Raw genomic sequence first — 553,038 nt, 5'->3', positions numbered from 1 at the left:
TCCCACCACGGCAAATGGTGAAATTTGAAGCCAAAAAGAAGGACATTGTTTTCTAAGATACCTGGAACACTGTGCTCAGGGGGACGTATGAGTCCGGAAGGCAATCAGGTTTGAAGCAAGAAGAGGCTTTGGGACCTGGTGCGCAACATTGATGCAAATGAGCAGCCTGTTGAAGAAATGCTTCCACAGATTGCTGATATTTTGTTGCTGGCGTGGTGAGTTCTGCGTGTAAGTGGCATGTCACAGCGGGTTGAACGCGTTGGAAGTCCAGGGTGCTCAACCGCACCTTGAGCGCCAGTGGAATATGTGGATGCCAGGATTTCCGATGAGATTGGGCTGTGTGGGAGGGGCCTGCACAGCTCCGGCTCCTGGACGGAGAATGGCACTGATATGTGGAACAAACAATGAGTAACACATTGATGAACAGACCATTTCTGCAACAAAGTTCTGCACATGATGAAACATTCTCAGGCTTATCCTCCATTTCTGTTGAGGAACCTGTGAGGGGTGATACCGTGTGCATTGTTCCTTTTGTGAAAAATGAGGTAATATGGAATGGTGACATTTCCTTGTTGATTAATGGTTACTATGATCGGTGGAATATTACGTAGTCAATTTCCGAATCTTTGTTAATGTTGACCGATTTTGCTAATAAAATATTACTTAAGTGGTGCTGCAGGTTGTGTTTGCTGCTGCTTGTAGCTGCAAATGCCTAGAGGCTGCTGCTGCTGTTTCCTTCTTTGTCGCCGAAAAGAAGGACAAATTTTCTGAGATACATGGAACCTGGATCACTGTGCTCAGGGGGACGTATGAGTCCGAAGGCAATCAGGTTTGAAGCAAGAAGACGCTGTGGGACCTGGTGTATAACAGCGATGCAAATGAGCAGCCTGATGAAGATGTTGAAGAAATGCTTTTGCAGCAAAACCAGCTTTCGTTGCTGGTGTGGTGAATGCTACATATAGCTGGCACATTGCCGCAGGTCAAACATGCTGGAAGTCAAGGATGTTCAACTGCACCTTGATTGTCAGTTGAATATGTGAATGTCAGGATTTGGTTCCGATGAGTTTGGGCTGTGTGGAGGGCCTGCACAGCTGTGGCACATGGACAGAGAATAGCATTGATATGTGAAACAAGTAACACATTCACGGACAGATCATTTCTACAACAAAGTTCTGGACAAGATAAGGCATTCTCAAGTGGGTTAGCATTCTAATCAAACTATGTAACTCGGACACTTTGCCTGAACACTGGAGGCAGCAGCCACATAGGCAGCAGCCAACAATCAAACACTCTAGAGCTGGGATTCAGTACTGGGGATATCCCACAGCTAGAGGGTGTGTGTGGATCAGGAGAGGGCATCTGAGCTCTGACCCTCTAATGCTCTCAGCAGGGGTTAGGGGTCTAGGGGCTTCTGCTGTGGCAGGGGGTCCTCCAGTACAACTGAATTGGTGCATGGCATTCTGAGAGAAGGAGGGACCTGTTAAGATAGAGAGGCCCAGGGATGTGAGGAATCCTCATTGGTCTTTCTCGTTCTCCAATTCCTTACAGCAGCCAAAATGGATGGTATTGTTGACGACGCAGCGGGAGATCTCACAGTGCTGGTAGCAGCCCAGGCGGCCACATAAGACAGCAGTGCGAAGCAGGTTGGAGGTGGCACAGGTGCAGGGGGCCGCCACTCACCCTCCTGTGGTTGCCACCCTAGTATCATTGGCCTCGATGCCACGCATTGTCGGCGCCATCTCCTATGCCAGTAGCTTTTGGGACTTCTCCAATCAACTGCCAGAGTGTCGCTGCCATCCTCTCCTGTATCTCACGGCCATGCCCTAGCATCTGCTTCAGCTCGAGGATAACCTGGTCCAGAGGCTCAGCATCTGACTGGGACCCAGCTGAGTCCTGGGATCCAGCAGACCCCTGACTGCTATTCCCCCCTGGATGTTCCTGCCTCCACCCGATGTGCATCACCAGATTGTGACTAAGAAGCCCGCCCACTAATGTCATCTACCGGGGGGTGTCTCTAAGCTGATGGAAGGTGGGTGATAGCTGTGATGGGCCGATGGTGGTATCCTATGAGCTGTCCTCCGAGGTGTTCTGTTGGGTGGCGGGGGTGGCAGTAGTTGGGGGGAGGTCCTGGATGGCCCTATCAGGTGGAGATCCTGCGACAGAATGAAAATGTGGTCAGTGAGGAGGAAGGCCATTTTGGCTGACATAGAGAACTTACTTGAGACAGGTTACCTGGGTGAAGGGGCGGTGGACCTTCACCTCTGTGGCACAGGCCAACCTTGTTGTCGGTGACCGCTCTATCTCCTTGGCCATTGCCACGGTCTCCTGAGCTCGTTTCTCAAAGGAGCTGAGGCTGGGCCCTTTCCTGCTTGTTATGGGCCAGTTTCTCCTGCGGGCACAGAGAGGGGCATTGCAAGCCACAACACTTGATGAATCAGGCAGTGTCTATGGCAGGTGGCAGGTGTGGACGCCGCTCATGGGCATGGAGGAGTTGTGCTGTGGGTGTCAGGGTGTGCTGGGACACGCACGGTGTTATGCTGTGGGGTGGGGTTGCGAGGTGCCAGCTGCCGACTTGTCAGGGAGGTCAGGGGGGTGGCAGGTGGGCTGATGCCGGGGGGCAGGTGTTAACTTACCCTCAGGAGGTCGTTGGTCTTCCAATGTTGGACAGTCCTCCTGGTCACGCTTCCCGAACTGACGGCTGCTCCCATAGCCTCCCAGGCAGCATTGGTGGCTCTGTTGCTTGTAACCCCCTGAAGGAAACAGGGTGTCCGGTCTCACCTCCACGGCTGCATAGGATTGAGTTCAGAGGGAGCGTATATGAGCAGCTCCCCCTTATTAGCAGGGAGCTGCCGGGCTCAGTTCTGGCGAATCAGCTGGCAGGACTGCCAGTTCGGCCGTGAAGCTCGTGGGGGATCATTTTCAGCACTATGTGCCGTTAAATACTGGCCAAGGTCTCACTGGCCTGGCCATCGGGAAGCACTCGGGAAGTCGCGCACGATAAGACACTCAGAACCTTTCCCGTTAAATTGCGCCCGCTGCATTTTAACTTAAGCAAGTTGGTCATGGGAGTGGAATGGGGATGATGTAATTAATGTGAGGAGCCAGGGCTGTAGCAGACAGTTGAGTTAGTTTGGCTGGAAGCTGTGTGATAAACCGCGGCTTCTGCAGAAGGCTGCCAGATTCAGCATTAATCTGACAGGATCTTTCTCTTCAAGCGATTGCTAACTCTGACCTGTGATGGGATTTGCTTGATTGGAGATAAAGAAGATGTCAGTTAGAATTTAACTGTTCTCTTTTATTTTTAAGCATTAGTTTATTGGTTTTATAAGCTAGCTTTCTGTGATCTTAAGGTTGTGAAATACTGTGTTAATAATGTTTGTTTTAATACACAATATCCCTAATTTTGCATGGAATCACTTCTGGAGCGATTTATCCTTTTCTCAGATTTACAAATTAAAGAAAAGTATTGGGGTTCCTGTCCGGTATCCTAACAAATGTTGGGGTCTGCTCCGGAATTCGAATAATTGCCATTTCCATTGTCTCAACAACAAGGCTACCCACTATTCTGCTGGACAGCGCTTGTCCTAGCGCTCTCGCCTAAGAGCAGACAGATGATTGAAAGTAAGCAGGTCGTGGCTGAGGATTTTGAGCACTACGTGAAGGTATTACTCTTTACTTGTTGCTGGAGATTTAAACACACTTTGGGAGACATTTTTAATCAGAGTTTGCCAGCATTCTATCAACCTTTATCTCAGAAATTCTCTCAGGACTTGACCCCAAAATTGTAAATGCAGTGCCGCCTTTCCTTACTGCACTCCTTATAGGAGTCTCCAGGAGAAAGGGAGTGCTGGGGCACATGCAGCTTGCTCGGAGGCCCCTTGATCTGAAAGAGGAATGGGTCATGGGCATGAGGCTAGGGAGAGCAGCACCAGCTACTGCAGGAGACAGGAACAGGGTAGCAAAGTGGAGTCCTCCCCCCACATACCGGCATAGGACGCCCCTCCTCCTCTGGACCTTCTCCACCAGGGTATTCGGGTTTGATAGGTAGAATGAGGCCACAATCAGATCAGTCTTGGGCTTATTGAATGACGGAGCAGGCTGGAGGGGCCAAATGGATTACCCCTGCTCCATATATATATCTGCATATTTGAGATCTTGTGTGCTCTCTCACTCAAACATCCCCGAACCTGCTGCTACGTGTCAGTCTGCTCACTCCACAACCTCAGACTAAGTGGCCACTTGGAACCCACACAAGCTTCTTCTTGAAGATTGCGTCTAATCAACCCTTGAGCGCAAAACGTGCACTGTCTGATTCAACTTCCAGGCAACTAGGCCTAAAACTGCATTCTAAAATCAGACTTTCAAAATGGCCTGTCTCATTATGGACAGCACGGTAGCACAGTGGGTAGCACCAGTTGCTTCACAGCTCCAGGGTCCCAGGTTTGAGCCCCACTTGGGTCACTGTGCGTACTTGGTACGTTCTCCCCGTGTCTGCGCGGGATTCCTCCGGGTGCTCCGGTTTCCACCCACAGTCAAAAATGTGCAGGTTAGGTGGATTGGCCATGCTAAATTGCCCTTGTGTCCAAAAAAGATTAGTTGGGGTTACGGGGATAGGAAGTGTGGGGATAGGGTGGAGGTATGGGCTTGGGTGGGGTGCTCTTTCCAAGGGCCGGTGCGGACTCAATGGGCCGAATGGCCTCCTTCTGCACTGTAAATTCTATGATTTCTCCATGATATCTCTGATCAGGCAACCCCGATTTAGCTCCGCTTGCCACCCTTTCACCAAAATAAAGCTCATGGACGTAAGAATTAGCACAAAGCAAACTGAACAAATTCTGTCACGGGTTAAAGGTAGACATTACACGAGGACAAGACAGTTACTATCAGAAAAACACAAATTTAAAATAATCCACATTTTAGTGCATAAAGTTAAAGGTATTTAAGAAATAAAAACACCATTATTTTTGTAACTTGTGGCAGAGCAAGGCTTAGTTTCCATCACACTAATAGGTAAATATACACTTAACACAGTTTTAAGACACGTGGAGATGGTCATCAAAGGTTCAAAATCATCAACCTTGGAATGTGCTTCCAGGGTAGGAACAAAGAAGAGTCCAGGTAGTGTGGGAATATCTACCGCTGCCTCAGATATATGTTACATTCTGAAGCCACTTGATGGCACAGAATATACTGGTCCATGTACTCCCATCAAGATCAAATTCTGACTGGAAGCCAGTTTCATGTCCAGGCTTGATAACACGTCTTGGAACTTGGAAAGTGTCATGATATGCTGACAGGCACTTAATGAGATACAGACAGGCAGCTAATGGGCACCGAGAACAGGACATAACCAATCAGCATGCAGAACACTTGGGAGGTGGTTTCCCACTATAAAAGGCACGAGGCACTCACACTCCGCCTCGTTCCACTCGGGACATCTACAGAGTGAGTCCAGTGTACATATCATGTAGCGCACACAGCACGTGGAGAAGAGCTAGTCTGGTTCAGTCTAGATAGAGAAATCGCAGCTAGGTTAGCAGAGTGTCGAACTCACATAGAACTGTGCTAACTGTGACAGGTTCAATAAATCAAGTTGAACTAAACTCAAGGTCTAGAGTCGACTTGAGTTATAGCTGCATCCAGTTGCAGCCCATGTTATCTCAACGTGCTTAACACGACTGAAAGTATAACAATGGGTAGTTAGTGATGACAAATCAGCTTGAATGCCCATTTGGGCAGAGATCTAATGAGGCCAGCATTAGAGATGTATTAGACCACAGTCTCTCTCCTTCACTACTAGGCTTGTTTATGTTTCTCTCTCTCGCTAAGTTAATGGCTCGAGCAAGTTGCTCACAATTTCTCGATTGTAACCAGCAATTGTGAATCAATCCAGGAGGTGGCAGTATTTCACAGTTAAGGAATGCAATGGGCCCAGCATGAAATCAAGGCCAGGATTTTACGTTTAAAGTTGGGGTGCTCCCAGCCTGGAAGCGTGTAAAATTGCACGAGAAGGCATCGGCGCGCATCCCGATGTCACCGCATCCTCGTGTGATATTTTAGTCAGCGAGCGGGTGCCAGTCGGAGGCACGCCCACCGACAATCAAGAAGCCAATTTAAATTAATTAAACATCAATGGACAGGGATTTTAAGTTGCCCGTCTGCCTTTCCGGTTAACAGTGCAGCGATTGGCCAGGTGACCTTTACGTTGAACCTGCCTCCTCATTCCAGGGCGAAATGAACTGTCAGGGCTGGAGTAGATTAATGTGCCTGTCGGAGGTCTGTGTATGACTGTGCTGCCAAGACACTCCTGGCACAGATTTAACACTGATTTATTTTTCACGGGCCTGCAGCTGCCTCAGACCTCTCTGTCCGCAGTGGCTGTCCCCCTGAGGGAGCACATTGGGAGCGCCAGCCTACATGCTCTTTTTTATTGGTGCCCGTCCTCTTCCCGCACCTTCCGGCAGCTTTTCACACAGCGGATATCACGCTGGACAGCTGTTAATTGATCATCTAGCATCAAATTGCGCTCCATGGCTGACCAGAGCAGGAAGCGCATTTCACGCCGAGTTCACGCGACCGACGAGTAAAAACGTCAGGCCCAGATCGATCTATAGACCGCTACGAATTCAGCAATTTTAGCTCACTCAGCTAAATCGCTGGCTTTTAAAGCAGACCAAGCAGGCCAGCAGCACGGTTCGATTCCCGTACCAGCCTCCCTGGACAGGCGCCGGAATGTGGCGACTAGGGGCTTTTCACAGTAACTTCATTGAAGCCTACTCGTGACAATAAGCGATTTTCATTTCATCATAGAATCATAGAATCCCTACAATGGAGAAGGAGGCCATTCGGCCCATCGAGTCTGCACCAACCCTTTGAATGAGCACTCTACCCAAATGCACTCCTCATCCACCCTGCCCTATCCCCATAACCCAGAACCTAATCTGCACATCCCTGGACTCTAAGAGGCAATTTATCCTGGCCAATCCACCTAACCTGCACATCTTTGGACTGTGGGAGAAAACCGGAGCACCCGGAGGAAACCCACGCAGACACAGGGAGAACGTACAAACTCCACAGAGTCAGAGGTCGGAATTGAACCCGGGTCCTCGATGCTGTGAGGCAGCAGTGTTAACCACAGTGCCAACCTGTCGCCCCACAATATCTGCATGCAATGTCTACATGTAATGGGTAACATATACATTTTTGGAAGCCATCGAAGGGTGGCACAGTGGTTAGCACTGCTGCCTCACAGTGCTAGGGACCTGGGTTCGATTCTGGCCTCGGGTGATGGTCTGTGCGGAGTCTGCACATTCTCCCAGTGTCTGCGTGGGTTTCCTACGGGTGCTCCGGTTTCCTCCCACAGTCCATAGTCCATGAAAGCATAGGTTAGGTGGATTGGCCATGGTAAATTACCCCTTAGCGTGCAGGTTAGGTGGGGTTACAGGATGGGAGTGGGCCTAGGTAGGGTGCTCTTTCAGTGCAGACTTGAATGGGCTGAATGACCTCCTTCTGCACTGTAGTGATTCTATGGTTCTATTGTATGATTCCATGATTGAAGCAATTTAAAAAAGGCCTACTAGAAAAGGCTGAGGAAGAGCTAAAACAGATTAACTGGTAAAAATTCTTCATTAACGCCTGAGTTGAGGACAAATGGGATCTTGTCAGAAGTCCAGTGAGGCACAGGAAGGGCAAATAGAACCTGGAACTAATAGTGGAAGACTCAAAAAAACACGGTCCTAGATGGATAAACAAGGCAATCAGAAGTGAAATAAGAAAAATGAGCTTTACAAAGCCAGCAGAGAGAAAGGTGAGTCGTTCCATTTGGAAGATTACAGGACATTTTAGAAGCACATCAGAGGTTGATCATTATCAGCTTGTCGTCCAGCCAGCTGCTAATATGTTCAGACAGAACTGCCTTTTTAAAGGTTACACTCTGATTTCCTGACAATCCAACAATTTACACCCGTTTCGGATTGGACTGCTCTTCAAAAGAACTGGTCCAGACTCGCTGGGCCATTTGACCTCCTTCTGTCTTATACTATTCTCTATCATTGTGTGCTTGAGTGTGTGCATGAGTGTGGGTGTGTGTGTGTCTACGTGTGGGTGGGTGTCTGTATGTGTGGGTGTGTTTATGTATGTGTGTGTGTATGCATGGGTATGTGTGAGTGAGTGTGTGTGAGTGAGTGTGTGTGAGTGAGTGAGTGTGTGTGACTGTGAGTGTATGTGAGTGTGTGTCTGTGCGTGAGTGTGTGTAAGTGTATGCAATTTAAAATTACCCAAAAATTACCATTTGACCCTTTCCCTCCCTTGCAAAAAATACTTGAGAGCGACTTGCCAGAGGTAGTTAAGGTATAAATCCTTAAATACAGGAGGTGTATTCAAGAAGTAAAGAGTTGTAGGTATGATTAACAACAATAAAAAGCAATCTATTCAAGGATTCAACATGGGAATTACTACTCCGATGAGTATGCACAAGAATCACTTGTTATGGCATCTCTTTTGCAGTTTCAGCATTGCTTCCATTATTGTCTTTGCAATATACAGAAAGCAATAATATTTGTAAAATCCCCTTGCAAGGAAGAGTCTGTTCATGGCAGGTTTAAGGCAGCTGCTACAAAACATGACATGCATCTCATCTGATTCTGAGGAAATACAAAATCTCTGACCAATTGCACCTGGAACGTAGAAGGGAATGAAACTACAGAATCCCAGATTTTTGCTAAGAAATGGCTTCCAGCAGTGCCAATTAATGGCCAGCTCAAACAAGGAAAATCCCAGCCATGTTCCCTGAACTTCAAGAGAACCATCATTACTGATTCTCCCACCTTCAATATCTTTGGGTATTTAGTGAAAATTGACTCATCTCCTGACCCCTCGAAGCCTTCATGTTGAAGGATCATTCAAATTTTATTGGATTGATCATTCCATTGCTAATTGACTTGGATAGATCATACAGCTCCAAGCCCCACAGATCACAGCACAATCCATAATAGAAAAGTGAACACAGTCTGACAATTTGTAGTGAGAATCTCCCCAAGCTCCAAAAAAAATGACTAAGTATGGGTGAATTGCGATCTGGATTGGTCCTGTATCGATTCGGGCCCAAAATGACAATCAGGTCAGAGAATATTGGGAGAGGCAGAAAACAAGAACCACACCAGGGATCTCACACTAGCGTGGCAAGAAACCAATTATCACCAATTAAGTCCTATTTCCATCCAATTAACGAAAGCCATCTGTCTTGGGAGTGTACCTTTAAGAAATGGGTGTTTATCAAATAGCTGCAGTGATGTTATTGTTTGGATGGAGCTGGGTTGTGTCTCTGGCTTTTAATTTCATTTGGAGCTGAAAGCTGTTTGTGGCTTTTTGTTTTACTTTCATTTTAGGCAGTTGAAAGCTGAATTCAGACAAGGAAGGTTCATTTTGTCTCTCCCTCTGTATGTTAACAGATCACTTGATAATTAAAAAGTGATAACTGTCTTGTGTAAATAATTCATCCATGCTGCTTTGTTAAAAAGGGGGTTTGGCTCATGATTATTGTTAGGAACATTATTAAGGGTTACATATAGAGTACTGTATCTATGGCGGGTAGTTGTGTTGGTAGTTGACAGAATGTTTACTGTGTTTATAAAATGTTAATGGAATTCAAAGAATAAACATTGTTTTGTTTAAAAATACTTAAGGGCTCTGTTGCATAACACCTGGAAAGTAGACCCTTGTGCTCCTCATAACCAAAATCTATTAAAAGGTGTCAGTCAGGTAAACTCCATGATATACTTTGGAGTTTTCATAAACCCTGGCCCATAACACACCCCATATCCATTGGCCTCCCGTCATTCATCGGCCTCCCCAGCAGGTGGTCATGCTGACGGCAATTAGTACTCCTTTTGAAAAACATGAACCTTGTGGAATTGCTCCTCTGGGAGCCAAGGAGGTCTGGAGGCACTGGGCTTGCCACCCCAGTGCTCTTCCCCGGGTAGGGGAACCCCTCGCAGGGGTGGGCCACCATGGGTGGGTAGAGGGGGATTCTTATGTCCAGCATGCTTCCGCCAGTCTGGGCCCTCTCCCAGCGATTGTGGGAGAGCTTTTCCTGAGGAGACACAGAGAGGACATCATTTTTAAAAAAAAATAAATTTAGTGTACCCAATCATTTTTCCAATTAAGGGGCAATTTAGCGTGGCCAATCCACCTAGCTTGCACGTTTTTGGGTTGTGGGTGGCGAAACCCACGCAGACACGGGGAGAATGTGCAAACTCCACACGGACAGTGACCCAGAGCCGGGATCGAACCTGGGACCTCAGCGCTGTGAGGCGGTTGTGCTAACCACTATGCCACCGTGCTGCCCGAGAGGGCATCATTAACCACACACGTGGCTCACATTGGTGGGGGTGGTGACGAAACGGTTGAGGGGGTTGAAGGGGGAGGGATTGGAGGGAGGGTTGGGGGTCGCATGGAGAGTTGGGGGCGGAGGCTCGCATGGGCGCGGAAAGGTCTCAGGAGGGTGGGGTGGGGGGTATTGGTGTCTACTCACACATACCGACCTTTTTCACCTGGTCACACACTCGACGCTCACAGCCGCCACCACCTCGTCCCAGGCAACACTGGCTACCCATGGCTGACCCTCCGGGACCCTCGGGGGTACAGGACATCCCTCCTGGCATCCACTGCGTATAGGAGCCTCCCAGATCTGCGTCCCCAAATCTTGGGGCCGGTCTCCTCAGCACCATTGTTGTGAGCTGACTGGGGTTGGCTGAGCAAATTCCGCTCTTTGCTGCTCAGCCTTGTTAGTGGAGGGAGGGGCTGGCGAGCGTGGTGTTGGCGAATGGGCTGTTGAGCCTTCATTTGCGGTGAAAAGCTCATGGGGCCTCGTTAAGTGGACCATTCAACATTGAATAGTGTCGCCGGCCTCGTCAGGCCGAGCGTCGGGAAGTTCACGGCACTTCCCGCTCGCTACCACACTTCAAAATTTTTCTGGAGAATCGTGCCCTGGGCGCGATTCTCCTCAAATGCGGCAAGTCGTAAAGGCTGCCGTGAAACTGGCCGTGTTTCACGGCAGCCTCCACGCCCCCTCCCGGGACCCAATTCTCCCCCCCCCCCGGGTGGGGCTCGCAGCGGGGCCCCGTGAAGCACGGCATCGCGGCCTTAGTGACCGTCGCTAAGTCCGTGCGCCAAGCGTCACGACAGCTGACTCGCACGATGACATCAGCCGCACATGCGCGGGTTGGACGGCTCCAACCCACGCATGCGCGGATGATGTCATCACGCAGATGCGTCAAACCCGCGCATGCGCAGGCCGTCATGCCCCTCAGCCGCCCCGCGGACTGATCCTGCGGGGCGGCGGAAGAACAAATAGTGCGCGGCTATCGGACCCGCTGCCCGAAATCGGTGCCCACCGATCGCAGGCCCATGCCACCCTTGGCACGGCCGTGGTGCGGCCGTGCCAATCGGTGCCATGGTTGTCCGGGACGGGCACTTTGCGGCCGTTTTCACGAACACTGAAAGCAGGTGTGATCGCGGCAGTGAAAACGGCCGTAAACTCTGCGGTATTCGGCCCATCGGCCTGCGGAGAATCGCTGTTCGCCGTAAAAACGGCGAGCAGCGATTCGTGTCGGGGGGCGGCCGGAGGGGGGGAGAATAGCGGGAGGCCGTGAAAATTGTCGGGAAAGCCCTCCCGCTATTCTCCGACCCATCGTGGGCAGTGGAGAATCGCGCCCTATTACTCTCTCCACAGATACTGCTTGACAATGCATAATAATTTGATGGATCAATTCCCTACTACTGATCTCAATAATCAATAGGTAGGAATAAGATAAAGATAAAGTCGCCATAGTCCCAGATGACATAAGAACATAAGAACTAGGAGCAGGAGTTGGCCATCTGGCCCCTCGAGTCTGCTCCACCATTCGATAAGATCAAGGCTGATCTTTTTGTGGACTCAGCTCCACTTACTCGCCCACTCACCATAACCTTTTAATCCTTAACTGTTCAAAAATCTGTCTTTGCCTTAAAAACATTCAGCGAGGTAGCCTCAACTGCTTCACTGGGCAGAGAATTCCACAGATTCACGACCCTTTGGGTGAAGAAGTTCCTCCTCAACTCAGCTCTCCCTTATTTTGAGGCTATGCCCCCGAGTTATAGTTTCACCCACCAGTGGAAACAATCTCCCTGCTTCTATCCTATCTATTCCCTTCATAATTTGATATGTTTCTATAAGATCCCAATGAGTATAGTCCCAGTCGACTTAGTCTCTCCTCATAAGCTAATCCTCTCAACTCCAGTATCAACCTAGTGAAACTCCTTTGCAAACCCTCCAGTGCCGGTACATCCTTTCTCAAGGTTGCTTTTCCCTTTGAGGGGGGAGAGCTGACTGGTGGTGATTTTACCTCAGGATTACCACACCTCAGGTGAGGGGCGAAGTTAGAAGGGCCTTCATGAATAACCTCAGCCGGTACGGGAATTGAACCCTCGCTGTTAGTCTCGCTCTGCATCACGAACCAGCTGTCCAGCCAACTGAGGAAAACTGGCTCCCAACTCAATGTGTGACCCATCTGTCACTCGTGCGCATAGTGGCTTCAATGTGTACAATCTATACAATGCATTGCAGCAATTTACTAGTCATTTAGTCAACAAACCCTACCTGCTGACTCGATGGGCCAAGTGTCATCCTTCCATGTCAGAACTTGCTCTAAGACTCTATTCTGGCCTTAATCCCCAAGAAGATGGCACCAACATAGGACTGAGTGTACCACATCAACGTTTCTCTCCTCTAACTGAGGGGTCAGTTACCACAGTTACCAGTGGGCATGGATTTCAGGTGTTTGTTAGAAGGACATGAGGGGTCATGAGGAAATTCTTTTTCACCCAGAGGGTGGTGAGCATCTGGAATTCTCTGCCTGAATTATTGCTTGATTGAGGCTGAAACACTCAGCTCAGTTGTAAAGTACCTGGGCCAGCATCTGAAGTGCAGCCACCTGCAAGGCTACAGACCAAGTGCTGGAAAGTGGGATTAGAACAGGTGGTTAGTTTCTTTTCTCTCTCTCTGTTTTGGTCTAGCGCAGACCCGATGGGCTGAATGGCCTCTTTCAGTGGCGTAAAATTTCTATGCTTCTAATAACAATAATAATTTTTATTAGTTTCACAAGTAACACTGCAATGAAGTTACTGTGAAAATTCCCTCGTTGCCACACTGTGGCGCCTGTTCGGGTACACTGAGGTAAAATTCAGAATCTCCAATTCACCTAACAAGCACATCTTTTGGGGCTTGTGGAAGGAAACCGGAGCACCCGGAGGAAACCCACGCAGACACGGGGAGAACGTGCAGACTCCGCACAGACAGTGACCCAAGTCAAGAATCAAAACTGGGTCGCTGGCGCTGTGAAGCGACAGTGCTAACCAGTGTGCTACCATGCCACCCTACGTTCCCCTGCAGACACTATCTTGATGAGGACATCAGTGTTCCTACATCATCACAGGCTACGTTTTAGAATTCCCTCCAAATCAACATTCTGAGAATTCCATCAGAATGTTCAAGATGATGCCGCCAGACTCACCCAGATCTCAAGTGTATTTTTTACATTAGAATAAATGAGTCTCAAAAAGCCTCACGGTTATGAATATAATTAAAAGAACAGAGTGGGAAGAAATATGCATCAATATCAAGCCCATCAATATTAATGCAAGTCAAAGTAAGCTGTTTGAATGGTCCCAAGGTACTTTGCACGGTGGCAAAGGGAGATCATTTTTTTATTATTCATCCATGGGATGGGCAATAAATGCTGCCGCAGCCAGTGATGTCCACATCCTGAGGGCATTTAAGAATGGATCTGGAGCCACATGTAGGCCAGACTGGTTAAGGACAACAGATTTCTTTCCCAAAGGGGCATTAGTGAACCAGATGGGATTTTATGACAATGGTTTTATGGTCACCATTAGACTTCTAGTTCCAGAATTTTATTGAATTCAAATTTCCCCATCTGACATGGCAGTGTTGTATTTTATATTTTCCCCGCGTCTTGACTGTGATAGAGAAATTCAAACAGCATTCATTAGATAAGCAAAACTGAACTTTATTCACTAATTAGAACTGCTAGCAGAAATGGCAGAAACTTGGAGTCGGAAGGCAGTCAATTACAAACTGCTGAGTCCGTCCCAAGTCTGCGATATTACAGGAAAAGAAGGCGATTCTTATACATTATAGGATCAAGATAACATGAATACAGCTTGGTTAGGAATTTGATCAAAAGTAAAACATAAGTAATAATCGTTACAATGGCGTCACCTTGCTGACCTCCAGGGGACTTGAGTTTCATATCATTATCTTGTCTTTGTTTTAAGAAAGGGAAGAAGTTGTTTAGGAACAGGAAGAAATAGTTGTTCAGCTTGTTATGTATTAAGACTACTTCTAGCTCCAAGCCTTATCTAGACTCTCAGGACATGCTGTCTATGTGTATTCTGAATCTGTGTCTTAGGTTAAATTCAATTGTACCAAGAAGACTTGACTAGTTTTCCCATCATGCCATTATTTGCTTCACACAATACCACAGCAGGATTTGAACCCAAGTCTGAGATCTCTGGATTACTGGTCCAGCAACAATACCACTATGCCACTGTTTCCCCTCCTATATCATTAGGTGTTAATATTATGATGTTACCTTTGAACTGCAGATGTCAAGACAACATTGTGAGTTCCGTTTCAGAAACAATTATTTCTTTTTTTTTAATTATAAATTTAGAGCACTCAATTCATTTGTTCCAATTAAGGGCCAATTTAGTGTGACCAATACACCTAGACTGCAAATCTCTGGATGGTGGGGGCGAAGCCCACACAGACACGGGGAGAATGTGCAAACTCGACACGGACAGTGACCCAGAGCCGAGATCGAACCTGGGACCTCGGCTCCGTGAGGCAGCAGGGCTAACCTAGTGCACCACCATGCTGCCCAGCAATTATTTCTTTTAAATAAAATTAGAATACCCAATTTTTTTTTTCCAATTAAGGGACAATTTAGCATGACCAATCCACCTAGACTGCACATCTTTGGGTTGTGGGGGTGAGACCCACACAGACATGGGGAGAATGTGCAAACACCACGTGGACATTGACCCGGGGCCGGGATCGAACCTGGGTCCTCAGCGCCGTGAGGCAGCAGTGCTAACCACTGCACCACCGTGCCACCTATGAGAAGCAGTGATAAGATTTCAAAATCTCTACTCCCAAAGCCATTTGATTGATATGCTCTTTGAAAGTGAATCTGTTGTAGGCAACGGATTGTTCATATTATTTGTCCAGAGTTGACATTCTTCCTATTTTTTTTTACTGTGCCTAATAAATTGAAATTGGAGGCATTGGCAACATCTTTGTGAGAGTTTTTGTCAGCGGCTAACGCAATATATTTAACTCTCTCATTGGAAATTTTTAATAAAGTCTCATGAGACAATTGCTTGTTGGCAGTAGGTGAGGTAGCAGTCAACACTGTGGAGAAATTGCGCATTTTCAAAAGCTCAAGCTCGCATTCTGTCTTTCCTTCCTCGGGGAGACCCAGGTTTAAGTGAGATAAATGGCCAGTCACTGAGATATAACTTCACTCAAGGATAGACTCCACACACAACACATGGTCAGGGAATATTCACATATCTCCAGTCCACCCAGAAGGGAACAATCTCAGGCAAGTCAGGTTTGAGGCCGTTACAGATTACGTCAACCATATTGTTTCAATTGATTAGTCACTGCTAACAAGCAAGTCATTTTCTTGCTTAAAAATTTTTTTTTCATCATTCTTAACGGGCACGATTGAATGGAAAAATATTTAAAGTGTCATGTTTGCTGTGCTTTATGGGGTGTTTTTCGACAGACGTGTTGGCGAGATCACGGCCCCTGTTCAACAGCACTTAGTGCCAAAAATGAACCTCTACGTGTTTACCGACATTCCTGACTCCCTCGCCATCTCATTCGCCCAACTCGTTCCTCAGTAGCTATCCACTAACAAGGGGGAGTTGCTATTAAACACTTCCTCACCACTCACTCCCAGTCAACACACAAGAATGGCAGCGTGTAGACAGCTCCTCGCTTTGAGGATGCAGACTTCACAAGGCTTCTAGACGTTGTGGATGACAAGCGGGGCACCCTTTTCCCCCGGGGGCATCAGAGGACCAGCCAGGGTGAGAAATGCTGCCTGGGAGCAGCTGTCAGTGCAGACAGGATGACAAGGAGGACCGCAGCCCAATGTCGGAAGAAGACCAATGACCTCCAACGAGCTGCAAGGGTAAGTTACCACCTCTTTCCTGGCATCAGTTCCATCTGCCACCCCTCAATTTCCCAACTCCATCTCCCCCCGCCAATTCTCTGGTTGACACCTTTCATCCACCCAACATCCGAGCTTCATGTTTGCTCCTCAGAACTCCCTGGCACCCACCTGCTCATCCCCAATGTCCAGGAGCGAGTAGTGGGGGGGGGGGGGGGGGGGGAAGTAGTGGAGGGGGGGAGAGAGGGAGTAGTGGAGGGGGGGAGGGAGAGAGGGAGTAGTGGGGGGGGGGAGAGGGAGTAGTGTGGGGGGGGAAGGGGAGAGGGAATGAGTGGAGTGGGTCGTCCACCCCCGGATGCAACATCGCAGCCGCCCTGCCATGGCAGGACGATGACGAGAACACGGCCGCTGGTTGCCCTGTGGCTGATGGGCACAGGCCACTGACGCACCGGTGTGGAGGACGTTCTTAACTGACCATTGGACGCAGTGACCAGGGGTTAGGCTGGCTGCCTGTCAGCAGCGCGACCAGGCCACCGGGACACACAGGTATCCCGTGGCAGGCGGCTGCCGAGGTGTCGAATAACCTCCGTCTAACATGTTGTCTCTCTGCCCCCCACCACCCTTCTGTAGGTGACCATAATGTATTCGAACAGAACGGCGATGTTCAGCGCAGTGGTTGGGGCCGCTGCACTGCAGTTGGACATCCAGCAGCGTCCACAGCAACATCCCACAGCGGATGCAGGGGCAGCTGCAGCAGCAGAGGGAATGGCCGCGGAGTGGCCCGTCGTCGCCGTACAGGCCACAGGCGCTCATGGCCGGTATGTCCAGGGAGATGCCGAGGGGAACATTGACCCCCAAACGCTGAGGATGGTACAGGATGCGGGCACTGATGTCGAACAGCATGGGGGGGGAAGGAGGAGGAGGAGACACTGATGGTGGAGCCAGGGCGCCAGAGGCGACGATCGAGGCCTAGGGTGTACCGTGCCCGGATCTCTTTCGAGGCCCTACCGGACATCACCTGCAGGAGGAGACTCCGGTTCAGCAGAGAGACGGTCGCACATATCTGCCAACTCGTGTCCCACCACGCCCCACGTGGAACGGGAGGAGACACGCGATACCGGTTGCCGTCAAGGTGACGGTGGTACTTAACTTCTATGCTACCGGCTCCTTCCAGTCTCCGAGTGGGGACCTATCTGGGATATCGCAGGCTTCGGTCCACAGGTGCATCCGGGACGTGACCGAAGCCCTGTTTGCCATCACCGACCGCTACATCACCTTTCCCGAGGACCGAGCAAATCAAGAAGCGGGTGTGATCAGTGCCATGTTTAATGATGACAGCCCGATCTGCGATGAGCTGCGAGCTCAGAATCGTGGCAATAGCTGAACCATCCACAATCGCTTCACAGCTCCAGGGTCCCAGGTTCGATTCCGGCTTGGGTCACTGTCTGTGCGGAGTCTGCACATCCTCCCCGTGTGTGCGTGGGTTTCCTCCGGGTGCTCCGGTTTCCTCCCACAGTCCAAAGATGCGCAGGTTAGGTGGATTGGCCATGATAAATTGCTCTTAGTGTTAGGTGGAGTTACTGGGTTATGGGGATAGGGTGGAAGTGTTAACCTTGGGCAAGGTGCTCTTTCCAGAAGCCGGTGCAGACTCGATGGGCCGAATGGCCTCCTTCTGCACTGTAAATTCTATGTAATCTATGTAAAAATATGTAATCTCGGTGGTCACTGAGTTCGTCAGGGACACTCCATCACGTGCCCGCGTGGCGTAACTGGCGTCGGAGTGCCGAGGACTATGGTGTCCGACTGCGGGAGGGGAGAGGAAGGGACTGCACACCCGGCACCGACGTTACACCGCTCGTCAACCCCAGCGACACTCGGTCACCATCACGATCCCCGTGGCAACGGAAAAATCACACAGTCTTACAAGTTAGGTGCAACAGTGAGTTTGATGGTGAATATTATGTACAGATGCCCTAGCCCCTACAACTAAACTGTGCTCTTCACCCGTGCCAACTTACTCTGTGACCCTCTTTGTTGCCTTACGGGCCCTTCCACTATGTCTAAATGAATCCCCAGATGGTACAGCAGGAGTGGAGGCGGACTGCTGAGAATCACACCCCGCAACATGTCTCCCCGTTGGCACTCATTTCCTGGGGCGACCCGGCCTTGATGGGCCAGGCTGCTCCGCGGGCGTTTCGGATGACGTGGTGCCACCCTGCTCTGCCCGCTGCCCACCCGATGCACCAGGGATGGGACGGGGGAGGCCGAGCGTTTCTGGGACGTCCCGTGATGGAGTTAATGGGATGTGCCCCGGAACCTCCTCCTCCCTCGGGGAGCCCGGTGGCCCCCGGGCCTCACTGTGGGATGGAGGTGCGAGCGGGGGATGTGCCCCGTCGCCCCACCAACACCTGGCGCTGCCAGTCCTGGAGGCCTGCAATGGTATCGACCAGGGTCCGAATGTTCACAGAGACGGAGTCCAGGGAGTGAGACATTCCCGCCAGGGACTGTGCGACCTCAACCTGTGAGAGGACGACGTCATCCAGCACGTGCATCAGGCGGTCGATGCTCTCCACGACTGACTGCTAGGACTGTGCCATGGCGTGCTGGGCCTGGGCCATGGCCTGGTGAGACTCGGCCAGGGCCCGTAGCGCGCCGGCAATGTCATGTTGGCTCTGGCGCATTGCTGCCTGTGAGACGGCAGCCCTCTCCAGGGCCATGGATGACGCGTGCACGTGAAGTCCAACGCCTTGCAGAACCTGACCCATGGCCAAAACCGTTTGACCCATTGCCTCGACCGCGGACGCTACCCGTGCGGTGTTGGCCTGAGTGGCTGCCATGAGCGGCACCACACCCTGCTCCTGGACACGGTTTGACTCCTCTAACTGCGTCTGCAGCTGCTGGAAGATGGCCCTCATCCCGTCATTGTGTCCCTGGGTTTCAAAATGCATCGGCTGTCCGGGTGGGTTGAGCAAATCCAGGAACCCGGGAAACATCTGGGCGCCAGCTGGATGCTGGGCCTGGGCTGCCCTCCGACCGTCCAGCCCCTCGGCTTCTCCGACCTCCACCTGCTGTACCGGCTCAGCTGTGTGGTGCACACCAGACCGTGACCCAGGAGCCTCATCACTTAATTGTCCAACCGAGGTGAGTGTCTCTGGGATGGTGGATGGTGTGGGAGACAGCAGTGCCGCAAGCTCTAGGTCTCGTCCGTCAGAAATTCAGGAGTGTCCTAGTTCCCAGTCATATCCGAGCGCAGGGCGCACGCGGCCCATGTACGGTTAAGCGTCAGGTGAGTCCATTGACTGCGTCGCCGTCCTCTGTGCGTCTGGGTCCACTGACCCCACCCTGTCCTGTCTCACGGTCCGACCTTCGGGCAACGCACAGCCATGAAAGTCGTCACCGTCCGTCCTCTGTACGTCCCGCTCGAGAGTCCCGAATTTGGAGGATGGCACTCCTGGCCGACCTCCTGCCACCCTCTGGCGTGCGACCCTGGGTGCGGTGGTCGTCGTGGATGGTCGCCTGTGTGTGGCACCAGACGGCCCTGGACATTCTTCAGCTGGCCCTAGGGAACAGAATGATACGGGGTTAGTTAGACACGCTCGGCCAGGCGTAGGATGGTCCAGTGGGCAGAGTGTGAGGGGACAGAGGATGGGGGGTCCAGTGGGTAGTGTGAGGGGACAGAGGATGGGGGTCCAGTGGGTAGAGTGTGAGGGGACAGAGAACGGGGGTCCAGTGGGTAGAGTGTGAGGGGACAGAGGATGGGCTGGGGGGGGGGGGTGTCATGCAGGGTTGTCTCACTTGGTTCTGCACCTCCAACCTCGCATTGCGCGACCTCCCGGGTGGCAGAACCCCCACCTAGGTCCAGTGCCCTCTGCTCGAACACTGTCACGGGGTGCATAACGGGTGAACCCCCTCCGGTTCTGTTGCGCCCCCGGCTGTTGTGAGCAGTCTTGTCCTGTTGGGGGGTATAGATAGAGCATCACAATTAGGCAGGTATCATCAGGGCATTCAGATATTGGCACAGGTTGGTGGGAAAGTTGCAGCCACACCATGGCATCTCTCCAGGGGGTTGCAGCGCTCATGTGGGTCTGTGACAACTTTATTAACCACCCTCCACTCACTCTCGTCCCCCCTCCCTCTCGTGCCCGCGGAGGGGGCGGAGGGGGGGGGGGTTGGGGGGGGTGGGTGGGTGATGAGGGACATGGTTGTGACCCGGGGGCACCCTCGTGGCACTTACCCCGGCAGCCCTGGTGAGGTCGTGGAGCTCTTGCGGCACTGCTCCCCAGACCGAGGGGTCTGCCCCACAGCACTGACTGCCGTGCCCACTTCACGCCAGGCCCGTCCCACGACGCTGGAAGGGTGGCGATGCCCTCGTCTTGGGCAGAGGATGCCCCTGCGCTGCTCCACCTCATCGAGGAGGGTCTCTAGGTCCGTATCACGGAACTTCGGGGAGGCCCTCCGTGGCTCTAACATTTCCCTCCCTCCTTTGTTTCCGTGGATCGCGACCTTTTACGATGCGGAGCGGCGTCATTCGGGCGTCGCGCGCTGATGTCGCGCTTTCTACATCACGCCCTCCCGTGTTCCTCGCGGCCCCGATGCTAGCCCATTCCCGGGGCCAGACTCGAAGGCAATCGGAGCCGTTTCCCGCTGTCTTTGAACTCAACTGAGTTCACGATGACTTTCCCGATGCGGTGCGACATCGGAGAATCGCGCCCAAGAACTATATACATCGGTTACAATTCACATTTTCTTCTACAGGTGCCCACTTTTGACTTGGCCTCCTAACCCCACTACCGCTCATTTCCCAAGACCCCTCTCCTTCCTGTTATCTGGTGTCTTCTCTGTTCGGTGAGTTGAAACTAAGATCGAATAAGCATTTCTGTCAATACATGGTGACTATTGAGCCATCTAACTCAAGATTAGGATCGAAGGAAAGCATGCACTTTTTAGTTGGGCTGCAGTTTTAGGATGTTGCACAAACTCTTCATTTAATTAATAGTTGGCAATTTACAGCTTTTCCTGGCATTTCATAAAGACTCCAAAATTAATATATGGAGGTATGCAATGTTCATAACAGTGCTAAACACTAATGAACAGCCCTATCAGCACTTGCTCAAGGTAGCTGCAAGTTTATTTTTATTTTCAATTAGCGAGTGGTGAAGTAAGGCAGCCAAGTTCGCAAGTTGTCAGAACAACTTTGTTGGAAGACTTTTACTTTAATTTTCTGTTACAGCGTGTTATTCAGATAATTAGCATTTCTAATACATGGTTTTACTTCAATAATTGTACTTCTGAAAAGGGAGACATGTTGCTGAAACTTTTCATCTTGCCCTCTTCACGACAAATGCAAGAATGCCAAATTTCAAACGATCATAATATTTTTACGACAGGAGGAAAGGGTGCTGATATTTATTTTGTCGGCAGAGAACATGTATGTCGCTCAGATTCTGTAGAGTTTTCCTTAATTTCACTTTTTAAAAATAAATTTAGAGTGTCCAATTAATTTTTTCCAATTAAGGGGTAATTTAGCATGACCAATCCACCTATCCTGCACATCTTTGGTTTGTGGGGGTGAAACCCACGCAAACATGGGGAGAATGCGCAAAATCCACACAGACAGTGACCCAGAGCCGGGGTGGAACCTGGGACCTCGACCCTGTGAGGCAACAGGGCTAACCCACTGCGCCACCGTGCTGCCCTCTTAATTTCACTTGATGATTGACTGATTGTTCGCTCTACTTTCTATCCATAGCATGAAGAGGACAAACATCATCAAAATGTATGACCGTCACCATTAATAGACATAAACTCGACAAAGACCCAGTGGCAACCAGCTTCCCTCAGAAACACAGAGGAACTGTTTAGTCTTAAAGCTAACTGGGGCGGTATGGTGGCGCAGTGGTTAGCACTACTGCCTACAGTGCTAAGGATCCGGGTTCGATCCCGGCCGCAGACCACTATCTGTGTGGAGTTGGACATTCTCCCCTTGTCTGCGTGGGTTTCACCCGCACAACCCAAAGGTGGATTGGCCATGCTAAATCGTCTCTTAATTGAAAAACAATAATTGGGTACTCTAAATTTAAAAAAAAATTACAACTAACACTTCTGCCAATTGTGCACAAAGGGTTACAATTTGGGGAGTTTAAACATGGCATCCTTGGACTCATTCTTTGTGACCTTGGCGATGTACTTTAACATTCTGTTAGATTTACTGCTTGCTGCTAATAAGAAACATTCAAGCTTACCAAAGAGGTTACTTGATTTCCTTGTCACAAAGGAGGACCAGACTTGCAGCATGATAAGGGTAAGAAGTATTATCAAGAATAGATCTCCCAGCTACTTTCTACACACAGGTAAAAGGCAAGAAGATTCTGGTGAAACTTTATAAAACACGGCCTCAACTGCAGTTTCTGCCGGTGGGATTTTCTGTTCCCGCAAAAGTCAATAGACCTTTGAATGGCTCGTTGCATTTTCCCGGCCTCTACCTTCAATAACAACCATAGAATTCAGCCATTGTGGCCAATTCTGGGCACCACACGTTTGAAAGGATTAGAGAGTACAGAAAAGATTGACAAGAATGATTCTAGAGATAAGCAATTTCAGTAATTTCTCCATCCCCATCTTAAAAGGGAGAACTCTTCTTGAACTCTGTCACCTAGATTCAGCTTCCCCCATAAGATGAAATGTTGTTCAAGGATCCGCCCTCTCATATTCCGTCAACGTCTCCAGCTCCTCAAAGACCGTGTTAGGGAACTGGAGCTGGAGCTGGATGAACTGAGGATCATTCGGGAGGCAGAGTCGGTTATAGATAGAAGCTACAGGGATGTAGTTACTCCTAAGAATGAAGGTAGCTGGGTGACGGTTTAAAGGAGGGGGAAGAAGCAGTCAGTGCAGGGATCCCCTGCGGTTGTTCTCCTCAGTAACAGGTATACCGTTTTGGATACTGTTGGTGGGGGGAACCTTCCAGAGGTAAGCCAGGGTGACCTGGTCTCTGGCACTGAGTCTGTCCCTGTGGCTCAGAATGGGAGGGGGAGAGCAGGAGAGCATTAGTTATTGGAGACTCTATAGTTAGAGGTACAGATAGGCGGTTCTGTGGCAACGATAGAATCTCACAGTTGGTGTATTGCCTCCCGGGTGCCAAGGTCCGTGACATTTCTGATCATGTTTTCAGGATCCTTAAGGGGGAGGGCGAGCAGCCACAAGTCGTGGTACACATCGGTACCAACGACGTAGGTAGGAAAAGGGTCAGGGTTGGAAAACCCAGAAATTCAGAGAGCTAGGGTGGAAGCTGAGAGCCAGGACAGACCGTGTTGTCATCTCTGGTTTGCTGCCGTGCACATGCTAGCGAGGTGAGGACCAGGGAGAGGGTGCAGTTAAGCACGTGGCTACAGGGATTGTGTAGGAGGGGGGGTTTCAGTTATTTGGATAATTGGAGCACATTCTGGGGAAGGTGGGACCTGTACAAATAGGATGGGTTACACCTGAACCAGAGGGGCACCAATATCCTGGGAGGGAAATTTGCTACGGCTTTTCGGGGGGGGGGGGGTTAAATTAATTTGGCAGGGGGATGGGAAACTGATTTGTAGTCCAGGGATAGCACTGCTGGAGTTCAGGAAGTTGAGTGTAGTGCAGTACTGAGGAAGGTACCAAGGTCACAAGAGTGGACCTGCAGGCGTGAAGATGATTTGAAGTGTGCCTACTTCAATGCGAGGAGCATCAGGAATAAAGTTGGCGAGCTTGAAGCATGGGTTGGTACATGGGAGTATGATGTTGTGGCCATTACGGAGACGTGGATAGAACAGGGGCAGGAATGGTTGTTGGATGTTCCGGGGTTCAGATGTTTCAGTAAGATTAGGGAAGGTAGTAAAAGAGCTGGAGGAGTAGCATTGTTAATCAAGGATAATATAATGGCTGCAGAAAGGCAATTTGAGGAGCATCTGTCTATTGAGGTAGTGTGGGCTGGTTAGAAATAGGAAAGTAGCAGTCACTTTGTTAGGAGTTTTCTATAGGTGACCAAATAGTAATAGAGATATGGACGAAAAGATTGCAATGCAGATTTTGGATAGGTGCGGTAGTCACAGGGTAGTTGGCATGGGTGACTTTAACTTTCCAAATATTGATTGGAACCACTATAATTTTAATAGTTTGGATGGGGCTGTTTTTATCCAGTGTGTGCAGGAGGGTTTCGTCACACAATATGTGGATAAACTGACAAGAGGCAGGGCCACATTGGATTTGGTACTGGGTAATGAACCGGGCCACGTGTTAGATTTGGTTGTGGGAGAGCACTTTGGGGACAATGACCACAATTCGGTGACTTTCACTATAGCAATGGTGACGGATAGGAACATACGCAGGGCAAGGTTTATAACTGGGGAAAGGGTAATTACGATGCGATTAGGCAAGAATTGGGGAGCATAAGATGGAAACAGGAACTGTCAGGGTTAGGCACAATTGAGATGTGGAACTTGTTCAAGGAGCAAATAATTTGTGCCCTTGATATGTATGTCCCTGTCAGGAGGCAGGAAATGGTCGAGTGAGGGAACCATGGTTTACAAAAGAGGTTGAATGTCTTGTCAAGAAGAAGAAGAGGGCTTATGTAAGGATGAGAAAACAAGGTTCAGTTAAGGCACTTGAGGGATACAAGATAGCTAGGAAGGAGCTCAAGAAAGGGCTTAGGAGAGCTCGGAGGGGGCATGAGAAGTCCTTGGTGGGTAGGATCAAGGAAAACCCCAAGGCTTTTTACACTTATGTGAGGAATAAAAGAGGTGAAGTTAGGGTCAGTCAAGGACAGTAGTGGGAACGTGTGCATGGAGTCTGAAGATATAGGAGAGGACGAAATGAATACTTTTCTTCAGTGTTCACAAAGGAGAGGGGCCATGTTGTTGAGGAGGATAGTGCGATACAGGCTGGCAGGCTGGAGGAGGTAGATATTCGGAAGGAAGATGTGTTAGAAATTTTGAGAAGCCTGAGGATAGATAAGTCCCCTGGGCCTGATGATATATATCCTAGGATTCTTTGGGAGGCGAGGGATGAGATTGCAGAGCTTTTGACTTTAATCTTTCTGTCCTCACTGTCTGCAGGAATAGTGCCAGAAGACTGGAGAGAGGCGAATGTTGTCCCCTTGTTCAAGAAAGGGAATAGGTATAACCCTGGGAATTATAGGCCAGTTAGTCTCACTTCAGTCATAGGTAAATTATTGGAAAGGGTCCTGAGGGATAGGATTTATGATCATTTGGAAAGCTACAGCTTAATCCAGGATAGTCAGCACGGATTAGCGAGGGGTAAGTCTTGCCTCACAAGTTTGATTGTATTCTTTGAGGAGGTAACTAAGTACATAGATGAAGGTAGAGCAGTTGATGTCGTATACATGGACTTTAGTAATGCGTTTGATAAGGTGCGCCATGGTCGGCTCATGCAGAAAGTAAGGAGGCATGGCATAGCGGGAAATTTGGTCGATTGGATCAGTAACTGGCTATCACATTGAAGACAGAGGGTGGTGGTAGATGGTAAATTTTCATCCTGGAGCCCAGTCACCAGCGGTGTACCACAGGGATCAGTGCTGGGTCCTCTGCTATTTGTGATTTTTATCAATGACTTGGATGATGGAGTTGAAGGTTGGGTTAGTAAATTTGCTGATGACACCAAGATTGGTCGAGCAGTGGATAATGTGGAGGGCTATTGTACGCTGCAAAGATACATTGATAGGATGCAGAGTTGGGCTTAAAAGTGGCACGAGGAGTTTAACTTTGATAAGTGTGAGGTGATTAATTTTGGTCGGACAAATTTGAATGCGGATTACAGGGATAACGGCAGGGTTCTGAAGAACGTGAAGGTGCAGAGACATCTCGGAGTTCATGTCCATAGATCTCTGAAAGTTGCCACCCAAGTGGATAGAGCCGTGAAGAAAGCCTATCGTGTGTTAGCATTTATTAACAGGGGGATTGAGTTTAAGAGCCGTCAGGTTATGCTGCAACTGTACAATACCTTGGTTAGACCACATTTGGAGTATTGTGTGCAGTTCTGGTCACCTCATTATAGGAAGGATGTGGAAGCATTGGAAAGGATGCAAAGGAGATTTACCAGGATGCTGCCTGGATTGGAGGGAAAGGTTGAGGGAGCTAGGGCTTTTCTCATTGGAGCAAAGGAGGATGAGAGGTGACTTAATTGAGGTGTATAAGATGATGAGAGGGTAGATAGAGTGGATGTTCAGCAACTTTTTCCTTGGGTGGATGTAGCTGTTACAAGGGGGCATAACAATAAGGTTCATGTTGGAAGATATAGGAGGGATGTCAGAGGTAAGTCCTTTACTCAGAGAGTGGTTGGGGGTGGAATGCACTCCCAGCTTGGTAGTGGAGTCGGACACTTTAGGAACTTTCAAACGGTTATTGGATAGGAATATGGAGTGCACTAGAATGATTGGGAGTAGGTTGATTTGATCTTAGTTTCAGACTAGTTCGGCACAACATCGTGGGCTGAAGGGCCTGTACTGTGCTGTACAGTTCTATGTTCTATCTTATCTGGTTTAGTAAGATCACCTCTCATTCTTCCAGACTCCAATAGGTATAGACCTGTTCTATCTTTCTTCATAATATGAGCCCCTCATTGTAGGAATGAGTTGAGTGAACCACTTCTGAACCGCTTCTAACACAATTCTATACTTGTTTCAAAGAAGGAGATCAAAACTGTACACAATCTTCCAGATGTAGTTGCAGCAGTGCCCAGTACAGCCCCAGTAAAATGTTTCTATTCCAATCCCCTTGCAATAAACACCAACATTTTATTTTACTTCCTAGTGTACTTCCTACAGCAAGTACTTGCACACTAACGTTTTGTGAATCATGTACAGGACATGCAGATCCCTCTGTATCACTGAGTTCTGTAGTCATTCTCCATTAAATAATGTGCTGTTTTTCTAGTAGGGAAGACTTTGCAGGGTCGACAGGGCTGGGTCTGCCATTATCGTTTCTGATGCCTAAGTCAATGCCAAGTGGTTTTAACTTTCCCACAGTGGTTTGGTATAACTGAGTGGCTTACTCGGCCATTTCAGAGGGCAGTTAAGAATCAACCACATAGGGCAGCACGGTGGCCTAGTGGTTAGCACAACCGTCTCACGGCGCTGAGGTCCCAGGTTCGATCCCGGCTCTGGGTCACTGTCCGTGTGGAGTTTGCACATTCTCCCCGTGTCTGCGTGGGTTTAGCCCCCACAACCCAAATATGTGCAGAGTAGGTGGATTGGCCATGCTAAATTGCCCCTTAATTGGAAAAAATAATTGGGTAATCTAAATTTATAAAAAAGAAAAAAAAAAAATCAACCACGTTGCTGTAGGTCTGAAGTGACTTGTAGGCCAGATTGGGTAAAGATGGCAGATTTCCTTTCCTAAAAGGCATTCATGACCCGGATGGATTTTTACAATAATTGATGATAATTTCACGGGACCAGTTTTCAATACTATATTATTGATTTATCCCGACTGGTGAGATGCACTGCACTGGGAATTGTAAATCACGGTGGAAACAAGATCACCTGGCTAGATTATCTGACTGAACTTGCATTCAAATTTTGCTGTTCAGGATCAAACTTCACCAAGACCCGAAACTCGATTTTACCAAATGTTATTTCTGCTTCTCACTTACCCTATTATAGAACTCATGGGGATTACAGTTCCTTTTCCCCCTAATTGGCTGTTTCGATTTGAACCAATAAATGGTATTTAGCATAAAATAATCATCAATTTTTGACGTCTCACTTTACAAGGAGGGTAAGATTAAAACGATTGGCTCAGAACAAATTAAATGAGAGTTGAGCAGATTATTCTAGTTTGGTAGTCACGGAAAACTAATATCGCCAATGGTGCTCACTAATCACAAAACACTTGAATCAAACTGGTAGGCATTGCACGATTGCCCTCCAGGGTCATCAGGCACGGACGAGTCCTTGGGAGAGCGTATGCATTCAAAGCACCCTGTATCTCTGGTTCGAGACCAGGAAATACTCTGACCTACTGGCACCCCACTAGGCCACCCAACCAACCAACACCACCCACTCCCCTCCCCAACAAACTGACCAAATCTTCCATCCTGGAGTTTTGGCGGGTGTGCCACATTTCTGCTCTCGCTAGCAATGGGACCCGCCACAGATGAGAACGGAGAATCCCGCCCATTGAGTGAGAAAAGACAAGGAGAATGGGGAAAGGAATCTCCATTGTACATTTAATTATAAGACAACCTGGAAAAATAAATGCCCAACAAGTAACTCATGCGAATACACCAAACAAAGAGCTGCACAATCAATAAGCTCGCTGTTATTGAACCTATTCTGTCGGTTCATTTTCAGGATCAATGAGAGTATCTGAACCCTTAGTTGTGTCATTCCAAGCCTCCAGTTGCTTTAAGGTGTTTCTTCTCTTTAACTAACAATACCTTTCACATCCCTTTTCAACAGAATGTTGGTGCCTCGTAAATTTATGTCTTTGGATTTTTGGCACATAATGAAAGGAGTGCGATTAGACAAGGAACTCAATTAAGATTATTTAAACATACAGGACTAGTTTTTTTTCCATTTTGTTTGGCACTTGGATCATGAATCTGTAAAATTTTAATGCTGCTGTCTGGCACCCATTTCCAATATAGAAAAATCCTTTCACAGTTGCCTCGAGAAGCAAATATTACATCTCAGGCATTTCAGTTCTCAGACAACAGTTTCTATTGGATATTTTGCACTTCTTGAGTGATCTGTGAGTTACGTAAAGTACAGTAGCCCCTTATGTTATTCAGTTAAATAAATCCAAATGTTACTGTCAGTCAAATCCTTAAATTTGCACAGATACATATCATGATTCATTTCTACTGCTTCTATTTTCTACTTTCTCTAAAAATCAGCAGTTTAGTGCAATAATATTTCTTCAGCTTTGCACCCTGATAACTGACCCCTCCCGAGTGATAATACACTTTAAAGTTGAGCTGAAAGGTTTCATTTACCTCCTTCATAAAATAGCAGAATATACAGTGCAGAAGGAGGCCATTCGGCCCATCAATCCTGCACAGGCCCTTGGAAAGAGCAACTGACTTAAGCTTAAGACCACACCTCCACCCTATCCCCGTAACCCAGTACCCCACCTAACCTTTTTGGACACGAGGGACAATTTAGCATGGCCAATCCACATAACCTGCACATCTTTGGACTGTGGAAGGAAACTGGAGCACCCGGAGGAAATCCACGCAGACATGGGGAGAACGTGCAGACTCCGCACAGTGACCCAAGCCGGGAATCAAACCTGGGACTCTGGGCAGTGCTAACCTCCTTTGGCTAGTCTTAGTGAAAAGTCAGTGTGAGTATTAACCATGTTTCCCTGCTTTCTATTCATTTGTACAATACCATGAGATACAGTAGAATGGCTCCACTCTTTTTCCATTCCTGGTTTGACCACAACCATTTTTTAATGGCAAGAATACACTTGACAATTCGATGAGCGTTTAATTGTTGAAGTGCTGTGACTGTAAAAGGCACACATAAGGGGCGGAATTCTCCCAACGGGAGACAAACAGCCGACGCCGGAGTGAAACCCGGTGAGGTTCACTCCGGCGTCGGAGACCGCTCCTCGCCCCCTATTCTCCACCTCCCCCCGGTGGGGCTAGGAGCGGCGGCGTGTGAAATCCGTGCGCCGGGCCTTGACGCTTGCGTCAAAGCGGCACGCCGGGAATGACGCAGCTGGCAGCACCGAAGTGACGTCAGCCGCGCATGCGCGGTTGCCGTCTTCCCCTCCGCTGCCTCGCAAGACATGGCGGCTTGATCTTGCGGGGCGGCGGAGGGAAAAGAGTGTGTCTTTTAGAGACACCGGCCCGACGATCGGTGGGCACCGATCGCGTGCCAGACATCTGCTGAGCACGCCCATGGTGCTCGATCCTCCCTCCGCCCCCCCACAGGCCCCACACTCACCGGTCGCGCGCTGTTCACGCCGGCAGCGACCAGGTGTGGTTGGCGCCGGCGTGGACCAGTCGGGTTCGGCAGGCCACTAGGCCCATCCGGGCCGGAGAATCGCCGGTCGCCGTGAGAAACGGCGAGCGGCGATTCTCCGAGCGGCCTGTCGCAAAACGCAACAGGCCATTTTGGGCGGGGGGGGGGGGGGGGAATCTCAGGGGGTGCCAGGGCAGCATGGTGTGATTCTCCCGGCCCTCCCGCGATTGATTCTCCCACCCGGCTTGGGGTGCGGAGAATCGCGCCCAAGGTATTCTCGTAAGATTTTAATAGCAAAGAGAGTTTGATTGTATTTAATACCTGATCTGAATAAACATAATACTCCAATTCTCACACACACACCCCCGTACCAGCCTCCCCAAACAGGTGCCGGAATGTGGCGACTAGGGGCTTTTCACAGTAACTTCATTTGAAGCCTACTTGTGACAATAAGGGGCCCAGCCCCGCTGCAGCATGTTTTTTGTCAGCCCAGGTGGCATCCCATTGGCAGCTTGCGGTATCTTCCAGCAATTTGCATTGCTGACCAGTTGTGCCAGCGGTGAACACGTCACTGCAGGTTGTCTTTTGCGGAACTGAAAGATCCCATCAGCGGGAAGAGTTGGAAAATCCTGCCCATTCACTCAAGAGTTCTCACACACACACACACGCATACAGATGTACACACATGCATACACACATATACAGTTACAAAATGGAAGAATATGATAAATAATTAGGAGACTGTTGTATGCGGATCTTGTAGATCGATGATTTAGATGATTTCCTACTGTGCTCGATGGTCTTCCTGAATTCTGCTTCAAGACGAATTGATAAACAATTTATATCTTCATCACTGGAGTCACTAGCTGCTGGGTTAATTCTTAGCAACACTGTTTGTGGTATGGATGGTTAAACAACAGGCATAGCACAAGCTGGTTGGATGGATGGAGAGAGAGAGAATGGGATATTTTCCACTCTGGGTCCTTCTTTTTCTGTGTCTCCCTTCTTCTAAGCTCTGGCCTGGAGAAAAGCAGTTTCTGAACGTACAAAAGAAGATCAGTTGGCTCATCAAATGACCCCCATCTCACCAACTGACCAGTTACCCAAATATGGCCATAGCAAGTTGATTCCAGGCTTATGGTTTAGACATGATAAGATTGTGGTTGGAAGAGTTCCTTTCTCAGCCAGGGACTATTGGTTAAAATGATTTCATTTAATGGCTTGTTCCACAACCAGCTGAATAAATGGCGCTGTTTGCTTGTTTCGTTAATAGTCAGCAGCTGGGCCATTCACATTCCTCGAAAGTGATTGACTGTGACAAGTCCTTCTGGACAGTTTTTTGATGGTGCAGGAATTTGTAAGGATCAGTTATGCAAATGTTCGATCGTCTTAGAAGCTGCTTTCAGTCACTGAAGTGCGATTACTCAGTCTTTTAAAACTCAACCAATGGTTCCAGCCCAGTAAATAAATAAAGCCATTTCCAATATAAAGCATGAAATTTGCACTGATATCCATGAGAGAAAGACATTCTTTTATATTCACATCCACCATCAGGCAGGACCTGTAGTATGCTTGATGTGAGAGACAACACTAATAATCAAGCTGCAATTCCTTGCTAGACTATTGCCCAGATTATTAAATTCAGTCCTGAAACAGGCAAGACAGCTACCACTGAGCTATACCGACAGAATAATCTGTTTGCAATACGTTGCATATTATGCATTAGCCCGAACGTTTGAGGAAATAGGTTGAATCTCTGTTAGGGTCGAGGTGACAATTTCCTTTCTGTCTTTGAAAACAATCAAAGCATAAATCCTCCTGCAAAAGCCGCCTTGTCTAAGGGGAGCAGCCAACGGGGTTGTTACCTTGCATTGTGCTACTTGTCCAAAATGTCACAACAGAACAGAGAGTACTGCCTTGGCAACAACAATAAGGGAGTTAGAATCTCCAGCTATTTTTGCATTTCTGATGCGACCATCAATTCACACGAGACGGAGAGTTGAAGTGAACAGTGGTTTTAATCAGCTAGAACTGTGCCTGCCTGCAACTGCTCTGCACTGAGAGCCGCCTACAGGCAGCAGATCTATATACCTCCCCCGAGGGGGCGGAGTCAGGGGCGGAGCCCACAAGGGCACCAACATGATACAATGTAATGTAACGTAATACAGTGGTGAACGGTTGCCGTAATACATTTTCCACATTCACCCCCTGTTAAAAAATAGAAGTCCAGCGGGGGGTGAAGTGGCTCACAGGTTGAGTCTGTCCGGCGCCTGGATTGTTCGCTGCGATTGCCTGAGCTCTGGTTTCGCTGCGGGCACGGGTGTTGAACTCGTTGCTGCAGGCATGGGTGTTGACTCCGGGAGCGTGTCTTCTGGAGCTTCACCCCTGTAGGTCGGCGATGTGGGGAGGGGAGGGGGGGTGTAGGCCATGCAGGGGTGGGGGCTATGTTCGGTGTAAGGTGGGGGCGGGGCAGGTGATGGTCGTAGGGGAGCCTGTGGGTGCCAGGTCCCGGAGGGAGACTGTATCTTGTCGGCCGTTGTGGTGCGCCACGTAGGCATACTGGGGATTGGCATGAAGGAGCTGGACCCTCTCGACCAGGGGGTCAGACTTATGGCTCCTCATGTGTTTTCGGAGGAGTACAGGCCCCAGTGTCGTCAGCCAGGACGGAAGCGAGACCCCGGAGGTGGATTACTGGGGAAAACAAATAGGCGGTCATGAGGGGTCTCATTCGTGGCTGTGCAAAGGAGTGACCTAATGGAGTGGAGCGCATCGGGGAGGACCTCCTGCCAGCGGGAAACTGGGAGACTCCTAGACCGTATGGCCAGGAGGACGGCCCATACCGTCGTGTTCTCCCTCTCCTCCTGCCCGTTTCCCCTGGGGTTATAACTGGTCGTCCTGCTCAAGGCGATGCCCTTACCGAGCAGGTACTGACGCAGCTCGTCGCTCATAAATGAGGAGCCCCGGTCACTGTGGACGTACGTGGGGAAACCAAACAGGGTGAAGATACTATGCAGGGCCTTAATGACGGTGGCCGTAGTTATGTCGGGGCAAGGGATTGCAAAGGGGAAGCTGAAGTACTCGTAAACGACGTTGAGAAAACACGCGTTGCAGTTGGTAGAGGGGAAGGGCCCTTTGAAGTCAATGCTGAGGCGCTCAAAGGTTCGGGATGCCTTTACCAGGTGGGCCTTGTCTGGTCGATAGAAGTGTGGCTGACACTCCGCACAGATTTTGCAGTCCCTGGTCATGGCCCTGACCTCCTCGGTGGCTGCAGGTTGCGGGCCTTGATGTAGTGGGGAAGGCGGGTGACCCCCGGGTGGCAGAGATCGTTGTGGATGGCCCGGAGTTGGTCACCTTGCGCGCTGGTGCATGTGCCGGGGGACAGGGCATGTGGGGGCTCGTTGAGCTTCCCAGGACGATATAGAATATCGTAATTATAGATGGAGAGTTTGATCCTCCACCTCAAGATTTTATCATTCTTGATCTTGCCCTGCTGTGTATTGTCGAACATGAAGGCAACCGACCGTTGGTCGGTGATGAGGGTGAACCTCCTACCAGCGAGGTAGTGCCTCCAATGTCGGCCAGCTTCCACAATGGCTTGAGCTTCTTTTTCGACTGAGGAGAGCTGAATCTCGTAGGCGTTGAGGGTACGGGAGAAAAAGGCTGCGGGCCTGCCTGCCTGATCAAGGGTAGCAGCGAGGGCGACCTCTGACGCGTCACTCTCCACCTGGAAGGGGATGAACTCGTCCACTGCACGCATCGCGGCTTTGGAAATATCTGCCTTGATGCGGCTGAAGGCCTGGCAGGCCTCAGCCGTCAGTGGGAAGATGGTGGCTTTGATCAGTGGGTGGGCTTTGTCCGCATAGTTGGGGACCCACTGGGCGTAATACGAAAAGAACCCGAGGCATCTGTTCAGGGCCTTGGGGCAGTGGGGAAGAGGGGGTGCATACGGTCGGGGTCGGGCCCAGGACTCCGTTTTCCACGACATAGCCGAGGATGGCCAGTCAGGTTGTGCGGAAAATGCATTTCTCCTTGTTATAGGTGTGATTGAGGGCTTGGGCGGTTTGAAGAAACTTCTGAAGGTTGGTGTCGTGGTCCTGCTGATCGTGGCCGCAGATGGTGACGCTGTACAAGTACGGAAATGTGGCCCGCGGCCCGTACTCCTCCACCATTCGGTCCATCGTTCTATGGAAGACCGAGATCCCATTAGTGACGCCGAAGGGGACCCAGAGGAAGTGGAAGAGCGGCCGTCTGCCTCAAAGGCCGTGTAGTGGTTATCTTCTGGGCGGATTGGGAGCTGGTGGTATGCGGACTTCAGATCTACCGTGGAGAACACCCGGTAGTGTGCAATCTGATTCACCAAGTCCGCTATCCGGGGAAGGGGGTACGCATCGCGATGCGTGTAACGGTTTATGGTTTGGCTGTAATCTACAACCATCCGGTTCTTTTCCCCGGTCCTGACGACCACCACCTGGGCTCTCCATGGGCTATTACTGGCCTCGATGATCCCCTCCCTCAAGAGCCACTGAACCTCGGACTTGATAAAAGTCCTGTCCTGGATACTGTACCGCCTGCGTCTGGTGGCAATAGGTTTACAGTCGGCGGTGAGGTTCGCAAAGAGTGGGGGCGGCTTGACCTTTAGGGTCGCGAGGCTACATACGGTGAGAGGGGGTAGGGGCCCGCCGAACTTCAGGGTCAGGATCCTGAGGCTGCACTGGAAGTCCAGTCCCAACAGGAGAGGAGCACAGAGATCGGGGAGGACATATAGTTTAAAATTGGCGTACTCAGCGCCTTGTATCGCGAGGTTCGCGACACAGTACCCCCAGATCTGCACTGAATGCGAACCGGAAGCGAGGGAGATTGTTTGGGATGTGGGGGAAATTTGGAGAGAACAGCGCCTTACCGTGTCTGGATGTACGAAGCTCTCCGTGCTCCCAGAGTCAAACAGGCAGGGCGTTTTGTGCCCATTGACCCGGATGGTCAACATCGAGTTCCTGAGGTGCTTGGGGCGTGACTGGTCGAGGGTGACCGCGCCGAGTTGCGGGTAGGCGGCATGGTCGGAGGTGGTGGGGTGGTCCCAAGTTGGCTGCCTCCGTCAGTCGCATGTGTCGGCGGCGATGAAGATGGCTGCCAGGATGGCGGCTCCCATGAGTTGCACATGGTGGGCCGTGTGGGAGATGGCGGCCAAGGTGGCGGCCCCCCTGAGTCACATGTGTTGGGTAGAGTCAAAGATGGCTGCCCCCACGGACAGCACGAGGCAGATGACACGTCTGGAAGGGGCTGTGCCGGCAGGCATGGGGCCACGCTGTGGGGTATGCGGGCCTGTGAGTCTGAACGTCGGGCCTGTGATTTAGAAATTTTTGATATGGCCAGGCAAACTTTGGCCATGTCCTTTCTTGCTGCAGTCGCTGCAGGTCGCGTTCCAAGCTGGACCAAGCTGCCTGGAGTGCTGGTGCTGGCCGCAGAAATAGCAGGGCAACCCCCCCCCCCCTCCCCGGGTTCGGCGGGCAGCCGCACGGCCCAGGCCTGGGGCACCCACTGGTCGGGTGTCCACGAGGGAATCGCATGGTCAGAGGGGAAAGCGTTGATGCTCTGAAAAGCTATTTCTGAGGAGGTGGATAGTTTTACCGTCTCTTCTAGGTCGAGGGTGCCCTTTTCGAACAGGCACTGTCTGAGGTAATTGGACCGGACTCCAGCCACATAGGCGTCCCGGATGGCAAGTTCCATGTGCTGCGAGGCCGTGACGCGAGTACTTTCAGGTTGCGTAGGTATGTATTCCTCCAGCGATTCCCCAGGGCGTTGGTGGTGTGTGGTGAGGAGATGCCGTGCGAACACTTCGTTCACCGGCCTCATGTATTGCCTTTTCAGGATCGTGACCGCGTCTGCGTACATAGTCGCATCCTCGATCTGCATGGAGACTCTATGGCTCACCCAGGTGTGGAGGAGGCTCAGTTTATGTTCCTCGGTGACGGAGGGCGAGGAGGAGGCAGCGAGGTAGGCCTCAAAACAGCGGCGCTTCAGCGGCCTGTGGGTCGAGTTCCAGTCAATCAGGTTTGAGGGCTGCTTCCATCGCGATGTTGTAGCTGATTAAATTGATGCGGCCATCAATTCACACGAGACGGAGAGTTGAAGTGAACAGTGGTTTTAATCAGCTAGAACTGTGCCTGCCTGCGACTGTTCTGCACTGAGAGCCACCTGCAGGCAGCAGATCCATATACCTCCCCCTAGGGGGTGGAGCCAGAGGGGCGGAGCCCACAAGGGCACCAACATGATACGATGTAATGTAATACAGTGGTGAACGGTTGCCGTAATACATTCACCACAATTTCCAAAAACTGAAAACATGCCTTCGTTCCTTTAGGTACCAATAATCCTAATTTTAATAGCTGTAAGAACTTGCTGCTCAGCATTCTTTAACCACAATGATCCGTGTGAAAGCACTTTTTGTCTTACTCTTGAATGTATAGAAGATCTTAATTATATTCACTCTCTACGTCTGAAGACTGACAGAACGCAGCAACCTCTTTCTATGATCAAGTTATTGTTCCCCTCATATATATCCGCTTTCCAGTAGAGGGCAATGCAAAATCTCTAACTGTAATGGCAGTAAAACTAAGTAATATTTTCAAATCCATTGACATTATGACATTTTAAATAACGAATAAAATATCAATGCATTTCTTTTCATATATTTGAAAATTTCATTCAGTCGTTGAATGAGTTACAAATGAGCTGAGTGGACAACCAAATAGGATAAAGCGGCACGGTGGCACATTGGTTAGCACTACTGCCTCACAGCGGCAGAGACCTTGGGCGGGATTCTCCCCTACCCGGCGGGGCGGGGGTCCCAGCGCCAAGGAGTGGCGTGAACCATTGCGGCCTCCCCAAACGTACGGAATTCTCCGCACCTTCAGGGGCTAGGCTGGCCCCGGAAAGGTTTGCGTCACGCCGGCAAGCGGGGAAGGGCCTCAGCTGGCCGGCGCGAGTTGGTGCATGCACTGGCGTCATCCCAGCGCATACACAGAGGGCTTTGTCTCCACACCGGCCATTGTGGACCGGTACAGCCGTCGGTTTGGAAGATTAAAGTGCCCCCACGGCACAGGCCCGCTCGCGGATCGGTGGGCCCCAATCTTGGGCCAGGCCATCGTGGAGGCACCTCCCGGGGCTAGATCCCCCCACACCCCCCCCGAGGACCCCGGAGGCCGCCCGCGCAGCCAGGTCTGGCCAGCAAATACCTGGTGTAACATACGCCGGTGGGACCCGCCGAAAACAGGTAGCCACTCGGCCCATCGCGGTCCGGAAAATCACCGGGGGTGGGCCCCTGCCAGCGACCGTCGACCGGCACGATTGCCGCCCCCGCCAAATTTCCGGCGCTGGAGAATTCGCCAGCCGGCAGGATTCACGCCGCCCCCGGCAATTCTCTGACCCGGTGGGGGGGTCGGAGAATCCCGCCCCATAGTTTGATTCCGGTCTTGGGTGACTGACTGTCTGGAGTTTGCACGTTCCCCTTGTGTCTGCGTAGGTTTTCTCCGGGTGCTCCTGTTTCTTCCAAAAGTCCAAAGATGTGCAGGTGAAGTGGTTCGGCCATGCTAAAATTGCTCCTTCATGTCCATAGATGTGCAGTTTAAGTTGGGTTATGGGGTTAGGGCAGGGGAATGGGCCGTGGTAGAGTTGCTCTTTCAGCAAGTCTGTGCAGGCTCGATGGGCCAAATGGCCTCCTTCTGCACTGTATGAATTCTATGGCTACAGGTTTAAGAGAGAACAGTCCAAATAGCCATACCTGAAAACTGTGCAGGCGATAGTTTCTCAAACGCTGTTATTGTGGCAATAAAACAGAGAGAAAAGTAATTGGTCTAACAGGTACTGCATGAGGTTAGATACATATTCAATGATCAATGGAAAGGAGGATAAACCTTTGCAGAACCTTCCCATGAGAGGTAGAATGAATTAAATACAACACACAATGCCTGGCCTCTGAGTTTGCTAGGTCAATTGATTCCACACCAGAATTAGCGTGATTGTGCCTTGAATCACCCAAGGCTGCCTGGCAATGTTAAAGGAATGTAACAAATTCTGGAAAACACCATTCTGTTCACATTTAAGCTAATAGGTATTCCCCTGCCCTGTCCCCGGCCAAATCTTTGTAGGAAGGATACAACTCATAGCGGGTGACATATTCTCGAACATGGGGCTCAATTTTACTGTGAGCACCAGAGCCCCAATATCGAGGTGAAAAGTGAGTACTGAACCTGCATCTGCTGACACCAAAACCCCCGTGGCAATTTTACCACAGGTAACTCCCCAATCAGAGGGCTGGCCGCTCTGAATCTCGGCAGTGCCACCTCCAGAGGTAGTTGCTGAACCTCAGGAGCTGGGCTGGATAAGATTGATCAAAAATAGAAATTCAAGCAGCTGACCATTGGAGTGGAAGTCCCTTCAGAGAGATCCTTGGTGCTATCCCTACCCGTGGCCCCCACCTTGGGGCTGTTGTACTCCGATAGTGGCCTGGCCTACTGCAGGGAGGCTGCTTCCATTTCTCCGGATGGCTCTGCATGTTTGAGGGCATGGTCGGCTGCCAGAGGCAGAGTGCTAACAGCCCTGTAAATTGGGTCTTCAATTCTGCTGAAGGGCATTTCCATATTTCGCTCATGGCGTCAAACTATGTGGCCAACATCCAGTCGAACATCGGGTGCATAAAAGCTCAGGAGATCCGAGAAAGTAAATTAAAATGGTGATTTATTTCCTGCCAAAAGGAAAGGCCACAACTCGCTATACAGCACAAAGGTCCCAACCGGGACTACCGACCATGCCCATCCCAATCTGGGCCAGCTTTTATGAGGTGATTTCCACCATTCCCAGCTGATGGTCATCCAGCCATTATTGGGTGTATTCCATGAGACCCACAGGGAGATCCATGGCGTCACCCCAATGGGTTAACGTGGGTTATTGCAAGTTGTAACCTCCTCTAGTTTGAGACATTGTAGAGTCAGAACTAATTTGTCTTTGGCCAGACTGACTCTAACGTACGTCTAGACATTGTCTCAGGCTGAACCAGATGGATCTCTGTTTATTGTTGGACTATCAACTTTCAAACCCAGATCCTCTTCAGCAAATAGATTGTATAGTTTAATTTGTTAACACCACCTGTCTCTATTTTTATCTTGGCCCCTCCTCGTACATGCTTTTATCACCTCAAGATTCATTTACCCCAATAATCTCCAGGTCTACCGCTCATCTATCATCCTTTCATCTCATCAAAAACCCACCTGCCTATATCCTTCCCATATCAAGTCCTGTTTACAGATCCCTCCCATCCTCGCTGTCCTACCTTGGCGATTCCTTAATGCCTCCAACTAAAAATTAAGTTGCTTGTGATTTAATCCCTCCATTGCCTCATTCCTCCTAACCCCATTGGGCTAGAAGCAACCGCAATCCCTCACACCCACGAACCTCTCCATTTCTTTTTCAGTTCTTGTACATTCACCCCGAGGATCCTCCCCCCAACTCACGCCCCAACCCTACATTTTTCCTTGCTCTTCTCTTGAAGCTGCACCTATAGATGTCTTGGCTCCACTCAAGAATTCTCACCCTAAACATCTCTGTCTATCTAACTCCTGCTCTTCCTTAAAGATGTACCATAGACACAATGCTTCCTCTAACTTTCCTTCACTGCACATGAGGAATTGAACAAACCAATGTGATATAAAATGGGATAATTAGTTAGAATAATGTAGAGGATAGAGCCGGTCTGATGGTAGTGAGTTAGCAGGTAATGAACAAAGGAATTCAGCAAAGCATGGTAATGAACAAAGGAATTCAGCAAACCATGGCCAGGAAGGGGGGAGGGGAGCCTCGTGCAGAGGATGGTGAAAAGAATGCTGGTTAATAAGAGGCCCAGGGTTGAGGAATGCGAAGTGAGCCAATCAGGATATATGGCCAGGTCAGGAGGTGTATAGGATGACCTATGGGAATCTTGTATGTGATACTTAATGCCATTTGAATGATATGTATAGAAGATCTCTGTCCTCGGGCTCACTTGGCTCTGGGACTTTCAGGAGACTGAATGCGTTCTGAATCTCTGTAGAGCGGGTCAGCCTTGCAAGTTGTTTAAAAATAAATAATACCATACCTACAGATCCCTCTCGAGTTTTATTGAGACCAGACTGACGGGTAAAGAACTTAATTTGTCACATACGGTCCATTTGTTGCACTGTGCAGTCCCTTCACGATTTCTGCGTGGTCACACGTGCACACATCTTAAAGGGGCCGCTTCTTGTGGATGGCCTGTTTGCGCCCTACATGGTATGTTGTGAATTGCTGCAGGGCCCTGCACCCACACAACTTAGAGGTAATGTTGCTTAAAACTTATATCTTTGCAGAAGCTTTTAGTAACTCTGAATTTCTCCTTCTTTGTTCCCAAGACTCTTTTCTTCGCCCTTCTGTGAAATGCATTGCAGATTTTTATACTTTAAAGGGGCTAGCAAAATAGTAGTTGTTGTTCTGCTACTAATTCTCTTCCCCCTTTCATGTTCTCTCACAAAAACGTTTCATTCTAGATCGCGTTACCTCAACTTTTCATCGATTCGTTATTTGGGAGAGGGAATATTTCCCATTTCACTTCGTCCCATGTTTCTCCAAAAATGTTAACGTCGGTCTCCACGGACTAAAAGCATGAAAAGAAACCGTATCGGCCAAGAACGTAAACAGAAGATTGACGTTTCTTTTCATGCTTTTAGTCCGTTTCATATCGTGGTCCTTTTTTTAATATCCTGTTGAAATAATTTCAATTACCTGTTAAAATCTCTGGAGTAATCAGCTGCTTCAAACATCCGTGAATACTGAGTAAATCAGAGAGAACCCACAATATCAATACTGAAGGCAGAAGATATGGGCATTATAGCATTCCTCTGCTGATGAAATAAAATTATCTGTATGCCTTAAGAATTTAAGAGAGCAAAGCTCCAATTAGAGTCAGTAAGGAGCAGGAGCTAATTAGGAAGTGTAGATGAAGAGATAATCTGTCATGAAATGAAATGAAAATCACTTATTGTCACGAGTAGACTTCAATGAAGTTACTGTGAAAAGCCCCTAGTTGCCACATTCCGGTGCCTGTTCGGGGAGGCTGTTACGGGAATCGAACTGTGCTGCTGGCCTGCTTGGTCTGCTTTCAAAGCCAGTGTGCTAAACAGCCCCACAGCTAAATAACCACCACAGAATATGAAAAGGAATTGTTTTACATTTTGCAATTATACCACTGGGCCACTCATAGTTCACTCGTCTAACTTAACTCGTGATAAGGTCAGATACAAACACAAAGGCAAAATGCTGCAGTTGCTGACAATTTAAAAGAGAGGCAGGTGAGAGGGGGGCGGGGGGGGGGGGGGGGGGGGCGGGGTGGCGGATAGAAGAAAAGAAATGAAATGAAATTTGCTTATTGTCACGAGTTACTGTGAAAAGCCCCTAGTCGCTACATTCCGGCGCCTGTCCGGGGAATCGAACCGTGCTGCTGGCCTGCTTGTTTTTTAAAAGCCAGCGATTTAGCCCAGTGAGCTAAACCAGCCACTAACCACCATCTAAACCAGAGCTGGTAAGATCACGGGGTTGGGGGGCTGTTGCGTTCGGTGTTCGATGTCAAGCAAGGAATCGACAAAACGACTTGACTTGTCCAAACCAGGATCGCTATTGAATCACACGTGGTACCATAATGATCTGTTACAGAGCAAGTTACCATGGAGTTCCTTTGTACTCCTCTGGAACTACCCTAGGCATGACTGTCCACTTGTCCGTCTTATAACCATTTGTTGAAGGCTGGATACCCCTCCACTTATATTGGAATGCCTTGTCACATGACCTCTGTCTTGAGACCGTATGTGGGCAGCACGGTAGCACAGTGGTTACCACTGATGCTTCACAGTGCCAGGGTTCCAGGTTTGATTCCCGGCTTGGGTCACTGTCTGTGTGGAGTCTGCACGCTCTCCCCGTGTCTATGTGGGTTTACTCCGAGTGCTCCAGTTTCCTCCCACAAGTCCTGTGTTGTTAGGTGAATTGGCCATTCTGAATTCTCCCTCAGTGTACCTGAACAGGCACCAGAGTGTGGCGACTAGAGGATTTTCACAGTAACTTCATTACATTGTTAATATAAGGCTACTTGTGACAATAAAGATTATTATTGTATGGTGTGTCTGTACCGCCACCTGCTGTTTGGAGGTCGTACCGCCAGCCATCTATGATATTGCTTCTAGGCATATCACCAGAGGGGCTGTGCCAGGGTGGCTTCCGGTTGCAGCCCCGCTGCCAGGGTATTTTCCCACTGGTGGGAGTGGAGAGTCTGCCCACTCCAAGAAGGCGGGCAGCCAGTTATCATAATTAAAGGCCAAACCAGGGGGCCACCTTTGATGGGACACCTTTGCCGAAGGCGGAGTGACCAGCCCGCAGTTTGGGAAGGCCACTTGCTAAGGAGAGGCAGCCTTCCTGTTGCAGCCTGGAAGATCAGGCTCGATGGTACAAAGATGGGGCCGTATGTGGGGAAGGCAGCACCTGGGGCCTCAATAAACCTCCTGGAGGGGTTTACCCTCCAAAACTCAACACGTGAATTTTTTTCTGAACTTCCCTTGCCCAGCTCCTGGGGCCTTGTGCATTAGTCAGCAGCAGCCTCCTCTCCTGGTGGCACTGCTGCAGCTTGAGAGCAGTGGACCCGCTGATTGAGCGGGCAGCATCAGGAAGCTGCCCGCTTGGCCTAATTGGTCAGTGAGCATAGAGACAGCAAATTAAGATGCCGTCTGGGGTAGAATTGCCAAACAGGACTTGAACTGGGCATTTTTAGGCTTTATCCTGATCCCTATCTGGATTAATAGAGCTAACAGGTTGTCTAGGAGTGTTCGGTGCTTACCCCTGACCTCTCTTTGCCACAATAAGTCATCAACCTGAAGTACCAAACATTCTGGACATGAGAACCCTTGTAATCCAGTCACTATTCTTTGGAGTCAGCAGCTATTGTCTTGTTATGTTCTCTATTGTTAATTGTCAGGATCTATCTGGCTTACTGACGGGTCATATAGGTGAGTTAGTGATTGATGTCATGGGTTGCAGCACCCGCTGTTGAAGCAAACTATCCACTATGTTTCTTACATCTCCCTCAGCATTACCCGGGAAGCCGTACTGTTCTGAGGGCGATGGTCAGGTCCCTCCAAGAGAAACTTGCCCTCTGTTTTTCCACCATAATGCTTATGGGTGGCAAAGGCTCACTCATGAGATTGAATTATCCTCTGCAGACCCAGATAATTTGATATTTCTGTCGGCTTTACCCAAAAAGTTGGCGTACAACAAACTCGTTCTGCAAATTCCCCCGAGGGTATTCGCAATGGCCAATTCTATCAGGGTGACGCCAGGTACAGTGGTTAACTGTGTCTCGCATAAAGCCTTCCTCCCTCATGACATCTACTCCCAAAATGTTCAAACCATACATCCCCAAATCAGAATACATTCATGTTGGAATTCATAATCCAAACGACACACATACAGTGACCCAGGGCTGGGATCGACCCCGGGTCCTCGGCGCTGTGAGGCAGCAGTGCTAACCACTGCACCACCGTGCTTCCTGAGTCAACCACATTGCTGTGGATCTGGAGTCACGTGTAGGCCAGAACAGGTAACGACGGCATATTTCCTTCCCTAAAGGACATAAGTGAACTAGATGGGTTTTTACGACAATCAACATCTTGAAGTTTGTTTTCGGTGAGCTCATTGTCCTTCAGGAATGTATCTCATAATGAGATTAACTCCTTACTGGGTATAACACTTATGCTGTTTATTAATACCAATTAATATTCTGTATTGTTGTTTCGGGATTAATATACTTTGGATCATCCCATCCTCCCTCTGGTAGGCAGTCCTCAACATGGCATGAGCAGGAATGGAGCCTTTGTTTCCTGTCACTTTACCTTTCCGTTTCTCATCGAGATCCATCTCCCAGAATTCATTCTATGAGTCTCTCTCACACGCACACAAATGCGTTATTTTAGTTCATAACCTCTCTGCTCCATGGCTGTGTTGATGTCATGTGCACTTGTTCATCTGGCCTGTTTGAGCTCCTCCTATACATTTCTCAAATAGATTAAATAGAGGCAAGAATTCAGCCAGTCAGTTTGAGCTCTTGTCAGCAGCAGTGAGAGATCTCTGAATATCGGGAATCAGTTCGCTAGCTTGGGTTTTCTTCTCTCATCAGGAATTTGATAAATATTAAACAGAACAAACCAGCCCCATTGTAAGTTGTAACCAAAACAATGAACTCAATATGAAATAAAAACAACGAACAACGATATATCCTCAAACCCATCTGTGTGAACGTTATAACCCGCAGGGTCTTGTGATGTTCTTTGTGTTGCTTATTTCAGAATGGTTGGTGTAGTGGTCACAAAGACCACGGGGGGTCGGAGAATCGCCGGGGGGGGGGGGGGGGGGGGGGGGGGCGTGAATCCCATCCTGCTGTCCCAAAGAACAAAGAAAAGTACAGCACTGGAACAGGCCCTTCGGCCCTCCAAGCCTGTGCCGACCATGTTGCCCGACTAAACTAAAATCTTCTACACTTCCTGGGTCCGTATCCCTCTATTCCCATCCTATTCATGTATTTGTCAAGATGCCCCTTAAATGGCACTATCGTCCCTGCTTCCACCACCTCCTCCGGCAGCGAGTTGCAGGCACCCACTACCCTCTGTGTAAAAAAACCTGCCTCGTACATCTACTCTAAACCTTGTCCCTCGCACCTTAAACCTATGCCCCCTAGTAATTGACCCTCTACCCTGGGGAAAAGCCTCTTACTATCCACTCCGTCTCTGCCCCTCATAATTTTGTACACCTCTATCAGGTCGCCCCTCAACCTCTGTCGTTCCAGTGAGAACAAACCGAGTTCATTCAACCGCTCCTCATAACTAATGCCCTCCATACCAGGCAACATCCTGGTAAATCTCTTCTGCACCCTCTCTAAAGCCTCCACATCCTTCTGGTAGTGTGGTGACCAGAATTGAACACTATACTCCAAGTGTGGCCTAACTAAGGTTCTATACAGCTGCAACATGACTTGCCAATTCTTATACACAATGCACCGACCAATGAAGACAAGCATGCCGTATGCCTTCTTGACTACCGTCTCCACCTGTGTTGCCCCTTTCAGTGACCTGTGGACCTGTACACCTAGATCTCTCTGACTTTCAATACTCTTGAGGGTTCTACCATTCACTGTATATTCCCCACCTGCATTAGACCTTCCAAAATGCATCACCTCACATTTTGTCCGGATTAAACTCCATCTGCCATCTCTCCGACCAAACCTCGAAAAGATCCTACTGTATCCTCTGACAGTCCTCATCGCTATCCGCAATTCCACCAACCTTTGTGTCATCTGCAAATTTACTAATCCCGACGCCAGCTGCCGATTTCTCTGGCGCCGGGGTTTTGGCGGGGGCGGGAATCGCGCCACACCGGTCGGCGGCCGCTGGCAGCAGCCCACCCGGCGATTCTCTGCCCCACGAAGGGCCCTGGGGAGTACTCCCACGGTGGCCTGGCCCGCGATCGGGGCCCACCGATCCACAGGCGGGCCCGTGCCGTGGGGACACTCTTTCCCTCCACGTCGACTACTGTCAACCTCTGCCATGGCCGGTGCGGAGAAACCCCCCCTCCTGCGCATGGGCTGGGATGGTGCCAGCACCGCTGGCGCTCCCGCGCATGTGCCAACACCTGCCGGCCGGCAGATGCCCTTCTGCGCTGGCTGGCGCGGTGCCAACCCCGCCAGCGCCGGCCTAGCCCCTGAAGGTGCGGAGGAATCCGGGTGGCCCGACACTGGAGTGGTTCATGCCACTCCTCTGCGCCGGTAGGGCCCATCCCGCTGGGTAGAGGACAATCCCGCCCCACAAAATAGCTTTAACTTAAACAAAAATCCTATTTTCTTTCCACTACTAAACTGGGATTCAACACTTAGTCCTTAAGAATACACAATTGATCAATAACATCTGACTACTGTCATCTACTGTTAATCTCACTACTGGTATAAACTATAATCTAACCTTACTCAAACTATCTGCTCTTCTGACCTTCACTAGCTATCTCCTGCATACTCTCCTCCCCTAACATCATTGCTTTATGTAGTTATATCTGTAGCTCCCTCTAATGGCTACTCTCAACACTACAGTAACCCTTGCAATACTGATAGTTCTGATAATACTACTGGTCTTACGGGGTGGGAATGATTAACCATCTCGTGGACCTTGTAGAATATGAGCTCCCCCAACAAGGGGATAGGGGAGGGGCCTCTAACAATGTCTGGCAATGTATAAATAGAGACGACCAGTAAATCACCGACTATGGAAGACTCAGAAGGGAGCTATTGGAGCTGTATACAATAATAGTTGTAAAATAAAGTAAGTTTCTGTTTCGACAAACTCAGTGTTGACACTTCGTGGCCTTATAAAAGTGAGTAATCTTCAAGGTTCCATCATGAATATAAACGAGCAATGGGTGACCTTAACCCTAAATACAAATGATGACTTTACCGAACCTGCGGAGTGAGAATGGGGTGGCTATGAGTTGTGCACCCATATTAAACCCTGCCGGAATGAATGAAGAATACAAGTCACTTTGTGTTAAGCAGAAATCCAATCCAAACCCTTCCCATTCAGGCCCTGAGGATTAAGTTGAAATGACCCCCATTACTTGTGGAAATTAGGAGTGATCACAAACCAGCAGCTTCAGGGTCAGCAGTCACTCTTTGAAATGGTAACTCAATGGCTTTCTATGTCTAAATAAAGGCTGTGGTGATGACTGATGCATCCATTTGATTCCTTGATTGCAGTGAGCATGTTTCAGGAGGCAAGTGAAAATGGTGACTATGAACCACATCATAGTTTCACTTTTGCTAGAGTGAAAATGGAACCTCCCATTTTCTTCCAGTTGTAGTGGCTGTGTTGGGGTTGGATTCGAATTTACAGATTGGTCAAAAGGCTAGTTCAAATGGAAAAAAAGTCAAACTTTCAGTTGGCAAGGAAACCTGGTATAAAAGCTGCTGATAATGACAGGGCTTTTGGAATAGACGAGAGGATTATTTACAGATTTCCTGTTCACAGGAGTAATCGACAAACAGTGAGTCAGAAGCTTGCAGAACATATATGAAGGCAAAGCATACGTCAGTGAACGCCTGAGCACTCAGTCAACAGGCAGAAATTCATTTGGAATAAGCTGTGTGTGATGTTCTTTGTGTTGTTTATTTTAGCATGGTTGAGGCGTAGTGTTCACAAAGACCACAAAATAGCTTTCACTTAAACAAAGCTATAAATTTATTAACACTACTAACTTGGATTCGGCACGTACTCCTTAAGAATACACAGTTTATTAATAACATCTAAACTATACTCATCTACAGCTAATCTCACTACTGGTTTAAACTAGGATCTGCACTCACTTACACTATCTGCTCTTCTGACCTTCACTAGCTAACTCCTCCATACACTCCTCCCCATAAACTTAGCATCACTGCCTTATATAGTTGTAACTGTAGCTCCCTCTAGTGACCACTCGAGACACTACATTAACCCTTGCAATATTTATTTATTTTTTAAATTTAGAGTACCCAATTCATTTTTTCCAATTAAGGGGTAACTTAGCGTGGCCAATTTACCTAGCCTGCACATCTTTTGAGTTATGAGGGCGAAACCCACGCAACCACGGGGAGAATGTGCAAATTCCACACGGACAGTGACCCAGAGCCGTGAGGCAGCCGTGCTAACCACTGTGCCACCGTGCTGCCCTTAACCCTTGCAATGCTGATAGTTATGATAATACCACTGATGGAACCATCAATTCACCAGACACGTGCTTTCAGATATGAACACTGGTTTTAATCTACTTACTACAGAGCCAGCCTGTTACCCGTTGATGAACTCTCGATGAACTGCAGGCTGACTCTGGACAAGGGTATTTATATAGCAGCACAGGGGGGAGGAGTCGTGGGCGGAGCCAAGGGTGGAGCCCTGTACAAACTCCTGAGCATTCCCAGAGCTACTCCCCCTAGTGGTTGGATAACGCTACTGCGCTTACAAAGGTATTGGTAAATACAGTGTGAATTACCAAGTTACATTCACCACAACCACACTCTGTGCACGTAATTGAGGAAAAAAAGAAAAGGTTTTCCTTTATATAGCACCATATTCACAACCGCTGGACGTCCCCAAAGTGCTTTACAGCCAGTGAGGTAACGCCAATGTGTAGTCGCTGTTGTAATGTAGGAAATGGATTTAAATCTGAGCCTGGGGCACTCAGGAAAGCTGTGACTCCGTCACCAAAGCTTCTCCTCCTGTCTCCTGAAGCTGCTTCCCAATGAAAAACAATCTCAAAGGCTCGGAGTTTTCACGAGGAATGCCCAAAAATCTAATTCATCTTTCCTCTTCACCGACCTTCTGAGCATCATCAACATTTTCCATTTTAGTCCAATATCAGCAAAGGGGTTTCGTCACTTCCTGTTTCCAGTCATTCAAACCTCCAACAAAGAGGACAGGTCGTCATCCTTTCCCAGTATAACATTGCTTTAAAGATAATGGGGTGAATTTTCCCATTCCCCTTACCTGCGGGTAAGCCTTCAACCTGTGAAAGCCCCACAATTGAAATGAGAATGACAGCGGGTGATAAAATGTACTTTAAATGTGCAGGTTACAGCATTGGAGTAGTCTGGTAGAGCCTTGCATCACTGCAGTGGGACTTCAGTGCATTGAGTAAACAATATACTTTAAGCACATAATCAACAGACTGCCCAACAAGACAGTTTCATATTCTAAAAGATAAGATAATTAAAAAAGAAGCAATCTCCATTTTTTGGCCACTATTCTGCCATAAAATATTAATGCAAACAATATATAAGCCACAAATTACTACTACAATTTACAGCATAAATACTGTAAAGTAATACACGATGCATATTGGAACAGATCACCTGTGCCTCAGTGTAGCTATCTTATCTCTGAGCCAGAAGGTTGTGGATTCATGTCACACACCAGACTTCAGCCAAATCAGGGCGAATGCTCCAAGCAGGAGTGTAGCATTGTCAGAGGTTCTGTCTTCATAAGATAGGACATAGAGGTGTATATGTGACTGGAGTGAGGGTGCATGCGAGTGGGCTTTATATTCCCAGGGCACTGGATTGGATTTGTTTATTGTCACGTGTACTGAGGTACGGTGAAAAGTATTTTTCTGCGAGCAGCTCAAACAGATCATTAAGTACATGAAAATAAAATAAAAGAAAAAGAAAATACATAATAGGGCAACACAAGGTACACAATGTAAATACCTAGACACCGGCATCAGGTGAAACATACAGGAGTGTATTATTAATCAGGTCAGTCCATAAGAGGGTCATTTAGCAATCTGGTAACAATGGGGAAGAAGCTGTTTTTGAATCTGTTCGTGCGTGTTCTCAGACTTTTGTATCTCTGTTTCTGGAGGTGATGGCACCTGCACAGGACAGAAGGTCTGCACCTGACCATAGCTGAGACCAATGTCCTTGTAGAGTGATTTGCTACTGCTGTTGGGGAAGGTATAAACTATCTTGGCAGGTGGATGATAACAGGTAACATTAGGGAGGAAAGACATTATGCACAAAGAATTGGAGGTACAGGTGTCCGTAGAGTAAGAAAAAGTAGGCATTGGGTGAGGTCAAAAATGAAATCTACAAGTATGGAGTGTGTTATGGGCCAGGGTTTAGAGAACCCCAAAGTGTATCATGGAGTTCACCTGACCCACAACTTTTAATAGATTGTGGTATGGGGAGCACACGGCCCACTTTACAGGTGTGGTACAGCAGAAATGGAAAAGTATTTTTTAAAGCTAAACAATGTTTATTCTATGAACTCAAGTAACCTTTTTAAAACATACAGTGAACATCTTAGCAACCATTAATTCAAATAAAACCCCCAAAGACTACAACGCTAAGTAATCCTTTAAGCTTTCCTTTTAATATCCATACGACTTAAAACACCTTTTACCAGAAGCACAACAGGTTAAAGTCACTACTGTTATTAGTTTTAGATTACCAGGATCGGTTTACAGTCTTTAGATCACAGAGAGAGATTCATATACCTTCTGGCTGTGACTGCAGCAATCCAGCTCTGAAAACGAAACTAAAACACACCCTGCAGCAAACAGCCTAAACCGAAAGTAAAAAGCTGACATACAGCCCAGCTCCACCCACTCTCTGACATCACTGCAGTAATAAACACCCATTTCTTAAAGGTACTCTCACTACAGATACTTATATACGCACCCATTTATAAACACCCATTTCTTAAAGGTATTCTCACATGACATGTGTAATAAATAATATACATGAGCTGCAGGTGCAGCTCATAGGAATATGATGTCATAGTGATAATGAAAACCTACCTCAAAAAAAATCACTAAATATTCCTCGAAGTTCAATAATGATGGGAAAAGAACGAGGAGAGTAAGTTTTGATTTTTAAAATTGAAAAGAAAATACCCAATTCTTTTTCTTCTAATTAAGGGCCAACTTTAGCATGGCCAATCTGCCGACACTATACATGTTTGGGTTGTGGGGGTGAGGCCTATACAGACACGAGGGGAATGTGCAAAGTAACCGGACAGTGACTTGGGTGGCAGCGTTGATTAAGGAGAATACTACAGTGGAGTGAAAGATGTCCTTCAGGGGTCAAGGATGTAATCTATTTGGTTAGGGCTAAGAAACAATTGAGGTACTATTAAATTACTCAGTGTAGGTTACAGGCCACCAACTAGTGGGAAGGATATAATGGAACAAAACCGGAAGAAATTTTCAGAGAGGTGCAAAAACTATACAGTAGTTATAATGGGGGACTTTAATTGTCAAAATACAGACTGGAATGTAAAGGGCTGAGAGGGGTAAGAGTAAGTGTATTCAGAAAAATGTTCTAAATCAGTTTGTTTCTAGTCCAACAAAGAAGGAAGCATTGCTGGGCCTAGTTTTAGAGGACAAGGAAGGTCGAGTGGATCAAGTGTTAATAATATCATAAGACTGAGCTTATCTATGGAAAAATTAAAATAGTTAATTGCGGGAGCGTCAATTGCAATGGGATGAAAATGGATCTGGTCTAGGTAAATTGGAAATAGAGATCGGCAGGTAAAATTGTAACTGAACAATGGGCTGCCTATTAAGAGGATGTGGTTCAGGAATCGTCAAAGTATATTTCCAAGAAGGGACAAGGTAGGAAAGAAAACAGAGTTCCCTGGTTGACTTAACAGATCAGGAGTAAGGGTATTTATGATAGATTTCACGGTGATGATGCAAGTGAGAACTAGGCTGCATGTAGAAAGTTCGGAGGGAAGGTGAAGGAAGGAATAAAAGAAGCAAAGAGAGAATATGAGAAGAAACTGGCAGCTAGTGTAAAAGTTAGTTCAACACTCTGCTTTAGGCATATAAAGGGAAAAAGGGTGGTAAAACGAGGAGTTGGGCCAATTAGGGAACCAAATGGAGATTAAGAATGGAAGCAGGGAGCATTCCTGATGTGCTAAATGAGATGTTAATTATTCATTTATATGTGATACGGGCATCACTGGAAAGGCTAACATTTATTGCTCATCCCTAATTGCCCATGAGACAGTGGCAGTGAGCTGTCTTCTTGAACCGCTGAAGCCCATGTGATGTAGGTACACCAACTGTGCTGTTTGTTCCAGGATTGTGGCAGAGCGGCACTGAAGGAAGAGTGATATATTTCCACGGCAGGATGGTGAGTGACTTGGAGGGGAACTTCCCATTCGTGGTGTTCCCATGTATCCACTGATCTTGCCCTTCTAGATGGTAGTTGTCAAGGGTTTGGAAGGTGTTGTCTAAGGAGACTTGGTGAGTTCCTGCAGTGCATCTTGTAGATGGTAGACACGACTGCTACTGTTCGTTGGTGGTGGAGGGAGTGAATGTTTGTGGAAGGGGTGCCAATCAAGTCGACTGCTTTGTCCTGGATGGTGTCGAGCTTCTTGAATATTGTTTGAGTTCCACTCATCAGCGAAAGTAGTGAGTATTCCATTACACTCCTGACTTGTTCCTTACAGATGGTGGACAGGCTTTGAGGGGGCAGGAGGGGAGTTACCCAAGCAGGATTCACAGCCTTTGAACTGCTCTTTCAGCTACGGTATTTATATAGCTAGTCCAGTTCAGTTTCTGGTCCATGGTAACTCCCAGGTTGTCGATAGTGGAGGATTCAGTGATGGTAATGCCATTGAATGTCAAGGGATGATGATTAGGTTCTCTCTTGTTGGTGATGGATATGTCCTGGCAATTGTGTGGCGCAAATGTTACTTGCCACTTGTCAACCCATGTCTGTATATTGTCCAGGTCTTGCTGCATTTGGACAAGAACTGCTTTTGTATCTGAAGAGTCGCAAATGGTGCTGAACATTGTGCAGTCATCAGCGAACATCCCCATTTCTGACCTTATGATGGAAGTAAAGTCATTGATGAAGCAGCTGAGATGGTTGAGCCCAGGACACTAACCTGAGTAACTCTTGCAGGTAGTGTCCTTTGAATACATCTTTACCAAGGATGAAGATTTTTCCAAATTCGTAATGAAAGAAGAGGTAGTTGAGGCTATGGATGGTCTAATAAGGAGGTTGATAAAAAGACGGTATTAGAAAGGCTAGCCATACATAAAACTGATAAGTCATCAGGACCGGATTAGATGCACCTGAGGATTCTGAGGTAAGTAAAGGGTGGAAAATGGGGAGACACTACCAAAATCCTCCAATCTAGATACATGGGTGATGCCAAAAGGTGGGAGAATTGCAAATGTTATATCCTTTATGGAAAGAAAAGTGTGTAAAGGATAAGGCCAACAACTGAAGGCCATTCAGCTTAACCTCAGTGATGAGTAAGCTTTTAGAAATTATAATTTGGGACAAAATGATCAGTCACGCTGACAAATTAAGAAAAGCTGGCATTTGTTAAGAGCTAATTGTGCTTAACTAATTTAATTGAGATTTTTGATGCGGTAACAGAGAGTGTTGACAAGATTATTGTAATGCGATTGGCTGTGGCGTACATGGACTTCCAAAAGGCCTTTGATAAAGTGCCAAATGATAGGCTTGTCAGCAAACGTTAAAGCCTATGGAATAAAAGGGACAGCGTAGACAAAAATTTGGTTACGCTACAGGAAGCAGAGAGTAGTGGTGTTTGGTATTTCTCAAACTGTGGAGAATGTGGTAAGGTTAGTGATAGACTTCAAGAGGATATAGACAGACTGATGGAATAGGCAGACAAGTGGCAGATAAAAGTGAACACAGAGAAGTGTAAAGCGATATATTTGGAAGGAAGAACAAGGAGAGACAATCTAAAATAAAATATACTATTCGAAGGGGATGCAGGAGCTGAGGGACCTGGGGGTGTATAGGTGCACAAATCCATAAGGATGGCCGGGCAGATTGAGGAAGTGGTCAATGAGACATTTGAAATCCTGGATTTTATAAATAGAGGGATGGGGTTCTGGGCATTCGACTTTAGGAAGTATGTGAAGACATTAGGGAGGGTGCAAAGAAAATGTACAAGAATTGTTCCACGAGGTTCCTTATAACTTCATTTATGAGAATAGATCAGAAAAGCTGGGGGTTTTCTCCTTGGAGAAGCGAAAGTTCACAGGAGGTTAGTTAGAGATGTGCAAAATCATGAGGGGTCAGAGCAGAGCAGATAGGGAGACACTGTTCCAATCGGCAGAAGTTTCAAGAGCTAGAGGACATCAATTTAAGCTGAATCTGCCAAAGAGCTAAAGGTGGCACAAGGAGAAATCGCTATGTGCAGGAAGCCATTAAGATCTGGAGTGCGCTGCCTGCAAGTGCTATAGAAGCAAATTCAATCATTGATTTTCAAAAGGGTATATTGGATAATTATCTGAAGAAGAAAATATTACAGTGCTCTGTGGAAAATGCAGGAGAGTGGGACTACCGGGTTGCATAGACATGACTGGCCGAATGTCCTGCTTCTGTGCTGTAACCATTCTATGATTCCATGATTCCAAGATGTCAAATCAAGGCATTGTCCGCCTACACAGGTGGACGGAAAAGACTCCATGGGACTATTTTAAAGAAGTACAATGCCAATATTTATTCCACAATCAACATGATTAAAAGAAGATGATCTGGTTGTTGTTTGTGGGACTTTGGTGTGCACAGATTGTCTGACATGCTTCCTACTTTACAAGAGCAACAACACTTCAGAAATACGTCATTGGCTGTAAAGTACTTGGGAGCATCCTGCGCTCATGAGAGGTGCTATAAGAAAGCAAGTCTTACTTTTCTTTTGCACAGACTGGTGATAGGCAGCAGCATGTTTACTGTTCAGGAACTATTTTTGCTCAATATGTAAAGTTCGCCCACAGTGCAAAGGGATAGTGCTACTGGTTCCATTTCACATTGATTATCTTACTTTCCACTGTGAAATTGGGAAGAAACGGTAGCATTAAAAATAACTTTTCACAGTGCAATACTTCCCATTAGGTTTTACTATGAGTCCACTATTATAGGGCAGTATTGATCCAATTCCGTGATGAAATCCATTGAGCCCCTTAGCTCTGATGTGTTGTTAATGCGTTTCCCTGAGTGCTGGGCTATCCCACAGATTTGTGCTCATTCTAAAGGTTAGTTTCTTCCTGTTCCATTTCTGCACAAAGAATAATAGAATGAACTTCCAGATAGTGAAGGAAGCAAAAGACTGCAATTAATTAACACATTGATTTTGTTTTAAACACTTGTTAAAATTCGTTAAGTGTCACAATGCAGAACAATGTATTTGAATCAGTGCATTGATTCAAATAAATTTGACAGTTATTTCCTAGAATGCATTCAGAAGTCAAACAGTGGGGCAATAGAAGGTGTAGATGAATTAATTTCCTATCTTTGTTCATTTGAATGCATTTGCTAATGCATTTATGCCAGCATTCCAGTTAATGGCATTTGAAACTGTTACAGGTTAACAAATGTCTTAACATATCAGATAGATGGTTAATGTTGCTGAAGGGTTGATAGCCAGAGGGCACGGGTTTAAAGTGATTGGTAAACAAAAATATAAAGGTACCAGAGGGAAATCTCATGTGCAAAGAGTGGTGAGGATTTGAAATGCGCTGCCTGATAGGGTGGTGTATGCGGATTCAATAGTAGCCTTCAAATGAAAAAAAAGCTAACTACTTGAAGGAGGAAAAATAATTCAGGGACACTGGGGAAAGTGAGGGGAAGTGGAACAAAATAGATTGCTCTTCGGAAAAGTCGGCACAGACGCAATTGAGATCAGCCTTGATTGTTTGAATGGCGGAGCGGCTCAAGAGGCTGAATTGCCTCCTCCTACTCCTAGTTCTTATATTTAATGGCCTAAATTACCTCCTTCTGCACATTGCTAGTCAATGGACATAGAAGGACATAGAATTCCTACAGTGCAGAAGGAGGCCATTCGGTCCATCGCATCTGCAGAGAGCCAATGCAAGAGCACCCTACCTATGGTCAGTCCCCCGCCCAATCTCCATAACCCTACCTAGCCCGCACATATTTGGACATGAAAGGACAATTTTAGCAAGGCCAATCCACCTAAACGGTTAACCTTTTCTTTGGAATGTGGGAGGAAACCGGAGCATCTGGAGGAAACCCACGCAGACACGGGGAGAAAGTGCAAACTTCCACACAGTCACCCAAAGCTGGAATTAAACCCAGGTGACTGGTGGTATGAGGCAGCAGTGCTAACCACTGTGCTACCGTGCCGCCCAATGGTTCCATTATAAATTATTTGGTTAATCTGGTTTGTTGAATTCTTTGAGCGATATGCGGATGGTGCTTAAGGTGAAGTTGAGATCAAAGATAAGTCATGATTTTGTTGGATGGCGGAGCAGGCTCGAAGGGTTAAATGACCTCCTCTTGCTCCTTTTTCTGATGCTCCTTGTTAGACTGATGGAAGTATTGTACTCAGGGCCCATTCTGTCCTGTATATTTTACTGTTTCTCCATAAATAAATCGCTGTCCCATTTCCGAGAACTCTTTCTTCATCAGGGGGATTTGCATGTTGACCAGCTGTTGCATTCTGTTCTGCCAAGCTTGTGAGTTGTGATATTGCACGATGGTGAGCAGATTTGTTTACTGCAGAGAACGCTGCCCAAAGCCAGGATTCATTATAACAATTTAAAGGGTGCTGAAAAATTGTCTGTCCGTACAGAAATAGGGAGTTAAAGAGGTTGAAGCACAGAGGGGAATGATTCTGCAACCCTAGGTTTGAGACCATATTAAAAAAACGCCATGGTATAAATTAAAGTGTTGAAAATGTTGAGCATGAGGAGGGAAATAGGGGAATAGTTTCAGGAGAAAGCCCTATCATCAGAATGCACAAACCTACAATGTTCTTTCCAGCATTATCTGTTTTTATTTCAGATTTCCAGCATCTGCCGTATTTTGCTTTTGGGTAAATAAAGAACATCTCCAATACCTTTAATTTGTTGCAACCTTGTGGTGAACCACTGTTACACCTGTGTTAGGTGATGTAAGGTAGGACCTGTACTACAGGTTCGCCGGTAGCCCCTGCCTGCTGGCTCCGCCCAGTTGGAGGAGTATAAATATGCGTGTCCTCTATTCAGCAGCCATTTCGCCAGCTGCTGTGGGAGGCCACACATCTTACTGCAATAAAGCCACAGTTGTATCCAACCTTAGTCTTTGCACAATTGATCGTGCATCAAACCTCATAAATGTTCCTTAGTAACCAGTGCTACGAGGAATAGTGTGAAGGTGATACCTAACTCCTCTAGGCCCTAAGCTTTGGAATTCCCTCCCTAAATATCTCTGCTCCTTCTTTCCTCATTTATGATGGTGCTTAAAACCTAGGATCCAAGTATTACATTTTGTTTGACGATAGCACAAAGCTAAAGAGCTGGCTTTGAAAGCAGACCAAGGCAGGCCAGCAGCGCGGGTTCAATTCCCGTACCAGCCTCCCCGAACAGGCGCCGGAATGTGGCGACTAGGGGCTTTTTACAGTAACTTGATTTGAAGCCTACTTGTGACAATAAGCAATTTTCATTTCTTTTTCATTTTCATGCGATGCACTGTGGGACATTATGCTATATTCAAGATGTTACATCATGCATATTTATAATTTGAGAAATATTGTTTCCCTTATCTCTGCAACCTCTTCCAGCCCAATAATCCTCTGATATACTTGTGCTTTATTGCTTCTAGTCTTTCATGCTCCCTAATTTTAATTGCTCCATTCTTGTGCAAGCCCGCAGATGTCAAAACCCTAAGCTCTGAAATGCCTCACCAAAATCTCTCCGTATCTTTAATTCTTTCAGCTGCTTGTAAGAATATACCTCCACGACTAATCTTCTAATCATGTGTCATAATATTCTCTTCTGTGGTTTGGTGGCATATTTTCTTTGATAATGCTCCTGCGACAGTGTTTTACGATGTGTCACCATATCAAAGGTGCTATAGAAGCATAGAAAAGTTACGATGCAGAAAGAGGCCATTCAGCCCATCATGTTTGGGTCGTAGAGAAAAAGAAACTAGACGCTAAATTTAATCCCATTTTCCAGACTTTGGTCCTTAACCTTACAGATTACAATGCTTCAGATGCAGCTTTCAAATGAGTTGAGCATTTCAGCCTCAACCACCAATTCAGGCAGTGAATTCCAGATGCCCACCATGCTCTGGATGAAGAAGTCTTTCCTCATGTCCCCTCTAATCCTTTCACCTTAAACCTGTACCTTAAACCTGGGGATAACTGACCCCTCAGCTAGGGAAACAAGTCTTTCCTGTCTACTCTGTCTAGGTCCTTCATAATTTTGTACACCGTGATTAGGTCAGCCCTTAGCCTCCTCTTTTCTCAAGAAAACAACTCTGTTGGGAAAAAGATTCCAATTACGGGGCAATTTAGCGTGGCCAACCCACCTACCCTGCACATCTTTGGTTAGTGGGGGTGAGACCCACGCAGACACGGGGAGAATGTGCAAACTCCACACAGATCGTGACCAGGGGCCTGGGTCGAACCCGGGTGCTCTGTACCATGAGGCAGCAGTGCTAACCACCGAGCCACCCAGGAAAACAACTTTAGCCTATCCAAACTCTCCTCACAGCTGCAATTTTGCGATATAAATTCAAGTTTTTGTTGTTGCTTGTATGGTTTAAAAAAAGATTTTGATAGCGTTCTCTCCCCTATCCCCCACCCCAGATTTATCCATCAATGTTGATCACTTAAACAAGATATCTGGTTCGAAACACTAAATGTGAATTTGAAAAAGATAAGAATATGTATTTACTGGGCTATGATTGTGGCAACACATTTTAAAATTTAACAGCTATTCTTGCCATCCTCCTGATATCTTTCGTAAGTAGAAAGATATGGTCCATCTGGAAAGCAGCTTTTAAGTGATAATGAGTTTGAATTAATGTCCAATATTTGAATTTAGTGCATATCACTGTACCTCTTGAGCAGTAATGGGCTTTATTGTTGCTGCGTTGGAATGATCAGCTCACTTTATCTTAGAGCTAAATGTCCTTAAAATGTATCTAAAATTAAGATACTTTATCTCCTAGATCGACTTTTTGATCTACTTCTAAATGTTATAGCTGTCCTGTGTTTGATAAATTGTACTTCATTGTTGTTGGCTTTCACCCAGAAATATTTTGGAAAGATTTTATAGCAAACGCTTAAACAGAAATCAAATATTAGTTTGTGCTGAGCTTGTGGTACTTTTAGACCAGACATGAAGGGAAAGCTTTGTAATTTGCTTTCGCCATCGAGGTTTGCACATGGTCCTTTTGCAAAATGAAAGCCGACCTTTATACATTTTCATTTTTGAAACATGGCAGAACTTGCACTTTGGGGTCAAGACTGTTGTGTTTTACACTAAAGTTTTGAACTGATTTTCTTTGTAAAATTGCTGACTGCATCTTTATTGTGTTCAACGTTTCCCTTTTGTTCAAAAATGAATATGAGTGCATTTCTGCATGATGTGTAATGTGAACTGTTGCTGTCCTGCTCCTTCATCCTTGTGTACCCGTGTCGCTCTTCCTTGTGTACCAGTGTTACGTCACCCTTGTGTACCACTATGCTTCATGCTTGAGTGCCAGTGCTCTTCATCCTTGTGTACCAGTGTTCCTTCATCCTTGTGTACCAGTGTTACTTTCTCCTCGTGTACCACTGTGCTTCATGCGTGAGTGCCAGTGTTCTTCATCATTGTGTACCATTGTTCTTCATCATTGTGTACCATCGTTCTTCATCATCGTGTACCAGTAATCCTTCATCCTTGTGTACCAGTGTCGTTCCTCATTATGTGCCATTGTTCTTTATCACTGTGTATCAGTATTCCTTTATCATTCTGTACCAGTGTCCTTCATCCTTGTGTACCAGTGTTCCTTAATCCTGTGTACCAGTGTACCATGTTCTCTCCCATGTACTATTCTCAGAAACGCTCAACTGAAAGGAGCAAGAATGGAAGATTCCAAAAGACCTCTTTGCAATCAGCTAGAATCCAACCTCTATTAGATGTCACCTCAATCTTTTCTTAGTGACACGTGAAAGCTCTTTTAATACGGCTATTGATGTGGCCTCTCCTGTAACTAGGCCGCAAAGGGAATTCTGACAACTTAAGGATACGTCTGTTCCTATGCTTCTGCTCACATTGCCCTATTGGAAGTCAAGTCCTGACAGCTGTCACAGATCTGTAATCAACAGGAATCACTCCATTACTGCGAGGTTTCTGAATCCCTTCTGCACAAATGTCTCCAGTGTATTTTGACAAAGCTAAAGTTCAATCTTTATTGCACTGTGGGCAATGAACATGAATGCTGCTAAAATATTCATGAGGAAAGAAAAAATAATTTTTATTTACATTGCCTTTGGATAATCCATACTATTTGGCAGACAGGTAAGCACTTTTGAGTGTTGCCACTATTGTAATGCAGGGAAATTCTGTTTTACGTGATGCTCCAATTGTAGTTATCATTCTTGTTGTGCAACATTACCCAAATGGTTCAAAAAATCCTAAATTGTATCCAAATCAGGTTGCATTGTCTCATGCAATGAGCTGTGATAATTTTTTTAATTCATTTGTGGGATGTGGGCATCGCTGGTATGTTCCAACATTTATTGCCCATCCCTAATTGCCCTTGAGAAAATGCCCTGTGAGCCGCCTTCTTGAATCATTGCTTTGGCGGTATTTGGAGGATGATGCAGCAAAGGGAAATTGGTAGGCAAGTGAGGTGGGCAACCTATACCTACTGTCAGCCACAGACCCATATCTAAAAGCAGTATCACACCTAGATCGGCATCTCAAGGGAAAATGATCTTCACGGGTTGCATTTCACTTGTAATGTAATGATCAGGTTGTGCTGTTTCCTTGAAACTGAGCACGTAATGGTAGGGGACTCCGACACATGTATTCATTCATAACCTCTGAATGTCCCAAAGTGCCTAACAACCCATTAAGTCATTTTTTTCAAAAAAAGGGTTGTCACTCTTGCACTATATGAAAGCACAGCAACCAATTTGTGCGCATCAAGGGCCAACAAAATAGTAGTGCAATAAAGACCAGATAATCTGTTTGTTTTGTATAATTTTGGTTCAAAATAAAGTGGACAGCATAATCAAAGACCACTCCCACCCGGCTTACTCACTCTTCCAACTTCTTCCAACTCAGGCAAAAGTCTGAGAACACGGACGATCTGATTCAAAAACGGCTTCTTCGCCACTGTTACCAGACTCCTAAACGACCCTCTTATGGACTGATCTGATTCATCCTACGCTCCTGTATGCTCCACCCGATGCCAGTGTCTAGGTAATTGCATTGTGTACCTTGTGTTTCCCTATTGGGTGGGATTCTCTGACCCCCCGCCGGGCGTGAATCCCACCCTGCCGCTCTGACACCAGCTGCTGTATTCTCCTGCTCCGGATTTCATGCGGCGGGGCCCTCCCGGCAATTCTTGGCACTGATAGGCCGAGCGGCTGCCGGTTTTTTGGCCAGTCCCGCCAGCGTGGATTGGACATGGTCCCACACGGCAGGACCTGGCAGGTAAGTTGGCTGGTTCAGACCTTGGGAGGGGGGCTGTGCAGGGGGATCCGACCCCGGGGGAGGCCCCCATGGTGGCCTGGCCCACGATCAGATCCCACCGACCTGCGGGCGGGCCAGTGCTGTTGGGGCACGTCTTCCTTCCGCGCCGGCCCCTGTAGGGCTCCGTCATGGCCGGCGGGGAGAAGACAGCCCCCGTGCATGTGCAAGAATACGCCGGCCGGTCTGCGCATCCGTGGAACCATTCTGCGCATGCGCTAACTCGCGCCGTCCCTTCGCCGCCGGGTGGCGTGGCGCCAACCCCTCCACCGGCGGCCTTGCCCCCGGAAATGCAGAGAATTACGCTACATCCGGTCGGCCTAACGGCGGAGTGGTTTACGCGTTTTGACGCGTCAGGCCATCGCGCACATTGCGGAGAATCCCGCCTATAATGTATTTTATTTCCTTTTCATGTGCTAAATGATCTGTTTGCACTGCGCGCAGAAAAATACTTTTTAACTGTACCGTGGTACATGTGGCAATAAACAAATCCAAACAGTATGCTAGGGAGGACTTCCCTACTCTCTGTTGAATTGTGTCATAGTCTACTTTATATCCACCCGAGGAGAGACAGGGCCTTAGCTTAATGTCTTGTCAGGAATACATGCAACTGGGACATGGTAGAACTCCCTCAATACTGCACCAGAGCGGGACTGACACCTACAACCTGCTGGCTAATAGGTGTAATTACAACTTTGAGACATAGACGTAGAACATACAATGCAGAAGGAGGCCATTCTGAACCATGGCAGGGTTCCTTTCCGCAAATGAGTTCTATAAATTCAAAACAATTGTAATTGTCATTTTCCTTTCCATTTACATCAGCACCAAAAGTGTTACTCAAAATTTTAACTCACCGTGAATTTCATCAAAGTGCGTCTTGCGTCATGCCTCATTGAAAACACCAGTGAATCAGATATATGTGTGATTTGATTGTCATGGAAATGACTTGCAACTGTTCGCCCCTTTTAATTGTGTGCTTTTAAGCAAGAGCTCTGCCCTGAAGGGATTACTAAAGCTGACTATGTTTTATTGTGAGGGAAACTGTAATTGTAAATTCAGAAATGATTCAGCATCACCACAGCTGCTTTCACACCAACACTTGCTTAAACTGAAATCTCGGGTACAGTGACTTATGAGTCAGCTCCTGAATGGAGATTTTCTGTTTCAGGGTATAGAGTGGGTTACACTGTTTGGAGATATAGTGTACCTCTCTTCTATGATTTTTGAATCAATAATAGATAGGAAATCAAGTGCTTCTGGTGCGTGATTTTCCAATGCACAGCAAATGGTGAAGTGGATAATCCCTCCTTTGGTATTTACATTCATCTAGTTCTCTTATCCTAGGAGAAAATGCATAAAGATGTCTCCTGCAATCCAATCTAAAGATTCACCAGTGTAAAATGCCTCAAGAACCTTAACTTATTGGCTCACATGACTGGGCTAAAATTATTGTCACATGATCAGAGTGACTATTTTGGGAGAAGTACATATTTTTCAAATGTTCGAAGTACATTAACTCAGTCGGAAAGAACATTGCTGTGGATCAGAAAGCCTTCATTGTTCTTTAACTGGACAGACCTTTGGTATGATTTAAATCAACAGATAGTAATAGAAATTTCAGTTATTTTAAGACCAGCTTTGCACAGTTGCCAATTTGCACAGCCCTGTTTTGGGAAGGAAAGAGAGGAAAAGATAGATCACAGACACATGGAACTCTCCTGACATTGATGTCACGATATTGATTAGTCAGCACGAAACACTTTGAAACCCTGATTTCATTATATTTGACTTATCACCATTCTACATTAATTAAGTACGTTGATTTCTAATATTTACTGTTACACCTATTTGAAATGTCAGCCACAAATACGATAGAGATATGTCTTAAGATTTTAATACTGTTCCATTAGTAATTCAACTGTGAAGAGATCGTAATAATCTTCAACTACTACTGGGGGATTTTGCATTTTTTTAAATACCAAATGCATTGTTTTCAGTATGCTTAGAGATTTTCATAGGGGCCTCAGTTAGACAGCTGTATGTCTTCTTCGTCAGCCCATCATGGTCTAAAATGATGGAATTATGAGTTTGAAGTTCTTACTTGCGGATCAAAATTGTCTTGGGTTCAAGACTAATTGCCATGCCATTGTCACGTTCTCCATGCCTTCCCTTTCACCAGGGCTGAAAGTCCCACCAGCCAAATGACCCTGACAAGTTGTTTTTTATTTGTTCCATTGCAAAGCAAGAAATTTCTTTCTTTCTTCATGCTTCATCCTTTGTTTCCTCTGTATTTTCCTGCTAAAAGAGATGTCCTTTTGTAGGTTGCTTTAGTTTTCAAAAGCCCAACTTTAATAATAATAATCTTTATTCGTGTAACAAGTAGGCTTGCATTACACTGCAATGAAGTTAATGTGAAAATCCCCTTGTCGCCTCATTCCGGCGCCTGTTCGGGTACACTGAGGGAGAATTCAAAATATCCAATTCACCTAACAGCACATCTTTCAGCACTGGTGGGAGGAAACCGGAGCACCCGGAGGAAACCCACACAGACACGGGGAGAACGTGCAGACTGCACACAGACAGTGACCCAAAACGGGAATCAAACCTGGAATCCTGGTCCTGTGAAGTAACAGTGCTAACCACTGTTGTGCTACCATGTCCCCAACTAACTAGAACATTGGGAATAACCCCCAGCTACCTGAAAACCTTTATCCACCCATAAGATGGAGTTGGAGTTTTCACTATGTGGGGCGCGATTCTCCGCTCCCACGCCGGGTGGGAGAATCATGGGAGGGCCGCTCTGGCTTCTCTGGCTTCTCCCACCCCACCCCCCCCCAAAATGGCGTGTCGCGTTTTGCGACTCGCTGCTCGGAGAATTGCGGGCCACCGTTTTTCACGGCAACCCGCATTTCTCCGACCCGGATGGGCCAAGCGGCCTGCCGTTCCCGACCGGTTCACGCTGGCAGCAACCACACCTGGTCGCTGCAGGCATGAACATGGCACCAGCAGTTGGTTTGCAGCTTGTGGGGGGCGGACAGGGGAGTGAGCACCAAGACCGTGCTCGGGAGGGGACTGGCCCGCGATCGGTGCCCACCAATCGTCGGGCCGGCGTCTCAAAAGGACGCGCTCTTTCCCCTCCGCCAGCCCGCAAGATCAAGCAGCCACGTCTTGCGGGGCAGCGGAGGGGAAGACGACAACCGCGCATGCGCGGGTTGGCGCAGGCCAACCTGCGCATGCGCGGCTGACATCATTAGGCTCGCCGGCTGTGTCATTCTTGGCGCGCCGGGCCTTGACGCCAGCGACAAGGCCCCGCGGCCGAGAGTTACGGCACAGCCCTCCTCGCCCCTGGGTGGGGGAGGGGGGGAGCGTGGGGGGGGGGGGGGGGAGAATAGGGGGCCAGGAGCAGCCTCCGATGCCGTCGTGAACCTCTCCGGGTTTCACCACGGCGTCTGGCCTTGCGGAGAATTCTGCCCATGATGTTTAATATGTCCTCAGTTCAATAATAGCCGATAATTTTAAACAGGATATGTTCATGGCAAAACTTACTCTTGTTGGGTTATTATGATCTAACGGAACTTTTAATTGCTTACCAGTAATAGGCATGGTACACAATTGAGACAGTGCATGACAATGAGCATCCTTTAGGGACTGTAGCAATCTTATGCTGAGTCTCTGTTTGCAGCTCCTCACACGTTTCTGGTTAGTTCTATAACACTGAATAGATCCTGGTCTTGCATTTGGGCATGTCTGCTGCCAACTTTGAATGAGGAAGGAGCAGTGCGCCGAAAGCTAGTGTCTGAACCAAACCTGTTGGATTTTAACCTGGTGTTGTAAAACTTCTTACTGTGCTCACCCCAGTCCAACGCCGGCATCTCCACATCGCAACTTTGAATGAGTTCATTTACAAAAGGTGGGTTAGGAATTCTTATTTGAAAACTTGTGTTTACAAAATCAAGGGCAGTTTTATTGCTGTTTTGCCCCTTTTCCATGCAAGTGACCAAGTATCCGGCATAGTCACTGCAGACAAGGGGGACGGTCAGCTCAGTTGGTGAGATGGCCCACCACATGGTTGGAATAGTGCCAACAGCATGGGTCCAGTTCCTGTTCTGGCTGAGGTAAACTTGGGATCTGCCTCCTTGCCTTGGCCCCGTGAGTGGAAGGCAATGGCAAAACCACCACTGTGAAAACTGCCAAGGAAACCAATTAGGATGAAGGGACAGCAGACAATGAACTAATGACCTCCCTTCAGGCAGAGCTCATGCAAATGAAGGCGCACTACACACAATTGTGTACACTCTTTCGCTTCTTCAAACAGTAAGTTTTCTGGTGAGCTACACTTTGGACAGTCATGACGTTTGCCAAAAATAATTTTCAATCTTAGTTGTATTTATGGTGCTGTCATTGTATTGCTACAACTCCCCCCCTGCCCCACCCCCAGCACCAACCAGCTTGACCAATACTGGAAAACTCACACTCAGCAACTTTATGAGAAATAATTAAAAAGACAAATTGCACACACAACGCTTGGTCCAAAAGCCATCCATTGCTCAAAGCAGCGTTGATAATGACTGCTTTATCCCATTGTCACAAGGGACTAAGTTGATCCTGTCAGGTTGAAGGGCCTGTAAAGATGAGGCATTCAAGCCTCTTTCAAAAGAAATGCTGGGTCAAAAAATAGGCACAATCTTAAAATTAGAGGCAGACCAGTTAGGAGTGGAATAGCGCTTCCGACGTCCACACCCAGCTGCCTGATTTTGCGGTGAGAATGGGAGACTTGGGACACAAAACCCAGGCTGTGCTTCCAGAACTGCCAATTATCATAGATTATCATAGAATTTACAGTGCAGAAGGAGGCTATTCGGCCCATCGAGTCTGCACCAGCTCTGGAAAGAGCACCCTACCCAAGGTCAACACCTCCACCCTATCCCCATAACCCAGTAACCCCACCCAACACTAAGGGCAATTTTGGACACTAAGGGCAATTTATCATGGCCAATCCACCTAACCTGCACATCTTTGGACTGTGGGAGGAAACCTACGCACAAACAGGGAGGATGTGCAGACTCCGCACAGACAGTGACCCATGCCGGAATCGAACCTGGGACCCTGGAGCTGTGAGGCAATTGTGCTATCCACAATGCTACCGTGCTGCCCATGGGATGATTCCTCTATCCCATGGGATCTTCTGAGCACAGAACATCCTTCCAAAGCTGGAATGGCACATCGCAGCTTACAGCCATGTGCCTGAACTCTGATTCTAACCATGCCACTCCAGATGACAAATTATGCAAATACCATAAGCACTCGTCTTTCAATTATTCCTCACTATTAACTTGTCTCTACTTGTTTACTGGATATTCTAAGTGATGCAGATGCTCCTGCAGTGTGAGGGGGTGTAAGTCTTCCTTCTCTCTGCAGGGAAGATAAGAAGAAAATGGAAGTTAGAAGGAGTACATTAGAAGAAACTAGAGTGAAGATTGAAGTGGATGGTGTCACACTGGAACAAGTGCATAAGTTTATATATTTAGGACAAATGACAGCAGAAGATGACAGATGTGATGCAGAGGTTAGAAGAAGGATTGAAATAGAGAAAAGTAATTTTGTGAAGATGAAGGACCTGCTAACAACAAGGAAACCCGAGCTTGTAACAAGGAAAAAAACTCATAAGGTGCTGCATTCTATCCAGTTTCCTCTGTGCTTCTGAAACCTGGACATAAAGTATAGATCTGTAGAAGAAAATAGAGGCCTTTAAGTGTGATGTTATTCATTTTGGCCAAAAAAAAAGAAAGGCAAATTATTATCTAATGGAAAGCAGATTCAAGATGCATCTGAGCAGAGGTATCTGGGTGTCTTTGTTCATGAATCGCAGGAAGTCGGTATGCAGCATGTAATTAGAAAGGCAAATGGGCTGTTAAAGTTCATTGCAAAAGGACTGGAGTCTAAAAGTAGAGAACTGTTGTTACAAATGTATAGGGTGTTGGTGGGACCACATCTGGAGTATTGTGTCCAGTTTTGGTCTCCTTATTTGAGGAAGGATGTGGTGGCACTGGAGACAGCTCAGAGGAGGTTCACCAGATTGATTCCAGGGATGAAAGAGTTGACTTATAAGGAGAGATTAAACAGTTAGGGCTTATACTCACTGGAGTTTAGAAGGATGAGAGGGGATCTGATGGAGGTGTACAAAATACCGAACGGGATTGATAAAGTAAACATAGACCAAATGTTCCACCTTGTGGGGCAATCTAGAAGGAGAGGTCACAGATATAGTTTGAGATGCGGTAGATTTAGAACTGAGATGACCATAAGACCATAAAACTATAAGATATAGAAGCAGAATTAAGCCACTCAGCCCATCGAGTCTGCTCCGCCATTCAATTAAGGCTGTTATTTTACTCGTCCCCATTCTCCTTCTCCCCATAACCCCTGATCCCCTTATTAATCAAGAACATATCTATCTCTGTCTTAAAGACCCACAGTGATTTGGCCTCCACACCCTTCTGCGGCAAAGAGTTCCACAGATTTACCACCCTCTGGCTGACAAGATTCCTCCTCGTCTCTGTTTTAAAGGATCGTCCTTGTCTGAGATGATGTCCTCTGGTTCTTGTTTTTCCTACAAGTGGAAATATCCTCTCCAGGCCCACTCTATCCAGGCCTCGTAGTGTCCTAAGTTTCATTAAGATACCCTTCATACTTCTAAACTCCAACAAGTACAGACCTAGAGTCCTCAACTGTTTCTCATACGACAAGTTCTTCATTCCGAATATAATTCTTGTAAACCTTCTCTGGACCCTTTCCAAGGCCAGCACATATTTTCTCAGATATGGGGCCCAAAACTGCTCACAATACTCCAAATGGGGTCTGACCAGAGCCTTAAACAGCCACATACGTACATCCCCAGTCTTGAATTCTAGCCCACTTGACATGAATGCTAACATTGCATTTGCCTTCCAAACTGCCGACTGAACCTGCATGTTAACCTTAAGAGAATGTGAGCAAGGACTCCCAAATCCTTTTGTACTTCTAATTTCCTGAGCATTTCCCCATTTAGAAAATAGTTTATGCCTAAATTCCTCCTTCCAAAGTGCAAAACCTCACACTTTTCCACATTGTATTTCATCTGCCACTTCATTGCCCACTCTCCTAGCCTGTCCAAATCCTTCTGCAGCCACCTTGCTTCCTCAATACTACCTGTCCCTCTACAGATCTTTGTATCATCTGCAAATTTAGCAACCGTGCCTTCAGTACCTTCTTCCAGATCATTAATGTATATTGTGAAAAGTTGTGGTCCCAGCACAGACCCCTGAGGCACATCATTAGTCACCAGCTGCCATCCTGAAAAAGACCCCTTTATCCCCACTCTCTGCCTTCTGCCAGTCAGGCAATCCTCTATCCATGCCAGGATCTTACCCTTAACACTATGGGCTTTTGAATTATTTAACAGTCTCCTATGCGGCACCTCGTCAAAGGCCTTCTGGAAATCTAAATAAATCATGTCCGCTGGTTCTCCTTTGTCTAACTTCCTTGTTACCTCCAAGAACTCTAACAGATTTGTCAGATAAAGCCGTGCTGACTAAGTAATGACCATTTTATCATGCACTTCCAAGTCCTCCGCAATCTCATCTTTGATAACGGACTCTAAAATCTTACTAATGACCGAAGTAAGGTTAACCAGCCTATAATGTCCTGTCTTCTGCCTCCCTCCCTTCTTAAATAGTGGTGTTACATTAGCCACTTTCCAGTCCTCTAGGATCCTTCCTGTCTCCAGTGATTCCTGAAAGATCACTACCAATGCCTCCACAATCCCCTCAGCTATCTCTTTTAGAACCCTGGGGTGTAGTCCATCCAGTCCAGGTGGCTTATCCACCTTCAGACCTTTCAATTTCCCCAGAACCTTCTCCTTAGTAATGGTCACTGCACTCAACTCTGTCCCCTGATTCTCCCGGAGCTCTGGCATCCCACTGGTGTCTTCCACACAGACAACATGCAGATGAGGAGGAACTACTTCTCGCCGAGGGTGGTGAATTTGTGGAACTCGCTGCCCCATAGTGCAGTGGAATTGGAGTCATAAAGTGGTTTCAAGGAGAAAGATATATTCCTAAAAAAAAAAACGGGTTAAAGGGATATGGGCTGCAGGTCAGGAGGTGGATTTGAGACCAGGGAGAGATCAGCCATGATCTGATTGAATGATGGAGCAGGCTCGAAGGGCTGAATTGCCTACTTCTGCTCCTAATTCCTATGTTCCTTTGGGATGTGAATGCTAAGATGTAAGCCAAAAATTCCACATACTGACCAAAAAAAATAGTAAGAGCAAAAATAACTCTTAAAACTCTTAACAGCAACTGTTGCTTCACAGCACCAGGGACCCAGGTTCGATTCCCAGCTTGGGCAACTGTCTAAGCAGAATCTGCATGTTGTCTGCATGGGTTTCCTCCGGCCGCTCTCGCTCCCGCCCACAAGTCCCAAAAGACGTGCTTGTTAGGTGAATTGAACATCCTGAATTCGCTCTCAGTGTATCCGAACAGGCGGCGGAGTGTGGCGACGAGGGAATTTTCACAGCAACTTCATTGTACTGTTAATATAAGCCTACTTGTGACACTAATACAGATTATTATTATTATAACAGTGACACTCAAAAATGAATTTGTCAGCATTTTGACTATTTGTTCAGAGCTGAAATGTTACAGAGATACTTTCGAGAAGCAAAGTGGAGGATAGCAGAATGTGGGGTTAACGTAGATGTACTTGGACGACGGATGTCTCAGAGCTACAGTGAATTTGTGAGGAGGATGGCACAAGGCACAATGACAAGAGATCCCCAGTGATCTGGAGTGAAACAGCAAGCATCAGAGTTCTGGCACATGGCTGTTAGCTGCAATGTGTGATTCCAGCTTTGGAAGGACGTTCTGGGCTCAGAGTTTTGTGCAAAGCAGAAGATCGCCTGCGGTGGAGGAATTGGCAGTTCTGGAAGCACAGCCTGGTGTTTGTGTTCCATGCCTTCCAGTCTAAAAGCAAAATCAGGTAGCTGGGAGTCGACGTCGGAAGTTCGATTCCACTCCTATCTGGCCTACCTCTAATTCTAAGATTATGTCCATTTCGTCCCAATCCCTCCAAACCACAGAAAGTTATTTTTCTATAATCACTGTAATAATAATAATCTTTATTACTGTCACAGATAGGCTTACATTGGGTGGCACAGTGGTTAGCACTTAATGTGTGCTGCTCTAAACTAAGTGCAATACTCTGGATGAGATCTGACCAGTCACAAGTCAGTATTTTTAACCCTTGACTTTTAAATTTCACAGACTTACAATTCTGTACAACCACCCAAACCTTTGTCATTCCAATGCCAAGCCCAGGAAAGTTGGGTGCAAATAGGTAAATACCATTTCAGTCTAATCGTTTGGATCGAAACTACGCTGTTAAAAATGCACCAGGGCTGTGCAAAGCATCTGGTGACAGAGAGCTCCTCCAAGAAGTTCCCTTCACTAAAATACTGGCCATTCATGTTTGATACACGATCAATTGCACAAAGACTCAGATTGGGTACAACTGTGGCTTTATTGCAGTCAGATGCATGGCCTCCTACTGCAGCTGGCGAAATGGCAGATCAATGGAGGGCATGCATATTTATACAGCTCCTAGTGGGCGGAGCCAGCCGGCAGGGGCTACCAGCGAACCTGTAGTACAGGTCCTACCTTACATCCCCTAATACAGGCGTACACAGTGGTTCACCACAATGTTGCTGTCCGAAAGCAGCGTTCATGATGTTGTAGATGCTTGACAAGCAAACAAAAAAAAGGTGCGTATTTATATAGCGCATTTCTTGACCAACGGACACCTCGACGCACTTTGCAGCCATTGAAGTACTTTCAAGGTGTCATCACCATTGCAGTGCAGGAAACATGGCAGCCAATTTATTCACAGTAAGATTCCACAAAGATCTATATGGTAATGGGCAGATAATCTGCTTTTGTGATTTGGATAGAGGGTGAGATATTGGCTGGAATTCTCCAGCTGTTGGGATTTTCGGTTCCCACCAGCAGTGCACCGCCACCTGTGGATTCCGCAAATGCATGGGGTGGCTTCAACGGGAAATCCCATTGACAAGCGGTGAAAGTAGAGTTCCCACTGCCAGCGAATGGCGTGCCACCGAGAAACATGCGGCTGGGGGCCCGAAGGTCGGGGGTGGGGGCGGTGGAGAGGGGGGAATTTCCCTGCCGTTCCTCAATGATACTGTCATGGAATCTTTGACACCCACTAAGGCAAGCAGGTGGTGAGCTCGGTTTTAACGTCTCATCCATCAAGAAGCTCCCAGCTGCGACAGTGCAGCAGCCCCTCGGCACTGCACTAGAATGTCAGCCTGTCTGTGCTCAGGATGGCACTGGGACGTTGGAGAGTAACTGTTGCGGCATCATGAATGATGGAAATTTGCTGAACTGCACTTTAGGAACCAACATCTTTGTACCATTGGGGTGCATTTGGTGACTTGTCAACAGGTGGGACCTGTTGCAGGGACGGGTTCTGGAGCAACAGGCTCTGTTGTAGGGATGGGACCTGTTGCAGGGACGGGTTCTGGAGCAACAGGCTCTGTTGTAGGGATGGGACCTGTTGCAGGGACGAGTTCTGGAGCAACAGGCTCTGTTGTAGGGATGGGACCTGTTGCAGGGACGGGTTCTGGAGGGACCGGTTCTGTTGCAGGGACTGGTTATGAAGGGAAAGGTTCTGGAGGGACCAGTTCTGGAGGGATGGATTTTGTTATAGCGACACGTTCTGGCAGGACAGGTTCTGGAGGATGGATTTTGTTGCAGGGAAGGGTTCTGGAGGGACAGGTTCTGGAGGGATGGGTTCTCTTGCAGAGATGGTTTCTGGGGGGATTCGTTTTGTTACAGGGACGGGTTCTGGACAGTCGGTCCTGTTGCAGGGACGGGTTCTAGAGGGACGGGTTCTGTTGCAGGGACGGGTTCCAGAGAACGGGTTCCAGAGGAACGGGTTCTGGAAGAACAAGTTCTGGAGGGACGGGTTCTAGAGGGACGGGTCCTGTTGCAGGGACCAATGTAGAAACTCGCAACAAACTCCCGCGTCCTGGTGAGCTGCTGTCTCCTGGCAACAGGCCCGGACACGTCATTTCCGCGCGGAATGACAGCAGATGAAATTGACAAGTGCAGCTCAGTGAGAGAGAGACACATACCCACACACAGAGACACAGAGACCCGCACAGAGAGGGAGGCAGGAGGACCGGCTGCAGGCACTGCCCAATGCCACACTCAGGCAGATCGCCCCCCAGGGCTGCTGTTCGCGGGGGATCCGCGATCAAACTCCCCGGCCGACCTCCGGCTGCTGCAGGCAGCGAGATGCAAACAGCGAGCGGAGTGAAGCTGAGAGGCTGCGGGTTCCCCTGAATCCACCAGCACTCCCTCCGCGGCCAAACTCCAGCAAGTGGCCGCAGCCAGCCAGCCCCAGCTGCCCCCACCCCTCTCTCACTCTCCACCATGTCCACCGACCTGGAGCGGATGTCCCTCAACTCCTCGGCCAACTCGCTGGTGTCGGGCAGCGGCTCCAGCGGGCGATCCCTGTCGTCCAACGTGAGGAAGCTGCACAACTCGCTGAACGTGCTGCTGAGCGACTGCGAGCGGGAGCAGTTCATCCACTGCCTGAACGTCTACCACTCCAGGAGGAACGTCTTCGACCTGGTGCAGACTCTGAAAGTTATCCTCAACAACCAGGGCAAGAGGCAGCTGCTGCCCATGCTGCGGCTGGTCATCCCGCGGTCGGACCAGCTGCTCTTCGACCAGTACACCTCGGAGGGGCTGTACCTGAGAACGGAGCTGCTGGCCAGCAGCGGCAGCGGCAGCGGCGGCGGGCTGGGCAGTGAGAGCGGCCAGAGCGGCGGCCCTAGCCTCCTCCAGGTAAGGGCGCCCCTTTCCTCATCACTTTGCAGCGCCACTGATTGGGAGCCCAATGTTTGCCCGCACTGCTGTCCCGATACTTAGCTTAAGTGCGCTAATTAATAAATAAATGAATGGAATTAAACACCGCGTTGAATATTTTAGAGTTTCAGCTGAAGATCAGTTGATTTTTTTTCTTTACTGTTAAGTTAAATGTCCAACTCTGCCTTCCTGTGGGGTAACACACTCTCATTATTCTGACCTGTTACCAACACTCACAGCATTTGCTTAACCCTGCGATCCAGCAGGCTCTAATCCCAGTTGACTATTATTCACACGCGCATTATTGCATTCAATGCTCGAACACCTTTCGCTCCCGACCATGACATTCTCGGCGAAGATATTGTCCTCGGAAAAGACGAAAAGCGCATTTAAGGCAGGGGACTGAGAAATATGTTTAAGCAGCGCAGTGAGGTCCCAGGCACAGGACTGGCGGACACCAGGCAGTCACCCTGAAGCTTCTGATCGAATTCAAGATAATAATCTCGCGTTTAATTGTCAGAGTCTAAGTCAGACAGCAATGGTGGGAGACGGCGAAGAGAGTTCTGTCCACTGCAGTTAAACATTCAGGTTAAAGCGGTGGAAAATCAGCAAGTGTTTGTTAAAGTAGTGGGCAATCTACGGGCTCTGAGTACTATCCAGCTGTATCACTGGGGGAAAAGCAGTTGCCAATATTGTCACTCGGGGTATTTAAATCCTCTGAGCCCCAAGATTCAGGATTAGTACCCGTCCCGTTTGGAGGTGTTTTTAAAAAAGTCTCATGAATTAATTATTTTTAAAAAAAAAGGATCATTGGTGGCCTTCAGTATGGCTGGGGACTCCCGGGAATGTCTTCCATGTCGGTCCCACAATGAGCAAGAGTTCATTGGAAAACCCGCCAGTTTATTCCGCTCATCGTGATCTGGACGAGTGTATTTTTCTCTCCCCTCTTCCCTCACTCAATGGTATTGAACATTTTTACCAACTAACTTGGTGCCCGGGGCGGAGAATTGAGTGTCCTGAAGTTCAAAGCGACCAGGAGCAGCCGAGCGCATGGATGGGGGCATCCGTGAAAATCCTGTGGTGAGAATCATTTGCCAAAAGTGTCTGAAGACAATTCTAGTGGTGTTAAAAATGAGGGCAAAGAACAGCGGCTCTTCACTGGATCGAGCCGTTAAGGGGTTTTTGTTAAAATATCTATTGCGGGAGTGAAATCCAGGTTTAGCTTGGCTTATCGTAGCTTTCATTTGTGACCAGTGAATTGTGGTTTGCACATGACTGCAGAGTGAATACAGAAAAGGACAGTTCAGAGAGTATATAGAGCTTGCTTTGTCCATTTATAGAAGGTGATGGGGAAGGCGGGTCACTTACTGTAAATATCTGGGACACAGCAATTAAATAATTAATTGGACTAAGATAACTTGTACCCTCGAATATCAGCTCTCTGCCAGAATGACTACAACTTATTTAACTGAGAGGACACACGTAGGTTTGCTATTAATACATCAGGACTGTGCAATGCCTAGTCAGCTCTTGGCATTTACCCGTGCACTGTATCTTCAGTATGACACAGGCAGTTTCTGTGTCCCACAGGAATTGGTGAGCAATTATCAGCCGCGTGTGTTATACATATTTGTAACAATTGGGGGGGGGGGGGGGGGGGGCAATACATTTCAACATACCACAATTTCCTGAGGGTGATTTGATGGGTTCCCGCGATCTGAGGTTTGAGTTAACCTCCCGAGAGCTGGAATCGGGGCAAGTACAGCTACAGAACACCCCGCTGGAGATAGAGGAGTGTGTCTGAACTCCATACTGACTGGGTACTGTGTACGCTGCACCTGAGCCGGTAGGCGGAGTATGGTTCAGGAAGAAACGAGCAGATCTGAAGCAGGGAGATTGGTCCGGGCATCAAGTGGCGTTTAGAAGTGTCAGATTATCTTTGCTCCCAGTCCCCTCAAAGCAGAAAACGCAGGACAAAAAGTCAAAGTCAAAGGACGGGGGTGTGGAGGGAGAGGAGGAGGAGGGGAGGAGGAGGGAGGAGAGGGGGGGGGGGGGGGGGAGGGGTGGCGAGAAAGATAAGAATTCAGAGCCCACTGGTTTTTAACCCAGTCCCCACTGGTTTTTAACCCAGTCCCCACTGGTGGAAGGGAAATCTCCCCTGGCTGCCTGACTGACTGAAATGAAATGAATCTGAGCAATTTCCTCGTCGTTTCAGGAGGCTAGCGTGTGGAATTGACTGGTTTGCCACAGGACTGACAATAAGTTGCCACTTTCCCTAAAACAAAACAAAGGAAGGAAGAGAGAAAATTGAAATATTGAATTTGGGCAGGTGCATTGATCTTCTGAGCTTGAATTCGTGGCATGTTGCTTGTATAGTCTGCAGAGAGCCATTCCCTGTCTTTAATACCCAATACAACTGATCTTTATGGGTTCTGTTTAGACACCAGGTGCAAAAGACGAAGGCATTGTGTTTGTTTTTCAACAAAGAAAATAGGAAAATAAAATCCTTGCAGCTTGTTAGTCATAATCTTCGCTTGAAGCCACACTGCTAACAATCGGTGAAGGGATGGAAAATATGATTGTTAATAATAGGTGGCCATTTAACGTGTTTGATCGCTAGTTTTCTGCCCGAATTGTAACGGAAGCATGCATGGGTTTCAAGCAAACAGCTAACGGCGTCCAATAGATTGTCGCAGGAGGGATGCCATCTAAATAAGTTGAGCTTCGGTCAGCTCCTTTATCATCAATCATCACCGACAGGCTCCAATTGCCAGTGAATTTTCAGTTCCAAGTGGGAAACTGCTGCCATAATCAGCTAACTAGTGAATTATTTTCCAGTCAGATCAGCGGCTGCAGTGACAAATGGCAACTGTTGAACAGCCGATTCTTTTAAATCGGGAAATGGAGACCTTGAAAAGCAATCAGCTATTTGCTAATCCTCCCCTTCCTTCTGCATTTTCACACAGCACTTATTCTGACCCTGTGATGTCCCAACGCAGCTCACTTCAGCCATTGAAATACTCGTGAAGTGTTTTCACTGTTCTAATGTAGACAGACAAGTTGCGCACAGCAAAATCCCACAGCAATGTAATCACTCACCTGATGAAGGAGCCACGCTCCGAAAGCTAGTGATTCCAAACAAACCTGTAGGAGTTTAACAAGGTGTTGTAAGACTTCTCACTGTGTCCACCCCAGTCCAACGTCGGCATCTCCACATCATGGCAATGTATAATGACCAGGCAATCTGTTTTGATTGCAGGGTGACATCCATTTGGAGGGGGTAATTGGAGCATATGTGAGATTGAGACAACTGACCCACTTGATTCTTTAAGAAATTGGTTGAAATATAATGTAAAAGGAATTTGAAAAGTTATTGACACTAAAACCACAACATGTTATCTTTAAAATGAAGGCTTCTCTTGGAATGAAATAGTTTCGAAAGTGAGAAAGTATGTGTGTAGCTCTTAAATGTGCAGAGTTGCAGATGTATGATTGACTCCATGATTCCATGTGTTACCTTTGGGGAAAACATTACCTTTCGGAATAAAGGACAAAGAACAATACAGCATAGGAACAGGCCCTTCGGCCCTCCAAGCCTGTACCAGTCATGATACTGCCCGTGGCCAAAACCCTCAGCACTTTCCTAGTGCCGTATCCCTCTATACCCATCCTATCCATGTATTTGTCAAGATGCCTTTGAATGCCGTTAATGTATCTGCTTCCACAACCTTCCCTGGCAACGCGTTCCAGGCACTCACTGCCCTCTGTGTAAAAAACCTGCCTTGTACATCTCCTCTAAACTTTGTCCCATGGACCGTAAACCTATGTCTCTGGTGACTGACCCCTCAACCCTGGGAAAGAGTGCCTGCCTTTCCACTCTATCCATGCCCCTTGTAATCATGTAGACCTTTATCGGGCAGCACGGTGGCGCAGTGGTTAGCATTGCTGCCTCATGGCGCCGAGGTCTCAGGTTCAATCCCGGCTCTGGGTCACTGTCCATGTGGAGTTTGCATATTTTCCCTGTATTTGCGAGTGTTTCGCTCCCACAACCCAAAGATGTGCAGGGCATGTGGATTGGCCACTCTAAATTGACCCTTAATTGGAAAAAATAAATTGGGTACTATAAATTTATTTTTAAAAATGTAGATCTCTATCAGGTCACCCCTCAACGTCAGTAGTTCTAATCAAAACAGTCCGAGTCTATTCAGCCTCTCTGCATAGCAAACACCCTCCAGACCAGGCAACATTCTGGTAAACATCCTCTGCACCCTCTCCAAAGCCTCCACATCCTTCTGGTAGTGTGGCAGCCAGAATTGTGCGCAATATTCCAAGTGTGGCCTTACCAATATTCTATACAACTGTAGCATGACTTACAAGTTTTTATACGCGATGCCCTATCCAATGAAGGTAAGCATTCCATATGCTATCTTGACTACCTTGTCCACTTGTGTTGCCACTTTTAAAGATTTGTGGACCAGCACGTCCAGATCTCTCTGACTTTCTACATTCCTAAGAGTTTTGTCATTTACGGTATATTTCCCTTCTATGTTAGACCTACCAAAATGCATTACCTCACATTTATCTGGATTAAACTCCATTTGCCATTTCACTGCCCAAGTCTCCAACCTATCTATGTACTGCTGAATAGACAAAAGAATATCAACGTGCTAACATTTCTGTCTGATGACATTCTGCACAGTGCAAAGCTGAAGGAACTTTTAAAATAAATATTTGTTACTTACTGTATAACTCATGACATTGCATGCAATATTTTATTGTTATCAATACAAGTTAGCTCTTCCAACAGTTATATTTGAGAATATGTTCAAGGGTCCAAAAATATGCAGATTAGATGGATTGGACATGCTAAATTGCCCTTAGTGTCCAAATAGGTTGGGAGGGGTTACTGGGTTACGGGGATAGGATGGAGGTGTGGGCTGGGGTAGGGTGCTCTTTCCAAGGACCAGTGCAGACTCGACGGGCCGAATGGCCTCCTTCTGCACTGTAAATTCTATGACTCTATGTTGTGTTGGGTATTTTCTATCTGTCCTTTATTGTATTTTTATTTTCTAATTGATATGTTACTGTTACTCCCACTGGCTGGTCTCTGTGCAATTAAATGTATTTCTTTCTTCCCACAGCCATTAGACACCCAAATTTCCAGGCCAGTGCAAGTAAATTTCAGCACCGATCAACAAACAGCACCTTTCTATCAAAGCTTGGTGATGAAAGAAAATTATGGCGAGATCAGACAAGTGGCACTGAAAAGAAACAAAACAAACGAGGGTTTGGGTTTCAGCATCCGAGGAGGGGCTGAGCATGGCGTCGGGATCTATGTGTCGCTTGTTGAACAGAACTCACTGGCTGAAAAAGAGGGACTTCGCGTAGGAGATCAGATCTTGCGAGTGAATGACAAGGTGTTTGATAAAGTCACCCATGGGGAAGCTGTTAAGGTGAGCCTTCCAATTGAAATAATAACATGCATTGGTACAAGACCAACAAACCACGCCAGTCAATCTTTCCTGCTTTTATAACACCTCTTTTCACACAAAAAATAATATTTAGTTCATTTTTTTATCGAAGCTGGAAGAATTCAGACACAATATAATAAACTCTGGTTTCCACTTTAAGTATGAAATTCATTGCAACATGATGAATAGAATATCTGGATACAATAACTGCTTTGCAGGCAGAGATTACATCTATTTTAGCTGAGCGCTGAATCGAGTTCTAATTACAATGTTGTTGGAGTGAAGAGTTCTTCAAGGATCGCCAGATTATATAATATATGCTTGTGTACACAGTGTATTATGTTGAAACACAATCACACATTTAATTATTTGCATAATTCTGCAACCTTTGCTTTGTGGTAGTTAGGCAACTGAATACATTAATACATGAGGAGCCATTGAATATAAAGTTCAGATCACTAATGAGAAAGACCTAAGAACTCACAAAGGCTGAAATGCCAAGTGAAATCAACAAAAATTCTATGTTACTTGTATACATTATTTTCATGTAATTATTTAGTGAGCAAGACTTTTGGGACCAGCTAGTTGGACAACAGAGTGTTTTTCTGATCTTGAACTTTTCCTGTGACTGTATTTTATTTAGTCACGAGTGTCAGCCGTTCAGAAACTTTAAATTGTCAAAATTGTTCATGCAATCATTCTCAGGTTAACGTGTCCATCACCCCATACTATTAACCCAATTGTAAACCATTCATTTGGAGACACTCATTGTCGTAGATTCAAAAGTTAATAACTAGCTCGAAAATTAGTTGAAGTCACCTTATTTTTATCTAATCATGGTTGATTGCCAGCCAAAATCTCACATCTTACTTAGTGTTGATTGCTGCTGTTACTTTAAGATGGACTGTGTAGCTCTTCTGTAATCTTTAACTGAAGAAGCTGGAATGAAATATCATAACCTCCCTCTGTTAGCCGAGGCATAGAATAGGAGAGTTGGAAAGTTATGTTGGAACTGCATCAAAGACCCGTTAGACCATAGCTGGAGAACTATGTGCAATTGTCGGACTGCACTAGAGGTAAGATGTGCCAGCACTGCAGAGAAAATCCACAAGGTTGTTGTCAGGATTGGAGAACTTTAGTTACGAGGAAAGATTAGTTAGGCTGCGGTTGCTTCCTTTAGAACAGAGGAATCTGAGGAGAAACCTAAGTGTAAAAAAAAAGAATGGATAGGAAGTCTCTTTTCCCCTTTATTGAGTGGTCCATACTATAGATTTTAGGTAAGTACTGGGATATGCACTTGAAGTATCCTAACCTACAAGGCTATGAACCAAGAGCCAGTGGGATTAGGTTAAATGGCTACTTGTCAGCTGGTGCAGACACTGAGGGCTGAATGGGCTTGTTCCATGCTGCAAATGTCTGAAATTCTATGAATCTTTTCGTATCAAGGTAACATTTCCTAGTTTATTACAGAAGGCCCGTGGCAGTTTAAATATGTACAAAATAGGATTGAATCAGTGGAGCAAGTTACAATAAATAAAGCCATTGAAGCATTATAAGTTCTCAAAGTTAGATTATTGAATGTATACTCCATCTGCCACAGCATAACATTTTGCAATGCATTTTTAAATAATAGCTTTGTGGGGCTTTTTTCTGATCTATTTTCTCCACAACTCCTGTGCAGAAGCCATTGACTGCTTACCCAGGGCATATGCTATCCTGGCATACCTTGCCCAAGTGGCCATCATTCATAAGTGGGTCTCATTCAATATACACTAGACCAGCAGGCTCTGCTGCACAATGATTTAGATTCAGAACTCTGCCATCCCTAAAGCAGGGAACTGAGACCAATTTGAAAAAAGAAAATTCATAGGAGGTGGGTGTTTCTGGCTGGGCCAGCATTTATTGACCATTCCTATTTGCTCTTGAACTGAGTGCATTTCAAAGGGTATTTGAAGAGTCAACCATGTATCTGTGGAACTGGAGTCACATGTAGGTGAGACTAAGTAAAGATGACAGATCTCCTTCCCTAAAGGGTATCAGGGAACTAGATGGGTCTTTACAACAGTTGGCAATGGCTTTGTGGTCATCATTAGACTTCTAATTCCTGATCTTTCTTGAATTAAAATTTCACCTCCTGCCACGGTGGGATTCAAACCCAGGACCCAAGAGCATTACCCTGGGTCTCTGGATTACTAGTCCAGAGACAATAGTACTATGCTACTACCTCAAAAGTTAAACAATGTTGGGGAAAGCTATTGGGAATGCAGGATGTGCCACTTACCCTGACTAGATGGCAGTGAATCTGTGGGACGTTACAATCCCAGTTGATGTTATATTGTTATAATCCAGAACGGGAAGATTCCAGAACAGAACCCTGGCTTAAAAGACTGTCATTTTTACTTTAAAAAAAATCAAACGCGGAGGAACAGAGTCACAGGACCGCTAATTAGTTTTAACAACTGTAATGAACGTAGGAATTTCAGATTTATTGTTTTATAGGTATTTGGTGCAGCAAGGGTTAAAAGCCTTGGTTAGGTGTGAGGCAGGACGGACTGGCGTGAACCACTCCGGCGTCAGGCCACCCGAAAGGTGCGGAATCCTCAGCACCTTTCGGGGCCAAGCCCTCACCTTGAGGGGCTAGGCCTGCGCCGGAGTGGTTGGCGCGCCGCCGGCCGGTGGGAAAGGTCTTTGGCGCCACGCCAGCTGGGGCCGAAGCGGCTGCTGACGTCATCCCCACACATGCCCGGGGGGGGGGGGGCTCATCTCCGCGTCGGCCATCGCGGAGGCTGATGCCCGATGCAGAAGGAAAAGAGTGCCCCCACGGCACAGGCCCGCCCACGGATCGGTGGGCCCCAATCGCAGGCCAGGCCACCGTGGGGACACCCCCCCGGGGCCAGATCACCCCGCGCCCCCCCCCTCCCCCCCCCCCCCCAGGACCCCGGAGCCCACTCGCGCCGCCTGGTCCCGGCGGTAAGGTAGGTGGTTTGATTTCCGCCGGCGGGACCGGCATTACAGCAGCGGGACTTCGGCCCACCGCGGGTCGGAGAATCGTCGGGGGGGGGGGGGCCGACAGGCGAGGCGCGATTCCCGCCCCCGCCAAATATCCGGTGCCGGAGAATACGGCGGCCGGCGGGGGCGGGATTCAAGCCGGCCCCCGGCGATTCTCCGACCCGGCTGGGGGGGGTCGGCGAATCCAGCCCCAGGTCATTGAAGTTCTGACCTGAATGAAGCTGTGTCCATAAGTCAAAGAGTTTTGTTCTCCCTGCAGTTCAGTTAAAAGAGGTTCACAGTCTTCAAAGCAATGCAGGCCTATCTGAGAACAAGGCGGGAGCTGACCCTTTCTCGATTCTTTAACGTCAGACCACCTGGAAACCTTTTCTAATTTCTCTAGTTTACTAAATGATCTGCTCTTAAGATAACCATTATCCATTGCATGTTTTTTCTTGCAACAAAGATACGAGTGATGTTCCCTCCTCAGCTTTCTAAAATCAGTTTTCAGCAGAGCTGTGGCAGCTGTTCCCTGTCTGGTTGTCTATCTGCAACCTCTGCAGCTTTTCAATTAAAACTGAAGAACAAAATAAGTTTTATTTCCCTTTCAAGGGGCTCGAATTGCCAATCAACTATATTTACTCTTTATGCTGTCACTCTCTCTTAGCACAATAGAATCACAGTTGGAACTGAAACCAACCTCACACTCAAGCACCTTTGTCCAGCATGAATATAACTACATGTCCCTTTCAGGCACAGAAATGTTAAATTTCACTCACCTAAACCATAACTTATTTCTAATGTTTACCAATACCAATATAAATCCCTTAAAATGACCTTTGTTTTCCGAACAAAGAGGAAACGTTCTTAGAATTCTCAGACCTATGCAGACCACATCTATGCAGCCAGATTGTAACACATTGAAAATCAATGAGTGAAGAAATCGATTACAAATAAATTGTTGCTTTACTTATGTCGCAGCTAGCTGCAACCAGCTGTTTTGTCTTTTTACTTTTGTTGTTTGAGAACAGTTCAGAAGACCGGGGATGTGGCCATGGGGGTGTGGTGGTGTGGCGGTGAGGGTTCCTGGGGAGGTGGTTTGATATTCTGCTTCAATGATTCTTTTCCATTCAATGTTTTGGAAAGTCTGCACTGAGCAAGATTTGAAAATAGCAAGAGAGAAAAACTGCTGTCATTTTAATAACTGAATTTCAAATTATTTTCTGTTGTAATAAAGTTATCACTTGATTCAGGTGAAGGCAAACTAAGTGGCCCTATTATCAACGATGTATAATTTGATTTATTTATTCAGGTATTCCTACTAATAGCATGACTCCTGATTGGCTCTGGGCATAATAGGTTATGGGCGTGATCTAATTGCCTCGCCGCGCCCGACTAGGTGACGTGATGAGGCCTCTCGAGAGATTTGCAGTGCTCGGAATGCCTCACGAGACGCAATATGGATCTCATCCTTGCTGGGCAAGATCCAGGTTAACATATTTAAGTGAGCCATTAGGCTTATTTAAATATGTCTGTGCCATATTCGGGGCTCGGGGACAAATGGCCTCCCGTGGGAGGTCTTGCCAGGCGCCATTTAGCAGTAGTCTACACAAACGTGGACCAGATGTAACCGCACCCAGGGGAGCCCTCCAGACCATTGGAGATGCCCGGTGGTTGTACTCTGAGCTGGGTGGTACCCTCACATGCCCGCTGGCATCCAGGCACCTTAGCATTGCCAAGCTAGCAGCTTGGCTCTGCCAGGGTGCCAGGTTGGCAGTGGCAAGGTGCCCGGTTACCAGGTTGTCCATGCCAAGGATTGGGCTTGGAGGTGCTCAGTCCTTAAAAGATGATGTGGAGATGCCGACGTTGGACTGGGGTGAGCACAGTAAGAAGTCCTACAACACCAGGTTAAAGTCCAACAGGTTTGTTTCAAACCCTAGCTTTCGGAGTACTGCTCCTTCCTCAAGGGATGATGTGTGTGTGTGTGTGTGTGTGTGGGGGGGGGGGGGGGGCGGTGGCTCGCGGACCCCATAAGAGATAAGTTGGCACAGTGGGGTGGAGGGGGGGGGGGGGGGGTGGGAGCGGAGGCCGCAGTGCAGAAGCGGGGGCGGGAGTTCAAATGATCAGGTGAGCAGCTAAAAAGGATGCCCCGAATCCCGATCCATGAGTCATCTTCCTGCACTGACAAGTTAAGGGAAGCGAGGACTTGGCAGTGCATTCCCAACCGAGGCCAAAGAAAACGGCAGAGTCCCATTGGACAGCGGGACCGTTCTCGGCATTGCAGGCACTGAGAAACACTCCGCTATACATTCCCAAAACTGGACTCTGTTTTTTGAGTGTTAAGTTACGCCCAGTATCCCTTTTGGGCCAGGTTATTTGACTTACCGTGGCAGGTATTGCCATATACTGTTGAATACTAAAATTAAAATGGGCGATTGAGGCCAGTCAAGGATGAAGCTCGTGGAATTGTTTCAAGAAATACAATTTGGAAATGACTAAATAAGTATGAACTTAATGACAGTGACTAATGAATGTTTGGTTATTTAACCATGAACTGCAGCTGAGTTATGGCGCACTTGTTCATTATCAGAAGTTGTATCCTCATTGAGCAACAATGGCCTTGATACATTTAGCACCTTTAATATAGAAACATGCCTCAACACACTTCCCAATGAGATGAAGAAAAAAAACATAAAGTTAAAAGGGGATAATTAGTAGGAACAACCAAAACCTTGGCCAGAGTCTGTGGACTTTGAGAAAAGTTTAAAATGAGGGACACGAGCGAGAGAAGAAGAAGGGTTTAGGAATGAAATTCTAGAGAGTGGGATTGAGCTGGTTGAAAGAAAAGCTGCCAATGGCGGGACGATGCACAAGGGATAGATGCACAAGGGATAGATGCACAAGGGATTAGAATCGGAGAAACAGTGCAATTGTGGGAGGATACTAGTGCTGGAGGAGGTTAAAGAGATTGGGAGGATGGAGGCCATGAAGGGTCAGATAAGAATTTTGAATCTGTCGCATTGAGAGTCAAAGCAGACAGAAAAGGAAATGCATACATGTCTTTATAACCATCATGACATCTTGCAGTCATTGTAGCTAATGACCTTGAGCCATCATCATTTATTGTAATGCAGGAAACGTACACTGTAAGATCCCACAAACAGCAGTGTGAGGTTGGTTGAGGGATGAATATTCACCAGGATGTGAGGGGAAAGCTGCCCTTCTAAATAATACTAAGTGATCTTTGACATTCGCGAGGGAGGGCAGACGTTAAAGCAGTTTAACGTCTTATCCAAATGATGGTAGGAGGGACCTGGATAGGATGGGTATAGAGGGATACGGCACTAGGTAGCGCTGAGGGTTTTGGCCAAGGGTGGTATCATGATCGGTACAGGCTTGGAGGGCCGAAGGGCCTGTTCCTGTGTTGTATTGTTCTTTGTTCTTTAGATGACCCCAACGTTCCCGAAGTTTTATTTCGATTTAAATAAAGGCAAATTACTGCGGATTCTGGAACCTGAAACAAAAACAGAAAATACTGGACAATCACTGCAGTTCTGATAACATTCTGAGAGCAGAGAGCTAACGTTTCGAGTCTGGGTGACTTTTATGACATTAATGGACTGAGAAATTGAACTTAACATTTCACAGCACAATCGTGAAATTTAAACTTGTGGATATCGAGCATTAGCACATTTCTCTGAGTTACTAGTCCAGTAATATTACCATTCTGCTACCTTCCAATTATTCAATTAAGCACATAAATTTGAAATGAACATCCTTATAACACAGGGGCATTCGAGACTGGAATTTGAACTTGTTTGTCAAAGTTCAACACTTTGATCCATGTGTATGTTTCTTCTTTTTGACAAAAAAACATGAAATAAATCAGCCATGTGTCAATTTATGTTAAAATATCCTCATAATTTTGGATTCTGGGCTTGATTATGAGTCGGCTGTACAACTCAAAATTTGTGAAGTGTCATTATATTTTATCTGTCTTATAAAGACTTTTTTCGCCTTTCTCTTTATTCATCTTTTTCAATGTATGAGGGATTTCATAGAATAATAGAATTTACAGTGCAGAAGGAGGCCATTCAGCCCATTGAGTCTGTTCCAGCCCTTGGAAAGAACACCCTACCCAAGCCCATACCTTCACCCTATCCCCACACCTCCACCCTATCCCCGTAACACCAGCTAACCTTTTTTGGACACTAAGGAATTGGAATTTGTTTATTGTCACGTGTACCAAGATACAGTGAAAAGTGTTTTTCTGCGCGCAGCTCAACAGATCATTAAGGACATGAAAATAAAAGAAAAGAAAAGATAATACATAATTGTGGTGGTATGATTAACATAGCTGCCTGCCATTGGTGCAGAACACCGGCTTACCATTGGCCCTGGTCGGTCATTTGCCTCTCGACCGATTGGTTGAGACCAGTCATGTGACGGCTCCCCGATTGGTCGGGAGGCTGAGTAAACCCTGCCTCCAGGGCGAGGTATAAATACCCAGCATCAATGATGATTCATCAATTTAATAAGCTAGAATTTTGAAGATGGAGCTCCGGATCAAGCCTGAATGCCTCCGCATCAGCCCGCAAACTCAGAACACTTCAGAAATCTTTGAACATTGTCTGGCATGTTTCGATGGTTACCTGGCGTCCGCAAACAGCCCCCCCACCATGGGACAGAAGCTTCATATCCTCCACTCCAGCGTGGGCATGGCGACCTACGCGATGATTGCGGAGGAAAAAGATTACGACGCGGCCATGGATAAGCTGAATGGACAGTTTCTTAAACCGGTAAACAGAATATTCGCCCGACATCTGCTGGCTACCAGACAACAGCTCCCCGGTGAGTCATGAGACGATTTTTACCAGGCCCTCGCTGTCCTGGAGAGGAATTGCACCTGCCTCCAAGTTTCAGCCATGGAGCACATGGAACTTCTGATTAGAGATGCTTACGTGGCTGGGATGCAGTCCGCCGCTATCCGCCAGCGGATGCTGGAGAAAGATGACCTCAGCTTAACTGAGGCACGGACTCTCTCCACCTCCCTGGAGGTCGCCGACTTAAACGCCCGCGCCTATGTCCCCAGTCGCGCTGCAGCACCCTGGGCCTCCTGGCACGCTTCCCCACCGCCTTCCGCCGCTACCGACCCCCCCTCAGGCCTGCGCCGCGGGACGCCCCGACAAGTCCGCGGGGACCAGCTGCTATTTCTGTGGGTTCGCTAAACACCCTCGCCCGCGCTGACCGGCCCGCTCCGCCCTCTGTAAGAGCTGCGGGAAGAAGGGCCACTTTTCGACGGTCTGCCAGGCCAAATCGTTCGCTGCTGTACCGCGCAGCGACCGGGGATCCCCCCCTCCGGGCCCTTGCGGGCCCTTCCAGCACACCGCGCCAATCATTCCCCCCCCCGCCGTCGAGACCCTGTGCCCGGCCTGTGCGCTTCCCTCTCTCCTCCGGGCCCTTGCGGGCCCTTCCAGCGCACTGCGCAAATCTCTCCCCCCCCTGCCCCCGGCCCCTGCGCCCGGCCTGCGCGCCTCTCTGCCCCCGCTCTCAGCCGCTCCGGTCGGCCCGTCGGCACCGCTAACCCCGCCCCCAGCAACTACGAGGGTCCTGCGGGCGCCGCCATCTTGGGACCCGGATGCCACGTACAGGTCCTGGGCACCGCCACCTTGGGGCGCCGACGCCACGTGCGGGTCCTGGGCCCCACAATCTTGGGGCCCCGACTCCACGTGCGGGTCCTGGGCGCCGCCATCTTGGAGCCCTGACTCCATGTGCGGATCCTGGGCACCACCATCCTGGACTGGCACGCAAGGTTCTGCCAGCATCTACTCGGCCGACGACAACTACGACGATGGTTCTTCTCCACGGCTCGCGGCCATTCAACTCGACCAGTCACGGACACGTACGCTCGCCAAAACAACGATGCTGATCCACCTCAACGGCCACGCGAAGGGCTGCCTGCTGGACTCCGGGAGCACGGAAAGCTTCGTTCACCCTGCCACGGTAAGACGCTGCGCGCTCCCTGTCCATCCTGTAAAACACAAAATCGGGTTAGCCTCAGGTTCGCATTCCGTCCGCATCACCGGCTGCTGCATCGTGGACCTCACGGTCCAAGGGAAGGTTTTTTAAAATTACAAACTCCTTGTCCTCCCTGACCTTTACGCACCAGCACTCCTAGGACTGGACTTCCAGTGCAACCTGCAGAACTTGACCTTCCAATTCGGCGGCCCTATACCACCCCTCACTATCTGCAGCCTCGCGACCCTCAAAGTGGACCCCCCCTCCTTGTTTGCTAATCTCACCCCCGATTGCAAACCCGTCGCGACACGGAGCAGACGGTACAGCGCTCAGGACCGGACCTTCATCAGGTCCGAGGTCCAGAGGTTGCTGAAGGAAGGGGTCATCGAGGCCAGAAACAGTCCCTGGCGAGCCCAAGTGCTGGTGGTCTGGACTGGGGAGAAAAACCGGATGGTCATTGACTATAGCCAGACCGGTTTACGCAACTGGACACGTATCCTCTCCCCTGTATTTCCGCCATGGTAAACGATATCGCGAAATACAAAGTCTTCTCCACGGTGGACCTCACGTCCGCTTAACACCAGCTCCCCATCCCCGCGAGTGACCGCAAGTACACCTCGTTCGAGGCTGATGGGTGCCTCTACCACTTCCTTAGGGGTCCATTCTGTGTCACAAATGGGGTCTCGGTCTTCCAACGGGAGATGGACCGAACGGTCGACAAGTACGGATTACGGGCTACCTCCCCGTACCTCGATAATGTCACCATCTGCGGCCACGACCAGCAGGACCATGACACCAACCTCCGGAAATTTCTCCAAACCACAAAACTCCTTAACCTAACTTACAATAAGGATAAGTGCGTGTTTAGCACCGACCGTCTAGCCATCCTCGGCTACGCAGTGCGTAACGGAGTGATGGGCCCCGACCCTGAACGCATGCGCCCCCTGATGTAACTCCCTCTCCCCAATACCCTCAAATCCCTCAAACGCTGCCTGGGTTTCTTCGCTTACTACGCCCAATGGGTTCCCAATTACGCCGACAAGGCCCGTCCCCTCATTCAGACCACGACCTTCCCGCCATCGACAGAGGCCTGCCAGGCCTTTAGCCGCATCAAAGCGGACATTGCAAAGGCCACGATGCGCGCCATCGACGAGTCCCTCCTCTTCCAGGTCGAGAGCGACGCATCAGAAGTAGCTCTGGCGGCCACCCTGAACCAAGCGGGCAGACCTGTGGCCTTCTTCTCCAGAAACCTCCAGGCTTCTGAACTCCGCCACTCCTCTGTGAAAAAGGAAGCCCAGGCCATAGACGAAGCTGTGCGACATTAGAGGCACTATTTGGCCGGCAGGAAGTTTACCCTCCTCACAGACCAACGGTCAGTGGCCTTCATGTTTGATAATGCACAAAGGGGCAAGATTAAGAATGACAAGATCTTACGGTGGCGGATTGAGTTGTCCACGTACAACTATGAGATCTTGTATCGTCCTGGGAAGCTCAATGAGCCTCCTGATGCCCTGTCCCGCGGTACCTGCGCCAGCGCGCAGATAGACCGCCTCCGCTCCCTCCACGCGGATCTCTGCCATCCAGGGGTGACCTGTATCTACCATTTCATAAAGGCCCGCAACCTGCCTTTCTCCATCGAGGAAGTCAGGACAGTAACCCGTGACTGCCACATCTGCGCGGAGTGCAAACCGCACTTCTACCGCCCCGAGCGCGCACATCTGATCAAAGCATCCCGCCCCTTCGAATGTCTCAGCATTGACTTCAAGGGGCCCCTTCCCTCTAGCAACCGCAACATTTACTTCCTGGCGATAATCGACGAATACTCCCGCTTCCCCTTCGCCATTCCCTGTCCCGACATGACTACATCGACCGTCATTAAGGCCCTCCTCTCCATCTTCTCCCTGTTCGGCTACCCCGCATACATACATAGCGATCGGGGGTCCTCATTTATGAGCGACGAGCTGCGTCAATTCCTGCTCAACAGGGGCATTGCCTCTAGCAGGACGACCAGCTATAACCCTCGGGGTAACGGGCAGGTCGAGCGGGAGAATGGTACCATCTGGAAGACCATACTACTGGCACTCCGGTCCAGAGATCTCCCTATTTCCCGATGGCAAGAGGTTATCCCTGATGCCCTACATTCTATCCGCTCACTCCTCTGTACCACAACAAATCAGACACTGCATGAACGTCTTCTTGTTTTCCCCAGGAAGTCGTCCTCCGGATCCCCTCTCCCGACGTGGCTGGCCGCCCCCGGACCCATCTTGCTCCGGAAGCATGTGTGGGTGCACAAGTCCGACCCGTTGGTGGAACAAGTCCAGTTACTCCACGCTAACCCGCAGTATGCGTACGTGGAGTACCCCGACGGTCGGCAGGACACGGTCACCCTCCGGGACCTGGCACCCGCCGGCGTGCGGCCTTCCCCCCCTTCACCACAGACCCCCCCCTGTTTTTTTCCCCCAGCGCCCCACCCAGGCCATCCCTTCCCCATCCATGGCATCTCCACCACCAGCCCGGGTGACGGAGACAGTTCAAGGACCATCACTCCCGGACTCCAGGACATCAGCGGAACCACCACCATCGGCTGAACCGACGTCACCTACTCCACTGCGGCGGTCTTCCAGGACGTCACGGGCAACGAAAAGGCAGATCGAGTCTATTTAATTTTCAACAACACCATGGACATTGTATGGACAATATGTACTATTGTTAAATGTCTGGGCCAGTGGGAAGCCAAACCTTTTTTTTACCTTCTCTGGCTACTACTCATACCACCAGTTCTCCCCCCCCCCCCCCCCCCCCCCCGCCCCCGGCTCTCGTTGATACCCCCCCTCCCCCCCACCCCCCCAGCTCTCGTTGATACCCCCCTCCCCCCCCCCCCCGGCTTCTTTCTCCGCAAGGGGTGAATGTGGTGGTATGATTAACATAGCTGCCTGCCATTGGTGCAGAACACCGGCTTACCATTGGCCCTGGTCGGTCATGTGCCTCTCGACCGATTGGTTGAGACCAGTCATGTGACGGCTCCCCGATTGGTCGAGAGGCTGAGTTAACCCCGCCACCAGGACGAGGTATAAATACCCAGCACGGCCTGCGGTCGGCCATTTACTGTAGTCGATCGCAGGGCTAACATCTAGCTTATTAAAGCCTACTTTTGTACAGCAACTCATCTCATGTTCAATTGATGGTTCATCAATAATAACAGAAAATACATAATAGGGCAACACAAGGGCAATTTAGCATAGTCAATCCACCTACCCTGTACATCTTTGGACTGTGGGAGGAAACTGGAGCACTCGGAGGAAACCCACGCAAATATGGGGAGAATGTGCAGACTCTGCACAGACAGTGACCCAAGCCGGAAATCGAACCTGGGTCCTTGGAGCTGTGAGGCAACTGAGCTAACCACTGTGCTACCGTGCTGCCCCATACAATTAAAGTGCATACAAATTGAACATTTTTGCCTGAAGCTTCCTCCTTCCTCAGTGTGGCCAGGCAGTGCAGTTTGCCCATCAGCATGGTTCAGTGGCTGGTGCTTCCACTTTTGAGTCAAAATGTTGTGGGTTCAAGTCCCACATCAGGAACTTGAGCATTAAAATCAAGCCTGCCTCTCCAGTGCTGTGATGTTGATCTTTTGAGTGCGCTATTAACATGAAGCTTCATTGTATTCTCAAATGGATGCAAAGAAACCATAGTATTATTTCTGAACAGAACAGGAGAATTATCCCTGGTGTTGTGGTCAAATTTAATCCTCAATCAATATCACAAAACAGGTTATCTGGTTATTATCACATTTTTGATTGTGGGAACTGCTATGTGAAAATTGGCTGCCTCCTTTTCTACATTACAACAGTTGCTGCTCATTTAAATATACTTAATTGGCTGTGAAACACTTAGTTACTTTCTGAGGTTATGGATATTTTTTTCTTTTTTTACATAGCCTCCATTTCCAATGGGGCAACTTGCAACATAGAGATCCTCACATATTCCAAGAATCAGGGAAATTAGCAGCTTCAGAAACAATCTACCTGAAGTACCAATGGATTCTTCCATTTACTCACATCATCCCACTTTCTGTGTCAAATTGTCTTCAGGGTAGCATTAAACTGAACTATAAATACCTTTGGAGTGTGGATATATGATTACAACATATTCTGGCTACATGCACTATCACGAATAGTAGATTAGCTTCTTGTTCATCTCACTGCTGTGTGAAAGCTTACTGTACTCAAACCAGATTCTATGTGACCCTAATTAACAATGAATACTGTGCTTTAAAATAAATAACAGCCAATGGTTCTCTCGGGGCCTTACACTGGGCACCTGCAAGCTAGGAATCAGAGCAGGAGCCATTTGCAGAGCATGGGTGCACTCCCAGTGCAAGCCAACTCCCGAACAGACTCCGTACTCCTGGCATCTCTGGCACATAGTTGCGCGTCTACTTCAAAGGGCGGCAATCGGGAATCCCCTGCAGGGATGGTGCTGCATCGCAAAACTCAAATTTCCTTTCACTAAAGTCTTGTATCTAAGTATTTTTTAAAAATAAATTTTGAGTACACAATTCTTTTTTTCCAATTAAGGGGCAATTTTGCGTGGCCAATCATCTATCCTGCACATCTTTGGGTTGTGGGGGTGAGACCCACGCAGACATGGGCAGAATATGCAAACCCCACACGGACAGTGACCCGGGGCCGCATTCGAACCTGGGTCCTTGGCGCCGTGAGGCGGCAGTGCGGACTACTCTGCCACCGTGCCGCCCTACCACTTGTGCTTTGATGCTTCAGTGTGTCACCCTACAAAGCAAAGTCAGAGAAAAGTGAGATGAGAAGCCAGGGACATCCACTATGCCTCATTTACTTTGTTAAACTGGGCCACTATCTGGTACAGACAATAGCCCAATTACTTCAAAAAGGGGGCAGAGCGAGAAATCCTAGGGCAATGTTAGTGGAGAACTAATGCAATGAGTCTCTATCCCCATTTCATATTACCTATCCATGGGAACTAATCATCCCTCAGATGGAATGAAGAGGAAATCCTACCCTAATCATTGTGTGTGATGCACTTTAAGAGATGTTAATAAGAGACGAGAAACATGCACATTCTTTTAGAGTAATAAGGCAATGCTATATGCAATAGTTAGGAGGGAATTGTAATGCACAAGAATGGTCAGGTTTGGGTCAGATAAGATGTTAAAATGCTAAACATCTGAATCTTGATCATAACCTACTTCCAACCTCCACACTTTTAATTTGAGCAGAGGTAAATGAGGGTATGGTTAAAAAAAATAGAAAATATGGAGGCCATTCAGCCCTTCAAATCTGCTCTACCATTCATTATGATCATGGCTGATCATACAACTCAATAGCCTAATCCTGCCTTCCCCCCATATCCTTTGATCCCCTTCGCCCTACATGCTATATCTAACTGCTTCCTGCAAACATACAATGTTTTGGCCTCAACTATTTCCTGTGAATTCCACAGGCTCACCATTCTCTGATTGAAGAAATTTCTCCTCATCTCTGTCCTAAATGGTCTACCCCGTATCCTCAGACTGTGTCCCATGGTTCTGGGCACAACCACTATCGGGAACATCCTTCCTGCATCTACCCTGTCTGATCCTGTTAGAATTTTTTAGGTTGATAGGTTTTCATCACATCTTCGCTGGCCCAAGCAGAAAGACTCCAGCTTCTCCACCTTCCTGGAGCCCCTCAACCCCAGTAACCTGAGGACACAGGCTTAAGGTGTTTGGCAAAAGAATCAGAGGCGATTTGAGGAAACTTTTTTTAAACACGTCAAACAATATGGAATGCATTTGCCCGGAAAGCTGATGGAAGTAGATTCGGTGCTAAAGTTGGAAAGGGAATTAGACAAAGATTTAAACAGTGCGAAAAAATACAGGTTATGTGGAAAGAGCAGGGGAGTTGAATTAATTGGCCAATTCTACCAAGGGGCTGGCAACGATACGATGGGCCGAATGACCTCCATTTGTCCTGCAGCATTCTGTGATTCTATAATGTGCATTCACAAAACAGCTTTCTCTGCTCCTTATTTCAGATGTCGGCTGGTAAAGTAATAGAGAAACTCTCAGACTGATTATAAAATATGGATTTATTCATCTGTTTGTTCCAGTGGAACAGATCCTAACCAAAACATAAAGTGCTTGCTTTTAGACACCCAATGCTTTTAAAATTTGGTGATTGTTTACTCGGATAGCTGCTAATGCTCTTTTTATTTGCTTTTCTTTTCTCAAATCTCACCTTGTCGGTGGCATTCAGAATCCCTTTGGGAAAGCTTTACAAATCCATTTTGCGTCACCATGCAGCAAGAAACTGAGGTGATTGGTTCAACATCATTGAAATACCACAAGCCTCCAGCTGGCATCTATTGAATTGCCTTCGTAAAAAATTTTTAAACTTCAGAAAAGCAAAATTGATGTCCATGATTCCCACTGAAGCTTTGCCGATGCAAAGTCAGCCCCAAGTGTTCAAGATCTCCTGTTGCTTTGTATGAGTTTGCTAAATAATTCCAGGCCCCAAATGATGTTTTAAATTAAGAGTTCGGGTGAAACATTTTCCCATCAGCACTCTTGTTTTAAATTATTCATTCGTTGATTGCATCGGTGCCCCAGGCAAGGTCAACATTTTTTGCCTATTCTTAGTTGCATTTGGATAAAATGGGGATGAGCAAAGTTATTCCTTCAGTGCAGTTCTGTGAGCTCCAAGATATTGATCCATTGATGCTGAAGGAATGGATATGCGACTTGGAGGACAGCCTTGAGAAGGTTGTGGGGGGGGGGGGGGGGTGCGGGGAGAGTTGGTTTGTGGGTGGGTGTCCCCACACTCCTGCTGTGTCCTTCCAGGTGTTCAGGCTACAGATTTAAGAGGTGATGTTCAAGAAGCCACGTTGACCTGCTGCAATACATCTTGTAGCCATGGAAGGCTGGATTCTTCTGCTTTTAAGGCCATATTTCCTCTGCTTCCACTCGCAGCCATAAATCAACCAGACGCTGCAGGAATGAGCTTCAGGCTAAGTGCTTGAACGTTTCAAATCCAAAATATCAAAAAGCAGATAAAATTATTAATATTTTTGGGTAGTAACTGAGTTGCCATTTCTTCGTGCTTTTCTGTAGTACTGCCAGACGTACCATGTTAAATTATGCATCACAATTGCTTGGCATCTGGTTTCCAATCAGAAAGGAAGATGACTGTCAGTTTACTGTGTGATCGAGTGCACACGGAATGGTGCCAGATTTTCTTTAGGATTTCTTTACTGGCTGAAAGTTTCAAGAAGTGGTTTGTTGAATGGATTACAAACTTGTTGGAGAACAGCAGTATAAACAACAAGAACTTGCATTTATTTAGGTCCACTTAACATAGTAACTGGAGTAAGCCATATGGCCTATCCATCTTGCTCTGCCATTCAATAATACCATGAGTGGTCTAAATTTAACTTCTTGAAGAAGAATTCCTGAAGGAGTTTCACCGAGTTATAATCAGAAATATATAGTTACCAAACCAACAAAGGAATTTTTCGGAGGGTTAAGTAAATTAGTGGTCTGAGAGGTGGGTTTAATGAAGTTTTTAACAATATAAACATAAATTCCAATTAAGGGACAATTTAACATGGCCAATCCTCCTACCCTGCAGCATTGTGGATAGCACAATCGCTTCACAGCTCCAGGGTCCCGAGTTCGATTCCCGGCTTGAGTCACTGTCTGTGTGGAGTCTGCACATCCTCCCCGTGTGTGCGTGGGTTTCCTCCGGGTGCTCCGGTTTCCTCCCACAGTCCAAAGATGTGCAGGTTAGGTGGATTGGCCATGATAAATTGCCCTTAGTGTCCAAAATTGCCCTTAGTGTTGAGTGGGGTTACTGGGTTATGGGGATAGGGTGGAGGTGTTAACCTTGGGTAGGGTGCTCTTTCCAGGAGCTGGTACAGACTCGATGGGCAGAATGGCCTCCTTCTGTACTGTAAATTCTATGAAAAAATCTTTGGGGTTGTGGGAGTGACACCCACGCAGACACTGAAAGAATGTGCAAACTTCACACGGACAGTGACCCAGGGCCGGGATCGAACCTGGGTCCTCGGTGCCATGAGGCAGCAGTGCTCCACTGTGAAGTTCTTGAAGAATGTGGAGAAATGGAGCAAGTGGGACAGAGAATATCAGAGAATGTCCCTAGGTTGATGAAGACCTGTCTGTTTAAGATAAGCCAAAGGGAGGGAGAGATTCAAAAAAGGCAAGAGTCAGAGGACTGGGCGATGACAAGGCAAGTTACAGGAATAAAGTATCGAGGGATTTAAGCACAAGGATGAGAATTTAAAATGGTCCAGAAAGGATGTGTTGTGACTTGATGTGGGATAGGATATCGGCAACAACATTTTGGATGAGCTGCAGTTTAATGAGTGACCACCGGGAGAGTTGGCTAGAGGAGCTTTAAATTAGTTGAGCCTGCGGATGATAATGGCATGATTGAGGGTTTCAGTGTATATATATACACACACACAAACATACCACAAAAAAAATAATAAAATAATAAAAAAGAAATAAAAAATAAAATAAAAGAACTGGTGAACACCAGCAGCAAGTTGTTAAGTGGGCTCTATGTACCACTTAGTTGCGTCAGGCTGAACCTTGCGCACGTGGAGGTGGAGTTGACCCTATGCAGTGCTTTGCTCCAGCGTCCCCACCCTATTTCAATCCCCAGGTCTTCCTCCCATTTCTTTCTTGTTGCGTCCAGTACGGTGTCGGCCCTTTCTACCAGTCGGTCATACATGTCGCTACAGTTCCCTTTATCTAAGATGCTTGCGTCCAGTAACAGTAGTGTCTGTTGTGGTGTTGTGGGTACGTCCTTGTCTCCTTTTGTAGGAACCTTTTGAGTTGCAGGTACCTTAGCTCGTTCCCCCTGGCTAGCTGGAATTTCTCTGTTAGTTCGTCCAGTGTTCCGATCCTGCCGCCCGTGTATAGGTCCCTGACTGTCAGTGTCCCTCCGTCCTGTCTCCACTTTTAGAAGGAGGCGTCAGTCAGCGCTGGTATGAACCTATGGTTTTTGCAATTGAGAGCTTTGTCCGACATTTTGGTCAGGCCAAATTGCTGCCCTAGTTGGTTCCAGGACTGGATGGTGGCTATCACCACTGGGCTGCTGGAGTGTGTTTTGGGTGGGGGTGGGAGTGCTGCCGTGGCGAGGGCCCAGAGGGAAGCCGCCATGCAGGAGGCCTCTTCCGCGCGCACTCACTCGGCTTCAGACTCCTTGAGCTAGTCTCATTAATAATGACCTTGCGACTACCATGAATGCCCCTTAGGAGTAGATCCTCCCCCAGTTTAATGTTACCCGCAGCAATACCCAGCTGCAGAAAAGTTGAATAAGAATAAAACTAAATCACCTAATATCTACCTTGGCACCAACAATTACAATGCCAGACTCTGCAAAGGCCTCCTCACTAACATTGGGAACTTTTGCCAACATTGGGAGAGCTGTATCACAGGCGAATCAAGCAACGGTCTGACATACCCAGCAAAGCATATCTTACAGTCAACACCCCAGGCTGCTGCATCACTATCACTGGGTGTATCCTGTCCCACTGACAGGATAGACCCACCAGAGGTGATGGCACAGTGGTGTACAAACAGCATTGACACTAGACGCATTGAAATTTCAAGGCATCGCCAAACATGGGCAGCGGGGCGAGGAAACCTTCTGGGTGCCACCTACTGCCATTGAGTCAGGGGACCAAACCTAGTTTAATGAGGAATGCAGGAGTGCGTGCCAGGAGCAGCACCAAGTATACTTAAAAATGAGATGCCATCCTAGGGGATGTTGCAACATTTCTGCCATATTCACTTGTGATTGATGGTGGACTATTATACAACAAACTGGAGGAGGATGTCCATCCTCAATTTTGGGGAGCCCAGCATGTCAGTGTAAAAGTCCAGGCTGAAATATTTGCAACCCCCTTCAGCCAGAGGTGCCAAATGGATGATCCACACAGGTCTCCTCCAGAGGTCCTGCCCAGTTTAGATGTCAGCCTTCAGTCAATTTGATTCGCTCCATGTAATATCCAGAACTGTTGAAGGCACTGGACACAGTTATAGACCCTGATCAGCAACATCCAAGTTGTAGTGCTTAAAACTCGCTCTCCAGAACTAGCTGCATATGTGACCAACTTGTCCCAGTACAACCTACAACACTGGCATCTGCCCAACAATATTGCACAAATACGTTCTGCCCAGAAAAAGCAGGATAAATATGGCCATTCATCACTCCATCCTCAAAAAAGCAAAGGAGATCATCGTGAACATTGCTAACAAGCAGAACCTAATCACAGTAACCTGCTCACTGATGTGAGATTCACCCAGGGCTGCTCTACTCCAGACCTCTACAGCCTTGGGCCCATGTACGGGCAAAACAGCTGAATTGCTGAGGTGAGCTGAATATCAAGACAGCATTTGACTGTATGTAGCAACAAGGAGCCTTAGGAAAATTGAAGTCAATTCAGGGGGAAAACTCTCTACTGGTTGCAAACATACTGAGCACAAAGGAAGATGGGTATGGTTGTTGGAAATCAATTACCTCAGACATCACTGTTGCTCAGGGTAGTGTCTTAGGCCTAGGCTGCTTCATCAGACCTACTCTCCATAACGTCAGAAGTGGGATGTTCTCAGATGAATGTACAGTACCATTCACAGCTTCTCTGATACCAAAGCAGTTTGCACTTGTGTGTGCAGCAAGACCTGAACAACACTCAGGCTTGGGCTGATACATAGCGAACAATATCATTCACTGGAACGTTTGCACAGTTCCATCAGTGTCCTCTCGCTGAAAGGGGGCAATAATTTATCATAGTTACACCCCATTAAAATGAATTATTTCCCTATGTTTAAGCCCAATTTTGTGCCACTGTCACTTCAGGTTACAAAATAATGGTCCATGTGGCACAGAAGAGGCAGCATTTGACGCGCTAAGATTGGATTTAAACTCCTAGTTGGTAAAATGTAGTGCTGTTGCAAAGACTAAATAGCTTAAATCTATAAATATCCACTTCCTGCAGCTGGGATTTTCGATTTTAATCTTACTATGTTATCCGCCCAGAGCCAACTGAATTTATGAGATGGTTTTCAGAATGTAAATAGCCACTTTTTGGTAATTCCCACACTGCTCAGCCTCACTGAAGCTAGTAACACAGCAATACTGGTATATATTTTCTAAGGCAGCACAGGGGATAGCACTGCTTCCTCGCAGCGCCAGAGACCTAGGTTCAATTCCTGCTTTGGGTGACTTAGAACATAGAACATAGAACAGTACAGCACAGAACAGGCCCTTCGGCCCTCAATGTTGTGCCGAGCCATGATCACCCTACTCAAACCCACGTATCCACCCTATACCCGTAACCCAACAACCCCCCCAACTTCTGTGTGGAGTTTGCCCATTCTCCCCATGTCTGTGTAGGTTTCCTCCAGGTGCTCCAGTTTCCTTCCACAGTCCAAAGATGTGCAGGTTAGATGGATTGGCCATGATAAATTGTCCCTCAGTGTCCAGTGGTATGGAGGCCTGGTCAGCTCTCAACGGTGGCTAAGAGACTGGACCATAACTTTTTGAAGTTTTAAGGCGGTGCTGAAAGATTGATTCGTTCCAGGAGTGATAAGATAAGAAATAGGCTTGGTTATTTTATAAATATACTTAATGGAAAGAAAAGAAAAGAAAATAATATTTAAACATTTAAACTTCAACCCTAACAATAACAGATTATATTTAGTTTCTTAACAGACTAGTTCCCATTAAACAGCACTTTCCCAGAACATGCAGCTCTCCTACCACTTACACGGGACGGCAATACTTGCATTTACGAAGCAATTTTCCTTCTGTTAGGGACACGCTTTGAGAATCCTTTTCCAAAGCCTGCCTTGGTGGCTACATTCAGGATCTCTCTTGGTTGATTTCCAAAGCCTTCTTCCGTTTCTGTTCCACACAGGATTCTCTCTTTCTCTTTTTAAGCTCTGCCCAGCCCATCAAACGAAGGTTCTCTGCTGTGGTTTCCAGGCTTGAACCCATCAGTATTATCTTGTGTTTAATTGCCCACTCCCATTTATACAAAACAACAGAGCTATTGCTATTCTTTTGTCTACTATGTACGTACTGTGTACGTTCCCTTGGCCGTAGAAAAATACTTTTCACTGTACTTCTAATATCTCCCTTACATAACACCAGGGAAGTGCAGAATTGGGCTGGGTGGACTGGGAAGTTGGTCTAGGTTGAGTGTTCCTTTGGAGGGTTGGTGCAGACTCAATGGGCCAAATGGCCCACTTCTGGACTATGATTCTAATAACTCTAGTTTTCTTTTTAATCACTCTTTTTTTCAATCCGTTAAGAATAAATTGACGTGCATAAATGTCACAAACATTTCAAGTCTACTTACTCAGAGGAAAGACAAAGTCATGGTATAAAAACGTCTACTGTGTACAAGATTTGTGATCTTCAATCTTGCTTGTGCCCAGAATATTTCACTAAAATTAATAATTCAAGATTAAATATGCCCTTCATTGCGTTTGTAATCCATAACAATAAAAGTGACAAATTATTTTGTTGCTAAATGATTAATAATTGATCATGTAGCAACTCAGAGTGGTCTGGATTCAAAGTTCACCCACAGTAGTGAAACAGATGGAAATATCAAAACTCGCAAAGCGAACACTATGGTTTAAAGTAATTGCAGACTAAAACATAAAGGGAGTCACACTCCCATTCACTGAAACAGTTCCCCAGCTCCAGATGATCACTTGGTGTTGAGCACCTGATTTGCTGCTGGGCTTGCTGCAGCATATTCTAATCATAAAACCACCAAAATGTGCAGAAGGTTATGAGGGCGAGATGGCAAGATTAACAGTGTATGTCACGAATCTTGCCATTGTGGGAAAATCAGAGCCATTATGCACTCAAGCACATACATCACAATATATGAATGATAGTTTCACCCGAACAAGGCGACTCAAACCATAATACATTAATGCTTTATTACTATGTCGTAAAAACTTTCAAGGAAAGTTTCCTTTCCCAGTACCCACACAAATCCATGCATTTTACCCATTGTCGGTGGTACAGTTTAAGGAATTCTCTGCAGCCAAGGTTTCATACTTCAGGTTTTTCTACTTAAATAACGTGATTTTTTTTTCTTTCCTCATTATTTAACTTCACAAAATTTTAAATGAAGCTTGCTATCTTGTGCATATCGTCCCACTTCTTTCCTTCTATATCCTTAACCTTTTCTAATCCTACAGCTGTGTCAAATTCTCTCCCTGTGGCTTGTATTCTCCTCACCATTCACCCCACGACAGCCTTCAACTGCTTATAAGCGCAATACTTTGCAATTCCGCTCCTCAACTGTGTTGCTTTTCCACCTCCTGAAGTGTTGGCTAGTGTAGACTTGAGAGATGAACAGACACTTCCAACACTGATGAAGGTTCAACTCAATTTTATTAACTAACTTCTAACTAACTAACACACGGTGACTGTGGGTCTAAATGATGCTAACTTAAACTAGAGACCTAAGCCTTGTCCGAACCAGTTGATTCTCTCAGCACGTGGTGTGAGTCTGTGCTGGGCTGGATGAGTTCTTGTTACACTCAGAGGCAGCACCCAGAATGAGCGGGAACCATGGTGCCCTCTGCCTTTATAGTGTGTGTATTCTAACTGGTGACTGGCTGCGGTGTTTGTACATGTTGATTGGTCCCTGTGTGTGTCCATCAGTGTGTGTCTGCACCATGATATACTGGTGTATATTATGACACCTCCCTCACCTGCTTTGAAACCCTCTTTAATACTCACCTTCTTAGCCAACCTTTACTCATCCCTCCTAATATCCCCTTCATTGATTCAGCATTCATTTTATTCCTTCCACCTTTGGAAGCATTTTCTTTGCTAAAGACTATGGGCGTGATTCTCCTGACCGTCAGCCGCATGTTTCTAGGCCGCGCGCCGTTTGCTGCCGGCGGGACTCTATCTTCCTGCCGATTGTCAATAGGATTTCCCATTGTAACCACCCCACACTGCCATGAAACCCGCTGGCGGGGGTGCACTGTCGGCGGGAATATTGAATCGCAACAACCGGAGGATTCCGGCCATATATTTAATGGCCATTTGTTATTGGTCAGAAATTTTCCCTCATCTGACAGTTGATTCTTTTTGATTTGAGAACTCTGGAAAACGTACCATTATAAAGGTGAATACGTGTGCTCGTGACTTTATCGTGTGTTTGACTTGACTGGACAATATCCTAACTCCTAAAGGATTTACTGACACTGGACTTATCAAAACATGAGCATTGTGCAGACGGTAGTTTGACCAAATTTATTTATATGCAGCTGAGTGGATTTGTGTGGGACATGCTTTCAGGAAAACATGAGTTCAGCAACATTTGTATTACTTTGAAACTGACAACATCTTTCATTGCCAAAAGGGTCAAATAAATGAAATGGCCAAAGCCTTTAATCAGATGAGGCAACTGGGTGGTGTTGAAGAGTAGCAGACCACACCACAAAAGAAAGCTTTTCAAAAATGATGCTATCGCTTTTAACCGACTGACCTGTTCATCATTTTAAATGTCACTCATTCATTTGAGTTATAGCCACGGGATAAAATGAACCCTGACTAAAGTCTGGTTAAATGTTGCAGCATAGATTGTACTACTGAGTTCAGATAATACAGACTGCAGAGATCAATCTCAATAAAGGCATCAAACTCACTGGTGATTCTCTGAGTCAATTACGTTTCATCACTGATCGACATTAGCAGTGAAAAATAATCCTTATCCTTAGGATTCCCTGTGGAACTAGGAAAACTGCCATTTCACCCAGCCTCGTGCGATTGAGATGTCTTGCGCTGATGTCAGCCATGTAAATGATCTGAAGTTAATGGGACTGTTTTAAAAAGTGAAATATGGCCACCTCTGTTCTGTGAAAAGGTTAACTCTTCAACCACAAAATTTGTTCCCTAGATACCAACTCCATCTCTCTCTCTCTCTCTCCCTGGCAACTCGCTGAGGCCGAACCAGACAGTTCGGAATTTCGGAATTTCGGAGTCGTATTTGAACCCAGGGTCAGCTACCAGTCACATATCCATGCCATCGCCAAGACCACCTATTTCCACCTTTGGCACCTTATCTGACTCTGCCCCTGTTTCAGCTTAGTTCTGCTAAAATCCTCAACCATGCCTTTACAACCAAAGCAAAGGAAAGCTAATTCCAAGGTATGCAGATTCGGACGATTGACCGTGCTAAATTGCCCCTTAGTGTCCAAATGTTAGGTGGGGTTGTGGGGATGGAGCGGGGGATTGGGCCTGGGTGGGATGCTCCTTCAGCGATTTGGTGCAACTTAATGGGCTAAATGGCCTCCTTCTGCAGTGTAGGAATTCTATGGTTCTAATCTTGTGAATCATTCAGCAACAGTAAAAACTTGCATTTATGTTGCATGTAATATAAAATATACCAGCATGAATCAAAGGACTTAACTATTGCAATGCTCTTCTGACTGAAGAATCATGTTCGGCATGGTGGCACAGTGGTTAGCACTGCTGCTTCAGGGACCCGGGTTCAATTCCAGCCTTGGGTGGCTGTGCGGAGTTTTCACATTTTCCCCGGGTCTGCAAGGGTTTCCTCTGGGTTCTCAGGTTTCCTCCCACAGTACAAAGATAATAATAATAATCTTTATTGCCACAAGTAGGCTTACATTAATACTGTAATGAAGTTACTGTGAAAAGACCCTAGTCGCCACATTCCGGCGCCTGTTCGGGTACACAGAGGGAGAATTCAGAATGTCCAAATTACCTACCACCACGTCTTTCGGGACTTGTGGGAGGAAACTGGAGTGCCCGGAGGAAACCCACGCAGACACGGGAGAACATGCAGACTCCACACAGTCACCCAAGGCTGGAAATGAACACGGGTCCCTGAGATATGCAGGTTAGCTGGATTGGCCATGATAAATTGCCCCTTAGTGTGCTAAGCTGTGCAGGTTAGTGGGGGTAACAGGGTTCCGGGGACATGATGGGTGGGCCTAAGTAGGGTGCTCTTTCAGAGGGTTGGGAGACTCAATGGGCCTAATGGCCTCCTTCTGCACTGTAAGGATTCTATGACTTCTATGATTATCATCTTCTTCCATCTATCAAAATGAACATATACAAAGCTCTCCTGCCCAAACCCTCGCTTTGCATCAAGCACTGTTCATCCAACAGTCACCTCTGCTCAAAAACAGAGAATGCTGGGTAAACGCAGCAGGCCCAGTAGCCTCAGTCTCCTCTGCTCGCTGTCCTCCATTGGCTCCTGGGCTGGCAAAGAATGATACAGTTGTTTCCATGGCCTTGCCCCTTCCTATATCTGTAACCTCCTCTACGACCCTCCCAAGATTCCCGTGCTCTTCCTGTCTTCAACTGATTTGAAGGGAAGTGCAGGAATTCTCTCTCTAAACATCTTCACCTCTCTGCCTCTCTTTAAGGTCCTCCTTAATGCATAACGTTTTGCCCAAGCTTTTGGCAATCTGTCCTGATATGTCATTATGTGGCTTTCTGTCAAATTCTATTTGATAATGCTCTTGCAAAGTGCCCTGGGATATTTCACCATATTTCAGGTACAGTATGAACACAAGCTGTCATTGTTGAATGATTCCCAAAATTAGCTTTTCTGATTACTTTAGTTGGAGATCAATATTGTGGAGTGATGTTGAAATGAGGAGCTTATCCTTGGTATGGATTCCCGCAAGTAGAGGTCTACCATTTGAAGAAGAATCCTCACGGAGCACTCCTTTTAAAAAAAGTAAATTTAGAGTGCCTAATTCTTTTTTTACAATTAAGGGGCAATTTAGCATGGCCAATTGACCTACCCTGCAGATCATTTTGGGTTGGGGCGGTGAGACCCACGCAGACATGGGGAGAATATGCAAACGCCACATGGACAGTAACTCAGAGCCGGGATCAAACCCAGGTCTTCGGCGCCGAGAGGCAGCAGTGCTAACCATTGTGTCACCGTGATACCCTTCATTCCTTTGAGAAGTTAGAACTCTTCATCCAAGTCGAACACTTCTCTTGATGTCTGGTGAAGAAATTCTCGCTGGGTGTCCAGTGATTTCTGAATGGTTGACCTCTTCGCAGAGTGGTGAACCTATTTTCTGTGAATTGTTCACATGGCAGATATCAGCTCAGGCTCACTCACCTATTGAGGAGTTGGGTGAAAAGCAGTTTCCTTCGGCACACAGATAATGTTATTGCCAGCAAGTATTTTGCATTGCAAAAACCTATCCCTGATGAAATATAATGGATTCATGAGGGTTCTTGCATCACCAGACAGCTTTTTGCAACAATGTGATTATCCTTTCAGCAAAAATAGAATAGACAGTATCAACACCAGACTGCTATCAGTCATAATTGCAGGATACTCCTATTCATACATCACAATGCGGAACTATTAAGTCCAAGTCTAAAAACTTGGCTTTGAGGCTTAAAAGTCATTGCTATTTTTTAGCATTGCAGTATATATTACTCTACTTGTTCTCGATTAATAGATGCTACTTAAAAGATGCCCATGGTAAGACTAATGTGACAAGTTTTAAAATCAGCCTGATGATAGAGTGCTTTTGAATTTAATTTTCAACGGTGCAAAAAATCAATTGCCATTTGCCAGTAATTCCAACATTTTCCAGGATTTGTCAAATATTCATTTTAAATGAAGGAATCAAAACATACCATGATAAATAGTTGGTGCTCAAATATTATTGTCCTGAGTTGTATAGAAGCGTAAAATATCTTGTCAATAATCAAGAGCAACATTGTCATCCAGATTCACTCTTGAAGTACTTTGGCTATAGCTATCAAACACAAGGGCTGCAATTTTGAATGCCCATGTTTCAAAACTGGCCTCAGCGTCACTCTCACATCTGGCTTGAGCACCTCAACTGGTATCACCTCATTCACTATGTGCAAAAAATATCCCCCCGACCCCAAATTAACTCTGCTAATCACAAGCATGGTTAAGTAGGGTGATACCAGTTGAGTTCTTTCCAAGAGCTGGTGCAGACTCGATGGGCAGAATGGCCTTCTTCCTGCAAGGTAAATTCTATGATTCTGAGCTCCTCTTGACGCGGTTCAGCCAAATGTAAAAGATCCCAGGGTACAGGTGGAAGAAGGTCTTGTTCTTCAATTTTGTGTCCCTACTTTCTCTGACGCTGGTCTCCTGTTTCCCACTTCCTCCACCCCATCCCAGTGGCAGAGCCATCAGCAATCATGCCCCTGAACTCTGAAACTGTCTCCCTAAATGTCTTCATCGTGCTGCCTCTGATTTATAAAGCCTTTCTACCTTATGTCTTCAGGCAGTTGTGAGCTTTAACTCCCTGCTGGATGTCTGTCACTTCTCCTGTAAAACATCTTGAGATGTTTTATTGCTTGAATGGTACTAGATACATGCGAGTTGATTTCTTATCTGTGCTAAATAACAAGGCTAATGATTACTGCAATTGTGAATGAAGCAAAGCGGCATGGGAGTTATTAACATGCGAGTGGAGGAGGCAAAGAGGATATGAGAAAGGAATGGATGTGACATATTTTGCTGAGCTACATTGTCCAGACAAGATGTATATCCTTATGTGAGGGTAAATTTAATTCTGGAAAAACGTTTTGTATTTTCATCAATAACATTTAAGTTGGTAGGTGATCATGAGCTACTGTAGAAAAATTCCACACGTAGTATATAGCTGCATTTAGGATATGATATTCAATTGTTTTAACAAGACCTATATCTATTCTGGCATTTGTTGCACCTGCAATCTGTGCCTATTTAAAGGGATACGTGTTGCTACGTGCATTTTCTATTTTGCCATACAAAAGCTCATTTTAAGTATTAATTTAAAAAACCATGGAATTAGTGAGGTGATGTTGGTTCGTGCTGCTTAAATATCAATTCTTGAATAACAGGGCAGTCTACCAAACCCAAAGGCATGTTTACACTGGCTTTTCAGGCCATTTTAAGTTAATGACCTCTTTGCTGCAGAATTGTGTTCAATTAGAAAAATGTCAATGCTGGAACATTATCGATGAGTTTCCAGCAGTGTTTCTGGAGTGCTGGCAAGCAGGAGAGATGGAATTGCTGTTTGAAATGATGTGGAAGGCTGCCTTGACAAATCCTCTCCAGGAGCAGTCACCCTGAGCGCACCTCAACCACCAGCACAAAGAATAGAAGGAATCCAACGGTAACAGCCAAAGGAAAACTATACCTGCCAGCGCATGTCGATGTTGTCAGGTGTAGACTTCTGCTGGTGTGTTGCTATGGAGGGAGCAGTTTTGGCAGCTGCTCCTGAAACCTTCAACCATGCCCTTGTTACCTCTAGAGCTGACTAATGGGCTGGTTTAGCACACAGCTAAATAGCTGGCTTTGAAAGCAGACCAAGGCAGGCCAGCAGCACGGTTCAATTCCCGTACCAGCCTTCCCGAACAGGTTCCGGAATGTGGCGACTAGGGGCTTTTCACAGTGACTTCATTTGAAGCCTACTTATGACAATAAGTGATTTTCATTTTTCAAAGCTCTCCCGGCCACCTTCACACCCTCTGGAAACCTGGATTCATCCAAAGGCCTGTTGCACGCGCCAACTCCCATTCACCCCTCGTCCCAATGACGTGCATTGGCTCCCGGCTTGGCAACCGCCTCGATTTTTAACTGTCGGATTATTGTTTTCAAATCCCTCCCTTGTTTCACTTGCTCCTATCCATGAAACCTCCTCCAACCTGATAACCAATGACGACAAATTGGGCGGCACGGTAGCATAATGGTTAGCACATTTGTTTCACAGCTCCAGAGTCCCAGATTTGATTTGCGGCTTGGGTCACAGTCTGCGCGGAGTCTGCACGTTCTCCCTGTGTCTGCGTGGGTTTCCTCCCACAGTCCAAAGATGTGCAGGTTAGGTGAATTGACCATGCTAAATTGCCTTGAGTGTCCAAAAAAGGTTAGGTGGGATTACTGGGGATAGGGTGGAGGTATGGGCTTAATTAGGGTGCCCTTTCCAAGGGCCAGTGCAGACTCAATGGGCCGAATGGCCTCCTTCTGCACTGTGAATTCTATGATTCTGTGACTCTCTTAGCCCAGCTCAGCAACCCAGACGTTCCTGCACAGGCTGGGTACAAGTTGGCCCATTTAAATTACTGCATGTTCAATAAATGTTAAAGGGCACGAGGACTTAAAAGAATAGGCTGTGCCTGTAACCTTCTAGGACCTTTGCGTTCCTCCAATTCTAGCATCTTGCAGATTGCTGATTTTCAGTGCTGCACTATTGGTAAACCGACCTTCAGCTATTTGGATCCTAAAGGCTGGAATTGCCTTCCACAACCTGTTGACCTCCCTTCTCATTTAAAACACTCCTCAAACCTGCATCTTCTGGTTATGCATTTGGTCACCGACCTTAAATCTCCTGTTATGGCTCAGTATCAGATTTTGTTGGCTCGGGCTCCTGTGTTGTGCATTGGGATGTTTCACTACATTAACGATGCTATGTAAATGTAACTTGTTGTTGTCAAGCACAAAGTACCATTGCAACATCGGAAACCACCAAGTGCAGCAAAGCTTTGACTCCATGGGCTGGATTCGACTGGGCGGCATGTTGCCTGTGCCCCCCAGCTAAAAGGTCGTTGGAGAGAGGAGTCCACCCACAATACTGCTGGCTATCCCTCAGCCAATTAACGCTGAGAAGAACGTCGATTGGTTTAAGGCGATGTTTCCACTTCTATCTCGGAGGGGAAGACCTGCAAGTTGGAGTGGCCAGCAACTCTGTAGTCCGAGTAGCGCCAGATTCAAACAGTGGCCACTACTAGGACCACAAGCGGCCCTTGAAGAAGAGGAGTTTGTGGAGGCCGGATCTCAGGTAAATCTGGAGTATTGCTGGGCAGGCTAGCAGACCCCAGCGAGGGGTTAAGGGGCTTGAGGAGGCTTGATTTGAGAGGTCAGGCAGGGAGGGTTAAAGGGAGGATATAACATTGGTGAGGGACCCCCAAAGGAGGACCCTTGCCCCTTGACCAACACCGACCCACACAGCTAAAACTGCTAGGCTTTTCAACTGGTGCGTGTCGCCCCTTGAAGTGGGTAAAATAGTGGTGAGAGGAGTATTTGCTGCCAGTTAAGAGCCTCATGAGGCCCAAGTCTGGGCTGGCTGCCCCATGCCTCATCCACCCCCATAAACTTGAAGATAGGTCGGGAGCGAGCAGACCAAACTTGCATTTTAGGAGCCTCTGCTTTCAAACCCATAGGTGAGGGATGCATAAAATACAGCGCATGTCTCACCAGTTTAGATTTGTACCAACTGCAGTCAGTAACAAGCCCTTGTACTTTGAACATTTTCATTGTGTGTGTGTAAAGCATTTTAAGACATTTCTGAGAGATATAAAAGGCATTCTTTGTCTTGTCTTTTGTCCTGACTTTTTATTGTTCTCTCCACATCTTTCTTTCTGTCTTTTTATATCTTCCAGTTTTACCGCAGCAAATTCATTCTTTGTGTACAAATCACACCTTGTGATTCTTGTAAATTTTCTGTAGTTTTAATAACAGTGCCTGTGCTGGGAATAATTCCCTCAGTGTGTTGCCTTTGTGAAGCAGCTACACAGCACTTGATACACAATATTTCTCATATAATACAGATTGTACTCACAGCATGAACGTTTCAAACATAAAGTGCAGACTTATAAGGAATTATTTTTGAAATGAATCAATGTTTTATTAGAGTATAACCTCAAAAGAACATGTAAAATAACTGGAGCCATAGCTTGGTACATTTTTAAATGTTTAGCTTTCCTTTTTTCCTCTCATCTTGAAATCTTGCCGTCCGTTACCCTGCCCTCTTCTCCCACGCTACATTATTCCTTTGTCCTGGGGAGTAAACAGAGGCTGCAGTGAACAGGACGAACTGCTGGAAGAAGGAGGAGGGGGAGAAGGGTTCTCAGGAAGCTACCATGTTTCAATCTATGTTGCATATTTCAAGAGCAATGCTCTTGTTTCATCTTCCATAAAGGATCAAAGGGCAAGATGTCTATGCTTGATATCCTCACTCAGATCTGCTACCTTCTGCAGCTACATTGTCACTTCAGCACAGGGTGGGGACCATATTGCCAGTTGTTGTGACTGTTACCAGGACCAGGAACGTTTATGCATGAGGCTCCTTCTAGGCTGAGGCTCCCTATTTCCAACATCTTGCAGTTTGCCATTGACTTTTGCATAGGGAGTTCATTGAATCTCTCTGTTCAAAGAATAAGGCATGGTGGCTGCCTTACAGCGCCAGGGACCCGGGATCGATTCCAGCCTTGGGTGGAGTTTGTACATTCTCCTCGTGTCTGTGTGGGTTTTCTCTGGGTGCTCTGGTTTCCTCTCACAGTCCAGAGATGTGCAGATTAGGTGGGGTTATGGGGATACAAGGGGGAATTGGGGGGGGGGGGGGGTTGGTAGTGGGTCCAGGTAGGGTGCTCTTTCAGAGGGTCGGTACAGACTCGATAGGCTGAATTACCTCCTTCTGAACTGGAGGGATTCTGGAGGGATTCTATTCCCCCTTGCTTGAGACAGTGAGGTGGAGGGAGCATATATCACTTGTGTTTGAAGACTTCTCCTTGGTGCAGTGTGCTACTGATTTTACCCACATTGCATTGCAGGTGTCGCACATCAACTCCGTGCTATCATGGAACAAAAAGGAATTCTAATTCCTCAATATCCACCTGAGAACCATGCAGGTAAATGCCCAGTACCCTGGCAGCAATCATAGTACCCTTATTCTGTAGTTGTTGCAATTTAAGTCACCACAGCATATCGGAGGATGGTTGCTGCTCAACAGGGACTATCAGTTGATGGCTCTGGTGCGCACCCAATGCACATGTACGCATAACACATACAATGAAAGCCATGCTGCCACATAAAATGGGACAGTAGAGACCATTGGCATCTGTTGCCTGGACTGCTTTGGAGGAGCCCTGATATATTCAGCAGATGTGGGTGTCAATATTCTTCATGATCTCTGGATGCTACATAACCTTTCGAGTAGGAGAGGACAGCCCCTGCCATCAACCACGGCAGGCCTCACGGTAGCATGGTGGTTAGCATCAATGCTTCACAGCTCCAGGGTCCCAGGTTCGATTCCTGGCTGGGTCACTGTCTGTGTGGAGTCTGCACGTCCTCCCCGTGTGTGCGTGGGTTTCCTCCGGGTGCTCCGGTTTCCTCCCACAGTCCAAAAGATGTGCGGGTTAGGTGGATTGGCCATGCTAAATTGCCCGTAGTGTAAGGTTAGTGGGGGGATTGTTGGGTTACGGGTATACGGGTTACGTGGGTTTAAGTAGGGTGATCATTGCTCGGCACAACATCGAGGGCCGAAGGGCCTGTTCTGTGCTGTACTGTTCTATAATCAGGCAGTTCAGAAGCTGGAGAAGGAGAAGGAAGAAGAAAAATGGAGGAGGACAACCCTTTTCTAGCCAGGCTGGCTGTGAACAACTCATCCTACTATGTTACAAATAACTGCCACCTCAATTTTCCATTCACCAACAGTTCCACAGCTTACCTTTCCCCTACCTGTAGACTTAATAACCTGTAAAGACTCACATTCAAAGTATCGTATTGTACTTTTGACTGTATATATGTTTCTGGAACCCACCTCTTCATTCACCTGAAGAAGGAGCAGTGCTCCGAAAGCTAGTGATTCGAAACAAACCTGCCGGACTTTAACCTAGTGTTGTCAGACTTCTTACTGTACCTTTCCCCATCACAGCATTCACTTGGCCTCAATCCAAAAATACAAGCCAAACACAAATTAAACATTCTTGACCAAATTTCTAAATGAGGGCATTACATATAAAAGTCACTTTTTACTCCTTGTGTATTCCCTTAGCACCTGGCTTCAATTTGCCTTTGCTTGTTGTCGTGCTCCACAGCACTCTCCTGAGTCTGCACCAGGCCTGGCAGGAGGCTGTTGCCTTTAGCTGGGGGAGACTATGGATGGTCTTGCAGGATCTCCTTGAGCAGCATGGACCAGAAGGCTGGCTGCAGACTCCTCAAGCATGGGCTGTGGCAGTCTGGGCTGACTTCCTGACAAGCAACAGCAAGGGCAGAGGCAGATTGGCAGGAAGGCGTGTATGAACGCTGCCTTCCTGAGAGATGACAGAAGATTTATGCTCCGTGGAGCGACTGCCAATCCCCTGGGGAAACCTCTCAGCAATCCTAACAATCTATTGGAGGACATATTGTTCGACTACTGTTCAGTTTTGCGCATGTGTCCCTTCGCGCTCTGCGATCTACAACATTAATGGAGCTTTCATGGCCGCACACTGACCTTGAATGAAAGCAGTGTGAGCTTCCACTGTAATACTTAGCTTGTACTGCAATGAAAGCAGTGACATTGTTCATCAGATGCTGCATTATACTGTAGTTGGGTCCACATGCGTGTGAATGGATTTGGGATCACTTCCATATCCTACCAGCTGCACCACTAGCCTAAGGCACCAGTCCTGTTGGAAAGGATATGGTCCACGCCCTGCACAGAGCCCTCTGTTAGGTTGGTAGTGGTCTCCTCCTTCTGGTTGGGCCTGTCTCAACCTTCAGGACTCAACGTTGGGTTTGGCACGTATTTTTGGCATGACTGTGACCTTTCCCTTTCCCCTCTAACTTAAACGCCTTTCAAAAATACTCCAAAAATGTATTGCCTCAATAGAAACCACATACCACCCCCTCCCCCCCCACTCCGCCCCTCCCCATGCCACACCAGGCCACCTGCCTATTGTTCTTAAAGCTGCTACTTTCTGTTGCAGTTTCAACAGCTCTCACACAGTCTCTCTCCCTTCAGTTCTGAGGAAGAGCCAAAGGACTCAAACTGTTAACTCTACTTTTCTCCTTGCAGATGCTGCTAGACCTGCTGAGTTTTTCCAGCATCCTTTACTCTTGTTAGTTTTATGCCACTCACAATATTGGCCCATATTGATAGGTGCAGACAAGAAACAGTACCTCTGTGCCAGCTGGTTGCATAAATCATTGAAATGAGCAGACAGCGGGAGGCTGGCGTGTTGCCTGCAGTGCAATCGATGGACGAGGCTTAATCACGCATCGTGATCCTCAGGCCCGCTTTCGAGGACTGTAGAATATAGCCTTCCCTGTTTGTTTGCGCTGTGTTTCGATAACAAAGCTTGACCTCAAAGCATTAAAGACTTACATGGGAATTAATAAATCGTGAAGAAGCCTGAGATACTGCGGATCAACATAATAGGATGACAGCATTGTTTTACATTTACATGGGCCGGTAAGGCTTAACCTTCCTTCCAAAGAAAGAGATTTTGCCTGTTCTACTCATGCAATATGAGACCTCCCTAGCTGGCCACAGACGGATGCTGTTGCCTGGAATTCAGTTACTCAAGGCTCTCAGTGAACAATAAAACATTGGGATATGAGTGTAAAACACACATCAAAACCTTTTCATGTATCCAGATACAACCTTATTTATAGTTGGTGCGTCTTGGTATGGTATGGACAATTAGAGAGTCATAATCACCCAGTAATCCTACAACTGATATCACAAACAGCCTGTATTTCTAAGGAAAACCTACATTTCCTCGTAAATGGATGTCTCTCTTCATTTTTAGTCCAGAGTCACCCCAGTTTTTAAAACAAATTACAATTAAGGGGCAATTGTTAGCGTGGCCAATCCTCATACCCTGCACATTTTAGGATTGTGGGGATGATTCCCATGCACACCCGGAGAAACTCTACATGGACAGTGACCCGGGGCCAGATTTGAAACCGTGTCCTCGGTGCCGTGAGGCAGCAGTGCTAACCACTGCTCCACCGTGTTGCCCAATCGTCTCAGCAGTTAACTGTTGAAGACGTTGCTTTTTATTTTGACTCCTGCATGTATCTTGATGTTACATATTTCGTAAAGCTGCATATGATGGGAACAATAGTTGTAATAATCATATTTGCGTAAGTAGCATTAAAGATTTTAATATAATTGATATCCTCTTCTGAGAGGGCGCAAAACCGAGCATTTGAATACAAGAGAGGCTCTGCCCGATATTTCAAATAATAAACGTTGATTTTTTTTTTCAAGTTTGGACACTCATAATTTCAGTGGTGCCTATTTCAAAATTAAAGACACAAGCACCCCACACTGTGAAAAACAGAGCTTTGATTCGCTCCAGCTTCAATGTGAGGGTAAAATGTGGATAGCGGTTTATCTAATTCATCCCCCTGTAATCAGAGTGGGGGCAGGCTGGGGTTAATGTTACTAACATAAACATGAGTAACTTGCAGAAAAAAGAGAACAGGCAAAAAAAACAAAGACACTTTCCAACAAGCAGGACACTGGGCTCTGGGTAATCCCGGCAAGGCTAGAATTTATTGTCCATCCCTAGCTGTCCTGTGTTTGATACAACCGAGTGGTTAGCGAGACCCCGCTAAGCATTAGAGGGCAGTTAACCAGACAGCTACATTCGTGTGGCACCATAGTAGCAGATAAGCTAAATGGTGTGGATGGCTGGTTTCCTCCCCAAGAAGACCTTCCCAAGTGGGCAGCACGGTAGCACAGTGGGCAGCACGGTAGCACAAGTGGATAGCACTGTGGCTTCACAGCGCCAGGGTCCCAGGTTCGATTCCCCGCTGGGTCACCCTCTGTGCGGAGTCTGCACGTTCTCCCAGTGCCTGCGTGGGTTTCCTCCGGGTGCTCCGGTTTCCTCCCACAGTCCATGTGCAGGTTAGGTGGATTGGCCATGATAAATTGTTCTTCGTGACCAAGAAAAGGTTAGGAGGGGTTATTGGTTTACGGGGTAGGGTAGGGTGGAAGTGAGGGCTTAAGTGGGTCGGTGCAGACTCGATGGACCGAATGGCCTCCTTCTGCACTGTATATTCTATGTTCTAAGACTTTAGCAAACCAGTCGGGTTTTTCTTTAAACAACAATTCAACAGCATCATAGTCACTTTTACTGAGCAGTGCCAATCTTTTATTTCCTAATATTTAACACTGAATTTGAAATTTTCAATTCCTGTGGTGGGATTTAAACTTGCATTCACTGGATTATTATTCCACTACATGAAAAATTGGCCTGTCACAAGGTTCATAAACTGTAGTTACAATGTAAATCAATGAACTCATTGGGAATGCTCTCACTTCTTATTGTTTACAGTGTCAAAAAGGAAACTGTTTGTCTTGTCTTAATTATTTTCCGTTCCATGCTGTTGCCTGGTCAATCTAAATTGTGAAAACTCTGAATTTTCTTCTGTTTGTTTGCTTCAGTGCCACTATAAGCTAGAAATTCAGGGTGAGTGCCCAGCAGCCAGTGTCAGGCAGTAATTCAATTGAGCCGTTTTGCTAATATCATAAAACTCAAAATCTAATCTTTAATGGCTGATAAACACCATTAGAACGATGAGTATTACTGTCTTTCAGTTCCCTACAGGATATTTGTTACTATTTTCAATGTACCATTGAACCTCGTTGGGGAAAAAATAATTTGGAACGTCCTTTTATCGTTGCTCTGAGGGTGTAGTAAGCACAACAGACAGAGTATATTAGAGGTAATGGTGGAGGAATGAGCTTAAGGTATACAGTAGTACGCAGCAACAGTTGCAATATCACCAGTATTTATCAACAGAGGACATGGAGAGACATCCAAATATATGTTTTTTTAAAAATAAATTTGGAGAACCCAATTTATTTTTTCCAATTAAGGGGCAATTTAGCGTGGCCAATCCACCTAGCCTGCACATCTTTGGGTTGTGGGGGCGAAACCCACACAAACACGGGGAGAATGTGCAAACTCCACATGGACAGTGACCCAGAGTTGGGATCGAACCTGGGACCTTGGTGCCGTGAGGCAGCAGTGCTAACCACTGTGTCACCATGCTGCCTATATCTTTAATATTATATCGAAATTCTGCATCACTCTAACTCATTCGTGAAACCGTGACAAATGAGATACCATTCAGGAAACCCTTTGCTCATGAAGCAATGTAACGCTGTGGACAATAATTGATGCAGAATCGCTTTCAGCAGTTCCCATGCTCAAGAACCTCTTGCCTCCGTCTGTCTCAGCTGATTTGCTGACTGACGACCTCCCTGCTTCCCACCCTAACTTACCCCTTTGTGTTTAAATGCAGGAAATTCAGGATAACAGGCAGAACGGTTGTTTATCATTTGGGCAGCACGGTAGCATGGTGGTTAGCATAAATGCTTCACAGCTCCAGGGTCCCAGGTCCCAGGTTCGATTCCCGGCTGGGTCACTGTCTGTGCGGAGTCTGCACATCCTCCCCGTGTGTGCGTGGGTTTCCTCCGGGTGCTCCGGTTTCCTCCCACAGTCCAAAGATGTGCGGGTTAGGTGGATTGGCCATGCTAAATTGCCCGTAGTGTCCTAAAAAGTAAGGTGGGGGGGGGGTTGTTGGGTTACGGGTATAGGGTGGATACGTGGGTTTGAGTAGGGTGATCATTGCTCGGCACAACATGAAGGGCCTGTTCTGTGCTGTACTGTTCTATGTTCTATGTTAACTATATTTAAATAGGTGTTTGGGGACTTGGTTGGATACTAGCCCGCTCAAGGGAGGTGGTGACACAGTGTTATTGTCATTGGATTAGTAATTTACGAAACCAGGGTAATGCTGGGTACCAGGGTTTGAATCCCACATGGCAGATGGTGACATTTGAATTAGAAAAAAAAAATTTCAAAGCATGATGACGACTGTGAAAACATTGTTGATTGTGTTGCTAAATCTGCATATGTTAGGAAAAATGCCGAGTTGTAAAATCATATTGCATAAGTAGCATTTACCACTTTAACATCGTTGATACCATCTTCTGGAGGGAAAAAAAATCCAGCATTGAACACAACAGAAGGTTGTCTGCCTGACATTTGAAATAATAGATGTTTTTTTTTAAGTTTGGACACTCATGATTTAAGTGGTGCTTATTTCAAAATTAAAGACACAAGCACATATCACCACTCACTGAGAAAAAGCAGTTTATCTGATTCCTCCTTCCCAGATGGATATTTAAATGGAATCAGTGGGGGCTGGGGTGGAAGGGGCGGGGGGGGGGGGGGGGGGGGGGGGGGGGGGGGGATGAACGCTGGGAGGGCTGCTGGGGGAGGAGAGGTGGTGAATATGACCTTGAAGGAATTCTGCTGTTCTGCATGTGACTCCAGATCTACAGCAATGCGGGTGACTCTCAATTGCCCTCTCAACTGGCCTTGCAAGCCCCTCGGTTCAAGAGTAATTAAGGATATGCAATAAATGCTGACCCACAAAAGAATTTTGAAAAAGCTGGAAGGACCAAATAACTTTTGAAAAGTGAGGTACTTGGTTTATAGGGTGCAAAATTGACATAGATGGCTTCTCTTCCAATTTGCTGGCTGGTCAAGTTGATGGCTTTGATCTTAGGCCCCAAGAAATGCTGAAAGAAGTGTGGAATTTGTCATAATATACATCCAGGTATATAATGGAGTGCAGACAGGCAGTGATTGACACACAGGATAACCAGTAAGCACACAGAACAGAGCAACCAATCACCACACAGGACACTACCGCTATAAAGTCAGAGGGCACCAGGTTTCCCGCTCTCTCTGGACCCAGCCTCTGAGACAGTCAGAGCTCGTGGGCTAGCCATGCGGTAGCTAGTAAGTCTGATCAGGCTAGTATCTGGTCTCTATTCAAGTCAGCATAGTGTCACCCCACAGTTGAACATGTATAATAGTTAAGACGTTGAATAAAATTGTGTTGCATCTTATCAAGTGTTGGAGGTCTGTCTCTCGCTACACTGCATCAAGTGCAGTCCACATCGACCCAGCCTGCCCAACACATCATGGTACCAGTGAGTGATGCTGAAATTTGACAGACCTACCTTGAATGAATCAGCGTTGACCAGCGATCAGCCATCCGGTGACATGGAAAACGTCCACACTCCTCCGTAGCTCTGCATCGCCGGCAGCCTCGGTGCAAATTGGAAGATCTTTATACAAAATTTCCAACTCTATCTCGAAGCCACCGACCTCGAGGCCGCATCGGACGCCAGGAAGATCGCACTATTCCTCTCCACAGCCGGGGACCACGCCATCCACATCTACAACTCCCTTACATTCGCTGAAGGGGAAGACAAGACAAAATTTAAAACAATCCTGCTGAATTTCGACATCCACTGCGACATCGAGGTGAACGAGAGCTTTGAACGGTACATTTTCCAGCAGAGGCTTCAGGGTAAGGATGAACCTTTTCAATCCTTTTTGACTCATCTTCGCATTCTCACGCAGTCATGTAACTATGACTCGACAACTGATTCCATGATCCGGGATCAGATCGTTTTCGGGGTCCACTCCGATTCCCTTCCCCAGCAGCTCCTGAAAGTCAAGCAGCTCACCATCACCATCGAAACGTGCGTTCTTCATGAACATGCTAACAATTTGTACTCCCACGTCAGGGCGGCAGAAACTGCAAAGTTAGCCTCCCACGAGGCGGAACGGGCGCAGGCTATCGCACAAATGCAGGGTCTAAGTATCGACGAGAGTGGCCATTTTGTGCGCTTTTCCTGGGCCCCTGCGCATGCGCGTCACGACTGAGGGGACAGCGAGACCGACGACCAGACTGTGCAGGTGCGTACGACGTTCGATCGTACTGCGCATGCGCGATGGCGCACGGAACGCGCTGACGTTGGCATCATGATGTGTCCGAATTGTGGCTCCGCCCATTTATAGCGGCAATTTCCGGCAAAATCATGATGGTGTCTACAGTGTAGCAAGCTTGGCCACTACGCAGCCCTTTGCAGATCTGCTTCACTGTCCAGCATCCAGCGATCCCAGCCATGGCACAGAAGCATCTGTTCAATACAGCAGGGCATGCCAGATTCCAACACCGACAGCCCAACAGATCCTGATGCTGAGTGCCTCAAATCCCCATACCGGGTGGGCATCATCACGAAGCATGCGCTGCCTTTCTCCAAGATCGTGAAGCACCTCTCGATCCTCAGCGTGGATCCCAACGATGAGTGGTGTGCTGTCCTCACAGTTAACAAACTCGCATCCAGTTCAAACCGGACACCAGCTCCTTGACGACAATGGCAATGCATTGTTGCCAGTGGCTCATGCCAACTCGGAGTTTCCAACAGGTCACTTAAAGCGATGCTGCGGTTTGAGATCGTAGGACCTGACAGAGCATCCCTGCTCGGTGCTCGGGTCTGCAAACTCCTGAACCTGGTTCAGCGAGTCCACACCATGTCATCCTCACAGGCGAAGGCCTCACTTAATGAAAACTTCCAGGCTGAAATTGATGACATCATCACACAGTACCACAGCGTGTTCGATGGAATGGGCACGCTACCATACCGATACAAAATCCTGCTCAAACTGAACGCCAACCCCTGTAATTCACGCACCACGTCGGGTGTCGGCACCCCTCAAGGACCGCCTCAAGCAGCAATTACAGGACCTCCAGGACCAGGGCATCATATCAAAGGTCACAGAACCCACGGACTGGGTCAGCTCCATGGTCTGCCCCAAGAAGCCGTCAGGGGAGCTTCGGATCTACAGCGACCCAAGGATCTAAACCGCAACATCATGCAGGAGCATTACCCGCTACCAAAACGAGAAGAGTTGACCAGCGAGATGGCTAATGCCAAATTCTTTATGATGCTGGGCACCTCCAAGGGGTTCTGGCAAATACAGCTGGACGCATCTAGTCACAAGCTGTGCACATTCAATACCCCGTTCGGTCGCTACTGCTACAACCGGATGCCTTTTGGCATCATCTCTGCTTCAGAAGTATTTCACCGCATCATGGAACAGATGATGGAGGGTATCGAGGGGGTGCGATAATATGTTGACGATGTCATAATCCGGTCCACAACTCCTCAAGGACACATCGATCGCCTCAAGCAGGTATTCCACAGAATCCATGAACATGGTCTCCAACTCAACAGGGCCAAGTGCTCATTTGGTCAATCAGATATCAAATTCCTTGGTGACCACATCTCGCAGCAGGGCGTGTGGCCAGATGCCGACAAGGTTTCGGCGATCAACGCCATGAAGACCCCAGAGGACAAGAAGGCGGTCCTCTGCATTCTAGGGGTGGTCAACCTCCTCGGGAAGTTCATTCCCAACATGGCGTCCCACACCACAGCCCTCCTCCATCTTGTCAAAAAGTCGACTGAATTCCAGTGGCTGCCCGCTCATGAAAAAGAATGGCTTGAGCTGAGGGCAAAACTCACCACAGCCCCGGTTCTGCCGTTCTTCGGCCCAACCAAGGAGACCAAAATATCCATTGACACGAGCCAAGACGGTATTGGGGCAATGCTCCTCCAATGGGATGACTCCTCACCCTGGGCTCCAGTTACGTATGCATCCAGAGCCATGACGCCCACTGAGCAACGGTGCGCTCAGATTGAGAAGGAATGCCTGGGCTTCCTAATGGGAATCGACAAGTTGCACGACTATGTGTATGGCCCCCCAAAATTCACGGTAGAGACGGACCACAGGCCACGAGTCCACATAATCCTGAAAGATTTAAATGACATGACGCCTCGGTTACAGCGAATCCTTCTCAAGCTACGCCGCTATGACTTTGAACTTGTCTGCACGCCAGGCAAAGAACTCATTGTTGCAGATGCCCTTTCCAGGTCTATTACCACACCGTGTGAGCAAAGTGACTTTGTCTGCCAAATCGGCGCGCAGGTGCAATTGTGTGCCTCCAACCTTCCGGCCTCTGATGAGCGGCTCATCCAAATTTGTGAGGAAACGGCCAAGGATCCTCTGCTACAGCGAGTGATGCAGTACCTTACAAATGGCTGGCAGAAGGGACAGTGTCCCCAGTTCTACAACGTCATGGACGACCTGACGGTGGTGGGCTCGACAGGATCGTGATTCCGCAGAGCATGTGAGCTATGGTGCTCGGCCAACTCCATGAGGGTCACCTGAGGAGAAATGTCGACGCAGAGCCCGGGAGGCAGTCTATTGACCGGGCATCAGCCAGGATGTTGCCAACATGATCCTCAACTGCTCTACATGTCAGAAATATCAGCCAGCTCAATCCAAAGAAACTTTGCAGCAACATGAGATAGTGACCTCCCCATGGCCCAAACTCAGTGTCGACCTTTTCCACGCCAAGGGGCGTGACTATGTCCTCCTGGTCAACTACTTCTCCAGTTATCCAGAAGTAGTGAAACTGACCGACCTCACGTCGAAGGCAGTGATTAAAACCTGCAAAGAAACGTTCGCCAGGCATGGGATACCGCTCACGGTGATGTGTGACAACGGTCCCTGTTTTTACAGCTACGAATGGTCTGATTTTGCATAGTTATACAACTTCTGTCACGTAACCTCCAGCCCCCACTACATGCAGTCAAACGGGAAAGCCGAAAAAGGGTCCATATCATCAAGAGAATGCTATGCAAGGCTGCAGACTCAGGCTCGGACTTCAACCTGGCGCTGCTGGCATACAGAGCGACCCCGCTGTCCACTGGGTTGTCTCCAGCACAGATGCTCATGAATCGCACTCTGCGAACCACGGTTCTAGCCATCCATGTTCCAGACCTTGACCACCTCACGGCCATGCAAAAGATGCAGCAGTCTCGGGCCCAACAGAAATCAGCATACCACGCTCATGCCACGGATCTCCCCGAGCTGGTCCCAACTGATCGTGTTCGTGTACAGTTGCCTGACGGTGGTTGGTCAGCCACAGCTGTGGTGGTGAAGAAAGTGGCCCCGAGATCATTCCTCATCCGCATGGCTGATGGCTCCTTCCTACGATGCAACAGATGGACACTGCGCAGAGTTCCATGCCCGCCACCTAACCGTGATGCCCCGCCACACACAATGCTTTCTCCGGACGTGTCCTACCACGAGGCCACCGATCTACCAGCAATCTTGCCGACTCCTGCGGCCACCGCATTGGCGGCGTTCCCGCCTAGCCAAGTGCAGGCGGCTCCTGATCCACCCTTACGGCGATCAACCAGAATTCGTCGTCCGCCACAAAGACTAAACATAGACTGAACTTTTTGCACAATTTTGTTACCTCATCATTTTGACCTCTGTAAATATTGTTTTACCGTTTCATCTGCCCTATATCTGCATAAGCGATACCTTCCTATGTATATAAGTTCATTTTAGCACATTCTGTATATAGTCACGCACATATACACATCCACACGTACACGTACCTTAATATTTATTATCTAAACAAAAAAGGGGTGGGGAGATGTCATAATATACATCTATGTATATAATGGAGTGCAGACAGGCAGTGATTGACACACAGGATGATCAGTAAGCACACAGAACAGAGCAGCCAATCACCAGACAGGACACTACCACTATAAAGCCAGAGGGCACCAGGTTTCCCACTCTCTAGAGACCCAGCCACTGAGACAGTCAGAGTACGTGAGCTAGCCAGTTCAAACACCATGCGGTAGCTAGTAAGTCTGGTCAGGCTAGCATCAGGTCTCCAGTCAAGTCAGCATAGTGTCAACCCACAGTTGAACATGTATAGCAGTTAAGACGTTGAATAAAATCATGTTGCATCTTATCAAGTGTTGGAGGTCTGTCTCTCGCTACACTGCATCAGAATTCTGCGGGGCCTATACTGATGGCTAAAGCTAAATAAAATTGGTGGGAAGAAGTCAAAATGCGTCCGACATTTTGGGGGCGCCCTGAATCTATCCTGCCTCTTCTAACATGATGCAAACATATATGACAACACACAACAAGTGTTGTCACCCCCCATTGTGGCATACTGTGTTTTTTTTTGTGTATCAATCTTGACAGAAAGGTTTTATGTGACCAGGATTTTACAATTTGCAGACCTTGTGTCCAGTATTCAGCCATGTGCTGCAATTGCTGATAGAGCAATCGAATTAGTCAAGTATAATAACACAGTCAAAACCTGATGTACTCAACTGGTTTGCCAGGAATATCACTGAGAAAGCTGTGTGAGTTATGCGTCAGACTTTACTGTAATCAGTAATTCATTTTGACAGCAACCAGGCTGCACTACAAATATCTTGCCTGAAAACATTCAAATTTTTATACGTGAATTATTTTCCTTTCAAGCTTATATCAGTGGGAATGTATTGAGCACAATAGGATTATACTTTTATATCTAAATCTGTGTTTGTTCTCAATTAAGATGTCCTTTTTTTTTCAAAGAGCAACTTGTATGTCTCATGGACCAGAAGAAAAGTGTTACAATGAGACTAATCCATTTTTCAATTAAATCTTTCATGGGGTAATCCATGTGTAAGATTCTTATGAACGTTGGCCAATTACGTTTTCTTATTGAGATAATCAAATTGAATTGGATCAAAGCTGGAATATGTTGTCTAATTGTCAGCCTTCTGACTAGATTGTATTAAAAATGTGACTTTATTCTCTGGTACATTAGTCAGGATTGAATGTTAAACTCAGTTGGAGGCTTCATTTCTATAGCAAGATTTCACGATTTGGAACGTGCTATCTGGAAGGGTGGTGGAAGCAGATTCAATACTGTCATTTTCAAAGGAAAATTGATTAGATACTTGAAAAGAAAAAAAAAATTGCACAACTTTGGGGAACAGTAAGGGAGTAGCTGTAATCGGATAACTCTTTCGAAGGAGGGGTAATGCTGGTGGAGGAGGGGTGATGTCGGAACTGCATACAGTACTCACCCGGTGTGGGTTTTTCAAACTCAGGGTCGCGACCTGTAGGTGAGTCGCGGGTGGTTGTTAGGAGGGTCATGGCTCTTCCAAAAGCAGCAACCGGCCTTTAGATAGAGAATGCCGCACACGTCTGCCAGCAGCCGCAGCATTTTCTCTTGCTCCATCTGATTGGCACCCAGATTATCCAATGGGTGTTTAGCTTTCCTAACGTCACGTTCGACGTCTAATTGTTCCGTTGACCAATAGGAAGAGGCGGGGACGGTATTTCCGGAGGTGGATTGTTGGAGCTCGGGGCCAGAAAGCGGCCGAGTGAAGTTTGTGAGAGGGGTGAGATTGATGGGTCACAATGCTGGCAGTCAGCACCAGTTCACTGGCTTCCACAAGTACTTCAATGCCTACACCATCACAGGGAGGAGGAAGTATGTGATAGCTGCATAAACAGGGATTGCAGCAATTTGTTTGTTCTTCAAACAAGAAGATCCACAAAGAAGGCACCAACAGCAATCACTGAAAATAAGGACAAGGGAAGCAGACACATGGGAACACCACGACCTGCAAGTTCCCCTCCAAGCCACACCATCCTGGCTTGGAAATACATCGTCAACCCTTCATTATTGCTGGGTTAAAAGCCTGAAATTCCTCCCTCACAGCACTACGGATGTACCTACACCACATGGAGTACAATGGATCAAGAAAATGCTCACCACCAACTTGACAAAGGCAATCAAGGATGGGCAAGAAATAATGGCCTTGGCCAGGGAAGCCAACATTTTGTGAAAGCATTTAAAAAAAATCACCTTTGCATTGTTTGGAAGTGCTACATTGTGTGTATTGTCGTACAGAAGGCAGCGATCTTCATAATTTATTTTCTACCATGGCAGGATTTGAACCCAGGTCCCCAGAACATTTCCGTTGGTCTTTGGATTACTAGTCTAGTGACAATACCACAGTGCCACCACCCCCCACTTTGAGAGAGAGGGCAAGCACTTAAAAAAATGAGATTGTAAGATTATCTTTCAGAGCACTAATAGCCGCACTGAGGCACCAATGTGCTGTTCGTGCTGGAGTTGAGGAGCTCATGTTAATGAACCTTTTCAGTTTTACTTTGTGCATTAATGGACAGTGTACCTGGGATATTGGGTTGTGGTGAGGGAAGAAGCAGTTAAACAATGAAAAGTTCACGCCCCCCCCCCCCCCCCCCCCCCCCCCCTTCCCCCACCCCATGAAACAGTTACAGCAGCTCTTGTTGCATGAGAGGGGCAGGCAGCCTTCAAGAAGACTGGGCTAGCTGTGCCACATGCTATCCATGAATCGTGAGGAATTCCCTGTTCAATATATGGTCAGTGATGTGCTGGGTAGGCTGGGTCTATGTGGACTGCGTTTGGTGCAGTGTAGAGAGAGACAGGCTTCCAACACTTGATGAGATGCAACACGATTTTATTGAACATCTAACTATATTACATGCTTAACTGTGGGTTGATACTATGCTGACTTGACTGGAGACCTGAGGCTAGCCTGACCAGGGAAAACTGGTGCCCTCTGGCTTTATAGTGGTCGTGTCCTGTCTGGTGATTGGCTGCTGTGTTCTGTGTGCTCACTGATCATCCTGTGTGTGAATCACTGCCTGTCTGCACACCATCATATACCTGTGTGTATATTATGACAGTCAGCCGGCAGTGGTTTTTGCGCCGGGCTGCACGCTGAAACAATTTGAATGAGGCAGCAGCATGAGGCTTGTGTGCTGCCTCCCTCAATGCCACTGGACACGGAGTCAATGTATATCATGATCCCTTTGCATAAAAACAGGCCTGGTCTAATTATTCTCCCTGTTTTAAATGTCAGCAAGAGTTGCAGGGCAACATTAAGCACAACGACAATCTACGAAAAACAGAGAGGTACCTTCAAGATTCAACAAAGTGCCGGCATTGTGATGGCTGATACATGTCATTGAAATCTTCCCTCTTCTATTTTAAGAATCGTGTTACATAGGTCATAGCTCAATTAAGACAGTGAAGGAAATAATTAGATATGAAGAGCTAAGGTTTTAGATTGTCTGTCAAGATGTTTAACCCGTTTAGAATTTTCCAGTTTTTACCGAGTTCACCAACATGTGACCAAAGTTTATTTAAAATCTCGCTTTTATCATCTGTGTTTTTAGTTACTGCATCAACAATCTCCCTTTGATGGCTTGATTCACTAAGAGGGATACATTGACCGAAGAGGGAATGCAGCATTTGTTTACCAGAATAATACCTGAATAGCAAGGGTTATATTGTGAGCAGGGATAACCACCCCACAAACCAGCGTTGTATTGCCTTGATGTTAGAAGGCTAAGGGGTGATTTGATTGAAGTTTACAAGAGGGAGCTGGTTAGATAGATAGAGGGAAACTATTTCCGCTGGTTGCCGGGGGTCTAGGGTTAGGAGGCACGGACGAAAGTTCAGCGAAAGGTCGTTAGGTGATAAAGTTAAGAAACATATCTTTACACAAGGGGTGGCACATATTTGGATCTTTCCTCTGGAGGCAGCAACTAATCTAACCAGTTGTTAATTTTGAATGTTCTCCCTTAAAGGGGACAGCCGCTGTGGAGCTGCATGCCTGTGGAAAAACAAAATGGCCATCGTGCAAAGAGTGTCCAGGCAGCACATTGAAGCACAAACCTCAGCCGCCAGACTCCTTTTAAAATTTTATTTTAGCTTTCATCCCGCCCTGGGATCGAGGTCGCAGCGAAATTTTAAAGGCCAATTGGCCGGCCCGCCCAACTTGAAGAAGCAGACGGGCCAAGTAAAATTCAGTTCAGTTTGTCCCATAGTGGGCTAAAGCGCCTGTTTGATCGTTGTTGGGCGCACATCCAACTCTCACATGCGTCCGGCGTGTTCTCACGTGATTTCATGCGCTTTCAGGTCGGGCGTGCCCTTGTCCAAGCAACATAAAATTGTGGCCAGGTTGTATGGAGTTAGGTCACAGATCAATCACAATCTCATTAAATGGTGAAACACCCTCAAGGGGTTAAATAGCCGACTCTGTTCCTATGTCACTCAACAGTCCCCATCTGTTAAGTCCCATGGGATGGTTCACTGGACTAAGGGGATTGTATTCGTGTAACAAGTTGCTGTTGACATTGTTGTTCAGACCGATTCAGAGGAATGGCCTAATTTGGTGTCAGTTTAACAGCCTTTGGCTAATTGGCAGTTAAATCTTGCTTGTTGACTGCTGACATGAAACCTTGAACTATTTTACTGCTGATCTTCCTTTGCCTGGCTCTTCAGAATTTATTGTGCTTCTACCTATCAACAATGTCATTTCTTTTATTTAAAATTTGCTTGATAAATTGCTTGATCTGCTTTGAGCACACTTTAACAAACCATGCCAAAAGAACCTTATTACTGGGAATCTTGGAACACATTTATCATGTTGCTTTAATTGGGTTGCACAAACATGTTTGTGTGATTGTTTATGTCTCCCACTCTTTCAGCTGTTTCTGAAATGTCATAGAAAGATAGCAGAGGAAACTTAGAAGTTCATTTTTGAGTCAGCATCATTGTCAATATACATCAGAGCAGATCCTGTAGATCGTGTAAGGTCAACTCCATAGACGATATGTGTGCATGTCCGTGAATTTGAGTGGGCACAACTGGAACTGGGTGTCTCTGCCATGATTTTCATTCTCCATGTTGTTGTAAATGATGTATTCATAAAGCCACAGGAATTAAGCAATGCAGGAGAATGCGTGTCATTAGAACATTAGAACATTACAGCGTAGTACAGGCCCTTCGGCCCTCGATGTTGCGCCGTCCTGTGAAACCCCTCTAAAGCCCATCTACACTATTCCATTATCATCCATATGTTTATCCAATGACCATTTAAATGCCCTTAATGTTGGCGAATCCACTACTGTTGCAGGCAGGGCATTCTGTGCCCTTATACTCTCTGAGTAAAGAACCTACCTCTGACATCTGTCCTATATCGATCTCCCCTCAGTTTAAAGCTATGTCCCCTCTTGCTAGCCATCACCATCCAAGGAAAAAGGCTCTCACTGTCCACCCTATCTAATCCTCTGATCATCTTGTATGCCTCTATTAAGTCACCTCTTAACCTTCTTCTCTCTAACAAAAACACAGTATTTCCTTGCTATCAATAGAAGGGAAATACTTTGATAGCTTCTGCAGCATGATTTATTAGCCTTCCTGAAGACAGGCACAACTGTTGCCAACCTGAAGTTGGTGGATGAAGGGAGGGGGAAATAGTTATTGTTCCTCGCAGATTTGTCGGATGGGTGAACGGAGTCTTCATGTCAGCACGAGATCACCAGCTTTGAAGACCTTGGCTGGAATACCACTGTGGGCCTCAGGCTTTATTGTATTTCATCTGTCCGATTGAAATGAAACGAAATGAAATGAAAATCGCTTATTGTCACAAGTAGGCTTCAAATGAAGTTACTGTGAAAAGCCCCTAGTCACCACATTCCGGCGCCTGTTCGGGGAGGCTGGTACGGGAATTGAACCGTGCTGCTGGCCTGCTTTAAAAGCCAGCGATTTAGCCCTGTGCTAAACCAGCTCCGCTTGTTGAAGTTCTCCCATCGATGGTGGTTCACACATGGATTCTGCAACATGGTACAGGGGGGTAACCTGCAGAGTATCAGCAGCCACTGTGGAATAATGCTTGAGGAATTGCTCAAAAATGTTCTTTTCAATGTTGATGGATGGCATTGTCATCGGTAAGAAGAGGAACATTATTCAGAGAGCAAAGGATATTATTATCGTTTGGACTTTGGTCTATGGATGGCCCTGGTGGCTTCAAAGAAGCTTCACATGTCATGATAGTCAGCACGTTATTGGGTTTCTTGGGTTCCTTTCCCACCAAATGTCCTTTAGCTTCCAGATTTGGCTTTGGACATCAACCTTGAGCTGTTGGGACTGCTGCTTGGAATGCACATGGTCAGCTAACCACTCCATTACCCAGATCTGTTGAAGGCCAGACTCTGGTATATGCTGAGTAATTCCAATACCTTGGCAACCACCTGTCTCAAAAGGCCACAATAGCCAAGGAGATCCAACACCGGATCAGATACGCTAGCTCAGTCTTCTGCAAACTACAGCAGTGAGTATTTGACAATAAAGACCACTGCAAGTTTACAAAAGTTCTAATATTGTCACCACACTCGTGTAATGCAGTAAGACCTGGACTGTGTATCAGCGATACACAAGATAGCGAGAGAAATTCCTTTTCTCTCAGCTCTTGAAATGGTCAGTGTTCCAGAAGAAGACAAAGAAACTGCTTCAAAGACACTCTGAAGCTTTCCTTGCAGTGCCGCAGCATCATCATTAATGACTGGGAGGATCTTGCTACCACTCGTTCAAAATGGCACCAACCTGGGGGCGATTCCCCGAGCCCCGCGCCGGGCTGGAGAATTTCCGCAACCGCGCCACGACACCCCGACGCTGGCACGCGATTCTCTGAGGTGCGGAGAATCGGCGCCATTTGCGCCGGCGTGTTTGGACGCCGATACTGCAGAGTCCCGCTGACGCCGTTCACTCCTAGTCGCTGCAGGCTTGAAATCTGCGGGAACGGTCGGGGGGGGGGGGGGGAAAGGGGTGGCCGGTGGGGGGGGGGGGGGGGGAAGGTAGGCTCCTTCACCGGGGGCCTCCGATGGGGACTGGCCCGTGATCGGGGCCCACCAATCGGCGGCCCAGTCTCTCTCTTCCCCCCCCCCCCCCCCCCCCCCACCCCAGGCCTACGTCATGGCGTGGCCAGCCCCTGAACACGGACCCCATGTTTGTCAGGGCCGGCGCGCAAAAGAAGTCCCCCGCGCATGCGCAGGTTGACGGGGCCCAACTGCGCATGCGCGGGTTGGCGTGGTGCCCATTCGGCGCCGTGTAAGGAGGCTGGAGCGGCGTGAACCACTCCAGCGCCCTGCTGGCCCCCTGTGGGAGCCCAAATCTGTCGTACCCGGTCCCGGTTCGCATCGTCGTGAAATGCAACGCCGTTCACAACGGAACGAACACTTGGGCCCAATATTGGAGAATCGCACCCCCCCCACCCCCACACCCCCCCCCCCCCCCCCCCCCCCCCCCCCACCTTGAGCTGCATCATGCTGTGAGTCACAGCATCTTAATGATGAGGCAGAGCTGTGGCACAGAAGGAAACAATCAGTAAATCCCACTACCTTACAGGACACCCTGCCCCATGTGCCTAAAGATGTGTGGATTGAGAATCAGCCCATTCAGTCACATGAAGACCCATGGCATGCATCCACAACCCTGAGTCATTCTCAAATCGAAGGACAGTCATACCATAGAACATACAGTGCAGAAGGAGGCCATTCAGCCCATAGGGTCTGCATCGACCCATTTTAGCCCTCACTTTCCACCCTATCCCTGTAACCCAATAACCCCATCTCATCTTTTTGGACTCTAAGGGCAATTTAGCATGGCCAATCCACCTAACCTGTACGTCTTTGGACCATGGGAGGAAACTGGAGCACCCGGAGGAAACCCATGCAGACACATGGAGAATGTGCAAGTTCCGCACAGACAGTGACACAAGCGTGGAATCAAACCTGGGACCCTGGAGCTGTGAAGCAATTCTGATAACCAATATGCGACTGTGCTGCCCTACTTTCCTACATGACATGATGTCATGTAGGAAAACAAAAGAATATTCAGTGCCTCTATGGTGTTTGGCCTCTGTTGAGTACTTTTCTGTACTTTAGCGTCATTGTTCTCCAATCTTTCCAGCATACTTCACTCTGTTCTTGATATTCCTGTCAATATCTGGGCCTTGATTGGGGCAAATCCTCCCCCTCCCCTAAATATGGACACTGGCATCAGAACGGGTATAAGTGAGGAGTGAGCCCTCAAGCCAGGGGTATACTCTGCCTCAATGTGCTGAGCAGGGGGAGATGGGTAGCACGGTAGCATTGTGGATAGCGCAATCGCTTCACAGCGCCAGGGTCCCAGGTTCGATTCCGCCTTGGGTCACTGTCTGTGCGGAGTCTGCACATCCTTCCCGTGTGTGCGTGGGTTTCCTCCGGGTGCTCCGGTTTCCTCCCACAGTCTAGAGATTTGCAGGTTAGGTGGATTGGCCATGCTAGATTGCCCTTAGAGTCCAAAATTGCCCTTGGTGTTGGGTGGGGTTACTGGGTTATGGGGATAGGGTGGAGGTGTTGACCTTGGGTAGGATGCTCTTTCCCAACCTCCCTCAACCTCACCGCCCAACATAGCAAGGTCAGTGCACAGCTGGAACAACCTGGATTTTATGCTGGACTCTCAAGCCCTTGGGGTTTCAAACCCATTTTGTGTTTTATGTTACGATTCATTATGAATCGCATGTGCAGTTAGCAGTGCCAAGCATCCTGGAGATTTGGACAGAAGGAAAACAAATATATTCTTGAAATGTGACCCAGGACAGCAGAAAGTACCGTGTAACTAATCTACCCATGTAATTTATGAAATTAGAAGAATATGTTTTCTCTATGATTTTTTATTTCTTTTTTTTTTATAAATTTAGATTACCCAATTATTTTTTCCAATTAAGGGGCAATTTAGCGTGGCCAATCCACCTACTCTGCACATTTTTGGGTTGTGGGGGTGAAACCCACGCAGACACAGGGAGAATGTGCAAACTCCACACGGACAGTGACCCAGAGCCGGGATCGAACCTGGGACTCAGCGCCGTGAGGCGGTTGTGCTAACCACTAGGCCACCGTGCTGCCCTTGATTTTTTTTTTCTAAGGGGGAATCTGCTAATATACATCTAACATTGTAAGAAGTCTTACAACACCAGGTTAAAGTCCAACAGGTTTGTTTCAAACACGAGCTTTCGGAGCACTGCTCCTTCCTCAGGTGACTCACCTGAGTCAGTGCTCCGAAAGCTCGTGTTTGAAACAAACCTGTTGGACTTTAACCTGGTGTTGTAAGACTTCTTACAGTGCTCACCCCAGTCCAACGCCGGCATCTCCACATCACATCTAACATTGTTATTGATCGGTAAATCTTGAAAAAGACTGATACTGTAAAATGAATATTTTCATTGATTTGAAAGCAGTGAAAAGAATTCTCAATCCCTTCAGACACAGAGAACAGTAAATAAACTGTATTATCAATCCTTTCAAGAATTAGTTAGCTCTGTGTTATTTTTCCATTTTGTCATATTTGTACTTTGATCAGATTACAATTTTGCATCAGGTTGATTGTACAAGCCTCATCGATTAAACGGCATCTCATTCATTGCTCCCAGTCTCCATTATTCCATGTGAAAGCCATTTCAAACTCCTCCATAAAACAATTCAATCATTCAACAGGATTTGAACTCTCACTGAAATATTCTGCTCCTCTATACAAGACACATATGGGATACTTGCCTTTATAAGAGCGGGGAGCAGGGCAGCACGGTGGCGCAGTGGGTTAGCACTGCGGCCTCATGGCGCTGAGGTCCCAGGTTCGATCCCGGCTCTGGGTCACTGTCCGTGTGGAGTTTGCACATTCTCCCCGTGTTAGCGTGGGTTTCGCCCCCACAACCCAAAAATGTGCAAGCTAGGTGGATTGGCCACTCTAAATTGCACCTTAATTGGAAAAATGATTGGGTACACTAAATTTATAAAAAAATTAAAATAAAATAAGAGTGGGGAGCTTATGATGGAGCTGTATGAAACGCTCTTTAGGCCACAGAAGTACTGTGTGTGGTTCTAGCCACCACGAAATAAGAAGGATGTGATTGCACTCGAGAGGGTGCAAAGAGAATTCAGCAGCGTGTTGCCTCAGCTGGAGCGCTTCAGCTATGACGAGAGGCTTTGTTGAAGGAGAAGGTTAGAGCAGAGAAAGCTGGGGGGGTGTGTGGGGGGGAGGGGGGAGGGGGGGGGGGGGAGGACCCGATGGAGGTGTACAAAATTATGAAGGACATAGAAAGGGGAGATAGGAAGGAATTTTTCCCCTTAGTTGAGAGATCAATAACCTGGGGCACAGATTTAAGGTAATGCACAGGAGATTTAGGGGGGAATTGGGGAAACCCTTTTCACCCAGAGGATGGTGGGAATCTGGAATTCACTGCCTGGAAGAGTGGTAGAGGTGGGAACTCTCATGACCTTTAAGAAGCATTTAGGGGTGACTATGGGTAATCCCGGATTCCTTTCTGTCATTTGTTTATGTAAACATACGGGCTAATGTTTGGGGGATTGGTGGGAGGATGGGATCGTTGTTATTGGGATTGACATACTTGTTGCTGATTATTGTTTATTGTTGGTGGGTGTAAATTTGGGAGAAAATGTGAAAAAGGAGGAGAATAAAAAATTTTTTTTTTAAAAAAGCAGCATTAAGATGAGCATTTGAAACACCATAGACTAAGTGCTGGAAAATGGGATTGGAGTAGATAGATGCTTGATGGCTGGCACAGACACGATGGGCCAATGGGCCAAAGGGCCTCTTTCTGGGTTGCATGACGATGACAGCTGAACTATAATTAGATGGCAAGCTTGTAACCATTTCTTGATTGCCGTTGTTCTGTACAGACGCTTACCTTTGAAATATTCAGAGCAGTTTTGAGTTCAAGTCAACTAACATTTAGAACACATCGCGAGTGACTTTTTAATCATGAGAAAGATTTTGATGACTCATTCTCAAGGGGTGAAATTGTGCAAGTGTGGCACAATGTCATCTCAGTAGTAAAGTTTGACAATTAAATAAAGGTGTCATCTGTGAAAGCTTTTAAGTTACAAAGAGACCTTTTCATGTTTTGCTATTAATTGATTAGTATTCAGATTTGGAGCATTTATGAGGTTCAGCAACGTTGGGACTGCTTGAGCAGTCTGAACAGAAACGTGATGAGCCTGGGAGCTCCTAGGGAGTTGAACTGGCAGAGGTTTAAGTGACTGAATAATTATAAAGATTGGCAGTTCTGCAGCAATGTCCCCGAGAGATGTGTCACTCATGGCATGAAGTAGAGTAAATAACATTTACAATAACTGAAACCAAACAGCATGTCGACGCCGCATAGATTATTAGGAATACTGAGTGAATTTTGCTGCACCCTGGAAAAGCAACCTTTGAGCAAAAGCGATTCTCTGCTGAGCTCTATTGATCTTTTTCATCCTGGTTAACCTTCTGAACCAAAAGCAACATTTGCGAGCTCTGATGAGGTTCACAGTATTTTCTTGTTAACTCCTGGGATTAGAAACAAGGGCAGTTTTGTTAACGTAACCTCTGGAGGTCATGAGTGGAGAGGCTATCTTTTGTTCCATGTTGCATCTTGCCTCAAGTACATTCTGTGCCACTTTCTTACACAAAGGAATGTCAGGCTTCTGCATCATTTTGCAAGATAGAAGGAAATATAGGAAAAGGAGGGCAGACCATTCTGCCCTCCAAACATGTACAATTAGACCATCACTGGGTGGGATTCTCTGAAAATGGGGCGATCTCCCCACATCGGCGGGAAAACCAGCGCCCACGACTCCGGCGTCAATGCCGGAGAAAGGAATTCTCACCATTCTAGGGGGCTAGTTTGACGCCGGAGTGGTTGGCGCCACTCCTGCCGGCGCGGGTTTGCACATACGCGGAACGGCAGGTGTATTTCTGCGCATGCGCGGGGGTTCTCTTCCCCGCGTCGGCCCCCGGGCAATATGGCGGAGTCCTACAGGGACCATGTGCAGAGGAAAGAAGGCCCCCCACAGAAACAGCCTGCCCGCAGGATCGGTAGGCCCTGATCGCGGGCCAGGCCACCGTGGGGCTCCCCGCCCCCTCCTCCCCCACCCCCCAGGCTCGGGTCCTCCCGCGCTCCCCCCAGGACTGCCCCCGCATACTCACCTGCCAGGTGGCGCCATGCGTGAGGTGAGTAATTCACGCCGGCGGGAATTGGCCAAAACTGGACGGCCACTCAACCCATCGGGGCCCAGAGAATCGCCGGGGGGGGGGCGCTGCGAACGGCCCCAGGCCGGCGTGGCGGGAATCCCGCCGGCCGCCAGAAAAACAGCGGCTGAGAATCGGGCAGCAGGCGGCGGAGCGGGTTTCGCGCCTCCCCCCCGGGGATTCGCCGACCCGGCGGGGGGTTGGAGAATCCTGGCCCTGAACTCCATCCACTGCCCTTTGTCCTGTCATCCTCGGTACCCTTGCCCAACCCAAATCTATTGATCCTAGTTTTGAAGTTTTCAATTGACTTAGCCTCAGCTTTTGTTTATTGTTCCCGAGGTGAAATTATATCGCAATAAATTTGTGTCACCTTAAGCCAGGATCAAAACTCCGTTTTGACACCGGAGTAGGGACATAGTCCCAAAATGGAGAATCCAGCCCCATGTCTTTGCATCACCTATTCTCGGATGCTGCTTAATGATTATCCTGTTCATAGAGAGCTCCTGGGGCCCAGCGTCTGGCTCCAGTTGATCAGAGCTTGTTAAATGCTGTACCCTTCAATGCAGACTTGCCACAGCTGTCCCTGCCGCCATCAGGTGGTTCCGTTCACTTGCGAAGTGAGGACCTCCTCGGAAAACTGAACTGTCTATCCCACTGGAGTCCGGGTATTTGAGCTGGTGCATTGTGTGCATGAATCCTGTAATGGTGCACCCTCAAAAGGACAACTCCTCTTCTATGATCTCCATCGACTGTTGCTGCTGCTCCTATGCAGGAGAAAAAAGGCCGGGATTAGCCCAAGCAAACTTGCAAATCATCATTATAAGATGATCATATTTCACTGGCTGTTGAAATCATGGCAACATGCTGGAGTATTCCATGATATGTGGGCCACTGACATTTATTGGTGTCACCAGATAGCCGGAAGATCCTCATCTTTCCATCTCCAGTGACCAATGACACTGAAACATCGCAAGTCTCCAGCACACCCTCCCTTACACTTGTGAGCTGGGAAAATTGTGACATCAAGGGAGGTGTCCGTGAACTGCCTGAAGTGCTTTGTTGTCACTTGTCTTCTTTCAAACTTTAACTTGCTAAACTGCAGTTTTGGATACATGACATTATGTCATGCAGGAAAGTAGGGCAGCACAGTAGCATAGTGGTTAGCACAATTATTTCACAGCTCCAGTGTCCCAGGTTCGATTCCACTGTCTGTGCGGAGTCTATGCGGAGTCTGCACGTTCTCCCCGTGTCTGCGTGGGTTTCCTCCGGGTGCTCCGGTTTCCTCCCACAGTCCAAAGATGTGCAGGTTAGCTGGATTGGCCATGCTAAATTGTCCTTAGTGTCGAAAATTGCCCTGAGAGTTAGACCAGTACAGCACAGAACAGGCCCTCCGGCCCTCGATGTTGTGCCGAGCAATGATCACCCTACTCAAACCCATGTATCCACCCTATACCCGTAACCCAACAACCCCCCCCTTAAACTTACTTTTTTTTTTAGGACACTACGGGCAATTTAGCATGGCCAATCCACCTAACCCGCACATCTTTGGACTGTGGGAGGAAACCGGAGCACCCGGAGGAAACCCACGCACACACAGGGAGGACGTGCAGACTCCGCACAGACAGTGACCCAGCCGGGAATCGAACCTGGGACCCTGGAGCTGTGAAGCATTTATGCTAACCACCATGCTACCGTGCTGCCCAGGTTGGGGCGGGGTACTGGGTTTTGGGGATAAGGTGGAGGTGTGGGCTTGGGAGGGTGCTCTTTCCAAGAGCCGGTGCAGATTCGATGGGCCAAATGGCCTTCTTCTATGATGATAATCTATGATGAAACTGTTCAAATCCATTTACTGCCTTCTCATGACCCGATCCAATCCCAAGTCCTCACCCGTGAATTTCTGGCTACTATCAGGGCCAACATTTCAGATTAATTACCTTATATTGGAACTGGAAGCTACCAAGTAGCGCAGGTGGCTGGACGGCTGGTTCATGATGTGGAACAACACCAGCAGCATGGGTTCAATTCCCATACTGGCTGAAGTTGTTCATTGAGGCCCTGTCGTCTCCATCTCGTCGCTCACTTGAAGTGCGGTGCCCCTCAGGTTAAATCGCCACCAGTCAGCTCTCAATGGGGAGAGCAGCATATGACCCTCTGAGACTGTGGCGACATTTACATTTTTACATATTGTGAATAGCTGGGACAGTGCACTACCCCAATAGTCACTGTCTGCCATTCAGAAAAAAACCCCCATTGATTCCTACTTTCTGTTTCCTGTCTGTTGACCAATTTTCAATCCATGCCAGTATATTCCATGTACTTTAATTTTGCACACTAACCTCTGATGTGGGGCTTTATCAAAAGGTTTCTGAAAACCCATATAGCACATCCACAGGTTCCCCCTTATCTATTCTGCTAATTATGTCCTCAAAAATCTCCAGCAGGTTTGGCAAACATGGGGCGGATTCTCCGGGTACCTCAGCTGCATTCGCTGGTGGCTGGATTCTATCTACGCGTTGAATGTCAGTGGGATTTCCTATTGAACCCACTCCAAGCCGTCTCAAAACCCACTAGCGGGGGTGCGCTGCCAGCGGGAAAAGTGAATCCCAAGGGCCAGAAAATTCCGGCCATGATTTTCCTTTCACAAATCCATGTTGGCTTTGTCTAATCCCGCTGATATTGTGTTCTGTTATCACATCATTTATAATAGACGCCAGCATTTCCCAACCACTAATACTACGCTGACCAGTAATTCCCTGTTTTCTCCCTCCCTCCTTTTTTCAATAGTGGGGTTATATTTGTCAACCTCCAATCTGGCTGGGACTGTTCCAGAATCTACAGAATTTTGGAAGATGACAACCAACGCATCCACTATTTCTATGGCCACTGCCTTTAGTACCCAAGGTCAGTGTTCCTCAAACATTTTTTCCTGGGACCCATTTTTACCAACCGGCCAACCTTCGGGACCCAACCCGGCAGACCTTCGCGACCCACGCCGGCCGACCTTCGCGACCCACGCCGGCCGACCTGCGCGACCCACCATTTTCTCTTACCTTGTTTGCTGCTGACAAAAATGGAGGAAATGGTTTTGGGCCCCTTTGGCCCTTGTACACGCTCCTCCAATGGAACCTGTTGGATGAAGGTGAAGCCTTCTGGAGTCTCCATCTGTCCAAAGTTCTGAATTTTTTTCCTGTAAAATCTTATCAAATTTACCCTCCCCGAACTTGTAAAAAAAATAAAAAATAAAATGAGTAAAATAAATGAAAAAAAATGAATAAACCCCCTCCCCGAACTTGTAAAAAAAAAAATGAATAAATTAAATAAATAAATTATTAAAAACCACGACAGAACTTGTAAAACAAAAAGCTGAAACCGTTTTTAAAAATAGCGGCTGCACTGCGCACGCGTGCCCGATTAGCGGCACACATGTGCGCCGATCATCATGCGCGCATGCGCAGTGCAGCCAAATCTTTCGGTTAACATGTTCGCGCCCGCTTGCAGCCAGCGTTGTGAAAAGCCGGCTGCTGCGCGGGGATTTGTGCGATCGGGAGCGCTGCGGACAACGGCTCCGCGACCCTACTGACACCCGCCCGCGACCCACCCATGGGTTGCGCCCTCGACTTTGAAGAACACTGCCCTAGGATGTGGATTATCAGGCCCTGGGGATTTATCAGCCTTCAGCCCCATTAATTTCTCCAGCAATGTTTTCTTTTGTAATACTAATTTCCATCAATTCCTCCTTCTCACTCGACTCCTGGCTACCTAGCAATGATGATGAATGGTCATCATTCTGAAAAATTGGTCAGAATTTTCCCAGCCGGGTTTGGATGCAAGGGGTGTTGGGAAAATAGGATGGATCCTCATCAGGAGGCCTTCAGGGTGTATTTCTACTTTTCAGGGGTGGACTGGGAGTAGGACTGGTTGTCTGGCAGGGTGGAGAACAACATCATCAGAGCTGGAAACTCCGGGCCTCAAAGCAGGGGCCATAAGCAAGGAAGGCCGCATCTCAGGCCCAACCAGTTCGGCCAGAGGGAGCCTGATGGCTTTGCTGCTTATCATTCTCATTTTACTCCAGTTGCTGCCTCCGAGGGCTACTCCTTATGCTGCCCCAGTGAGGCTGTCAAGGCTCCAGAGCTGACGTCCCTCTGATTGTGCCAATGGCATCAGGGCACACTTGTCCTCCTCAACGGGAAGTCAAGTGCTGAGGTGGCCAATTCTATGGCTGCTTCTGAGAAGATTACTGAACTGACCTCGTTGACAGTAAGTGTGGGCTGGCGTCACCACTTGGTCCCGACATTGAGGGCCTTGAAGCGTACAGTAAAATACAGTCTGTTGACCCTGTTCCTCTTTCGACAAACACTTCCTGAGCTGCCGAGAGATTGATTTCAGATATCCAGTTGTCTGCAGCATTGTGTTAGTTTTAAATCAGTCGTATTGAGCCCAGACCATTCAGGCAACAAATGCCGTAAATTACAAGAGCTCTGCAGTAAAATAAATAAAAGTGATGGTGCCACAGGTGACATTCAGAATTCAAGGGCACTCTGTTGGTAGCTTCATCTATTTTGTGCAAGATTTCTTTATTTCTCCTTGTTCAGGCTGTGACGTTCTCAAAAAACTCATTGTTGGGCAGGCATTGTGATCTGTCAGACTGCTTGTCCCACACCCGACAGAGTGGGTGGGCAGAAATGTCCTCCAATTTAACATTTAGGACAACCCGACGCATTGTCTTTTTCCTCCATCACAAATTGTTCCCTGTCCTCCGTTTCCACCCCCCCCCCGATGACTCTCAAGCAGAGCGAGACTGTTCCCAACTTTCATGTGTTCTTTGACCCCAAGATGAGTTTCCGATCACATATTGGCACTATCAGTCAGATACTTCCACCTCTGTAACAGTGCTCGAATTTAACCCGACCTCAACTCATCTGAATTCTCGTCCATGCCTTTGCGACCTCGGGACTTGACTATTCCAATGTTGCCGTGGCCAGCATCCCATCTTCCGCCCTATCATAAGGTTCTGCTCATTCAAATCTCGGCTGCCCATATCTTAACTCGCTCCAAATCTCATTGACCCATCAGCCCTATGCTTGCTGCCCCTCAGAGACACCCTGCCCAACAATGCCTCAGTTTTAACATGCTCATCCTTTGTGGTGGTATGACTAGGAGCGCTGCCATTGGTGCAGAGCACCGGTTTCCCATTGGCTCTGGCTGGTCATGTGCCTCTCAGCTGATTGGCTGAGACTAGTCATGTGACTGCTCACCAATTGGTCGAGAAGCAAGTACACCCCACCTCCAAGGCGGGGTATAAGTACCCAGAGGTCCCGGCGGTCGGCCTTTCACTGTAGTTGACCACCGGGCTAACATCTAGCTGATTAAAGCCTAAGTTTGGACCTTCATCGTGTCTCGCGTCCAATTGATGGTACATCATCCTTGTTTTCAGAATGTCCTCACCCTTGCCTAAATCAGTAGCTTCCTTCAGCCCTGAAAGCCTTTTGAGATCTCTGCAATTCTAGTCTCTTGTGCATCCCAAAGGCGACATGTGGCGCAGTGGTTAGCACTGAGACTATGGCACTGAGGACCCGGGTTCGAATACTGGCCCCTGGGTCACTGTCCGTGTGGAGTTTGCACAATCTCCCCGTGTCTGCGTGGGTTTCACCCCCACAACCTAAATATGTACAGGTTAGGTGGATTAGCCACGCTAAATTGACCCTTAATTGGATAAAAAAATAATTGGGTACTCTAAATTTAAAAATAAAATTAATCTCTCTTGTGCATCCTTACTTTAATCATTCCACTGTTGACACTGTGTTTTTAGCTGCCTTGGACCCTTGCATGTTCTTCCCTGCTCATTTTCCGATTTATTTAAACATTGATGACCTCCCCGTGCTTCCCCTTCAATATTCCTCCCCCCCCCCCCCCCCCCACACACACACACACACACACACAGACACCCCTGAACTCTCTCTTTCCCCTCTCCGCTCCTCCATTTAGTACGAGCTGAGGGAAACCTCTTCCCCCGGGCTTCCAGGTCAAATAACTGTCCTCCAGCTCCCTCCCCACTTTGCCATAAATATCAGGCCCATTATTTCTGTCTACGTAGACTGAAGGTGGGAATTATTAGAGGTTCTATTGAGAGGCCACAAGTAAGAAGCAAGAACTGCAAGGACTGTTGACTGCACAAATCCCGATGAAACTCCCTTGATACAACTGCAGAACATTTATTGGAGTTACTTCACTCTGTACTGTAGAGCATCCCCAAATTATGTGCTCTTAGATCAAGAGATATGAGCCAAAGAGAATTTAGAAGCTGCCCTGCTTGGAGCATCTACCAATGTATAGTGATAAAACATAGGAAAGTATAGCAAAGCGATTAAGACTACTAATTTATAGCAGCTTGCATGTAATTGTAGATGCAAAGCACCAACACAAATCTCAGAAACTCATACTATAAAACCTTGAATTTGACTTTAGTTACTGTAAATCAGTGACCTGGGCTATATTCTAGTTTAGCTTTGTTTACTCTGTAATAGCAATAAATATAGATTAACACATTACTCGATTGCATTACAAGTCCACCGCCTATTAGGATTAGTTCACATGACTTAAGCAATGTATTACTTACGTCAATCTCAAGATTTATTGCAGCTCTGAAACATGGCCCTGGTTATATTATTGCTCATAATAGATGTAAACTTGAGAATTAAAAACAAATGACATCCATTATTTCCATCGCAAAGATATTGTTGCAGTCACAGTTTGGCATTTAAAAGGATCCATCGCTCAGTGAAGTGAACAACAGGCAACGTAACTGAAGGCCTCACACAGCGGCAACTTTGATTGGTTCTACAGTACAACTGCATTTGTATAGCATCTGAAAAGTACTAAACTATCCCAAGTCACCTCAAATGAGTGTAAGCAGAGACAAATTGATGCCAAGGCAAATAAGGAGATATTTGGACAGTTAGCTGAAAGCTTGACCAAACAAGTTCTGACAAGGCAAAGAGAGAAAGTGGGAAAGAGAGACAGGCAGTAAAATTCAGGGAGGGAGTTCCAGGTATTAGGGGCGCGATTCTCCGCACTCCCGACGGTGTGGAGAATAGCGTGGCTCGTAAAATTTTACGGCCACGCTGTTCCGACGCCCTCCCGCTATTCTCCCCCCCCCCCACGCCCGACTCCCGATACGAATCGCTGCCGCCGTTTTTTTATGGCCGGCAGCGATTCTCAGCTGTTCGATGGGCCGAGTTCCCAGCCCTTTACGGCTGTTTTTACGAACGGCAAACACACCTGGTCTGGCCGTTCGTAAAAACGGCCGTAAACTCTCGATCTTTAAAACCATGGCACCGATTGGCACGGCAGTACCACGGCCGTGCCAAGGGTGCCATGGGCCCGCGATCGGTGGGCACCGATCGCGGGCAGCGGGCCCGATGCCCGCGCACTCTTTGTCCCTCCGCCGCCCCGCTGTATCACTTCGCGGGGCGGCTGAGGGGCATCCCGGCCCGCGCATGCGCGGGTTTCGCGCAAATGCGCAATGACGTCATCCGCGTATGCGCAGGTTGGAGTCTTCCAATCCGCGCATGCGCGGCTGACGTCATATGACGCGTCAGCCGGCGCTAACTCTGGCAAGCGGGCTTAACGAATTTCGTTAAGCCCGCGATACCGGAGTTTACGGCGTCGGCATGCTAGCCCCGACCGGGGACCAGAATCGGTTCCCGGTCGAGAAGGGGGGGTCTGGCGTCAAACCCGCCCGGATTTGACGCCAGCCTTACGATTTCTCCCCATATGGGAGAATCGCGCCCTATGTCACTAATGGTAGGGCAAAGGAAATCAGGGAGGCATAACTGGTCACAATTGGAGGAATGCAGAGTCTTTGGAGAGTTGTCGAACGCGAGATGGTTACAGAGATTGGGAGTAGATTTCATAGAATCGTGCAGTAGGAGGCCATTCAGCCCATCGAATATGCAATGACCCTCTGAAGAGCACCCTAACATAGGCCCACTCCCCAGCTCTATTCCCGTAACCCCACCAAACTGTTAGACACTAAGGACAATTTATCATGGCCAATTCACCTAACCTGCATATCTTTGGACTGTGGGAGGAAACCGGAGCACCCGGAGGAAACACACGGCAAGAAAATGAAAACTCCACACAGTCACCCAAGGCTGGAATTGAGCCTGGATCCCTAGTGCTGTGAGGCAGCAGGACTGATCACTGTGCCACCGTGGTGCCCCCTTTACAGAGCAGTTCAGGAGAAACTGTTCCCACTGGCGGAAGGATCATGAGCAAGAGGAACTGATTTGAGGTCATTGGTAAGCAAGCAATGGAGACATGAGGAGAAACCGTTTTACGCAGCAAGCTACTAAGATCTGGAATGAGCTGCCTGAGGCAAATTCAATGGAGGTGTCCAAGAGGGACCTGGATTATTATCTGACAAGAAAGAATGTGCAGGATTATGGGAGAAAGCAGGGGAATGGCACCAGGTACTTTGCTCATTTGGAGAGGCAGGGTAGACACGATGGGCCGAACGGCCGCCTTCTGTGCTGTAACAATTCTATGGGAGGGGGAGGCAAGACCAGAGGGGTTTCAACAAAAGGATGAATAAGTTAGAACCGTCTTTGTTGTTATTGGTAAATTTTCAACTTGGGTTGCAGGGTTGTTGAACTTTATAGAATGTGCAAAATGTAGGGGAGCTGTAGACTTGGTGAAATGGTAAATGCCTCCTTTGCTCAGGTCAACATTATGAATCATTTGTGACAGACTGAATCCTCGACATTTAGAGTAGTCAGAGTCTCGGAGAGTTCCTTCGATTTAAGGACTGGTTTAGCTCAGTGGGCTAGACAGCTGGTCTGTGACGAAGAACAAGGCCAGCAGGGCAGGTTCAATTCCCGTACCAGTTTACCCGAAAAGGCGCCGGAACGTGACGACTAAGGGCTTTTCACAGTCACTTCATACTTGTGGAAATAAAAGGTTATTATTATTTTTTTTTTTTAAATAATTTTTATTGAAAGAGTTTTTCCATACAAACATTTACCCCTACTAATTTTTAAATTATTTACAACACAATCCCTCTAGGCAAATATCCCTCCCTCGCCCGCCCTCTCGCGCGCACCAGTCCTCCCCCCCCCCCCCCCCAAGCAACAACTTAACAAACAAGGCAGCCTACAGTTTCAGACATGAGCAGCGAGCAAACTTGCCCGCGTTACAGTCGTGCATGTCCCCCCACGACCATTGCTGCCCCCCCCCCTCCCCCCCCCGGGTTGCTGCTGCCACGACCCCGAACGTCTATCTCTGATCTAAAAAGTCAAGGAAAGGTTGCCACCGCCTGGAGAATCCCTGTACCGACCCTCTCAGGGCAAATTTGATCCTTTCTAGCTGAATATAGCTAGCCATATCGTTAATCCAAGTTTCAACGCTTGGAGGCCTCGCGTCCTTCCATTGAATTAATATCCTTCGTCGAGCCACTAGGGACGCAAAGGCCAGTATTCCGGCCTCCCTAGCCTCCTGTACCCCCGGTTCTACCCCAACCCCAAAGATCGCAAGCCCCCATCCTGGTTTGACCCTGGACCCCACCACCTTCGACACCGTCCTTGCCACCCCCTTCCAGAACCCTTCCAGCACCGGACATGCCCAGAACATATGCACATGGTTCGCTGGGCTTCCCAGACATCTGACACACCTGTCCTCGCCCCCAAAGAACCGGCTCATCATTGTCCCCGTCATGTGAGCTCTATGCAGCACCTTAAATTGAATGAGGCTCAGCCTCGCACACGAGGAGGAAGAATTGACCTTCTCCAGTGCATCCGCCCACGTCCCGTCTTCTATCTGCTCTCCCAGCTCCCCTTCCCACTTGGCTTTCAGCTCCTCCCCTGATGCTTCTTCCGCCTCCTGCATTATCTTGTAGATGTCGGATATCTTCCCCCCTCCGACCCAGACCCCCGAGAGCACCCTATCACTCGCCCCCTTACTGGGGAGCAGGGGGAACCCCTCCACCTGCCGCCTAGCAAATGCCTTCACTTGTAAATATCTGAACATGTTTCCCGGGGGAAGCTCAAACTTCTCCTCCAGCCCTCCCAGGCTCGCAAACCTCCCCTCTATAAACAGGTCCTTCAGCTGCCGTATGCCCACCCTGTACCAGCTCTGAAATCCCCCGTCGATGTTCCCCGGGATGAATCTATGGTTCCCTCTTATTGGCGCCGCCAACAGACCTCCCATTTCCCCCCTGTGTCGCCTCCACTGCCCCCATATCTTGAGGGTGGCCGCCACCACCGGGCTCGTGGTGTACCTCGTGGGGGGGAGCGGCCATGGTGCCGTTACTAGGGCCCCCAGGCTTGTGTTGCCACAGGACGCCCTCTCCATTCGTTTCCAAGCTGCCCCCTCCCCTTCCATCATCCACTTGCGCACCATTGACACATTTGCCGCCCAGTAATACCCCGAGAGATTGGGTAGTGCCAGCCCTCCACTGTCCCTACTCCGCTCCAAAAAGACCCTCCTCACCCTCGGGGTGCCGTGCGCCCACACGTAGCTCATGATGCTACTCGTCACCTTTTTGAAGAAGGCCCTAGGGAGGAAGATGGGCAAGCACTGAAATAAAAACAAGAACCTTGGGAGGACCGTCATTTTGATTGACTGCACCCTCCCCGCCAGCGACAGCGGTACCATGTCCCACCTCTTAAATTCCTCCTCCATCTGTTCCACCAGCCTGGAAAAGTTCAACTTGTGGAGGGTCCCCCAGTTCCTTGCCACCTGCACCCCTAAGTACCTAAAGCTCTTTCCTGCTCGCTTGAAGGGGAGTCTCCCAATACCCTCTCCCTGGTCCCCCGGGTGTATCACAAAAACCTCGCTTTTGCCCAAATTTAGTTTGTACCCCGAAAAGTCCCCAAACTCTGCTAATAGTTCCATTATCTCCGGCATTCCCCCTTCTGGGTCTGCCACGTACAGCAGTAGATCATCCGCATCCAGCGATACTCGATGTTCCTCCCCTCCCCTAGTCAGTCCTCTCCACCCCCCTGAACCCCTCAGTGCCATCGCCAACGGTTCAATCGCCAGTGCGAAAAGTAGGGGGGATAGGGGACATCCCTGCCTGGTCCCTCGGTGGAGCCCGAAATACTCCGACCTCCTCCCGTTTGTCACTACACTCGCCGTCGGGGCCGAGTAGAGCAACTTCACCCACTTAATAAACCCTTCCCCAAACCCAAACCGTTCCAACGTCTCCCACAGGTACTCCCACTCCACCCTATCGAATGCCTTCTCCGCGTCCAGCGCTACCACTATCTCAGCCTCCCCCTCCACTGCCGGCATCATAATTACATTCAGCAATCTCCGCACGTTCGTGTTGAGCTGCCGCCCCTTCACGAACCCCGTCTGGTCCTCATGGATTACCCCTGGCACACAAACCTCTATTCTAGCTGCCAGGATCTTTGCCAGCAACTTGGCATCCACGTTCAGAAGCGAGACAGGCCTGTAGGACCCGCACTGCACGGGGTCTTTATCCCGCTTCAATATCAGGGAGATCAGAGCCTGCGACATTGTCGGGGGCAGAAATCCCCCCTCTCGCGCCTCATTAAAGGCTCGTACCAGTACCGGTCCCACCAAGTCCACATTTTTCTTGTAGAATTCCACCGGGAACCCATCTGGCCCCGGCGCCTTCCCCGCTTGCATCTGACCTATTCCCTTGACTAGCTCCTCTAGCCCTATTGGCGCCCCCAGCCCTTCTACCAGCCCCTCCTGGACCCTTGGGAACCTCAATTTGTTTAGGAAGTCCTCCATTCCCCCTCTCCTCGTCGGCGGCTCAGACCGATACAACTCCTTGTAAAAATCCCTGAAGACCCCATTCACTTCTTGCCCCTTCTGCACTACCTTCCCGCCCCTCTCCTTCACTCCCCCAATCTCCCTAGCCGCATCTCGTTTGCGAAGCTGGTGTGCCAGCATCCTGCTCGCCTTTTCCCCATACTCATAGACCGCGCCCTGTGCCCTTCTCCACTGCGTCTCTGCCTTCCTGGTGGTCAGCAGGTCGAACTTGACCTGCAGGCTGCGCCGTTCTCCCAGCAGCCCCTCCTCTGGTGCCTCCGCATATCTCCTATCCACTTCCAATAGCTCCCCCACCAGCCTCTCCCTCTCCTGCCTCTCCTTTCTTTCTCTGTGTGCCCTTATGGAGATCAGCTCTCCCCTGATCACTGCCTTCAGGGCCTCCCAGACCATCCGTACCTGCACCTCACCCGTGTCATTCAAGTCCAGATAGCTCTCAATGCTCTTCCGGACCCTTTTACACACCTCGTCGTCCGCTAACAGCCCCACATCCAGCCGCCACAGCGGGCGCTGGTCCCGCGCCTCCCCCATTTCCACATCCACCCAATGTGGTGCATGATCAGAGATCGCAATGGCCGAGTACTCAGCTTCCCGTACCCTCGGGATCAGCCCCCTGCTCAACACGAAGAAATCGATTCTGGAGTACACTCTATGGACGTGGGAGAAAAAGGAATACTCCCTCGCCCTCGGCCTACCAAACCTCCATGGGTCTACTCCTCCCATCTGCTCCATGTACCCCCTCAGCACTTCTGCCGCTGCCGGCCTCCTATTGGTCCTTGAGCTCGATCTGTCTAGCCCGGGGTCCAGCACTGTGTTAAAGTCCCCCCCCATGATCAAGCCCCCTGCCTCCAGTCCCGGAATGAGGCCCAATAGGCGCCTCATAAAACCCGCGTCATCCCAGTTCGGGGCATATACGTTGACCATCACCACTTTCTCCCCCTGCAGCTTACCCTTCACCATCACATACCTACCCTCCTTATCCGCCACCACCTCCTCCGCCACGAACGACACCCTCTTTCCCACCAGAATCGCCACCCCCCCGGTTCTTTGCGTCCAATCCAGAGTGGAACACCTGTCCCACCCACCCCCTTCTCAGGCGAACCTGGTCCACTACCTTCAAATGGGTCTCCTGTAACATTGCTACATCAGCCTTCAGTCCCTTCAGGTGTGAGAATACCCTTGATCTCTTGACCGGCCCATTCAGCCCCCTCACGTTCCAAGTGATCAGCCGGGTCGCGGGACGACCCGCCCCCTTCCCCTGCCGATTAGCCATGTCCTGTTCCCTGCTCGCCCCGGGTCGACCCTCCCCTTCTGACCCGCTCCCCATGACGATGGCCCCCTCCCCCCACCTCTCCAGTCCTCCACTTCCCGTTTCTGGTCTTTCCAGCAGCAACCCGGTGTCCCTCCCTAACCCCCCCCCCCCCCCCCCCCCCCCCCCCCCCCAGGCTAGGACCCCTCCTAGCCGCGATGTACCCTCCATCGTACTCCCGTAAGTCAGCTGGTTTACGCTGACCCGGCTGCTCCTGCCACACTCCGACTCCCCCCGGCTCGGGGGGGGGGGCCTCCCCCCCCTTGCCACTCCTCCCTGGCCCCGCTCCAACGCGGGAAAGGTCGCCATTGCTAGCCACGCCCCGCCCTCCTCCCCTCCCCCCCTCCTCTGCCCCGCGCGCGGGAAAACAGAGGAAAGCCCGCGCTTTCGCCCTGCCACACCCCACCCCGCCATCTTCAGTTCCACCCCCGTCCCCGTCCATGCCTGTAAAGAACCCCCCCTAGGAGCCCATATCCCCGATCTGCTCTCCCCCCCCGTCCCGCCTCCCCAACTTAACATTATAAATAACAGATAGATAACAAATAACAATGTACTTAACAGTCGCCCTCTACCAAACAGTATAAATAACCATAAATAACCATGAATAACCACAATAACAATAACTGAGGGAAGTTGGCAAAGGGGGGAAAAAACATCAGAAGAAAAACCCAAAGCAAGAGTTCAAGATCCAAACAAGGAAAGAAGAAAAAAAAAGGAAACCGTTCCAATAAGAGTTGCCCAGTTCCGACCCAGCCGAAAAAAAAAACCGCTTGTTCAGCTGACAGTACCCGAGCGGCTACGGCCGCCAAGTACCCCCTGGGTCTAATTCGAGTCCAGTTTCTCTTCCTGTACAAAGGCCCACGCCTCCTCTGGGGACTCAAAATAGTGGTGTTGGTTCCTGTAGGTGACCCACAAGCGCGCTGGCTGCAGCATTCCGAACCTGATCCGTTTTGCATGTAGCACCGCCTTCGTCCGGCTGTACCGGGCCCGCCGCTTAGCCACCTCCGCACTCCAGTCCTGGTAGACCCTCACCGTCGAATTCTCCCACTTGCTGCTCCTTTCCCTCTTGGCCCACTCCAGCACTCTCTCACGATCGCTGAGTCGCTGGAACCGCACCAGCACCGCCCTCGGGGGCTCATTTGCTCTTGGCTTCCTAGCCATGACCCTGTAGGCCTCTTCCAGCTCCAGGGGCGAAGGGACGGCCCCTGCCCCCATCAGGGAGCTCAGCATTTCTGCTACGTATCCCGGGAGGTCTGACCCCTCCAGGCCTTCTGCCAGGCCCAAGATCCTCAGGTTCTTCCGCCTCATTCGGGTATCCAGCTCCTCAAAACGGCTCTGCCATTTCAGGTGGAGTGCCTCGTGCACCTCTACCTTTCCCACGAGGACCGTGGCCTCCTCCTCCCTCACAGTCATCTCCTGCTGCAGCTCACGAATCGACGCCTCTTGGGTCGCCTGGGCTCCCATCAGCCTGGTGGTCGTCGCATTCATTGACTCCAAGAGCTCCATTTTCAGCTCCGTAAAGAAGCGCAGGAGAGCGGCCTGCTGCTCCTCCGCCCATTTCCTCCATTCCTCGGGTGCGCCACCGGCCGCCATTTTGGTCTTCTTCCCCCGCTTTTTTTGGGGAGCTGCTGTTGCTTTCTTTACCACCCCACTCCGGGTACCGACCATAAAGTTGGTCTGGTTCTCCTCAGGGAGCCTTCCCCCACCGGGATTTGTCCTTACAGCGCCGTTGGGGCCCTCCAATCGGCCCAAAAACACCTTTGTAGCAGGAGCCGCCAAACGTGCGACTTAGCTGGTCATAGCCGCAACCGGAAGTCAAAGGTTATTATTATTAAGTATTAGTGGAGGCGCACTACTACAATATGCATTATGGGCACATTGCTAGTGTTCACCAGAAGAAAGGCGGATGAAATATGGTGCTGGTAAACTGTTTAAATATTGTTCATTAACAAGATGTGGACATGACTGGTAAGGCCAGCATTCATTGCTCATCTGAAGTTTCTCTAGGCAGATGGTTCCTAGGCCTTCCTGAAATGTTTCCAGGGCTTTGGTACAACTAAGTGGCTTATTAAGCAACTTCAGGGAGCAGCTGTGAGTTAACCAGATCGGTGTGGGACTTGAGTCACAGGTGGGCTAGACTGGGAGGGAGGGAATTCCTTCTCTCGAGGACAGTGGTGAACAAATTGGCATCTTGGACACAATAATTGACAGCCATGCCATTCACTGATCCTGGCCTTTTATTTCCAGATTTTTAAAAATTAATTCAAATTGCCATGGCGGCATGTGAATTCCACTCTCTGGACTTTTGGGATGATTACTCATCCTGTTACATAAACACTGTGCGAATGTACTGTTTCTGTGCTGCAATGGCCGAGAAGAAGCATCTTCTATTAGCCCCATCTGAACAAAAAGTCTCCCAAAGCAGAGCTGAACAGGGATCCTGCGCTTGTCCCAGGATTCACTTCATAAGTTTGGGACTCAGATTTGCTGAAAGGCACACGCATCAGGATTGGGAAGTGTTATAACCGCAATGGAAGCCCTGGGATCAGGACCATACGGTTTCCCATGACCTCCCCAGAATATGAACGTCCCCTTTGAGGCAGGCAGAATTTTCTCTTCAAGGGGTTTCCCCTTTATGAGGAGAGCCCCAGCAGTATAAAATTTGCCGCCTAGCTGCAGGTCGTGGAAGGAGATCCTTTGGGGAGTGGAGGAGTATTGCAGCTGGATTGGAATAAGCTGTGCTCTTTAATTCAACAGGGAACCACGAATGTGGGTGGCCATATCCAAGATAGGTGAATGATCCTCCCCAAGCCAGGTCCTGTGGAAAGAAGGAGCGTCACTTGGGCACTGATATAATAGGGCCTGCGGCTCTTTGTTTGGGCCTTCTGCTCAACTCATGGTGAGAATATTCCAGAAGACGTATAAAAATTTTGAACCTTAGTTCCATGCATTTCGTTTTATTAAAAGCATTTGATAAGGTGAGAAAGGATTATTCTATCCATCGCAAAGCTCTGGTAATTATCAAAAGTCTTGATAGATTTACTGTAATGTACCTGAGGGGCATCCTTGTAATGCACAAGCACCATGAAACTCAGAGCTCCAGTCTGTGATGGGCAGCCAGGAAAACCCCTGCTTTATCATTTGGTCACACACTGCTCACCAGCATAATTCTATGTAAATATCCTGAAAAATGTGTCTAGACGTCTGATCTCATCCATTAATTTGTCAATGTTTTGAAAGCTTGAGTGTCCACTTAATAATAAGCGCCTTGTAAGAATTGAGCACCCGGGTGCTTTATGAAACCTTAGGCGAGCATCAGAATTGAGTCGTAACTGACACTGTGCCAAGCCCAAGTCCAATGTGCGATGGCCTCCTTAGCAAGCTCACATTGTTACAACCTATCGTCCGATGGGGACCCAATTTCTGAGGCGTTCTGCTATTTCCAGGTCGATGTGCTCGGTGATGCAAATGTGCTGTCAAGACCACACTCTGCAGTTATAGAGGTCGATCGTTTTAGTGAAAATTTTAAGAATTTAACATCAGTAAATTTATTCCGCCTACTTAGAAGGGGGAAAAAAAATACCTCCGACTTTAAAACTTGACCATTTGTTCCCTATACATGCTTGCATTTCTTAATTCTGTGCCATCAGCAGCTGTTAAATAACCCCCCATGCACATCCTCCCCGTGTGTGCGTGGTTTCCTCCGGGTGCTCCGGTTTCCTCCACAGTCCAAAGATGTGCAGGTTAGGTGGATTGGCCATGATAAATTGCCCTTAGTGTTCCAAATTGCCCTTAATGTTGGGTGGGGTTACTGGGTTATGGGGATAGGGTGGAGGTGTTGACCTTGGGTAGGGTGCTCTTTCCAGGAGCTGGTGCAGACTCGATGGGCTGGATGGCCTCCTTCTGCACTGTAAATTCTATGTAAACTATGTAAAACTGGCTTGATGGCCATTTCTGTCCGCATGTTGAGGAGGTCAGTCAAACCTAACCTCTCTCTCTTCATTGGAGCAAGACCTGAGGTGCCTTTCATATATGAATCGACCGCAAGTCTTCTCACTGAAAATATACATATTCCAACAAATACATATTCTCCAGTTTCATCGCTTTAACATCTTTATTAGAACTTCCCCTTGTTAATCTTATAATTATGAAAATTGCATAAAACATATGCATAAGTATTTCGAACTTGGTGCCCAGAGAGATTTGAATAACAATTCCATTGTGCATGTTTGCTGTTTGATATTTAATAATATTTTACCCTTTAACAATGAGCATTCAGTTTCAGCAAGGCTTCCCTGAGTATTTGCTTTGAAATTCTCATCACATTTCAAATGCATGCAATCCCTCAGCAGGGACTTGTAAATGCTGTTCCTTTGTTAGAGCCGTTGATTTGATTAGCTTTTGTTTTCTTTCATTCCTATTAAGGTTTTGAAATTATCTGTCAAATGACATTATGAGCTGGCAGCTCAGAATGGAATCAATAAGAGAGATTATTGGCATGTTTCTCACATAAACCACTCTATTTACCTACCAGCGTTGGCACAGGCATCCTTCAGAGTCGAGATCTAATGCAGAGTATTCAATGATGTTGCTACCCATACTGCTCAGCGATAAGGTTTCAAAACACTTTGTTATTGCTTTGCAGGAGGCCAGTTGTCTAGAAATCAGCATTCATTCTTTGGTGCTAATTTGCCAATTAAGCTTCCAACATGGCAGGCGGTAAGGGTGGGTACATTTCCAGCTGCAAGTCCAACGTCCACCTATTTAATTGAGTAGGTACATGAGTGACAGGTGCATCCCTCAGTTATATTTAAAGGCAAGAATAATTTGTTCAAATTATGATCCCGTGCACCTTTCAGAATATGGTCTCTTTTTTAAAAATATCCTAGTGTTCAATTTTCTGCGTGCCGATGTCACACATCGCTATGTGGCGTTAACAAGCGGGAAAACCTTCTCCTCAAAGCTACTAAAGGAATCATGCGGTATTTACAGGGTCGTTGGTTTATCAATTCAGGCTGCTGCTTGCCTTCCGGAATTTGTGGGTATGCTTTTATCACTGTGGACTGTTTAGTTAGCCTGCACAGAACGTTTTTGTTGGCCTCGCACTATTGTGGTAATTGGTCTCAGAAGTAATTTGGCTGCATACTGGGCTGCGTTTGGAGCTGGGGGACAGGGAGTAGCAAGGGATACACCACAGAGCAGAAGCAGCTGTTGAGGGAGGACATTAGATTCCTCTTCCATGTATTCAGTGTCACTTTCCTGGGAGACCACTTCAGGAAATAAGTGGCTCTGCCCAAGAACAGATTGCAGGAATGATGCGGAGCTCTGGAAGCAACTTTCAACAGTGCCCACACTCCCCTCCCAGCCAATACCAAGATGGCAGTCTTCTGAATTTCCCTGGCAACGGCTCCCATGGCCATGGAAGTGTGCGGCAGAACTAGGGGTCCCAACTAGATGGCTGCAATTGCCGTGTTGATGCAGCTGAGAAATCTGTCCTTTTTGGGGAGAATGGTCTCTGTACTTGGATGAAATGTATTGAGTGGCATGGTGGCACAGAGATTAGTACTGTTGCCTCACTGCACCAGGGACCCAGGCTCAATTCCAGCCTTCGGTGACTGTGTGGAGTTTTCATTTTCTCCCCCGTGTATTTCCTCCGGGTGCTCCAGTTTCCTCCCACAGTCCAAAGATGTGCAGGTTAGGTTGGTTAGCCATGCTAAATTTCCCCTTAGTGTCCAAGGATATGTAGGTTATGTGGGGTTATGGGGTTACAGTGATAGTGCCGGGAATGGGCCTAGGTAGGGCCTTCTTTCAGAAGGTTGGTGCAGACCCAGTGGGCCAAATGGCCTCCTTCTGCACTGCCGGAATGTTATGGTTTTATGGTTTGAGACAGATTGGAGTTGGGCTCATCCATGTTCCCTGAAATTATGCACAAGTTCTCTGGCAGGTTGCCCAGTATTGCATCTATTTTTTCTGGTAGATGCCCATCAGTGTTCTTCGTAATCTGGGTTCTCAAAGTCTGAGTTAAATCGTCTGCACAGAGCTAGTTCATTACTTCACTTTTCAGGTCCTACCCCGCCCACCCGTGAACTTGTACCCAGTGAATTACCTGGATATTCAGATACATCCTCTGTGAAGGGGTCGAAAGACTGCATGCTGCTATAATCTGAACTGCTGCTTGCAAGAGACAGATCAAGTAATGGTGCATCTTCCAGAAGACTGGGTTCCATTTCCTCAACTGGTTGAGGGGCTTCCAAATTCTCGGCTGCTGAAAGGCCAGAGGAGGAAAAGGGTTAGCTTGTGGTGCGGAAGGGCAGCAGTGAGAAAGGAGTGGCCGCTGGAACAATCTGCAGCTTGTCCTTTGCAGTGTTTGCGGGATGAGAGAGAAGACAGAAGAGACAAATAGGAAAAGAATTGAAGCAACCCAACTCTTCCAGACGTGCTCTTCCCACAGCCTCAACTCCCCATAATGGCTAGCAGACATCCTTCAAGTGGAGGAGAAGATCTGTAGGCAGACTCTTCCATTGGTACCAGCCTGTTTTCAGGGAGTATGTGCAACTATCTTGATTGGTAAAGTGTTTGGAGAATGTGGCTGTCATGGGTGGCACAGTGGTTAGCACTGCTGCCTCACAACTCCAGGGTCCCAGGTTCAATTCCGGCCTCGGGTGACGGTCTGTGGTGAGTGGTGAGTCTGCACTTTCTCCCCGTGTCTGTGTGGGTTTCCTCCGGGTGCTCCGGTTTCCTCCCACAGTCGAAAGATGTGCAGGTTAGGTGGATTGGCCAGGCTAAATTGCCCTTTAGTGACCAAAAAGGTTCGGTTGGGTTAGGGGGTTGGGGTGGAAGTGTGGGCTTAAGTAGGGTGCCCTTTCCAAGGGCCGGTGCAGACTCGATGGGCCGAATGGCCTGCTGTACTGTAAATTCTATGAATAGCTGATAGTCTGTGTGTGAGATGTAAATTTTTGGATGAAAGGCTGTAATAGTGGTGAGCGTGAGTGGAGGCGGGGGGTGGGGTGGGGGTGGTGTAGAGGTGCACTGATTAATATGGGTTAAGGAAAGTTGGGCAAGGGGTTTTGTGAGCACCATCTACATTGTTGTTAATGAGACCAAGTGGTCGAGCTGTGAACAGCATAGGAAAGCAGACTTTCTTTACCGTGTGCAATGCCCCTGACATATTGGTATGCTCGCCAACATCTTGTAGTATGTCTGGAGGATTTCCTACCTCCAGTACTTCCTGCACGGGGACATTCAGGCAGCATTTGAGAACTCTGATGCCCAATTGCCCTCACCAGCCATTATTTCAACACAAGCCTCCCAGACGTCGCCAGTCAGCCTCCTCTTCAGCATTTGCTGGCAGATTTTAACTGGCCACGTTCAGTGTGCAGCCAATGAGTGACATCGATAAAGCTGGCTGCACGCATGTGTCATTATGGTGGCTCAAATGTTGTGTCAACACTAACAGGTGTAGTACCTCTCCCCCCCCCCCCCCCCCCCCCCCCCCCCCCACCCCCCGTGCATCCATTTTTGAGCACCATTGGACTTTTAGGCCAGTGGTTCTCAACATATCTCCGCGTGACATGAAACGCGCAGACGTCTGTCAATCAATAATACTTGGGCCGTCATTTTAATATTTTGTTATTCGGCCTGCATGGAGGTTTACGACACTAACAAATTACCCACTCCTTGGCATAAATCCCATTCCCAGATCTACCAAGCTAAAAAGCACAGCAATCAATTGAGAGTTCAGCAACACTCACTCAAATTCTATTATTGTAACCACACAATGAAGCCACTGTGTTGTGCACATTGTTGTTGGGCTCATGGTCCCCTCCCAGAAACGTGTGAGGTGAGAAATGTAAAGGCAGGAGGGAAAAGTGGCCTGAGCCAGAAAGCTTGCTCACACGGTCACACTGCACACAATGTTGCCTCGAGTACCATATTGTCGGCAGTTGCTCTGCTGCTCCATCTGTCATTCAATGTCTGTCTTGCTCAGGCTCACTGCTGGCTGTGTGGCACAATTGCGCAGTGGCTTGGAGTTGTACTTTTTGAATACAGAAGCACATTGCACTTCCATCCTGCTCACCCCTTATGCCCCATGCAGGTCAGTTGCAATGTGCAGTGCCAGCCCCCTGAGACAGGGAGGGCGAGGTGGCAGAGTACTGGCATAACATTCCCATGTTAAGAGTTTAAACCCCTTAACGGTTCTGCTTAACCGTTGATTGAATGGAATTGCCATTGTGCTTTGAAAAGTACATCAAAAATTGCAAACTGGAAGTTCGATCTTGCCTTTCACGGGTGTTTTTAAAAATTCACTTACAGGATGTGGGCATCGCTGGCTAGGCCAACATTTATTGCCCATCCCTAGTTGCCCTTGAGAAGGTGGTGGTAAGTTGCCTCCTTGAAGTTGCCGTACATGTGCTGGTAGAAGGTGATTTCCATGATTTTGACCCAGTGACAGTCAAGGAACAGTGAAATATTGCCAAGTCAGGATTATACGTGGCTTGGAAGGAAACCTCCAGGTGATGGTGTTTGCAGGTATTTTCTGCCCTTGACCTTCTAGATGTTTGTGGTCATGGGCTTGGAAGGAGCTACCTCAGGACCCTTGGTGAATTCCTGCAGTGCATTTTGTAGACGGTACACATGATTGTCACAGTTCATCGGTGGTGGAGGGATTGAATGGGCGGAATTCTTTTGGCGTAATTCTCCGCACCCCACGCCGGGTGGGAGAATCGTGGGAGGGCCGGGAAAAGCACGCCACGCCACCCTGGCACCCCCCGTGATTCTCCCACCCCCCCAAAAATGGCATGTCGCGTTTTTCAACAGACCGCTCGGAGAATCGCCGCTCGCCGTTTCTCATGGCGAGCGGCGATTCTCCGGCCCGGATGGGCCGAGCGGCCTGCTGAACCCGACCGGTTCACGCCGGCGCCAACCACACCTGGTCGCTGCCGGCGTGAACAGCGCGCAACAGGTGAGTGTGGGGCCTGTGGAGGGGGGGGACGGAGGGAGGATCGAGCATCACGGGCGTGCTCAGCAGATGTCTGGCTCGCGACCGGTGCCCACCGATCGTCGGACCGGCGTCTGTAAACGAAGCGCCCTTTTCCCTCTGCCGCCCCGCAGTATCAAACCGCCACGTCTTGCGGGGCAGCAGATGGGAAGACGGAACTGCGCATGGGCAAGTTGGAGCTGGCCAACCTGCTCATGCGCGGCTGACATCACTTCGGCGCCGCCAGCCCCGTCATTCCCGGCACGCCGCTTTGACGCAAGCGTCAAGGCCGGGCGCTCGGGATTCATACGCTGCTGCTCCTAGCCCCCCCCGGGGGGGGGGGGGGGGGGGGGGGGGTGGGGGGGGGGGGGAATAGGGGGCGAGGTGCGGTCTCCGACGCCAGAGTGAAACACTCCGGGTTTCACTCCGGCGTCGGCACTCAGTCTAGAATCGCGTCCTTTGTTTCTTAGACTAAGTGTTGACGCCAGTGCAAAATCCGTGATTTGGAAAAACTGGTGCCGCACCTGGACCGTTGAGGGGCTAGCACCGGTGCGTGGAGCACAGTCGATTCCAGTGCGGCATTCGCCGGGTCCGTGATTGACACTCGGGAGGCTGACAAGCTGCAGCCGTATATACACATTACACTCCCCACACACACTTATCCCAGCCAACAAGATGGCACTGGTTGCGCTGGAGCGTGCCCATACAGCTGATGGGTCGACTGGGGCCAGACAACACCCAGCGGTTTCCCTGGGAGGGGGGGGGGGGGGGCACCTATATGACCGTGGCACTAAGTTCAATGTGGGTTATCAGCAGTGTTTGATTGCCCAAGTATGAACTTTGACTGTCATTCTAAGCAGGCTAAAGAAAAACCTGTCTCCAATGTCATCTTTCAGGACCTGAGCAAGTCCCATGGCACTTTACAGCAATAAAATGATGTTGAAGTGCTGTCGTTGTTGTACGGTGACTTATTTGATACCTGAGGTTGTAGCAGTCAAACCACATCTGCCTTCAGTCAAAGTCAACATGTGAGCATTACTAACTGAGGGAACCAGGTAACAATCAGGTGGGAACACGCAATGCTCTTCCCCTCCCTAAATTAGGGACCCCCCCCCCCAGCCGTTATATTTAAAAAAGATGCTGAATTATTGGGCGGCTTTGAGACCATTTCCTAAGTCACCAATGAGACATTAAAATCCAATCTCAAATGGAGAGTTGCAGTGATGGAGGAGAACGGTGAAAAGTAATTCTCCCTCTAGAATTGTTGCCTTCGTTCAAAGATCACAGGAAAGAATGTTGCCTCACAGAGAAAGGAAAAGGAAGATTCAGAATTCATATTATTGTCATGGGCAGCACAGTAGCACAAGTGGATAGCACTGTGGCTTCACAGCACCAGTGTCCCAGGTTCCATTCCCCGCTGGGTCACTGTCTGTGCGGAGTCTGCAAGTTCTCCCCGTGTGTGCGTGGGTTTCCTCCGGGTGCTCCAGTTTCCTCCCACAGTCCAAAGATGTGCAGGTTAGGTGGATTGGCCGTGCTAAATTGCCCTTAGTGACCAAAAAGGTTAGGAGGGGTTATTGGGTTATGGGGATAGGGTGGAAGTGAGGGCTTAAGTTGATCAGTGCAGACTCGATGGGCCAAATGGCCTCCTTCTGCACTATATGTTCTATGTCATACAGGAAAATGTGTGTTTCAATGCAAACCATCACTTTAGGGAACAGATCTCCTCTTCATCCAAGGTGACAAAAAAAGGGTGTGAAGGATTACCTGAAGCGGAAACAGAATATGGGCCGATACAGTCATAAAAGCTGAATCTTCGCCCTACATGTTACAGTGTATCAGGACTTTTAGACACTGCTCGTTGAGCCATCTTATAGATGTTTACGGTATTTCTCAGCACACTTTATGGTAGAGGCAGTGTATTCATTTGGGGCAGAAATAATTCTTTAAACAATGAACTAGTGTCTTAGCCTAAACACAATGGGCGCTATTATCTGATGCAGCGCGGCATCGGGAAAGCCGTCATGAACTCGGCCGAGTTTCACGACGGCGTCGGAGGCCGCTCCTTGCACCCTATTCTCCCCCCCCCCCCAGGGGGCTAGGAGCGGCGTTGCGAGAAACCCGGCCACCGGGCCTTGACGCTTGCTTCAAAGCGGCGCACCGAGAATGACGCGACGGCGGCGCCGGAGTGACGTCAGCCACACATCCGCAGGTTGGCCGGCTCCAACCCGCGCATGCGCGGTTGCCGTCTTTCTCTCTGCTGCCCCGCAAGACATGACGGCTTGATCTTGCGGAGCGGCGGAGGGGAAAGAGTGCGTCTCTTAGAGACGCCGGCCCAATGATCGGTGAGCACCGATCACGGGCCAGTCCCCTCACGAGCACGCCCGTGGTGCTCGATCCTCCCTCCGCCCCCCACAGGCCCCACACTTACCTGTCGCGCGATGTTCACACCGGCAGCGACCAGGTGTGGTTGGCGCCGGCGTGAACCGGTCGGGTTCATCCGGCCGCTCGGCCCATTCGGGCCGGAGAATCGCCGGTCACCGTGAAAAACGGCGAGCGCCGATTCCGCGACATGCCATTTGGGGGGTGGGGGGGGGGTGCGAGAATCACGGGGGGTGCCAGGGCAGTGTGTCGTGATTCGCCCGGCCCTCCCGCGATTCTCCCACCCGGCGTGGGGAGCGGAGAATCGCGCCAAATATATTCACACCTTCAACTTTATTTGAAGAGGGGTTTAGGGGGAAAAAAAACAAAATCTGCCCTCTGGTACAACTCTTGCTGTCATCTTGATTTTTTTCTTCTTCGTCCTATTAGCCTGTTGTGGTGATTCATATATATTATATATACAAAATATTTACGCTGTGAGATTTGAGAGCTGCTGGGTAGAACAGATGATATTTTATGCAATGCAGTAAAGTTCTTTCGAGAATTTTTTTTTTTTTACTTTGTTTAATGAAATCCAGTAATCCCCAGCTACTATATACCCAGCTGCACTTTGCCATTCTGTGAGAAGAATCACAAATAGTTCATTAACATAGGGATAAGACACAAAAGTCTAGTCGTTTAAGCTTCATAGCTCTGATCAGTGCAGCTACAGGGGTATCGCAATGTTTTAAAATCCTACAATCGTAACGGGAGATTTTACCTCCCCGTGTATGTTTCAGAAGAAACTTAAAATCAGAAGTATATCTTTTTGAGGAGGGGGAGAGAGAAGCATAGATACAAGGTGGTGGTGCTAACTTGTTATTGTTTAGTCATCACGCTTTGCTGTGCTTGGAGTTCTCGCTTGGTGATTTGTTTACAATTTACATGGATGATCTGGACTTGGGGACCAAGTGTAATGTGTCAAAGTTTGCAGATGATACTTTAATGAGTGGTAGAGCCAAGTGTGCAGAGGGCACTGAAAGTCTGTAGAGGGATATAGATAATTAAAGTGAGTGAGCAAGGGTCTGGCAGATGGAGGACAATGTTGGTAAATGTGAGGTCATCCATTTTGGTAAGAATAACAGCAAAATGGACTATCACTTAAATGGCAAAAATTGCAGCATGTTGCTGTGCAGAGGGACCTGGGTGTCCTTGTGCATGAATCGCAAAAGGTTGGTTTGCAGGTGCAGCAAGTAATTAAGAAGGCAAATAGAACTTTGTCCTTCATTGCTAGAGGGATGGAGTTTAAAAGCAGGGAGGTTGTGTTGCAGCTGCATAGTGTGCTGGTGAGGCCACAGCTGGAGTTCAAGTAAGTTTTCGTCTCCTTATTTGAGAAAGGATATACTGACACTGGAGAGGATCAGGAGAGATTCACTAGGTTGATTCTGGAGTTGAGAAGATTAGTTTATGAGGAGAGACTGAGTACACTGGGACTATACTCATTGGAATTTAGAATGAGGGGGGATCTTATAGTAACATAAAATTATGAAGGGATTAGATAGAATAGAAGCAGGGAGGTTGTTTCTGGTGGGTGAAACTAGAACTAGGGGGCATAGCCTCAAAATAAGGGGGAGCAGATTTAGGACTGAGTTGAGGAGGTACTTCTTCACCCAAAGGGTCGTGAATCTGTGGAATTCCCTTCCCAGTGAATCAGTTGAGACTACCTTGTTAAATGTTTTTAAGGTAAAGGTAGATAGGTTTTTGAACAGTAAAGGAATAAAACTTTATGGTGAGCGGGCGGGTAAGTGGAGCTGAGTCCACAAAAAGATCAGTAAGAAGTCTTACAACACGAGGTTAAAGTCCAACAGGTTTGTTTCAAACACTAGCTTTCGAAGCACTGCTCCTTCCTCAGGTGAATTCACCTCCATTCACCCGAGGAAGAAGCTGTGCTCCAAAAGCTAGTAATTTGAAACAAACCTGTTGGACTTTAACCTGGACTTCTTACTGTACTCACCCCAGTCCAACGACGGCATCTCCACGTCACAAAAAGATCAGCAGTGATCTTATTGAATGGCGGAGCAGGCACGAGGGGCCAGATGGCCAACTCCTGCTACTAGTTCTTACGTTCTTAAGATGTTGAGGATCTGAACCCAACTCCATCTTCCACTTCGCTCAACCCCTCCACTGCCTCTGTACTATCTCATTGCTTGTCCGACATCCAGTCTCAGGTGAGCTGTAATTTTCTCCCAACTCAGCAGTGAGAAGATTGAAGTTATCACCTTCAGTTCCCACCACAAGCTCAGTATTTTGGCCACTGACAAAGGCTTGTGGTTTTCCTCCTCCTTTGGCTCAGCATCCATTTATTTAATCCTTCCACGTTGCAATGACAATTTTATGATGATGAAATTAGATAACTGCAAGTTGCTGTCAGCTGGCGCTTTACTCACTTGAAAGGTTTATGAAACAATGTGAACCCCGCAATGAAATTAAAGCAATGTAACCCTGTCTGTGTATCAATCAAGTCTCTGCTTCTGTCTAACGTGTTGAAGCTGGCATGTAGGAAGCTACAAAGACCCAAAGACACGTTTGTCTGATTACATATGAACATCATCCTTGGTAAACTGAGAACAGTGAGTTTCCACGAACCAGACCTTTGTTGCTTCTGAATATTTAAATAAAAGAATAGATATGCCCCCCGCATGTTTCTTTGCAAAGTTTGGAAACAGTCAAGGGGATCCTGCTGGAGGTGCCAAGGTAAGTATAGGCTCAAATGGGAGAGGGGCATTCGCTGCTTCCTGGCACAGGTTGGCGCTGCCAACTTAACGGAGTCAACCTGGCAGTGCCAACCCTTGCTGTGGACAGTGCCGGATTGGACCCTCTGGGAGGGTTTCCGCTTCTGTGTGTTGGGGAGGCCAGGTTCTGTGACGGGTGGGGAGAGTGTCCCGAGACTGTGGTGGTGGGGAGAGAGGGGGTGCAGGGGGGAGAGTGCATCTGAGACCGTGGTTGAAGGGGGAGGTAGGGGGGGAGATGGAGGAGAGTACACTGATACTGCGGGCTGTGGGGGAAGAGGTGGGTTGCCCCAATGCCTGTAACGTATGGGGTGGTGGAAGGGAGAGCCCCAATACAGGCAATGTGGTATCGACTCTCCACCCCTAACTCCTAATGTCCAACAGACCCCTGATGCTCCAACCCCCTCCTGACCTAACCTGACCATCCTACCCAGCTCTCACCATAACCCTACACCTAGCTGGCCCCTTATCCCCTTGCCTTGCCCACCCTACCACCTCTTAACTCACCACAGTACCCAACTGCCACCCTGCCCTCTTACGCACCCTGCCCCCCTCCTTGCTTAGCAGATCCCTTTATCCATCAACCTCACCCATCCTACCCTTTTACTCAGTCTCCCCCTTTCCCCACTATAATGTTATTATAATAGTGGAGGCACGAATCACTCATTGAAGATTGGTAAACATTTTGTGGGTTAATTTATGAAGACAGTTATACAAAGGTATAAAGTTTGACGACATCAGAGCTGTGTGAATTCTAAAGTAAAAGTGAAATAAAGGGCAGGGTTTTCCAGTCCTGCTGCCCCATGTGTGAGCGATGCAGTTGTTGGAGAAAGTCAAGCTGCCAAGATTCCAGCATGATGACCTGCCTCATTCCAAGGCGTGTTACGAGTGTGAGGTCACGGCACGCTGGTAGACCTGCAATCGCTGGTGTAGAGCATCTGTGACACCCAGGAGAACTGATGGTACTTGTACTCCATGATGGTACTTGTGCTCATGGAACTCATGAACCATTGTATACAGAAAGTTTCATAGCAATAGGTTTCATCTTGGTCTTGCATGTCCTTTAGAATCTGCAGAGGTAGCATGTTGGCACTTGCCCCTGTGTCAATCTTGGCTAACAACAGATCGTACCAACTTTCTTGGAACAGATCATTCCGATGGTTTGATGGCACCTTCAGTTTCCATGAGGTTGACAGTATGAAATATGTATTCCACACTCTTCGTCTTGTCGTGCATATCATCATTTTCGGATGTATCCATCACCTCATGTCTACATTTCTGACAGGGTGCTAGATGGCCATTTTGTATTGCTTGAAGGAACCCATTGTTTTTGGTCTGTTTGGATGCACAACTGTCTGTAGCAGCATCAAACTTTGCTCGAATGCACTGCTGCTGCCAATCTCCCTTTCTGCCACATGCCTTGCGGAATGGCTGGAACGCTGGGCATTCCAGAAGGCCACAGCTTCCATAGGTCTTGCTAGGTTTGGATGTTTTAGTAAGTGCGTCAACAATTACTTAAGATCTGTAAGCTTTGTCGATCTGCGACGATCAATTTGCATTTGCGCCCATCCTTGAAGAGCTCTTCAATGCTTTAACATTTTGAGCTTTCTGAAAAGCTTTCATAGGACTGGATGCAATTATCAACTCAATAATTCTATCTGCTGGCTCTGCGTTTGAAAAATGTACCCTTTTCTCTGAGTTTGCTGATGAAGTGCTCTGTGAATTCTGTAGGCTGGTGTTGAAATGAAATGCAGTCTAGTTGATGAAAACGGAAGTTTAACCTGAATCTGAACTGCCCTTCCAATAAAGTCCATGACCAGAATTTAACGCTCCACTCCCGGTGGTTGGTTAATACTTTCGTCATGGGGGCATCATTTGATGCAAGTGCATGGTGGTGTGCGTGCTGTTTTTCTGAGAAACCTAGATGAAGTTCTGTCAGGAAGGATGTCACCAAGGATGAAATTAACTGAAGAGAATGCAAATTAAAGCAGGAGGTTGTGATCGACTGATCCTAATCCCAGTTTTTTAAAAGGCTTGGTTTGGTGATAGATGATAGTCTGAAGACCTGCGGAAGGAAAGTTGAAAAATACAAAGCTTCATCTCAGCGTGGGTTTTGGAGAAACAAGAAAGAATGGCTTAGAGAAGCACCAACCATTATAAAATACATGAAATACATGACATAGGTAGAGAGAAGGGCAAATTATAATGGACATAGGTTGCGGCTAATGGTGACTGAGTAATAAGGCAGAAATATTGACAAGCGTCTCTTCAAATATTGGAGCAGTCTTTGAGTTTGGGACACCCTAGACTTAGAATTTATAGAGACTTGGGAGTTGTTCAGGAGAGACAATGTAGTTGGGATGACCAAGCTTCTTGGGAGCAGCTTTCTTGATATCGGAAATGTCATTGGAATTGTTGAAACCTTTCATCCCTTCAAGCTTTCTCTGCCAAGTCTCATTTGACTTCACTAAAGATGGCCAAGGCGAGGAATGTTAATAGTTAAAAATTTATTGAGGGCGCAGGCATCAAAGAACCATATTGTAGTAACTGGCGGCTGGATTTACAAAGTACTTGAATAAACTGTACCTTTGGAGAATTGAAGACATAAGTTTTTCAATTCCCCATTAATGGGCATAGAAGAGATTGAGATATAATGAATAAATCACTGCATTGCGAAAGAGATGTGTGTGTAATGAAAGAATACAATCTGAATACAGATGTTAGACATGGTCGAATCATAAGCACAAAAAGCAGATCTGGTTGGGCTAAGCCTGGGATGGGTAATTGATGCAGATAATTTGAGACAATTAGTGTGAAATAACCATATCAAGCAGTTTAAATGAATCCCATTGATTTTATACTGATCTTGTCTTTGCTTAATGATATATCTGATGTGTATATTAATTAGAAATGCTAAACATTTTGTATTGCCTCTCCAGAGAGTGCACCACAGTTACTCGTAGTACCCCTTTTGAGAAAATGTTTTCAGGCTTCAGGCAGGCATCTCACACAGAGGTATAATCCAAGAACCGAGCCACAGGAAAATATTTATAGATTGACAGAATCAGAATTGTTTTTGAACAGCAAATTAATCTCATTCTGTCTGCTAAAATTACACACCCTGATATTAGAATCAGCAGCATCTCTGGAAATCGCAAAGAGTTCCACAAGAAATGTAATATTTGAACAATGATGCATTTTAGTTTCACTGTGAAAATCGCCTATTGTCACAAGTAGGCTTCAAATGAAGTTACTGTGAAAAGCCCCTAGTCGCCACATTCCGGCGCCTGCTCGGGGAGGCTGGTACAGGAATTGAACCGTGCTGCTGGCCTGCTTTGGTCTGCTTTCAAAGCCATCGATTTAGCCCTGTGCTGAATATGCAGTCATTAGATTGTTCAGTGCTATTTGTGATACCGGAATTTATCCAGGTGATCCTGGAATTGTACATTTAGGCTGGGATTCTCCACTGCAAGCCCATCCCACTACTACTGCTAGCGAGGATGGAGAATTTGGCGCTCACCCAAATCTCCCATTCATTGCAGCGGGAATCAGAGAATCCCGCTGCCGTGGATAGCCGGAGAATTAGGGCGAAATTCTCCGCCCCCCACGACGGGTGGGAGAATAGCGGGAGGGCCTTCCCGACATTTTTGCCACCCTCCCACTATTCTCCCCCCCCCCCCCCCCGCCGAAGTCCCGACCCGAATCGCTGCCGCCGTTTCTTTACAGCCGGCAGCGATTCTCAGCTGTTAGATGGGCCGAAGTCCCAGCCCTTTACGCCGTTTTTACGAACGGCAAACACACCTGGTCTTGCCGTTCGTAAAAACGGCGTGACTAACTCGCTATTAATAACGTGGTACGGCCGTGCCAATCGGTGCCATGGGCCCGCGATCGGTGGGCACCGATCGCGGGCAGCGGGCCCGATGCCCGCGCACTACTTGTCCTTCTGCCGCCCCGCAGTATCCATTCGCGGGGCGGCTGAGGGGCAACCCGGCCCGCGCATGCGCGGGTTTCGCGCAAAAACGCGATGACGTCACCCGCGCATGCGCGGGTTGGAGTCTTCCAAACTGCGCATGCGCGGCTGACGTCATATGATGCGTCAGCCGGCGCTAACTCCGGCAAGCGGGCTTAACGATTTTCGTTAAGCCCGTCTTGCCGGAGCCTACGGCGTCGGGCTGCTAGCCCCGACCGGGGACCAGAATCGGTCCCCGGTCGGGAAGGGGCGCGCTGCCGTAAAACCCGCCCGGGTTTTACGCCAGCTTTACGATTTCTCCCGTTTTGGGAGAATCGCGCCCTGTGTGTTTGCCTTCCTTATGATCTCACCTGCAGCAAGTTGTTGAAGGTGGTGGGCAGTTTTCAACTCAGCCATGTTCCTGCTGATGATTTGTTTTCATGGCCATTAGTTTAAACTCTGAAATCTGTCCATTTTACGATGCATGGATCTCCCACAATAAGCCGGAAGGTGGGATAGGTAAAATATGGTTGCAAGAGGAGTTTGGTAAGGAAAATATCAGAGAAGTGTCTGAGCATAGTAGCTGACAGGCCATTCAAAATGAACAAAAATGCATTTCTAACTCTAACGGTCAGGCTATACTTTGTGAAATTTGTCTCACTACTGATTTCTGTCTCCTCTTAGTTCTCTCAATGCTTTTTTGTTCTTTTAAAAAATCTTTCTGCTATTTTCCCTTTTCTCTTGTTTCCTTTTTTCCACTTTGTTTTGTTTAGCACCAAGCCAACTTCCATTTAGAGATTTTATTTCTCAAAAAAAGTCACCTTCTTTGACTTCTGGGTCACTGTCTGTGTGGAGTCTGCACGTCCTCCCCGTGTGTGCGTGGGTTTCCTCCGGATGCTCCGGTTTCCTCCCACAGTCCAAAGATGTGCGGGTTAGGTGGATTGGCCATGCTAAATTGCCCGTAGTGTAAGGTTAATGGGGGGATTGTTGGGTTACGGGTATACGGGTTACGTGGGTTTAAGTAGGGTGATCATTGCTCGGCACAACATCGAGGGCCGAAGGGCCTGTTCTGTGCTGTACTGTTCTATGTTCTATGTTCTATGTTCTCTTTTATGGCATTGAAATCCATTTGCCAATTGCAGCCCATTTTCCATCTTATCAATGGCCTCTTACACCTTCCTATGCTCTTCTGTAATATTGTTGCTTTATATTGTTGCTATCTTCAAATTTAGAATGGTTCGCCCTAGATCTATCTTCAAGTACACAACGTGAACAGAAGTGACTCAATAACTGGAGATTGTAGGACTTCACTGCCCACATGCAACTACACTGGAAATGTACCTTAACCTCTACGATGTTTTCTCCCTTCCACAACATGGCCATTAGTTAAGCTCACAGGCTATGTCTTCCCAACACATTACATTTTCTGCATCTTAATGCTTCCTCGTCAAGAAGTGCATAGTTCTTACTTTGCCTGGTTATGCACCTCTGGTTTCATATTTAGAACATAGAACATAGAACAGTACAGCACAGTACAGACCCTTCAGCCCACGATGTTGTGCCGACCATTTATCCCAATCTAAGATGAACCTAACCTACACCCCTTCAATTTACTGCTGTCCATGTCCCTGTCTAAGAGTCGCTTAAATGTCCCTAATGACTCTGACTCCGCCACCTATGCTGGCAGTGCATTCCACGCACTCACCACTCTCTGTGTAAAGAACCTACCTCTGACATCTCCCCTATACCTTCCTCCAATCACCTTAAAATTATGTCCCCTCGTGACAGCCATTTCCACCCTGGGGAAAAGTCTCTGGCTATCCACTTTACCCATGCTTCTCATCACCTTGTACACCTCTATCAAGTCACCTCTCTGCATTCTTCGCTCCAGTGAGAAAAGCCCTAGCTCCCTCAACCTTTCTTCATAAGACATGCCCTCCAGTCCAGGCAGCATCCTGGTAAATCTCCTCTGTACCCTCTCCAAAGCATCCACATCCTTCCTATAATGAGGCGACCAGAACTGGACACAATATTCCAAGTGTGGTCTAACTAGAGTTTTATAAAGCTGTAGCAAAACCTCGCGGCTCTTATACACAATCCCCCTGTTAATGAAAGCCAACACACCATACACCTTCTTAACAACCCTATCAACCTGGGTGGCAACTTTGAGGGATCTATGTACGTGGACCCCAAGATCCCTCTGTTCTTCCACACTTCCAAGAATCCTGCCTTTAACCCTGTTTTCAGCATTAAAATTCGACCTTCGAAAATGAATCACTTCACATTTATCAAGATTGAACTCAGCCCAGCTCTGCATCCTCTCAATGTCCTGTTGTAACCTGCAACAACCCTCAACACTATCTACAACTCCACCAACCTGCGTGTCATCGTCAATCTTACTAACCCACCCTTCCACTTCCTCATCCAAGTCATTTATTAAAACCACAAAGAGCAGAGGTCCCAGAACAGATCCTTGCGGGACACCACTGGTCACTGACCTCCAGGCGGAATACTTTCCATCCACTACCATTCGCTGTCATCTTTTGGCCAGCCAATTCTGTATCCAGGCAGCCAGATTTCCCTGTATCCCATGCCCCCTAACTCCCTGAATGAGCCTACCATGGGAAACCTTATCAAATGCCTTACTGAAATCCATATACACCACATCCACTGCCCGACCTTCACCAATGTGTCTCGTCACATCCTCAAAGAATTCAATGAGGCATGTGAGGCATGACCTGCCCCTCACAAAGCCATGCTGACTATCTTTAATCAAACTATGTTTTTCTAAATAATCATAAATCCTATCTCTCAGAATCCTTTCCAATATTTTGCTCACCACAGACGTAAGACTGATGGGTCTGTAATTCCCAGGAATTTCCCTATTCCCTTTCTTGAATAGGGGAACAACATTCACCTCCCTCCAATCCGGTACTACTCCAGTGGAGAGTGAGGATGCAAAGATCATCGCCAACGGCGCAGCAATCTCCTCCCTTGCTTCCCGTAGTAACCTTGGATATATACCTTCAGGCCCAGGGGGCTTATCTATCCTGATGCTTTTCAACATTTCCAGCACATCCTCCTTCTTAATATCAACCTGTTTGAATCTATTAACCTGGTTCACACTGTTCTCATGGGAAACAAGGTCACTCTCTCGAGTGAATACTAAAGCAAAGTATTAATTTGGGGCCTCCCCCATCTCTTCAGTCTCTAGGCACAAGTTCCCTCCACTATCCCTGATCGGCCCTACTCTCACTCTGATCATCCTCTTATTTCTCACATAAGTGTAGAACGCCTTGGGGTTTTCCCTAATCCTTCCAGCCAGGGCTTTTTCATGCCCCCTTCTAGCTCTCCTCAGTCCATTTTGAGTTCCTTCCTGGCTACCTTGTAATCATCTAGAGACAAGTCAGAGCCTCCTCAACCTTATGTAAGCTTCCTTCTTCCTCTTGACCAGAAGCTCCACTTCTCTTGTCATCCAAGGCTCCTTCCCCTTACCATTCCTTCCTCGTCTCAGTGGGACAAAACTATTCAGCACTCGCAGCAAATGCTCCTTAAACAATCTCCACATTACTGTTGTGCATTTCCCCAAGCACAATTGTTCCCACTTTATGCTCCTCAGCTCCTGTCTAATATCAGTATAATTTCCCCTCCCTCAATTAAATACCTTCCCATACTGTGTGTTCCTATCCCTCTCCATGACTATGGTAAAGGTCAAGGAGTTGTCGTCACTGTCACCAAAAAGCTCTCCCACTGAGACATCTGACACCTGGTCTGGTTCGTTGCCAAGCACCAAGTCCAATATGGCCTCCCCCCTAGTCGGCCTATCTACATATTGAGTCAGGAATCCTTCTGTACACACCTGACAAAATCTGCTCCATCCAAACCATTTGCACTAAGGAGGTTCCAGTTAATATTAGGGAAGTTGAAGTCACCCATGACAACAACTCTGTTACTTCTGCACTTTTCCAAGATCTGCCGCCCAATCTGTTCCTCTATCTCTCTGCTGCTATTGGGGGGTCCCAATAAAGTGACTGCTCCATTCTTGTTTCTGACTTCCACCCATACTGACTCAGTAGACAAATTCTCCTCAACTACCTCCTTTTCTGCAGCTGTGGTGCACTCCCTAATTAACAGTGTCGCGCTCCCCCCCCCCCCCCTTCCCCTCGTTTACCTCCCTCCCTATTCTTTTGAAAATATCTAAACCCCGGAACATCTAACAACCATTCATGCCCCTATGAAATCCATGTCCCCGTAATGGCCACATTGTAGTTCCAAGTACTGATCCATCTCTAAGCTCATCTCCCTTATTCCTGACACTCCTTGCATTGAAACAGACACACTTTAACCCATTCCACTGAGTGCAACTTTGCCCTATCAACTGTCTATCCTTCTTCACAGACTTGCTGCATACTATTTCTGCCTGTTCAACAGCTACCCTATCCTCTGATCCATAGCTCTGGTTCCCATCCCACTGCCAAACTAGTTTAAACCCTCCTGATGAGCTCTAGCAAACCTCCCACCCAGGATATTGGTGCCCCTCCAGTTTAGGTGCAATCCGTCCTTCATGTACATGTCCCACCTTCCCCAATGATCCATACATCTGAAGCCTTCCCTCCTGCACCAGCCCTGTAGCCACGTGTTCAGCTGCACTAATTTTCTGTTCCTTGCCTCACTTGCACGTGGCACTGGTAGCAATCCTGAGATCACTACTCTGCTTGTCCTGCTCTTTTAGCTTCCAACCTAACTCCCTAAAATCACTTTTTAGGTCCTCATCCCTTTTCTTAGCTATGTCGTTGGTGCCTATGTGCACCACAACTTCTGGTTGCTCACCCTCCCCTTTAAGAATCCTGTAGACTCGATCCGAGACATCCCTGGCTCTGGAACCCGGGAGGCAACATACCTTCCGGGAGCCTCGATCGCGACCACAGATCTCCTATCCATTCCCCTAACCATTGAGTCTCCTATCACTATTGCTTTTCTATTCTCCCCCGTTCCCTTTTGAGACACAGAGCCAGACTCCGTGCCAGAGACCTGGCCGCTAGGGCCTTCGGTAGGTCATCCCCCCCCCAACAGCATCCAAAATGGTATACTTGTTTTGAAGGGGAACGGCCACGAGGGATCCCTGCACTGTCTGTCCGTTCGTTTTCCTTCCCCTGACTGTAACCCAGCTACTCTTGTCCTGTACCCTGTGCGTGGCTACCTCCCTGTAACTCTTCTCTATTACCCCCTCTGCCTCCCGGATGATCCAAAGTTCATCCAGATCCAGCTCCAGTTCCCTAATACGGTCTCTGAGGAGCTGGAGTTGGTTGCACTTCCTGCAGGTATATTCAGCAACACCGGTGGTATCTCTCACCACCCACATCCTATGGGAGGAGCATGCAACTGCCCTAGCCTCCATCCCCTCTTACCGTACAGAATGTAGCTGCCCTGTGGACCAACTGGAACTCCGCCCTCCGACTCTGCTCCCAGTCAGCTGCACTCTCTGTAAACTCCCGGCTCCCTTCTCGCTCTTTGAGGAAATGAAATGAACGGAGCGCCTTGCTCCGTCCTCACCTTTCTGTTTGCGGTCTATGTGTAATTGTCAATAATATGCAGTTTCACCCAATCCATTATTTATAATTTGGGGGCAGTGGTGCATCCTTGTGTAGTATGCCAGAAATGTATAAATCTTCCCGATTACATCTGTTCTTCCCCAGGTGCTGAAAGGTTCCAAAAAGTTGGTTCTGTATGTACGCTCAGTTGGCCGTATCCCAGGAGGCTACGTAACCAATCATGTCTACACCTGGGTGGACCCGCTGGGCCGAAATGTTTCACCGCCGCCCGATCTGCTCCAGCAGAGGGGCAACATGCTACAGCGGAAGGAGAGTGAAAAGAAAAGCAATCTTCAGCTACTCCGAGATGTGGATGAGAAGAAGGTAATGCGTTTAGTCTTCCGTTACATCCAGTGGAAAGTTTTATTTCTGAAGGAGTGCATATACAAAAGTGAATAATGTGTAATGTCATGATTGGGACCGTTAACGTTTAAAGAGAAATCAGAACTTCCAATTTTTTAACCAATAGAACCATGCCAGAAGATTTCATGTCTTTAAACAAAAACACAAACTTTATTGTACTTGAAAGAATTAAACAAAGCAATTAGTCTTAAATTTACAACTATAGGTTCCAACTATGTATGTTGTACACTCAGGATGGAACTTCCCAGTCCTGCTGAAAGACAATGGACTTTTGGCTAAGTCTCCAAGCTTTCTGTTCTGGACCAGAAACTCCTTGCCTCAGTTTTTGTCCTTACTTCCCCCAAAACTTTTCCTGATAATGTACATCAACCTTAACGTTATTTACTTCCGTTGGGACCGGCAGAACGTATGCCACAGTTCTCTGGAATTTACTTTAGTTCTCCTCAGTTGCAGCCTCTCTCCAAGCTAAAATGCCATTTTTATCTCTTGACAGTGGACACCTTAGTTTCTTGTTCTGGTTTTTGTATGTGATGCAGGTGCCTGAGAGAAGATAGCTAAAGTAAGGCACAGCTAGTTAGGCCTGCACTACTTGGAAACAAATAAAACAATTTCATCATTTGCTGTGTGCAGTGAGGGTAAGACTTAATCTCAGTTTGAATTTCTTGAGGGAACAGAAATTGAAAAATTAATTCTAATTTCTCAATACTTCAAGCTAACTTTGCTGGTTGCTTTCTTTTGCCACAAGACTCTGCATTGCAGATTTTTCCACTATCTTTAAACTAGAATTAATCTTTCAATTTATCGATACCCAGAAATGAAGAAAGGTTGATCCCAGGCAAGTTGGGAAGATGCCTCCTTCAGAGGCCCCCCCAAGACCAATTGACCTCTGGACCTCATTTCCCCGCCCTGGAACCCCAGATGATTAACTGGACCTCAGGTTCCCGGGACATAGGCTTCGACAGCTCTGTGCAGTGCCTCTTCTGGCCACTACAATCTGGTTGGCCGGCAACTCTCCAACGTGGGACTTCCTCCTGACAAAGTGGCAGACATCCCACCTTATGTCAGCAAAGTTCATTAGCGCATTAAATGGCAGCAGGACTGTGGAGGTTGGTGGGGATATGTTCCCCACAGACTCTTTGGGTAGGGTAGGGCCAGGCCCCTGCTATCCTAAAAATTGAGGCCCACATCGCCAGCTCTTTAAGAGGAGTACAGTGCCTTGTGACTTGCCTTGAATTTAAAAGCCTCAGTTGGACTGTATAGAAAATTGGGGAGGGGGCAGAAATCACATCATTGCACTCGGAAGTGGTTTTTTGAAGTTGAAGACAACATTAAAGTCACAGATAGAATGCAGCATTGGCCTCCTTTCCCTAGGTTTGTCTGAATGCTGTGTTTTATAGCCAGGTAATGGCTGAACCACACAGATCAGGATGATCATGGATTTGGTCCTCTGGGTGTTTTACCGATGGTCTTTGTCAGGCAGCATTAAAGATATTGTAATTGGCCTCAGAACCCACGGTAAAGAAAGCAATAAATTAGTAAACATTCTTGCTCCTCCTCGCTGTCCAGTGATTGTTTCCCAGTTTGCAATGTGGACATTTGAAAGCTGTATAATGAGGATTGAGGTGGTTTTTCATTCAAACCAAAAAACTCACTGATCATTTCTAGAAATTGGTATATTTGGAATCTAGTGTGTGTGGACACCAGCTTACTACAAGATCAGGCTTAATTTGTTGGCTCCTTACAGTTTAATGACCCATCGGTCTTCATTGCCCAGTTTTACAAAATAGGTAATGGTTATTTTGGCAATGAAGCAGGGGCTGCCTTGGCCCCATAGACCTGCATTTGACCACAAAGTTAAAGGTCTGGATTTTCCATTTGGAGGTCTCAGGGCTGGATTCCCCGTTTCAGTGGCTAAGTGGTTTATAACGCCAAACTCGACAGTGCCCTCTCACCGATTTCGGGACTGGTGAGATGTTAGCAGCGGCGCCGGGTGAAACCCCCAGCTCCCGCGCTGTGCCGTACAACATGGCACCGGCCATGCGTGGACCCGACCTGCTCAATACATCCCACAGGCCACCCCCTGGCCACCCCCCACCAATCCCACCAGCTTTCGCCGAAGCCACCTCCCCAGTCAGCAGCACGGCTCCCGGCCGACTGTGGAATCGCTGGACACAGTCTGCAGCCGCCACACTGGGTCCCCGACCGCTCAGACCCCACATCAACCACGTGGTTGGGAATTCGGCACATCGGGTACAGAGCATCGGAGGAGAGCCTTCCGATGATGCGCTAATGCCGTTCCAACGGCGTGTGACACACAACACGATGACGCCATTTCGGAGGGTGGAGACTCGGAAACCAGTGTTAAACCTGTACTGCCCCCGATTTGGATGTCGGAAGGGATTCTCCGCCCGATCGGCGGTTACGATATCGTCGTTGGGCAACGGAGAAACCCATCCTATGTTTTCCCGCTGGAGCTGAATTGCACCAGTTTAATGATTCCCTTGCGGTCATAAAGCTGGATACAATTTAGTGTTCCACGGCATGTAAATTCATGCACGGCGTGGAATATGAGGGAATCCCAGGGGATCTCGTTATCGGGCCGCCATCTTGTGCGGGTGACTCGATGGCGAGATGGTGAGGTCCCGTGGCTGGCCCTCCCCCGACCTCGTTTGGCACAGCAAATCGGCCCAGGATCCCCCCCCAACAGCACAAATCAGCCATGACTACCCCTCCCCACTACCCACCCTATGTCAGATGCCCAACCCTGGTTACCTGGGTGCCCCCCCACTCCCAGGTATGGGGGTTGACGCGACTGCTCCCAGGGAGCCCTGTAATATGCCCCCCCCCCAGGGGCTCCTGTAATATGGGGACTCCCCCAGGGGCCCTTGTAATAGGGAGACACCCCAGGGCCCCCCTGGGGACCTCTGCGATAGGTGGATCCCCCAAGGGGATCCCTGTAATAAGGAGACCTCCACACAGACCTCCCCCCCCCCCCACCCCCACACACAGCTCCCTCCCTCTCCGTAACCCCCCACCTTCCTCACAAACAAATCCCCAGAAAGGAGACCTCTGCCTGGAAGCTAGGGAGTAGTCATAGAATTTACAGTGCAGAAGGAGGCCATTCGGCCCATCGAGTCTGCCCCGGCTCTTGGAAAGAGCACCCTACCCAAGGTTAACACCTCCACCCTATCCCCATAACCCAGTAACCCCACCAACACTAAGGGCAATTTTGGACATTAAGGGCAATTTATCATGGCCAATCCACCTAACCTGCACATCTTTGTACTGTGGGAGGAAACCGGAGCACCCGGAGGAAACCCACGCACACACGGGGAGGATGTGCAGACTCCGCACAGACAGTGACCCAAGCCGGGAATCGAACCTGGGACCCTGGAGCTGTGAAGCGACTGTGCTATCCACAATGCTACCGTGCTGCCCTGGTCCAGACAGGTGCAGACAGGTGCAGTGGAAAGCATTACAGCTGAAATAGTTATCTTGTCCACGTGTCCATTCCCAGAAGGCTAGCAGCTGGGCCTGCATATGGTTCCCACAGATCCACTATCTGCAAGCCATTCTTAGCTTTCAAGTAGTGGTCTGTGACTGACAGGTTGTAAAAACCATCTGCAGCTTTCATCCATTCATACCCCAATGTTTGAAAACATTGACCACCTAAAAGAGAGGTAAGTGCAGTGAAAACACATGCTTGAAAGATTGGAATGCACTCAGCGCATGCATTGGCCAGAAAAAAAACATTAAAATGTGGTGAAAGAAAACTCAAGGGGCTAGGAAAGGTGAACATAATGGATTAAAGAGGAATCAAGATTTTATAAAAATGAGTATAAAGGATTGTGGCTGTCAAACTACAGAGGTGAGGTTGGACACCCAAAACTTGGAGCTGTTCTGAGGAGATTTTTCGTTCATTCAATTGTTCTGACAGAATGGAGATGTGACGAGAACCAATTGACTCCAATTTAATCTGATTGGAAAAGAATCAAGAGCAGCATAAGGAAAAGCTCTTCCTGATGCAGTGTGTGCTTAGGATCTGGAATATATCTCAGAGTGTGGCGGCAGCAAATTCAATCATCACTTTAAAATTTGAATTGGATGATTAGCTGAAGGGGCTATTGAGAAAACGGCGGGAAAATAAGACCAACTCAGTTGCTTTTCCAGAGAGCTGGAATGGACACGGTGGGCCAAATGGCCTCCTTCTGCGCTGTAGCCTTCTTTGATTCTAAGCAATTGGTTTCTGAACGAAAGGAAAGCTGGTCAGAGGTTTGAGGAGTACACCTCTCCATCGCTCTTGAATTCAGTGTTAATTCTGATTTTGCTTTCCCACCGGTCAAGAATTCCAAAACAGCTTTGTGCTCTCGGTTTGCTCATTTCCAGCATTCCTCCAGCTCTGTGTCCGCAATAATTTTTCAGTTAATTTTCTGTGTCCTATCCCTCACCCACTGTGTTTTATTTGAGGAGTTCCTGGCACCAGCTGTGTAATAATACACTTTCACAGACCTCATTCGCAACACCATGGGATTTATTAATACAAAGAATTTTACAGCAGTACAGCAGCCACACTACTGCACCTAATCCCCTACACGTCTCCTACCTAAGAGAGGACTCCACCCCCTAGGGTGATTACCCACCCCTGTTGGTCAAGCTGGCCGTGTGACCCTATCTCAGCTGTGTTGCCTTTAAAGGGACAATCACAAGTCACCACATCCTTCCACCTTGAAATCCTTCATACAATCTTCAATAAGTAGGTTACGCAGTCCTAAATTCTAACTAACCCTTATACACAAGAGTTGGACAATCATAATTTAAGTCTTTAAGGGTTTTTTCTGTTTCTTGTAGAGCGGCATTATTTTGTAGTCTGAAATGCTACCTCAGGATCGACATTACCAGGAACTGCAATAACAGTTACCTCTTCTGGCAGAGGCAGTTCATTATTACTTGCTTCCACAGAGACATCATTTATGTCTATAACAGGTTGGTCAGGTACTTGAGTGCGGATTGGTTCGAAAACATTTCTTGATGGCAACACTGACTGCTGGAACATCTCTCTAGTCCTTAAGTGATCCACATGTTAACAAATGATCCATCCCTCAATGTCCACTTGGTAAGGCAGGCGTCCTGCTCTTAGAGACAATAATTCCGGGGATCTACGGCACAGTGGCACAGTCGTTAGCACTGCTGCCTCACAGCGCCAGGGACCTGTGTTCGATTCCAGCCTTGGGTGGTCTGTGTGGGGTTTGCACATACTCCCCGTATTTCCTCCGGGTGCTCCGGTTTCCTCCCACAGTCCAAAGATGTGCAGGTTATGGCCATGCTAAATTGTCCCTAGGTGGGATTACTGGGTTACAGGTGAGGGATTGAGCATAGGTATGGTGCTCTTTCAGAGAGTCAGCGCAGGCTCGATGGGCCGGATGGACTCCTTCTGCATTGTAGGGATTCTCTGATCCAACCTGATGCATAACCAAAGTTTCATATTATGACACCATGTCATATTAAATATTTTAAAAATAATTTTTACTCTGTTTCTGGTACTGAGGTCATGCGATAAAGTTTCTTCTCTTTACAACATTTCACCTTGGTATCTTTTTCATCAACCGTTTTATCCTATGGGTTCTTGTACATTTCCATTTACGTGACCATTTGAGCAATCTTGTTCTGCCACATAACAGGAGTTTCCTTCTCCGTCTGAATTGCTGATTCTGCTGTTAATTTTAATGGGCGCGATCTAACGGCTCTCATCTCTCGAGAGATTTATCAGGCTCGCCACACCTCGCGAGATCTGACGGGATCCCTTATGATGTCCTGATCTGGACCTGCCCACAATGGGCGGGATCTAAATTTGCAGTTAGGCACACTTGAATATGCACTCACTGGATCTAACCAGCGCCTTGAATCGAATCCCCTCGCCGAGGAGACCCAGTTGGGTGCCATTTAGCACAGGTCTCCACAAACGTGGACCAGGCAGAACAAGGCTTGGGGGTTCTCGCTGGTGAGTGGAGGCCCCTAGTGGTTGGCCTGGGCAGGGTGGCATCCTAGCTGAGGCTCCATAATGAAGCAGAGTCGCGTTTAATAGAGGGGTCATTCTTGGTGCTGTCAACGTCGGGAAATGCACTCAATGCAGGACTCTGCTTCATTTCCGTTAAATCGCACCCACTGTTTTACCTCTTCAGGTAATTTCTCATTGCCAAGCTTCCCTTCTTCCAAGTTCTTATTCTCCCAAAGTCCTCGAGGTAGTTAATATCCCCGGCATGTACGCCATGCTCAACCAACAGCACTTGAGATGGCTTGGACATGTGAGCCACATGGGGCTTTTTATAATACTTAAAGCACTGCTTTCTGTTTTTTCATTTCTTTTTAATTAAATACTTTGCAGCAACCCAGTTTTTTTTTAACTTAAGGCCATAGCTCTTGCTTCACAGGTTTATTTTGTCTTGTTGTTTTTCTCTATACGCTTCTGAACTTTTGACTGTACCGGCCAATTCAGATTTGCTCTGCATCTGTTGCTCAGCCTCTCCAACACACTCAGCACTCAGCGACGGCCTCAGCACTTAGTCTACAATGTAAGTGGAGGGATGTTTCTGCATTTTGCTCACCCTCCTTGTGGATTCTGACCCAGGGGTCTTGCTGTGTTTTCTTTATTGCCCATGCAGTTTGTAACTGCCAATCTTTTCAGATTCTACATTACTCAGGGTCTGGCAATAACTCAATATCACAAGTGGGCCTATTCGCACAAAGAGAGGCATTCTGGTGAGAACTTGTTTGTTAGATTTCGGCTGCAACATGATACGCACATGCATCGGGCCAGAGACAGTATCATGGTAATTTTATCCTCGTCGCCAGAGGTAAAGATACTCTTTCACAGACTTCATGAGAAACATAAAAGGATTTATTGATAAGAAAAATTGTGCAGCAGCAACAGCCACATGGCTGCACCTAATCTCTAAAATTCTTCCTGCTAAAGAGGGGATTCCATCCCCGGGCTGGGGGGGCGTGGGGGGGGGGGGGGGGGGGGGGGGGGCTGCAGGGGGAAGGTTACCAATTGAGTCCCAATCAGTTGAACAGGAAATGTTACCAATATTTTGCTGTGCTATCCTTTTAAAGGGAGAATCACCACAAACTCCTTGAGCATTCATATCCCTCTTTGTCGATTGCCTAATGACCAACGGGAACCATGCTATTTGAGGGAAGGGTGTTGGGTATGAATGTTCTCTTTGAAGTCAAGGTCATTCCAAGATGATAAGTCTGCTCAAGGAATCTCAGAACAGAGTTAATTCTCATATTAAACTTGGAACCTGGCACATGAACCAGGGAGCTCTGAAATATGCCATGCCTGATAATGATTTTTAAAAATTCATTCATGGGATCTAGGTATCACTGGCTGGGTTTATTAACATCCCTAATTGTCCTTGTACTGAATGGCTTGCTCTGCCATTTCAGAGGGCATTTAAGAATCACCCGTATTACTCCAGATCTGGAGTCACATGTAGGCCAGACCAGATAAGGATGACAGATTCCCTGGTTTCATGGTCATTAGTAGACTTTCTAATTCCAGATTTTCTACCTGCTGTAGTGGGGTTCAAACCTGGATCCTCAGGGCACTACCTTGGGTCCCTGGATTGATATCCATTGACAATACTACTACGCCACGATTTTCCCAGGCAGTCGACCTCTCAACGGAGTCTGAACTGGGTGATCTGAAATTTAAGGCTGAAATAATTCCCACTTGGATCTAGATCTCACTGTAAAGCACAATCCTAATGGATAGGGTAGTCTCAACTGCTAAGTGGGAATTATCTATGCAATTTTGACTGGATAAACTCCAGCAGTACCCCTGTGGACACTTGGCCTTGCCTTTAGAATCATAGAATTCCTAAAGTGCAGAAGGAGGCCATTTGACCCATCGAGTCTGCACCGACCTTCTGAAAGAGCACCCTACCTAGGTCCCACCTCATCCCCGTAACATAACCTACACTACACTGTGGACACTAAGGGGCAATTTGCCACAGCCAAACCACCTAACCTGCACATCCTTGGACTATGGGAGGCAAGTGGAGCACTTGGAGGAAGCCCACGCAGACACGGGGAGAACGTGCAAACTCCGCACGGTCACCCAAGGCTGAAATTGAACCCGGGACCCTGGTGTTGTGAGGCAGCAGTGTTAACCACTGTGCCATTGTGTGGCTTTGTCAATCTGCACCCCCAGATCTCTGAAGTGCTTAGTTCATGGGGTACGTTTTTGTGAGGACCAAGTTTACAATGCAGATCAGGCAAACAGGCGTTCTAGAATGTAGATTTTTCAATAGCTTCTTCTTCTGGTAGTCCCTCAGAGTGAGAAGGTCGCTTGTCGCGGACTATAGACATGGCAAGAACCTGTGTGTGGAGTCTTTTAATATGGGGAAGGTGTTGCGCTGTAGTAACCACTTGGTTTTGACTGACCCAGGGGACTCTCCCGCCCTGACCAACAGCCATAGGTGTTTTGGAAGGATTTCAGGTTAAGAACCAACCTGCTTGGCTCTATGTCACAAAAGCATTTCAGTAGCTTAGTTTGAAGCCAGTTAAATATATAGTGGTTAAACATTGATTAATCATGTCAGCCACCTCGCACATCACAACAAAAACACTGGCGCCCTCGTGCTCTTTCTCCTGCTCTGCCTCCAAGTCCCAGGACTGAAACATTATGTGCGAGGTTGTGTGAAAGTACAGGATGCCAAAACTCCCATTTTCCCTGGTTTGAATAAATAAAAGGTTACCATAGCATTCTGACCCATTCAAGCAGACAGAATTCTTATGATGTGAGTATTCCCCCTGGTATACCTTTCAGAAGAACTGCCAATATTTATTACACTTCTCACAAAGAAATTATACCCTATTTTTCTTAATTATTGGTTTGGATATTGTTGCCTTTATATTTTTATGAGTCTAGTGTGCCTCCTAATTCTAATGCAAATAAGAACAGCTCAACACTCATCTGCCAATATCTGTGAGGAGTAACAGCATTAGGGACTTATTATACTGGAAAAATGATAAACTCAATGAGTTAGAAATAAAATACTGTACCAGTGATGAAATATTCATGGTTACCATAGTGAAGATGCTTTAGCTTTTGGAAAAAAAAAGTCTAGGCTTGGAATTTTCATTTTCTTTTTGTTTACACTGAAGTTTAACCTTGAAATCGTTAATGTTATTATCCACATTGGACTCTTCATTAAAATGTGGTTCTGAAGTCAGGAGGGACACTGCAATGAATCATCAGAAAATCGCAGGAGGGAAAAGGGAGATAGTATCGACTGCCACAACAGGGTTTAAGCAACCCAGCGATCGTACTCACTACTGCAATGACAGCACCCTGGGTGCACCTACACCGTTTGCACTGCAGTGGCACAAGAAGGCAACTCACTACCACCTTCCCAAGGGTCATTAGGGGATGGGAAATAAATACTGACCGAGCCAGCGACATCCACAATCCATTTTTAAAAGGAGCAAGTCTCTGATGGTGCCGACTATCTTGCGAGAATAAAATATTGGCCTTTCATTCTGTTTGCCGTTTCGTTCTCTCAAAGAATTATAACTTAGACTGTTGGGCTGATGCTAATATTGTTAAGGATTTATTAAATGGGTAAAAATTCCATTCAGTGGAGTGAATGTGCTCTTGTACTTTCCTGGAAATGACACTATTGTCCAGGCATTACCTTGCTTATTTTCAGCATTGGGGGGTTCTGCTCACTGGAGTTTCATAATAAAGAGAGAGAAAAAGATTTATATTAACAAAATAACTAGAATTTTAAAGAATGAGGTGTGACCTCATTGAAACTTTCAAAATTCTTACAAGGCGTGACATGATGTATGTAGATGTGGGCTGGATTCGCCGCTGTCGGGATTCTCCGTTATGCCTGCAGTGTACCCACGCCCAGGGATTTCCCGTCGGCATGGGGCTGCCCACAATGGGAAACCTCATTGGCTGGCTGGCATGACGGATAATCCTGCTGCCTGCTGGGGGAGGGGGGGTTGCCACACCAGAGAACTGGAGCGCCGGGATGGAGAATCATAATGTGTTTCCCCTGGTTGATGAGTCTAAAACCAGCAGACATAATGTTAAACTAAGGGGCCGGCCATTTGAGACAGAGGAGGAGGAATATCTCCATTCAAAGGGTGGTGAACCTTTGGAATTCTCTACCCCAGAGTGTGGAAGCTCAATCATTGAGCACGTTCAAAACAGAAATCGATAGATTGTTGGAGACTGATTACATCCAACGGTTATGGAGACAGTGATGTTGTGGTAGATGATCAGCCACAATTTAACTGAATGGCAGAGCAGCCTTGATGGGCCAAACGGTCAACACCTTTTCTGATGTTCCTAACTCTGGAGCTCACCAAACACTCCGACAATTGCAGCAAGAGCCCCTGGAACTCAATCAACAGCTAAGCCATCGTGCTGTGGACAGTCCTTCCTACTGCTGAATACATGCATGCGAGGTTAAGAGAGGGGGTTCCCTGGGGCAATGAGCTCCAAACTGACATCGCTGATATCTAATCAATGCTTTACCTGGATTGACCTCATAATTTGCCTATATGCATATTTCCAGGTGACGCTCACCCTAATGACTGGTGTGGACAGCACCAAGATTGTGTGTACACGGTGTGGACAGCACCAGGATTCTGTGTACAGTGTGTAGAGCACCAGGATTGTGTGTTCATGGTGTGGATAGCACCTGGATTGTGTGTACATGGTGTGAACAACACCAGGATTGTGTGGGCATGGTGTCTACAGCACCAAGATTGTGCATGCATGGTGTGTGTGCACGGTGCGGACAGCACCAGGATTGTGTGTGCACGGTGTGGACAGCACCAGGATTATGTGTACACAGTGCGGACAGCACCAGGATTGTGTGTACACAGTGCGGACAGCACCAGGATTGTGTGTGCACGGTGCGGACAGCACCTGGATTGTGTGTACATGGTGCGGACAGCACCAGGATTGTGTGTGCACGGTGCGGACAGCATCAGGATTATGTGTACACAGTGCGGACAGCACCAGGATTGTGTGTACACAGTGCGGACAGCACCAGGATTGTGTGTACACAGTGCGGACAGCACCTGGATTGTGTGTACATGGTGCGGACAGCACCAGGATTGTGTGTACACAGTGCGGACAGCACCTGGATTGTGTGTACATAGAACATAGAACAGTACAGCACAGAACAGGCCCTTCGGTCCTCGATGTTGTGCCGAGCCATGATCACCCTACTCAAACCCACGTAACCACCCTATACCCGTAACCCAATAACTCCCCCTTAACCTTACTTTTTAGAACACTACGGGCAATTTAGCATGGCCAATCCACCTAACCCGCACATCTTTGGACTGTGGGAGGAAACCGGAGCACCCGGAGGAAACCCACGCACACACGGGGAGGACGTGCAGACTCCGCACAGACAGTGACCCAAGCCGGGAATCGAACCTGGGACCCTGGAGCTGTGAAGCATTTATGCTAACCACCATGCTATCGTGCTGCCCATGCTACCGTACATGGTGCAGACAGCACCAGGATTATGTGTACACAGTGCGGACAGCACCAGGATTGTGTGTACACAGTGCGGACAGCACCTGGATTGTGTGTACATGGTGCGGACAGCACCAGGATTGTTTGTACACAGTGCGGACAGCACCTGGATTGTGTGTACATGGTGCAGACAGCACCAGGATTGTGTGTACACAGTGCGGACAGCACCTGGATTGTGTGTACATAGTGCGGACAGCACCAGGATTGTGTACACGGTGCGGACAGCACCAGGATTGTGTGTACACGGTGTGGACAACATCTTGGAGGCAAAACAACACGTGTCGCTCCACAAAACTGGATGTTATGGAGATAAATTCTGCAGATAGGGAACCAGAACTCCAGTGTGATAGGAAGGACGTCATCAATAATGTCTCTGCTTATATATGTGCAGAAATTGATTATGCAGCTATTATTCCCTCTTCTCTCCTACTATGGAATGAAGTAAAATATATCTTTGACATGTCCATGCCATTGTGATTTGCAATGCAGCAATTTTCAGGGGCAGTGCTAATGAGCATTTGGGAGGCAAATCACCAAAAGATGAACCCAACTCCTGTGTGCTAATGTAAGGCGAAGCAAAATGTCATTCAGAATGGTATTACCACCTGGAGCCCTCTAGCATGGAATTAGAGATAATATACAGTTAATAAGGCACAGGCTAATTAAGAACAGGCAGCAAAAGTATGTAATGGGCAATTCATGTCTGGAAAATTTAAAGACGTTCTTGTGAGGAAATAAAACTGTATTGATATAGGAATTTCAAGGCTATTATAAGGATTGATTTTCAAAAAGCATTTGCTGAGGTGCTGCGAAGGAAGATTGTTATTAAAAGTAAGGTATTTAGAGCGTTGTGAAAAGTAATAGGGCAAAGATAAGGGTTGCGGGGTTGTGATCTGAGCAGCAATAATTATTGGGGTTCAGTGATTGCGGGATTCCACATTTGCTCAGAATTGGGAGTCCGCAATCATAGAGTCATAGAGCTTTACAGCACAGCAAGAGGCCCTTTGACCCATTGTTTCTGTGCTGGCCATCAAACATCTATCTATTCGAATCCCATTTACCAACACTTGGAAGGTTGATCACATGGGGATTCTGACCCTGTGGAAGTGCCCTATCAGATGGAGTGTGAAGCAGATTTACTTGATGGCGGGGGGACCCATACACCTGACCCACAAGCAGTGCTGGAAAAACACTTACTTCTACCACGCAGCAGTCCTTGCCTCTTTTTAGCTACGAGGTTTCCCAAGGGCCGGAAGACCTGACTAGCCCGCATTGCAGCTGGAAAAGTCATGGAATCTGAGGCATCCAGACTTATTAAACTATATTTCTTTAAATAATTAAATAGGATAACTGCCTCCTGCAAGCAGGTTCATATCCTTTCCCCCATCCTGCTTGCGTTAAAGCTGGAAACGGCTGGGTTCGAGCCAGGCCAGATTAGGGTTTGTGATTTTAATAATATTAATATCCCACCTAACTAAACCCACCAAGCTAAAAAAATCACCCTTGTTAACTTTCTTCCTCTGTCCCTCAGCTGCTGCTGGTGTTTACGGCATTTTCTATATAGTCTGCTCTGGCAGTTGGGGGGCCTGTAATAAACGCCCAACAATGTGATTTCCCCCTTCCTGTTCCTAAGCTCTACCCAAATTACCTCATTGTATGAGCCTTCCAAGATGTCCTCCCACAGTACGGCTATAATATTCTTCTTAACCAGTAATGATACTCCTCCACCCATTTTACATCCCCCTCTATCTCTCCTGAAGCATAGATCATAGAATTTACAGTGCAGAAGGAGGCCATTCGACCCATCGAGTCTGCACCGGCTCTTGGAAAGAGCACCCTACCCAAGGTCAACACCTCCACCCTATCCCCATAACCCGGTAACCCCACCCAACACTAAGGGCAATTTTGGACACTAAGGGCAATTTATCATGGCCAATCCACCTAACCTGCACATCTTTGGACTGTGGGAGGAAACCGGAGCACCCGGTGGAAACCCACGCAAACACGGGGGGGATGTGCATACTCCGCACAGACAGTGACCCAAGCCGGGAATTGAACCTGGAACCCTGGATCTGTGAAGCCATTGTGCTATCCACAATGCTACCGTGCTGTCTTGGAGTAATACAACACAGATAGGCTATTTGGCCTAATGATTCTTCTGTGACAGTTCTTTCGAAGAGCAATTTGGTTCGGCGCAAAGATTTGATAGAAATGTTCAGAATTATGAAGAGTTTAATAAGGTAAATGGGGAAAAATTATTCCCGCCGGTTAGTGAGTCAAATTCAAGGGTAAAAATGTCAGTTCATCACCAAAGCATTGAAGAGAAATAGGATTATTATTTATTCCGAGAAATGTTGGAAGGTGAAATACTCTGCTGGAATCTGTGATGTAAGCAGAATCCATTAAGGTTTTAAAGGTGTAGTGGGTAAATATTTGAAGAAGAAAAACTGAAAATGATATGCGGGAAGAGCTGGGGAAATGGGATGAGATGGCAAGGTAGGTTTTCCAGAGTGGTGCCACTAGAATGCTGGACAGAATGGTCGCTCAGCTCCCCCCCCATGTGTGTTGTAAAACTCTGGAGGTAATGCTGTTTTTGCGAAGTAGAATGGCGTTCTAACCCTCAGGAAGACCACAGAGGATTGCTGATTGATCTCGCCCTCCCCCCGTGGACTTCGTGGAATTTGAATTCTTGAGCGGGCGGTGACCCGCCCAATAGGAGCTTACTAGCTGGTCCTTAAATATTGACCAGCAGGCCGATAGTCCTGGGCTGGGGCTGTGACCTTCTCTGTGTTGGAGAATAAACCTGCATTTGCTTATGTTGAACGCATTGGCGATCGTAGGAATTACGATAAGTAGAACGCACAGACAATGGTAGGAATTACGAACAAGGTTTATTTCAATACAATTCTAATATTCCTGTACTCCCCTAAGGGTCTCCTCGGCCGGGGTTTTATACAGCTGGGGCTCGTCGTGTCGAGGGGAAACCCCGTCCTCTTAAAGGGGAGGTCCCACTCCCCCCCGCCCCACCCCCCCAAAGGTGAAGTTCATATTCCGGAGAAGTCATGGGAAATCATATTGTCCTGATCCCAGGACCTGCATTGGGGTTACAACAGCCTATTATCCTGCGCCTCCAATATTACACATTGAATAAATGATATTGCATCAGTTGCCCTAAATACTTGACATCCAATTGTATAATTGGATACAAAAGTCTAAGAACACACACGAACAGACTCAAAAACAACTTCTTCCCCGCTGTTATCAGACTCCTAAACGACCCTCTTCTGAACTGACCTGATTAACACTACACCCCTGTATGTTTTGCCCGATGCCGGTGTTGATGTAGTTACATTGTGTACCTTGTGTTGCCCTATTATGTATTTTCTTTTCTTGTCATGTACTTAATGGTCTGTTGAGCTGCTCGCAGAAAAATACTTTTCAATGTACCTCGGTACACGTGACAATAAACAAATCCAATCCAATCCAATCCAATAACAAGACGTGTTTAGGACGACGACCCTCTGTCACTCATTTTACAAAACTGTAAAATCAAACTAGAAATCAAAATTGCCACTTTAGTTGTAGCATTTGGAAATTAAATAAACGAGGGAAAGGAGGCATTTACAAGTATTATTCTAGATTTTTGGTACTGTACAGATACCATAGAAATACCAGTTGTGGTCATATTATCGTGCAGCATTTACTTAATATTGTGATTGTCAGTCTAAACTATGAAGAACTAAATCAAACTGACAAGACCTAATGTTCAAGTTAGCTTCAGCAAAATATGATCATCGGTAGGAAGCAATGAACACCAATAGAAGCTGAATTCTAAACGCATTCCTCCTTTATGTAATGATTGCTGTTATGATTCTTCTCCTTTACGTGAATTGTTTTATTCATTGTGGGGTGGGTGTGGGTGTCAGCCTTGGGTGAACGAAGCGAGGGAAGGGAATAAAAGATACCTTCTTCAGTCTAAACTGCCGTCTATATATAATGTACGCCTATTAGCAACAAGAAAAGTGATTGCACAATCTAATTGCATAATTGTCCTAAACATTCCCAGCTGAGTATAAGCTTAATTTATTATGCAGCTGTTGATGTGGATCTTGCAACACACATGGAGCTCAAACAGTGAAGTACAAGTACACTGCTCTTAATTACTCTCATCATCTAAGAAATGAAATGCTGGCTCCTTTATTATTCAACATGCCAGTTTCATTTCACACGTACTGGCTGTGGCCTCGACGAAACTGCCATTTGCACATGCTGTGTGGTTTTTACAGCACGTGCTAATAAATTGTCAGGTAAAAGCATGAATAAGGGTCCAAAAATGCAAGAACATATCGTTGGGCACTGTGCTCTCGATTAGCAAGGGTGAGTGAGCCATTGCTGGATGATCTGGAGTGAAAGAGCAGGGCTTTGCTTTTTGAAGGTGTCGGTTCCGCTGCAGTTGAGTTATTTTGCTCACAGAGTCCCTACAGTTCCGAAGCAGACCATTCGGCCCATCGAGTCTGCATGGACCATCCGAAAGAGCACCCTACCTAGGCCCACACCCCCACCCTGTCCCCATAACCCTACCAAACTTTTTGTGGACACTAAGGGGCAATTTAGCAAGGCCAATCCACCTCAGCTGCACATCTTTGGACTGTGGGAGGAAACCCGGAGCATTCAGATGATACCCACGGGGGCGGAGGGAGAATGTGCAAATTCCACTGTCACCCAAGGCTGGAATTGAACCCGGGTTACTGGCGCTGTGAAGCAACAGTGCTAACCACTATGCCGCCATTCCGCACCTGTACCATTGCGCTGCCCCATTATCAAAAATTCTGGCCTTTGGTCAGGATGTTTGTTTGATGGTACAGAATAAGCTTGGTATTAGGGGGAACATTAAGCTGAATGATAGTGCTTTACAATCAGATAAATATCCCCCCATTCAAACATGTTGAATTTGAGCATGTTAAGGTGCATCTTTTCACATCTCATAAATGGTTCAGACACCAATAAAATGTGTTTCATAGAATTTACAGTGTAGAAGGAGGCCATTCAGTCCATCGAGTCTGCACCGGCTCCTGGAAAGAGCACCCTACCCAAGGTCAACAACTCCACCCCATCCCCATAACCCAGTAACCCCACCCAACACCAAGGGCAATTTTGGACACTAAGGGCAATTTATCATGGCCAATCCACCTAACCTGCACATCTTGGACTGTGGGAGGAAACCGGAGCACCCGGAGGAAACCCACGCACACACGGGGAGGATGTGCAGACTCCACACAGACAGTGACCCAAGCCGGAATCGAACCTGGGACCCTGGAGCTGTGAAGCGAGTGTGCTATCCACAATGCTACCGTACATGTTTCACAACATGGCAGCAGCCCATCAATACATTTTCTGCAGGTAAAGCACGGCTGATGGTAACTGAATGGTAACTGAAACGCCTTTTGTTCCATGTCCACCCTGTCCGTTACTATTTCTGTTTGGTGATTGTGCAGGTAAATCTTGTTCTTGAAGATGGGAAGTCACTGGGCTTGATGATCAGAGGTGGTGCTGAGTACGCGCTAGGAATTTACATCACAGGAGTGGATCAGGGATCTGCAGCAGAAATTACAGGCCTGAAGGTATCATTATTTTATGTACCCATTTTTTCAAAGAGAGAATATCGTTATATGTTGGCTTGCACAGATCCTGTTGGATGTTTCAAATTAAACACCAGTAACCCTTTGTCCCAGAACAATGTTAACACTGCAGGTTTTATGAACAGAGTATGATGAAGGATGTTGCGATGGACTTTAGGTCATGGGTTCAGGCCTATGAGTTCCCACATTATGGTCAATTTTTAAAAAATTACTGCTAGGAAATGTGTGACACACAGGGGATGGCTGCACTTATTTCCCATTTCCAGTTCCAGGAGAAACTCTTGGACCTCCTTCGTTAGCAATGACTCAGATGGTTTGTTAGAGCACTTCAGAGGTTATTGTGGGTCAACCGTGTTATATGGATCTGGATGCTCATGGAGACCAAACTGTAGGGCCTCATCTCCAAAAGGGCATTCATGGGTTAGCTGGAAATCACTACAATGCAGAAATTAGAGAATGTTTTGTTCCACCAGATTTATTGATGTAATTTTGTAATTCCGTGCTGTGGGATACGTTTTCCCAATCTCTGGGATACTAGTCTAGCATCATAAACACTGCACTGTCGTAATGTGTGACAGTCAGACACAGTGAGGGGTCGACACAGCCTCCCTGAGAGGGAGAAAGGTCTGTAGGCAATCCATCCTCTATGGGATCCGTTCCTACATCTGTGAGCAGTTGATTACAGAGATATGAGAAGGCGCCAAGAAGCTCATAAAGCCAGAGAATGATGCAGCACAGAAGGGGGTCATTTGGCTGTTCACGTCTCTTTGAAACTGGTCTCTAATTAATTCCAATCATAGCTTTGGAAAAATGGAGCTGGTTTAAAATGATCTAACTGTAGTTTGAGTTTACTAAAGCTAGAACTACAGAAGCATTGAATCATCATAGAATCCCTACAGTACAGAAGGAGGCCATTTGGCCCATCGAGACTCCACCGACGCTCCGAAAGGGCGCCCCCACACAGGCCGACGCCCTTGCCCTTATCCGTACTCCCACCTAATCTTTGCACACTAAAGGGCAATTTAGTGTGGCAAATCCACCTAACCTGCACATCGTTGGACGGTGGGAGGAAACCGGAGCACCCGGTGGAAACCCACGCAGACACGGGGAGAAAGTGCAAACTCTATACAGACAGTCACCGAGACTGGAATTGAACCCGGGTCCCTGGCGCTATGAGGCAGCAGTGCTAACCACTGTGCCACCGTGCTGCCCCCAACTTTGTTCCCATAATCCTGCAAAGGTTAGTCCTCTTCAAGTACATGCCCTTTGAAAATTACCATGGATTATGATTTTTCTGATTTCTAATCAACCAGATTACTGTTATTGAATTAATCTGACCAAACTGCATTGAAGAATAGGATTTTGTTCAGGCATGCATTCAGGTGGTAGTTGAAAGCTGGCTAGATTCTTGGCCATGTTTTTTTTCTGTCTGGGATAATACCATGCTCGCATGTTGAGGCCCAGACAGGCCACTATTCCCTGGCCTCAATTCCATATCCGCGTTCTGATACCTGGTTAAACCCAATAGAAGTCGCTGCCCGGCAGATGGATGAGGGCAGGAATTCAAGTGACAGAAGACCATCCTGGGAACGGTCCCCAGCAGTTAGATAGATATTGAGTTTGTGGCAGGGAGGCTGGAGGGAAATCATGTTTGGAGGGGTGGGAATTGGCAAGAGCACAAATATTCCCTTTTGCCCACGTGAAAACCTAAAAGTAAAATGAAACCTGAGATTCCTTGTCCCACGATCCAGTTCCCCTCAGGTGTCTGGCAGGATGCTGACACAGCTCCCTCAATAAAGGTAACATACCGGGTCCTATTGATATCAGTGGAACCTTTACCTGGAAAGGTAATGAGGACCCCACTTGCCATTGGTAGGTGTTCTCGTTGCCTGTTCTTTAAACAGCAGGTGGTCAGACCAGGCAGGAATTTTAGGTCAGCCTCAAGATTGCGCCGGAGCGAGGCGACTCTCTGCAAGCTCTCCCCAACAGATCCACTTTTAATTTAACTTATACTCGTTCTAATCTTTTAACATTGTGTGTCTTGTGTTGCACTATTATGTATTTTCTTGAATTTTGTTTAATTCCCTTTTCTTCCATCTTTTGAGCTGCTTGCAGAAAAATACTTCTCACTGTACCTCGGTACGCGTGACAATAAACAAATCCAATCCAATCCAATCCCTCTCCATTTTAATTGCCCTCCTTCTGCCTGTCCTCCTACTTTGCATCAGTTGGGATGAAGTTCAAACCAGTACTTTTTGTTTGTCAATTTGCAGAGCTAAAAATTAATTTTCCACACACAAATTGGCAAGTGGAGCTTTCTAGCTCTGTTTGTAATCAATTCCTTACAATTCACTTCCCTCCAGTTGAGATAAAGTGACCTCATTTCTCCTCTAATCCTTCTGCCAGTTACTTTAAATCAATGCTCTCTCCTCATTAATTGATCTCTTTGCTACGGGAAATAGGTCCTTTAGGGATCTGTAAGCATGCATTTCGTGGTTCCTCTGTTCCTCTACACGTCTCCGTAACCTACCATTTATTAATGATCCCCTGGTCTTGTTTGCCCTCTCCAAATGCATTAAATTTTTGCAGATTGAATTCAATTTCCCAGTTCTGTTCAGCTGACTGGTCCATTTGTATATGCCTGCAGTCTACATGCGCAATTTATTGGAAATGAAACAGAGTCCTGTTTTGGGCACGCTTAGTCGGGTCTTTCGCACTATTGAACAGGACTTTGCTTCATTCTGGGCCACGGTGAAGAATGCCCTGCCGAGACCACACTTAGGCTCATTTCCTGCACTAACGAGCTCCATTCGCCAGTGCAGGAAGAGAGCTGGGTGTTGCCCCAATCTTTGAACCCCACACCACTGCCTTCGGATGTTTGGGTTTTAACCAGTCTGATTGAAACCTCAAGCTTCCTGTAGTCATGTGACCATGCCATGAGTCTGCCTCTGGAGGTAGACATCTTAAGATAATTTTAATAAAAGCCTCTCACAGAAACACACTGAAGAAGTCCAGCCGTCTATATACTTGCACCATCGATCATTACCTTTAGCTTCCTGCCACTGAGCCAGTCTTGGGTCCAAGTTGCCACTTTCCCTTGGATTCTTTACTTTTTTGACCATGTGTGATATTGACAGAAGCCTTGCTAAAATGCATGTAGACTACATCAAATGTTCCATCCACCTCCACAAAACATTAAATCCTGTTAGTCATACAGACCTTCTTTTAAACAAATATCCATGGCAACTTTCCTTTTTTCCCATAATTCACCCATCAGCAAGATTAGGCTGACTAGCCTGCAAATAATCCATCTATCAACCTCTTTCTTTTTAAACAAATGATGCAATGCTAACAGCTCTCCAGACCACTGGTACCCCATTCCTGTCGCCAGAGAGGATTGGAAAATGATAGCCTCCTATTCCCCTTGCCTTTTTAACAGCCTGGGATGTATTTTGTACAGGCCTGGCACTTTCCAAAGATGTTTAACCCTTAATATTTCCTCTCTCACAATGCTTACTCCATTCAGTATTTCACACTTCTCTAACTACAATGCATGCATCATGTCCCGCATCTGTGAGGACAGATGGAAATCATTCATTAAAAACTATGCTCACATTTTCTACCCCCATGCGCAGGCACGGTAGCACAGTGGGTGGCACTGTGGCTTCACAGCTCCAGGGTCCCAGGTTTGATTCCCGGCTTGGGTCACTGTCTGTGTGGAGTCTGCACGTTCTCCCCATGTCTGCGTGGGTTTCCTCCGGGTGCTCCGGTTTCCTTCCACAAGCCCCGAAAGATGTGCTGTTAGGTGAATTGGACATTCTGAATTCTCCCTCAGCGTACCCGAACAGGCGCCGAAATGTGGCGACTAGGGGCTTTTCACAGTAACTTAATTGTAGTGTTAATGTAAGCCTACTTGTGACAGTAGTGTACATGGATTTTAGTAAGGCATTTGATAAGGTTCCCCATGGTAGGCTTATGCAGAAAGTAAGGAGGCATGGGATAGTGGGAAATTTGGCCAGTTGGATAACGAACTGGCTAACCAATAGAAGTCAGAGAGTGGTGGTGGATGGCAAATATTCAGCCTGGAGCCCAGTTACCAGTGGCGTACCGCAGGGATCAGTTCTGGGTCCTCGGCTGTTTGTGATTTTCATTAATGACTTGGATGAGGGAGTTGAAGGGTGGGTCAGTAAATTTGCAGACAATACGAAGATTGGTGGAGTTGTGGCTAGTGAGGAGGGCTGTTATCTGCTGCAAAGAGACATAGATAGGATGCAGAGCTGGGCTGAGAAGTGGCAGATGGAGTTTAACCCTGACAAGTGTGAGGTTGTCCATTTTGGAAGGACAAATATGAATGCGGAATACAGGGTTAACGGTAGGGTTCTTGGCAATGTGGAGGAGAAGAGAGATCTTGGGGTCTATGTTCGTAGATCTTTGAAAGTTGCCACTCAAGTGGATAGAGCTGTGAAGAAGGCCTATGGTGTGCTAGCGTTCATTAGCAGAGGGATTGAATTTAAGATCCGTGAGGTGATGATGCAGCTGTACAAAACCTTGGTAAGGCCACATTTGGAGTACTGTGTGCAGTTCTGGTCACATCATTTTAGGAAGGATGTGGAAGCTTTGGAAAAGGTGCAAAGGAGATTTACCAGGATGTTGCCTGGAATGGAGAGTAGGTCTTACGAGGAAAGGTTGAGGGTGCTAGGCCTTTTCTCATTAGAATGCAGAAGGATGAGGGGCGACTTGATAGAGGTTTATAAGATGATCAGGGGAATAGATAGAGCAGACAGTCAGAGACTTTTTCCCCGGGTGGAACAAACCATTACAAGGGAACATAAATTTAAGGTGAATAGTGGAAGATATAGGGGGGATGTCAGAGGTAGGTTCTTTACCCAGAGAGTAGTGGGGGCATGGAATGCACTGCCTGTGGAAGTAGTTGAGTCGGAAGCATTAGGGACCTTCAAGCGGCTATTGGATAGGTACATGGATTATGGTAGAATAATGGAGTGCAGATTGATTTGTTCTTAAGGGCAGCATGGTAGCATTGTGGATAGCACAATTGCTTCCCAGCTCCAGGGTCCCAGGTTTGATTCCCGGCTTGGGTCACTGTCAGTGTGGAGTCTGCACATCCTCCCCGTGTGTGCGTGGGTTTCCTCCGGGTGCTCCGGTTTCCTCCCACAGTCCAAAGATGTGCAGGTTGGGTGGATTGGCCATGATAAATTGCCCATAGTGTCCACTGTGACGCTGGAATCGGGAAACACGGGTGGATGGAGAATGGCATGAATTTGTGGCTGGTACCGGGCGCCCAACAGAATGCCATGCTCCAGTGCCTCAACAGCGGTGTCAGTGCGTCTTACCTCGCACGTGCAGTGAATGCTGTTGGCATATGATTAGCGGGCCTGACCCCATATTCTCTCGGGCCTCGAGATGCTTTGCCTCCGCCAGGAGGAATTACCGATGGCAAGTTACACTTGTGGTTTCAAAAATAGGGAACAGCCGCCATGGCTGCTGAGGGAGAGAGAGAGAGAGAGAGGGGGGGGGGGGGGGGGGGGGGGGGGGGGTCAGAAAGTGTTCAACATTGCCATAGTGCGCTGACAGTCGTGTCACAGGCCGGGGGATTTCTGCCAAGGCTGGGGAAGGGTGTAGCGGGGGGTGGCCAGGACGTGGGCCGTGGGGTCAGGGTGGATGAGTATGGAACACCATTGCTGCAATCTGTAAGGTAACCATGCAGCTGCACATGTTGCTGACTGCTTAGTGCCACGGGTCGTGTGGGTGTCCCTCGGTATCCTTTCGCCCCAGCCGACCCATCAACGGGATGGGCGCACTCCACCACAATCAGTGCCATCTTGTTTGCTGGGATGAGTGTGCGTGGGGAATGCAGTGCTAATATGTGTCTGCAGCTTGTCAGCCTCTCGAGTGCCATTCCCAACCCCAGCGAATCCAACACCGTTTTTCACTGGAATGGCTTGTGTTCCATGTGGCGTCGGTGCTGGCCCTTTAACGGTTCTGGAATTGCTCCAGGACCAGCGCCAATTTTGCTGCTGTCGAGTTCAGTGCTGAGGAAAGGTTTCTTTCTCTCAAAGGTTACTGAATCTTTAGAATTCTCTCCGCCAGAGGGCTATAAAAGATACTGATGACATCAAGGGCTGTGGGGATAGCACAGTAACATGGCACTGAGGTCGGCAATCAGCCATGATCTAATTGAATGGTGGCACAGGCTTGAGGGGCTGAATGGCCTACATCTGGCCCTGTCTTCCTGTGTTTAATCAAACTTAGGGCTTTGGTGAGGCCACATCTGGAATAGAGTATGCAGTTTTGGTCCCCATATTTAAGAATGGACATGTATGCATTGGAGGTGGTACAGTGAAGACTCAAGAAATTGGTCCCTGGGATGAAGGGACTATCCTATGAAGAGCGGCTGAGTAAAATTGGGCCTATATTTTCTGGTGTCTAGAAGAATGAGAGCTGATTTCATTGAAACATACAAGGTTCTGAAGGGTATGGACAGGATGGACACTGGGAGGCTGCTTCCGCTCGCTGGGGAATGGAAAACACAGGGGCAAAGTCTCAGGTAAAGGGGCCGATCATTTAAGACTGAGATGGGGAGAAATTATTGACTCAAAGGTTAATAGAACAGTACAGCACAGAACAGGCCCTTCGGCCCTCAATGTTGTGCCGAGCAATGATCACCCTACTTAAACCCACATACCCGTAACCCAACAATCCCCCCATTAACCTTACACTACAGGCACTTTAGCATGGCCAATCCACCTAACCCGCACATCTTTGGACTGTGGGAGGAAACCGGAGCACCCGGAGGAAACCCACGCACACACGGGGAGGACGTGCAGACTCCGCACAGACAGTGACCCAAGCCGGGAATCGAACCTGGGACCCTGGAGCTGTGAAGCATTGATGCTAACCACCATGCTACCATGAGGTTGGTGAATCATTGGAAACCTCTACCCCAGCGGGTTGTGGATAGACAGAATTTTGGTCTCTCAGGGAACCGAGAGATGTGGGGAAGCGGGCGGGACAGTACAGTTGAAACGCAAGTTCAGCCACGATGGTGCTGAATGGCGGAGCAGGCTCGCTGGGCCATGCGGTCTCCTCCTGCTCCTGTTCCTTGTGTTTTTGTGTGTTTTTTTGTTTTTATATCTTCCCACTGCTGTGGTTCCAGGTGCAGGAAATCAACAATGAAATCTTAGCCTTAATGATGGAATACTCACATACAAGAATTTCCTTTAACACAGCACTGACTTTTATTATTACAATTTTGGCCACACATGATAGCCAGGTGACAAAACTGCTAATATATCAGCTTGCACATGCTGAGGGATGTACAGTCTTTTAGGAATTTGAAAGGAGATGTACATACATACTACATGCATCCGAACACATGAATAAGGATCAGGAGTAGGCCATTTAGCCCCTGCGCCTGCTCAGTCACTCATTAAGACGCGGCAGATATGATTGTGGCCTCAACTCCACAGTCCTCCGACCCCCTGGTAACCTTTGACTCCCTTGTTAGTCAAGAATCTATCTACCACTGCCTTAAAGGTATTCAATGACTCTGCCTCCACCACTCTCGAGGGAACAGAGCGCCCAACACTAACAACTCTCTGAGAGAAGAAATCCCCCTTAATCTCTTTTTAGGATCCCTCATTTTTTAAATAAATATGCATAAGAACGTAAGAACATAAGAACTAGGAGCAGGAGTAGGCCATCTGGCCCCTCGAGCCTGCTCCGCCATTCAATGAGATCATGGCTGATCTTTTGTGGACTCAGCTCCACTTTCCGGACCGAACACCATAACACTTAATCTCTTTATTCTTCAAAAAACTATCTATCTTTATCTTAAAAACATTTAATGAAGGAGCCTCAACTGCTTCACTGGGCAAGGAATTCCATAGATTCACAACCCTTTGAGTGAAGAAGTTCCTCCTAAACTCAATCCTAAATCTACTTCCCCTTATTTTGAGGCTATGTCCCCTAGTTCTGCTTTCACCCACCAGTGGAAACAACCTGCCCACATCTATCCTATCTATTCCCTTCATAATTTTATATGTTTCTATAAGATACCCCCTCATCCTTCTAAATTCCAACGAGTACAGTCCCAGTCTACTCAACCTCTCCTAGTAATCCAACCCCTTCAGCTCTGGATTAACCTAGTGAATCTCCTCTGCATACCCTCCAGTGCCAGTATGTCCTTTCTCAAGTAAGGAGACCAAAACTGAACACAATACTCCAGGTGTGGCCTCACTAACACCTTACACAATTGCAGCATAACCTCCCTATTCTTAAACTCCATCCCTCTAGCAACGAAGGACAAAATTCAATTTGCCTTCTTAATCACCTGTTGCACCTGTTAACCAACTTTCTGTGACTCATGCACTAGCACACCCAGGTCTCTCTGCATAGCAGCATGCTTTAATATTTTATCGTTTAAATAATAATCCCGTTTGCTGTTATTCCTACCACAATGGATAACCTCACATTTGTCAACATTGTATTCCATCTGCCAGACCCTAGCCCATTCACTTAACCTATCCAAATCCCTCTGCAGACTTCCAGTATACTCTGCACTTTTTGCTTTACCACTCATCTTAGTGTCATCTGCAAACTTGGACACATTGCCCTTGGTCCCCAACTCCAAATCATCTATGTAAATTGTGAACAATTGTGGGCCCAACATGGACCCTGAGGGACACCACTAGCTACTGATTGCCAACCAGAGAAACACCCATTAATCCCCACTCTTTGCTTTCTATTAATTAACCAATCCTCTATCCATGCTACTACTTTACCCTTAATGCCATGCATCTTTATCTTATGCAGCAACCTTTCGTGTGGCACCTTGTCAAAGGCTTTCTGGAAATCCAGATATACCACATCCATTGGCTTGCCGTTATCTACTGCACTGGTAATGTCCTCAGAAAATGCCACTAAATTAGTTAGGCATGACCTGCCCTTTATGAACCCATGCTGCGTCTGCCCAATAGGACAATTTCTATCCAGATGCCCCGTTATTTCTTCCTTGATGATATATTCCAGCATCTTCCCTACTACCGAAGTTAAGCTCACTGGCCTATAGAACAGTACAGCACAGAACAGGCCCTTCGGCCCTCGATGTTGTGCCGAACAATGATCACCCCACTTAAACCCACGTAACCCGTATACCCGTAACCCAACAATCCCCCCCATTTAACCTTACACTATGGGCAATTTAGCATGGCCAATCCACCTAACCCGCACATCTTTGGACTGTGGGAGGAAACCGGAGCACCCGGAGGAAACCCACGCGCACACGGGGAGGACGTGCAGACTCCACACAGACAGTGACACAGCCGGGAATCGAACCTGGGACCCTGGAGCTGTGAAGCATTGATGCTAACCACCATGCTACCGTGAGGCCCCCAATAATTTCCTGCTCTCTGCCTACCTCCTTTTTTAAACAGTGGTGTCACGTTTGCTAATTTCCAATCCACCGGGACCACCCCAGAGTCTAGTGAATTTTGGTAAATCATCACTAGTGCATCTGCAATTTCCCTAGCCATCTCTTTTAGCACTCTGGGATGCATTCCATCAGGGCCAGGAGATTTGTCTACCTTTGGCCCCATTAGCTTGCCCACCATTACCTCCTTAGTGATAACAATCCTCTCAAGGTCCTCACCTGTCATAGCCTCATTTCTATCAGTCACTGGCATGGTTATTTGTGTCTTCCATTGTGAAGACCGACCCAAAAGACCTGTTCAGTTCCTCAGCCATTTCCTCATCTCCCATTATTATAACTCCCCTCTCATCCTCTAAAGGACCAATATTTACCTTAGCCACTCTTTTTTGTTTTATATATCTGTAAAAACTTTTACTGTCTGTTTTTATATTCGGAGCAAGTTTACTCTCATACTCTACCTTACTCTTCTTTATAGCTTTTTTAGTAGCTTTCTGTTGCCCCCTAAAGATTTCCCAGTCCTCTAGTCTCCCACCAATCTTTGCCACTTTGGCATGCGCGTTAATTAACCCTAATTTACTGAATGAACGCAAACTGGTTCTGGTTGGATCACCTCTGTTTTGGCTCCACAGTTTGACACATATCCCCAGCTAGACTTAGCTGCAAGTGGCAGGGAGCAGTTTATGTTATAATCCTTATGTATGTGTAATGGTGCGGCAGTCTTAAAATGAAGGTGTCATGAAATTTGTGTCTGCTTCTAGCACGATAGCCATACCTGCAGTTGTATCGACTACTGAGTCAAACAGCCCAGTGGCTAGGGAGAAATTAGATTTACTCTCTGTGCCTCCATTCCTACTACCAAAAGTGGCTTCCCTCCCACTTCTCCACATTCTCCACATCTCCACAATCCGACATGTTCTTGTCCACTCACTGAGCCTGTGAAAATCTCCTTGAAGCCTCTTTGCATCCTCCTCACAGCTCACACTCCCACCTTGCTTTATGCCATCTGCAAACTTGGAAATGTTACATGTGATGGGGATTAGTAATCCAACGGCCCCGGCTAAAACTTTGGGGACAAAGGTTCAAATCCCACCACGGCGTCTGGTGGAATATGAATTTGGTTAATAAATCTGGAATTAAAAGCAAAGTCATCAGCGATGGTCACCATGATTGTCGTAAACACCCATCTGGTTCACTAATGTCCTTCGGAAAAATCTGCTATCTCCCACTGATTTGACCTACATGTCACTACAAGCCCACAGCAATGTGAGTTGACTGTCAACTGCCCTCTGAAATGGCCCAGCAAGCTACTCAGTTCAAGGACAATTTGGGGTGGGAAACAAAATTCTGGCCTTGCCAAAAATGCTCATATAGCATGAAAGAATAAAAGGAGAAAAAACTTGGTGCCCACATCCAAATCTCCTTAAAAGTGCAGCCATTATATAAGTAAGCATGGCAGCCAAATTTCACAAAGCAAAACCCTCCCAATAGTAGATGTAATAAATGACAGCCCATATGTTTTTAATGGTATTGATTGAGCAGAATGCTGGGAGAACTCACTGCTCTTTCAAATCTTTTATATTCACTTGAATGCACAGATATGACCCTACTTTAACAGCTGAATTAAGTGTCTCCGACAATGCAGCATTCCCTCAGTTTGCACCCAAGTGCCAACCTAGAATGGTCGTTGAATCGACATCTCTCTGATTCCAAGGTCAGCACAGAGTCACAAATGGACAATTAACAGGGAATAATAATGTTCTAGCAGCCTTGGCAGGTTTTGTGACTTTGAATAGTCGAATGCTGTGGTATATAATTCTACTCTTGGCAATTTGATGGACCAGGGAATGGACCTTCCCTAGAGGACCTTCTTTATTAGCCTGAGGGAATTAAGTCAACTGCACCAAAATACACCACACCAGCAACTACGCTAAAGTTCCATGGGGAAATATGGAATATAATAATTGTTCAAATTCCTCTTGCCAATGGGGAGACTGGTCCATCAATAGTAGATATCAGGGAATTGTTGGCATAATCGCACACAGCTGTCCAACATGGTGCTGCCTCCAGGGAAGCTTCCCCACTGGCAGCATGAACGTGGATAATGATCCAAAATCTAAATCTGAAATAAAAACAAAAAATGCTGGAAATACTCAGCAGGCTTGCCAGCATCTGTGGAGAGAGAAAGCGAGTTATCGAACAGACTCTGCCACACCTGCTGAGCGTTCCCAGTATGCATATAATCCTCAAGATTCCTTTCAATATTCGATGTCTTGAGCAAAAACAAGGCTCTCCAAAGGCTTTTGATGAAGATAGTACCACTTGAAAGAGATTCTGAAGCAGCCTGCTTTATTTGAATTTGCCTGTGAATAAACACTCCCAATAAAACAGGCGCTCATCATTGTTTTATTTACAGTCCCCATCCGTCACACTTTTGGGGTTAGTTCTCCTGGTAGAATCCATTTATGCTATTTATTGGCATTGTAAAACCAGTGTAATGGTGTGTTTTTTTCTTCACTTTATGAGTCTGTCACAACACAAAATAAAATCACACTGCTGTTAACTATTTGATTAATGGCTTGAATCTAAGTTTTCAATCAGCTCTATTTTAGACTTGATTAAAATGACAGCAAAGCCAGTATCAGGTTGAGCAGACATTTTATACTATCGTGGTACTGTCGACCGTCTGGGACTGAGCAGATAATCTTTTATATTATTTATAGCGCAGTATTGGTGATTTGCTGATGACTTCTACGGGGAGTGCTCGAAATGCAACTTCCACAGGAAGGCACCCAAGCAAGGGCAAACCGAACTACAGTTGGGGCAGTTCCCAAACCGATTTGAACAAGCAGTTTCAGTTTTCTGCTGCACAGGTTGTCGGAGAGTGAGGGATGGATCAGATTGCAGCAAAGAAATCGTAATGACCAGCAGAGCACACTGGGAACTTGCCTGAGGGAAAGCATTCGGTTGTTGCTAAGTTACATTGATGTTGGGGGCAGATGCTTATCTGGATAAAGCGCCTCTGCTTTCCAGAAGCACAAATTTAACTGCGCATTTAATGGGGAATCGATGCTCTTATGTCCATAATTCTGCCGTAAGACCATATAGATCCCTGTTTCAAGGGGAAAGGCATTACGCAGCATGGTCGACAAAGCGGAGTTATGATGCATTTCACACTGGGGTCAACCACAAAGCAGCAACATCTGTTCTTAAACGTGTGCTCAGGCTTTGTTCTCTGCAGGCTAACTTTTAATGTCAGCAGAGAGCTGGTGGGAATTCTACTTCATTCCTGATGTTATAAATGATTCAGTATTAAGTTTTGCACAATGGGTTGCCTGGGCTTTTTTGTTGATACTGTTTTCAATTCCGTTGCCCAGTGTGAAGAACAAGACAAGAAGATCTCATCCTGGAGAATGTGTCAAAGGGTTAGACTGCCCCATAGGTGGTACCGCAGGCCTTGTTTTGAAGTGTGTTGCAAACTGTGCTGTGTTAACACACGTCTTGCAGTTTAGCGCCAGCTAGGACCCAATTTTATCTCACCACCCCTAGTGGTTGGTTTCTTGTGCACGTGCAAAGAACATCCTGTTGGTTATTTTTTGTCATTGCACTCTCTCCCTTTTTCAACGGGATTGTTTTCTGCCTAAGGTGTCCACGAAAAATCTCCTGCTTGCTCCGGTTGCGAGCACACAAATATACGATGTGTATAGCGGTGTTCTAGCAGTTACCTTGGTGACTGCATTTGCAGACTGGACAAACTATTTAACTCAGTTGTGCTAAACTTGTACTATGGCACTCAGCTCAGTTATTATTTCGACAAAACTAATGCATGGCTCTTCCCTCTAGAGAAACAAGAACACAGATTTGTCAGACACATTTTTGTGGAAACCCGTTTAAGGAGAGAAAAACAGAACGAATTGAAATTTAGCCACCAGCCTGCCCCCACACCAAACATCTTTCTCCACCCCCCCCCCCCCCCCCCCCCCCCCCCACCACTGCCACCAACCCTGTCAAGGCCAACTGCATAGATGCAAATGCTTGTGCTCGGTTTGTCTGTAAATAAGGCTTTTGGATGATGTCAGATGCTCGGAATGTGTTGTTATATCATTTGAGCAGGGTTTGGCACTCTCTTGTGTCGACAAATATACCTATGTATCCAGGATGCCACCACAACACCTGCACAGTCTGTGTACTGAACGAACAATATATCATTCCACCCTCCAGATGGAGAACTGCAAGAAATTCAGATGGTGAAAGCTCCAGTATTCATGTGATTATGTCAAATGTCTCGAATATTGTTCTCGAGGTTGCACTGTAGCTTAACGAATGCTGTCGTGTTTCTCATGGTTAGATGTGAAAGTGGCGTATCTTTACATTGATGCAGGTGACCAGCTCATGCCGAGAAACTTTGAGGAGAGTTAACCTGGATTTTATTGTATCGACGGCCTTTAGCACGTCTGTGTTTATTTGCTTGTCAATAATGAGCAGTAAAGTGTGGACATACCACATGCCAGCATTGAAAAATCGATCTCACATCAGCTGGAGTTCTGAGCATGAAGCTGCTGAATTGATGAGATTGAGAAGCAAGCTTTGATTTTATTTTTTTGTGCGGGTTGTGTTCTGTTCAAGATCCATTTTGCATTATTTTTACCCATGCTTTTTGGCCCCTCCCTGCACCAGATTTGGTCTCCCTAGAGATATTCCATGCCCAAAGCTGTGCCAGTGCCCCTCCAGCAGCAGCTGCCAAAAACTGCCTGCACTCCCCCCTCCCTATGGTGAAGTGCTCTAACTCCACCCTCTGCCAGCTGGTCAAGATTAAAATCACAGGAGTAAATTCAATCGCGGAACATTGAAAATCAGTGGACTGCAACACTACCAGCCTAAGTTTATATATATTTTTTAAATATGCACTTAAATCCTACGCTAAATCATAGATTCATAGAATGTTACACCACTGAGGCAGCTCACTTGGTCTCTCAGCCAGCTTTTTGAAAGAAAAATCCAATTGGTCCCTCAGCTCCTCTATCTTTAATCCATAGTCTGGTATATTTAGCCCCTTCAGATATATATTCAATACCGTGCAGGCAGTTATTATTGAACCTGCATAAAAAGATTGATACATGTTGCCATGAAACCAAAAAACCTTCTGCCTATCCTACAAATGATGCTCTATATGACTTTCAGCCCCTTTGTAGTGCTAAGTCTGTAGGCCATACAGCCTAAAGACAGGCGGTCCTTATCAAACAGCATGCCCCAGCCACTGTTTGCAACGGGCAAGTTGGAGTCCGCACCCAACCAGTCCGTCCTTACAAAATTCAAAACACAATGTCCAGCATTAGATGTGATTGCGCGATTGGACAATGTTGCCTAAATAATCTCCAGTGTGCTAAAAATCATGCTGACAAGCAATTTATGATTGTCAATCAGGCTCGCAGTGTGGCATATTTGTGTGTGCTGGAAGCCACACACCTTACAGGGCTGTGTTTTTGCAGACAGAAAGATCATGTACACGCATTGCGCCTGTTTTAGCTGAGCAAAATAAGTGATAGCCATTCACTGGTTCATTCCTTAGGGCAATGCCTTGGCCAAGCAGAGTGGGGCTGCCTGGTTTATGTTTTCAAACAATGCTTGACAGTCAACTGTCAGTCACCAGTAACTGGTGCATTTTCCATGGTAACACCTCTACCAATCAAGGACCATTTGCCAACCAATCAGTACTCTCTTCTCAAACAATATAAAGTTGTTGTTTCTCCTGACATTGGTATTATTGCGAGTGTCTGATGAATACAAGATGAAAAGCTTCAACAAAATGTCTTTCTTCAGCAACACTCAACTAAATAATAACATTTTTTGTACCTTGGTAACAAAATAAAAATGTTGGGGGCAGTTTTCCAGTCCCATAATGCCCGATGCAGATCCCATTATGGCTGGAAACTCTCGTGAGATATCCTCGCTCCCTGCTAGTGACGGAATCAGATTCACATCCAGCGAGGGCGTCAATCTGATTACCAGACTTTTTATTATATTTAAATATTAAAAATCTTCTGGAAATGTCAGATTTCCAACGGGAATCACTGCGAGCCTCCTGACGGGATGACCGCACCGGTGGCTCGGAGGCCAGAGGAGCCACCAGTTGGTTAGGAATTGGCACCATGGCAGTGCCAGATTAGTACTGCCACTGGGCGGGGCCTATAGGGAGACTCATTAAGTGGGCCCCAATACCAGCGATCCTGGGGGTTAATGCCAGTGATCCTTGGAGCTGGGGGTTTGATGCCAGCGATCCTTGTGAGTGCGGGGGAGTGGGATTGATGCCAGAGATCATTGATGGGGACGTGGGGAGGGAGGTGGAGTCCCAAATCTGTGGTAGGAGAGTGGGGGGGTCTTTAACTTAATTTTGACATTGGGGTGGCCTGATCTCTGTGGAGTCGGGCTTGCCACTGTCTTTAGGCCCCACCTCTCACAATAATGGCACAAAACACGCCCTCCTTTTAAAAAGTTGCAAAGTGTGGGAAGATCGCGACGGAAAACCTGCCTGTTTCTCAGGCGCTGTTTTCCGGTCAGAACCTGGTACTTTGTCACTTTTGGGGGGGAAATTCTGCTCGTTCTGCGGTGTTGCTCAGAATGACAAATCAGTTCAGACCAATATTCTCGTTTCCCAGTTTTTACTGTTTGCTCTTCGTGGGTGGCTGCAGCATTTGTTTTGTAAAACTTCAGTCTTTAAGAGGTGCTTCTGATAGAAACATACAATTTTCGAATGCAAGAGGTTGGTAATTTATGTTCAAATCTGTGCCTAGAAACTAAAATGAATGAAAACATGTTTTCTTTTCCAATGTGAAGACATTTGTTTTAGATTTTCAGTACATGAACATTTCTGTCTGGGGCCAACATTCACTGCCCGACCCTAACTGCCCTCCATTTCAGAGGGTTTTTGAAAGTCAACGGGTTTGCTGTGGTTCTGGAATTATACCAGACCAGATAAGGGTGGCACATTTTCTTCTCTAAAGGGCATTTGTGTAATAATGTCAATTGTGTCATGATTTTAGTTCAATTTTCACCATCTGCCATGGCAGGGTTTGAACCTGGGCCTCCAGATCATATTCTAAGTCTCTGGATTACTAGTCCAGTGACAGTACTACTCCACCACTGCTTAACCAAACAGTACAAAGGCCTTTGTGGTCATTGTTGGGTTCGTACCATTCCTTTTTTTATCCAATTAAGGGACAGTTTATAGCTCAGACAATCCTGCTCATCTTTGGGTTGTGGGGGTGAGACCTCTGCAGACACGGGGAGAATATGCAAACTACTTTTAGGGCGGCATGGTAGCACAAGTGGATAGCACTCTGGCTTCACAGCGCCATGGTGCCAGGTTCGATTCCCCGCTGGGTCACTGTCTGTGCAGAGTCTGCACGTTCTCCCCGTGTCTGCATGGGTTTCCTCCGGGTGCTCCGGTTTCCTCCCACAAGTCCCAAAAAGATATGCAGGTTAGGTGGATTGGACATGCTAAATTGCCCAAACAAAAAAAAGAAACAACTATTTGGGGGCCTCACGGTAGCATGGTGGTTAGCATCAATGCTTCACAGCTCCAGGGTCCCAGGTTCGATTCCCGGCTGGGTCACTGTCTGTGTGGAGTCTGCACGTCCTCCCTGTGTGTGCGTGGGTTTCCTCCGGGTGCTCCGGTTTCCTCCCACAGTCCAAAGATGTGCGGGTTAGGTGGATTGGCCATGCTAAATTGCCCGTAGTGTAAGGTTAATGGGGGGATTGTTGGGTTACGGGTTACGTGGGTTTAAGTAGGGTGATCATTGCTCGGCACAACATCGAGGGCCGAAGGGCCTGTTCTGTGCTGTACTGTTCTAAGTTCTACACATGGACAGGGGCCAGGATCAAACCTGGATCCTTGGCGTCGTAAGGCAGCAGTGCTAACCGTTGCACCACCGTGCCACCCAGGTTTGCACCTTTCCTAGAAATAAACAACAGATTAAGCTTCAAAGACAGTTTAATGTACACCAAAAGGACATCACAGAACATCTCCTTCAATCACACACACAAACACACACACACAAGCAGAACCATCTGCGTAATTAGAAACAGAAAGTGCTGACATACTCTTAACACTTTTAGTCGACAGTGACTCATCTTCATGGCCATCCTCAATTGCTGGACCACCAGCTGTTGGGACTCCTCATTGCACTCATAAAATGCATAGCTCTACAGCAGATAAAGCATCGGATTAATAGGACTAACCCCACACAAAGGACACATACACCGGTGGAAGCTGTAACCCTCCCTGGTACTCAGCCCCTCTCAGAGTAACAGACTCACTCGTGAGACCATCAGCTAACCCAATCCTAAGGATCAGGGGATTTCTCCAGATCAAAATAAAGTTAGTTAATAAAGTTAGCCAGCACAGCGATACGTGATGCACTTTTGTATAGACCTTTCTTGGAAATATTGTTGGAGAGAGAGACTCTTTCAGGAACAGCCTGAAGCACCTTCTTTGTCAGAATAAAAAATCCAAGTGCCAAAACATCTTGCTACAGACCTGGCTCCTCCCATTCATTACATCATCTGCATCCCATTATGTTCCATGATCTGCTTAGCTGGGATTAAATATAATGTCTCAAACTATCTACTCTCCAGGGAATCTCCAGCAATCGTAAAAAAGGCATCCATTTGTAAACAAGTAAATGGTTAAAACTAATCAAAGCCTAATCTTTTACAGCCTCTTAATTGCAGCTTTAGCAGCCAGACTCCGGAAATTTTAATCGAGGTTCTTGAATAATATTACTTCAACAAATATATATAGCTTTATGAGCATTACTGCAACAGATATATATATATACATAATACAATTTATATAATTGTTTTCAGAAAACATTGATCACACCTCCCCCTTAAAACAAATGAACCAGCAATATGTAAAAATGGCTTCATTTTTCCAAAGCCTTTTCAACTTTAAACACAACTCATTACTCAATGCTACTCGTTCTCTGTAAGAAATTTAGGCATGAGAGTTTAAACATTAGTGCAGTCCATTTCAGTCTTTCCTTTCCAATTTTGAACTTTCCATCTTTCTCACACCTCAAAGCCATGATATATATAATTTTCAAGTTAAATGGTTGTCACAATAAAATCCACCTAAACAGAATTGCATTTTGATTTTTAAACTTCTCCAGAAATGCATTCTGGTCTGTATATACAGATGTCTCTGATGAGTTATTAGCATTATAAATGTTGCAATGCCATTACAAAACTCAATATCTCCTTCTGGACGGTTGAAAACTGCTTTTGATGAATATTTAGATTTCAGGAAAAACAAAACTTGCTAAAACTTGGCACGAATTTCCTGTAGAAACCATTCAGTTGTTTTTAATTTTTCCAATTAAGGGGCAATTTAGAATGGTCAATCCACCTACCTGCACATCTTCTGCGTGGGGCTGAGACACGTAGACACGGGGACAATGTGCAAACTCCACACAGACAGCGACTCAAGGCCTGGATCGAACCTGGGACCTCGGTGCTGTGAGGCAGCAGTGCTAACCATTACGCCACCGTGCCACGCTTCGGTAGAAACCATTAGTGCCCAGAAACCTCAGAACTTCCCTTCTCGTTGAATATATTGGGGACTCTCTATGGGGCCACCTGACCACGTCGAACTGTTTGGCCCAAGAATGTGACTTGGGGTTTTGCAAATTCACTCTTAGCCAAGTTTACCACCAAGTCAGCCTCCCTGTAGTTGATCATTTCAACTCTTATTCGAATGCTCATTCCACATTTGACTGCAGTAAGAAGTCTCACAACACCAGGTTAAAGTCCAACATGTTTGTTTCAAACACTAGCTTTCGGAGCACTGCTCCTTCCTCAGGTGACTGAACACCACCAGATCATCTTTATAGATTGCGCAATTCTTGTGTCCAAAAATTACCTTGTTGGTCAGTCTTGAAATATTGCTGGGGCATTCATCATTCCAAACGGCATAACTTTAAACTGATACAGACCATTTAGGATTATAAAAGCCGAAATTCTGTTTGCCCTTTCTGATACAGGTACTTGCGGGTATCCGTTAAGCAAGTCAAGTTTGGTAATTTGCTTGTCCAACCTTTTCAATATAGTCTTCTAAACTAGGAATAAGACACAAATCTGATGTACCTGCATTGATTTTTTTTCTATAGTCCACACACTATCGTTATATTCCATCTGGTTTTGGTACCATCACAATAGGTGGGCTCCAATAACTGCAACTCACTTCAATATCATTCTTAAGCATGCTTTCAATGTCCTTTTGAACCTATGCCAATTTGAGTGGATTAAATCTATATGGATGTTTCTTAATTGGAATAGAATTCCAATGTATAATTACTTTTGTACTTCCTAGTTTAGTGGTAAGCACTGTTGCTTCACAGCGCCAGGTTCCCAGATTCGATTCCCAGCTTGGGTCACTGTCTGTGAGGAGTCTGCACATTCTCCCCGTGTCTGCATGTGTTTCCACCGGGTGCTCCAGTTTCTTCCCACAATTCTGTGGCATGTTGTCACATATACCCATATGAGTGAGAGGTTTGCAATCATAGTAGGTGGCTGCAAATTGTCTTCTGTTGTTAGAATGAATAGGAAGTCTTGGAAAAGTCTATGGATTCTAATGGATTATTTAATTCATCTTCAGGTTACATGAATCCCCTCACCATCCTCTGACCCCTGCATACACACCCCTGCATTTACACATGTTCTCGCAAGCAAGCACACCCTCAAGTGCACACACATGCCTTCGCATGCATACATGCCCCGGATGCACACACATGCCTGCGTCCACATATGCCCCTGCCTGCACATGTACCCCAGCATGCACACTACTCTCCTCTGTCTGGCTGAATTTGTCCTCTGGTGCATGGGTATTGTTCAGGCCTCTGTTCGAGGGAGAAGTGGAGAGCCCTCAGACCATCCTGGTGGGGATTGGAGGTATAGAGGGACTGGGCATCCATGGTAAAGAGGAGGCGGCTAGGGCCGGCTAGCTGGAAGTTGTTGATATGATGTAGGGCATCGAAGGAATCACAAATGTAGGTGGGAAGGGACTGGACAAGAGGAGAGATTATGGAGTGAAGATAGGAAGAATTGAGTTTGGTGGGGCAGGAATAGGGCGACAAAATGGGCCAACTGGGACAGTCCTGTTTGAGGATTTGGGGGAGGAGGTAGAGACGGGCTAATGATGAGGTTGGAAACTGTGGAGGGAAGATCTCCAGAGGAGATGAAGTCGGTGAAAGTCCTGGAAATAATGGCTTGATGTTCGGTGGTGGGTTCATGGCCCACAGGGAGGTAGGAGGAAGTGTCTGAGAATTGGCGTTCACAGAGGTGTAGAAGTCAGCACACCAGACAACAACACCTCACTATTGTTGGTGGGTTTGATGACAAAGTCTGGGTTGGACCTGAGAGAGCGGAGAGCAGCCAGTTCATGAGGTGACAGATTAGAAAGGGTGAGAGGAGCAGAGAAATTCAGACGGTCGATGTCATGCTGACACTTCTGAATAAAAGATCAAGAGCAGGTAAGCGGCTGGAGGGAGGGGTCCAGGTGGTGGGCGACTACTAGAGGTGGGGCATGTTGAATGTGGGAGGACTCCTGTCTGGAGAAGTGAGCACGGAGACGAAGGCGGCGGAAAAGTTCAGCATCATGTCGAAACAAAGAACTTGCATTCATCCAAAAATGTGGGGGTTAGGCAGGTTGGCCATGCTGAATTATGCCTTAGTGTCCAGGGCTGTGCAGGTTAGGTTATGGGGATAAGGCGGGGTGGATGGGGGAGTGGACTTGGACAGAGTGCTCTTCCAGAGGGTCGTTGCAGACTCATTAAGCCGAATGGCCTCCTTCTGCATGTTAGCGATTCTATAGCCATTATATAGAATGACTTACTGATGTACCGATGCACTTTATAGCCAATCAAGTACTTTTGAGGCAGAGTGACTTGCAATGTAGGAAATGCACCAACTAATTTGTGCACAGCAAGGACCAACAAACAGCAATGAGATCAATTACAAGCTCATTTGTTTCTGTGACATTGGTTGAAGGTTATGTATTGGTCAGGATTCATTCATTCTGCCATTCTTCCATATTGCTGACATCCTCCCGTCCTTTGAAATAGTGTCATTGGATCTTTTATGTTCAGCTGAGTGGGTAGATGTAAAGTCTCATCTGACAGTTGACAGTTTAGCACTCACTCAGTTACTGAACTGAAGTGTCAACTTGGATGATACGTTCAGATCCCTGGAGTGGAAACTTGAATTTTCTGACCCTGAGGTGTGAATGCTCGCACTGAACCAAGGCTGATTACTCCACATCTATTTATACATTTACCTAAACTCGGCGATGTCTCAACATATCCCCTTTGATATGCAGCTGGATGTCCTGCCTTTCACACATGCCTTCACACATTTCTTCCCCCATCTTTTAGTGGACAGAATGTCCACGTTTTAGTGGGATGTGGTGAGAAACAATTAATACGCTGCTTTATTTTTGAAATGACAAGTAATTATGCAGAGCAATTTACGATTGTGCACTTGTAATTGAATCGATGTAACTTGTCATTGCAATGCCATGGTATCCCACATCAAATTTTATTTAAACAAATAGCTTGTGACTGCCCTTCTGCAACGCACCTTTCTGAGTCTCAGTGTTCACTTGGTGTTTAAAAAGCTGACTTCCAGTTTATTTCTGCCTTTAACCCTATCTCTGTTCACAAGGGTGGCACGGTGGCACAGTGGTTAGCACTGCAGCCCCACCGCACCAGGCTCCCGGGTTCAAATCCAACCTTGGGTGACTGTCTGTGTAGAGATTGCACTTTCTCTCCATGCCTGCGTTGGATTCCTCTGGGTGCTCCGGTTTATTCCCACAGTCCAAAGATGTGCAGGTTGGGTAGATTAGCCATGCTAAATTGCCCCTTGGTGCCCAGGGATATGCAGGTTATGTTGTGGGGATAGGGTGGGGAAGTGGTGCAGACTCGATTGGCTGAATGGCTGCCTTCTGTTTGAACTCACACACTTTAAGTATAACTGAATCTCAAAATTGTTTCCACAGAGAAACAAATAGTGATTATAATTCCCCAAACTATTTAATTTTCTTCATAGATTTTGCCATGTTTCGCTCCCTATTTTGTGGTAGTTATACCCAGTTCTCAAACTAATGAAGGCCTAATTGACTCTTCAGTGAGGCGAATAAGACCATGCCCTTGTTATTTTCCTTGGTGATTTTAACATTCATCCCGTGGGAAAAGGCGTGATATCCATAAAATGGTATTCTTCGCCAACACAGCTGGGATCATCATGGATGAAATCTGTCGGCACAGCCCATGTCTTGGCATTTAATGGTGCAGATTGCAAAAATAACGAAATTCTGTACAACAGCACCATTTTGGGTTCCTCAACTCAGTCTCCCACGAAAGATTGCAGCAAAAACAAGCTGCAGGCAATGAATGTAAAGTGTAATCCTATTCGGAACAAGCAGGCTCCTATTGCTGTTTTCTACTTAATTCCAACAGTAGACATTTCTAATGCCTGTAGTTTACAGTAACTGTGAGGTTTCTCTCTATTAGGTTGGAGACCAGATTATAGAGGTGAATGGCAGGAGCTTTCTCAATATTCCCCACGATGAAGCTGTGAAAATCCTAAAGTTTTCACGTCACCTCATGATGACAATAAAGGATGTTGGGAGACTGCCTCATGCTCGGACAGTAGTGGATGAGACTAAATGGATCACAGGCCCGGAACTCAGTGAGACATCTGCCTTCAGCGTGCCTGTAGGGTGAGTCCTCATTTGGTTACTTCAGCTCCAGAACAAATACTTCTAATATCATCATATGATACTATATTTCTCATGAGAAGCAGACCTTTGGGCATCTAAGTAGAAAATGATGCAATTCTACAGAACGGTTTGCTAAGTCTCTTCTTCTCTGTTTGAAAAGTATGATTTATTTGATGATGTTTACATTCCTGGCACAGTTTTAATGGTCGCAGACATTTTCAATCTCTCCTTTCTTCGGTTTCCCTTGAGGCCATTTTTTGGTTTATTAAATACCACCTGACGTTCGATCCTGATCCGCCGCCCACTTTTATTTTACCCAACCGATATCTGCGACATTTTGCTTCAGGCCGACATTGGGAATTGCCTGGTCTGACATGGCGGTGTATTGAGAGTGCGACCTGTCGAAGGGATGTGATGAGGTGTTCGGCATGCAGCCAAATATAATTTGTACATTGAGCGAAAAGAACTTGCGAGGCTCCCTATTTGGTGGTAATTGTGAGGGCAAGAGCAGGTACAAAGTGGCCAAGTAAGGAGGCAGAAGGTGGTGCAGCAAAACGTGACGCTACAATCAGTAATTTCAACGTGATTAGAACTGAGAGGCTTCACGGACAAATTGTGATCACTGAAGTGTTCTCGAGGAGCCCGAAACAATCGAAGATAAAACCTGATGAAGCGCGGAAAGCTATTTTGGTCAAATAAACTGATTCCACGATGGATTGATGCTTCAGATGGCTATTGCGGTCCTTAAGTAGACAGTATTACTATGCCATTAATGTGAGGGATAATGATACTAGAAATGGAACATTTTCTCAATTCAGCCACAGTACCCTGTGTGAATATCAAGTACTCCCACGTAACGCAACAAATACTGAGCGAGGTGCCATCTACTTTTCTTCGACATGTCGCTCCTGAGTCTCTCAGTGAAATTATGAATGTATAAACAAATAAATAAATGGACTGCATTTTACAGTGGGGTGGGGGTTGGGGGCTGGGGTGCAGAGGTCAGACTGCTTGCGCCCCTTCCCCTCCCCAGAAGGGAAGTTAGCTGGCAGTCCACACAGTGGAAGGAAGCCTGCACTACAGCCATAACGCTCTCAGGGTGGGTTTAACAAGGCAGAAATGGGATTGGTGGTGTTCTGTGGGAAACCCCTCAAGAGATGCTGGCCAGTCTGATTGACTGGCAGTTCGGGCAGTCCAAGCAGCACCAGACCTCAGTTGTGGGCGGTGCCAGGACTGTTAGAGGGAGTAAGGTAAGGTAAGGTAAAGTCGCCATAGTCCCAGATGACCATAGGCTGCTTTCCCCTTTGAGGGGAAGAGCTGACGTGGTAGTTTAACATGAGGATCACCGAACTTCAGGCGAGGGGCAATGTTGAGCAGGCAGGGATTCATGAATAACCTCAGCCGGCACGGGAATTGAACCCACGATTCTTGCCTTGTTCTGCGTCACAAATCTGTTGTCTAAACCACTGAGCGAAACCGGCCCACCCACCCAGCACGGAGAAGATGGAAGCCGGAACTAGGTAATTCCCAGGCGTTTAGGGCGGGAAAGGACCTGAAAGCTCAGGGAGGGGAGTTGGGGGGCTGGTTTTTGAAGGGCAGGTGGTGAGGAAGGAAGGGGCAGGGGTTGGCATGTTGGGGGTGGAACCCCCGGACGCACACTGGCCGCGCACCGAATGAGATGCCCCCTCTGCTTCCTTCCCATTGTTTTTCATCTAGGCCGCAAAATCAGGCTGCCCCCTCCTATTGGCCTGATCACGACACACATATTTTGGCGTGGGCTATGTATTCTCGGGGTCGGTGAGCATAATTGACATTTAATTATTCATTTAAATATGTGGCAGGCAGGTTGCTGATTTTTGTACCTATGTACCTAGTGTGATAAGGGGGTCAGCTTGTTGGAGGGTGGCAAAGCGGTGGACTGGGTATCCATTATATTTTACATGCCACCACCACCAAAAGTTCACAGCGCCAGGGACCCAGGTTCAATTCCGTTCTTGAGTCACTGTCTGTGTGGAGTTTGCACTTTCTCCCTGTGTCTGGGTGGGCTTCCTCCGGTTTTCTCCCACAGTCCAAAGATGTGCGAGTTAGGTGGATTGGCCATGCTAAATTGTCCCTTAGTGTCCAGGGATGCGCACGTTATGGGATAGGGTGGGGTGGACGGGGGGAGTGCAAATGGATAGAGTGCTCTTTTGAAGCGTCAGTGCAGACATGATGGGTTGAATGGCCTCCTTCTGCACTGTACTGGTTCTATGATTCTAAAATGTCTCCAGCTGGAGTTCAAGTGGGAAACCAGAGAACACTTCGGGAATGTCAGGACCACGGTCACCTTGATGAGAAAAGACGCTGAGGCAGCGGAAACTATTCGGAGGAAAGCAGCGAGGATGATTTCAAGTTTTAAACCAATTGATTACGAGGACAGAATTAGGAAACTTGGAAGTTAAAATTAAGGATGAACATTATCTAAGTTTAATGGTGTGAAAGGTAATTCCGCAGAGCAGGAGAATCAGAAGATTATATCTGGCCTAGGAAACCAAGTGCAAAATTTAAGTAAATACCCCTTGTTTCAAATGGTCCAACACTTTAAAACTGAACCACTGAACCATTGAAAAGACCATTGAATCAGTTCTTTAATTCGTTCAAGTATTTAAGTATTCGTGATTTGAAAAATCCTCAGGACCCTAAGGCGGGGAACCACTTAATTGGGCAACGGAGCTCTGCAAAGTCCTTTTGTATTTTACCCAATCAGTAACAATCCAAGTCTACCTTCATTTTCTTCAGTTTTCACCTGCCATTTGAACTGTTTCTTCATTAAAATCTCCTACAATCGGTGTCGCGACAATGAAACAAAAAGTTCTTTGAATTCTGCAGAATGGGTGTCCCGTGATTTGACTTTTGCTTATTTATTCTGCATGTGGGAGCCATTTAATGCCTCATAAACTTGGGGATTTCGAAGTTTATTGTTTAATTAAATAGCTGTTGTGCACAGAATAACTGCCCTGGCTGTTATTAGGAACGTGATTGTCTCTGATTGTCAAGAACACTTGAAGTCCCTCCATTTAATGCTGTTGCACTCCACATTTGATAACTTTCTATGATGGGAGCAGTGCTGTCAAAACCGCTAAATTTTTGTTCTATTCTTTCAAGCGTTTGTCGGAACAATCTGGTTTTTTTTCCGAGGACAGTTGTTCATAAATACAAACTTTTTTTAAATGATAAATTTAGAGTACATAATTTTTCCAATGAAGAGGCAATTTAGCGTGGCCAATCTACCTACCCCGCACGTCTTTTAGGATTGTGAGACCCACGCAGACACGGGGAGAATGTGCAAACTGCACACCAACAGTGACCCAAAGCCGGGATCGAACCCATGCCCTCGCCGCCCTTATAAGTATGAATTTTAATTGTTCTGATCCCTTTATGATTTTTTTCCAGGTGTTACAATTCAGGTTCAGCCTCTGAGCAACTGTTGCAACTTATAATGTGTCGGCATCTTTTAGATTTAATTTTCAAATGTATGATTCACATTATTGGAAATGGAATGGGCATGAATTTCAGTGATACTGGGGAGAATTATTCCATAATTTGTAAGCACAGGAGGTGGGCAGTTGGTGGCCTCTGTAGCCAGGGCATCCGGCCATGGTGGATGGTATGGATGCTGGCATGTAGTGCAGGGTGAGGTTCAAGCAGACTGCCGGCGAGTGGGGTTCGATCACTCTGTGTGTGTGTGTATGTGTGTGGGTGGGTGGGTGGGGGGGAGGGTTTATAGGTGTGTGGTGCCAGGTGCACGTGCAGCCTACACACCCTGGCCGTCCTGAGGAGGTTGTGTAACCTCTCCTGGCACTGCTGTCTGGCCCTGGTGGTGGGGCCTCTGCCACTTGCGCCCAAGCCCGATGCACAGTGGTGGGTGGCGAAAATAGCAATGGCGTCGTAACATCTCGTGAGACAAGTTAAACAAAACTCTTGGCAGCGATATCTTGTTCTGTGATTTTCCCTGCCCCCATGCTAGTGCAGGAACACAACAATTTATTTCAATAAATATACTTTGACTGAAAGGGCTTCCCTGCCATATTCCTCCCCACATTAAAAATTCCCCCTTTGCCAACGTAGCATCATGTCGGTGAGGTTTACAACTGGTACTGAAAAACGTGAAGCAGCCGAGGGAGGCCCACCAAGGGCACATAGTTAGGGATACCCCCCGGGAGGGAGAAGGAATTCCCCTCACATTGCCACCCCAGCAGTGCCACCCTGAGACACATATTCGGGTGCTTGTTACATAAATATCAAGAGTATTAAACGTCTGTAATCCCTGCCAATTTTGATCAATGTAAATTCTTGGTCCACACACGAAACAATGATCAGAAATGTGAGTGCGTGGGATAGGAGATAGCGGCCTGAATTTTCACTGTCAAGTCAGGAGCTCAGAGTTCGGAAAGTTCCCAGCTCTGCAAATCTGACTCAGGAGGAAGTGTCCTGGGCAGTTGGATTTTCGTGCCCAGTCGTGATGGGGCATGGGTGTTAACAGGGATTGGATCTAGTTCCCTGGAAAAGTGTGAAGACAGCCCCTGACGCTGCTGGGTTTGGAGGTAGACTGCATGAAAGGCCCACCTTGGTGCTCAGGGACTTTGGCTCACGTGTTCAAAAAAACCCAATAAAACAAAAAAACAATCCTCCGGTCTCATATCCTCCATGCCTCCCTACACACTCCTCATGCCGCATCCATACCAACCCATGCCATGCCCTGCTGCCCATCTAACCTCCGTGGTCCCATACGCTCCATGCCAGATGTGTCCCTCTATCCACTCTGTCACCCTTCACACCTTCCACACCAACCTATGCCGCTCTACCCACCCCTCATAATCTTTTTTGTCCCATGCCAAATGCCATCTCACGTCAACCACAACCCGCACCCATCGCCTTTGTCCTTCCACCCTCTTTGCCAATCAATCAAGGATCCACCATGGGCTCACCTTAGGTCCTATGCTGGTATGAGATTAATTTTCAAGTGTCTATTGCAGGTTCTATTTTTATTTTTTTTTAAAAACACATTCACAGTGGTGTCATTGGACTGGTAATCCAGGGACTCAGGATAATGCTCGAGGGACCGAGGTTCGAATCCCACCATCCCAAATGGTGAAATTTGAAACAAAATCTGGAATTAAAAATCCAATGAAATTGATGAAAACGTTATAATCACATCTGGTTCAGTAATGCCCTTTAGGGAAGGAAATCTCCCATCTGGACGTCTCCTTTACCTGGTCTGGGCTTCACGTGACTCCACATCCACAGCAGTGTGGTTGGCTCTTAAATGCCAAGGGCAAATAATGATGGTGGCACAACTAGAGCTGCCCACATCCCATAAATGAATGGAAACAAATATTCAACTGTACAATCCCAAACAACCTCTTCTAGAGGGCACCTGACCTCTCCCAGAGGTGTCCCTGAATTACCTCTCCGAAAGAATACTGTACCTCTCCAACAGGTTTGGACCTTCTCCTGACTGGTTTAATGACCACAAGCCATGTTTCGGATGTACCCTTGAAAGCAATTGAATCTGTTTGAAGGAAAATACACTTCAACATGTGCAGCTGCAAACTGCACGAATGTGCAAACTACAACCACTCCCCCACACCCCATGCCTGGGCATGACCTGATTCCTGCGTATGAGCCTGATCATAACATGTAAATCTATTAAAATTAGGTTTCTGACGTTGACCATTGGGAAACACACCCTGTCACTGGCGGGGGGGGGGGGGGGGGGGGGGGGGGGTCGTGGTTCTAATTCAGGCTTGATACTGCTGTTATTGCTCTCACAGTTTACAATATTGTCTAAAGCGTTAATATTTACAGTTTCTATATATACTAATTCCCATTTATGGTAGTTATGCGAGGTTGTAGATCTCAAGAATGTGTCTTCAAGGCGATTACAATGCATCACAAGCAATTACAATGCATCCCAGCTTTAAGCTTGTGCTGATTGTCTTTAGGCTGGCAATGGGAGCAGTGGGAGTGAAATAACATGAATATCGTTCCCCATCACATTATCACCATCATGGCTTAGCCTTTCACACTGCCACATAATGTGATTGTTCAAGCTGCTCATGGATGAAAAACTTAATTTCAACCCATTTGATGAACACCACTAAACTACTACCGAATGTTCTTCTGGCACATTGCTGGAATGGTTAGTACTTTCACTCAAACCTCACAGCAGAATTCTCATGCACAAATCTTACAAAATGCACCCCCCCCCTCTTCCCCGCCATGTATGCAAACCACTTCAACTGACCTGGCAAAATACACTTTTGCAAAAGCACGGGGTTAATTTTGACTTTGGGACACTGTAAAATAGTCGAAAATGATCAGCTGAATTGATATCGTATTTTTAACATTATTGGCCAAATGAGTTTATAATTAAATTTAGTGCAAGTGCAACGGATTATCAAAATGGATGGATTTTACTAAGAGTACAGTAAGCATAACCTTGACTAACCTTGACATATTCTATGATTTGTTAATCGTTGTATATTTGTATATGTTATACAGACTATGGCAAGCTCCCAATATTTCAGGAGATGAATAAGATCCCAGTTTGTAAAAGCATGTGATTCCAGATATCTTTTTCTACTATTGTTTGAGTTCTTCGAATAATTGAGGAGGGTTGCCAGAACAACTTGTTTCTGCCGTTTATGAAGTCTATAATGCTTCTTAACATTCTTTATAGGCAAGTATAGTACGCGTGATTGGTCACTTCTAGCACTATGTTTCTTAAACAAATAGCTATCTATTTACTGCAGTGTCACCCAGCAGAGATGGATCGCTAACTGTGCACTACTGGTTTAGAGCTAATTTAGCTCAGTGGGCTAGACAGCTGGTTTGTGATGCAGAACAAGGCCAGCAGCGGGGGTTCAATTCCCGTACCAGCTTACCCGAACAGGCGTCGGAATGTGGCGACTAGGGGCTTTTCACAGTAACTTCATACTTGTGACAATAAATTATTATTATTATTATTATTATTATTATTACACCATTCCTTTCTCAGTCACATAAAATCATCGTCTAGAATATTTCAGCCTACCGGCTGAAAAGTTGGGGGTGAGCCCACATTCGTCGGTTCGGGGACACCATTTACGGCCCGCAGATAGGTAACTGAAGTTGTGGCCCCTATGTGGGAAGATGTCCTTCATCAAGAACCGTTGGCCAATTGGATGACTGGTGGCTCACCAGGCTCAGCAACACCACCATTTCTATTGTTGGGGGCAGGGGCGGGAGGAGGTGCCCCTGTTGGGCACAGGATGCATAAACTGGAAACTCCTCCCTTGCACCTGACACCCCCTCCCATATCGTACCCACCAAGTCAGTTTTCTGGGGTTCACCTGGCAGCTTCGCACCATGGAGCTGGAGCCTCCACCTCGCTACTCAAGGGCAGGCAGGCTGGCCAACACCCACCCCGCTACTAGTAAAATTGCTGGTCAGTTGAGATGTTAACATTGTGGTTGCAAATATGGGGATGTCATTTTGTACTAGAATTCTGCAATGAGAACTGGGGAACTCTCTCTCCCCCTCCCCCTCCCCCCCCCCCCCCCGCCCCCTCCCCCCCCCCCCCCCCGCCCCCTCCCCCCCCCCCCCCCCCCCCCCCCCCCCCCCGGCCACCTCTACCATTGCCACCTGAATGTACCCCATCTCTCCACCCCAACACTGCCTGCCAGCCCATCCCCGGCAAAACATTAAAGTTAATAATTGAGCCATTAGGAAACTGAAGGAGACTGAGGAGATCTACCATGCGGGTCTAGTGAAGTCTTGTGACACTAAAACTCAGTAGAAATTTGAGTTAAACTTCACGGATGCAAACGAGAATCTTTTATTGCCTCTACTTTATTACAATTGAGAGAAGCTTAAATCTATTCTCAGTAAAGTCCAGCTCGCAAAGGAGTTAAAGAGGATGAACTTATAAACAATTTAACGTTCAAAATAATACAGAAATGGTTTCTTGCTTACGGCAAAACAGCTTGCATTTACTTCAAGAGTTAAAGTGGAAAAGGGAAAATATGAAAATAAAGATAGCGAGTAGTTAGATCAAAGTATAGAATGATCCTGGATAAAGATGGACGTGTGGACCATCATGTTAAAGAGAATTGTGTCAGTCTGAAGCCATCTGTCTACACCTCTATGTCGTCCTAATTGATTTGGGTGAGAATCAAATACATTTGATTCCATGGTTAACTGTCAATCCTCAATGTGCAACATAAGTTCTGAACGTTTCATGTTTGAATATTTGTGCATGCTGTGGAATGCGATTCTGTGCTATTATCAGGACTGGTTTCTACTGGTTTTCTGCTGACTTCTGCTTTATCCACATTCATGGTGCCTTCATATCGCTATGGTGCTTACCTTGATCTTGATTACTGGCACAGCTTATTTCTTAATGTCAAACTGACTTTGAAAATATGTTCATCAGAACAACAGCTTTTTGATTTTCTCTGCAAAAATGTTGTTTTAATCTACAATTAGTTTATGCATGTGTCAGGCTTTTGTGCTTCTGTTGAAGTTATGTGTTTTGTCATGACCTGAGGTTATGAGTGTTGAAATCCTTATTTTGAAATGGATATTAAAACTGGGCCTTAATATTTATAGTAAAATAGCCTTTGTACCGATCAGATCTATCAGGAAATAGTTGATTGCTATCAGAGACCATTCCAAACCAAATCCACGCTAGTTCTCCGTGGAGCTCTTCAAGAGAGTCCCATTCACCCACTCTATCCCCAAAGCCCCTGCAAGTTTATTTCCTTCATGTGCCCATCCAGTTTCCTTTTAAAACTGTGCATGATCTCCACTGCCATCCCCCTCTCAGACAGCGAGTTCCAGCTCATTGCCTCTTGCTGTGTAAAAAGAAAATTCTCATGCTCCCCTGACTCTCTTGCCTAAAATCTTAATCTGTTATTTTGTTGACCAGTCGTTGTCACATCCTTACACCCCAGATCCTGTTCAGCTATTTTATTGATCGGCAATTTACCATTCCACTGCTGCTCGTCACATTCCCAGTGAGTTTGATCATTATTTAGTTGTCATCTCAGCTTTGCTCAGTCACTTCACTCACTGCCCGTTTTACAATCCCTTACATTGTCAATCGTTTTACTGTTCACAACATTAACCTTCCTCTGCTTAAACACCCCATTTGCTCTGATCTGCCCAGAGAGTTAATTTTAGTTGAAAAATTGATCTCCACTGCTGATGGTGTCAAATGAAAAGATATAAGTAACATCCAGAAAATTAGTAAAGGTGGAGAAGGGGGCAAGGAAGAGACTTGCACACAATTATTTTTTAACAAACATTTTACGAGCTTTATTTAACACGTGAATTGGGGTTATTTTGGCTTGGAAAACCAGGGACTCAACCATGAATCTCGCTTTGACCTCAGAACTTGGAAATTAGGAAGGGATTCTCTGACCCCCTGCCGGGTCGGAGAATCGCGGGGGTCGCCGTGATTCCGCCCCCGCCGTCCTCCAAATTCTCCAGCCCTCCAAAGGTCGGCAAAGCGTGAATCGCATCGCCCGCCTCGGAGAATGGCGGGGACCGGCGCGACTCAATGGGCCCTGGGGCTTCCCGAATTCTCCGGCCCACAATGGCCCGAAGTCCCGCTGGTTTTTTGCCGGTCCCGCCGGCGTGGATCAGTCTAGGTTCCTTACCGGTGGGACCTGGCAGCGTGGGCGGGCTCCGGGGTCCTGGGGCGGGTGGGGGGGGGGGGGTGCGCAGGGCGATCAGGCTCCGGGGGTACCCCCATGGTGGCCTGGCCCGCGATCGGGGCCCACCGATCTGCGAGTGGCCCTGTGCCGTGGGGGCACTCTTTTCCTACGTGTCGGCCGTGTCAGCCTCCGCGATGGCCGATGCGTAGGTGAACCCCCCCCCCCCACGCGCATGCACGGGGATGACGTCAGCAGCCACTGACGCTCCCGCGCATGCGCGGGCTCTCGCCGGCCGGCGGAGTCCCTTCGGCCCCGGCTGGCGTGGCGCTAAAGATCTTGCACGGCAGCCGGCGGGGCGCAAACCACACCGGCGCCGGCTTAGCCCCTGAAGGTGCGGAGGATTCTGCACCCTTGGGGCGGGTCGATGCCGGAGTGGTTCACACCACTCTGTCCCGCCGGGTCCCCTGCCCCACCGGGTACGGGAGAATCCCGCACATGATCTTTATTCTATTGTCCATATGGCAGTGACCATGGGATTCATAGCTGCATTTATTCCATGTAAAACTCTTAAAAGTTTTAAGGGGCTGGTTTAGCACACTGGGCTAAATCGCTGGCTTTTAAAACAGACCAAGGCAGGCCAGCAGCACGGTTCAATTCCCGTACTAGCCTCCCCAGACAGGCGGCGGAATATGACGACTAGGGGCTTTCCACAGTAACTTCATTTGAAGCCTACTTGTGACAAGAAGCGATTTTCATTACATTTCATTTTCATTTTTCATTTCATAAAAGACCAAAGCTAGCACCATAAACAGAGGTGAAAAATGTATTTTCGAAGCTGATTGAGTTTTGTTTTATTTGCTCATCGGTCGTGAGGGTCGCGTGCTGGGACAGCATTTATTGTCTCATTGTCCCTGAGGGGGGCAGTTAGGAGTCAACCACGTTACTGTGGATCTGGAGTCACATGTAGGCCAGACCAGGTACGGACGACAGATTTGCTTCCCTAAAGGACATTAGTGAACCAGGTGGGTTTTTACGACCATCAATTCACGGTCATTATTTGGCTTTTAATTTTGGATTTTAATTGAATTCAACTGGGTCCCCAGCTCTAAGTCATTGGTTCACTTGTCCAGTAACAATACCACTAGGCCATCCCCTCCTCTGATTGGTGGTATTATAAACAAAATTTGCTATAGCAGCGCATCTCCTGGTGTCTGTTGTTGGCTAGACTTGCCCCTGCATCTTTGAACTCCAAAAATATTTGCCCACCAAGTTGCTGATAATGTGAGCTGATCACAACACTTGAAAGGCAGCAGGGCAGTCACCCGAGTGGAAAAAGCAATCAATGAGGTTGTAAAATGAACACACAAAATCCTGAAATTGGGTACAGAAGAGAATTAGGGAAGAAAAGAAAGTTTGGATTAGGAGAGCAAAAAATATATAAAACAAGGGAATAGTAAAAAAAGGAAATAAATTAAAATTTGAAATTCTTCAAAACGTCCTGAAAAATACTGGGTGAAATTCTCCGACCCCCACGACGGGTGGGAGAATAGCGGGAGGGCCTTCCCGACATTTTTGCCGCCCTCCCGCTATTCTCCCCCCCCCCGCCGAAGTCCCGACCCGAATCGCTGCCGCCGTTTTTTTACGGCCGGCAGCGATTCTCAGCTGTTAGATGGGCCGAAGTCCCAGCCCTTTCCGCCGTTTTTACGAACGGCAAACACACCTGGTCTTGCCGTTCGTAAAAACGGCGTCACAAACTCACTTTTTATAACCATGGCACCGATTGGCACGGCAGTACCACGGCCATGCCAAGGGTGCCATGGGCCCGCGATCGGTGGGCACCGATCGCGGGAAGCGGGCCCGATGCCCGCGCACTACTTGTCCTTCCGCCGCCCCGCAGTATCCATTCGCGGGGCGGCTGAGGGGCAACCCGGCCCGCGCATGCGTGGGTTTCGCGCAAAAACGCGATGACGTCACCCGCGGATGCGCGGGTTGGAGTCTTCCAAACTGCACATGCGCGGCTGACGTCATATGACCCGTCAGCCGGCGCTAACTCCAGCAAGCGGGCTTAATGATTTTCGTTAAGCCCGTCTTGCCGGAGCCTACGGCGTCGGGCTGCTAGCCCCGACCGGGGACCAGAATCGGTCCCCCGTCGGGAAGGGGCGCGCTGCCGTAAAACCCGCCCGGGTTTTACGGCAGCTTTACGATTTCTCCCGTTTTGGGAGAATCTCGCCCACTAAACCTGAGGGAATGGGACTGTCACTTGCAATAGTTTCTGGAAGTACTTAACATGTTTAAAAGTATACATAAGCTTGTAATGTCAAGACATAGCTTTCTGTGACAGGAATAGCAAATTTATAGACAAAAGAACGTGCAAGCTAAGGTCTAGATCAGGTTTTCAGAAAGCTAATGGCAGAGCACCACAACTTGGACAGCAACATTTAAGATGTACAAATTTTAAAATAATATAGTTTTATTAAGATTCTGTCATTTTACGCAAAAATACAATCAACAGTAATCGTAAATCAAAAAGAATAATAGACTAAACAATACAAGCCGCTTCTTGAAATGAACACCCACACCTCAAGTACTCCCTACCCTCCCCATCCCCTCTAGCAGCTAATAGTGACCTATTCATTGAAATATTGCATATACGGCTGCCATGTCCAGTAGAAACCTTCAATTGATCCTCTTTGCACGAGGTCCCCTAGCCACAGACGGCAAGGTGGCGCAGTGGTTAGCCCTGCTGCCTCATGGCACCGAGGACCCGGGTTCGATTTACACAGAGGGTAGTGGGTGCCTGGAACTCGCTGCCTGAGGAGGTGGTGAAAGCAGATACGATAGTGACGTTTAAGGGGCATCTTGGCAAGTACATGAATAGGATGGGAATAGAGGGATATGGACCATGGAAGTGTAGAAGGTTTTAGGTTAGACGGGCAGCATGGTCGGTGCAGGCTTGGAGGTTCGAAGGGCCTGTTCCTGTGCTGTACCTTTCTTTGTTCATTATTGTTTTTGTTGAAGCAGTGACTAGATATTTTCCAGTGTTCTGCAATGTTTCCTTTGACACAGTCTCCTCTGTTACTAACATTTAATTAAATAGTGGCACGGTGCTGCCTTACATTGCCAGGGACCTGGGGCACAATTCTCCCCTACCCGGCGGCGCGGGGGGTCCCGGCGTAGCGGAGTGGCGCCAACCACTCCGGCGTCGGGCCTCCCCACTAAAGGTGCGGAATTCTCCGCACCTTTAGGGGCTAGGCCCGCGCCGGAGTGGCTCCCGCTCTGCCGATGGCGCCAAAACTAGCATCAACAGCCTTTGGCGTTATGCCGCCCGGCATCGGGGCTGGCCGAAAGGCCTTCACCGGTCAGCGCATGCGCTAGAACGTCAGCGGCTGCTGACGTCACCACCGGCGCATGCGCGGTGGAGGGGGTCTATTCCACCTCCGCCATGGTGGAGGCAGTGGTGGCGGTGGAAGAAAAAGAGTGCCCCCACGGCACTGGCCCACCCGCCGATTGGTGGGCCCCAATCGCGGGCCAGGCCACCGTGGGGGCACCCCCCCCCCGGGGTCCAATCGCCCCGCGCCCCTCCCAGGACCCTGGGGGCCCGCTTGCGCCGCTAATCCCGCCGGCACAGAGGTGGTTTAAACCATGTCGGCGGGATTGGTCTGTCAGCGGCGGGACTTCGGCCCATCGCGGGCCAGAGAATCGCCTTGGGGACACGCCGATCGGCGGGGCGTGATTCCCACTCCCGCTGATTCCCGGGTGGCAGAGAATTCCGGCCACGGCGGGGCAGGATTTACGCCGGGCCCCGGGCGATTCCGCCCCTGGTTTCAATACCGGCCTTCGGGTGTATGTCTGTGTGGAGTTTGCATGTTTCCCCTCTGTTTGCGTGGGTTTCCTCCGGATGCTCCAGTTTCCTCCCACAGTCCAAAGATGTGCAGGTTAGTGGATTGGCTTTGCTAAATTGCTTCTTAGTGTCCAAAGATGTGCAGGTTAGGTGGGCTTACAGTTATTGGGTAGGGCAGTGGGCCTCGGTATAGTGTTCTTTCAGAGGGTCAGTACAAACTCAATGGGCTGAATGGCCTTCTGCACTTTAGGGATTCCACAAATTCTATGGTAAATATAAATCTTTGCTCTGGGTTATAATTTGCTGTACCAAGCCATCTAACGTGAGTTAGACTTGCGCTTGCACCTTTAGATTTATAAGTTTTTTGAACAACATAATCCGAGAGCATGCTGACCAGGAAAGGAATCAAGGAATTGTCATTGATAAATCGATGAAACCAGAGTAAAAAAGACAAATTTGTTACAAGAACAGAGAATGTAGAACAAATAAATCAATGTTATGTTGTTGCTGCAGATGTTGCTCGAACCCCCCCTAGAGTTCTGGGTATAGTTCAATCGCCTCTTTCTTGCTTTTGAGCAGTTATAGAGGAGATGTCAACAATGTAATTAAGAGTAATGGATAAGAAATTGATTGTTTCCTGTTTGAATAAGGTGTCGAGCTGATGCAACTGCAAGTTTTCTATATTATCAAGGCATTGACAACATTTATTTTCATTGTTTGTTATGGTCAAAGCTCAAATGCACAGGACAAAACTAAAAGTTTCAGCTATTTGGTATAAGATATCAAATACAAGGGGCTTGATTTTTCATGACCCCCGTAACGTGTTTCGCAGTGGCCATTAGCCGGCGGAACATGTGGCGGGGATTGGCCATCAGCGGGACCGAAACATCCAGCAACTCTACAGAGGAGGAATACAATTATGGAATGTTACCAAGGGGACTGACAGGTGATTAGTAACTCCAGCAACAAAGGGCCTAACCATTTCCTCATGGTCATGAGTGGCATTCTCAATGTTGGATCACCTACCTTTGGAGGTTGGTTTAGCTCAGTTGGCTGGACGTCTGGTTAGCGATGCCGAGTGACGAATACAGCGCAGGCTATATTCCGGTGCCTGCTGAGGTCACCCATGAAGGCCCCGCTTTCTGGACCTTGCCCCTCGCCTGAGATGTGGTGACCCTCAGGTTAAATCACCACCAGTCAACTCTCTCTAAAAAGGAGAGAGCAGCCTATGGTCCTCTGAGATTATAGTGACTTTTTGATTTTGGGATCGGCTGGATGGCAGGTTCGTGATGCGGAGAGTCACCAGCAGCGTGGGTTCAATTCCCGTACTGGCTGAGGTTACCCCTGTCGGTCCCGCCTTCTTAATCTTGAAATGCTGAAAAAAATCAGCAGATCTGGCAACATCTGTGGAGTTGAGCTTTCCAGTCTGTATGACTCTTCTCCAGAGCTAGAACCTTTAGCCCTAATGATTGGGTCATCTTTGGAAGGTGCCTGACCATGTGGCCTGTGTGCAAGGTGCTCCGACAACCTCAGCAGAGGTAGGGGCAGCCTGCTAACTGTTGTTGTCTGAGATGACTTTGGTAGATCTTCTCTGTAGGCTTGAGGGTTGGTTGGCCCCGGCCTGCTGTGGGTCTTCTGTTCTAGAGCACGTGCACTCTCCTTGGCCTGGCCTGCTGAAGTTGATGAGGTCACAGGCCGAGGAGACTTTGAGCAGTCGGACAACCTTGGAGTGTCCTGGGTGGATACCGTCAGGGTTTTTGGCTGCCGCTGCTCCTCCCTTGGACTATCTGAATGCTCCCTTCTGACTCCTTGAGGAGAAATGGCACCTTGAGGGAGGTGGAGGTACCCTATCCCCTCTCGCACCAGCAGGTCCAAGCGCAAACCCAGCAGAACCTGCTGGACTTGGGTCTCCAAGGTGGCCCTCACCCTTCCCATGGAGGTTTTGATTGACTTGAATCTGGAGCGCCGACAGCAGACAGAACATGAACAGACTCCTCCATCCTGTGTTCCAGTCTGGTGACGGCATCTGACAACCCTGCCTGATGTTCCCCTTGCCTGACTCTGCATCTCCAACATTTATCTCAGGGCCGATTACAGCGGATTGACACAGACTCAATGGAGACCTGGTCTCCTCAGAGTGTCAAAGACCTTGACTGTCACTGCCTCTGCCTGCTGTGGACACGTATCCGTGAGGTCACCACCAGATTGCGACCGTGAGCCTACTTTGGAACTAGGTCTCATCAAAGTGCGTGTATCTGTGTTGGTGGAGGTGTAGTTGAATGCAGTGATGGGTCTTTCATAGATTTCACAGAATTTACAGTGCAGAAGGAGGCCATTTGTCCCATCGAGTTTGCACCAGCCCTTGGAAAGAACACCCCACCCAAACCCACAGCTCCCCTATCTCCATAACCCAGTAGCCCCACCTAACCTTCCTGGACACTAAGGGCAATTTATCATGGCCAATCCACCTAACTTGAACATCTTTGGACTGTGGGATAAAACCGGAGCACCCGGAGGAAACCCATGCAGACACAGGGAGAAAATGCAGACTCCGCACAGATAGTGACCCAAGCGGGAATTGAACCTGGGACCCTGGAGCTGTGAAGTATCAGTGCTAACCACTGTGCTACCGTGCTACCCATACCGTGCCAAGGGAGCCTCTTCCTCAGAGACTTTCGCTGCCTCTTAATCTCAGATGCTCTAGCGCTTGTGGCTGAGGCACTTTCTTGGCATCTTGCTCCATCTTTTCTTGCTGGTGACTGGAATGGGGAGAAGTGATAATTAGTGATTGACTAGGCAGCCTCCGATGTTACAGGTCACTCACAGTCATTGTTCACATATTGACGATGTATGCGGGATGGGCCCTCACTGGCTTGTTGATCCTGCCTTCTGGGCAGGAGTGATCTCTGTCTTCACCAGTAAGCTCTGCTGCTTGCTCCTCTTGAGAGGAGAGTGCGCTCAGCGCTGAGGTCCCCCCCTCTGGTCTTTGCGCTTTCCCATCGGTTGCGAGCCACCTTGTTTTGCTTAAAAACAGATGAATTGACTGTGAGCACTATTGATGAAGGAAAATTTCAGAAGCATGTATGTTTGTTGTCCCTGCTGAGCCCTCCTCAGTAAGGGATTAAGATGTGCAGGATCTTACATGAGATATGACCTTAAACTGGCTGGTAGACATTCAGTGCTGATGTTCTATCTGTTGATCGTGTGTGGCATTCCTGTAGATTCTAACCCTTAAACTGGCTGATGCCCTCATGAGATGTGGGTTTGGGATGTGTTAAAGTTTCACTTTCTCTGCATTGCAATGGAGTCCTTTATTGTTAGCCATGGGTGCTGATCTCCCTGGCAACCTCCTCCCACGCTGACATGATTAAGTGGGAGGAACTAGCACTCCCATCCTTCGGAAAGAGGACCTCCCACGTCATCTGGATGCTCTGGAGGAGAATGCCCTATGGGTGGCCTTGTTGAACCGTGGAGCCGAAGATTAGTTTTGTTTTGTTTTGTCGCCATGGTAATGGAGAAGTTCACAACACACTCGGCCTGCAGTAAGTGAACGTCTGTTCGGGTGCTATTTTAAAATGGCAGCAGAACACTTTGGCCTAATGAGGTAATAGCGGGCCGGACAAATCACTACCTACCCTGCCACGGGATCCTCACTGATGCATAATTAATGAGCTGAAATGCAGAAAACCAGGTGCAAAAATCCACTCCGCCACCCAGTGAGACACACCGATGTTCCTGCCCGTCACCGCATTTAATTAATTAATTAATAATCCTCATTGGCACAATTGGCTTACTTTAACACTGCAATGAAGTTACTGTGAAAAGCCCCTAGTCGCCACAATCCGGCGCCTGTTCGGGTACACAGAGGGAGAATTCAGAAAGTCCAATTCACCTAACAAGCACGTCTTTCGGGACTTGTGGGAGGAAACCGGAGCATCCGGAGGAAACCCACGCAGACCCGGGGAGAAAGTGCAGACCCCGCACAGACAGTGACCCAAGCCGGGAATCGAACATGGGACCTTGGTGCGGTGAAGCAACAGTGCTAACCTCTGTGCTGCCGTGCCGCACAATGAATGGACAATTCTGACTTCAATGCTTGTCAAAACATTGCAGACAAGTGCTCTTCAGCTTGCTGCAGTAAGGCACACAGATGTTGGAGATTTATCCTCACACATCACGTTCAACGATAATTAATTGTGAACTGACAAAGCATTGTTTATGAAGTCCATTGATTTACAATAGCAGGTTGTTATAATTATTGGAAGTTTGCAGCTGATGTTTGAAGCAAGTTGATTGTTGATGTTAGTAAGCATCAGTGTTATTTAGTAGACTGAGCACTTTCTAAGATATCATTTGCTTTTGTCTTCCAGGATTGCTGGAGAAGGTATTGGGCAAACTGCTGTTAAGGTAGGACTAAATGCCACTTTTTCTGTTTACCATTAATCATTTTAAGTATTAATGCAATTCTGTAATAATTATGAATATTGGTTACAGTGAAATGGTTTTTGTCATTTATATGAAGATAAAAGTTGGAAATACTGGTTATATATTTTTTACAAGATTTACATATCCTGTTGCGAAATTCAGGAATTTGTTTCTTGGGAGTTATCAAGTGCATCTAATTTTTTGTTCTTTATTCTTTCATGGGAAGTGGGTATCGCAGGCAAGACCAGTAATGGTTGTCCTTCCCTAATTCCCTCAAGACGGAACTGCGGCACAGTGGCCAGCACTGCTGCCTCACAGTGCAAGGGACCCGGGTTCGATGTTCAATTCCAGCCTTGGGTGAATGTCTGTGTGGAGTTTGCACTTTCTCCCCGTGTCTGCATGGGTTTCCTCCGGGTGCTCCGGTTTCCTCCCACAGTCCAAACTTGTACAGGTTAGGTGAATTGGCCATGCTAAATTGCCCCTTCGTGCCCAGAGATATACAGGTTAGGTGGAGTTACGGGAATAGGGTAGGGGAGTGGGCCTAGATAGGCCCTCTTTCAGAGGGCCAGTTCAGACTCGATGGACCAAATGTCCTCCTTCTGTGCATTAGGGAGTCCATGATTCTAATTTCCCTCAAACTGAATCGCCTGCTCAGCCATTTTAGAGGGCAGTTAAAAGTCAGCCACATTGCTGTGGATCTGGACTTGCATGTAGGCCAGGCCAGGTGAAGACAGCAGATTTCCTTCCCTGAATGGCACTAGTAAACCAGATGAATTTTTACGACAATCAGTGGCAGTGTCAGAGCAGCCATTTTGGAAGCTAGATCTATACTACGGTATGATTAGTGAAATTTAAATTCCACCAACAATCGTTGCGTCCTCAGTCCTCAAGCTGAAAACATTTGGATTACTTGTTGAGTGATGCTATCACTGGACCACCATCTCCCCCAGCACCTGACTTGTGAGAATGCCCCGTGCATGGCTGGGGTTGTTGGGGATGAGGTAGAAGAGTGAGAGATTGTGTTTAAAAGGCTTGGGGATGGAGGGGCCCCTGGGGGGATGGCTCCAATTAGAAAATAAAAGGGGGCCAGTGATAGAGGCGTGTGTGTCCCCCCCCCCCCCCGCCGTTCTCGCCCGAGGGCTGAGCAGACTTACCTGCCAGGTTTCCGCCACTCCACAATCTCTTCCCAGTGGGCTCAAAATCCAGGCCAATGATTGACCATTTGAGGGTCTCAACTAGGATGATGGTTGGCAGGCCACCCTCGGCCTCACCCTCTCCCATGTAAGATTTCTGACCGGAATGGGGCAGGTGGATAGGCAGTGGGAAGGCTGATCAGAGAGGTTTACAGCTGCCCTGCTTGCAAGCCTGCTGGCAGTGACCTATAAACTTCCGCCAAATCCGTTGTGTATAGTATTCTTCCAATTTATGCGCAAATTGTGTTCCAACACCGAATGTATTTTTTTCGCATTACTACTTTGGTTGCCAAATACAAGAGATTTACAAAAACAACTTAATTATTGTCAAAGCATGTTTATTTTAAAATGCATTAGATAGTGTGGGTGTTCCTTCTGGGATTTTTTTCAAGGTTGGAGTCAAATTTGATTTTAGTGGAATTGTTCTTTGAGTTTCATATACTTGTTGGAGAAATGTAGTTACGGATATGAATACTAAAAACAAATGATCTTTCATCCAATCACTTTCCACAGAAAAAGCTTTGTTGCCAAATATGACTTTATCAGCCAGTGAGGAAAACGATTACTGCCATTAATTTACAGGGAAGAAGAAATCAAATTTTATTGCTTGTGTTTTGGGGATCCTGCCCCACAATCTGGCTGTTTTAATTTTGACTGTGTCAGGGACTATAACTTCATACTGTATATTTTTTTAGAAAATATGTGTAGATGTGCTCACTGCTCTTTCTAAACATTTTAAAACTGACAAAGACCTTTAAAGTGGCTGAAACTGTGTGTGTCTGTGACCCCTGACCAAGCCATAGCACCTAGCAACAGTAACGGGAACACTCCAGCGTTGCTATAGCTCACCGCGCCGAACATTAAACAAGAATCCCCGAACGAGGCCAAGGTCCCATTAAAAAACCAATGTCGCGATTCTCCGCCCTGCACGCCGGGTGGGAGAATCGCAGGAGGGCCGGGCGAATCATGCCATGCCGCCCTGGCACCCCCCGCGATTCTCCCACCCCCCCAAAATGGCGTGTTGCGTTTTGCGACAGGCCGCTCGGAGAATCGCCGCTCGCCGTTTCTAACGGCGACCGCCGATTCTCCGGCCCGGATGGGCTGAGCGGCCTGCCGAACCCGACCGGTTCACGCCGGCGCCAATCACACCTGGTCACTGCCGGCGTGAACAGCGCGCGACCGCTGTGTGTGGGGCCTGTGGGTGGCGGAGGGAGGATCAAGCACCACGGGCGTGCTCAAGAGGTGTCTGGCCCGCGATCGGTGCCCACCGATCATCGGGCAGGCGTCTCTAAAAGACGCACTCTTTTCCCTCCGCCGCCCCGCAAGATCAAGCCGGCATGTCTTGCGGGGCAGCGGAGGGGAAGACGGCAACCGCGCATGTGCGGGTTGGCACTGGCCAACCTGCGCATGCGCGGCTGATGTCACTTAGGCACCACCGGCCGCGTCATTTCCGGCGCGCCGCTTTGACACAAGGGTCAAGGCCCGGCGCGCAAAATTCATGCGCTGCCGCTCCTGGGGGGGGGGGGGGGGGGGGGGGGAGAATAGGGGGCGAGGAGCGGCCTCCGACGCCGCTCCGGGTTTCACCCCACCGTCGGCTGTTTGTCTCCCTTTGGGAGAATTGCGCCCCAAATCTCCTGGCAATCTGTCGAATCACAGTCCCTGGGTTTGAATAGCTGAACCCACAGGGTACCACGGTGGCCGGAGAGGAGCTAAGCTGGGCCGGAACTGCTCTGCCCTCTGGTCAAAAAAACATGGCAGTCAGAGTGAATTTCCCAGCATTGCCCTGCCGATAGACAGCAGGGACCATTCCTTACCTGCTGTGTGCTAACCACCCTACAAAACCCCCAGACTCTTTAGAGGACACTTCAGCAGAAGGTGGACGTGCAGTGTTCTGAAACCAATAGCTTTGCCTATGCCTGATCCCCAAGAGAGGATAATTCAGAACTCCGACTCCGAGGAGACTTCATATGAAGTTGGATTTGCATCTTCCCAGGTCACCTAATTATTCCACAACCCAGGATAGGGAAATATCCTTGCTGATGCACTACCCAACTTCAAAATAAAATGTAGCGGGGAACTGCCATTGCCCCTGCTGAGTGTGACGTGCCAGTGTGAATGAAAGAATGGATGGATACCTCTTTTCCTCCTGTGGTTCTTTCATGAGACTGCAAGTAAATGAAATAAAATTATTTCTATCTCTGGGACAACAAGAACCATGAGGATCGAAGACCTCAAACTATATTTTCATAAAACATATGTAGATATGCTCATTGCTATTTCTAAAAACTAATGCAGCCTTTAAAATGGCTGAAATTGTGTTTGTCTGTGACCCCTGAACAAAAACTGTGATTTGACTGTTTTAGGAAAATTCAGACCTTGTTATCTCTGAGGAACCACTAATGATATCCTGTAGACTGTGCAGCCCAACTTGAAAGAGAGCTATACAAAGGCCATCTGGACTTAACAACCCAGGCTGGTCAAAAAGAGATGGATGCTCTGTTAAGACAAAAGCCCCACAACAGTTTCATTTCTAATGGCTGAAACGTGTAAGTCTCTGGAATCCAGATGATGGATGCACGTCCTTTGTCAAAATTGGTGTAGAGGTGGATGTCTTGTGACATGTGCTGCTGGCTTGTGGAACAAGTACTGATGCCTTGTTGAATTGAAAGCTTATTCTGTTGCTTTAACATCTGTCTAGCAAGCCACACCGAAGGAGCTCTAGCCCAAGCAGGTCACCTGACCCCATCTACCCTGCTTCGTTGGAAGTTCTGGGCCATTGCCTCCAAGACTAATGCATCGCTGTGTGCCATCAGTTTTCAGCTCATCAACCTCCGTCAAAGAATACCTCATTGGATTTTGATTTGACCTCTGGAACCCATGTGAAGCAATATTTCTTTTCTCTGTGGTCCCTGCACTATAAATCTTTCTTTTCTTCATTCCTCTCTTTGCTCTCTGGATGTTAGGGGGACATCGCGGACCCTCTCTTTGCATTTTGAGTGTGTGAAAGTAAACTAACCCTTTGGGTTCATCCTATCTCGAGTTTGCTGCGGGGCTATTAATAGAAAATTGGACCACACCAAAACCGAGGGATTGGGAAACACGCCACTGCTGAGAAAGAGGGAAACAAATCAAAAACACCTTTCTGTTTACGGATGGGTAGTGAGATGCAAAATCAGTGCTGTTTAAATCAACCCCCACTTTCTTCCCGTAACAACTGACTTTAGATGACTGAATAAATCAAATTCCTTTCTGACTCGGTGGGGTTGTGAAATACGGCCCAGTGTTTTGAAATTCATGTTCTGCAACCCCACCTGTGTTCTCCAGTCACATCTAAATCGATAGCTTTGGGAATGATTTTCACCGAATGTTTGGTGATTTAGTGATTTGGCACAAGCCTGAAGTTGAACTGAGATTGTTTTGATGGGGATACGTGTGACACAAATATTTCCTAACAGTGACGAGCTTTCCCATGACCTCTGAAATCGAATTGCAGTCTCTGCAAAACCCCTTCATATTGATTATATTCTTGAATTGTTTCTGGATTTATGGTTCTTTCCCCATTATACATCTCCTCCATTCCCCCCCCCTCCCCCGCCCCACCCACCGAGACACATTGATCTGCCATTTGCTATCTTAGCTAAGCATTCTGTAGACAGTGTACCAAGTGCGATTCACACTGGGTTTGAAGTGCATAGTCACTTACCAGGCCCTGCTTTCAATTAGTATTAATTATTTATCACAGTTCCCACTGTTGTTCCTTCTAATGAGTTTGTAATTATCTGTAACAGCATACGGACACTGGATTAATGCGATGTCGTAGCGAGAGTTTACGCTCTGATTTTGTGTGGCTAGAATAAAGTTAATTAATTAAAGTAAACAAAACTATTTCATGGATCAATATACCAAAACTGAGTGATTTTCTTTTTAATCGGGTGTTAAGGATGTGCCTTCACCACCAGTGTCATATCAACGAAAAAGAAAAATTTTCCTGTCGTCGTTTTTCTCCTTTCCCAACTGCCGTGCTTTGGTCAGGAGATTGAGTAATACTGGAACAAAGATTTATTCCTGGGAGTTAAATGCTCTGTTCTCTGCAGTCAGTTTCGGCTCCACGTAGATAAACAACAGCAGTGGGTTGAGGAATGATTATCAGTTGCATGGGTAAACATGAGCAAATGCATGCAAGACTCCACCTTTGCTCCCTCCAGCAGGGTACAATGGGAGGGTATCTGCTTTTCGTTTTTTCTTTTGGAGGTTAACAAAAATTAAGCATGCAGAGGCTGATATACGTGTGGTGTCAGCAAGGCTGGTTCTCCTGAGACACTGCAGGGTGGGAAGTCAGTACTTCATTGGCTCTTCTTTGGTATGGCAGCACAGAGGTTAGCACTGCTGCCTCACAGCGCCAGGGACCCAGCTTCAATTCCAGCCTTGGGTGACTGTGTGGAGTTTGCACGTTCTCCCCATGTCTGCGTGGGTTTCTCCCCGGTGCTCCAATTTCCTCCCACAGTCCGAAGTTGCGCAGGTTAGATGGATTGGCCATGCTAAATTGCCCTTAGTGTCCAGGGATTCCAGGGATGTGCGGGCTAGGTGGGGTTATGGGGTGGCAGGGATAGGGTGGGAGCCTGCTTAGGGTACTCTTTCACAGGGGCGGTGCAAACTCGATGGGCCAAATGGCCTCCTTCTGCACTGCTGTGGTTCTATGAGTTTCCAACTACATGGGCATGCCCAATTGTGAGGACAAGGCAACATTCTGTATTGCTGCCATGTTTGTGTATTAATTCCATGCCTCAGGAAATGGAAGAAGGAACAAGCTACTCAAACATTCAGTCACACAAAGTAATTGCATACTGTGTGTTCACAGAACCATATCAGGTGGCTTAGAGCCAGGATCTTCTGTTGCATGGATAAGGCAGGGTCCTTTCTCCACTTGTTTCATGTCGTTCGCTCTTTGCGGAGCAGGACTGGTGAGATGCATCAGGTTGCCATCATCCCTGGTACGTGGTAATCAATGAAAGCACCAGTTTTATGTCCCTACATCGCTTAAAATTTCTTATCATTAGGGCTTAAGGCTGCTGTGTGTAACCTCTATTCGTTTCTGATCTCTGTTAACAGATACCGTATACTATGTTCATACATATTGCCATTACATGCTGTACTTAATTCTAATTCATCTGTATCTCATACTTTTATGGCACAATTGTATGTGCTTCATAAGCTAAGTTATAATTAATGTGATCTGATGAGAAATTCCCTTTGCATGAGTAAATAGGTAATAATGAATGGTTTCAGTGCAGAAATTCATTTACCTATTGCTCAAACTTGACATTTGATTAAAAAATTCAGTTACAGCTCCACTTCAGAGCCAAGACTAGAAAATAAGCACCATTATTTTTACATTTAACTTGGCTTGAACATTCGATTGACATCCTGAAACCTTCAGATAAATAAGCGGAATAGAACCAAATGTACTTTGATGTGGAAGCTTCCCGTGTCTAGGGAAGCGCGAGGCAGACAAAGCATGGGGTTAGGTCAATTTTCATAGCAGGTTCTTCCTGGACAAGTCATCAATCTATAACCAGAACTTGAGAGGCGCCACTCCACATCAAATATGGCTGACCAGGAGACACTCCCATACCTACCATCAGCTATAGAATGAAGGATTTACAGGTTGATGCTCAATCTGTTTGGCCGTGTTGTGATCACACCTTCTGTGACCACCAAATCCTGGGATGAAATATTATGGTATGCAGGTGGGGGCGCCCATAAAATTCCCCAGGGGGCTCTCCTGCCACCCTCCTGTCCATCCCCAACCTGTGCACAAATATATGTGGGACAGGTGAGGCCCGGGACAGTGAGCCCCCATCACCCCATTTGAGGCTTTTAAGTGACCAATTATTGGCTATTTATCATTGAGGCCGGTGTGAGGAATTTAGGGGAAGGGGGGAAGCCCAGCAGGTCACTCTGCTCGAGTGTTGGGTAGGTATGCCACCCTTAACTGCCCTTTTCCAAACATAAGGCTCCCTCCGCCATGCCAACCAAGTTATTCCCCCATGAGTTCTACTTCTCCTTACCCCTCCGTCCTTTTCATCAAAAACCAAAACAGTTGTGGCCTCACCTCTCCTCCCTATCATGAGATCACCCACATTTAATTGGCCCTGGACTCCAGAACATGAAGCTTGGCACTGCGTTGAATCCCAGCCTGGCCATTGCTGCGACTGGCACTGCTGGAACTACAGAGCAATGTATGCAATAAGGTTTATTCCAGTCGGTAGTAAATTGCTGTGCACAGTAAATTGTAGAAAATATTCCGCATTTTGTATAAGCAAGGAGCCATAGATGCCAATGTAGCATGCACATTGTAAATTGTTGCCCATGGCTACAATCACCCTGAGGAAAGTAGTATAATTGTTATACGTGAAAACAATTCTGTAAAATTGTGCATTTGACAAAGGTGGCAGACCCATTTGAACGCTATTATTATGCCGGTAAATTGCTCAGCTCACACTGTAAATCCATTAAGGGTTTCTTTTAAATATTTAAGCCGCCTTCTCTCTTCCAGCCAGGCAAATGAAAATGGGGGATAAACTGTTTTAATCTGGAGAGTTTTTCCATTTGGACTACATTGATAGACAACTATCCCCAAATGAATTCTAAAAATTGAGATCCTCCTCTCAGAGACCACGGATTTTAATCTGAATCAACTAAGTCGGCCATTCGCTCCGTAAATATTCAATTGGGCAAACTGATGGAGCTGACACAAATTGCTCCAAGGCAATTGTAATACCGGTGACCTTGCAGAATATATTGTTTAAGCTTGTTAAACAAAATAATGAACTGATTATCTAAAGTACGTGCGTTCTATATGTTGCTTAATCCATTGCCGATTTCGTTTTTTTATAAATTCATTCAACCTCGGTAGAATAGAATAGAATAGAATTTACAGTGCAGAAGAAGGCCATTTGGTCCATCGAGTCTACACCAACCCCTGAAAGAGCACCCTACCTAAGCCCACACCTCCACCCTATCCCTGTAACCCAGCAACCCAACATTTGGACACTACAGGGCAATTTAGTGTGACCAATCCACCAAACCCGCACATCTTTGGACTATGGGAGGAAACCAGAGCACCCGGAGGAAACTCATGCAGACATGGGGAAGACGTGCAGACTCCACACAGACAGTCGCCCAAGTTGGGAATCGAACCTGGGACCCCGGAGCTGTGAAGCAGTGCTACCCACTGTGCTCCAGTTCTGCCCCTATTTCTAACACAAAAACATACTTCTATATTTCATTGCGACCGTTAGTGAAGGAGTCAACAACAGATTCAGGGCTGGGTAGCCTCCCATGCAGGTCAGATTCTGACAGTTCTTTTTGCACAGGGTACGGCAATGCAGTTGCATTCTTGGCACCCTGCATTGGGACATTTGACTTGTGCTGAAAGGTTTCAAAGCACAAAGGTTGTGCCTGGGGAGGAAATATTCCAAATAATTTGGTTCTCTTCAGGCTGCTACATGGACCTTCTGCTGCACGGGCAGATGTGTTGCAAGATCCACTCTCAGGGTTTTCTTTGGGGCGGGGAGTGCCTCTCTGGTCACTTCATGGGTGATGGGAAAGTGAGAAAAGAGGCTAAAAACCCCTCTCTCCCCACCCACCACATTTGCACTGTCAAGCTAAACCTGCAGCTACTCCAGGCAAAGGCTCCATTACAGCAGATTGGGGAAGGCCCAGAAATGTTGGAGCAGCAAAATTGTGCCGGGGGGGGGGGTAGGTCACAAATGTTTTCTAGAGTATAATTTCCTCTTTGATGGCCAGGGAATTGATTTACTCTCTAGATGCAAAAGGAAAATGTGCTCATGAACCTCACTGTATAATACGAGTGTCAAATATCCTGCACATTTGTTGTACATTGACTTATTGTTATATCCTGCCTAATTATTACTGGCTGGGGAAAATGGCAATCCCACAATCCTTAGTGAGTATGAGCTTCCTCAATGAGGAGGGGGGCAGGGGGTGGCGTGCAGAGCTGACCATTGTGGAACCAGCTAGAGTGAGCAGTGGTGGAGTGGCGTACTGCCTCTGCTGTTGTATGTATGTAATTGTAAGTAAAGTTATTTCTTTCGATTCTGCAAACTCGTGCTGGATTCTTTGTGGCCCTCACAAACCTGGCGATGAGGATGGGATTGCCATTAGTCCCCAGCCAGCAGTAATTACGCAGGTTAGAACACTTGTACGTTAGGGCTTTGAAGTGTGAAACAAAGTAAATCATTACTTTTTCTGTCGCCTTTCAAGTCTTCAACATCTGATAAAGTTGTGTTTCAATCTGTTTATTTCTGCTGAAATTTCTATAAAGTTAGGTTACAGAGTATTTCACAAACCTTCTGCCGCGCATGAGGCAATTTGCTGTTACAGGATATTTATGAAATAACGCACTGCCGAAGAATAGCAACAGGAATGGGGATGCTCAGTTCTTTGGTATTATTTTGATTGATGGCAGCAGCACCGTTTTCACCTTGAATATTTCTCTCTCGTGCTATGCCATGCATCTAGACGCAAAAGGTGAGCAGACAAGCCGACTTTCAGACCCCCTCCAATGCTGATGCTGACCAGCTGCTCATTTTACCTCCTTTGTTTTGGAGATGTGAGACCTCTCCTCGATGCCTCCCCACGGCTACCTTGCAGGGACGTCGCCTTGGTTCTGCCCTGTTCGACAGTCATTCGTTTAATCCAAGATTAAAGCAAATTACTGCGGATGCTGGAATCTGAAGCAAGAAATGCTGGACAATCTCAGCAGGTCTGACAGCATCTGTGGAGAGAGAAGGGAGCTGACGTTTCGAGTCTGGAAACTTGTGCTTTGGGGAAATTTATTGTAGAACAGGCTCTATAATATTTTGCTCTGCAATCTCTCTCTCTGTGCGTTGTCTGTTTCATGTTGTCTTTCACAACCGATCTTCCATTTTATTTCTTCTTGCTTCCTTTTGCTAAATTCTATTTTCTCTTCCAATTTATCACTCATTCTTTCCTCTCCCATCACGGGAGACAAATTTTTGTCCAGCAATTCTGGGTCAAGAATCAGGCCAGTGCTCTGTGTGTTACAAAAGAGCTCAAAGCGTTCAATGATAGCTGGACACCTGGCGCAGATGGTATATGCTCTAGGCCCTCCAAGAAAATTGGCAATTTTCTCATTTTTAAAGCTGCAACACACACTGATTATCCCCTTTGACATTAAAATTAATAGTAATATTGTTAATATTGAATCAAAAATCTTTTTCCCTCTTCTCTCTCTCTTTTAAAACTTTTCATCCCAGCTGTCTTTTAAGTAGATAGCTTGTGCAAATAAAAAAAAACGTACTGTATCAGGCTTCACAGAGTGCAGTCTAATTAAAGGTGCTATATTTCTGAAAAAGTAAGCCATTTCATCTCTGACACAGCAGTCAGCAGAGCACATTAATCAATAGGCAACACAATGGAAAGACGAGAAAAGTAGCAGTGTCAAAGCCTTGGGCAAAGCTGTGAGATCATTTTCCTTTTACATTTTTGGTTGAAGGGAACAAACGAGAATAATTTTTTGGCAACTAAACCATTCACGTGTCGAAGCAGAAGTGGACTTCATGGTTAGCTTGTTCTCCAAATGTTCCATCAGAACAGCAAAGGCTGGGGTGAATTGGTTCCACTTCGGAGACCTACTCCCATCCAATGTGTCCCACTTGCTGCTCAGGTTAAAGTCCATTCATAGAGTCCATTCATAGAACATACAGTGCAGAAGGGGGCCATTCGGCCCATTGAGTCTGCACCGACCCATTTAAGCCCTCACCTCCACCCTATCCCCGCAACCCAACAACCCCTCTTAACCTTTTTGGTCACTGAGGGCAATTTATAATGGCCAATACACCTAACCTGCACGTCTTTGGACTGTGGGAGGAAATTGGAGCACCCGGAGGAAACCCACGCAGACACGGGGAGATTGTGCAGACTCCGCACAGGCAGTCAGCCGAAGTCGGAATCGAACCCGGGTCTCTGGCAATGCGAGGCAGCAGTGCTAACCACAGTGCCACCATGCTGCCCTTCATGGTCATCATTAGAATTTGAAAGTTTTTATTGAATTCAAATTTCGTTGTCCACCATGGTGGGATCCAAACATTACCCTGTATTACTTGGCCAATAACAATACCACTATCCCATCGCCCCACTTTCCTGAGGTTCAGGTCCAATATTTCATTTCATAAGCATCTTGTAATGCTTTCCTGAAAACGCCAATAATGCTGCGTTCTTTATTCACCATTTTCAGTATCTGGGCATTGCTAACGCAGCTCATCCCGATTGCCCTCAAGGAGATGTTAGTCGGCTTGCATCTTAAACCACAAGGATGCATGTGGTGAAGGTGTTCGGATGGAAGTTGCGGGATTTATGTATATCATAGCGCAAGTGAGAAAGTTAAATTGCATTTAGATATCTTAGCCAGAATGCACGGTTATCATTTGCGGGTTGGCTTTGAAATATACTTTTAAAAAAAGCTAATCTCAAATGAATGGTTAATTAATGAGCTAAATGAATATAGAGCTATAGAATTCATAAATAACAAATGAATAATCCTACTTTTCATTATCCTCGCAATTAGTAAGAAAAATCAATTATCTTTTGCAAATGCGTTACGCAAATGGATGGCAGGCCAAATTACTAGTCACTTAGGTAGTAGCTACACAATATAGTTAATTCAGAATTTTTTTTAAATGGTCCTCATCCAAGCGTAGAATTCCAATGTGACAAGTTGCTTTCCTTTCATCTCATTGTGCAGGATTCTAGGTCCTGCATAAATGCAGATATTGGCCTATTTCTGTGAAATTGCTAAGGCATTAGTCCATTAATTTTAAACTACTTTGCAACTCTGTCATAAAATCAGAAATTACAGATAATTGTGATTGTTCCCAAATATCACACTACATGATTTCAACACTCTGATTAGCAAGCCTTGATTTAAGGACAAGATTTTCGAAGTATTCTTGTTTTGTCATACCTTGGTATTTCTTTCATGATTCCATGGTACATTTTGCAACTTTGCTCACCTTAATTTAAAACAAATCTGATTGCGTGTGTTTTGTGATTTATCGCGTAATTACCCAGCGGCGGTTAGATATAAAAAACAGACTTGTCAGCTAAGGTACCGAATTTGAAATATTTCTGACCAATGCATAACTTTGATTGGCAAACTATTTGTGTAGATTTGGACCTGATTCTAAGTGGCAAGCTAAGAGGTTTAGGCTGAAGGATTTGACTCTGTAGTGCCACTAGAACCAGCACGATAAGAAGTTGGAGAGGCCAAAAATGGCAGGTGCACTGCCTATGGCCACTTGCACCAAGGCCTTCCTCTCCACACCCCACCAAGCCTCTATTAGCGCTATTTAAAAGACCAGCTGTCCAACTTGTGAGGGGGTGCTTTTGACATTATTTCATTTTTGCTGACTTTGCGGTCGCATGGGGGTGTTTCTGGGGGTCTTGGGCTCAGTGTCTCTGCCTCTGAACCAGAAGCTCTTGGTTCGTGTCCCACCCCAGGACTCTATGGCCAAGGAAAGAGTGTGCATAACGTGGCCAAACAAGTTGAGTGTCAACCTGGAAAATCCTTCCCAATATGCCAATGGCAGGCAGTAAGAGCAGGAGAGACACCTGGTCAGACTGGCTCAATGTGGAGTGGCATCCCTCAAGCTATATAAGCCTCCGGCGATGGACTAGCGACCTGTTACGGGAATTACTACCTATGGAAACAAGCAAAAGCCTGCCTTAGTGCACCACCATTTGCGGCAAGGGATTTGGATTTGGAATGGGGGTGCTTAGAGGGATTGTGATGACTTGTTGGATTTTGAAAGGACTGTTTCTGCAACCTGAAAGGCTGGTCATAGTTTTCTGCCTGGTGCACAGAAAGCCTGCTACAGTTATAGATGCTATTCTGCAGTCCCTCTCAACCGACAACACAACAGAAGCATGGAGCAGGAGCGAGAGGGGAAGTTGTGTGTAGAGGGAGGCGGGCTTTCAACAGAAGCTCCAATTGAATTTCCCCCCCAGAATGTTGAATTCAGATATAGGGTGGGAATCTCCGTTTCCTGACGTAATCGGCGATCGGGCAGAGAATCGACTCTGATGCCCAAATTGGGGCCGGCGCTGGTCTGACGTCAGTCAGCCATGCTCTGCCCCCTCCAAAATGGCGTAATCGCGTCGCGCGCCGCATGCCATTGCAACACTGTTGGCACGTCACGGCTGGCGCTCCTGTGATGCTCCACCTCCGATGGGCCGAGTTCTCGATGGCGCAGGACACGTGTGTCCTCAGCGGTTGTGAACCCGGCGTGGCTACGGACTGTGTCCAGCGCAAACACACTCGGCAGGGATGCGTGCCGTTGGCCGGTGGGGGGAGGTGCTTCCAAGAGGGCTGAGGGAGACTGTTGGGAGTGGCCAGGGTGAGGCCTGTGGGGGTCACGGATGGCGGGTTGGGTCCGTGCACGGCCGGCACCATGTTGTATGGCGCGACCGCTGCAGGTCGTCAGCTATGCGCATGTGCAGCCAGGGACTCGGCCACCTTCCGTCCATTTTTGGCGCGGGAACCGGGAGTTTCATCCGGTGCCGCTGGTAGCCCTTCACAGTTCCGGAATCAGTGAGGGGTCGGCACCGATTGTTTCATCGCGAACTGCCCGTGAATTCTCCGAGCCGGCACTTAGCCGCTGAAACGGAGAATCCAGCCCATAGTTCTTTGCGAGATATTGTGGTGCGATCGAGTGTAATGAAGTAAATGCGTTGGTTTGCTAAATTGATACCTGGAACGTAGGGGTTGTCTTATAAGGAAAGGTTGGACAAATTGGGCTTATTTCCACTGGAGAATGAGAGGTGACTTGATTGAAGATCCTGAACTGTATGAATAAAGTGGATGTGAAAGGGATGTTTCCTCTTGTGGGTGAGCCCAGAACTAAGGGCCCCTGCTTTGAAATTAGGAGTCGGCCGCCCTTTTAGGACAGAGCTGAGAAGAATTTTTTTCTCAAGAGGGTTGTGTGACTTTGGAACTCTCGACCTCAGAAGGCGGTCAAGGCGGGGTCACTGATTTATTTTCAAGACGGAGGTAGATTCTTGTTAGGCAAGGGAATTAAAGGGTTATGGGGGAAGGGGAGAACAGCTGGTAATACGGAATTCAAAACACAGAGGCATCAGACATGATCTCATTGAATGGCGGAGCAGGCTTGTGGGGCCAAATAGCCAACTTCTGCTCCTATTTCGTGTATTCAAGTGTTCTAGATTGTAAAATTAATTGCATTGAAAGCCGAAACCTGCATACGTATCCTTTCATATATACGGTATAGTTCATTTCCTCTGGAGGAGTCCCTTGAACTTGTCTTGTTTCATAAATTGTATGTGTCTTTGCTGCAAAACAAAGAGCCGAGGCTCTGATTGTTTAATGGACTCCAGTGAGTGGCCTGGGGAAATAGGCAGACACATGGTGTTGATTTAAGTCTGGTTAATCCACTCAATCCCACTGCTGACAAAATCAGTTGGTAAAATGTCTTCACAATCACACCGGCAAGTAAAAAAATATTGATGTGCCTCTGTATGGCTCATCTCATCTGGGACATGCGGCTGTTAAAACTGGATAATAAAACTGCACGGATGAGCTTCCATGAGGCTACAGAGATTGTTTTCAAGCTTTTCTACATGTGAAAAGGCCCAACACTGAGCTCCTGTTACATTAATAACAACAGTATTCCAGTGCTAGTGCCAGGTGAGAGGTGGCTTCAATACACACTGTCCTTGCAGTTCCAGTGTTCATAGCAACAAAGGCAACCACTGCATAGGTATAAACTTCAGATACAGCCAGAGTTTTCCATGGGGTTCATTCTGATATTGGGTAATGCTGTAAAGTCCTCTCCCACCTTCAGCCTCCATTGACTTGAGTGGAAAATAAAATCGGAAGAGTTGTCTAACAGGCGGCTGAGTTGATAGTGTGCACTCGAAATTGGATCGTGCCGTGCCTGTTTTTCAAGCATCAAACAGGTCCCGAAATGTCCAAATGGCAGGCACCATGAGCATGCCTATGCCATGCTGGGAGTACAGTCTTGCCTTATTGGATCAGTAATGTCCAGGGCATGTGCCAGGATCATGTAAAAACATCATTGTAATATTTAAATAAGGGTGCTATCTTGATTGTAGAATTTGTGAAATTAGTGTGTTTCTGCGTTTATTTGGTCACATGTTAAACTTGCCCAATATCTCAAAGTCATGTGCAGCTCTGGATTTCTCCAATTAGATCGCTATGTGACTCGTTGTCCAATTGTTCCTGGTCATGCTTCCATGAAACACGTGGGACATTTTCTGACATCAACGACGCTATATTTAAAAAAATTTGTTTATGGGATGTGGGCGTCGCTGGTTAGGCCAGCATTTATTATTCATCCCTTATTGCCCTTCAGAAGGTGGTGGTGAGATGCCTTCTTGAAGCCCTGCAATCCTTGAGGTGTATCTACTGTTATCTGCTGTTAGGGAGGGAGTTCCAGGATGTTGCCCCAGCGAGAGTGAAGGAACGGCGATATATTTCCAAGTCAGGGTGGTGAGTGACTCGGAGGGGAATATCCAGGTGGTGGGGTTCCCAGGTATCTGCTGCTCCAGTCCTTCGAGATGATAGCAGTTGTGAAAATGACAGTCGTAAATGCAAGTTCTTGTTTTCTCAGATTCTAGGGGATAATCTTACTTAAAATATGCTTTTTTAATAAAGATCTCTGCAGTTTTGCACTTGTTTCATCCTTCTTTTCCAGATGCACAAGCTCACAAAACTTCTTTTAAAATTTAAATCCAAGTTACATGACGGTGAAATACAATGGAGCCTGAGTCACAGCGATAAAAAGGAAATTTTCTATTCACAATTCTCATGCACAGGGGCATATACCACTGTGCATGAGAAAGGGCAGAAAATGCATGGGAATACCACCACCTGTAAGTCCCCTTTCAAGCCACACATCACCCTGATGTGGAACTGCATCATCATTCCTTCACTGTCTTTGGATCAAAATCCTGGAACTCCCTCCCTATCAGCACTGTGGGTGCACCTACACCTCAGGGACTGTAGCGGTTTGAGAAGGCAGCCCATCACCACCTTCTGGAGGGCAACTAGGGATGGGCAACAAATGCTGGCCTAAGCAGCGGCGGCCGCATCCCGTAAATGAATATTTTTAAAATGTTCAAACCACAAATCAGCAAATTGCTGTCTCGAATGGCATTCCGCATGCTCTCACTCAGTCTGAAAATGCAGGAAAGTTCCTTACTTTGCGGACAGTGCAATTCAGTGACAAAGGCAGTGAATATGCAATATTTCACAGCACTGTTGAATGCTTGGGTTGTGGTTAATTTGGGTTTTGAGTGCTGTGCAATAAGCTGATGGCTGCAACAAAAACAATTGCTTCGTATCAATCACTGCTCTTATAAATCTGGTTTAATCCCTCTTGGTAGCATCTTGCTTATTTGACAGTGCTTCTTCATTTTGCCTGTCTTCAAGCATTGTAAACAAAACCATCTATTAAATAGCTTACAATGGCTGTGCGTCAAAAAAAAAAGAGTTCAGTAACGTCACCAGGTTTGCTGTGAGGGGTACCATTACAAGTTCAAGAGAGATTCTTGAATCTCTATACATTCTATATCTAAGAAAATAAATGATAAGAAACATCCATAACATATCAATTTTGTTTAAAAACTCATTGTGTCCATTGAAATGTCAGGAGCTATTCTTGAAGGGGAACTGATTAGATTAGCTGCCAGGACTATCAATGGTCTTCATTCCTGGATTAAAATGTCCCTTTCTTTCCACAGCCAATATTTTACAAAGGTCTGGCAGGGTCACAGGTCATGCTGAGCAGCTTAGTGAACCAAGCCCGTGCAATGCTGGATGAACAGGCCCGACATCTACTCAATGAGCATGAACGAGCAACCATGGCCTACTACCTTGATGAGTACAAGGAGAGCAACATACCTGTTCAGGCCTTGGTAATGGCCCTCTTCGAACTCCTCAACACACATGCAAAGGTAACATGTAATGTGATATTCCAGCAAGCAGTTTGACAAACAGGACTGGATTCTCTTCACTCATCGTTTTCTTTCAATTCTTCTTCAAATCGGTTAAAAGCCTATTTACAGATTGGGGGCAGAAGAGAGCCCAGTTTATAGACTTAACCACATCAGTAACTTCTTTGCCTGAATTTTAACTGTTTGAAAAGTGTAAACTTCAATTCCTGAAAAATACACTAATCGCAAACATTTAAAATGAGCAAATAAATTGTAATTGAAACCAAACCCATCACAACTAATATTACTAATATTGTGGTAGTTGAACAGACTTGTAAGTTCATTGATGTTTTGACTGGGTCTCCAAGTCATGCAACGCTTGATAAAAGCAGGATTACTCTTGCCTTTTAAACCTATTCTGTCTGCAAGCTAATTTTAGTTGCAGAAAAGGAGATTCTGAACTAAAATTATAGAAATAAAATTTTCCCTGCCATTTCTGCTCCAGGGAATGAAATGTGACCACATTCTGGGCAGCTACCGAATCAGTGCTTGAATCAGTCATGAGAATGGGTATGTGTAGCCTGGACTGAGACTGTACAGACTCCATCTCCCTGTGAATACCAGTACACAATAGACCAGACGGCCGCTAGGAAATATTCCCATGCATTTTCTGCTAAAAGTATTGGATTGTTACAAAAATAGTTTGAAAAGTGTTATTGCACTCATTTGAAAACAAAGAGAGACCCGCTCCTACAATTCACTAACATCTTTTCTGACAACTCTGAGAAATGTTTTGAAGGGGAAGACAAGACAAAGGGAAAACATGAGAACTGGCTGTACGCTCTCAGTGCTGCTTATCTACAAGGGAGACAGCAGCTGAACAACAAACCAAAACATCTCTCAAAGAGTATGGGGATGATTCTCCAAGCCCCGCGCCGGGCCGGAGAATCGCCGCAACTGCTCCACGACGCCCCAACTCCGGCATGCGATTCTGCGAGGTGCGGGGAATCGGTGCCATTTGCGCCGCCGCGTTTGGCGCGGGCCGCTGGATTTGGCGGGGCCGCCGATTCTCGGCCCAGATGGGCCGAGCGGGCGCCCCGTTACGACAGAGTCTCACCAGCGTCGTTCACCCCTGGTCGCTGCCGGCGGGAACTCTGCGGGAGCGCTCGGGGGGCGGCCTGTGGAGGTGGGGGGTGAGAGGGAGGGGGAGGGGGCTTCTCCACCGGGGGAGCCTCCGATGGGGTCTGGCTCACGATCGGGGCCCACTGATCGGCGGGCCGGCCTCTCCTCCCCTGGGCCTACTTCCTGGCGCGGCCGGCCCATGAACACCGACCCCATGTTGGGGCAGGGCCGGTGCGCGTAAGATGTTCCCCGCGCATGCGCAGTATAGCGCACCACAACTGCTCATGCGCAGGTTGCCGTGGCGCCAAGGAGGCTGGAGCGGCATGAACCGCTCCAGTGCCGTGCTGGCCCCTTGTGGGGGCCAGAATAGGTCATGCCCGGGCCCTGTTCACAACAGCGCGAACATTTGGCCTCAATATCGCCCCCTATCTTTCGCAGAAGCTGAACTGTCAACTTGATTTTTTTTCATGGAATCAAACCAAAGTAATGAAATGTAACATTGCAAGGGTTACCAGAGGACAGATAAACCAAGTTCAGAATGTGTTTTCATCTCTCTTGATTTTCTTTTCTTTTTATGGGTTTAATAGTCTATCAGTAACTTCTGAGGTGGAGGAAGCCACACTCCAAAGTGTTACTATTCAGAATTATTTTAACAGGATTTGCCCTGTGTCAGTGAATTTGTGTATTAAATTCTAATCAAAGCAAGTATGTTTTGAGTTTACCATTGTGAATGAAATAAGGGCTGGACAAACCTCAGTATTTGTCAGTGAGCATGAAAGTCTAGTGCGTATGATTGTGCAGACACTGTGGGTGAATAAGCTTGTATACCCTACTCAACATGATTGTCGGAGCACCATCACCACCACTAGCAGCAGTTCAAGGAGACCGTCCACTTTCAGTACGTCAGGGCAATCAAGGATGGGCAGTAAATGCGACGGAACTGGTATTTCCCACCTCTCCAGAATAATTTTGAACAAATGGGTAATTTTGCAAAGCTCTGCTGCCAGCGCTCAGCAGGTTGGAAATAGGGTGGCAACACCGTTGGGAAGGTCTTTTTGAGCTGAGCTGGTATCCATCCAGGCCCCATGCTGGCAGTGGAGTGTCACAAAATGACTTCTCATTTGCTTTCTGTGAATATACTGCAGGCGTAATTAAATTGAATTAAAAACAGAGCTAACCGTTCAGGTCGATAACGTCCAATCAGGTCTTAACAGTTTCTGATGAAAAGTCAACGGTCCAATTCTGTTCTCTCTCCATAAGTGTTACCCGATCTGCTGAGTGGTGCCCAATCCATTCACAGACACCTTCGTCACTGATATCGCCATCTGTCAAGCACGGGCATTTGGGCAGCACGGTACCACAAGTATAGCACTGTGGCTTCACAACTCCAGGGTCTCAGGTTCGACTCCCCGCTGGGTCACTGTGCGGAGTTTGCACGTTCTCCCTGTGTCTGCGTGGGTTTCCTCGGGGTGCTACAGATTCCTCCCACAGTCCAAAGACGTGCAGGTTAGGTGGATTGGCCAGAAAGGTTAGGACGCGTTATTGGGTTATGGGGATAGGGTAGAAGTAAGGGCTTAAGTGGGTCGGTGCAGACTTGATGGGCCGAATGGCCTCCTTCTGCACTGTATGTTCTATGTAAGCCTCACCCAATGCTGTTCCCAGCCTGCGATTTATTGACCCACACCTTCCTCCTCTGCAATTTCAGGGCAATGGGTCAGGTGGGCAGCCTGGTGCCATGCTTTGACCATGGCACATGACAGCTTGAATAACACTGAGAGCTTAGTTTGTGGGGTGGGGGAAGTCAATTGGGTGCAAACCCCCAAAATAATGTGTCAAATCAATCGTGATTCAGTGCTCTTCTGATGATCGCACACAATATCAAGAGGTGGGACTTCAGATTGCTACAAAAAAAATCTATCTTGATCTAAGGGGCCTCACAATAGCATGGTGGTTAGCATCAATGCTTCACAGCTCCAGTGGTCCCAGGTTCGATTCCCGACTGGGTCACTGTCTGTGTGGAGTCTGCACGTCCTCCCCGTGTGTGCGTGGGTTTCCTCCGGGTGCTCCGGTTTCCTCCCACAGTCCAAAGATGTGCGGGTTAGGTGGATTGGCCATGCTAAATTGCCCGTAGTGTAAGGTTAATGGGGGGATTGTTGGGTTACGGGTATACGGGTTACGTGGGTTTAAGTAGGGTGATCATTGCTCGGCACAACATCGAGGGCCGAAGGGCCTGTTCTGTGCTGTGCTGTACTGTTCTATGTTCATGCTGGTTCTTATGTCTATCTCGTATTCCAACTGATCTTTCCATAAATCCTCCACTGCTTTTAGAATTCTATCCAACAAGTGTGCACTTGAAAATTCAAGTTTGAATTGTCGATGATGTTCTCATCCAGTGTGCAAAGTTACATTGCCTCGGAGCATAGAAAGGGGAGAAAACAGAAATTCGATAAAGAATTATGTTGTGATACGGCAAGGAAATGTGTGAATTAGAAAGTTGCAACTTTCACCTTGTGAGCACACTTGCTGCACATTTAACACTATAAACCTGTGGTGTGTTCTTTATTCTTTGTTAGTTCTCTTTACTCTCGGATGTCCGAGGTGTAATCACACCTCAAGATCTGGATAGATTTGACAACATGGTATTGAAACGCGAGATTGAGTCAATGAAAGCCCGCCAGAATTCTAGCACAGGGACGGATTCCTACTCGGTCATGTCTTATGGAGACACAGCCTCGTCCTCCGTCAGCTACTTCACATCTACCACTCTCAGTTCAGCCAGGGTAAGTGTCCAGACTGCATTGCTTAATGCTCCGTCTATTAAACACTTCTTCAAACCTGCTTCACGACTTATAATTTTTGATGCAAACATTCACTGCAATGTTGTATATTCATGTTGAGCAAAGCATCAAATCCACATGTTGGATCAATTTGAACATCACTAATCAATATAACTTTGACCCTTCCGGTTTGAGATAGTTCATTATCCTTACTAGATGACAGATATTGTTTAAAAGCCAAACCAAAAGTCCCCCTAAAATACTATGAAATTAGTCACATTTCCCACAGACTGACTTGGGTACAACAATGCCAGGATCAAGCTTTGGTTCAGTAACTTGTGCTTCACAGGTATCAACAATTGAATATCCTGTCCAGAACCTGGTTTGCACCATCCCAAATATACGTTATCTCTATCCATAACTTGTTGCAACCTTTAGTTTTCTCCCACTCCTAGCACATCCAAAGAATCCCTACAGTGCAGAAGGAGGCCATTTGGCCCATCGCGTCCCCTCCATTATTGCATCACAACCTCAATTTAATCTTAGCATGACTCATTCGTATTCTTGGCATAAGCAAATATAAATCATTCTATTCTTTCCAATTAATTCTAAACAAACCCATTAGCAAAAATATTTCCATCCGAGTCTCAATTTTTAAAAAATAAGCTTGCTCCACCGCAAATTAAATAATCAATTTCAAAAAATGACTTATTCAGGTGGAACTTAACTTTGTACAAATTTGTAAATGGGGCAGAAGTAAGTCAGCATTTCACTTTGCACCTCTCATCGTTTTTCTTTGCATTGATGCCAATGGGTTAGAGAAGGAGAGAGATGGAAAGCAATTTCCTGAGCGACTTTGCAAACTTGCATAAAATCAAAACTTGGCCCATGGTGCCAGAAAGTCTGATCAAACTGGCCGCAATGCCCGTCACTTCAGCTTTTCGAGCTGAAATTCTTTTTCAATGTAAGTTTTTCCAGTGGAGCGTCAGAACAACTGTGCCAAGCCTGCGATTGGCTGGAAGCCATAATGTGCATCAGTGCAGTTGGTGCGTGTTATCGCAAAGGAGAGGTCCCGGGAAAAGTCAAGAAAATGACTAACAACTCTGGTGTTCCATTTTCATTTTCATTTATAAACCTGGAAAGATTGATGTTTCATGGGAGGCTAGTGCTTTAATGTTATATTTCAGCATCAAAGTAAATGTAACAGCAGATGGGCCATTCGTGTACCTTTGCCTTTGCTGGTATAATGCTGTTTTCAGCCCCTGCTTATGTGTGTGGAGCATAAATTTGTGACAATTTCCCCAGTGGGAACATCATTTATCTCCTGCTTCGCTTTTTGTATTATTCAGTTGTCCTGGTTTTTTTTGTTGCTTAACTGCAATCACTGCATTGTTCTGCGATGCATTTTGCAGCATGACCCGAGAATTGTTTGCCTGTGGTGTCTTTGAGCTAATCCGTTTTTTTTTGTCTCTTTTCTACTCCCATTGAAATATGATTATTACAGGAACGCCTGTTATGGCTAATTGACTTGATGGAGGTACAGCTTTTCCTGTGTGTGATCTCAAGTGATGTGGTTTCCATAGTAAACGGGGGCTCATTATGTTGAGTGGTGTGGAGCTGATCCTGTTTGCTGGCGATAAGTAGCCCATGTTTGTTTTTCATGGGCTTCTTGTGCTGTTTGGCTTGAGTGTGGATTCTGCATGCTCCTTTTGTGTAATTGAGCGTTTTTCTTTACTCTGGTTTCGCAAGGGGCTGGTTTAGCACACTGGGCTAAATCGCTAGCTTTTAAAGCAGACCAAGCAGGCCAGCAGCACGGTTCAATTCCCGTACCAGCCTCCCTGAACAGGTGCCGGAATGTGGCAACTAGGGGCTTGCCACAGTAACTTCACTGAAGCCTACTTGTGACAATAAGCGATTTTCATTTAATTTCATATTTCTGTACGTTATTTTTAAAAATTGCAACACAACACTGCAGCTGCTTAATCAAAGGAAAATAAGAATTCACAGCAAATGGCGACATTAGGCACAAGTGGCAGATGTGAGTATGTTGTACCCTGCTTCACTGGTTCTGTGAAGTGAAGGTACCAGCAAATTGTGGTGTGGCACTACTTAATGGCATAGAGCATATACACCAGCACCAGAGACCGGTGTTCGATTCCGGCCTTGAGTGACTGTCTGAGTGGAGTCTGCATGTTTTCCCCCATTTTGCATGGGTTGAGAAACATAGAAATTAGGAGCAGGAGGAGGCCATTCAGCACTTAGAGCATGCTCCACTATTCATTATGATCCTGGCTGATCGTTCAACTCAATAGCTGAATCTCATCTTACCCCCCCCCCCCCCCCCCCATATACTTCGATCCCCTTCACCCTATTTTTGTTTCACTTCCCTTCACATATTGAAGTTGTCAACTGGAAATTGTTGGGGGGGGGACCCTTTATTTAGGGGTCTCTGTGGGGCATCTCTTTATGTAGGGGGTTTCTGTGGGGCGTCTCTATATTTAGGTGGTTTCCTCCGGGTGCCCTGGTTTCCTCCTGCACTCCAAAAATATGCAGGCTAGGTCGATTGGCCATGCTAAATTATCGTTTAGTGTCCAAAGATGTGCAGGTTAGGTGGATTGGACATGCTAAATTATCCTTTGTGTCCAAAGGTGAGCTGGTTAGATGGGGTTACGGAGATGGGGCAGGGGAGTTGGCCTGGGTGGGGTGATCCTTAAGAGGGTCAGTACAGACTTGATGGGCCAAATGGCTTTCCTTCGGCATTGTAGAGATTCTATGGATTTCCTGAAATCAGGGCACCATAACAAAGCTTGCATTATAGGTGCGTCATTATTAAGGAGCAAGATTTCAGCCGGTTTGAAACCCCTTATTGCGGTTCTTGAAACGTTTAAGCCACAAATGAAAGCCCAGAATACTAGAACATTCTTCACAGTGTGCAATTAATTTCCTACCTCTTAAATTTTGTCACTGAATCCATTTCTGCATAGCAGCTTGATGAAACGACTCTGAATTTTAATATGTTTCATAATCTGTTTCCTCACAAAATGAACAGTGCAATATTAAACCTCCATCTGCGTGATTATTTTTAGTGATGGGAATCAGAATATTCTGGCACTTTTCCAGAATATGACAATTATTTTCCACACTTCCAAAAAATCTGATGCTCTCGTGAAATTCACATCTTCTGCTTTCCTCACTGACATCCTGTGCTCCCCTTACCTGCAGTAAATGTTGGTCACTTGCATATTCATTCATCGAATTTACAGTGCAGAAGGAGGCCACTCGGCCCATCGAGTCTGCACCGGTTCTTGGAAAGAGCACCCTACCCGAGGTCAACACGTCTACCCTATCCCCATAACCCAGTAACCCCACCCAACACTAAGGACAATTTTGGACACTAAGGGCACTTTAGCATGGCCAATCCACCTAACCTGTACATCTTTGGACTGTGGGAGGAAACCGGAGCACCCGGAGGAAACCCACGCACACACGGGGAGGATGTGCAGACTCCGCACAGACAGTGACCCAAGCAGGAATCGAACCTGGGACGCTGGAGCTGTGAAGCAATTGTGCTAACCACTATGCTACCATGCTGGATTCTCCGTTTCTGAGGCTAAGTTGGATTGGATTGGATGTGCCGGCGCGAATGGAGAATCCGCGGGAGGTTCAAACCTCTCGCCGATTCTGGCCTCGGTAAGGGGCTAGCACTGGCGCCAGCTGTTCACCGTCTGCCCTTGACAACCCCGGTCTGATCTTCTGCGATCACCTCTGGCAGAAAGTTCCTCCTCACCACAGATTTCGCCAGACATTTTGCAGCAGTATTTAAGAGAGAGATGAGTCTATTCGATCCACACTCTGTCGGGCCTTTGTCCTATTTGGGGATACGTGAGAACCATGCCTGGGCCAGTGTGGCAGCAGAGCCTCCTTCAACAGTGAATCATTGGACATCTCCCGCAAGTGTAGGGCCAGTGCCATTACTAATTATTTGAAAAAAACTGCCAGGAACCCATCCGGTCCCGGTGCTTTCCCTGACCACATGGAATTAATACATGCCAGGATTTCCTCCAGCGTGGTCAGAGGTTACAATCACTGAGTCTTTTATCTTTGTTACTGCTGAAAGCATCATTTTCCTCATGACATTCGTGAATATATGGGAGAAGAAGGAGAAATTTTTGTTTCACAGGTGGTTGAATCTACACAGGTCACCCCTCACCACCCTCCATCTGCTCCATTAAGGTGTTTAGCTCTCAAGTTATCTCGTATGGCTCTCACCTTGGGGTTGGATCAGTCCATTGTCGGTACCTGTATGCAGTCAAAATTATCCTACCCACGATGAGTTGGTGGGTGTCTAGGTCAGGGATTTCGGCAATTGATTTTTTTTTTTTAATTTTAAATACCCAATTATTATTTTTCCAATTCAGGGGCAATTTGCCGCGTTCAATCCACCTACCCTGCACATCTTTGGGTTGTGGGGGTGAAGCCCATGCAGAGACAGGGAGAATGTGCAAACTCCACTCGGACAGTGACCCAGAGCCGGGATTCAAAATCGCGTCCTCAGCGCTGCAGTCCCAGTGCTAGCCACTGTGCTGTCCTGGCAATTGTTTTTTTTGACGAACTCTGCATTGTCCTAGTTCAGGGTGTACATATTTACCAAGACTACCGGGGCTTCTTCCAGGGTACCACTGACCATAACACATCGCCCCCTGGGTCCGTCACTGTTCTCCCTGCCATGAATGAAACTGTCTTGTTTACTAGAGTGGCCAACCCCACCCTTGACCTAATGTTAAAGCAAGCATAAAGCACTTGACCCACCAAGCCTTTCCTTACCAGCAGTTGGGTCCCTCTCCCTTAGGTGTGTCTCCTGTCTCTTCATTAACCCGATATCTGTGGCGCTTTATGCTACTGCCCGTAGTGGTTCCCCAGCCCTCCAGGGGATGAAGCCTTCCTTGCCGACCCGCTTCCTGAGCATCTCTGCGATGTATTCTATGGGGTTTCTCCCCTCTGTTCTCTTCGGCAGTTCCAGGTTTTGTTGACGTGGCCAGTTTTCTAGGTCATTGATCTAGTCCTTCAACCCCTTCTGGGTCTTGACCAGCCTCGCCACCTCGGTCTTGTGTGTCACGATCTGGGCCCCTTAGTCCGTGGCGGCTTTTTCGAGGTCCTGAATCGATGACATGTGGGCCTCTAGCCTCCGTTTCATATTGTCCATTGCCTCCCTCATGGGAGCCGTTGCAGTCTTCACTGCCGCCTAGGCGGCCACCAAGAGGTCTTTTTTCAACTCCTCCCTGTGTCTCTGGAGCTCGGAGGTGATAAAGCTCTTCATTTATTCCATCAGCACCTGGGTGGGTTGACCCTCGCTGGTTCTGTGCCTCCACGTGTCCGTCCCTGTTCCAAGGCTGAGGTGTCCTTCCCCTCGTCTCTGGTGACCATGCCTTTGGTGTCCATTTGTTGGGGTTAAAAGGCTTTGGCCGATGTTCTTAGACGAGAGCCACCTTTTGCGTGACTGTTCAGCTCATGGCTGTATCAGAAGTCATTACGATCCCACTTGATGGACAGGTAGATTCCAGAATGGAACCCTGGCTCAAAAGACCGTCATTTTTACTTTTTGTTAATAATCAGAGTCACAGGACAGCTAATTAGTTTTAACACGAAAAAAAAGACACTTATTAAACCTGACAAGTTGGATTATTATATAATACTCCTTTACTCCACCCTTAGCTTATAAATGCACACAGATTTAAAGATTAGCATGGATTAAAAAGTACATCTTTTTTTAAATGTTTTTATTCAGGATTTTTCATACTGTACAGAACAAAGATAAGCCTGAACACACATCGAAAACAAAAATATATATATATACACATCAGTCATCTTCCATTATTTACATTAGTTGTCTTTCATTATTTACAATGGTTACAGCTTCTTGTCTTACTTTCTCCAGTATCTGTTCATTTCTAGCTGGATCCCCTGCCTCCCCCCCCCCACTGTCATTGTTTTCTTCCTGACCCTACTCCCCTTCTGGTATTCTCAAGTGCCCTCTTCCCACATCAGCCCTTATGTCCTGTTCCTGCTTGGTTGGCGTGTCGCCATGTATTGTGTTATTTACTGGGCATGATCGGGCTCCATGCCTCTTTATTCGCCCCCCCCCCCCCCCCCCACCCCTCCTTTTGTTGTTGTTGTACCGTGGCTATCCTCTCCCTTCCTCTGGTTTACTGGCTGTTGGCTACAAACAGGTCTTGGAACAACTGGGTGAATGGCTCCCACATTTTGTGGCAACCTTCCTCCGACCCCCGGATGGCAAATTTATTCTTCTCCTCCATCTGGAGAGATTCCGATAGGTCTGCCAGCCAGTCTGCAGCTTTGGGTGTTGCTGCTGATCGCTGGCTGAGCAGAATTCTACGACGGGCGATCAGGGAGGCCAAGGCAAGGGCGTCAGCCCTCCTCCCCATGAAGAGATCTGGCTGCTCTGATACCCCGAAGACCGCCAATCTCGTGCTCCACCCTCATCCCCACCACCTTGGACATTGTCTCGAAGAAGGTACAAAGTACATCTTAAGCTACAATGACCTCATGAACACAAGATGTATTTTAAGCAGGCACGATAACTGGTCAAATACACGCACTCTGCTCTGAACCCAAGTTTGTATCTGTGGATTTCTCCTCGGAATTGCTCTCCACCCCCCCCCCCCCCCCCCTCCCAACCCCCCGATGATGGTCACCTGAGAGCTTCCAAACTCCAACTCCAAAAATACGCTTTAAAATATTTTCTCATAATAAGGCTTTCCCTTATTCCGAAATCCAGTCCAGGTTTTATAAATGACCCTTTTAACTCGGGCATCCACTCCACATTTAGCAGCGAATGCTAAAATCCAGGATTTTACATCACCCCTTTTTAGAATTCCCTGGTCTTAACTGTTTTTGCACAAACTTTGAGATCCAGCCACCGATTTTCATAGTTATTTCAACTTGTGTTCCACAGGCTGTAGCAAAATCTCATGAACCTGGAAATCAGGGGCTGGTTTAGCACAGGGCTACATCGCTGGCTTTGAAAGCAAACCAATGCAGGCCAGCAGCACGGTTCAATTACCGTACCAGCCTCCCCAAACAGGCACCGGATGTGGCAACTAGGGGCTTTTCACAGTAACTTCATTTGAAGCCTACTTGTGACAATAAGCGATTTTCATCGCTTCAAATATCTTTCTGGTGTCTCAGCCTTCTCAGCTTGATCAGTCTTTACTGAACAGTTCCATCTTTAACCTCAGACTTCTTGGAAACTTCTCCTCATTTCTCTAGCTTCCTTAACTAGCTGCTCTTCAGAACTCTGCAATTGTTTTCTTAACCATTACTCCATGGTGTGACTTTTCTTCCAGCAAAGGTGAGTGAGATGTTCTCTCTCTGGCCTTCTAAACCAGCTACCTCTAGCATAGCTGTGTTGAGCGGCCTTCTCTTCCACTGCCTATCTCTAACTGCCCACAAATGCATCTAAAACTAAAATTTGAAACCTTTTATTTACCCGTACAGGGCCTCCAGTTGCTAAGCAACATGCTTATTCCTTTAATTTCATTCTTCATGCTGTAGCCCTCCTTCAACACAGTAGAAACATAGTTGGATCATTGTGGAACACTGATAAAAGTGGAGTCAGTGGGAATCAAGGTTAAAAATTCTCCACTGGTTGGAGTGATACCTAGCACCAAGGAAGGTAGTTGTGGTTGTCAGAAGCCAATCATCTCAGTCCTAGCACATCACTGTAGGTATTTTTCAGAGTAGTGTCCTCGGCCCAACCATCTTCAGCTGCTTCATCAATAACCTTTCCTCCAGCATAAAGTCAGAAGTGGGGGGGAAGATTCACTGATGATTGCAAAATGTTAAGCACCATTTGTGACTCCTCAGATACTGAAGGCTGTCCATGTACAAATGCAGTAAGACCTAGACAACATCCAGGCTGGTGCTGATACATGATGTAACATTTATGCTGGAAAAGTGGCAGGAAGTAACTTCTCTCACAAATCTAACCATTGCCCCTGAACATTCAATGGCATTGCCACCATTGAATCCGCCACTATCAACATACCAGGGGTTACCATTGACCGGAAACTGAATTGGACTAGCCATATTAATACTGTAGCAACAAGTGCAGGTTAGAAGCTTGGAATTCTGCAGTGAGTGACTCATCTCCTGACTCCCCAAACCCTGCCCACCATCTACAAATAGTAAGTCAGAAGTGTGATGGAATACTTCCCACTTGCCTGGATGAGTGCAGCTCCATCAACACTCAAGAAGCTTGAAACCATCCAGCACAAAGCAGCCTGCTTGATGGACACCCAATCCACCTTAAGCATTCACTCCTGCAACACTGACACAAAGTGCCAGCAGTGTACTATTCACAAGATGCACTGCAGCAGCTCACCAAGACTGCTTTGACAGCATCCTCGAAACCCGTGATCTCTTCTATCTAGCAGGATAAGGGCAGAAAATGCATGGGAATACCACTACCTGTAAGTTCCCTTCCAAGCCACGTATCATCCTGACTTGGATCTACATCATTATTCCTTCAGTGTTGCTGGATCCAAATCCTGGAACTCCCGTCATAACAGCACTGTGGGTGTATCGACACCACATGGACTGCAGCAGTTCAAGAAGGTGGTGCAACACCATCTTCTCGGAGGCAATGAGGATTGGACAATAATTGAGGGCCTCACCAGCATTGCCCATCACTTCTGAAAAAATAAATAAATGATCTCTTTGTCGCGCTTCCGTTCTCTTTTTGGCGGCCACCATTCCAAGTGCAGAATCCCTGAATAAAAATCCAACTTCTTTATTTTTCCAATTAAGGGGCAATTTAGCATGGCCAATCCACCCACCCTGCAGTCAAGGGGAGAAGGTGCAAACTCCACACAGACAATGACCTGGGACTGGGATCGTACCCGGGTCCTCAGTGCCATGAGGGAGCAGTGCTACCCACTGCACCGCCCCATAAAAATCCAACTTCTGAACAAAATCGGAAACTAAATAAAGCATGCGGAACGACGCTGGCGAATTTGTTGATCTTTATGTTCCACGTAAATGCCCTACGAGCAGCAGAATTATTGGTGCTAAGTCCATGTTTCCATTCAAATCAACCTTGATAATGTTGAAAAAGTAATAGGAAGATTTAGTGGTCAGCGCAAAACCTATGCTATCTGTGGAGCTAGCCGTAGGATGGGTGAATCAGATGATGTGCATCTTGAGTCTGGCTAAGAATAATGGCATTGTGACCAAAACTATCTAACAAGCTGAAGACTCGGGTTATAGGAAGTTTCATGTTTTTATAGAAATAAAAAGTCAAGCAAAACCTAAAAAGAATATAAATCTCTCTATGCTCTCAAGCAAAACCTAAAAAAAATATAAATCTCTCTTTTAAATCTCCCCTTATCCTTCTCTACTCCAAAGAGAACAATCTCAAATTCACTTGTCTCTCTATGTTACTGTAGTCTTTTATTCTAAGCATCATTCGAGTAAAAACTATTTCCACTGACAGGAAAATGAATAACCTGATTTAAGAAAATTGGTAAAAGTACCAGAAGGGAATGCAGAGTTTATTTTAAAGGTATGAAGCATGTTGTAATGCACTGCTTTACAATGTGGGTGCAAATAGATTTAGTTATTACTTCCTAAAGGAACTGGTTAAATAACTGAAAAGCAGCATCACCGGGCAGTACGCAGCGCCGCCTCGGGCCATTGCCAGAGGCCCACTCCTCCATCCTCTGCCCCTGACAGGCCGAATTCCCAACGGCGTGGATCTAACCTGGTTCAGCCGTTCGGGATACTTGCGTGGTGGCTGCGGACTCAAGCCATGGCGCCCTGGTCGGGGGCAGGCAAATCAGAAGCCAGGGGGAGCCTTATAGGGGGCCGGGGAATTATTGTGCGGGGTTTGAGCGGCAGGCACACGGCCGATCGGGGTCGTCTCTTTTTAGGGTCTGGCTCCACGGTTCGAGTCCGCCATGGGCCATGGCGCGGCCGCTGGAGGCTGCCACCGTGCGCATATGCAGCCTCTGACCCGGAGGTGTGAGGGCCCGTATCTGCTTCAAAAGCTGCGAGATTTATGCTCACCCCCTGCAGGGCTGGGAATAGGTGTCCCATTAATCCAGGACTTTCAGGAGTAAAACATCGTTTTGGCGCCGGCATGGAGACATTGTCCCAATAATGGAGAATCCAGCCCCGTGTTTGAAATCTACAGGGCCGCAACATCTAAAAGGCAGCTTTTCAATCTTTTCCCTTGGTCTTTTTACTAAGGTTCTTTAATCCATGCCTGGAGTGGATGGAATTGCCATGGAAGTGCTAGCCACCAGGCACACGGGTTGGATCTTTTCCCAGATCCCATGGGTGAGATTCTCTGCAAATGCCAAGACCCACGGCAGCCTTCACGACCACTTCCGGGGCCGATTCTCCCCCGGGCGGGGCTAGGAGCACCGCCCCGTGCGCCACGGCGGCGCGGCCTTGACGACGGTCGTCAAGGCCGCACGTCAAGCGTCACGCCGGCTGACGTGGCCGATGACGTCGGCCGTGCATGCGCAGGTTGGACATGGCGGCTTGATCTTGCGGGGCGGCAGAGGAAAAAGAGTGCGTCCGTTACGCACCGATCGTGGGCCTATGCCCCCCTTGGCATGGCCGTGGTACTGCCGTGCCAATCGGGGCCACAGATGCCCCAAACGGGCATCTGTCGCCCGTTTCACGACGGCAGCGAGTAGGTGTGTTTGCTGCCGTGTTGAAACGGGCGTGAAGGCCCGGCCGCTCGGCCCATCGGCCTTGGAGAATCGCCACTTGCCGTAAAAAACGGCGAGCGGCGATTCGTGGCGTGGGTCGGGAGTGGTGGGGGGAGAATAGCGGGAGGCCGTGAAAAATGTCGGGAGGCCCTCCCGCGATTCTCCCGCCCAGCGTGGGGGGGCGGAGAATGGCGCCCCCTCTCTTTTTTACAAAAATCTAATTCTCCCATAAATTTGCCAAAAAAGGAATTTTCACCCTATTGCGAGCACTCATCAATTTAATGGAACCAGTTTGAAAATAAATTAAAAACACATGGGTCACCAACACAGCAAACATACAGAGAAGCTGCCAAATTGTACATTAATCAGTGCAGAAAACCAGGAATCTGGCATTGAAACGGATCATTCATTGTAAAAAAAAACACTGTGGCACTCAGACCATTACTAAAGGAGAGGGGCAAACAACTGACCTGAAATTTCTCAGGTGGGAGATAACAAAATGTGGTCAGGTGACCCCACATACATGAGCTCTCAGCCCAAATTCTGGCTGGGGGTGGATGGGTCAGGGTGCGGGTGGGCATGACAGAACCTCTGAGCCCCTCTACTTTTGTCCAGCAGTTTTTGGAAGCATCACTGTGAACATTACTGGAATATTCTCCAAATTCTGGCCATCTACTAGCCCTAGAGCGATCTACACCCCTCAGGAGCAGGCGCAAGCCCCATTTGGAGCCTTAACGACATCTCCAAAAGATTTGTTGACATAAATATGCTAACACAGAGCATCAAAGTGGTGTCTCTAAAATTGTAATTACACTCACAATCATCTCTCTGACACTAAGCTCTCCTGAGGTTGTGAGCCATATATTTTGTTTCACATTCTAAAGTGAGGAATTTTCTAGTGAGGCTTCAGAAGTTTAGGACCAACGTCGTCCCCATGAGCTGAATCAGTTTTCGGGGTCTACCTATAAAGGACTGTGTTTCAGCCATGAAGTAAATAAATGTGGCCTACAAACTCTCAGTTAGACTTGAGCCATTAAGCGTCTGGTCCTTAAAATGTGGCCTAAACAATTGCACTTGGGCCTTCCGTGGAGCAAAACAACCAAGGATAAAATAAATAAATGAATCCACCCTCAATATGATCAATCTGGCTTCAGGAGAAGCTGGCCAGGGAAGGATTAAAGAATGAAATAAATGTTCCGTAAATATGTCCAATGCCATTTCATTTGTAAGGAAGCCAACCATGAATTAATGAATTAATCAAATGATCCCTAAATAGTTACAATTAGCCATTGAGGCATCAACCCTGTAACAAAATTCACAACTTGATCAATTAAACAAATGTGCACTGAACTACCTAAAATCAGGCTTGTGACAGGGGGATAGTCACACTCTAAAGACTTGTTTTATATATATATTGGCCAATGATTTGATCAATAGGATTTTGTCAATTATAAAGAGCGAAGGCAATTTTAGCTTATTCTATCCTTCACTTTAGAGGTACAGTTTTAAGGATGTCAAGCGATTGGCACTGGCCATATCGAGAACTGGAGCCTAATGCACACATGAACATTGACTGGCAGTGGGCGGGTCTTCTGTCCAGCCTCAGAAGGAAGTCCTTGGCCGACAGCTCTTCAACTTTTCCAGGCACAGCGTGCAGGGGCCAGAAGCAGTGCTCTACCTGGGAATAAGTCCTGGACCTTTGAAAAGGGAAGTCCCGGGACACGGAGGGTAGGGGACGATGGGGACTAGGCCAGTGGTGTTGCGGGCTGGCTACCCAACTCTTGAGGGGACCTTCAACAGTAGGAGGCCATTCAGCCCATTGAGTCTGCACCAACCCTCCGAAAGATCACACTTCCTAGGTGCAATACCCCACCCTATCTCCAGAACTCCACCTAACCTTTGGACAGGAAGGGCAATTTAGCATGGCCAATCCACCTAACCTGCACATCTTTGGACTCTGGGAGGAAAACAGAGCACCCATAGGAAACCCACAGGGAGAATGTGGAAGCTCTACATAGTCACTCAAGGCCAGAATCAATCCCGGGTCCTTAGCGCAGTGAGGCAGTGGGGAGGTGGTGGTGTAGTGCTATTGTCCCTGGATTAGTAATCCAGGGACGCAGGGTAATTCGCTGGGGTCCTGGGTTCAAATTCCACCACGTTAGATCTTGACATTTTAATTCAATAAATATCCGGATTAAAAGTCTAATGATGACCATGAAATCATTACCGATTGTCATAAACACCCATCTGGTTCACCAATGTCCTTCAGGGAAGTAAATCTGCCATCCTTACCCGATCTGGCCGACATGTGACTCCCGACCCACAGCACGATGTGGTTGACACTTATATGCCCCCCACTGAAATGGCCTAGTAAGCCACTTCGTTCAAGGGCAATTAGGGATGGGCAACAAATGCCGGCAGCGATATCCACAACCCAATAAATAAAAAAAAACATTGTGTCACCGTGCCGACCAGTGAGCCATAGATCACTAATGTTATTGAAAGTGCAATCTATTTGAGGGATTGAATGGCCTGCCCCTGTTTCTATATTTCTGCAATTTGTATTTACTTGTATATCAGACCTGGTGTTAAAATCCGATAGTTGTCGGAACCATCTGTAACTAGTTAGAGCTGAGGGCTGGGTGGTGGTTAAATAACCTGCCCACCTGCAGAAAATGCCAACTGCTCCAGGTGGATGAGTACCAAGAGAAGGGAAGTGGGACCGTTGATGAGGGAAATGTCATTGAAAGGCAGATGAGCTGATGTCTGAAATAGCCATCATCATTTGCAACCTGCCAGCCTTGAGACCCCTGCAGTACAGAACAAGCCATTGAAAGGGTGGTAGCAGATTGTCCTTAATATTACAAGGGGAATCAAGAAAATGTGGAGGTCAACCTGTGATGACTGTCAATTGATGATGATGATCTTGGATTGCAGCTAACAGTAAATAGTTCGCTTTGGTTTGAAGATTTCTTCAACAAAACATTGTTGGTTGTGCTTTGGTTAGTCATACACTTGAGCAAAAATTTTAGGCCCTGAGAGGGGGAAACATGGAGGTGGATGAGCGCAAAATTTACGCCGATCGGTTTACAGGTTTGTCGGACCATCCATCCCTGGGTCATTTTCCTGGGGGTGGGATAGGTAGACGGCAGAGTTACCAACCCGCGAGTGGCAGCTAGCTAATTACAGGCCGATAGTGTTAGAAATCAACTGGAATTTTCAAGTAGGCCTCTGGGTCCCCTTAGGCATGAGGAACTAGCTCAGTTGCTTGGCGGCAGCAGTAGTGCTGCCCATCCACAATGGCAGCTCTGTTGCCGAGTCTACTATTTTTAAAATTTAAAAAGCTGGAAAGCGCCTCCATGTTGAGGTACCCCTCCCTCCCCCATCCTTCAAAAGGCAGCCTGCTGCTTCTTCCATGCTGGGGGTCTGCTGTTGACTCTCTAGTTTTGAGAGCCCGCCTCTATCTTTAATTGGACAGCAAGCCAGCCCAGGTGCGACCATCAATTCACACGAGACGAAGAGTTGAAGTGAACAGTGGTTTTAATCAGCTAGAACTGAGCCTGCCTGCGACTGCTCTGTACTGAGTGCCGCCTACAGGCTGCAAATCTATATACCTCCCCTGTGGGGGTGAAGCCATAGGCAGAGCCCACAAGGGCATCAACATAATACAATACAATGTAATGCAATACAGTGGTGTAGCAGTAATACATTCACCACATGCCTTCTGGTCAATAGTTGGCCAGCTCAGGGGACAATCACTGCCAGGTGATTGTATCATGTTTCCTCCAGAGCGAGGGCTTCTGACTCCAACCTGGCCCTGGGTCTGGATCAAAACAGCAAAATCCTGCCATTTGAGGCAGAAGGATTTGAGTTCAAGTCTCTTTCCAGAGATGTTGACAAAGGTCTGTGCTGCCACTCCAGTACAATAGGCAGCATGGTAGCACAGTGGGTAGCACTGTTGCTTCACAGCTCCAGGGTCCCAGGTTCAATTCCCGGCTTGGGTCACTGTCTGTGCGGAGTCTGCACGTTCTCCCCGTGTCTGCACGGGTTTCCTCCGGGTGCTCCGGTTTCCTCCCACAAGTCCCGAAAGACGTACTGTTAGGTGAATTGGATATTCTGAATTCTCCCTCTGTGTACCCAAACAGGTGCCAGAATGTGGCGACTAGGGGCTTTTCACAGTGGCTTCATTGCAGTGTTAATGTAAGCCTACTTGTGACAATAAAGATTATTATTATTATTACATTATCTGGGATCCCGTCTTTCAGAAGCGTTCAGTCTTGGCCTTGACTGTACTCTTAGGTGACTAAAGAATTCCAAGGTACTATTTTAAGGAGTAGCATGGGAGCTATCCCCGGAGTCCTGGTCAATATTTATCCCTCAATCAACTTCACTAAAACAGATTACCTGGTCACTACCCCATTGCTGTGTTTGACTGCTGTGTTTACAACATTACAACAGAGGCAACACTTCAAAATTACACTTAATTGAATGTTGACCACCTTGAGACACACTGAGGCTGTGAAAGGTGCTATTTAAATGCAAGGTTTTTCAAATTCTGTATTCAGCAACTTCTGGCCTTGCAGTGTTCACACAAAGCATGGAAGTACAGGCACAACAGCATGGTTCCACGAGTGGCTTAGGGAGTAATGTCCTGTTTCCCACTGAATTTGCAGACCACACCAGTATTCAGGTTCAATATCCAGCATGCATTGCGGGCAGACAGCGTGGCATTCAGAGATCTATGACTGACTTCAACAACCCTGGCACCGGGAGATAAAGATTTCAAACATGATTTCCATTTCTGAATGTTTTTTTTCAAAATTCAGAATGCCCAATTCATTTTTTTCAATTAAGGGGCAATTCAGCGTAGCCAATCCACCTACCCTGCGTATGGTTGGGTTGTCGGGGCAAAACTCACGCAAACACAAGGAGAATGTACAAACTCCACACGGACAGTGGCCCAGAGCCGGTTATCGAACCTGGGACCTCGACACCGTGAGGCAGCGGTGCTAACCACTGAGCCACTGTGCTGCCCATTTCTGAATGTTAAAGACTTAGAACATAGAACATAGAACATAGAACAGTACAGCACAGAACAGGCCCTTCGGCCCTCAATGTTGTGCCGAGCCATGATCACCCCACTCAAACCCACGTATCCACCCTATACCCGTAACCCAACAACCCCCCCCCTTAATCTTACTTTTTTATTAGGACACTACGGGCAATTTAGCATGGCCAATCCACCTAACCCGCACATCTTTGGACTGTGGGAGGAAACCGGAGCACCCGGAGGAAACCCACGCACACAGGGGGAGGACGTGCAGACTCCACACAGACAGTGACCCAGCCGGGAATCGAACCTGGGACCCTGGAGCTGTGAAGCATTTATGCTAACCACCATGCTACCCTGCTGCCCCACTTCTGTCGAATGGGTGCCTTGCATCGATTATGAGGAAAGATGGTCTCTGCATGTTTGAGCACGCACAACCTATACCCCCGCCATTGCCAATTACAGCTTGCTAGCTCAATGTCTGCGCTTATAAACGAAGAAAAATCAGTTGGGCAAAGTACTGCAGAGCTGACAGTGCTGACAAAATGGTGCTCGAGCGTGAGTCACTGTCCCAATATAGCAGAGAAATCCAAAAAGGAAAATGCATCAGAGAAGACAGGATGAGGTCTTATTACTGACTTGTCACCCATTGTACTAAATAATGTAAATTTAATACGTACTGGTGTGATTTACAAACTAACAGGCAGGTGTAGGGCCTGTACTGAACTTTAAAGATTGCCCCAAAAGTTTTGTTGGCACCGGTCGTCAACCCCACAACATTAAAGTTGCACGATAAAATAGTGCCTATTAGCTAATTAAATTTGACATGTTTTAATCCTCCCTGTAGGCAGACATGTTTTATGATTTCTTTTTACAGCCCACTTGTCCCAGTTGACATTCAATATCAAAGAAAATTAAAATGAAGAAAGGAAATACAGCTCACTGACCTGATTTCTTCAAAGATCTCTGCCCATGAGTGATCAATCTAGAACCAGGTTTTGAGAAGTCAGAGGCTAAGGGGGCAAGATGTGAGATGGAATAAGCCGTGAAAATTCACAGAAATGATAAAGCAAATGGTGTGAAAGAATAATCGAGAATTTGTGCAAGGTCTTTAGCCAACTTCAATTTGAACAGAATCATTATCACTAAATACAAATTAAATTGTAATCTTGCCGTGCATTGCTTGGCTTCCCAGTTAAGATCAGCACCTGCACTGAGCTGCCGAGACTGACCAGATTTCACATTTTCTAGAGACATAGAAGATAGGAGGAGGAGGAGGCCATTCGGCCCTTTGAACCTGCTTCGCTTTTCCTCATGATCATGGCTGATCACCCAATTCAGTAACCTGTTCCTGATTACTCCCCGTATCCTTTGATCCCTTTAGCCCCAAGAGCTAAAGCTGACTGTTTGAAAACATACAGTGGTTTAGCCTTAACTGCTTTCTGTGAATTCCACAGGCTCACCACTCTCTGGGTGAAGGCGTTTCTCCTCATCTCAATCCTAAATGGTTCACCTCATTATTATGATCCCGGATGGGAACCTGACTATTTGTAAAACTGTGAGGAAAGGTTACTGCAACTCGGGAGTGGTGGCACTGACCAATAGGTATCTTATCTGTTAAACAAAACATTAATTTAAACACAGAATTAACTAAATTACCAACAGAGAAATTGTTTTATTCGCTGCCTTCATGAAACGGGCGCCAGATGCCCGTTTGGGGCATCTAGAGGCCCGATTGGCACGGGAGCACCACGACTGTGCTCGGGAGGGGACAGGCCTGCGATCGGTCCCCACCGATCGTCGGGCCAGCGTGCAAAACAGACGCACTCTTTCCCCTCCGCCGCCTGGCAAGATCAAGCCACCACGTTTTGCCGGGCAGCTGAGGAGAAAGACGGCAACTGCGCATGCGCGGGTTGGCGTTGTCCAACCTGCGCATGCGCGGCTGACGTCATCGGCCGCGTCAACCGCCGTGACGCACAGGGCCGCGCTCCTAGCCCCGCCCGGGGGGGTGAATCGGCCCCAGAAGTGGCCGTGAAGGCTGCCTTGGGTCATGGCCTGTCCCACGGCAGCCTTTACGATTTGCGTAGAATCGCGCCCACTACTCCTCAGAAATTGCCGACACCTAAGTTGTCCTTTAAATGTAAACAATATTCCATTAGCTAGCGAGCTATAAAAAAAAGTTCTCAAATCTATTAGCAGAACACTTCACCTACAAAATCAATGATTACGTCACCTTTATGACCTCTTAATCACAACTTTAGCAGTCATACTGACTGTATGCATCTTAATCCAGGTTTTACTAATATTACAGCAAAGAATATATAATATATAAAATATGAAAATTTCTTCCATTCATTATAGCATATACTTAGCATGTGATCCATGCTTTTGGACTCCCCCAACATCGGGAACATCCTTCCTGCATCTATCCTCTCTGGCCCTGTTAGAATTTTACAGATTTCTATGATATCATCCCTCATCCTTCTGAACTCCAATGAATATAATCCTAACCGACTCAATCTCTCCTCACACATCAGTCCCGCCATCACGGAAATCAATCTGATAAACCTTCGCTGCACTCCCTCCATAGCAAGAACATCCTCAGATAAGAGGACCAAAACTGCACACAATACTCCAGGTTTGGCTTTAGCATAATGTATATCATGTTCTGATTTTTAAAAAAACTTTGCCATATGACAGTACGGGAGATGGATTGTTAATAACCATCTCCTCCTTCAATGATTGTGATTCTTCTCCTCAGCATCTGAGAGGCGACTCCTGAGGCGGTGACTTGGTAACAATGCCAATTAAAAACGTGCAAGGAGAGAGCTGTGGTGTCAGATCTTCACTTTTTGTGAAAAATAGATGCTGTCTTTGCCTCTGACAGGAAGGAATCAATTGATACAGCAAACTATTGACTGAGGCCCAAATAGCATTTTGCCCAGAAGAAAGGTCTCAGTCAACTCAAAACATTAACTTGCCCCACAGATGTTGCCAGACCCATGGAGGATATCTAGCCCTGTTTATTTTGTATTTGCATCATCTGCCGTTCTCACCTGTTAACAGGAGGCAAGCCTGGATCTAGAACCATCTGCAATTAGCGTTGGTGACATCTTGGATAATTTAGTCTCTAATCCTGAAAAGGATAGAAATCTGTGGTTTTTCTGCTGCCCTGTGGTAATTGTAGGACAGATAACGTCAGACTGCGGCTTATTGAATCAACGACATGACAATGTGCACTGCCCTTCAACCATACATTTGGCATTTATCTATTCTTAATATTTTACGTTTTGATATATATTAGATGCACTGTGAACATTAATTTTAAGTGCAACTGTCAGTCAGCGATCATATTAATGAAAACATCTTATACGTCCCTTTCACAAATGATTTTAGTTATCTGCTGATGTGTAGAAACAATATTTGAAGGAAGTGTGACTGTGAATGGCAATTAAGATACCGTACTGAGGCCAGCTAACTGTCAGAGAAATTATATGAAAAAAAATGAATTTGCATTTAAATGATACCTTATTACATTTTCAGGATACCTCACAGTGCGTTATAGCCAGTGATTTGTTTTTGAATTGCGAGTTGCTGCTGTCTATGGGTATACTTCAAGAAGGCATTCAATTAAATCACTCAGAAGAGATTTTTGACTAAAGTTGAAGACCATGGAATTGAAGATCAGATAATGGCTTGTTGGGGAATTGGCTGAATGGCAGGAGACAGATAGGGATAATGGGCAAGTAATACAACTGGTAAAATGTGATGAACATTGTCCCACAGGGATCTATTTTGGGACACAATCATTCACTGTAATTTCAATAATGACTTGCGATGATGGGATAGTGAGTTACAGATCCAAGTTTGCCAATAGCGCAATGAAATCAGTGTAGAAGGAAACAAAATGACAAAAGGATATCAATAGATCACATGAATCGGCAAAACTGTGACACATGGATTTCAAAGTAAATGAGGAAGTAAATCAGTTATGAGGAAATCCACTTTGGATCTGAAAAGGTTGGACCTTTCTCACTGGTGAAAAGCTAGTGTAAGAGTGCTTCCTCTTTATTTCCTTTGTTCCCATTTCTTTTGTTTAGTTTTGGTCCCTGGACCCATAACCGGGATGTGCCTTTGAGTAGGTGATATAAATTTGAAACAACTTGCTCGCTTGTTCCCTGGCTTTGTATTTTGGAGAGGAGAAACCACACTCCTCAGCACCGAGTGGATCTTCGGAACCAGATTGTGGAGGTAGTTGGTTCTATTGGTTAACTGGCTACCAGTGGGTTGGCCAGAGACAATGTCCCATCTGACAACAGTCAGATTGGTTCCTGTGTGATGCTTTCTAAAAGAACTGGGCAGAGGTTCTCTCTCCCTCTCTTCAGCTTGCTGAAGTGAAAGAACTGCTCTATTGTTCTGAACGCAGTGAGTGCCCAGCACATTCTCTGTTGTAAACCTGAAATGATGTTGAGATTGAAGAGAAAGTAGACAACCTTGCCAGGGAAAACCATCTCAGGCCTAGAAGGAAGAGCACCAAAACGAAAGCCTGAACTTCAGAAAGACATTGACTGAAAGTTAACCCAGTGCATCAATGATCCTTATCTTTATATTTTTATTTGTATTTAGTTTCCCTTCCCACCACCCTTTCCTCTCTGTGTTGTCTGTGTGTGTGCATGCGTATGTGTGTGGAGAGTGGAGTGAGTTAGGAAGGGGGGGGGGGGGTAGAAAAGGGGTATGAGGTAGTCAGTTACATTTTCTGTCCATTTAAGTATAATACTGTACATAGTAAAAGGTTAATTGTGTTTTAAAGTTACAAACCTGGTAACTGTAGTTTATTAGGTTCGATCAAGTATTTAGGGTATTTTAAATAAAATTTAGGACTGGATTATCCGGTCCTCCAGCCGAGGAGGAGGCTCACCGTTCGCTGGTGATTCCCTCTCCTTGCCACGGGTCAATGGGAATTTCTATTGAAGTCACCCAGCTCTGCTGGAAAACCGCCGATGGTGGTGGTTGGGCGGGGGGGGGGGGGGGGGGGGGGGGGTGCGTGCGTTGCTGGAGGGAAAATAGAACTCAATGGCCAGAGAATTCCGGCCCTAATTTCACCTGTGTTGCAACTCTGGGTCAAGTGGGGCTGGAATTGACCACGCACTAGCCCAATTGGGTTGTGACATTCGAAACAAAGAGGTTGAAAGAGACTTGGAGGCTCATGTACTTAGATCATTAAAATATCATGGAGGGGTTCAGAAAATAATCAAAAAAGCTAGTGGAATGCTGGGCATTATATCTAGAAAACTTGGACCATAACTAACAAGTAGGAGTACGCATATAGAACAGTACAGCACAGAACAGGCCCTTCAGCCCTCAATGTTGTGCCGAGCTATGATCACCCTACTCAAACCCACGTATCCACCCTATACCCGTAACCCAACAACCCCCCCTTAACCTTACTTTTATTAGGACACTACGGGCAATTTAGCATGGCCAATCCACCTAACCCGCACATCTTTGGACTGTGGGAGGAAACCGGAGCACCCGGAGGAAACCCACGCACACAGGGGGAGGACGTGCAGACTCCACACAGACAGTGACCCAGCCGGGAATCGAACCTGGGACCCTGGAGCTGTGAAGCATTTATGCTAACCACCATGCTACCCTGCTGCCCCAATGGCATCTTGAGTCTGCTCCACCATTTAATAACATCACGATCGATCTGATCTTAGCCTTATTTCCAATTTCCTTCCTGCCCTCATAACCCTTGACTTCCTAAAGTTGAACAATCTGTCTATCTCAACCATGAATATATTCTATGATCCAGCTCTTTGGGTAGAGAACTCAAAAGCCTCATGACCCTTGGAGAGAAGAAATTCTTCCTTAACTTTGTCTTAAATGGGCTACCGCTTACTCTGCAGCTATGTACCCCTTTCACGATTCCCCCATGGGAGGAAACCTCTTCTCTGCATCCATCCTGTTATGTCTCCTCAGGATCTTTTATGTTTCAATAAGGTCACCACTCAATTTTCTGAAGCCCAATGAATACAGGTCCGGCCTGCTCAACCCTTCATCAGAAGATAGCCCCTGTAACCCATGAATCAGCCTGGTTAACTTTTCTGACCGGCCTCCAATGCAAGAATTTCCCTCCAGAAAAAGGAAGACCAAAATCGTACACAATACTCTAGGTATGGCCTCAGCAATAAGCTGGACAGGTATAACAAGACTTCCCGACTTTTCTACTCCACCACTCCTTGCAATAAAGGTCAACATTCCATTTGCCTTCCTAATTACTTGTTGTCTCTGCACGCTAATGTCTTGCGTACAAGGGCATTCAGATGCTACAATATTCTGTGGGCTATATTACAAGCAGGAAGGAGTTACCTACAGTAATGCAAAGCCCTGTTTAGATCACACCTGGAGAACCGTAAATAGCCCCCAGCACTTCACTGTAAGAAATTGGCCTTGGAGGAAGTACAGCAGAGATTTACCAGAATGATAACTGGGTTGAATTTCAAACTCAGATTATACTAGGGTTGTAGTCCCTTGAATTCAGAAAGTTAGGGGCTGCTTTTAGTGTAATTTTCAAGATAATACTGTTAGGATATCGCACCAGACTCCAACTTTTGTCAGGATACCGGACAAGAACCCCAAACAGTTTTTAAAATGTATAAAACTGTGAAGAAAGGATACCTCACCTTGGAGTATGGAACTTTTATTTTAAAACAAACTTTAATTTCAATATAGAATTAACCACATTAACATCAAATAAATAGATTTACAATTATCAGTTAAACAGTTCTTAATCACAAGGGAAAACTTTAACTTACTATATATGCCTGTCATTAACTTCAATGAAGCAGCTCAATACAGTTCAACTGCCACCTATAAATAAAGTTGACAAACATATTACTTGTTTAGTTGTGTAGAGACTTTTGGAGAGATAGGCCCTTTCAGGAGCAGAACCAGGACACTTCTTCTCAACCTAGCAGCATTTGTCAAAACTGCTGTTCAACTTAAAATCCTTCTGTCTTCCCAGACTCAAATCCTAAGGCAAAACTGCCAAACTACAGGCAGACCTAGCTCCTCCCATTAATTACATCATGTCTCCCACTAGGATGTCACTTGACCTGCTTAGCTAGGACTAAATACAACCCCTCATGAATTATCTAATCTCCAGGGAATCTCACATAATCATAATCGTATCTCGTTAGACCTCTATATTTAAACAAGTAAATGATTAGAATCAATCATGGTCTCACCATTTATGTCTTCTTAATTACAGCTTTAGAAGATCCACAGTCTGGATGCTTTAACCTAGGTTCTTTAACAATATTACTGCAACAAATATATTCCTTAACCCATGGTTTTAATAATATTACTGTCACAAATATAAAATATACTGTATAACAATTTCTACATTCATAATACAGGGAACTGTTAAGGTAACTTTGCACATACAAGTTGTGATCAAAATTTGGGACTCTGTTTAGTAATTAATGCTAAGTCAATTGTTAATTTTAAATCTGAAATTTGTCAATTTTTGATAACCAAAGATGTCAAGGGGCAGGGAGCAAAGGTCAGAAATCAGCCATGACCTCATTGGATAGTGAAACAGGCTGAAGGAGCTAATAGGTTTACGGATGTAATTATCTTTGTCTGCTACATAGACAAGTTCAGAGGTCAGAGGCTTGTGCACTCCAAAGCAAGTCCTGAACATGGGGGAAGTTTACTTCCAACATTAAAAATGTCTGCAGTAGGAAGTGTTATAATACTTCATTTTATTACCATGGGTGGGATTCTCCAGTTTCCGAGCTGAATGTTTCTCATGTCTAGTGTCGTTCGCTAGTGGTGGGATTGTCTTTTCCTGCCGCTTGTCAATGGGATTTCCATTGAAGCCACTCCACACTGCAAGGAAACCGGCAGACGGAGGTGCACTGCCAGAGGGAGAACAGAATCCCAATGGCTGGAGAATTCTGGCCTATGTAGCTTTTGATACAAATTAGACTCAGGTACTAAAAATATTTAGAGTCGTGAGATGTAACTCTGAACCTCAGTTTGACTCATTTTATCGCATCCGACTGTCTCAACCTTCTGACCAGGAGGTATTAAGCCCCACATAAGCACTTGTATATATAAACTTGGTTGAGACTACAGCACTGAGACATGCTGTACTTTTTGAGGTGTTACCTTTCGGGTTCAAGGTTAAACTATCTGATGTTCAGATGGATAATGGAAAAGCTTAAAGTTCTGTACAAACCAAAGGAAGTTCTCCAATTGTCTATCCACAATCATACATGAATTAATCATATCAAGGAGGGCAGGATTTAGTCAAACATCAGCTTTTCACATAATCTGTAAACCAGCTAAATATTTATAGGTATCGGTTGGACATAATTTCAGTCTCTCTGGTTTGTCATGCTATTTGTCTAACATCCAGTTCTCGATGAACAAAAATTTCCTCCAATTAAATAGGAAGAAGACTGAAGCCATTGGACGGGATGTTACAGCCCTGTCTGCTGTTGGGATTGTCCAGCCCCACTGAAGGTGAAAGGACTTTTGACAGAGCTGCCGAATCCCCCGCGACAGGTCCCAACATGATGGTGCCAGAAAATCCCGGCCATTGACTTTGGTGCTTCTGACCACATATGGGTTGCATCATCCAAACCACCTACATCCATCTCTGTAAAATTGTGTGTCCCTATCCCACCTCAGCTCATCGGCTACTGAAATCCCCATCACACTTTTGTTACCACTAGGCTTGACTTCAATGCTCCACAGATTGGCCCTCATCTTGCACCCTCGGTAAAGTTGAACTCATTCAGAACTCTGTGGCCTGTGCACTAAATTGTCCAGCATCTCATTCATCTGTCACCCTTGTGCTGGCTGATCTGATCTGCCCTCTACCTCAATTTCAAAATTCCCACCCTCTATTTTCAAATCACTCCGTTGTCTCATCAATCTCTACCTCCTTCTGTTCTGCGGCTTTCTGACATCCCTGCGTGCCTCCAATTCTGGCTCATCCCAGATTTCTATCTCTTCACTATTGGCGAATAGTGGTGGTGGATGACTTGGAGGGGAACCTTCAGGTGGTGGGGTGCCCTATGCACCAGAATTATTTCCCTCAACCTCTCCACTTCTCTTTCCTCCTATAAGACACTCCCATAAGTCCTATCATTGTGACATTTGTCCTAATTTCCATTTAGTTGCCTGGTCCAAATTACATTTAATAATGCTTCTGTGATCTTCTGTGGGACGTGTTGCTTTGTAAAAGGCACTGCACAAATGCAGGTTGGTTTTGTTGTTGCCTGTTTTAAAGTGTAATGCCTAACAGTGAATCCAGCTGATTGCTTCGATACCGACTCGCAAATAGGAACACGAAAATAGTTTCTCAGTGTATTTCAGTTCCCGTGAGAAGAATTCCATCAGATGATTTGATATTTAAAATTGGATTTCTTCTGGATTCCGAATATACAGGGAACATTTTGTCAACATTTTGTGTTCATAGCTGAATGTGGGAGCAAGACGAGAACATGTGTAGCAGTGTTCTTTATTGCCTTCTGTCTCCAGTGTTTCCTCAGGGAGAGGAGAGAGGGTGATGTATCTGTGCAATGTGATACATTCAGTACATTTTCCTTTCCCAGCTGTTTCATGTTCTGCTGCGATTGTGAATTTTTAATCAATAATAATTTAGGGGATGTGGGTGTTGCTGTTCGTGCCAGCATTTGTTGCCCATCCCTAGTTGCTCGTCAGATGGTGGTGGTGAGTAGCCCCCTTGAACTACTACAGCCCCTGCGTTGTAGGTACACCCACTGTGCTGTTGGGGAGGGAGTTCCAGGAATTTGCCAATGCGACAGCGAAGGAAGGGCGATATATTTCAAAGTCAGGCTGGTGAGTGACTTGGAGGGGAACCTCCAGGTGATGGGTTTCCCAGGTATCTGCTGCTTTTTACTTATAGACGGTAATGGTTGTGGGTTTAGAAGGTGCTGTCTAAGGAACCTTGGCAAGTTACTGCAGTGCCTCTTGTAGATGGTATATACGGCTGCCATTGTTCATCGGTGGTGGAAGGTTTGAATGTTTGTGGAAGGGGGAGCAATCAAGCGGGTTGCTTTGGCCTGGATGGTGTCAAGCTTCTTGGGTGTTGTTGGAGCTGCACTGATCCAGAAAAGTGGAGAGTATTCCATTACACTCTTGACTTGTGAATGTTTGTATTCATGATGCAGGTGGACAATATTTTGGGCTATTATTTCTAGAATTGGCTCACTGAATAGCAGGGCCTGAGGTTGGAGAGACCTTTATTCTTGAGGAGATGAAAGACCTTTTCCAGTTTAATGTCTTCCGATTGACATCTGGAAACGTGCCCTTGAAGTTTCTGAATTGTCTGGGTAGGGTCTTGTTTTTTCATATGAAAGATGGCAGGAGCGGTTCGAGGAGCTGGATAACCAGTCGAGGAGGAAGAATTTGCGGATCCTGGGCCTCACGGAGGGGCTGGAGGGGTCGGACCTAGCGGCCTATGTGGTGATTATGTTAAACTCGTTGATGGGGGCTGGGTCCTTCCAGGGGCCCCTGGAGTTAGAGGGGCCCCACAGAATTCTGGCTAGGAGGCCCAAGCCGAAGAGCCGCCGTAGGCGGTGTTGGTGAGGTTTCATTGGTTCGTGGATCGTGAGTGTGTGCTCTGGTGGGCCAAGAAGGAGCGGAGCAGCAAGTGGGAGAACACGGAGGTGCGGATCTTCCAGGACTGGAGTGCGGAGGTGGCGAGGCGGAGGGCCGGGTTCAACCGGATGAAGGCGGTGCTCCACAGACGGAGTGTGAAGTTCGGCATGTTGCAGCCGGCGCGTCTGTGGGTCACCTATAAGGATCGGCACCATTATTTTGAGTCCCCGGAGGAGGCGTGGGCCTTTATGCAAGCCGAGAAATTGGACTCAAACTGAGGGTCTAGGATGGGGGATGTTGTATAATATTGTATTTGCATTTGCTTGGTTTAGTGTAAGAATGTCGTACTGTTTTTTCTATATGGGTTTTTTGTTTTTTCGTATGTCTTCAAATTTGTCAACAAAACATAAGTGACTTGATTCAAATGGGAACAAAGTCCCAAAGCGAGTCCATTTAGCTGGGTGTTTCCCAATGCTCACAGCACCGAGAAACACATGGCTATACAACGTGACTCGCGTTGTATCATAGAATTTACAGTGCAGAAGGAGGCCATTCGGCCCATCGAGTCTGCACTGGCTCTTGGAAAGAGCACCCTACCCAAGGTCAACACCTCCACCCTATCCCCATAGCCCAGTAATCCCACCCAACACTAAGAGCAATTTTTGGACACTAAGGGCAATTTTTCATGGCCAATCCACCTAACCTGCACATCTTTCGACTGTGGGAGGAAACCGGAGCACCCGGAGGAAACCCACCCACACACGGGGAGGATGTGCAGACTCCGCACAGACAGTGACCCAAGCCGGAATCGAACCTGGGACCCTGGAGCTGTGAAGCAATTGTGCTATCCACAATGCTACCGTGCTGCCCGTATATGGGGCCTCAATGGGGAACGAGTGGCCGGGACCTCACAAAGTCTTGTTTTGTACACTGGGAAGCTCCACTCGGCAGAACTCCCCAGTGTAGCGAGAGATAGGGATGTCATTTAACTAGCTGTCTCGCTGTAATATGCAGATTTTCCAATAAGTGATCCCACCCACAATGGGCAACCTCTCATGAGATCGCATTGGATCTCGCAAGGCGTTGCAAGCCAGGTGGATCCCGGGAGCTGGTTTCCTGACTTTTATCGGCCACGTTGCACCACAGCAAGCTGCCTTTCCAGCACAGAGTGGCCATTGACGTTCTCTGAGTAGGTTAATAAAATTGTGCAAAGAGTCATCACATCAAGTAAAATGAGTAACAGTTTTAAGATTCGATTGAATAGGCCGTTGAAGGAAAGGGAGATTAAACTGATATGAGGACTGGGTGGGTGTAAGGGATGTGGGCTGCTGTTGGTTAAAGTAACTAATACAGATTGGTTGGATCGAACGGTCTCGACGAGATTTTAACTCTCTCAGAACTTAGAGAATTAAAATTGGGCCCACTGTTTCTGTTTTGACTTTCCATATCAAAAGTATTATTACCAGAAAGATTCATTCAGGAATTAAGATTGCAACTGGTGAGGCGATCTGTTTGTTAATTGACCCATTTTCTTATCTCTTACTTTTGTTTTGCTCTTTCTCTTCCTCAAGACTCCCTGATCATCCCCACCTGGGAACCATTTTCCCAGTGCTCGTCAATGCCGCTCATCAGGCAGCAATGACCTTCCTGTGTAGGCTAATTCCTGGCTGATGAAAAGCCTTTTCCTCAGAAATACCGATAAAATAGAGATCACAGCACGTGAAGGAGAGCTGGTGGAGAAGTTCAGGATTATCAGCAAAATTTTAGCAGTCCAATACTTTACACCACCACACTTTCAAACATGATCTATTCACCACAGCAGACAGATTCTGGAATGTTTCCAATTCTTTTCACTCTGCCATCAAGACAGCGATTGTGACAAACCCACTGGAAAGCACAAAAGGGTTAGTGGATTTGTAATATTCAAGTAGTTCAGGGAGGTGGCTCACCACACAGCAGTTACAAGACTGTGAATTTGGGATTTATTAAAGAGACATTATCAGAGATGCCTGTTTACTCAGCCTGTACCAGACCTGCATGTTTAGCAATGTTGTTGGAGGTTAATATATGTTCTTTCCGTTCCCTCGTGTGGTGCTTTGACAGAGAAATTCACGGTTTTCACTCAGAAGAGGATCTTAGATCTCTTTCAAATTATATAACCTTCTCTGACTGATCCTTCTGCATTCTCTTCTTTAAAATAAATTTAGAGCACCAAATTCATTTTTTAATTCCAATTAAGGGGCAGTTTAACGCCAATCAACCAACCCTGCACATTTTGGGCCGTGAGACCCACGTAGACAAGGGGAGAATATGCAAACTCCACATGGACAGTGACCTGGGGCTGGGATTGAACCCGGGTCCCTGGCACTGTGAGGCACCAGTGCTAACCATTGCACCACCGTACCGCCCCATCCTTCTGCATTCTCACCAATTGGGAGGACCTGACTGTATCATCTGGTTCAGGTTAGGTTGATGGTGTCAAAGGACCACCTCGTTCCCCTTGTACTTCAGTATTTCCTACGTTGGAATTTTTCCACAAAACCATAAGACATAGGAGTAAATGGAGCCCATCGAGACTGCTCCGCCATTCAATCATGGCTAATATTTTTCTCATCCCCATTCTCCTGCCTTCTCCCCATAACCACTGATCCCCTTATTAATCAAGAACCTATCTATCTCTGACTTAAAGACATTCAGTGATTTGGCCTCCACAGCCTTCTGCAGAAAAGAGTTCCACAGATTCACCACGCTCTGGCTGAAGAAATTCCTCCTCATTTCTGTTTTAAAGGTCCCTTAAGTCTGAGATTGTGTCCTCTGGTTCTAGTTTTTCCTACAAGTAGAAACATCCTCTCCACATCCACTCTATCCAGGCCTCACAGTATCCTGTAAGTTTCAATACCTCATCCTTCTAAACTCCAATGAGTACAGACCCAGAGTCCACAACCGTTCCTCATACGAAAAGCTCTTTATTCCAAGGATCAGTCTTGGGAACCTCTTCTGGACCCTTTCCAAGGCCGGCACATCCTTCCTTAGGTACGGGGCCCAAAACTGCTCCCAGTACTCCAAATGTGGTCTAACATTGCCTTTTACAGCCTCAAAATTACATCCCTGCTCTTGTATTCTAGCCCTCTCGACGTGAATGCTAACATTCCATTTGCCTTCCTAACTGCCGACTGAACCTGCATGTTAACCTTAAGAGAATCTTGCACAAGGACTCCCAAGTCCCCTTGTGCTTCTGATTTCCTAAGCATTTCCCCATTTACAAAATAGTCTATGCTTCCATTCCTCCTTCCAAAGTGCATAACCTCACACTTTTCCACATTGTATTTCATCTGCCAGTTCATAGCCCACTCTCCTAGCCTGTCCAAATCCTTCTGCAGCCCCCCGTTTCCTCAATACTACCTGTCCCTCTCCAGATCTTTGTATCATCTGCAAATGTAGCAAGGCAGCCTTGAGTTCCTTCTTCCAGATCATTAATGCATATTGTGAAAAGTTGTGGTCCCAGCACAGACCCCTGAGGTACATCACTAATCACCGGCTGCCATCCTGAAAAAGACTCTCTGCCTTCTGCCAGTCAGCCAATCCTCTATCCATTCAGGATCTTACCCTTAACGCCATGGGCTCTTAACTTTTTTAACAGTCTCCTATGCGGCACCTTCTCAAAGGCCTTCTGGAAATCTAAATAAATCACGTCCACTGGTTCTCCTTTGTCTAACTTCCTTGTTACCTCCTCAAAGAACTCGAACAGATTTGTCAGACATGACCTCTCCTTGGTGAAGCCATGCTGACTCAGTCCTATTTTATCATGCACTTCCATGATAATGGACTCTAAAATCTTACCAATGACCAAAGTCAGGCTAACCGGCCTATAATTTCCCATCTTCTGCCTCCCTTCCTTCATAAACAGCGGTGTTCATTGCACTATGCCCCATGAAGCCATGACAATGGCAGTAAATTAGGATAATTGCTCATTTTTAATGTCAGGAGAGTCAAATGGTTGAACTGAAAGGCGACATCTCTCCCAGCGTTTTACTGAATGAAACAAAAATACTCCAATGAGTGCATCATCCAATTGAGTGGAATTAGGGCTAGGGATTAATCAGACTTTCATCAGTTTATTGCTCATGACAATGTTCTTTTTAAATTGCAAGCGTATTTAATTGACTGAGGATAGATATAACATTAGCTGCCCTGATGTGTAAACGTCCATGAGTACACTTCATGTGAGTATAAATAGACACAATGTAGAAATGCGTTTTGAAACAAAGCATTTAGGAAGAAATATGCTGGAATACGCTTGAGTAGAAAATACATATGTCAATTTCAGAGCAATGTTTGCTGATTAATAATACTTAAAGAACTTACAAATACGGCACATGGCCCTTGCTAAACCGATCATCCAGTCTCGTCTTTCTTAAATAGAGGCCAGCGGCTCCCTCTGTGGCAAGAACTTGTGCCAGGAGATTTGCGTTCCATCCTACACTTCATCATATCGTTTCAAGCTCGATATTGTAATAGTGTTTCAAGTATACAGGCTGAGTACAGAGTACAGGTCCATGTTATGGAAAAGGCGATGGCTACAATGTTGGCGCCAACATTTTGCACTTCAGATCTCCAAGGTTCCATGTGAGGAGGTTAATTTTAACTTTGGGTGAAAGTGTAAATAGACGATGTCAAGTTAGCCACACCAGTCGCCCTGCCCCATATTTCTCTCATTAAATTTGAATGAAAGGAAAATTAACCATAGTGAAGTACGGGCAGTATATTCAATACACCCCATTATACCAAAGTTAAAATGACTCCCATGACTTTGAAAGATTAATTTTTCCCTCAGAGTGCATGCCATTCTAGTTGACGGGACATGTTTGGATAATGTGGTCTAATCAGTGAATTGGCCCTTGTTCTCACATGCAGAATGACACGGATCTTGTGGTAAAGAATGACCAATTACAAGGAGATATTGGAAATCTGCCAGACATCTCTCTTGTGAGTATTTTACTTGGTATCGTGCTGCTCATCTGTCATTTAACATTGTTTCTTTCCTCTGTATACGTAATAGAATTTGATTTGTGTTTCTCAGACTACGGAAATAATGTAATTTGCTTTTCCCGCCAGCAGCGCATCCCCGCTCACGGGTTTTCCCGACGGCGTGGGGTGGCTTCAACGGGAAAACAGTGGGAGTATAGAATTCCGTCGCCACCGAGCGGCACGCCACCTTTAAACAAGAGGTTGTGGAAAACGCATAATCCAGCCCAACATTTATCATTATTCTATATTGTTGCTGTCAACTCATTTGAAGATTATTAATTAAGATCATAATAACAGAAGTAACATTGAAACATGCTGTGAAAAACTACTTTGTCAGCAGGACCCCTGCTTATCTCCAAGATTGCAGTATTTAATCAAAACATTTCATGCAATTATTAGGTTCTGCAGGATGATTTTAGAGGCATAATTTTTTGTGAATATTTTGGAAAATTATGATGTTAGGAAAATGAAGGTAGTTTTAAGGGATTTATATTTGTATTGGTAAACATTAGAAAAAAATGCACAGTTTCAAGTCGGTTGAGTTTAATGTTTCTGTGTCTGGATGGTAAAACCTACTGTTAGATTCATGCTGGGCAAAGGTGTTTGCACACATGTGAGGGTTGGTTGAGTTCAAACTGTGATTCTATTGTGCTGGGAGGGGGTTACGGTGTGAAGAGTAAATAAACTAGCAGTGATTGCTTAGAAATGGGGGTCCTTGTAAGGTCGAAAAGCTTTTAAGTTTTAGTTTTAGCTGGACATATTACAGTTGAAGAAGGACACCAGGAAGTGAACTTCTCCCAACTCTGTCAGGGGAAAGAGTGAACAGGACGGAAACTGAAACGGTGCAGGCTTACCAAAGAACCAGTTACAGGCCTGATAACCAGGGAATTGGGACAGAAAGATGTGAATAGTTTAGAGATTAATTTCGGGATTAGAACAGCTAGGTGAATGGTTTTGACCGGCACAGATGTGACGGATCGAAGGGCCTTTTCTAACCTCTATGACTGTAAAGAAAGTCTTAAGAAGACTGGAGTTAAGAGAACAGATACCACAGTATTGTTCAGAAGAATTCAAGGAAGAGTAAACAAAGTGGCTTGATTCTTCACAATGGCGGCTAAGTGTTGATGCCGGCATGAAACACTAGGGTGTTTCACGCCGGCATCAACGGGCCTCTTGGCCCAGCGATTCCGTGGCCCACAGGGGACCAGCAAGGCGCCGGAGCGCTCCGCACTGCTCCAGCTGCCGATACGCAGCTCTGCACTTCCGGCCGCCCGCATGACATGGCAGATCCACACAGCGGGCCGGTGCGGAAGAAGGTTGGCCACCCCCAGATCGCGCGTGCCCGCCAATCAGTGGCCCCGATCGTGGGCCTGGCCATTGTGGAGGCCTCCCCCCGAGACTGATCCCCCCACACCCCACCAGGCCGGCCACTGCAGCTGTGACCCCGAGCGCCCGCCGGGTGGAACCATACATGAACCACGCCGGCGGAAACTCGGCCGGTTGACCGCAGAGAATCACCGCAGAGGCTTCTTTCAACGGCCTTAGACCAGTGCGGTGTCGATCACGTGCGCGCGACTGCCGTTGATTCTCTGGCCGCCGGAGGTTCACATCCCAGCGTCGGACCCGATCGCAGGTCTGACGCCCCATTCTCCGCCCCCGCACCAAGTGCGATTTCGGTGTGGAGGCTCGTAGAATCCTGGTCAATGTTCTGAGTTAAAGAGATAATTGCGACAACCAGATTATCAATTGTTTGATGCCATTTCAATAGAGTCTAGGAATCAAGGGGTAAAGCAATTGTGAACAGGTTGTATAGCAGTCAAGACAAAGAAATCCTAAAGTGGTTGGTATGAAACCTACATACTTGATCTGCTGCTAAAAGGGGAGGGGAAGCTTTGTTCAAAAGAGTCATTTGGAAAACCTGGACTGGATTTCAGAATGCAAACCATCAATGCAAAGCAGTGTAGTAAAAGACGATTTTAAAGCGTGTTTTGGAAACTCTTTTGTGATTATCATCTGGAGGATTCTGAGGCGAAACCCACAGAACTGACCTGGGTTAAGAGAGGAATGCACTCTATTTGACCGCAGCCTATCTATGTGTTCAAAGGGACTTTGTGTTACTGAAACCATTGTAGCTTAAGATGTACTTTGTAATCCATGTTAGTCTTAAAATCTGAGTGTATTTGTTAAGTTATGGGGGAAGAGTAAAGAAGTTTTGCTTCCTAACTCAATTTCTCATGTTTAATATATTTTGTTCTTATTGTTATAACTAATTAGCAGTCCTGTAACTCTGATCCTTCACATTTTGTAAATACAAGTAAAAGTTAACTTTGGAGCCAGGGTTCCAATCTGGGATCTTTCCTCCCAGTTGTAACATCAACTGGAATCATAACAATGAATAATACTGCACTTAGACAAATGTAGTTCATAATCCAAATTATGGGACTAGACAGGGTGTAAAATGAAGAAGGAAATACGTTGGGTTTACCCTGACTTTAATTCAGTGGCATTTCCAAAATCACAAAGCTTTCATTGCTCATTCAGGCCAGTTTGGCCACTGCCAACTATTGTTTATTTCACAATCACTGCACATTTACAGATTCATGGAATCATAGAATCCCTAGTGCAGAAGGAGGCCATTTGGTCCATTGTGTCTGCATCAATCCTCTGAAATAGCCCTCCAACTAGGCCCATTGCTCCACTCTATCCCCATAACCCCACCTAACCTGCACATGTTTGGACACTTTAGCATAGCCAATCCACTTTACCTGCACATCTTTGGATGTATTTGGACCAGAGCATCCAAAGGAAGCCCACATAGACAAGGGAGATTGTGCAAACTCCACACAGTCACCCAAGGCTGGAATCAAACCTGGGTCCCTGGCGCTGTGAGGCAGCAGTGCTAACCACTGTACCACATTGCCACCCCAATTTTGATGCCGAAACAAAGACAAATCTTGAGACAATGCTTAAGAATCTTTGCACAGAAAAATAAAAAGAGGCACAAAATGATGGAAGAGACTATTACCACCCCAAAACCCATGAGTTTGGGTCAGGCGAGCTATGAACATTTTAAGCATTTCAAACCTGAACCCAATGCACCTCAAGCCCACTCATTGCTGAGTTTAACTAAGTGGATTGGGGGTAGGAACATAGGAGCAGGAGCAGACCATTCAGACCATCAAACAGTGGTGCAAGATGGGCAACCAACCCAATCCAAGGTGGCAGGTTGATCATTTAAATATTATAATAGAACTGAATGCTTCAGATTTTTATCTGCCTTCAGATTTAATACAGGCCACCTGGGCTTCCTCCCCCTCAGGAAACACAGCAGCTAAAGGGAGGCAAGTACCAATGTTTAAGTGCTTTTCATACTGCTTGTCACATCGAAAGATCAGTAGTGAAGCTTAACCTACTGTCAAGAAACAGAGGTAAGTTTAAGTAATATCTATATGTATTGTTAAAAATTAGAAATAAGTTATAGATTTAAGTGTGTTTAATTCAGTGCTTTTGTGTAAGAAAGGGTTCAATAGTTAGATTTACATTTTTAAAAAGGTGCTTGTATGTACGAGAGTTTTGGTTTCAGTTCAAGCTGCGTTTCAGGTATGCTGAGAGAGAGTTTATGATGGGAAAAGTAACAGGAGCTTGGGAAAATAATGAGATGTTGCTTAGCAATCAGGGGCTACTTTTAGGAAAATGACATTTTGAGTTTGGTTTTAACTGGAAGCCAGAGTAAAAGGAGCTTTGCAGTGAAAGAGTGAAACTCTCACAGCTTTGCTTAGATAAAAGCCATACAATGAATTAAGGGGCAAGGAAGAAATCTAAAGAAGATCTAGTTAAGGAAACTAGAAAAATTAAAGGATGTTTTCAGGACACATGAAGTTAAAGGAACAGAGTAAACTGGAACAGGGTACTGTCCATTGAAGCGACATACATAGTTAAGAAGAGGTTGGCTAATGAGAAGCAGAAAGATACCTGAAGGTTTTGATATCTTACTACAGCTTGTGGAGTAATTGTTGAAATAATTGTGGCACAATCGATGGCTGGATCCCAAAGTTTGTGCAGCAGCATTCAAGACAAAGGGCTACGAAAAGGAGCGATCAAAAACCTGAAGATGGATCCTAAAACAGTTGAGAGAAAGACTTGTTTGCAAAGAGAGTTGGAAAAGCCGGAGGTGGATCCTCGATGGAAACAGATGATGGAAATCATTGGTTGATAAAAGATTTGAAAGTGTGTCTTGTTGAGTGTGGAATTTGGAAACAGTTGAATGATAATCATCTGGGGAGAATTTGAGGATAAATCCATGGAAGATCCATTGAGTGGCCTCTGACACTGGATTTCAGAGTGGGGTATCGCCTGACCACAGTTAACTTGTTGGATTACAGGGTCTGTGTGTTTATTGAGAGCATTATTGCACAAGATATATTATGTAATAGGTGTACATTTGTGTAGATAAGGTGGAGTGAAGAAGTATCGTATCATAGTCAAACATTTTATGTTTAATTATTTTTGTTATGAAAAGTTAATTGGCATTCCTGTGACTCTGTTCCTCCACATTTTCTAAAAACAAATAAAAGTTCAATTTTGAGACAGGGTTTCACTTTGGGATATTCCCGTCCAGTTATAACACCAACTGGGCTCATAAACCACTAATTTCTCCCAATATTAGATAGTCTCACCCCTTCAGGATCCATTCAGACCCCTCAAGTACAGATCCATGGCTAGGTCTGCACGCACGCACACACAAGCCTGATTTAAAAAGCATGGCTGAGGTATTACATAGAACATAGAACATAGAACGACACAGCGCAGTACAGGCCCTTCGGCCCTCGATGTTGCACCGACATGGAAAAAATCTAAAGGCCATCTAACCTACACTATGCCCTTATCATCCATATGCTTATCCAATAAAATTTTAAATGCCCTCAATGTTGGCGTGTTCACTACTGTTGCAGGCAGGGCATTCCACGGCCTCACCACTCTTTGCGTAAAAAACCCACCTCTGACCTCTGTCCTATATCTATTACCCCTCAATTTAAGGCTATGTCCCCTCGTGCTAGCCACCTCCATCCGCGGGAGAAGGCTCTCGCTGTCCACCCTATCTAACCCTCTGATCATTTTGTATGCCTCTATTAAGTCACCTCTTAACCTTCTTCTCTCTAACGAAAACAACCTCAAGTCCATCAGCCTTTCCTCATAAGATTTTCCCTCCATACCAGGCAACATCTGCTATTAAAGAATTAAATTAATTATTTGTATCTGCCTTTACCAAGAAGATAGATTCTATCCAGGCTATGGTGAAAGAGAAGGAATCTCAGTCACTAGATTTTATATTGATAAGGAGCAAGAGGTGAATAAACTATTGTTACTTAAAGTTGACAAGGCACTGGGACCGGATGAGATGCATCCAAGAATTTTGAAGGAAGTGAGAGTGGAAATTGCAGAGGCTCTGGCTATAATCTTCCTGAGACTCTGGGGAGGTACCAATGGACTGAGATTTGCAAACATTACACCCTTTTTCAAGGATAATGCCAGCAATCACAGACAACTCAGTTTAATTTCAGTGGTGAGGAAGCTGTGAGAAACAATTATTCGGGATAGAATTTGCAACCACATTGAAAAATGTGGATTGATTAGGAAGAGCCAGCATGGATTGCTAAAGGGGAAATTGTATTTCACTAAGTTTCTGGTGTTTTTTGAAGTGATAATAGAAAGGGTCGATGAGGGTAATGCTGTTGATGTGGTGTACAGGGACTTTCAGAAGGCATTCGATACAGTTCCACACAACAGACTTGTGAGAAATGTTCTAGCTCATAGAATGAAAGCAATTTGGGTACAAAATGGATCAATTAACATTTTTTGGGCTGGAGGAAGGTTTGTATTGGGACCCTTGCTTTTTCTGAGATACATATTAATGATCTAGATCTTGGTGTGCAGGGGACAATTAAGTTTGCAAACTACACAAAATTTTGCAGCATTATAAACTGTCAGGAGGACAGTGTGGAACTTCAAAAGGACAGAGGCAAGTTGGTGGAATGGGAAGATAGGTGCAAATGAAGTTTAATGTGCCGACACGTGAGTTACTGCATTTTGGAAGAAAGAACATGGACAGCCAGTATAAAATAAGGGGTACCATTTTTTAAGGGGTTGGAGGACCTGGCTATACATGTGCCTAGATCATTGAAGGTGGCAGGACAGGTGGCTGGAGCAGTTCATAAAGCACATAATATTCTGGGCTTTATTAGTAGGGGCACAGAGAACAAGGGAAAGGAGGTTATGCTGAACTTATACAAGACGCTGGTTACACCTCAGTTGATGTACTGTGTACAGTTCTGGGTGGCGTGCGATAGGAAGGATGCAAATGCATTGGAGAGAGTGCAGGCAAGATTCACAAGAATGGCTCCATGGATGGGAAACTTCAGTTAGGATAGATTGGAGAGGTTGGGATTGTTCTTCTTGGAGAGAAGAAGACTAAGAGGAGATTTGATAGAGGTAATCAAAACCATGAGTGGACTAAACAGAGTAGACAGGGAGGAACTGTTTCCGCTCGTAAAAGGATTAGGAAGAAGATGACACAGGTTTAAAGTGATTTTCAAAAGAAAAAAATGTGATGTGAAAAACCTTTTAACACAGTGAGCGATCTGAGCCTGGAATGCACTGCCTGTAAGTGTGATGGAGGCAGGTTCAATCAAGGCATTCAAAAGAGCATTAGATCATTATTTGAGTAGAAATGATGTGTCAGAGTATGGAGAAATGGCACTAAGTCACAATACTCATTTGGAGAGCTGGTGCAGACGTGATGGGCCAAATGGCTTCCTTTTGTGCCAGAACAATTCTGTGAAGAATGGCTAGGCTAGTTATGAAGAAGGACAGCATGTCCTCTTTCCGTGAAGATATAAGTGAGAAGATGCATGATTATCATAAAATAATTAAAGAAATTAATGAAATAGCTCTACATGCAGTGGAACAAAAGCCAAGGTTGTAAGCTCACTAATTACTATGGCAGGTCTGCTATATTAATTCTCTTTATAGCAGAATACTGAACTTACTAATTGAAGCAATAGGGAGTTGATTTTACAAGCCACAGAGGCTCTGGCCATTTAATTTTATTTATTATTTTGCGAAGAACTTGTCAAAGTAACAATATTTGTGGCTGAAGCAAGCTTTGAATTCATGGCCGGGATTCTCCCCTACCCGGCGGGGCAGGGGGTCCCGGCATGATGGAGTGGCGTGAACCACTCCGGCGTCGGGCCGCCCCAAAGGTGCGGAAGATGAGGGCGAAGGCCCTGGCAAAGGCCGTCCACGCCAGCTGGCGGAGCGCCAACCACTCCGGCGCGGCACAAGCCCCTCAAGGTGAGGGCCTGGCCCGTAAAGGTACGGAATGGTTGGCGCTCTGCCGGCTGGCGGGGACGGCCTTTGGCGCCACTCCAGTCGGGGCCGAAGGGACTTCGCTGGCCGGCGTAAGTCCGCGCATGCGCTGGAGCATCAGCGGCTGCTGGCATCATCCCCGCGCATGCGCAGGGGAGGGGGTCAATTCCGCCTCCGCCATGGTAAAGACCATGGCGAAAGCGGAAGGAAAAGAGTACCCCCACGGCACAGGCCCGCCCGCCGATCGATGGGCCCCCGATAGCGGGCCAGGCCACCGTGGGGGCACCCGCCCGTGCCAGATCGCCCCGTGCCCCCCGCAGGACCCCGGAGCCCACCTGCGCCACCTGCTCCCGCCGGTAAGGTAGGTGGTTTGATCCACGCCGGTGGGAGAGGGTTGACAGCGGTGGGACTTTGGCCCATCGCAGGCCGGAGAATCGTCGGTGGGGGCCCGCCGACTGGCGCGGCGCAATTCCCGCCCCCGCCGAATTTCTGATGGCGGAGAATTCGGGACACGGTGGCGGCGGGATTGACGCCGGCCCCCGGTGATTCTCCGACCCATATCTGGAATGTTTAGGAATTGGAGCCTGATACGTCACCAATATCGTTTCAGTCGTTTTTCGAAATAATTCCTAGTTCATTAACTTTTGCCATAAATATAAATTATTTGAAATCAAAGGATTCCACCCCTGTTGTATAGGGGACTATACAGACTGCAGGAGATTAGCTGGTTAAATCTATTCATGAAAAATATTTTAATAATTAGCACTCCCACAAGCTATTGGCGTTTTGCGCTCATACAGTAAACTGCCTATTCTGCTAGCTTTCGCTGCATGGTATTTCGTTTATCATTGAACAAAGTGATAAAAAAACTCACATGCCTTTTAATGCAAAAGTCTATCTTAAATAAATCAATGGATTGTAGTCAGAGAAACATTCTTTATCGGTTCATTAACAGTGAATTAATGGTACAATTAAATTGTCCAACCTTGTGTCACACCGCAATGGCTGACTACTGTACATAAAGGGAGATTAATCATTGAAAAGAAGCTCTTTGGTTTCTTTATTTACATAATCTCCCATCAAATATAAATCGCAAGCTGCTAGTTCAGACAGTGACCGATAGAACTTTACTTTAGTCTTGCTAATAGCGTGGATGCTTTGTTATATTCTGCATAATAAGGCCATCAAATTGTGTCAGGGAGCCTCCAATCAGAATCCTTAATGGCTGCAATTGAAACTTCATGATACCATCCATCAATAGGGCAACTTTGTACAAGGGTATCCAATTTCAGCCATTAGATTTCTAATAAGTAACTTTGTGAAATATACATTTTTAGATGTTTCTCTGTTGCCAATATGTTCAATAACGATGGCGAAGAGCAGCCTTTGGCCTTCTTCATTGACACACAGGGGGCGATTCTCCGAGCCCTGCGCCGACCGGGAGAAACGGCGCCACAACGCCCCGACGCCGGCGCGTGATTCTCCGAGGTGCGGAGAACCTGCGCCATTTGCGCTGGTGCGTTTGGCGCGGCGCCGGCCGTAGGCCGCTGGAATTGGCAGGGCCGCCAATTCTACGGCCCGCATGGGCCAAGTGGCCGTGCCGATACGACAGAGTCCCGCCGGCGCCGTTCACCCCTGGTCGCTGCTGGCAGAAACTGCGGGAATGGTCGGGGGGCAGCCTGTGGGGGAGGGCAAGGGGGCTCCATCCCCGGGGGGGCCTCCGATGGGGTCTGGCCCGCGATCGGGGCCCACCGATCGGCGGGCTGGCCTCTCCACCCCCCGGGCCTACTTCCTGGCACGGCCGGCCCTTGAACACCGACCCCATGTTGAGTCGGGGCCGGCGCACAGAAGAAGTCCCCCACGCATACGCGGGTTGACGCGGCCCAACTGCGCATGCGTGGGTTGGCGCAGCGCCCATTTGGCGCCGTGAAAGGAGGCTGTAGTGGCGTGAACCGCTCCAGCGCCGTGCTGGCCCCCTGTTCGCGGCGTCATGAAACGCGACGGAGTTCACGAAGGCGCGAACACTTGGGCTCCATTTTGGAGAACCGCCCCCACAATTGCCGTTGGGTAGAATGGTTAAAACTTTACAGCAATCAAAATATAGATTTAAATGCTATCTGCTCGTATTACCTGCTCCACACCGCCCAGTCTTCAGACCCCTTCCTGTTCCGTGAGATTGACTGTAAATTCCTGTGGATGACTGCAATCGAGTCAGAATACAGGAGGGAGATTGAGAACCTAGTGGAGTGGTGCAGCGACAACAATCTATCTCTCAATGCCAGCAAAACTAAAGAGCTGGATATTGACTTCAGAAATCAAAGTACTATTCACACCCCTGTCAGCATTAACGGGGCCGAGGTGGAGATGGTTAGCAGTTTCAAATTCCTCGGGGTACACATCTCCAAAAATCTGTCGAAAGGGAAAATGCTGGAAAATCTCAGCAAGTCTGGCAGCATCTGCAGGGAGAGAAAAGAGCTAACGTTTCGAGTCCGGTGACTCTTTGTCATCGGACTCGAAACGTTAGCTCTTTTCTCTCCCTACAGATGCTGCCAGACTTGCTGAGATTTTCCAGCATTTTCTCTTTCGTTTCAGATTCCAGCATCCGCAGTAATTTGCTTTTCTCCAAAAATCTGTCGATGCAACCACCAAGACAGCACAACAGCGCCTTTACTTCCTCAGGAAACTAAGGAAATTCGGCACGTCCACATTAACTCTTACCAACTTTTACAGATGCACTGTAGAAAGCATCCTATCTGGCTGCATCACAGCCTGGTATGGCAACTGCTCGGCCCAGGACTGCAAGGAACTTCAGAGAGTCGTGAATACCGCCCAGTCCATCACACGAACCTCCCTCCCATCCATTAACTCCACCTACACCTCCCGCTGCCTGGGGAAAGCGGCCAGCATAATCAAAGACCCCTCCCTTCTGGCCTACTCACTCTTCCAACTTCTCCCATAGGGCAGGAGATACAAAAGTTTGAAAACACGTACGAACAGACTCAAAAATAGCTTCTTCCCCACCGTTACCAGACTCCTAAATGACCCTCTTATGGACTGACCTGATTAACACTACACCCCTGTATGCTTCACCCGATGCGGGTGTCATCTAGTTACATTGTGTTGCCCTATTATGGATTTTATTTTATTTCCTTTTCTTTTCATGTACTTAATGGTCTGTTGAGCTGCTTGCAGAAAAATGCTTTTCACTGTACCTTGGTACACGTGACAATAAACAAATCCATCCAATATGAGCTACCTTCTCCAGCCATGGACAGTGCAGAAAGAGGCCATTTATCTATTACTTGTGTTGATGCTATCTTATTGCAGGAGCCATCAAATCCCATTCGCATAATGACTTCTGGAACTTTGAGATATTAATATTTAGCCCAGTCAGGTTACAGGTAGCTGGATTGGTTATCAACACATGTAACAATTCTCTCTGAGAAGTGTTGAGACCACAACCAGATCTGTCAAGATCTCACTGAATGGCAATAAAGGCTCGAAGGGCCAAATGGCCTACTCCTGCTCCTAAGTCCTATGTTCATCTCCATTTTGTTAAGTGTAAGCAGTTCAGACCTGGCTGTGGGGCTTGATGAGGGAGAACTATCACTGTCCAACTCGCTCCATTATAATCTAGGCAGCTGATTGCAGAGTGGTAGAATGTCCACAGACTGGAAGATGAAATAAAAAGATTAGCCGAATCTTAAATAATTGAGTTACAAATGTAATTATTTTTGGTTTGTTTTCTAGGATAATGTGCAATCATTCACTGACAACCCTTCAAACTTTGCTCGTCCTCTATCACAGTCCACCAGTCCTGCCTCGCCACATCAAAAGACAATCAGAGACAGACCACAACGGAGCTCATCGGAATCGTCGCACTCAGGCCTTTTCTTCATAGCACCTCACAGTCCTTCGTTAACCACCACAAACATTGACACCGATGCCACAAGTGACCGTTCTTCTCTTGCCTCTGCCTCAGTTGTTTCGTCAGATGAGTCTGTTTGTACGGCACACTGTAAAAACTTCAAAGCGCTTAATCTGAGCAGCGAGGTGGCAGCTCAGCTCTCGCGTGTCAACCAGCATATCATCGGACCCTTTCCCAGAGTAAAGTCTCCAACACAGCTGCCGCCCAATGCCTCCAAGTCGACATCACCATCTCTTCCTCCTCCACCTCCGTATCTTCCGGCACCCCTTCCTCCTGGGTCGACCGACAAACCTCATCCACAGTTAGCAGCAGCCAATCAGCACTTTGTAATGGTAGAAGTGCATCAGCCAAACAGCGAACCTGATGTAAACGAGATTCGGGCTTTACCACAGTCTCGACGTAAGTGCATTTTGAAGATGTCATGAAGTTGACCTCTTCTCATTGACTGAAGTTTTTAACCTGTATCAGTTCTCAGGATGTGATGTTTTGGGTCAAATTGAGTATGGACACAAGTCAGTTGAATTGAACACAAACAAAGTGGCTGTCAAGGTGGTCTGACAATTCCCATGGAGATCTTATGAATTCCCAACCGGACTTCTCAGCCACTTCTTGAATGCCAGAAGCAATACTGGATCTTTGAGTTTGTACTGAGTTAGGCTCATGTTCCCGCCCCCCACCCCCTCCAAAACTGGCTGATTACGTTTGCAGCGGAAACCATGACTAGTGATCCTCTTGCATCATTCTGTCACAAATGCAGTTTCCTATCTGAGCACTTGCAAAGTTTCAAGCAAGACTAGACGACTCCTTCCGTTTTAAGTATAATTGAAAATGGAATTAGGAGTATATCGAACTTACAGCGCAATCTAAAAAAAGGCAAGCTTGTTTGTCGAGCCTGCCCCACACACCATGCCGCTGAAGGTCCTTGAGCCTATCCGATTAGCTAAGGCTCTTTTGCAACAACTTCTATTCATTTTGTGGCTTTAGCATTATAAAATGTGCACGGGTGCTTTGCAGGAGAGATCTAAGGCAAAGTTTAATACTGAGCCCCATGAGATATCAGAGCAGGCAGCCAAATGTTTGGTGAAAGAACCAGATCCAAAAGGAGGGAAGAGAAATGGAGCGATTTTAGCAGAGGATTCCAGAGCTTAAAGCCTGGGCAACTGGAGACATGGCCGCAATGATGGAGTGAATAAAATTGGGAATACTCAAGAAGCCCTAAATAGAAGGTCACAGACATCTTGGAGTGTCGTGGGCTGGAGGGAATTACAGATCAAAGGAGGGGCAAGATCATGGAGGAACTTGAAAAACCGGAGAAGGATACCAAAATTAATTGGGTGGCAACACATGCAAGATTCTGATAACTCGATTCATTTTTAGAATCTGTATTATCGATAGATTTAATTCTGTAACCACAGTTTAAACGGTTCAGTTTGCATTTCTGCTGGTTGGAATTTGTTACAGGAGGGCTGTTATTTGTGAGATAGGTCAGCAGAACACCACAGCGATGGGCGGAAGGGACTTGGTGTTAGGAAGGAGACAGGTAGCAGAGATTTGGATGGTCTCAAAGTCGCAGTGTGTAAAATGTGTGAGGCCGGCCTGGAGCACAGTTCTATAGTCAAGTCTGGAGGTAGCAAAGGCATAGATGAGGGTTATAGCAGCAGATGAACTGAAGCTAAGGCAGAATTGGGCGATATTAGAGGTGGAAATGAGCAGTCCGAGTGAAGGCATGAATATATGTTCGTCTCGCTCAAGGTCAAATATGGCACTGAGGTTGTGCAGAATCTGCTGCAGACCCAGGCCACTGCCAGGCAGAGGGGTGGAGTCAGTAACTAGGGAGGAGAGATTGTGGCAGGGACCAAAGACAATGGGCTCGATTTACCGACCTCGTCCAGTCCGACGTGGTGAAGCGACGAGGCCGTTAAAAGTCGCAAGATTCGTGATGCTCAAAATGTCTCGGGAGATTCAACGGAATCTCACGAGACGTTGCGATCTGGATTTCGCTGTCGCTGGGCATGATCAAGGTTAGGTGAATCAATAGGCTCATTTAAATATGTCTGCACCCGATTCTCCCGGTGCCCGGGACCTAACAGCCGTGCCTGGGAGACCTCGCCACTGCGCTGTTTAGCACTGCTCTGTACAAACATGGACCCGGCATAACGGCACCTGGAGCCATCACCCAGGCCATTAGATACCCTCAGGTGGTCAGGCTCTGGGCAGGATAGTATCCTGACACTCCTGGCACCTTGGCACTTTAGCACGGCCAGCCTGGCACCTTGGCACTGTCAGTCTGGCAGGGGCAATGCCAGGGTACCAGACTGGCAATGCCAAGGTGCCCAATGCCAGGTTGACCGTGCCAGGGGTTGGGGCCGGGGTGCCTTTCACATAAGAGGTGGGATGAGGGGGGTCTCAAGGACCCCATAAGAGGTAAGTTGGATGCTGTGGCGGGCCAGGGGGTGGGGGGGCTCAGGAGGCCACGATGGGGTAGCAGAGATGGGTGGAAGGAATGGGGCGGCCTTTACAAATGACGTCCCGATCCCTGAGTACTCTTCCTGTACTGGCGAGCTAAGCTCATCAGTACAGGAAATGTAAGTGCAGCCTCAACAGGATGTTCCCCGCCGAGGCCAAAATAAAACAGCGAAGTGTTGTTCCACAGCGGGAACTTTCTAGAAACGTCCTGCTCAAGGAGCCCGAAACGGGACTCCGTTTTTGACCCATTCAATCGTGCCCAATGACCTCAGTGTTCCCAATATTTAATTGGAGGAAATCTCTGCTCATCCGAAAAATGGATGTTAGGCAAGTAGCCTGATAATTTTGGGATAATCGAGGGGTCGAAAGAGGTGATAGTAGAGTTATGAATTATTCTTGTAGCTCTCCCCTGAACCTTTTCCACTCAACATGGGGCGGGGGGGGAGAGGGGTTACCAAAACTGGGCTCAGTATTCCAGATGCAGCCTGATCAATGTCCTGTATTGTACCAAAATGCTATTTCATGATTTATGCTGATTGATTTCATTGATACAATATGCTGTCCTATTAGTTGTAGCTACATTTTTTTATACAGTGGCCATGATGTGATGAAACAGGAGGTAGAGAAAGAATGAAGGAGACGAGAGCAGTGTACGCTATAATTTAATGAACGGCTAGCCAATTTAATGATTACCCAATCTGCTTCTCTGCATAAAAATCATTCCAAGACCAATGTGATACACATGAGTAGTCATCTGTGGTTAGACCAATAGTATTGATGTTTGCAAGTCGATATGTTGTTCAAAACCTTTACTCATGCAACTAGGGATTGAGCAGAATCTATTTTCTATCAATAACAGAAATTATGCCACTGTTCCCACCAGCTTCAGCCCTCTCCCAGTTTTCTGACAGTGGGCAAACTCTCAGCGAGGACAGTGGGGTTGATGTTGGTGAAGTGGGTGGCAACAGCAAAGACAGCAGTCCAGTTCCTGCAAAGGGCAAAGTCAGCAAGGACTCGCCTGGGAATGAAGCCAAACCAGAGGCTGTTTCAAAACCAGTAAGTAAGCTCATCCGGCATGTTCTGTTTCTACTTAAGTAAGCTTTCAATGCTTATTTGTTCCTGAATGGAAGATTTTACGGGATGTGGGTTTCGCTGGCATTTATTGTCCATCCCTAGTTGCCCTTGAGAAGGTGGTGGTGAGCTGCCTTCTTTAACTGCTGCAGTCCCTGAGGTGCAGGTGTACATCCACATTCTATTAGATTGGGAATTCCAGGATTTTGACCCAGCGACAGTGAAGGAATGGCGATATATTTCAAAATCAGGATGGTGAGTGACTTGGAGGGGAACCTCCAGGTGGTGGTGTTCCCAGGTTATCTGCTGCTCTTGTCCTAGCTTCTAGATGATAGTTGTCGTAGGTTTGGAAGGTGCTGCCTGAAGAACCTTGGTGAGTTCATCGATTTAATTAAAACGATCAGCACAGAGAAATGAGCAGTAAAAATTGGAACATATAAATTTATGTGACACCTCACAATGCAATGTCACAAAGTCCTTAAGTACTATAATTTTAACATAGTAAACCCTGATGCTATAATATAGGGTGTACAAACGTTTAACACATCCATTCTTTTAGCAAAAGCATTTATTCATTTATTTTAAATGTGTTAATGGATGTGCGAAAATTGAGGAGAGACAAATTTCATATTAAGTGTTCCAATGCTTATGAGGTAATTTCAGAGACGCAATTTTGTGAGACTAATGCATTCTAGATACAGCACTTGCAAAATAGCAGGGTAGGCAAGCAGCTGTTCTATATAACGTGTTTCTAACTGCAGGGAGGTAGAAAACATTTTGCCTGTGATGTCACTTGTGTAACTGAGGATGCAAGCGGTGCCTATTTATTTATTTGACCCTGGTGCAACTAGAGCAGTGATAAACATCCATTAGCTGATTCCCTGAGGTAACAGAAAAAGAATTCCACTGGCCACATTAATTTTTTCCTCTTTTCTTTCAGACACATCTTCTCTTAATAGTATTATTGAATTGCCTGGGAGCTTCTAAAATTAAAATAGCTCACTACAATATTTCAAAATAGTATAATGTGATAGAAAAGAAGAATTATAATAATCATTCCTCAATAGTGAGTTTATCCTGTGAGTAGATTAAGAAAGCCCTTGATTTGGTCACTGATCTGTGTTGAATTAGCTAATCTCAGCTGGGTTGCTTCAATATCCTTGGATTAAGTATTGGAGGATTTTTTTGAAATATTTTTATTGAAAGCATTTTTCATATATACAAAAATACACAAGCTAAATCTCAGCAACAGGTAACAAAACTAACACTACATCCTCCCCATCTTCCCCCCGCCCCTCCCCCAATCAAACCCTCCACACCCCTGTCACCCTAAGCCTGCCTCCACCTTTTTCCCCTTTTCCTCATTACCCCCCCCCCCAGGAATGAGGTTTGGCCCAGACCTCTGCTCCCCGTCACAAGCCAAGGACTCCTGTTTTCAAATATGTGCATTTAGATGTTGGCTTTGCGACTCCAACCTTCCTGTGGTTGGTTGACTTGTTGCCTCTCCGTGTCAAATCTCATACATAAACATTAGACGCCTGGGATGTGGTGATATGCATCACTGTATACACACAAGGGGTTAATGTAAGTACACGTAGACTAGCTAGACACTAGAGGGAGCACCAGAGACATGACACAGAAACTCAACCAATAGGTTAGTAAGATACGACACAACCAATGGGCATTCACGATACACACAGAGATGACACTACCACAGAAGGGCATTACACCAACCCATATATAAAGGACATAGCAGACATGATCTTCCTCTTTCCAGTGGAGACACTCAGTGTGTACACAGGGTTGATTCAACATCTCACCCACCACCTGGATTGTAGCAGACTGGTTTGTCAGTCTGAATAGCCATATCAGGATTAACAGTAGTGGCGAATCCGAGTAGGAGAATTGTAAATAGTTCAATAAACGTGTTGAAGTTATCTCCACGTCTGAACCTTCCTTTGTCAGAGTGAACATCAAGGAAGCAGCTTATGCTACGCCAAGAGTATAACAAGACACTGGATAAAATGGCAAAGATCAATCAGTGGCTCTGGAATAGGATGCCCGCAAGGCTTTCAGGAGGAGGGAAAAATGTCACATCATCACAGAAATGTTGTAGCGCACAAAGAAGAAGCCATTCAGTCCATCGTGTCTGCCCTGGCTCTCCAAACAAGCATTTCACCTAGTGCCATTCTCCCACCTTCCCTCTGGCACCCTGCAGATACTTCCTTTTCAAACAATCAGCTAATTCCCTCATGAACGTCTCTATTGAACCTGCCTGCAGCACACCCTCAGGCAGTGCGTTCCAGACGCTAACCACTCATTGTGTGAAAAAGTATTTTGCCACATATCTCATACTTGGAGTGAGAAATACATTTTTTTTCAAAGGATACATTTCTTTGGAGTTCATGCAGACCTCAACCATACACAATGCATAATCTACACAATGTACTACTACACTACTAGGGGTAGCATGGCGGCACAGTGGTTAGCAGTGCTGCCTCACAGCACCAGAGACCTGGGTTCAATTTTAACCTTGAGATCATTGTTCGTGTGGGATCTCCTGCAGGTGTTGCGGTTCCTTCCCACATTCCAAAGATATGCGAGTTAGGTGGATTAGCCATGTCCAGGGATGAGCAGGTTATCGGGACAGGGCGGGATGGACTGGGAAGTGGGCATGGGTAGGGTGCTCTAATAGTCGGTGCAGACTCAATGTGTTGAATGGCCTCCTTCTGCATTGTAGGAGTTCAATGATTCTGTGATTCTAACTACAAAAATCACGTTGCACACATTGATTCCATGTTTCTTCTGAATTTTGAACACTCTGGGTAATTGTTATCTGGACCAGCCCCCGAAACATCCACTTACAATTTTAAAGGAGGAGTGGGCGGCTAACCTGCTTTCACCTTGAAGGACCATTGTGAACATATTTTAATAAGACTGTAAGAGTCGAATTTATCAGGAATACTAATGTTAGTGCCAGGTTTCCCTTGGGAAACCCACAGTTGAAGGGATGTGAGAAGGCCTGGTCCATCTCATAAATGCCTTTCTGTAAAGCAGGTGGGTCAGGAGGACCCTGCGTAACTGCTTTCAAAGAACAAAGAAAAGTACAGCAGAGGAACAGGCCCTTTGGCCCTCCAAGCCTGTGCCGACCATGCTGCCCATCTAAACTAAAATCTTCTACACTTCCTGGGTCCGTATCCCTCTATTCCCATCCTATTCATGTATTTGTCAAGATGCCCCTTAAATGTCACTATCGTCCCTGCTTCCCCCACCTCCTCCGGTAACGAGTTCCAGGCACCCACTACCCTCTGAGTAAAAAACTTGCCTCGTACATCTCCTCTAAACCTTGCCGCTCACATCTTAAACCTACGCCCCCTAGTAATTGACTACTCTACCATGGGAAAAAGCCTCTGACTATCCACTCTGTCTATGCCCCTCATAATTTTGTAGACCTCTATCAGGTCGCCCCTCAACCTCCATCGTTCCAGTGAGAACAAACCGAGTTTATTCAACTGCTCCTCTCATAGCTAATGCCCTCCATACCAGGCAACATCCTGGTAAATCTCTTATGCACCCTCTCTAAAGCCTTCACATCCTTCTGGTAGTGTGGCGACCAGAATTGAACACTATACTCCAAGTATGGCCTAACTAAGGTTCTATACAGCTGCAACATGACTTGCCAATTCTTATGCTCAATGCCCCGGCCAATGAAGGCAAGCATGCCGTATGCCTTCTTGACTACCTTCTCCACCTGTGTTGCCCATTTCAGTGACCTGTGGACCTGTGTACCTACATCTCTCTGACTGTCAATACTCTTGAGGGTTCTACCATTCACTGTATATTCCCTACCTGCATTAGACCTTCCAAAATGCATGACCTCACATTTGTCTGGATTAAACTCCATCTGCCATCTCTCTGCCCAAGTCTCCAAACAATCTATATTCTGCTGTATCCTCTGACAGTCCTCATTGTTATCTGCAATTCCACCAACCTTTGTGTTGTCTGCAAACTTACTAATCAGACCAGTTACATTTTCCTCCAAATCATTTATATATACTACGAACAGCAAAGATCCCAGCACTGATCCTTGTGGAACACCACTAATCACAGCCCTCCAATCAGAATAGCACCCTTCCATTGCTACTCTCTGCCTTCTATGACCTAGTCAGTTCTGTATCCATCTTGCCAGCTCACCCCTGATCCCATGTGACTTCACCTTTTGTACCAGTCTGCCATGAGGGACCTTGTCAAAGGCCTTACTGAAGTCCATATAGACAACACCCACTGCTCTACCTGCATCAATCATCTTTGTGACCTCTTCGAAAAACTCTGTCAAGTTAGTGAGACACCCCCCCCCCTTCAGAAAACCATGTTGCCTCTCGCTAATACGTCCATTTGCTTCCAAATGGGAGTAGATCCTGTCTCGAAGAATTATCTCTAGTAATTTCCCGACCACTGACGTAAGGCTCACCGGCCTGTAGTTCCCTGGATTATCCTTGCTACCGTTCTTAAACAAAGGAAAAACAGTGGCTATTCTCCAGTCCTCCGGGACATTACCTGAAGACAGTGAGGATCCAAAGATTTCTGTCAAGGCCTCAGCAATTTCCCCTCTAGCCTCTCTCATCTTTTTGGATCTCAATGTGACCCAGGCTATCTACACACCGTTCTCCAGACTCAACATCCACCAATTCTTTCTCTTTGGTGAATACTGATGCAAAGTATTCATTTAGTACCTCGCCCATTTCCTCTGGCTCCACACATAGATTCCCTTTCCTATCCTTCAGTGGGCCAACCCTTTCCCTGGCTACCCTCTTGCTTTTTATGTACGTGTAAAAAGCCTTGGGATTTTCCTTAACCCTATTTGCCAATGACTTTTCGTGACCCCTTTTAGCCCTCCTGACTCCTTGCTTAAGTTCCTTCCTACTTTCCTTATATTCCACACAGGCTTTGCCTGTTCCCAGCCTTCTAGCCCTGACAAGTGCCTCCTTTTTCTTTTTGACGAGGCCTACAATATCTCTCGTTATCTAAGATTCCCGAAATTTGCCATATTTATCCTTCTTCCCCACAGGAACATGCCGGTCCTGAATTCCTTTCAACTGACATTTGAAAGCCTCCCACATGTCAGATGTTGATTTACCCTCAAACATCCGCTCCCAATCTAGGTTCTTCAGTTCCTGCTTAATATTGTTATAATTAGCCTTCCCCCAATTTAGCACATTCACCCTAGGACCACTCTCATCCTTGTCTACCAGCACTTTAAAACTTACTGAATTGTGGTCACTGTTCCTGAAATGCTCCCCTACTGAAACTTCTACCACCTGGCCGGGCTCATTCCCCAATACCAGGTCCAGTGCAGCCCCTTCCCTAGTTGGACTATCTACATATTGTTTTAAGATGCCCTCCTGGATGCTCCTTACAAACTCTGCCCCATCCAAGCCCCTGGCACTAAGTGAGTCCCAGTCAATATTGGGGAAGTTGAAGTCTCCCATCACAACAACCCTGTTGCTTTTACTCCTTTCCAAAATCTGTCTACCTATCTGCTCCTCTATCTCTCGCTGGCTGTTGGGAGGCCTGTAGTAAACCCCCAACATTGTGACTGCACCCTTCTTATTCCTGATCTCTATCCATATAGCCTCGCTAGTACAGCTGTGATATTCTCCCTAACCAGTAGCGCAACTCCGCCACCACTTTTACATCCCCCTCTATCCCGCCTGAAACATCTAAATCCTGGAACGTTTAGCTGCCAATCCTGTCCTTCCCTCAACCAGGTCTCTGTAATGGCAATGACATCATAGTTCCAAGCTCTAAGTTCATCTGCCTTACCCGTTATACTTCTTGCATTGAAACATATGCACTTCAGGCCACCATAAGGCTAAATATAATATTAGGCAGGAACTGAATAACCTAGATTGGGAGCGGATGTTTGAGGGTAAATCAACATCTGATTTACAGCAACATCTCCCTGTCTGCTCTTCCTCAGAGCCATACTGGCCCTATTCCCTAGTTCTCCCTCAATGCTTTCACCTTCTGACGTATTGCTCCACTACCAACCCCCCTGCCATACTAGTTTAATCCCTCCCGTGTGACACTAGCAAACCTCGCGGCCAGGATATTTATGCCTCTCCAGTTTAGATGCAACCCGCCCTTATATAGGTCACACCTGTCCCAGAAGATCTCCCAGTGGTCCAGATAACGGAAACCCTCCCTCCTACACCAGCTGTTCAGCCACATGTTTAGCTGCTCTATCTTCCTATTTCTAGCCTCACTGGCACGTGGCACAGGGAGCAATCCCGAGATTACAACCCTAGAGGTCCTGTCTTTTAAATTTCTGCCTAGCTCCCTGAACTCCTGCTGCAGGACCTCATGCCCCTTCCTGCCCATGTCGTTAGTACCAATATGTACAACGCCCTCTGCCTGTTTGCCCTCCTCATTCAGGATGCCCATACCCGTTCTGAGACATCCTGGACCCTGGCACCAGGGAGGCACCATGGTAAGTTGAGCCATAGAGTTTTACAGCACAGAAAGAGGCCCATCGTGCCTGCACAGACCATCAAGCACCTATCTATTCTAATCCTATTTTCCAGAACTTGCTCTGTAGCTGTGTGTGCTATGGCGTTTCAAGTGCTCATCTCAATGCTTCTTAATCATTCCAGCCTGATGCTGTGTCCCGCAACCAATTTCCAAATTCCAACTCGCGTCACTACAATGTACAATTTGCAACTCCCTCGCCAAATTACAATTCCCTCATGGATCTCTCCCAAATTCTGACCCAAACCATATTGTTTTAAAAAGGAATGGCCAACAAATATCATTTGACAAAGATATTAATATCTTTAACTGAAATTGGTATTTGAAAGCTTTCACCCTTCAAACCCCCATCTTCCCAGTGTAATTGAAATATTTACCGAAAAGCAATGCAAAATATTAGGGCCAAAGGAGGAACTTCCATTTTGCATCTATTACCAACTAACACAACAGAAACTGCCTTTTTGTAAATATGATCAGGACTTGGATGAAATGAGTCCTTGTAATGTACTGTGGTGAATGTATTCACCAGAATACGTTGTCTGTCGAGTACTGTAATAGGATCCCTTTTCCATGTAGTTTACTGGAACCCTGGTGGGCTGCGCCTCTGGCTCTTGCTCCCCGGACGGTATATAGACCGGCCGCCTGGGGACGGCACTCAGTTATTACAGCGATCTCAGGCAGGAAAGTTCTTGTGCCATAAAACCTATGTTCTCTCGCTCTCATCATCTAGCAGTGGATTAATGGCACATCAATTTATTACACAAAGACATCACTATGGAAGCCGCTCTGATGCCTGATAAATTGGAACTCGACACAGGAGCAGCAGAAGCTAAGGAAATCTTCTCCCACTGGCTCCACTGTTTTGAGGCCTACCTCGACTCCTCTGCAACGCCTCCCTCCGACGTCCTCAAGCTGCGTCTCCTCCACCCCCGGGTGAGCCACCGAATCTCGGGTACGATTCAGGACGCACCCACCTACGATGCGGCGGTTGCGATTCTAAACAGACAGTTCGTGAAGCCCGTGAACGAAGTGTTCGCGCGGCACCTCCTCACTACCCGCTGACAACGCACCGGGGAATCGCTGGACGAGTATCTGGAGAGCCTGACTCACCCGCAACTGCAACTACAGGGATGTGAAGGCCGACGAGCATATGAAATGAAAATGAAAATCGCTTATTGTCACGAGTAGGCTTCAATGAAGTTACTGTGAAAAGCCCCTAGTCGCCACATTCCGGCGCCTGTTCGGGGAGGCTGGTACGGGAATTGAACCGTGCTGCTGGCCTGCCTTGGTCTGCTTTCAAAGCCAGTGATTTAACCCAGTGTGCTAAACCAGCCCCTTCGAATTCTCCACCTATACTTACGATATTAAGTATCGTCCTCGGGAGCTCAACGAGTCCCCAGATGCCCTGTCCCGCGGCACATGCGCCAGCACACAAGACGACCGACTTTGGGCTATCCACAATGACCTCTGTCACCCAGGGGTCACTCAGCTTATCCACTTTATTAAAGCCCGGAACCTGCCCTACTCCATCGAGGAGGCCAGGGCCATGACAAGGGATTGCCAAGTCTGTGCGGATGCAAGCCGCACTTCTGCCGGCCAGACAAGGACCACCTGGTAAAGGCCTCTCAGCCCTTGAGCGCCTCAGCATTGACTTCAAAGCACCCCTCCCTTCCAGCAACTGTAATATATACTTCCTTACCGTCGTTGACGAATACTCCCGCTTCCCCTTCGCTATCCCATGTCCCGACATGACCTCGGCCACTGTTATAAAGGCACTGCACAGCATCTTCACCCTGTTTGGTTTCTCAGCATACGTCCACAGTGACCGGAGCACCTCGTTCATGAGCAATGAGGTGCGTCAGTACCTGCTCAGTAAGGGCACTGCCTCGAGCAGGACTACGAGCTACAAACCACAGGGTAACGGGCAGGTGGAGAGAGAGAACGCGACGGTATTGAAGGCCGTCCTTCTTGCCCTCCGGTCTAGAAGTCTCCCGATTCCCCGCCACGAACAGCCACGAACGAGACCCCTCACGACCGTTTGTTTGTCTTCCCTAGGAAGTCCATCTCCGGGGTCTCGCTTCCATCCTGGCTGACAACTCCGGGACCTGTCCTTCTCCGGAAGCATACGAGGAGCCATAAGACCGACCCCCTGGTCGAGAGGGTCCAGCTGCTGCACGCCAACCCCCAATACGCCTACGTCGCGCATCGAGACGGACGGCAAGATACGGTCTCCCTACGGGACCTGGCCCCGGCTGGATCCCATGCCAATGTGCACCCCCCCTCCCCGCCTACCGCCACCCCCCCACCCCTTTACGCCCCCCCCCCCCCCCGGGGCTCCTGTACTGTCCCAAGTATATGCTGCCGCCATCCACCTCCCCCTTACCGCTATGCACCACCCTCCTGCTGCCATCCACCTCCCCCCTGCCTACCCCCACTCCTCAACCGTCGCTGACACGCTGGACCGAAGCTCCAGTCAACATGCTCCCGGAGTCAACGACTACATCCGCAGCACCCGCCGCACCGCCGGGTCTGAGGAGGTCCAATAGAACAGTCTGGCCTCCAGACAAACTGAACATTTGATGACCCCACTTCACCCCCACTGGACTTCATTTTTTAAACAGGGGGTGAATGTGGTGAATGTATTCACCAGAATAAGTTGTCTGTAGAGTACTGTAATATGATCCCTGTATGTAGTGTACTGGAACCCTGGTGTGCTTCTCCTCCAGCTCTGCCCCCCCCGGATGGTATATAGACTGGCCGCCTGGGGCGGCGCTGAGTTGTTACAGCGATCTCAGGCAGGCAAGTTCTTGTGTAATAGAGCCTATGTACTCTCGCTCTCATCGTCTAGCAGTGGATTAATGGTACATCATGGGCGGAATTCTCCGCTCCCGCGATAAATCGGGAAGGCCGTCGTGAACTCGGCCGAGTTCACAACGGCCTCGGAGGCCGCTTCTCGCACCTAATTCACCCCCACCCGGGGGGCTAGGAGCGGCGCTCCGTAACTCTCGGCCGCTGGGCATTGACGCTTGCGTCAAGGTGGCGTGCCGAGAATGACGCGACGGCGGCGCCTATGTGACGTCAGCCACGCATGTGCAGGTTGGCTGGCTCCAACACGCGCATGCGCGTCTGACGTCACGACAGCTGACGGCTCCAACCCGCGCATGCGCAGTTACCATCTTCCCCTCCGCTGCCCCGCAACACGTGGCGGCTTGATCTTGCAGGGCGGCAGAGGGGAAAGAGTGCGTTGCTTTGAGACGCCGGCCCGACGATCAGTGGGCACCGATCGCGGGCCAGTTCCCTCCCGAACACGGCCGTGGTGGTCACTCCCCTCTCCGCCTCCCACAAGCTTCAAACTAGCATTTGGCGCCATGTTCACGATGGCAGCGAACAGGTATGGTTGCCGTCGTCGTAAACCGGTCAGGAACGGCAGGCCGATCGGCCCATCCGGGCCGGAGAATCGCCGGTCGCCGTGAAAAATGGCGAGCGGCGATTCTTCCTAGTGGGGGGTGGGAGAATCGCAGGGGCCCCAGGGGGGCATGTCGTAAGTCGCCCGGCCCTACGCGATTCTCCCACCTGGCGTGGGGAGCAGAGAATCGCGCCCCATGTACCTTAAAGTCTTTGCTGCCGGTCTGTACTGTTCAATTGTTTTGTTGTTCTGTGTTGGATTGTGAGCCTGCTAACTGATCTATGCTCACAATGCTTGAGTAGTCAAACCTGGGTATGGATTCATAGCAAGATAAACAGACACCACAGAAAAGACTAGAAGCTGAACTGTAAGCTTGCATGCCGATGTTTTGTGATTGCAGAGATATTTTAATACATTTACAAATAAACTTGTTGCCCACTTAGAAATTAGTGTCATCTCTGCATTGCTGTGAGATATATAAAATACATAACAGTGTCCCGTGGATATGCTGCTCTTCCTCTGAAGAATGACCGTTCACATTTCAAATTTTCCTTTAACAGAGTTTCCCGCAGTAGTTCAGTTCACTCCCTAACCCACAGAGTGGGGGTACGTTCATCTGAAATGATTCCCAATGACTGGTCAACCTTCCCCAAACATTTGACAGTGGAAGAGAGACAGAATATTGACTAGAAATTCGGCTGCAATAAATTCATTTTATTGTGTGAACTTCAGAATCCAATTTGACAATAAAGATGCACGGGAATGTTCAGAACAATTGTATTGCTCCATATTATTTTGAGAATGCTTCATGGCAAGTTAGGGCTGGGCCTAGGAAGGGTGGTCCTTCAAAGTGTCAGTGCAGATTCGATGGGCCAAATGGCCTCTTTCTGTACTGTAGGGATTCTATGATACTGTCCCCTGACACTCTCAGTCTGGGCACCAAAAGTTAAGGGCGCAATTCTACCCCCCCCCCCCCCCCCCCCAACCCCCCATGCCGGGTGGGAGAATCGCGGGGGCGCCGGGCGAGTCCCGCCACGCCGCCCCGGCACCCGCACGTGATTCTCCCATACCCCCCCTCAAACCAACGCGGTGAAATTTACGGCTGGCCGCTCGGAGAATCGCCGCTCGGCGTTTGTAACGGGCGAGCGGCGATTCTCCGGCCCGGAGCAGCCTGTCTAATACGACGTGTTCCCGCCAGCGCCGACCACACCTGGTCGCTGCCGGCGTGAACAGCGCGGGAACGCTTGGGGGGCAGCCTGTGGGGGGGGGAGGGGGGATCCAGCACCGGGGGGGGGGGGGGGGGGGCACTCAAAAGGGGCCTGGCCCGCGATCGGTGCCCACCGGCCGGCCGGCCTCTCTGAAGGAGGCACTCCTTTCCTCCGCCGCCCCGCAAGATCACTCTGACATTTCTTGCGGGGCCCCCGAGCGGGTGGCGTCATTTATGCGGCGACATGGCCCGACGTGCGTAAATGACGCGGCACCGCTCCCAGCCCCCTGGGGTGGGAGAATCGGGACGTAGTCTCCCGATTGGAGAATCTCACCCTAAATGAGAGCAATATGGGCAATGCGAAAAATTATCCACTCTTTCTTCGAGGTGCAGGACCAGGCTGCACATTCGGCCTTTCTTGCCACATTGCCCAGCACTGAGAGGAAGGAAACCCTGGGGACGTGACCCATGCTGTCACACTGCCACTGCGGGCTCTAAAAGAATCAGCAATGTCGATTTTCCAGAGAAAAAGAAAATGAAGAACCCCCACAAACACACATGGGGAACCCCCTCCACCTTCCAGGGGGACTCCAACATCCCATCGGAAACACCTCTCATGAACACAAGGACCCCCCACACACAAAGAGTGACCTCATGGGGCTCTCCAGATCATGTCCCCGGCACTGACTGTGGGCAGTGCAAGGGGGCCAAAGGGTCAGTGCCGGGGCTGTGCCAGGGTCCAGCCCAGACATTTCCCTCTCTCCCCAGGTGCTGTAGTTACCTGTGCGCACCTGGCGGGTTCTTTTCACCTGGTTCAGTTTTTAAAAAGCTGTTGTAAACCTTGCCGACGTGACGCCATGGCGATGATGGGGAGGAACTGCAGCGAACAAGGCTGCAAAATCCCCGAAACTGTGTACCTGAACACCCTAGTCAATGGAGTGTCTTTTAACATTGCAGTATGAAGCACACAGTTCAGCGTAGATCATGACGTTTCAATGAATTGTGAAGAATTGAAATTTAATCAATCCGTTAAATTCACGTCAGCAGTCCAAAAAGCTCAATCTGGCAAAGCTAATGATGCTTTGCAGTTATAGGATGAGATAAAACAGACTATAATGTAGAAACATAATTGGGAATTATTTGAGGAGCAGGATTTCGGCCTCAATGACTGAATTGCCAGATGAAAGGGTCCAATAAGAGGTAGGGTACTGAGGCATGGTGAGTGCTTCCTAGCTGTGGGGAGTGAGCACCAGAGCTGCTTAAAACAGTAAAGAGTTTCCTCTTTAGAATGGAATTACAATGCCATGATATGAGTTCAAACTGCCAAAAGATTGGGAAAATGGGCATAGTAATAGGATGATTATTGTGTTTAGGAATTTTGGAATTAGCAGCAGAAGTAGGCAATTCAGCCCTTCGAGCCTGCTCCTCCACTCGATCAGATCATGGCTGCTCTCTTCCTGGTCTGAAAACTACCTTCCTACCTGTTCCCTATATCCCTTTGACCCATTTTTAAAAATCAGAAGTATATCTATCTCCTTGAAACCATTTCATGATTCAGACTCCACCGCACTATGGGGCAGCGAGTTCCCCAAATTCATCGCCCTCTGCGAGAAGTAGTTCCTCCTCATCTCAGTTTTAAATCAACTGCCCTTTCAACCTATATCTGTGACCTCTTGTTCTAGATTGCCCCATAAGGGGGAACATTTGGTCTACGTTTACTTTATCAACCCCTTTTAGTATTTTACATACCTTGATCAGACCCTCTCTCATTCTTCTGAACTCCAGCGAGTATAACCCAAACTGTTTAATCTCTCCTCATTCATCAACCCTTTCATCCCTGGAATCAATCTGATGAACCTTCTCTGAGCTGTCTCCAGTGCCACCACATCCTTCACCGAATAAGGAGACCAAAACTGGACACAATACTCTCGATGTGGTCTCACCAACACTCTATATAATTACATCAACACTTCTCTACTTCTATATTCCAGTCCTTTTACAATAAATGCTAAAATTCCATTTCCTTTTTAATGTCATGCTGCATCTGCATACCGACTTCCTATCATTCATGAACAAAAATACTCAGATCTCTCTGCCCAGATGCATTTTGAATCTGCTTCCCATTTCGATAATAATTTGCTTTTCTATTTTATCGGCCAAAATGGATAACCTCACATTTATCCACATTAAACTCCATCTGCCAAATGTTGGCTTATTCCCCGAGCCTATCAATATCCGTCTGTAAACTGTTTATCTTCCCTCACTGCCTGCTTTGCTACCTATTTTAGTATCATCTGCAAATTTTGATATGTTACACCCTGTCCCTGTTTTCAGATCGTTTATATAGATTGTAAATAGTTGAGGTCCGAGGACTGACAACTGCGGCACCCCACTAGTTACAGTTCACCAGCCAGGGAAGGACCCATTTATCCCGACTCCCTGCTTTCAGTCAGTCAGCTAATCCTCTATCCAATCTAGTACCCTACCCCCAATCCCCCGCAATCTCACCTTTTGGTCAGTCTTTTATGCAGGACCTTGTCAAACGCCTTCTGGAAGTCTAGATACACCACATTCACAGGGCCCCCATTATCCACCTTCCTGGTTATGACCTCAAAGAACTCAAGCAAGGTTGTCAAGCATGACTTACCCTTCATAAAGCCAAGCTGATAATGGTGGATTGAGCTTTGTCTTTCCAAATGTTCAGTCATCTCCCCCTCAATGATTGATTCCAGCAACTTCCCCACCATAGAGGTCAAGCTAACCCATCTATAGTTTCCTCCTTTTTGCCTCTCTCCGTTTTTGATTAGGGGGCGTCACATTAGTGTGTTTCCAATTCACCGGGACCTTTCCAGAATCCAGGGAATTTTGATATCACTTAACCAACACCCAACACATCCACTATCTAGCTGCTAACCTCCTTTAATACCTTAGGGTGCAGGCCATCAGGTCCCAGAGACTTAGCTGCCTTTAAATCCATTAGTTTATTCAATACCTTCTCCTTAGTGATGGTTATCGCAACAAGTTCCTCTGCATTAACTGCAGTTATTGAAAATGTTTTATTATCTTCTACTGTGAAGACAGAGAGAAAATATTGGTTCAGAGCCTCCGCCATCTCTGTGTTTGTAAAGAATAAATGAGAACTCACCTGTCAGAACCTGGAAACCAAAAGAACATTTGGGGCGAGAAATTTGGCTTCATCACACCTGGGTTTTCAGAACTACAGGTGCGACTTTGTGTCCAAAATGGTGTCATGCTCCACATGCACAATTCTGGTGAGGGTAGTGCTGAATGTCACTTTGGGATGGGCCAAACTAGAGGCATCCATTATCCACATCAGAAGCCGATTTTAGAGGGCGGCACGGTGACACAGTAGTTAGAACTATTGCCTCATAGCGCCAAGGACCCGGGTTTGATTCAGACCTTGGGTGACTGTCTATGTAGAGTTTACATGCTTTCCCCGTGTCTGCATGGGCTTCCTCCGGGTGTTCCAGGTTCCTCCAACTGTCCAAAGATGTGCAGTTTAGGAGAATTGACCATGGTAAATTACCCTTTAGTGACCAAAGATGTGCAGGTTAGGTGGGGTTATGGGGGAATATGGGGGGGGGGGGGGGGGGGTTGGGCTGAGGTAGGGTGCTCCTTCAGAGGGCCGGTGCAGACTTGGTGGGTCGAATATCCTCCTTCTGCACTGTAGGTATTCTGTGGATTCAATGGATTAGGCTATGATCAATTGTAAATATTGAGTTAAATGCTTGATTCTGTTTCCTCTTGTCATCTTGGTTTGCGTTTGAGGCCACTCCTGGGAAAGCCAGTGCAAAGCCGCAGAAAATAAAAAATGGGCTAATACTGTACTCAACCTAATGACCAAAGTTCCTGGTCTCAAGATTCCAACCTCATTTCCTCAACTCTGACCTCCAGGCAATCCTCTGATCTCCCTCTCCGGGCCCTTTCTCTAAGCACCCTGCTCCCACTCCCATCACTGTCCGAAGCCCAGTCAACTCTCCTTCACCTTCTGGATCGAATGGATTGATGCATCAACATGCGTGGGTTTCTATCACTGAGCCTTGTGCTTGTCAGTGGGAACAGATACTAGGCACCCTGAAGTCCCCAGACCTTTTTCACTTGAGTGTGGGCTGCTTTACTCTGTGGGTCAGTGGCTATTAGCTCTCTGCAGATCAGATGCCCCAAAATGATGCAAACTATTTCTTAGTCCTTAATGACAAATGATTGCCCTAAAACCTGGGAACAATTTCTGTACATTATTCGTACAAGTTCAAATTGTTGTAATTGAGCTGTAAGTGAAGACAAGCCCGCCAGCTCTGTGCAGCTTGCTCATATCTCATTACCCCCCACTAATTGTCAACTATAATTAATTTCATATTTCATGCTCTCCTGGGCTGCTTTAGCCTGACTTTAAATCACTTTCAGGCACTTTCAATCGCATTAGCGATTTTCTTCGTCATTTCACTTTTCATTATGGCACTCTACTTACATAATAAATCCTGTTCAATCAACGCTTCCACACACCATAATATGGGATGGACTGTCTCCCGTGCAGCATCCTATCTCCTTCAGAAGAGCTCTTTTGATCAACCTTTACTTAGCGTTCCAACGAAAGGTTCATGAAATGCTTTGAATCAAAATAAATTTGGTTAATTGCTGGCGGACCATATTATAACATAAGGTAGCTAAATTGCTGATGAAAGCGGAGACTCCCCGAGTTAATAGCCGAGATGTTGATGGTCTTTTCTTGCAGAGCAGGAAAACTACCATTTCTGTTTGTGCTCTTGTTTACTGGTGGTCTTTAATGGTCTCCTACAACTATTGACATACCTGCAAAGAGGTCCTTCCGTTGAAATATTCAAGAGTGTTTAACAGTACAGAAAGAGAATGCTGCACACAATGTCAATTGACAGGCTGTCCCCAGGAGGTCGGTTGAGAGTTGACAGTGCAGAAGGAGGCCATTCAGCCCATCAGGCCTGCACCAACTCTCTGACGCCCCCACCCTATCCCCGCAACCCAGTAAGTCAGCCTTTGGACACTAAGGGGCAATTTAGCATGGCCAATCCACCTAATTTACACAACTTTGGACTGTTGAAAGTAATCTGGACACCCAGAGGAAACCACACCAACACGGGGAGGAAGGGCATACTCCACACAGACAGTCACCCAAGCTGGAATTGAACCCGAGTCCCTGGCGCTGTGAGACAGCAGTGCTAACCACTGTGCAACTGTGCCACTGTGCCGAGGAAAAGCAAACCCTTTTATGTTGTTTAGTTGTGGATGTGTCTTTGTGCTCCTAATTTCCTTACAGCAGAGAAAGCCGAGGGGGAGCATGATCGAGGTGTACAAAACTATGAGGAACAGATAGGGTAGGTAGGAATAAACCTTTCCCCTTAATAGAGGGGTCAATAACCAAGGGCAGAGAATCCCGCTAAAACCATTGGCGACCCAATAATGTAAACTCACCAGAGCTACAGAATTTGGTTGTGGGGAAGTTGCTGCCAGATTTAACACATCTAACAAGTTTTCATTGTGGTTACTGGGAGTAGAAATACCGGATTTAAATCATAGAGGCGCAACTTGGAAATCGTCAGAGTGAAGATCAGCCTAGGGGAGAAACTGGTAAGAATTAATCAAGCTAATATCTTGGTTGGAGGCACTGAGGTGTATGGTGAAAGATGAGCTTAACCTGGGTTATGTTTCCTGGAGATGACAGCTTAATCTTTTTAATTGCAGTTCCCTGGTTTTTTCCTTGAGATAATTGCCAACTTGAGTACACCCAGTAATACACCCAGCGTTTAATGAGGCGCTGCTCAGGAAAATCATAGGCACACAACCCCTAATTTTCTGTTCATTCTTTTAACTAGCCTTAATAAACTTATTTTCCAAGTCAAAATTTTGTATAGCATCCTTTAAAGCCTCTCCGCCCCTGGTTATTGACCCCTCTACTAAGGGGAAGGGTTTATTCCTACCTGCCCTATCTTTTCCTCATAGTTTTGTACACCTTGATCATGCTCCCCCTCGGCTTTCTCTGCTGTAAGGAAAACAACCCCAACCTAATGAAGACATTTTGAAACATTTCTATATCTCTTTAAATTCCTCAGTTGTTTATGCATCTACAAGCTTCTGGAGCAGCGCATTTCACAGCTCTCACATGATTTGGTTTTATCAGCTGAGCTTTGACTATTAAGATTCTGTTCTGTTCTATTGTAGATGACTCATAACCTTATCCAATCTGTCAACGACCTTCATTATTTTAATCATCCCCATGCACTATTGTGGATGGCCGTTTGGCAGAACAGATTCGACTGGCCAAGTGGCTTCCTCTTTTTTTTTAGATCCCAATACATTGTCCGCAAGGTCCGATGACGCCACAGCTTTCTTCATGAGATCTAAACCAAAGTAAAACTGGCATCACGGGGCAGCACGGTCGCACAGTGGTTAGCACTGCTGCCTCGCAGCTCCAGGGACCTGTGTTCAATTCCTGCCTCGGGTGACTGTCTGCGTGGAGTTTGCACTTTCTCCCCGTGTCTGCGTGGGTTGTGCTGCTCCGGTTTCTTCCCACAGTCCAACGGTGTGCAGGTTAGGTGGATTGGCCATGCTAAATTGCCCCTTAGTATCCAAAAGGTTAGGTGGGGTTACACGGTTACGGAGACAGGGTGGAGGCATGGGCTTAAGTAGGGTGCTCTTTCCAAGGGCCGGTACAGACTCGATGGGCTGAATGGCCTCCTTCTGCACCGTAAATTCTATGTGAATCACAAGTGTAACAAGTTGAAAAATATGAGGTAGTTTGGTAGGCTACCTCTCCCCTAACAGGTTTTCTTAAACTGCCCATGGTGACAGTTGATGTGTACAGCTTTTGAACAGCCGTATCTTGGCAACGGGTTGAGATTTATGTAACGCTGTGAGAAGGATTTAGCCAAATGTCGCCTGTGAGAATAGACAGGCGCAGCATAATCCTAATCCAATTAGAATATTTCCTTCAAGACTAATTAGTGGGTGCTATCAATTAGTCTTTTTTTAAAACTTGTTTGCGTTCACATCACGTGCTTCATCGGAATTTATAAATTAGGCTGGGCATATTGATGAGAAAAACGACGGTGATGACACTTTATCAGAATTAATGAAATGTGATTAAAAATAACTTGCACAGGAAACAAGCAGCCCGCAATTAGACTATTGAAAGCTGACCTTAGGATGCAACCTCAAGCCCCTACAATCAGTCCTGACTATATGTTTATGCTGACAAGGCATTTTCTGGTGCTATTCAATCGTTCTTTATGCTCAGAGAAACAACTGAGTTCTTGGATTTTCCTTGCTCTAAATTATATTTGATCTTTAATCATTAATGGTTGAATTGCCAGGGTGGATCTTTAAGCTGGTGCAAAGTAATGGCGGCTGTATTGTCAGTGGCAGCGGCGTATAAGCAACGCAGGTGCATAATTTAGTGTTTGCAGCGAATGTTTGCACCGCCGTTACATTGGTTTGGAGACAAAGCGATGTGCAGCCGCTTTGCAACTATGGGGCAGTCAGTGTTTTAAAGTAAGAAGGCATTGAAGTGCAGAGGATCGGAGGGATCTTGATGTGAATGTGCATAGATCTTGAAGGTAGCAGAATATATTGATGTGGCATTATCATAAATGTAAGAACTGCAAGGGTTAATGAGATGCCTAACTCAACCACTAGAGGGAGCTAGATGTACAAGTATATAAGACATTGATGCTAAGCCTTGCGAGTGAGAGGTTGAGGAGAAGACTAGGGAACAGACTGAAGGTAAAATAGTGTGATTGAGAGCAAATCATAATTAATGTTATAGTGTAGAGATTAGTAATAGATGAGCGTAGATTATATGTTTATTATCAACTGTGTATTATCTAGGAGTAAGTGTTGAATCCAAATTAGTAGTGTTAATAAATGTTAATAGTGTTTAGTTCAATTTAAAGTTATTTTGTTGTTTTTGTGAACACTATGCCAACCATCCTAAATTTAGCAACACATAGATTAGGTGGCCAAGAAAGCATATGGGATACTTTCCTTTATTAGCCAAGGCATAGACTATAAGAGCAGGGAGGTTATGTTGGAGCTGTATAAGACGCTGGTTAGGCCACAGCTGGAGTACAGCAGTTCTGGTCAGCACATTGTAGAAAGGAAGTGATTTCACTAGAGAGGGTGCAGAGGAGATTTGTTGACTGTTGCCTGTTCTGGGGCATATCAGATGTCAAGAGAGGCTGGTTAGACTGCCGTTGTTTCCCTCAGGACAGAGAAGGCTGAGGGGTGGGGGGGGGGGCGGTAAGCTGATTGAGATGAGTAAGATTATGAGGGGCATTAGGCAGATAGGAAGGATCATTTCCCCTTTCTGGAGGGGTCAATAACCAGGGGCATAGATTTAAGGTAACGGGGCAGGAGGTACAGAGGACATGAGGAAAATGTTTTTTCACCCAGAGGGTGGTGTGAATCTGGAATTCACTGCCTGAAAGGACGGTAGAGGCGGGAACCCTCACAACAGTTAAGAAGTATTTAGATGAGCATTTGAAACTCCATAGCATATAAGGCTATGGGCCAAGTGCTGGAAAATAAGATTAGAATAGATAGGTGCTTGATGGCCGGCGCAGACACAATGGGATGAAGAGCCTCTTTCTGTGCTGTAAAACACTGTAGGCGCGACTTAACAGAAATGAAACAGAATCCCGTGTCAAACGCATTTAGCTAGCCAAGCGATATCTAACAGGACTTGGATTTATTTTGGGGCCTCAGCAGGGAACACCCTACTGAGGCTGAACTTAGTCCTGTTTCCTGAGGGGTAGAGCTCCTCGGTGCAGGAAGAGATTGTCTCAAGACACCCCCTCCCCCAACACAACCCCCAGACCTCCTAACTCAACTATAAGGGGATCATCAGGGTAGGGCACACCCAGGCCCTATCCCCAGTGCAGGCAAAATGCCACCTGGGCCTCCTGGCATTGCCAGGGTGGCACTACCAGGGTGCCCAGGTGGCACTACCAGGGTAGCAGGTGTACAAATGGGGTGTAGCAGGTGGCACTATCATATTGGCATCAGGGTGCTGTGGTACAACCCTGCCCAGAGCCCAGGCACCCTGATCCTCTGGGAGACCTCAACCCACATGTCCTGGTATGCTTGGCCACCATTTTTGGAGGCCAATACTGCCACTTGCTTGGGGTCTCCAGGGCATGGGAGTAACTCCTACAAGTGCGCATTAAAGTGTGCCTTACTACAGCACTTTAATATGCAGATTAGGTGGTCTGGATCCTGCCCATCGCGGGTGGGATCTAGATCACGACATCTTGCAAGACCTTGTTAGATCCTGCAAGGTGTGTTGAGCCAGGTAAATCCAGTGAGGGGCCTCTCGCGGGATTTACTGGCCATGTTGTACCCCGGACTGAGGTGAGAGTAAGTGCACTTCACTTCAAAGCTACATTTTGACCAAGTACATATGAAGCAAGACTTGGACAATATTCAGGCTTGGGCTGACAAGTGGCAAGTTACATGCATGCCACGCAAACACCAAGCAATGATCATCTCCAACAAAAGCAAATCTATCTCCCCTTGAAACAGTCGCATTACAAACACTGAATCCCAATTATCGAAGTACTGAGGGGGGGGTCACCATTGACCAGAAATGGAACTGGACCAAACACATAAATACTGTGGCTTTAAGAGCAGGTCAGAGGTACTCAATCTGCTTAGCCACATTATTACGGTACCTTCCTTGGCCATTAAGTCCCAGGGTGGGACCCGAACATGGAGCTACTGGCTCAGAGGCAGGAACGCCACCCACTGAGCCTCAAGACCTCCAGATTGCTCGCATGTGGTTCAGAATAATGACAACATCACTGGATTCAATTCCTGTTCTAGCTGAGGTAGACTTGGTGATGTACCATCAATTGGACTCGAGACACGTTGATGATCCGAACTGTGGCTTTAATCAGCTAGTTGTTAGCCCGGTGGTCGACTACAGAGAAAGGCTGATCGCCGGGAAACCTGGGTACTTATACCCTGCCTCGGAGGCGGGGTCTACTTGCCTCTCGACCAATTGGTGAGCAGTCACATGACTAGTCCCAACCAATCGGACGAGAGGCACATGACCAGCCAGAGCCAATGGGGAACCAATGCTCTGGCCGCTGACGTCACTGCCAGCGCATGCGCGATGTGGGGTTCTCTTCCGCTTCCGCCATGGCGGACGCGGAAGGAGAAAGAGAGCAGCCAGGGCACTGGCCCGGAATCTGAGCAGGGAGCCCCGATCGCGGGCCAGGCCACCGTGGGGGCACCCCCCGGTTCGATCGCCCCCCGCCCCCCCCCAGGACCCCGGGGGCCCGCTCACTGATCCCGCCATTCCAGAGGTGGTTCAAACTTCGGCGGCGGGAGAGGCCTCCCAGCGGCGGGACTACGACCCATCCGGGCACCGCAACCACGCCCCCACCGCTCCCTTTCCAAGAATACCCTCCTAGCTCGCAAAGCCTTACCCTCCCACAGGAACCTCAAAATCATCCCATTCTCTGCCCAAAAAACAAAGATCGGGAGGTTCTGAAACACAAACAAAAACTTCGCCAACACCATATTCTTTACCGTCAGGACCCGACCAGCCAATGACAATGTCAGCACATGCCACCTCTTAAAGTCCGCCTTCATTCCCTCCACCAAATGCACCAAATTCAACTTATGCAGCTGGGCCCAACTCAGCGCCACTTGTATCCCAGGGTAACGAAAACTCGTCCCTACCAACTAAAGCAGCAGCCTCCACAAACTCCTCCCCTGTCCCGCAGAAGATACACAGCAGGAGATCATCCATGTACAAAGAACATTGGTGCTCCACCGTCCCCACCCCCACCCTCTCAATAGCCCTCCGCCTGTCGAGACCCGAACCGCCATTGCCGATGGCTCAATCACGAGGGGAGAGTGGGCACCCCTGCATCATCCCACCGGTGCAACCTAAAGTATTCCGAGCTGACCTTGTTAGTCCGAACACTCACCTTAGGAGCCTTACAGAACAACCGAACCCATAGTCCACAATTTTGTTTCAGTTATGCATTACCATGTTGCCTTTTGATATTAGCTGAGAGCATAGGAAAGCAGAATTGGCTGAATTACAGATGATCGTTTTACTAACTGTTGAATTTTTGATCCCTGTCACAGCCTGGCTTATTGGAGCCAACCTCAGTGTTGGTGAGAGTCTCGAAAAGTGCACCCACTCTGGGCATTGCCATTGAAGGAGGAGCCAACACCCGCCAGCCACTACCCCGAATAGTTACGATACAGGTAAGTTATTAGACAGAGAGTGCTTCCTAATGACTATTTTCCTATTTATGACATGTATTGTTCTTGATGAGCAACCACTGGAGAGATAAAGCAGCCATTACTCTCATAGATGGTGCCAATAAACCTGAGCATTACCCTGTAAAACCTGGCATCTATGCTTGACCCTAGGCCAATGAACTGCAAGGCAAAACTTTTGTCATTATATTCTCTGAAGTTTAGATCACCTTGATCCACTCCTGGGGCTGGATTCTCCCCTACCCGGCGTGACGGAGGGTCCCGGCGGAGGGGAGTGGCGCCAACCACTCAGGGGTCGGGCCTCCCCAAAGGTGGGGAATTCTCCCCACCTTTGGGGGCCAGCCCCGCGCCGGAGCGGTTGGCACCCGAAGACTGGCGCAAGAAACCGGCGCCCCCGGCAGCGGGGCTGGCCGAAAGGCTTTCGACGGTTGGCGCATGCGCGATGTGGGTTTCTCTTCTGCCTCCGACACGGCGGAGGCCGTGGCGGCGGCGGATGGAAAGAGTGCACCCAGGGCACTGGCCCGGAGTCTGAGCGGGGGGCCCCGATCGCGGGCCTGGCCACCGTGGGGGCACCCCCCGGGGTTCGATCGCCCCCCGCACCCCCCAGGACCCCGGGGCCCGCTCGCACCGCTGATCCCGCCGTTACAGAGGTGGTTCGAACCTCGGCGGCGGGAGAGGCCTCCCAGCGGCGGGACTTCGGCCTATTCGGGCCGGAGAATCACCGCAGAGGCCTCGCCGATCGGAGTGGCGAGATTCCCGCCACCACCACATCCCAGGTGGCGGGGAATCTCTGCCACGGCGGGGGCCGAAATTTCGGCGGCCCCAGGCGATTCTCCGACCCTGCTGGGGGTCGGAGAATTTCGCCCCTGAATAGTGAATGCACCCAATTTAGTCTTCAATTCTTCCTGGACTTTGTATTCATTTGATAAGCTCAATAAAGGAAGAAAAGTGGATGCATTCTGTAGCAGTTCGGGTGTGTATCGGAGTTTATATGTATATTTGGCCCGATTTTACTGTGCAAGTGAATTGCGATAACCCTTATGTGGACCACAGGGGATCACTGATTGATCTCCCCATGGGCTTTGTAGAATACTAGTTCCCTTGGCTCATAGCGAGACCTTTAAATGTTGTTCCCAGATCAGGCCGGCATCCCCGATAGTCCGGGGCTGGGACTTATGGTAGCAGCTTTATTTTCAGTTTAAAATAAACCAGTTTGGCCTTTCACGCCACATCTCCTGGAATTATTACTTGGATAATAATTGAATGGGTTAAAATCAGGATCATTTGGACAGAGTAAAGTGGCTTTTCTCACTGTGTGACTGAACTATACCTTGTTGTGACTCCAGGTCGTGGAGTTGGAATTGACCACACACTAGCCCAGGATGCTGTAACCAACTATCAATACTATCCTATAAAGTCAATGTTTGAAACTGAAAGGTATGTATTTGAATTCCATGGCAGTCTTTCATCCAATAATAATCATCTTTATTGCACTTGATGTTTAACACCAGATACCATAACACCCCATGACGGAGAGCTAAAGCATTTTGATTCTGATTATTTGGTGTATAGCAACCTGTGACAAGGTATCCAGAACCCATTCAAACTAAGATAAGCAAATCTAAGACAAGCAAATCATGGGCAACACGGTAGCACAGTGGTTAGCACTGTTGCTTCACCGCTCCAGGGTCCCAGGCTCGATTTCTAGCTTGGGTCACTGTCTGTGCGAAGTCCGCACATTCTCCATGTCTGTGTGGCTTTCCTCTGGGTGCTTTGGTTTCCTCCAACAAATCCCAAAAGACGTGCTGTTAGGTGAATTGGACATTCTGAATTCTGTGTGCCCGAACAGGCGCCGGAATGTGGCGACTCGGGGCTTTTCACAGTAACTTCATTGCAGTGTTAATGTGAGCCTACTTGTGACAATAAAGATGATTATTATTGGATGAAAGACTGCCATGGAATTCAAATACATACCTTTCAGTTTCAAACATTGACTTTATAGGATAGTATTGATAGTTGGTTACAGCATCCTGGGCTAGTGTGTGGTCAATTCCAACCCCACGTGACCTGGAGTGACAACACAGGTAAAATTAGATGTTTTTTCTTAATTTCAAGGTGCTTCGCTGAGCCCAATAAACTGCAGCCATCATCTTTATAACTTCAGCACAAGTAACCTTTTATTACGTACTGTATAATAATTGAACTGACAGAACAATATACCTGACTATCAACAGCCCCTTTCCCAACTCCCTCTTCCTTCTAACAACCCCCACTCTCTTTATGCACACACACACACACACACAGAGGGGAAAGGGTGGTGGAAAAGTAAAGAAAAGTACAGGAAAGCAGCACGGTTGCACAGTGTCTAGCACTGTGGCTTCACAGCGCCAGGGTCCCAGGGTCGATTCCCCACGGTCACTGTCTGCGAAGTCTGCACGTTCTCCCCGTGTCTGCGTGGGAATCCTCCGGGTGCTTCGGTTTCCTCCCATAGTCCAAAGACATGCAGGTTAGTTGGATTGACCATGCTAAAGTGCCCTTTGTGTCCAAAAAAAAAGGTTAGGAGGGGTTATTGGGTTATGGGGATAGTGTGGAATTGAGGACTTAAGTGGGTCAGTGCAGACTCGATGGGCCGAATAGCTTCCTTCAGCACTGCATGTTCTATGTTCTTAAATAAAATAAAAAGCATAAGGATCTTTAATGCACTGGGATGCCTTCCAGTCAATATCTTTTTGATGTTCAGGCTTTTGTTTTGGTACTTCTTCCTTCTAGGCTTGAGATGGTTTTCTCTGGCAAGGTTGTTTACTTTCTCTGTAGTTTCAGGACCATTTCAGGTTTGCAGCAAAGATGTGCCAGGCACTCATTGGTTTTAGAACAATAAAGCAGTTCTTTCCTTCAGCAAGCAAGAGAGAGAGAGTGTTCCTTCTCCTTCTAAGGTCGAAACACTGGCCAATTCTCTAAGAAAGCATCACGCAGGAACCAGTCACTGACTTGTCAAGCAGAACACTGTCCCTGGCCAACCCACCAGTTGCTAGTTAACCAATCGAACTGACTTACTCCAAAACTGGTTTCTATGAATTACTCAGCGGCAAATATTTTGGCATCTCCTCACCAAATATAAAACCTGGGAACACAATATCCTGACATGCAGGCTGCTTCAGCTTGACTCTTCTGCTTAAAGGCACATTCAGATTATGAGTCCATGGATCAAAAATAATAAACTAAAATAAATGAGAACAAAGGAAATAACAGGAAGTACTGCTACATAGTCCAGGGGCAGGGAGGAAGATATTTGTATTATCTTAGTCTTCATTTTCTGGTAGCAACACCTTCTGCCACACATTTAAAGAGAAATCTTTACAGAAAGGACATATTGGGTTAAAAATATTTAGTCATTTATTTAAAGGACAAATTAGTAGCTTCCACATTGGAGAGGGATTGTATATCAATGAATTTGCCTAAATGATGTATTGACTTTTCCAGAGAGGAGGATCGGCACATAATTGTGGCAAATTGAAAGTCGGCCATGTGATATTGGAGGTCAACGGGATTCCACTTTGTGGGAAGGAACACAAAGAAGCTGCACGAAGAATAGCAGAAGCATTTAAAACCAAAGAGAGAGATTATATTGATTTCCTGGTAACAGAATTCAATGTAGCACTTTAGGAAGCACTGCTGCGGACACATTGCTGCTAACAAACTTCTCTTCGACAAGCTAAAAATAATGTACCCTCATTAAAACCCCAGGCTTTAACAATAGACGCAAAGGAATAACACGACTCCTCAGATACAGTATTTACATCATTGTTCCTTGAGGACCTCATGCTGTCTGATGTCTGGAGTAGTTCTACTCAGCAGGATCCACAAGAAGAAGAAAATGTAACTCGATGCATGTGCAAATCCAGTTTTGGGCTTCAATTTTCCCACCTGGTTTCAGTTTTCTGAATTATCTCTGTGCATAGACTGTGTACCTTTTTCTTAAAAAATAGTTAATGATGCAATGCTATTCTCCTACTTAACCTGAATCAGGGATAATGTTGCAGATTGTAATACTATCTTAGGAGACCAACAAGTTCATTTTCACTGCACTCTACAATTTGGAACTACTCCAAGCCTAGAGGCTCTGAGAAGGCATGAGAGAGAGAGAGAGAGAGCTGGGCTGAAGACTGTGTTTCTCTGTGGCTTCTTTCCCTCTCTCCACTACTGGGGTGGCTGGGTGACGGGGAAGTGGGGAGAAAGTCACTAGATTTACTTGATGAGTTGTCTGCGCTCAGATGTCCTGTTTGCACTGTCACTGTCAAAGTACAAAGGTCTCACAGAAAGAACTGTCTCTCCTTCAGACAGTATTCCAGTCCCATCAGGGTTGCCAACTCTCCAGGAATTCTCTTTGACCAGGCAAGTGGTGGGGGGGGGGGGGGGGGGGGGGGGGGTGCAGTTCGCATTGTGAGGTCATACAATAAAACCTCCAGGAAATATCCAGCCCAAGGTCTAAGCCCTAATTCCCATGGCAACCTTAATTTACTTCAGGCAAAATCGATGAACGTTAGACGAGGAGGTTGGTTCGGTCAAATGTTCTCCACACGAGAGTCAGTTGTCCATTGAGGTTAAGAGTAGCAACACTAAATCAGGTTGGTTCTCGAAGGCTGTGTACTGCTGTCACTTCTGCATGGATGCAAATATTCAGGAAATGCACCAGTACAATGGGTTAACTAAGAAGATACCAAGGGCCCTGATGCTCTGAAGAGTGAAAACCACTCCAGCCTGAGTCCCTGAAGTAGTTGCCTAAATCTAGCCGTACAGCCCTATTAGGTTGCAAGAGTCCAATTTCCTGGGAGGCAATGTATAGCTCCAGTTGCAGGAGAAATTTCTTGCTTCTAACCTTTGGAGGGAAAACACCACTCGTTGAAATCAGATTTAAAATGCATTTTGGTGTCTTTGTTCATGAATCGCAGAAAGTCGGTATGCAGGTACAGCATGTAATTTAAAAAAGCAAATGGAATTTTAGCGTTCATTACAAAAGGACTGGAGTATAAAAGTAGAGAAGTGTTGTTGCAATTGTATAGGGTGCTGATGAGACCACATCGGGAGTATTGTGTCCATTTCTGGTCTCCTTATTTGGGGAAGGATGTGGTGGCATTGGCTGCAGTTCAGAGGAGGGATGAAAGGGTTGACGTATGAGGAGAGATTGAACAGTTTGGGCTAAAACTCATTGGAGTTTAGAAGAATACGAGGGGATCTGATCGAAGTATACAAAATACTAAGAGGGACTGGTAAAGTGAACGGAGACTAAATGTTCCCCCTAGCGGGGCTATCTAGAACCAGAGGTCACAGATATAAGTTGAGAGGCGGTAGATTTAACACTGAGATGAGGAGGAAATACTTCTCGCAGGGTGGTAGATTTGTGGAACTCGCTGCCCCATAATGCGGTGGAGTCTGAATCATTAAACGGTTTCATGAAGAGATAGATATATTTCTGATTTTTAAAATGGGTGAAAGGGATATAGGGAACAGCCGATGAGGTAGATTTGAGACAAGGAAGAGATCAGCCAAGATCTGATTGAATGGGGAGCAGGCTCGAAGGGCTGAATTGCCCACTTCTGCTCCTAATTCCTATGTCCCATGTTCCTAAGCACAGTTTCAAGTTGTGGTGTAAAGCATCGTTAATTTGGCCTTAAATGTAAATATATTAGGGGTGGGTGGGGTGGGGGAGTTCTCCGGGTCACTCTTCATAGCATAATGGAGAAACTATTCTTTATCTCTTGCTCGTCTTTAGTGGCATAAGCAATCATGTTCAGCATCTGTCTGAGGTGTTTGGTAGGATTCTGGTTGGTAAGTAGGTGACGGTCAAGGCCGATCTGTGTCTGGAAGGTTCTTTTGCAAATGGGACCAGGTATAGTCACAAGTGTGTTACAATCAGCAAGAAGTGGAAATCCGTCCAGTTCTATACAAGCCTATTTTTTCTTTTTTCTTTCATGGGATGCGGCAAGGCCTGTATTTGTTCCCCGAATTGCTGAGTGGCTGGCTCAATTTTAGAGGGCAGTTCAGAGCCAACCACATTCGCAGCAGTTCGAGAGTCACCTATCGGCCAGAAGATTTCCTTAAAGAACAGCAGTGAAACAAATGGCAATCGACGACAGTTTCGCTGCCGCCATTACCGAAACTAGCTTTCAATTTCAGATTCTATGGGCCGGGATTCTCCGTTGCGTGTTCGCACCGTCACCGGCGCTAGTGAGGGCGGAGAATTTGACGCTCAGCCAAATCTCCCGTTCACTGCAGCGGGAGCGCAGAATCCTGCTGCTGTGAACGTACGGAGAATCCCGCCGTATTCATTGAATTTCAATTCCACCAGCTGCTGTGGTTCCCTGGGCAGTCGCCTGGGGCCTCCAGGATGACACGTGACATTACCACTGGCTCAAACACCCACTGCAGCGACACACGAGGAAATGAATGACATCTCTGGCTGAGCAAGTTTGAAAAGCTCATCTCTTCCCTGCTTTCTCCATATTCATTCGCCAAGGTCAGCTCTGGATTAAGGCAGCAGAGTTGCCGATTGAGGAACCCTGGGGTCTGTGAGTGGATTCTTTTCAGGCCAAAACGTGGACAAAGTCGGTTGCGCGCTGTCTCAATGCTCGGAGGCATCATAAAGTACATTATGGGATGGAGCCCAGTATGTGCTTCAACTCCTCGAAGTTAATATTTAAAAAGCTGCTCACAGCACGCTGGGAATCGTGTTAATAGTTTTCACCCCCTCCTTTGTGACGTGACTCAAACTTTATACATTTCTGTTCACAGGGCAGTTTCTGGCATAATTCTGCTTGCGCTGTGAAATGTGGTGTGAGCGCAATTATGCAGCATCGCAATGAAATTCAAATCCCAACTCGCGTATTGGTGTATCCCTCAGGTTGAATCATGGGATGTGTGGAGTGAGGGGAAAAATGGAGTTGCTGCCCAAGGTCGACCATGGTCGTATTGAATGGGAGAGCAGGCTTGATGGGCCTTGCGGTCCGCTGCAGCCCTTATTCCTTATTGTCTGATGCTGTTGTACCCAAGTTGGGTAATTTTGAACATCATGTGACATCTGGTGGCCACTTTGACACGGTGCAGTTGGAAGTTAAGGGAAGTGATCGGGCTCGAAGAGCTGTCAGGCAGCATCGGGTAAATGAAAATGAAATGAAATGAAAATCGCTTATTGTCATGAGTAGGCTTCAATTAAGTTACTGTGAAATGGCTACATTCAGAGGCCATCTGCTTCCAGAGTTCAGCTTTAAACAGTGCAGAGAATGAAATTCTGGGATTGAAAAGTTCACCACACAATTGAATGCTCTTATTGCAAGGGATAAATGGAGGAAATACCAGACTCTTATCATTTGGGTTTCAGTTTTTTTTCCCTTCCTTTTAATCCTCTATTAGATTGTTAAATGGTGCTGGAGGTGGTGACATTTCCTCAGTAGCAGTGTTGTAAGTTAAATGACACAGACTTTGGTACTTTGGCATAGATGCCCATACCACTGCATAATATTGAACGTAGGGACTGAGAGCCGATATGGGACATAGAATCATAGAATCTCTACAGTGCAGAAGGAGGCCATTTGGTCCATTGAGTCTGCACCGACCCTCTGAAAGAGCACCGTGTCGAGGCCCATTCCCTTGCCCTATCCCCTAACACCACCTAACTTTTGGACATTAAGGAGCATTTTAGCTTTGCCCATCCACCTAACCTGCACACCTTTGGACTGCAGGAGGAAACCGGAGCACCCGGAGGAAACCCAAGCAGACACGGGGAGAACGTGAAGACTCCATAGTCAGCCACTCCAGGCCAGAATTGAACCCAGGTCCCTGGCGCTGTGAGGCATCAGTGCTAGCCACCGTTACTCCACCGTTTAATAAGATCATGGTTAATCTTCGGTCTGAAATTTCATTATCTCACCGTTTTCCTTGACCCATTGTTTCCTTAGACTCCAGAAACTACCCATCTCTTAAATGTATCCAATGACTGAGCATCCACAACAGCCAATATTCTGCAGATTAACAACCCTCTAACTGAATACATTTCTCCTCATCTCAGTCCGAAAAGGCTGACCCCTCATCCTTATGACCCCCCCAAAGTTCTGGGTGCGTCTGCCAAGGTGTGGTAATATGGTTTGCATAGCTGTCTGCCATTGGTGCAGAACACCGGCTTACCATTGGCCCTGGTCGGTCATGTGCCTCTCGGCCGATTGGTTGAGACCAGTCATGTGACAGCTCTCCGATTGGTCGAGAGGCTGAGTTAACCACGCCTCCATACCGAGGTATAAATAGTCGGAACGCCAGGCGGTCGTCCATTTTATTGTAGACAACCACAGGGCTAAGTTCTAGCTTATTAAAGCCTACCTTTTGTATAGCAACTCGTCTCTCGTGCAATTGATGGCTCATCACAAGGGAAACAGCCCCTCAGTGTGGACCCTCTCAAAATCTCATGAGTCAATGAGATCACCTCTCATTCTTCTCTGCGCTCTGCAACTCTGCGCAGGATAATGGCAGCACGGTGGCCCGGTGGATAGCATTGCTGCCTCACGGCGCCGAGGTCCCAGGTTCGATCCCGGCACTGGGTCACTGTCCATGTGGTGTTTGCACATTCTCCCCGTGTCTGCGTGGGTTTCGCCCCCACAACCCAAAGATGTGCAGGCTAGGTGGATTGGCCACATTAAATTGCCCCTTAATTGGAAAAAAATAATTGGGTACTCTAAATTTATTGAAAAAAAACTCTGCGCAGGATTTTCGCCAACCCCGCCCCACCCCACGTGTTTGCTCACTATTGGAGACGCTCACTATTGGCCGGCGGTGGGATTTTTTTGGTCCCGCCAGTATCAACGGATTTTCCTGCTTTCCGTCCCCTCGGTGGCAGCGGGCCACCGGCGGGAAGGGCCGGAAAATCCCACCCCATAGATCCCATTTACTCATTCTCTCCGCAGTATAAGGTGGGTAGAAATTAAACCATGGGTCATAGAATCATACAAGGATGTTGAACAGAAGGAAGCCATGCCCATTGTGCCTGTACTGAATGATCCAATTTGTCCCACTCTATTGCCCTTGCCCCATAACTCTCCAAAGTTTGCGTCTTCAAATATTTATTGCAATGCCTTCAAAATAGCTACTCATATGTAAGTTTGTTTTTTGTTATTCCTGTGACGTGTAATCTGCCTTGTAATATAAAAGGGAAGTGTTTCTAGAGCATTTGCTACTATTGCAGAGTAGCCTCTTAAAGCAGTATAATTACGTATGCCATAAGTCCCAGAGTGTTCATTAACTTGCTAGTGATCTTGTTCCAGTATTCCCCCACACATGTTTGCGAGGTGTCACATTTACTTCTTTTACCTTGACGCTACTTTAACTCAGTTTTTAAAATCTGAGCTGCAACCACGGACCCAGTAGATCTGCAAGTCTACCACCAGGATAATAGATTACAATACGGCTTTCAAAGTGGGAGATAGCTGAAGGCCACAGGTCTCTCAGAATCCAAGTTCGAATGACACTAACACGAAATTACTTAGACAGGAATATTGCTCATAGGTGTTACTATGACAACCGATAAACTTCTCCATTTGCAACAAAGATAAATCTTCTGTTGCCATGACGGGTATTGTGTGACCCTTCAAGTTTTATGTTCTGATAATTTGCAAAAAAATTAATTTGAGAAAAATATGAACCCCGTCTCTCACTTTGCAGAATCTAATGTACCTTCTCTGAATGTTTACATTTGACCCACAGCAATGCCCATTGACCTCTTTCAGAGGAGGGGCAGGTTTGGCATTGTAAGGACTCATGCTTCAGAAAAATACAGTGGCAGAAGAGGCCCTTCAGCCCATCAAGTCTGCACTGAAATATTAAAACATCTGATCAACCTAACTAATCCCATTTGCCAGCATTTGGCCCATAGCCTTGAATGTTATGATGAGCTTAATCCACCAGCTCTCCCATCTGAAGGATGGTTAAAGCCAGAGCGTATGACTTGGGGTGGGGGAGAACCATGAAAAAGAAGTCAAAATTAAGTTGTTGCAGTACAATCTTCTACTTGTGTGACTTGTAACATCCAATTTTGCTTCTGATGTTGCACATGGGAATTTCGAGTGGGTGCTGCACACAATTTTCCAACCATTGAATGAAAGAATTCCCAGGCAGCTCAATCAAAAAGGTGGCCCCTCAGCTGTATTTGAGAGACACACGGCAAGCACGTGGCCAGAAGTGTTTTACGTTGTTGAAGCTACGATGTGCGCAGCTTAGTTTGTGCTTCAATTAAAGTGATGGAACCCAATTAGAACAGCATGAGACGATCTGAAATATCTATTTGAAAATGTGAAACCTACATTTCCTGTCATGGTTGAGGTGAAAACGCCCTTCTGGTCCCCAGGAAGAACCCTTTTATTCTGGAGGAAATAAATCGGAATGGCTGGGGAATATGGAAGAGGAGAAACAAAGAAGATTCATTCACAGTATTGTCGTCTTCAGAAATAGTTGCTTTACATCAAAACAATTTATTTTGTGTGAAGCAATTTGGAACAAAACTGAAAGACAAGATGATGTGCTTTAGAAAAACAAGACTTTCATATTGGCGTGTGTGGGAAAGTATATATTTTCACACAAAACTAAATATTACAGAAGCAATTATATAATCTCCTTGCTACCATTCGTTAAGTCTTTTGGTCAGAGACAGGACACTTCAAGGTAATATACAGAACATTTCAAATTATTTGCCTAGTTAAAGTATATGTTTCCTGACTAAGTCCAAGATGGAAAATGAAGGTTGTTTCTCTGAGAAAGACATTATCTTATGCTGAGGTGTGGTTGTTTGGGCATATTTTCCTCACAAAAAAAATATTCTTGCCTGAGTAACATTTGAAGCCCGACAGTGTGAACATGCCAGTTAACCCCAAGGGGTACATTGATGTTGGCTCCCTACATGCCAAGGTCTCTGCCCTTTTCAACAGGGGTCACTGGGCAATCGGCAAACACAACACTGACTTTTCTCCCTGCTTCCTAGCGAATGGGGCAAATTGCGACCCCCCCCCCCCCCTGCCCTCCTGCCATCGCCAATTCAGCTAGTTTAAATCAAGGCCACGAGACACTCTTGTGATCCAGTTCCACGAAAGGGATCGGAGAGAGGGCAGTGGGCATGAGCGGAGGAGGAAAATAGTTCTGTCGATTGATCTGTAATATGATAATCAATGAATACTGCATCGCTCCACCCAAGGGGCTATTGTTGCTGCGCCAGTGTTTTGAAGGAACACAGTCTCGTCCCACCTCTGCTTTCACCTTGGCTGAATTTTTTTTGACCCGTGTTCTTTTCCTGTGAGGTGTAACTTGTTGATCCATTCAGTGCCAGGATTGTGCAGTAAGTGCTCTGCTGTCAGTTTCCCTTCATCACTGCCACACTGTGCATCAATAGGGTGAACGTTCTCTTTTTTTTGTAACTGGATTTGTTTATAGTCAGGCTAATTATTATGGCACTGTGTACTCACATGAGCCCGTGTCTCTCTGTCGTTTGTACAGTTTATTATACAGCTTTGTAAATGGCTTTTAAATGTCATTATTGTATTTGTACAGAATTAGTGCTTTTCATTTTCCAATAAATCAAACAGAATACCAGCACAAGCTTTTCCAAAACTTTTATTGTGGTGCATTGACCTTTCAGTTATTAACGATGGGACTTCTATGAATGAGGTAATGCACAATTCCTTCACCTCTGGAACTTGTATTTTTGTCCAGCTAAGGTTCATGGGATGACAACCTCTTCTTTTTACTAGCTGCTTAAACTCCTGCCTGGAGAAAGTTCAGCCAGTCACAGCCCAAGTCCTAGTAAGGAACTTTGTGTGCATAATTGTGCAATGGTAATTTATTAAATAATAGTGCACGTCTGTGGTTGGGATTAGATTTAGTTTTAGACTTAATGTCACGTGTACGGAGGTGCAGTGAAAAGTATTGTTCTGTGTGCAGTCCAGGCAAATCGCTCCATACATGAAAAACATATAAGAGTTGTCGGAAGAGGATCTGTGGGGCGAGTTCACAGAGAGTCGCCACGCTCCGGAGCCATCTTGTTGCTCTTGCAGGTAGAATGGTATAATTAAGTTATAATGGCTCTGATTCTGCTGCATTAATAGCAACAAGGCTGTCAGCAATCACGTTATCACGGGTGAAACTGGCAGTGGCTTCTGGCAGCCACATGTGCGCTGTCAGTCACTGAACACCAGAGGTTGCCATCAGAGATACCCTGCTCAGTCTACAGTGCTGAAGTCATCACCAGTGAAGTCTGCAAGAACACTGCCGTGAAGGTGTAAACACAAGGTAGTGACCCAGCAGTCTCATATTAAAGGTTAGTACTAGTGCATTCAGAAGGGAATTGTTAATGGCATAATAAATGAGAATCATTGATGAATGACTGTTCTAGCCCTGAAAAATTAATAAGTGTGGGGTTTCATTCCCTCAGAAGAAAATTAATGTCGCAGATTTAAAACATTTAAAAAAAAGTTTTTCTGCTTTTCCCACATATCTCTCCCTCAATCCTGTGTGCACATCCCAATCTTTATTTTACTTCCTATGCACTTATTTTTTTTTTTCACTTCCTGCTTTGCCGTCTGCATATCTCAGTGAGGATTCGTCAATCTGATTGGTTGGAGACCCTCCCGGTTGCTTTTTCGACTCTGACCCTTCGCACCCTGTAGAAGGTCCTTCATTTTACCAGCATACTAGAAATCTCCGCTGACAAACCTACAGCAAATTTCTAGTACGTGAGGTGAAAAGGCATTACCTTACTGCTCCCAGTGATATCTAGACCTGTATTGTGACAGAGCAATGGGACACTTAACTCCACTTGTAAGGAAGTGCTTAATAGTTAGACTTGATGAAGATTTTGAAAAATGTACCATTTCCAGATTGCCATTCTTTACCTAGTTGAGCAAAAATATATATAAATTAAACAAAACTTATTTTGCTAAGTAATATCTGCTTAGTAGATGAATGTGAAACCCACTGCTATCTGCTTGGAGAATAATGTGTGAGTAAAGCAACACTTCAGGTTACAAGTGAGAATGTTTGAGTCAAATGCTATCTAGTCAAGCTAGTTGTTTGCATCCGTATTTCACTCCACTTACTGTTGTGTTGTTTTTCACAAGAATCTGCATAGCTCTGATGCAAACCTTGGAATCAAGTCACGCAGACTCAGTATCTGCCAAACAGTCAAAGCATGTACCTCAGCAAATAGTTGCTCCCAATGAAATGTCACTGACGATTGACAAGAAAGATGCAGATGAGGAGAAAGATGCAGATGTTTGGCCCATCAAACCCGTTCATCCAGTGAGGACCAACAGCCCTCCACCCCCCCCCCCCCCCCACACACACACACACCTCATGATTGCTTAAATGGTATCAAGACTTTTTCTTCCACTAACCTGCCTTGAAACCTCTAACATCACGTTCCATGTCTTTCATTCATTCATTTGAACCGACGCTCTTAAATTCTACCCATATAGTTTATCTCCGGGTTCTTTTCTCGGATATTTGAGCAAGAGTAATAATTATGGTTAATAAATAATATTCGAGAAGAACACAGGCAGCCAGAGAATAGCTTACAGCTGCCCGAACGAGATGTGTTGAATGTATTCAGTGATAAAGTTAACCACGTGACCTTCTGAAACGCCAAAAGAACTCGCTAAAGGGCTTTTATAAATACATCCTGCTACCCCCTTTACCCAATTCCCCAAAATGTAGGCTGGTGAGGAGGTGCCCTGCTGCAATCACACATGATAAAATCTGCCCCCCAGTGCCATTTTGAGGTGATTCATCTTTTACAAGAATTGCTCAGATCCCTTGGAAATTTACGGTGCAGTGCTTGTAATTTGTATGTCGTGCTGGTAACATTTTATTTTACATCTGTTCGGAATCAAACTATTCCCATCTCGAGGATACAAGGCACGCTGACAGCTCCCTCTGCTGGTTGCAAGAATGCATCAAAAACCACCAAGAATGATTTGCCAACTTTCTAAGGTTATTCATGAAGGCCCTGCCTTGCCCCTCGCCTGAGGTGTGGTGATCCTCCAGTCAGCTCTCCCCCTCAAAGGGGAAAGCGGCCTGTGGTCATCTTGGACTCTGTCAGCTTTACCTTTATAGAAATACCGTCCAAATTCATTTGTATTTTTGATTGCCAACTGAAATCGGCAAATTGTCCATTTCTAGAATACGGAACGAATGATTCCTGGAACAGCCTGATGCTCACCTTCAGTAAATTTCCCAGAGTCGATATCTTGTTCTGACAACAATAAATCAGTTTATCAGAACTGTGCCTTTTCGAAAACACAGTTCCAAATGAACCCAATCTACTTTTTGCTTATCCATCAGCATATTTCACTTTCGCTTTCATTCAATGAAAGGACCTCTATTTATATATTTTAGAAAATCATGACAGGCGCTTATGTAAGGCAATGTTTTTGACTCAGCCATGATATCGATATGCTGCAATTCCAAACACTCAGACACAAAATCACTTTCAAAGAGTGTAGCATTGCTTGAATTAGCATTGAGTGAGACTGTAAAACCATCACTGAGATATGTATTAATATTGGAGCATTTCCTGGCTGGATATTACACATAGACCAGAGTATTATTTGTTCAAATCGAATCGACTGATGTTTAGTGCCTTTGGACAATCAAATGTAGCTCATTTTAATTTCTACCTCTGTATAATTTAATACACTGCACGTGGAATAGAATGTTCTTTAGAATGCTGGCCTGGCAATTTTACACTTGTGCGGCCTACGGTTTGATCTCACCTGTCTTTATTGGCTAGGTAGAGTCAGGAAAGTATGTTGGATGACGAAATGGAATGGTGCCCCATCACTCGATGAAGTGCTGGTGTTCGAAGTGCACCCTCTGTTTGCGAACCAAGGAATTGTAACAATGGTTGGCGAGCAGCCTGCAATTCAGACTATCCCAGCAGTAGAACAGAAGGAAGTAATGGTACAGATGAAAGAAGCTATTCATGCACTGCATCGTATTAGAAATTTTTGACCGTGTTATATTCCGTATATTACTGGACCTGTAGTGAAGCTGGAGAAGTATCTGATTAACCTGTAATTCACCCTTGGACCCAAAACAAAGTGATGTGCAAGACTGCCTGTTGCTCACCCGATGAGCTTCGAAATGAAAGGACGCTGATGGATGCCTTCCAAACAATAGTAGCGACAGTATCCCATCTACTGGCAATTGTAATGTGTTCCGGCATGTTTCATGCTGAGATTAGTGATCAACAAGCCCCTACCCACCAACTGGCTTCCACACCATCAACTGATCTGATTAGGCCCAACACTCGTACTCAGACTCTCACTACAAATCGGAAACTATGTTAACAATTAAAATGAAACAGATTAAACATGCGTGTAGCGTTGTGCAAAAAACAGATCACGTCTACCATTCTTTTCAGACAAGTAGTACATGGCAAAGTGATTTAAATTACTCCTACATTATGCACGGTGGCATAGTGGTTAGCACTGCTGTCTCACAGCTCCAGGGACCCCAGTTCAATTCCAGCATCAGGTCACTGTCCTTGCGGAGTTTGCCCTTTCACCCCATGTCTGCATGGGATTCCTCCAGGTGCTCTGGTTTCCTCCCACAGTCCAAAGATGTGCAGGTTAGGTGGATTGGCCATGCTAAATTAGTGTCCAAAATGTTTAGGTAGGATTATGGTGATAGGGTCAGGGTGTGGGCCTAGGTAGGATACTTTTTCCAAATTCGGTGCAGACTTGATGGGCCAAATGGCCTACTTCTGCACTGTAGAGATTCTATGATTACACACCAGTCTGACTAATTCACACTGCTGACGAGGGTGCACTCACATTAAGCATTATGTTAAAAGTTAAGGAAAGTCACTGATCAAATTGGTGTTGTGTACATTTACTTCGGATTTTTGGACAAATGCTGTGTTTTCAGAGTAAAATCTCAGCAAGGTTAAAATCTTAAAAGCCATGGATCTCAGTAGATTACAGTGCGTGGATTACAGAGTGGATGTGACATCTGGATATCTATCCCACACCAAGCCAATTAAAGAGCTTCTTTGTGCACAGCAGCTACAAAAATAGTACAGCAGGGACAATTAACCCATTGATAGATGAGACTCGCCAATGCCAAGCAGAAATGCACACACGCTGATTACGAATCTGCTCAATATTAAACTGTTTTTGTGCTTTCACTGGCATTTTGCAACACCCAAGCTCAGTATGTCTGTTCTTCGTTGCCACGCTCAAACCAGGCTGGATGAAATAACGACCGATCTGACAAGCTTTTGCTGGGATGAAAGGCAAAATGTCATCTTGCTGGAGATGCAAATAATGGTGATAATGCCTCAGAACAAGAGACTGGACTATTACAAATTGACCCACATAACAGTGAGTGTCAGAACTGCCAAACATGGTCATGGATCACTACCAAATCCAGCATAAACAGTAAGGCCTCCTGTGCAGGCTGTATTCAAATCCACCCAGGATTACATAAAGTAGAAGACAGCTGACGACACAAATTTTAATGCACGATAGAGATATAGGTAAACATTCTGTTAAATAGTTTTCTATTTCATGTGTTGGTGGATCCCTGTTGCAGAGATTTGTGTTCAGCCAAACATTACCGACTGGATGGGAATCAGTTGAAGGCAGCATTTATTTTTTTGCTCATATTGTTCTCCAGTTACCATCTGAAAATGTTTCACACCCACCAGCAGTTCATAGGTAACCTCTCCCCCCCGGCCCCCACCAAGACTGGACTGTGAGCACAGGTAAGCTATTTGACTTTAGAGGGCATCGCGGCCATAGCCAACCATGTTAAGAACAAAGGCGTAAAGAACTATACAGCACAGGAACAGGTCCTTCGGCCCTCCAAGCCTGTACCGGTCATGATACCACCGTTGGCCAAAACCCTCAGCACTTCCTAGTGCCGTATCCCAGTGTTCTTACCCAATGCCACAACATGTATCCCTTTAAAAGGTACGGGCCTGAGGTTTTTGTCCGTTGGGTGCGTGCACTCAGCAGGCCTGAAAGCGGACGCGAGACGCGTTCCCGGTTGCAGCCGGCCCCAGATGGCAGCTTAATGTTGGCTGGTCAGTTAATGGCCATCCTGTGTGAAACGCACTCTGTGAACGCACTACCAGGAGCAGCGGGAAGAGGGCGGACAATGAGAAATGGCAGGGAGCGAGCTGTAATTTCTAATGTGTTCCCTCAGGATGGACAGTCGCTGTGGAGCTGTCTCAGGGAACTGTTGACCCACGAAACAGACATAGCGATGAAAAACTACGCCCCCAAGGCTGCACAATCAAGCACAGACCTCATGCTGCAGACACACCGGTTAATTTTATTTCTGACCGGATGTTTATCCTGTTCTGGATTGAGGTTGCAGCTAAAATGTAAAAGCCGCCTCGCCAATCTGCCTCCTGGCCAACCCTAAAAGCAGGCGGGCCACATAAAAAAAATACATCCAATTAGCTCCTTAATGGGTTAAATTGGTTGCTTGAATTTCGGTAAGCATGAATTCCGGCTCTGCCATGCACCCGCCGATCGAAATATTGCCCTATTCTGCGATGAGGTCGGAATGTGCACCTGACACCTTCTTCCGTGATTTCACGTGCTTCCACATGGGCACCCACCCGATAGACAACAAATTCTGTCCAAGCCCTCTGTATGGCAATTAGGGCTGGAAACCTGTCCCAGGTTCGATATCCGGCTTGGGGTGTGGAGTCTGCACGTTCTCCCTATATCCATGTGACATTCCTCCAAGTGCTCCGGTTTTCTCCCACAAGTACCGAAAGACGTGCTGTTAGGTGATTTGCCATTCTGAATTCTCCCTCCGTGTAGCCGAACAGGCGCCGGAATGTGGCGACTTAGGGCTTTTGACTTGTGACAATAAAGACTATTGTACTAAAAAGAAACTAAAATCAGGAACAAAGTGGTATAAAGATGATTTCTTGAGGTATGGCTCTGTTAATTCTACCAATGCAAATCAGGATGCAAAACCCATGTGTGTTTCTGAGAAGAAATTTCTCCTCACCTCTGTGTTAAATGGGCAACCTCCTTACTCTGAGATTATGCCCTCTCTTCCTAGACTCTCCCACAAAGGGAAACACCTCTAAGCATCTACCCTGTTAAACCCCCTGAATGTCTCAATAAGGTGACCTCTCACTCTTTGGAACTTCAGTGAGTACATACCCAATTTACTCATTCTCACAGCATAAGAAAATCCCTTCGATACCAACGATCAACCTAGTGAACCTTCTCTGGACTATCTCCAATTCCAGCATACCTTCCATAGATAAGAGGACCAAAACCGTATTCCAGGTAAGATGCCTTGCAGAGTTTTAGCAAGACCCTATTTTTTGACTCTCTGTCTTCTATCAGTTAGGCAATCATCTAGCAATGCTATAAATATGGGCTCTTATCTTATTAAGTAGCCTTTTGTGCGGTACATTATCGAACACTTTTTGGAAATCCAAGTATATTACATCGATTGGTTCCCTTTATCTATCCTGCTCATTACCACCTCAAAGAATTTGAACAAATCTGTCAGGCATGATTTCCCCTTCATGAAGCCATGCTAACTCTGCTTGATTATATTGTGTATTTCTAATTGCAACCTTTATAATAGATTTAACATTTTCCCAATGACAGATGTTAAGCTAACTGGTCTATAATTAGCTGCCTCCCTCCCTTTTTGAGTAAGGCTGTTACATTGGCAGTTTTCCAATCTGTTGGAACTTTTTCAGAATTTAAGGATTCTTGGAAGATTACTACCAGTGCATTAACCATGAGCAGCCCACAAACATTAGCTTACATGCTCACATAGCTCAAATCTTGCTTTAGTTCTGAATGAATAACTATAGAAACAAAAATAAATATTTTAAAATACATAAATAAGTAAAATATACTGTGGATGCTGAAAACCTTAAGTAAAAAGAGAAAATGCTGAAAATACACAGTCGGTCTGGCAGCCTCTGTGAAGAGAGGGAAACAGTTAGGGCGAAATTCTCCCCCCCCCACGACGGGTGGGAGAATAGCGGGAGGGCCTTCCCGACTTTTTTGACGCCCTCCCGCTATTCTCCCCCCCCCCCCGCCGAAATCCCGACACGAATCGCTGCCGCCGTTTTTTTACGGCCGGCAGCGATTCACAGCTGTTAGAAGGGCCGAAGTCCCAGCCCTTTACGACCTTTTTACGAACGGCAAACACACCTGGTCCTGCCGTTCGTAAAAACGTCGTGACCACCTGGAAAAAAATAACCATGGCACCGATTGGCACGGCAGTACCACGGCCGTGCCAAGGGTGCCATGGGCCCGCGATCGGGCACTATTTGTCCTTCCGCCGCCCCGCAGTATCAATACGCGGGGCGGCTGAGGGGCAACCCGGCCCGCGCATGCGCGGGTTTCGCGCAAAAACGCGATGACGTCACCCGCGCATGCGCGGGTGGAGTCTTCCCACCTGCGCATGCGCGGCTGACGTCATATGACGCGTCAGCCGGCGCTAAGTCCGACAAGCGGGCTTAACGATTTTCGTTAACCCCGACTTGTCGGAGCCTCCGACGTCGGGCTGCTAGCCCCGACGGGGGACCAGAATCGGTCCCCCGTCGGGAAGGGGCGCGATGCCGTAAAACCCGCCCGGGTTTTACGGCAGTTTGACGATTTCTCCCGTTTTGGGAGAATTTCGCCCTTAATGTTTCAAGCCCGTCTGCTCTGAAGAAGTCATATGGACTCAAAACTCCATGGGCGTGATTCTCCAATAATGGGGCTATGTCCCCACTCCAGCATAAAACGCAGGCATTGCATTCTGCACTTTCTGAAGGGGGCTAGCAGGGCCCCGAGTACTCCTCGCAGCTTTGCCTGCTGATATGGGGCCCTGCACTTGAAGTCGAGAGTCCACGCATGCGCATGGTGGCGGCCTTCGTTGGCCGCCGCGCGCGACATGGCAGAATGCAATTTTAGCGCAGAGGCTCAAAAAATCCCGCCCCATAACATCTTGGTTTCCCAGCGACGGTTTTGTGGAGTATATCAGTGATGTGCTGAGAAATCCATCTCGGATAATCGCAAGGGCTAACAACCCTGGACAGCTGCGTTGGGCTGGGAAATATCCAACAAAGCAATTAATCACTAACTTCAGATGGTTTTGCCAGCTTTACCCTGATAATTCCTCTGGTAGAGTTAAAAGGGAAAAAAACATTTCTAACTTCAGAGTCACTGTCTTAAACAGGCCGAGCCCCACATGATACATCCCCCCGGGGAGTCCCCACACCATACGAAGCTCTGACAACCCCCTCCCCTCAAGGGAATCCACCACACTCAAATAGCACCAACCAAGCACCTCCTTCCCCCTCCCAACCAAACAACGCCTTGTTACCACCCCCCCCCCCCCCAATCGCCCAACTCACACTTGTCTCAGTCTGATTCTGACACCTCCCTCCCCTCTAGCTCAGGTCCAAGTCCAACCCCCCCAAACCTCGGTCCAACTCTGACACCCCATTCCCCCATCCGATGTCTAAACACCTACTTCACATACCTTTGAAACTTACCTTCTCTCTTTCAATCGTCCCTTTAAACACCTGCTTTACAGCAGTTAGTGCTGTAAAGAGAGGGCATGCCCTTCCTCTCCATTTGCACCAAGCTGAGGCAACTTCGCTGCTTCTGCCTCACCCACCCTGAGAGAGGATGGTCGGATAAAACAGAAGCTTTGCAATCCTAGCGAGTGGCAGTCCCTCCGGAATGGCAATCCACCTGTAATTGCCACGTCGAAAACTTTACGGGCCGTTGATTCAAATTCACTCTCCATAAAAGCTGCCAAACCTGCTGAGATTTGGCAGCATTTTCTGTTTTTATTTTTAAATATTTAAAACAATAGAACACTCACAACTACAATTGTATTTTGGGTCAGATCGTTCAAAAGACCATTGGAACGTGTCAGCTGCAGTTCAGTGGGCAGCATTCCCTTTACTGGGCCATGAAATTTACAGATTCAAATTGGACTCCAGATAGTTGAGGTTAACATTTCAGTGCTGTGTTGAGGGTGTGCTGTGCTGAGGGTGTGTCGCCTAACCTTTGAACACTAAGGGGCAATTAAGCATGGCCAATCCACCTAACCTGCACATCTTTGGATGTGTGAGGAAACCGGAGCACCCGGAGGAAACCCATGCAGACACACGGAGAAAGTGCAAATTCCACACAGGCACCTGAGGTCGGAATTGACCCCTGGACCCTGGCGCTGTGAGGCAGTAGTGCTAACCACTGTACCATCGTGCCATTCTATCTCCCTGCCCACTATCTCTACTAGACAAAAACAGCACAATTTAACAAGAGCAAGGTATTCTGGTTAAGATTTACCCCTCAAGCAGCAAGGTAGCACAGTAAATAACATAGAACATAGAACGATACAGCGCAGTACAGGCCCTTCGGCCCTCGATGTTGCACCGACATGGAAAAAAACTAAAGGCCATCTAACCTACACTATGCCCTTATCATCCATATGCTTATCCAATAAACTTTTAAATGCCCTCAATGTTGGCGAGTTCACTACTGGTGCAGGTAGGGCATTCCACGGCCTCACCACTCTTTGCGTAAAAAACCCACCTCTGACCTCTGTCCTATATCTATTACCCCTCAATTTAAGGCTATGTCCCCTCGTGCTAGCCACCTCCATCCGCGGGAGAAGGCTCTCGCTGTCCACCCTATCTAACCCTCTGATCATTTTGTATGCCTCTATTAAGTCACCTCTTAACCTTCTTCTCTCTAACGAAAACAACCTCAAGTCCATCAGCCTTTCCTCATAAGATTTTCCCTCCATACCAGGCAACATCCTGGTAAATCTCCTCTGCACCCGTTCCAAAGCTTCCACGTCCTTCCTATAATGAGGCGACCAGAACTGTACGCAATACTCCAAATGCGGCCGTACTAGAGTTTTGTACAACTGCAACATGACCTCATGGCTCCGGAACTCAATCCCTCTACCAATAAAGGCCAACACCCCATAGGCCTTCTTCACAACCCTATCAACCTGGGTGGCAACTTTCAGGGATCTATGTACATGGACACCGAGATCCCTCTGCTCATCCACACTACCAAGAATTTTACCATTAGCCAAATATTCCGCATTCCTGTTATTCTTTCCAAAGTGAATCACCTCACACTTCTCCACATTAAACTCCATTTGCCACCTCTCAGCCCAGCTCTGCAGCTTATCTATGTCCCTCTGTAACCTGCAACATCCTTCCGCACTGTCTACAACTCCACCAACTTTAGTGTCGTCTGCAAATTTACTCACCCATCCTAGGTCATTTATAAAAATGACAAACAGCAACGGCCCCAGAACATCCTTGTGGTACGCCACTCGTAACTGAACTCCATTCTGAACATTTCCCATCAACTACCACTCTCTGTCTTCTTTCAACTAGCCAATTTCTGATCCACATCTCTAAAGCACCCTCAATCCCCAGCCTCCGTATTTTCTGCAATAGCCGACTGTGGGGAACCTTATCAAACGCTTTACTGAAATCCATATACACCACATCAACTGCTCTACCCTCGTCTACCTGTTCAGTCACCTTCTCAAAGAACTCGATAAGGTTTGTGAGGCATGACCTACCCTTCACAAAACCATGCTGACTATCCCTAATCATATTATTCCTATCTAGATGATTATAAATCGTATCTTTTATAATCCTCTCCAAGACTTTACCCACCACAGACGTTAGGCTCACCGGCCTATAGTTACTGGGGTTATCTCTACTCCCCTTCTTGAACAAAGGGACCACATTTGCTATCCTCCAGTCCTCTGGCACTATTCCTGTAGCCAATGATGACCTAAAAATCAAAGCCAAAGGCTCAGCAATCTCTTCCCTGGCTTCCCAGAGAATCCTAGGATAAATCCCATCAGGCCCCGGGGACTTATCTATTTTCACCTTGTCCAGAATTGCCAACACTTCTTCCCTACGCACCTCAATGCCATCTATTCTAATAGCCTGGGTCTCAGCATTCTCCTCCACAATATTATCTTTTTCTTGAGTGAATACTGACGAAAAGTATTCATTTAGTATCTCGCTTATCTCCCCAGCCTCCACACACAACTTCCCACCACTGTCCTTGACTGGCCCTACTCTTACCCTAGTCATTCTTTTATTCCTGACATACCTATAGAAAGCTTTTGGGTTTTCCTTGATCCTACCTGCCAAAGACTTCTCATGTCCCCTCCTTGCTCGTCTCAGCTCTCTCTTTAGATCCTTCCTCGCTTCCTTGTAACTATCAAGCGCCCCAACTGAAACTTCACGCCTCATCTTCACATAGGCCTCCTTCTTCCTCTTAACAAGAGATTCTACTTCTTTGGTAAACCACGGTTCCCTCGCTCGACCCCTTCCTCCCTGCCTGACTGGTACGTACTTATCAAGAACATGCAATAGCTGTTCCTTGAACAAGCTCCACATATCCAGTGTGCCCAACCCTTGCAGCCTACTTCTCCAACCTACACATCCTAAGTCATGTCTAATGGCATCATAATTGCCCTTCCCCCAGCTATAACTCTTGCCCTGCGGGGTATATTTATCCCTTTCCATCACTAACGTAAAGGTCACCGAATTGTGGTCACTGTTTCCAAAGTGCTCACCTACCTCCAGATCTAACACCTGGCCTGGTTCATTACCCAAAACCAAATCCAATGTGGCCTCGCCTCTTGTTGGCCTGTCAACATATTGTGTCAGGAAACCCTCCTGCACACATTGTACAAAGAACGACCCATCTAATGTACTCGAACTATATCTTTTCCAGTCAATATTTGGAAAGTTAAAGTCTCCCATAACAACTACCCTGTTACTTTCGCTCTTTTCCAGAATCATCTTCGCCATCCTTTCCTCTACATCCCTAGAACTATTAGGTGGCCTATAGAAAACTCCCAACAGGGTGACCTCTCCTTTCCTGTTTCTAACCTCAGCCCATACTACCTCGGAAGAAGAGTCCCCATCTAGCATCCCTTCCGCCACCGTAATACTGTCCTTGACTAGCAGCGCCACACCTCCCCCTCTTTTGCCCCCTTCTCTGAGCTTACTAAAACACCTAAACCCCGGAACCTGCAACAACCATTCCTGTCCCTGCTCTATCCATGTCTCTGAAATGGCCACAACATCGAAGTCCCAGGTACCAACCCATGCTGCCAGTTCCCCTACCTTATTTCGTATACTCCTGGCATTGAAGTAGACACACTTCAAACCACCTACCTGAACACTGGCACCCTCCTGCGAAGTCAAATCTGTGCTCCTGACCTCTATACTCTCAATCTCCCGTACCCCAAAACTACAATCCAGGTTCCCATGCCCCTGCTGAATTAGTTTAAACCCCCCCAAAGAGCACTAACAAATCTCCCCCCCCAGGATATTGGTGCCCCTCAAGCAACACTGTTGCTTCACAGCTCCAGGGTCCCAGGTTCGATTCCTGGCTTGGGTCACTGTGTGGAGTCTGCACGTTCTCCCTGCGCCTGTGTGGGTTTCCTCCGGGTGCTCCAGTTTCCTCCCACAAGTCCCGAAAGACGCGCTGTTAGGTAATTTGGACATTCTGAATTCTCCCTCTGTGTACCCGAAAAGGCGCCAGAATGTGGCGACTAAGGGCTTTTCACAGTAACTTCATTGCAGTGTTAATGTAAGCCTACTTGTGACAATAAAGATTATTAATAACAAAGATTATTAAACTCAATCAGTAGAACACATCATGTCCGCTTATTGTGTGCACATTGGCTGCCGCTTATTGTGTGCACATGGGCCGTACTTCAAAACAGTCTATAGAGTATTTTGGCTTTATTCTGGAAACATCACTCACAGAAATGGACTCCGACAGGCGAAAGCAAAAGCAGAAATGGACAGGCGTGTAAAAATAACAAAAGCAGAATGCCGGCAATGAATGTCAAGCAGCATCTGTGGAGTCAAGGCTTCAGGTCTAGATGACCTATCATCAGAACTGAAGAAGGCTGGGGGGGCAGGGCTGCAAAGGGTTGAGGGGGAGGGTGGGGGGGGGGGGGGGGGGCTCCGAAAGCTAGTGATTTGAGACAAACCTGTTGGACTTTAACCTGGTGTTGTAAGACTTCTTCCTGTATGTTTACCGCAGCATAGTTGGGGAGAAGTCGTGTGGCAGAGACTTACTTTAGGGCAGCACAGTAGCAAAAGCGCCAGGGTCCCAGGTTCGATTCCCCGCTGGGTCACTTTCTGTGCGGAGTCTGCATGTTCTCCCCGTGTCTGCGTGGGTTTCCTCCGGGTGCTCCGGTTTCCTCCCATAGTCCAAAGACTTGCAGGTTAGGTGGATTGGCCATGATAAATTGCCCTTGGTGACCAAAAAGGTTAGGAGGGGTTATTGGGTTATGGGGATAGGGTGGAAGTGAGGGCTTAAGTGGGTTGGTCCAGACACGATGGGCCAAATGGCCTCCTTCTGCACTGTATGTTCTATGTTCTATGTATGTTCTCTGACTTCCCCCTCCCTGACACACACACACACACACTCCGGGAGCAGAAATACTCCACGTTACCTGCTGAGGGAGGCACGGAACAAGAGTCTGTCACCCGGCTTGGCTCCTCCCAATTATCCCGCAGCAACCAATGGGGAGCACGCCCACCCGAATGGATTTGCATACATTATGGTAATAAGCTGCAACTTTGGCAACTTGCTATTTACTTTTGGAACAAAGTGAAAATTCAGCCACCGCTCGGAAGCCAAAAGAGCTCAAGGTGTTGTCCGGTGAGCAAATGGGGTTGGCTTTACCTTTGATTTGATTTTAAATCTTGCTTTGATTTTTTTGAGTTGAATTGGTCATTCGAGCGGACGGGAGTTTGAGAGGGCGGAGAGAGAGAGAGAGAGAGAGCAGCCGCCGGGATGGGAAGCAGGAGACGGCCGCGTTGTGAAATAGGCAGCGGGGGACCGGCAACGTGCGGTGAAATAGAATTGAAACTGACGGCGGCGGCGGCGCTGAAAGCTGTCAGCCTGCACACACTGCTCTGTCTGACCAGCTCGCCGGGGGGGGGGGGGGGGGGGCTTGGGCAAACTCCCCAAGCCACAAAACAGGGGGGCATCTCACACATTCGGCTGAAGTTAACATCCGAACAAAAGGGCACTTTCCTCTGCGACGCTCCAAACATCAGTGTTCCCGGGAAGGGAAGGGAGGCAAAGAACACCGAGTTTTTAGCGTTCAAATCCTTGATTTGGCTTCGAACAATCGTTTTACTCTGCTCTGCCTCTGTGGACATGGCCCGTCTTTCGGGGGCTGGACTTGTGATTTATGGGGTTGAACGCACGTTGAAAGGAAGCCAAAAGAACTGCTTAACGGCCGCATGTGAATAGATGTATAGGATGATAAAGGGCATTGACAAAGTAGACGCAGGTGGACGCTTCCTCTTGTGGGGTTGTCGAGAACGAGAGGTCATAGTTATAGATAAGGGGCAGCAGATTTAAAACGGAGATTAGGAGAAATTACTTCTCTCAAAGGGTCGTGAATCTGTGGAATTTGCTACCCCAGAGTGTGGTGGATTCGGGACATTGAGTAAATTTAAGGTGGAGATAGGCAGATTTTTAACTAGTAATGGGTTGAAGGGTTAGGGAGAACGGGCTGATAGTGGAACAGAAGCCGAGGTGAGATCCGCCATGATCGTATTGAATGGTAGCACAGTGGGTAGACTTGCTGCCAACAAGGGGCAATTTAGCGTGTTCAATCCACCTACCCTGCACATCTTTGCGTTGTGGGGGCGAAACCCAAGCAAACACGGGGAGAATGTGCAAACTCCACATGGATAGTGACCCAGAGCCGGGATCAAACCTGGGACCTTGGCGCCATGAGGCAGTGTGGAGTTTGCACTTTCTCCCCCTGTCTGCGTGGGTTTCCTCCGGATGCTCCGGTTTCCTCCCACTGGTCACGAAAGACGTGCTGTTAGGTCATTTGGACATTCTGAATTCTCCCTCTGTGTACCCAAACAGGTGGCCCTCTTTATTAATGTCACAAGTAGGCTTACATTAACACTACAATGAAGTTACTGTGAAAAGCCCCTAGTCACCACATTCCGGCACCTGTTTGGGTACACAGAGGGAGAATTCAGAATGTCCAAATGACCTAACAGTACGTCTTTCGTGACCTGTGGGAGGAAACCGGAGCATCCGGAGGAAACCCACGCAGACAGGGGGAGAAAGTGCAAACTCCACACTGCCTCATGGCGCCAAGGTCCCAGGTTTGATCCCGGCTCTGGGTCACTGTCCATGTGGAGTTTGCACATTCTCCCCGTGTTTGCTTGGGTTTCGCCCCCACAACCCAAAGATGTGCAGGGTAGGTGGATTGAACACGCTAAATTGCCCCTTTATTGGAAAAAAAATTAATTGGGTACGCTAAATTTAAAAAAAAGACTTGCTGCCAACAGCTCCAGGGACCCGGGTTCAATTCCAGCCTCGGGTGACTATCTGTGTGGAGTTTGCACATTCTCCCCGTGTCTGCGTGGGTTTCCTCCGGATGCTCCGGTTTCCTCCCACAAGTCACAAAAGACGTGCTGTTAGGTCATTTGGACATTCTGAATTCTCCCCCAGATTACCTGAACTGGTGCCGGAATGTGGTGACTAGGAGCTTTTCAAAGTAACTTCATTGCAGTGTTGATGTAAGCCTACTTGTGACAATAATAAAGATTATTATTATCCCTGCAACCCACTATCCCGCCTAACCTTTTGGAAACAAAGGCGCAATTTATCATGGTCAATCCAGCTAACCTGCACAACTTTGAACTGTGGGAGGAAACCGGAGCACCTGGAGGAAACCCATGCAGACACGGGGAGATCGTGCAGACTCCACACAGATAGTCACCCGAGGCTGAAATTGAACTCAGGTCCCTGGAGCTGTAAGGAAGCAGTGCTAACCACTGTGCCAACATTCAGTACGATCTTGGCGGATCTCACCTCAGCTTCTATTCCACTACCCGGCCCATTCTCCCTAACCCTTCAACCCATTATTAATTAAAAGTCTGCCTATCTCAAATTTACTCTGTCCCCGAATCCACCGCAATCTGGGGGAGTGAATTCCACAGATTCACGACCCTTTAGGGGAAATAATTTCTCCTCATCTCTGTCTTAAATCTGCTGCCCCTCAGCTAAAACTCAAGGGTTTGAATAAGACGCTAAAGACTGTGGGGGATGAGAATATTGATCCGTCCAGGTCTTTTCCCCCTCCCTTCCCTTCCCTTCCCTTCCCGCGACAGTGACCCAAGCCGGGAATCAAACCTGGGACCCTGGTGCTGTGAAGTAACAGTGCTAACCACAGAGGCATTTAGAACATAGAACATAGAACAGTACAGCACAGAACAGGCCCTTCGGCCCTCGATGTTGTGCCGAGCAATGATCACCCTACTCAAACCCACGTATCCACCCTATACCCGTAACCCAACAATTCCCCCATTAACCTTACACTACGGGCAATTTAGCATAGCCAATCCACCTAACCCGCACATCTTTGGACTGTGGGAGGAAACCGGAGCACCCGGAGGAAACCCACGCACACACGGGGAGGATGTGCAGACTCCACACAGACAGTGACCCAGCCGGGAATCGAACCTGGGACCCTGGAGCTGTGAAGCATTGATGCTAACCACCATGCTACCGTGAGGCCCCTTTGATAGGGTGGAGGTGTGGCCTTAAGCAGGGTGCTCTTTCCAAGGACCGGTGCAGAATCGATGGGCTGAATGGCCTCCTTCTGCACTGCAAAGATTCTATGATTTTATTCTATGAATGGTGGAGTGGGCTCGAGGGGCTGAATTGCTTAATCCTGCTCCTAGTTCTGATGAATGAGCCAAGCAAGGCACAGTCAGACACCTCTGTCTTTGCAATATACCAAATGTTGCTTGATGGTACAGATAATCGAGATATTTCTACCAGGTCACTGCGCACCATCACTATGCATGGTCCCTCGTTTGTCTCATAATCTAGACACCTTTTTTTTAGTATGGTTTCCAGATCTACCTCAAACAGAACACGATGTAGCATTGACTCTGACAAAGAGGTAAGTTCTTGAAATATTAACTCTGTTTCTGTTCTATTCGATTTGGCAGACCTACTGAGTTTTTCCAGCATCCTCTGTTCTTGTGTAGAATGCTCTCAATATGGGGATGGCCACATCGCCAATGTTAACTGGGCACTAAGGTTGGTTTACCTTCCTCATTTTGATGCGATTATTGCACCATTCAAATCTGCTAGGTGAAGGCATTTAAAATTGCTCTCTTGGATCCTTTGGGATTACAAGTGCAGCCAGCAGAGGGCAAAGTTTGCCATTGGCTGTATTCCACTCAGGTAAAAGGAACCAGGACATGAATCAAAGGGAATCACAGATTGATGCACTATCAATTACGACGCGACGAGAGTAGAGAGTAATCGAGGCTTTATTACCCAGAGATGTGGAGCCTTCTGCAGCTGCTGCCGAAATGGCTATAGCTCGGTGAGCACATACATTTATACTCCACCTACTGGGCGGAGCCAGCAGGCAGGGATCTACCGCCGTACCTGTAGTACGGAGCCTTACCGTATTACCTCTCATAAACGTATTATACAAACAGTGGTGAATACCACACAGATTCAAATCCCGGTTTGTAGTCAGTTGGCTGATTTGACCCTGGCCAGTTGTTGATTCACTTGGTCATTGTGCCACTGCCAGTGTTTCCCCTTTTGAGTGTTGTCTAGTGTCCCGTGTGCCAGATTTCTTCAGATTGCAGCTGACTAACCGGCAATGCTGTCTGGATTCCCACTTGGGTGTAGCATTGGTGGTCTGCCATTGTCCATGTGACCACTCCCAACAACAGCTTGGACTTATATAAACCAATTTCAATTGAGAAAAAAGTCCCAATGTGTTTTACAGATTTATGCTGAGTTGAAGGATATTAATGGCATGACAAAAGAGATTGGTTTAAGATCTGAAGGATTATCAAAAGATTGAGGGGGAATTGGAATCTAAGTGTTGTCTGAAAATTTGAAATTTGAGCCACTGTGGGACCAGCAGCAATGAAGAGGGATGAAATGTGAGCAGGATGTTGGTGTGCCTGGAATGCAGGCGGCTGAGATTTTGAGGAGGTGAGGTTTATTGAGGCTGGGAGACAATGGTGACAGAGTGATCATGTCACTGGACTAGTAATCCAGTGGCTAAACCCTTGGGAGATGACTTCAAATCCCACCATGGCAGCTGGTGGAATTTAAATTCAACGAATAAATATTGAAAGCTAGTCTCAGTAATGATGACCATGAATAGCATGTCCCTTTAGAGAAGGAAATCTGTTGTCCTTGGCCTACGAATTTATGAAATAGGAGCTGAAGTAGGCCATTTGGCCTGCTCCACCATTCAATGAGATCATGCCTGATCTGTCTATATTGATGTCCGCATTCTCCTCTACCACTAATAACCTTTGATTCCCTTGTCCAACAAGAATCTGTCTACCTCCACCTTAAAACTGTTCAGTGATCCATTTCCATCACCGTCTAAATCACAGAGTTCCAAACTCACTCATTCCTCTGAGAGAAAAAAATTCTCACATCTGTCATAAAAGGGCGACCCCCAGAATTTTAAAATAGTGTCCCCTAGTCCTGGACTCACCAAGAATAGGAAACATCATTTCCGTGTCTACCTTGTCAATAAAGCTGAGGGCGTTTTTTTAAAATTTAAATTGCCCATTTGTTACGTTTTTGGAATTAAGGGGCAATTTAGCGTGGCCAATCCACCTACCCTGCACATTTTTGGGTTGTGGGGGTGAGACCCACGCAGATGTGGGGAGAATGTGCAAACTCCATAAGGACAGTGACCCATTAGCCTTCTTGATTACATGCTGTACCTTGAAGCTAACATTTTGTGACTTGTGCACAAGAATACCCAGATTCCTCTGCAGTTGTTCTCCATTTAAGTAATACTCTTTTTATGTTTTATTCTTCCTGCCAAAGTGAACAATTTCTCATTTTCCCCACATTATTCTTCATCTGCCAGATTTTTTGCCCGCTCACATATGTTTTCTTCACAACGTACTTTCCTACCCACCTTTGTGTCATCTGCAAAATTTAGCGACCTTGCCTTTGCTCCCCTCATCTAAGTTATTGATGTAAATTGTAAAAGTTGAGGCCCCAGCACAGACCCCTGCGGGACTCCGTCAATGAGACAAATATCCATTTATACATACTCGCCGTTTTCTGCCAGTCAGACAATGTTTAATCCAGGCTAATACTTTACCTCCTGTACCATGGGCTTTTATTTCTTTGCAATAGCCTTTAACGTGGCACCTTATTAAATGTTTTCTGGAAATCCAAGTACAGTGTGTCTATCTGTGATTCTAAACCCTCAGCTATGTGGCTGTCTCTTAACCACCCTCAGAAATTGTCCAGTAAACCACTCATTTTATGAGTAATTCAGGATGGGCCAGCGATGCCCACACCCCATGGAAGAGTAAAAGATGAGGCTTTCAGTGAAAGGTGACATGCAATGAAGGTGGAAGCAGATAGTCTTTATCAAGGAACTGTAACCAACCTAAGGTTGAAGAGGACACTGAAGTTGCAAATAGGCTGCTTCAGCCTACGGCATTGGGCTGAAATTTATTCTGGTGTCGGGAGTCTTGAAGATGGGTCAGAAAGCTGGAGACAACCCCAGGCGGCACGGTAACACAGTGGGTAGCTCTTATGCTTCACTGCTGCAGGATCCCAGGTTCGATTCCCGACTTGGGGTGTGGAGTCTGCCCGTCCTCCCTGTGTCCGTGTGGGATTCCTCCAGGTGCTCCAATTTCCTCATACAAGTCCCGAAAGAAGTGCTGTTAGGTGGATTGGATATTCTGAATTCTCCCTCTGTGTACCGACTAGGCGCCGGAATGTGGCGATTAGGGGCTTTTCACAGTAACTTCATTGCAGTGTTAATGTAAGCCTACTTATGACAATAAAGGTTATTATTATTGAATGATTGTGAGACACTGCTACATTTTATGGAGGCCATGCAACAAATTAGATATTGTTGGGGCTGCCATCCTTCTAAAGGACGTAACCTGCCCCAAGATTCTGGCTTGGGCTGACAAGTGGTAAGTACCATTTGTGCCTCGCAAAATCCACCTCTAACAAGGGAGGGAGAATCCAACCATCTCCCCTTGACATTCAATGATATTGCCATCGCTGAATACCCCACTATCTACATTCTGGGGCTCACCATTGACCACGAACTGAACCAACTATCGAAATACTGTGGTTACAAGAGCAGGTCAGAGGCTTTGAATTCTGTGGAGAGTAACTCACCTCCTGACTCCCCAAAGCCTGTCTACTATCTACAGGGTAAAAGTCAGGAATGTGATGCAACACACTACAGTTGCCTGGATGAGTGCAGCTCCAACAACACTCAAGAAGGAGGGCACTATCCAGGACAAAGCAGCCCATGTGATTGGCACCTCACATACCACCACCTTTAACATCTACTCCCTCCTCCACTAACGCACAGTGGTAGCAGGGTGTAGCATCTACAAGATGCACTTAACAAAGCTCCTCCTGACAGCAGCTTCCAAACCTGTGACCTCTACCACCTAGAAGGACGAGGGCAGCAGATGGGAAAACCACCAGCAGCATGTTACCCTCCAAGAAGCACACCGTCCTGTCTTGGAACTATACCATCATTCCTTCACTGCCGCTGGGTCAAAATCTTGGAGCTCTCTCCCTAACAGCACTATCGGTGTACTTACTTCAACGGTTCAAGAAGCTGGCTCACTAACACCTTCTCAAGGGCAATTAGGAGTGGGCAATACGAATGCTGGCCTGGCCAGTGATGCGTGCATCTCCTGAAAAGAATAAAAAAAAGTGAATGTAAATTTAATGCTGGCAACATGCTAATAGATGAGCCATACTAATCAAGAAGGCTGTGGGTTCAATCAATCTACACACTGCATTACTTAACCTGCACTGGATGTGGCATCAGCTCCCTTAGATTAGGGAAGGACATTGTTCAGCCAGGATTCCTGCTCATAGCTAGCCAAATACTCCAGGAATTTGGCTAAGCTGTTCTCTCCATTGGTGAAGCTTCCAACACTCGCTTTCTTGTATCGCGCGCAAATGGTAGCAGACGGTGGCTGATGCCTGTGTAACCAGATGGCAGCTTTAAGCGAATACCCTCAAGGAAAGGAAGGAAAGGAGAGAATTGAAGGGAGGAAGGGAATATGCTGCAAATGGATGGTCTGTTTTTTTGAGCAGAGGCTGGGTGTGCATGGTGCATTCTGATTGCTTATTACAGATTACATTAAATCACCCCAGTACTTTGCTGGCCTGTGATAGAAACGGAATTGTGCTATATAGTTGAGAATACTGTGATGTTTCACAATGAAGATAGGATACTCTGGTTACCTGTGTACTCCCATGAGGTAGGATAGTCTAGTTACCTGTGTACCCTCATGAGATAAGATACCCTGGTTACCTGTGTACTCCCGTGAGATAGGATACTCTGCTTACCCATGTACCTCAATGAGCTCTAACTTTTAAAAGTCAGCAATTTTATTAGACTAAGTGAGGGAGCTTTGCCATGATACCAAAGCCAGACTGAGTCTTGATAGGTGGCTGTTTATCTGTATATTGGTCCCAATGACTTTCAACCTTCTAATTTTTAGCATATCATAAGAACATAAGAATTTGGAGCAGGAATAGGCCATCTGACCCCTCGAGCCTGCTCCGCCATTCAATGAGGTCATGGCTGATCTTTTGTGGACTCAGCTCCACTTTCCCGCCTGAACACCATAACCCTTTATTCCTTTATTCTTTATCTTTGAACCATTCAATGAAGGAGCCTCGACTGCTTCACTGGGCAGGGAATTCCATAGATTCACAACACTTTGGGTGAAGAAGTTCCTCCTGAGTTCAGTACTAAATCTACTTCCCCTTATTTTGAGGCTATGCCCCCTAGTCCTGCTTTCACTCACCAGTGGAAACAACCTCCCCACATCTATCCTATCTATTCCCTTCATAATTTTATATGTTTCTATAAGATCCCCCCCGGATCCTTCTAAATTCCAATTAGTACAGTCCCAGTCTAGTCAACCTCTCCTCGTAATCCTCCCCTGATGGAACCATCAATTCACCAGACACGTGCTTTCCGATATGAACAGTGGTTTTAATCTACTTACTACAGAGCCAGCCTGTTACCCGTTGATGAACTCTCGGTGAACTGCAGGCTGACTCTGGACAAGGGTATTTATACAGCAGCACAAGGGGGAGGAGTCATGGGCGGAGCCAAGGGTGGAGCCCCGTACAAACTCCTGAGCATTCCCAGAGCTACTCCCCCTAGTGGTCGGATATCGCTACTGCGCTTACAAAGATACAGTATGAATTACCAAGTTACATTCACCAAATCCCCCTCAACTCTTGGGGTTAACTGAGTGAATCTCCTCTGAACACCCTCCAGTGCCAGTACGTCCTTTCTCAGGTAAGGAGACCAAAACTGAACACCATATTCCAGGTGTGGCCTCACTAACACCTTATACAGTTGCAGCATAACCTCCCTAGTCTTAAACTCTATCCCTCTAGCAATAAAGGACAAAACTCCATTTGTCTTCTTAATATAAATTGTAACAAAACAACTCCATCCTGGGTAAATTTTCCATTGCATTAAAAACGAACAGCCATAATTTGGGATCACTGTTACTTCATAACCTTCATCCAATATATTCATAGCTGCAGTAGGTTGGGAGTCAAATAAGCAACTCTCCCTTCCTGGGTTCAGAACCGTAGCATTGTGGATAGCACAATCGCTTCACAGCTCCAGGGTCCCAGGTTCGATTCCGGCTTGGGTCACTGTCTGTGCGGAGCCTGCACATCCTTCCCGTGTTTGCGTGGGTTTCCTCCGGGTGCTCCGGTTTCTTCCCACAGTCCAAAGATGTGCAGGTTAGGTGGATTGGCCATGATAAATTGCCCTTAGTGTCCAAAATTGCCCTCAGTGTTGGGTGGGGTTACTGGGTTATGGGGATAGGGTGGAGTTGTTGACCTTGGGTAGGGTGCTCTTTCCAAGAGCCGGTGCAGACTCGATGGGCTGAATGGCCTCCTTCTGCACTGTAAATTCTAGGATAAACCGTTCAGCTTCATTTCCGAGATACTCTTCAAACGTTGAAGAAGTCACCCATTGAAAGTGCAACATATAAATGATCGGATCCTTTATGGGCAGGATAGTGTCCAAAGGTTTAGGACAAAATTGTAATTTATATAATTCACTTCCTCCAATTTCACACATGTGCCGTACTCCATATATTGTACATTTAATTTGATTGTGTCAGAAGAATAGAGCAGCATGATTTTAGAGGTTTACCCAAATGTACGTATTCAGTGTTGATTTCCCTGTTAATTATCGGTTTGAGTATGCTGAAGGATTTGAATTCCACTGGTAAATCTAGAGAAATTCCTTGTGCCTTTTAACTTGCTGTGTGACTCTTTGTTTAAAAAACCTGCCTGGTCCAATAAATTCAATTTCAGATCTTTTCTACACTTCGGCACTAAAATTTATTTTAAATCTGCGTTATGAAGATCAGTCAACGAGACATGAAATCCTCATTGTGTGGAGAGAATTTGAATTGCTGGCTTCTGACCTCCAGGGTTATTAGACAGTGATTTGATACTTCATCTGTCAGAATTTCTGTGAGTGCCAAGACGGCACGAGACGGCAATATCCTTTTAAAATCCGACTGCCGCAGACTGCACGAGCAGACTAGAGCTCCCTCAGCGAAGTTTATTTTGAAAGTTGGGGAAGAAGGAAATGACATTCAACCAAGTAGTAGCAGTGGGGCCTCTGATGTGTGGAGAATATTGAAGGAATGTTAAGCTGAATGCAGCAGACGGTAATAACCCAAGAACTGGGCTTGTAACACTGTACACTCTAGACTCACCATAAAAGCAACTGCCACCTCTACATTTTATAATGTGCATAAGAGCTAAACCAGAACTATTTACAGAGCACCGCTGTCTAGGACTAATTTGATGATTTTTAGAACAAGTATGGGCATGATGGATCGAATGGTCTGCTACCATGCTGCAGGTTTTTGGTCATTTTGACCTAATCTGCATAGCAACAAACCTAGAGGTTGGGACTGGTCACTCGTTTTACAACCCATCCAGTTTTATTTTCCGTCTATCTAATTGTGCCTCCTACCATACAGGTAAGGTTGAGATTTTCTCCCCACCTATCCGAATGGATTTTTCACGAGTATGGTTTATAACATTCTAAAACAATGACTGCACAGCAGAACCACACAACTAACTAAAAGTATGCACCCTTGAATGAGGAGAAGGTTGAGCTGACCTCTTTATTCATAGAATTTACAGTGCAGAAGGAGGCCATTCTGCCCATTGATTCTGCACCGGCCCTTGGAAAGAGCACCCTAATTCAACCCTACGCCTCCACCCCATCCCCTTTATCCCCGTAACCCAGTAGCCCCATCCAACCTTTTTGGACACTCAGGGCAATTTAGCCTGGCCAATCCAACTAACCTGCACATCTTTGAACTGTGGGAGGAACCGGAGCACCCGGAGGAAACCCACGCAGATACAGGGAGAACGGGCAGACGCCGCACAGACAGTGACCCAAGCCGGGAATCGAACCTTGGACCCTGGAGCTGTGACGCAACTCTGCTAACCACTGGGCTACCGTGCTGCTCATACATAACTTCTGCTGGTACAGGAATTGAACCCAAGCTGTTGGGCTTATTCTACCTCACAAACCAGCTGTCCAGCCAACTGAGCTAAACCAGCTCCCAATTGATGTCTTTAAAATTACAGGGGGGGTTTTATAAATAGATGGGCAGCGCGGTGGGCAGTACAGCTGCCTCACAGCGCAAGGGTCCCGAATTCAATTCCAACCTTGGGTGACTGTGCGGAGTCTGCACGTTCTCCCCGAGTCTGCGTGGGTTTCATCCGGGTGTTCCAGTTTCCTCCCACAGTCCAAAGATGTGCAGGTTAGGTGGATGAGCCGTGCTAAATTGCCCCTGTGTCCAGGGATGTGCAGTCAGATGGGGATAACACGAAAGAATGGACCTAGGCAGGGTGCTCTTTAAAAAGGAGGGTGCAAACTCGATGGGCCGAATGGCCTCTTACTGCACTGTAGAGATGCTATGATTCGATGTGTAGGACATGTTTCCACTTGTGGGGGGACAGAAATTAGGGACTGTAAATATAAAATAAAGACTAATAAATCCTGTATGGAATCAGGAGAAACTTAAGGGCAGGATTGCCCAGCTGGGTGTTTCTCGGTGACAGGAGGCGCTGCGCCATTCGCTGGTGGCAGGAGTCGCTGTTCCTGCCGCTGTTAATGGGAATTCCCATTGAAGCCACCCCAAGCCGCCAGGAAACCCACAGTGGGGGTGGGGGGACGGGGGGCGGGGGGGGGGGGGGGGGGGGGGGGGGCAGAGAATTCCCACCACCAGCGAATGGCCGGAGAATCGGAGAATCCCGGCCTATATTTCCCAAGAGCGGTAGAACACGGAGTTGCTACAACAGGAAGTTGTTGAGGAGAATAGTATTGACGCATTTAAAAGGAAGCTGGATAAATACTTTCAAGGAGAAGAGGTATAACGGGTAAGTCGTAACGATTAGACAAACTAGGTAGGCTTGTGTGGAGGAATAAGCACCACTACCGAACAGTTGGGCTGAATGGTCAGTGTCTGTTCGGTGGACTCTCTGTAATTCTGTATCAGTTATACATTTTGGAAAGATTCCTTCCTCTGAGCCCACCACCGTGGAATGTTTTCCGGTCCCGCCGATGTCCACAATGTTTTGCGTGGCTCGTCCATCCGCCCCCCATGGACGGGGGGTCACCTTCGGCAGGAACCAGAAGATGCCAACAGTGGGAAAGGCTGTAAAATACAGCCCGATTGTATTTAATCCACTGAAGGTTGCTTTTGCATTGTGTTCCCTGCCACAAACCAAATATTCCAACTGAATAATTATCTCATTATACTGGCTTTGTTAAATATCCATTGGATGGGATGTTATGCTCTCCCGGTGGCGTGTTTTGCAGCCGCCATTAGCCGGCAGGCGCATCTTCTGGTCCCACAAATGTCAGGCATTTTTCCTATGGCTTGCATCCACCACGGGAGGCAGGGGCGTGGCCTTTGGCGGGTCTGATCCGACGGTGGAAGAGCCCAAAACTTTCAGCCATTGATTCATTTACCTAGAGTGATATTTTTACGGACCAGAAAAGTGCTGTTTCGTAGAATCCTCCTCCTCCACGTACCATGCCCTCAGGGCGCGTTGACAACCATGGGATTCAATTGGATTGGTCCATGATTATTCTTGGCAAATTACTGCAGCATTCTGTCATTGCCTTCTGCAGTATGGCTGCCCAGAAAACACTGTCACTCCTTCGACCTCCCACCAAGCATTTTGGAGGGATGTACCCACAGATACTCAATCTGATTGGCCACATTATGAACGTTATCAAGTGCTGAAGTGGGACTTGATCCCAGAGCTTTTCGCCCAGAGATGGAGACACCACCCATTACACCACAAGACCATCTAAATTTCACATAAAATGTCTGCCCATAGTAAAGTCTTCTGTCCTATTGTAATTGAATATTTGTCCTAACAATGATTTGAAACCCCATTAGCTGTTTCTATTTGGTCTCTGTGTTACTTGGTTAAAACTCTTTTGTTGAAAGAAAGAAAACCTATTTTCTCCAGTTCTTGAGGTTCTTTGATTTTGTGGTATCTAGCTCTGTGCATACGATCCAACATAAATTGTTTGTTTACATTTCATAGAATCTCCGAAAAGTTACAGTACAGAAGGCCTCACGGGCCTCACGGTAGCATGGTGGTTAGCATCAATGCTTCACAGCTCCAGGGTCCCAGGTTCGATTCCCGGCTGGATCACTGTCTGTGTGGAGTCTGCACGTCCTCCCCGGGTGCTCCGGTTTCCTCCCACAGTCCAAAGATGTGCGGGTTAGGTGGATTGGCCATGCTAAATTGCCCGTATTGTAAGGTTAATGGGGGGGATTGTTGGGTTACGGGTATACGGGTTACGTGGGTTTAAGTAGGGTGATCATTGCTCGGCACAACATCGAGGGCCGAAGGGCCTGTTCTGTGCTGTACTGTTCTATGTTCTAAGGAGGCCATTGGGCCTATCACGATGTCCATGTCAGCTCTTTTACAAGAGCAACTCGTCTATTCCCACTCCTCATCCCATTATCTGGAGCTCTGTAATTTTCCTTTCTCTTCAGACGCTTTCCCCTTTGGAAAGCCCAATTTCATCAGCTTCCACTGCACTCCAAACCTGAACCACTTTATGCATTGAAAACAATTTCCTCACAGCATCATTTTCATTTGCCAACCATTTTAAATCAGTGTCCTCTGGTGCTCCACCAAATGGAACACTTTCTCCCTTTTCAATCTGTTTAGACTTCTCATGATTTTGAACACTTCTATCAGATCTCCTCTCAACCTTCTGTTCTGTAACGAGAACAACTCCAAATAATATTTGCGTCCAAGCATCTGAACAACCTCGATCATGTCCCTTTCAATTTACCTTCTGAATCCATCATCATATCTGACTCTTGCACTCATTTCGAAGCATATCATCACTCAATATTTGTGTTGGCAGTATCTAGAATTCTACACAGGATCCTAAAGTGGATTTACCAATGCTTGAAAGTGTGTCAACAATAAAATGGGTCCACAAGATGATGTGCGGTACAATTTGTCTTTATGCAAATTCTCAGGCCTGGAGTTTCCCCTTGGGTGCAACCAACAATCAAGGTGCAAATTCTGCCCAAAATTGCTTTAGGTTTGAGAAGAGTTCATTTTCCTTTTAGAACATAGAACAGTACAGCACAGAACAGGCCCTTCGGCCCTCAATGTTGTGCCGAGCCATGATCACCCTACTCAAACCCACGTATCCACCCTATACCCGTAACCCAACAACCCCCCCCTTAACCTTACTTTTATTAGGACACTACGGGCAATTTAGCATGGCCAAGCCACCTAACCCGCACATCTTTGGACTGTGGGAGGAAACCGGAGCACCCGGAGGAAACCCACGCAAACAGGGGGAGGACGTGCAGACTCCACACAGACAGTGACCCAGCCGGGAATCGAACCTGGGACCCTGGAGCTGTGAAGCATTTATGCTAACCATCATGCTACCCTGCTGCCCCTTTTGTTCCCACTCAAACTAATTGGCATATTGCCAAAGGTAAAATCTGTCACCAATCAACAGATTTGGTTAGCATCTAAGTATGTGATTTTTTTTTTCTAAATTCTGTTGATTTATTCCTTGATATATTTAAGTGCTAACTGGGTTCATTTTTGATGAACACAAGGCAAAATAGGTGTATCGCAAAGGGAACATTTTAAATCCATTTGTCTCAGCTGTCACCTATGAGTAACCCAATTGTTGTTTTCTGTATTCATGCATGGGATGTGGACGGTGCTGGTTGGGTCAGCATTTGTTGCCCATCCCTGAGGGCATTTTAAGAGTCAACCACCTTGCCGTGGAGTCATATGTAGGCCAGATCAGGATGGCAGATTTTCTTCCCTGAAGGACGTTTGTGAACCAGATGGGTTTTTAGAACATTAGACATTTTTTTTAGACTTTTAATTCCAGATTTTTATTGAATTCAAATTCCACCAACTGCCATGGTGGGATCTGAACCCGGGTCCCCAGAGATTACCCTGCGTCTCTGGATTACCAAACCAGTGACAATACCGCTACGCCGCTGCCTCCCCAGTTTAGTAACTCACGTGATGGGCTGGATTCTCCGGTCCCCCAGCTGAGTATTTGTTGGCAGCACGCCGTTCGCTGGTGGCGGGATTCGATCTTTCCGCTGCTTGTCAATGGGATTTCCCATTGAAACCACCCCACGCTGCCAGGAAACCCCTGGGGTGGGGTGCACTGCCAGCGGGAAAAGTGAATCGCAATGGCTGGAGAAGTCCAGCCAATTTATTTTCAACAATCCCTGAGGCGTATGGTTGTCAGTTTATTATGACACTTTCAAAAGAATCTAAACTTTTTGGACACATGACTACTCGTCTTCTAGCACCAAGAAACGTTTCATTTTAAAAGCCTCCTCAACGACCTGCAAACGGCCAAAATTTGACAAAATCCCCAATTGATCTGAGCACATGGACAGTCTTGTGGATGGGGACATCTTCTAGCAAAATGTTTTAAAAACATTAGATTGTGGAAAGTTGATTTGTGTCAAACACGATTTGAGGTTGAGGGTCTGTGGGCGCAATTCTCCGACCCCACGCTGGGTGGGAGAATCGCGGGAGTGCCGGGCGAATCACGCCACGCCGCCCTGGCACCTCCACGCGATTCTCTCCCCCCCCCCCCCCCCCCCCCCCCCACCCCCACCCCCAAAACAGCATGTCGCATTTTGCAACAGGCTGCTCGGAGAATCGCCGGTCGCCGTTTCTAACGGCGACCGGCGATTCTCCAGCCCGGATGGGCCGAGCGGCCTGCCGAATCCGACCGGTTCACGCCGGCACCAACCACACCTGGTCACTGCCGGCGTGAACATCGCGCGACCGCTGCGTGTGTGGCCTGTGGGGGGCGGAGGGAGGATTGAGCACCAGGGGCGTGCTCAGGAGGGGTCTGGCCCGCGATCGGTGCCCACCGATCGTCGGGCCGGCGTTTCTGAAAGACGCACTCTTTTCCCTCCACCGCCCCGCAAGATCAATCCGCCATGTCTTGCGGGGCAGCGGTGGGGAAGACAGCAACCGCGCATGCGTGGGTGACGTCATTTAGGCGCCGCCGGCCGCGTCATTCTGGCCGTGCCGCTTTGACGCAAGCTTCAAGGCCAGGCGCGCGAGATTGACGTGCCGCCGCTCCTGGGGGGGGGGGGGGAGGAGAATAGGGGGCGAGGAGCGGCCTCCGACGCTGGAGTGAAACACTCCGGGTTTCACTCCGGCGTCGGCACTTTGTCTCCCTTTGGGAGAATTTCGCCCTGTGATTTTGTTGTCTTGCATTGCTTTGGCTGATTTTAGGCGAATTGCTCTGAAACAAAAAACTTAACAGAAACGCCTGCCTGTTGTAATGAACAGGTTTGTGATAGCTGCCCAAATTATACATTTTCCTTGACTATTAATGGGTGATATTTAACATGGAGCATAGGAAAGTACAGAACTGAAGAAAATCTACACAATCCCTCTGGAGTGTACCAACACAGATGTGTGTTAGCCTTTTTGTTTAAGCCCAATGCATTGTGTAAAAAACACCCATCAGAACATTTTTCAGTCACTTCTGCTGCAATAAAAGTCATGGTACGTTCTAAATGATGCAACAAGCTCAGTCACTGGAATCAATTCAAGTATGTTTCTTCTTAAATAGCCTCGGGAAATTCTGAGGCGTTTAGATGGTGCAACATCCTGTAAGACATGAACATGTTTGCGCAGGAAGGAATGTGAAATGAATCGGCTATGATTTTGCCATTGAATGCCAGATTACCTCCACTGTTACAAAGTAATTTATTATTGCAATTGTTCAAGCTTCCTACCCTGTTTTTTCCTGCCTCGAAGAATCCATCAGCTGTATGAAAATTTACTTCTAAACTCTTTGCCATTTATTTTCTCCTGCTCTGATTTTCTTGGCCCAAGATTTTTAATTTGCAACCCAATGAAGAAAAGATTCCGCAAGAACCGCTCAGTCCTTTATAATCTTGCAAAGACTCAATTGATTGAATGTTTGAGGTGACATGCAATAGATGAAGAAATTCATTTTAATTCTATTAAAGCTTTGTTCCGCATCAAGTATCTTTTTCCTGACGTTAGCAACCAGAAATATATTTTTTAAAGTTGCTAGGGGCAGCCATTTTGGGACATCTGTAAAGTCGAACATTGAAATATGCAACTCTGACTGTAGAGCTGGAAGAATTTTTTTTTAAAGTCCCTTTTCTGTTTGAGTTCCACTCTCGTAAATTAGAATTATGCAGACATATTAAAATGACGGATTGGGAAAGTTTAAACAGTTACGTTGAACTAAGTATTGTGACCTTCAATATTCCCCAAGCACAGAAAGCTACAGTAACCTTCTGGGGAAAGACAGAAATCAAACAGATTTTAAAATAAACATGGAACAAAGGAATTGTATGACATTTCTCTCTGACCACCCCCCTCCCTGTAAGACATGAGTTCGAGAGAACCACAGTGACAGTAAGACACTTCACCCAGCATGACTGCTTTTACATCTAGTGTTATCAGCCACAATTAGAACTTAATCTGCTACCTTTTTCGATGCTTGCAGTGAATCACCACGCAATGAACAAGCCAATAACTTTGTTGCAAAGTTCAATGACGTGCTGTCAATGCAAAATGTCCTGACATCTTTCCTAGATTTTTGCTTACACATATGTTCCATGTACTTTCTAAACCAGACTAATACAAATGGTCAGTCCACATAGAACTGGTCTAATGCCTTCACTATTTTAATTATCTCCATTAAATCTCCCCAAAGTCAATTAATTTCTACAGTAAAAAATCTAGGTCTATAAGATTATCAAGGTTTCTAAGTACTTCCAAACTAGGTAGCTATTAATGACTCTCATCTAATTTGTTATTGACCACAATGAAAGCAAACTAAGAGTGGAGTCGGTACATGAGGCATCTACACAGTCAATCATAGGGCAGCATGGTGGCACAGTATTTAGCACTGCTGCTCCATGATGCCGAGGACCCAGTTCACACATCAACAGTTATGTGCAAGAGATGGAATAATGTGTAAGGGAGATCGTGTGTGCAAAAAATGCTGGATAAACTCCGCATCTGTGGAGAGATGAACAGAGCTAACGCTTCAAGTTCACCAGATCGAAACATGGCCAGACCTACTGAGTTTATCCTGCAATTTCTGCTTTTATTTAGGATTTGCAGCTGTAAGGGAGATGTACTTACCTGGGAAATTATAATGTATATAGTGTAATTCAAGTCATTTTGAAGAAACTTACCTGAGTTAGACTCGTGTCACTCGAGTTGACGGAAGCATTCCCAATACCGCTGTAGGCCACGGGTTAGACGAGGAGAAATCCAAAAACGCGTCAACGTGGAAACCAGACCACACAAAGACATTTTTTGGGTTTTTTACTCCGGGAAATACATCCTGATGAATTATTAGCTTTTATAATGGGCTCACATTACAGGTTGTGAAAGACTTGAATGAAACGATGATCAAGTGCTTTTCCCATTCGAAAATCAGTTCTCCATAACTCAGTCATTCAAGTGCCCATGGGCTATGCTTGTAATTGAGGGGATAGTGGAAGCTTTTGCATGTTCAGGTTAGATTGAAGGGGAGTTAAAAATTCACAGGCAGAACTGAAGGTGTCACTACAGAAACCCTTTGGAGATATTGGCCGGGATTCTCCGAGCCAATCGGAGATGACGGCAAGACTGTCCACGATGCCGGAACGTGATTCTCCGGAGACCGGAGAATCGCAGCCTGCCGCACGAGTGCAGTTGATCCAGTGCCGGTCGGGGGCCATTGAAAGAGGCCCCCGCAGTAATTCTCCGCGGTCGACTGGCCAAGTTCCCGCCAGCTTGGTTCTAACATGGTTCCACCAGGCGGGAGCTCGGACCCATGGCCGCGATGGTCGTCGTGGTGGGGGGGCAGGGGGATCAGACTTCAAGGGGGGCCTCCACGACGGCCAGACACACGATCGGGGGCCACTGATTGGCGGGCGCACACGTTCCGTGGGGTCCTACCTTCTTCCGCGCCAGCCCACTGTGTGGCTTTGCCATGTTGTGCGGCGCTGGCGCACAAGCGGCCGCCGCGCACATGCGCGGACCCAGAGCGAGCAGTTCAGAGCCACGTACAGCAGATGGAGCAGCACAGAGCACTCCAGCGCCCTGCTGGCCCCCTTTGGGCAACAGAATCGCTGGGCCAAGAGGCCCATTGATGCCGGCGTGAAACACTTCGGTGTTTACGTCGCTGTCAACACTTTGCCGCGTTTTCCGAGAATCCTGGCCATTGGCTCGAGAGTGCCCAGTGTTTGGAGCTGTTCAGGGACCAAATTGCATCATGCGTATTTCTGCCCAAATCATACAGAGCATCCAACTAACATCAACCCTGAACGTCATGCAGCCAAACACACATTAAGCAGCAGGATGGACGGCCCACCAGTACGATTTAATAAGACACACAGCTGAATTAGCTGTTGGTTTATTTCATTTGGCCGTTGCTATGATTTTACAAGGGTTCTCTGCATTCTATGGTTTTTTTCATGTTGCAAAAGTGTACAGAGAGTGTTGTGGAACGCGCTAAAGGACCTTTTTGCTGACTTCAATACTTCTGCACCATACGTGGGTGCACTAGTCGGCATTCTCCCTGCAATATGGTATTTCTGAGAGAATGAACAGAGGCCACATAGATCAAGACAAGAGGTGTGAGGATATTGTCATTGTTGATTCCAACCCCACAGCTGATCACGTCCTCAGCAATGGTGGTTCCAATAATGGCTACTACTACCACCTGCTCCATATGCTGATGTGCCTGCCCCACTAGTTAGTTCCATTTCTGCATCACCTTGTCCTACAAGAGAAGCATTTCCTTCAGTGTTGTGCAATCTGTTTTGGTGATGTGACTGTCATGGTTGAACAGCTGGCAGTGTGTGACTACTTGTAGATGACTGCATGTTTTATCTATCATGGTTTACATTGTGTGCACATTGTATGGCAAGAGATATAAATAATACTGAAGGAATCCAAAGATGAATCAGTAGAGAAAATAGACCACTGTCACATCCTTGCTTAAAGATTTGGAATGGGAATCACTACAGCAAAGGAGAGAAAAAAATTGTGTTAAGGAATTTAAAACTTACCTCGTCGAGAGCAGAGGCCGGGATTGCCAAGTCCTGGTAGATCTTGGTAATTTTGCACATTCACGGGCCGAGAGTAGGTGGTGCAAGTGCAGTTTGGCATTTCCGTAGTTCTTCGTGCCAAGGATGGATCCAGTACAACTGTGCAAACAATGCAAAAATCCAGGCCATGTGACTGGGACTGTAGCACCATAGTTGAGAAGACTTCTAGGCAGCAGACCGAGATAGGCCAGGGAGAGGTCTCAGTTATTAAGAGAGAGAGGAGCAGAGAAAAGGCTTCAAGCAGAAAAAAGACTAAGTGGTGAGGGCTCAGGAGAAGCCCAGGCAATTGAAGAAAGCAGTAGAAGGTTGGCGACTTCATGCTGTGGGCCTTTGGGGCAATTGTGTATATTTATTGCAGTAATATTATTAAAGAACCTAATTTTTGGCATCCAGACTGTGTGTCATCTAAAGTTGTAATTAAGGAGTCGTAAAAGTTTTACAAATGACATATTTCAAAAAGTGTTTGTGGTTCTTGTCCAGTGTCTCAACAAATGTTGGGGTCTGAACCAGGATCAAAGTACCTCATATAAACCCTGAATGTCAGAGTATAAGTCAGATATTGTAATCCGTTTTATCTTTTCGATCTTGTATAGTAAAGTTTATTTTTGTTCAAAACAAATCATTTGTTGTGGCTTTATCCCCTTAACAAGGGTCTTAAATCTCAGAGTTTATCTACCTTAAACATAACATCATTTGTCCCTAACCAGGTCATGCCAAAAACCTGGGGGTCTGGCCAAGAATCATAACAATAGACAGATTGATCATGTTCTGTAAGCTATAGAATGCTTTGGTGGGAATTGAAATGATATGTATAATGTAGGGAGTGTAAAGGGTTACCAAGATGATGTTCATGTATCTGAACACTAGATGGCATCACAGAGTAGTCATATAAATAGACCGTGCCTCCTAGAGTTCTGGGAGAAGGTTGAGAGAAGGTGTTAGATAAGGTGAGGAAAAAGGTAGATATAGGGTGTTAGTTGTATTAGAAAGATATTATAGATTTCTATAACATAGATTTAATTCTGGTCTTTTCTTGGCTATTACTTAGTAAGGTATGCAACTCATTTAAAGTAGTGTAAATGAACCAGCTCTGTTGAAATAAATAGCTTGATGTTCTTTGTCAGCGTTCTCACATTAAGCCATCTTGCTGGACTTCACAAGGACCATCACTGGAATGGACTGAAAAAAGTACCTGGTGCCCTCCAGCAATGACAAAAAACAAGGTAGCCATCCACACAAAATACAAATAATATATGTTTACGAGGCATTGCACCAAAAATCTTTCCTCCCAAGAGCAATCCCACAATGGAACAAGTTGTCAAAGGAAATAGTCACATCTCCATTGCTTGAAATCTTCAAGACTCGTCTTTGGATTATTTCCCTTTCAATATTTTCATTATCAGGTCATGCCTGGTTTAGTTAGCACTACCCATATAAACATCGGCAGAATGCAGCTATTAGTCTGTGAAGCAGAAGCAGACATTGACCTCTCTACTCCCAGAGTCTTTTTGTGTGTGTGTGTGTGTGTGAACATCTTCACCAACCCCCACCTCCTCCAACAAGACCTTCAGGGCAGTGCCCAAAAGCTTTGAGGCCCACTCTCTCTCATGTTATGCCACTCCTCACTGTTTGCTGGGGTAGATTACCTTGCTGCGTGACTCCCAGAACTTGTCCCAGCCAAAGTACACCTGCCCTTTAAGTGGTGCAGACTAGCTTTAGGTGCCAGTAAGTTCTGATTGTTGGCACCTTGTTGATACATACATATAATGAGCAGTGCAGGCCTTTGGCTGCTTGCAGAAGTCGTTTTGATGAACAAGTAGCGTCTGTATTTTGTCCAACGGGCACTGGTTCAAAACAAAGACGATGCCCATTCCCAGGTGCTATCCAACTTAGCCTTCATTTATTTTTATTAGCGTAGCTTATATTGCATTTACCCACATAACAAAAGTGACAGCAATTTATTTACTCTCGGTGATAGATAAATCGTAGCATTTCTAATTTGCATTTGTACATAATATATACTTCTATTGCATCACATATGTTTGATCCATTGACGTCCTGGCACAACTATGCTGCAATTACTGAACAACTTAGGTTGCAATTAACTATTGGGAAGACTGAAGCAGTTGTTTTTGGTCCTGTCTCCTCCAAACTCCATCCCCCTCCCTGGCAACAAGCCAGTCCGTGAGCAGCCTTGGTGTCATATTTGACCCCGAGATGAACTTCCGACCTCATGGTCATGCCATCACTAAGGTCATCCATTTGTACCTCCACAGCATTGCTTGACTTCATCCCAGTCTTAGCTCCCCTGATCCATTTGCGCGATTCAACGGGACAAAAACTGAGCCCCTATTTGGGCACTGTTAGCAGGGTGCTCGTGCCGAGAAACACGCCACTATTCAACGCTGTTCAGCTCGCCAGTACAGAAGAGTGCTCGCGGATCAGGGCGCCATTTTTAAAGGCTGCCCTGATCTTGCGACCTCACCACGATCTCCAGACCCCCCCCACTGCACGCAACTTACCACTTCCGGGGTCCTCGAGTCCCCCCTCACCGCATCCCTTTACGGGCAAGTCACCCCAGACCCCAACCATGGCACGGGCAACCAGGCACTCGGGCACCTTGGCACTGCCAGCCTGGCATGCTGGCAGTGCCCCTTCCAGCCTGGCAGTGTCACATAGGCACCTTGGCAGTGCCACCCTAGCAGAATCAACTATTCCAATTTTTATTGCTCTATCACTGGTGGTTGTGGCTTTGATTCCCTCGGCACCAAGCTTGGAAATTTCCCCTCTACAGTTTTCCATCCCTTCACTTTGATTTGCTCCTCTAACATACTTGTCAAAACCTACCTCTTTGACCAAAGCTTTTGGGTCACCTGCCTAATATTCCTTATGCACCTCAGTGTCATCTTTGCTTAATGACAGTCCTGCTAAAGGCGCTATTTAAATATAGGTTGTTGCTGCTCGAGAGGGTTTTGCAGGGTTGTTCTCCATGATTGTGATGTCTTTAAGGGTCACATGGTACCTGTTCCTCAAGGAACAAGCAACCGACTCTGAGGCGTTTTGTCACTTTGCTTAGAAATTGGTGCTGAAATGGTGACCCCCCCCCCCCCCCAGGGATAATCCCAGCAATGTGAAGGATCAGAGAATTCCCTCACTCAGACTATAATCATCAGTTTATCCAATTATACTGGGTGAATAAAATATCTTTAAAATCAATATTGTCAGCAGAGTGATTGTTTGGTAGGCATAGTTGACTGCTTTCCCTCCACCAATGTTAGAAATAATAAATTCAAGTTCATTGCAATCTGGGCCTATTCCATTACCACCCCAGCATGAGAATTATTTATTGGATTAAAATTGGAAAATATGTACTACAAGTTGTCAAATCAAGAGTTATCAAGTGAAATCATTTTCCTTCTCTTTAGATGGTGTATTGGATTTAATTTTGGATCTGAATATGTATCTGAACTCGGAAATGAGCAGAGTCAATGAGCACATAACTCAATCGATCTATCTGCTAAAGAAAGGGTGTGATCTGGTGTCTTCACTATGGGCATTAAATCATGACCCTGAAACTCCGAATTCTCCTTATTGGTACCCTGGGTTCGACCGTGAGAGGAATTTTGAGAAGTACCTCAGGCTTTGGTCTGGCAAAGCAAACTCGCCAATTGCAGCTGTTAGTTGGCCTGTCTATAATTTAGAAGAATTGTACTCGCCGAGTGAAAATGACCTAAATTCCTTAAGAGAGCTTTTTATTAATACTTCAATTTCCTCCCCTTCTTTCGAAGTAGTTGCTGTGTTCCAATTATTTTGTACTTTTTTGGGTGCCTGAGGAACGTGTAACCAATGTCAGGTGATATCGCGTTCCTCTGCTCATTGGGTTACAAGCTTGAAAAAAACACATTTGCATGGGCCAGAATTTTAGGTTGCCCAAGCGTGCGCGCGCTCAACCCGGATGCGTGTGAAATCACACAAAAAGACATTGTGCACTCCTCCCGATACCATTGCACACTCGTGCAATATTTCACTCTGGCTGCCGTTCCCTCCAACGGCTGCCGTTCCCTCCAACGAGGTATACCACGAGCCCGGTGGTGGTGGCTACCCTCAAAATTTGGGGCCAATGGAGGCGGCACAGGGGGGAGGTGGGGGCTTCGATGGGATTCCCGATACGGGGAAACCACCGGTTTGTTCCGGGGAGAATTGATGGCGGGTTCCTGAGTTGGCACAGGGCAGGTATCAGGAGGTTGGGGGACCTGTTTATAGATGGGAAATTTGCGAGCCTGGGTGAGCTGGAGAGGACGTTCGGGCTCCCCCCGGGAAATGCCTTGCGGTAATGCAGGTGAGGGCATTTGTCAGGCGGCAGGTGGCGGGGTTCCCTCTGCTGCCGCTGCGTGGTGTCCAGGACAGGGCGCTCTCTCGGGGGTGTGGGTTGGGGAGGGGAGGATCTTGGCGGCGTACCAAGTGATGCAGGAGATGGACGAGGCCTCGGTTGAGGAGTTGAAAGGTAAATGGGAGGAGGAGCTGGGTGAGGAGATCGAGGAGGGGACGTGGGCGGACGCCCTGGGGAGGGTGAACTCCTCTTCTTGTGCGAGGCTTGGCCTCATTCAGGTGCTGCACAGGGCTCACATGACCGGGACAAGGATGAGCCGGTTCTTTGGGAGTGAGGACAGGTGTATTAGGTGCTCTGGGAGCCCAGCAAATCATGCCCATATGTTCTGGGCATGTCCAGCATTGGGGGAATTTTGGAAGGGCATGGCAGGGACGTTGTCGAGGGTGGTAGGATCCAGGGTCAATCCGGGCTGGGTGCTCGCAATTTTTGGGGTTGCGGAGGAGCCGGGAGTGCAGGAGGCGAAAGAGTCAGGTGTTCTGGCCTTTGCGTCCCTGGTAGCCCGGCGGAGAATTCTTCTTCAGTGGAAGTTCGCGAGGTCCCCAAGCATGGAGGCCTGGGTCAACGACATGGCAGGGTTTCTCAAGCTAGAGAAGGTGAAATTTGCTCTAAGGGGATCAATGCAGGGGATTTTCAGGAGGTGGCAGCCATTCCTGGGCTTCCTGGCAGAACGATAGAAACAGGCCAGCAGCAGCAGCAAACCGGGGGGGGAAGGGAGGTTGGGGGGATGTTTTGTTGTTTTGTACTAAAGGGACGGGCATAGTTGTTCTGTGCCAATGTCGGGCATTAATTTATTTCCTCTTCTGTGTATGCGAGGGGGGGCGGGGGGGGGGGAATGTTATTTCTGTTCTTTCTAAAAAAAAAAAAAAATTCTGTCTTTTTGTTGTTGATATTATGCAAAAGTTTGAATAAAAATTATTTTAAAAAGTAAAAAATATTTCACTCTGCAGGGGCATGCAAGAGTCTGAAGTCACAGTGGCATGGTGGCGTAGTGGTTAGCACTGCTGCCTCCCGTTGCTGATTTGCATACGTCTCACCCCAAAACCCAAAGATAGGTGGATTGGCCACACTAAATTGACCATTAATTGGAAAAAAAAACAATTGGATGCCCTAAATTAAAATGAAAAGTCGGAAGAGTGCCTGCCGATAATCAAGCAGTATTTTTGCACATTACGGGGACAATTGAACGCAATTTTATGTGGCTAGTCTGCTTTTATGGTTGGTGGGTGGGCAGAATGGCCAGGTAGCCTTTACGTTTCAGCTTCAACCTTGATCTGGGGTGGGATGAACTGCCCGTACTGAAATAAAATTTTGCCTGGGGACTAAGGTTTGTGTTTGAATGTTCAAGGGACAGCATGGTGGCGCAGTGGTTAGCACTGCCACCTCACAGTATTGAGGTCCCAGGTTCGATCCCGGCTCTGGGTCACTGTCCATGTGGAGTTTGCACATTTTCCCGGTGTTTGCATGAGTTTCACTCCCACAACCTAAAGATGTGCAGGGTAGGTGGATTGGCCACGCTAAATTGCCCTTAATTGGAAAAAATGAATTGGGCACTCAAAAATTAAAAAAAGAATGTGCTGCCGAGACACATTGCTTTTCCGCCGCTATTTATTTTTCACAGGCCAGCAGCTCCCTGAGGCAGCTCTGTAGCGTCTGTCCTCCACTGAGGGAGCATATTAGAAGCTCTCGCACGCACCTTCCCTTTCCTCAGCATCTGCCCTCTCTCGCAGCACTCACTCTTTCCCAATGCATGCCTCATGAAGGCTCCCTGTTATTGGCTCCCTGTTAATTGGCCAATCAGCATGATCACGTCCCAGGGCCGGCTGCGGCCAGAAGCGTCTCTCGGGCCTGCTTCCAGGCCTGTTGAGTGTGCGCGAGTCTGACGGACAGAAAATCCAGCTCATAGTTTTTAGTTGTCAGGAATGCTGATTTTTATCCCTGTTGGTTGGATGCAGGAAATGGCTGCTGTTAATAGTCTGCATGACCGTGACATTGGGCCAGGCCGCAGATCCATTGTGTAGCTGATCTGTTTGCGCGTGTGACAGATGTAGGCCCCAAGGGATACTAAGCCAATATTAAGAGCCAGCTTTATTAGGACTGAGAGGATGTCAAGCCTTATCAGCGAGACATGCAGTGACCCTTGACCATCATCCTCAGTTCCCCCACCAGTTAGTAGCAGCAATTAGGACTGTGCAGTAGTCCATCCACTTCTCTGCAATAGGTATAGATTTTGTGAGTAAAATCCAATTAAATGCGATGAAAGAGAGATTTGTGTTTGATTTATTTAATGTTCATAAATTTGATTGTGTAACCAGCAGGTGAACTCTGCAGGGATGAACTTAGTGAGTATTGTTTCAATTGATTCAACTCACGACACTTTCTCCCTGAGTCTAGTTTCATGGGATCATGTGCTTTCTGTGTTTTGATGAATATAACGGCACTGTGTAGTTTGTTCAATATTTCACTGTAAAGAGACAGTCTGATGGTGTTTTAACAAATGACAACTGCCTCCATATACTTCACGTCATTGCGTTCAGTCACTAGACAGATTTGTCAAATTTGTTCATTGCAGAAATTAGTTGCAAATTTATTTATAGTCCTTCCATTCAGGCCAGGTAGCAGGAATCTGTCAAATTAATATAAATTCATTGAGATTTATTGCTTGCAAATATTTTGTTGATGCAAACCCAATTGGAAGTGCATTAAGTTAAGTGTAACTGCCAGTGACACTTCGTTGAAGGGTATGAAAATAAATTTTTGACCGACTAAACAGATTCTGGATATGAAGTCAGTCCAATGTAATCAAACTCCGACATTTTCAAGTGTTGCTTGACAAAGAAAGAAGGTGCATCTGTGCCGTATCTTTCAATACTTCAGGATGTCTCAAAGCGCCTTACAGTCAGTGAATTACCTTTGAAGTGTAGTCGCGGTTATGATGTGGATGTCTGGGCTCCTTGTTACTAGGAAATTCCGGCATGTAATCTTGCTGGGCGGAATTCTCCCATTTTGAGACTAAGTGCTGTGGTGGGCAGAGTGGCGGGGGGGGGGGGATGTTGAGTGCTGGTGGGAAAATGCGCCAGATCGTCCAACGCCAACCTCATTAATTATGCAATCAGGTGTTTCACGCTGCATTCTGAGGTTGGACAGGCCTGGGTTGCATGTAGCCAGCCATTGTGTCCGGGCGCCATATTGAATAGGCACCCAACTTCCCTGTCCAACTATTGAAGAAAGTAAATGGACCCCTGAAAATGAAGATAGACCTCCAGGAGCACTCTGAGACTGGAAGGTGGATCTTTTGAGAACAAAGATGGATCTCCAGGTATATTCTGAGGTTGGAATATAGACTCCTTCTGGGACACTGAACCTGGAAGGTCCACTTGCAGATGCTCCCCTCATACACTTCTGGGGTGTTCCAGTGCCCAGGGTGGCAGGCTGCCTCCATCCTGAACTCCAGAGGCAGCCCCAGACATTGTTCAGGTGAGTCCCTACATCTGCACACCAAGTTGTTCCAAATGTGTTTCACACTGGCATGTTGTCCTGCTAGCATTGCAGAGAATCTGATGCTGGGGGTGGGGGCGGCTTCATCTGGGCCATTTACTGGATGCAGAGGAGAGTCACGCCTGCCTCTGGTAGTTTTTCTGACTCAGAATGGCAGGCACCAGTAGAAGATTCCACTGTAAATTCACTCCAGCATGAAACCTACTTCTGGACCTCCCGCCATTTTCTTGTCCCACCCCCCAACACCTGCCATTGAACCTGTTGGCGGGGACTTGGGAGAATTCCACCCTCTATCTCTTTTTTCAAGAGAAGTTTCCTATTGACCTGTGAACTGCACACACCAGAGATTTATTGCGAAATAGAACATTTGGTTACTTCTTCCTCAGACGATCTGTCAGTGAAATCTTCACCATGACTTTGCCATCTTCAGACTCAATTATTCCAATTATCTCCTAGCTAGGCCCCCATCATTCTGGAATAGGTGGTAATATGTGACCGCTGAAACCTAATACAGAGACATTGGTGTCATAATATCCACTCATGTATATAATGAGTTGCAGACAGGCAGTGATTGACACATAGGATGACCAGTAAGCATACAACACAGTACAGCCAATCACCAGACAGGACACTACCACTATAAAGCCAGAGGGCACTAGGTTTTCCGCTCTCTCGGGACCCAGCTACTGAGACAGTCAGAGTCCACGAGCTAGCAAGTGCAAACACCATGCGGTAGCTAGTAAGTCTGGTCAGGCTAGGTCACCAGTCAGATCAGTATAGTGTCGGCCCACAGCTGAATATGTATAGCAGTTCTATAGTTGAATAAAACAGTGTTGGGTCTTCTCCAGTGTTAGACGTCTGTTTCTAACTTTCCTGCATCGAGTGCAGTCCACATCAAACCAACCTGCCTAGCACATAAATTGGTATGAAGAATGAGGAGAGATAACATAAAATAAAGGATACAATTCTAAAGGTAACAAAGGGGGAGTTAAAGGTGCACAACGTTAATAGGTTGAATGTGGCAGGGCAGATTGAGAAAATCATTAAAATGCATATCGGATCATGGGCTTCCTAATGGAGGCATAGAGTACAGAAGTGGAAAAATTATGGTGAAGCTTGTAAAACACAGTTTCGGCCTTAACTGGAGTATTCCGTCCAATCCTGGACATCACACTTTAGGAAGAATGTCAGAACTGTAGACGTGATACAGAAACAATTTACAAAAAATAGTTCCAGGGACTCCATGATAGATTGAGAAGCTGGGGTTGTTCTTGTTGCCGAAGAGAGAATTAGGAGGAGAATTAAGAGGAGAATTACTGAACTGTTCAGAATCATGGATGGTAGATCGATGGAGTGGCTGGGATAAACTGTTCGCATTGACAGAAGAGTCATGAATCAGAATGCACCAATTTAAAGCGATTAGCAAAAAGAAAAACCCAACAATCGCATGAAGCAAAATCTTTTTCCTTAGCAAGCAGTTAGGATTTGAAATCATACACTGTCTGAGACTCTGATGGAGGCATGTTCAATTGTGGCTTTCAAAAGGAAATTGGGTAAGCTCAAGCAGGGTTATAGGACTATGGGGGAAGGGAGTAGGAGTGGGACGAGTTGACTTGGGCTTGCAGAGAGCTGGCACTGACGTGATATGCCAAATGGCCTCCTTCTGCGCTGTAACCATGCCATGATTCCAAGATTTGACTTTAAGGAAACTTCTGCTTATCCAAATCTGTGCGCATATTCTATCTACACCACACCTGTACTCGCCCTTCCTTGCTGAATTAAATTGGCTTCTTGTTACCCCAGTGCTTCCCATTTAAAATTCTCTCGCTTGTTTTTAAACCCCCTTTGGGGCTCTACACCTCCCTATCTCTGTAATCTTGTTCAGCACTATAAACCTTCCCTTCACTCACTGTACATTCCTCTGATTTTGGCTTTCCATGCCGCCAGACCCTCTTCACCCCACCATTAATGGTCATGTGTTCAGTCACCTAAGCCTGGAGCATTGGAATTCCCTCCTTAAAGCCACCCCTACCCCGACCTCCCTTTTTTCCTTCAAGGCCCTTAGAACCCTCTCTTTGAACAAGCTTTTGATCACCCTTCTGAATTTCTCCTTTAGTTTTACTTCTATTTTTACTGTCCTGTGATATTTGGTAGATCCTTCTGGGCCAAAAGCACTCTACTAATGCAACTTTTTGTTGGAATAGGTATGTCAATAAATTTGCAATTATAATGTAAATAATCTATTGATGTAAAAATTATAACTTGTATTTTGCCCCAAGGAGATCTTGTGGTGCAGTGGGTAGCGTTCCTATCTCTGAGACAGAAGCTCTGGGTTCAAGTCCCAATCAGGGACTTGATGGCTAAGGAAGGTGTGTTCATTCTGCAGCCAAACAGGTTGAGTGTCTACCTGCAAAATCCTTCCAAATACGGCAGTGGCTGATGGTAAGAATGGGGGAGACTCCTGGTCAGCCAGACTTGATGAGGTGTGGTAGCCCTGTTCTTGGAATTACTAGGGATGGAAATGGGCAAACGTCTGCATTGGTGCATTATTAGGTGCGGAGGAGAGGTGGAAATGGAATTGTATTTGTCCTCCACATGAAGGAAACAAAAAAATTGAACTAACTGGAGAACTGTTCGAGAATTTCTCTGGTACAAGCTTTACTTCCAATGAGACTTTTTGCTTTTGAGGAAAAACGTAGTGTAATTGACTTTTCACATCACGATCCTGAAGTTGCCACCTGCCAGACTCTTAAGCATATCAATAATGGATTCAGATGACCTTTGCATCCTTAAATGTATTTTGAGTTGTGTAAAAATACTTGCATGTCATAGCTTCCATATGTCACTGGTTAGTACATTCTACAAGATGGTGAGCAGAGCACACTAGATCACCAGGCAAGCCGGCTAAGACCACAAAATGAAAGGAAGTGTCTTCTTTCTTTCAGAAATGACTAGAGTTGATACTCTGAAGTTGTCACTTGCATTTCAACTTTCAAGATACTGGGGCGTTGCATAATGTGTGTGCCTGCATTCCATTGAATGTGAAGGTGCTCAGGAAAGCAAGGCTTAACATAGTACTGGAGAATAGCACCGCCCACCGTACGATGTTTAGAGTCACATGGTAATAGACTGGTAGAAAGTCTCAAAGGAACCAACCTTCATGGCAGCAGCACAATGCATGGCAGTAACTGGGATCTGTGTTTAGTTAAAGCCAGACCAGGTAAGGACAGCAGGTGCCCTTCTCTAAAGGACATTAGTGAACCAGATGGGTTCTTACGACAATCAACAATGGTTTCATGGTCACCATTAGATTTTTAATTTCGGATCTGATATCAGTTCAAATTTCAATAAAGGGGAGACGATGCATAGTGGTATTGTCACTGGACTAGTAAACCAGTAGAGCCAGAGCAATTCTCTGGGGACCCAGTTTCAATTCCCGCTACTGCAGAAGGTGAAATTTGAACTGATTAAAAATCTGGAATGAAAAGTCTAATGATGACCATTGTCGATTGTCATAAAAACCCATCTGGTTCTCTAATATTCTTTAGAGAAGGAAATCTGCCATCCCTATCTGGTCTAGCCTACACGTGACTCCAGATCCACTGCAATGTGGTTGACTTTTAGCTGCCCCCTCAAGAATAATTAGGGGTGGGCAGGAAATGCTGGCCCAGCCTGCGATGCCCGCATCCCATGAACAAATAAAAAAAGTGTTCGTGTTTAAAAATGCAAGTCTCAAGAAAAAAAAAATGCGGGCGCTCTGCGCAAGCGTGCCCTCTCATCAGTCTGCTTTGCAGGACCATGCGAGAAGCACCACCTCTTGACGTCAGCGCACTGACGCAGGTGAAGATTTTTTTTACAAATTTATTGTAATCTTCCTGCCTGAAGCGAGGTAGAGAGCAGGTCATGCGCCCCGAACGCTGACGTCACATGCTTTGGGTGTGATTGCAAATCCTCCATTTGTAAGCGGCAAACAAGTAAATGAGGACCAAGCAGGCTCACCTCTCATATTAAGGATAAGAGAAAATGATGGGTTGCAAAGGTCGGCTGGTGTGGGTCGCGGTGGTCGGCCGGCGTGGGTCGTGAAGGTTGGCTGGTTGGTAAAAATGGGTTCCCGGAAAAAAAGTTTGAAAAACACTGGTATAGTCCTACTGAAATACACGGTAATTGAAATGGCTTGCCGCATCCGCCTGGGGGGAGGGGAAAGATACATTATAAAATCAGAGCTGTGTACAGTTGTTACATAATTATACCCCTTTGCAATCGAGCCTTCTTATGATTAAGACCAGCATTCAATTTGGCTTTTAAATCATTTTGTTTGTACCCATCCAGTAGGTTTTTAGTGATTTTGACTTAGCCACATTTCATGGCTTATCATCAAAGAGTCTGATCTCTCACTTTGGCACATTGAACTCCATCAGCCCACTCAATTAAACTGTCCATGTCCCTTAGCAGCTTTCTGCTCTCAGCTACTCTATTTATAGTTTCATCAATAGTGCGATCATTATGTGGTTCCCTAGCCCTCAGGGATAAAAGTACTTCTTGGTAATATCACGCGAATGAATTTGTCGAACACTCAGCAGTACTTGTGGATGACATTCCCAAACATTACATCCCGTTCATACTTTTAGGTAACATCCGCTGGTGACTCTCAGTTCTTTATTCTGTACTAACAAGGCTACAGGTGTATTTGTGCAGCTACTAATTATGTGTGATGATTTTCTTTTCCTCTCTCTCCCTCTCTCTCTCTCTCCCACTACTCTCTTTCTCTCGAAAAAAATGAGTGATTGTATTTTGTGTTTGCTTTTTGCATTCTGCAAAAAATGAAACGGGTCATTTCCTGAGGGAAGTTTTGCTTTTGCAAAGACCTTTGTAAAGCTGATAATTAAATCATCTTACAAATTCATCATATATAAAATACATATCTGCAAGATGACAACAGAAATAAGAGAGATTTCAGAAACTTGCTGCACAACGCTTCCTGATGGACAGAGCCTGCAGGGGTTCCTTTTAGCTGTTGGCCCAACAGTGAGAAGGAAATGTTGACCTTGCTGCGCACAATGGGCTATAACTTGCTGTGGCAGGGATTCCAACAGCACCTGCCGTTAGTTAGACCTGCCCTTGCATGTTTAGGGTTTTCCATTTTATTTTCATGAAAGGTTGCTGAGAAAACGAGTAGAAAGTGTTGCATCATGGGAAACGCAGCATCTGGGACAACAAATTGTGACGTTAATCGTGTAAGGGCTGAGAGGAAAGTGTGAATTGAAGCGAGTGAATTCAATGTCAAACCAGATACAGAAAGAGAAATAGAGGGCGCGTTTTTCCGGCCTCGTTACCTTCTCGCTCGACTGAAACAAGGCCGGTGAATAGCAGGAGAGGCAGAAAATGAGGACTGTGGCAGACGCCAAACAATTTGCAATGCATTCGTCCCGCTCCCATTGGCGGAAGCGGGATCTTGCCGTAACATGGTGAGAAACCAATTATCTCCACTTCAGCCCTATTTCCATACAATTAAGAAGAGCCACCCCATATCTAACAGCCTCCCGTCATTCCACGGCCTCGGCAGCAAGTGGCCATGCTGGAGCTGATTAGTACTCCTTTGGAAAAGCGTGAACCTGGCGGAAGGACTTCTGTGGGGAGCCGAGATGGTGAATAGTGATCTCTGCTCACAGGCAAACAGCCACGGGGCGCTGGGCTTTTTGCCTCAGTGCTTGGGTGGGGGTAGGGGTGGGTTATCCTCGATTGGGGGACCTCCCGCAGGGGTCGGCCACCATGGGATGGTGGGGAGAAGCCACTGGGGATGGGAGGGGAGGCAACTGCACACAGCACCACCATGCCGACCCCTGGATTGTGTGTACCCGTTCCAGGGGCAACCCTTGTCCCTGCCCATCTGCCCCACTGACCACCCATAACCCCCGTCGACTGCTGAGGCCTCTGGCCATGCGGCTGCAGGCTGCTGCTCATAGTGAATTGGCAATCATGGTTAAGTGAGCACTTCGCACACCCAAGTGGATTGCTGTGGGTGGGCGGGCCGTATAGCATTTGCAGCCCATTGCCCAGCATCCCAATTATATCTTTATGCCTGGACACTGCGGGAGGCAACACCACACAGGCAGCAGCCAACAATTGAACACCCAGGGGACAGGACACAGATCCATGGCTATGTACAAGCTGGAGGGTGGATGAGTGCCATGGGGAGGGGGAGATGGGCCAAGGATTCAGAAGTCGGCCCGCATTGCGGAGAAAGTGACAGAGGTATCAAACTAGTTGGACACAAAGGTGCTTTTCGTGTTTAACGCTTCCCCACTCTCCCGATGGTGCCGTTCCCCCCTCCCTGGTGCCCTCAATGATCCTCAATGTGCTTGGCCTTCCTAGTTTGACCACTACATCTAGGAGTGTCCCCGGATGCACATCAGAGGTGGAGGCAGCCTGCTGCTTAACTTGTCCCGTGGCCTTTGATTCCCCTGGCGGGTCTCCTCTGGGGCTGGAGGGCCCTGGCTTATTTGTCGTATTTGTTGACGATACATGCATCGTGCCACCCTGTCCCATGTGCTGAATTCGTGCCACCCTGTCCCATGTGCTGAATTTGTGCCACCCTGTCCCATGTGCTGACTTTGAGACATGGCCTCATCAAAGGGGTGGAACTCAGGGAAGCTGATGGCCACTGTTGCCACTGCATGGGACGGGTCCGGCTTGGCACCCAGTGCCCCCTCCTCCCGGTCGGTGCCCATGGGGTTCGTGCCCTGGCTGCTCCTGCATCATCTGGCTCTGCCAACCCTGGCGATTCCCCGTGATCTGCACCATCGTGTCGACGCCCTCGACGATGCTCCTCACTGACTGGGACATGCTTAGCAGTGCATCGGCAACGCCCACCTGCGGCTGAGACAAGCTCCGCAGTGCCGCAGCCATTCTCATCTAAGAGCGGGACATGTCCCGCAGAACCTCCTCAAGGTCAGCCTGGTACCGGGTGACAACACCCAGCGAGTCGAACATTCTGCCGAGACCCTCAGCCATGGCTGTCACCGGCTGCGCGATGCCCTGGACACTTTCAGTATTGGTGCCAATGTTGTGCACCAGGCTTTCCAATGCCACCGCCACCCTAACAGTGTTGGCCTTGGTGCCACACATTGCCGGTGACATCTCCTCAGCTTGGAGCTTTTGGGACTCCTCCAAGTGGCTATGGATCTGCTGGAGTGTCGCTGAATGTTCCCGCCGCTCCCCAACATTTCTATCAGATTTTGGACCTCTTCCACAGGCTCCGCATTAGGCCGTAACCCAGCAGACCTCCAGCTGCTGGGGGTTCCTGGCTCCACCAGATGTGCATCAGCAGCAGTGTGGTGCTCACCAGAAGCCTGACCACGAACATTTTCCACCGAGTTGCATGTATCTTCACTGTTGGAGGGTGGGGATGACAGCTGTGATGCGACGATCATGGCATCCTTGGAGCTCTCTTCCAAGGTGTTCTCCTGGGAGGCTGGAGAGGGTGCCTCCAGGATGTGCTGGCGCCATCGACTGGAGGACCTGCGGGAGAATGGACATGTGGTCAGTGGGAGGGATGGGTCAGTAAGTAATGATTCCCCCTCTGAGGCATCTCCATCTCGGAGTCGGAGTCTGCTGCCTCCGTCATCTCGTCTATCTCCAGGCAGTTCTGTAATGACCTGCGCAGGCTTTGAGTGCGGCACCAGAGGAAGATTGTGAGGAATACTTTCCATTGTGTCTGGTCTCTGTGGCTGTAGAAATGAGCTCCGGGGGCGGGGAATCTTTGGAAGGAATGGTCTTCTGGACCGAACGTGGTCTACATGCTTGTGCTGGAGACGACCCTGGGCTTGCACCTGTTAGGAGATAGGGCCCATTTGGCGAAAGATTACGCCAGGGACCCACTGGGCACCACGAGCAAAATTCCGAATGAACACTGGGTCACCGGGCACAAACTGCCGAATCGGCCGATGCCGAGAAAAACCATGTCCCTGCCATTCTTGGTAGGCGGCATAGTTTTCCGCCAATGTCCGGGGAAACCATGCTGAGGCGGGTGCGAAGTCTCCGGCCCGTTAGGAGTTCTGCAAGCTTCGCGTCGAGATCCTCTATGCGAAGCATTGGACATCGGTTAAGCGGGGAAGCCGTATTCACTAAGTTTATAGTCACCGCACAAGCGAACTGTGGCGTCTGGCTTCATTACAGGTACAAATGGTGCTGCCCAGTCAGCGAAACTGATGAGCTTGATAATACCCAAAGTCTCCAAATGAATGAGCTCCCCTTCTACCTTCTCGAGCAAGGCATAAGGCACCGGGCGTGCCCAGAAATAGCGAGGCGTGGCTCCTGGTTCGATTTGGATACGGGCTAAAGCCCCTTTTACTTTCCAAAACCGGACTGGAATACATCTGGGTACCGTCCTAGTACCTCAGTCAACCCTCCAGAAACTGTTTGGAGGATGTGCTGCCACTGCAGCCGCAAATGGCGCAACCAGTCCCGACCCAACAGGCTGGGCCCTTGGCCACGCACCACGATAAGTGGGAAACGCCCCTCCTGGCGTCCATAAACAACAGGGGTCATCGTAGTTCCTGCAATGTCCAATCGTTCCCCGTACAGGTGGCCAACCTGGCCTGTCGGTTAATGTAAGGGTCTGTATACCCTGCTTGATGTGGTCGAATGTCCTCTGGGCGATCACGGAGACCGCTGTGCCAGTGTCCAACTCCATCTCAAACGGGTGACCATTGACCCGAACTGTCACCTGAATGGGTGCCACACGGGGAGCTGCCGCACAATGCAGCTGCAGGCAGTCATCCTCCATCTCCACGTCCTCGGGAGCAGTCACCGCAGGTTCATCCAAATGAAAGGTATGGCCCCTGGGCTGGCCCCAGTTTCTGTCGGAACGACGGCACCGCGGGCGCCCCCAGGACCGGCATCCGCGATGGGGCCAGCGCCCACAAGTCTGACACGGACATGGCTCCTCATCCATTGGTTCTGGAGAAGGCTCCCTTCGGGGAGGAATGTCCGACGGCCACCAGCGCGATCCGGACGTCACCTCACCCAAGGTACTGCAGGGGTACGGGGGGGGATGCTTTTGGACGGAAGGGGTTGCGCCCCAAGGCATGCACCTCCATTCCCTGTAGCTCCTGCACTCCCCGTTCTGCGCTCTCTCAGGGCAATACTATTTGAATGGCCTGCGGAAAAGTCAATGTTGGGTCGGCTAACAACTTTCTCTGGGTGGCCGCATTGTTAATACCGCAAACCAAACGGTCGCATATCATTTCTGACAAGGTCTCACCATAGTCACAGTACTCCGCAATCCTGCGTAGCACGGATAAAAAATTGGCAAGAGATTCTCCTGGGGTCCTCTCAGCGGTATTAAATCGGTAATGCTGGACTATCGTGGACAGGTTGGGTTAAAATGTTGCCCCACTAAGTTCACAAGTTCATCAAACGTTTTGGTGTCCGGCGCAGCTGGGTACGTAAGGCTCCTAATCACCCCAAACATATGCGGGCCGCAGGCGGTGAGCAGTATGACCACCTGGCGCTCATTTTCGGTGATGTTGTTTGCCCAGAAATAGTAACGCATCCTTTGTGCGTACTGCTTCCAGCTTTCCAGCGAAGCATCAAAAACATCCAAACGTCCATACAGAGGCATGGTGTAATAGAAAACAGCTTCCAACCTGTATCCAACAAAACTCCAGGAAGGTGGCTTCAGCAGCGTAGACAACTATTCACTTTAACCCTCGTCACCAGTTTTGTGAGGGCCACGAAGAATCCAGCACGAGTTGAAGAATAGAAAGAAATAACATTTATTTACAATAACATATATATACAACAGCAGCAGCAACTTCTTTGCTGCTCGCTCTCCTCTAACCGGTTCCAAACTGGCCAGCTTTATTTATGCAGGAAATCTGCTAATGATTTCTACCCCCCCCCCCCTCATTGGGGAAGCTCATACTCCCAAAGGATTGTGGGAATTCCAATAGTCCCCAACCAGTGGTAAGCAGGCAGGTTATAACAGAAGGATTGGGAGGGGGGGGGGGGGGGGGGGGGGGGGGTGTTGAAGGGAAAGGGGATTGTGAATGAAGGGTTTGGGGGGTTGAAGGGAGAGGGAGGTGGAGGGAAGGTTGGAGGACTAATGGAGAGTTGGAGGGTGGGGTGGGTGGGGGGGGGGGGGGTGTGGCATTGGTGTCTACTCACTCGTGCTACTTGATGTATGTCGTTAACCTTTTCCTGGCACTGGATACCAGCCCTCCTGGTCACACTCCTAGTGATCACAACGCCTCCACCTTGTCCCAGGCAGCACTGGCTACCCTATGGCTGACCCTCTGGGACCCTTGGGGGAACAGGGCTTCTCACCTGGTCTCCACAGCATCTTGGGCTTCCCCAGATCTGTATCCCTGAATCTTGGGTCCGTTCTCCTGGGCGCCATTGCTGTGAGCCGACTGGGCTTGGCTGAGTAAGTGCAGCTCGTCCTTGTTAGTGGGGGTCTGGCGAGCACAGTGCCAGCGAATCGGGTGGTACGTCTTCATTTGCGGCGAGAAGCCTCGTTAAGTGGACCAATTAATGTTGAACAGCGTTGCCGGCGTCGCTGGGCTGAGCGTCGGCAGTTGCTGCTCGCTCCAACACTTCGAAACCTTTCTGGAGAATCGCAGCCAGAGATTGTAGGAACGATTGGATTAGGATAAAAGTGAGAAAGGAAATGTCAACATTTTACATTTCAATATTTTTAAAATCTGCAACAATTAAAATGTGAAGGTATGAGACTTTTTTTTCTTGTGATGTGATACCAGGATCTAATTACCCTCGAGAAAGTGACAGAAAGCCACCATCTTGGACACTCCAGTCCACCTGCTGTAATTACACCCACAATGTTGTTGAAAGGAATTCCAGGATGTCTCCTGTTCTTGTACAAATTGAAGGAACTTCCTTCGTGTGCTTCCTCAAAGACTTTATCATACCTCTGTTTTGCAACTATTGTGATGATTGGCCATCCGGTGTGTAGTGAAGTGCATTATCAACCCCGGCAATGACAGCTGTTGGGTTTTCTTTTTTAGTTTTTGTTTTGTCTTTCTTACATTGGGTCAGCAGGGGAGGTGGTGGTATTGTCACTGCACTAGTAATACAGTGTATAATGCTCTGGGGACCTGGGTTAGAATCCCACCACGGCAGATGGTGAAATTTGAATTGAATACAAATCTGGAATTTAAAAACTAATGATGACCATGAAAACTTCATCTGAGTCACTAATGTCCTTTTGGGAAGGAGACCTGCCACCATTACCTGATCTGGCATCACCAAAGGCGTCGACATGATGGTGCAGACCATAGGGAGCCGCCAGGGCTGGTAGAGCCGGTTTAGCTCAGTGGGCTAGACAGCTGGTTTGTAATGCAGAACAAGGCCAGCAGCGCGGGTTCAATTCCCGTACTGCTTACCCGAACAGGAGCCGGAATGTGGCGACTAGAGGCTTTTTACAGTAACTTCATACTTGTGACAATAAAAGGTTATTATTATTAGAGTCAGATGATGCAGGGGCAGCTAGGGCTCGAACCAGCTGCCCCTCTGTCCCGATGTGAACCCCTGGGTCCTATGGGCACCCGGCAAGAGGAGGGGCAATGGGTGCCAACCCGGGCATGTCCCATGGAGTGGCGGCGATGGCCACCAGCTCCTCTGATGAGGCCGCGAATTAAAGTCAGCACAGGGGCTAAGGTGACACAGCTTTGCATGTGCCGCCTACAAGTGACTCCACACCCACAGCAATGTGGTTGACTCTTAAATGCCCCCTGAAATACCACTCAGTTCAAGGGCAATTAGGGATGGGCAAGACAGCAACACCCACGTTTCCTGGACAAATTTTAAAAGAAATACCCCTTTCAAATGAAATGAAAAATGAAAATCGCTTATTGTCACGAGTAGGCTTCAATGAAGTTACTGTGAAAAGCCCCTAGCCGCCACATTCCGGCGCCTGTCCGGGGAGGCTGGTACGGGAATTGGGGCATGTAATTGGTAATGGGTTTATAAAAGAGGTGCACAGTTATCCACCAACAAAAAGAGGAGAGATTGCAATCTTGGAGCATATTGAAATCAAGAATTTTCCCCCAGTTTTTCAGTGAGTGCATCAGATGAAGTCACATGTAAATTTCTAACTGCACAATGCGTCTCAGAAATAGGAGTCACCTACACAACCCTTACCCTTGGCGCAATTGTGACAAAAGGTGACTGAGGATTATGACAAAAGCTTTTATCTTGGTTACCTCCAACCAGACAACACATGTTGAGTTTGTTTCCACTGTTTGTGTTGAACTAGGCTCTCTATGTACTAAAATGGATGCAGTGCAAGAATGTTAAATGGACTATGAAGAATACAAAGAACTCCTTTAACTCAGGATTGCACAACTCAAGGAACAACAGTGGATTAAAGGTAAGACTTTTGTGGTTGTAATTTGTCAGTTTGTTTTTGTGCTTCAACAAAACTGCCCTCAAACCTGGTGACCACACAGGTGGATATTTGACATACATTTGTTCTCGCTTTATTTAGTGAAGTGATCAAACTAATAAAAAATTGGCTTAGGTGGTTAGAGCATGGTGCTAAGGAATGGCAAGGTGGCGGGGTTGGTTCCTGAACTGGCAGCGGCCATTTTGTTGAAATGTAGAAACTCTTGCACCCCAATGCATTGCTGTCATCTCTGGAAATCACCAACCAGCCAGAATATCTTCATGGGGGAGTAGAGGTATTGTTGCTGGACTAATAATCCAGAGACCCAAGGCAATGCTCTGGGGACATGGGTTTGAATCTCACCATGGCAGATGGTAACATTTTATTTCAATAAAAATCTGGAATTAAAAGTCTAATGATGACCATGAAACTATTGTTGATTGTCATAAAACTCGTCTGGTTCACTAATGTCCTTTAGGGAAGGGAGTCTGCCATCCTTACCTAGACTGGCTTACATGTGGTTAAATGGCCTCGCAAGCCACTCCATTCAAGGACAATTAGGGATGGACAATAATTTCTGACCCAGTGATACCCACATCCCATGAACAAATTAAAAAGAAAATCACCAAGATCCGTTAGCAGGAATATTGTGGGACCAAATTCATATTAAGAACAAGGTGGAAAATAACAGACATGTTAATGAAAACCTCATGCACATTGAATGAGTCCTTACTCTCGTCATACTTGTTCTGTAAAATTAATGGAAGCTTGTACAACATAGGGACAAGATCTGTACACATTTGTCAAATGGGCTTATATCAATACGGTAAACTGTTTGGTAACATCTTTTGCTTCCTCTGCAACTTCCTCTGCTCAAGGGTTTCATGTCATTGTCCAATTAACATTACATCTCAATAAATTAAATACTGGGGATAAACCTGAGTTAAGGCCTATATTTATTAATGTCATAGATGATGGGATAGAAAGCTACACATCTAAATTTGCCAATGACACAAAGGTAGGTGGCATGGTAAACAGTGTAGATGGAAGTACAATATTGCAAAGAGATATTTATAGTTTCAGTGAATGGACAAACTCACGGCCCAAGAGGGGGGAGGCGTGCAGATGGTGCCAAACACCAGGGTCCGGGTTTGGTATTGTAAACAGAGTTCCTTGCCATCCCGACAAAGCAGCCAGAGATGCAGACCTGAAAGACCAAAATTGGAACCATCAGTCCATGAGTTTCAATTGTTTTAATGCCAGTCTGTCGGGCCAGTTTTACTGACTGCTGCTGTGCTGCTGCCTCCAACCTGTGGGCAGTTTTATGGTTTCTGATTTTCTGAGTCTTCAGAAACCCACCAGAAAATCTCAAAGATCAGAAACAGTTCCTGAACAAGAAACCTAAAGATCAGAAACAGTTCCTGTTCGCAGCTACTGTCAGCAGAGTACTTTCAGTTGAATATCTGCATGAAAAACGGTGAGCAAAATCGCTGTAATAATTCTAGAGCCAGTTGGATGCTGGTTGGGAGAGGGGGCAGCGTGGTGGGATGATGATGGTGGGGGTGTGGTGCAGGTTTGCTTTGTTGCTAATGGAGGTTTACTGTGAGCTGGCTTTGTGATGTGAGATTGCCAGAATATGAGTGCATGAAGGGCTCATAGTGAACCAATAACCTGTTTTAAACAGCACATGAATCTCAAGACTTTTCCATTGGCTACAATCTTGTCCTTTGTCTATTGTCCATTTGGCCCATCGAGTCAGCTCCACCATTCACTCATGGCTGATATGTTTCTCATCCCTATTCCCCTGCCTTCTCCCCATAACCCCTGATCCCCTTATTAATCAAGAACCTATCCATCTCTGCCTTAAAGTCACAACCTCCACAGCTTTCTGCGGAAATGAGTTCCACAGATTCACAACGTCTGAAGAAATTCCTTCTCATCTCTGTTTTAAAGGATCATCCCTTCAGCCTGAGGTTGTGCCCTCAGACGAACACTGCATCATATCTTTGTTACTCTTAATATAATGACCCATGCTGCATATATATATAATATATATATCAGATGGTAATTATAACCAGATTGAGCATTGTCATTTTCCTTGGACCTTTCTGAGATTGGCGAATTGATTGATGAAACTTGAAAGATGGGACGAGCGGGGTTTTCAATGATGTGGGGCCTTGTATAAACAGCTGGTTTACTACAGCCATTAAAACATGTATGAGGTCTTGTGCTTTGCACAGCTTCCTATCCCTTCGGTGCAACATTTAGGATATTGAGCAATTCCTCGCAATTATTATGTATATCCCACTCTAATCAAATACGTAGCAATAAAAATAATCTGAAAATGCCTCGTGAGATTATGACTTGCATAAATTATATAGTGTATTAATGAAACTTGAGACATTTTTACACATTCAATAGCTTTTGTAAAGTAAGCAAAATGTACTAGGCGAGCACAGTGTTGAGCTGGCTTTGACTGGTGCTAAGCTGACACCAGTTTTCTGTTTTGAGCAAGTGTGTGGTTATTGCCGCAGGTACAGGAGAGGAGCTCTGCCTGTGAATACAGAGCTGTCAGTGAAGGTCTCTTCAAACAGAAGATGTATGATTCACAGTCAGGCAATGTAACAAGTACTGCTGACTGCGAATCACTCCGTCAGGCTCAGAAACTGGCAGCACAGGACAATGGACACTGGTGATGGCTCAGTGGCAGCACTCTCATTTGTGGATCAGAAGGTCGTAGTTCATTCACTCCAGGGTTGGAACACTTAATACGGACCAACACTTCAGCGCCATGTTCAGAGAATTGATGCATTCTTTGAGGTACGTGAGACAGCAAACCAAAGCCCTGGAGCATCAGATTGAAGCTTTTCATTCTGGAATAATTTCAGATCATTGGACCGTTATGTAAAGTAATTTACAGTCCAGCTGAACCCAATGTAAACCTCCTCTGCTTCAGTAAATCTCATGTCAAATTTTAATCCTTATGAAGTAGTGCAATAAGATTGTAGATGGATCGATTTTCTTTGCTCTGACAATCAGTTGCGAATTGAAAGCACTGGTCCTTGTCATCCGATCTGACAAGTTTTGGAGGAACGCTGATATGTTTGATCCAGCCAGTTATTCTGATAAAAACTTACTTCAACGCAAAAGTGCACCTTTGGGAAGCCATGAGTAAACATCATTAATGTCCCTGGTTGAACACCTTGTCAGGATCTGCACGGTTGTCCGCTTGACAAGATTACACTGCGCGATAAACAGCTTTCAGCAACTCTGCTGCATGCAGAAAAGGACACTGGAAGATAAAATCGCTTGGGGCCTCTTGCTGTTGACATCGTGATGGCTTCCCACCTGCCCGGTTCACACTCCCAGTTAAAATTGTGCTCAGTATTTATCTACAGTGATTTCACGCTGGTATTTTTCTTGACCTGCTGAGCAGGATACCTCCAGCAATCAGCTGTGTGTTTCTAATAAACTGTAGCTACATGCTTTGCTTGGAAGAGACCTGGGAGATTGAGGTTGAGAAATCACAGCACGGCTCACCTCAATGCCCCAACGTTTATTAACTTGACCTCGTGTAATTTATCAGCCATGCAGTTTGATCATTCTGCACTTTTTAGTTGAAAGTTATGCAAAAGACACATATAAAGATGACATAATAAGATAAGAAATAGGAGTAGGAGTGGACCACGTGGCCATCGAGCCTGCTTCACCATTCAGTAAGACCATGGCAGATCTTGGGCTTCAGTCCCACCTTTTCTCACACTTCCCTTCATTGTTTCCCTGAGAGACATAAGGTCTGTCTACCCCAGCCTTAAATACTCAATGATTTAGCTTCCACGACTCTCTCTGGGGTAGAGGATTCCAATGATTTACCACCCTTGGAGTGAAGTAATTTCACCTCCTCTCAGTTCAAAATTATCCTGACACTGAGTATTTTAGATTCTCCCCCCAGGAGAAACAATAGCACCTAACCTGTCAAGCCCCTTCAGAATCTTGTAGGTTTCAATGAACTCCAGGGACTATAGCCCCAACTAAACTCTGCCTCTTCCCATAGGGCAACCCTCTCATTCCAAGCACCAGCCGAGGGAACATTTGCCGTGCTACCTTCATTTCAAGTATTTTGCACGTTACGTCACAAAGGTTTCATGACAAAACCATAATGGAGGGCCAAGGATCCTAGGTCTGTACGCATGTTTAGAGCACCTTGTACGTAGGTGGCTTGTCCCTGATCCCAGTCGTGTTGTTGCAGGAGCAACTCTTCACCAAGAGGGAAGGAGTAAAAATATCAGGTGTCATGTCCAGCAAAGCCATGTCCCATTCATAACGTCAAACCTGGACTGTGTTCCTGTGGAAGCTTCTGGAACTGTCTTTTATAGTTTGAAATGGACACTCACAAGGTGACTAATATGGCTGCCAAAGGGTCATGTGAGCATTGCAACTTCAACACAGAATATCTCAAGGTTCCTGGAGGTTCCTGATTGAGTCATCCTGGGCGAGGGACTTCCCCTTGACTGGTGATGTCTAGACAGTGCCCCTTTGTTGAATTCACACCTAAAAATTTTTGAAGTTTACTTCAAGCACAGAATCAATATGATTTAAGACTTCTGATCGCCAAGACCAATGCATCACAAAAGAAAGCTGAAGAGACCAGTTATCCACAAAATTAATGTGAAAGACCTCTATCTATCTGCCATTGTGCAGCGACGTCTTTGTACTTCCAAACTGGCTGCAGGTAATGGGTTTTGATCTCTGCCTTGACATTTCTTCAAGAAGGAAGATTTTTAGGAAGGTTGTACTCATTGGTTGCAGGCTCACAGGTGGCTCGTCGGGCCTATGCCCACAGCAGGTGCAACTGATGGTGTAGCCACTGCTGGGGCAATCGGATCTATCATTCTCTTCCTTTTCTCTTTCATGCTGGCTCTTCTCTCAGTCTCAAAAGTGCCTGCAGCACTCCTGATGTGGCATCCCCAGCCATCACAATCTAGGGACTGCGCTTTCCACTAGTGGTGGCCAATGTGGCAGGCAGAGGGACCTCTTCAGGGAATTCTTGAAATGTTTGCTAGAGCATCCCCCGCCTTGTCCGTTTACCCGTGGTCAGCTCTATATGCAACACCATCTTGGGCAGCCGGTTGTCCATCCGGGAAATGCCGCCACCCCTCCCACGGTGAAGTTGTCTTTACAGGAGGATGGCTTTGATGCTGGCTGTTTGCAGTATCATACAGTGTTTATCATGCGTTCCTGCCCATGCATCTTGAGGATGATATGGAGATAGCAAGTGCCTAGCTTTGCAACCTGCTGAAAATTCATCTCTTCAAGGGAGCCCTGAAACAACCCAGATATATATGATTTCAACTATTTGATGGCGGCTGAAGTGAGTGTGCAAAAGCACTCCTAGTTCTACCTAGCCTGCAATGACTGATCTCCGACAACAAGCCAAACATGTCGTGAACTGTTGAATTTTTTTTTTGTTTCCCGCTTGCAAAAGTGCACTATCTTCTTTAATTGTATGTATCGTCAGTATGCGTGAATGTGTGTGAATGAATGAATGAATGGATGACACAGTGCTTAGACTCAGGGTTAATGTGTGAATAAACTGTTTTCTTATCAGCCCAGGTGGGTGGGCCTCTGCCCACTAGTGCAGAAGCTCAATATTCTTTATTTTTAAACTCATGCAAGTCTGTTGCTAAAGGGGACTTCGAAATGCACCTTTCCAAAACATTAATGATTGCAGACAGTAAGCGAAGAATGGTTCAATTGATTTCTCCTCCCCTATCCAGAACAGGATTGCGTTGGCACAAAATGTACCTCTGAGTCATGGAATTAGTGTGATTGTGGAGTAAACTGATCGGGAAGGAGGAAGACATGCTGGAAGTGGGGGGGAAAGCATGCACTTCCCTCAGGAATCCGGCCCTTCCCACCTCCTTATACCTGTCAGGATTCCTGGGGCACAGGAATCTTTGCCTCCGTGAATTAAAAGTAAGAATTCAGTTAAAAAGGAGGCATTGGCTGAAAAGATTTTAGCAACTGACCTGCCTCCTGGGAGTTGGCTGGCCACCAGCACTGCAACCCCCACCCCTCCCCGGATTGCCTCTGTTGAAGCCGGAAGTAGGCGGATTGTAGTCAGTTTTGAGAATTTAAACTATTTTACCTTCCCAGATGTCTCTAATCCACCCATCCTTCGGGCTAAAATGAGACCCCCCCACCCAGCCCCTCACTGAAAATCTAAAGGATAAAAGATTAGTTGTTGCACTTTGACATTGTCAGAAAGTTGACCCAGGAGTGGCAGCTGGATGAACCTTTTATTTTTCCAAGATGAGAAAGAAAATCAGGCTGCACCAGTCTTTTCACACGAAACACAGAGTTGTGCATTTTGTTATGTTTTGAAATTGTATAAATCATTTGAGAACCCGCAGCAAGCGGTCTCTGTGTGGAATGTTCGGATTGCTGGAATTGTTCCCTGCATTAGGCCCAGAGACCACCTTCAACATTGGTATTTAATTTTTAAAGAGCACGGTAGCATTGTGGATAGCACAAATGCTTCACAGCTCCAGGGTCCCAGGTTCGATTCCGGCTTGGGTCACTGTCTGTGCGGAGTCTGCACATCCTCCCCGTGTGTGCGTGGGTTTCCTCCGGGTGCTCCGGTTTCCTCTCACAGTCCAAAGATGTGCAGGTTAGGTGGATTGGCCATGATAAATTGCCCTTAGTGTCCAAAATTGCCCTTAGTGTTGGGCGGGGTTACTGGGTTATGGGGATAGGGTGGAGGTATTGACCTTGAGTAGGGTGCTCTTTCCAAGAGCCGGTGCAGACTCGATGGGTCGAATGGCCTCCTTCTGCACTGTAAATTATGTGACAAATTGTGTGTGACATTTTACTGCATGCTCCATAGTCGCCATAGCCTGTCATCGATAAAGCTTTGAAATATAAACAGAGGAAACGGAAACTATTTATTTCTGTCAGCTCGACGACACATGAGCAGCAATGACTCATTTCCCTCCCTCGTAATTTACTTCCCTGAAGCGCTGTCTGTATAATTGGCGAGCCTTGTGGCTTCGTTTCAGTTTTCCCATCTGGTCATATTTATGCCTGAGCCCCTTTTTAAGTTTGTGCAACTTTGATCTGCCAGTTTCTTCACAGTACCACTCCCTTGCGTTCTGTGAGGAGGTGGAGGCGGGCATGTTACATTCTCTGTATCTTCTCTCCATCCCCGTGACGGCAGATGACACTTAAAATGTCTTTGTTTCGAACTCGGGGGGGAACTCCGTTGCCTGCTGTGCAGTGAGGGGCTGGCCTCCTTTGTGGCAGATCAGTCCTGGAGTTGAGCCAAGGAGGGAGTGTGCAAATGTGTGCATTAGACTGGAGCCACCCTATGCTCTCTCGCTGTTAACAGCACACACAGCACACCTGCAGTGCCAGGAGAGCATCCACGAGGTGAATGTTCCTAACACGAAGACAGCAACTACTTCAATCACTGCTGAAGTCCAAACCAAGCTGAAAACTGCATCTTACGTCCAATTTATAAGAGGCAAGTGGAGACTAACTGCCATTTTAATTTCCTTAAGACCAGGATAAGACTCTGCTAATCATCTGCGACATGTCTTTCAGGACACTTTCCATGACGTCCTGTTAGTGGGTTTTCCCACTGTCTGTATAGCTGCATTTAATTTAACATTGTGGGCGTGTGCATGGTTACAACAAATGTGATTACAGACGAGGCAGAGAGTGGGGAAACTTCACAGATTGCTTATCTCTCTGCCAGTAAGCCAGTCATTCGCTCACTACCAGTTCTACCAAAGTAAGCCCACATGAATACAGTATTTGGCACTGCAGTTCCGGGGTTAAAGGACTGTACATGTGGCCTTAAAAACTGACAACCCTGACTGTTGGAGGGAGCCTTTCACTGCTTGGTTACTGCTTTGTATTTTGTGTGGTTACTGAACTGCATCCCTCATCTGGTTGTACAGTAAAGCTGCCTGGATATTCTGAGGCCTTTAACCCTGTTCGTTCTGACTGCAGTAGTTCTGGCTGCAGATGTGGCGAGTACCTCGTTCATCTGGCCGAGCTTCATTCCGTTTTTAAATGTGTATGTGCTCGTCCTAAGTGAAGGTCAATGGTTTAAAACTACCCAAAAGTAATGTTGCCTCCTATTTATTGGCAATGCCTTTCAGCTTGAGAATAAAGAGTAACGGATTTTCTTTCCTGCTCTTCTCAGCGCACATCAGGAAAAGTTGTTCCATTCTGGAAATGCTGTTTACATTTTAATCCATTCCTATAATTCCAGTGTCACTTATTCTCACATTGCACTCCTCAAAATGTAATTGGCACAGCATTGGAAATCCACTGTGACTTTTCCTCATTATATGGGGCTAACATCTAAATTGGAGATTTATAATGATCATAGAATTTACAATGCAGAAGGAGGCGATTCGGCCCATCGGGTCTGCACTGGCCCTTGAAAAGAGCACCCTACTTAAGCCCATGCCTCCAGCCTATCCCAGTAACCACACCTAACCTTTTCTTGGACACTAATGGACAATTTAGCATGGCCAGTCCACCTAACCTGCACATCTTTGGACTGTGGGAGGAAACCGGTGCACCCGGAGGAAACCCATGCCGACACGGGGAGAAAATGCAAACTCCACACAGTTACCCTTGTTCAAATTCGAACCCGGGTCCCTGGCACCGTGAGCCAGAGTGAGCCATGCCGTGAGCTAGCCACCGTGCTGCACCGTGAATAATTGATGAAGAATTCAGATTTACAAAGCAAAGGCGGTGGCACATTCTGACTGTACATCATCAGGCTAAATCGCTGGCTTTTAAAGCAGACCAAGCAGGCCAGCTGCACGGTTCGATTCCCGTACCAGCCTCCCCGGACAGGCGCCAGAATGTGGCGACTAGGGGCTTTTCACAGTAACTTCATTGAAGCCTACTCGTGACAATAAGCGATTTTCATTTCATTTTTCAATACTGCCTCAGTTCACATCTAACACACAAGGCATTCGCGAGGAAGAAAATGCCTACCTTCCTTTACACTTCTTTGTAAAACTGAAAGAACTCATGACAAACGATTACATTGAGATTTAAAAGCAGACTATCTTTTTTACTTTGAGTCTATTTGTGCTCTAGAGAATGGACACACAGACCTCTGTAAAGTGGTATCACTTCAAGTTGTGTTGATAATGATTCAGGACCACTGGGGGGTATTTGTCATCGAAGCTGATCACTTGCTCACCTGAAGACTAGACAGGTTTGCATCTAACTAGGAATCACTGGCTAGTCAAAAGGAGCAGTAATAACAATTAATTTTCCTCTCTGATCCAGTGGCATCAAAGCTAATTGTAGAGTCTCCCTCATTGCCATGGCAGCGAACAGCAAGCACAGCACAGGCCAGGAGTTGAAATTCCGAGTGAGTGGGACTCAGCGCCGTGTCAGATAAACAGAAGTTGCTTTCTTAATGCTCCAGTTTTTTCAGGATCTGTGTTTCTTCCACTGGGAAGGGAATCAGATTTAGTGATGGAAATGCCGAGACAACAGACTCCCTGACTCTGAACTAAAGCAGCACTAAAATCAACTTTACTGAAGCACTGGAAGAATCCAGGTCAGCCTCATCCAGTTGGTAGTTTAATCCTGCCAGTGTAAGTGTCTGTATAACACTCAGACTTCCCACAGATCTCTTTATTCAATCCTTTTGCCATCACAGAGCATGCTAGCTGTCTAGACAATAATTGCCATTCCTCTTATACGAATATATGGAAAAGACTAGCTTCTCCAAGGATGCATGTAGCATCATGACAAGGCACTTCACTTCATACCCCCAACCCACCATTGCCCCTTTTATTCTGGCATTTCTGAATCTTTTGCTCAAGCTCATTCCAAACTCTGCTATACTTAGAATCATAGAATCTCTCCAGTGCAGAAGGAAGCCATTTGGCCCATTGAGTCTGCACCGGCCCTTGGAAAGATCATCCCGCTTAGGCCCACATCTCCACCCATAACCCAGTAACACCACCTAACCTTTTTTAAAAAAAAGTTTTTTTAAATTTAGAGTACCCAATTAATTTTTTCCAATTAAGGGGCAATTTAGCGTGGCCAATTCACCTACTCTGCACATCTTTTGGGTTGTGGGGGTGAAACCCACGCAAACACGGGGAGAATGTTCAAACTCCACACGGGCAGTGACCCAGAGCCGGGATCGAACCTGGGACTTCAGCGTCGTGAGGCAACAGGGCTAACCCACTGCGCCATCATGCTGCCCCCACCACCTAACCTTTTGTACACTAAGAGGCAATCCACCTTAGCTATACATCTTTGGACTGTGGGAGGAAACCGGAACACCCGGAGGAAACCCACGCAGACACCGGGAGAAAGTGCAAACTCCACACTCGAGATAAAATCCCCGCATCCTGAGAACGATTCTGACAAATACCCTCAGCACCCTCTCTGGGGCACTCACATCCTTCCCCAAAGTCTGATGACCGGTACTGGGCACAATACTCTAGTTGTGGCCCAAGCAGAGCTTAATAAAGTTCAGCACGACTTCCCTGGTTTTGTATTCAGCACCACTACAAGCCCAGGATCTTGTATGCTTTGCTAACGACTATATATCCAGCCACCTTCATGCTCCTCAGATTAAGCTAGATTAGTTTGCTGCATCTTGTAAAGTGTTTCCATTTCTTCCTGTCAAAAATGCACTGAAAGTATTGTGCTTGCCTCATTATAATGTACCATCAGGATCTATGTCATCCAAGCTGAGGCTACCTGCTCGGCTCTCGGCTGTGTGCTGCTTAACACACAAGCATTTTAGTCTGAGTCACATAGCCTTAGGTTTAGGAATGTTTAGGAACTTGATTTGAAGGGTGGCACGACAAGGCTGCCAGGGTATCACTGCCAGGGTGCCAGGGTGGCAGTGCCAAGGTGCCCAGGTGGTATCGGAGTGCCAGGATACCAGCCTGCCCAGAGCCTGACCACCTGGGGGCCTCTGATTGCCTGGGAGACCCACCCCCACAACTGCCATTATGCCTGGTCTACGTTTGTGGAAACCACTGCTAAATGGCGCCACAGCAGGGTTGCCGAGGGGAGGCTGTTCGATCCCGCGCCTTGGCTAACTCCGGCGTTGACATATTCAAGTGAGACTAACTATTCTTTGAATATGAAAATCTGGATCTTGGGTGGCGCAGTGGGTTAGCCCTGTTGCCTCACGGCGCCGAGGTCCCAGGTTTGATCCCAGCTCTGGGTCACTGTCTGTGTGGAGTTTGCACATTCTCCCCGTGTTTGTATGGGTTTCTCCCCCACATCACAAAGATGTGCAGGTTAGGTGGATTGACCACGCTAAATTGCCCCTTAATTAGAAAAAATGAATGGGTACTCTAAATTTTTTTTTAAAATCTGGATCTTGCCATTGAGCACTATAGGTTTTGAAATGCCATGGGTTTGATTTGATTTGATTTGATTTATTGTCACATTTACCGAAGTACAGTGAAAAGTATTTTTCTGCGGCAGAGGGAACGTACACAGTACGCACATAGTAGACAAAAAGAATAATCAACAGAATACATAGGACATCGTGAATAGTGTTCTTACATGGAACAGATCAGTCCGAGGGGGAGTCGTTGAGGAGTCTTGTAGCTGTGGGGACGAAGCTGTTTCTATGTCTGGATTGCGGGTCTTCAGACCGATCACCAGACTTTGGGGAAGGACGTGAGTGTCCTCGAGAGGGGGCTGAAGGTGTTTGCCAGAATTCGTTCCAGGGATGACGGATTTTATCTCGAGTATGGAGTTTGCACTTTCTCCCAGTGTCTCCGTGGGTTTCCTCCGGATGTTCCGGTTTCCTCCCACCGTCCAAAGATATGCAGGTTAGGTGGATTGCCCCAATGGTATATCAACAAACAGTGATTTGTTGCAGTGCGAAATAAGGGGCCAAACAAAGCAAATACATGAGCAAGAGCAACATAAGACATTGTGAATAGTGTTCTTACGGGGAACAGATCAGTCCAAAGGAGAGTCGTTGAGGAATCTTGTAGCTGTGGTAAAGAAGCTGTTTCTATGTCTGGATGTGAGGGTCTTCAGACTTATGTACCTTCTGCCTGATGGAAGGGTCTGGAAGAAGGCAATGCCTGGATGGGAGGGTTCTCTGATAATGCTGTCTGCCTTCCTGAGGCAGCGGGAGGTGTATACAGAATCAATGTGAGGGTGGCAAGCTTGTGTGATGCGCTGGGCTGAGTTCTCCACACTCTGCAGTTTCATGCGACCGAGCAGTTGCCATAAAAAGCTGTGGTGCAGCCGGATAGGATGCTCTCTATCGCACATCTGTAGAAGTTTGGGAGCGGTGATTAAGTGGCTTAGCACAGCATTGTCCCCTAAACCTGCACCACAAGTTTCTTCAATACACTTCTAGTTTTCTGTTTTACAGAATGAAATGCTGTTCTAGGGAAGTGCACCCAAAGAATAGCCCATGTTTGACCCAATTAATATTAAGTAGTTTGGACAACATAGGGATGTGTAGGATACATCCAACTTTAGTCAACATACAGGCAAGTTTTAAAGACTCAGCTTGTCCTCCTCATTGTACCTTCAGATCCGTCAGTGGAATGTGGGAGAAATGGATTAGAACCAGTTTATCCAAGTGTGGCAAGACAAAACTGGAGCTCGGTGAGCCGCGTGCAGCAGAGCTGGGGCCTATGGGACTAGCCATGGTAGGCCCAATGAGGATGAGGTCTTGGCAGGCCAGAGAGAGCAAAGTAAAATTGGCCTCCAGGGAGGTTGAATTTTTGTCATTTTGGCGGGACTGGGAGGAGACAGTGACTGAGTGGGTGTGCTAGGGAAATAAAGGTAGTTTTAAGAGATTTATATTTGTATTGGCAAATATTAGAAATAAGGCACAATTTAGAGTGGGTTTAAGTTAATGCTTCTGTGTAAGGAAGGCTAAACCTATAGTTAGATTCCTGAGAGACAACGCTGTTTGAATGTGTGGGCGGTCGATCCAGTTCCAACTGTGCTTCTACTGTGCTTAGAGAGGGTTACGGAATGAAGATTAAATAAAAGTTAGCAGAAGCACGCGGTCATTACTTCGCTAATGGGTTTTAGTTTTAGCTGAATTTGTTTCGCAGTAAGTTTGGCAAGTTAGAGAGGGAACATCTCTCACAGATTTTCGAGAAGAAAACCACACCATGGAGTAATGGTTAAGAAAACAAGTGCAGAGAGCTAAAGCCCAGCCAGTTAAGGGAACGAAAGATCAGAAGAGAGGTTTCCAAGAAGCCTAAGGTTACAGATACTAGATGGAACAGAGATCTGTTCAGTAACGGCAGGCAGAGCTGAGAAGAAGGCTGACTGTCTCCCCCCTAACCAGTACAGCATTTTGGATACTGTTGGGGGGATGGCCTATCAGGGGAAAACAGAGCAGTGGCACCGCGGCTGGTTCTGTTGTTGAGCAGGGAGGGGCAAAGCGCAGAAATGCAATAGTTATGGGGGACTCTATAGTCAGTGATGCAGTTGGGGGTTCTGTGGGTATAGAAAGAGATTCCAGGAAGCTATGTTGCCTCCCAGATGCCAGGGTCCATGTTGTCCCTGAATGGGCAGGAGGCATTCTGAAGGAGGAGGCTGAACAGCCAGAGGTCGCCATACATATTGGTACTAATAACATAGACAGGATGAGTGATGAGATCCTGCAGCAGGAGTTCAGGGAGTTAGATAGACAGTTAAGAAGCAGGACTTCTCGGATTGTAATCTCGGGATTACACCCTGTGCCATGTTAGGCTAGAAATCGGAAGATCGTACAGCTAAATATGTGGCTAAACAGCTGGTATAGGAGAAAGGGTTTCAGATTTATGGACCTGTGGGATCATTTCCGGACCAGGTTGGACCTGTACAAGTAGGACGGGTTCCACCTAAACTAGAGGGGCATGAATAACCTGGCCGCAATGTTTGCGAGTGTCACACGGAGGGTTTAAACTAGTGAGGCGGGGGTGGGATCTGGAGCAATAGGTCAGAAGGTGAAATAACAGGGGGAACTAGAGAATAGGGCCAGTAAGACTCAGAGGAAGAGCAGGCAGGGAGATATTGCTGAACACAGCAGGACTGGTGGTTTGAAGTGCATTTGTTTCCATGCGAGAAGTATAACGGGTAAGGCAGATTAATTTAGAGCTTGGATTATTGCACGGAACTTTGATGTTGCCATTACAGAGACTTGATTGAGGGAGGGACAGGATTGGCAGCTAAACATTCCAGGAGTTAGATGTTTCAGGCGGGATAGAGGGAGATGTCAAAGAGTTGGGGGCGTTGCACTACTGGTTAAGGAGACTATCACAGCTGTACTGCAGGAGGACAACTCAGAGGGCTCATGCAGCCAGGTAGTATGGGTAGAGCTCAGGAATAGCAGTCACAATGTTGGGAGTTTACTACAGGCCTCCCAACAGCCAGCGGGAGATAGAGGCAGATTTTGGAAAGATGTAAAAGTAACAGGGTTGATGCGGGTGATTTGATCTTGCCCTGTAGACCGGGACTCACTTAGTGTGAGGGGCTTGGATGAGGCAAAGTTTGTAAGGAGCATCCAGGACAGCTTCTTGAAACAATATGTAGATAGTCCAATGAGGGAAGGGTCTGTACTTATATTGTGGAATGATCCCGGCCAGGTGGTTGGTTTCGATAGGGGAGCATTTCGGGAACAGTGACCATAATTCAGTAAGTTTTAAGGTACTGTTGGATAAAGGTAAGAATAGTCCTCGGGTGAAGGTGCTAAATTGGGGGAAAGCTAATTATAACTATTTTAGGCAGGAACTGAAGAATCTGTGGGAGGCTTTCAAATGTCAGTTGATAGGAATTCAGGAGCGGCATGTTCCTGTGAGGAAGAATGATAAGTGTGGCAACTTTAAGGAACTTTGGATAGCGAAGGATATTGTGAGCCTAGTTCAAAAGAAAAAGGAAACATTTGTAAAGGCTAGCAGGCTGGGAGCAGATGAAGCCCATAAGGAATAAAAGGAAAGTAGGAAGGAATTAAGCAAGGAGTCAGGAGAGCTAAAGGGGTCATTGACAAACAGGATTAAGGAAAATCCCAAGGCTTTTTATATGTATGTAAAAAACAATGGAAAGGGCTGGCCCACTCGAGGACAGGGGATGGAATCTCTGCGTGGAGCCAGAGGAAATGGGCTAGGTACTAAATTGGTACTTTGCATCAGTATTCACCAGTGAGGAGGACTTGGTGGATGATGAGTCTGGAGAAGTGTGTGTTGATAGTCTGGGCCATATTTTTTAAAATATAAATTTAGATTACCCAATTAAGGGGAAATTTAGTGTGGCCAATCCGCCTACTCTGCACATTTTTGGGTTGTGGGGGAGGGGGGGGGGGGGTAATCCCACTCAGACATGGGGAGAATGTGCAAACTCCACACGGACAGTGACCCAGAGCCGGGATCGAACCTGGGACCTCAGCGCTGTGAGGCAGCTGTGCTAACCACAAGGCCACTGTGCTGCCCTAGTCTGGGCCATATTGAGATCAAAATGGAAGAGGCGGTGGTGTCTTGAAAAACATTAGCGTGGGTTGTACGTTATGGGATCTACCCCAGAATACTGAGGGAAACAAGGGAACGAATTGCTGGGGCCTTGACAGAAATCTTTGTATCATTACTGGCTACAGGTGAGGTCCCAGAGGACTGGAGAATAGCTAATGTTCCTTTGTTTAAAACATGTAGCAACGACAATTCAGGAAATTACAGGTTGGTGAGCCTTACGTCAGTGCAGGGAAATTATTGCAGAGAATTCTTCTGGAGGGGATTTACTCCTATTTGGAGGCAAGTGGATGTATTAGCGAGAGGCAGCATAGTTTTGTGAAGGGTAAGTTATGTTTAACTAACTTAATTTGGTTTTTCAAGGAAGTGACGAAGATGATTGATGAATGTAGGGCAGTGGATATTGTCTATATGGACTTCAGTAAGGCCTCTGACAAGGTCCCTCATGGCAGACATGGTACAAAAGGTGAAATCACACGGGATCAGAGGTGAGCTGGCAAGGTGGATACAGAACTGGTTGGGTCATAGAAGGCAGAGAGTAGCAATGGAAGGGTGCTTTTCTGATTGGAGGGCTGTGACTAGTAGTGTTCCGCAGGGTTCAGTGCTGGGATCTTTGCAGTTTATAGTATATATAAATGATTTGGAGGAAAATGTAAGTGGTCTGATTAGTAAGTTTGCGGACGACACAAAGGTTGGTGTTTTGCAGATAGCAATGAGGACTGTCAGAGGAGACAGCAGGATATAGATGGATGAAGAGATGGCAACTGGAGTTTAATCCGGACAAATGTGAGGTAATGCATTTTGGAAGGTCTAATATAGGTGGAGAATATACAGTAACTGGTAGAACTAATAAGAATATTAGCAGGCGGTGGGATCTGGGTGCACAGGTTCACAGGTCACTGAAAGGGGCAACACAGGTGGAGAAGGTAGTCAAGAAGGCATACGGCATGCTTGCCTTCATCAGCCGGGGCACTGAGTATAAAATTGGCAAATCATGCAGCAGCTGTATAGAACCTTAGTTAGGCCACACTTGAAATATGGTGTTCAATTCTGGTCACCACATTACCCGAAGGATGCTTTGGAGAGGTACAGGAGAGATTTACCAGGATGTTGCCTGGTATGGAGGGCATTAGCTATGAGGAGAGGTTGGATAAACTCAGTTTGTTCTCATTGGATGATGGAGGTTGAGGGGCGACCTGATAGAAGTTTATAAAATTATGAGGGGCATGGACAGAGTGGATAGCCAGAAGCTTTTTCCCAGGGTGGAAGAGTCAATTACTAGGGGACATAGGTTTAAGGTGCAAGGGCCAAAGTTTAGAGATGTGCGAGGGAAGTATTTTTACAGAGATAGTGGATACCTGGAACTCGCTGCTGGTGGGAGCAGGCACAATAGTGGGGCTTAACGGGCAAATACATGAATAGGATAGGAATATAGGGATACGGACCCCTGAAATGTAGGAGGTTTTAGGTTAGATGGGCTGCATGGTCGGCGCAGTCTTGAAGGGCCGATGGGCCTGTTCCTGTGCTGTACTTTTCTTTGTTCTAAAGAGACAACTGCAGTAACCAGATTTAAAGTGGGAACCAGACTTCAGAGGTAAATCAAAGGTTTTCTGCCATTTAAATTCAGTCTAGGAATCGATAGTTAAAATAACTCAGAAGACAAAGAAATCCTGAAAGAGGCGTGCAAAACCTGTAAGCAAATCCTTGATGGACATAGAACTGAGAGAAAGCACTGTTTAGAAAAATCTTTGCAAGTGTGACTTTTTGAAAATAGAATTTGAAATCACTCATGTGGGAGCCGGAGTTCAGTGAGAAAAGGTGTCCCATCGTACAAGGATCACCTGGGGGATTGTGATAAGAAATCCACACACATGCACTTGGGTTCTGAGTGGAGTGTGTGTTTTGCCTCAGCCAGCTTGTCTGTTTAAAGGGGCTTTGTGTGACTGAGACCATTTGTAGCGTAAGATATACTTTGTAATCCGTGTTAACCATAAAAATCTGTGTGTATTTGCGAAGCTTGAGACGGGGGAAGGGGGGGGGGGTGAGTAAAGGCGTATTGTATCATAATATAACTTTTCATGTTTCAGAAATGTTTTTTCTCTTGATGTTTTTTTGAGTTGGGTTCCATTTTGGGATCTTCCCATCCAGTTATAACATCAACTTTGATCCTGGCATTGTGGTTAGCACAATTGCTTCACAGTTCCAAGGTCTCAGGTTCGATTCCAGGCTTGGGTCACTGTCTGTGTGGAGTCTGCACGTTCTCCCCCTGTGTGCGTGGGTTTCCTCCGGGTGCTCCGGTCTCCTCCCACAGTCCAAAGATGTGCAGATTAGGTGGATTAGCCTGCTAAATTGCCCTTTGTGTCCAAAATTGCCCTTAGTGTTGGGTGGGGTACTGGGTTATGGGGATAGGGTGGAGGTGTGTATGGGCTTGGGTAGGGTGCTCTTTCCAAGAGCCGGTGCAGACTCGATGGGCCGAATGGCCTCCTTCTGCACTGTAAATTCTATGTAAATTCTATGTAACAAGTGTGTGGGAAAGAGTGAGTGGCTGAGTGGGTCTGTGGGAGTGACCTTTCTGAAATTTGCTTATCAGCCACTTAGTGAAATAAATATGAAAATATGGCCCTCCCGATGTGAAAAAGGTTGGACAAGCCTGGATTAGAAGATTTGCCCAGCATATAACAGCGAAGGAGAACGAGATGTATTGTCTTACACCCAATTCAGATCCAAATATAATTACCTATAATGCGCGGCATATTAATCTTTGACTAATGTAAAACAGCACTGAACTGACAGTGACTCGGGAAATTGTTGAGTAAAATGCTTTAAAATAATGTTACCTTCAACAATATGGAATAGCACCTTGTATATTTAAGTCCTTGTGAAGATGACTAAAGGTGAAGGTGCAACTTAACTGCTGGTGCAATGCTGTATGTTAAACATAAGTAACCAATAGTGGTTTACTTTTGTCGCCTGTAAATCTTGGCTGATTAAACACTCTCCATATTCTCAACGGTAAAGGACAGAGCCCAGGGTTTACAGATGAGACGGCTGATAAATCCCCATAAGTAAGCGTCTGAATCGCAACCTGTTGCTTGGTTTTGGTACTCTATGTTGCGTATCCGCTGGCATTTTATCATCTGTAAGTACCTTGCATTTAAAGCACTATCTGGGAGCTTGGCGAATTATTAAGGTCACTGAATACAGGAGGCGAGAGGAACACCGGCTTGTTTGGTTCTTTTCTGGTGTTGCTATAGTCACCGTGTGCCTCAGAATGAATGTTTGGTAAGCCTGAGGTATTAAAGCTGTGTGTTGTTCAGTCTGTTTTTTGTCTGTTTGAGGGAGGGAGTTAAGTCAGGAAGCAAGGATTTTATCCAAGTGCTGGAAAATGGGATCAGAATAGGTGTTTGATGGCCGGCACAGACATGACGGGCCTCTTTTTGTGCTGTAAAACCCTACTCTACAAGTGAGGGAAACCAGTCACCATGAAACAGATTGCCCAAACTGGAACATTTCAGAAGGGATTCAGGACAAATTACAGCAAAGACAAGCTCATTTCTGTATAATGTAAAGTGTCAGTGATTAACCATGGGTGTCTAAGTTTTATTAAGTCTGTGTATTACCTTTTTGTAGGCTGAGATCCTTGCGATGAATCTAATTTGCTTTGATCTGCAATATTCTTCCTCTAGTGATCTAAGTTAGCAGTTTCAGGGCATTTCCATTACCCAAATAAATGAAGCCACTGTCCTTGTGAACTATGGCAGATAAGAGATAATGTACTATATATATAAACAAATTGGTGTGTACAGTGCATCTATTGCAGGCAGTATTGTTTCTTACATTTTAAAGAGTCAACGTTGCCATGGTGAAGTGTCTTAAAAGGGGCTTTGCTGAAATGGTGTAGAAAACAGCAAAGAATGTGAGGTGTTGGTATTATAGGAACATCGAAAAATAGAAGCAGGAGGAGGCCATTCGGCCCTTCGAGCCTGCATGGCTGATCATCAAGTTCAATACCCTGATCCCGCTTTCCCTCCATGTCCCTTGATCCCTTTAGCCCCAAGAGCTATATCTAATTCCTTCTTGAAATTGCACAATGTTTTGGCCTCAACTACTTCTTGTGATAGTGAATTCCACAGATTCACCATTCTGGGTGAAGAAATTTCTCCTCGCCTCAGTCCTAAAAGTCCCTTACCCTGAAACTATGACCCCTAGTTCTGGATTCCCCCCACCATTGGGAACATTCTTTCTGAATGTCTAACCCTGTTAGAATTTTGTAAGTTTCTATGAGATCCCCTCTCACCCGTCTAAACTACAATGAATATAATTCTAAACGACTTAGCCTCTGTTTATAAAACAGTCCCGCCATCCCAGGAATCAGCCTGGTAAATCTTTGCTGCACTCCCTCCATAGCAAGAACATCCTTCCTCAGATAAGGACAGCAGAACTGCACACAGTACTCCAGGTTTGGCCTCAACAATGCCCTGTACAATTGCAGTAAAAAATTTCTATTCCTATATTCAGTTCCTCTTGCTATGAAGGCCAACATATAATTTGCCTTCTTTACTGCCTCCTGTAGCTGTACGCTTACTTTCAATGACTGATGCACGAGGTCATGAAGGTCCCGTTGAGTATCCACCTCTCTCAATTTACACCCATCCAAATAATAATCTATCTTCCTATTTTCACTACCGAAGCCGATAACGTCACATTTATCCACATGATACTGCATCTGCCATGCATGTGCCCACTCAACTCAGCCTGTCCAAATCCCGCTGAAGCATCGCTGCATCCTCCTCACAGATCACCCTACCACCCAACTTTGTATCATCTGCAAATTTGGAGATAATTAATACATTTAGTTTCCTTGTCCAAATCATTCATATATAATATGAACAGTTAAGGTCCTAGCACAGACCCCTGCAGTACCCCACTAGTCACTGTCTGCCAATGAGAAAAAGACCCATTTGTTCCAACTTTTTGCATCCTGTCTGCTAACCAGCTTTCTATCCATCTCCAGACACTAACTGTAATCCCATGCGCTTTAACTTTTGAGATTAATCTGCTATCTGAGACCTTGTCGAGAGCCTTCTGAAAGTCTAAATAAACCACACCCACTGGTTCTTCCTGGTCAACTCTACTAGTTACATCTTCAAACAATTCTAGTACATTTGTCAATTTTAGTTTTGTGTCAGAGCAGCAACAATGGTTGTTTGAAGACAGAAAGGAAAATGCGTTTCGAGTATATTGCAAAAGTGTTAAACTGTAGCAGATAGGGCAGCACGGTGGCACAGTGGTTAGCATTGCTGCCTACGGCGCTGAGGACCCGGGTTCGAATCCCGGCCCTGGGTCACTGTCTGTGTGGAGTTTGCACATTCTCCCCGTGCCTGCGTGGGTTTCACCCCCACAACCCAAAGATGTGCAGGTTAGGTGGATTGGTCATGCTAAATTGCCCCTTAATTGGAAAATATAATTGGGTACTCTAAATTTTTTTTTAAACTGTAGCAGATATAGCCCTGACAGGGCAGCATGCTGGCACAGTGGTTAGCACAGCTGCATTACGGCACCGAGGTTCCAGGTTTGATCCCAGCTCTGGGTCACTGACCATGTGGAGTTTGCACATTCTCCCCGTGTTTGCGTGGGTTTTGCCCCCACAACCCAAAGAAGTACAGGGTAGATGGATTGGCCATGCTAAATTTCCCCTTATTTGGAAAAAATGAATCCATAGAATTCATAGAATTTACAGTGCAGAAGGAGGCCATTCGGCCCATCGAGTCTGCACCGGCTCCTGGAAAGAGCACCCTACCCAAGATTAACACCTCCACCCTATACCCATAACCCAGTAACCCCACCCAACAGTAAGGGCAATTTTGGACACTAAGGGCAATCTATCATGGCCAATCCACCTAACCTGCACATCTTTGGACTGTGGGAGGAAACCGGAGAACCCGGAGCAAACCCACGCACACACGGGGAGGATGTGCAGACTCCGCACAGCCAGTGACCTAGGCTGGAATCGAACCTGGGACACTGGAGCTGTTAAGCGATTGTGCTATCCACAATGCTACCGTGCTGCCCTAATTGGGTACTTTAAATTTAAAGAAAAAAAAATATAGCCCTGACTGCAATGTTCACATTTTTTTCTGCCTGCTTGAGCCAACATGGCAGTTCTACAGGAGAATTTCAGAGCAGGCTATTTCTGGTTGTTCCGGCAACCCAGCCAGCCCACAGATTACTAAATACCTTGTATAACTTGTGTTGCCCTTTTATATGTTTTCTTTTTATTTTATTTTATTTTCATGTACTTAATGATCTGTTGAGAGCTGCCCGCAGAAAAATACTTTTCACTGTACCTCGGTACATGTGACAATAAACCAATCCAATCTAATACAGCAGTCTTCAGGCAAGGAGTACTGTTTGACCTTAGCTTAGAAAAAAATGGTTTTTAAAGATCACCAATCAGCTGATCTTAGCTTCAAGTATCACGTGATGAGTAGGGTATGCAAGCTTGGTTAATTCAGTGTAACTCTGACACTGGCTTTCAGATGAAAGGTTTGTCAAGGCTCCAACTGATGGTGCCCTAATTTCCATTGAATGTTAAAATTTTATTCATTAATACTAGAGTGTTCAAGTCTGGAATAACACACACAATCCCTCCAACTGTGGGCCCCAATTCCAGTTCCTTGTCCAGTCCATCGGAGCCCCTCCTGGTTCTTTTCTCAACTGATACCATTCCTCTGTTCCCCGCCCCACTCCTCTCTGAATCTCATTTCCCATTCACATCTCCTTCTCTCCCTGACCTTCAATCTCTTACTCAAGCCTCACTCCCAAGCTCCTCATTATGTCCCTTGAACTTCCACTTCTCGAACCCCAGTTTTCTTACTACACTCCTCTACTGAGCCTCTCTGCTCCATTCTCACACCTGTTGTGTTTCCTCCTCCCCTTGAACGTGCTGACTGTTAAGTGGTAGGCATATGTTCACTGCAACAATCTTTCTTCGAGAGGTTGTGGCCATTTACTCCCCTCTTCATGCACCTCCCCACCAGATCTAATCCATTGACAGCTTCTGGATCCCAATCTATAATCCACAATCCTAGGGCATTCACAGAGACCCAATCCTCTTGGTTCTTTCTTGAACTGAACCCATTTCCCTGTCTGCTGTGGTGATATGCTTATGGGGTATATCATAAATGGATGGTGTGCGGCCTCCAAAAAGCAGGTGGCGGTGCAGCCACACCATGCGGTCGCTAGACCAAGATCATGTGACCAATAGCTCCCATTTAAAGGGAGACACGTTCGGCCATCTTCAGAAGAAGATTGAGAGGGTAATAAGACATACAAGTGAATGGTCAGTGCTAGGTGCAAGTTCCAGAGGAGTAATTAGCAGATTCCATGATAACGTGCTGTGTATCAGATTGCTATCTTACGACACAAGACTCAATAAAAGATTCTGGTTTGGACAAGTTGAAATGTTTGGTGGATTCCTTTGTGAGATACAAAGGACCAAACACAACGGGCTGAATTCTCCGCCATCGGGATGCTCCGTTTTGCCGGCAGCCCGACGGTTTCCCGATGTTGTGGGGCTGCCCCACATTGGGAAACCCCATTGGCGATACGGAGCATCCCGCTGGCGTGCTGGATCATAAATCTGGCACGGCAGGACGGAGAATGCAGCCCAACATCTCCCTCTCTCTCTCTGAATCTCAATTTCCATTTACATGTCGAGGCTCAAAGCCTTTCGATCCTTTCTCAACCAAGCTTCCTCAACCTCTATTCCTGAGTAATAGCAAACCCTTTACCCCACCTTGTGACATTCAACCCTTTTGCATGTGCATTCCACTCCATCCTTGGACCAAGCCCCTTGCTCCCTTCAGTACCCCAACATATCCTCCCATGGATCAGACCAGCATCTTCATTCCATAGTCTCACTAGTAGGATCACCACAAGCATTGACTGATTGAGAAGACATGCTGATACTCAGAGTGAGACATTATCACTTACGTCTCCAGCTCTATGGTATTATAACCTTTCTATTTAAATTAGGCTGCATTTGTATTTAAACAGAAGCATAGCTTATGTAAAATAGAACAGATTATGTAGATTGTATCGCTGATTGACCAAATCAGTAAACAAGAGATATGAAATGAAATTTGCTTATTGTCACAAGTAGGCTTCAAATGAAGTTACTGTGAAAATCCCCTAGTCGCCTGTTCGGGGAGGCTGGTACGGGAATTGAACCGTGCTGCTAGCCTGCCTTGGTCTGCTTTAAAAGCCAGCTATTTAGCCAGTGTGCTAAACCAGCCCCTGTGAACTGTGTCACCTTTCAATACTTTTCAGATATTATCCTGGTAAGGCAAGAGTGGAACAATTTACCGACAATGTATAGATATATATTTTTCAACAATAAGAAGCCAGACATCATCATTACAAAAACGCAGTGGCGCAGTGGTTAGCATTGCTGCCTCACGGCACTGAGGTCGCAGGTTCGATCCTGGCTCTGGATCACTGTCCGTGTGGGGTTTGCACATTCTCCCGTGTTTGCGTGGGTTTCGCCCCCACAACCCAAAGTTGTGCAGGTTAGGTGGATTGGCCACGCTAAATTGCCACTTAATTGGAAAAAATGAATTGGGTACTCTAAATTTATTTTTAAAAATCATTACAAAAACGCTAGGCCTCTGAGTATCTGCAACCAACTCTGTCGGGAGTTGTTGCAACGTATTTTTTCGGCAAGAAATATCAACTATTTGGCTGCGCATTTCTCCACTTCTCCATTTATTCCTGTGTAGATTTTTTTCAGCTGGTTACTCTCAATGCTGCTCGTGGATAAAAAAAAGTTTAAACTTCTGAATAATTAAAGCGGGTGGGTGATGAAAAGTGAGTCGGATGGATCGCCGGAATCTTTGATCATTCAAGGTCTGCGGACCTATGCATGCTGTTTGAGATTTCACTAAATAATGCATGTTTGTAATATTTGGAAAAACAGCCTGTACCACATTTCAATGAGGCCAACCTATAGCACAGATTCCCCAGGTAGCCAGTGAAATCATTTGGAATTGATTCATTCAGATGCAAATTGGATAGATTTCCTCCAGAAAGTAACGGTTTACTGTATCTGAGATTACATCTAACGCTAGCATTGTTGGCAGGAAAAAAGGCGACATTGGACCTTTTAGGGGCAGCACGGTAGCATTGTGGATAGCACAATCGCTTCACAGCTCCAGGGTCCCAGGTTCGATTCCGGCTTGGGTCACTGTCTGTGCGGAGTCTGCACATCCTCCCCGTGTGTGCATGGGTTTCCTCCGGGTGCTCCAGTTTCCTCCCACAGTCCAAAGATGTGCGGGTTAGGTGGATTGGCCATGATAAATTGCCCTTAGTGTCCAAAATTGCCCTTAGTGTTGGGTGGGGCTACTGAGTTATGGGGAGAGGGTGGAGGTGTTGACCTTGGGTAGGGGGTAGGGTGCTCTTTCCAAGAGCCGGTGCAGACTCGATGGGCCGAATGGCCTCCTTTTGCACTGTAAATTCTATGTTCTATGGTTGTTCTCGTGCCATTCCTGGGTCCACTGTAGAATTAGAACATAGAACATAGAACATAGAACGATACAGCGCAGTACAGGCCCTTCGGCCCTCGATGTTGCACCGACATGGAAAAAATCTAAAGGCCATCTAACCTACACTATGCCCTTATCATCCATATGCTTATCCAATAAATTTTTAAATGCCCTCAATGGTAGAATTGGTAGAGATTTATTGACATGCTTCGTTAACAATCCATTATCGTCGCATTATTGCCACCACCAGCTTGAAGGCAAGCTCCTATTTGAGGGGGAGAACCTTAGTCTTTCCATCAAGTCATTTTTAATACATAGTTTATTGGAATGTATGTATTTGAGCCAGTCGAATTGTGCAATATATGGTATTTGGGCAGTACCAGTGTGCTGCCCGGGCATGACCCTCTTACCCTGGGAGCTGTACTCACCTGCGGGCCTCCGTTGGATTCTGCTTGCCAGGTTATTGTCATGGGGAACTCCTCATGATTCATGTGGGTGTGCACTCACACCAACATGATTGTACAATTTAACGTGGGGATGGGGGGTGAGGGGGGGGAATGACAATCTGGCATAAATCATAGAGTTTACAGTGCAGAAGGAGGCCATTCATTCGGCCCAGCGAGTCTACATCGGCCCTTGGAAAGAGCACCCTATCTAAGCCCACACCTCCACACTATCGCTACACCGCTACCAGATCACTGTAACCCCACCTAACATTTTTTTGGACACTTAAGGGCAATTTAGCATGGTCAATCCACCTAACCTGCACATCTTTGGACTGTGGGAGGAAACCGGAGCACCCGGAAGAAACCCAGGCAGACACGGGGAGAACGTGCGGACTCCGCACAGACACTGACCCAAGCTGGGAATCGAACCTGGGACTCTGGAGCTGTGAAGCAACTGTGTTAACCACTGTGCAACCGTGGTGCCCAATATTGGGGCGGAATTCTCTGAAAATGGGGCTATGTCCACATGCCCACGCGAAAATGGACGCGAATCACTCTGGACTTTCCTGGAGAATGTCCAGAGTGATTCTCCATTTTGAAGGGGACTTGCAGAGCCCCGGAGTATTCCATGCAGCTCCGGCTGCTGATACGGGCCCCAGCACTTCCGGCTGCGGGTCCACGCATGCGACTGCGGGGCTGCCTGTGGTGGCGGCCCCGCGCAACGTGGCGGACCCACACAGCAAGCTGGCCCCAACCACATAGGCCCCCCCCCCCACAGATCGTGTGTGCCCGCCGATCGGTGGTCCCCGATCGCGAGCCTGGCCGCCCTGGAGGCCCCTCCCCCAGTGACGGATCTCCCCCCACCCCACCAGGGCGGCCCCGGACTGGGTCCACAGCCGCTAATCCGGACTCCCGCCAGGTGGAACCATGAGTGAACCACGCCGGCGAGAACTCGGAAAGCTGCCAGCGGAGAATCGCTGCAGGGGCCTCTTTCAATGGCCCCGATCTTGGGTCTGACGCCCCATTCTCCGCCCCGCAGCGAGCGCGATTTCGGCTCGGAGAATCCCGCCCATGATATTTAAATTGAAAGTAGGGATTCCTGTCATATCATTGGAGGGGGCGGGGCGGGGGGTGGAATCGATCTGGGAAATTCCTCAGGCTTGCCATTTTGGCATGATTCTCTGACCACTCCACCGTTCTCGCCCCTCCAAAAATGGGAGCAGAAAATTCCACCACCCCCTCCCCTTCCCCACGTTTGCACAGGTTGGTTGGCTCAGCACTGTCGAGCGATTATTGAAATACAGAAGTTAAACAGTACTGTAATGTTTAAAAAGCGATTGCGATATCTGTCTTTTACTCTACAAACTCTTGATAGCAAATGAATGGCTCCATAACTTAGAGCCCTGGGTTCACTTAATTAAATGTCAGTTGTGGCTCAGTGTTGTCTCACTGTTGTCACTGAGTCAGGAGCTTGTGGGTTGGGTTGGGTTCAAGTTGCACCCAGGGATATCAGTGCAAAATCTCGCCTGGTGCTTGAATGCAGCACTAAGACGTCGAACCAAAGCTCAGTCAGCCCTCTCTGATGGCACTATTACGAGGAAGAGCAAGGGAACTTTCCCCAGCATCTTGGCCAATAATTGGCCCTCAAGCAACATCAGTAAAACAGATTATCTGCTCGTTTCTCTCACTGCTGTATGTGGGACCTTGAGCGGGTTTCTGCGGTCCGCCAGCCGTGTGTTTCCCGGCCGCACGCCGGTTGCTGGCAGCGGGATTCTATCTTCCCGCTGATTGTCAGTGGAATTTCTCATTGTAACAAGCCCCACGCTTGTGGGCTACTTACTGGTGGGGCTGTGATGTCGTCAGGAACATCTCAATGACGTGAGAATTTTGGCCCTTGTTGTGCACAAATTAGCTGGTGCATTACCAACATTACAGCAGTGACTACACTTCAGCAGTCTTTCAGTACTATGAAGCACCCTGTGACAGCTAGACTTTGAAAAAGGCGCTATATAAATATAATTTAGTTCTATTTCTTTCTTTACTAATTTGAGCTGGAAACTCTGAGCCAAGGTCACATTTAATGGCAAAACATACTGTGACAATGCACTTTTGCACATGTTGCAATTTTTGGAGCTGCATATCTGTGGAGATGGGGGTCAGCTGATGCAACAGAAAGAAAGCATTTAAATGTGATAACAATCACACACCCACAGATGCACTAGTCCGCCATGCCACTGATATTCTGCTGTTAAGTAACTAATATTCCTGAGGCACTGCCAATAGCGGAAAAGCCAGACCTCTGCTTTTCATGTTTTGATCATGTAAACACATCTTTAACACTGTGCTAGTAAAGGACAAGGGCAGCATTAATCCCCCTCTTTACAATAAAACTAGGGTCTCTTTCTAAGTTACCACTGCTGTGGTAATTTTACCATCGGATGTCGTTAAAGCAGATTGTAACATTTATTGTTCAAGATGTTTTGTTGTATGAAGTGAAATGTTACCCTCTGAGGTATTTTTTTTAATGAAGACTTGGCATCATATGAAGATAAAATGACAGAGACAAATCTTTCATTACACTTGGGCCTATTCCCCAAGTAACTGTGTTCATTCTGTGCCAGCTTGTAAATAAAATGCAGGATCCTTCAATAATCATAAATGCAACCATGGAAGTATAAAAGGTTTTGAGATTACATGACACACAGAAGAGCAACAAGCAGAGATGTTCTAGTGGAATTTATTAAATATCTTGTACAATGCTATAGAAATTGGACCAGTAGAGATTTGAGCAGATTCAAATGGGAAATCCCATTGATAAGCAGCGGGATGAGAGAATCCTGCCGCCAGCGACCAGCGCGCCGCCACCCGAACTGTGGCTGGGGGACCGGAGAATCCCAGGATTGATGCTACATTTCAGGAATATTTCAATAATGATGCATCAATTTCTCCTGATAGTAAACAGTCCAGGAAAACCAAATGTGAAATATTTCTACAAATCAACTGAGAAACACTGAAACAAGTCGGGACACTAGTTTGCATTTATGAAAATTACAGTTAAGACTGATGCCAAGAAAGAGGGTTGATTTATCTCCAGACAGAGAATGGGCAGGCAAACAATTTGGAGGCCTCTGTACACCTTTACATGCTGCACAGGGGCTGGAGGTGCCAAGGAGTACCCCAGTCACTGCTCACCAATTCTGAGAGAATGGAAGGGGCCTGAATATGGTTTAATGTAGACAATCATTGTACTCCATTCCTCTCCATTCACCTGAGGAAGGAGCAGTGCTTCGAAAGCTAGTGTTTGAAACAAACCTGTTGGACTTTAACCTTGTGTTGTAAGACTTCTTACTGTGCTCACCCCAGTCCAACGCCGGCATCGCCACATCATTGTACTCGATGCCTCTGATTGTGCTTCTTCCACTCTAAATAGAGCTGGAGGAGCTGAGTTTGTGTTTCTTGTGTTCATTGAATGATTTCTACCTAACGTAAGGATAATAAGTTGAACCAGTGGACGGTTTTACTTTAATAATTATTCATTGTAAAAAGCAAGTCCATGTTGTAAATGGTAAGATTAATGAAAAAAATGAAAATCGCTTATTGTCACGAGTAGGCTTCAATGAAGTTACTGTGAAAAGCCCCTAGTCACTACATTCCGGCGCCTGTCCGGGGAGGCTGGTACGGGAATCGAACCGTGCTGCTGGCCTGCTTTAAAAGCCAGCGATTTAGCCCAGTGAGCTAAACCAGCCGTAATAACATTAGAAATACTCAAAATGTGCTTAATTCATTGTTACTTCATTTTGTTTAGTTTCCCCAGTAGGTTCTATTTCTGCACACATACATTAACCTTTGTACAACCCAAACCCATCTGTGAGCTGACAGAAGGCAGAGACTGGTTCCCAGACACACCAGAGATATTCTGTTATTAGCTGGTAGGAAATACGAGGCACAGCTGAGATTTGGGTTAGCTTTCCTGTCGGATAATCCCTCGGGGGTTGTTCCTGGGGAAACCGAAGCTTTGAATCTGCACCTTATTATGTCTTGACAAAGACATGTGTTAACCCATTGAAGTGTCAAGCCGCATTTAGAATTAGTTCTGTTGATTGGAAAGAGTAAATCAAAGCACTCAGGACTTTGCGAAGAATTTAGTTTTTAATGTTGGTGATTATTGTACGACCTCGATGCAATGGAAACGTAATCGTAACTTGCTACAAAAATAACTGATGCTAACTAGCTAGAATGTGAAAGCCAGTTAACAATCGCTCCAATGTAACTTGTGATCACTGGAGAATCAACATCACACAGATAACTAACCCTTTGAACAATGAGAATAACATGCCACTCCCAATTACAAGCATTGATTTGTGTTTTTCAATTTGTATCAAAGAATGTCTAACTTGGAAGGCTTAATTCCATGCACTGTTACTGATGGGATGAATTGCTTATATTTTGACTATGGTGCACAAAGCAATAGGTTGTCTCAAGTGTCTCCTGAACAAGGCGAGGTTAGATTGGATAATGTTAATAACATTCACCCAGTTTCATTTCTACCTCATAGAGTCCAGAACTGAACAATCAGTTATTTTGAAAATAATTAGGCTGAAATCTAAACCTTCAATGCAGATTTGTGCCATTTCATTGAAGGCGCCCTCTATCTCGTTGAATTGTTTCACTCATCGTAACCGGTAAAGAATAAGAGCAAAGATATTGAGGAGTTATTGTCAACAAATTCATCACCTTCTTCAGTGATGGTGAAGTGATGTGGAGGAATGGTAAATATTATTTCTATTCAGAACGTGGTGGTAATTTGAATGAATACTTTTCTCGAACTACTGCTCTGGAGTTTCTCCTAAAGATCTGTCCTTGGCCGCATCTTATTTCTCCACTACATGCCCCCCCCTCCCCCCGGTGACATCACCCATAGATATAGGCCAGGATTTTCCTCTGTCCCCCCCGTCTCCCCCCCCCCCCCCCCCACCCTCCTCCCCACCCATGTCGGGTGCCCTGGTGGAGCGGTAAGCGAGCAAAGCAAATGACATTTGACTTTGATGGGGCCAGAAGAGCCTGCCAGTGACCAAAGGCGACTAGCCTCCACTGCCAGAACAGCCAGCACAGAGGCCCTGAAAATCCCAGCCAGTTTCAAAGTCTACATAATTGTGAATGTCACCCACCTCTAAGTCACGTAATCGCCTCTGCGTTGGCAGACCTCTTGGCGACAACCATCCAACCTTGAAGGAGCTGCAGTTTGTTCCATTTAAACATTGGAAGCCATCGTCGTCACTCGCTCATCACCAATTCCTTGCCGCTGCCTAGCCACTGTCTGAGGTAGATCCAGATTGTTTACAATCTCAACATCCTGTTTAAACCTGAGCTCCGCTTCTGATCTTCTCCAAAACAAAGACGGCCCACTCCGCAACATTGCCTAATTATGCCCCTACTCAGCTGTTGAAACCATTTTGTTCCCTCCAGACCGTCCAATTCCAATGCCAATTCCTGGTTGGCACCCATTTCACACTCATCCAAAACTTTGCTGCTGATATTCGAATCTGCACAAAGCGAATATATTGATATACGTGAGTGACCTTGTTACGACATCTTGGGCGTGCGCGGTCAATTCCAGATCCACCTGACCCAGAGTCACAACACAATTGAATTAACCAATAATTCTTAGAAAAATACCCGAAGTCTTTGGCCCTTGGCTGCCCAATGATTAAAGTCACCACGTTTGTAAATGTAAACACATTTACGTTTTTCTTATTAATGAGAACTGTAATGAAAATGCAGCAAATAGATTAGCCAATTATTTTTTCCAATTAAGGGGCAATTTAGCGTGGCCAATCCACCTACTCTGCACATTTTTGGGTTGTGGGGGCAAAACCCACGCAGATACGGGGAGAATGTGCAAACTCCACACGGACAGTGACCCAGAGCCGGGATCGAACCTGGGGCCTCAGCGCCGTGAGGCGGTTGTGCTAACCACTAGGCCACCGTGCTGCCCTCCTATTATCTAATTCCTAACTCCCTGTTTTAACTTGCCTCCCAAACTCTATATACACATGCGCACACACATGGCTGACAAACACAGAGGCGCAGAAGGGGGTAAAAAATCATGGGCAGCATGGTCGCACAAGTGGATAGCACTGTGGCTTCACAGCGCCAGGGTCCCAGGTTTGATTCCCCGCTGGGTCACTGTCTGTGTGGAGTCTGCACGTTCTCTCCGTGTCTACATGGGTTTCCTCCAGGCGGTCCGGTTTCCTCGCACAGTCCAAAGACTTGGAGGTTAGGTGGATTGCCCGTGATAAATTGCCCTTAGTGACCAAAAAGGTTCGGAGGGGTAATTGGGTTACAGGGATAGGGTGGAAGTGTGGGCTTCAGTGAGTCGGTGCAAACTCGATGGGCCGAATGGCCTCCTTTTGCACTGTATGTTCTATGTTGTAAAAAGAAAACCAAGTCTTTGTTTCAGATGCCAGTTTTTAGCACCTTACTCCTTTTCAAACTTTGCTTTCAATTCAAGGTTTTTACCGTAGATTCATTCCGGTCTCTGTAGTTTCAGAAATACAGCACTCACAGCCTTTCTGGAGAGCAAGAGAGCAGATTCGTGTCTTTGTTTGCAACCTGTAATGATTTCCCTGCAGATCCATTCATTCACATTCTCTGCAGCCTCAGGAATACAGCACTCACAGCCTTTCTGAAGAAGGAGAGGAAGCTTGTCTTTGGCTTTCTGTGTCCAGGACTCAACTGCTCCCTCAGGTCTCTGAGAACCATCCCACTGGGATAGGATCCAATCACCACCTGTTACTGGTCAGAATACTGCTTTTTGGGTCAATTCATTGGCCCCCCCAGCCAATCAGTCAAACTGAAATCCCACCCCATCTCTCCATCTGGTCTGAAGATCCTGTTTAAACGAGCAGAGACTAACAGAGTGTTCTCTCCTGTAACCTGTGGATTCCTCATTATCTCTGCTGCCTGACATGTCCATTAATCACCCTTGGATCAAAAATTATAACAGCAACATTTAAAAAAAAGAGCGGATAGGGGAATAAGCAGGGCGGACCCTTTCAGACCTAAACTCCCAGACTTTGCTGTAAAGTTCACAATAAATAGAGATTAAAAATGTGCCTGAGTAATGTCAGGGAAATCAACTATGTAATCGGCTAGAATACACAATGCGTAGGTCACATCACAGTGTCAAGTGCTGGACTATTCCCACTTGGAGCCTCCACGACTGACCCTGCTAGGTCAAGGAAGATCATATTAATTTAAATGGCAAATATAGATGAGGGGAATACCTCGCGCACTCACTTGACAAAGGTGGTATGCATTACAGCACAGGGGTGGGGGGAGGTGTCAAGATAGGATTGGGATAAGAATTGAGAAAGCATTGCAAAAAAAACCTTCACACAGCCTTTTAATCTTTAGGAACATGGGAAGTGGGAGCGGTCAGCTATTCAGACCTTTGAGCCAGCTCCATCATTCAATCAGATCACGGCTGATTTGGTAGTGGTTTTAACTCCACTTTCCTGTCTGCGCCCCATCACCCTTGACACCCTCCCTTGTCTGTCAAAGAACTGTCTAACTCTGCCTTGAATAAATTCAATGACTCAGCCTCCACTACTCTCTGGGGGAGAGAATGTCACACACTAACAACCCTATGTGAGAAAAACATTCTTCTCACATCCATCCTGAAAGGGAGATCTCTTATTCTTAAACTGTGTCCCTTGGTTCTGGACTCCCCCACAATTGGAAACAACCTCCCAGAATCTACCCTATCCAATAAGATTAAGTCTGATCCTTCGAAACGCCAGTGGGTATAAACCCACCTGTTCACGCTTCCTTCATAAGGTAAGTGCCTCATTCCAGGAATCAGTCTAGTGAACCTTCTCTGAACTGCTTTGTGAACTGTTCACACCTAAATAAGAGAAATACACAATCGTAACTTTTTTTGCCTTCAGGTAATCAGACCACAATCCCAGTCGCCTTGACTCAAGAGGTGAGGTCCGCTGGTTCTGGGACCACAGATAATATCCTGTATCCGTCAGAGAACTCACAATGTTCTGAATGCCTGCCCCAGCCTCAGCCTCGATTTCCCCCACTCTCCCCCCCCCCCTTCCCCACTCCGCTATCATTTCACTGCTCCCGCTAACAGCAGGAGGTTTGCACCCTTCCTCAACCTACAAGTTCCCCTTTCCTATGACTGTGGCGCTGTCAGATTCCCTCCACCTCCACTCCCCTTTCACTTGGGTCAGATCTGCACCCAAAGGGATCTGGACTTTCAGCCTCTGGATGTAGTTATGGAAATCTGTCAATCGTGTGTAAAATGATCGCTTGAATTATTTTAAGAGGCTTACATTCGCTCCGTTTCATGAAGCTTAACCCAAAGAAAAGACAGTTGGGATTAATTTTGCCCCACTTGGGAAATCTCGGATTTCAGATTTGCTTCGTGGATTACCTCAAAATAACTGCTGCTGTCAGAACTTAATTGTGCTTTGGCACCACCCTCAGCCTCCCCAATAATCATCTGATACAATACCAGTTGGCTGCCTGGCCTTCCGGGATCTGCCTTAGGCATGTTGCTCAGCTAATTACTCAGCATACAGTTTGTTGAATATGCATGGTCAGGTGATCGCATAAATGAGAGCGCTGAGAGCATTCCTGTTCCTTTGGCAACCAGGGGAGAATCTCTCTTGCTTATTGTTCATTCTGGTTGCTGTGTTTTGATGAGAAGTTTTCTTTGTGGGTTTCTACAAAGCCTTTTGGTGCTGTGAATTTCAATTCTGCCAGTGTATCTCCACAACATTGCTCACAGGCCGCAGGGCTGTGCCTGGGTCATATTCTGCCCCTCTCTGCTACCTCACTCCATCCCTTAGTCCAGCCACAACCACAGATTCTACTCCCACTTTTCTACAGTCCGGCCTGCAGGATTATATTTCAGTCTTCTGGCGTGGCAAATAAAACCATTAAAAGCTGGCATCATATTTACAGCTTCGTCACAATTAGATTCAGTGATGTCACAGTGAGACTAGTAATGATACAAGAGCAGCGGTCCGGCCCACCCCCTCCATTCCCAGCTTGACTCTATAAGGTAAGGACTTCTTATTAATGGAAGGTGGACTTTGGAGATTAACACTAATATTCTTTATTAACTTAAGTCTACCAGGTATTGAGTTGTGGATTTGGTAATATGCACACACTGTCAATGTTGTTGTCTAAACTAAAGCCTGCCAAATCTTTATTCCCCCAACGTTTACCAGCACTGATCCAGAATACTGTTGACTAAGCATATGGACTAGAGTGGTCTTCTGATTACTAGCGCAAGGACATGCCCCTCACAGAATGTCTATGTGATTACCACGAGCAAAAAAAGACTTATAGTTCCAATAAAGGACTAGCCTCATGATTATCTTTGACCAATGAAATTATTAGCCAGTAATATCATTGCTCATGTAATTGCTACTGGTCAACAAGATGGCTAGCAGGTTCCCACATAAGTTTTTGCTGTTGATAAGAGTATCTTATCTCGTCGGGCACAGCAAGACTTGCCTCCAGTGCCTCCTTCTCTTTATGGCGACAGCTGGAGGGCCACCTCTGGTTCTCTCCCCTTCTGTCCCCACTACTCCTGCAAGGAGAGAGAGAAGGGGACAATGAACGAGAGTGATGGAATCTTGCGAGTGAATGGACGGACAACATTAATGGAAGGTCGCTGGATGCGACATCGCATTAAGTTGAGGATAAGTGCCAGTGGTGGGTGATCAGACAGGTATGTGAGCAGCGGCCCAGCCAGGAAGGAATGGGTGGACTTGGAAGGTATGTTTGTTAAAGAGTGATGTGCAGGAAGAGGCTTGGGAGGGCAGAGTAAGGAGCATAGTGCCATGCCATGCTACTATCCTTTCCTGAGAGGATTGTCATTAAACATCTTCCTGCATTATATCCAGGAGCATGAATCCTGTGATGACTGACTACCTCAACAGTTTCCATGCCTTCTTTCCCCTGCAACAAGTTCCTTCCTCCTGTCAGCAGGGAAGAGAATTATGATCTCTTACCACCCACAGCATAAGCTGGTGCTGTCTTGTAAAATTGTGAATCAGCTGTCAAAGAACCTAGAACATACAATGCAGAAGGAGGCCATTTGGCCCATCGAGTCTAAACCCACTCACTTAAGCCCTCACTTCCACCTTATCCCCGTAACCCAATTATCCCTCCTAACCTTTTTTTGGACACTAAGGGCAATTTATCAAGGCCAATCCGCCTAACCTGCACGTCTTTGGACTGTGGGAGGAGAGTGGAGCATCCGGAGGAAACCCACGCAGACACGGGCAGACTCCGCACCGAGCACTGTTTGAATACTTGGACAATCCTTGAACCCAGCACAATACCTTTAAATACCACAGCAGAAACAGATTGGACACAGATCATCCAGAGGCCTCCTCATGCTAGTTGGCTGGGCTAAAGAGCCACTAACAAACACGCTGCTGAAAGTTCCAGATTCCTCACCCATGACTGGGTTCCCCCAGTGCAAGTGCCGCAGTTAAAATTCAGCCCAAAGTTTTCAGTATTTAGAATCATAGAATCACTACAGTTCAGAAGGAGGCCATTCGGCCCATCGAGTCTGCACCGGCCCTCTCAAAGCATACCCAGCTAGGCCCACAACCCATCCTATCCCCGTAACCCAATAACCCCAGCTAACCTTTTGGACACTAAGGGGCAATTTGTCATGGCCAATCCACCTAACCTGCACATATTTGGACTGTGAGAAGAAAGGGGGCATAATCTGGTTGCTCCAATCTATTACACTACAGCATTCTTGTTCTGACTATGAGCTCTTTCTTAAATTGTGGATGCAATTGTGAAATGGATGCATCATCTTACTAAAGTAGCTGACAAGGGTGATTTCCATTAGGCTAATTTGAGGGTATCCAGCTTGGCAATGGCCATTGAAACTGCCACTATATGGATATATTTTGCTGTGCTAAAAGATTAGATTGTGTTTTTGGCATATTCGCTGTTACTCCCTTATCACTTCAAGGGACATGGAGCCTTTGTTCTTGAAGACAAATCCCACCTCGTTTAAATTATGTTAAATACAGTCTGAGTAGAATCTTAACAAAGGCAGTAATTTCAAAAAAGACACTATTATATGTTTCCATGGTGAGGCAATTTTGTATGTGTACATTACTCTTCAATTACTGCCTGACTTGAGTACTAATGACATTTATAGTTAAGTGCGCACTATCTATACTGTGGTACATATAAACATTTTCACAGTAGGAGACTGCCTACAACTTCCAATTATCTCTCTTTCGACTGAAAGTCATCTATGCATGTTTGCTAGAAATAACTTTATGTATGATTGAATTTGAACAAACAAAAACAAGATGCGAGCCTCAAAACAATAGAGAGGCTTTCCTCTCCCATTGGAGAAACTACATAAGGCATACACTATCTGGAAAGCATAAAGTATTTAGTTTAATCTCTTCCAGTGCGAAAGTGTAGCTTAAAAATATTGGAGCTGAAACTGAACACGAATGGGTCTGCAAAACTGGTAGAATCACATTTGGTAATTGTACCAAACGCTTGATATTCAATTCAATTGAAGTCAATGTCGCTCAAATTGGGCAAAGTGTTTAAAAGGCACCAACTTTGCACCTCCACCCATATCGAATTTTACCCCCCATTGTTCCTGAGATTGTTGCATGCCAAACAAAGAGAGAGGAGGAGGGGATGGTATGCATCTATTCATTTTTACATGTGCTGTGAATGGACAGTAGCTGTGACAATTTGGGACACTGTTAACGGGGAATGGCCAGTTATCTTTCTGTTGGCACACGTGCTCGCTCGGTTAACTTAACCATAAGTGACAAGCTGACAAAATAGATCAGTCTTCATCGGGTTGCGTATTTAGCTAGTATGACTTGAAATATTCTATTATTCTTTTCATTTTTGCAGATGAGCGTGCTGAGTTATTAAGAGGCAGCAAAGCAAGTGAAGAGTGAAGCCCTTGGTGATTCTAATTGGAGACGCAATGAGACAACGCATTCACTCTGCCCTTAGCCCTTGCAGTTCTTTTGCTGTTACTGTGTAGCACATTAAGCCAAAGGAAAATTATGGCAGTCGCGGAAACACAGGTGGTTGACTCAGACCTGGATCCTGATGAGGATTTGGAAGAGCAGGATGAAGACATCTTCAATCAGATGGATGAGAATGGGATCATTGGAATGGATGAAATCAATGAGTATTATCTCCAGTACCATCCAAGGTTGGAGGATGGCTTGGAAACCGTGGAGGAGGTTGGAGAGATGACTGAGCACAAAGTATTGCATGATTACAATAAATTGAGGACCCTGGTCCATCCCCAAGAGCCTGTCGATGATGACAGCTTTGATATCAGTGAATTCCAAGACTCGGACCCTGTTCTTTTGTCCATGTCTGCAGAGGATGATGCGAGCCTCAGCCATTTAATTTGTAAGTAGCTCACTGTTATACAAGTTCCTAAAATAATCTATATTGCAGCTGTTTGCCTGAACTTAAGTTTATGAAAGGCAATGGTCTCATCTAATCACAGAGGCATGGCCTGAGAGGCATTGATTAAATTACTGTTCACTCCAGGGAGGTTGCAGCTGGAGAATAACATGTTTTCCTTTTTAGCCATAAATCAAATACAGTGTGCAGAATCTGGTAAATGAGTCGGCCTTTTGGTTAAAAGTAGTGGATAAAGGGACTGCCTAATTCTTCAACTATTGGTGCATGAATGTCACGACATTTAGGTAATTCAAAAGGAGTTAATTTGGACATTCTGAATTCTACACCCGTGTACCCGAACAGGTGCCGGAATGTGGCGACTCAGGGCTTTTCACAGTAACGTGATTGCAGTGTTAATGGAAGCCTACTTGTGACAATAAAGATTATTGCTAAAAATGTAATTTTGAGGCACTGTTGTCAATAAGGAAACAATTCATGGGTGAAGTGAAATCAAGAAAATGAAAAAAAAAGAAATGAAGCACTAATGTTTTGCTGCATGATCTGAAACCTTTGCATGGAGAAATGTCACTGAAGGCTAGGCAGGCAGGCCACACAGGGCCTGCAGGGCGATGACAGTTCAAGCAGATGAGGAAAAGCTACTGTTTCTGTCCTCTTTGGACTCAAAGATGCAGGAGGTTTGGAGCTGCCTATTTTACTCTGGATTGTAGTTTAACATTTCTATTGACATTTAACAATGTTTGGGTTTGGGAACAGAATTATATGCTTATTCAGAAAGCTCTAGTCAACAAATTGTCTCCAAACTTTTTGTCTGACCATTCAAGGAGTATCTCAACATGTGCTTCTGTTGATTTAAAAGAAAGACTTGCATTGATATAGCACCTTCCGTGATCTCAGAATCACCAAGGGTTTTGCAGCCAACGAGGTACTTCTAAAATATATAACCACTGCTATAACCTCGCAAACACAGCTACCAGTTTGCACACAGTTAGTTTCCAGCAAAACATTTTGACAATGATCAGATAATCTGTATTTTATTAGTGATGTTGATTGAGTGATGATTATTGGCCAGGGCATGGGGATAACGTTTCAGACACCTAAGTAGCCAGGACCTTAATTTGCCACCTCATCTGAAAGATGGCGCCTCTGACATTGCGGCACTCCCTAAGTGCCGCACCGAATTGTCAGCCTAGACGTTTGCAGTCAAGGCTTTGCAATGGGTTAGTTGTTGGTTGTTGTTGTTGTTGGTTGTTGAGAAATCCCAGCAAAGGCGAGAGAAAATTGACCCGGAGATTTTCCAAGCCCCAAGTCAAGGCACTAAGAGAAACTTAGTTCAATCCTCAGATTAGTGGGTCATATGTAGTGGTGGTGATGGGGGGGGGGGGGGGGGGGGGGGGGGGGGGGGGGGGGGGGGGGGGGTTAGCTGCTGTGTGGTTCCGAATAAGGCAAAAAATGCTGAGTTCAATCACTGTTTTGGCTGCGTGAGATTTGGAAACAACCTGCCTCCCCCCCCCCCCCCCCCCCCCCCCCCCCCACCTTGTGGTAAACTCATGGCATAGCTGGTGGTTCGGTGACCCTCGAATGTCTGACGATGTTGTCTGGAGAAGGAGAAGAAGTGGGTCACAATGCTGAATTCGCAAAGATTCCATTCTTCCACAATTTAGTAACTATCGTCCCTCGTCCTTTAAATTGCCACAAGAAGTAAGATGTTTGTGCTGTATTAATAACTGCTCAAATTATCCATTTATTTTGAATGAGTACATTTGTTAATTTAAATGCTCTTTACAAAGCAATAGATTTATTCCAAGTTTTATATTTCATATAATCATTTAATCAGTAAAAAATAGCATTTAACGTGAAACAGCAGGATACCCGCCAGACATATAATCATTGCTCAGCAAATTAAAGTGACATTCAGATTCGCGTGTGGGCCTCAGTCCTTACTAAATTTCTTCTGTATGGTGCGGAATAGAGGCTAGCTTGACTTTTCCTTCCCCGTCCCCCCCAGCCCCGCACCTCCCTTGTTACCAATTTTTCTTTTTCTGAAAAGATTTTCCCCAATAGCCAATGCTGATTCGAAACTCCTGAAGAGTTTGGGTTTGGGCAGGTTTCCCAAGGCTCTGTGGTGCTGAGTAGTTACACCAATGAGCTGTCAGGTGCTGAATGGAATAAAAACACCAGCCACATCTCTAAGACTACATGCAGATGCCGCTTTTGGCCATTAGGGTGGAAGTGGCAGCACCAGAAGCAGAAACCCCTGCCCGATACAATCTCGTTTTACCTGAAATTGTTACCCGACTCTCTCGGGGATTATTAATAGAAATACCTGCACAAGACCGACGGACAATTGATTTTCTTAAAACCTGAAGCAGGAGACAAAATGCAATAAACATACCAAACTTCAGTACTGACCCTTTTTGAAATTGGACGTGTAAATTCTTTCCTGGCTTTAAAAATGTCGCCTTGTGTTGAGAAACTCCGGAATTGGGCAGCGGGGAACAACAGATTATAAGCTTTTGGAGGCGAAGATGCTTCATTAAGTACAGTAGCTGTATTTGTCTGTTAAATCTGATTTGCAGATAATTCACGCATGATCGGATTCTGCCAGTTATGGTCTGAGGTCTCAGGGTGATGAGGCAATGCCCCGCAGGATTTTGAGAGAAGCCTGACCTATTCCGGATTTTAATTCCATTGCACATCAGCATTTCTGGGCATATTCAGGCTGCTTACATTGGAGGGGGGGGGGGGGGGGGGGGGGGGGGGGACCGATAAAACACTGCCAGAAGGACAAAAGTTGGACACTGAAACAAAACGTGGAACACAGCAGATGTTGGGCATCTGAAGTGAAAACAGAAACTTTCGGAAAAGCTCAGGAGGCCCGGCAAGATCTGTGGGTAAGCTTCACAGATTACTCTGGTTGCCTCTCCATCCCAGGTTTCAACAGGGATCAGCTGGATTTAAATCCCCCCCCCCCCCCCCCGCCAAGAGACCATACCCGTTTTCCAAGATTCAAAGAGCGGATTCATGCTGCTAATTAGATGGAACCATGTGTATTATAATATTGCGGCTCCATGTCCTGTGTAAATGCGATATACTAATATTTACTGAGTATTCTGGTGACATCCCGCAGGTTTGTTTCTTCTGGAAGCATTTGGCTGCGACCAGTATGAAACAATGTTGAGATTTGATGACCTCCAGAGATTTGGACTTATGGGCAGCACGGTAGCATAGTGGTTAGCATCAATGCTTCACAGCTCCAGGGTCCCAGGTTCGGTTCCCGGCTGGGTCACTGTCTGTGCGGAGTCTGCACGTCCTCCCCGTGTGTGCGTCGGTTTCCTCCGGGTGCTCCGGTTTCCTCCCACAGTCCAAAGATGTGCAGGTTAGGTAGATTGGCCATGCTAAATTGCCCGTAGTGTCCTAAAAAAAGTAAGGTTAAGGGGGAGTTTGTTGGGTTACGGGTATAGGGTGGATACGTGAGTTTGAGTAGGGTGATCATTGCTTGGCACAACATCGAGGGCTGAAGGGCCTGTTCTGTGCTGTACTGTTCTAAATCTAAATCTAAATGAACGAGGCCAAGTCTTTGCACAATTTCGTTTTTAGAAAATAATTTATTGAGTCATTATAATGTCACCATTTTTAACATTCTAAACAACAGAGCGGTCCAGTACATGCAAAAACCCCATAATAGCATACCCAACGTCCCCCCCGCCCTAACTCCTAGCTACCCATATATTAGAGTCCCTGTCCTTATTCTTCACTTCCATGCCTGCCCTTTCCCCCTCCATCCCCTCCTGCTGACGGTCAGTTTTCCTTAAAGAAGTCGATGAATGTCTGCCACCTCCGAGCGAACCCCTGTATTGAACCTCTTAAGACAAACTTAATCTTCTCTAGCCTAAGAAACGCTGCCGTGTCACTGACCTACACCCCCGACTTTGGAGGCTCCGAGTCCCTCCATCCCAGTAAAATCCATCTCTGGGCCACTATGGAGGCAAAGGCCAAAACATCGGCCTCTCTACCCCCCTGGGCTCCCAGATCATCCGACACTCCAAATATTGTCACCTCTGGGCTCGGAGTCACCCTCCCTTCCAGGACCTCTGACATGACTTCTGAGAATCTCTGCCAAAACCCTCTCAGCTTTGGGCAAGTGCAAAACATATGTACGTGATTCGCTGGACGTCCCCCGCACCGCCCACATCTGTCCTCCATCTTCTCAAAAAACCTCCTCATCCAGGCCACAGGCATGTGAGCCCTGTGGACCACTTTGAACTGGATCAGGCTGAGCCTGGCACACGATGCGGATGCATTGACTCTCCTCAGGGCCTTCGCCCATAGCCCGACTTCCAACTCCTCCCACTTCTTCTGCACCTCCCGATTGGGACCCCTTCCCACTCCATCATCTTATATATTTCCGAGACCCTCCCATCCCCAACCCCTGTTTTAGACATCACCTTATCCTGTAGTCCCCTTAGAGGGAGGCGAGGGAAGCTTTGAACTTGCCTCCGGACAAAATCCCTTACCTGCAGGCACCAGAATCCATTCTCACCTGGTAACTTCTAGCTCCTCCAGGAGCTGGAGTCGGGGGTGTAGGTCAGTGAACCCTCCTCAATGAAGAGATCCCCAAATTTCTTAATTCCTGCCCACTGCCACCTCCTAAAGCCTCTGTCTAGGCCCCCGGAGCAAACCTGTGATTGTCGCAGATCGGTGACCATACCGACGTCTCCTCCAGTCTCATGTGCTGCTTCCATTGCCCCCACACTCTCAGGGCTGCCACTTCCACTGGACTTGTGAAGTATTGAGCCGGCAAGAAAGGCAGAGGTGCCGTTAACAGAGCCTTCAGACGCGTGCCCTTGCAAGATGTCGCCTCCACTCGCTCCCACACTGACCCCTCCCCCACTACCCATTTCCTAATCATCGAAATATTGGCCGCCCAGTAATACTTAATAAAATTCGGAAGGGCCAAGCCCCCCTCACCGCACCCCCATTCAAGAAGGAGCTTCTTCACTCTCGGGGCTATCCCGACCCATATAAAACCCGAGATCGCCGCGTTCATCTTCCTAAAAAATGCCTTGGGGATGAAGATTGGGAGACACTAAAACACAAACAGCCTGCACCCTCCTAGCCAATTTACAGCGGTAGCACCTCCCACCTACAGAATTCCCTTTCATTTGCTCAATCACCCTGCCCAAATTTAGTTTATGAAGCTGACCAGTCCCTTGCCACTCGAATCCACAGGTACCTAAAACTCCCTCCCACCATTTTGAATGGCATCTCCCCCAGTCGATTCTCCTGCCCCATTGCCTGGATGGCACAGACCTCACTCTTGCCCATATTCAGTTTGTAACCTGAGAACCAGCCAAATTCCTCCAGTAATCCCATAATTCCTGCGATTCCTCCCAATGGGTCTGTTATATAAAGGAGTAAATCATCCGACTAGAGCGAGGCCATATGTTCCATCATCCCTCTGACTATCCCCTGCCAAATGCTCGCACTTTGCACAATTAAGTATTACATTGTTAAGTGTTCCACGCTTCTGCAGGAAAGTTAACTTGGTTGTCTTTTTTTTTACTTTCCTCCTCCTCAGTAAGAAGCCGAAGCTAACACCTTAACTGCAGCTAACTCAGCACACACCACGAGAAGAACCATCATTGTTCTAATCCTTGTGGAGGTCACCGCATTAGGATAATCAGATTCCCCGTGACCTCCACCGAATAAGACCTTCCCCGGCAACGAGGGGGTGGGTTTCCCTTAGCAGAGATTAAATCACTAGTATAAAAATCCCGATCTGGGTGCAGGTCGGGAGGAGAGACCCTTCGGGGAGTGGAAATCTTCTATATTGTAAATAAATCTAACCTTTGCTTTCTACCTGTTTGGTCAATGTGTGCAGTTGTAGTGGATTCTACACTGGCGACGAGAATAAAGTGTAGCTTCCGTCGACACCAGATACTACACGCCGGAGACACTTTGTCCAGGCCGAGAGAAACCTCTCATCCATCCTCCGAAAAGTTGCAGATCGGTAATCTCGAACAATTTCAAGCAGGGGTCGATGACTAGAGACAGTATGTCGAGCACGTGAAAAATTATTTTCGTACCAACAGGATTGTCAGGGACGAACGGCAGACTGTGGTATTACACACAGCCTGCCTCATATAGAACCGCACCCATCTGCATAGGCTGGATACATAGTCATTCGCCACATTGGTGGCCTTAATGAAAGGGCATTTTGTCCCGAAACCACTGTTAATAATCCGACGATTCAGACCCAGTCAGAATCAACCAGCAACTTCCTGGCCCACCGCCGCAAATTAGCTGGAACCTACGAATTTGGTGCCACACTCAACCAGTCATTGTGAAACCGATTCGTATGTGGAATCCGCGATGCTGACACACAAAGAAAACTGCTGGCTGTGATTGACCTAACTTTACAACTCACCATTGAAATTGGCATCTCCCGTAACAGCGTGCAGCAAGGGGTCCAGGAGCGTCCAGGAATGGCAGAGCTGAGCCTCGGCCACCAAACTGTGCGCCACCCGGGTTCCGCCCTGGAAGTCGAACCTCGGCAGTGGGATACCCTCCGCAGGGACACAGGCCACCGAGGCCCAGAATGCCTTAGAACACCCTCCCCAACCACGAAGACCCAGAGATTTTGTCCGGCGGCTGCTGGTCATAGGACACGGGACTGCAGCTGACTCTGAGAGCCCTCCACCCCACCCGGCGCGACCCTCACCCCAGGGACCAGGCGCACAAAATGGACAATGAATGGGCATTCCATCCACAGGTGCAGCGGTATTCATGGTTTGGTCTCCAGATGCTGACCCTCCTGGACACCAACGTTACATACACTGGTGAACCGCTGGCAATCGCGGGTACTTACATGGTCGCAGTAGAATACAGGCAACAGATGGCAAATCTGTCATTAGTGGTCATAAATGGCAGCGACTCGAGTATGTTACTGCTGCGCCATCTCAGATTGGACTGGCAACGCGTTTACGTAATGTACCCACATGGCCCTGAGGGGGTCCTGGCTATGTTCCTGACCATGTTTCAGAAGTGGTTAGGCACCATCAGAGGAGCTGTGGCCCGCATCAGCATTGACCTGAATGCCCAACCGAGATATTTCCGTGCCCGGCCTGCCCGTATGCATTACGGTTGAAAGTGGATGCAGAGTTGGATCCTCTCGAAGGTTTGAAGATAGTATGCCCTGTCCAATTCTCTGACAGGGCGACATCAGTCGTGCCAGTAATGAAGCCTGATGCCACCGTCCGCCTCTATGGGGACTACAAGATGATGGTCAACTGCATCTCCCATCTGGATCATTATGCCATCCCTAGTATTGATGACCTATATGCCAAGCTCAGCGGTGGTTGGACATTTTTCAAATTGGTCATGAGCCTTGCGTACCTCCGACTGCCTTTGGCCCCGGTTTCCAGGCGGTTTGTGATGATCAACACACACTGCAGGCTACCTTTCTTCTGCTTGCGCTATCTTCCAGCGGTTGATGGAAAACATCCTGCGTGGAACCGCGAGAATGGCGGTATACCTTAACGATGTCCTATCACAGGATCGTCTGACCAGGAGCATCTCGACAACCTGGCCGAGGTTGTCCGGCATTTCAAAGAGGCGGGGGCAACGTAACCACATGGATTATCATATGGATCACCATGGGTTTTTCCCCCCATGGAGGAAAAAGTACAAGTCATCCATCAGGCCCTGGTACCAATCGGACCGACGGAGCTATGCTTGTTTTTGGACCAAGTAAATAACTGTGGAAAGTTTAGCCAAACCTCACCATGGTCTTGGCCTCCCTCCACCGTCTGCTAAAGAAAGGCCAATGCTGGGAATGGTCCCACACCCAGGAGATGCTTTTGTGTTGGTGAGGAAGCAGCTATCCTCCTCCCATCGACTAACTCACTTTGACCCAACCAAGCCACTGTTGTTGACATGAGATGATTACTGCTACGGGGTTGGGGCTGTCCTCGCCCACCAGATGGTCGATGGGTTGGAGCATCCCATATGTTTGCATCTCGCTCATTGGAGGATGCAGAGAAAATCTCAAAAACCGAGAAGGAAGGCTTGGCCGTGATGTTTGGAGTTGAAAAATTCCATCAGTACGTCTACACCGATCACAAGCCCCTATTGGGGTTGTTCAAGGAAGAACGGACGAGTTCCTCGAGCGCAGGCGCACACCTACAATGCACACCTGGGGGTGTCAAAGATGAAGATGCTAGTCTGAGCTACGTATAGTAGCAAGGAATTGACGCCGGTGTAGAGAAGGTGGCCCAGTGTTGTATTCAGTGTCAGGAGCACCAGATGCTTCCGCCGATGACACCGCTCCATCCATGGGAATGGCTGGGCTGTCCTTGGCCTCCCAATAGGTTTTGGGGACCGTTCCAGGGAGCAATATCATACTAGACGCCCACTCGAAGTGGATGGAGGTCCATAAAATGGAAAGTACGACAGCTCGAGCAACCATCGACAGGCTGCGGCAATCTTTCAGCACACACGGGATACCGGAGAAGCTGGCCTCGGACAATGGGACAACTTTCACGAGTGTGGATTTTGGGGAGTTCTTGACCGCAAACGGCATACAACATATCGTCCCGTACCACCAAGCATCAAATGGGTTAGTGGAGTGCGTAGTCCAGACATTCAAAAGCGGAATGAGTTAGCAGACCTTAGGGTTCTGGGAGACTCGTCCGCCGCGATTCTTTTTTCGGCACCGGACAACGCTGCACGCCACGACGGAAATCGCTCCAGCCGAATTGCTGATGGGCCATCACCTTCATACGCCGTTGAGTTTGGTTCTCCCGAACATTGGCGGGAAAATCCGCCGGGGCCAGGATAGAGCCGAGGCTGAGACAGGCCTTTGCACACCTTCGCTGCAGGAGAGCAGGTGTACATCTGCAAATTTGGGGAAGGCGCCACATGGATCCCGGGCGTCGTATTAGTCCAGATAGGAACGCACTCTTCTTGAGTGAGGGCACAGGGGCGCGAATTGAATCGACTCGTGGATCACCAGTGTGTGCAGATTCCTGAGAGCACCAGACTTGAGTCCAGAGGTTCCGGACTGAAACTGTTTACCGCCTGCACCCCAGCTGCAGCTGTGACCCCGGCCACACCTGTCATGGAGAAACTGGTTTCGGACATCGAGGACGCCGAGGTGCTGGAGGATGTCCCGCTGAACTCCAATTCTGAGACTGACATGGACATATTGTCACCGCCGGAGCACGTTTGTCAGCGCCAGCAGCCACCTCGTTTCCGACGACCACGTCAAGGCGTGGAAACGGCGCTCCCTGGTTCGATACACACCTCAAGATGATGCACAGTTGACCCACAATGGCTGTTCCTGGGCTAAGATGACATGGGGTTCCTTGGACCCGCCCAAGGTCATGGATGTATCCCTGGGCTTGGGGGTACAGGGAGGGGTGTTCTAACCCTTGTGGAGGTCACAGCATCAGGAATATCTGATTTCCTGTGACCTCCAATGAATATGAGCTCCCTTAGTAATGAGGGGGCGTGTCTTCCCCTTAACAGGGGATTAGAACACTTGTATAAAAACCCCGACCTCGGTGCAGGTCGAGGAGGAAGGCCCTTCAGAGAGTGGAGATCTTGGGCAGGATTCTCCGTCCCACCGCACCCCTTTTCTGGTGCGGCGTGCCCCCGCCGGCAGCCAGCCAATGGGGTTTCCCATTGTAGGCACCCCCGCGGGAAATCCGTGGGCCTGAGTGCGCTGCGGCGTTACGGAGGATCCCGTCGATGGAGAATCCAGCGCACGTATATCGGAAATAAATCTAAACTTTGTTTTCTACTTGCTTGGTCACAGCGTGTTATACGATCACACTGTTTATTAAGTTTTACACTTTTTGACGAGCAACAATTTGCCTTTGTTAAGAAAGTTTTCCCAGTGAAACCCTCATTTTCCATGTATTAAACCTCAAACCTGACATGCTTTTAGCAATAAGCATCATGTCATTGCACAGTTTATGCACACATTTATGACATGAAAATAAACAAGGCCTCAACCCATAGAAGTATATGGATTCAGACAATGCTAAAAGCAGTTAGTTTATTTTATGCGTATATAAGAGTATATATTTTTTAAATCGTTTTTTTTCCGTGGTCTAATTTGCTTCAGAGTTGTGGAAGGAGTAGCTGAGAGACCCTTGGGGTATTCTCCGTCAACACTTAATCAGTTTAAACAAATGTCAGAATCGGTTGTGGCAACACTGAATTGATTTAATTCAAAAGTGGTATAATTGGATCAACTTTGGATATTTCTGGCCAGCAGAAAGTATGTTCCTGAGCAGTTCTGCTTGACTTAACACCTTTCAGTTACAGACCCAGCAATTTGCCGACAAAGAGCTTGAGATTGCAAGCCTGAGTGAAGGGCTGGATATTATAAAAACTGCTCATCTTTATTTTTCAAATTCCCTCCAAATCTAAATTGAAGGATGTTAGTGTTGTGTAGGTGCTGCGAGTCCTAAAGGGGCTTGAACCTGCATTGTATTAGATTCCCCTCCTACACCTTGGAATACGAACTCCCCAGGTAATTGGGAAGGGGAACTTCCTCCCAATTGGAGGATTTCCCCCCCTCGGGATGTAAACCCCGGCCTGGGAGGAGGTCAGGGAAGAGGACCCTAAAGGCAGAGTGGAGAGTGAGAGAATATTGTATTGAGGAGTAGTAGAATAAATCCTGCCTGTCTGGCTACGTGTGGAGTTCTTGGGCGAGAATCTCCGTCGGCTGACGCCGGAATCGGGAAATGTGATTGGGCGGAGAATTGTTTTTTACTCAAAATCTCGGTGGGTACCAGTTTCACAGGAAATCGCAATTCTCCAGTTCCTCGACAGCGGCGTCAATGCGTTGCAGAATGCATGTACAGTAAACAGCGTTGGCATATTTATTAGCGGGCCTGATCTGGTATGTTTCAGGATCTCCATGATGCTCCGCCTCCACTGGGGAAAATTCCCAATAGCGAGGTCCACTTGTGCTTTTAAAAATTATGAAACGGGCACCGTGGCTGCTGAGGGAGAGAGAGGCTTTACGGAAAGTGTCCAAGATTATCATAATTTGCTGACAGTCATGCTGCTGGCCGGGGGGGGGGGGGGGGCTTCTGCCAGGACTGGGAGGAGTGGCGGGGGGTGGCCAGGAGGTGGGCTGCGGGGTTGGGGTGGATTTTCACGGAGCACCATTACCGTGGCTGCAAGGCAGCTATGCAGCTGCACACGTGTACTGAGGGCTACAGGTCGTATGGGTGTCCTCCCAGGGCCCCCCCCCCCCCCTCCCCCCCCAGGTGTCCTCTGGACCATCAATGGGATAGGTGCGCTCCAGCGCAACCAGTGCCATTTTGTTGGCTGGGATGAGTGTGTGTGGGCAGTGTTATGTGTATATGCGGCTGCAGCTTGTCAACCACCCGCACCGGGTCATTAGAATCGATGTGTTCCACGTGGCATCAGTGCTAGCCCCTCCACGGTTGCTGAATCAGTGCAGCGCCAGTTTTGCTGTCATGGAAGTCCACGAATCCTGCTCCAGCATCAACACTTAGTCTCAGGAATGGAGAATCCTGCCGCTTACCTTCGGTCACAACAGTAAGTTTCATAATTTTTAGGTTGAGTTAAGTATAAATAAAAATAAGCAACAGAAAAACAGCAACTTGCAAAACTCCAAACACATTGTCCAACATTAGATGTGATTCCACCATTTGACAACATTTGCTATATAATATATCGTCCAAAAGTGCACCAGGGAGATGTAATTCAAATGATAATTTTCAGCTAGAAATGCATTAACAGAATTCATGTCCTAGTTGAGAAATTTGCCAGGGGGATTCTCTACCATCGTGTACTGCAAGACTGCCTTCAATATACGTATGGAGATTCTATAGTTCCAAACACTATAAGATTGCCTTTATCAGCAAATTTGTAAATAGGGCTCAGACCATTTTCTCATCATGCAAACTTGATGTTGAAATATGATGTATTAAAGGCATCCTGTTTGATAACAGTTACTCCTACAAAGATCATTTCACACTGTATATCACACAAACTCACGAATGGGCCGCAGGCTGTCAGTTTTGGCTCTGAAAAGTGACCAGTCTTCCTCAGACTACCCTGGAAGGCAAAGTATCTCAAAAATCTGAGCAACAGGTGAAGCTAGCTGTTTCACGCTGTTACCATTCAGTAGTGGTATTTGCCACTAATAGGATGCTGTCAAGCCAGAATGACGTAATAATCTTTATTAGTTTCACGAGTAGGCTTACATTAACACTGCAATGAAGTTACTGTGAAAATCCCCTCATCGCCACACTCCGGCGCCGGTTCAGGTACACTGAGGGAGAATTCAGAATGTCCAAATTACCTAACAAGTCTTTTGGGACTGTGGGAGGAAACCGGAGCACCCATAGGAAACCCACGCTGACACGGGGAGAATGTGCAGACTCCGCACTGACAGTACCCAAGTGGGAATAAAACCCGGGGCCCTGATGCTGTTAAGCAACAGTGCTAACCACTGTGCTACCCCGCCTGTGGTTATATACATGTTAGTGCCGATGTGAGCTATGTGGGCCGTCTGGTAGATCGTATCAAGCAGCATGTCCCTCCCTCTGTTCACAATGGGCAAATTACCCAATCAGTCCATGCTTGCAAAACTCCAAACACATTGTCCAGCATTAGATGTGATTCCACGATTGGACAACATTTGCTAAATAATCCTCAGTATGTGAATAATTACACTGATAACCAATTTAAGATTGTCAGCTTGGCACATTTGTGTCTGCTGAAAGCCACATATATTAATACACGAGGCACTCGTCTTTGCTGGCAGAACAAACACGTACACACATTGTGCCTGTTTCAGTTAAACAAAATAAGTGACAGCCATTCACTGGTTCATTACTCAGGGCAATTCCTTGACCAATTAAGATCAAACTTAACCCTGACAGTGAACTGTCAGTCACCTTGTGCACTCTACTTGGCAATGCCTCTACCAATCAGTCTTCCTGCTAACTAATCAGCACTTTCTCTCCTCCAGTCCCACAAATCTTTGAGATATCAGCTCTGCTCCAAATCTGGCCTCTTCAGCTTAATTGCCCCATCATTGGTGACGCTGCCCTGGAAGTTCCTTGCACCTCTCTGCTTCTCGAACTCTCCTTCCTCCTTCAACATAGTCCTCAAAACAATCATCTTTAACTTAGCTCTTGGTCATCTGCTCTAATGCCTCCTTATGTGGCTCAGTGTAAACCTTTGTTTGAAAACATTCCTCTGAACGTCCTTGGGACACTTTACTACATTGAAGGCAATATTTGAATTAAAGTTGCTGTTTTTGCTCTCATTTTAACACTTTGATGAAATTGTTTTTTTAGATGTGAATAATTGAGCTGTTTGATTTGATCAGGCTCAAACTGAGATATCCGGGTACTGAAACTTAATTCGTGGTTTGAATACTTTAAAAAACTTTTCCTGTCCTGAGAACCCTTTTTTTCATTCATTGTCAGATGTGCTGTTGAAAGAAACCCATTACTTAAGCCCAATGCCTTTGAGGAATATTTTAATCTTCAAGCGCAGGGGTGCACAGATTTTTTAAAAAAGGAATAGAAACCTCCAATAATGCTATGAAATGGCAAATAACCATCCATTAGTCCCAGGAATATATATTTTATGGAAACCTGAGACATCACACAAACTGCAAAAGACTGTGGCAGTGGGAGCGATCAGCTGACTGTGACTAACAAAATCTGTCTGATAAAATCCAAAATAACCAATCCCTGTATAAGGAAAATGAAAAAAGGGTTGAAAATGTTAATATAAAAGTAGAACTGGAAGACTTGCAGCTCAGGATTCAAACTGTGTACATATCTTTGAAAAGACACAATAAACCGAAGTCTTCAATGAACCAAACTGTTCGCGATCTGAACAAACAAATTTCTGTGGTTGAGAAATTGCAGCGAGGGTTCAGGAACCTCAACCAGCAGTACAGCCATGAGCCATGAGTAACAGCAGGCACAAAAGTTACCCAAAAGAAGTGTGGCCTTGAAAGTCCTTTAAAGAACCAATATATGAAAAATGAAATGAAATGAAAATCGCTTATTGTCACGAGTAGGCTTCAATGAAGTTACTGTGAAAAGCCCCTAGTCGCCATATTCCGGCGCCTGTCCGGGGAGGCTGGTACGGGAATATATGCCCCTGGAAAGACATCAGGAATGAAAAAACATTTTGAATGCTACTTCAGACAAAGCTATGTTGGAACATTCAGTAGTGACAAAGCTATACACTGAAATGCAGAGTGAGAAGACAAAAGGTGAACAAGAAAATAAACAGTTGAAAGAGCAGCAAATTGATCTTCAGTGTCAAATTCCAAAACAACATAACACTTCGGCAACATGGCAGAATAAAAATCACCTTAAACTGCAGAATGGCAGAGCAGCAGAACAACAAACTCAATGAGACTCTGGTAAATTACACACAAACTTAAGATGAAGTAATTGAGCTTCACTACAAAAAGGAAAACCTGTTGACAAACTATAAAGATTCCTCAGGTAAGAATTTGTTCCTCTCGAATATCACAAAGGGAAACAAAAATAATTTAATGCCACTCTGAAAGAACAGATGGCAGGGAAAGCTCAGGAATGTGTTTTTTTCAGGAGATAATAGTACACGAAGTACAAGAAAAAGACCACCTGGCTGAAGAAAACAGCTGCACATTTGAAAGGAACCTTGAAAAACATTACAAAGAAACATACGACAGGATGAAAATCAAAAAAAAAATGGCAAACTGAGGCAGAAGTTCTAACAGAAGAATGTAAGGTGTCTCAAAGACAACTGGCAGAAATGTGATTGCAGAATGTGATCTTGAAGAATCGCACAGACAAATTATACTGTGCCAAGGAAAAACTGACCAGTGCCAAGAATCAACATTTAGGTACGAATGATGGGTTTGTTAAGGAACAATAAGAACACTGGAGTGTTGCTCGCAGGAAGTAAAAAACGTGAAAGAGGACTTGAAATGCTTAAATGATGAGCTTGTACAAATGAAGTAAACAAAGCTCGATCTTCAATTAAAAGTTGATAAATTTAGCGGGTGGCACAGTGGTTAGCCCTGCTGTCTCATGACGCTGAGGACCCGGGTTTGATCGTGGCAGCGGGTCACTGCCTGTGTGGAGTTTGTACATTCTCCCAGCGTCTGCGTAGGACTAACCCCCACAATCCAAAGAGGTGCAGGGTAGCTGAATTAGCCACTTTAAATTGACACTTAATTCGGTAATAAAAAAATTGATGAACTTTAAGAATATTTCTTGCAAACGTTGTGAAAAATGCCTGGAACAGAAGAAGAAATAGCGGAAGAATCAGACCAGCTGGTTGAATGTAGAATTAACCGAGAAAATTGGTGAACGCCGATTCAGCTCGATGGACATGACAAGTTACGTCATATGAAAGGGCAAATCCAGACTTCGGAAGCAGAGAAGGAGAATTCTAAGAAACAGATTGAGGATCCAATGAATGAACCCACGCAGACACGGGGCGAAAGTGCAAACTCCGCACAGACAGTCACCCCAGGTCAGAATTGAACCTGAGTCCCTTGAGCTGTGAGGCAGCAGTGCTAACCACTGCATCACCCTGTCGCCCGAAAGATAGGGAAGGGTTGTGTGGTAACAGAACTCCAGGTGGCCATCAGAGGATAGCAGCAATGGACAGTTTATTTAGAGGCAAAAACTATTTACAGAAAGTGTAAAGGAACTTTACAACACCAGCCAGCGACTCCAACTCGTCTTCCAGACTGGGTATGTTCTGCGGGCTTTAATGGTACCCAGCCTGCTGGAACTGCTCGCGCCTTGCCATGATAGTCATGTGGAGTCGGAGGTTTGCCAAGGCCTCGGTCAGGGAGGTCGCGCTTTCCCCTTCCCCGCTATTTGCCGCAACCGGGTGTAAGGCCTCCAGCCTGAACCTGTAAAATGCAAGGACCAGAAGGGTGCAGATGGGTGTTATAACCCTGCGTGGGACTCATCCAGCTGGGGATGACTGTTCTCTAGTGCTGATTGGGTTATGAGTTAACCAGCATTAGTATAACAGGTCAGCTGACAGGAAGGAGTGAGGACCCTGACATGTGTAACGGGGTCCTGTATAAATACTGCGGTTATGCTGAATAAATGTCTTTCTTAGGAACTCCTTGGCGTTTTCCCTTTGCCGTTTACTTCAATGGCGCAATGAGAATGTTGTAATAATGTTAATGCAGTGAAGGTAATAGTGTAACAATTGCAATAATGTGGTAACAACAATGTAAACGCATGACCCTGATAATATAAAAAATGAACTAGTATAACTCCATATGCATTGGATAAAAACTTGGGAAGAGTTGTAGTATAAGCGTCTGGAAACTGGGACTGAGTACATGACTCGGAAGTCAGAGTCAGTGTGATGTTGAGTCAAAGCTGTGTAAGGACACCTAAACCTGGAGATAGCTCCTCGACTGTACATTTTACTGTACATGTACAAATAGCTCCAATGCTTAATAAAGACTTGCATTAACCCACTGAAGACTATGAGAACTTCCTTATGATATACCGTTCTGGAACAAATACCCTCCCAGTACAAACCAGGAATAAAATGTGCTCTCAGACAACTGATTGATCTTTGTGCGAGTCTGATAACAGAGCAAGGTTCCCGAAGTAATGGGTGGAAAATAAACATGACGAGAGCAGACTAAAGATTCTGCTCAAATCCTATTGGAATTAAAATTATTTGTGTGAGTAAAATTATTAACCGTAGCACAGAACCAGATACTCACCAAGTCCTGGTTGCTTTGAACTGAATTGCAAATGTTTGCAAATAAATTCTAGAATTTTTGCCACATATAATTTGCTACTGGAACTGTGCAAGATATTTTGACAGATTGTTGCATGCAACCACAACAAGGGATCACTTTAGCTTAGTTGATGCTGTCAAAGGGCTGATGTCAGTTCAACTGCCCAGTTAAATATCTCCCATGATTTTCACTTCCATTGAGGGACGTTTAGCAGGCAGTCAAATTGAACAGTGCGTGTTTTGCAATCTAACGCAAAGTCAAAATGAGCCGCAATTCTCTGGTTTGCTATGCTCTCACAGTGTACCTTTTTCAATTCCTAGATGATTCGGAACCACAGGAGGAAGATGGGATTCTCAGCCGTCAGGATTCAAAATCTCACTGGCGTCCTGAACAAGACCATCAGCTTGACATGACTGAAGACGAGAAGGAGCAGGCGAGCTTTCTTCTTCGAAATGAGGTCGGTACCAGCAAGGAGGAGGATAGTGTCGAGGAGTACTCTGACTTGCCGTATGATGAGCAAACTGAGGAGGCTATTCGAAGCCCGCTGAGAGACCCGTGGTGCAGATATGAAGTACACAACAATGAGCAAAGTATACTGGATCGCGGCGATGATTTTTCAGTGCCAAGTATACGGGACCATGCAGATAAACTTTCTGACCAGTCTGATGAGAGCACAAACTGCTCAAAGACTCAGGGTAAAGACTCCAATCTATCGGCACAGGATTGTTTTTCCGAGGACTTTGAAGCCACCTATTTCAAAAAATTAAATGTGTTGGAATTGTCTCATAATGCCAAGGCATTAGCATCTGCCAGTGAGGTTAGAAAGGAGAAGCAGGACGACCCTTCATTTAATTACACAATGTTGCATTTTAATCAGGACTTGCTAAGACACCTCTCTGCTGAAGACCTACTGAGTGGCCCAGATATTGTGGCTGAGACCATTCCAGAGTCATCGTGTACTGATAGTGTTGAAGAGTCAGTGGGTAGGTTTTCAAACAAAGGCAAAGGTTTGACGAAAGGAAATCAGGATTCTGGGTCTGCTAACGAAAGGCAAAAAGATAAAAGCACCAGATCTGATCTCAGTAGACCAGCCTCGAATAAACAAGTTAAATTAACTCGCCAACAAAAATACCCGTATACCCTTGGCAAACCGCATGTTTTAAATGATAACAACACTGGTCAGAACTCTAAAGCAAACAGGCAAATAAAAACACTGACTCCCCAAAAGACAGCTGTTAATGTAAGAGCTTCCAGAAGCAATTCATCCAAGCCGTTATCAAGAAAGATAACTTCAGAAACATCAATGTATGGCCGGGGCCGGCTCAATTACCCACTCCCTGATTTCTCGAAAGTGGAGTCAAGAGTTAAATTTCCTAAGGACGAAGAAGCCTATCAGAGACCCAGGACTAAACCTGCCCTCTCAAGGGGCAACAGAAATGATTCTCGGTTTCTACTCCACTCTCCTGCAGAGATCGTCCGCCAGGTGCTGCAAAGCAGCAATGAATGTTCTTTGATCACTGCAACACCCCCCGGGATAAATGTGGTGGGGGAGTTCAAGTCACCGCAGCAAGCAACAGAAATGGTTTACCAGCTACAGGTAACTAGAATGAATCGTGGGGTTGCTAACTTTGTTGTGGAGCTAACATCAGTCAAACGTATTAATGTTCGGAGAATGCTGAAGGCCATTTGCGAAGCTGGCTTGGGTCATAGAACACAGAACTACAATGCAGAAGGAGGCCATTCGGCCCGACCCACTTAAGCCCTCACTTCCACCCTATCCCCGTAACCCAAAAAGCCCTCCTAACCTTTTGGTCACTAACATGCACATCTTTGGGCTGTGGGAGGAAACCGGAGCACCCGGAATAAACCCACGCAGACAAGGGGAGAACGTGCAGACTCCACATTGACAGTGACCCAGTGGGGAATCGAACCTGGGACTCTGGCGCTGTGAAGCCACAGTGCTATCCACTTTGTGCTACTGTGCTGCCCCTAATTGAACAAGATTGAGAATTGGGTCAAAATGAGGGAATGACATGGCTGGGGCTTTGATGCTCGATTTTCCCTTGTGTTCATAACCCAGGTCGCCCCAAAGATTTTTAATGTCATGGAGGCACATAAGAAGTGTTGTCACTGTCAAGGTTTAGGAATTGTGATAGCCAGTTCATGCATTGCAAAATCTCACAAGCAATGCAGTGATAGTAAGCATATGATTTGTTATTTGTTGAGGGATAAATATTGTCCAGGACACCAGAGAGAATTGGCCTTGTTCTTCTTTGAAATGCCATGGAATCTTTGCATTCAGCTGGGAAGACTGAAGGAGTCTCGTTTAATGTCTTCTCTGAAAGAAGATGCCTCCGCCAGTGCAGCACTCCCTCGGTACTGCACTGAACTATCCCCAGTAGATATTTCTTTCCATTCGCCACTTTTCCAACTGAGAATTATTAACTGTAACTTTGGGTTAATATTTCATACTGAATGCCCAGAAATGATTGCGATATTAGGGAGCAAACATTTAATGTGTTGAGAAGACTGAAATATATTTGTTTACTTTTACAGAGGAGCAAAAAAAAGGGTGTGGATTCTCCGTCCATTCACTGCAACAGGATTCTCCAGTCCCGCTGAAGTGAATGGAAGATTTGGGTGAGCGCCAAATTCTCTGTCCTTGCTGGCAGCAGTAACAGGGTGGACTCGCAACGGGGACTCCCAGTCATGCTTAACACTTGTGCTAAAATGGTGGACAGAGGAACGTCTCAAGAATGGGTCTCACATTTTTCACTTAGTTGACTGAGAATGTTAATCATGGTATGTCCTAATGATGCCCTTGCTAATGTTATTACTCCATTTCACCGGTGCTTGCCATTTTATTTGGTTTGCCGGCAAACATCTCAAAAAGCATTCTCGCAAATGTTTTTCCAAACCATTGTACATTCTGATCTGGACCAGATGGACAAATCATTGCCTGAGATGTGGAAAGTCAACCAGCCACCGATGTTGAGTTCCGGCTGAGCTGTACTCTCTGCCACCCTCGGTGTAGGAGGCCATCACCGAGCACCTGCGAACCGCGATCACTTGATTTATTTTCTTCTTCCAACAGGAGGATTATCGCCGTCTACTCACCAAATATGCTGAAGCAGAAAATACCATTGATCGATTGAGAATTGGGGCTAAGGTAGGAAGAGATACCAAAACCAAATTGAAAAATTCAAAGACTTGTGTTTACATCACACTTTTGACAACCGCCAGACATTTCAATGAAGACATTTTGAAGTGTAGCCACTGTTGTAATGTAAGAAACGCAGCAGGCAAATTGAGCACAGCAAGATCCCACAAACAGCTACGTGGTAATGAACAGATAATGTGTTCTTTTGTGATGTTGACTGAGGTATAAACACTGGCCAGGATTTCCGGGGATAACCCCGGTCATCTTTGAAATATTACCATGGGATGTTCCCGAGCAGGGCAGGTGGGACTTCTGTTACATCCCGCCTTGTAATGAGGTCACCTCTGACAGGACACTATTCCCTCAGTTCCACACTGGGGTATCAGCCTTGAATTTTGTGCCCAAACACCGGCATGGACTCAGTAGCCCTAGAGACACCGACCTACACTCAGCTGACATGCTATGGCATGAAGGAAATACTTTAATTCTGAAGCTGTGGCTTGCCGATTAGAAATGTAGATCCATTAAGCAAGACTTTGTTTCACTGATCGTGTAATATAAACTAAGGTCACAAATATATAATAGTCACCAAGAAGTGCAATTGGGATTTCAGGAGAATCTTCTTGAACCAATGAGTGATGAGAATTTAGAAGTTCCTACCACAGGGAGCCATTGAGGTGCAGGGAAAGTAGATAAACAGGAGGGAGAAGTACTTAGTCGGATGTGATGATCGGCTTCGATGAACAGGAGTGGGCGGTGGTTTGTTTTGAGCATAAATGCTGATATGGACCAGATGGACAAAGTAGCCTGTTGTGCTGGAGATCCTAGGTAATATATAATAAATACATTTTCCTGACCTTCATATGGAGTTTGGTGACATTCCATATTATAATTCATTTGAAATGACTTTCCCTGACAGCAGTGCCGTTTAACATTCAGCCTAATCTGGAGCAGGCGTGGAGGCTTTCTATACTTGGGGGGGGGGGGGGGGGGGGGGGGGGGGGCACAGGAATAGAGAATACAGAACAGTAATTCTGCTTCATTTGATAAAGGCCCTGATGCCTTTGTTTCACAATAGTTCCTCATTGTGGAGTGGGGAGGGATTGATCTTCAACACGTGGCCACCTGTTTCTCACCTGAAAATCAGGCCTCTGGCAAGTGAATACTGAGCTACAGATTTGAGGAAATCGCAAAATGGTTGAGATGGTATCGCTTTATTTCATATGGGCCTATTGCACAGCAAGGAGGGAAGGGTAGCACTGTGGCACAGTGGTTAGCACTGCTTCCTCGCGGCGCCATGGACCCGGGTTCATTCCAACGTCATGTGACTATCTGCGGAGTCTGCTCCTTCTCCCCGTGTCTGCGTGTGTTTTTTCTGGGTGTTCCAGTTTCCTCCTACAGTCCAAAGATGTGCAGGTTACGTGGATTGGCCATGCTAAATTGCCCCTTAGTGCCCAAAGGTTAGGTGGGGTTACGGGGATAGGGTCGAGGTGTGGGCCTAGGCAGGGTGCTCTTTCAAGCGCCAGTGCAGTCACGGTGGTCCAAATGTCCTCCTTCTCCACTAGAGAGATTTTATGGCCTCCTCCTCTACTATAGAGATTTTATGATTCTATGATTCTAACTCACATTCCACTCCTCATGTTGTGCATATTGGCAGTGATCAATCTCCATTGGGATTACTAGTCAAAGCTTTGGGAATGGTTACAACAAATCTTTGGAGGGGAACTTAACGTGTTTTTCATTTTCTGGGAGGAAACTTTGCTCTTGTTTGGATGGGAGGCACAGGGGTCATAGATTCATCATCTGAAAGGATCATTCAATGCTGCATCAACAACCAAATTAATCTGCTTGCTCTATCAAGTGTTACCAAGATTAATTATGCTTCTATCCTTTTCAACATCAGTGTACAACCCGGGAGGGTATATCTGGTGGGGATGTTGTCTGTCAGTTCCACAGACCCCAGCACAAGCGGTCCTTCTTCCCGCACCATTTCTCATGTGACATTAATCCAGAGAATTCCTGAAGTGCAGAAGAAGGCCATTCGGCTCACTGAGTCTGCTCTGACCCTCTGAAAGAGCATCCTACCTAGGCCCACTCCCCTGCCCTATCAACCCCACCTAACCTACACATCTCTTGGACACTAAGGGGCAATTTAGCATGGCCAATGCAGCCAACCTGCACATCTTTGGACTGTGGGAGGAAACCGGAGCACCCGGAGCAAACCCTTGCAGGCACAGGGAGAACGTGAAAACTCCACACAGAGAGTGACCCAAAGATGGACTCGAACCCGGGTCCCTGGCGCTGTGAGCCAGCACTGCTAACCACTGTGCCACCGTGCCACCAGGAAGTGCTCAATACTAATGCATCCTCCACTTTATTCTTGGTCCTGTTCAAAAAACTGTCAGCCTCTGCCCCTCATGTTGCCAACCTTTGAAAGAGTTCCCTCCCTCCTACCTGTCCCAAACACCTGGCACATGGACCTCCAGCACATGTACACATCCCTCTGTACTCAATGTACCAACTGCACCATTTACTGCTGCAACATCCTTTTGTGTGCTGTTGGTCTCATGTGACACATTTAATTCAGTTAATGTCAACTCTGATCTGCTGCTCGTGCCTTCCCCATTCTCTGCTGGAGAATAGTGCTATTTTGACAGTTGGGAGGCGCTAATGCATTAAGTTGCCATCTCGACTTTCTGCGTGGAGTCTGTAAAAGCTGTTGAGACGGTTCAATAATTGATGGTGTCAACATGAAAGCTGTGAGAATGCATCTTAGCCAGGGTCCAGTTATCTGCATTGAGCAGCGAATTCGAGCTGATTCCTCTCAGAGGCAACAATGAAAGTGGGACTAAGCCAACGATTATTGCTCACGGTGCTTAATGTTTTTCTCCCTTCTCTGTTTGAATTGATAAGTAGCCGTTTTCCTCAATTGGGCCCCGTGTATTTTTTACAATGCCTCTTAATATGTGTCGCCGTTGGACAGAATATACGTGTCATCAAGTTTATTGGACCAGTTTTATATTTGTCAGTACAAAGTGAGCAGTGAGCTTCTGGGGTTCGGAGCATTATTTTGGATGTCTATGGTACCGTGGAGCACACCATGCTCTCTCCCCTCGCCTTTCTCAGCCTCCAGTGGTTTAAGGAAACATTTCATTATGTAGCAATGTATGTTCATGATAATGTACAATATGTATGGTGGCTACTAGCCCATTGTGGGTGTGCTGTGTTTAAGACTGCATTACTTTGTCACCCCAGACAATCTGCTAGGACATGCATTTTTACAAAGTGCCATTCTGTGCGTTTCAATTGCTTAAACAGTTCTCTTAACAGACATGCCTACTGTAACCTTTGATTCCTCGGATCAAAATCCACGGGCAGGCCATAGATTGAAATGACACGCGCCCACTAACAGGGCTGTAATTCGGGTGAATCAAAGAAAAAAAACGACACCAATGCCCCACAAAGTGCAACTGTTTTTAAACGAGTCCTGCCTTCATCAGTCACATGGGACAGGAGCTGTTTCAGTTTATTGCAGTGTGCCTTTTGCCTGGCAGTGATTTGTTTTGGCAAAAGTTTAGTTTTGTATGTGTTCATGTCTGCGTGTGTTTAGGAAACATACACCAAATGTTTAGGAAACAGCTTTCATGAGGACTTCTTTGAAAGGCAGTGTGAAGTTTTTCAGGAAACGCTGCTACAGCGACATTGTAATATGGCAGACAGCACTCTCTTCCATCATACACCTTTTGCAGCACAGGGTAATGATTGTGTAATATATTTAATGGCCACTGTTATTAATAATAAAGGTTGTCAGTCAGGTCGCCTGGGTATTGATGGTTATTTAAACGGTGCCAATGTCCACTTGTAATGAGAATGGCACTTTGTAAAAATGAATGTCCTAGCAGATTGTCTGGGGTGGCAAAGTAATGCAGTGGAGGCACAGAGAATGCTTCTTGCACAGTCATTTCACCAGAAATTTGAACCAATTGTGCCCCTAATGGCACTCATTCTTGATTGATAGGATTGACTCCAGATTTTACTGCTGCAGAAACAGGGGAATTGGTGGCCATAATATCATTGCATCATCAAACTTAACTGTGAGGAATGAGGGCAGCACGGTGGCCTAGTGGTTAGCACAACCGCCTCACGGCGCTGAGGTCCCAGGTTCGATCCCGGCTCTGGGTCACTGTCCGTGTGGAGTTTGCATATTCTCCCCGTGTCTGCGTGGGTTTCGCCCCCACAACCCAAAAATGTGCAGAGTAGGTGGATTGGCCACGCTAAATTGCCCCTTAATTGGAAAAAATAATTGGGTAATCTAAATTTTAAAAAAAAAAGCTGTGAGCAATGAAAAGTATTTCCTGATATCAAACTGCCGTGCCAGAATTATTCTGTGTGTGTGTGCTGATTCTTAACCCGTTCTCATATTGTATGGTGGAATGTAACCAGCGATCATTCAGCAAAGGCTGTTTATTTCTGTATGGTATGGGCAACCCCATTCTTAGGAGTCATGTATATATGTGCTGGAACCTCTGAACGTGACAACTCACAGGACCCTTTAGTCAGCATCATTTCACAACCTCCACTTTTACATACACCTGAGTTCTGAGGTTTGAGTTGACTTTTATTTTCTGATTGCCCACATCTAGAATGTTATAAGGACCCACTCTGTTTAGAATTATTAGGGTATTGTAATCAAAACAGGGTGAAAATTAGGTAGTCATTCAGATCAAGCAGGCTGAGATCAAGGGTGCAGCGAATAGTACAGAAAGGATGCACACGGGCTGCCACTTGTGATGTGGATGTGCAGGAAAACATGCAGTTAGCTCCTGTGGAGAAGCGTAGCATCTTGGAAGTTATAGGCATTGAACATCATGCTTTACGACGAACGGAACGTTAATGGAAAAGATGTAGGAACTTGTTCAGCCCTAATCTTTTGCCAAGGTCCTTAGTCACGGTTCTGAACTCATCAACAAGCAGTGGAAACAGGTTGACAAACAGTTGGAGCACTAGTGACATGTCTGAACTTGAGCGGAATAACATGGTGTTAAATTGTTGCCAACGCTGGTTTGTTTGTTTGTTTTGCATTCACCTAGGGTTCCATAGCAACTAAGTAGACTTCTGAAGAACGGCATTAATCCTTTTCCAGACGAGGCTATGTTTAGACTGGGAATATGCATTTCCCTGGATGTCAGGGAAATTCCAAGACATATTTGGTACAAGTCCACAAATGGAATTGGAAATAATTTAGTGAAAGTGCCCTCTTGCTTTGAGAAACACAGGATGTCTAGTGTGCGAAATGCCACCTTGATGCATTGCATGTATTTGTCAGGCAGCGTAGGAGAACTTTATTATGCATTGAACTCATACAATAACTCATTTGCAGTACTCTCCTGTAAAGAAGGAGAAAATATTTCATTCATCTTCAATGTTCTGTCATCCTCCATATAAACTAGCACATGCCCAAAGTGCTATAAGGGCGAAATCTCACAGGGACTCTTTCTTTAAAGCATCGGCTATTATAATCTTCCTGTGCCCTGGTAGTCTGTTTGGGGTCTTCTGCTGCTTATATACGGTGGAATGTTCAGCACATTGAAAATAAACATGGGTCAGGATCAATTCCAAGCCTTATCTCAGACTTGCTGACAACTCTCCCGTTGCTGGACGCGGTATGAGGGAATGATGCGCACGAGGTGGCTCCCGTTGGAAAACTGACCTTTTTTATCCTTTTATTTCCTGGTGCCACGGGCCTGGAACTTCTCGGAAACTCCTGAAATTTGGCTGTGTAGAGTTGTCGCATCTCGGAGGTGCCCAAGGGAGACAGAACCAGGAAAGAATTGGTCCAAAACTCGTTAACTGACTCTGAAGCCTCTCAGAGATATATTGTGGGCAAGATGGCAGAGTCAGCGTCTTCTTCAACCACTTTACTAATTGCCGAAGCTCTCACCAAACGTTTGGCGATCGAGCTCGATAAACAGCAATAAAACATGTTGCCGAATCTTAAAAGATCAATTGTAGAGGCCTTGGCCTCCATTGGTTTCGTTCTAGAAACCACCGGTAAGACCGTTGAAGCTTATTGAGCCACACTTAAGGGCATGGAGGCCACATTGTCAGATCATAGTGACAGGATCACCTCCCTGGAATCTGGCCTTGCTTCAGTGGTTGAAGTTAACAAAATGTTAACAGTTAAGTTGAATGATCTGGAGAACAGATCCAGGAGACAGAATGTGCGTATTGTGGGGTTACCAGTGGTGATCGAGGGCCCCACCCCTACTACATATTTCTTGGGTCTGTTCCACAAGATAGTGGGTGAGAGTTTACTTCCATCACCCCCAGAATTAGACTTGGCCCATTGTTTGCTTTTGAAAATTAAAATATAGTGAAATGGATGACAATCACACCCTTGCTGGGAATGTATATCTGAATACACCTGCTGAGAGGGCCCGGGGACATCATTAATTTTTTTGTGCCTGGCGCAACTAATCCCGTTTCAGGCCTCTGTGGAATTTTCCAGTTACAGCGGGATTTGCGCCAGAAAATTGCCCCCACAGGTATGTTTATATATGATCTAGAATATATCAAGAGCTGTGCCTCCTTCTGAGGGGTTCCTGTTAAAGTACAATACACTCCTTTTAAAGGCAGGCCGGGATTTTCACAAGAATGGAGAGTCTCTCCAGCATTGCAAAAATGTCAAAATTGGCCAGAAATTGGAAGTCCCGCACGCAAACTTGGCACCTACCATTTTCATAGGACTGGGAATGGGATGGGGTGGGATTTCCCTGATATATGTTAATGGCATAGAGGAGCACAATTTCAAAGTTGCGGAGGATACAAAACTTAGAAGTGTCATGAATTCTGAGGAGAGTGTAGAACTTCACAAGGACATAGACAAGCTGGTGCAATAGGTGGACAGGTGGCAGGTGAAGTTCAATGCGGAAAAACATGAAGTGATTCATTTTGGTAGGAAGAATATAGAGAGACAACAAAAAAGAAAGGGTACAATTCTAAAGGGAGTGCAGGAGCAGAGGGATCTGGGTGTATATACGCGAAAGTCATTGAAGGTGGCAGGATAGGTTGACAGTGCAGTTAACAAAGCACACAGTATCCTGGGCTTTACGAATAGGGGAATAGAGCACAAGAGAAAGGAGGTTATGTTGAACTTGCCTGAGACACTAGTTTAGCCTCAGCTGCAGTATTACATCCAGCTTGGGGTGCTGCATTTTAGGAAAGATCTGGAGGCATTGGAGAGAGTGCAGAAAACATTCATGAGAATGATTCCGGGGAAAGGAACTTAAGTTATGAAGATAGATTGGGGAAAAGAAGGTCGGGAGGAGATTTGATAGAGGTGTTCAAAATCATGAGGGATCTGGACAGAGTAGATAGGGACATATTTCCCATTCCTGAAAAGATCAAGAAATATTGGTCGCAGATTTAAAGTAATCGGCAGTAAAATGAGAAAAAAAGAACTTCTTCACACAGTGATTAGTTAAGTGGTGGACTGCACTGCCTGAGAGTGTGGTGGAAACAGGATAGACTGAAGCTTTCAAAGGGGTCTTAGGCTGTTATTTGAAGAATATACAATGTTACGGGGAGAAGGCAGGAGAATGGCACTGAGGGGATTGCCCATTCAGAAGACAAGTGCTGATATGATGGGCTGAATGGCCTCCTCGATGCAGTAGAAATTCTGATTGTTACACCTCATCAGCTTCAGGAGCCAGGGCAAACTTTCAGGACTATCCCTCTTTTTTGCCTTTGATTTTGCATCTCTTGTTGACGTCTGCACACCAGTGCAAAATGCACATCGGCTTGGTCGAGCACCGTTGTCCTAACTAAAAGAACAGTTTAAAGCCATTTGGAAAACCTACATAGTTTGTCCATTTGCTCGCCACTTGACAAGTTTGATTTTACGAGTGTAAATATGAGCAAATCTGACAAACCCCTGTCACTCCCTCACTTTTTCTAGCAATTTCTTTTCTGTGTACCCCATGGTTCTGTGTCTTTAAGTAGATTGAGGACTTAATTGAGCTGAGTCTTTGCACATTTCAAGTGTGCAGAGTGAGCACACAGAAAAGGTAACATTCAGTTCGTCACATCATTGCCATACTTTCCACCTATTCATGTTCAGTTGCTGTACAATCGAATCATTACCAGCTAGCACATTGCTTCTCATTCATTAGTTTCTGAAAATATGCTTATGAATATTACGTCACTCGATCCAGGCTCCAAAATACTGAGAACTTTCAACACAGCTGCAACAAAATACGTCCTTTCATTCTGTTCTGTTCTGGACAATAAAATAGATTGTAAACACTGACAAAGAAAAATGACAGAGATAGCACACAAGAGCCCTTTTCAAGTTTCAGGAATGTTGTGTTATGTAATTTGGAATAACACAAGCTGCCACTTGATGCAGTTTTGAGTAAAAAATGCTCCAGACAATGTGTTTTATTGAACTATTAGTACAGTTCTCAATGAGTTCGATTCTCTGTTAATCTAAATGTAGTAACTCAGTCTAACAACCAGCCTTGCTCTAAGCCACGTGCTGGGGTGTGATGCTGAGGATATACCCTGTCTCGCTCTGTAGATGTTGGTCTGCGGGGTGTGAGTGCCTCATCCCTTTTATAGTGAGAAACCACCCCTGAGGGTCCTGACTGCTCATTGGTCGTGTCCTATTCTCTGTGTTCATTAGCTGCATGTTTGCATATCATGACATCTCTCCTTTTTAATGTTTTGTTGGCGTATGTGAACGTATTTACATGTGAATGAGTCTGTCTAACGTGACTGACAATAGAACAGAGCAAACAAAACAAATGTTCACAAGTCCAGTCTCTGAGGCTTGCGTCTGATCCTGGTCGACCACTGGAGAGGTGGCGGAGGGGACGACAGCGCCTTGACAGGCGGGATGGAAGCCTGACTGGTGGCCTCGTGGTGCGAGGTATCAGGAAGTGGAAATTCAACATATGGAAATGGAGGAGAAAGTGGTTGCGGGCAGGCAACGTTGCGCAGTGCCCGTCGATTCCTAATGACTATATTGTCATCTCTCCCTCATTGTAAAGTGCATGATAAACCTGGCCTTCACTTTTATTTCAGCTGCAGTAAGGTAATGTTGCTTACATCAATAATAAATTCATTGTGTAAATGCAATATCGGGGCCAGACTCCAGAATGAAAGTCAGGAAAAATCCCTCAAGAGGAGGAAATCTGACTTCACTTCATGTTTGAACAAGGTCAAGCCACGTACTTAGATGTATACTCTATCTTCATCGCATTGGTGCAAAACAAAACCACCTGACCCCAATACTACAGCTGTAGTGTAAACATAGCCTTGGAGTGTTTCTATTTACTGGTTGCTGGCAAATGAACAAGTTTGCAAGTCGTCACTGCTTATCCTGGAAACCAGGGAATTCTGTAATTGAAATGCTGCAGCTTGCACCTGACCAATAACCTCTGACTCCTGATCCGGGTTTGCAAAAGGGAACTTACTGGAGCGTACTCCGGATTGTGCAATATGACCCAGGCTTGCCACTAATGTGATGTTTTTAATTAATTATAGTCGTTCCTGTTTACTATCTCAGCCTTCTTTTTTTTTGTGAGACTGTTAGCTCTTGAGGTTATTTTTAAAAAAAGTAACAGGGGCAAGATAAAGCACCGAAAATAAACCAAGGACAGAAGAAAGGGAATCAATCAAGTTTCGTACAAAATATTATGGGACTGGTAAATTTCCAGAAATCATTTGAGGTTTGGGGTTTGAGAGAACATGTTTTGATTGAAAAATAAATTAATTCCTAATATTGCTGATTAGGGATTGCAGACCCACATTGTTCCAACATCTGTTTCTTTTTCAGCAGATAGCTTGAAATTTGGAAAATGGTGGATGGTTGTGTGAAATGTCTATTCCTGTCGGTAGGAATGTGTCTGTGAACTCCTAAAATGCAGAGCAGAGAAGGCTATGAGGCGGTTTGGTTTGATTTGGTTTGCTTGAAGAGTGTTCATGGAGTCAATAAAGGGAAACAGTTTTAAAGGGCTGAAGACTCAATAGCTGGAGAGGGCAGATTTAAGATGATTACCAAAATGATCTGAGGTGATATGAGAAAAAACTTTCATGCGGTGAGCAATTAGGATTTGGAACGCACTGACTTCTAAGGGGGTGGAAGCAGTTTCAATAATAGCCTTCAAAAGGTAATTGGATAAATACAGGAAGAAGCACTAATTATAGTGAAAAAACAAAATAATTGGGTAAATGGGACTAACTGAATTGTCCTTAAAAGTAATTGGTTCGAACTCAATGGGCCAAATGGCCTCTCTCTACGATTCCACAAGATTCAAATAACTTCTGCCTTATCGTCAATCCCAGTGCTGATTTCATCATCAAATACCTGCTTGTTCAAGTCTGTGCAAATTACTAGGACACAGAGCTCTCCATTGATTTTAATTGGGACGCACACAGGGAGAAGAATGGCCGACTTATATTTAGTGCTTTGTTTCGTCAGGAACGTATTACCCTGGTCCTGCTGAGCTTCAGAGGCACAATCCAAACTCTGTCTTTGACACACTTGGATCATTTGTATACAGCTGCCTCAGTTATATCACGTGCCTTGAGTGAAGCGGGAATTATTCCAGTACGCATATAAATTTAAGACCAGACAGCAGGAATAATTGATGTTGTAGCGTGTGTTACCACCGGAGGAATTGAAGGAATTGAGCAGTTGAAACAATTAAGAAGCAGCCACAGAGTGACACAATTCCCTGACTAGGTGACTTGACTCAATTTTGTGATTGCGATATAATGCTACCTTACCTTTAGCAAACACTGTGAGATAGATGTTTAACTCCCCACTCACCAGATTACAGCCTGTGATGAGGGGGGGGAGGTTTGTGAATTGTGCGCACGCTCAGAAATATCCCTTGAGTTAGTCCCAAGCTGGGGACAATCTGTTTCACAGTGCACGTTATTGGTGGTGGAGGGGCAGGAGCAATTTTAATGCATTAACTTTTTTTGCTAAACGTATAGGAAAAGTTAAGAATCTTGAGTGGTGTGCATGTTGCTCAGAATAACATTGCATGGGCCATTGTATTGTGTACTCTTGTCCATAAACATATGACCTTGGCAATACCTTGCCATGCCTCTTTATTTTTTTAAGAAAATATTTATGGAGGCGTTTATAATTTTAACAATTTTAAACATCAAATTTCGATTAAAACAAAACCACAATAATATAACCAATAACCCCCCCCCCCCCCCCCCCCCCCCGGCACAAACCCCAGCCCCCCCCCCCCCCCCCCCCCCCCCCGGCACAAACCCCAGCCAACATGGCATACACAAATAGTGCCACCTTTTCCAACCACTTCCCATGTGTCCCTTTTTCCGCCTTCCCCCACCCTCCCTGCTGACAGCTTAATTTTTCTCAAAGTTGGGGCCTCACGGTAGCATGGTGGTTAGCATCAATGCTTCACAGCTCCAGGGTCCCAGGTTCGATTCCCGGCTGGGTCACTGTCTGTGTGGAGTCTGCACGTCCTCCCCGTGTGTGCGTGGGTTTCCTCCGGGTGCTCCGGTTTCCTCCCACAGTCCAAAGATGTGCGGGTTAGGTGGATTGGCCATGCTAAATTGCCCGTAGTGTAAGGTTAATGGGGGGATTGTTGGGTTACGGGTATACGGGTTACGTGGGTTTAAATAGGGTGATCATTGCTCGGCACAACATCGAGGGCCGAAGGGCCTGTTCTGTGCTGTACTGTTCTATGTTCTATGTTCTATGTAATCGTTGAACGACTGCCACCTCAGAGTAAATCCCTGCGGTGAACCCCTCAAGGCAAATTTTATTTCTCGAGTCTGAGAAACCCCGCGATGTCGCTAACCCACACCCCCAACTTCAGGGGCTCCGAGTCCCTCCATCCTAGTAAGGTCCATCTCCGGGCCACCAGGGAGGCAAAGGCCAGGACGTCGGCCTCTCTCGCCCCCTGGGCTCCCGGGTCTTCTGACACACCGAAGATCGCCACCTTTGGACTCGGCACCACCCCCATTTGTAAGAACTCTGACATGATGTCAGCAAATCCATGCCAGAAACTCCTCAGCCTCAACACACCCAAAATATATGAACATGATTAGCAGGACCCCCGCACACTGCCCACACCTATCCGCCACCTTCTCAAACCTGCTCATCTGGGCCACAGTCATGTGTGCCCTGTGGACCATCTTAAACTATATCAGGCTGAGCTTGGCGCATGACGAGGATGCATTCACTCTCCTCAGGGCCTCCTCACATAACCCGGACTCCAACTCCCCACCCAGCTCTTCTGCCCACTTTCTCTTCACATCCCTTATCGGGGCCCCCTCCCACTTCATCGCCTCATTATATATCTCTGAGACCATGCCACGCCTTTTTAAAACTATATTTTTATTAGAGTTTTATTATTTTTAGAGATAACACAACAAACTTTCAAAACACAAACTGGTACAGTACAGAACAATAAATTCTGCAAACATAAGAACAGAGAAGGACAGGATATTTTCAGAACTATGGTCCGTAAGAACCACGCCTCTGATTACTCAACAGATCAATCAGAGAGTCGGGAGGGGAGGGAGAGGATAAAGCCATACAAACATTGTAGAATGACATAACAAAATGCACACCTTTATGTATAACAAACTCAAGACTTCAAACATGGCTTATGGAAAGCTTTGCAGGAGCAGGCCAGACAGAACGGAGCCTTGTAACTTGAAATAGGGGTCTCGCACTTTATGGAATATGTCTGATTTTGAACGGAATACAGAAGTCAGTGATTCCATATGAATATAATCCCACATTCCGGCGCCTGTCCGGTGACCTCACCCCCAGCCACCTTGCTAACTTCCCATTCAGATGGCCCCCCTTCAGGCTTCACTTTTCTGGGTGTTCTAATTACCCCTTTCTTTAAGCAAATGTATGTGTCCAATTTTCCTCAGTTAATTGCGTCTATTGGGTGGGATTAGATTCGTTGGTCCTCCTTGCTGATACTGTGGCTGGGTAGGGTTGCATTGATTAAGATTAATGTATTGCCTAGATTGCTGTACCCTTTACAGATGTTACCAATCTTATTGTCTGTTAAGTTCTTAAAGGGGATCAATGGAGTGATCGGCCTCATTCATATGGAATAAAAAGAGGCTTTGTTTGAATTGGGCTAAGTTGCAGCTCCCAGTTCCTGGGGGGACAGAATATTAGAACATACTCAAAAAAGCCTCTTTTTAGAGGCGCCGGAATGTGGCGACTAGGGGCTTTTCACAGTAACTTCATTGAAGCCTACTCGTGACAATAAGCGATTTTCATTTCATTTCATTTCACCTCTCAATCCTCCACTGGCATAATCTCACGCTTGGTAAAATTGATCTTGTAACCAGGGAAAATGCTAAATCTATCTACCCCATCAATAATAGATGGGGTAGATAACCAAGAAGTCAAGCTTCGATACAAAGAGCAGTACATTGTCAACATAAACTGTGATCCTATGCTGCTCCCCCCTCCCCACTGCGCAGCCCAAAGACTCCTGTCTAATAGCTTCCACCATAGGCTCCATAGCCAATTTGAACAGCAAGGAGGAGAAGGGGTGCCTGAAACCTCCCTGAAGGCCAGAATTCTCAGATCTATTCATAAGTGCTGTGGCCAAGAACCTATAATACAGTACCCATATCCATCTAATATGTCCCTCTCCCAAATCAAATCTCTGCAAAGTATAAACCAAACAGTCCCATCCCATCCGGTCAAAAACGTTCGCCACGTCCAAACTAACCCACCCGATACCCGCCTTCGAAAGACTTGGATAACATTCATTAACCGTCTGACATTATTGCAAGAATTTCAACACTTTATGAACCCAGTCTGATCCCTCGGATGATTGGATGCAGTATAACATGGGTCAGTGTGAAGTTATCCCTTCGGTAGGACAAACAGAATGGCAGAGTAGTCAGTAAATGGTGATGCATTGGCAAATGTTGATATACAAAGGGACCTGGGTATTCTTTTACACCAGTCACCGAAAGCAAGCATGCAGGCGCATAGCAGCCAGTTAGGAAGGCAAATTGTATGTCTACCTTCGTTGCAAGAGGACTTGAGTACAGGAGCAAGGATGTCTTACTGCAGCTATACAGGGCCTTGGAGAGGCCACACCTGGAGTATTTTGTGCAGTTTTGATGTCCTTACCTGAGAAAATATATATTTGCCATAGAGGGATTGCAGCAAAGGTTCACCAGACTGATGCCTGGGATGTCAGGATTGTCGGATGAGGAGAGATTGGGTCGACTGGACCTACATTCACTGGTATTTAGAAGAATGAGGGGGGATCTAATTGAGACCTATAAAATTCTGCTAGAGCTGGACCGGCTGGATGCCATGGATGATGTTTCCCCTGGCTTGGGGCGGGGGGGGGGGGGGGGGGGGGGGGGGGGGGGGGGTTGGTCTAGAACAAGAAGTCACAGTTTCAGGATATATGGGGTCGGCCATTTAGGTCTGAGATGAGGAGAAATATCTTCACTCGGGGAGTGATGATACTGTGGAATTCTCTAGCAAAGAAGGCTGTGGAAGTCTAGCCTCTGAATGTATTTAAGAAAGAAATAGATAGATCTCTAGGGACTAACGGTATCAAAGGATTTGGGAAGCAAGCAGGTGTATGGCGTTCAGATAGAGGATCAGCCGTGATCACATTGAATGATGGCGCAGCAGGCTCAATGGGCCAAATGTCCTGCTCCAACTTTGTAAATGTCTATGTTTCTGCTGAATACCAGTCATTCTAGCAATGTTCTGTGGCAAGAACACAAATCTAATGGTGTGACCACAACACTTGCAAGTGTTTTGCATCCACAGAAACACATGCTCCTAATAGAAATGTAATTTGACTGTTGTATAAATGTTTTGTCTGTGTAATTCAGCAATGTTTTTAAATTTGTGAAATACCCAGCCCTGACCCCCTATTCATCTTCCTACACTGTTAAGGAACTGGAAGACCCCCCCCATCATTTTTAGTACCTGCTTCCTAACAGCCATTCATACGCCCACTTTTACAGTCAACACTTCTTGGGTTTCCGAAGTAACCTGTGATTGAAGCCGTCTTGGCTCTCCTCCCTGGGTGGCATATTCTAAAACTGTGTCACCAGATTATTTTCCACTTTTTTTTTTTTTACATAGAATTTACAGTGCAGAAGGAGGCCATTTGGCCCATCGAGTCTGCACCGGCTCTTGGAAAGGGCACCCTACCCCCTACCCAAGGTCAACACCTCCACCCTATCCCCATAACTCAAATACCCCACCCAGCACTAAGGGCAATTTTGGACACTAAGGGCAATTTATCATGGCCAATCCACCTAACCCGCACATCTTTGGACTGTGGGAGGAAACCGGAGCACCCGGAGAAAACCCAACGCACACACGGGGAGGATGTGCAGACTCCACAACTATTGGGTGTCCCAGACTATTGGTCAGGTTAATCACACGGGAATGTGCTGTGCCACCACCAACAGTTAAATTCAGCACTCCTTATGTGCAGCTAGGTCCACATAATGGCGATTGATGTCTGAAATGGGGTTTTAAGCATTGAGATAGCTAATGGCTCGTACTGTATTCTTCTGGAGGAGCCCCTCAGGCACTTTCTGTCTCAATTATTGTCCTTGTGTTTCACACCCAATATTTCACAAAATGTTTGGAAATAACTGGTGAGTTGTGGGGGCTTAACGGAGAGACTGCATATCCATTCTACGCAGATGAGGCATTCAGAGAGAGCAGATTTTTCAACGCTACAGTAATAGAAGCTAAAATTCTCTCAATGAAAATATTATTAATTACCAGGCTGCAAATTGTGGAAAACCTCAGGAATCTTTTGAAATTCTTCATCTTGCCTTTTGGACAAAGTAATTGCCCTGCTGGGAACGGATGAGATATGGCATTACATTTTGTACTTTAAACATAACGACATAAGAAATAGGAGTAAGCCATGTGGCCGCTGAAACCTGCTCTGCCATTCAATTAGATCGTGGCTGATCTTTGTCCTTAACTCCACCATCCTGCAGAATCCCATTGTCCATAAGTCCAAAATTCTATTGATTCCAGCCTTGAATATCCTCAACCATTGAGCATCCACAGGCACGGGTACAGAATTTCAATGATTTATAACCCTCTGAGTGAAGAAATTCCTCCTCATTTCACTTCTAAATGACCAACCCATTCTAGGTAAAACTGTGCTCCATAGTTTTGGGCCCTCCAGCTAGGGGATATAGCATTTGTGCTTGCCCTCTTGGAATCTTCTATGTTTAATGTTTCTCCTTAACAATCTCCCACTACATTGTTATGATAGGTTGGTGGCAGAGTATCAAAAGGGCTACAGTGAAATATGCAGCAGCTCCTTCCCAAAGTCTTGGGCCACTGCCAGCCTTTACTTTGCTGCTTATCATGTGAATGACATAATGCAGTGTGATACTGCAACATTGGGCAGGATTCTCCGCTCCCGTGCGGCATCGGGAAGGCCGTTGTGAACTCGGCTGAGTTTCACGACAGCCTCAGAGGCCGCTCCTCGAACCCTATTCACCCACCCCCAGGGGGCTAGGAGCGGCGCTCCGTAAATCTCGGCCGCCGAGAATGACGCGACGGCGGTGCCTAAGTGACGTCAGCCGCGCATGCGTAGGTTGGCCGACTCCAACCCGTGCATGTGCAGTTGCCGCCTTCCCCTCTGCTGCTCCGCAAGACGTGGCACCTTGATCTTGCGGAGCGGCGGAGGGGAAAGAGTGCATCTCTTGGAGACGCCGGCCCGACAATCGGTAGGCACCGATCGCGGGCCAGTCCCCTCCCGAGCACGGCCGTGGTGCTCACTCCCCTCTCCGCTCCCTATAAGCCACAAACAAACCTTTGGCACTATGTTCACGACGGCAGCGACCAGGTGTGGCTGCCGCTGGCGTGAACTGGTCGGGAACGTCAGGCCGCTCGGCCCATCTGGGCCGGTGAATCGGCGGTCGCCGTGAAAAACGGCGAACGCCGATTCTCCGAGCGGGAGTGGGAGAATCGCGGGGGGTGCCAGGGCGGCGTGTCGTGAGTCGCCTGGCCCTCCCGCGATTCTCCCACCCGGCGTGGAGAGCGGAGAATCGCGCGCATTATGTCCGAACATTATCCAAGATCTGAAATGATTAGTTGCCATCATATAAATACTTAGTGTGTTTCCGCATTTGGATAAATATGTTGTGTCTCCAGACTATTTGATCAGATATCAGGGGAAGATAATGGAAAATAGTAACCTGCCATGTTTATTCAGCGAGCAAGATAAGCCACAAAAGAACAAAGTGCTATGAAAAACCCTTCAGCCCTCAGAAACTTTGCCTAATCTGTAAAACTATTTAGATTGTATGTTGAATCTTAAAAAACAGTCTTGATTCAAACTTTCTCTTATAAATTCATTTAAGATCCAGGATTTGGTGGCAGTTTACAAAAAAACTCTTTCTCACTGCCTTTCAGTTCACATGCTCAAATTCGCAAATTGTAAATAATCACATGTGTCTCGTAGACACCAGATCACCTGGGCCAGAATATTATGGAGCTTGATCCGAACTCGAGTGAAATCATGGAAGAAGAGGTCAGGTGCATATCCCAACGCCAAGGAGCCCTTGCGTGATATTTCATTTGGCGGGGGCGCACGAGAGCCAGAAGCATGCCTGCCAGCAATTGAAAGGGCAATTAAGCACGTTAAGAATGCAATCGGCCATAACCTTACATGGACAACCTAAAAGAGCACGGGCCAGAGGGCGTTCACGTTTTATCACCATTCCCAATGCTGGGAGGGATAAAATGTCCAGGATGAAATTAAATTTTTAAAAATGTTTGAGAGTTGAGATATATTGGGTGGAATTCTCTGATAATGGGGCTATGTCCCCACGCCTGTGAGAAAACGGGCACGAATCACTCTGGACTTTCCTGCGGTGGCGGCCCCCGAGCAACATGGCAGACCCACACAGTTGGCTGCCCCAACAATATAAGCCCCCCCCCCGGATCGTGTGCACCCGCCGATCGGTGGCCCCCGATCGTCGTCCTGGTGCCCCCCCCCCCCCCCCCGGTGACGGATCCCCCTGCCCCCCACCAGGGCGGTCGCGGACTAAGTCCGCAGCTGCCACTCTGAGCTCCCGCTGGGTGGAACCATGAGTAAACCACGGCGGCGGGAACTCGGCCAGTTGTCGGTGGAGAATCGCCGCAGGGGCCTCTTTCAATGGCCCCCGACTGGAGCCGCCTTGACCACGCGTGCGCGACTGCACGGGAAGGTGTCAGACTCGATCGCAGGTCTGACACTCTATTCTCTGCCCCCATGCCGAGCGCGATTGCGAAGCGGAGGCTCGGAGAAACCTGGCCTGTGTATTATGCTGCCAGTTACTCTGCATAATAGAGAGAATTTGCTTCATTTTTATGGTGCAAATGTCATGGGAACAATACTGCAGTTCCCTGAGGCAGCTGTCAACCTTCAGAGAGCTCATTGGAAATGCCTGCCTACATCGTCACTTCCCTTAGCGCTACCCCCGCTGACCTTACAGGGTGCACATTTCATGCTAGCTGGAGATTAACTGGTCAGCCAGCGTGAAATCACACTCTGGGGCCGATCGAGGCCGGAAACACAGCAGCTAATCTGTATTCCGTGAACTCCCACTGGCAGCAGTGTGATGATGACCAGATAACCTGTTTTTTTTTAATGTTGATCGGGGTAAAAATATTGGCCAGGACACCAGGGATAACTCCCCTGCAAAACAGCTCCACAGGACCTTTTACATCCTTCATATATGGCAGAGGGGCCTCAGCTTTAATATCCCATCCAAAAGACAGCACCTCCACCGGTACAGTACTGCGGTGAAGTGTCACAGCTTTGATTTTTTTCAGCTCAAGTCCTGCGATAGGACTTGAACCAAGAACCTCAGGATTCAAGGGCAAGTGTGCTCTTAACTGAACCACAACTGGCACGAAGTGAACAACGCTAGTCCAGGGGATCAGTCTGGCCTGAATTCCAGGCAGCACCCTTATAGGATGTATTGTCTGTCACAACCAGAAATCTGGTCTCACTCTCTGCTTGAATGAATTCAGCGAATCAGCATCTACCAATTGAGACAGTAGCCTGATCAAGAGATCTGCTATTCCCTGAGACAAGGACCACTTCCTGATATTTAACATGCATCCGCCTTATACAACTTAAAATTGGGACCCCTGGTCCTCTCTAGTTCGCTGCCCCAATCTGTTCACTTCATTCATCCTGAATACGATCTAAATCAGACCATCTCTAAGCCTCTGACTCTCTACTTGCTCTAGCTGTAACCTCACAGGATTGCTGATGAATCTTTGGAGACGAATGCATTAAGTGTACTTTCTCCACCTTCTTTAATGCCTTTCCCTGAAGGTGTATGAATGTAGCGTGCTCACCCTGCCCAATGGCACAGAAGTGCACTTAACCAAGTGCCAAAAAATTTACAGCCAGTTAAGTACTTTTGAAATGTCGTAATTGTTGTAGGACGGGAACAGTGCAGGCAGTTTGCAGGTGATAAGCTTCTACAAACAGCAATGAAACAATGGTGAGATATTTTGCGATCTGGAACTCTACCAGAAAACGTGGTAAAAATTGATTACGGGTGCATGAGGATGAGTGATTTACAGGGCTATAGGCAAATCGTGATGCGGGGATCGAAGGATTAGGCACAACTGCTCATTCAAAGAGTTATGATGGGATGAATGGCCTCCTTTTGTGCTACGTTTTTATGATTCTCTCATGCGAGTAATGGTTTTCTGGGCTCCCAGTCAAGAATACATAATGAAACATGCCTAAGAGCACAGAATCCATTAGCCTGTTGTAACACCTGAGCCGAAGGAAAACATTGCTTGATTGACAGCTCTGGCTCTCTGATCTGTGGTGTCAATTTCACAATGTTTTTTACACAAGATAAAGACGTTCAAGTGTTAGCAGTTTCGGCTATTGATAGTTTCAAGGGTTTGGATGACAGACAGTTCAACTGGACTGTCGTAAAAAAGTATCTTTTTGTCAGAAAGTCGGATGTTATCAATGAACGATTATTAATTTAAAAGCTTCTTTTATTCATTCAACTGCCACTAAAAGTGTCACATAAATCCATTCTCATCTACACCATGTTTTCCTACTCAGGTGGACCTGTATGCTGACCCTCCAAAACCAAGTCACAGTGTCCAGATGGCACCACTTAACCAGGGTTCAAAGGTTATGATGGTTACCATCCCACGTGCTCAAAGAGCTGAAATTGGCCCACCTCTAAACTTCAGTGTACAAACAGGTAACAAATTAACTTTTTGTTTCAACCTTCTGAGGAAAAGAAACTCATTGAAAAAGGGTGATTTTTAACTTCTCATGTATTCTGAGTTGTGCATGTTGTTTGTTTCTGTGCCTCTGTGAATTTTTATTACCCCTGACTAGGGGAGACAGTGCGTAGTGGTTGTATCCCTCAGCCAGTGATCCAGCGGCCCTAGCTAATGTTGTGGGGCCAAGGTTCCAATCCCACCACGGTGAAGTTCACATTCAATTAATAAGTCTGGAATTAAAAATTTGGTTCAGTAATGGTGACCATAAAACCATGTTGTGAAAAACCCTTCTATCCTTACCTAATCTGGCCGACATGTGATTCCAGACCAACAGCAATGTGGTTGTTTTTTAACTCTGAAAGGGTGTGGCAAATCACTCAGTTCAAGGACAATTAGGAATGGGCAGCAAATACTGGCTTTGTCATGAAAGAAAAAATGAACTCCATTTCAAAACGTTTTCGAGTACTGAAGGCCTACATTGAACTGTGTGATTGTAGAAGTGCTTTGAGGAAGAGGGTTGGCGAGTGGGTCAAGCATTGATTCTAAGGGGGTGATTCTCCAATATTGGCCCCAAGTGTTCGCGCCGACGTGAATGCCGTCGCGTTTCACGACGGCGCAAACCGGGCCCGCTAACGTCCGATTCTGGCCTCACGGCGATGGAGCGGTTCACGCCGCTCCAGCCTCCTTTCGGGGCGCCAAATGGGCACCGCGCCAACCCGCGCTTGCGCAGTTGGGCCAGCTCCATCCTGCGCATGCACAGCTGGGCCACGCCATCCTGCGTATGTGCGGGGGACCTCTTTGGCGCGCCGGCCCCGACTCAAGATGGAGCCGGTGTTCAGCAGCCGACCGTGCCAGAAAGTAGGCCCGGGAGGGGGGGGAGAGGCCAGCCCGCCAATCGGTGGGCCCCGATCACGGGCCAGACCCCATCGGAGGGCCCCCCCCCCCCCCCCCCCCCCCCCCCCAGTGAAGGAGCCCTCCTCCCCCACAGTCCGCCCCCGACCATTCCCGCAGAGTTCCCGCCGGCAGCAACCAGGGGTGAATGGCGCTGGCGAGACTCTGTCGTATCGGCGTGGCCGCTCGGCCCATCCGGGTCGGCGAATCGGCGGCCCCACCGATTCCAGTGGCCGCGGCCAGCACCGCACCAAACGGACCGTGCAAATGGCGCCGATTCTCCGCACCTCGGAGAATAGCGCGCCGGCATCAGGGCGTCGTGGAGCGCTTGCGCCGATTCTCTGGCCCGGCGCGGGGCTCGGAGAATCGACCCCTAAAGCTCTGAGATTTGTGTAGAAATCAGGACTGGGGATGAAAGGACCACCTTTTTCTGTCAGTAAGGGCCTTGAGCTAGTCTTAATTCATTACAACACAAAACTGCCCCTAGAGTTGTACAAAAGTAATCTCACTTTGATGGGCCACAGGTTGAATGCTGAGGCAAATGGAAATGTTGGGCAAGATTCTCCGGTCCCCCAGTCGCGAGTTTCGCGACGGCGTGCCGTTCGCTAGCTGTTAGATTCTCTACTCCCACCGCTTGTCAATGGTATTTCCCATTGAAGCCACTCGACGCTGCCAGAAAACCCATGTGTGGGGGTGCACTACCTGTGGAGGTTATGTGGCCAATATCTAAAAACAGAGCAAAGCTAAGGTGCCAGCACAGATAGAACATAGAACAGTACAGCACAGAACAGGCCCTTCGGCCCTCAATGTTGTGCCGAGCCATGATCACACTACTCAAACCCACGTGTCTACCCTATACCCGTAACCCAACAACCCCCCCCCCCCCCCTTAACCTTACTTTACACTACGGGCAATTTAGCATGGCCAATCCACCTAACCCGCACATCTTTGGACTGTGGGAGGAAACCGGAGCACCCGGAGGAAACCCACGCACACGGGGGGAGGACGTGCAGACTCCACACAGACAGTGACCCAGCCGGGAATCGAACCTGGGACCCTGGAGCTGTGAAGCATTTATGCTAACCACCATGCTACCCTGCTGGCCTTATGCGTAATGACATATGAAAATGATGGACAGGAATAGACAGATTTAAATATCTAGCTCATCTGATGTAATTGTGATGCAGACACTCAATCCCCACCGTCCTCAGCCCTTCACCCCCCCCCCCCCCCCCCCCCCCCCCCCGGATATATGAAAATTCAATTCTGACCTCTTTTGCCAATTAAAAGTAGTCCAGGAGACATATTACAGGATATGTAGAGACATAGAAAACAGGACCACGAGGAGGCCATTTGGCCCTCCGAAGCCTGCTCCACCATTCATTATGATCATGGTTCATCATCCAACTCAATAGCCTGATCCTGCCTTCACCCCCATATCCTTTGATCTCCTTCATCCAAGTGCTATATCTAACTGCTTCTTGAAAACATACGCTTTTTTAAAAAAAAACATTTTTAAAAAAAGATTTTCCAATTAAGGGACAATTTAGCACAGCCAATCCACCTAACCCTGCACATCTCTGTGTTGTGGAGGTGAGACCCACACAGACACGGGGAAAACTCCACATGAAAAGGATCAAACCAGAGTCCTCGGCACCGTGAGGCAACAGTGCCGAACCACAAAGCCACCGTGCCGCCCAAATCATACAGGGTGGGATTCTCAATTTCTGAGACTAAGTGTTGACGCCAACGCAGAATTCGTGGACTTTCTCGACAGAAAACCTGGCACCATACCGGGACTGATTCCACTGCGGGATTCGCCGGGTCCGTGATTGACACTGGGGAGGTTGACGAGCTCCAGCCAAACATCCACATTACACTCCCCACACACACTTATCCCAGCCAAAAAGATGGCACTGGTTGTGCTGGAATGTGCCATACAGCTGATGGGTCAGCTGGAGCCAAAGGACACTTAGGGGGGTGCCCTGTGGGGACACCTACACGAAGCGTGGCACTAAGTTCAAAGTGGGCTGTTAGCAGTGTGCGCAGCTGCATGGCTGTACTGCCGGCCGTGGTAATGGTGTTCCGTGCCCATCCACCCCGACCCCACAGCCCACTTCCTGGCCAACACCCCCCTCCCTCCCCCCGCCCCTACTGGGCAGACTTTGCATTCGTTCTGTAATCTGGTCTAATTAAAAAACACCCAGAGAAAATGGAAGATTTGGGAAAAGTGTACTAGATACTAGATAAAATGTTTAACTTAATTTTGCATCTCAACCGTTAACCTCACCTAATTTTCAGCTTTTTTTATTCTTTATCTATTAATTATTTGAATTTAAATTCGATCATCCATGGTAGGATATGAACTCATGCCTCTAGAGCATTAGATAGATTTTTTTAAATGTATTTCTTCACAGATTGTGGGCATCACTGGTTAGGCCAACATTCATTGCCCATCCCTAATTGCCCTTCAGTATTGTTGGAGCTACACTCCTCCAGGCAAGTGGAGAATGTTCTGTCACACTCCTGACTTGGGCCTTGCAGATGGTGGACAGGTTTTGGGGAGTCAGGTTTGAGTGACTCACCGCTGGATTCCCAGCCTCTGGCCTGCTCTTGTAGCCACAGTATTTATATGGCTGGTCAAATCATTTTCTGGTCAATAGTAGCCCCAGGATGTTGTTCATAACATAACCATTGTGCCATTATCTCTGTCAAGTGCTTAGCCCTGCAGCCTCATGGCGCCGAGGTCCCAGGTTCAATCCCGGCTCTGGGTCACTGTCTGTGTGGACTTTGCACATTCTCCCCGTGTTTGCGTGGGTTTGACCCCCACAACCCAAAGATGTGCAGGGCAGGTGGATTGGCCACGCTAAATTGCCCCTTAATTGGAAAAAATTAATTGGGTACTCTAAAAAAATTTTTAAAAATCTCTGTCAAGTGCTCAATTAGGGGCTGGTTTAGCTCACTGGGCTAAATCGCTGGCTTTTAAAGCAGACCAAGCAGGCCAGCAGCATGGTTCGATTCCCGTACCAGACTCCCCGGACAGGCACCGGAATGTGGCGACTAGGGGCTTTTCACAGTAACTTCATTGAAGCCTACTCGTGACAATAAGTGATTTTCATTTCATTTCATTTCATTACTGAAACCAGAACAGTACCTGGAAAGGTTCCCCTGAGCAACATGGCTAGAATGACATTATTTGTGTCATTCAACTGCTGATATTAAATTCACACCGGAAGGAATTAATATCGGGCTGTTGAATTAGTTCTTTGTCTAAATTCTATTTCCAGACTATCACCCAGTAGCAGAAAGTCATGAAGCAATAGAAGTTGCCAGTACATCAGATGGCACTTTGACCTCCACCCATAGTACAGCCATTGTGGAGCCGACAGCAGGCGAATGTCTGACTTGGGCCCTTGCCCAGCAGGCGGAGGCCCTCCAGAAACAGGTGAGTACAAATAATTCAATCTTTTTTTACCATTATACCAAAGGTGTTGTCACAATAAATCATTTAATTTGCATTAAATTTGACCAATACTTTCCCATTAATTAAGATATTTCAACCCTTGGGGGGCGGTTCTCCCAAATGGAGCCCAAGTGTTTGCGCCATCGTGAACGCCGTCGCATTTCACGACGGCGCAAAACGGGCACGGGGACGACCAATTAAGGAGCTGGAGCGGTTCATGCCGCTCCAGCCTTCCTTCCCAGTGCCAAATGGGTGCCGTGCCAACCCGCGCATGCGCAGTTGGGCCACGCATGGCGTCGGTGTTCAGGGGCCGGCCGCGCAGGAAAGTAGTCCCGGGGTGGAGAGGCCGGCCCGCCGATTGGTGGGCCCCGATCGAGAGCCAGACCGCATCGGAGCCCCCCCCCCCCCCCCCCCCGACCCTTTGCGCAGATTTCCCGCCGGCGACGACCAGGGGTGAACGGCACCGGCGGGACTCTGTCGTATCCGCGCAGCCGCTCGGCCCATCCGGGCCGGACATTCTGCGGCCCCGCCGATTCCAGCGGCCCGTGGCCGGCGCCGCGTCAAATGCGCCGGCGCAAATGACGCCGATTCTCCGTATCTCGGAGAATCGCGAGCCGGCATCGTGGCGCGGTTGCGCCGATTCTCCAGCCTGATGCTAGTTTCAAAAAGTAGCTCACCTGAGGAAGGAGCAGTGCTCCGAAACCTAGTGTTTGAAACAAACCTATTGGACTTTAACCTGGTGTTGTAAGACTTCTTACGCTATTTCTCGTGACATTGGTGATCTTGCAATTGTTCTGATAAGTGCGACAAAGAGCTTCGACAAAATGTCTTTTTTCATCAATACTCAAGGTTTGCACTACTGAACGATTATTTGTAAACAGTTTTTCTTTACCTTGCATACTTTAATTAACTTGTTTAAATGACCTGTGGAACTCGTGGGGTTTTTGTTCCCGAACAGATGGATGTATTTGATGGATTGCTTCAGGCAAGAAAGGTGGCACCAGTAGCTCAGCAAAAGGTAAGTGGCTGTTACAGCTGTGAAGGGCCTGTACCATCGATCAGCCTGTACAACTCATATTGTACATTTCTCACAGTAAATACATCGGGCCCTCTAATGACAAATTCAGTTTTCAAACACAAAAAGCTTTTCAGGAATTTGCTTCTCACTGCTGCTGAATGATGGTGATCCCCTGGTTAATTCACCACCAGTCAGCTCTCAAAGGGGAGAGCAGCCGAAGGACATTCAATTTACATTTATAACCAGTCCAATTTCAAGCCTTTGGAAAAAGATTAATGGTTCTGGGCCTGCAAAGGGTCTGAAGAATCTCTCATGTAACTAGTGTATCTGAGCTCCTTTGGTTATAGATAGTGTCATTGAAAGATGTCAACTGGATGAAAAGCAGGAGGAAACCAAAGCTGGAGCCCTGGAGTGTACCTTGACGTGATTGTGGACATGGAAAGAGAAACCATTGTAGCAGATGTGCTGGCTGCATTGGGGCAGGGAAAAAGGAACTAGTCATAGGCACTGCTACTGGGGTGAACCATAAGGAGGGCCTTTGACAGACTGTCATGTACTTTTCACTGCATTGAAAGCCATAGAGAGGTTAAAGAGCGATAATGTTTCAGCGTCAGAGCAACACATAGAACATAAAATATAGAACGTACAGTGCAGAAGGAGGCCATTCGGCCCATCGAGTCTCCACCGACCCACTTAAGCCCTCACTTCCACCCTATCCCCGTAACCCCATAACCCCGCCTCACCTTTTTGGATGCTAAGGGCAATTTAGCATTGCCAATCCTCCTAACCTGCTCATCTTTGGACTGTGGGAGGAATGCGGAGGAGACCCACGTAGACACGGGGAGAACGTGCAGACTCAATGGGCGGGGAACACAGACAATGACCCAGCGAGGAATCGAACCTGGGACCCTGGTGCTGTGAAGCCACAGTGCTATCCACGTGCTACCATGCTGCCCTGTTGTTGTTGTTAGCCTCTATTCTGTTAGTGAAACAGTGAGCGATATAAGAAGTGGACAGGGATTCGAGTCATGGAGTATAGTGTTGAATTCTGGTTGCCACACTACCAGAAGGATGTGGAGGCTTTAGAGAGGGTGCAGAAGAGATTTACCAGGATGTTGCCTGGTATGGAGGGCATTAGCTATGAGGAGAGGTTGAATAAACTCGGTTTGTTCTCACTGGAACGCCGGAGATTGTGGGGCGATCTGATAGAGGTCTACAAAATTATGAAAGGCACAGACAGGGTGGATAGTCAGAGACATTTTCCCAGGGTAGAGGGGTCAATTACTAGGGGGCATAGGTTTAAGGTGCGAGGGGCAAGGTTTAGAGGAGATGTACGAGGCAAGTTTTTTACACAGAGGGTAGTGGGTGCCTGGAACTCACTGCCGGAGGAGGTGGTGGAAGCAGGGACGATAGTGACGTTTAAGGGGCATCTTGACAAATACATGAATAGGATGAGAATAGAGGGATACGGACCCCAGAAGTGTAGAAGATTTTAGTTTAGACGGGCGACATGGTCGGCACAGGCTTGGAGGGCTGTATTATTCCATGAAGATGCACAGAGGTTGGAACAGGATGAAGATTGGCATTTTTATGCAGTAGGGTAACGGTAGCCATGTTGAAAAGTTGGAGCAATAACTGAGGGGAGAGAATAGCTGAAAACGTTGGCCAGCACAAGATAGAGAGGGGAAATGGATTGTTTATTACACGGTGGAAAAGAGATTGATGGCAGTTTTGCAAACGCTGGCAATATTTTGATTTGAAGTCCTCTAAGATGTGCAGATTTGATGGATTGTCCAGGCTAAATTGCCCCCTAGTGTCCAATGGTTAGGTGGTTATGGGTTTGCGGGAGAGTCAGCCTAGGTAGGGTGCTCCTTCATAGGGTCGGCGGAGACTCTACGGGCCAAATGTCGTCCTCCTGCACTGTAGGAATATTATGATTCCAAGTGTCAAGCCTGTTCAGATGTGACTGGTCATTGGCCTTGCTTATTTGACCAAGTGATAGTGTGATTATATTTTTCAGCCATTCAAACAGGTTTGTGTTAGACTGCTTCACTCTTTGGAGGCTGCTTACATGGGGAAGGAGAGTATTCATCGTGGCAAAAGGAGGATGGATACATTAGAAAATACAACCTATTTGACATTGTATATTGCCTGTATAAATAGCAAGCAATCTATTTAAGACAAAAACTGTAAAACAAGTTTATGGGCCCCGTTCCTTGGGATTAATATGTTCTGCTAAACTACCCTTCACTAATTTCATTGTTTTTATTTACTTATTTATCCAGTTATATAGATATAGATATAGAACAGTACAGCACAGAACAGGCCCTTCGGCCCTCAATGTTGTGCCGAGCCATGATCACCCTACTCAAACCCACGTATCCACCCTATACCCGTAACCCAACAACCCCCCCCTTAACCTTACTTTTAGGACACTACGGGCAATTTAGCATGGCCAATCCACCTAACCCGCACATCTTTGGACTGTGGGAGGAAACCGGAGCACCCGGAGGAAACCCACGCACACAGGGGGAGGACGTGCAGACTCCACACAGACAGTGACCCAGCCGGGAATCGAACCTGGGACCCTGGAGCTGTGAAGCATTTATGCTAACCACCATGCTACCCTGCTGCCCCTTATCCATTATTTGTTCCAATGCACAACACAAATGATCAAGATCGCAGCATTTATGACAATTATGACATAGAACATACAGTGCAGAAGGAGGCCATTCGGCCCATCGAGTCTGCACCGACCCACTTAAGCCCTCACTTCCACACTATCCCCGTAATCCAATAACTCCTAAACTTTTTTTGGTCACTAATTTAACATGGTCAATCCACCTAACCTGCACGTCTTTGGACTGTGGGAGGAAACCGGAGCACCCGGAGGAAACCCACGCAGACACGGGGAGAACGTGCTGACTCCACACAGACAGTGACCCAGCGGGGAATCGAACCTGGGACCCTGGCGCTGTGAAGCCACAGTGCTATCCACTTGTGCTACCGTGCTGCCCTATATTGTGGAGATTAAAATGCATGGATTGTTTGCAAGAGAGGTCATAAGTATTTCTGTTCTCTCTTTTGTTTCCATTCCTGATTTGCAGGCATTACAGAGGTTGAAGGAAGGCCAGGATATGCTGGAGAGAGGATATCTACAGGCCCGCGAAGAGTACCGTGGGCTCCAATTGAAAGATGCCGGCAACAACAGTTACATCATTGGGGAATTTGATCACAACAGGTAAATGGATTCATTTCAATTTTGGTTTGGACAGATTGAGAGGCAGCTCCAAGCTTTGTTGCGGGATTGTACTTTTCAGCCTTGCAATATGTTGAAGGTATGGAATTTCCAGCAGTGCCTAGATCAGGAGTGCAGAGAGCTGGAATATCAGCTGACTTTCCAAGCCCCAGCAACATTTACTTCACTGTACATAATTAAATTGGGGCACTTGAGAGATATGTCCTTATCAGTCCGAGTGTAACATGGAGAATGGTGGCCAGCCATTTATTTCTTTAGCGCTATACGTGTCACTAAGCAGGTAGAATTATGCAAACACGTTTAGTGTGTATCATCAAAGACACTACATCAATATTAATCTCGTGTCACATTACTTTAAATGTCAATGTACATATTCATCTGAGTTTTGTGGTAACAACTAACATGATTTGATTTAACTGCAGCAATATCGATGTCCGCCTTTTGTCTTCATCGTGATCCACTCACCAAAGTTCAATATAATGCAGGGTGAGAGGGTTTCGATGTATGACCCACTGGGAATGAAATTGCAGGCTAAAGGCTGCTTAAGTAGGGAGTTCTGTCTGTGTTATTACAGAAGGATGTAATCCTGAGTGTAGCCCATAGCAGTTAACAAATACATAATGTACATGGAAGACTAACCTGAAAACTGCCCAGGAAGCAGCTATGATTATACCTTTGGTCAATTTCATGTTAATAGTGAGGTGGCACCATTCTTAGAGCCCATGAGAAGAGTTATGGGCCTGAATTTTTAGCTCTCTCCTACCGGGTTTGAGGTGGGGGGAGGATTGTGAAATTGAATGGGCAGGATTCCCTCTGGCTCTCCCGCCCATCCCGATCCTGATGTGATTTTACAGTGGGGTGGACATAGCCTTGGACAGGAAGGTCGCTCTTGCCCCATTAAGTGGTCATTAAGGGCTTTTCCCACACAACCTCAAATTTCAGGCTGGTGGGTGCTGGATACCTCTGAGTGCGAAACACAAAAAGTTAACATTCTCAATTAAGGACAGGAAGGTTGTGTGGAGCGGTGCTCAATTGCAAGCCCTCTTCTGACTGGGGACGCTCTCCCCTCACGGATTCCTCCAGGCCTATCCCTCGATAGCTTCTTTGCTCCCCTTATAATTGCTCAGGGCATAGCCTACTGTCCCCCTCCACGGGGCCCCTGCCACTTACTTTCACACCAGCTCTCAACACTTAGTCTCAGGCATGGTGCTGCAGTGCCTCTACTGGTTGGACTTCCTTCCAAGTGCAGACGAAAGTCCCATCTGCTGCCAATCAGTCCTCAATTGAGCATAAAATGGCAGCGGGCCTGTCGGAGGACTCTGTGGGTGGTGGGTCGAGCCCTCACCATCCAAAAATTCTGTAGCTGAATACCATGACTTTGCAAATTGTTAGGCAAAGTTCTGTGCCCAATTTCAGTTACAAGGTGAATGGTTTTGTATGTATGAAGGTGGGGGGGAAAATAATCAATATTAGCTGTAGATCAATCTTAAAACATTTTAATGTGAGATGATAGCAGATGGAACAAACGTGATGAAAAATTTGCAATGTATCTATGATGGTCAGATTAAAGTCTTTAAAGCTTTTTTCATATGAGATTAATGCTATTGGGATTGATACTAAACTTTGTAAAGTGTGAAGTTTTACAGTAATAGGCGGTCTAGTGGATGCATCTTTTGAAAATGAACAGTATGACTATTGAACATGTAACTATCCATATGTTTTCAATCTAACCAGCATTTTAAAAATGTTTTGGGGCTTTGCCAAGGAGTCTGGGAATATATTATTTGATAGGTTCATTCAGGTAAGTGCAATAAATAGATCATAGGCTAGTTCCAGCCACCACATACATTATTCTGCCCTCACTGTCCCTTGATCTTTACTTGTCTCTCTGTCTCCAGCATTTGTAAATGTACCAGGTCAATAACATTTAAAAAGGTGGAACCACAGCTTGGCAGGGAAGCTTTCCAATCCATTAAATCTTCCACTAACACAAGGATGGGATTTGGAGATGCTCATAAGCATACTCCCTTTTGAGAATGGCGATTTGCAGGTATTTCAGTAAATCACAAAATATTTCACTGCTCCTCCAAAAAGTTTAACATTCTCTTTTTAAAAACTCAGTGAGTCTTCAATCAATTAAAAGTGATATCCTTTGTTAAACTGCAGCAACTTCCTAAATCCCTCAGCGGTGATTAGGGATTACAATTGTGAGTACAAGGCACAATTTGATTTGGGTCTGACTAAATATGGAGGCAGCATGAAAATTTCTGTTGCAAACCAGCCCTAACATTCATAGAATCCCAACAATGCAGAAGGAGGCCATTTGGCCCATTGGGTCTACACCAAGCCTCCAAAAGAGCACCCCAGCTAGGCCCACTCCCTATTCTTGTAACCCCACCTAACCTTTGAACACTAAGGGGCAATTTATCATGGCCAATAGCCGCCTAACCTGCACATCTTTGGACTGTGGGAGGAAACCGGAGCACCCGGAGGAAACCCATTCAGACAGGGAGAGAAAGTGCAAATTCCACACAGACAGCTTCCCAAGGTTGGAATTGAACCGTGGTCCCTGGCACCATGAGGCTGCAGTGCTAACCACTGTGCCACCGGTGCCACCCATTGTTGTGTGTTATTTAAATGAATGCAGAAAACAAGAATTTCAAAGTTTAGAATATTTAAGCCTGCTCCTGCAACATTCAATCGATTGTGAAAAGTGCACTTTGCTTCCCAGGGAAGTGGAGGGGAACATTTTCCGGCTTGGAATGCATCTAGAGGATCTGAAGGAACGGATTGACCAGCACCCAGAGAACCATTCCTCGGTAGATCATTGGCCCGACATGACACTAACACACAACTCGTGGGCAACACCTGTCCCTGTTCTCCAGACCCCAGTACCAATGCCAATACCGACGGCACAGCCTCCAACAGCAGCCCTTCATAGGCCTGCAGACACAGTCCAGAATCCCAAACCTGAGGTAGGTCTCGGATCTCTGCTTTAATCGGTGAAATAAATTTCACGTGGTTTCCATGTTGAGGTATGTTGGTGTTGAGTTGGGAGAAATTTGTCTCCTTTTTAAATCCCCCACACAATGGACATTAAAGACTCTAAGATCACCTTTTATTACAGATAACAATAAGGTTCCTCGTCTCTTGACTGAACCTCAACCTCGGAAGACTGACCTTGATGCAGAGTGTTTCCATCCCCACATCACTGCAGCCTCAGTGAGCAATGACATTACGTTGCATTTGTATCGCATCTTTAACATGGAAAAGTGATACAAAGTATTTCACAGAGGTGTAAGGGAATAAAATATATAATTGAGCCACAGAAAGACATACCAAGAGGGGTACTTAATGGTTTGATTAAGGGATAAGGTTTAAGGAAGGTCTTAAAGGAGGGTTAAATGTGAACAAGAGGAGGATTTTAGGGAGGGAATTACATAACATGGGGCATTTAAGTGGTCAATGGTCAGAAGCACGGAGTGGAGAATAAGCAAGGAAACAAACTCTAAAAAAACGTAGAATTGGTGGACTGTTTAGCAATGATGAAGATCACTGGGAGAAGGATGTGACAGACCCCCAGAGGGATTTAAATACAAGGATACAAAGTTTAAATATGAGTTTTTGTGAGATCAGAACCAAATTAGAGGTGAGCAACAAGAGGGGTGATGGCCAAGCGGGAATTCTGGTGCAGGATAGGATAGGGACAGTAATTTTCTGTGAACTGACGATACAGATAATGAATGGTCTTTAAATGTCCAGGAATCTTTGACTTTTCGACAATAAAGATATCGGGTGAAACAAAATATTTAATTGAGGATGAGGTAGATACTCCTGAAGAGAGTTGAAACATTAACTATTTTGGAACCACAATTCTATTTGACTAAGTTTAGGCCCCTCTGTCATTCATCATTAACTGTGCAGCCTGTTCCAGAACAATGGGCGGGATTCTCCGCCCCGCCACATTTCTGCCCCGACCGGCCGGCGGGATTCTCCGTTACGCCAGCTGGTCAATGAGGCTTCCCATTGCTGGGCAGCCCCACGCCGTCGGGAAACCCCCGGGTGCCGGCATAACCGAGAATCACGCGGGCGGAGAATCCCACCCATGATACCTGCTTCTATGGACATGCATGCCAAAATAATTTTCTTTGTCAGTCTACTAATCATTAAACCAAAATCTCAGCTGACCTTTCAGCTGGGCAGAAAAGATCTCATGGTACTATTTGAACAAGAATGTGGATTTTCTTTTTTTTTCTTCTTTTTTTAAAATTTAGATTACCCAATTATTTTTTCCAATTAAGGGGAAATTTAGCGTGGCCAATCCACCTAGCCTGCACATCTTTGGGTTGTGGGGGCGAAACCCACGCAGACACGGGGAGAATGTGCAAACTCCACACGGACAGTGACCCAGAGCCGGGATCGAACCTGGGACCTCAGCGCCGTGAGGCAGTTGTGCTAACCACTAGGCCACCGTGCTGCCCGAATGTGGACTTTCTGACTGGCCTAGCCATCTTTATTCCTCAGTCCAAACTACCAAAACAGCCTGGTCATTCGCCTTCTTGCTGTTTTGTGTGACATTGCTGTGTATAGCTGCAGCTTTGCCTATATTGAAAGAGCCAATGCACTTTTAAAAGTACTTCATTTGATGTGAAACACTATGGGGCACCCTGAGGATGTGAAAGGCGCTCTATAAATGTAAGTTCTTTCTTTTCTATGTATCTTCTTCACTGTTTTGTGATTCACTTATATTGTTGTCCAAACGCATCTAAACTACATTATCTGCCGAGCTGCGGACGGTTAACACTCATTTCTTGTGTTTACTGAAGACCACCGCCCCAAGTGCAGCCCTGCAACATGAAAAGGTGGACGTGGAGGTGAGCTCCGTGAGTGGAGAAAGTGAGGATGGAGATGCCATTCCTGAAACCCTCAAACACAAGAAGATGCAACTGAGTGACAATTTTGACCAGCTTTTGGAGCAGTGAGTGTGGTTTAGATTAACTAGTCTCGCCACTTCCTTAGTCTCGTTCTGGATCATGTGAATATTGATGTCCAAAGGCACCTGAGTGACCTTTCATTGAGTCATTAAAAAGCTTGCGTGCAGATGCAGCAAGTGATTAGGAAGGCAAACGGTATGCCGCCCTTCATTGCAAGGGGATTTGAGTACAGGAGTAAAAATTACTCGCTGCAATTGTATGGAGTCTTAGTGAGACTGCACTTGAGTATTGTGCACAGTTTTGGTCTCCTTATTGAAGGAAAGGTATACTTGCCATGGAGGGAATGCATGGAGGGCCACCAGACTAATCTCTATCGTGGCAGGATTACTTAATGTGGAGAGGTTGAGGAAACTGGGCATGTATCCTCTCGAGTTTCAAAGAATTAAAGGATGACATGGTAGCACAGTGGTTGGCACTGTTGCTTCACAGTGCCAGGGTCCCGGGTTCGATTCTCTCTTGGGTCACTGTTTGGAGTCCGTACGTTCTCCCTCTGTCTGTGTGGGTTTCCTCGAGTGCTTCGGTTTTCTCCCACAAGTCCCGAAAGATGTGCTGTTAGGTGAATTGAACATTCTGAATTCTCCCCCAGTGTACCTGAACAGGCGGCGGAATGTGGTGACTGGGGGATTTTCACAGTAACTTCATTGCATTGTTTTTTAAAATAAATTTAGAGTACCCAATTATTTTTTCCATTTAAGGGGCAATTTAGCGTGGCAAATCCACCTATCCTGCACATCTTTTGGGTTGTGAGGGTGAAACCCACGCAGACACGGGGAGAATGTGCAAACTCCTCACGGACAGTGACCCAGAGCCGGGATTCGAACCCGGGTCCTCAGCGCCGTCGGCAGCAATGCTAACCACTGTGCCACCGTGCTGCCCTTTCATTGCATTGTTAATGGCAGCCTAATTGTGACAATAAAGATAATTATAATTATCTAATTGAAACTACGAATTTCCCACAGGGTGTGACAGGGCAGATGTAGATAGGATGATTCCCCTGGTTGATGAGCCTAGAACCAAAGGACACAAATGCCAGAATAAGAGGCAGGCCATTTAGGACTGAGATGAGGGGGAATTTCTTCACTGAGGTGCCCCTTAGTGGGGCGGCATGTAGTGCAGTGGTTAGCACTGGGACTGCAGCGCTGAGGACCCAGGATTGAATCCCGGCCCTGGGTCACTGTCCGTGTAGAGTTTGCACATTCTCAGCATGTCTGCGTGGGTTTCACCCCCACAACCCAAAGATGTGCAGGTTAGGTAAATTGGCCACACTAAATTGCCCCTAAATTGGAAATAATAATTGGTACTCTAAATTTATATATAAATAAAGTTGTCCCTTAGTGTCCACAGATGTGTAGGCTAGATTACAGGGACAGGATGGGGAGTGGACCTAGGTAGGGTGCTCTTTCAGGGGGTCGGTGCAACCTCGATGGGCCAAATGGCCTCTTTATGGGCTGTAGACATTCTATGGCTGTGAAAGTTGAGCTTGTTCAAGACAGAAAGAAACAGATTTCTGGATACTAATGACATTCGGGGAAATAGAGTGGGGAAATTGGCATTGAGGTAGACGATCAGCCATAATCTAACTGAATGGCAAGCAGCCCCGATGGGCTGAATGGCCTATCCCTACTCCTATTTTTCCACATTCCTGTTTTCCCACGTTCCTATGAATAATCCCTTAATCATAGAATTTACAGTGCAGAAGGAGGCCATTCAGCCCAATGAGTCTGCACCAGCTCTTGGTAAGAGCACCCTACTTAAGCCCCATGCCTCCACCCTATCACCTTTATTCCCTTTATCTCCATAATACAGTAACCCCACCTAACCTTTTTGGACACTGGGGCAATTTAGCATGGCCTATCCACCTAACCTGCACATCTTTGGACTGTGGGAGGAAACTGGAGCACCCAGAGGAAACCCGTGCACACACGGGGAGAATGTGCAGACTCCACACAAACAGTGACCCAAGCCGGGAATCGAACCTGGGACCCTGGAGCTGTAAAGCAACTGTACTAACCACTATGCTACCATGCTGCCCCAGTTATGTCAGTAAGTGGAACATCACACATCTGGCTATTAGGAAATTCCAATAAATAAGACAAAGCTCAGTCATGTTATTTGCTTCACTTCATTTAGTGGCCAACCCTAGTGCGATCTCAAGTTCATCAACCAAATTACTCCAGTGATGATAGTCAATTGATTTAGCTTGAGAACTTTTATTGAAGTTGAGTTGAGCTATAGTCGAAGATTCGTTCCCAGTTTCTGGAGGAACTGACTGATAAGAACATTTTATCAGAGTGTCAGCAACAATTTCCTTGATATTATCATTTTCTACTGAACAAACGCACAGAGATAATCCTTATCAAGCAGTTTCGTAATTCTCTGATTTCAATCTAAGTGATGGAGAGGCTTATTTAAGAATTGAATACTACAACCGTATTGCTTTAATTTCTTCCGACTTACTTCTCATTGCTTGTGTAAATTTTTCAATAATTGTGAAGCCATTTAATCAGAAGACTTAAATCTCCTGATCTGCATATTAGCAGGAAGCACCCAAACGTCATAAGAGTTCCCGAGTTTCAAAAGCTAGCTTTGTGCGAGTTGTGAGAAAAGTAGAGTTAAGCTCATTGTGCACCTTCTCCCATTCCCCTCCTTTGAGCACCAGACCCAAATAAAAAACAAAAATACAAAAACTCGGACATAGAGCCTCTATGGGTATTCTAATTATTGTTCTGGTGTCAATCACTTTGACTGCATTGTTAAATCTCATAGAATCCTTAGAATCCCTATGGTGCAGAAGGAGGCCATCTGGTCCATCAAGTCTGCACCAACCCTCTGAAAGAATACCTTACACAGGCACACAGGCCCACTCCCCAACCACCGCAGGCCCTCCCCCTCCCACCTAACCTGCACATCCGAGGACAATTTACCAGGCGGGAATGTGACAGTGGCAAGTCCGCTGCATTCCAGCCCCCATGTCAATTAAGTCCATAGTGGGAAGGCCCATGGATGCCTTGTTACCCTGCTGCCAATTGATGCCACCCACTTAAGCGCCTCATCCCACAGGGGTGAGGGTTTCAGCAGCAGAAAAGCTGAGGCAGTGGCAGAGACGGGCAACGTTGCAGAAGTAGATGATTAGACAGTATTGTAATGAAGAGATGAGAAGCTCAGTTTGAGGGCCAGAGAAGAGATCACAGTTGCAAATGTGTGGGGCTTAATGTCTGCCCAACAGTATCTGTATAGCAAACTTCCCATGGTACGCAGGACACACCATTATCAAAATCTTCAAAACAAGTTGCTTTGGCTGAAGAATCTCTTCACAGAGACTGTGCCACTTTATAGGAAGTTGCGTGAGTGTACCTTATTGTCCCGGGAAGCTACCTGCATACAATATAAATGAATAATGTAGGTCAGAGGAGATTAATAGTCGTAAAGTGGCTTTACCATTCCAATGAACTGAAGAGTTACTGCATTATATTCTGGAGACAGCAGATACCGAAATGCATAAGAAAGCAGGGAGGAATTCATGGTAATAAAAATGAAAATGCTTCATAAACTTAGCAGGTGTGGTAGAACTGGCCGGGAGAGAAACGCAGTTAACATTTTGACTGCATATGACCCTTCCACAACTTGAACTCAAGGCAATGGCCAACTCCCAACCTGTGGTGTTCAAATAACATTCACTAATCACTTGAGCTTTCCTGTTCAAGATTCAGACTCCCTCAGATCAGTTTGAGACTTTGTAACCTTGCTCTCCCCACTTTTCAGTGGAAACCAATTGTTTCCTTTCTGCTTTCCAGGTGTAAAAACATCAAGGATTTACCTTTATCACTGGGCCTCAATAGGATGAGAGAAAACCCCGATTCTCCTCAGCCAGCCCCAACTGCACATGCTCAGGAGATGGGAATGGTGGACCTAATCCAAGGAGGAGGGATCAAGCCTCTTAAAGATGGCCTGGACAAATACAGCAGTAAAACACCAGAACCGTGAGTAGCCAACTGGGGGCGGATCCCTTTTCATTGGGTTAATGCCCACCAGTTCTCAGGAGCCAATTGATTGGAATTTGATACAAAGCTGCCCCTCAAACACAGCGGGTTGGATTCTCCGGTCCCCCAGCCGCATGTTTCTCGGTGGTCGTCATTTGCTGGTGGCGGGATTCTCTGCTCCCACATCTGTTAATGGGACTTCCCATTGAAACCACCCCATGCCAACCAGAAACCCATTGGCGGACAGGGCTGTGCTGCCAGAAGGAAAAGAGAATCCCAACAACCAGAGAATTCAGGCCAGCATCTTTAACATTGCGTGGTTTATAATACAATCATCTTAAATTTGAGAGCTAGTGACATTTATAAGACTGAAAGATAGGAGCAGAATTAGGCAACTTGGTCTATCGAGTCTGCTCCACCGTTCAAAAAATGGCTGATATTTTTCTCATCCCCATTGTCCTGCCTTCTCCCCATAATCCCTGATCCCCTTATTAATCAAGAACCTATCTATCTCTGTCTTAAAGACACTCAGTGGTTTGGTCTCCACAGCCTTCTGCTCCAAAGAGTTCCACAGATTCATCACCCTCTGGCTGAAGAAATTCCATCTCATCTCTGCTTTAAAGGGTCATCCCTTTAGTCTGAGATTGTGTCCTCTGGTTCTAGTCTTTCCTCCAGGTGGAAACATCCTCTCCACATCCACTCTATCCAGGCCTTGCAGTATCTTGTAAGTTTCAATAAGATCCCCCTCATCCTTCTAAACTCCAGCGAGTACAGGCCCAGAGACTCTAACAGATTTGTCAGACATGACTTCCCTTTGACAAAGCCGTGCTGACTCAGACCTATTTTATCCTACGTTTATTAAAGGAATGAGCCAATAAAGAATGAGCCTGTGCCACCTATTGCCTTCAAGGATAGCCAAAAGGCAGTAGAGCGAGAAGAGGAGTTCCCTGCAGTGACCGAAATCCGGCTACGCACCATCTCTCCCATTTCAAAAGGGACGACCGTAACAGAAAAGAAAGACCTTTTGTGTCAAAGAAGTCTGACTTGCGTGGATGGAATTGCTTCTCCCGAACACGTGCCTCGCAAAGCTCTACACCAAACCACATCATTAACTCTAGAGGTAACTACACCCACTTTACAACATATTGTGTGTTGCTATTTGGGGAGGGGAGTATAGATTTGATGCAAAGATTTTCTGTCGGTAAACATCCCTAAGTAGGAAAGATAAAACAGGTGAGCGACCGGCTGTGATAAAAAGGAGGAGAAAAAGCATCAATAACAAAAAAAAAAGCAGAAATACACAGCAAGACTCAAACCTGAAAAGTGAATGCACTTTGGGTGCAGGCCATTCATCATGGTTTCTGACCAAACACCCTTTTCAGATACTCATAGGACCGAATTCTTCATGTTTTAGATCAATGACCATTTTGGCAAGTAAGGAAGCCGCTTCCCCAGCTGCTTGCTTAGGTTTCATGCACATTGCTTCAAGTTCAAATAGTACAGGACAAGAGACCACAGAGGTCCTTCAGCATTTAGAGAATTAACAGCACACATAGATGTTTAGCAGTATCGGACCCAGCAGAGGGGATGCAAGAAATCATGAGGATTTTGGGGGAATTTGGCTGGTTTTCGGGGTATAAACTAAACTTAGGGAAAAGTGAGATATTTGGGTCCAGGCAAGGGGACAGCAGAGGCGACTGGGGGAACTGTTGTTTAGAGTACTGTAGTAGCGGGAAGCTTTCGGTACCTAGGCATCCAAGTGGCGCGGGAATGGGACCGGCTGCACAAACTAAATCTGGCCCGACTAGTAGACCAAATGTAGGACGATTTTCGGAGGTGGGACGCGCTCCCATTGTCACTGGCTAGGAGGGTCCAGACGGTGAAGATGACGGTCCTCCCGAGATTCATGTTTGTGTTTCAGTGTCTCCCCATCTTTATTCCCCGGTCCTTTTTTAAACGGGTCAACAAAGTGATCACTGGCTTTGTATGGATGGGCAAGACCCCACGAGTAAAAAAGGGGATGCATGAGAGGAGCCTGGGAAAGGGCGGGCTGGCGCTTCCAAACTTCAGTAATTACTATTGGGCGGTGAATATAGCCATGATCAGGTAGCGTGGGTGGGGCGGGGGGGAGGGGGTGGGGGGGGGGGGTCGATATGGGAACGTATGGAGGCGGCTTCATGCAAGGGTACCAGCTTGGGGGCGCTGATAACGGCGCCTCTGCCATTCCCACCGGTGGTGCCCCATGGTGGTGCCCTGTGGTGGTGGCAGCCCTGAGAGTCTGGGGGCAATGGAGGAGACATGTGGGAGCGGAGGGAGCATCGGTCTGGTCTCTAATCTGTAATAATCACCTATTTGCCCCGGGAAGGATGGATGGAGGGTTTCGGAGATGGCAGTGTACAGGGATTGAGAGGATGGAGATATGTTGATAGAGGGGAACTTTCCTGAGGAAGTTGGAGGAGAAATTTGGATTGGCGAGGGGCAACTAGTTTAGGTACCTGCAGGTGCGGGACTTCCTATGCCGGCAGGTTTCGACCTTCCCTCTCCTACCACCAGGGATACAGGACAGGGTAGTTTCCAGATTGTAGGTGGGAGAAGGGAGGGAGAAGGGTGCGTCTCTGACATCTACAGGGAACTCATGGGGTCAGAGACGATGCCGACGGAGGAGCTGAAGCGCAAGTGGGAAGAGGAATTGGGCGGAGAGATAGAGGATGGTCTCTGAGCGGATGAGCTGAGTAAAGTCAACCCGTCCACAACATGTGCCAGGCTCAACCTGATACAGTTTAAGGTTGTTCATCGGGCTCAAATGACAGTTGCCCAGATGAGCAGGTTCTTTGGTGTAGAAGATGGGTGCGCAAGGTGTGCGGGAAGGCCAGCGGACCTTGTTTACATGTTCTTGACATGTCCAAAGCTTGGGGGATTCTGGCAGGAGTTTGCAGATGTCATGTCCACGGTGTTGAAAACAAGGGTGGCACTGAGTCCAGTGGTGGCGATTTTCGGGGTGTCGGAAGATCTGGGAATCCAAGAGGAGAAAGAAGCAGATGCTCTGGCCTTTGCTTCCCTGGTAGCCCGGAGACGGATACTATTAGCTTGGAGGGACTCAAAGCCCCTGAAGTCAGAGACCTGGCTATCAGACATGGCTAGCTTTCTGTTTGGAGAAAATCAAGTTCGCCTTGAGAGGGTCACTGTTCGGGTTTGTCCGCAGGTGGCAACCGTTCATCAATTTCTTCGTGGAAAATTAATCGTCAGCAGAAGGGTGGGTGAGGGGTTAGTTTAGCTTCGAGTAGGGGGTTAATAAAGGTGGGACCTGTCAGAGAGGGGGGCGGCTTTTGCACTATGTTTATAGTTTCATGTACATTGTTTATTGTGTTGTTGTTGTCAAACTAAAAATACCTCAATAAAATGTTTATTAAAAATAAAAAGATGGTTAGCAGAAAGTGCAGATCACTCAAGACAGATCTTGAAAGCCTGAGATGTGGTTTCAATAAACGCTGATCAAAGAATCATAGAATCCCTGCAGTGCAGAAGGAGGCTATTTGGACTAACAAGTCTGCACTGACTCTCTGAAAGAGCACCCTACCTTGTCCAAAACGCCACCCTATCCCCATAACCCCACCTAGGAGCAATTTACCATGGCCAGTTCACCTTCCCTGCACAACTTTGGGAGGAAACCGGAGCACTCGGAGGAAACCCACACAGACACGGGGAGAACGTGCAAACTCTATACAGTCACCCGAGGTTGGAATCGAACCTGGGTCTCTGGCACTGTGAGGCAGCATTGCTAACGACTGTGCCACCATAGGCCGCCCCTTATCTTTTAAACAAGGACTGAGTTCAGAGACGATGTCTAGATGACGGGCGGAATTTTTTGAATGTTCAGTTTCACTAAAGGACCACAGTTTGTGTTGCTTAGCAACTTTAGATTTTACCATCCAATTATATGGTGCCCTCCAGTGGTCATCTTGCCGACACAGATGAAAAGCAGTTAAATGTTCAGGGATTATTAATGCAACACATCCAACATTAATGTGGCGCAGTTATTGCGTCATAGGTTAAATTCACTGCAATTTCCCAGTTTTGAGCTGAGTGCCATTCGAAGTTTCTGTTACAATGTGAACATAAGCCAATTTCTGAAATCTTCATGGATAGCCACTGAACAGTCTTGAAGCTTCTTCATGTGACATAATTTAACACGACAGAGGGTCTAACTATCCCATCAACGCTTTAAGCTCAGGTATACACATGTGTAGACCTCCAGAGTGATTTCAATCAGACATTAGGGTACTACTTTTCCCCTGGGTATGAAGGCATGCTTTACTGTGTAAAGGGCCACAATTTGGCAGGGGATGGAGGGAGAGGTTTTGGAGGAAATCTGGTTTTCCTCCTCATTCCCAACCTCGGGCCATTTTCCACTAACTTTTTCATTGGTCAGGGAAGCCTCCTGTGCAAAACATGTAGCTGAATCTGCTGAGGTCAAGCTTCACATTCTAAAAGTGAATTGAAAGTTGAATTTTCATCTGGTGGGGGTTTTGGAAGCCCATCAACAACACACGCGTTTCGAGAGTTAATGAAGAAATTGGAAAACCTGTGGAAGAGTCAGGAAGTCTTGGAAAGATAAATGTAAAATGCTTTTAGCCCATCAAATGTCACTAATAGGTGCTGTATTGTAATGGAGATGTGGTTTTAATGCATTATCAAAGAGATCGGTCCTGCAAAGGTAAGTTGGCTTTGTGTAATTGTTCATATTCATTTACAGCACTTATCCAGTGCAGTGAAAATTGTTCCAAAATATCCTGTCAGACTGTTGTGCCACCTTTTGAACTGTGAATTAATTGGACTGACAGCTCTGGCTTACATTTTTAAAAAGCTGCTTTTGATCATTTAAAAAAATCTATCCCATCCATTTCTATGCAGGCATTCTGCGTTGAAATTTTTAAATGATCGCCTTATGTTCTTTCCATCTCAGAGAGTACACCATTGTTTTACAGCTGTGGCTATTATGAATGCTTGGGCTGGGCTTTCAGTTCTGAAGGGTTTCAGCAGCACAGTGGACATTCCATTCATTTGAGAATGAGTGAGAGGTTTTAAGAGGTTGCGATAACAAATTAAGTCTTTGATATGGTTTCTTGTTTGCTGACACAAGCTCATATGATCACAAGAATGACAAGTTTTTAATCACTTGGCAGAATACATTTTTCTTCATAGTGTCAATGATAGTATGTTTGGTGGAGGCTATTATTAGATGGTGAGAGATTTATTTTTACCCAAACAATGTTTATCTTTGGAAATCTTTTTATTGGCTTTTCTCATGTTTATAAACAGTTGTTGTGGACATAACATTTTTCTTGCCCGCGCTAATTTACTTTATTTTACAGAGAGGTTTGTTTTGTCCTTCATTTCACTAACTCTAAGTACATTTTGTTGCCCTCTGGATTGGTCTATGATACACCCCGCCCCCTCCCACCATTGGCTTCAGCACTCTTCCTCTCCTCTTGTGGTTTCCCCATCTTCCTTCCGCCCCCCACCCCCCACTAAGGTTGCGCAGTCCTTTGGTTCCTCATCTTTTTTTATTCCCAGCTTATTCCTCGTTGCTGGCCTCGAACAGGTTTTGGAACAGGCCGACGAACTGCCCCCAAGTATCCAGGAAGCCTTCCTCTCACCCTCAGATGGCGTACAATCTTCTGCAGGTTTCCGAGAGGTCAGCGAGCCAGTCTGCAGCTTTGGGTGGTGATGACGATCATCAGTCAAGCAGGATTCTCCGGCGTGCGATTTGGGAAGCGAAAGCATGGGCGTTGGCCCCCTTCCCCATGTGTAGCTCTGGCTGCTCCGATACCCCGAAGATTGCCACTATTGGGCATGGCTTCACCCTCACCCCCACAACCTTGGACACTGCCTCGGAGAAGGCTGTCCAGAACCCAGCAAGCTCGGGGCAAGCCCAAAACATGTAGGTGTGGTTGGCCGGGCCCCTGTGGCACCGTTCACATTTATCCTCCGTCTCCAGGAAGAACCTGCTCATTCGGGTTCTGGTCGGGTGCGTTCTGTGCACCATTTTTATCTGCATTAGGCTTAGCCTTGCGCAGGAGAATGTGGAGTTCGTCCTGTCAGTGCTTCGCCCCAGAGTCCCCACCCTACCTCTGTCCCTGTTCATCCTCCCATTTTTGTCTGGTCTCGTCCAGTGGTGTTCGAGCTCTGTCCAGTAGTTGTCTGTATATTTTCCCACATAGCTCCCCCTTCTCGCTGCCTATCAGGTCCTCTATTAGTGTGCTTTCTTGGGCCCCGGGTACCTTACTGTCCCTTTGCGAAGGAAGTGTTTTATTTGGAAGTGTCTCAATTCCTGTCCCTTTGCTAGTTTCCACTTCCTCGTCAGTTTGTCCAGTGTCGCCAGTCTGCGCCCTACGTAGAAGTCCCCACGTCAGTGTGCCCCCATCCCGCCTCCATCTTTTGAAGGTGGTATCTATCTGGCATGGCTGGGGGAATCTGTGATTGCTGCAGATGGGGGCCGAAGTGCTGTCTCACTGGGTCCACATTCTCAGCGTGGCCGCTACCACTGGGCTCATTGTGTATCTTGCTGAGGAGGATGGGAGTGCTGCTGTGGGAAAGGCCGAGAGGGTCGTTCCTTAACAGGATGCCTCCTCCATTTGTACCCAATTTGTGTCAGGTCCTTGTACCCATCCCCTCACTTTTTCTTCCGTTGCTGCCCAGTGGTAGTATTGTAGGTTCGGTAGGGCTAGGCCCCCTCTAACCTTTCCTCTTTGCAGTGTCGGCTTGGGAATTTGTACCCCTCCCACACAAACGCCATGATTAGACTGTCTACGTTTTCGAAAAAGGCCTTGGGGATGAAGATCAGGATCTATCTAAACAGGAAGAGGAACCTTGGCAGTACGTTCATCTTGATCATCTGCACTCTTTCTGCCAGGAAGAGTGGGAGTGATCCCCACCACTGAAGGTTTTTCTTACTTCCTCCACCAGGCTGGTCAGGTTCCACTTGTGGATCTGTGTCCAGTCTCTGGCTATTTGGATCCCCTGGTAACAGAATCTGTTCTGGGCTGTTTTGAATGGGAGCCCGGTCAGCTCTGACCCTCCCCTTTTGGGTTCACGGGGAATGCCTCGCTTTTGCCCAAGTTAAGTTTGTAGCCCGAGAAGGTTCCAAACTCTTTCAGTATTTGCAGAATTGCCTTCAGTCCCTCCTGTGGCTTTGTGACATAGAGGAGCAGGTCATCTGCATAGAGTGAAACTATGTGCTCTCTGTCTCCTCTCCGGATTCCCTTCCAGCTATTCGCGTTCCGCAAGGCTATCGCCAGGGGTTCAATCGCTAGCGTGAACAAGAGTGGAGACAGGGGACAGCCCTGTCTTGTTCCTCTCTGTAACTGGAAGTATTCAGAGCTGGTGGTGTTAGTTCGAACACTCACTTTGGGAGCGTTGTACAGGAGCCTCACCCAGGCGGTGAATCCCGCTCCGAGACCAAACCGTTCCAGTACCTCAGTACCTCGAGGAGGTAGTTCCATTCGACTCTGTCGAAGGCCTTTTCTGCGTCGCGGGAGACGATCACATCTGGTGTTCTCTCCCCAGGCCCGGGGGGGGGGGGGGGGGGGGAGTGGTGTTGGTCATTATCACATTCGGCAGCCGCCTGATGGTGGCTATGAGCTGTCTATCCTTGACAAAGCCCGTTTGGTCCTCTGCGACCACCTCTGGTACGCAGCCCTCCAGGCTTTTGGCCAGGACCTTTGCCAGTATTTTCGCATCCACGTTCAGCAGTGAAATGGGTCTGTATGACCCACATTCCGTTAGGTCTTTATCTTTTTTGGGTATCAGTGAGATTGTGGCCTGCGCTAACGTGGGGGGCAGGGTGCCCCCTGCCAGTGAGTCCGCGAACATATCCCTTAGGTGTGGGGCCAGGATTCTCAAGCAATGTTAAGTATTTTTAATTGATATTGCATGGAATCGGAGGAATATACACCGCGGATACCGGGTGGGTGGCTATGGAAGACATATGGGAATACATTGAGGAGGCAAGAGTTGCAAAGAAAAGATGGGGGAATAAGGAGGGGTGAGTAATAAGGTTTAGGAGTCTTTAAGCAGTGTCAGGAGTCATACAACTGTTGCCAAGGACCGAGATGGGCCTTCTCACCAACGTCCCTCTTCACCCGCACACCTCCCAGATGGGTAGGTGGCTTGCAACAGCACGGCGAACCGGAACCCCGGCAGGAAGAGATAAAAACCCTGAGCAAGGTCACACATCATATGGGAGGGCAGTTTGTGGTCCACAAAATGGCCTGACGTGCACCCAAGTGGAAAATACATCCCTAAAGCTCCACAAATCAGTATCAGCAGCAAAATAAGATGCATTGTATAATTGATATGTTTACTGAGGGCATAATTGTGCATCAACAACTCCTGAGTTGTTCAGCTTGAACTTGGCCTTTCCTTTTTGTTCCATCCTTTACTCCCTTTATGGGATAACTTCAAGCATATGCAACTTTATTAATCATAAAAATAGTGTTATATTAATCTAACAATTTAAAATTTCAACACAAAAAATGAGCATCTAGTGAAGTCACCATAAAGTTGCCTGACCTGAGGTAGGAGTGGACTGGGAGAGTTTGAGATGAACTTCTTTGGTGATCACTCGCTGATGAGTATGATTGTCCACCGAAGAAACTCCACATTGCTGGTCTTGGGTTTTGTGCATTCTTGCATGGCTGATGAGCCCGTTCCTAGAGCTGAAAATTCGACTGCACAGGTTTTCCTGGAGGTGGGATTGGTCCGTGGGCTCTAGATTGTTGGTATTCCTTTCTCAGAATCATTTTCCAGGCCTCCTCTTGCCATCGGGAGTCCTCGAAGAATTGTGTCCAGTATCAGGGATCAATTAATCCCTTCCTCCAAGTCGATCATTTCTGAGCAAGGGTCTCCTAGGCATTGACAGTGATATTGGATTTCTTGAGCTAAGACTTCATGGTGTCTTTAAAGCACTTCCTTTGTCCTCTCATCCTTAGGTATCCGAAAGAGGCCCTTTCAGATTGGCTACGCTGTTGGACTTCGGCATGGATGTCAGCCTTAGAGAAGAGGTGGCTCACCAGTATGGGAAATGTTCCACCTTTGGTAGGGTTTCCCTGTTGATCTGGATTGAGGGAGAAACTGGCTCTTGCTTTGGGGTGGGCTGGTAAAGGACTTGACTCTTCTTGAGGTTGAGGCTGAGAACGATTCTTTGGCATGCTTCCGCAAAGGTGTCAAGCATGGATTAGCGATTCTCTTCTGAGAGAGTTGAGATAGCGATGTCAACTGGGCACTGAAGTTCCCCAAGCAATGTCAGTGCTGTTTTCTTCTTGAACTTCAACCAGTTAAGGTTGAAAGATTTTTATCCATCCTGTAGACAATGTTCACCCCACTGGGAAACTTGTTCTTGACGAGATGAAGGATGGTGGCGAAGAAGATGGAGAAAAGAGTGGGGGTGATAACATATCCCTGCTTGACTCCAATCTTGACCTCAAAAGTTTCTTTCATATTTCCTTCAGCCAGGACTGTCACTGACATCTTGTCGTGGAGGAGTCGGAGGATGTTGAAGAATTTTGCTGTACAGGCAGTCTTTGACATGGTTTTCCTAGCACTTCTTGATTGACTGAGTCAAAATCCTTGGTCAGATCAATGAAGAATGGTTGATGTTGCTCCTGATATTTCTCTTGAAGTTGCCAAGCAGTGAAAATCATATCCGCTGTTCCACAGTTTTGTCGGAAGCCATACTGGCTTTCTAGAAGCATTTCTTCAGAGACTGAGAGAAGGCGGATAGCGAGGATTTGGGCGATGATCCCGACGGTGGAGAGTAGCGCGATTCCTTGGTATTTCGCACAGTTCGCTTTTGTCTCCTTTCATGTAGTCGGTGGTGTTGACGGCATCCGTGAGGTCAGCAGGAATTTCATCTCTGTCCCAGATGGAGAGGATGGGTGCTTGCTTCTCCAAGTTTGAAAATCCCCGCTGGGGTCTCATCCACTCCTGTGGCTTTTCTATTCTTCATGTGTTTAATGACAGTTTCAACTTCATCCACTCTTGGTGGGAGTCCAAGATCATCTTTGATGGGGAGCTGGGGATTTCCTCAAACACTTCCTCATCTATGGTTGCATCACAGTTTAGGAGTTCTTTGAAGTGTTCTCTCCATCAAAGGCTGATGTTTTCTCTGGCTCTCAAGAGGCTTCCGTCCTTACACCACACCCGTTTCAGGCCTAAGGTATTGGGTCTATACATTGCCTTTGATGGCACTGAAGAAGCCCGGGGTGTTGTGCCTATCAGCGAGGAGTTGCAGCTCCTTACTTTACTCAGCCCATTATTTTTGATTTTCCTAGATCTTATTTACACTTCTGACTTGGCTAATTGATGAGTTCTCCACCTGGCCATTTTGCCAAGTGCGGACAGCTTTCCTCTTCTTGTTGATGGGTTCTTGGATGACTGGTTATTCTTCTTGAACCAGCCTTGGTGTTTCTTGGTCTTGTGGCGAAGTTTCTTCACAGTTGTCTTCAGCTCTTTCCAGTTTCCTCCATTCCATTAGAATGGACGCTTCGAAGATTTCCATTGTTGGAACTTGTCTAGCATGCTTGGCCCTTGAAGCCACTCAACGTTGTTCTTTTTTCTTCAAGCTGTTTCTTCATCGTCTGCTGTTTGTGGTGGAGTTTGATGGACACAGAGGAGCAGAGAAGCCAGTGGTCTGTCCAGCAGTCAGCTGCACTGATCATTGCTTTGGTGATGAGGGTATTCTTTTTGTCTCTGGATTGGACTATCTAAACATCATGAAAATAAGAAAACTCGTCACCCCCCCATGGATGCAGGGAACCCCGCCACGCACATGCCCCCAACCTCACATGGAATCTCCCCCCCCATGGACACTGGGAAACCCCCCCTCACATGGACCTTCCCATTGGAAGCCCGCACACCCTCCCTCCCCGACATGCACCCTGGCAGTGCCCCTGGGCATGACCCTCTCCCCCTCACCCCCTCAGGGCTATACTTAGCTGTGCCACCCTGGTTGGGTCTCTTCACCAGGTTTCCATGAGGGGGTGGGGGGTGGTGTTCAAGATATCCTACATAAGGAGCCCTGCTAAGTGTGTGTTAACGTATGAGGGACATGGGATCGATTCCCGGCTTGTGTCACTGTCTGTGCGGAGTCTGCACGTTCTCCCCGTGTCTGCGTGGGTTTCCTCCGGGTGCTCCAGTTTCCTCCCACAAGTTCTGAAAGACGTGCTTGTTTAGTGAACTGGACATTCTGATTTCTCCCTCTGCAGCCGAACAGGCGCCGGAGTGAGGTGACGAGGGGATTTTCACAGTAACATCATTGCAATGTTAATGTAAGCTTACTTGTAACACATTTGTGGCGGGAACCCCATCCCATCATGGGGGGGGGGGGGGGGGGGGGGGGGGGGGGAGTAGGAGGGGGAGTAGGAGGGGGAGCAGGAGGGGGAGCGGGGCCCAAGTGAGCCCATATCTTCACAATTTGTTGCAGTGGATGGAGTGGAGCAGCGAAGCCAGGAGTTGCTTGGGCCCACTCAAAAAAGCTTTCTGGGCAATTCCGAACTTTGCATTTCTGGACAGGAGGAGTACATTGGCAGCAAAAAATTATTTCAGTTGGTGTTTAAAACCTAGCCGGACTTGATCCTCTGGACAACCTAGGGATGGAGCTGGGCTTTAATTAGAAGCAACCAGACAGTAGTTTGCAATTTAACTAACCCCAGTTAGGCTCGAGCTTCAGTTATAATACCATAAATAAACTTTTTTTTAAAAATAATTTTTATTGAGAAATTTTGATTTTATACAACAGTATACCTTAGTAAAATACTGAAAATAACAATAATATTAACAATCATATACATTCGCCCCATCCCCATGAACAACCCAGCATTTTAACAACAACGCAAATTAACACACTATAAAGTTACAGAATAAACACTACAATAATGCACCCCCCCCCCACCCCCCCCCCCCCCCCCCCCCGGGTTGCTGCTGCTATTGACCCAGTTGCCTATCTCTGAGCCAGGAAGTCCAGAAAAGGCTGCCATCGTTTATAGAACCCTTGTATTGATCCTCTCAGGGCAAATTTGACCTTTTCCAATTTTATAAATCCCGCCATGTCACTGATCCAGGTCTCCACGCTTGGGGGCCTTGCATCCTTCCATTGTAACAGAATCCTTCGACGGGCTACTAGGGACGCAAAGGCCAGGACACCGGCCTCTTTCGCCTCCTGATACCATAAATAAACTTAACGCCAATTAAGTTGCAAGAACTTATGGCACATACAAAACCTTTTCCCAGGCCTGCTTCTACAATACTGGCATTAAGTGTGGCTGTTGACACACAATGACCATATTAATTTCCAGCAGTCCATGTTAAATATTAGTCTTTTGGGAGCAAACAGCATCACCTTCGATGACCGGGAGAGCACTGACTGACACCTCAGGCATCGAAATGGAGTCAAATCTGAGAATTGGCCATAATCTTCTCTCATTTTCTTTACGTGTAACGCAGTCATGTCAGGACGGTAATCCAAAAACAGAGCGTGCTGGATAAACTCAGCAGGTCTGGCAGCATCTGTCGACAGAGAAGCAGAGTTTTTTTAATATAAATTTAGAGCACCCAGTTCATTTTTTCCAATTAAGAGGCAATTTAGCGTGGCCAATCCACCTACCTTGCACATCTTTGGGTTGTGGGGGCGAAACCCACGCAGACACGGGGAGAATGTGCAAACTCCACACGGGCAATGACCCAGAGCCGGGATTGAACCTGGGACCTCCGCCGTGAGGCAGCCTTGCTAAACATTGCACGCACCGTGCTGCCCTCAGAGAAGCAGAGTTAACGTTTCAAATCCATATGACCCCAAAAACGTATTTTGAATAATAGCACACACTCATGGGTTATCATCCAAGCCATCCACCACCTTTTTTTATGTCATTTAGTTCTCTGACACTTTGGTCTTTTAATTTGTCGATTGACACGAGGACTATTCCGACCCTGCATCACCCTCAAAAATCACAATCCAAATGCTGCAGTAACAGCAGATTTTAATCATTTGGGATAAATTTATATCGGTGGCTCATTAACATTGTAAATTATATATGCTTTAAAACAAACACTGACTGGCTATTAACTGAAGAGGGGCAATGCTTCAGGTTAACAATCTCTCGCTATTACCTCGATAATGGAATATGCTTTTGCTGTCTCCCAATATTTAGAAATCCAACTGCCAGCAAGCTAGAAATATAAACCAGCCATTAAACATTTTTATAACTCTAGTTAAATATTGACAGACTTAAACCAACATTATGAGGCTGTTTGCTTGATTCAAAAATAAGACAATCTAAATACGACAGTGGATGATTTCAAATTATAATCTTTATTATTAGTTTCACAAGGAGGCTTACATTAACACAGCCTGCTCGGGTACACTGAGGGAGAATTCAGAATGTCCAAATCACCTAACAGCATGTCTTTTGGGACTTGTGGGAGGAAGCTATGTAAGTAATATTATATTCAAGCCTGGAACACACTAAGGTGGAGGCTCATAATTTGTTGGATCCTTTCGTTTCACACGTTAATATTAATCCCATCCACAAAGACCCCAGTCGTTATCATTTGCTGAGAACTCCTGTAATTTCATCGAGCCACACCAGATGGCAGCAGACTTGCTGCAAGACTGTAACCTCTTTCCTCTGATTCCATTATATGTGGCCAGCATTAATTCATACTGACAACCTAACGCCTGATGCAGCATTAGAGCCTGCTAAAGATATGAAGCACGATAGAACACACTGAGCCTTTAGTGCGAATGTGCAGCAACAACGGGCATCACAAAAGCTTAATGAGCTCTCTCTCTCCGACGTAATTATTTTAAACTGGCTCAGTTGCAGTGGTTTATGTGGAATAGCGACAATATTTAATAGTCACGCAATCCCTTTTGTGAAAGAAAAAGTGATCCAACCCGCGCATGAGTGATCCCATTGGTGAAAATGCGGATTGGGAACTGGTGCATGAGAATTTTCTTCAGACGCCAGTCAGGGCTGGCAAAATTTAGCTATTCTCAAAGGAGAGGCGTTGTTCGTCAAGCCCCCCGCCCCGAGCTGTACAACAGCCCCTTATTCTTCAGTTGGCCCTTTGATACCATGGCAAAGCAGATGGAGCAAGGTTGACATGAAAAGGGATAGAGATTTGTTGCTGATTGATATAATATCTTCAGGAGTTCCCGAGAAGGTTATACAAGTCCCGAGACCCAGCTGCTCTGCCTCCACCCATGAGCAGGGGAGCTTGTATTCCATGAGTCCCACGGGGAGATCAATTGCATCTCGTGAGGGTTATTACGATATGGTTAGAAGAGTGGTGATAGAAGGAGGCTCAAGTGGAGCACAAAAGCTGGCATGTGCCATGTTCTGTAGACTGGCCAAAGTGAGTGATGAACTACAGAACACCTAGTTTAGATCATTTATTATGGAACAACAGCTTGATAAGACAACTAGGATAAATACAATAATAAACTGCTAACACTATTCAATTATTGTAGAGCTACTGCAAAATACATCTATTCTCCAGCACGACCTACTCCCAACTCCCCAGCCACAGGGTCATGTGGTAGGTTTACACTGCTACCTAGTGGTTGGACATTGCGCATAATATGTACAAAACTTGCTTTATGCATATCATCAGAGCATGAACTAGCTGAACTGAATGGCCTGTTTCTCTGCTGCGTATCCCACTTAATTCTATGTAACAGCTAACTCGGAGAGGGAGAAAGTGATATTGCAACAAAAGAAAAAGAGAAATGCTGGCAATACCCAGCAGGTCTGGCAACATGTTGTGTGCAGAGAGAAACCGAACTGAAGTGATCACCTCCATCAGATTGCAAATAGCAACAGTTTATTTTTCTATAATATCTTTGATGTGGCAAAACATATTGGGGCATTTACCAAAGCAAACTCGGATTCAAAAGACTGTGCAAAAGAAGGGGATAATTAAGCATGGAGGATAACAATCTCTCAATCAGAAAGATATTGTGTGGTTTGTGTGTGTGTGTGTGCACATGCATGCATGTGTGGACATGCTTAATAAGAACTGTGTAACTTTATAATCATTCAATTTAAAATTGTTGGCAACTTTAAACCTCTTTTCAAAATTCTTCTCTTTCAATACTGAAGGCAGGAATATTCAAAGATGGCAAGGGGGAAACTCTTGTTCCGATATTCCTGAATGCGGGAAACCCACTCCATGTCAGGGTGCCAATGACTGGGGAGGAGAGTTCCTCAATCCTCTTTTCCCCGCTCTAAGTCAACATCAGGACACCTTTTATTGTTCTTTCTTCAGGGAATGTTTTCGTCCATGAAGGACATTTGCCTAACTGACAGGTGTGTTCTGCTTTTTCAGGAACGCATTGTTTCCCCAGAGACAGACAGCGGGTTTGTGGGGTCCGAAAGTAGCAGGCTTACACCAGCAATTCAAACTCCAGAGCACCAACCCACTCAGAGCAGGTACCAAAGTAAATGCTTCAATTGCTGTGCAGAATGTCTCGTATAGATGTCAAACTCTTTCAGGTCTGTTATCTTTAACCCATATGAATAAATGAATATATGTTATAATATGGTAATTTAATATAATTGTTGGGACCACTGAAGTCATTTTTTTCGATCGCCACCGGAAACTCCATTTCCGAGTCACTGACTTCATCCCTCTCTGTGCTAACTGTCTCACCGTCACCTTCTATGGGGTAATTGGGGATGGGTAACAAATGCAGGCCAGTGAAGCCCAATCCCATGAAGAAATAAAACAAGTTAAGGTCTTCTAAAACTCTGCCTTTGTCCTAACTCACACTGAGTCCCATTCTCCCTCACCCCTGTATTTGCTGACCTCCACTGACGTCTGGTCCAAGCGATGCCTCAGTTTTAAAATTCTCAGCCCTGTTTCCAAACAGCTGAACCAATGAGCAAAATTTGAACGAGCTAATCTGACGGGCAGAAAAGGACAATCGGGCCAGAAAGCTCTGGCAATGAGCTCGCTCGCCAAACCGAGCCAAAGGCAAGCAGCTGAGACCCAGGGCTGAGGCGACGGAGGACCAAGCGGTTTGTTACTGGAGTGCGCGCTGAGAAAGCGAATCCGGCTTGGTTCTCGGCTTTATGGATTTAAGTTATTAAGCCAGGCCCAACTTTAAACTCCCAAAATAGTGAAGATTTGAATAAGGCGGGGGAAGTGGGACCCCGAGTGGAAGCACCAATGGAGGTCAATGGGAACCTCTGTTTGCCTTGTAATACAGTCATTCAATTTTTGGAACAGGAACAAAATCATCTCTTTACAGGGTATGTGAGAAAGCTGACAGACTTTGCAGCTGATAGGAAAGAGAAAGGGCAATGTGTGTGTTGGAAATAATCAGCACGGCAAGCAGCATCTGTGTGGAAAGAGAGAGAGATAGAGGATGGGAATTTACTTGGGCCTTCTGAACCGGGCTGTTAGGTTCAAGTGTGGATCACTGTTTAGAAAGCAGCCCCTCACCTCTAAGTAACCAACTAATGGCAGACGTCTAGAAATCCAGCCCAGAGATTTTTGTGTGGTTGAGTTTGGATGCAACTTATGAATCCTCAAAGTACTTGGGGCACAAGCTCAGTAAAGCTGACCAAATTTGGTGAAAAGAACATCAGGTCGACATTTACTTAGAACCATAGAATTCCTATAGTGCAGAAGGAGATCATTCGGCCCATCAAGTCTTCACCCACCCTCTGAAAGAGCACCCTACTTAGGCCCATTCCCTCGCTGTATCCCCATAACCCCACCTAACCTACACCTCTTTGAACACTAAGGGGCAATTTTATCATGGCCAATCCACCTAACCTGCACATCCTTGGACTGTGCGAGGAAACCAAAGTATCCGGATTAAACCCACACAGACACGGGGAGAATGTGCAAACTCCACACAGACAGTCACCCGTGGCTGGAATTGAACCTGGGTCCCTTGTGCTGTGAAGCCCATTTAATGGACTGGTTGTGAGCTTCTTCTGGCATGGCAGCACGGTGGCACAATTCCGACCTCAGGTGACTGTGTGGAGTTTGCACTTTCTCCCCGTGTCTCTGTCAGTTTCCTCTGTGCTCCAGTTTCCTCCCACAGTCCAAAGATGTGCAGGTTAGGTGGATTGGCTATTCTAAATTGCCCCTAAGTGTTGAAAGGTTGGGTGGGGGTTATAGGGACGAGGTGGGGGATTGGGTCTAGGTTGGGAGGTCTTTCAAAGGGTCAGTGCAGACTCGATGGGCCGAATGGCCTCCTCCTGCATTGTAGGGATTCTATGATTCTATGATATATGATTCTATGTTCCTCAAAATGTGTATATCACATATGCTATGCTGCCCTTTGGATAGTTCAGTGAGAAGCTGTGATTTCCGGCTGATGGAGAGGGGAGGTGTTCCACAGAGAAAATGTGGATGTGAACATCCCATGGATTAATTTTTTAAAACTGTCCAGTACTCCACAAGTCTGGGACAAGACCAGAACATGTGGGCGTGGTTGGCCGGGCCTCCTTGGCACTGCTATTAGTTTGGCAATAGCAGTTTATAATTCTTGTTCACCAGAGTCTGAATAGTCACTCTGATAACATTCTTTAGAGCACCAGATTTGCTTCACTAAGAATGGAGAGTAGCCACTGACACTGTTAACTCACTCAGTTAAACTGAAAAGGACAGCAGAGCTTCCGAAAACTGGTTAACTTTCAGTCTTTTTACTTTTCTCATTCGCAGAATTCAAAGCCAAAGGGAGACTTTGCTAAAATCTCCTTGTCGGGATGAGACACGTGCTAAACCAGCCTGGCGGTCTCAGGAGATTCATCAGAGGGGCGTGACTGAACGTGAGCACCCTACAACAATAAGACGGAACAGCTCAATGAGGCGGGACAGCGTTGCAGAACCTTCCTGTACGAGCTCACCTCAGCACTGGACGGGCAGCGTAATGAGTGAGCTTGAACAGGAGACCTTTGTTAGTAAGTAGAACCTTTCTAGAATTTGTAACAAAGTGAGTTGCTGTGGGACAGCCAATCAGTGGGCGAGTGGGCTTCACCAAGTGGAGGGCGCTCGCTCTTGACCCTTGCTTTGACACTCAGTCTGACGTCTGTTTCAAGCAGGTCTCCTGGATTCTACCAAGCAAAAGCTTTCCCAGAGGAAGAGAAACAAAGAGGGCCAGTTGACCTATTCAGCTATTGTAGACATTCTGATACCTGCTCCAAGAGCATCAGATTGCCTGTCTGCTCTGTTTTGGAAAATTAGTGGACAAATTAGGGAATGGAAAAGTTATAAGGGAGGAAAAATACAATGGTTGGGTTCTGAATGGAATCATCCATTGCACTGAAGGGAACCTATGCTTGCCTTGTAATCCACCCATTCAATTTTCCTAGCAGAAATAAAACCATCCGGAGGTCAGTAAGAAGTGGAGTAGAAGTGAGCGATTGCGCAGGCCAAACATGGGAAATCTAGACTATATTAGATTGTTAGACATAGGAGCAGAAGTAGGCCATTTGGCCCATCGAGTCTGCTCCGCCATTCAATGAGATCATGACTGATCTGATATGATAATCTTCAACTCCACTTTCCCGCCTTATCCCTGTAACACTTGATTCTCTTACTGATTAAAAATCAGTCAATCTCAGCTTCAAACGTACTGAAGTCTTCTACTTCTCTGCGTCCCACAAATCTCAACTACCTTTTTTAAGAGAGTCATGTTTTTATGACATGGGTGACACCTTGTATTATTGGTCTTGGGTTATTGGCCTAAAACCTCCATTCAAATTCATGAAAATTATTCCTATTTTCACATCTGGATCATGTCCCAATCTCTGGGCTGGATTCTCCTGCCCACTCGCCGCAAGAACGCCATAGGCAGCCACGTACCATGGAGAACTCCATTGACCGCGGGCCAGATTCTCCGGTCACTGGGCAGACATGGCCGGAGAATCTGCCCTCTATCTTTCTGTCTCCCCATAAGTGCACAAAGTGAAATTCACTTAGGATGGTCTTACCAGAGCTGCATTCAGGGTATGCAGAACGGAGAATTGTCCTAATTTTCACGTAAATTGATGCTCTTGCCCAAGGACCTAAAGACAAATGGCAAAATAAATGAATGATTCAATCTGGTGCAAAAAAGGATCTTGTTATGATGTTTATGTCACTTTGGGTGACAGAATAGAAAGAAATTGAAATTGCTTTTTTCACAAATATGGTCAATGTCACAATGGTAATTGTTATTGTATTCTAATGTCGTGCCTTTTGGGATATAAAATGAACCTGAGAAGATATGTCCTTACTTTATTTAAGGTCACACTGAGTCTGAACCTGATGTTCAAAACAGCCTCAATGCCTATGCCAAGCAGGGGTATCATCGCTCATCTCTAACCTCATCGCCTTTAACTTTCAATCCGAAAGTTCATTACAGTTCCAATCCTTTGAGCATTCATTCAGCTAGAGAGTGAGTATTGATAATTTCATTGTATTTTGATACATTTAAGTAGCACTTCCGTGGGACTCAGAAGAAATCCCATTAGGGATTCATGAATGATTTGAAGTGACACCACGAGTAGGTGTGCCTTCCCATGCATACATGCTGGCCTAAAATGACTGACGTTCAATTTGGAAATTAGAATGGATTTGCCATTTAAATTAACTGATGCTTGAGTGCCCCATTGGTCAAGCAAATTAACTAATAGATATCAATCTCCCCAAGTTAATTTCTGGATAGGAGGTCCTGTGGCACAGTAGTCGTGTCCCCACCTCTGGACCAGAGTCTCCAGGTTCAAGTTCAACGGCAGGACCTGTTGGCCATGGAAGGGGCATTCATAACGCGGTTTAACGGCTGATAATCAGCTTAGGAATCCTTACACCACTTCCCCCCACTATTCCCCAAAGGCAAAAAAGTGTGCGCGTAGATAGACTTAAAAAGTGAGGATTGGCCAAAAAAGGAACTTTAATAACATGGCCCAATGGGCTTTTAATCATCGTGGGAATCGTTCCCCCCCCATGAATGAATTGATCTGGTCAGCACAGTAGCAAGCACTGTTTCTTCACAGCTCCAGGATCCCAGATTTGCATCTCAGCTTGTGTCACTGTCTTTGCGGAGTCTGCACGTTCTCCCGTGACTGCGTGGGTCCACCCACAGTTCAGAGATGTGCAGGTCAGGTGGAGTGGCTGTGCTAAATTGCCCATAGTGTCCAAAAAGGTTAGCTGGGGTTACGGGGATAGGGTGGAAGTGTGGGGATAGGGTGAAGGTATGGGTTTGAGTAGGGTGCTCTTTCCAAGGGCCGGCGCAGACTCGATGGGCTGAATGGCCTCCTTCTGCACTGTAAATTCTTTGATTCTAGGGTCAAAGTCAATTTGATATTTTCTGTGTGCCTTTAACCATTTGTATTAATATTGTGTTTGCAGTGAGGTGATTCAGGCTTTGCAAATGGAAGTCTCCCAACTCAAACAGCGCTTGGAGGAGTCATTGCAAAAGTCCCAAGAAGATTCTGAAGAGAATCCATCACGAGTGATGCCCAAACCTCAAAGCCATCTTGCTCACCAGCATTCGCCAAGAAGGTGAGCAGCAAGTTGATGCTCTCTGTCGTTACAAATAGTGCTCCAAAACACAGGCGTTTTGATTTCCGTTAATACCCCTGGCGTCCATTTTAAAGGATGTGATAGAAAGTGAGAAAAGAATTGCTGTGAGATGATAAACTGAGGACCTGTCTGTCCTGAAATGAACATCAAAGGATCCATGGCAATATTTCAAAGAGGGAGGAGGCCTCCTGCGTGGGGACCTCCCTCCGGGCCCTCGCCACTGCAGCACTCCCATCCCCACCCAAAAAACATTCCAGCAGCCCGGTGGTGACAGCCACCCTCCAATCCTGGAACCAACTGCGGCAGCAATTTGGCCTGACCAAAATGTCGGACAAAGCTCCCATCTGCAACACCATAGGTTCACACCAGCACTGACTGACGCCACCTTCAAAAGGTGGAGGCAGGACGGGGGTACACTGACAGTCAGGGACCTATACACGGACGACAGGATCGCAACACTGGACGAACTGACAGAGAAATTTCGGCTAGCCAGGGGGAATGAGCTAAGGTATCTGCAGCTCAAAAACTTCTTGCGAAAGGAGACAAGGACATACCCACAACCGCCACGACAGACACTACTGGAAGACCTACTGAACGCAAGTATCCTAGAGAAAGGGAACTGTAGCGACATGTATGACCGACTGGTAGAAAGGGCCGACACCGTACTGGACGCAACAAGAAAGAAATGGAAGGACCTGGGGATTGAGATAGGGTGGGGACACTGGAGCGAGGCACTGCCTAGGGTCAACTCCACCGCCACGTGCGCAAGGCTCAACCTGACGCAACTACAAGTGGTACATAGAGCCCACTTAACAAGAACCCGTATGAGTAGGTTCTTCCCGGAGGTGGAGGACAGATGTGAACAGTGCCAAAGAGGCCCGGCCAACCACGCCCACATGTTCTGGTCTTGCCCCAGACTTGTGGAGTACTGGACAGCCTTCTTCGAGGCTATGTCCAAAGTGGTGGGGGTGAGGGTGGAGCCATGCCCAATAGTGGCGGTCTTCGGGGTTTCAGACCAGCCAGATCTATTCCTGGGGAGGAGGGCGGACGCCCTTGCCTTTGCCTCCCTGATCGCCCGCCGTAGAATCCTGTTTGGCTGGCGGTCAGCAGCACCGCCCAGAGCTGCAGACTGGCTGTCCGACCTCTCAGAATCTCTCCAAATGGAGAAAATCAAATTCGCCATCCGAGGGTCAGACGACGGTTTCCACAGAACGTGGGAGCCATTCACGCAACTGTTCCGGGACCTGTTTGTGGCCAACGAACAAGAGGAAGAATAGCCGGGTGGCCAAGAATCAGGGGAAAATGGTCGGGGATCGTGGGAAGGTAGCCGGGGCATGGAGGGGAGAGATGGACTGAGAAGGGGGGGGGGGGGCGGATAAACCTGAGGAGGGAGGGGCGAACCATGGTGGGGGGAGGGGGCAAGACAGCTAAACCTGGGGAGAAGGAGGCGAACTATGGAGGGGGGGTGGGGGAGGACGGGAGAGGAGGGCCGGCGGGGTGGGGCGGGGGCAGGGACGCGGGAGCCGGAGGGACGGCACAGGATGCCAAAACATGCATGACACCTCCAGGAGCGGGGAACGAGGAAAATGGAGATGGAGGAAGGGAGGAGCGGCAGATGCGGGGGAGAGCATGGGACGGCAGCGAGACCCGTCCGGGAGGGGCGGACGACAACAACACACAGCACAGCCAAATATCGCACACTGTGATTTTCTCCCCGGCACCCAATGTGTGTGTGTGTGCCCCCCCAGTCCCTGCCACCCCCGGCTACTTACGTGGCATGGGTAATTTTGCCACATATACAGAGCTGCCGCTGTCGAGCTGATGCATAATACCCCACCATTTATTCTATTTCATATTTTATTATATATTTTTTTATGTTGGGGTGTGCCCTTCTCCTCTAAATATGTGTATATGTTTCTTATTCTGTGTACATAACTGTAATTATACCTTGTTCAAAAACCCAATAAAAACATTTATTAAAAAAAACTTCAGCAGCAACCCGGGGGCGGGGGAGGGATACAGGTTCGTTATGGGGGTTTTTCTCATGGTTTTATGCTTATTTCTTTTTCTTGTTAATTTATTGTTTTTGTATTGGAGGGGAGGGGTTACTGTTTTCTCTGTTGTGATCAAATTTGTTGTTGAAAATTTGAATAAAAATTATTTCACAAAAAAAAAGATTTCTTCCCAACATCCTGGGCACAATCTCTGAACCAGTGCCAGCAAAAACTGATCATCTCACTGCTGTCTTGTGGGACTGTGGTGTGCATCAATTGACTGCAACACTTTGCTACATTCCATTGGTTATGAAGCACTTTGGAATGTCTTGAGTTTGCGCAAGGCACAAGTCACTTTTTTCCTTTGCTTACCGCATCTTACCAGTCCATGTGAGTCAGTTTTATCTAAGAATGTTTGCTAGTCCTAAAGATTTGCTCCCTACATCCTTACCATTAGTTTTCTAAGTACATGGTAGGAAGCAAGTTATGTGATTCACTCCACTGCGTAATGTTTGTTTTAATAAGTCCTGGTGGAGATTTTGCAGCTGAATGGAAAGTTTTGAACTAGTGATTTATACAAGCTTAAAATAATTCCTTGCTTTTGTACTCCTTTCCCCCTATTAATAAAACCGAGGATGCTGTATGCTTTTTTTTTAACCCTCTCCCAGCCTTTTAGCAAATTTGAAACAATAACGGGCTTCAGCAAAACTCTAAAAAAGATGACAGTGAGAAAAAATGCTGGAAAATCCCAGCCGGTCTGGCAGCATCTGTAGGGAGAGAAGAGCTAACGTTTCGCGTCCAGATGACCCTTTGTCAACTTTGGGTCAACAAAGGTTCACCTGGACTTGAAACGTTAGCTCTTGTCTCTCCCTACAGATGCTGCCAGACGTACTGAGATTTTCCAGCATTTTCTCTTTGGTTTCAGATTCCAGCAACCGCAATAATTTGCTTTTATAAAGTGATGACAGTGAGATGTGTTTAAATGTGAACTGAGACAACAGAATCAAAAGATTCCGAGGGATTATTGTCGATGCAGCCTTCCTGTCTCACTGATGACATCGCAATGATTATTGTAACTGACCTTGCACTGCGATTGCACGGTTTATTAATAAGGACTTTGAATATAAAAGCAAGGAAGATATGCTATGCTTGTACAAGACACATACAGTTTAGATTTAGCATTTCGGACTCTGCGGTTAGTATTTATCATTGGGCCTATTGGTGAGGAATCAAAACAGCTTACTTTTATTAATGGCAATGCGGCTTTCAAATAGGTACATCCCAAAAGATTCTGCTGTAGCTGTGGACTTGAGATGCTTGTCCACTTTCTCCAGGGCTCTGCTACAGACTGTCACAATATGAATAATGAACTTGTTGCACCTCAAACAACAAAGTAAACTTCCTTCAGCTATCATTCTGATTTATTTTTTGAAGGAAACACACACTGGAGCATCTGGAAAAGATGGAGGGTCAGGTTTGGAACAAATCTCCAGCAAGTTGCAGTGGCTCAAAGTTGTTCCCACAACACAAATCTGAACTAGAAATAAGTAAGTGAGAAGAAAGGTTTTTTTTACAAGATAGATTCGTTGCCCGCTTCACCCTGGTGAGGTCCTTTGATTTTCCCATTTGCCAGATGTAAAGTTACAATTCTCACTACTCACGCCATCCACATTCAGCACCTAGATTGGGCAAATTGCACCACAGGTGTCAAATGCAAAGGTGCTACTTTCAACACACTAAACATTAATAAGCTTTTCCCACCTTGTTATTTGTACGTAAATTGCTTGTGGATCACCGTTTTAAATTCTGGCTCTTGGCAAATATGAAGTTAGATTTGGCGGGCAGGTTATGAAGTTATAAAGCATCAACCATTAAATGTGGCAGGTTGTGTTACTCCTGATGTTGTAGGTGGCCAAAGTGACTATAGTCAAACACGGGGCAGAGTGCTACTCACTTTGGGGCGAATCTCACCCTCTGTCAAAGGAAACAGCTTCTGTGATTAAACTGTGTTCACCTGACTAGAGAACTGAGAGTTTAAACAACTGGACATGGAATTCTGCTGGCTGCAAGGGTAAGTGTAACCTGAATTGCTGTCCTGGAAACCGGGATTAAGGCACATTAACGGTGAATTTCGCATAGTTATAAGTATGTTAACTTTCAGTGCAGAATAATGGGGAAACTTCTCAGCAACTGACCGAGTCCCATTTTAATTGCAAAATTGAATTCATTCAATTTTTTTACACCAATTTCGTGAAATATCTTTCAAAACTCTCAGACATTCATTAACATAGCCCCATCCATGCAAACGAGCAGAAACTGTGAGGACCCTCCAAACCCTGACCCCAAAATCACGGCCGGCCTCGGGGCAGAAAATTTTGGCGCACAAAACCGTCACCTGCACCGGTTCCCCGATTCTCCGGGCCCCGAAAAGCGGCCTACTCTGAGAGTACACCACGCCGTAAAGCACCTACCTGTGGCCATTGCTGGAGGCCCGCTCCGCCATTCTCCGCCCCCGATCGGCCTGAGTCCCGACAGCGTGGATCTAATATGGTCTTGCCAGTCGGGATACTAGCGTGGCGGCTGCGGACTCAGTCCTCGGCCGCCCTGGTCGGGGGCGGGCCGATCGGAGGGCAGGCGGTACCTGAATCGCGGCCATGGAATGTTCGGGCGGGCGGTCAGGGTCGGGAGCGCGGCCGAACGGGGTATCTATTTTTAATGTCCAGCTCCGCGGTCTAAGTCCACCGTAGAACACGGTGAGGCCGCATGTGCGGCCTACGACCCGGAAGTGTGGGAGCCCGTATCTACAGCAAAAGCTGCTAGTTTTACGCCGGGTCCTTGCTAGCCCCTACAGGGCAAGGAATATGTGGCCCTTTCATGCCAGTTTTTCTGGCATGGATGTCCACAGTTTTTGCGACGGCGTGGGAACATAGTCCCAAAAACAGAGAATCCAGCCCTTTATGTTTACACCTATTCTGATTGAGCGTACATTTATGCCAAAAGCCTTGTACACAATAAGACATGACATTTTCTTTTTTGGAAATTATTTTTATTGAATTTTAACATTTTATACAGAAGTTACAAAAGACTAAACAAACACTTTTTACAAAATACAAACGCCAACCCCCTGCCCCCCCAACCACGCCCCAAATCAACAGAATTACCCACCAACAGGCAATGATATTTTTTAGACAATGTTTTGAAACATTTCCTTGACTGAGACCAAGAGTGGATTTTCTGTATCTTTGAATACATGTCTACAGATTGAGTTATACAGTATTAACAATTCAAAATTCCATGATTGGGATGATTCTGTGCAGTGCTGCAGTACCGGACGTCAGTCTGACACTTTCCTCACTTAATTGATGACTGCAATGTCCCCAATTGCAATATTGGAGAGTGTTCATGATAAGGAAAACCAGACTGTTTTTCCCAATGATCTGGCGGTCCCTGGAAGGATCAGGAATATTGTGATGTGTATTGTGGCTAACACAGTCCATTTCACAGTTTCGATGCAGAAATGCATGGCACTGTGCTCCACTAACGGGTCTGTTATAAAGTCTTAGATATTGGACAGCATGTTAACCAGGGAGTGATATGGGATATGGGGGGGGGGGGGGGCGCACGATGGGGTGGAAAAGAGAGAGAAGGGGGTAGGGTTCATGTGCGGGTTCAATCCCCAAAATATACTGACATACCAGAAACCGAACATGAGCCAGGGCACATTTGAAGGCATTTGAGGAACCCTCATGTCAGGTCTCTAATTCAAACATGCTAAAAGATAATTAATTCAGCAGTCTGGGATAAACAACCAGTACATGGATTTCCACAAGGGTCACCAAGGTGAGAGCACAGTTGGGATTCATTACCATGTAAAATCGACAGGCTGATAGGCCTTGAAAGAGTGCAACTACCCAGTTGCTTCCTTGCCTAAATTAAATATTGTCCTTTATTTCAAAGGAAATGGAGTATAAAACTAAAGAAGTCCTGCTGAACTACACAAGACATTGGTTCGACCACACCTGTGGACTGTTCTGGTCTCCTTATCTGAGGAAAAATATACTGGCGTTGGAGTCAGTCCAGAGGAGGTTCACTAGGTTGATCCCAGGTGTGGGGGAATTTTCTTGAGTAGGTTGAGCCTGTACTCATTGGAGTTTAGAAGAATGAGAGGAGAGTTCATTGAGACATAGGATTCTCAGGGGTCTTAACTGGGTAGATGCTGAGAGGTTGTGGAATCTAGGACCAGAGGGCATCATCTCAGAGTAAGGAGCCACCAATTTAAGACAGAGATGAAAAGGAGCTTTTTTTTCCTCAGAGGGTAGTGAACCTGGAATTCTTTACCAGAGGACAGTAGAGGCTGGGATATTAAATATGTTCATGGCTGAGATAAATTTTTAATCAGTAAGGGAATCAACGGTTATGGGGATAAGGCGGCAAAGTGGGGTTGAGGATTATTGCATCAGATCAATCATGACCTCATTAAATGGCAGAGCAGACTCGATGGACCGAATGGCCTATGTCTACTCTCACGTCTTAAGGAAATGCTTCTGCTCACTGTACTTGTTCTGAGAGTGTGCTTACACTGCATTGCAGGTAATTTCCAATATTTTAGAAGTCATATCACCTGTCTTGGATTTTGTTGACTTTGCTCTGCACATCCATTCTGTCAGTCTGCACTGCAGCATTTGAGCTGGTTATGCAGTGAATCCAGGGCCTCTGATGAGGTTCAAGAGGAGCAGCAACACAAACATTGACAACAGTAGGAGCCGCAGGAGGAACATCAACAGCAGTAGCCATCTCTGCATCCACATGCCACTCCAGAAGACAAAGATATACAGAGAACCCAGCTCAAAGAAGGTGATGCCTCCCAGAACAGGGTCTACAGGCAGAGGGTGAATTCTTTAACATGACAGAGCGATGGTGAATTAGGAGAGCTCAGAGTTTTCATGGCAGCTCATTGCTGACATCTCCAGCCTCCTGGAACAAGAACTGTTTCCAAGAGGGCTAGGTGGCCAGGCATTTGGGAAGCAGATACATGGGAGCATCACCACCCTCCGAGCCACTTACCACCCTGACTTGGAACTATATCATCGTTCCTCCCCTGTCGCTGGGTCAAAATCCTGGAACTCCCTAACAGCATTGTGGGTGTACCTACACCACATGGATGGCAGCAGTTTGAGAAGGAAGCTCAGCACCACATTTTTAAGGGTAATTAGGGATGGATAATGAATGCTGGCCTAGCCACCGAAGCCCATATCCCCTGAATGAATTTTTCAAAAATTCCCAATGACCACCGAGGCCAACACAAACTTGCATTTGTTTACCTTCCAACGATCTGCTGCTGACATCTGCAGATTTCACAACCTCCGACCCATAAGTGTATCTTCCAGGTAACCAGTGCAGTTTTTGCCATGGCTGCCACTAATGTCCACTGTGATATGATGAGACCTGCCTGATGTAGAGAGATCTCAATTCTGCTGTAGCGGCTGCATTCCGACAGGTATAAGGAGGCATCGATTGTATACATAAGGCAATCAAGGTACCCCCAGGCCATTCACAGGCTTTGGCCAGTGGAAGTGATGTTGTTGCATCAATCATTTGTGACCACCAGAAGGTTTTCATGTCTGTCGGTGCAACATATCCTAGAAGCTGCCATAATGCCTTCATTCTGCAACAGTCATATCTTCCAGAGGAGTTTGCGCCTCCAAACAGTGTGGAGATGAGGACTATTCCTTGAGGACCTGGTGATGACACTTGTGAGGAATCCTACCACTGATGAGGTGTAATAGGAACCACGTGAGCACAGAGGCAGTCATAGAGCAAGCCATCGAGCTGCTGATGTTGTGGTTCTGGGGCCTCTGCAGTCCTGGGGCTGCCCTTCATGCCCCAGCAAGCGGGTCCAGAATAATAGTGATCGCCTGTGCTTTGTACGATATTGCCCAGCCGAGAGAATTGGAGCTGAAGGAAGGTGCATCCTCAGAGGAGGAAGAGAGGCAGGATGTGTGGGAGTCGAATGTATCCAGGGTGTGATCAGCCCCTCACCCAGCTGCCAGAGAAGTCACAATGGGACTCATCCAGGTACAATTCATTAAGTGTGTGAAGCTTTATGGCAAAATTATGTTGAATCCATTGCCCCCAACCTGTTCAACATAAATCGTTCCCATTCACATCTTTTGCTCATCTTCCACTCTGGCTGTGCCATTGGCCTGAAGATTAATATCAATTTGAAAGACTGGAAGAAACAAGGTAGATTGAGGAAGATGGAGTCCTGAAATAAAAGTATATGATTCATTTACATTTTGCAATACACAAGCACTAACATTTTTATAATCACCAAGGTGAGTTCCCTTTTTCAATTAAAAAGTTTTCCTTTTCCTATTACAGTAATTCAGTGTGGTGCCATCCCATCACTTCAGCAGAGATAGAGACTTGTTCCTCTGCATTAACAGCGGAAATGCCTCTGTTGGATGTCCTCTCCGTAGACTCTCCGCTGCTGTCCCTGTTCCAACTCTTGCTCCTGTGATGTACTCTTCACCGTGAGACAACATAGCAAACACTTTCCGAGTCCCCACTAAGGTGTGTAGGCCTGGGCTAGTAAGGGATTAAGATGAATTGTGTACTGGTGTTTCCTCAACGTGCACAGGCTCCTCTGAGCACTCTTCAGCCTTTCCCAGCTCCAAATCCGATATCACACTTGATTGATCCCTGTGAGATGTAAGGGTTGAATTGGAACTGACATGGGGAAAGGTTTAAAGTCACCACTGTAATGATGGTGACAGTGAATCAACACGAGTGATTGTTATGCGCAAGGTGGCAGTGCAATATTTTTATTTTGCCACTATATATGTGTGAAACTCCTATCTTTCATCGCCAATGCCCATTGACTCTGCCAGTCTGCTCCACCCAGCAGTCAGAGTGGCGATGAGTTGTGGGCCAGTTCTGGTTCCCTGCTTCCTTCTGGAGTTGTGCAAGGAGAGAAAACAGAGATTTATAAGTGTGAGAATTGCACGTTCAGAAAGGATGTAAGGACGTTCACTGTGGAGAGTGACGAACGAGGGATGCTCTCCAGTACTTTGATTCAGATGGTCACTATACACTTGGCAGAAGATTATGCCTGACAGAGAATTACTAAATACTGATTTGTTAAAGAGGAAATGAGTTCCTCCTTAATGTCTCTGACACCATGGGCAATATTTAATGGAGGTAAACCTCGCTGAGAGCCAGCATTGCCTCCTTTCAGGAAGTCTTGGCAAATTAAATGCCAATCAGGCACTTAGCTGGGCTGTGCCGGGCTTTTCCTGGGATCAAGGATCCTGCCCTTCAAGAGAGGGACGGCCCTTCCTTGCAGGCAGCGCCCCACTAGAGGAGTGGTGGTAGCTACTGGCATTGCGCCAACCCAAGGATAATCGAAGGATCACGGGCTAGATTCTCCGACCTTGAGGCTATGTCCCCATGCCGGCATGGGAATGGTGGCGTTTTACGACAGAAAAAATGCCGTAAAATGGAAACTGATCCTCCGTTTGACTGGGGGCTAACAGCAAGGCAGAGTAGAGCGCCTGGCTCTAGCTGCCGATATGGCACGGAGAATTGCCGGGTCTGTGGCCGTGCATGTGCACGGCGGTGGCCTGCAATGGCCGCACTATGCAACATGGCGCCGGCCTCTCGCGGACCCGGCTTGCGAAATAGTGCCCCCCCCCTTTGGCCAGCGCACACTCCCCAGACCACCCCACACAGTGCCCCGGCCCCTGGCAAAGTCCCCCCTTGCTGATTGGCCCTGCCCCGACTGTGGTGACACTGGACTGAGTCCGCAGCCGCCACGCCGAGTTACCGGAAAAAAATAGCATGAGAGACAGACGCCGTCGGAAACATGGCCGGTTGGGGGCGCAGCATCGGGGGCGGGCCTCAGGCAATGTCCTGAGGCCGTCGATACATCGTGCTGCGTACTTGGAGTGTACGCCATTTTGGAGGCTGCATCGCAAAAGCGGCGCCGCCCCCGATTTGGTCGTAAACGGGGATTCTCTGGCCAATTGCTGAACGCGATTTCGGCGCTAACAGGAACTGCCCCACCCCCCCCCCACCCCCCACCCCACCCACCCCACCCACCCACTCCTGAAGCTGAGACCCTTGATGAGACACCAAGTGCCTTCTAACGAGGAGACACCCCACACCTCCCAAAGGACCACAAACAACCACAATAGGGTTTGCTTTTTGGGCTTCCTGCATGGCACAGCTGGATAAATCCTAGTGGCAATAAGATGAGGTCCTTAAGTGGGAATTAAGTGGAATTAATTGGGTCCGAGTCAGGAAGGCGACGGGATCCCTCCCGTACCATTAAAGCCCCACTGCCACCAAGCTCCGTCAAGGAATGGTATTAAATTCTGCCAGGTTGGATCTTTCATAGCTTTACCTTGAAAACATTGGTAAGGATTTTACGGTGCCGCCACAGTATGTCTCCTCTGGTGGATGCAGCAGGCCTTTTACTTCGGTGGGCTCTCAATATCCTGCTGCTGCGGGAGGGGCTGTAAAGCTTTGGCCATTAACTGGGAACACTGTGATATGGAGGCTGTCTAGACGCAAGTCTCCAGCCTCTGCAATGGATTGACTTGTCTTGTTTGAGTTGATGGTCATGGCCTGAAAGTTTGCATTCAATGTCGCTTGTTATCCAGAAACTTTTGACACAGGAAGATACAATTGTAGGTTATGGGAGCGATCTTCCGGCCACGTTACGCTCTCGCTCAAGAGAAACGAGGTTGGTGAACAGAGGGAGAGGCCAAAAATGAGAACCGCGCCAGGCGCCAAACAGTTTACAATGCAACTGGCCTGCTCCCGTAGACAAAATTGAGATCTCGCAGGAGCGTGGCGAGAAACCAATTGTCACCACTTAAGCCTCATTTCCATACAATGAATGAGAGTCACCCCATATCCAACGGCCTCCAGTTATTCAGCGGCCTCCCCAGCAAGTGCTCACGTTGGCACCGATTAGTACTCCTTTTAAAAAACGTGAAACTGGCGGAAGGGCTTCTGTGGAGCCATGGAGATGAGTAGCCATCTTTGCTCACAGGCAAAGAGCCCGGGGGTGCTGGGCTTGCCGCCCCAATTTTCAGCTGAGGGTGAGGGACCCTTGGCTTGGGGCTGAGGGACCTTCGGCTGGGGTAGGCCAGCATGGGAGACTGGGGGAGGGGGCAACTGCTCGCGGCACCACCATGCCAACACCTGGATTGTTCACCGGTTCTGGGGGCAACCCTTGTCCCTGCCTGTCTGCCCCACCGACCAGGCAAAACCCCCACCGACGGCTGAGGCCTCTGGCCATGAAGTTGAAGGGAATTGGCAATCGTGGGTAAGTGGATAAGTGAGCACTTCATGCATCCCGTGGATTCCTGTGGGTGGGGGGGCCGTGTAATGCGGGAGTCATTGCCCAGCATCCCGATCTCACATTGATTCCTGGACACTGTGCTTGAAACAATGCAGGAGGCAACATCACACACGCAGCAGCCAACATCCAAACACCCAGGGGATGGGACACAGCTCCGGGGACATGTCCGCAGCCAGAGGGTAGGTGGACGCCAGGGGGAGGGGGAGATGCCTGGAGAGATGGGCCAAGGCATCAGAGGTCAGCCCACATTGTGGAAGAAAGTGACGGAGGCATCATACAGGTTGTGCACAAGAGTGTTTAATGTGTTTTACAATTCCCCACTCTCCCGATAGTGCTGTCCCCATGCCCCAGCCCCCTCCCCACCCCTTACCTACCCCCACCCTTACCCCCCCTCCCCCATCCTCAGTGCCCTCAGTGATCCTCAATGAACTTTGCCCTCCTAGCTCTACCACTACGTCTAAGTCTGTCCCCAGGATTTACTTAAGTGCTGACTTCAAGACGCGGCCTCATCAAAGGGGTGGAACGGGGGGAGCTGGTGGCCACTGTCGCCACTCTATGGGACGGGTCCAGGTTGGCATCCAGCAACCCTTCCTCCTGCTTGGTGCTAATAGGGGCCTGGGGTTCACCTTGGGAAGGAGGGGCAGCTGGTTTGAGCCCAGCTGCCCCTGCATCATCTGGCTCTGCCATGGTCTGCACCATTGTGTCAATGCCCTCGGTGATGCTCCTCAGTGACTGGGACATGCTCTGCAGGGCCTTTGCAATGCCCACCTGCAACTGGGACAAGCTCTGAAGAGCCTTGGCCATTCTCATCTAAGAGCGGGACATGTCCCGCAGAACCTCATGAAGGTTAGCCTGGTACTGGGTCACATCCCCCAGCGAATCGGACATTCTACCGAGACCCTCACCGACTGCCTGGGACCCCTTCATTAATGGTGCTGACGTTGTGCACCAGGTATTCAACTGTGGTCGCCACCCTGGCAGTGTTGATCAGTGCCTCGCATTGCCGGCGACATCTCCTGTGCCTGTAGCCTCAGGGACTTCTCCAAGCGGCTATGGATCTGCTGGAGCGATGCTGCCACCTCCCTCTGAATATCCCAGCTGCTCCCTATCGTCCCAATCAGCTCCGGGTACCTCTGTATCACAGGTTCAGGATCCTGGGACTGCTGTTTCGCCTGGGGGTTCCTGCCTCCACCCGATGTGCATCATCAGCAGTGATGTGCTCACCAGATTTTTCCCCAGAAGCCTCTGCTAACATTTCTCACCAAGGTGTGTGTATCTGCACTGGTGGGGGTGTGGGGATGACAGCTGTGCCGTGACTATAACAGTTGCATCCTCGAAGCTCTCCTCTGAGGTGTTTCCCTGGGTGTCAGGAGAGGAGGCCACCCGAGATGGGCCGGCGCTGTCGGCTGGAGGACTTGCGGGAGAATGGACATGTAGTCCGTGGGAGGGATGGGTCAGTCAGTAAGGCAATCACCTCTCAGGTTTGGCAGGTCCTCCGGGTGGAGCCTGGTGGTTCCTCACCTCGGGGGCATCGCCAGTCTCCGCGTGGGTGACCAATCTGTCCTCGGCCACCCCAGTCACCTCCAGGGCACACTCCTCGAAGGAGGTAAAGATTTTACATCTGGCACCCGACCGCCAGTCTGGGCCCTCTTCTGATGATTATGGCAGAGCTTTTCCTGAGTAGACACAGAGGGGACATTGTTAGCCGCACGCGTGATTCACAGTGGTGGGGGGGTGGTGTGAAGGGAGGGTTGGGGTGGAGGGGAGGTTAAGGGGAGTCGACGGAAGGTTGGCAAGGGGAGCTGGGGTGGTGTATGCTTCCTTGGGGGAGGGGTGGTGTGGGGGCGTTGGTATCTAATCACTCATGCTGCCCGGTGTAGGTCGTTGACTTTTTTCCTGCAATGGATGCCAGGTCCTCCTGATCACACTTCCCGAGCTCACAGCTGTCGCCACCTCATCACAGGAGATACTGGCTGCCCTGTGGCTGACTCTACTGGGCCCTTGGGGGGACAGGGCATCACTCCAGGCCTCCAAGGCATCTAGCAGCCTCCCTAGATCAGCGTCCCCGAATTTTGCGCTTGTCTCCTCAGTGTTAGCGGGGTGCTGGTGAGCGCGGTTCCGGCGAATCAGCTGGTGAGCCTTCATTTGTGGTGAGAAGCCTGTGAGGCCTTGTTAAGTGGACCAATTAATGTTGAATTGCGTTGCTGGCCTCGCTGGGCCGAGCGCGGGGAAGCTCGTGACAATTCCTGCCTGCTACCACACTTAGAAATTTTTCCGGAGAATCGTGCCCTGTATATATTTTGAATGAATGTTTGACTGATCAGTTGAGTTTTAATGAATTGAACCGCAGCTCCTTAAAATAGCACAATGTCTAGCATTGTAAGCCATGATGTGGAGATGCCGGCGTTGGACTGGGGTGGGCACAGTAAGAAGTCTTACAACACCAGGTTAAAGTCTAACAGGTTTGTTTCGAATCACTAGCTTTCGAAGCACACCTCCTTCCTTAGGTGAATGAAGTGGTGGATTCCACAACCATATGTATAGACCAATTCAATGATCCAAGTTGATACTTTGAATGGGAGTCTTTGCGGGTAATTAAGTCTTTACAGGAACAGGCAGTGCGACTGGAGAGAGGGGTAATCACAGGTTAAAGAGGTGTGAATTGTCTCAATCCTATCAACTGGCCTGGCTTGAGACAATTCACACTTCTTTAACCTGTGATTAGCCCTCTCTACAGCTGTACCATCTGGACCTGTAAAGACTTAATTACCTGCAAAGATTCGCATTCAAAGTATCGTCTTGCATAATTGAATTTATCTATACATGTGATTATGGAACACACCTCTTCATTCACCTGAGGAAGGAGCTGCGCTCCGAAAACTAGTGATTCAAAACAAACCTGTTGGACTTTAACCTGGTGTTATAAGACATCCTACTATAGCATTGTAATGGTTTGAAAGGTTCACCTTTTAATATCCAATGTTTTGTTGCTAACACAGAAAGGCCTTCATCACATCATCCTATTCAACAACCCAGTCAGAAAACAGAGAAAGAGCTTAAAAAGACGTTAGTGCCAGAAAAGAGAAAGCAAGACAACATGAAACACATGAAGTTCAGAAATGAAGAAACAAACTCTGTCTCAAAGCCGAGGCAGCAAAAGGCAATGGGGGGAGGGAGCCGCAAATCTCATTATTCAAAACATTCGAACCGGAGTAACCTTGACATGCGGCGCGAGATCATGGAGGAACAGAGGAGGAACAATAAGCTTTTGGAAGAGCTTATTGAAGTACATAGTGACCTTAAAAAGTACTTCCAGAAAATCTGCACTTCATTAGGGATCATTGCACCCAGCTTTTTTCACCACAGGCATCACAACAAGACAGAGTATTGTTACATTTGATGTCGACGGACACATGTCAATCACCTGATTCCATCAGGGTTATACCTCATCATTACTCATGAGCTCACCTCAACAATCACTACCACCCATCCCTAAAACTACCACCCTTCCACCCCGGCACACACTGGCATACACACACACACACACACACACACAAACACACACTCACCATCATTACTTCTAGAACACATTTTCAAAATATCTCTATCCACTTTTTTCTCAACCATCAGCTGCATCGGTGTTGGTCAGTTTGTTGGTACCAATGATAATTAAACCAATACACTGTACTATTGTGCCAATAAACGGCTCCCGCTACAAACTACACCAGCAATAGTTAGATAACCCATTCCCTTTTTATTTTCACGGCCTTGTTCAAAATGCTCCCCTTGTACACAAACAACCTTTGGACGGACAAAATCCTAATTGTAGTGCTGGGTGTTTTCAGTGAGAATATTGCGCACCCACAATCACACTCCACTGGGATACTGGAGATGACGCCCCGGAGCTCCCTGGAAAACTTTGCCAAACTTCTGTTTGCTCTCGTGGCGACTGTTGATCAGAAATTATGCCGGTTGGTGGTCCACTGACAGAACAGCCACCTTCTTCCCCACAATCCTGAAAAGCTGCAGAGTATTGCATTTCCTTTCAGCACTTTATCATGGTAATAAAGTTTGTGTAATACCCTGTAACAATGTGTTGTGTTTCATTGTTAGGAAAATGCATCAGTAAATTGGGCCTTCAGCTTCCCAAATAGCATTGAGTCAACACTTATTTGTTGTCTCACATAACAGTTCCCACCCCATTTCCTTGCTGAATATCCCTCAATTTAAACTCGGTTCCAGTTTTATCTGAACTGTACTACCTGTCAGTCATAAAAGATGGGTAGTTCCTTGGACAAAATTGCAGCCAGCGTGAGAAATTAGTAAATTAGCGCTCGAACTGTCAGTCAGTGTGGGCAAGAAGGTACTTTTATTTTTGTCACAAAATCGTCCAAATATTTTTAAAGTAAGTGTGATGGGCCGAATGTTCACCTGCCCGTCACTCTGTCCGGCGTGTGTGAAGAAAGTGAAAAGGAAAACTTGGGGAGAACTGTGAGAACAGTCGGGGCTCTTCGGGGACATGGGACAGCCGAAGGAAAATAAGGATAGCTGCTTTAGAGATTCAGGAAGAAGGAAAACGTATAGGAGGACCAACTACGTTTGTCTATCATTGATGAGAACCAACTCTCAAAGTGTCTATGAACGTGAAACGTCTTTTGGCTAATTTTCCGAGTTCACTAAACCTGCCCCAGCTAGTGTATATTGAAAAATGTTGGGCAATAGTTAATTTAACGATGGTGCACAAATATTATCCACTTTGTTTCTGTATTTTCTGTTCCCCTCCAAACCCACTTCCTAGTCAAAACAGAAAGCTTGATTTCATTGAGTTATACCTCTACATAATAGCATGTTTGACAGGAAGCTACTGAGGTACAAGTTTAAAGATGGGACTGTTTATGTGGGTTCTTCGAAGCATTAAATGTCTCAGTCTCTTAACCAGCCTGTGGCTTTGTCCCTCTAGTTTATTAGCCTTCACAGTGCTGCTGCAAGCTAAGAAACGTAAGTGAATTTTAAAAGAGCAGTTGAGTTCCCCAAACGTAATCCTTCCACAAATTATCCCAACCCACCCTGTTAAGGACTCAAAACCACGAAAGGGGAAGTTCTGAAGAAGTGCTCCCTGATCCCCCAAGGTAGTCAGCAACTCTGCAAAACTTCACAAACCTTTTCACTGGTCACCATTGACAATGCTTCTCTACCCCCAGTCCCAAAAAGCACAGCAAAAAGCATAGCATAGCCCTATGGGCTATCTATCTTAAACATCAATCTCAATCCCATCCATAGCAGATATACAGCCAGCTCCTTTTAGAAGTAGCTTATTTTTCTCTTTTCATTATCATTAATTTTCCCTTTCTCTGCGTCTTCTGTTGACCAGTTCCATTGGTCAAGTGCCCTTCGGTGCTCTCCCTGATGTACCATCAATTGGTATCGAGACACGATGAAGATCCAAACTGTTGCTTTAATCAGCTAGTTGTTAGCCCGGTGGTCGACTACAGAGAAAGGCCGACCGCCGGGAACTCTAGGTACTTATACCCTGCCTCGGAGGCGGGGTCTACTTGCCTCTCGACCAATTGGTGAGCAGTCACATGACTAGTCCCAGCCAATCGGACGAGAGGCACATGACCAGCCAGAGCCAATGGGAAACCAATGCTCTGCACCAATGGCAGTGCTCACATTCATACCACCACACACCCTGAGTATCCATTGCTTTCTGGAAGGTGTTTGGCAGTGAGGGTGAGTGGCTCATTTGTTTACGAGTGCAAAGCAGTTCCTGTTCTTACCTCATATCCACTTGAGTGAGTGGGCGTATGCATAAATGTGAGGTTATCTGCTTTAGTAGCAAAAATAGGAAGGCAGATTATTATTTGAATGATTGATTAATTGATATTTATTCTCACATGTACTGCAGTACAGTGTAAAGCATTTTACTGCAGTCAAGGGAATGTACACAGTACGTACATAATGGACAAAAGAATAATCGACAGAGTACATTGACAGTGGTGAATCAACAAATAGTGATTGATTACAGTGCGGAACCAGGGCCAAACAAGAGCAGCATAGGGCATCGTGAATAGTGTTCATACAGGGAGCAGATCAGTCCGAGGGAGAGTCATTGAGGAGTCTAGTAACTAGGGAAGAAGCTGTTCCTATGTCTGGATGTGCGGGTCTGTCTCTTCTGCCTGATTGTAGAGTCTGGAAGAGGGCAAAGCCTGGGTATGATGGGTCTCTGGTAATGCTGTCTGTGTTTCTGAGGCAGCGGGAGGTGTAGACAGAATCAATGGGAGGGTGGCAAGCTTGTGTGATGCATTGGGCTGAGTTCACCACACTCTGAAATTTCTTGCGATCTTGGGCCGAGCAGTTGCCATACCAGGCTGTAATGCAGCCAGATAGGAGGCTTTCTATGGCACATCTGTAGATGTTTGTGAGAGTCGATTCAGACATGCCAAATTTTTTTAGCTTCCGTAGGAAGTAGAGAGGTTGTTGGGCTTTCTTGACCATTGCATCAACGTGAGTGGACCAGGACAGACTGTTGGTAATGGTGACCCCCAGGAACTTAAAACTATCGACCATCTCTACTTCAGAGCCATTGATGTAGATGGGGAAGGGGGGGGGGGGGGGGGGGGGGGGGGGTGGGTGTTCGGGCTACGCTTCCTGAAGTCGATGATCAGTTCCTTGGTCTTTCCAGCATTTAGAGATATATTGTTTTCGGTACACCATGCAGCCAAGTGATCTATCTCCCTCTGTTTGATTCATCGTTGTTTGAGATATGGCCCACCACAGTCATAACATCTGCAAACTTATAGATTGAATTGGAGTTGAATCTCGCCACACAGTGGTGTGAGTACAGGGAGTACAGTAGAGGACTGAGCACACATCCTTGCGGGGCCCCGGTGTTGAGGACTATTGTGGAGGAGGTGCTGTTACCTATCCTGACAGATTGCGGTCTATTGGTGAGGAACTCAAGCATCCAGCTGCACAGGGAGGGGTCAAGTCCAAGGTTGCAGAGTTTGGTTATTAGACCTGTTGGGACAATGGTGTTGAAAGCAGAGATGTAGTCTACGAACAGCAGTCTGACGTAGGTATCCTTGTTGTCAAGATGTTTGAGAGTTGATTGTAGGATCAGAGACATAGCATCTGCTGTGGATTGGTTGCTGCAGTAGGCGAACTGAACTGCAATGGATCGAGACCATCTGGGAGGCTGACGTTGATCCATCTCATGACTAGCCGCTCAAAGCATTTCCTGACATCAGACGTCAGGGCCACCGGTCGGTAGTTGTTGAGGTACGCTACCTTGTTCTTCTTTGGTACTGGTATTATGGTGGTTTTCTTGAAGCAGGTAGGGACCGCGGAGCGGAGAAGTGAGGTGTTGAAGATATCTGCGAATACACTCGCCAGCTGGTCAGCGCAGGCTCTGAGTGTCGGGGCCTATCGCTTTCCACGGGTTTACTTTCAAGAAGGCAGCTCTTACCTCCGAGGGTGGAATAGTCGGTATGGGTGTGTCCAAGGCTGTTGCGGGGGGGGCACTGATATATTGGCTGACTGTTCCAAGCGGGCATAGAACTTCTTCAGTTTATCAGGGAGGGATACTCCAACCCCAGAGATTCCGCCTGGCCTTGCTTTGTAACCTGTGATCTCATGTAAGCCCTGCCATAGACGTCTTGGCCGGGGTTCTCCCCTACCCGGTGGGGCAGGGGGGTCCCGGCGTAGCGGAGTGGCGCCAACCACTCCGGCGTCGGGCCTCCCCAAATGTGCAGAATTCTCTGCACCTTTAGGGGCTAGGCCCGCACCGGAGTGGTTTCCGCCACGCCGACTGGTGCCAAAACCACCGCCAACGGCCTTTGGCGGCCACCGCCCGGTGTCGGGGTTGGCCGAAAGGCCTTCGCTGGTCCGCGCATGCGCCTGTGCATCAGCGTCCGCTGACGTCACCACCGGCGCATGCGCGGTAGGAGGGTCTCTTCCTCCTTTGCCATGGTGGAGGCCGTGGCGGTGGCGGAAGAAAAAGAGTGCCCCCATGTCACTGGCCCATGGGGGCACCCCCCGGGGTCCGATCGCCCCACAACCCCCAGGACCCCGGGGGCCCGCTCGCGCCGCCAATCCCGCCGGCACCAGAGGTGCTCCAATTCCCACCGGCGGAGGAGGCCTCTCAGCGGCGGGACTCCGGCCCATCACGGGCCGGAGAATCGCCGCGGGGGGCACGCCGATTGGCAGGCCGTGATTCCCGCTCCCGCCGATTCCCGGGTGGTGGAGAATTCCAGCCACGGCGGGGGCGGGATTTACGCCGGTCCCGGGCGATTCCCCGACCCTGCGAGGAGGTCGGAGAATTCCGCCCCTTGGGTTTGTGTCATTGGCCTGGGACTCTAGTTTGTGTATAAATTGGAAGAGTTGGATATTCAGCGAGACCTTGGTGTCCTCGTGCATTAGTCACTGAAAGTAAGCACGCAGGTACAGCAGGCAGTAAAGAAGGAAAACAGTATGTTGACCCCCATAGCGAAAGGATTTGAGCATAGGAATTGGGACGTTTTACTACAATTGTGTAGGGCATTGGTGAAGCAATACCTGGAGTACTGTGTACAGTTTTGTTGTCAACTGAGGAAGGATGTTCTTGCTATGGAGGGAGTGCAGTGAAGGTTTACCAGGCTGATTCCTGGGATGACTGGACTATCATATGAGGAGAGACTAAATTGGTTAGCATTATATTCACTGGAGTTTAGAAGAGTGAGAGGGGATCTTGTAGGAACTTATAAAATTATAACAGGATTAGCCAGGGTAGATCAGAAAGAATGTTCCCAATGGTGGGGGAGTTCAGAACTAGAGGTCATGGTTTGAGGATAAAGATTAGAACTGAGCTGAGGAGAAATGTCTTCACCCAGAGAGTGGTGAATCTGTTGAATTCACCAGCACAGAAAGTAATTGAGGCCAAAATTTTGGGCTAAAGTGATCAGGGGATATGGGGGGAAAACGGGATCAGAGTATTGAACTTGATGATCAGCAATGACCATAATGAATTACAGAGCTGGCTTGAAGGGCCGAATGGCCTCCTCCTGTTTCTATTTCCTATGTCACAAACCGTCAGTGTTATTACCTTCCTAAAACCAGGAGACTAAAGCTAGTTGTTTCACCTTTACTAGTGCATGCCTGACACCACAAATAAAGCTGAATCAATCACTGTGTTAAATTCAGTTCCACACATTGTTGAGCCACTTGGAAGCTTAACCATTATAAATGGAACAACATCAACCTTTTGGCTGGACGTCACTTCTTCTGTGAGGAATATAAAATCCTTCTAGTCTCAGATGAAGGTCATTGATTTCAGAACTATAAGCCGTGATTATGTGCTGTTAGTCCAAGTGGACATGTGATTTAATGTCTGTATCATTGGATGCCTTTTAGTATTCTAAAATCCGTGGGCACTTCTCTCTAATGAAACCAAACTCATTTTATGTGCTAACTTTTCTCCTAATCTTAAATCTCTAAAATCAATTTAATTTAATAATCTTTATTCGTGTCACAAGTAGGCTCATATTAACACTGCAATGAAGTTACTGTGAAGATCCCCTAGTCGCCACATTCCAGCGCCTGTTTGGGTGCACCGAGGGAGAATTCAGAATGTCCAATTCACTTAACAGGCATGTCTTTCGGGACATGTGGGAGGAAACCGGAACGATAGATCCAGAAAACTCACGCAGACACTGGGAGAAAGTGCAGACTCCGCCTAGACAGTGACACACGCTGGGAATCAAACCCGGATCCCTGGTGCCATGAAGCAACAGTGCTAACCACTGTGCTACCCTGCCGCCCATATGTTTTATGATAGTTGCTCAGCTTCGACCTTATTATGAAGGGGTTTGATAAGGTAGATGTGATAGAGACCAAAACTAGGAGCCATAGATATAATATAATCACTAATAAATCCTATATGAAACTCAGGAGAAAGTTCTTTACTCAGAGAGTATGGGTAGAATATGGAACTCGCTATCATAGAGACTATTTGGGGCAAGTAGCATAGATGTGTGAAAAAGGAAGCAAGAACAGCACATGAGGCAGAAAAGAGTAGATGAGTTATGTATCGATAGGATTGGATGAAGTAGGATGGAAGGAGATGAGTGGGGTATAAATACCAGCATGAAGCAGTTGGGCTGAATGGGCTTGTTCTTGTGCTGCACTTTCTATGTAATTCCGTGGATCCCAAGGTGGGACCTTTCAAGTTATCCATTTAGTTATCTGTTTAAAGAAGCTTTGCACACAATTAAGAACCTATTTCGACCGCATACAAACATTGTTAGTCAATGTAGGCTATCGACACTGCTCACCTCAACAGGCTACGTCGTATAAACTGCGGAAAACCATAGTCTCAAATTAATATTCTTGTTTCAGACGCTCAACCGTCTAAATTCTTGGCGGTCTTACTTGGAGAGAGGAAGGGCTTGTTTCAGTATCACTGCACGTCCCCCAGCTTTGCACTAATTTGCACACTTTAGACACTACCTCAACAACAATAGACATAGGCGCTGAAAACACAAACAGAAATATTAAGCTAGTAGAGGAAGGGTCACAACAGATCAGCTCTTTTAGACAGCTATGACCAAAACGATGCAAAAATAATAAGTTACTGGATATTTTGCCATTAGATTCCGTTATGTGAATTCTGCTTTACTTGCCGGTCATGCTCTTCCATCATTAACAATTAATCCTTTACAAATTACTTCACATTGAAATGTTGCCTTTCTCATATTCTTATGCCTTGTCATTAATCTGTGAAATCCTGTTGTACATGCACTTCATACATTGTCTGAAATCTCTCTTCAGCAGTCATTAAATTTCCGAAAGTAACTGCGGACTAACAATAGCACAGAGATATTTATGACAAATGTGTTCAGTATTTGTACACGAGTGTCCCACAATATAATATCAGCACTGTACCTTTTACAGTCTATCCCAGCATTCTGTATGAATGGTAGGTGCAATTAGTGAACCCCAGCCATGAGTTTTGTTAAGAACCCCGCTGATGTTGAATGCAAGGGTACCCCAAAACCCAGAAGGGTAACTTGGAACATCAGTTCTTAGTGATGTATATTTTATACTATGAGGAAAATATGTGAACCAGGGAGAAATAATCCAGTGATTTTGCAATCAATTAAGAAAGAATATTTATTAACTTAAAAGAAAAGCACATGGCAAGGACTATAATATGCTACAATAGTACACTTAACTTCACCCTGATTATACACACACAGTATTACATGTAGTTACGCTTTTGTCCCCAACTACCTATGCTTCCTGAACTCTGAGATGTTCCCAAACAACATCCAATATTACATAACTATGAACTAAATCCAGCAGATAATTACCAAGCACAGGTTATTTGTTCAAATTTGGGAAAACTGTCTTCAGTATCACGGCGCTGAGGTCCCAGGTTCGATCCCGGCTCTGGGTCACTGTCTGTGTGGAGTTTGCACATTCTCCCCGTGTCTGCGTGGGTTTCGCCCCCACACCCCAAAAAGAAATGTTCAGAGTAGGTGGATTGGCCACGCTAAATTGCCCCTTAATTGGAAAAAATTAATTGGGTATTCTAAATTTATTTTTTTTAAACTCTCCACTTCGACATTACCTCTTCTACATCCCATTGTTTTCCTCTTGTCACATAGGTAAACAGTTTTTCTCACTGGTATGCTAATTCACATATCAAAAATTCTTTCACACAGCTGCCCTTATCAACTCCCTTTTATATTTTAGTTTATCCCAGTTTCATTTTTTAATCTTAATTTCCCCAATTCATAACAGTCAACACCAACATTTGCCATGAACAGCCATGCCCACTTTATCTGCCATTTATGCCCAAGCCCACTTACCTCTAGTTCTCTGTACCTGTCTCTTTGTCTCTTAGAATAAGGCGATAGAGAGAGATCATTAGGTTTATGGACTGAGAACCATAAGATCTATGTATAGATGTTCCTCAACTACAGAAATAGCTGTTGCAATTACCTCTCAAATCACAGGATAAAAGAGCACTCAATATCCAGGATATGATTAACTAATTAAGAAGGAAATGCCAAACAAAATTTTGCCTTCACTAATATTGGAATAATTATGATTCTTCCAGGCACTGAGTCAGATGCGTCATCATCCATCACGCAACCTCTCGCTCCTGGTATTGCAGTTAGTCAGTCAAGCAAGAGATCATCTTTTCGTGAGGGTCGAAAGCGAAGGCCTGTTAAAGTCAAAGGGCCATATACAGGTAAAAGGACCATGAATTTTATTACGGATTAAAGAATGATTTTACATCAAAACTGCATTAATTGCCATTGAGTAAATAATCTGGCAATGTTTCTCTGATGGCCTAGCTGTCAAATGATGGTACAATATTTCACTGAGGCCAGATCCATTCCTACCTCCTACCCTCCTGTTATATAAGGAGCGGGTGAGGACTCTGGGTCTGTACTCGATGGAGTTTAGAAGGATGAGGGGGATCTCATTGAAACTTTCAGAAGGCCGAGATAGAGTGGACATGGAGAGGACACTTCCACTAATGGGAGAAACTAGAATCCAAGCCTCTGTATTAAAAGTATTAAAAATTACTTCAATCAACTGTCATACATTGCAGCTGGATTTTATGTTCCGTTCGATTTCCAACATAGGATAGCAGAATCCCAATGGTCAGCTACAGTCAATGGGGTAAATGATGTTTCCATACAAAAAAATATTTTCTACAAATTTATTATTTATTCCTCCTGAAGGGAGGGAACAGCCTCAGACTGAATGGACGATCATTTCAAACAGAGATGAGGGCAAATTTCTTCAGCCAGAGGGTGGTGAATCTGTGGAACTCATTGCCGCAGAAGGCTGTGGAGGCCAAGACAGAGATAGATAGGTTCTTGATTAATAAGGGGATCAGGGGTAATGGCGAGAAGGCAGGAGAACGGGCATGAGAAATATATCAGCTATGATAGAATGGCGTAGAAGACTGGATGGGGCGAATGGCCCCATTCTGCTCCTAGCTATTATAGTCTTAAATTTCCATTTGCCACTCCACTCTTGCCGATGTTTCATCATAACTCAGGCTCATGCATAAATGTTAATCCAGAATTTATTATGCCAAGAGGCTCCGATTGCACTTTAACTGAGACAAGACCAGGTCGAACCAGGCCTGCAACTGGTGATAAGAGCCTCTAAGGTAAGTGTGGAACCAGGAGGAATGAAGGTGCTCCTCTGGGCTGCATGAGGAAAGTCACAGCCTCCTGCCCCCTGGATTCCACCTCCACTCCTCACATGCTCTCCTCTGAGATTGCGGCCTCCTTTGCATTGGACCCGTCCCTCACACCCTTCCACTTCATGTGATTATCTGTTCAGATTGATAAACATTGATTGAAGTTTTCAAAAAAACACAGCTCTGACCTGTGCTCAAAGGCTGATGTTGAATAATTGGTGGGAGGTGCCCTTGAAGGCAAGCTTCAGGAATCAATGTGCAATCAATATGCCTTGTCTTGCTTTTGACTGAGATGGTTACTGCTAAGAATTATCTTCTAGGCGCCGATTATAGTTTATTTGTACCGCCGACCGCACCGGAAGAATCTGCACCTGGAGCTCTGGCCTGCCCTTACTGCAGAGAAATCCAAGCACAGATGGCCGGTGAGTGAAATTTTCAAGCCTATCTTTCATTTTCAGTGCCTAGGCTTCCCCAGATTAAATTACAAGCATTGAATGAATATGTCTCGAGATTGAAGCCAAGGGCCTTGTGTGACAGGAAGCTTCCTGTTACTATTTGGAAACATCAGACAGTTTTTTAAAAAATGGAACGTGCCAATTGGCAGGAATAAAATTACAATCCGTTCTGGCAGTTTGCTCACTTCCTGCCTCTCCAGTTTCTCTCAAACCTTGGGCATCAGGACATAATGAGGTTATGATTTTACCCAGGTAATCCACTTTGCCATGCAAACCAAAATCTTTAAATTGACCAGCTTTAATATACGTCATTCTGGTCCAATTCTTCTCAGGCAATTGTGCTGTTTAATTAGAATAAAAGTGAAGATTTGACATCTCCTTAAAGTTACATGGCCTCATGTCTAAGGTTTTAATTTATAGTTTAGCATTTCGGTCGTAATAACATTACAATGGACAGTAAGGCTGTTCGTGACCTTTGACTTAGCCAGTGTTCTTTCTTTAGCCCCATCAAGGAATGCTCCTGTCTCTACCAGTAGTACCAAGAGGAATTCCTGTCCTGTATGTAAAGGATCTGGAATATGCAATGACCAAAAATCGAAAGTGAAACCAGAACACGGTAAGTAGATTGGAGGTAATAACAAGCATGGTTAAAATACCTATGTGAGAATTCCATGTTGGCCTATGGCGGCATGGTAGCACAGTGGTTAGCATTGTTGCTTCACAGCGCTAGGGTTCCAGGTTCAATTCCCGGCTTGGGTCACTGTCTGTGCGGAGTCTGCACGTTCTCCCCGTGTCTGCGTGAGTTTCCTCTGGGTGCTCCGGTTTCCTCCACAAGTCCCGAAAGACATACTTGGTAATTTGGACATTCTGAATTATCTCTCCGTGTACCCGAACAGGCACGGGAATGTGGCAACAAGGGTTTTTCTAAGCAACTACATTGCAGCGTTAATGGAAGCCTACTTGTGACAATAAAGATTATTGTTATTCCCACTAACCTTTTAGTTTTCTCGATTTTAGATTTTCCGTTTTCGCGACGCCAGGAATCGTACACAGGTGCTGTTCACCTGCCTCATTCTCCCAGCTCATCTGCCTGCTCAGGCTGGCTGCACTAAATTCAGCCCATAGACTCAGAATAGGATCTAAATGAGAGCCACTGTATTGTTATCTAAAAACCCCTTCATTACCATCATGGGCTTGTTTGATCATTTTTGGAGGTGAGAGAGGAATTTCCCAGATTCTTTTCTCCTTCAATTTAGCTTAGTTCTTCCTCTGGTCTTTGCATGGCTGCTTGTCAGCAGAGTGTAATCGGAGGTGGGCTGTGGTATTAAGTTCAATTATGATGCTATGGGACAGGGTGGGACAGTAATGGAGGAGCTGGTCGTTCCAAAAATGTTTGCAAAAATGCCATTTGCTCAAAGCACCACGCAGGATGATGAGCACGATTTGGCTCTGATGTGAATAGGGACGGACACCTTCAATGTCCATTGCAATGTTTGGGAGGAAGACAGACGGGTTTTTTCTTGTGAGAAAATGGATATACCAGTTCAGCATCTCCCCAATGGAACTCAATTCTGAAAAGCATATTTGGAAAACAGTACGCAGACAAAGGAAAGCACTGGTGGTTTGGATAATCAGAAATACCTCACTTTCCTGTCGCAGGTTAATCCTCCAATCAATTTCTGAAAAAATGACGATGTCGCACTGGACAGTAAAGCCACTTAAAGTCACTTATTCTCTTCACTGCTCCCTCTGTATTCACGTTTACGCTTTACTGAAGACTTGTGCTGTGATGGGCAGCCAGCTGTCACAGGCCAAGAGGTGGAGAACACAGTGAGGTACAACTTGAATTGTTGGTGATAGGGTGTCTGCTTTACGTTATTACACAAAGCCAGGGCCAACTTCAGTAAAACTGTTGCTCGATTGCTTTATGAAAATCCTTATTATAGATGACGCTCCCTCGTAAAATTTTCTGCCCTGGAAGACAACAGCACCATAAAATCATCATTCTAAATAGAAGATTCTATGGCATGGACTGCCTGCTGTGACAGTGGAGTCGGACACTTTAGGAACTTTCAAGCGGTTATTGGATAGGCACATGGAGCACACCAGAATGACAGGGAGTGGGATAGCTTGATCTTGGTTTCGGACAAAGCTCGACACAACATCGAGGGCCGAAGGGCCTGTTCTGTGCTGTACTGTTCTATGTTCTATGTTCTTAAGATTCCATTATAATCAATGTAAGGCGCAAGCTACTGGTTCTCCGAAGGCAAGCAGTACAACACATGTCAGGATGGGGCTGGCTACAAATATTGCCTCATCTCCCAGGCTCCCAAGAAATAATAGGCTGGCACCGTAACTGCCATCAACGGAAGCAACTGGTAACATTGCTGGCATGGGGATGGCCCCTGAGCACCTTCAAGCCGATAAGAGTGCCAGGAGACCCAAGCAATATCGGACCAACGACCAACATGATTTGGGTCATGGTTGAACTTTTAAGTGGTGATTTAAAATGGATGCGCCGTAACACCGCAAGAGTTTACTCATGATCTATAAACTGAGTTTGGTGAAATGGTCTTTACCGCAGGGTGTCCAATAGCAATCAAGTGGTTTACTCAGTTCACTTCCTTTCATTTTGACAGCTGCTAGAGAGGAGCTACCGAAAGGCTCAAGACGGAGCCGGAAAGCCAGGAAGCAGCACAGTGTGCGCATCGCTGAACCTCCTCCTGTGCTCAGCTACACCCCACCACCTCACTATGTGCCTTATTCGCCACAAGTTTAGTGAGTATATAATGCAATGGGAAAAAAAAGCCTTCATTTTTTTGCGGGCCTTTGTGACATTTCAAACTGGCAGAATTAACATGGAGAATGCTAAAAAAAGAAGCGATCTTCAGACTGGGATATTTGTTTTGGTTTACTTTTGATTTTTCTGTTAATGTGCAGCCAAATCATACATCTGTTTTAGTTACCTGCCATAATTTATCTGTAATACTTTATATGGCGATGAGCTCATGGATGCTGCGTTCTAGTGCGTTGCAATGATTGAGTCAGTGCACCAAAGAACTTCTAATTCCAGTTAAGATTTATTAAATTACGATAACGTGGGAAGAAAACAATACTAATACTACTAACGAACTGTAAACCGTTAACAACTAGAATACAAGAGCTAATACAAAACACGACTGTGATGTTCTTTGTGTTGCTAAATTCAGGATGGTTGGCGTAGAGTTCACAAAGATCACAGACTAGCTTTAACCTGAACAAAGTTATAAATTTATTAACACAACTAGTTTGGATTTGACAGGTACTCCAAAATTATACACTGTTGATAATTAATATATCACCTACAACTAATCTCTACGCTATAATAAACTATGATCTGCTCTTACTCACACTATGTTTACTTCAGTCTGTCTCTAGCTAACTCCTTCACTCCTCTCCCCCCACAAGGCTTAGCATCAATGTCTTATATACTTATAACTGTGGCTCCATCTAGTGGCTGATGTAGACATTTAATTAACCCTTGCAGTTCTTACATTTATGATAATACCACAACGACTATCCACGACGACTCCTCACCCAGACTCTCCGAGGCTACAGTGGCACGTGGTGTAGTTCTATTGCCACCTGCTGGTTGGAGGTCTAACATATTAACATCTAGAATTGCTTATGCGTATCATTACAATGTAGTACATCGGGCTGGATTTTCATTCACTGCAATTCACTGCAGTTCAATGCTGCAGTGGATTTCCTTGCTCCCGTCTCAGCAGTGAAACCCACTGCCATTCCTCTACCTCAAAATAACAACGGGGGGGAGGGGGAGGAGGGGCAAGTATGGGGTTCATGAGTCTCTTTAATTTCCCCATCTCCCGCCATTCTCAGAGATCGCCAGGAGAGGCAGGGAATCTTGGGGCAGCAGCAGACAGTCTACCAAAGACCCCCCCCCCCCCCCCCCCCCCCCCCCTCACACATTTTTTCTTTGAGGGGGAGACACAGTGGTTGGTGACTTGTGCCTCTCCTCGGATCCAAGCTATTTTCTAGGCCTCACTGGAGCCTGTGACCTCATGTGAAGTTTCCTGAGGATGTATGGGGTTGGGATTGCTCTCTTTGATTTGAGCTTCTCCCCTGCGCGTGCTACAACTGAAATCCTGCTGCAGCACCCTTGCATTTGGAAGCCTTAAGAGTGATGGCCTCCAATATAAATCCTGCTTGCAGACCCACGCTGCCTTGTTAATCACCTTCAACCCAAGAAAATGGGTGATGGATCTTGCACCATCCCCCATATCCACCTCATCCTCCTCCAAACCCACCCAACCAAGACGGACCTGCCCCCCCCCCCCCCCCCCCCCACCCCAGCCAGCGCTGAAAATAGTTAAAAAAGACCTTTAAAAAAACATTTGCGGTGATGCTAATTACTTTAACACATTCAAACACATCTCTTCGGTTTTTTTGATTTGTTACGTTTGTTATTTTGTTAGTTATTCTGCACCAGCCCACACACTTGCATCGCCAGTGCAGTCACGCTTCTACTATTCATCTCGGTACAAGATGGAAGAATCAACCCCAAAAACTTCACCTAGAAGGTCAAAAGGCCATCACTCGAGTCCAACAACAGACGATATTTCCTACTTTGAAGCATTTGAGGTAAGACGATTTTTTGCATTCTACTATTCTGCAAATTTTCTCAGATTAGAACATGAATTGAGGCTGGTCATTAATGTTGGGAATTCTAGCTGCTGAAGTGGAGAATCTGCCACTGGCTTCCTCGGTCTGTCATGTTTTTAACATGTTTAACTGAAATCAAATGGTGAAAATCAGAAGGGAGTGAATAAAATGTACAGCAGGTGGCTGAACTCAATGATCACAACTTTCATACACAAATGTGCCTGGCTACAGTTGTCAACTTTGGTTAGAGTTGAAGGTTTGATCCCGTGCCATTCTGACCACGTCACACCTGATCATATACCTCCTGTAAATTGATTGCTTTTATCCCTTAACGTGTCAGGTCCTTGTCACTGTAAAGCAGCTGTCATGTGAACATCTCCAAGAACCAGGAGGAGAAATGGAGATCGAGGAAAATGGAGGGTCACATTTTCCTAGTTTACCTCTTTCCCCCATTCTCGCCTCTGCCAGTGCCCAAAATTGCCTAGTTCCGCACTCCTAAACCCCAATGGCAATTTCCCTCTCTTCTCCTGAATTAGGACCCAGCTTCAATGGACAAGGGAGGAATGCCTGAGTCCAAGAAGCTCTGGGTCACTGGGAGCATTGGAAAATCTCAATTATAGAGCGAGGCAGGTTTTGTTTCATCCATTGGCCTGGATTATTAATACACCAGGTGTGTCAGCTGGGTGGTCCAGTGGGTTGTTGGCACAGTGAGTATATTCCAAAATACAGTCTGATCAGCAAGAGGAAGAAAGGGACCGAGAGATAAAACTTTGGAGGCACTTGTGGAGGTGAGTGGTAATTTATTCAGGCGGGATAGTGCCTGGTTCGGATCCGTCTGCCTTCACATCTCTGTCTTAATCAAGCCTGGAACAGGAAGGTTTGCGTATGGCCTTCCTCGGCCACCGCCAATTGAGCTCCTTAAGTGGACAATTAATGTCCAGTTGAGGGCCTCATCCCACCACCACTGGTATTAAGCCAGCAGTAAATGAGGCAGTTGCCATGGGGGAAACCCGTAAAGCAAGCACTAGTGTGTTTGCTTGTGGGCTCCTTGGGGGGGGGGGGGGGGGGGGGGGCACAGGGGAGGCCTATTAGGAGTCAACCAATGCCCCCCCCCAACCCCCACTCTTGCTGCTGACCTTCCTGCTCCCGCTCCATGGCCCTCATTCCACCCTCACTCACCCATGGCCTGGGTCCCTTGGCAATTCTGGACCTCACATATGTGCATAACTGGCATCTGCCACTACTGCCACAATGGTGCTACCTGCGACCAGCGGACAGCAGCTGGCCTCTGTTTTCCAGGAAACTCTCGGGGGGGATGACGTGCAGCTGATTTCTGCCCCTGGGGCCATTAATCCTGAGGAAGGTCCGTTGCTGACCACTTAAGTGCCTGAGAGGCACTTAATATGGTGGGTCTTCCCCAAAGAGATGGGCAAGAGGGTCTTCACCCACTGATGAGGAACATTAGCTAGAATTAAACCACCGTGAGACAGGTTAGTTTTACTCTATTGATGGCATGTAGGGTGGGATTTCCCCTTGCTGCTAGAAAACCAGATGATTGCGCCAGTGTGAAGTTCCGGCAGTATTGTTGCAACAGTAATCCTGCTCAGTGCGAGAGGAACCGCAGGTTCAGACATTTTGTGTAAGTGCTTGGCTGAGGGGCCAATGGTGTGAAGCTACCATCTGTGGGATTGTGACTGAACGCCTCTAAGTTAGAATCTCTCATAAACATAGGTGCCCCCACTAGCTCTCCAGACAGTGGGTGTGACCCTCATCCGCTGCTTTAAATACCACCCAGTCTGAAGTGATATTCAGCTACGTACTTCCCCAAAAATATTCTGCCTCACAACGATCCAGCAGGGTAAATCTCCTTCATTTCTGCTCCGGCTTCCAATGAATGCACTCTACTGTACCAAGGAGACATTTTTCAGTTTCTCACACCAGCCTCTCAAATTGCGATTGTTGATTTAATGAGAATTCATGCCAAACCAGATAATGTGCAGTGCTGTTGGCCTTTGTTGCACAGAACTCCATTGAGAATGTCAAAAGCCCCCTTTCATCCCATTCAACCGGGTGAGGTTCAAAGGCAGTTCAAGCAAGGGAAGGATCTGTGCTACAAGGAGACAGGCATTCTGTTAATGCTGACCCTAATACAACACTGACATAACACTGAGATCTATTAGAAATTTTCAGATTTACTGCATTGAGAACCAAATATTCAATATTTCTTTCACTGCATTGAAAATGGACTGGAAAATAACGATAAAGCCTACAATCTTTGGCTGGGCCCGAATCCCATTATGACTGCTAACTCTCGCGAGAGGGCCATCATGGAATTTGCTCCGGGGAGATCTCGGAATCCACCCCCGACCATCGGGCATGAACTTGATTACCATCAATCTGAATACAATTAAGTAGGTTGTACCTTCTGGCCACGTCAGATGGCTTCCCCCACACTGGCTCGATGTCACACTGCTGGGAATCACTACTGTCCTCCAGCAGTCGAGAGGACCACATTGGGGGATTGAAGGCCAATGTAGCCTTCAAGTGGTCAGGAACAAGGCAGGGCAATGTCAAGGCACCCTGGCAGTGCCAGCTTGACAGTGCCAAGGGGCGGGGCCAGGGGAGGGGAAACAACAATTGGGGGGATTGCCGGTGATGATAAATAGTGGTGGGGAGGTGGGGAATGGAGTTGCCGACGATGATGAATGAGGGGGGAGCAGACATCTGGCGTCAGGGTGGATGGGAGGGGTGAGGGTCCAGATGTCAGTGTAGAGACTTTGAGACCGGGAAGCCGTTTAAAAACGGTGCCCTGATCTTTCGTGGAGCTGGGCTTGCTGGAGTCTTTAGGCCCCTCCCCTCAAGAATGACGGCAAAAACAAGCCCCCTGCCTTTTTTTTGACAAAGCGTCAGCTGATCTGGAGAGAAAATCTGGCTGGGAGAAACACGCTGGTTTCCAGTCAGAGGGTTTTCAGGGGGGGGGATAGTGCGGCCTCAACCTGCCAACAAAGCGAGGATTCAGCCACTGGGGTGCCATTTTCAAAAGGTCTTCTGGTCTGAAAGTGAGGTTGAAGGCCCTGACCTCCCCCGCCCACCCCCCTCCCCTTCCATACAGGCACAACATCCCCCTCCCCCCACACACATCGTAACAGGAACCCACCTAATTGGGTACCTTTGAGGCGCTACCCCCTGGCCCCAACGCAGGCGCCTCCACCTCGCAGTGCCAATCTGGCAGTGAACCTGGTTGACACTGCCGGGATGTCAAGGGGCTGTGTCAGCCTAAACATGTCCCTTACCACCCGAGGACTATACTCACCTCCGAGCCCCCGGCATGGTTATCTCGACTGGTTTTTGCTTTTTTTTGTAGTGATTCCCGCTGAACCCAGAAGCAATGGCGTAAAGCTATTATTGAACATTAAAATCCATTCAAATTCATGGAAATCAGGTTATGTCGCCGGCAGGGGGTGTAGGAAAAATCTCAAAGTGAGATCTCCCTAGTGCAAATCCTGTTATGGCCCTCTCACGAGAGTCGGTGTCCATAACGGGATTTGCATCCGCAGCGAACAAGGTCGGAAAATCGCCCCCTGTTATTCCAAGCAATTACTTTGTTTACAATAAAGCCTCTTGGCTCCTAGATTGGTGTTTAGTTCTCTCAGTTGCTGACATATATTTATCGTGTTCGCTGATCTTGTTTACTGAATGACTCCAGGTGCAGAGCCAATACCTGGGTCTGTGGTTTCTCCCAAGCAATTTGGTTGGCTACTTAGACCCTTTGATAGTAGAAGCCCAGATCTGAAAGGCTGAATCTGTTGATACCTGTTGCGACTTTGGAGTGGAAAAAAATAGAAAATAGATCTTGTAGAAAATATGTGTCTTTTGTGTTTTTTTTTTTTTCCCTCATAGCTGTCAGACCTCAGTTGCTCCCTGGACCAGGCTATCGACGCAGCAAGGAACATAAAAAGGACCACAAAGAAAATGGTGAGGTCACTCTCATCGGATCTCTACAAGGCCAAAGCCATCCAAGAATGCCACCAATTATTAACCCACTGACTCCAGAGTATGGTGTTTTGGTTTGAGATATTCCTGAATCATTTAAATACTCTTGTAATTTACCTTAAGGGCATCACATACATTCATTGAAAACACTGGACAATACAGACTGGACATACATTAATTTGTTGCCGCAGCACTTTGTATGTTCGTCGAGCCACTGTGTGAATTATTTCTGTGCTGATTTACTTTCTCCTTGTGGCTCTGTGGTACTTGTCGAAAGCTAATCTCAGAAGTAGCAGCCGCATAAGCAAATGATTCATGGTTCCTGGGACATTATGTCGCCACATTTCAAAGGGCAAAACGAAGCAGTAAACATGATGGCATCCTCTGTCGATGTGCAACAATCGCATTGCAAACTCACTGACAAACACACTGTCAAATAGTGCTCGGAGTTCACAGACATGGTACGTGCTTGGTTGTTATGTACCTAGAGAAAATGTGGGCTTTCAACAAATGACATTGTGAAGAATTAACTCCCGAGTCTCGTCACGATCGGTTATTTCTCCAAATCGATAGCTTAATTTGTGCCATTTGCTTGCATCGTCCCGGAATTAAAGTACTGTTGGTAAAATGTAGCTGGCCGTTAGTTCTGCCCTCTTCATAGCTTGAGGGCACGTGACAGGGTCTGCATTGCTTCAACGTCAAAGCTAGTTGTACACAATCTACGCCATGAGGACATACAGGCAGTGCAGAGAGCTCACTCAGTATTCTTACAGGCTTACCAAAATGAATTATTTTTGCCCCAATTAAGTTTTGATTGAACTCCACAGGTAACATCTTCCATGAGTGTATGGGTGGTTACAATAAATGAAACCTATTAATAGCAAGAGGGAAATATCTAAGCTCCTATTGAGAAACTGGTTATCCTAATGCACTCTGCGGTACCAATAACCTCAAGTGGACCACAAGAGATTTTAGTATCTAGTCTATGCTTTAAGGTTGACCAAAAAAGTTGCTGTTTCAAATCATAGAATTTGAAAGTCTTTTTACCTCAAGTGCCGTGTAAATATTCTGAAGAGGAACTCTGTGGTACTAACTTTACATGATTCCTCCTATTGGAGCGATCTTTAGAAACAAACATGCACTGACACAATTGTGTAATTTATATCTTAGCACTTACATGTTTTTTTATATATATGAAAAAGGTCCTACACTCTATGTTAGGTGGTTGGCCATGTTACATAACTCTGCAATGGTCTGGTTAGCTATTGACCTCAGGATCTTTCACTGTGTTCAAAATAATACATTCCGGCCACAGAGCAAAGCAGATCGTTTATTTTTGATGGTTAGTCTATTTTCAATTAAGTATTTAATTTTATAATGAATTAGCATTATTAGGATTGAAGGTTATTAGATTAAATGTGGCTCACACAGACCAGTGTGGATATCAGAAGGGACTGGTGTGCAGATGATTTCTTGTCAATGTTTTGGAGTTTCTGATTTATTGGATACAGTATGTAAAAATTGATGTACAGCAATGGATACCTACCTTCTGCAATCGAGAATCAATATTGTATCAACAGAGTCTGAATGTACTGAATCCAATTTGGTTTGGCATCATTTACTGCTCTTTAACTGAATTTGAGTTAACTCCATGTTAAAAATCTGCCTCGTCCAAGGACCACTAATGGAAATGAAATTAGTTCTGATGTGAATGAGCTCCTTGATAATCTGAGTTAAATCAAAATCTACATTTGGATGTCATAAAAATCAAACCACTTCTGTGTAGATTGGATAAATCCAGACAGTTCAATCCAGCAAGTTCACAAGCAAGCAAATTATACCAGCCCCATTTCTGGCTCCAGATTTTATAATATTAGAGATTACTGTACAAAGTAAATTTGTGTGCATTTTCTGATTTTATTTTTCATTTTGAAGGCGAGGGCTCTTTTCATTCAGAGCCTATGTCTCTCAATGCACGTTCAAAAGTCTAAACTCATTGCTTCTAAGGCAAATGCCCTTCTGGTTTCTGCTTACGAACCTGGAAGTTTGTCAGCATTAAGCTTTAAAACAGTTAGCAGTGTATATTATAGACTTGCTTCTGTAGAGAACTTCACTTCAACTGGGCTTTGTCACTCTCCAATCTCAAACAGGTGACATTCATTTTAATACCTGCTGCGATCTTTCCTTTTAACGTGGGCAAAGTCAAACTTATTACCTTCCAACCTACCCTCTGATTTTGTTTATTTGTGCACAGCCAATTCATGTTTAAGTGCACAGACCTGTTAAATATTACTGCACGGCTACGCATGCATTTTTTAAAAATGTATTTCGTTCCAAACGTATATGAAAAGTTACAACACATAAATAATTCAGGGGAAAAAAAACTTCCCAGCACGCAACTACATGTTTGTACACATTTTTCCCCTTTTTCGCACCACCTCCCTCCCCGGCTGCCCCACCTCACCCTCCGCAACGAACAACTCCTCAAACCCAGTCACAAACATCCCCCACCTTGCCTCAAAACCCTCCGCGAAATCCCTTAACTCGTAGTTGATCATTTCCAGCTGAAGAATGTCATATAAGCCCCCCAGTGGCGTTGCTGTCCGCCACCCCAATAAAATATGTTGCCGGGTAATCAGAGACGAAGGCCACAACATCGGCCTTCCTCCCCTCCATCAGCTCCAGCTTCTCCGATATCCCAAATCTCGACACCAAAGGGTCCCGCTCAACCTCCTCCCCCACTATCCTTCTTAGCGCCGCGAAGACTCCCGCCCAGAATCTCCAACTTTTTGCAGCCCCAGAACATATGTGCATGATTCGCACAGCTGCGCATGCGTGGTGGCTTCAAGGGACCGAATTGTGAGCAGGAACATGCTGCACAGCTGCGTAGCTCTGATGCTCATTCCTAATTGCCCTTGAGAAAGTGATGCCGAGCTGCCATCATTGCTGTGGGTCTGTAGTCACACGACGGCCAGACTGGATAAGGACAACAAATTTCTTTCCCTATAGGACGTTAGTGAAATTACAGAAGTTACAGGGTCACAATTACTAATGCTAGCTTTTTATTCAAGATTTATTTCATTAACAGAATTTAAAATCGACAGCAGTCATAATGGGATTTGAACTCCAATCCCTTATTCATCCTGTAAAATAACCACTTTGCTCCCATTCCCAAATGTTAGTTTGTAATACTTCATTAAGAGCATGCCAATAATGTAGCCAAAACCTCAATCTCGAGTGGTTAGGTAGTTTGAACCATGTTGTAGAGATTAGGGTATCCAAATGTACATTGCTTCCCTTTCTGGGTTGCTTTTCATGGGCTCCTCCAGTGTTTTGCCAATCCCACTTTTCCTGACTGCATAAGGTAAATTAAATTTTAATCAACACGTTATTCCAATAGTGTTTTGAAAGTATGTAATTTGTTAACCGCAATGCAGACCAAGCGACTAACAGGTTGCCTGAGAAACATTTCCTATTCTTTGACCACCTTGTGTTGTTTTTTTATATAACTTACAACACTGGAGGAACACCTCAGACTATTGCACAGGCCTGTTGAGAAAATTGTCTTTTGTAAAGACTGGTTTCTTTTACAAATGAATATTTGTGTCTGCTTTCAAATGTCTTGGGAGTTTATGTATGGATGTTCAGAGGCACAAATCTAAAGTGGTGCCCGTTTTAACTTGATGTAACCAATTGCTCATTTTCTATTACCGCCCTGTATGCTCAACAGTTTTATATTGTATTTTCTTAGTGTGTACGATGTCATTGTCAGCTACATTTTATACCAATTACCCGATTCATATATCAGTGCAGTACCTTCCATCTGGCCCACCATTATGACTGCGGAGTCTATTAAAGGGACGCAGTTCTTACACTCTTGAGATTTCAAGGATTAATATTAGTTTGCAACAACTTCTGCAATACTGAAACCATCAAATCAAAGAATGTCATAGACTGACTGGTTATCTTTGAGATGATGCTTTTCAAAGCATTTCTCAGTCATGTGTCCCAACGTTAAAATTATTGTAAAGCTGAATGGACAAAATTACAGCAGGTTCTACAGCAATTGGATAATACCAGATCAACAAAGTCCCTTCTAGATTGCTAGAAGGTGATTTAATGGCCTTTCATTTCAGTTTTGCACTGTTTATTGTTAAATGAACCACACACCAGAACACCCCGATAATGGAGTGTTATATTCATGAAGGTAAAAGCCTGGTGCACATATTGTGACTGGAGCACTATTTCTTTTCCATGCATTCCAGGTATTGCTGACAGATTGGACAATTCACTGCTCATTCGCAGCGTTGAATGTTGATTTAAATTCTACCACAGTTAACAGTGCTCCTAATGTGTAGTGAAGAAACCACTACTGTCGAGTGTGGGCTTCCCTTAAAGAAGCAGACACAGTTTTTACCTGAAGAAAGTTGATGGGCAGGAAAAGACAAGTTGGTCCATTGAGCCTTATCCACATAGCGGAATGGCAGCATCTTCATGGCCCTGTTCCTAAAGTTGATAGTGTTTCTTTTGTTTGGAGTCCAAGCTACTGTGTAAAAGACAGGGCATTGCTTTATTTTGTAAAGTTTAATTGAAATCCAGCCTCTTCGGGCAAAGCTGCTACTCTGTACTTTTAAGAGTGGAAACTCTTGTTTTATTAGTTAGTTTGTATCGCGGTAAATATGAACCTACCCCTTTCTGAGAATCATCCTGAAATGTGAGTGAGTTAGATACAAGATTAAACAAGTATTTTTTTAAAGTAATGAACACAAGCAATAAAGAATGTTAACTGATCTTGTATGAAATATTTTTTCAAATATTTATTAAAATTTTTGTAATAAATGTGATGTGAATTAGTACAATTTGGCTACCTGCGCTTTTCTACCATGTTTTTATCCTGTAACAAGTGATTTTTTTATTGGAATAAATAGATCTTCTGGAACCTGCTTTGTTTATTGCATTGTTCTAATCTTTTTATTTTCTCTCTCCTCCCTGCTAATATAACATTTGCTCATCCGATCCAATAAAGGTGTCCAAAATCCAGTCCCTAAGGGAAAGAAAGACGTTGCATTTCTATAGCACATTTCATGACATCAGGGAGTTGCACAGTACTTTACAGCCATACAGACACTTTTGTTGTGCTGTAGGAAAAGCAAAAGCCAATTTATGCAGCATGTTCCCAGAAACAGCAGATAACCTGTTTTATTGATGTTGATAAAAGGATAAATACTGGGGAATAACACCCCGCTCTTTTTCAAAATGGGGGATATGGAACCTTTTCCATACCTTTGAGAGGACTGGCAACGAGCCTCATTTTAACATCTTGGGATGATATTTTCTGGGAAAAAAATGACAAGGTATCATTTACGGTGCAGAAATTGAGGTCCGGCCTCGGCGGCGCAATCTGGACCACGATTTTAAGGCACGTGGAAAATGCCGCGCCTGAGCTGCGAAGTCTCAGATTCACCCGCGGGCTATCTGAACACTGCTTTTAAAAGGCTACACAGAGCAGTCATTCAAACCAGGAGGATGGCAATGAAGAAACATGCTCTTCAATTCATGGATGGGGCCATCATCCATATGCTGAATGCCGTGGAGGAGAGGCGGGCAACAACATACCCTCGGTCTGGCAAGAGACCCTCCAGCAAGGAGACGAATCCCGCCCGGGAGACGATCGCAGCACTGGTCTGTGTCATCTTCAAGCCTGCTCCGCCATTCATTATGATCATGGCTGATCATCAAACTCAATAGCCTAATCCCACCTTCCTGCCCATATCCCTTGATCCCTTTAGCCCAAAAAGCTATATCTATTTCCCACTTGGAATCACACAACATTTTGGTCTCAACTACTTTCTGTGCAGTGGCGTGCAGAGGTCTGGTGATGCCCGGGGCAAATCTTGATTGTATGCCCCAAAGACTCAAGTATAAGGCCTAATATACTGAGAACTATTATGAGAAAGGAAAACATTTTGAATATATAAACACAGATGAAACATGAAATAAACGCTTTATTCGATTTTAATATAAATCAATCAAATTTTCTTTTCCCCAAATGATACCTCCTGTCACAAAACACCTGAACTACTTCACTTTTTACATCAGCTGTGAGAAATTCTTTTTCAATGCTTATTAAAGCCAGGTTGGTCAGTCGCTCCTGTGACATAGAAGACCTCAGATATGTTTTTATTAATTTCAGTTTTGAAAATGACCTTTCACAGCTTGCGACTGAAAATGCGATTGTAAGCAGTAATCTGTATGAAACACACAGCGTCGGAAAGACATCCCTCCCATACTGCAGTAAAGACTCCAGAGCATCTTTAGGGTCAGGGGGAACTCTATTCCCTCCAGCTCGAAGGAGCATCACAAAATCAATAATTTTGTCATATAACTGAATTGCAACCACATCATTGTCATTATAATTTGCAAAGTCTGAACATTCCTTTTTTAATTTCTCTCTTTCTTGTTCATCTTCAATCACTCCTGAATTCAAGTTCAGAAGAGAAGAAAATCGGTCACTGAGTCTTTGAAGACGGACACTGCGGTCTTCAATTTCAGTTTTTAATCTGTTCACAATCTCTACCATTACTCTATTCATTTCTTCTTGTGCCGTCAGTCCACTATCTCTTGCTGACTCTCCAGGCATTATTCTTCTTCTCCTTGTTCGTGCATTTGGTATTGCCCAATTTTGACAATATTCATTGGCTAAATCTATTGCATTGTGGATAATTTCATCATTCTTCAAATTCAAGATATGAATAAGTCCTCTCAGATCACAAGAAGCTTCATGGAACCCCATTTTCGGATCCTGCAAACGTTTTGAGACTTTATCCACTGATAAAACTGAGTACCAAAAATTTAATAAAGCTATAAACGGGAACTGTTGAATAGAGTTCAGTAGCGATCCTGCATCAGATTTAGTTTCCCTTGAAAATTCTCCTTCCAGCAGGTGTTGAAGGCTTGCAATAACGTTGTCACACTCTTCGTGGATTACTTGCACAGCATCATGGCTGGAACTCCATCTTGTGTCACACTGTCTTTTCACAGTCCGAGTGACAAATGATTTTAACACTTCCCAACGAGAAGTAGATGAAGAAAAAAAAGTAGAGTTTTTCTAGAATGCCAAAAAATGTAACAACACCTCACTTGCATGGACACAGGACAAATTGAGGCTGTGGTTCTCGCAGTTCACAAACACAGCTTTTGGGTTAACTTCAAGAATTTTTTGTTGAACACCTCCTCTCACTCCAGCCATAACTGCTGCGTTATCATATGCTTGACCACGACAGTCATTCATGGAAATTTTGTCTTCTTCCAATTTTTCCTGAATTTTATTTACCAGGCTGACTGCATCTTTCTTGTTGACTTGAAAAAATCCCAGAAATGTCTCCTTTATTTCTACTTTTCTGTTTTCATCAATATGAACGTAACGCAGAATTTCAGAAACCTGATCTTCATGGGCAATATCTGGAGTTGAATCCAGCATTATGCTAAAATATTTTGCGTCCTTAATTTCGGAAATTATATTTTTCTTGACAGTTTCACAAAGAAGATTGATTATTTCGTTTTGAATTCTGTTGGACAAGTAGGTGACACTTTTTGGTTTCTCTTTCCCTCTCTGCAAGTGTTTTGCTAAGATGTCATCATATTTGGCCAAAAGTCTGATTGTTGCTAGAACGTTTCCTGTATTTTCACTGACTGTCTCCCCTGGCTCTGATAACCCAGATATTCCTTCTCCTCGATGTCCACGATAGGCCAGATTCTGTTTTGCCAGACAGGATATAACCTCGACAATCCGTTCAGTTATAGCTTTCCATCTTTTCTTTTCAGCAGACATTTGCTGTTGAAGTTCAGCATCTATCGTAGTTGAATGATGGAGTCGAACTACAAGGTTCAGGTATTCCCTCATGTGAGCTCTATGAGAAGGGCTTTTCTCATGGTCAGGTATTGTTGGATTTAATTTTCTCCAAGTGGAGAAACCGTCTTCCTTTCCAAAGTTTGACACAGACAACAAATGCTCCTTTGAAAACAAAAAGCAAACAAAACTAGCATGCTTTCCGATATGGAGAGTATAACAACCATTTTCTCTCCACAATTTCTCCGTTTGTGGAAACTTTATCAAACCATTGTTTGGAAAATGATCTCCCATCCTTCTCAGCAAATGGACCACTTTTATTCTGATATCTTTCAGGGCCATGTTGTAATATTGTCATCTTCAAATGATCTGGAATCAGTTTCTTCAAACAGCCAAAATCGCTTCTTTGCAAAAATATGCAAATATCTTCTTTATTTTCTTCACATGGATCATCATCCTGACAACGAGACTGAGGAGAGAGAGTATTATGTTCTGACCGAGCTGAATCCGTATCAGAAAAATCCTTCTCTGCACCCACATCATCTTTTATTTCTCCAGGTTCTCCTACTTCTTTACTTCTTTTTATCCATGCATCTAATGCCCCTCTTTGATGGGACTCTTCTTCGACTCTGGCCCTCTTTTTTTTTCTGTTCTGTGCTCCACTCGGTTGTACACGAAATACTCGTAACATTTCATTTTCTATCTCAAAAACCGTAAGACGCATGAGAAAATGGGAAGAAAATGGTAAACAATCGGTCAGTTGCAGACGGATAAACCATATTTCATTTCTTTGTTCCTTCGTATCAAATTATTTCACACTGATTCTCCACTGATAATTTTGTGCAATTTATATCATAGACTTGCAAATTAGTGGTATCTGTATTCGAATATTAGCATGTTAAGGAATAAATGTCTCCTATTCCGAGATTAAATGCCATAGCAGTCCTCTGATCATCCAGGCTTCACTCTTACTACATCCCACGTAAATATTTCATTAAATATCGCCAGAAAACCTATAAAAACCGTAGTTGCACCTGTTCTAGGTAAAATAACTAATCTAGATGCACAAAAAGCTGAAGAAAAGACGAGTTATGACTCGAGGAAACGCAGGAACGAACAGCCACGTCTGCTTGTTGCTTTTGATGGTTGCACCACGTACATCATGCGCATGCGTGTGGGGGGGATGGGGAGAAGGACCATTTTCTCTAGACAGAAAGGGTACACCATGTTAAAGGAATAAAGGGCTAACAACTGCCTCTGCAGTGTGGTGAGCCTCCAAAAATTGATTTATCACCGCTGAAATTTTAAAATTACTATCTTATTTCCTTCTCTGGGGCAGCACGGTGGCCTCGTGGTTAGCACAACCGCCTCACGGAACTGAGGTCCCAGGTTCGATCCCGGCTCTGGGTCAATGTCCGTGTGGAGTTTGCACATTCTCCCCGTGTCTGCGTTGGTTTCGCCCCCACAACCCAAAAAATGTGCAGAGTAGGTGAATTGGCCATGCTAAATTGCCCCTTAATTGAAAAAAATAATTGGGTAATCTAAATTTAAAAAAAAAATTTTATTTAAAAAAAAAAAAAAAAAAAATTTTTCCCTTCTCTGATTGGATGCCCCCATCCAATGGATGCCCGGGGCCAATGCACCATCGCCCCCCCGCCCCCCCCCCTCTGCACGCCACTGTTTCTGTGGTAGTAAATTCCGCAGATTCAGCACTCCCTGCGTGAAGAAATTTCTCCTCACATATGGCGACTGGAGGATTTTCACAGTAACTTCATTACAGTGTTAATGTAAGCCTACTATTGACACAAATAAAGATCATTATTATTATCCTCAAGCTATGACCCCCTCGTTCTGGACTCCCCCACCTTTGGGAACATTCTTTCTGGATCTACCCCATCTAACCTTAAAACCACCATTCCTTTGAAGGAGGACCAAAATTTTTACAAAGAAAAAGGTTGGCGTTTTCCATAGCTCTATTCATTGGCAAATGGGAATGGATTGTAAAATGAACATCTCAGGAAACAATAGAGGTGTATGGAGCTTTTTTACAGCTTTATTACTTCTAACAAGTGTCAATGCGATTGGATGAGGCAGAGCCAACGTGCTTTTTATACTTAATGTTTATAATCCAAATTGACCATTCCCAAAATAGCAAATGGTACTCCCCCAATCCTTAGCAGTGATGGGAAGTTCAGGCTGGTGAGTGGGCTGCATGAGTGGCCCTCCTTCACCTCTGAGGTCACAAGATTGAAATCAGGCCTGTTCACTAACCATGACCCTATGAGTAAGATGAAATACATTCAATACCTGCCAAATATTACAAAACGAGTTGCAGAAAATATTTAATTATTCATATATTAATGTCATCAAGTTCAAATGGTAAAAAACAAAATAAATATTTACTCTTTGGAGACAGAGGGAGCCCAGGGCGCTCACAATGCTTTGTGCAATCAGCGCAAGGCTCGCTTCACTTGCTCTTCATATGTGTGCGTATCACTTCATAGAATCATAGACTCCCTACAGTGCAGGAGAAAGCCATTCAGCCCATCGGGTCCACGCCCTCCCTCCAAAAGAGCACTCCACCCAGGCCCCACTCTTCCCCCCCCCCCCCCCCCTCCCCCGTCCAACCTACACATCCCTGGACACTAGGGGCAATTTAGCCTGGCCAATCCACCTAATCTGCACGTCTTTAGACTGTGGGAGAAAACCAGAGCACCCAGAGGAAACCGGAGAACATGCAAACTTCACACAGACAACGCCAGAAATGAACCCGGTGCTGTGAGGCATCATTGTGCCACCGCACCGCCCTATGACGTCAGTCATACTTGTGGGGAAAAAATCTACAGCGGAATGTGGCTACCCCGCGCGTGGGCAATGGTCAACAAAATGTCTCGTGGGCCGCATGTGACCTTCGGGCCACAGGTTGCCCACCACTGCATTTCAGTCATCCAATGCAGTCAGTATGTGAGGGGCACATTCCCTTTCCAGAGCTAACCCAATAAACAGCTCCTTATCACTTAACCTTCTGTCCAAACAATACCTGTTCGCTCAACTGTTCCGAGAGTTGCTTTCACAATCGTCCTGCTGTTCAAGTTTAAACACTCTACCCATTGCTGGGTTCTGGGGCTGGGATATGCATGGTATTACAAAGCATGAACAGTGAAAGGAACATGCAATATGTCACATAGAATTGTTTAAACTAAGGGTATTCCCATCCTTAACAGATAAAATTTTCATGAAGCATAAAGACCTCGCACTCAACATAACCGTCTGTGTTTCAATCAGATTGGCAACAAGTGAAATGGGAATTTTCAAACTCCTGCAACAAGCTTGATTCTGTCCATTGATTGTCTATCTCCTCACGTGTATTTCCTGAAGATCGTCAAATACGTGGGATTTTGACCCAGAACCCTGAAAGAGCTACCCATTTTTGTTCTATTTTCGAGGCCTTTTCTTTATCTTTTCTCTATTTTCTTTTTCAATTATTTATCTATTTCTGAAAGCTGTTATGGGTTCCGCGATCATCACTGTTTCTGATAGACAACTCGTGTCCCACCAATTCTCATGATAAAACAAATCTCTGAACTTCGCCCTTCATTCTTGTGCCAGGGGCCAAGGATTAGGGGTGGGATTCTCCGTTTCTGAGACTAAGGACCAGATTCTCTGATTCTGAGGCTAAGTGCAGAGGATCCGTGGCGTTTTAGGTGGAAACAATCGGCGGCGCCCTCTCACCGATGCTGCAACTGGTGAGGGGCTAGCAGCCACGCCACGTAAAACTACCGGCCTCCACGAAATAAACGGCTGGAGAATGGCCGGGACCATGGCCGCGCATGCTCGCGGCGACGACCTGCAGCGGTCGCGCTATAAAACATGGTGCCCGCTGTGCGCAGACTCTACCTGCCAGATAGTGCCCCATTGGCCAGCCCCAACAGTCCCCATAGTCCCCAAGGGTCCAGCACCTGGGCCACTTGGAAACAATCGATTCCAATGAAAAAGGTTGTAGTATTCTCCAGGTCCATGATCGACACTCGGGAGGCTGATAAACTGCATCCAGATATACACATTACACTCCCCACACACACTTATCCCAGCCAAAAAGATGGCACTGGTTGTGCTGGAGTGCGCCCATACAGCTGGTGCCACAGGGCACGCAGAGGGGTGGCCTGGGGGGACACCTATACGATCTGTGGTACTAAATTTAAAGTGGCTGCGAGCTATCTGCGCAAATGCATGGCTATCTTGCCGCTGTGGCAATGGTATTCCATCTCCATCCATCCCAACCCCACAGCCCACCTCCTGGCCAGCCTCCGATACATACCTCCCCCCCACCCTCCCCCTCCCCGGCCCTGGCAGAAGCCTCCCGGCCAGCGGCACAACTGTCAGCAAACTATGGCGATGTTGGGACGCTTGCCGTACCCGCTCTCTCTCCCTCAGCAGCCGCCACGCTGGTTGCACGATTTTTAAAAGCACAAGTGAACCGCGTCGTCAGGAACGCCACCCATCGGAGGCGGAGAAGCGCGTAGACCCTGGAGAATACACGGTCGGGCCAGCTAATGATATGTAAACGGTGTCGACTGTACGTACATTCCGGAACACATTGACGCCATTGTTGAGGTGCTGGAACATTGCGATTTGACATCAAATTGGCGCCCACTGCGATTTTGGCTTCAGAACCGGTTTTCCGCCCAATCGCCTTTCCCGATATTGGCGTTGGCTATCAGAGAATCCCGCCGAAGGCCTTCTTGCTCACTTACCATATGTGGGAGAATGTTTTCCGCATCTTGTCAAATGGCCTCATAATTGTGAAATTTCCTCTTATCATGGGCGGGATTCTCCGACCCCCCCCCCCCCCCGCCTTGGGGGGACGGGGGTATGGGCAATGATGACATGTCGTCATTCCCAATCCCCCCACCCCCACCCCCTGCAGGCCGTTATGTTTGCTGATCAGCCAGCGATGTTGGCCGCCGTGGCGGCAGCCGCACTTCTACATGTTGCCCTGGGGGAGGAGGAGGAGCGTGCCACGGAGGCGGCGCAGGCTGCCGTAGAGGAGCCTGCCACAGGTGGCAGCCGCCTAATCTGGAGGGCCGCCCCCCCGACAGGACGAGGAGGAGGAGGTGGTGGTGGTTGCGCCACGGCAACGGAGGCGCCCGAGGAGGCCCCGTGTGTACCGGCCCCGCTCGTCGTACCAGGACCGCACGGAGCGGGCATACAGGTGGAGACTCCGGATGAGCCGGGGAAGCGTGGCACATATCTGCCACCTGATGGCACACTTGGCACCGCGTGGCACTAGGGGAGGACACCCTCTCCCCGTGTCCGTCAAGGTTACGGTGGCCTTGAACTTTTATGTCACGGGGTCATTCCAGGCGCTGAGTGGGGACCTGTCCGGCATCTCGCAGGCATCGGTGCACCGGTGCATCCGGGCAGTGACAGACGCCCAATATGCCATTGCAGACCTCTACATCCAGTTCCCTATGGACCGGGTCAGCCAGGATGCCCGGGCAGCGGGATTCGCTGCCGTGGCCGGGTTTCCTATGATCCAGGACGCGATCGATGGGATGCACGTCGCTGTGTGGCCACTGGCAGATAACAGGGCCGTGTTCACCAATAGGAAGGGGACCTATTCCATGAACATTCAGGTGGTCTGCGACCACCACATGATGATCCTGAACGTCTGCGTCCGGTACCCGAGAAGTGTATATGACTCATACCTATTGGCGCAGTCTTACATCCCCGGCATGTTCGAGGGACGCCAACCCCGGCTGAGTGGCTGGTTGCTGGGCGACAGGGGTTACCCATTGCTGTCATGGTTGATGACGCCTATACAGAGGCCACAGACTGACGCGGAGAACAGCTACAATGATGCTCATGCAGCGACCAGGGGTGTGATAGAGAGGTCCTTTGGCCTGCTAAAAATGCGTTTCAGGTGCCTGGACCGCTCTGGAGGGGCCCTCCAGTACCCGCCAGATAGGGTTGGCCGCATCGTTGTGGTCTGCTGCTTCCTGCACAACATAGCCCAGCAGAGGGGCGATGTGCCGCAGGCAGAGGAGGGGTGAGTGGAGGAGCAGCAGGACGAGGCGCAGTCCTCCCCAGATGAGGAGGATGGGAGCACTGGTCAGGACAGACGGGCTGGACATGGGCGGGATGCTGCCCACCTTACCGGCTGGGCCAGCGGACAGGCTGATAGCTGCCCGGTTCACTAACTAGGGGGGGGCGTGAGAATCGCCGTATATGGGCACAGACCGCACACCACGGCACCAGCCGACCACCCTCACCCCCTGCCACCCACCCACCACCAACCACCCCCACCCCACCCGTATGCACACCACCCCTCCATTGCACATCCACCTGCGGCACAATGTGTCGGGCTCACACGGTCGCCGGTGGAAGCGTGTCTATTGCAGGCCATGGAGGATGAAGACGACACGCCCTGCGATGAGCTCCTGGCTCTACATCATTGGACAAGGTCTGACCCATGGCCACGGTACAACCCTCCACCCGGACCATCCCTGCATGTGGGCGTGACATTGCAGCGCATGGTCCCATCCTCTGCCAGGGGGATGGCGAGGGCGACCGGGGGGGGGGGGCACACTCACCTGGGGCCGACGCAATACCACCCCTCACACACAAACTACCGCTCACCTCATACCACACCCCCGCATGCTTCAGACAGAGCACAAAGTATGTGTGAAAGTGATTTGAATGATGTGGTGGTATGACTAGGAGTGCTGCCATTGGTGCACAGCACCGGTTTCCCATTGGCTCTGGCTGGTCATGTGCCTCTCGGCTGATTGGCTGAGACTAGTCATATGACTGCTCACCAATTGGTTGAGAGGCAAGTAGACCCCGCCTCCAAGGCGGGTATAAGTACCCAGAGGTCCCTGCGGTCGGCCTTTCACTGTAGTTGACCACCGGGCTAACATCTAGCTGATTAAAGCCTAAGTTTGGACTTTCATCGTGTCTCGCGTCCAATTGATGGTACATCAAATGATAAACAGTCCATACACGTGCCCTAGCCCCTATAACTCGCCTGTGCCCTGCACCCGTGCCAACTTACTCAGTGTCTAATTGTTTGGCCTTACGGGCGCTTTGACTACGTCTAGGTGGTTCCTCAGATGGTACAGCTGAACTGGAGGTGGACTCCTGAGATTCCTGCCCTGTGACTCAGGATCCCTTTGGTGGCCGTTTCCTGGGGCGGCCCAGCCTAGATGGGCCAGGCTGCGGCTCGGGCGACTGGGATGGCAAGTTGCCAGCCTGTCCTGCCCGTTTCCCACCAGATGCACCCATGATGGTGGGTGGGGGGGGGGGGGGGGGGGGGGGGGAAATCCGAGGTGCAGCGGTGTTCCGGGACCTCACCTACAGGGGGACTCAGGATGGGGCCCAGCACCTCCTCGTCCCTCGGGGTGCCTGATGGCCCTCGGGCCTCTACATGGGTCAGAGTGTGAACGGACTGGCCATCCAACGCCCCCCCCCCCCCAACACCTGGTGCTGTCAGTCCTGGAGGCCCGCCCTGGTATCGACAAGGGTCTGCCAGTTTGCAGCCATGGAGCTCAGGGAGTTGGCCATCCCTGTCTGTGTCTAGGTGACGCCGGCCAGCACCTGGGCAATGGTGCCGATGCCCTCAGCCATGGCCTGCTGAGACTGGGCCATGGCCTGCTGAGACTGGGCCATGGCCTGCTGGGACTGGGCCATGCCCTGCTGAGACCGGACCATGGCCTGCTGGGACTGCGCCATGGCCTGCTGAGACAGGGCCATGGCCTGCTGAGACTGGGCCATGGGCTGCTGAGACTGGGCCATGGCCTGCTGGGACTGGGCCATGGCCTGCTGGGACTGGGCCATGGCCTGCTGAGACTGGGCCATGGCCTGCTGGGACTGCGCCATGGCCTGCTGAGACTGGGCCATGGCCTGCTGGGACTGGGCCATGGCCTGCTGAGACTGGGCCATGGCCTGCTGGGACTGCGCCATGGCCTGCTGAGACTGGGCCATGGCCTGCTGGGACTGGGCCATGGCCTGCTGGGACTGCGCCATGGCCTGTTGGGACTGCGCCATGGCCTGCTGAGACTGGGCCATGGCGTTGAGCGCCTCTGTCATCTGCCGCTGGCTCTGGCTCATGGCTTCCTGTGAGAAAGCAGAAATATCCTGGGCCACAGACGCCTCCTGCACGGAAAGCCCCAGGCCTTGCATACTGCTCCCCATGTCTGACACCGTCGCACCCATTGCCTCCACCATGGACGCCACCCGTGCGGTTTCGGCCCGGGTGGCACATATGACTGGCACCACTCCCAGCTCCTGGACGCGGGTGCACTCCTCCATCTGCGTCTGCAGCCGCCACAAGCTGGCCGTCACCCGCTTCGATCGTCCCTGGTTCGGTGACTGCATCGGGTCTATGGGTGGGTGTAGTAACTCCAGGAACCCGGGACCCGTCTGGGCGGCAGATGTTTGCTTGGGCCAGGATGCCCCCCCGACCTCCCAGCCCCTCTGCTGCTCCTACCTCCACCTGCTGTACCGGTACGGCTGTGTTGTGCGCACGAGTGAGCGTACCAGAAGCCTCATCGCTAAAGTGCCCAACCGAGGTGGGTGTCTCTGCGATGGTGGCGGGTGATGGAGAAAGCAGTGGCGTTGTTTCGTGAGCATCGTCTGACCCAGAATCCATGGTCCCCTGGGGTGCCGGTTTGTGTCCACCCGTCCGCTGTGTGTCACTGTCCTGTCTTTCGGTGTCATGTGTGTCGGGTGTCCCGGGTAGGGCTGTCCTGGACAGGGGAGTCCTGGGTAGGGGTGTCCTGGGTAGGGCTGTCCTGGACAGGGGAGTCCTGGGTAGGGCTGTCCTGGGTTGTGGTGTCCTGGGTAGGGCTGTCCTGGGTAGGGCTGTCCTGGGTAGTGGTGTCCTGGGTAGGGCTGTCCTGGGTTGTGGTGTCCTGGGTAGGGCTGTCCTGGGTAGGGCTGTCCTGGGTAGTGGTGTCCTGGGTAGGGCTGTCCTGGGTTGTGGTGTCCTGGGTAGGGCTGTCCTGGGTAGTGGTGTCCTGGGTAGTGGTGTCCTGGGTAGGGCTGTCCTGGGTAGGGCTGTCCCGGGTAGTGGTGTCCTGGGTAGGGCTGTCCTGGGTAGGGCTGCCCTGGGTAGTGGTGTCCTGGGTAGGGCTGTCCTGGGTAGAGCTGTCCTGGGTAGTGGTGTCCTGAGTAGTGGTGTCCTGGGTAGTGGTGTCCTGGGTTGTGGTGTCCTGGGTAGGGCTGTCCTGGGTAGGGCTGTCCTGGGTAGTGGTGTCCTGGGTTGTGGTGTCCTGGGTAGTGGTGTCCTGGGTAGGGCTGTCCTGGGTAGGGCTGTCTCTGCGATGGTGGCGGGTGATGGAGAAAGCAGTGGCGTTGTTTCGTGAGCATCGTCTGACCCAGAATCCATGGTCCCCTGGGGTGCCGGTTTGTGTCCACCCGTCCGCTGTGTGTCACTGTCCTGTCTTTCGGTGTCATGTGTGTCGGGTGTCCCGGGTAGGGCTGTCCTGGACAGGGGAGTCCTGGGTAGGGGTGTCCTGGGT

At 46.9% G+C, this 553,038-nt stretch overlaps 2 protein-coding genes, 1 long non-coding RNA gene and 1 pseudogene across 15 annotated transcripts; 3 read left to right on the top strand and 1 right to left on the bottom strand.

Annotated features, from left to right (window-relative positions):
• The first annotated feature begins 72,433 nt into the window (after window positions 1-72,433).
• whrna (whirlin a) lies at window positions 72,434-323,878 on the top strand. Of its 5 annotated transcripts, none has more exons than XM_038781825.1 (13): window positions 72,434-73,187; window positions 78,350-78,661; window positions 171,027-171,245; window positions 188,349-188,474; window positions 211,503-211,711; window positions 229,603-229,639; window positions 246,676-246,888; window positions 250,563-250,769; window positions 282,108-282,179; window positions 293,337-293,913; window positions 296,864-297,036; window positions 319,341-319,463; window positions 322,959-323,878. In XM_038781825.1, the coding sequence occupies exons 1-13, from the start codon at window positions 72,771-72,773 to the stop codon at window positions 323,139-323,141; spliced, it is 2,868 nt and encodes a 955-aa protein (XP_038637753.1). In that variant the 5' UTR covers window positions 72,434-72,770; the 3' UTR covers window positions 323,142-323,878. The 5 variants fall into 5 exon arrangements, with proteins under 5 accessions (XP_038637753.1, XP_038637755.1, XP_038637751.1 ...); XM_038781823.1 differs by having other exon boundaries at window positions 72,435-73,187; window positions 296,840-297,036; XM_038781828.1 differs by lacking the exon at window positions 72,434-73,187 and adding an exon at window positions 73,539-74,288 and having other exon boundaries at window positions 296,840-297,036.
• LOC119955549 lies at window positions 109,385-112,898 on the bottom strand. Its single transcript, XR_005458489.1, has 2 exons — window positions 112,667-112,898; window positions 109,385-109,561 (listed from the first exon to the last, which is right to left on the bottom strand). It is a non-coding gene; the product is annotated as an uncharacterized LOC119955549 (long non-coding RNA).
• On the top strand, window positions 259,348-260,028 carry LOC119955548 (annotated as a pseudogene).
• Window positions 323,879-336,075: 12,197 nt separating the features above from the next.
• On the top strand, window positions 336,076-540,611 carry akna (AT-hook transcription factor). Of its 9 annotated transcripts, XM_038781474.1 has the most exons (25): window positions 336,076-336,267; window positions 337,712-337,819; window positions 385,476-385,589; window positions 423,030-423,545; window positions 440,673-441,949; window positions 443,447-443,521; window positions 463,639-463,783; window positions 467,987-468,144; window positions 469,121-469,180; window positions 472,288-472,421; window positions 475,171-475,414; window positions 477,266-477,417; window positions 481,228-481,413; window positions 482,278-482,533; window positions 496,798-496,901; window positions 499,150-499,388; window positions 500,716-500,866; window positions 501,820-501,972; window positions 505,422-505,534; window positions 525,455-525,589; window positions 526,879-526,980; window positions 527,516-527,629; window positions 529,653-529,791; window positions 531,489-531,654; window positions 535,576-540,611. In XM_038781474.1, the coding sequence occupies exons 4-25, from the start codon at window positions 423,188-423,190 to the stop codon at window positions 535,720-535,722; spliced, it is 4,608 nt and encodes a 1,535-aa protein (XP_038637402.1). In that variant the 5' UTR covers window positions 336,076-336,267; window positions 337,712-337,819; window positions 385,476-385,589; window positions 423,030-423,187; the 3' UTR covers window positions 535,723-540,611. The 9 variants fall into 9 exon arrangements, with proteins under 9 accessions (XP_038637402.1, XP_038637403.1, XP_038637401.1 ...); XM_038781475.1 differs by lacking the exon at window positions 337,712-337,819; XM_038781473.1 differs by lacking the exons at window positions 336,076-336,267; window positions 337,712-337,819 and adding an exon at window positions 345,118-345,226.
• Window positions 540,612-553,038: the final 12,427 nt, after the last annotated feature.

The sequence above is a fragment of the Scyliorhinus canicula genome, chromosome 21 (genome assembly GCF_902713615.1).
Source record: "Scyliorhinus canicula chromosome 21, sScyCan1.1, whole genome shotgun sequence".
Classification (NCBI taxonomy): Eukaryota; Metazoa; Chordata; class Chondrichthyes; order Carcharhiniformes; family Scyliorhinidae; genus Scyliorhinus; species Scyliorhinus canicula.
This window is presented reverse-complemented; position numbering and strand designations above follow the sequence as displayed.

Bases quoted from the DNA above. Each gene is read 5' to 3' on its own strand.
- whrna (XM_038781823.1), top strand. From the start codon at position 72,771: ATGTCCACCGACCTGGAGCGGATGTCCCTCAACTCCTCGGCCAACTCG. The intron at 229,640-246,675 runs GTAGGACTAAAT...TTCTTTCCACAG, and splicing joins TTGGGCAAACTGCTGTTAAG to CCAATATTTTACAAAGGTCT. The intron at 297,037-319,340 runs GTAAGTAAGCTC...TCCCTGTCACAG, and splicing joins CAGAGGCTGTTTCAAAACCA to CCTGGCTTATTGGAGCCAAC.
- akna (XM_038781475.1), top strand. From the start codon at position 423,188: ATGGCAGTCGCGGAAACACAGGTGGTTGACTCAGACCTGGATCCTGAT. The intron at 468,145-469,120 runs GTGAGTACAAAT...GTTCCCGAACAG, and splicing joins CGGAGGCCCTCCAGAAACAG to ATGGATGTATTTGATGGATT. The intron at 525,590-526,878 runs GTAAAAGGACCA...ATTATCTTCTAG, and splicing joins AGTCAAAGGGCCATATACAG to GCGCCGATTATAGTTTATTT.